The 499,954-nt window shown below is 43.5% G+C and overlaps 1 protein-coding gene across 13 annotated transcripts; it reads right to left on the bottom strand.

The window, feature by feature from the left end:
* Positions 1 to 18,782: 18,782 nt before the first annotated feature.
* Positions 18,783 to 453,977, bottom strand: LOC146711973 (RNA binding protein fox-1 homolog 3-like). Of its 13 annotated transcripts, XM_085455037.1 has the most exons (17): positions 453,561 to 453,977; positions 409,751 to 409,873; positions 355,566 to 355,657; positions 289,907 to 289,969; positions 226,176 to 226,269; positions 157,214 to 157,323; positions 69,461 to 69,754; positions 58,332 to 58,475; positions 52,068 to 52,121; positions 48,037 to 48,129; positions 47,270 to 47,330; positions 47,137 to 47,190; positions 42,174 to 42,306; positions 40,980 to 41,019; positions 38,647 to 38,705; positions 35,164 to 35,242; positions 27,606 to 33,074 (listed from the first exon to the last, which is right to left on the bottom strand). In XM_085455037.1, the coding sequence occupies exons 5-17, from the start codon at positions 226,195 to 226,197 to the stop codon at positions 33,030 to 33,032; spliced, it is 1,188 nt and encodes a 395-aa protein (XP_085311163.1). In that variant the 5' UTR covers positions 226,198 to 226,269; positions 289,907 to 289,969; positions 355,566 to 355,657; positions 409,751 to 409,873; positions 453,561 to 453,977; the 3' UTR covers positions 27,606 to 33,029. The 13 variants fall into 13 exon arrangements, with proteins under 13 accessions (XP_085311169.1, XP_085311163.1, XP_085311164.1 ...); XM_085455038.1 differs by lacking the exon at positions 409,751 to 409,873; XM_085455041.1 differs by lacking the exons at positions 355,566 to 355,657; positions 409,751 to 409,873; positions 453,561 to 453,977 and adding an exon at positions 290,342 to 290,418.
* Positions 453,978 to 499,954: the final 45,977 nt, after the last annotated feature.

The raw sequence follows: 499,954 nt of genomic DNA, 5'->3' as shown, positions 1-499,954 counted from the left end.
CGCTCGCTCGCTCCCCGTCTTGCCTCCTGCCGCAGATCGCATCAACAGGTTTGCCCTTGAAATATTCTCTGGGACAGGCGGAGTCAGTGCCCACCGTTTCCTTCCCATCAGGAATGTGCTCGTCCCTTAAACTATAAGCTTTTAATCAGTGCACGCAGAGAACGCATTGATGGCAGTGTGTGCACATTTACAGTCTTTATATACTCTAACATAAATGTTGTACAATGTTCAAGTACACATCAGAGCCTGGCTCATTTTACTCCATCTAAGATGGGCTATGAACACACACACACACACACACACACACACACACACACACACAGTAGTGTAGTACTGTACAGAAATTTCCATTTGTTCGAGGTAATTTATACGCAGTGTTGTTGTAATGCACTTTATCCACCAGGGAGCACTAACACATTTGTCCTGCTCAGTATGTATAACAAAGCCAAAGTGTGTGGACACCCCGGCATTACAGAGGCAGTAATCTGCTGCTGTCACAGCTTCACCCTGGATGAAGCCAGGGTGAAGCTGTGGGTTTTCCTCACAGAAAACTTTTCCTTTATGGAGACACACTTTTCACACCGTTAAACTGGACCCTCCGAATCCCAGAATAATGTCAGGTTAGCTACATTTCTGGATGTAAAGCATGCTTTGTAGCAGTGGTTCTCAAACTGTGGGGTGAGTCCCACTGGTGCATGAACCTGATGTTAACCTGTAACTTTGATGCTGACGTGAATCTTTAAGTCAAATTCTTTTCTGCCTCCTGAAGTGGGGCATGTCCGAACCACTGGGTGTGTATGAGAATCCACTTACAAGTTATTGGTCTGAGTGGGACCTTGTTCAGCTCAGCGAACCGGTTCTTCGCACACTTCATGCTTCAGCGTAACCTTCAGGTTCATAACTGGAGCAGAATAACCGCAGGACGAGATCTGGGCCAAGCCAGCTGTTGGGCTGAGACGGGAGAAGCATTAAATAAATAAATAGAGTGCTAAAATAAATCCCAAACATACTTGCTGTTAACGTACCTGTTTGATGCGTGGGAAACAAGTAGCTTCTCCAGGTATACAGTGATGTTTCGCTCAGTATACTTTAAATATGCCTCATTTTTTCATGTCCGTTTAACAACAAGATAAAAAAATATCCTTTGGAAATATGTTTGTAATTTATTTATTATTTAAATTAACACGTTTTGCAAATTTATATGACTTTGAGGTTACTTTTGTCCGTCTTTGAGCTGGAAGTCGTGCCTCCTATCTTTCTTTGAACGATGCATTTTTCACAATGCTGTTGTTTGGAAATAATTTATATTTTTATATCTTGTCTCTTAGAATAGAATAGAATAATCCTTTAATTGTCCCACAAGGTGAAATTTGGTTGCAACAGCAGCCAGAAAGACACATATACAACAAACAAATCTTGTCTCTTGTAAAGTTAGATATATTTTCCATCCATCCGTCCTCTTTCGCAGGGTCGCAGTGAGGTTGGAGCCTGTCTCAGCTGTCACAAGGTGAAATGCAGGGTCAACCTATCACAGGCAGCTAAGAATCACCAGCTAACCTCACATGCATGTGTTCAGACGGGGCTGTCCGGAGAGAACCCGCGCACACGCTGACTGACTTTCAGCATTTAGCTGAGATTTATCATCTGTTTTCACTCCCTGCTTGCAGAGCAGCAGGTCGATACTGTGCTGAGAGAGACGTAAACTGAGGGGATGGCTGCATGTGAGAATCTGTGTCTCTTCGAGGGGAGCATCTGCAGGCTGTGGACGCTGTGGCGAGAGCGTAGTCTGTTGGCGAGGGAGGGAGGAGCGCTTGATGCACGTGTTCGGAGAGTTGCGTTCCCCTCCTGATGCTTGCTGTAATGGTCACACTAAAACGCTAAAATGACCCCCCACACTGGGAAAGGTCCCGGTGCTCCCCGTGGGCAGTCTGCCAGCATGTTGAAATTGATCATTCCTGTTATGAAATGATTTTTGCACGTTTGACCTGATTCCACAGCTGATGTGAAAATACAGCTGCAGCTTTGACCTTGGTTGACCTTGGCCATCTCCCAGCAAACATGTTTCACTCCTCTGACCTCAGAGGCTCAGCGTTGTTGTGTCGAGTCTGCAGGAACTGCAAAGTAGAAATCTTTGAAAGGTCACGCTGGTGTTCTGGACATGAAACGGCACCGAGACAAACTTGACTTTAACAGACCGGCGCAGGCTGTCTGCAGGTGACTCATACTCGTCTCGAACGCACCACAAACACGCCGCCTGAAGCTGTTTTAGCTCCACGTTACTGATTTGATCAGGACACCAGCCCCCCCTAGAGTTCAGAGAGGGGAAATGCACCTGCTGATTTGCACGTGAAATTGCTGCTCAGAAACACTCTTACCTGTGAACTGCGCTGCACTTTGCCCTGTGTTTAAATATTTCAGTGTCTCAACCTGCACTCCACTTTCTCAGCCCCGAGCTGACTGTGAATGAGCTCAGAATCATTTTGATGACACACGTTTACGCACTTCCAGGTCACATTTGCATATATTACATTGCCGAGCTGCAAACAATCTCCATCACAAAGGCAATTGCAAACTGCTGTGGCACGCACAAGCCATTAATCTTAATTTCTTCCCTTGTGGATGAAACCTTGGAAAAATGAATCCTTTTTCTCGGGCAGAAGGACATCATTCGGATTTTATGAGCCTGTCAGGGCGGCACTGAGAGATGTGCCGGCGAGGCCGTGTTTGTTTCTCTGCGTACGATGCTGGAGGCTGAGCCCGCGACCCCGATCGATCACCGGACGATAATAAATATCCACGAATCCCCAGTTTGTAATCAAGAGCTCACAGGCTTTCCTCCATTGATATTTGATCAATAAGGCGAACAGATGGGACTGTAAAGCTACAACGAGGTGTTGGGTTGTTGCTGAGCAGGAAGTGTTACCTGGCCGACGCGGGTACACCTTTTATTGTTTATTTTTAGTTTCTCTTTTCTCCATCAAAAGAAGCAGAAAACAAACCTGAGACTTTCTTTAATCTACAGTCAGAACCTTTCTGTTTGTTGTTTTGAGCAAATAATTGCTCAGCACTCAGGATGATTTTGACCTTCATACCACAGGTGATCTCAAGTTTGACCTTGACTTTTAGTTTGAGGTCAAGTTTTGTGATTTTTATATTTATGCTGTTCATGCATCTGCTAAGAGGGAAGCCCTGGTGGCCTCCAGTATTTTCAGGAATAGGAAACACGTGTTAAGTTTCTTGTTTGACTGCTCCTGATTTATTTATTTATTTTAAACTACATGACTACATTGTTTTTTATGTAGGACGATGACGCGCTGTTAAAGCACGTGTTAAAGGTTTGTACACTCTGACTGTGCGTGTGGCTCATCATCCACGCTCCAGGTTTTTTTGCCTCACACTTCCACTTGTCATCTTCCTGAACCGTCGGTTCTTTCCTTTTCCGTGCTTGTTCATAGAGGCTCACCTGACTGTTGGGGTGTCTCTGTATTAGCGTAAGGTTGTACCTTATAGTATAAAGCACCTTGTTGCTGTGATTTGGTGCTTTGTATACATAAAACTTCCAGATATTCCACCCACTGGCTGGTGAAGTCTCCTTTTTAAACCTCTAACTGAGCTATTTTCTGAATTGCCATTGGCCAAACAGTGATTTCTGATTCTAATAATGACGATGATTTACCGAATCGAAAGTGTTTACCGAGGTCACAGACGAGGAGAGCTGAGCGCCGTGCATCTGCTGGCTATTCAGAAGCCTGCAGGTTAAGGTGCTTCCACTTTGGCTTCGCTCTTCAGGCACAGATGCTATGTCAGTCTTTTATACCAACCAACGGATTTTCTGATTTGGAAGCATAAGAAATGGATCTGATTTCAGAGCATCAGTTCAAATGACTTCAGCGAACTCTTTGATGAGCCTGATCTGTTCAGGCTGACACACTCTGTTGCTGTAGGCTGGCATTCGTGTAAACTGTAAGGCTTTGGCCGAGCAGGTGGGCTGAGCGAGGAGGAAGTAACACATGTCGGGGCAGCAGCAGAGGGAAAGGCAGACATATGCTCTTTCTCTGTGGCCTGGCCTTCCTGCTTCACCGGACAATATGGCAGCGAATCACAGCTGACCCAAAATAATATTTCCTCACAAACGGCAAACCAAACGTCATCTCGGGCGTCACCGTGGCATTTAGAAAGAGCCTCTGCTTTTCTTCCTGGCAGCGCTCGGAGATATTTTCAGATGAGTCTGAGGTGAGGACAAAGAGTAAGGTAGAAGGTAAAAGGCCACACTCGGCTGCTGTGGATCTCACGAGGGGGCGCACATTTATCCCACCTGTGACCGACACCAGCTCGACTTGTTTATGAGACTCCTGAATGAAAACGTTTCTGTAACGGCGCTGTTAACAGTGATGTCCCAGACTCATTTACTTTTGAGCCTGTGATCTTTACACCAGCCAGTGGCCTGACTCCTGCAGCCTCAGCCAGCATGACGAGCTGCTCCCAAAGTCCGCTGGGTGTCTCGAGGCTGTTTGGCGTTTCCGTCCAGCAGCCAGCGGCGCTTCACTCGGGCCCAGAGAGCCCGGACGCAACCTGTCAAGCCGTTAAGCGTCTGTTCTCCCCAGAAGCTCGTGCCAAGCTGAGACCGGTCACCTGATGGATGATGCAGTGACTGTAAACAGGTCAACATCACTGCTCAGGCCACTCGCCACCAAAGAACAGGAAACAAACATGGATGCAGAAAATGACTTCCTGCTGCACGTTTATGGAGCGTGTCTGATAAACGAGTTCACGCGCTCACATATCTGTTACCTGCAGCTGAACTTGGCTTGGCACTGACTGTACAGAGCTGAAGCAGCTTAAAGTGTGAGCAAAGCTTTTCTCTTCTAAGCTCACCGTGTGTCCTGATAGCAGACACACAGCAGTGTAACGCAGGTGTTTGCATTTCTGGGCAGACAGGTGGGTACATTAACTTTACATCTTTTCAAATGGATGTCCATACCTCCCCTGAACATGTTTAACCTCCAGTGTTCTGTTTGGTTAGCCGACCTCAGCTAGCCTGGTTTTGCTATCTTACCTCTAAAGTGGACCCATCTGCTCCTTTGCAGCTCTTGACTCAGCTAGAGAAGCTTTGCATGAATCGCCTGTTAAACAAAGTGTATTTATGTGAAACCTGCCTTTGCTGTGCTCACTTCTTCACCTCCCTGACACTAGTAATTTTAGGCCCCGCCCCCTCCCCCTTTAGTTAATCCATTAAAAACATATAGAAGAGGGCGCCGGTTGGCCCACCTCGTTGAAAACGATCCTGAATGAAATAATATTTTGTGAACCTTCAGTAGTGACGTATGTAACGCATATAAAAGCTAGACTTGCATTTATTCTTTGACTTTTATTTAAAGCGGTGAGAGCTTTGGAGATCTGTAAGGTGCATTACTCTGCAGTGTAATGTCACAAAAGCACATGAAATCTAAGAAGCCTTTAATGTTTCACGTTCAGGCTGTGCACAGACTAACGACGTCCTTTATTCTCCGTGTGCTGTGACAGGCTCTCGGGTCTGTTTGAGGACTTTCTCTGCAGGCGAGCGTCAATTGTTAGCACCACCCCGAGACTTCACACACACATGCAGAGACTGAGAAGTGTGTCCTCAGCACCTCTCCAGTCAGCTGCTCTCATCGCCGGTGTGCCAGCGCCCTCCACAGGCAGCTCACGCCACTCAAATCCCGTCTGTCTGGATTTTGCACCCAAAGCTTTGCCCTTTCGACAAAAACAAAGCAAAGCATTGGTGACAAATTGCTTTTATTTGCAAGGCGTCGCCAGTTCCCCTCTACTTTCCGTGCTCTATATTCAGGACGTCCACCTGCACGAGTCCCCGCTGGCTTTAGTTGCACGAGGGCGGCCTTGCCAAGCAGTCGTATAATCCACAGGGTGAATAAAAATGGATTTGGCTGCAACAGACGCCCGGTAAGCTGCCTTAAACCAACAGGCAGAATTGTGCACAACACAGATTCTCTCATGTACATCCTCATTTTTCACAGGTCACACTGTTCCTGCTGATAACACTAATCTGCACGTCTGCAAATACACTTTTTGATCCCCCAAAATGTAATCTGAAATGAGATCATAACACAAAGACAAACACCCTCAGTTCAGCTAAGATGGCGTTAAACGCTTCATTTCATTGATCAGAATTAGTTTTTATTCCCGTCAGCACACGGGGAGAACGCTCTTCTTCACGAGCTGCGTGAATGATTCGCACCTCCCGATAAAGAGCTTTGGTCTCGAGAAAAGCCGCACGAGCGTACACGTTCGCCTGTCAGAGTGAGCGAGCGTTTCCTGGCACCGTGTCCTCTTCTCCCTCCGTCTCCAGAGGCCTCGGACAACAGACGGGTCACAGCGTAGCCACATTTTAAATCCGGTGTGCAGATGGACACCAGTAGTGGTTCTAAATCCTGAGCGCCTTGGCACCAGGCAAACGCAGAGAGAGAGAAGACAGCGATTCATCATCGGTTCGATTTTGTTTCCAGTGAAAAAATGGTCCGAAGGAGCGATCATCCAGGCTCTTTGCTCGCGGAGCTTTGTTTTCGTTGCGTTAGATAATCAAGCAGACAGATTTTCAACTGATGTCAGTGCTTTGACTCCAATTAGGAACCAGCGGCGTTATAAATAATATGAATAAGCACAGTTACAGTGTCACAGATGGGCTCTAATTGTCTTACCAAGAGGCAGAAACGAAAAGCTTTTGTCTCCCACAAAGGTTTAAATGTTATTTCTTCAGTTTTCTTTCCAGCTTCGTTCCAGAAAAGGTCCCAAACTTGTTTTATTTCCTTTGCAGTTGTTCTCTTTATGCTTCTACTTCATGCATTTACGGAAAGAAAATGTTTCGAAATATGTTTTTCGCTTTGGGTTTGTGCTCGTTTGAAGCTCGACGCTGTTTTTTCACCCGTAAACTATTATTTTGGTAAATTCATCGTCATCGTGTTAAATTTAAGTCCTCATTAGTCACCCGAACACTGTCTTTTAGAGAAAAGTATGAAAAATAATGGGAATTATTTTTTGATGAATGATTAGTGTGTTGTATCCACCCTGCCGGGACACATTCTGACATATTACGATTGAAGTTTGGGGTAATTAAGACCTCAGATATTGGATATTAGATACAGTCATAACTTCCAAGCATCCATTCTCTTCCGCTTTTCCTTGTTAGGGTCGCTGGGGGGTGGAGCCTATCCCAGCTGTCTTAGGGCGAGAGGCAGGGTGCACCCTGGACAGGTCGCCAGTCTGTTGCATTGCTAACACACAGAGACAGATCTGCACTCACATTCACACATATGGGTCATTTAGAGTCACTAATGAACCTATCCCCACTAACTGCATGTCTTTGGACTGTGGGAGGAAGCGGAGTACAGAACAGAACCCACGCAGAGAACATGCAAACTCCTACAGCCATAACTTATCAGATATAAACAGACGGGTTGGAGTTTACAAGATGCAGAACGACCAGAACGAGATCTTTTAATGGTTTCCACATAGTCTTATAATCAGAAATAATATTAAATCTCCCTCCACCCCTCTTCTGATAGTAACACGTCTTTCTCTCTGACAGACTTCACTTCTAAGCTCTTCTTGTAAAATTTGCAGTCCAGAAGTGCTGCTCATCCTCGGAGTTTCTAATTCTTTTGGCCGTAACAGATTGGGTTAATTGTGGAAAAGGATAAAATAAAAAAGATCACAGCAGGCGGCAAATTAAAGGGAACACACTTCTCTTTTTAGTTTTCTAATGAAGAAGAAGATAATTATGCCCGCTAGTTAGAGAGATAGACCTCTGCCTTATCCTAACTTCTGTAATGCTGCGTGCTTTCTCTGTGATGAGGCTTTCTGAAGATCTTCTGGAGTTTGTTGGTCGTATGATGAGACAAACGGGTGTCTGATGGGCCAGTGACACGTCTGTGTGTGCATTAGGGGAGAACATCATATCAGGGAGGCCCCGAGTACATGTGGTTTGATGGCAAGCTTAACCTAAAGGATCCTCTGGAAGATCCAGGAGAGAAGAGAGACACGTTTTCTCAAAACATCACATCTCTGTGGTTTTCAAGTTGCAGAACATCATTTAAACCAAACAACCTTCGACTAAACAGATGGCGCACCACAGACGAGCTACAGTACCTCGTCAGGCCGGGACTCTGCGGTCTATTTACACCCACAGGTCTGTGGCCGCTCTTTCACTGGTGAGGCGTACACTTCCAGGAGGAACGCTGGTCTGAGCGGGGAGTCAAGGGTCCGTCCTGTCATAGGCACTCATGGCCATTGATCGGTGCTCAATTAGCATATTGGTGATCATAGAACTGACTTCATGGCCCATGTTGGCCCATTATGTAAATGTGATGTTTATAAGGTTGAGAAACCTGCAGTCAGCTGACACAGAGGACGTCACTCGGATGACTTGGAGATGCCACACTTCCTCAGCCCGTGAGCATCGTCTGCTGGGTGAAGCTGGCTAATGCTAGCATGGCGCCAACCGACCCAGAGAGACGCGTAGAAACCAAACAATCTCCCCGGAGATAAACTAGGCCAAGTCCAAAATAGCACGAGTTGCGAGCCAGAGACGGCAACACTGCTTGGATTGTGTGAAGTAGTGTGGTAAGGTGATGGAGGCAGAATCACTGATGGTGTCTTTGACTGCAGACACAGTACATCTATGTTCCTCTTCATGACTGCGAGCGACTCTTCTTCCCCATTCACCCCAAAGTTCCTTTAATTCAGGACCCCGCCCACTTCTTGTTGGTTACTTCACCTGTCACCAACATCGCTGCTAGTTTCCTACTTTTAGATGATGTGAACTGAATCTTTTTGGGATTTGGAGTTCCAATTAAACCACCCGCTGTATCAGCCACTCTTTGCTTTCTTCCCTCTTTTCTCCTTCTCAGATTTTTCCATCCCTCTCTGCTGTTGTTGATTTGTCGCCTCGTGCCAACAAAGCGGTTCTTCCAACCCCTGGCTCTCAGATCACCCAATTCCTCGGACTGACCTTGCATTACCCACAAGGCCATGGGTCATCAAGCGTGCGCTCGCCTCATCCCACAAATTGTGGCTGGTGCTCCTTTTCTGTTGAGCCCAGCACTTTTGTTTCCATTTATAGCCGCCTCTTTTTCAGGATCCCAATCATTATAAGAAGGGGAGGTGAGTTACAGCCCTGCTGAATTGCTAATGACAGCACCTCTCCACCGCTGTAATGGGTATTAAACCACAATCATATTAGAGTGGAGGGGATGTCACCAAGGCCGGCCTTTCTTTGTGCTGCACGCTGGGAGTGGGAACAACCTGCAGACGAGCGTGAACATCTTCCAGCAGATCTTAAAAGTCTTATTTTTACTTGTGAAAGACTGACTCCTTTAATTAAAGCACGTTTTATCAAATATATACCACTGTACCTAATTACATTATTTTTACTGCCTTTATTAAGAAGCAACCATCTTCACAGTGTGCACGTGTCAGCTTCTGATCCCTCAGTCTCTGAAAGCGTGGTCAATGCAAAACTGATGAGACAACACATCCAGTCGTTTGTCTCTCAGATAAAACATTTCTCAGTCTTGCGTGTGCGATCATTTCTAAACAGCCTCACATTGTTCGCAGGGTCTGATGCCGGCTTTGATTTGAGTTTTAAGCTGAAAACAGTGACTCGCTGCAGGACCGGCTCAGCGGGACGGTTGTCTCCGGTGCATGATTGTTCCTGGCTGATCTGTGTGTACATTTTAAAGGTTTGTCTCCCTCATCTGGACAGACGGCATAACTACAGCTCAGGTTGGACGACTAAGAGTTGGACAATGTGTGTAGATGAAGGGTTGTGACATTAATGAAGTCTTATGGGATCATATGAAACAAAAATCCAAGTGTTCAGCATGATCGATGGCACAGAAGGAGAACTTACGCGTTACCAAGTTTCTGCCTTTCACCTGCTGCCGCCTTCTCAAACGGACAAATGAGATCACCGGATTTAACGAAGCCCCGCCCCTGCTCCACTCAGCGCTCGCGAGTCCAAAGTAAAAGTTCTCCGAGCGAAGTTGGCTGCAGATGGCACTTAGCTGGGCCGAGCATGCAGCGTTAGCAGCAGATGGCGCAGTGCTGGGCTGATGGATGCACTGTCGAAAACTCCAAACAAGAAACCTGCTGCTCTGTTTCCATCAGAGAGGCTGAGGAGGACGAGCCTCTGTCGCTCTCAAACGTCCACGCGGCGCACACAGACTGGTGATGAATGCTGCGTTAGCTGATTTATTAGAGCCATATTGTGGGTTCATACTCTCCCCTGTTGATTCTTGTTATTTTGTGTGATGGGATAAAGTCTGCTGAGGACTGCGATGGCAGCGAAACTGGACGGGAAACAACGGAGGATCGCTTCACGGGGATTTATAGGTCGTTAAAAGAAGAGAAGGCTGAAATCTGAGGGTTGTATTTTACTTCATGTGTCATTTATATACAATGACACATGACATCTATCACTTTTGCATCACGAAAAATTTGAATATTATAAAAAACTTTCCTTTATTGAGCATCTTAGTTCGGCCTCCATCAGTTTCTGGAGATCGCCGTGTTGCGATTGGCTGAGGAGGCAGATAATGGAGTGACAGTGACCTTCAGTCCCTCCAACTGCTCGTGTCTCTTCAAACTTGGAGACAAGTTTCTGTCCCGTCTCCAGGCTGATTGTCCTGAAGCTCCTCGGGGATTCAGGTTGATGCCCAAGGATTTCAAATCCTCCTTTATCTCAAATTATTTCCTAAAATCAGCCACAAAATACTAAAAGAAATGGACGGTTGGCACTGATGCTGTAATTACATGAATCACAGCATCAGTGTGGCACTGCTGAGGTCTTATTGTGATGGCAGAGATTACTTAGTGTTAGTTACTATAATAACCGTGATGCAGAGACAATATATCTATTACAAAAGAAGGAAGAAGTAACACGATGTTTTCAGTTTATTAGCAGAATCGGTGGTTTTTATGTCCACACGGTGATAGAATAGCACAAAAATATGAGGACTGTTGCTGTGTGCTGTTCACGAAGTGGACACAAAAACAGTTTTTTATGTCATTAAGTTTCTTTTGAAAAGGACCGCATACAAGAAATGTCTCAAAGAGGAGAGGAGATCCTAGAGTCTGTCCCTGAACGGTGACCTTTCACCTACCGCTCCGTGTTCCTGACCTCTGGGCCCAGCCCGGTCCGGCTCGTCCCTGCGGAGAGGAGGGTCAAAGTATTTCCGATCTGTCGCCTTTATCCCGCGGTGAAACAAAACGATGATCTTCATAAGAGCGAAGTGACGTTGTGACCTTTACAGTCTCAACCCGTTTTAACACCGGTGGGAAATTTTCCATCATAGCGCTCTCCTATCAAAACACCAAATACCTGCTGGAGGAACGTCGTGCGCCCCTCCAGGAGAGGCCAAGAGACTTGGAAAATCAATGCCAAGGTGCAGCGAGGCTGTTAGCTCATACTAACACAGCTATAAACTCTACTCGAACATCCATTTTTTTTCTACCTGGAAATTCACCCCTGCAGTATACGTGCAGCTGTAACATTATATGTCTGCGGTATGTGTGTGGACACTGATGAACAGAGCATTCATTCAAACAGCAGCAGTCAAAGAAAGCGCGCGGGCCTCGTGTCATCCGAGATTAATCGCTGTGATATAAATACTCGAGCGGCTGAAGAGCGAACTGTATTACAAGCCGGTTTGGACTCGGCCGTCATTTGGCTCATGAATCATCTTTGTTAATTGTATTTGCTACCAAAATTACACGAGGGAATCCTGTATCTACAAAATTGATAGTGGCTACAAATATTTGAGCCGTGTTTTTCTTTGACACCAGCGGGCTCGTCGTTTTGTCAGCGGCCCTCAGCTCCCCTCTGCTAGATGTGCCGTGACTTGATATATTGGGTCTTTTAGCCCCCGCTTTGGCTCAAATCCAAGGCCCATTTGTACAGATGGGGTTTTACGTCGGCCGTTTTAGCAAAGCACCCTCCCCATAAAGCCAAAGTGTCTCATCGCTTCATAATTGTGTGATTATGGTCAATTGCTGCGGTTGGGGTGACAGATTCTATCGGAGCCCAACAGATGCTTTTATCATATTTTAGATCTCCATTTGACCTTAATCAACCGTTACATGTATGAATAAAATGGGGAGGTGATATTTCACGGGATCAGGTGTGCGAGAGGAGCAGGTGTGACAGAACGAGGCCGTGAGGGACGATGACACACTTGGGTTAACCCACACGGCTGCTGGCGTGGCTGAAAAGTGATGCCGCTGAATGAACTGTGCAACAACCAAGGCAGACAGAGGGTGCCACCAGGTGGGAGAGGGTTGACATTGCTGCTATTGTTTGAGTATCTGTGAAGTAGAAAGTTATAGCATATATATTTATTATTGTACAGAAGGCATTAAAATGAACCCAAACACTAAAAAATAGCACAAGTGCTCAGCTGAAGGCAAAAACGACACATTTCATTTCGACTCTTCCACAATGCTGATTTCTGAAACACAAACAAAAGGATGAGATGATCTGCCGCCGTCTCAGCCCGTCCCCTGGATCCTTTATTTATTATATAAAGTATTTTGCGTATTTGATTTGGTAAAAATTTGGCCTGTAAGACGATTCATTCCTCGTTCTTTCAGCTACATGTTGCTAAATTTAAATCAGAAACAGGCTGATTTACTCTTGCAGCACTGAAACACCTCAGTGTCCAAGTTTGGCATTAAATCTATGAATACTTATAGAGCAATAGAAGTACTTCAGATTTGTTTGCAGACATCAGGAAACAAAAATCAGCTTTGTTGTTAAGGATCCTCATCGGGGGAAAGTGAGCACGCTGAGGTTCGAGGGATCTTTGCCTACTAAGAGTAACTCGAATCTCTTTTCTCAACTCAGTGATTTCTGCCATGTTTCAGGCTTAACAGAACAAAACGACTGCGTCTCAAGCTACCCTGGGAAACATCTGGAAACTATTCTAATCAGCCCACATCTTTAATCAGACATACTGAGGTGACAAAAGTCATCGTTAAAGGTGCAGGGGAGGCCTGTGCTACAACATATCCAGGACATGTTTTCTAATAATAATACATGTGAAAACACTACAGCAGAAAATGAACGAGAACAATATTAAGAGATTTAAAATCCAGGAATAATATGAATGTAAAGCATGAAACAAGATGGTCAGAGGTGATGTGGCTGTAAAATCAGTTTCTCCGAGTCTAGCTGACAAAGATAAAGTGGTTATAGGTTCTATAGATGAGCTGCAGCACAGCTGAAGGCTCAAGTGCGATCACGCGGAGGCGGTTATCAACTGGATGGTCGACCCGTCTAACCATGAGATCACAAACTGAAAGCACGAGCACTGTGCAACGTTTACATCCCAGTATAAAAAAAAGTTTGTGTGCTTTTAAGCTCTTAAAGACCATTAAAAACTCTCCGAAACAAACAGTTTAGGTTGATAGAGTCATCACTGTCAGTAGTGAGTAATGGGAAGATTTGGGTATAATTACAGCTGCTTGTTCCATTAGATTAATGCATTGTTTAGATTTGCTTCTTAGACTGTTTATGCCCTACTCTTTCAGCTGCATCTCAATCTAATATCGAAAGATAATTCAAGTCAGAAACATTTTACATAATGTCAACAAGTAAAATGCTCCGGGGGCTATTTTTAGCATAATGTCACTGTATTACAGCTCACAGAACAATAACAGTAATGCTTTGTTTGCAGACACCAGGAATAAAAAGCAGGAAATAAAGTTTGTTTTGTTTCTTTAATGATGTTCGTCAGGTTTCAGGGATCTATTTTCTAGAGAATTGATTGGTTAGTAGGCGGTGGTTTGGCACATATTGATCTTTTACCTTGAACATAACCTGCAGGTCAGGTCTGCAGCATGTTACTGTGGTGAGGAACCACCTTCACAACCCAGAAAACACAGTGTTAAGCCTGAAGTTTACCCATCACCTGCTACTTAGGGCCTCGGGACGTGAATGCGAACACAATGTCAGAGTTCTTCTCAACATGTGCGCACAAATACATTTTTGCCATGATGTCACCACAGCAGTCAGAAACAGACATAATGTGACCAGGTGAGGCCCAACGTCCAACAACAGTAATGGTTTAAGGCATCTGCAAGTCAAGCACCTGTAAAACAAATATTATTATACATATAAATATATATAAATGTAATTAACACTGAGAGAAATGTGAATGAATGTAAATTAATATACACTCGCTATAAAGCAGTTCACCTTTCGCAGCCTCGCTGTGTCACAGATTTATTTTTGTGTACAATTTTGAGTGCTTTTTTTTTTTTTTTAATACAGCGCATTTTCTCCTGCGTCCTGATTGGCTGCAGACCATTGTCAAAATCTCGCGCCGTGTCTCCTGTACAGTACAGAACGTGTTCAGCTCGTCAAATTTACATAAATCTTCGATCGCTAACAGCGTGACTCTGAAGTGCTGCACTGTATGTTTGTTTTCTCCCCAACAAACAACACTGTCGACGAAACGTTTGCACCGTCAAAAGCAGCTGCGGTAGCAACCAGAAGGCAGAGGAAGATGCTAACCATCGCACAAAAAGTTGGACTTCCTGACATGCTAATGGAAGGTAGAAGTTACCGTGTTTTTCCGATTATAAGGCGCATTAAGCGAAACAAAACAGTCAGATAAGTCAAACTTTACTCAGCTCCTCCTTCTTGCTTCCTCTACTTCCGTACCAGTGATTCATTAATGTTGAATTCTCTGGCAGCTGCTCGGTTCACATGTTCTGGACCTGAAAACAGGGTTTGCTCTTTGGTTTCTTTCTATAATACTGGACTTATTTTTCTACCAAGGTTTGAACTTTGAGTGTAAACAAGAGAGAAAAGTGTGAAAATGTTCACGCCTGTCTGAGTGTATAAAGTGTGTAGTGAGGGGTTTTACAGCCTTAAAACATCTGTAATAACTGTAAAAAATAAAGTTGGCTACTTTACACGTAATTAAATGTACAACCCTGAAAAATGATGGAGTAATCAAAGTAAATGTAATCTAACCTCTTTGCATTAAGAAAGCAGTTTAATTTTTATCCATTAACAGGATAAGTCGAGTGATGACATCAGCAGCATGTATTTCTGAATCAAGCTCCTGTAGCCGAATCTTTACTTCAGAGACACATTTAAAAAGTTAAACGTAAATGAACGCAGCTGTGTAATGTTCGTTGTTGAAGCTCGATTTTTCCTCTTCTACTCGGTCTCGGATGATAGCGCCCACTCCTTGATCCCGGTTCTGTTAAAAGTGAGTTCCTCCTTCCCACTGTCGCAGAGTGCTGCCAATAGGAGATCATCTGATTATTGGGGTTTTTCTCTCAAACACTGTAGTTATTTACCTGATGTTTGACAGTTTCTTGACATGATGCTGTGAATTGCTGTCACGTAACCTTTACTGTGTGGTGATGAGGGGCAGCCAGAGATGTTGTTCCATACTGACACAACAGCATCCATAATCTCCTCTGTTGGACTCTCATGGTGAACATTTTGAAAAAATCTTAATGTTGTTAGCTTTTACTTAATTTGCTCATGCTTGTATGGTTAATGAAAACTGGGGTGTCTTCCTTTAGCAAGCCTCGGAGATAGAGTTGGATGTCTCGAGACCGGTCTCGACGGACTTTTGTCTTGGTCTCGCTGTTTCGGTCTTGCGTTCGGGAGATTTGGAGTCAACCATCAGCGGAGCGGGGGGGTGGCTTACTGGGCTTGAGCCCCGGTCATTTTTTCAGAAGCATGGGGTCTTTTGGAGTGTAATTTGTTAGTTAGAGGCCTGACTGACAACTGTATAAAACAAAAACAACACACGAAGCACAGATCGCACCGTTGTAAATTCCCCCTAATTTTGGTATGATCCGAGCTCAGGCACTAGGCGACTGAGCACAGCACCCATGTGAGCGAGGGGGGAGAAGCTGCTGCCTGCGAGTTTGCTGCAGACAGAGGAGAGCTTAAGTTTGACCAGGCACCAAAGCAAATCATTCATACTGAACTAATAATGTAAATATGAAGGTTTATCACAAAAGATTGATATCAAACTGATCACTTGGTTGCGTTACTTGCTCTTCGAGTGAATCAACAAATGGATAAATAAAAAGCCGAACAGCAATGCTGATTTTTTAGAGAGTCTCAGCTTACATTTCATATTTTCAGTTGTTACCCTCCACGGCTAAACAAACTCTCTAAATCGGTTTCAATTGTGTACTGATGAACACAACAATGGACATAAGGAGCTTCTTTCAAAGAAAAAACTCAGGTAAATGTTATTTTATATATTATGCTTTGGATGTTGTTCAGTATATCTATGCAAAACAAGAGGAATTTCAATACACAGCAGGATATTCACAGTTGAAACCAGATATTTACACTTTATGGAGAAAACATAAAAACTTTTTTTTACTGTTAAACATCAATTTAGAGTAAACTTTTGTTTTAGATAAATAAATGTTGAAATATCTTTTGAATTAGTTAAATGTCAGAATAAAAAGAGGGAGCTGTCTATTTTAATCCCTTTCATCAAATTTAGGAGTACACATACACTAAGTTTATTGTTAATTAATAAGAAAACTCCAGACGATTCCATTCTGAGCTGAAGAAGCTTCTGATAGGTTCGTAGAGTCCATGTGAGTAAATTGGTGGCACAGCTGTGGATGCATATAAGGAAAAACACAGAGCCTGTTTCTGTGACATGGGAACATCAAGACATGTCAACCAAAACACCAGGAAAATAATAATGGATTGCATTTATATAGCGCGTTTCAAGGCACCCAAAGCGCTTTACAATGCCACTATTCATTCACTCTCACATTCACACACTGGTGGAGGCAGCTACAGTTGTAGCCACAGCTGCCCTGGGGCAGACTGACAGAAGCGAGGCTGCCATATCGCGCCATCGGCCCCTCTGGCCAACACCAGTAGGTGAAGTGTCTTGCCCAAGGACACAACGACCAGGACCAAGTACAGATGCGCTTCCCAACCCCCTGAGCCACGGTCGCCCCAAAGAATTGTGGAGCTCCATAAGTGTGGCTCAATTTTGAATACAATTTGGTGCCATTTGCAATTAAGAAATACAGATAGTTTCTCATATTTATCAATCTTAAAAAAAATAAACATTTAGTCTGATTTGATGTTACAATTAAAAAAGTGTTTGTGTTTTTATCTGAAGAGTATTTAAACATCTGGTTTCCACTGTATATTTGATGATGTTGGTGTTTGGCTTGATTGTCAGCACAAAGAGGGAGAGAGACGACAGAAGAGCAGGTGAGACTCACATGTTAGTCAAATGGTTGTTTGCCAAAACTCATCAGAACATGTATCTCGTACCTAGTGTTTCTTTTTAGATACCATTTGTTATTTTTCAAATTCTATATTTATTAAGTTCTGCAGGCTTGTTTGCACAACAAGGCTACATAATTATATAAACTTTTCTCAATCTAAATATTGTACTTTGGTAGAATTAAAAAATAAGTGTAGTGCAGGTCTATGATGATTTTTAGTGCTACTATCATCTAGTTCTGGTTCTGTCTTGGTTACTGTTGTAGTCCTGTTTTAATTCTGGATCAGTTCTGGGTCTGGTTGAATTGGGGTTTAGTCCCTGTGTCTTGATACAGGCCCTACTTTGTTCTGCCTTGCTGCTTAATTAAAAAACTAGTTTAAGGTGTCCTGCATATGTATATAGAATAGCATCTGGCTGCAGTTTAAAGACTTTTTTTTGTCTCGGTCTTGGTCTCGGTCTCGGATTAGGCGGTCTTGACTACAAGTCTACTTGGAGATACTTCCACATATTAAAATGATTAAAAAAAATTATGAAAAAAGCAAACTCACTCTGAACCCAAACTCAAACCAACAACTGAAAACTAATAAAAACCAGAGAACTCTTTGTCTTTGTCTTGCACAGCGTGTCCAGGCTGCACCGTCACAAAGAGCGAACTCTATGTTCTCGCTATGGAGAAGCATCCGGAGACATTTTCCAGGGTTCTTGTGTGAAAACAGCTTTAGTTAAATATCAGGTTATACACTTGGTTTGGAAGAATACATAGAAAACTGATACGAGTCCTCTCTCAGCTGTTTGAATACTAAAGCGAAAAATGTCAACATGAACTAAAAATAGTTTATTTTTCAGTGTCTTTTTGTCCCCTGCGTGCCCGCTCTCACGTGCCTTCGTCGCCTCCATTAAATGTCAGTTTCGTGTTATTATGTATTATTAATAAGCAGAAAACAGAAACTGGGGCATGTCTTAAACAGCTAATAAAAACGGCGACGTTAAAACAAAAGCACACGAACCGTATTCGCCTACTGAAGGGGAGCGTGTGCGCATCCTGATGTGGCACAGCAGTGACACAAATAACATTTTCTAGATTTTGTTGTGACAAAAAAAAGAAAAAATCCCATCTCCCATTGTTTGTAGAGGCTCAAAGGATTAAACAAAGTCAACAGTGATGGAGAGGCACTGATCTTCTGAAGTATTTACATTCGTGTTTTTTGTCTCTCCCGCTTCCCCCTGAAGGCGCTTCTATATTTCTCCACTCGCGGGCTTCGGTCTTTGAGTTTGTCTTTCTCCGGTTGGGTAAATGGCAGCCTCGGTGACAGACAGGTGCTCTCCATCATGCGGCCCCAGAGGGGCTCCGGCACAAGACAAATGGGTCTGGAAGCGTGGCCCCGCCCCCATTCCACCTGGCTCGTGTCACGCGGCGTCGTGGGACTTGTAGCGTTACCGCGAGCATCCAGCAACTCATCACTCACCACAAAACAGCGGAGACGCGGAGGCTGAAGTAGACAAGTTTATTAATGATAATAATGAGGATGATGAGGATGATGATAATATTAATAATTAGTCATAATTATAATAACGTTAATGTCATAATAAATAGAACTCTTCATCTGAAGCACGTAAAGAGAAGCATACAGAAAGAGAAAAAACAAAAACACAAAGTTCAGAGTACAGAGCCAGAGGAGGGGGCGGGGACTTCTAGAGACATTTTTTTTTTTAACCTTTCAATATATCCATTTAATTTTTTAACATTTTTTTAAACTTTATTTAACTGGAACATTTACAAAAGGAGAAAGAGTTAGATTTTAAAAAATCCTTATAAATAAATTTCGTCATTATTAGAACAAAATACAAGATTTCAGGGGAGTCAGGATGTTTTTTTTTTTTTTTTTTCCCCCTGAAAGGACAGCTGGGGGCGGGTAGGACGGGAGAGGGAAGGGAAGGTCATTATGTACAGAACACCAGGAATACAAAAGGGGACCGGTCAACTCACATACTAGAAGGCTGGGGGCAGGGCAGGGGGGGATTGGGATGGTAGTACTGGGGCGGGTGTGCTGGAGGCGGGGACATCCTGCTAGTGTCACAGCTCAAGCAGTTGTGCTCAGGAAGATCAGGACCAGTTCGTTATACTAAAGGCATCTGAAGGAAGGAAGGAAGGAAGGAAGGAAAGAAGGGAGGGTCACTTCAACCCCACCCCCACACACACACACCCACCCCCGCTCCATCCCACTGTTAAGGCGCAGGCTGGAGTTTTGGACACAACAAATGGATGCAGATGTAAACTTGGAAGTTCAGACTTTGCACCGGCGGACAGAGACAAACAGCCACAGTTAAAACGACCCCAAAAAAACAAAAACATGAAACAAAAAGTCCCTAAAAATTTTCATGTATCCTATAATCCAGACTTGACCACTGGAGAAAGAGACATTACAAACATCTAACTACTCAGATTACATCATTTAAAATGTAGTAGATACTTTTCATATTGACACGGATCAAAAGACTTTTTTTGTTGTTTTTTTAACTGTTCGAGCGCAGCTCCCGTGAGGCTTGGTGAGCACGTTTAAAGGAAGCTTTGTTCACAGGAGCTGTTCTCAGTCAGAAAATGTGACAAGATAACTTCATGCAATGAAAGCTACTAGGACAGAATTCTACCCGTAAGCAGGATGAGCTCTATTCTTTACACGTACCAGCAAAAAGTTATAAAGGACAACATTTTCTCTCTCACTCCGTCTGTTTTTTCTTTTCAAGATAATTCAAAAGTTGGCCAAAAGTCACCTGTAAAGCTGTTTACACGCTCGAACACTAAAGAGGAAGCGATGTACCCACGTTGTGTGCACACGTGTAGTGTCGTTGTTTTAATGGGCAGGAATGCAGGTGAAAATCACCTTGAAGCTGCGGCTCTAACGTGGTGTTCAGACCAAACATGAAACAGAGTTTCACTTTGTGTGACTCTCATGAATGCGGTTGCTGGTTTTGGATCGTTTTGCAACCCCTAAATATTCACCCCAGCGACCGATGGGACGCCCGGTTCCAGATTTCCTCTGAAACTTTCTCCAAACTCTTCCTCCCCCCTCGTATCTCTCGGATGCTGAGTCAGGGGAAGCAGCTGATCGGCTTTAACAGCACAGCTTGAAGTGAATTTCTCGCTGAAACCCCGCGGCTGTTTATTTGCCTCTATTCTCGCCTCACCCGGTGCAAATCGGTTTGAATTTGCACCTTTTGCATAGACTGTGTGTATCAAAATTGGTCTGAACACGTCATTAGATTTAGCGATGGTTTAGTGATATTTGCTCATCATAGTCATGTAAGTTGTCCAGTGTGACGTAAAAACTCTGTTTTCATTCTTTGTAAAACTTTTTTTTTGGTTTTGTTTTGTTTTTTTAGTACAAGGTAGAAAAAAAAGCGGGTCGGGTTAATTTCTAAATGGAGTCATTGCTCGGTTTTCCCAGCGGAGGGGCGCCGACGCCGTTTGCAGCACATGTAGCAGAGCAGCATCATGGAGTCGAGGCGTGTCTCTATTCTAAGTTGCTAAAGTGTTTCTGAAATACATTGCTGGAATACTGAACGGTGACCACATCGTTAGTTATTTGATATATCGCTCTAAAATACTGTGTACTTACATATCTATAAAAGAATACTGGCCCATATAAATCCTCATCAGAATGTCCTGCTGCCTAAACACTGGTGTGAGCGCCGGCCTCAAAAATCCAGCGGACTCTAAAGAGAATTGCACGAAATCCCGAACTACTCTTACTAAAACTACGACGACTACTGTGACTAATATTGTTCAGAGGAAAAACTAGAGAAACGGTTATACTGACTGTGAACCACTGTACTGTAAAAATTCAAGTTAGCAGTTAAGAACTAAAACCGTGGCAGCCTAATATATTACATGCGTCTGCATCGTCGCCCCGTAGAAATGCTTTATATTGACCTCTGACATCAAATGCAATAAAACGAGCAGAGGTGCAGTGTAGTATCGTGTGTGTGTGTGTCTGTGTGTGCCAGATGTATCTGCAGAGCTTCATTGTTGGCCAGAAACCGTTAAAATCCCAGCAGGGAGCCACACTGTTGTCCTTGATTACCACAGAAACACACACTATAGTTTACTCTGACCTGAACCCACACACACACCTCTGCTGCCACAAATACTCACCAGAGCACCAAATGTGGATTAATCAGCTGCTGGAAACAGTCCCTAAGTAATGCACTTCAGTTTGAGCAATGCTTACAAAAAGTATAGCGGCCAGCTGCTTCCTCGGTTTTAAAGGGGACTTATTTCAGGTTTATATCATATATGTGAGAGATTGCTGAAGCCTTCGTTTAATTAGGCGAACGTGTGTTATTGTAATCCCTGTGAGCTGAAAGCTTGAAGCGTTGGATCTCCTTACACGGTCGTCTCGAGAATCTCCCCTCGCCTGAAGCTCTGGGAGCCAATCAGAAGAAAAAGAAGGATTTTAAGACTAAAGGCGCCAAAACGGCTTTTCCAGGAGCGGCGTAACGAGCCAGGATACGATCGATACGAGTTTTTTAAATATGCGAATCACACATAATAGTCTTCACTATAAACCAAGAGACACGGTCAAAGTGGAAGTCAGAAAAACAAGAAAAATCAGAAACAATTTTTTTTTTGTCTTGTGTTGAGATTTGCTGACAAAATTAAAATGCATAATAATACCAGTGTTATCCGTTTAGGTTTTATCAGCTAGGAGTTGACTAGAAGAAGTAGAGAAAAGTGCTGTCTACCCAGAATGTGCCTATCACACATGACATCAAGTGTTCTTGTTGCAGAATGCATAGATATTTCAGTGGACAAAATCCGAACATCTGACCAAAACCTAAAGTTCGTTAAAAAACAAACGACAAACTGTGGCTCTTTATCGCTGCTGATCATGTAGTGACCATTTAGGTTTCCCCCCGTTTTCCTTTCAGAGAAGCTCTGCTTTCCACAAAGTTGCCATCGAAGTAAAACTCCAGCCTGCTCCTGCGTTGCTTCTGCCCTACCGCGGGGCTGTAACCCGTAAGTAGGCCAGAGGAACCGCGTGACAAACCTACAGGTATGAAGACGCTAAGCCTGCGTGTGATCGCTGCATGGGAGAACGAATGACCGACTTTACCCCAATTAGACTTCACGACAGTTAGTTGGCATGATATAGATACTCTGTAATATATGAGAAGCTGTCTACGGATGAACAGAGGTCGCGTGGGTAGGAGCCCTGATTTAGAACAAGTACTTTTTTTAACCTGAAATAAGATGAAGTTAATCAAGAAGTGTGAGGTGAGATTTACTGTACAGGATAATAACAGTACACACTGTAGTTTTGTACAGGAAGTCAGGAGCTTAACCTAGTCTTACCCTCTTGTAACCACTCACACAAAACCACTACCAAGTAGTGTACCCTGAACTCTCAAACAAAGTTGTGCTTCACCCGAACCCGCTCGCCTCTGATAAAGTTTCTCCTCAGGGCCAGCAGGTTGTTTCCAATACGCAATAAAACCGCCCGCCCACCAGGGTCAGCGCCAGAACAGCGGCTCATAAACCGAGGCAGCGAATGAAATCTGGGTCACGTCAATACACATCCGGGCTCCGCCGTCATCACCGAGTCCCGCTGTCTCCTGATCAAAGAGCACTGAGACTGTGTGTTCAAATCATGCTTTGGTTCAAGTAAGAAAAGAAAAATCAATATTCATAAACTTTTTATCCCACTAAACTTTGCGCTAATTAGCAAGTGCTGGAGCTCCGGCGCGGGGCCGGAGTTAGCGCGCAGATGTGGTTCTTTTTGTGAAGTGTCTGAAAGTGGGATGTGGTGTTTTTGCTCAGAGTGGGGCACAAAAAAAGAGGGGAAAAAAGCAGTTTGGGGATTGTGTGTGTGATCCTGCCTGTGTTGTTAACCTGTGTGTGTTTGTGCACAGTATACATTTGCTTGTGTGGTAAACGTGGGATTCGGGGGGCGATGTCGGGGGAGATCAGTTCACACTATCACCGTCACACTTTCAATCATATAACACATGATCACATGTTACAGTAAATATCAGGGACATATTTAGTGGGAGGGGTCTGATATCTATGTTGGGGGCCAGAGGCTTTCCTGCCCACCCCCTCTATTCCCTGACATCACCACAGCCCATATAATAGATATGTATATATATTTATATACAGAAAAAGAATACATACTTATTGGACACCCTAGACATTAAAGTACATTCAAAAACTGAACCAACATTCTTGATTTAACACGTTTACAGTGATTTTTCCTGATATAAAGAATTAAGGTTTCGCTTCCACCAAATTAAAACTTTTTTTTTCCTGTTTAAAACTTTCAGTGCTGCAAAAAAATACAAAAAACACACAAATAAATATTCTCAGAATACACGGACAAAGAAAAGTTGACATATTTCAGCCCTAGTTCCTCGATTACCGTTGGATGGGCACTACTGTATTTCTATATGTTTTATCTAGCGACATAAGTCTATATGCCTCAGGCTTGTGTTTTGGTTATGCACCTGCTGATGTAGTACGATGGGATTATTCGATTATAATTCAATTTGTTACATGGACGTCGATGAGTTATTCTCGTCAGGTGGAAACGTGCATCCTTGGTAGTCGTACGCACCTTATCGTCGCGTTGGTCTGACAGTTTGTCCGTCGGTGCGGAGTGACGCAAAGGCTTGGGCTCGGAGTCTGGCAGGTGAGTAAAGTCGGCGACTTCTGCGCCGTGTTCTCTAACTAGTCCTCAGTCAGTGACCTCTGCTGGGGCGTGGAGAGGGGCAGACGGGGAGGCTCGGCTTTACACCGTCTCACCGTCCCGCCGTGGCTCACCCCCCCCACTCCCCAACGCTGTAAACCAGTGATGCTGCCCATTGGGGAGGGCGGGGATGCCCAATGGTGCTGCCGGGAGGAAGTGACATCACAACAGTATCCACGGGGGACGCTGCTAACGCTAGGCGCTGCAGGCCAGTGACACCGCAACAAGGAGGAAAGAGCGTCATCACCGGCCCGAGAAGGAAGGAAGGAAGGAAGGAGTTTTGGGGAGGTTGGAAGGAAGAAGGCGGAGCAGTGAGACCAGGAGGTTGACCTTTGACTCCACCCACAGGAAGTACAGCATAGAAAGTGCTTCTGCCTGGATGCCGAGCTCTCCCTGCCACCTTTTCTGTTTTGTTTTGTAACTTTTTTTTTTTCAAACACGACCTCGGCGACAGAGCAGTGTGCCACAGAGAGAGGAGGGGGGGCGGGGCTCCTCCCTCCTCCTTCCTGCATACCACAGAATCAGCATCAAGGGCCAACTGTTCATCTCCCTTACCAAAAAACATAAAAACAGATTTGTACATATATACTGCTTTATACACACTTTTTTTTTTACCATTGTAAATCACAAAAGTATAGAAAAATAAAATGTTTTATAATAACGGGACACTTTTCATTCTCTCTCTGTCTTTTTCTACCCGGCAAAAAGGTGGTCCCTGGTGGAAACTGGCTCACTCCGTCTGTCAAGTTTGTGGCTGGTTTGACACCACTGCCGCGGCGCCACTTTGTACGCCTCCCGTCTTTCCTCGCCAGCCTCAGTAGAGGGACTCCTCCTTGTCTTCTTCTTCTTTTGTTATTTTCTTAAAGCTAGTTCTCCTCTCTTCGTTGTTTTCATCTGTGATGTCCATCAATACTGAGTACAGCTCTTCATTTTGTATTTACTAGAAACAGGGGAGAGAAGCGGGAAGACTGGTGAATATGCAGAAAGTTATGTTTCTGATAGACATGCATAATGAGAGGTGCTGTGAAGAGTCAGTGTGCAGCAGCTCGGTGCAACTTTGTGCCTCTCTGAGTAAGTTTTTTGGGGGCGAGGATCGTGTCGCAGACAGCATAGTTCTCTGAGAGAAACCAACACTGGTAAACATATGGAACAACGTATGGAGTAAACAACCCGCGCTCGCTTTAAAGCCCCCTCCGCCCCATCTGTGCAATGTACACTAAAAAAGTTCAGAAGTTGAGGTTAAGACACGGCGTGGAAACCGGCAACAGGAGCCACAGCGTCTACAACTCAACTGCGAAAAAGTTTGGGAGCTCGGCGTCATTCGCGTTTCATCGCGCTCTTGTAATGCGGCATAAAAGAAGCGGGAGTAGAGGTCTCACGCATGCCAAAACCAAAGCTACTGCTCTCCCCAGGATACAGATCAGAGCGAGCTGTAATCGTGCGAGTGGAGATCGGCAGTTTGGCAGCACAAAGTGAAAAGTCTCAGCGTATAATGGGGCCGGATGGCAGCTGGGGAGAGAGGGGTGGAGGGGTGTGGGCGAGGCGAGTGTCCCGGGACCCTCGTCGTGACAGACGCTTCCTAATTCACAGTGATCTTTGGCAGCTCTGTTGAGCTTCTGATGAAAAAATAAATAAATGAAAGAAGATGAGGCTTTAATTTCAGAATGGCTTTGTAGTGCATCACCCCGCCCAGTCCCCCCACCACCTCCTAACCAGCAGAGACAAACAGTCAAACAAGTGGCGTGCTCAATCAGCCTCCACCCTGCACCCCCGCCCCAATCTGGCTCTTCCCAGAGAGGAACTGGCCCAAGCTTTTCCTCTCCTCTATCTATTCTATACCTCGGATTTACTGAGCGCTCGCTGGGGACCCACCATACAAAAATATCCACATGCGGTCTTACGGCTCAGCAGGGAGGGAGCACAATAGCGCTGCAGCTACATATAGGCCTCGCTGTCAGGCAGCCTGGAACTGGAAGGACTGCAGACACAAATATATTAATCACCCACGGATGTGAAGGATTCAGGGGAGGGGATGGTTCAGGCGTGAGAGCCTGTGCTGCTCTCACTCATAGTTTGTGAAGTCTGCTTAACAGTGTGCATGTTAGCTTTGAGCCCTGCGGACAGTTTGGGGTTTATTTCCTCAAGTTTTAATCTGTTTGTGCTGCCACCGTGCAGTGAAGGAGAGCGGACGCTAGTTTGGATGTTGCTGGAACGTTACACGGGCTAAACAGTCGCTGGATCGTCATTAAGACAAAGGCAGAGTAGGTGAAGATCCTTAAACACTGTCACCACTACAGAAAATAATCTTTGAGCTCTGAAACCCGCCCTTCCAAATCCGAGGTGTGTAATCACAGCTCAGAGGGGTTTGAAGCTTATTTGTGCTGCTCATCTCTAACAGAAGTGAGGCTCTTATCCAAGTCCTCAACACCTTCAGCTGCACGCAACCGCCTCCACAGCGTCATCAGGTAGCTAACCGACAGCGTCCATCCGTCGCGTTTTCCCCTCACAGTTTCTCCCTAACCGCATTTATGGTAGTGAAGGTCCTCAAAAACACCAAAGACTCCTGAAAATAATCTTTCGTCTGAGGTTAGAGGAGACCTGCTGAAACCAGCTGTGTGGTGTAGCTTCTGAAGCTAATTTTGGCTGCCCGTCATAGGCAAACAAGTTGATGCAACAAGTCCGCAACCGACCTGATTGGCTCCCACGCAACCTTTTTCATCAGTTACCTCAGCGGTCCACATCCTTTAAGGTGTGGTGGATAAATACAACAATATAATAATAAACGTGACTTCACTGTGTAATTATGTAACTTTATTAGCAGCGTCCTCCTAAAATGCACCAACAACATTGAGCGTAGCATCCTCCTGTCTGCCCCTTAATGATCTGATCGTTATGGTAACGCCTAAATATTCCTTTCAAAATAAGACACACAACTACAACACGGGAAACGACGAGTTGACACTAAAAACTCTAAAAACCATAAACTTCACACCCCGGTACCAAACGACTCACGGATCGTTACTGGTCCATGCCCCAGGGATTGGGGACCGCTGAGTCACCTGACCAAAACAACCAATCACAACAGCTGATTCAGTCTAGCGCCAACCTTTCAGTTTGTGGTGTTCATGGCCTTTAATTTTTGAGTTTATTAGTTATTATAGTTCCAGTGTGACACTACAGCTTCAATGTATTCATTTATTTTCCACAATTTATTATTAACCTTGTGCTCTAAGTTACCCATTTCCTGTTTGGATCATTTAAGCGTGATCAGATCAGTCTGTCAACCAACACAACTTATGACAAGAATACACGACAGTGGACGAGCAGTTACCTCAACTTAAATTATTAATAGTCTCCCCGCTGTTTGATTTTGTGCCACAAAGGAGCAACTTAAAAAAAAACTGAAAGAGCTACACGTAGCAATAAGTTGGGCTTATTCGACGCTTAAATCTCAATGAAGCGAAGAAGAAGAAAAGATCTGTACTGACTATTTTTGTTAACTGACTTTGGTTGGCAGGAAATTTAGACTGTGGTGAGAAAGTCTTAGATTGACAACAGCAACAACAACATCCATGTGTGAAGGCAGACATGATGATCATATAACTGCTTTATTCTGACACTCAGAAAACAATCAGAGGTTACTTATATATATGTCACATATTGACAACAAAAGAATTCATGAATAAAGAAAAGGCTCATAATAGCATACTTTTAGCTATGAAATTAACCCAAAAGAATTACTTTACACCTTTCAGACAATATATTTTCATTATAAAGAGAACATAGAATTCAAGAACAAGTTCAGCTGAATTGAAAATACACAGATGACCCCACTTCATATAGGAATACATATAAAACAGTTACTCAGAGAATTGTGATATAGTGTATGGGTGTGTGTGTATGTATATACAAGTACAGTAACTTTTTTGCTTGGTTTTCTTTTGTACAAATATTTTAGGTGGATTAATAAATTCACCTGCCAGCTTATCAGGGCTTAGTGAATACCTATAAATATAAACGATGGATGAAGAGTATTTTCAGCTGATATGTAAACATATATACTACTATTAATAAGTACCAACACATATTTGGATCAATTAGAGGTCTAGTTGCATATTAAGCTGGTTGTGGAATACAACTAAAGCAAACAAACCCAAAAATATTAAAGTGTTTGTATAATAAATTCACATTTAAGTTACCTTTGACTTACATAAGCATAATAAAAACGGCTCAGACCTCTACAATACTGACTGCCAGTTATTAATGTTATATCTTAACATTTAAGCCTTGATAAGCTGACACTGAAACGGTTAAACAATGCTTATTTTAACTTTTTCTGTAAACTGTTGACAAACCCGTGCAGACTGATAGGAGCAATTCCAGATGACAGTACTCAAAGTTGTCCCCGGAATAACATGACGGAGGGGAAAAGTGGATGTGCATCCCCAAATAAATCTCCATGTTCCCTTATTTGGACTGCACGTGCTCATGCTAATGTAGGCAAACCCTACATGTATTACATTTTTACAAATCATCAAATGTGTGCGTGACGAAAATCACTGAAACAAAGTTCAATTTACAGCGTAAATCTTGATTTTAGATGAATCCGTATCCAGTTTTATATAGAATGTGATCATTAATTCGTTTTAATTTAAATCACGGGTCTCAAACTCGTGGCCCGAGGGCCACTTGGAGCCCACGATACTTATCAAGGCCGTATGTTAACATGAAGAAATATAATGTAATTTGATCCTTGAAGTTACTTTTTTGTTGGGAGGATTTGTTTGTTGTTGAGTGCAATGTTAAAAAAAGATTTAATATGAAGGCAACATTGGCAGAGAGTCACAAACTAATGTGGACACTTATATCTGAATTTTTATTTTATTTTTAAAAATGAAGTGATAGCAGAAGTGCTGCCACGTGTGTGGCCAGAGAGGACCAAGGTGTTTATTTGGTAGTTCAACGAACGGCTTCAGTTATTTAGGAATGAGGGAAAACTGAGTTCATGTTTGCAGTTTTGTCTTGTTATAAAGTATCTGAAATTAAAAGCAAACAAACAAAACGCTGCATTATTGTAAATAGTTTTGGGTGTGTTCTTGTTTCTTTTTGTACTACTTGGTCCTCCAATGAGATCCAGTATCAGCAGTGGCCCACAGCTCATTCCAGGTTGAGACCCCTGCATTAAAACAACAGAATCTGTCGTTTGTTTGTAAACTCTGATCATTTATAGTAGTTTTGTAGCATAAAAGTAGTTCTTCCTCCCCACAGTTGATAAATTCTTCTGTTGTTTATGACAGCGTAGTTTGTGGTAGAGCTGTGATTGGCTAATAATCTATGGTTTGGACAAATTTGAGGTAATTTCTACCTTTTGACATTGATAACAGTGATCAAGCTTCACTTTCAACCAGTTTTCATGTACGATCACTGTCTGTCAAAGCATTAGCACGTGCACCCGCTCCGCTCAGGAAACTGGACGTCCAAACATCCTTCATGAGGTAAAATAAATGCTGGAGCGTGATCAGATCGTCATTTTTTCATTGCCACTGAATCTTTTATGAGGTCAGAGCGTCTGTGTCGTCATGTTATTACAGGGACCGTAAGAGTGAAGTCATGCAAAGCTGTTAGCTTACTGCAAACTACAGTGTTTTAGCGAACTGCCTTCACTCCCCCATCTCTCTCCTCCCTCACACAATCTAATGCATATGTATGTATATATATATATATATATATATCTCACATAGGCACACACATTCAGCTCTAAAAAAGAAACAAATCGATTTCATTCCAGTCTAATAGTGGTCACTAACTGAACGCCCACACGTGTACTCTGCTGCAGAGTTTATGTGAGAAACTCCTACAAATGTACAATCAGTTCTCCCGTTTTTTAAAATGGTAAAAATAATATTCAAAGTTTGTTCTATAAAAAACCCCAAACGGTGCGGAGCGTACGTACTAGCATACAAAAGGAAGAATAATGTTTGTTTACCTACGTAAAGACTTTTCTTTTACTTATGAGATAATGGGTGTTTTTTTCTTTTTTGATATACAACATTACTCTATATCATTTTAACATCTCGACTAAACATAACTAGCTGTATATGATACTTTTTTTATAAATATATTACATCTCAGAAAGAAAAAAAGGAAAACAAATAAAGTGCAACAAACAGATTTTTTTTTAAGACCACAACACTTTGAGTGTGAGTACATAGAAATTAAATATTATTGGCAAAAGCTTTCAGTTGCATTTCCGTAGCTGCGCTTAAATCTCGACAGCTAACAGCGGCTACACAGAGTTTCTTTTAAATCCACCTCACGCAGCACAAAGTTGTAATAGAAGCCAATGCAATGACCGCATGTCGACGAAGAGGCGAGTAAGTCTGCACTCTACACACATTTACATTGTGTCTTCTAACTCCTGGGTGCTTTCATATATAAGATCTTCCTGGACTTGTGTGTGTATACAGTATATGTCTTAATATATATATAATACAGTAGTTTTAGTAAAGAACAACAGTACAGTCTTTATTTTATCATCATGGGGTCTCTGCTTAAAGAAAAAACTGAAAAATTAGCTCTTCCGAAACCTGCTGGTTGTGTTAGAAAGGAAACTGTCCTGCCGGCTGAGAAGTGAGTAGCACTGTATCCTAGTTTGTGAGTTTCAGTTAGCTCATCCTGAGGTAAAACATTTTGTGCAATGCTTAAAAAAGAGAGCGGTGACTTGTAGAAGAACAGCCCTCTGCCAGGGTTAACCCACCTCAGTGCTGTGTCATTCCCGTGTGACGGATGTGTGGGGTTAGCGTAAACCTTGTGTACAGATCACCCCCCGTGTTGTATTAGTGAGAATATGCAACCGTGTCTTCTGCAAACTCACTTCACATGCGACTATTCTGCGTTTAACAATGGCGTTTTGGGGAAACGTACACTGCAGACACACAGGAACCGCTGCACAATGTTATGCAAATTTTTGATTAACCGATTTACCCATTTAGTCAGTGAAGTGTGAAGAAGAAATTGTTCGCGGGGCTTATCGTGACTTCCCAGAGCCGAAAGCGATGGCTTCAAATTGTCTAGTTTGCTCAACCAAAAAAGCCAAAACAAAAGATGCTCAGTTTACAATAAGACGCAGCAGCTGGGAGCATTACTTTGTCTGTCAGTAGACTAATCAATTATTTGACTAATCCTGCACATCAGACATGTAAGAAAGTCCACTGCAGGTTTTTGGTTCATATTTAAAAATGAATCTCTACATCGTGTTTCCAGCGCACGTACGATATCGTTATGGATTCCCTGCACTCATGTTTCAAGTGTAATTAATTTACCCAAGATGAGCTTTACTGACACTATAATTTTTTCTTTAAGACTGAGGCCAAATATTTCAATTCATTTTCTTTCCGTGAAGCATGAACATTTATTCGTTTAACTTTCTGTGCGGCTCGCACAAACGTGTTGCAGAGTGCCCTCTGGTGGACAAACCTGGTCACAGCGTGTTGCTTTTCAGCTTTTAAATGTTTTGTTTTTTATAAATCGGATGGATTTTAATGCAAATTCTAGATTCCCATATTCCAGTGCCTGGTCCCTTTATCCTTTCGAGCAGGTGTTCCCAAACTCTGGAATTCTGAGGATCGCACAGTTTCACTTCTTTTTGCTGGTTTGTCGTTTTTTTTAATGACTTGTGTTAAAACCAGTGCAGGGTAGGGTTTGGTCTGCTTCGATGGCTACAGCGACACAAACTGTGCGCCTCAGAAATGTGTTGATGCGACGCTACAAAGACGAAAACTAAGTACATTCATGAGCTGAGCTCCAACAACTTTGCAGATAAAGTTCTGTTTACGTGTCGTCAGAAGAACTTTTCAGCCAATTCAGAACTTTTGTATAATGTCTCCTGGAGAGGCGGTGTAAAGCAGAAGAACTAATTTTAAATCGCCTGGGAGAAAAAAAATCACTGGAACAGGATCTAATAAAAGACAACTATCCCTTAAAGTAATTTAAGGCGGCTTAAAGCACATGTTTCATGGTCTTATCAAATTTCTAAAAATACCAGTGAGCATGAGATAAGATGCGAACACAGGCCGCCGGTGGGAAATGCAAATGCTCATCCCCCATATTTACATTCAGCTGTACTTATATGAATCGCTGCACATCAACACAGCCGGTGTCACATTTCCCCCAAAACACAGCAGCTAATGCAGAACAGTTGCATATAAATGCACGGTGCTTTGCAAGAGACCGGGCTGGCATATGAGCATTGTGAGTTCAAGACAGAAATCTGACCTTCATGACCCTTTACTCTGCATGCTGTCATACCACATAATACAGCTCGTAAGGCTCCACTGCAAGTGCACAACAGTAGGACACTCCAATGTTTGAGGAAAAAAAAAGAAAGCAATCAGAGCAGTGCTGTCTTTGAACTAAGAATTACCAAGGCATGCTCGTCAGCATTAAGCGTTCTGCGTGCTGGATGAGTCAAAGATTCGATGATAAAAGCTGGGAAAGGAATTAAATGGGATGGATCAGTGTTCACCATCAACCTGATTTCTCTTTGTTGTGTGCACACACACACACACAGGATAGAAATGCCCCAGTATATTCTTAGTCAGATGACAGCAGCTGCATATACACACCTCTGAGCATGCACCATGCGTGCTGCAGTAGGCTCACATTGGTTATGGTGACACAGCACCCATATACAGCAGTCAAGATAATGCACATGTGCATAAAACTTTCCAAAAGAAAACCAAAAGCACAAAATGAATACGAAACAAGAGCAGACCAATGATGACATCAAAAAGGTTGTTGTAGAAATATCTGCTTGCGAGTGTCAGGGGAGGGGCTCAGCATGTGGACCTGGAAGCTTTTAGTTAGATTTAACTCTCCGCCAAGGACTGGGTGTTCGCTCGTTTTGTGTTTGTATTTTATTTTTTTAAAGAGAGGATTTTTTTTCGTTTGTTTGTTGTGGGTAATGTCTCTGTCTTTTCTCGCTTTTTTCTTTCTTTTAGTAGGGAGTGAAGCGACTGTACCCTCCTCTGTATAGGCTAGCCTGCAACATCAAAGATGAAAAAGTACCAATCAGTATTCAGGTGACAGCTAGAGTCGGTTTCTCTTTCTCCACAAATTTCCTTCCTTTTAACTTATTGAGTTTTCATATACGTATAATCTCGACACAGATTGAGAGTTTGAGACACTGAAGCCAATAACGGGTTTTGTTGAATAAATTCCCCGATTGCATACAATCCGAGTGTGTGTTAGGAACGGGAGGTAAAGTGGATTGTTGGATTCGGAGCTTAACTGGTGCAATTCATTTATATGCATGTAGATAGAGCACTTTCTTGAACGGCGAATACATTTTGATTTCATTACGCTTAGAAATAAATTGAAAAACAGAGATTTGTCCTTTTACGGCCGTAACAATATCAGAGATTGGACTAAAGCAGAATAAGTTCTGAGAGGTTTAATCACGGCTCCTTTTCAAGTCTGGCAGAGGTGCCTGCACCTTTCTGGAGGGCCAAACCACCACAGGATATTAGCCCTTAGATTTAGCACCATGCTCAAGATATCTAGGGCAGACACACATAGAGCATGCAAGTGGGCCTATGCATGCACACCTGCACATGCACGCACACACACGCAGTCCTTCTCATCTTTCGGTGGCTCTGCTGCAATTAGGAATTCAGGCAAACTCCAAAGGCTAATTTTGCCTAATTTCGCGGAGCCCTCTTGCTTGTACAAAACTTTCATCCGTACGAGATGCTTCTGTAAGCTGGAAACGAGTAAAGAGAATTTCCAACCTCAACCTCAGAGGAACTAATTATTGTATAGCTTTTAAATGCAAAAATGACTCCTCGCTGCTGGAGAACCATTAATCAAATATGATTAAAGAATTAGGAACCAAACTGGTCTTTTCTCTTTAGCTTAGGAGTTTATTAGATGTTGGCCTCAGCACAGCCTGCATCCCAGTAGCCTCGCCATTTGTTCAGCGCCCCGTGAACCCACGAGCACACACACACACAAACAAGCCTGCGTTAGCTCCCTGAGCTCCCAACACACACCACATTAGATATTTTTTAGGGTCCAGATCCTGACTTCTACATTCGCTGAGAGGACGATTAAAATGTCAGAGGAAAGGAAGGAAATTTGGAGGGAAGAGAAGAAAGAATAAAAAACATTCAAGCACATTTTTTTAATTAAGTAAATGAAGAGGAAAAAGAAATGTCTTAATTAATGAAAGCTTTTAGCTAGCAGCTGCACCGGGGAACTGTACGCTTCTTTTTTAAAGTTGTTGAAAAATCGCATGCATGCTGTAATGATGAATTTGAGTCATTTCTCAAGCTGAGAACACGCCACCGATCAAGCTTGTGGGCAGGAGAGGAGGGTGAGACAACTCCCTCCCTCAGTCTCGCTCTCTCTTTTATGTCCCACGGCACACTGCTGCATGCGTTTGATGGGCCTTAATCTCTAGGTTTGGTCTGCGAGCCCGGCCCAACTCCCTCCTCCTCATCATCCTCCTCGCCGTCGTAAAACAAAACCAAAGAGGAACTCTCAGTTTCGGAAAAAATCCTCGTTTGTTTATCGTCACTTTTCATCTTTGATGTTACAGTAGCTGCAAAAGCTAGCTAAAAACAGACATTAACAGTTCGACCTCATCTTTTCGGGTTCGGTTTGACTGAATGGGGGGGGGGGGGGAACAAAAAGAAGATGATCTGTCGCACTCGGGAGCAAGTTGAGCGATGTAGGATGAAAACAAAGCTTGGAAATGTATCTGTTATGTAACATGTAAAGCTCGTGTTGGGAGAGGGAGAAAAGACTGCAGTGATCACTCATTCTCACTTCAGGAGGAACTTGTGTCAGATCAATAGTGCAGGAGGTGAGCTTGCATGGCATTGCAGAAGTTTATTGCACTTAATATCTGAGCCAATTTCCACATGCCAGGGCTTCATAGTACTACTCAGTACTGCCCACTAGGGTGTGCCAGATAGCATGACAAAAACCCGAATCGATTAATGAACAACCCGTAAATAAAAACCAGTGACGAGTGAAGTCTCTGGTCTTTATTTTGGAGTGTGTGTGTGTGCTGTAGCCTGTGTCATGGAGGGTGCAGACAGGAACAGGCGGTGCTCTCATAGACTTACCATGGTCCCCACACTGTATGTGGCTGCAGGGCCAATCGTGTGGTGATAAGGGTCTGCTGTTGCATAGACTCTGCCATAGCTGCACAACAGGGGACAGAGAACGCGGTCATTGATCTATCATTGACGAGGAGAGAAGAACATTTATGCATGCTTGTTTAATGCTCAACCCCTCAAGTAAACCCTTTCAAGTCTCTAACGCAATCAATTATTTCCCTCCCCGGCCTCCTGGGCTTCCTGCTTTATACAAGGTGGTTCAAAAAGGGGAGTTCAAAGGTTGGTGAATTATACTTGTCTTTTCATTGTCATCTTGATTAGCTGGATAGAATAGGTAATGAGCGGAGGGAGGCAGAAAAAGAAGGATGCAGAGCAGAGTTGGCGCTGGAGGGCTCGCTCTCTCACCCTGCTCTTGTTTACCGAGGCTGCACACTGGGCTCACGCCCCTGTCTTTTCATTGTTGCTGGTTTGGAACTAATCCTTCCAATTTCCTTCTGAGACAGGACAAGATGTGTGCGCTTTATTTATTTATTTATTCGACTTCACATATTCCTCTATTTACTTTCTTTTTTTTTTTTTTTTAGCTCTTGCTTGCAAATGAGGGTCTGCAAGGAGCAGATAAGGCACACCCAGCCAAGGACTGAGGGCACCAAATCAACCAGGAATTAAAAAAAAAAAAAGGAGTGGAGAGAGGAGGAAATTCTCCTAAAGGAGACAACAAGACGTACGACGTTCGTACGAGATGCGTTGAGTTATATAAGATCTAAATATGGCGCGGCCCATTCAAGTCCGTCGGCACCCAAGGTCAGCGAGCAGGACGTGAAATCGGAAAGGCTGTCTCAGCTCCTTGGGGAGGAGGCCCGTGCCGTGAGATGGTCAGGGGAAGTCTCCGTGGTCCTCTTATCTTCAGTGAGCACTGAACCCCACAGGCCCTCTAAGGCTAATACATCTCCAAAATGACTCTCACCAGAGTGGCGCCGCTGACGAACAGCAGGTCAAACCACCCCGCGCAATGTCACAGAGCCGACTGGAAGCTAGCAGGGTCTCTACGATGTGCCTGGCTCCTGTGAAGGCCTCTTTGATTCATCAGCCTCGCCTGTACCAACTCTCTTTAGTTACTTAAAGGGCTTTGGTAATGCAGCCTGTGAGCGGTGTGGGCTTTTCGGATAATAAATGTTTCATATTTTGCAGGGTTTCACACGCCTTCCTCAATCCCGGCGACCTCTTTTTTTATGATTGGCTGACGGCTCCACGGTAAAATCTGATAAGGTGCGGCTGAGACAACACCAGCAAACCCTTATTGATCCAGTGGGCATGACCGCTTATTCAAAAGGAAACAAACAGACAAAGCGAAACAAACAACTTGGGGCGAATTATATTAAATCTCAGAGAAAAGTAAAGGCAAGAGAAACACGAATTAAATCACTCGGAGAGGGAAAAAAAGCCGCCGTCCAATTTCTGCTCTCGCAGAGCGCGGCTGCTCATAATTCGAACCGCGGCGAGGCCTGATAAATCTTACATTATCGATATGATCTTCAGGCTCTCAGGCAGGGTGTACGTTATCACAAGTGACATGCTCAATCCTTCCCAGATTAGATTCCCAAACCGGCCCACATCCCGGCTGACAACGGCTTTCGGGGCCGAAATGAATCAGCGACGCCTCCTCAAACAGAGCACACCTGAACCAGAGTGACATCACTCAGAAGTGATAGAGTTCCCGCTGGTCCATCTCTGCCTCTCTCCGTCTCCCCACCTCCCCTCCGCAGACCCGAGGCCATTAATAAATACCGCCGTGATATACCCACTCTCCCCTCACAAGCGGAGAGTCACGACATATATCACTGCTTTTCTCATCGAGTCCAACAAGGTTAGTCTTTTTTTCTCCGTGCGCGTGTGTGCTCTTTAGCTCCGAGCTAAAAAGAATATAGCGGTTTGCCTAATAGATGAAGAAACCCAAAATAACCCTCCACAGAATATTGTAAAATGCTGCCGGAGCAGCCCCCATTCATCACACGCGCTCTCCTACTATCACGTCTCCTGTAGATATGATCATTTTTGGTGGGAAAACACTAATTATTTAAAGCTGAAGCCCACCCTTTGCTACTCCGACACAGCGATGGCTAGATTTATGAGGACATATTTAGAGGCGCACTCCTTTTTCCTTCTCCCAGTAATTTCCCCTGTTTCACAGCCTGTGGGATCAACTTGTTGCTTTAAATCAAAAGTTCTCGGGAGCCGAGTCGGACACATCGGAAACATGTCCGTGTTTTTACTTTCAATTCAGCATTTTCTCAACAGCTGCTCGTGGAGAAAAAAAGTAGCCTGTGCCTGCTCTGCAATACATTTCTGTTTCTTTAAGCACTTGAGAAGTGAACGCTAACGATGGCTGAAGTCAGCCTTGTCTTATGGAATTATGGGAAACACTCAAAACAGCCTCAATATTCCCAGTTACAGCCAATAGACTATGTGCACGTTAGCATATGCTATTTCCGGTGTCCTATTCGCGCCTGGTTTATGGTCCAAAACAAGTTAAGCGGCGATTTACATTTCTATAGATGTCTTTGGCATTTACCCAATATATCTGTAAATGCTGTTCATAGAGTTGTCGATATTTTTTCCCTGCACCTCAGAGCAAAAGAAAAAATGGATTCAAATGTTATATTTCGCGGGTGTTATGTTCTAAAATAGGTGAAATCAAGTAGCCAATTTTATTTTTTGACGGTGCAAAACGTTTCGTGGACATACAGTACTGCACTTCAGAGTCACACTGCCAGCGATCGATGCAGCGATTCTGTACTGTACAGGAGAGACGTCACGGAGGAGATCGTCTGCAGCGATCAGGACGCAGGATGTGACGTAAAAAAAAACGTGCAAACTTGCACTAAAAAATCTGCGAAACAGCGAGGTGAAAGGTGAACCGCTGTAATTTTGAAGGTAAGTCACAACATACCCTTTGTAAATATTAATGTATAGAAACCCTTACAAAAAATGAATGATTGCTGGTGTGGCTTTTTTTCACGGTTTGTTAACATGCTGTGTAGGTGTGTACTTGATGAGCTGATATCAACATAACGGGGGAAACATCTGGTTTGACTATTCTTCACCTGTTTAAATCATCAGACCAGTGCTTCTGAATGTGGACGATGTGTCTTCTGCTGCAGTTCTCCAAACAACTGATCGATCTAAACTCTTTAAACGTCAAAATTGATCATTAGATTTTTTATGACACAACAGTGGTGAGTGTTCCCACCTTCTGCTCTTTGTAACTTAACGCCATCTTTCCGTTTTCTGGACATGATTTTGGAGGATATCTTGACCGCAAAGTAAAGCTACCGGAAACGTACAACCCTACATCTGGTCTCAAACCAGGAAGTTAGCATTTTCTCGTGCACAGGGTCTATTAATTAATAACTTTACGGAGATTTTTGTCTTTAAAACCCCTCAAATTACATACAAGAGAATCAGTCTCATACAATCTGAGACCCTCACCTGTCACTGTAAGCAGCGGTGGTGGTGGGTTGGGCAAATCTGTATGCTGCATAGCCACCCTGTAAAAGAACAAAAAAATACCACCATATTTAATCAGTGATTACCTGTGCAGACAAAGGTTAGCTCTCAAAGACGCAAGAAAACAACCACTTGCGCACACACAGCCTCAAATTGCCTTAATGGTTAAATGTCACCACGCAGTAGTTTGCTCATCTGCTCACACTCCCCGACTGCAGCCTCCCCGTGAGACACCAGAGGGTGCTGTTTGATATATGGTGTGTTAGGCAGGTGGTGGCAACAAGAGAATGAATGATGTTCTGAGAGGCAGCGCGTTTAGGGGGAGCAAGTCATTGTCGCACCGGAGGCTCATCCGAAGCGCAGCAACGGAGGCCAAATCCCCACATTCGGCCCATTTTTAGATTGAGGGCGCGCCGCTGCTCCGTAATTGAAGATCTCCCCCTTTTTTCCCCTTATACATGACCCCCCCGGCTCACAAAAGAAGTAAGAAGGCAGAAGACGGTCGGACCATTGGGGAGTCAGGACCGCTGTATTCATTTGCCAGAATGGGGAAGGAATTAAAGACCTCATTGTGGAGTGCTGCTATTACTCTCCTTGAAAAATGAAGCTGTTCTCCCACTGTTTTTCTATTAGTGCCAGTGGAGTGTGTGCCCATCTGTGTCCATACGGTGGATAGGTGGCTTTTAATAATGCATGTTTTCATTTATTTTTAAACTCAAGGGGAGGGGGGTGTCCGATGCAGAGCGACATCGCGAAGTAACGGTGAGTCGGCCGAGGTCGCGGGTGCAAGCGAAATCGGGGCCACGGCGATCGAATTCCGCTCCTTGATGTTTACCAAGGGGACAGGAAGTCACAGCAATTGAAGCGGATGACTTCCTGTGGGACGGTCATGCCTTGGGAATGTGTTGATTACAGCAACAGCCTGAACAAACACGGAACAATAAATCACTCTCCCACATTGTCAAATCCTGCACGCGGCCGCGCAGCACATTTTTTATTTTGTCATGGGGAATATGTGGGTGTGCCGTGTGTGTCTATGCATGCATATGCATTAGCGCATGCCACGTATGTGCATTTATATGTGCATGCATTCGTTCCCCCCCCTTCTGCTAATGTATTAGCAGAAGCCTTGACAGAACAGCTGGCTGCTTTTGACAGCACGCCAGTGTCCACTGAATGATTGTATAGGACACTGAGGGCTGTGGGACGGCTCCCTCTTGGTCACTCGAGACCTTCACATACTCTCAGCCAGTCTGAAGCAATGCAGTGGCCATTGCCAAAACTAATGGCAGTAAAGCACCAGGGGCCGGCCTGACGCTTTGAGTGATGGACCGACCTGGCCAGGCCTCGGTCAGGGGACATAGCTGTGTAGGACTTAGCTGGAGGTGGCTAAATGAGCGTGAGAGACAAACAACATCGCTCAGAGCACAGCCCGGGTCTCTTCCAGAGTGGTGGGTGTCCCTACAACAAAAGCCGGTGAAATACGGCCCTATCGTGCGGGCCGGTGTGTAAGTCATGGATCACTTGGGTTTAGCATTTCATTCCCAGACACCGGTCTTTGTCAGGGTGAAAGTGAGAAGGAACTGTCATTGCTGCTGCTGCACAGACAGTCATCTCAATGCGGTGGGAAAAAAAAAAACCCAAAAGGGACAAATTACATTCCTCGCAAACGTTTGGACTCGTGTCAAAGTGGGGCAGCGTGGTAATTTCAGCATTATCTCCACAGAGTCCACGCTCTTCTCTGTCAAGGGCGAGGTGCAGCAGGGCCAGCCCCCGATGTGACCCTGCCTGCACGGACAGCTCCAGAGGGACAGTTAATCCCTTTATCTGCGGCTTCTCTTATCTCCCACTTGCTGATGGCTGGGAGGAACCGGCTCCACTCAGGTCTGCGCAGACCCCCTGGGGCAAGCAGGGGATATCCCAGCCAAACCCTCGGAGTGAATGCAAAAACACCAGAGAGGTAACAAGAAGAAAGAAAGCTGGCGGGGCGGCGGGGGGGGGGGGGGGGGGGGGGACTTAAAAACCTCCAGACAAATCTAAAGGAATAAATGACCAAACTTGACATGGGACACTGAGTCAGGGTCTGCCTCTTTGCCAAAGTCTGAGATCATAGGAAGAAAAGAGGGAGAGGAGGGAGGAGCTGAGGGGGTTTTAAATTTTGTTGTTGAGTTTCTTGGCACAGTAGACGGAGGCCTAATCGACGCCGGCTTGGCAGCGAGGCTGGGGGCTGAGGAGATCACGTTTTTGTCTCCAGGGCTGGGCTTCTTGTCTGTTTTACTTCTGTTTCATCTAGAAGAAAAGTCAACTGTACTTACATAGATCTCTGCACCGTAGAAGCCATCTTGGTACACCACCCTGTGAACGTGCGAAACAGGAAAGCACAGTTAGTTGACTTGGACTGCATCCGACCCCACCGACTCTCAGCCTTTGCCAATTTTCCTATTTTGACCATTTGCAGGTCTGTGGGGTCAGCTCTTAGCAGCTTTAGCTCGCTGTACCACAAATAATGAATGACACAAACTGAAAGGTGTAACGGTTTCACATCCCTGTCCAATTTTCTGCTCTGGTAAAATTGTTTGTCTTTCCAGTTGCTGCAGTTGCTATCAGGAGGGCTGGCGGTGGAGAGGGAGGACAAAAGAAGGCAGTGAAGGAGCTGCGTCACATGACTAGGCTATATAAATCAACCGGCTGCCATCAGCAGCAAAGGGGTCCCCGAGTGGGAAGGAGGCGAATGGGGATGTGGGATTTCCAGTCTCAGCTGCGAGTCCCACCGCACTAAGACAGATCCAGATCTAATCACAGATAGACAGCTATGGCGGGGCAGCGGCCAGCCTCCGTCAGACCTCTCCCACGGCCACACAGACCAGCGCTGATAAGAGACGAGTGCGAGGCAGGCTTGCATAAAGCCAGGAGATCAGCACGGGCCCCGGTCACAGTCCAGTGAGATCTGACTGGTAATACACTATCGCAGCTCTCACCTTGACTTTGTCAGTTACTCCTTTGTCAACACACGCTGTACAAATGTAAGGACGGGCAGGGTTCGGTTATGTATATCCGCAGATAAAAAAATATGTAAAATTACAGCAGCAATGCTGCCTGGCTATGTTAGACAAGCGGGTTTCCTGCAGGAGGGCACGGTCTTGAGACGCAACAGAAAGATTTCTTTTAAATTATGAGTAGAAAAGCAAAGTTTGGGCATAAATTCAGTCGGAGCAGTCTTGGGTACAGTTTCATTCATACTGCAGCGTGAAATCTAACCAAACGACAGCTATCTATATAAAAAGTGTTCGTTGTGTTCAGACTACACAGTATCAGCCCAGTTACGGCCTGACACTGATGATGTCGTGTGCTACTTTGCATCAGGAGGAACAGTCCACAACACGCATTTTGTCTTGATGTCTGAAAGAGTGTATAAAAGCTAAAACTCTCAGCTATGAAAAGACAAAACTTATCGTACCAGACAAAAATATCATGCGACCCGAACCGGGCCTCGGAGGGTCAGTACTCACGCTCCGTAAGCTGGGATTGGTGGTGGAGGTGGAGCTGTGCGGAATGTGTTGTACACAGCCCGTCCCCGTCCCCGCAAGTGGGCACCCCTATAGGCCACCGTAGCGCCTGTGGCAGGGTAGGGAAATCCTGTTACTATAGAACAAAAACACACACGAGAAGAAGAGAAAATGACTTTCAGAGAACATCCTCGACTTGGCATTGCTTACCTTATGACAGAATACATTAGAGAGAGACGTGTGGCACTGCTTTCCCTATGACAGAATGCATTATAGGGAAGACAAGGAAACAATAGATTTAATCTTTTCTAGGTGCGCCTCATCGAGCACTCTCCCCTTTCCCAGCTCGCCGCTTTGTGCCGTACTCAGCAAGGATCCACATTTGCTGTACGCATCCTTTCCCGATGCCTGGTGAGGGGCAGCCTTGAAGCTGGGCAGGTAATGGATGCAATACCACTAGTTTCGCACCACGGCTTTTGCATAGTTTAGACACAATGGGCTAGCAACAAAGAGCAGCGGGAGGGTGGACGGGGTAGAGGTAGAGGGCGTTTCTCGGTGTCGGGCGGAGACGAACAGGCGGTAAAGGTTGTTGAACAACTTGACTAGACGTTCTGAACTTCCCCGAGGGGAAATGGAGCAGATGGGCAGGACAGCCAAGTCCCAAACCTCAGCATGACCCCCATCTCCAAACCCATCTGGGACCATCTTTAGCCAATCGCACAGCCACATGCTCTGTCCTCTGCTGATGGCTACCACTGAACGTGAAAAGGGTCAGTTGGGGTGAAAGGCTTCGGGGTGACGGTGCGACAAAATAGCCACGGTCGCAGATTAGAGGATAGCCGATGTGATCGTCAGCTCTCCACTTAACCTTCAATCGGTCCACTGGCTGTCTGATTACAGGCTGTGGAGGTGCATACAAACACACTGATCTCTAGACATGATTAAGCTGGCCTCTACTTTTCCAGCAATTGTAATTCCCTCACTGCTCCCTTCCCTCTGGTCTTCGCCCTCTCTCCCTCCCCCAACGTCTGGTCCATCACAGCACAGTCAGCCCCGTTATTCTTTATCCCCAGAAACGCCCCTTCGTCACCCTCTCCTCACCTTACTCTTCGCCTTATTCATTTCCGCGACACGCTTTGGATGAATTCATCACGGACCGCTTCACTTTCCCCAATCACAGATCACTCTGTGATGTGGAGCTCGAGTCTGATTTGGTTTGGTGGGGTGACGCGGTGCCTCGGCTGGGGTAAATAATGCGGGTTAATAACACGCATCCGGCCTGTTTCAGACGACCCGCCAGTCCCTCGCAATCTCCGACAAACTAGACTACAATGAAGTTCCATGGCAGCTCGTAGGTAAGCGGTGCTGTATGGGTTTGTGCCTGGGGAGTGACAGCCTGATGGTACTCTGCCGTGTGCAGCGCCAGCCCTGCATTTGGTCGAGACCAGTGAGCACCCTAATGGACGATGCTCACCCTAGCCTCGCTGCTTCAATAAAGCTGACAGGGAGACAGATTAGTGGTGCTTTTAAAAACACAGAGAGCCCGGTTTAATGTCTTCTGCCATTAACATCACGCTCCATTAGTGGGTCCGCACACATATTCAAACTTTGCGTCTCATTTGGCCAGGTGACGCCCACCAATGTGCGGGGCGCTTTCTTTGCTGCCAACACACCCGTGGACGGCCTGGACTGGGACGGTGCCCCCTTTGCCTCCCGGGTGATTTATAACGCTGACCTTGACATTTAAATTAGTCCCTCCTTTTTTTTGGAGCAGTGGACATCTGAGCACGGCCGCTAAAGGGCAAAAACAATCCTTGATAGTTTTCGAGGTGCGTTGCCCTCTTCTTAACAAATCGCCGCTGTTTCTGGGCTCCCACAAAGCCCAATTGCTTCCTTCTCTTTTTTTTTAAATTTGTATGCAATATGCATGCGGTGATGTATGTGAATGTAAACTCATAATGAGTTGGCGATAGGCTACACTGCTTCAATAATAACCCATAAATCAAAGGCGCTGTCACACCTTGGTAAGCCCATGAAAAGCAACAACAGCAACAGCGTATGAGAGCGCAAACCTGGTCTAGCCACCAAAGTCAAACACCCTTTCCGGGAGGGGGGCTGGAGAAAATATGAGTTATGCGCTGAAGGGCGGCGGGGTCACGCTGCACCTCGTATGTCATATGTGTCAACTTGAGAAAAGCTCAATACCTGCAGAGCCAGTTGGACCCGAGGTAATCCCGCTCTGTGCCAATGATGGGGTCATAACCGGCTCCCATAAAGAAAGATCTGATTTTCCACAAGGTTGATCTCTCTAATACTTCCTGCTCAAATACATCGGGCAATGAGCACTTAATCCACGCACTGGGGACCAAAAAAACAGCTTAATCTAATCAAGAGTCTGGAGCTTAATTATCCCCCTAAAGTACACTCCAACAATGAGAGGATCTGTCTACATATGTTAAGATGGCAATTAGCCTTTCTTTTCTGTCATTTACACAGCTGGTAGCTTTTCACGAGTCCTCAAAAAAGAAGAAAAAAAAAAGAAACCTCCACCTTAGTCGCAGAAAAATATGAACTGGTGAATGAAAAGCTACTCATCTCCTGTCTTCCTGGGAATTAGCTGCCGAGAAGAGTCTCTTTGCGTTAGTCTGAGGAGAGCCGAGCCATACGAAGGGATTTCTAAGTGACAGCTGTCCATGGTGCTGAAAACATCCAGCGCAAGTTTGCCAATTGCAATAAGATGAGCTGAGAATGCAATATGCACGGGATGTGCCGCTCACCCTGACGAATGATGTCACATTAACAACAAATAACGTAAAACAGAGTCCCGACATTTGTGCCGTTTTTAGCTACACGCCTACTTGCTGCATCTGTATGGATGGAGCCAGACTCTTGTCATACTATATTTGGATAGCGGAGCACAGATTCTGGGGCTTGTTCTACAAAAGTTTAGCGCTCGCTAACACAGGATAAAAATGAGCACTGGTACTGGATGCCTACCAGCTACCTCACACTATGATTTGTGCCACAGCCATGTGCTATTGCCAATCCCTCCATCTGACTGGGAACCCCACTGCCATGCCTCTTTTTCTCTGGACCACACCGCTGTCCTCTGCCACCCCTTCAGCAGGGCTCCATGGGAGGTTTGGGTATTAGGTGGCAACGGAGAACACGGACCCACGTTTGGAGCTGGCTGCCAGTACCCTACCGAGAACCCTCCTACCCCCTCCTCCACGCAGAGGAGGAGCCAATCTACCCTGGAAGAGGTTAAGAGCGGGGAGCCGGTATGAGGCTCTCATCCGTCATTCTCCTGAATGGGTTTTGAGGACAATAAACCTGTAGCGCCAGGACGAATGGAGACGAAGTGCGCTGTCACCGAGCCAGGATTTATGGCTACCAATTTCACTGATCTCCTGCACAGAAATGAGGACTGATAAACAGTGATTAATCGCCTTTATATCCCATTTTACTCCCACCAAAAGTATATTAACTGTAGCTGTGATGATTTTGGAAATTGTCCTGAATGTGGTCATCATTTTTTTCTTTTTTTTTTTAAAGGAAGAGTAGAAGAAGAATGCAACAGTCAACAAGCTGGTCAGAGTTTGTTTTTTAGCGAGTTAAAACAGCCTTTTGCTGCTCATTAGGGAGGTTTTGTTTCAAAAATGTATCTCTTATTTATGTTTCCCATCTTCCCAGCTGGCAAGCATATGTTGTCGTTTAGGCTTGGCAAACTCCAGCGCCATGTCAAGACGACTTGAAAAATTAGCAGCCAATAAATCACCCAACCCCTCCTGCTTCCCCTGCCTGGAGTGGTGGACCACACTCCCTCTGATTTATGAGATGATTTGGGAAGTGTGTGTGTGAGAGAGAGAGAGCGAAGTAGAGAGTGTGTGCATGGAAGAGGGGCCATGTATTTGAGTCTGTGCTCTACATAGGTTATCTATTTCTGTGTGCTGGAGTGCTTTGGTCTGAGAAGCAGGGCAGGTGTTAGCGTTGCGCGTGGATATGGGTCAAGTGAAATTATTGTTTACGTAAGCTGAGACTTACTTAACGTCCCGATTTTCAATTTAGAGAAAAGGCGCCACGTTTTTTGTGCCTGAGCGTGCAAGAAGGAGAGGGACGAGCGTACGTTTGTGTGTGTGAATAATTATCGGCAGGAGATGTCGAAACTAAAGGAATGTTGGTGGGGGGAGGTGGGGAGTGGGAGGCGAGGGAGGAGGCTCGGAGGGGGCGAGGGGTTGGGGATGAAATAAAAATGATAGATGACTGCTTTCTGTCATGGACAGTTATTTAGAGGTTCGCCGTAAAGCTGTCCGGGGAATGAACAGATTTTAGTCTAATGAGCAGAAAGGAAAGCCGTTAAAGTGGCGCGATGTGCTCAGCACTTCTTCCAAATGAAATAGTACCATTTCCCCCTCATTAAAATGCAAAGGGTTCATATAACATACAGCAATAAAGCTGGCATGTCGAGGCAGAGAGAGATAGGGAAAACCCCACTGAGCTCATCTCATTCCTCCATTACCGAGACCAGAAGGAATAGCGGCCTTCGACAGGGTAGGTGCCAACAATATCGCTCACTCAATCTCCTTTATTCGGTTAGCTCTGTAAAAGTCAATCTGGCGCACTTGGCAAATCCATCCACAGCAGCAGCCTCCACAATCTGATAACAGTTGCAGGGGCGCTTGCTCTCGAAATCATTTTTTTTCCAGCGTTACAGTTGCACACCGCGCAAACAATGGCTCAGGCTCCCTCAGCCACTCAGAGAGGCTTGGATCATCCACTGCTTATCTGAGCCGCTCTCCGATTCACTTTGATTCGAGGGGAATTTCATGTTCAGTAGGTTCAGGATGAACCTGATTGTAGAAATTCAGGGGTCAGACTGGGACAGGCGGTGGCTGATAGCGGCCTCGGGTACGGTGCGATGCGTACAGCGGGAGGTGGAGAGAAAAACACAGAAAACTGCTCTTACCGGCATACAGTTCAGGACCGTAGACAGCTCCGACCACCGGATTCAGCTTCCAGCCTGGCGAGAGGACCGAAAGAAAAACTTGACTCACAGCGACGACTACGAGCGAACTCTTATCGTTTAGTTTGCCACTCACCGTTCGTGTACGGGTTGGCCACTTTTTTGTTTGTCATCACTCGTGCTGTCGCGTTGTTCACCTGTTCCAAGCAGCAAACACAAAGCCTGTGATTACTGACCTTTACATTTACCATCCGCGTATCCACGGCGAGCTACAAGCGAGCAGCAAACCAAGATGAATAAAGACGGATTCATAAAATAAATGATTATGTAAATTTGTTTGTAGCACTTTTGTGTGATTGAGTTTTGGTTCGCCCTTTCATGAATTTATTCATCATTTCAATTTTCTTACAGATGATTATATTACTGGAAAGAGAGGGAAAGCATGCACCAATTACCCACAGGTATGAATAATAATAATAATAATAATAATAAAAAGCATCCTCAGAATTGGTTGGATAAACAAATGGATTCCAAAAGCAAAACACAGACAGTGCTTTGATTTTCTTCTATTGACCTGATGAGAACGGCCGAGTGCGGGCTCGGCTCGTCGTAAACAAAAACAGAATTAGAGCAGGCAACACTAAACGGTGGCGATAGGGGAATGCACGACTGATGGCATGCATTCACTCTGCGTTGTCAGGTAATGATGGACAACTGGTGTTGACGTGTATGGATCCCGCATTCTGCCGAGAAGGATTTAAACGCACCGTCATGCATGCATACATTCAGGCACCACACGCACAGACAGAGCAGCCGCATGCTTATGCAGAGGTTTATGGGTAAGTTGAGAAGGCAGCAGGCAGGCAGAAGAGAAGATGAGAATAAAGGGAAAAATGAAAGCACCTCTATTTTGCGTCCCTCTACGATTGTACCGTTTAGTTTCTCCCGTGCACGATCAGCATCTGTGCTTGTTTCAAAAGTTACAAACCCAAAGCCCTGAGAGCACCACATTAGCCATTGGTAGAGAGACAAAGGAGAAGGAAAAGATGGACACACACACAGAGGAGGAAGAAAAGGGAAGGGAGGAGAAAAGGGAGAGAGAGGTGAGAAGACAGGAGTAGGTGAGCAGCAGAGTCGAGTTGTAAGCAGCCAGATTAATTAGAGGCAGTTAGTGAGGCGTCAGGAAACAGCAAACAGAGAGATCCGAGGAGAAGAGGATAACGGTGACGTGACCTCACACAACAACACCAACAAACCTGCCTGCTTTACCCAATTAAACAGCACAGCACCGGTGCCATGGGTGAATGTCAGGAAGCAGCGGCTGCCATAATAGTCGTATAATTATCTACACAACTTCAGCGGCACAGCCGCCGTCTCCCTTTGAAGGCGTGGGCAACGGCACAAGGAGTGAGGATGAATTCTCTGAACAGACACGTTAACTTGATCTCTGGCTGTTTCTTATTCACTGCACTAATAGGTGGGCCATTTTATGGAGGCGAAATTACACCGGCTCATTGATGCAACAATAAAAAGAAAAGTGAATGGTGTCATTGCAAATATGCTCGTCTGTGATAGAGAAGAGCTCCGATATTGACTTTAAACCCCGACCAAAATATACCCAACCTCTCCAAACTCTCTCTGCCTGCCTCCCCTGGGGCGTTTGTCACTTCCTTGAGTTATGTGGACTGGGATACTGGACTCTCTATAGCGCAAGCTTTAAGATATTCTGGCCAAACAAGTCCCATTCCTGTGGTTTCTATATATACTTATAGAGGTATAGGCTGAGGGAGAGAGAGCATGGCCGGCGCTGCCTGATAATTGCTTGAGGATGTAATACATGTGAGAGATGGCGAGCGGAGTGATCTTGTATGCATACGCAGGATCTCCGGGCTGCTATTTCTAGCATAAATAACACGCGACCTGTCCTTGGGGAAAGAGAGATAAAGAAATAAATTCAAAAAAGGAATTGAGGGCAAAATTAATCCTTTGGACATTCACCCGACTGTGGTTACCCCCTCTATCTTTTTTTATCATGCACAAATAATTAGCTTACAAGAGCACAGAGTGGAGCCACCATTTTTCAAAGGAGACAAACATATTGAATGCAAATTGCCAAAGCTTCATAGGAAATAGATTGTTTATTAATGGCCTGGTAGGTTCATTATATAGCACACAGAGTGCAAGAGGGAGAGAGGCATCATGGGTAATGGCTTTGTAGGGCACAAACAATAAATGCTTGTTACGGGCGGAGGAGACCGGTTTATCCGGTGCTCAATCTTGTCTGGCAGAAGGGGCTGAGTGCAGCAGCGTCGCCTGGTTCCGGGGCTCCCTGCACGCCTGTATACGAGCCCAAAGTACTCCCAGGTATGAATGGGAATCAATAGCATTCATGCCTCAACACCCAGCCAGGGAGCCTGTCGCCTTTATGAATGGAAAGCTGTGGAGCTTAGTACACTCTATTAAATGAACAGCTGGATGAGTAGCTCTCGGCTGCTCACACCTCCGCAGGCTTCACCTGTCCTGGTTGGGAGACTGATACTGCAGTAACGCATCAACGCTGTGGCCATTTTTCTGGCGGCTGGTTGGCGTGTTTACGAGTACAAATTATCTTTGAGACAAATGTAGAAATGATCCAAGGTGTGCAAGTTCACAATGTTGTTTAAGGAGGCGCAGCTTGAATTATAAGCAGTATTTCTTATTTTCTGCACGGGTGACCTTTAAGAACACTGCTGTCTGCATTCTGCGTTTTTCTTTGTCGGCAAATTGTACAAAAAGACAAAACTAAAGTATCGTGCTTCCTTGTATATCCCTTTGCCGTCCATGAATTATTAAAAACACATCACAGAGTCACCGCAAAGACCCACTGCTTACACATACACTGCTCTGCTACTGAGCACCAGGTCTGCAGCTGAAAATAGTCCCCAGCAGTAGTATTTACTTCCCTTTAAGTCATGTTTCCTTTCAAAAACATCTTAAATAAGGGTTTTGGTTTGTGGCCTTTTTTAGTTGTTTTGCACTTTATTTCCTCTCACTATAAACTTCTTTGCTGATGATACTGTGATATATGCCCCAATCCTGTTCCTGCAGAGTTACTGATTCAGTCTTCTAATGATGTTTTGCAATTACTGCAGCCTCCTTTAAAATGCCTACCAACTGTGTGGCATTCTCCACCTTGGTGTATATGACTCTACCTGTCCTAGACTTTAAATGGTACTAACTGTTAAATTAATTGATGTTAAATTAAATCCATAGGTTGTTAATGTGTAACTATACAAATGTAGGATAATCTCCACATCTAAAATCTTTCCAAATTGCTGCAGAGAGAAAAGAGAAGAGCAGAGAAGAGATGGAGTTAGAAAGCCTCGCTGACTAAATTCATGAGGACGACGACCGGAGAAAGAAAAATTTATAGTATTAAGTTGTGTTTAAGAAACACAAACAAACAAAATGTATAATTTTTAAATTTTTCTACTAGTTTCCTAAAACACACAGAGTAATCTCTATTATCCAGCCATCTGTCAGTAAACTTGAATCTACACATTTCTAATGACGAGTGTTTCTATCATTGTAAGTCATCAGGGGCAAAAGCTTCAAATTTGAGTATTTTTAATATAACTTAGAACAGTTAAGTTAATGTAGCCTATTAGCCTACTGTGCATGTTAAGCACTTTTTACACATATATAAAGCACAGGCAGTCACACACTATGAAAACACTCAATTAAAGATTTCTATTCAACATCGAACCAACTCGTAAACACAAACGTCCACAGCCTGTCTTAGACAATCGAGATATTCAGTATTGTTCTGCGGGCCCATCAGCACTCCGGCAATTAAACCCTTCATCAGTTTTATTATTTATCACACTTAAATCTAATTAAACATTCTCATGCACTACTCTGGGTAAAAAAGGTTTCAGGTACTGCAAACTAACCTCGAACCGGAGACCGACGTTCCCCTTAGAGTTCCTGATGTTTTTTGCTGCTGTTTTTATTAATTCCTTGTTTATTGTGTTCTTTTGTTTCTGCCTGCTCATTGTGTTCCTGTTAATGTTTTTGTTCTCCCTTGAAAAACAGATTTTAATCTCAATGAGAATGTCTGAATACATTAAAATTAGAAAAAAGATAATGGCCCGATGTATTGCAGAGGTGTTTTTTTTCTTTTCTAATAAAGTTTGTATCCTTCTTTTAAAGACGTTCAACCTCTGCACAAACCAGCAAGCTGCGACCCGAGTGCCACAGAAGTCAAAGAGCCGACAAACACCACCAGTCCTCACCCCAACCAGTTTCTTTAAAATAACTTGTGGCCAATAGATGAAGCTCTTTTTGCCCAAAGTTGGACAAGTGTGTTAAAAGTAATAGATGTAAGAAAGAAGGGGAACGTCTACACAATCTTAAGCTTCACTGTAATAATTCAATTCTCTTGGAGGCAGCGTTTCGATCTGCAGGTTCTTCTCCAGGCGTGTATTTTCATAAACGTGGTATTAGCCTTCAAATTCATTTTAACTAAACTACATTTATTTGGTAAATATCACAAAGAACTTTGTTTTTCATCCGGTCTGAAACAAAATGATAAACCTGAATAATGTAGGACCTTTTCAATCAATGCCCAGGCTTCAAAGAGGACCCCCGTCTCTAAACAAGCAGTTTCAATTCCATATGCTGGAGGACCTGCAGCCTGTTGCTGGATTAAGTGAAATGTGAAACAGCTCAATAATGAATTGATTGACAGGGCTAATGATTCACAACTTGGGGGAGAGCTGCAACAAACAACAAAAACAATAGGGAGAGAGAGACAGGAAGGCAGTGGATGCAGCTCTCCAGGACCAGGCTTAGAGACCACTACTCTCAGCCAATGTACACACTACACTAATGCCATCATTAGGAAACAGAAGAAGTACATGGTAATGAAGCAGCTGGCGTTCTAGTTCACTTACCTTGGATCCTCGCTCATTAAAGATAATCTCCACATCTAAAATCTTTCCAAATTGCTGCAGAGAGAAAAGAAAAAGAGAAGAGCAGAGAAGAGATGGAGTTAGAAAGCCTCGCTGACTAAATTCATGAGGACGACGACCGGAGAAAGAAAAACCATTAAGGCAATATGGAAATGTTACTTTTGTGAGGAAATGGTGGTCAATTTGCATTTGTTAGCTCAGCAAACACTTCTTGAAGCTCGCTGGCGTGGTTTGAAAAGAGAACTCGTAGCTGCCGCTGCAACGCGTCTCTGCGCGTCTCTCGGTACTTTACGAAATGAAATCACAGTATTCGTAAAAGTACTTGATCTGTGATTACGTGGCAGTGTTTATGATGTAAGTTTGCTCGCCTGTTTCGACACAAAGAGAAGAGCGGCGTCGGACGGTGTTTTGATGTCGTCTTGAGACGCGGACCCCGACACCTCCGCGATCACCTCGGGGAAACTTGCTCCTTCGAGTCTTGTGAAGAGTTTAGTTGATTATTTCTACCTTTCTCTCTGTTTATAGAGCCTCCTTCTCTTCTATTCTTTATTCTCTCATCCTCTCTTTGTTTGTGTGCTCTCGCAGTCAACAGGACCTAAGGGCCGGTCCCCGGGGGTTAACACGCTGCAGCCTTTCGATTTTAACAGGCCTGCCTTCGGATCATTAGAAAACAGAGGAATGAAAGTAAACTGTAAGTTCCTTTAATGAGTGGAGTGAGAGCGACTTTTAATTGCTGTCTACAATGGCTGTATTATTTCATTAAAAGTAATTACCCTGTCAAGCGGTCCGCGTCGCCTTCATTTCAGCACAACAGGGAAGAAATGGGCCTTTCCATGTGGTCGACACTCAATGGGAATGGATGGATCGTTTGACTGAGCCACTAATAGGGGTTAGGAGGAGCCGGCTATTATCTGGCGGGAGTGAGTGGAGTGGACTCCAGGAGATGAGCGTTTATGGGTTAGCGGGAAAACATATGTTTCCCCTCATTTCAAAGAACGCAGCAAGCTCAACGCACCAAGTCGCCAAGCCAAAAACAGGCTTTGTCATTTAAATCCACCTCTGTTTCCACAGGGCGTGTCCTCTCCCCTATGCGTCTGCTCGTGTTGAAACTAGTTCTATAGATCCTAGACGCACATCTGCTTCATATGGCGCTCGGCTCCACTGATTCGAATGGGGAGCGTTGGCTCGATCACGCACGCAGGCATTTATATCCCAGCGTGATGCCCCTTTCTCGCCTGAGAAGACAATGCTTCCCCCACGCAACGTGCAGATGCTAATTGTTTTAACCGAGCGTAATGGGCTTGTGGCGTCGATTAATTAGTTTCAGAGGAAGTCATCTTTGTGGATTTCCACATGGCGCTGGGGACTGCTCGCTGCTCACCAGTGATCTCATGCACTTCTATTCCCACCCACCTACTTGCTCTCAATCTCTCTCTCACTCACACACACACACACACACACACGGGGAGAAACAGCTGCATCAGCAGCCCCAATAAACAATAGCTTCAATGGGAGGAGTCTCCAGAGGGAGGACAAGGGAGAGACTGATGTCATCTAGGAGGCTGCAGCTACATGCATCCATCCATAGATTAGAAAAACCATCCAATATCTGTATGAAAATAAAAAAGCATTAAGAGAAGCATCGAATGATTGATACTGGGGGTTTGCATGTTTTATCTAATTTATCAAACTCGTTATGTTTCAATTACGGCTTAACTGGAGCAAATCATTCCCGTGCTTTTGAGACATTTGAATGTTTTTATTTGGTTTCGCATTTTTTTTGTACATTATAATCTGCCCTCAGTACATAATGGGGTATGGTGATTGGGCAAAAATATTAGTGACTGATTAAATACATCTGCAGTTATTTTTTTATTTTGCTGGTTTTGTGTTCTGCTTCCTAATTAAAGTGCAATTACTCAATAGAGCCACAAGAGGGAGTCTACTTCGGTTTTGTTGAATTGAGCTAGATTGGAGAGTCGTGCATAGACACGATTAACAAATGTCGTGTTGTTGTCCTGTCTGTGTTATGTAAACAAAGCACCCGCGTGGAAGCCTGCTCTGAGTAAGTTCAGTGCTATCACGGAGCTTATGCTACGTAACCAAGCTGTTTGTTTTCATCAACGCTACCACGTTTCAGGTCGTGCACCCTAAATATTTACGGATCAGAGCAGAATAAAAACAGGATGGGAAATGTACCAAGTAGTTGCAGCAAACAGCTCCTTTTTCCGAGGCTGATCGTGCAGCACCCCCAACTTCTGGGCAATCACTTTTGTTCACATTGGTGATGGCCACAGGTTGACCGGTGCAAGGCATCCTGCCTCCAAACAAGAGCGCCACGACTTGGACTGATTGCCGACAGCTGCGTCACTGAGTTTCTGTTCCAAGGTTCTGGCTGAACTGAATGCAAGTCGTTACTGTGTTTTCTGTTTAGTGTGAACGTCTGTTTTCGGCAATTTATTCATCGTATTATCACAAACTGATTGCACGTAATTGCCAACCTGACCCCATTCAGGTTAGCAGTTAATTGGGGTCAATTCCCAACTTGAATGGCCAGCTTCAATTGCAAACTGATAACAGACTGACACCGTCTTATTGCATTTTTATCAGCGTCTCGATGCATGAATTTGATGACGACAACCGACTTCGACGACTGTCAGAGATGTTCTGTGCCGCTGACCATTTCAAAGGGGATGACACTGCACCAAGGTTTTGTGGTAGCGTGACTGCACCATTAAGAACACAGGTCGTGCTTGTATGTTCAATAACAGGGCTGTAACTTGACTCTTGGGTGCTTTTCCATTTATTTTCTTTGTAAACCACAAAAGAAGAGGCTACTCGGAAACGGCTCTGGCTAGACAGCGTCTGTATTTTAAGAACACTAGTGTTTTTGTCTTTCTGCACTTGGAAGTGATAATCGACTATATTTACTAGACCTCAAGCTTCCAAGTGTGGAAGCAACAAACAAGATTGAGGCCCTTGTGCCTCCACCTTTGATTAGCCTGAATATCTTTAAGCTCTTCAGAAACCTATAATTACGCTACGGCGCCCTGTGTATTCAAACAGAGCACGCTCAGGCGCAGTGACAGTCGGAGTGGTGATGGTGGGTGGGGGAGTGCAGAGGTCCTGATTGCTCTGGGGAGCGCTGCGAGAGCCCTTACGCAGAAGCACTACTGAAGAACCCAGTCACACAAACGAGGGCACCCTCAAGCAGCGCAGCATGGGCGCCGCGCAGAGCTCACTCGCGCTTGGAGTGTTTTCATTTCCCCCACACTTACTCACTCTCAGAGATCACAGCTTCTAATTACTGATTAACGTCCGCTGCGGTTGCCCTAATGAGGCCTTCATTCAGCGCCTCGTTAAAAGCTCACAGGTTTCTCCACACCCTTAACCCTGTGATGTCAGGGTGGATTTCAGGCCCTCCCTTCTCGTTTGAACGCCGCCTACCGTTGTCGAAACCTTCGTGGCGCTCAGTGGAGACAGTTTCCCCGTGCCGTGTGGGAGCAGATGGAGGCTCCTGGTGGGGGCTTTGCTCTGCTGTAGACGCCTTCTCTAGTGAGCCGTGCCGCACTTCCACTCTCTCTCTCCTCTGTCTTCCCGCCTGCGTGTCTGTGGCCTTCACTCATGCGTAACAGTAATGGCGTATTGAGCCGGTGGCGCTCCAGAAGCCATTAGAGCTAGAGGGATGAGGCTTTGCACGTGCTGATCGCACAAAGGCCCATTGTGGAGGCCATGTCAGAGGGTGGAGCAGACCAGCTATCGCCTCGCCAAGCTCGACCCAAGACAATTGATCCCACAATTCTCTAGTGTGCCAACCACCAAGAATGAAAGGAAGGTGCAGGTAAGAGGAGGGAACGGGCAATGTGGGTGAGAAGGGTGATTGAGGGGGACTGGGTGGGCTGTGATCAATTCTGTATCATATATCTGCACGAGCCAGTCAGGCACACAAAGCTTCTAAGCTAATTACTGAGGTGATTTGGATTCCACACGACCTGCACCAGAGCTGGGAACAATAAAGCCAACAATCAGAGAGAGAAAGAGAGAGCAAGCACGCAGCCATGTTGTCTGCAATTTATAAAGCCACAGCCACGGCTCGCGAGTAATTAATATCATCAGCTGGATGTTGTCTTCATAACGACGAGAATTAACGCCTCTAGATTCTAATGGTCCAATTAGCGCATAACATTTAAAGTACATTTTTGGCAATCGTCTCCATTCAGATCCATTATCGTTATTGAATAGGGGATGTTTGGTTCAATTGGTATCGAGGCTTTTGTGAGACACGAGGGTGAGCTGTTGAACTGTATATATTGGCTCATTAATTGCAAAGAGACAGAGAGAGAGAATTTCTGTGGTGGACCTCTCGTATGTTGATATGTAATCTCATTGCATTTGTCAGCAGCTGACCGTTCTGTGTGTAACTTCTTGAAAATAAGACTGTTTAATGACCTGTGGAGACTACCCATTGTATACGCTCTGATATACGAGAACAAAACAGAAACAGAAATTAAAGTTAAATCTGTTTCCCCCCCATTTTCTTTGTATTTGTCCTCATATTTTACGATTAAAATTACCCTCACGTCAGTTGTTCAGGGGACACGGTAGCCTAAAAAAAGCCCGACAAAGCGAGCCGCAGCTCTCTGGGAGAGCAGACAAAGATGAAGAGTAAAATCATTACCGCACCGGGCTCCTCTAACTTCTCCCCAGTGCCCAACCTGCAGTGCAGCGATGAGTTCAGCACCTGATTGGGACTGATTGAGCTGTTTGCTTTTAAAAACTCAGAAGACACTCCTCCTTCTCCCCCTTCTGACAATGTAGTAATCAATGCATTAACTAGATGACAGTTTAAGCGCTGGCTTTGCTCATTAAATACGCGTCCTGTTGTGTGGTTTAGATTGTTTTCCCAGAAGCTTCATACTCACTTTAATAAAGATATAATAATTTGCTCTGACTTTAGAGGATGCGCTCTTTAATTAGGGTGAGGTGGGACCGCTCAAGAACAACAACTGCTAGCATGTCAGATTCTCGAGTGCTGACCTTTAACTTTACATCCAAATACAATGTTTTTCATATATTCTGCAGAAACTTTGCTGTCGGTTTGGTTACCCGAGTGAGCCTGTGTGTTTCAGGCTTTGTTGTAGGATCGTTCTTCACATTGCAATAAACAGTACATACACTAATACAACAGGAACCTTCTTCAAGTGCCAGATTTTTGATTAGTTTTTCTTGCAGGGAAACTATTTTTAAAGATGTCCCAACTTGCACAAGTGGACACCGAGCATTCTGATTGGTGCAAGTGTCCTGCTAGTTATTATATGTAGTATCCCCCAGTTTTGGCAAAAGCATGAAAAAAAACCCAAAACAACCCCCAACCAGTCACAGCTATAGCTGCCCAGAGCTCGGCTCTGCCGGAGGTCTCTTCCTGTTTAAAAAGAACTTCTTCCTCCCCACTGTCGCCACATACTTGCTCTGAGCGGGTTATCAGATCGTTGGTGTTCTCTGTCTCTCTAATATTGTCGGACTTTTAACTTACAATATGAAACACCTTGAGATTTAATTACAATGTAATAAAATAAGTTAAACCACAGATATTTCATGTAACGTTAAGACTCATCCCGTCATCTGTGGTCGAGCAAGACAGAGCGTGGCATCAGGAAAATAAAACGGCATCTTCTGATTGTTTCAAAGCAAACGTGCAGAAAAGTGAAGTATTGCTGTATTACACGTGCATGTAACTGAAGGGCTTTAATCTATTTAATGTGGCTGCTCTGCTGTGTGTGTGTGTGTGTGTACTGCAGCTCGGCTCTGCCATCCGAAAGAAATGCAGATCTGCAGCTTGGACCCAAACACGGAGCAGAGGAGAGAGACAGAGACTTCTAATGTGGCTCCATCATGTTGGTGCAGCATAAACATGCAACATGTTTACAAAGATGCCCAACAGACCAATGATGTTCATGCCTTTGTGCTTTATAGTTACACTTCCCACTGAATTAAAAAGAAATCCAGAAGCAACAAGAATTAATCTGATCACATCCCAGTAACAATGAAGATATGGTTTAAGTAATATAACCCCCACAATAGGATAAAAGCAGCGAGAAAGTCATTTATGTAACTTGGGGGGGGGGGGGGGAGCAAAAACATTTTAGTTCCTTGGAAAAAGCTCCTGGGATTCAAAGTTCTGGATGGAAACGAGGCAACGGCAGAGCCAAGGTGTGATATTTTGAAATTTTTCTCCGAGGTACTCACCCCAAACATTTGCCTTAGGTCAGGGTCCCGGAAGCGGAAGGGAATGTTGGAGACATGTAACCTTTTGGGCTGCTGCTTCTCTGAAGAGTCTGAGTGCTGGAGCTGGAGCTGCTGAGAGCCCTCTGTTTGCGTCACATCATCTGTCTGCCAGAGGGAAACAAACAGAGGAAAGACACAAGCTGCTCATTAGCTGCTACAGTATACTGTACCTCCTGGTCATGAAGTATAGGAGAAGAGGGGGTTGAAACAGGAGGGTGGCAGGGTACGGGGCGGGGTGGGAGGCCTGGCTGACTGACTTCCTCGGCGTCTGCTATTTTTCAATCGGGCGAGAAAGCCAAAGCGATAAACAGCCTATGACTTATAGTGTCAAACCTGAGGTTGTGCATTACAAATCCACTTATTAATCTCTTGCACTTAGCTCTTGAGCAACAGGGAAGATTGAAGGCGCTGACAAAAAGGCGTGGATATAGATCCCACAGAGCCCTGACATGTCTAGACTAAAGACACATTATTGGTGACGTTTGCACACAGCCATCAGAGTGCGAGGCCCAAAGCCCTCAGCGTTGTTGTTTCCATCATTATGCGAATGCTGCGCTGACATTTCTATATAAATGACGTGTCTGATGTCAGTGACAAATTCCACTTGTTTCTTTCTGTGACACCCGTGATGAATTTCACCGAGGGTGCTGGTGGCTTGTCTGTTTAGATGGACCTCGTATTTGAGGCAGTTTTATTTTCTATGGACGAAACCTCATTGGTTAACTGCTCAGCTTATCCTCCCTTCGTATGCACTGCTCTGACATCGGTCCGTCTTTGTATTTGGTCAATAGGTTGCCGGTAAGTGTTTTCTGAAAATGTGGTTTCTGACCTGCTCGCTCTGTGGTTAAAGTTTAAGCCACTAAACATTTGGCTAAAACTATCAAAATATTCGTTTTAGATGGTAACAAACAGCATCAGTATATGAGCAGCAAGTATCGAGCTGGAGCCAGAAGCATAGACTGCATATAAAAAATGGATGTTAGCTGTTGTTGGTTTGTTTTTTACATATGCCATTTTTGAGTGGATTCCTGTTTTAAAACATTTGGTTTGAGATTTAGAAATGTTGACATCCACTGGGATGCGTGCAACCTAAGGATGGATCCTCTTTCTGTGGAATATTCAATGACTTTGCATATTAAATAAAAAACAGCCCATCATAGAAGAACTGTAAGGCCTGATTTTAAAGGTAACATCTTGATGTTTCTGTAGCTGAAACACAAACCAACCGATGTGTTTAAAGTCGTGCTTGAAGGCAGGGTTGGGAACTGTATTTTCCCGAGAGGCCACATGAGGAACTGGGACTCTTGTGGAGCGTCGCACCGATGAGTTTGCAAAGAGGGAAAATTAATAGTGAGCAGAACTGAGTTCAGCTTATTGGTGTGGCCCTCCACGAGAGTCCCAATTTCTCATGCGGCCTCTTGGGAAAATAAATAGCCCAGTCCTGCTTTTAAAGCCTACTCTGCTTTATGTTCTGTTTTACTCTAAATGGAGCCATCATTTACAAAATGACCATCAGGCTATGAAATGACAAAAATAAAATTAGGGGTTAATTATGCAGAGAATAAATCACAAGTCAAATCAGCATTTTCTCATCGATTCTGTAAAGTCTGACATCTTTTTGTCGAAAGGTGAGTCGCTTCCTGCTGGCCATTAAACAGAATCCAGGTTAGCTTAGCATAAAAAATAGAAGTGCAGTGACGTCCTGGGGTTGTGACAGTGGTACGATATCACTGCACCAGGAAACCTACACTAAACTCTATCACCTCACACTAACTGGGCACATGAACAAAGTTGTTTATTCATTTGCACCAGAAAGCACAAACAATAAATAAAGTATATATTAAGCAAAATAAACACGAATGATCTCGTTCTTCTGGTGACAGTGATCTGCATGGTAAACAGGTGAGGTACACATGGGGGGGTCTGCATGCACTGGCGTCATATGAAACACGCTGGTAATAAAGGGTCACACACAAACACACACAGCGTCGTAGGTGTTGGCATTTCTATACTTCAACTCTGGAAAGTGCCGACTGTTAGTGAGCGACAAGAAGTGAACTACAAGCCATTCACTACAATTTCAAATAAAGTTTTAGTGTGAAGCAGCACTGCACAATTCCTATTTGTCTCTCAGAGAGGAAAAGTAATTGCTCTCATGACCACAAGAGGTCACTCATCAAGAAAAGATAAATGCTGTGGTTTTTTTGTGTGTTAGAGACAGTGTCCATTTCTCAAAAGCAAGCATATTAAAAAAAAACAAACAATAAAACGAAGGCTGATTTAGAGCCAGAGCCTCTGGGAAGATACTAAATAAAGAAACGGCGAGAGAGGAGAGGGGAGAACGAGCAACGAGAGAGTGGAAGTGGCAGATATCGAGAACAAAAGCTGTTTGAATGTGATATGTAAACTGCCAGGTCTCCTGGGAAGTGCTCTCTGAGCATGACACGCACACACTATGCTCTGACTGGGAAGTCACATACACGGATGCAATCTTGTACTGATACAGGCGTGAAAAGAGAGTAGGCCGTAGCCAGAGTACAAGCGGTTCGAATGACACGCACGCACACGCCGATAACCCTCACGCCGCTCCGAGGCTGTCAGATGGCTGCAGGCCTCTCGTAGTGATACATTTCCCACCATTTAGGAAATGGGGTAGGGATTTATTCATTATAATTCATCATCACAGTATTATCATTATCATCATGATCGTAATGATGATCGCCTTTATTATTCTCATTATCATAATCACAATCTCCACTGTAATGGCCGTCATTTATTTGGTTTTTATGGCCCATTCCGAGACGGTGACATACATTGTTAGCAGTGACAGTTGTTTGATTCAAGGTCCCGCTTTGTCTTCCCCTGCAGCCGTACAGGTAGGGCGCACTCGTGGCGGCGGCTTCCTAAGTCCCGCCTGCTCTGACCAGAGGTTAACAAGTGATAGAGGACGCGAGAGGCGGGAAATGCACTCGGTCGGCCGGCCGGCTACTAAGGAGTGGATTTGTGACAGAGAGAGACGGGTGGACGGGTCTTAACTCTGCCGTGTCCTCGCGCGCTGGAGGTTAATAGCCTGAGTAGCCATGTTGGGCCCCGGGGGTGACACATTGCAGACAGATGCCGGGACCGTGGAGGGTGACAAGGTACCACAGCCCCACGGGTCAATCTGTTTCATCGGTCACACATGACACTATCGACCTTTAGCGTATGTTGCCAGACTACAGAGCACCGCTGTCCTCCAGCTCCTCCGCCCGGCTTTTTATCACGGCAGGCGCAGTCGCGTGTTTGCAGACATCCAGATTAACTTTGGCTCGACGCTCTGACAGGCCAGCGGCACACCCCGACACCGGGGGCAAGTACACATATGGAGAACACAAATACTGAACGCCGACTCCCGAGCGCCTCGGACCGCGTCCTGCTAGCTCAGTAACTCCGAGTGTCACCGCGATGGCTGCCTCTGCACGTTGCTCCCGAGGCTCCGACCTGCCTGGTTGTGAGACGCTGGTGCAGCAGTGGAAAATAATTACTTCCGTATTACCATAGGAGGCCACCTTCAGCGGCGCTTTACTGTCCCGACAGCTGCTGTCACGGGCAGGAGGCGGCGGGATGCAAAACATGCCGTCACCGCCAAAGCCAGCAAACCTAAGAGTGAGAGAGTTGTCAACTCCGGCAACTCTCCGGCTTCCTGTTCAGTCATTTCTCTAAAAGACTCCCTTGCTGTTATTTGCAAATCGCCTGCAAAGTGCTCTGCTCAGCACTTTCCCCCTCCTCGCAGAGTGGCATTACAAGAGCATAATTGAAACTATCTGATTGGAATGCTGCCAAGCAGGTAGATTACATCCGATTAAATAGGAGCTGGGGTGGGGGGTTTCTGAGTCTTCGCTCTCAAGAATTATAATGCCAGAGGTTTAATTCATTATTTTCCTTTTCCAGTCCTTCGCCGTTTGTTTTCTTTTTCTAAAGAAGCTGCAAATATAACCTTTCCATCACCTGAGAGAGCAGGGAGTTAAGTGTGGAGTGGAGGATCAGCCCCCACCACCATCTCCCTTCGATTCATATAAACAAGTCCGAGATGGAGGAGTCATTTTCAGCACGCCGGCAACACCGAGACCAATAGATTGTCTTTTGCGATAGGCCGTTTCGGCGCTAATAAAGCTCAGAAACGTGAAAGTCTCCTCTCTCAACTAACTCTGCAGAATCAAAAGCCCACTTCAGCTCTGAGGTATGTTTTGGTTGGTAAGAAGCATCAGTGGGGATAAATTTTACATTTAGGGTTGGGCTCACTTGCATCGGGTTTGACAGCTAATCCAAACTGTATCACTGCACTTGAGGCCAAGGAAAATATCGATGACGCACGTGTAATGCCCTCGTGGCAGCCGGTATGAAAACCACACACACAAGACAGATGCTGCCGGTGTGATGTCACCCACTACGTTATGGATTCTGCATTTTAAAGCCCGGACATTAGTGTTATTGCCGCTTCCATCTCGCTTTTCTTGAGCCAGAAGCCACATTTAGACCCACGGGTGAAGTGCCAAGTTATCAGCGAAGGCTAGCGAGCTAATGTGACAAGCTGCATTCATTAACTGTACAGGTGCATCGCACAGACAGAGATATCTGCTTTTAGCGTGTTAAGTAACAAGCTAAAAAAGGGTACTAAAACACTATAGTCACCAAAATTGGAGCACAGACTTCTTGGACCATCTGGTGCATTAACCACACAACGGGCCAAATTATTTGTCAGATAATTCCATTAAAATGCTCCAAAAGGCAACAACAGCACAGACGCAGTCGAGAGGTCCAGTTCAGTGCCTCTAATTAGCTGAGAGGAAGCCCATTTTCTGGACACCGTCTGGGCGATGATTGTGGTGGCAACACATGCTCATATTTCAATCTATTTAGATTTTGAAAAGGACATCTACGTTCTCTTAAAGGTTATTTCTGCATGTGGTCTCGATTAATTAGACCGACACTTCGACAGCGTCACAAGGTCTCCTTCACGTTCGTGACGTGCGTCGTGTTGGTTTTGTGCACAACTCTGTGACTCGACACATCTTATTGTTCTGAAAACTTTTAAAAACACACCAGTGAACCTCTGCGTCGGACCGGCTGACGTGCATCTTCATTATAAAGGACACACTATGTACTGTAGCTGGGAACTCTTGCTGCTCTAAAGACTCACTAGAGACCCGACTCCGCATTAATGCACAGCTGAAAATAGTCCCCGACAAATGCGTTGTTTATCTCACAATTGCTAAAAACTACGGCGCCCAGATGTTTCGGGACATTACCGAGCCTCTATATTTGTGAGCGGCGTTTCTGTGAGTTGCGTCTTGAGAGGGTTCGGGCAGCAAGCTTTGAGAGACGGGCTATCGTGCTGTCAGTTTTGGCCTTTTCGTGGGATTCACCCGTTTGCTGACGATAATAGAATAACAGCATCCTCATCCTTTAAACGATCCAGGAGAGTATTTATTTTAGGGAACACTGAGGATATCTTTGAAAAGGGAATTTACACCAGGGGGAAGTAAGCGACTCCTCCCACTTACAGATAACACAGTCATCCCCTTTTAATGGCGGCCTACATGCTGCCATCAGCAGTGTCTCTGAAAGCTACACCCTGGTGGTGTCTCGATCCCTTAAACACAGCTTGTGAGAGATGAGCGTGTGTGCGTGCACGGCTGTATAAGTGTTTGCATGTGCTCGCCCATGTTTTCTGCATGCCCCTGTGTGTTTGTGTGCGCGTCTATGTTATCACAGTCCCCCAGAATACCCTTTGGAAAGTCTTCGTGCCGCTGACACGGGCTGTGAAAAATCTGGAATTGAGTGCTGCCCTAACGCCACTGCCTTAATTTGTTATCTGAAAAGAGAATGATTACTCATGAAATTCAACCAAACCTCAGACTATTTGAACTGAGCCAGATAACGAGCTCAGTTTTTTTTTTTTTGCTCGAGCAGAGCTCCTTGGCAGCCCTCTGCTACCCTCATCTCTAAGGATTTGGAGAAAGTTGGGGGCTGCCTCTCTTCCTCAAGTCGACTGCTTTCAAGTCAGCTTGTTTGAACATGGCACAGAGCGAGGTCCCAGAGGTCTGACTCTGGACAACGCCACCTTCCCAGTATAGACGGTGGACTGGAGACACAGAAGCAGAGAGAAAGAAGTGGAGACAGTCCCCCTGCCTCATTAAAACATACACACTCTCCGTTCTCTGCAGGGAATTCGCACAGAATCCATACGTTTCACTGAATTTTCTCTCTCTTGACTCTTTTTAAGTCTTTAAGTCGAGAAGATGTGCAGAGTAAAGCATCGTCGTGGGGTAGAGGAGCTGAGCGCAGCAGAGTCGAGTCAAGGGAGGAGGAACTTAGGGGGGAGATTCGCAGCGAGTAGCTGATCTGCTCCCTCAATCTGTGTTTCTGCAGGGTGCCCTAATCAAAGGCGCCCGGGCCCGTCTGTGACACCCACAGCAAACAGGCTGGGTCTGTCATTAAAGCTGGGGAACGCAGCGGTGGGCGACACTACCCCACCAGCCCCGGGGATTAGACTCTCTGTTTACACCCCACTAATCTCGTCCCTCCGTCCTCTCGGAGAAAAGACGGGTGGAAGTGAGGAGAGCGTGGATGGAGAGAATGAAGATCGCGCGAGAAGGGGAGAACATGAAGGAAGATGAGGCGAGCTCTCATCTCTCCATGGCCACCATCACTGGGCTCTCTTCACAGCGGGTGAACAGATGAAATGAAATCAAATGCGAAATGGAGAGAGAGTGGAGACGGCGAGCGATAGAGAGCGGAGGGGAGTGGTGGGAAGGAGGAGGAGGAGGAGACTAAACCTCCTGCCAAGTCTCTCCTCACTTTAAATTCTCGTGTCCCAGCCATTACTGTAAGTGCAGCGCATAACCACAGAGCGGTCCGAGTGCGTCGCACAAATCTTCAAATCAAACATTGCCACATTACAGGCCGATGATGATACGACGTGCAGTGCTATCGCCCTGCTTATGCTGTATAAGCACTTTTCTGCCCCCAAATATTCATGGCTGCGCCGTAATTGTGAGGCTGGGAAAAATCGAGTTATTAAAGGTGCTCTTCATGAGCGACCCCGATGCCTCTCAGCAGGGCTGTGGCCTCACGCTGACCTCTAGCAGCAGGTGTTTTCATACTAAAGGAGAAAAAGAGGTACGCAGGTCCCGCTTTTTTCATCTCTGCCGGCACTATCCGTCTTTCTAGACGCGCCTCTTAAGTTCGAAGCTAAGCGTTCTCCCTTTTATCTGCATCTACCCCATGTGAAGGTAAATCTCAGGTCAAGGCATTTTATGTAAGCGCACAAGAACGAAGTGTATGCTATATAATTTAGAATTTCTCTCACAAGCCGTTGCCAGAGGTTTGTTTTCTCCTTCGAGTGCCAACGCTTTAGAGGCATGCACTCTCATGATGGAGTGAAAAGAGGAGCATTATCATGTCCTGGCACAGACGACGGTGTCTTATGTTCGAAAGAAAAATCTCAAACGCCCGGGTGTAGTTACAGATAATTAGCTGATTTCACTAAGCAGCTGTTGGTTTTGGCTGCTGGAGAAAAGTGCATCTCTTTCTTTTGCTCCTTTAACGGAGGGAGAAGAAGACAAGTGGGGGAGGGCGTGTCCTCCTTTCAGAGAGCCTGAATCATTCATGTCGAAAGCATGTCAAATCTCCTTCACGCAAATAAATAAAACAGCTCAGGTTGACATGTTTTTCTGGGAGCCCCCTAATGGTTCTTCAGATATGCGCTTTCATTTTAGCAGCGCATTCTCAGTCAGATTCGCCTCCATCGTCAGGCGCCGAGCTTGGCCTGAACATGAAAGCCTGCTGCTGCTGCTGCACATGAATGTGCAGCCGTGCGACTCTCACTGTTAACCCTCACCTTTTAATAACACGGGCTGTTTTTGTGTCTGTGATGCAGGAAACATTCAAATTAGTGTCTGAAAAAAGAGGGGGGGAAGAAAAATGACCTAAAAAAATGGGCAACAAGGGTTGGGGCCAAAAATTTCACTTACTACTTATGTAAACATAAGAGAGAGAAAAAGTTAATTAAGGCTTTTGAAAAATGCAAATATGTTACAATAACAAAAATAGGCCAGATTTGCATGTTAAAGTAAGAATATGCAGCTTTTTCTGAACAGTAGAAACAGTGACCTCTGTGGCCAGAACGGGTAATTACAGGATTCTGGTGCATTCAGCTCATAGACAGTATACAAAACATGGGTGTAGCAGTGATAATCTCACATGTGGTTCATTCTGGGCTGGCTTTTTTTGCCCTACATACTTTTTTTTGAACAGGATATTATGATAACTGGACAAATTCATGTAGTTATATGAGAAAGCAAGCGAGTTTAGTCACCAGCCTGCTTTCCAAAACAGTATTAGTCAACCAAACACGCAGTTGCTGATAAGTCCAAATAACAGACTAATACTATAAGTCCTCACACTAAAACTGGACTGCAGACGTCTTAGACAGACCTAAAAAGCAAGCAATAACAGTCTAAAGTTGGGTATTTTAACACTGAAGCGTATGTAGACCTACTAACATCTACTGGAAGCTGCTTTCTCTCGTGACCTCTGTGAACACTCTCCTGCAGATTTTATAGATTCAGGAACTCATTTTGGTCAAATTAGTTTTGTTTTCTAATTATGGTAAGTAGGGATGGGTACCGGTTCTGACATAAACGGTAGTAACCAGACCGAAAAGCAGCGCACATTTCGGTGCTTTTTTTTCCTGAGCTGTGATACACTTTGAATTCTAGCCAATCATTTTACGTTTCCAAGGATAGTAGGCGGGTCCAGGTACATACGTTCTTTTAGAGCAGAGCTACAGATTAAAAATGTCCAAGGCGAAGCGGTCAAAGTCTGGCTGTACTTCACAGCAAAAGATGCAAACTCAGCAGCAACAAGTGCTTTAAGCTGATACTGTGATACTGTCAAAGGAGGTAACACCAAGAATCTGGCGACGCATAGCGTTTTTTTTAAAAGCCGAGAAATGCGCCGTATTTGATAGCTTGCTGCGAGACCTCACACCGAGCACATCTACTGCGGGTGTGGTGCCTGTTATCGGACCCGGAGCAACATCCCCCAAAAACACGAAGAGGAGAGTCCTGGCCCCTAGCCCTGCCAGTGTAGCAGAAATGATGATGCAGCAGCAGCCGCTCTTCTCTGCGTGAGTAGCTTAATGTTGTTCGTGTGTAATTTACGTTGAGTAGGCTAACCACGTTATTACATTAACTCATGTAAGGTGAACTAGCAAACACCATCATAGCTACATGCGGCTGTCTTCTTGTTTGATGGCAGATACTCCCTTCACCCTGGCCAAAAAGGCTAAAATGACCAAAGAAAAAGTGGAAAACAGCTGAACATGAGAGGATTTTGGACAAAGTTTGTGTTTTTTCCATTGTTTAAGCACTGCTTCCAGCCAAGAGTGATACCATATATGCCCCATAGCTGCAGAAAAGGCTAACATTGTTATCTTTTTACAAAAAAACAGCTGAACATGAGAGGTTTTTGGACCAATTTTGTGTTCTCCATTCTTTAAGCACCGGCACCGTTTCAAAAGTACCGGTTTGGTACTGGTATCAGATAAAACCTAAATGATACCCATCCCTATTGGTAAGCTTAGCTCCATCTTTTATTATGCATATATTTCATGAGCCAGCCTCAAGTGGTCATTTGGAGAACTGCAGCTTTTAGGGTTGTGAGTTAGCTTCATTTCTGAGCTCATCAGCTGCTCATACAACAGATGAAATCATTTTCTTAGTACAAACCACAAATTTACTGTTAACACACCCACTCAGTGTTACGTGTGCTTCAGCAGAATAAAACCCATTTGTTTGCACAATAGCAGCTTCCTTTGTACACTTTATACTCCTAACTTTAGGAAATATTCAATCGCAATCACTGACAGTAATGAAGGCAATGCAAATCCTGCACTAAGAACCACTTTAGCACACGTTATAATAAAGAGAAGAAGCCAGTGTAGAAGTTATTTGATCGGTTGAGGAAGGGAGATCTTTTTATCAACAAATCCAGAAATGCACATAACGTGTGTGTGATATATGATGTTAATATGTTCTTCTGCTGCTGTTACAGTACCACCATGTTTCCCCTGCATGGTAGACTTTTGGATTTATGGCCGCAGCACCGCGCTGTATTCACAGAGTGCCCCTGAGCCCATGCAGTGATTTGCACCTCAGAATCAGATGTGTTTATAATGCAGATTGCAGATTACAATATTGAAAATGAAATTGTTTTCAGCCTCGTCCCTTGCGTACAGAGATCTCTCTTGATGCTCTTAATCTTTTCATCATCTATGGTACATAACAGAACAAAATTGCCAAATTCTTTGCAGCATTTTCCTGAGATACATTATCATCTTCCCCTTCTTCCCTTCTAAAGACTGAGCCTCTCTAGGATACTTTTTATGTATCCAGTCATGCTGCTGACTTCTTGCCAGTGACCTAATTATTTGTGAGATGTTTGGACTGATGTTTTTTAAGCTTTGAACAATTTTTACAATCTTGTTTTGACCATTTCTTAGGTTTGACTTCTGATTTACTGCCGCTGTACTATTCTTCTGTCAAACATGGGGTTTAATTTGCAGCGATTTAAGGGGTCGTGCTTCTGAATGAGAGTTTATGCTCCAAACTGCACCAGTTTTTCCTCAGTTTTCCGTACGTTACATGTTATTTGGTTCCAGTTATTTGAATCGTGCTTGTCAAGGCCACATTTACTTCCAAAATGTTTTTATACTGGAGCCGAAAAGTTTGAAGACTTTACATGCTGCGATTTGGGATCTGTTGAAAAAGTTTCCTGCATGCACACAGACTTTTCTGTCAATATACAAAGAGGGCAGAACTGGAGAGTTATAGGCAAGGACAGATCATGTAAATATTGACTGAATATTAAACAACAGGCTCACTTCTCAGTGAAACAAGGGAGAGGAAATGAGTCGAGAGAAATCACAGCATTTGGCTAAGCTCACACTGGTAAGCAGACAGAAGAAACCAGTCACGGGAAGAACAGTCGGACATTTGTAACGTTATAATAATACGGATAAAAAAGATAATATGAAGATATTTTACTTGCTGACAGCGTGTTGAGAACAGTGTTTGCAGGTGGTGAAGGACACTGACCGGTGCGGTCGTGGTGGCGGGCGTGCTGTTGTCAGTGCCGGCCGGCTCGCTGTGCGTCTGTGTGGGCGTGTAGAGGGTCATGGCGTGCTCGGGCACCCGGCTCTGCCCGGTGTAGTCCTGCGTCGGGAGCGGGTGAGGTGCCGCAAACTCTGCGGGAATGCCATTCTGTGGGGGAGGCGGGTACTGGGCTGGGGTGTACGGCTGGGCCATCGCTTCTGGGGGGTTGGTGGCCTCTTGGTTACCCTGTGGAAAACGCACAGCAGGAGGCGGGTGTTAGAACTACGGTTAAAATTAAACTTAAAGTAGGTTGTTTGACTTGTAAAACCAGCATGAAAGAAGCGCAAAGATCCCTGGTGTGATATGGAAGGCAACCAGGGAGAGATGTCCTGCACACCAACTAAGTCGGGGGGAAACAGCCATCATATCACATCTCAGCTCATATTAGAGAAATCCTTGATCTTCTCTAATGAACACAGTTTATGTTGTAGAGCATGGCTTGCTGTTGGAGGGGCAAGAGTCATGGGGAATCTCAATTGCACTTGTGGCAAAGCACAGGAGGAAAGATCAATTAATTGATAAAATTTTGATTAGGGCCTTTGATTTCAATGACAGGTCTGTTAAACCAGCAGCTGCTCCCTCTCCAAGCTCCACTTTCATACTTTTTGCTTTATGAGCTCTCCTGCTCTTCGCCACCCCCGTCTTTGTTTCTGTCTCCGGTTATCGTGTGGACTTTTTTAAAGAGTTTTAGAAAGATTACTTTTCTCTAATTCTGTTTCTGCCGCCTTGAAATTTCAGATTCAGCCAGTTTTATTTTCGAGGCTTGCACGGCCTCTGGCTAAATAAACGGAATAAATCTGCAGAAATCTTCTTTAAATTACGAAAAACCGTGAGCAGAGAAAAACAATGTGAACAAGCATTTGTTTGCACCTTTTTGTACTTTTAGTCAGTACAGACATGTCTCTGTCAGTAGTGTTTTTCATAAACTGTAGATAAAAGATGGATGTAGTTACCAGTGGCGCCGACTGTTTTACTGTTTGGTAATACTTGTATCACAGCCCAGGACTAAGGGTGTGATTCCCTGTAATTAAATAGAATTTCAAAGTATTTTATTTGAAAATGCAATAAAATTATTACCTATACCAATACTGAAAGATATTGATGCTAAAATCAGACACCGAGTCAGAATTTTACAGTAAAAGAAGAAATAAATATGTTGTAAGTAATTTTATGTAATTTTACGTACGTTGGCTTTACTCTTTAGGGCAGATTTTTATATCTTTATTTAATTTTCTTCATGATAATGTGCACGACCAAAGCTTTATTTGACTAATATAAATGTGACCGTTCTCCTTTACCAGCTTACAATACAAAAATAAATACTATAAATACTTGCAGGCCTACAGTATGTGACCTCATAATTATGAGCCAGGTGGAAGTTTCTTTTCTTTTACAGTCACTGTTCGAACATAACTTTGAAAAACAGCGTCTGAAGAGTACAGTATACTTTACATGTAAGATAGTACTGTTATAGTATTGTTTGTTTTTCTGCAAAATTGCAGACACATTACACAGTACTTAAAATCACTAACAGTATAACTGTGCCTCCTTCCCCTCAGGCGACACCTAAATTTACTAACAAACTGCTGACAGGACTTTCTTTCTCTCCTGTAGAAATCTGACTTGTTACCCTCTGGTGCACCTGCCTTTAAGGATGGCGACACAAATATGTAATTTTAAATAAAATACCTTGAAATTCAGTTTTTGATACAGGGTACTTACAGTCTTAGTCACTGAACGTAATCTAAGGTGTTGCCTACTGTTTTCTGAGCATTTCTTCTGTTGGTCTTGGTTTTTTGAAACTGGACATCACAAGCTATGAGTGGATCTGACTGAGAAACCACGAACTCTGCGCTCTGGTACAGTAGCTACTTGTGAATCACCCAGTTGGCCAACCTCAAAACAGACTTGATTTATTGCTGCATATCAATAAAATGGGAAGAACGCAGGTTTCTGGCATTTTTCAGACCCAGAAACAACCTTATGTTATGGATGTTCTACATCTACTCAACACCCAATGAACACGCTCGTGCTTTAAGACAGTCGAGACCTGGATGTCGATGCTTCATCTTTAAAAGACAAAAAAAAAAGGAAATTGCACCGAATAATCTCGTGCACTGAAATCCACAAATAAAGGTTATCACTTTGAGTTTTTAGACAGTTGCACAGTTGTACTCTATGATCATAAAACAATTGCAGCAACACTGAAATGTAGGCCTACGTTTTCTCGACTGACCACAAACTAATAAGAGAATTTCTGAGGAACTGGACCGAGAATCGATTACGTCTGTGTTTGTGAAGTCTTACAAAGGTAAGGGTGAGCCGGCTGAGTCCGATGGAGATATACTCATATATATATAAAGTTGCAGAGCCCTGTCACTAGCAGCACGCGCCCTTTGTATAACTCTGATCCATCCATATGCTTCCTGCTCGGTTTGCGCTGTGTTCCACGTGTATTTTGTAGTCTCTGCTCCTGACTTAAGTGATAGATGGCTCTTTGCAATGAAGCAGTTTCACAGACCCTTTGTCTCGTATGGATGCTTGAGATGATGAGCTGCAGAAATAATGGACTTTTCTGGCTGGTGCACATTGTTAAACTCGGTAATGGCTGGACTACAGAAGTGCGTGTCTTATTGTTACGAAGCACCGAGGTCTGCGAATCCAGACTAATGAGCAGAACGGTGAGATCAGTGCTGCTGGAGCGGATATCCATCCCAACATTAAAAAACACAGAGGGAAAAGGTGAGACAATAACGCCGAAATCCAATAACACCCCCTGCAAATACCCTCAATCAAATTTAAAGATACAGATCATGCGAGCTCGACGCATAAGTCTCTCGGTTAGAAAGGAGGCAAAAAAGCACCAGAAGTAAGTCTTTATGATTGGAGAAAAACAATAACGGTAAACAGATCGAGAAGTTTCGGTCTCTTTCTTGACAAGCTGACTAGGGATGGTGTGATGGTAGATAAATGTGTTTTCTTCCTCCTTGCTACTCGGCCTCCTTCTGTAGATTTCCAAAAAAAAAAAAAAAAAAAAACCCTATCTGGGCTGGAGGAGCCTGCGGTTTTAATGAGAGAGCCGAGCAACACTATGCTGTAAATGTAGTGGAAATAATTCTGCTCTGACGTGTTGGCAAACAAACCCCGGCCTAAACTGCGCTCTGCCAATTAAGGAAATGCTCCATTATCTAAATGAAAAAAGAGAGGAGCCTTGAGAGAGCCGAAGGATTGACCAGCCTCCTGCAGCCTGCCAGGCCCAAAGGCTGCTCCCACTGTAGGGGTGAACCCTCACTCCTGCCTGACCTAATCCGCCCTTCTCTTTTTCATTACGCTATATTTCTATCTCTGTCTCTCCCTCGATCCCCCACCCCTCCCCCCTTTCCCTTTTATGCTCATCTCTTCCTCCCTCCTCTCTTTTTATGCAGAAAGTTTTTTAATCTCTACCCCTGTGCTCTACTTTTCCTCTCCCTCCAGTCATGGCATTATATAACACACTTGCATTGCAGGGCATCCTAATTCAAGGAAGCTCTTGATGTTGGCAATTTTCAACTTCTAAGCACCCATTTTAAAGGAGAATGGGGTTGGTTACCTAAAAAAAAGAAAAAAAGAGGATGCACCTCCTGGTATGACAGCTGAATGTACTACCAGATCCTCTGTCCTCCTTTTAACCAGCCCGTGCAAGCTGTCGACACGTCAACAGTCCGGCAGAGACAGGAAGCTCGGAAACAAGGAGGTGCTGTGTTTGTACATCAAACGCCGTCCGTGTCATTAAAGGGATCAAAGCTTGGGCTCCGTCTTTTATTTTAGCTTCTGTCGGGACTTGTATCCCGATCTGTGTTTTTAAGAATTTACCAAATGCAATTTAAGTGTCCGCTGTCACGATCGAGAAAGCGTCGTCGTGTAAAGATTAGATCCACGGCTTAAGGACAAATCTTTGCTCCTGTTTTTTCTTTTGTAGGAAACCTCATTGTGCTTTAATCCAGTATATGGTGGCACCTTTAGGCTGTTAGAATAAAACACTGAGTCCTCATTAGTTTTCAATGAGATGCCTGCATTGGCACAGGAGAGGCTGCAGCAATATGCAGAGGCATGCGGCAAAAAGGTTGTGCCACACTACAATGCAGCGCCACACTCACTGAATCGCAGCCAATCGGGTGTTTGCACCGGATCACATTTTGTTTGTTTTTGCGTACGACGTGCGCGTTTTACTCGGAGTAATTGCAATGATTGCAGAAACCTTAAGAGAGGCCACAGTTTGGTGCTTATGAACGAGCGCGGTCAGCAAAATGAACGAAATCCCAAAAAACCTCAAGTCAAGAAGACTCTCCAGGAAGTAGGCGTGTCCTCGACAGAGTCGAGAGACGCTTTCATGCATGTAGATGAGCTCAGGTCGGAGTCCACTGGGAACGTTTAGGAACATAGTTCCAGCTGAATGTGTGCATGAGCGAGGGAACAAGAAGAGCACGAGGAAGGAGAGGAAGCGCTCATTATCCCAAGCAAACCGCATCATCTGTCAAACATGGTGGCGATGCACGCAAACGCAAATCCTTACAGGTCTGACTGCGTTACTCAAACTCCCCCCCCCCCCCCCCCAACCGATGCTACGTTCCTTCGGGTCCCCCACGTGAACAGGTGGGTTCTCTTAATTTACTATTAGTTGATCGATAAAGCAAGAAAAATGACGCTCTACACGCTGAAAAGAAAATTGAAGATAAAAAATATTGTTGTTCTTGTCTGCCATTAATAACAATTAGATGCCAATCCAGCAGAGTGGTACATGCAGCAGCGTCCTGGAAGCCTGGAAACAAATTACGTTCAGCTTAAACCGTTTAGGTAACTACGCTGGAACAAACATGACAGAGTGCCTAAGATTTGGAAAGTCGGTGTTTCTTAAAGTGATATTCTGAATGTAGGCAAATCACTTTGTGTGGACTATGGCATTAATCAGCAGGTGCTGACTGTATTTCTACAGCTTATTTGCTGCGGATCCTCCTGCTCCTGAAATAAAACTCTTCCTTAACAACATGACATTTTTTTAAAGTTCAGTATACTCTTTCTGCGAGAGGAGCTTCTGGTTTTAGTTTCTTGTTTGTTATTTCCTTGGCTATTTACTTGACAGTTCCTAAGTTTAGGGACATTTTTTCCCCTTTCTCGCGCTTTAGTGCTGCGTTAGCCGCGACACGTTCCGCTAAACTTGTTAAACTATCATCTGCCTTAAAGTGTTCCTCTGAGCTGGGGACGCAATCTGAATCGTTGCATTCACAGATCACACAGGCCAGTGTATATGTGTCAGGTCTGCTGCCATTTGAGCTTTAAACAAGTGCGAAGGACTGAGACGGAGCCAAGTGACACACAAACAGCGCATCAGCCCGGAGCTCGGGATCTGCGAAAGAAAACTACTAAAGTGCTGTAGCACCACGTCGCTGCCATTTCAAAGGGCAGCAAGGCAAAAGCAAGGAGGCGGAGAGAACAGGGCTCATTAGTGAAACACAAAGTAGCGCTGGCTCTCGTATGATCTTCGCCTTCCTCTGATGTAAGTGACAAACGAGTTATTCGACTGGAAATGAACTGGGAGAAGAAGAAAGGCCCACGCAAATCAGGGGAGTTGTGCTCGTCCCAGCGCGACCGCACGCCCTTTCGGCTGGGGCCGAGCGGACCCCGGCAAACGTCCACGGCGCCTAATGAAAAGTCATCCGTGACAAACCGGGCAGGTACGCAGCACATCCCTCTCCCTCCTGTTCGTTATGGCTCCGAATGAGCGCTTGTTAGACCGGGATCCCGGTGAGTGTTTCTCTACCTGCAGGCCTGTTTATGAGAAAAGACCAGGTCCCTTTGCGACACTTTAATGCCCTCCCCACATGGCCTCCAGCCATGAGCCGCCTAAACCTCATCTCCACGGGCACGGCGATGAAGAATAAAGGCAACCGGAGAGAGCGGCCTTTATCGATCTCCCATCCTTTCCATTCCTCTTTCCCCCATCTCTCCTTTCACCCTTTCTACTCCTATTACTGAAGAGCACAATAAAAAACACTATGTCTTATCTTAAGCACTCTCCTCGTGTAAAATTGGATTGGAAACCCTTACTTAAGGAGATCACTTCTGGAGCGGAGTTTTGTTTTTACAGTCAGCATAAGGAGCCAAAGGGGTCAGAGGGAGGCCTGGTGGCGATGCCCACCGCCGAGGCTGTCAGTCTGGCACAAAATCCCATTGCGCGGTGCTCAGAAAGCTAGAGACGAGAGGCTTTCGCTGTTAACCCCGGTGTGGACGGTCAAGGCTATATTCCATCTCAGCAGGTACAAGGGCTTGGCCGCTCGCCAGCTACCCGTGATCCTCTTTAGCGGCACTCGCAGGGACGGTGTTGAGAGGCCGAGAGGAGACGGGCTGTGCAAATACAGGAGCTGTTAGGAGGAACTCATAACGGCAGAGTGCTGCTCTGACTCATACGTGCGATGGAGGGTCAAAGAGCAGCGCGGAGGCAAAATACGGCGGGCGACTAATTGCGTTGCATTGAATCCGGAGGGAAATCACTCAAATGGGAGCGGGCTGATCAATCTCAGCGATAGGAGCCGTGATGGAGTGGGCAGCTTTATGGCTTCAGCTCCGTCACACACAGCCTGGATCATTTTTCAGCAGATGCCTTTCTACTTTACTGGCTTCCTACTGTACTACGCTAATAGTCTAAAGAAGCAAGAAATGTTCCTCCCCACTCTATACATTAAGCAATTCAAGTAGATTTATGAAGAGCTCGGCAGCGCTTTTGCATAACCCAAACAGCGTGAATACTTAACACACAGCTCTGCCGCCTCATTCCTTCACGGAAAACATACACAAGCAACTTTTCTTTGTCAGATTACAGATGACATAACATTTTTTAAAGCGAACCTTAAAGCTTTTCGGTGCCTGAAAATGGTTCCTGTGCCATCTAAAAGCTCATGCCTCTCTAGAAAGATGCTCATTTGCTTTTAATGACTGGCTCACGGTGACAGTGGCAAACTTGTGACAAATCCCACGCGGCCGTCACGGCACGAACCCGAGCGCGGTTTGTCGTGAGAAGCGAAACGCAGCTCGGCGGAGGCCGATCGGTTGATGCAACACAAACGAAACACTGAGTAGTTTTCAGCCAGCTGCATGAAAGCCTCTTGTCGTCCCCCCGCTCTGCCGCTGATGCTCGGTTAATTGTAGCCCCGCTCGCAGACAGTCAGGCAGGCAGGCGAAAAGACGGCCTGAGATGATTTCCACAGGCAACTGGCATTCATTTTGTCTCGAAGGCGCATAAATAAAGGCTGTCTAGCTGGGTCCATTTTAATTAGATGAGCCACATGATCTTACTCCAAGTTTCTCTGTTAACACTCACCAGAGGCTGCGGCATGTGTTAATTACAACCACATGCCACACACTGAATCCAAGGTGTGCTGGAAAGGAGAAGCTAAGACGAGGTAAACAACAACAACAACAAAACACCTTCAGCAGAGCTTCTCGTGATGAGGTACGTATTTGGTGCAATGGCTATTCCCCTCCCCCAAGTCAACCAATTACAGCGAGCGGGAGAGAGAGTGAGGGAGAGAGCGAGCGGGGAGATTGCAGAAGCAGCCCAATTTAATGCAGATTCACATCACACCCCCAGCACAGCCAAACCCTGGTCCTCCTCACAACTACAGTAGGTTTATGATTTCAAATGGGCTGGGGAGTGGGTTATTGTTTTGTCTCACATTTCCTCCCCTGCAAACTCCCATCTTCCCATTTTTCCATCTCATTTGTGCAAAAATCAATTCGCGAAAATAAACACTCGGCTTCCTCGCCCCGTGTCCGAGTCAATTTAGATTTTGCGCGCGCTCCTGCCGCGCTTTTCCGAGAGCCTTAATCGTTTTCACGTGTCACATATGTTTCATCCGCTCTAACATGATTTTTCCTTGTTATTGGGAGCACTTATTTGCTCCACGGCCTCGGATGAAGGTATTAGAAGGAGAGTTCATTTTCCCCAATCCCTTGCTGATTTCTTCATTACATTGCAGCGGTGGCGCCGCACGCAGAGCCCCGCACCGAGATGGGACTGCTCTTAGCGGTGCGACTGCGAGCGTTACTATACCTCAGAGACGCCGGAGCGCCACTTAATAAACAGAGTAGACAGAGGATCACTTTGAACTCCTGTGACATGTAATGAACCTGTCTGCCGCAGCCACGGCGCTGTCTGGGCTCGGGCGCTGCGTGGTAAAAATGCAGATAAATAAAAAAAGAGAGAGGAAGGACCAAATAAGCCCGGAGGCCCTGTGAAAAAGCCATCAGTTACACATGGTTAGACTCGGAGCGTTTTGCCAACGCCGTAAGAGGAGATAATTGTCTGTTTCAGTGCCGTTGCCGCTTTTGTTGCATAACAGATATTTACATCTGGGACTAATTACTCCGCACTGGGTGTCAAAATTTGGATTAACTTGTGGGATTCGTCAAAGTTTTGTGTTTAGACTCGTTTATTAACGGGGAGCAGGCAGTGTGCCCGTTTGACCTCAGAAACGCGCCAAAGAACTTTTTCTTTTTTTGTTCTTTTAAAGTTGTCAGAACAAAGTGAAATCGACGTACATATTCCATTACTGAACAGCTGCTTGGAGATTGCAATTGATCACCGAAGGTAAAGACCTGAACCGAATGAAAACCGATAACTGAACGGCGGGATGTTCTGTCATTCTGGTCATACAAACCCGCAAATCAATCGTCACGCCAGGGGTTGCTCTTCAGACTGCAGATGAGCGTTTTTCCAGATTCTAGTGGGGATAGAAACGCCAACATTGGTTTGATTGTCATGTTAATTCACTACCTTTTTAAATTTTTTTCCATTCTCACAGGCAGGGGTTATGATACCGGGGCCAGAGTTCCTCGTGAGGACAAAATGCCATTACTTAAGCATGCAGGAATCTCGACATGACATTCCTTGACCGCTGTGACAATGGCAAACATATGCAAATGAAGGAGAGCGCCACTGTCATTATGACCCTGTCACGGAGACGCTGACACCTCCCCGTGGACCCCAAGCATGTTAGGAAAAGGGGGAGATAAACAGCTGAATTCTGGGAGGAGAACAGGTGTAACGGCGTCTCTCGTGTTATCTCTTTATTCCCTTTGCTCTGCTGCGATTCCCGTCGTATTTGCATATCGTTCCAGCTTCCGCTGGCCTATTTGCCTCGTTGAATCCTTCGCTCTCCTTTTTTTTGTCTTTGCTCTGCACTGGAAGGAGGGACAGGTTTACATGGGCGGGATTCTTTGAAGTGAAAAAGCCGACTACTCCCCGCTGTAGCCAAAGCTCATCTAATCAGGGGCTAATTCCAGTTATTAAGATTTGAGAGATAACTTTGATTCATCACAGTCCATCTACCCCGATCGGTTAATCACTGTCGCGCTAAGCTCTTTTTTAGTCATCCTTTTGTTTCCACTCCCTCTGGCGTGCAGAGAGAGAGAGGGGGATAGAAGAGAAGGAAAAGGGAGAAGATATTAACAATATTAATGACCCGTGATTCTCGTCTCCTTAATGAGAAGGGTTATTAACTATGATTATCCATGATGAAATGGTGGTAATTCTTGAAAGCTTGAGAAAACTTGTACAATCACTTGTCTGCTGATTTGCTCCTGTGATGTTTAAGAAAGAGAAAAGGTGAGTGTGGTGAGAGAGAGGAGTCGGAGGATAAAGAGGCGGGGGTAACTCGGGGAAACAGCGATGCTCGCAGCGGGAAGCTGGGAGGCAGGCGTCTCCAGTCCCGCCGCCGCTGCATTTCGCAGAGTTAAAATCTGTCGTCTTCAGAGAGATGAATCCAAACTCTGAAGTCATTCCCCCTCTTTAAAACCCTCGTCGCCTCGACGTCTCTCCTGATTCCTCTGCTGGTGGCTAACGAGTGGGCCAGCGCATGCAGCCAGTCGCCCATCTGCCGGTTGACACTGCTGAATGGCTGTTTGAACACCTATGCCACTCTCGCAGATCCCTGATGCAGCATTTCCCTCGCTCGCCTCTTTTTTTTTATTCCAATTATAGGAAGTTGCATGCCTGTGGAGTCCCTGTCGGCTCCATATGATTCCCTCAACGGAGAGGGGGGTTGCGTGGTAGGGGGTGCTGTCTGGTGAATCATTGATGTGCAGTCAGACTGTTTCATTGCAGATCTGTGTGCGTGTGTGCATATGGGGGAAGAAAGGGGTTAGCAGCAGACAGATAACAATCCTGAATTATGCATGTCTGTCCCTTGTGAGGAGTCGAGGTGGCGGGGAGGGGGCTGGCGACGGGAACGAGCTACACTCTCTCTCATCCCCGGGGACAAATTTGGATAGGAAAGAGCTCGGTGCGGAAAAGTTGGGACCGCCGTGAGCTCCACCTGACCGATTCAGACGCCTCTCTTTAGCTCGACGAACTCTTCAAACTGTGATGGCTGCCGTCTCGTAGGCGCGGGATGCCCGGGAAATGAGTTCGGGAAACAGCGTGCTCTCTGGCAAAACTGCTAACAGGACAGAGCAGCAGATTTCCCAACTTATTTGTTAGATATTTTTTAAAGGCATCTTTGGGAATTCAAGCACGGGCCATGTGGAAACACTCACCTTCCCTAAATTACACTGTGTCACAGAAACACCTGCTGGGCCCATTTTAGATAATAATCCCATTTCTACATGCCAGTACAGCTCTCACACTGGAGAAATTGGATTGTTTGCATTACTGACCTGTGGAGCAAGGCAGTCTGGGAAAAGCAACAGCCTTGAGGCTTTATTAGATTCGGCCGGTCTTTCATAAACAAAAACCTTGCTTTTGAAAAAGGTACAAAAAAAATAAAAAAATCTACTAAATGTGGGTAAGCGAGCACTTTGTGGACACACTCCATTTATTTTCTCCAATTAAATCTCTTTAATTGGATTGAGGGCTGGCACCTGGTTTACACTCTGTCAACCACGCAATCCACAATAATTGATGCCAGAGCCGAGGTGTCTGTGTGCGCGTGGGATGTGTGGCGATGGGGGAGGGATTCAGAGCATGTCTCACTACTCCACAATTTCACTCTGATCAATTTATCAATGGCCCGCCTCGCTGTCCGCCAGCGTCCACTGCACTGAGATGGGGAATGCCTTAACGCTTTAGTGTGCAAGCCAACACACACACACACACACACACACACACACACACACAAGCAGTGCCGGAGGAAGCAGACATGCAGCAGCAATACTACAATGTATAAAAATAAAAAAAAAATCAATATAAGAACATTATCTAAGAATGCGCTGTATTAAAAAGCACACAAAAGAAAAGTGGACACTTTGTTACTGACGCCTTAATGTGTAACCATCGTTTAACCCTGAAGCTAAAATGGGCTGTTTTAACATGTTTTGGTAATACAGTGCACCATCTCCAAATGAAAGTTATCCTTTTTCTCAGGAAGAAAGGGCATTATCGTAGGTGGCGAGTTTGCATTTAGAATTTAAATAGCTGGTGACAAAGAGGATGCAGATTTTACAGTAGATTTGTTTACTTGCCGTCCATTGCTTTGGGTTTTAAAGCCGGTACGAGTGCTGCAGATCACAGCATCACCTTGAGGAGCACGTGACTTCAGGAGGATCGTACTAGGGCAGCTCGGTCGGCTGCGTCTCAGCGGGTTAATTCTGCAGATGTTTCAGGTGGAGCTCATTTAAGTACTTTACCATCAGGTAATTAAAGCTTTAACGGCGCATAATGCGTCATAATCTGATGATATGTTTTTATGTAGTAGCTTATGTTTTGTATTGTTCTCGCCATCATTCCAAAGTGAGCAGTTTGTTAAAGGGAGCGTGCGACCTGTGGCCGCCACGCTGCACAGCTTCCATCAAAATTAGATTTTTATTATTTTTACATAGATTATAAAGTGATCAAAATAAATTAGAATGCATGTACGTTAATATGCAGATACGAGCTTTGTTTTTAGTCATTATAATAAAGTACTTACTGAGGTATTAATCTGCATGAATCTCTACCTGTAATAACTGTTTTGTAAATCGGTCATAAGCAATAAAACTCACTCTGGAGGCGTTACAGTTACAACTTTAATGTGCTACGTTTCAAACTGTTGGTGAATTAGCTATGAGCGAGGCCGAACACGCTTTAACTTGAACCTAATTAAGAGTTAGTCGGCTGTTTTTAAAAGGTGCGATTTTATGTTTTGTTACATATGAACAGACCACAACATGAAGTGTAATTACAATGAAACTGGTGTTTTTTCCCCTTGTTTTCTGTCATGTATGAATTAATTAATATTGAACATAGTTTCAAATATGATAACGTCAGCTTATTATTAATACAAACTGCTGCGTGTATTTTTTTGTCCATAAAGGGAGACGAGCTACAACAGCTGGTTTGCTCTGTTGGTGAATGAACTGAAGGCCGGGTATAAGATAAAAGAGGATTAATTTGAACTGTGAGTCGTGTAAAGCTACTGTGGTACAGTTAGAGAATAAAAAGAAACGTGGACTGGGAAATAGTCTTCTTTGAGTTCATAATCCATGTACCACAGCTTCCTTTCTTACTAACAGAACGCCACAGAGGACGATGTCTGTTGTACGTCAGTATCACGTTTATAAGCATTTATAAGACTACACACACACACACACATATATATTATATATATATATATATATATAATATATATGTGTGTGTGTGTGTATATATATATATATATATATATATATATACACACACACACACACACACACATATACATACACATATATATATATATATACATACACATATATATATGTGTGTGTGTGTGTGTGTGTGTGTGTGTGTGTGTATATATATATATATATATATATATATGTGTGTGTGTGTGTGTGTGTGTGTGTGTGTGTGTGTGTGTGTGTGTGTAGTCTTACACAATGGTCTGTAGCATGTGAGCTACTAACTGATGTTGTCACAAACATGTAGTGGAGTACAGTCACCTTTCTCACTCACTATGTATTAACAGACCTCTCTGCATTGAATCATATCTGTTATTAACCTCTGTCTCTCTTCCACAGCATGTCTTTATCCTGTCTTCCTTCTCTCACCCCAACCATTCACAGCAGATGGCCCCGCCCCTCCCTGAGCCTGGTTCTGTCGGAGGTTTCTTCCTGTTAAAAGGAAGTTTTTCCTTCCCACTGTCGCCGAAGTGCTTGCTCATAGGGGGTCATATGATTGTTGGGTTTTTCTCTGTATGTATTATTGTAGAGCCTACCTTACAATATAAGGCCTCGAGGAGACTGTTGTTGTGATTTGGCGCTGTATAAATGAAACTGAACTGAATTGAGTAAAAAAATATTTTCCTCTGAAATAAAGTGAATTAAGTGAAGTAGCATAAAATGGAACTGAGTAGAGTACCTTAAATCGTTACTCCAGCCCTTACCCTGTCCATGTGCAGGCTACTTTCCACCGCTGTACATAAACATAATGAAAACCACACGCTCTCATATAAAGGGCCTGCTTCAAGGCTCAAACACATGCTAATGCCACAGATTTACATACATGGTTGCGAGCTGTGGAAACACACGTGATTATGCACACCTACAGAACTCGGATCCACTCCTGAATGCAAATGCAGGCGTGGAATACAAATGGTGCGCGCCCACGTGTGGGAATGCGCAGACGTACAAATCCAGGAGATGCATCACGACGCTCTGACAGCACCTTTAAGACACTTTGAGAAACGCCCGGCTGCTGAATACGGAGCGCCGCCGCCGCCGCCACTGCCGTACAAATGAAGAGAGGCAGAGACAGAGCGAGAGGGAGGCCAAGGGAGACCCGACACAGTAAATAAAAATACAATTTCCTCCAGTGACATGCCCATTCTGTTGGAAGCCTGACTCTAATTATTCTAAGCACTTTGAGGGATGGCTTTCCACTGCATTAATCTACACATCCCACCAGCCCATCCACAGTCGATGCACTTTTAACTACCTAAGGACGCTCTGAAACTCTTCCTGAAACCTCGGGAGGAGGAGATTGACTTTGTACAGTGATCGGGTAAGGTGCTTTGCCTGACTGAATCTTTCTCTAAATCTCCCAGCACAACACCGTGCAACAATTTTCATTTTCAATTTCAAACTGCGCCTCTCCCTCTCTCTCTTAAAAAAAAGAAAAAAAAGGAGAAAAGATCAGATTCGAAGGGGGAACGTACGCGGCGCCGTGCGGCTCAAAATAAGTTGGCGAATTCTCATTACGGGGCTTGTGCGGTTTTGTGGTTGTTTTCCTCGGGGCAGGAAAGCACTCACAGCTCATTTGGAACTGAGATGAATTGATAAATCACCAGGGACCATCAATCAATCGATGAGCTTATCAGTACTCGCTGGTTGAGACTCCTCCCACTGCGAGAGGCCATTTTTGGTAGGAATATGTTGGGCAAATGGGCTTTTAACATAATAGCTCTGTCCACTTGTGCTGAGTGCAAGATTGATGCCGTGCAATGTTTACATGTTGACACAAGCAGTAATAGTGATGCACAGCAGGTCCTGTGTTTACATGTAAAATAATCTCCACACACACACACACACATACACTTAGACATACTGTAATATGAAAGAGTGCTCACATTCTGGTCGTGTTTATCAAAATCTAAACAAGATCAAACCATCTTTGAACGGCTGTGCTCTCTGATCGAGCCTGAACGTTTGGCTTTGCTGCGCTGCAATATCTTCTCTTTATAAACATCTGCCCCCTCAGCGGAGCGAGAGAGAAATCTAGCTTTCCAAATTATTCACCACTCTTTTTTAAGTAGAAAGTTTGTAATAACAGGAATCCCAGCAGCTATTTTTTTTTTGCCTCTGAACTGACACAGAGGCCAAACTGCAGAGTGATATTTCCAGCTTCTCCCATCATTTAAAAGAAAAATGCACAAAATGCAGAACACGAAGGAGGCTGCAATAAAGAGCGCTGCAGCTACTCTTAAACATAAGCATGCTGATATTTTTAAATGCAATGCAATGACTGTAACTGCATTACATCGCCTCTGTCAGTGCGCCCCAGGGTGGCTGTGGCTATAATGTAGCTGCCATCACCAGTGTGTGGATGGGTGGATGACTGGATGTAAAGCGCTATACAAATACAGACCATTTACCATAATTCACTCTGTCTCCTGTTCACACACACTTTCCTAGGAAGATGTGTATTAATCCGCCACTGATTATCGTCCCAAACCGATGCAACATTTAGCACTAAAAAGTGCAGTTTAGTGAAATGAAGCCAGAAAAAGTGAAGAAAACAAACCTTTAAGTTGCTGTGTTCTTATATGGCATCTCATTCAAACACCTTTCATTAAGTGTATGCCTTCAAATCTCTTAGAGATACTTTTTTTTTTTATCAGTGGGAGCAGGAACCTGAAATTTAGAGTGAAAATTCCTCTGCTGAATATAATTCCTCACACTGGCTGCGAGCGCCAAGTGTTGGCAGGTAAATTAACTTTCCTCCAAGTTACCATCTCCAACCCACGTGCCCTTCAGCAAAGCACTTATCCCCTAACCGAGCTGCTTGCTAAGCCATCAGCGGAAAACCGAGACTGCAGCGAGAGTTAACATGCGCGAGTGTGTGAGAGCACCGCAGGGCGATGCCTAGAAAAGAGGTTGCACACTCAGCAAACATGGGTCGAATAGGGGGAGAGAAAAGAAAGTAATGAATGAATAAACAAGCAGCCAAAGAATTAAATAAATAAAGTTGTCATGTTTTTATACAGAGGGAAATTACTACAGTTGAGGACAAAGTGTGAGGAATTTGCTCCTAAAACCAGTGGCTTACAAACATTGATTTAAATTATGGAAAAAGAGGCAGCTGCATTCTTCTTTATTCAGCCACCCAATCAAGGATTTGAGACTTTGAAAAATGCCAGAAATCAGAAAGCGAAACGCTTTCAAAAGGAAGATAATGCGTCGCTTGTGTGCGGCTCTGCATCCGCATGAAAGAGCTAACTGCGCCGTAATGAAAGAACGTGACGTGCGACAGAAGGACGGTAAAGAGAAAGTGTCCAAACACTCAACTGTTGTGATCCATTCACGACAGCCTGACTGCTACAGACACGATGATGGACAAGGTAATAAATGGCTCTGCGTGAGATGCTTTGTGGTGCGGCGTATAATAACTGCTTGTTTTTGCCTATAATGCTGATGAAAAGAAGGCACAGAGCCCAGTGAGAAGGAGAAACTGCTCACGGCACAGTGATCGATCCTGCTAATTCCATGTTTTAGAAAACACGTAAAAGTTTAATGCAAATGGAGAAAAAGAAAAGAAATTCTAGGCCAAATTACCAGACAGAACCACTTATGCTGTGATGCTTTTTCTATACTGGAGAAGCTTGTCAAGTATCCACTTATATCGCAAAGGGTTTTTAAGGAGCGCCGTTACCCTCGCCGAGGCCACACAAGCCTCTTTAAGGCGACGGTTTGCGCTGAAATCAAACTTACACGTTTGTCCTCCAGCCTGTAGAGCTGTTTATGCATCTGGAGTGTTTCAGCACAAGATAAGATAAGATAACCTTTATTAGTCCCACACGTGTCTTGGTGATATTGGCTGTTGCATTCGAATTAAAGAAAACTACGGGAAACCTGGCAGCGACGTTTCGATTTCCAGAAATCACGATCGGGTTACACAAAGGACGGAAGCACAAATCTACCCGCGACGAGAGATTTGTGCTCGTGAGGTGAACGTAAGTGACTGGCGAATGTAGTTAGGCAGAGAGAAAATAGTGCTCAAGGATTAGCTTTGAGGTGGCAAACTCACGCCAAGACAACCTACATGGAGAGTACGTACAGCAAATTAGAATTTGGAGTCATGTTGCCTCTGATAAAGGCAGATCTTTACACTGCATGTGGATAAACGCAGAACTACTTGTCCCAACTTTCACCAAATTTCACTTGCCTTCATCATTCTAGCTAACAACCACAACAACCCCCAAATTGGGCCAGCCCCCCTCCTTCTTTACAGTTAATGATCCAGCTCCTTATTTATGTAATTGATACAACATCCCCTCATCATATCAGGCTGGCCCGTCTCGTGACATCCAGTGGTTATTTAAAAACCAGAATCAGCTGGATGTATTGCTGCAACCTGAGAACACAGACGTGTGTGTGTGTGTGTGTGTGTGTGTGTGTGCTGAGGCTCTGAATACAGTGCTACTATGTGGCAGCTGACACAATGGAAACAGATTGCCACGGTTGCTCTGCAGCTCTCCATCACATCTCAGCAGAAGGAGGGAACGCGAGGCCTAAGGGTCAGCGCTGTGGCCGCCTGCAGATACAAGGCACCGGGCCCGGCCATTACTGTTAGCTAATTGGAGTTTTCCTCGGGGTCAGCCTCGCCATCTGTGGTGCCTTTACCAGCAAAGAGCACTCAAACCACTCCTGTATCGTTTTAAACACCGTGTCACCGCTTGACGTGACTCCCTTTCTCTCTTTCCACCTTTGAGGACAGGGAGAAGAGGGGGGAGGGCCGAGGAAAGAGCGCGATCCTCCTCCTCCACCGCAGCTGGTTAATAGGAAAAGTCTCTGTCTCCTCTGTGCACCATTCATCATGTCAAATGTTAATATCTTTAAAGGTCAGGCTAAGTCATAAAGAAAAAAGAGCCTTGGCTAAACTTTCCCTGGGATTTCCAGAGGTCTAATCACCAATCACCAAATCTGAAGTGTCTCTTTTGATTGGCTTTTGATGGCTTCGTTTCAGAGTGAATTATTACACAAAAAGGGACATTTAGAAGACAACAGCCAGCTTATTTTTTTCCATAGTAGCATGGAGGAAATTCTCCGGGTAGATCGATGGGGGAAAAAAAATAAGAAAAGAGGAAAAATGGAGTCTGAAGATGTATGGAAAGAAAAAAACTGCAGTGGTATGATTTATCCAGCTGACTTCAAGCTGGAAAGCAGCAGGGTGCACAAAAAAGGAGCATAAAAGCTAGATGAAATAGAAGAAGAAAAGGTTGCGGGAAATAAAAGAGAGGCAGAGGAGCTAAAGACTGCTACTGTCTGACAAGTGTCACACTTGCGCTTCGATCCAGCCTTCCTCCTGCGCTAATGACTGTCAACACGACAAGCAGGGCCGTCTGAAGGGGGAGAAAATTACTCGCTGAAAAGCAATTGACTGACCCCCATCATTTCTCAGGGAACCAGTGACCTGTGAATATTTCATTATGGGGAAAGTCGTGAGGCCCATATAAATGGAGGGCGGGGGTGTCGATCTGCCGAGCTGTGCCGTCCCCAGCCAGAGAGGGAAACCGGGGGCAGACCTGCCTGTCTGGTACCCTTTTCACCATTCTGCTCCTACAATGCAGATTTTAGCCCGGGGAAAAAAAGAAGAAGAAAATGAAAGGATTTACTTTCTGTTTGGAGAGAGATTTTTAAAAGGCTGCACTGGGAGCTAATCTAGAGCTTTTTTGTCCCCCTGTACATCCGAGGAGAGGATTCGAAACCGAAGAAAACAGGAAAAATAAATAAATAAAATTCCAGAGAGGTCTGGCAGGTGCGGGTCAAAGCGAGCCATTCTTTTACCCTCTGTGCGACATTCGTCTTACATCGAGAAACATCAGAGGCCTCGGAATCGAGAGGGGCAGAAAGAGAAAGAGAAGACGAGAAAGATGAAAGAAAATCAATCCGCCGGCAAGCCTGATTGATTGGTGGAGTTTTGGACAATTTCATCAGGAGACTCCACTAACCAGAGATGACACGACCCATATTGGAGAGAAAACGCATTGTGGAGATTGATACCCGCATTAGAGGCATCAGGTTGGATAAACGCAGGCTCTGGCAGTAAATACACCGGGCCCGCGTGCCCCCTCAATGACGACTTAATGCCAGAAAAATCCTCGCAACCCACACTTTACTTTTCAAACTTTGGCTGGACGGGATAATTGAGTCAATTAGGAGCACCTTAATCCATGGTAGGGATCTTCAAAAGAAAAATATACAGTCAAGGTTTGGGTACGGTCTTAAGGATATAAATAAAAAGGGCGCGGAGATCGTCTCTGTTTATCCAACGATGGAGGGAAAGAGTAGAAGGATTATATTTGATCCCATTCGGGAACCTGATGTTACATATTAAGTTCTGCTCTCGACTGTTTCGGCGAAACTTTAATTCCACACTTTGGGCCTAAAAACAATGTTTTTTAATTACTTCCTGACAGAGCTGCGATGTTCCATCTGCTCCACGATATGCACCGTGTCCTCATCTGGAATTGATTTCATTAGATAAGGACGGCAGAATCGAGTATGACGTCGTTTCCTGGTCATTTCTCTTTATTTGCTCTTACGAGCTTAGAAGATGTGAGGCGAAAGGAAGTCGATAAGCGCATCGCGATCCAAACTTCCAGTGAAAGGCAACTTCTCTGCTCCTTTGCCGCGTACGTCAAACCAATGGAGGGAGGAAATGGACAGGGCGGACGAGGGGGAGGTGCGGAGGGACGGAGGAAATACTGCTGATCGAGCAGATCGGGCGAGAAAGCATGAAATACTACATTGCAGAGGGAAAAGGACAAAAGCAGCCACCAGGGCCCGATCGTGTTGGCCTGACAGGGACGCAGGGGGTGGAAGTAATCGAGGGTCACGCGGGCCAGATGACTGATCGGGGGACGCCGGGCAAAGCGACAATTTGTTTGGATGGTAAATATTTCGACAGCGCTCGGTCGCACAGTGGAGGTCAAGCAAGCTCTGTTTTAAAACGCAATCAAGAGGTGCCTTTAATAAAACAGCCCACACAAACACACAACGACGAGGCCGCTCGTGAGCTTTCTTCACGCATGCACACGGAAAACTCGCTTCTTTTTCTTTTGCTTAATAGTCTCATTTCCTCGTCGCAGCGAGGGGAAGTTGCCCTTAGAAAAAGGATAAAATTCAGGTCTGTGCTCATAAGCAGGTGGCGGACGTGACCATGACAGTCACTGACATTTGCAATGATCCACGTTTCACACATTTTAATGCAACAAAAAGCCTCCTCAGTCCTCCGCTCGTATCTGGTTTAAAGGGATTCTGATTCTTTAAGTGCTCTGCTGATGAAGGGAGGGAACAAAGTGAAGCAGGAAAAAAATCAGCTAAGCTTCCAGCTCATAAGTCTGGCTTCCCTCCAGATGAGATGAGTGTCTCACTGATATGCAGCACGGGTGCAGGTGTGACAGTGCACATGGAGCTCTTCCACGTATCGCTGGCTGAACATCACTTGCTGCAGCTCCTGCAGACGCATCCAACTCAAACCCTTTGTTGACTACCCAGAGTGCCTCTGTTCTCTTTGTCCGTCAGCGCAGGTAGCTAGTCAAAGCGCGCAGGCACACAAAGCCCGAGCCTGGTCCGCAGGCTTTCCGCTGGGCCCCTCCCCCCGGCTCCTGTAAACTTGGCAGCCCGTGTCAGCTGGTGCCGAGTGGGGTTGGAAAAGCGATGTTCCCCCGTTTTGCTCTCGCATAGTCCGTAATAAGGCAGCTGAAGGGGTGGAGGGGAGAAGCGGGGCTTGTTATAGTGTCAGAGACGGGACTGGCCTGTCATCTTCTTTTTTTACATTACTGCATGTCTGCAGGAAAGTTGATTAAAGCCCGAGCGGAGATGTGAACTCCTCACCTGCTCTGCCTTTCATCACCGCGCGGGTGGCGAGGTTAGCGTGGCGTTCCCTGCCCCGCTTCGCCGTGCTGTGTATGCACTGAGATTATGGCCATGAAGGCTGCATTACAGTGCCCCCAAAGGGTAATCAGAAGCTCGGGGGTGGGTGGGGATAGGGTGGCCTGGATGTGGGTGGCTGCAAAGAGCTGGATGGTGGGTGCTCATTTATCAAACACCTCCAGGATAACCTCCCCCCCTGAAAAAGCCTCCTTGCTTTGAGCTTGAACCTTCTGCACTGTCCTAGTGACAAATTAGCAGTTATAATGAGCTGGAATCCAGGGCTCAGCGCTGCCATCAAAAAGAGCCCTTGGGTCCCAGGTAGACTCTGTTCCAGGACCACTGGTGTGTTAAAGCAGTGAAATGCACACCCTAGACCTCAAAGATGTACTGGCTGAACTCTTGACCCCCCCAGCCCCCTCACATTGGTCTCTCCTGACACGGTTCCTTGGAGCCGTGTCTCCTGATCCCAGAAGCCATTCACCCGTTTACCCATTTTGAAACAATAAAATGGTCACAATGACTTCTTGGACCGGATTCAATAGGTACTTGAAGAGAAGGGAAACCTGCTGAGATTGGCTTAAATGATGAAAACTATTGTGCTCAGAAAGAATCAATTGGTGCTTTTCAGCGTAATTCGATTCTTTTCACAAAGGGGTTTGGGAGGCAATCTGAAAATGGAAATGCCACTTTGCTCGGAGTGGGTGCGGAGGAGGTGAAGGGGGGGTTGCTTTGCATGGCGATACAACACCTCCTAAGGACAGTACACCTTTCAGTCATGTCACCGCGTCTTGCAAATCACTGTTGAGTTTGTGCTGAGCGTGACAAAACTGCCCTGAAGTGGGTTATCGTTTACAGACAAATAATTACAGCGATGTGGGCGGCCACACTTTAAACATGCCTCTGTTTGCACCTTTCACAAACCGCACTCCTTTAAGAGTGCAATATTAAAGAAATTTAATACACTCAAAAGTTCAGCTGGGACTGCAGATCATTCCTGCTTTATCTGTTTTACAAAGAACGTGAACGCTGCCAGTTCAGATAGCCGCTAGCAGCCAGAGAGCCTTACAGGTATTCAAGGTTGGGGGGCTGTGTTTCATATGGTTGCATAAGATATAAAAAATGTGACATCCTCAGAATAACAGCATGCTGTTATCTAAAAGCGCAGAGCTACAAATTGGTACATTTAGCTGCTTTGATAAAAGTAGGCCAGAGGGCAATGATGGCTCAAAGTGCAAGGAACTTTTTCTTGTTCTCTTTAATCAAATCTGGCACCTTTTTTCCTTCTGGATTAACGTCTTATACATTTTTGTCTGCACAACCTAGTGGACCGACTGCATTAGTTTAAAAAAAAAAAAAAAAAAAAATCACGTGCACGCGGTGAACCTGCAGAAATCGGTGGAGCTTTTCAATGGGAGAGAAAAGAGATGCAAGAAGCCAGCTTCCCTCTCAAGCGCCAATCCAGCAGGATGTCGCTTATCTCTCTGGCTGGCAAAGTGCGGTTAAGGCTCCGGTCAGCATCCTTAACCGCTATCTGTCACTCTGCCTCCTTTCCTTTCACTCTCACCTGCCTGCCCCTTTGCTGCTCTGGGAGCGGCTCAGTTTCAACCTGGCTGTGGTTGCAAACGAACAGGATGAGGTGGACGGGGGAGTTGGACTGAGTCTGAGTCAGGCAGGCGGGCGGGTGGGAGGGAGGTTGTTAGAGGTTAACCCATGGGGCTGTTCAGTTCAGGGGCCCTTCTCTCTCTCTCTGTCTGTCTGTCTTGGCAAGAGAAGAGGCAGTGTCTGCTGCTGCATCATTAATGAAGGCGGTCGACGCCCCGTACAGCCGTGCCCGGCAGCCAAAGTCTCTGCTGCCTGCCTGCCTGCCACCAGCCTGCGAGTTTGAAAGAGAGGCGCTGTAGTGTATATCCCCACTATGGTAATGACAGCGGTAAAGCCAGGTCTCACTCTACTTTGGCAGCTCATGCTGAATAATCAGCCATGACGAATTGAACACCTCGGGAGATGGAGAGGTCTGCTAACTTTGGGCTGGCACGCGGTGGTCTCCATTGTGAAGTTTCAGAGTAATATTCAAAAAGGATCGTGTGAAACTTCTGAACATGAAAGCTGCTGTCTTTGTCAATGAAATTTAATCTCAACCGAGCAAGAACAATGAACTAATTAAAAGATTTTTTTTTCTTCTCAGAATTCAAGTTTGACTGAATGCTGGATAACTTGCATCTCAAAGGGAGATGGAGGCTCTGTCAGAGGCTGTTTACTGTAAAATGCACAATGGAGACAGACAGAAAGGGGGAAAAAAATACCTCTAGTCTCCTTTCATCTACAGTGAAGACAACCATGTCACAATTGTTGCCTCCTCAGATTTCCTGATCAAAGTGCCTTAGTTCAGTTCCAAGCCTTCAAATCACATCCATACTTCATTTTGGGAGTTGAACTCTCCGTCAGTGCAATCGATACTCCTTTTTGATTTCGGCTGAAAATTGCCACTTCTCAGAAATCTCAGCAAGCAGATGACAACAACATATAAACAGTATTTAGAGCCCCAACCTGTAATTCAGAGATAAACACAGGGTAGCCCCACTAAAACATCCGAAGCAAAGGACAGAGAGCCGTAAATCTGAGGCACAACGCGAAACGCTCCCGTGACAAAAAGCAGGACTGCAAGGTCTGACGGTAAGTTACAGTTTGTCAACATTGACTGAATTCATTTTTGTTGCCCACCGAGCCTGAAGGCCACACGCGCTGAAACTCAGCCTCCATTGTTCAAAAGTGTGCATGCAGATGGAGGCGTGCAGAACGAGCAAGAAATTTATGCACTGCAGCACAAAATGAAACTTTTACTACCTGCACTTTTATGACCGAGTAGATTCTTATTTTGGAAAATTGTTAAACTTGCCTAAAAAATGTGATGTAAATAATGTTCGCCCAATGGAAAGCGAGCAGCACGCTTTAAGCTGGGAGCACAATGTGTGGCACAAAGCGTGAGGGAGGTTATTAGATAATGGAAAATCGACTCAACTGACTAAAACATCAAAACCCTTTACAATGAACTAAATTAGGCATATGGGATGAACCTTATGAGGTATAATTCATCTGTATCCTGCCCACTAAACCATTAGGAAATAATAAATGTATTTATTTTTACCTGGCAGTCAGAGAAAAATACATTTAAACAAAGATGAATTTTAGATTTCTCAAATAAATCCTTTATTCCCCTAAAAAAGTATTAGTGTAGGTGGGGTCGTGTAAAGACCCAAAGGTTAACACAACTGAGAAATTAAATATGAGAATAGAAAGAGTAGAAACGGATCAGACCTCCAAAATAAAACTGATAATGACATAATTCCAACAATAACCTACAACGACGAACTGGACGAGTGAAAGCTGCAGTCCAAAAACCATAATACATCATCAAAGACGTTTTTTCTTTACTTCTTTTATGTAATCAGAAATTAATTCTGCAGGATCTGCAGAGTAATCAGCGTCTGGACTGAGCAGTGCACAGCAGACAGACCTCGCTGTTCCTCATTACTAATTTTCCCTTTAACGGTAAAAACAAATAAAATTATATATTTGTATTGGGTGGAAATGGCTGAAAAGGATGAAGGGGGAGGAAAGGCAGAAGTTAATTTCAGCTGCGGTTTATTCCTTTTACTGCGCTGTAGTCTTCAACAAAAAGCTTGAGGATATTTTTTGCATATGAAAGGCAATTAGTAATAAAAGTAGTCAACCCAGCCAGCGAGCCTTCAAAGCCTTTGTTGTTTATGTCGACAAGCTGCCTGAGCACATCAAAAATGTTTAAGTTGGCCACTGTTGACTTTCGTGAATCCATTTAATGTCATAAATAGAGTGGGCGGGCAGGAGGTGTGCAGCTACATGAAACTGTTGAATCAGTTTACTTGTGTGACATATGGAGCGGACAGCGCGGTATATAATACGCTATGTATAGACTCTGAGAAGGCCATTAAATATTTTATTGCACACCACCTGTTTTGGAGCAGAGCGCTTGGGCAGTCAACCTGAGAAAGTTGCCCAGAATCACAAACATTTTCTTGCATTGTCAGCAGGGTCAACTGAAGAGTAGAAGAAGAGTAAAAAAAATTTGTGAAAATACCAAACTTTAAACAAAAACACATCCACTCGCCGAAAACGCTCAGATATGCTGAGGAAACGGACATCTGTGCTTGTCACTTCCTTTTAAACTTGAGATATTACAGAACCGACTCAATGCTAATCGACATATGAATGAAGCAGCGAGGCGAGCTCATTCAGGAAGTGTACCAGCGCGGCCCTTTACTCCCAGAATAGCCTCCAGCTTTACTGGATCTTTGGCTCTTTGTTAGCACTTTGCCTCTAGCCTCAGCTCGCTACGTTTGTGCAAAAAGCCACAACAAAAGCTCTTCCCTGTAAAAAACGCTTGTTTTTAGAGGGAAGAGGCCGAATCCGATTCAACTTCAAAGGATTAGAGCGACAATGGAGAGCTCGTGCGCTCACACGTGCGCGCGTTCGGGAGCGGTCCCTGCCCGAGTGGGAATGAACTGCTCCAGAAAGGCCAGGGCCTTGGCAAGGTAATTAACCGAGGGTGCTTGTTTCACATGGCAGAGTCCATTAAGTGCCATGTCACACTGATGTCAGGGTAAAGGTAGTGCGCGCACACACTCTCACTCACTCAGGAACGCATACATTCTGCTTTCAAATAGGAGCAGGAGCATCCGGGGTGGAGATAGTGCAGCGAGAGCGACTGTGGGAGAAGCAGCTGTGGCTCCTTTGGGCTCTCTAACCGATCCCTCCCTAATCAGCAATCCCACTCCCCCACTCCAGGTCCAGCCATCGATCGGCAGCACTACCACCGCAGCGCTGAGATGAGGAGCAGGGGGAGAAGTGGATGTGATACCCCTCCGTATACCCTCTAATTGCCCTGCCTGGGTTACCACCAGCACCACCCTGCTATCCCAGGAAATATAAAAGGCCCCTGCAGTAACTGACGGAGCAACTGTTCTGCTGGCAAAGCTTGAAAACGGGGCCTCGACCTAAGCCCATTAGGTAAGGATGACCACACCAGAACGAGTGGATCGAGTTGGGAAGGGCTGCGTTAACCGAGGGAGGAAGCGGGCGCCATAACCGCAACGGCGAACAAACCGCACACCCGAGAGTCTAAGTACCAACACACACCGACGCGTATACCTTCCTGTGCCTCTCAGACTTCTGCTTCATCTCAGATAACGCCGTCCCCACTGAAGAGACTTCCACGCAAGCTAACTGAGGTTTATCTCCCACTTAACAGATGAGCCAAAGGAAACAAGAGAGGCACTCGGGGACTGAGTGAAGAGAGGCGAGGTGGGGACAAAGAGGAGGTAGGAACAGAGAGAAGCGGAGCAACAAAGCACCAAAACAACAGGCGCAGAACAAAAAAGGAGGCAGGAGTTAATTTTAAACAGAACGCACGGGTGTCTGTGTCAGCTTAAGGTGAGGCTGCTCGATGGGAGAACGCAAAGGACGAGATGATCACTGGAGGCGGGTTTCTCTGACGATCACGCCGAGCGCTGCCTTAAACTTGATTGCGCCGAGTGTGTGTGCGTGCACGCGAGCGGTGGACTGTGGCAGAGCACGTTGACGGATGGATGTGCGCCTGCAGTCCTATGAGCCGCCGTTACGCTGCCCAGAGCAGCACTGCAATTAAACGAGCAAAGGCCTGGATGCTAAGACCGGAGGAGCAGGGGCCAGAGAGCTTTGGACGCCAAGTGCTGAACTGAACACTGTGCTGATTTGTGCACTGACTGTCCCCGAGAACAGGGCCATGTATTTTTAATCAATGTCAAAGTGATGAAGTGTGTGTTTGCCACAAAAAAATCCCCTGACAAACACAAATAGAGAAAGACAAACTCCCCAAGGGGCCCCTTTGTGCACGCACACGCACGAGCGCAAAGCCTCGGCAGAACATTCCAGCAGCTGACCCGAACAGCTTCCTCGATATTACTTGAAGTGCACTACCTGCTATAAAAACTTCTTCATTTGTATTACATAACACGCACATGAAAAGCAGCCTAATCCAGAACGCAATTAACATTTTTAATAACAATAAATACTCCTCGGATAAGTGGTCGGCTGGCCGATAATTAGAAATTGGCGGATCTATGGCCATCCCTCAAGACAGACACATGCTGACGTTACTGCAGGTTATCTGGTATTGGGAATCATTCCTGAAGCATAAACAAGCCAGGGAGATAGGCTGGCTGCCCTCCAACAGCCTGTCTCCTCAATTTTACAGGCCTCTTTTCCCCTTTCAGCCAATTCAGCCCCAAATATCGATCAGCAGAGAGAGAGAGAGAGAGAAATTGAAAGAAAGAGATGGGTAGAAAAAAACGGAAAGAGGGGGGATTGAGAGATGGGATGGAGAGAGGGAGAGAGCGGAAATGGAGGCCAAAGAGGTTAGGCATGTGTGTAAGTTGTAGAAAGTTTTTCAGCACATTTCACGCACGCACACAACCACGTGACACGAGCAGAAGATGGTGGAGACTGTAGAAGAGCACAACAAAGCAGGTGGGAAAGGATGAGAGATTGTGTTGTGTCTCAGTCCCTCAGTGTGATACTGAAAGCCGTGGCGCCTTAATCAGATCATTAACCCAAAGACCGTTGACCTAAGAAGAATGCTCCGTGATCCCTGACTGAGACGCAGAGCATTAAGGAGGCTTCTGGATGATTGCTTCAGAATTATGGGACCGCAGAACGTAGGCAGGCGGGCTTGTGGGCATAAATGAAGCCACAACCACATTTCTGTGATACATTATTCTCATAAGTTCTCTCAGCTTTTATTGGACTCTTTACACTCCTGCCCCCACCGCTTGGACTCCACTGTACTGTATGTAATCTGACAAGAGGCTTCAAGGGCTTGATTCGATTACACGAAATGAAATTACAACACATTCGATGCGCAAAAGCACTCTGCCTTATCAAAAGGACCAATTGGAGCGCTGCTTAAAGAAGTGCCAGATGTTATACGGCGAATGGCTCGGAATGATCTTATGGCCAATCGGCAACGGTGCATCCTCCAGCGGCGAGCGAGGGGGCGGAGAGGCAAAAAAGTGGCGAGTCAAAAGCCAGGCTGTACATAGTTTTACACACTATAAAATATTCATTTGCTAAGTGGTACAGCATTTTGCCCTTTGAGAGGTTCATGCATTGTTTAGGCAGCGGAGCAGAGGAGAAGGAGGCTGGATGGTGGTGGAGGAAGTGCTTGGTAATGGGGCCAAACAGGAGTGCTGATTTATGTGCACAGTCACCGAGGTAAAAGCGAAAAAGAGGGACAGTAAAAAGGGGGAAGAAGCTGCGTTTCGCCAATGCTCTATCCCCAAAAGCAGTTCACCTCCTCTGCACTGCACCGTGTTTGGCCCAGCTATTGCTGCACAAAAAAAAGTGTTCGTGACATGCCGAGAGCTTCAACGAGGCCACGGTTCAACTTCTCCTAAAATGCATCTACTATATTTTTAATTGCGTGTGTTCTCAACTGTCGATTAAGCCGAAGATGAAGAGCCACCTCTGGGACTGCTAGCATCACTGACTGATTCGCAGTATGTGCTTCTGACAGGCGTGCAGCCTCTCTGTCTCAATGCGAACCGTGCGATACCGGCACGGCGGCCTCGTGGAACCCTCTCACAGCCTCAACGCTAAGGTTACGTCAAGCATCAAGCAACATGAGAATGAAAACCGAGGCTAGGCAAAGACCGCGCCAGGCTCAAACTGAATTCTCTAAACGCTGTTGGTGGGTTCAAGCATTGTCAGCAGCTTTACCTCCCACTGTCTTTATACCAGACCCTCCCCCCCCCCCCCCCCCACAGGCCTGTAATGCAGTTGCCCCTCCCTGCAGCCACAATAGTGTAGGCTAATGTTTGGACCCAAAGTGGTCACCACATTCCCAGCAAACACAACCCAATCTTTAACCTCTTTACAGTGTGCATGATATACTTTGCAAGCAGGGGCCAAGGTTTTATCCATTATGAATGAGACCCATATTACTCTAGGCATTAGCAATGTATGAGCTGGGCTTTAGAAACACAAGGTCTGGGGTTTTTCTGCCTGCTTCCCCACCACTCCTTCTTCGCCATACTTTTTTTTCCTCCTTCCCAGCCACGTGCTGCTGCTCTCACACAGCCTCCCATGGATGCCCCGACTTCTGCCTGACAGCTCATCTGGCCGAGCCCGGCCTGTCCAATCGGCAGCTTCGCGAACGCGGCGAGTTTGAAGAGGCAGGACCGCGCCCGCGGCTAAAGCTCTCCACTGATCTCGGCTTCGCCCGCTCTCCAGCTCACCGCTCCTAACCTGGCTGACCCTTGACTCAGCTCCATCGCTCGCACTTCACCGTCTTCCTCGGTCTGATCTCGGTGCATCCACAGCCTTTGTGATAGTATCTGATTTCCCAAGGCCAGCCGGCTGAAACTTTAATGAAATGTAAGCATGAAGAAAAAGGAGCAACATCACGACTGAATATGTTCTATTCTTACAATCCCCATAGCTTACAGCTTTCGATACATATTTCATAATATCGTGGGTTGTTTAGTTTGCTGGAAAAAGTCAGACTGCGACAGCATGTTGCCAACATGTGTTGCGGACAGTTTAATTTCATTCAAAGACTCCTTCCTCGCCCGATCTAAGCAACAAATCAATGCGGGCAGAGCTGGCGACGGCGCGATTGTGATGACTGGAGCATCTTTTACTGCTTACTTTTAGAATTCTGGCGGTGTGTAGTTAGGTGGGAAGATGGAGCAAGCGTTCCCAGTGGGGCCTGGGACTCCTCAGGGCTGCAGCCCTCATCTCCACCTCCTCTTTCCATTCCCCACTGTGGGACAATGAGATTACAAATGCCCCCGGGGATAGCCCAGCTCCCGGCAGGCGCCACAGTCCCCTGCTGGCTGCTTCAATATCCCTCTCTGGTCCTAACATGGGTCAGCCTGATAAAAATTATGTCTCATTTATAAATGAACAAAGCAATGTGCTGAAGCCATTAACCTCTAGTATAGTGTTGCTTCGTATTACTAGACAACTGCAGTGTAATTACTGAGCAACACGGCTCGGACGTGGTGGATATGTGCGGTTTCAGAGCCCATTAATAGTTCAATGTACAGAATGTTATTAGCTACAAGGTAGAATATGAGCGCTTTCCCCATGTTGTCCCCGTGTAAAAAGGAAATTAACATAGTTTCAGCTGTGTTTCAGCCACAACAAATAACGCAGGACAGGAAGGAGTGCGGTGAGCAGCCGAGCGGCAAGAGGCCTGGACGAGGCCTATTATGACAGGAAGCTCGACTCATCAGCCATTCAGGGTGCGGTAAGAGGAGACATAAATCAATGGCGTGCCAATTATGACACCACACTCAGCTGTGTGAGTGCAGGGAATTAGCCGCACAAATCTCAGTATCAGGTTCAGTAGATGGGCTGCTCTGGACCGGGGAGGCAACGCCGAGGAAGCACGGGGAGGAAAGGAGGGAAGAGCAGAAGTAAACACTGAAATGTGAGGAAACTCATTAGGGTTGATAAGGAAAAAGCAGTTATCTCTTTAGGTCGTTTTCAGCCTATAAAAACAGTATCGTACATGGATGGGGGGGGGAAGGCTCTGTGCAAGCCCCGTTGTCAAGTGCTCACTGAACCACACAAAACCATTTGAGGTGAATACTGTAAGACTGTAGTCGCCACACATCAAGCACAGTTCTCATATTTCATTCTCTCACACTGAGATTTCTCTCTTACAAACATTAAACTTCACCTGACACCTCCCCCACTACACACTCGCACGCAGCCTCGCGTAGTGCAATCAAGCAGGCATCTGAGGCGGGCTCTGGGATGCTGGGAGCGCAGGTTTGAGGCAGGCGGCGGCAGCTTTCAGCTGGGCCCGAACACGACGCCTTGACACCGCCGCGCACGCAGCTGTATCCCAGAACTTAGATTCTGATTAAATGGAAACAGAACAGCCCATTAAAGTCATTAACATACATCTCGAGTATGCGTGGAGGGGGATGTGCACCAAAGGGTGTGCGCGCACAGTAATGTAGCGCATATATTAAGAAAAGATCCGCAGATAGGACTTGAAAGAGCATATCTTGCGAAAAGCTTATATATATTATTTATCACTCAGACATCAAAAAGGAGACTTTGTAATGACCTTTTTAATTCATATGCAAAGGTAATGCAGATTCTGAAAATGGAAATCCACCAAGAAGCGCAGGCGCAAGAGGCTGCAGCCTGACTGTCCTGGCCTGGCCTGGCATGCGTTTCCATTTCACAGCTGCCAGTATCTTTAATTTAATGTCACAGTGGATATGGTACCGCTTTATCTCACGGCGTATCGCGAAGCACATACGCCTCTTTAAATTTCGAGCTTAAGATGTGGTAGTTATCTGGCTTGTGTGGGGGGAAAAGGAAAAGGAGAATACGTGACTAACGTTTAGGAACATTTAGGCACAAACTCATCGACAGGACTCTTCGTGATGGAAACAGTATTAAGTTTTCAGATTTTTTTTTCTTCATTTTCTTTTTTTAATAAAGAAAAAAAAATCTAATAGCGTAAGACATTATCCAAGTTCTATTAGATCATCTTTTGCAGCATTTATCAAACACGTCCCTCTTAAGTCTCAAACCACTACTAAAATCCTCCATTAAAAAACGCCATGCATGGCATTAAGACAATCTACTAATCTGCAGTTCTTGACGTACCCGTTTTTTTATTATTATGATGGATTTACCAGCGAGCAGCAGTTTTCTAAACATACACATTTCAGAGAAGCCCGTAAGCTGTGGTGACATCTTCCCAAATATAAGATTTGAACACAGAAGTTTGATTTTAAAACCTGTTCCCTGCTGTCGTCACGTGGATGAAAATCCCAGCTATTACCAGGTCTGTCCCTTCCAGAGCTTTTCAATTTTTGAAATTCAGAAAGAAAAAACATACCGGTCACTTATTTTAAAAGCCAATTTCCCCTCTCTCATCTTCTCGCTGTGACAAACATTAACATATAGTGAAATTCTGACCGGCTGTCAAAGATGGCAGATGGGGATGTATTTCTGATCGCTCGTCACCTCCGGTCCACACGCTGGGGAGCGGCCAGAAGCCAGATATTCCCAGTGAGCCTCTCGGGTCAGACTCCAGCGTGCGGGTGCACGCTCAAGTCATCGGGCCTGGAGGTTTGTTGCCTGCGATCCCTGCCGATTTTGGTTTCTGCTCATTGGCTGATAAATCGCGGAAGTTTTAATTGTACGCTGACCTTGACGAAATGAACGGACGTCATTTATCAATTAGGAGTGCAATGGGGTGATGTAGGGAGAAAGTGTCTGCTGACAGAATTATTTTTCATCTCATCTTTGGCTCAGTCAGCTCTACACTGTACACCTTTAAAAGGGTTGAAACAATTTTCATCTTGCAGTGATGATGGTGTTTTTTTTTATTGCTATTGCATTTTTTTTTTTTCCTCGCTCATAAAATCCCTCCCCTCGGTACGATCTGCCGCTGTTTACCAAGTATAATTCAAAAGGAGGAAAAAAAATAAAGAAAGAAATGTAAAAAATTGAGAGAGAGAGCTGGTATGACCAGCCTAATCTGTGCGTGGGCGCTTCACTGTGCTTGCACAGTATGGCTTTTCATGACATGAACATCAAATCCCCAGAGAATACAGCTGCCATGATGAGATGTGTTTTTATGGGGATTTAGGCTCCGGAAGAGAGATTTGAGTATTACCTATTGTCAAAAATGTGCAATGTTAGGAGAGCTGCAGCAATGGAGGATGGGGATATTAAACGGGCCTGTTAATGTTTTACACAGTGTTGTTGATGCTCCTGCAGACCTGTAAAGTCTCGACAATAACTCTCGCTGTTGAGTGGTGCAGGACACTTATTGAATGGTGGCGAGTGGGAGGTGCATGAAAGAAGATAATTCTGCTCTTCTGAGGGTTTGAAGCGGTTGCATCCCCCCCCACCTCCACCCTCATCGGCCGTTTCTTAGCGATAGCAGTCTAGCATGCAAAGGGACATCGTTTTTCATCCCTCACAAAAGGCTCAGTGAGCCCTGTCTTTAACCAGCTAACAACAGACCAGACTCGCCTTTAGTTCTTCAGACATCCAAATGCTGGCGGCGTTCGTTTTCAGCCAGGCGTCGGAGAATCGGCTCGGACCAGTTTTCTAACCCGGAGTGCAGTCCGGCAACGTACCCAGATAGATTGTGTGACCACGAGCCAGAGAAGCCCAGCGCCGACCTTTTGAATGGTGGGCTGCCATTCTCAAACACCGGGCCCCAGATTGACTTCGCCCTCAGCCAGATGAGAGAGCCTGCTCATGTGTGAACGGCTCTGACTGCTTGCATGGGCTCGCAGATCCAAATGCCCTGCAGGTCTGAGGGAGCATTTTACAGCCTGTTTAACAGTAACTTCAAAAATCCCCCTGTCCCATTTTTTTTTTTTTCCACAAAGACATTTCTCAGACATCAGGCCTTGGTTGCTGATTGCCTCTGAACGTGGTGTTGATTAAAAAGTCAGCATTGTTCAGGCTTTCTTGTTTTCTCTTTCTTGTGGATCCTGGGAGTACAAACAGCTCGATAGGCTGCGTGTGAAAGTCTTCGGGCCTTGTGTCTGACGAGGAACCCGCGGTGAGAGAGAGAATGGGGCCTGCTCGCCCAGCTTTTGGAATCCAATAAAGTACTTTATTTCAGGGCTGGGGCCGACGTGAGGCTAATCTTTGATCTGAACTGGAAGCTGAGGGCTCCGGAGTGGGCCACGCCGTCCGATTATTTATGGGAACTTCAAAGGTTCCGCTGATCACACTTGTGTCTCTTATCTAGCGAGAGAGAAACAGCCACAACAACAAAAAGTGACTTTGCAAAGAGAGTGGAAATTCAGAGCACGGAGAGGAAGGTGGGGATGAAGGCGTAAGCATTTGAAATAGAAGGGGGAAGGGTTTGGTGGGGCTCTGCGGGGAGATCTCCAGATTAGGATGATCAGACCGATGTATACGGGCCATCTGCCTGGGAACGCGCCTCCGACTCCGGCCGAGAGACGGTTGGACCCGAGGAGGATAAGTATTGCTCCTCCTCCCCTCTCCGTTCTCATGGAAGAGAGGGAACCCTGCTCTCCTTTCCCCACCTGCCTCTCGCCATCTCCCTCACTTCCTCTCCACTGCTCCCCCTCCATCCCTCCTTCCACTATCACCGCCGCCACCTCCACATCACATCAGAAATGTGACTGGCCTCAAACTGCTGACTTGCTCACAGTCCATTGAGTTTCCTCTCCTTATCAAATTACAGCCACCTCAATAACCCACTCGCTGCAGCACGCCGGAAGAAATGAGGTTTTCTCCACCGCCCGCCCCTGGCACTGCACTCTTTCCCTTGCTTTTTTCTCCTCTCGCATTTTTCTTTCAAAAACAGCAGACAGGGTGAAGAAGGGGGGTGTAAAGAGGACTGAGGGGGGGGTTGATGTGAATGTCGGCGTGTATTTTCGAGCGGGCGTAAGTTCCTAATGTTTCGTACGATGTGTGGAGGGGATAGGGACGGCCCTTCGCCTGCTGCACACTGCCGATTTGCAGACACGGGCACAAGTCCAGATGGCGCCCACCTTCCGGAAATGCATTTTTTACTTCCACCCCAACAAGTGCAGCGCCGCGGCGGCCCACCAAGACCCCTTTTTTCTGCCACCTGTCCTCGAAAACAGGCCGACGTGCCCGCTGCCATCTTCCCTCCTTACCCCCGTTCGAAAGAGAGCCGCCGCTATCTTGCTGGAGAAGGTGACACAGTCTCATCACCTGTTCTCTACCTGCAATGAGAGAACTTTGGGGAGCCTACAAAACGGACCAAGCAAGGTCATCCATCTCATTTTGCGAGCGAAGCTGCTGTTATTACAAAGTCAAAATGAAAAGCCTCATCCCCGGGTCAGCTGTCTGACAGGTGATGGATGTCATTTAACCTTCCCAGCAGCTGGTTACTGGTTCAGATACCAAAGCAAATATGGTTGAAAACACCTCTCCGAGCCCAGATCCATTTTCTCCTGATGTGACATAGCTGGCATCGAAGAGTAATTGATTTATTTTTAACATCGGCGGCGTCGATGTTTTTTGAGGTCGTAATTGCGCCGGCATTAGTGCATGCAAATGAGAGCTCGGATGAATTTACAGGAACTTGTGCACACCTCCCCTGCACACGCTGCTCCTCCGATGTGAATTAACATCAATATTTATCTTAGTTCTATTATCCAATTCTTACCTCATTCACATGCTAATTGCTACAATTACCATTAAATAAGGGCCCCAGTTCAGAGGAAATAACCTGCTGCTGAGCACTTGAATCACTGACTCGTCACCTGTGTGCACAAAATGCATTCACACCTACACAGGCACAGCCAGAGAGGAAAAGAAGAAACAGGAGGTATGTTAACATCTGCCTCGTGGTGGGTTTTTAAACCTCAAGCTACCTGACAAAACTACAGTGCAGCCACGAGTCGAGACGCGTTTTGGGGAGCTCTTCCTGTCAGTGGCATCGCGAGTGGTTCTCTGAAACAAGGAGACAGCGAGAATAACTGATTGCAAGAGGAGCCCAAATTGAGAATGAACACTCATGTATAATGATTGGATGCAACCCAGGGAGGGTTAACATGAAAGCCCAGCAGAGTGCCAGCCCCAGTTACCTGCAGAGCCGCAGTCAATGCGCTCTGCCTTCACCTGTTTTATTGGAGACGACGCCGGCGTGTCAGTGACAGCGAATGTCCAAGTTGAGTGCGAGTAGATTAGATTAACTCCCCTGTGAAAGAGCCTTGTCTGCTTCCATTGTGCATCCTGTCTAGTTAAAACGACGCAGGTATGCCATAGCAATAAGCAGGTGTGCTGACATCAGAGTCGTGTTGGGAACGCTGACGCTGATTGGAAAACCTATAGAGTATTCTTCAAACGCAAACACACGGCTGACGTGCAGCTTCCACCGGCCCTTGAGCAACACTCTTACGCTAAGATCAAGAGAGTGATTCTTAACTGCCGCTGGGGTATAAACTGTACTGCGCTACACCCACTGGACTCTGCGCGCGGTCCCTTAAGGGGGGTTTGGCTGTGCAAAGACATCCATTTTTTAAATGGTGGAAGACAGCAGGAAGGTGTTATTGAAAAAGGCCTCATGAGGAGGAAAGTCTAGAGGCACTGACTGCAACCAAAATAAAGGCCTAAAACCTAACTGGATAGAGACACAGAGCTCAGTACTAACTGAGTTGTAAACTTCCATTGCCCCGGGGTGCAGCCATATTCTGCTCATCAGATCAGCCTGTAACACAGGAGGGTGAATTCAGACGTCGTCAAGAAGACAAAAGGAATAAAAGCAGAAAGGAGCAGAAGGTGAAGAGTGAAAACAAAGAAAATCCAGATCTTCTGGCTCGCGCACTTTAATTGCAGTTGAAAGTTTTTCAGAGGAAACGTGATCCAAAGATGCTGAAGATCTTTCTTCGCGTGCAAAAAGTTTCTCCGTTTCAGTGCATACAGGGGGCTAACCTCGCTCCAACAGAAGTACGCATGAATAATGATTACCAGCGTCAGAGCTGTCTTGCCTTCAGGTCCGGCCCCACGCACACACCGCACAATCAGGGGAGCTGATGACCTTTGCTGATGGCAGAATACCTCAAAGCGAAGGCCTCTGAGTCGTAAAGTAGTAGACACCCCGCGCGAGATCTATTAGTTTGCTCTTTTGTCTGTAATAATCCTGACAGAACAAATAATACGCGGGCACATTCAGAGCAAAATCATTCAAAGCGATGCTTTGGGAACGAACGTGAAAATAAATTCTGTTTCGATAAATCGACCGCGCTCGCAGGGGCTGAAGTGAACGGAGGCCGTGGAGTGGATGGATACCACGGAGCGCTGTCTGTCTTACGCACACAAACCTCCCTCGTAAATTATCTCGAGCAATGTAGAATTTATGAGGCAGAGATATCTCACTGCCAGCCTATCATTTCCATGGCTCTGTCACCGTAATTCTCTCCAAAACTGCCCAAACCCATAGATAAAAATGGACACTGCAGCTGCAGATGAAAAAGTGCAAAGAGGCGAAAATGGACAATAAGCCAGTCTGGATGAAGAGACTGTGGGATTTCTTTTTTTTTTTTCCTGACTCAAGTGACCGCTGCATCTGTAAAAGCGAGCAGGAAACATGCAGAAAGAGAGCAGAGGAGAGGACAAGTGTGACAATTAGAATTTGCTCTGTTTACGTTGCGTGAAATCAAGTGTCGGGGGAATCTGGCCAATTGGAAGATGAGTCAAATTGCCAGGCATAGGCTGCTTACATCTTTACCTCAGCTGGCGCGGCTCCTCTGCTCGACAATGGCTCTTACCTTTTGAAATATGTGTTTGTGTTTCCCTGTGTCAGTGGGAGTGTATGCGAGTGCGTGTGAAGAGATTTGGGGGAGCTTTTAGAGCGCTATCATAGAGTAGGTGGAGGACGGTGGAGTGTATCAGAGAGGGCAGTCCGCACATGCTGCCCTGTGAGATTGGATTCTCACCCATGAAATGTAAGCACACAGAAAAACGCTCGGCAGCAACAACCTCCAATTTACACAGCAATTTTCCACTCGCTCGCGACAGAACCAAATCGCATTTGTCTCCCTGCCGTTGATACCACGCCGCCCTAGAATTTCATTCATAGCCAGTTAATTAGCACTTTTGCGCCGGGCACCAGAAAGAGCAATCATTGGACAAAATGTGCAGAGTAATTTATTACAGTTTATTACAGTTCATTGAGGAAGACGGAACGTGTTGGATATTAGAACGATTACTTGTATTCGCGCTGATAGCAGTCAGCGTGACAGGAAGACGCCAAAACAACAAAAAAAAGTTATTTACCAAAAACAGCTGGACAGATAAATTAGGCCCTTTCTCTACATGACAGTATCTCCCCGGCTGCAGTGTTTCAACATTTCTGGGTGAAAAGCGACGTCTCTCAAGCTTTACTCCCTCCTTTGAAAACGTTAATTGCTATTCATTACTCGCTATTGCTGAATGATAACAATGTTGGGAGTTACAATTCTGAGTCATTAAATTAGCAGGAAGGGGCTGAATAGGAGGGGTGGGCAATAGAAAATCCTCATCCCCGTTAAGCCTCGCCTCTGTGTTTAAAGGGTCGCTTCATCCAAATTGGATTTTTTTTTTACTAATCTTTAGTAGTATCTACCCATGCAGATTTCTCCTGTTCGATTTGGCTGCCACGGGCGTTCCTAGACATAAAACCACCGGGGCACAACTGAAATTGCACTTTTTTGCCCCCCTTGGTGGATTAAAACCTGCTATATGGACTTCCTTTGCTTAGCTTGCTGTTACTGCTGTTGTCCTGCTGCTGTAACAGTAACAATCCTACAGGTTTTAATAAAGATGTATTTTTTATTTCCAGATTTGTGTTTCAGGCTTCAAATCAGAGGAAACTGGAGTAAACTGAGTGAAGAAATAAGAAAATGAAATAATTCGAGGCAGCTATTTATATGCAAAGTATAAAATATAGCAAGTAAAAGTGTCTTGGGTTTAGGGCTGGGCCATATTATACCGTTCACGGTAATACCGGTATAATGTTAGGCAATGATAGGAAAATGAAATATCGCGATAGAATGGGAGTAAAACGCGCATGCGCAGTGCCTTTGTTTTCATACGCACATGGCCGATTGTTGAGTGAAACAGATGAACCAGAATTGGTTTGTAAAAATGGTGCAACTTCCGTGATGTGGAACTGGTTTGGTGTTTGTCCGTCAGATACACGACAATGCACATTTTTTTGCAGAACATGCAAGCGGCCGTTGTTATTGTCATATTTGTTGGACTAAGATGCTCTTAAATCTGGGAGTAATCTGGGTCCTAAACTCCGTATGCTTCAGGTCAAACAACACTGCAGCATCACTTAGAGTTAAAAACTGTCTAAATTCTTTCATCTTTAATAAAACGATCAGCATTGCTGCTTTACCAGGTGTAACTATAAAGTTTAACTTCCAGGCATCCATGAAAACAAAAGTTATTACATTTAACGGAGTTAGAAGTTAGCAGGAAGCTAGCGGAAGTTAGCTCGCTAGTTTCGCTAGTTACCTAAGCATGATATTGCATGTTCTGACTGAGAGATTTCTGAAAAAAATCAAACGTACAGCTCTGCTATCACTTCCAACATAAATGAAGACAGGAAACTAAACAGCAGTGACGTTTGTAGGGTTACTGAAGTTGGGCTAGTTGGTATATAATGATGTGCTACGTGATCGCTAGCGACACAGCTATGTTAGCATAACATAAACAGTGAAGCTGGAGGACGAACACTAACACTTTTCCACTTATAAAAGTTAACGTGAAGGTTCTTCATGGTTAGAGACAAATGCAATCGCATGGCAGGATACTGTAAACGGACCAAACTTCAGTCAGGAGAACAACTGAGATAATCCATCCACAATACGAGGTTAGTCATTAATAGACTGCAACAACATGGGAATAGAGCAGCTGCCAGAGAATTCAACATTAATGAATCAATGGTACAGAAGTGGAGGAAGCAAGAAGAATGAGTTTAATAAAGTTTGATTTATCTGACTGCTTTGTTTCGCTTAATGTGCCTTATAATCCCGTGCACCTTATGGTCCGAAAAATGCGTACTGCACACTGCAGTTTAATGTTGCAAAGCACCTCTTTTTAACTTCAGTGGATATTATACATGGTTATGCTCAGGATATGTCAGCCCATTTCTACTGGAAATGCCTTTTGGTTAAACTTTCAGCAAGGAATTTGCATTTGCACTGTTACATTTTTATAAAGCTTTAATGTACATAAAAACCAGCTTCTTGTTTAAGTGAAAATAAATGGAAGGTTGTCTTTTTGCGCTAGTAATGTTGTGGAGTTGTATTTTGTCTCGCATCAATTATATCGTCGGTTATATCGTTATCGCAAATTTTCAACTATATATCGTGATAAATATTTTTGGCCATATCGCCCTGCTCTACTTGGGTTTAACATCGTTTTCATTTCATCATTAAGTTAGTCTGGATGCGTGTTTCACAGGTGTCAACACGCTCGCTGCCGTGCACGGACCTGAGGTTAGCCGTGCTGCTTTGTCATTCCTAGACCAAAAAACCCCCTCGTCCTTTACACAGCAGCACAGGCGATCGATACTGGGGGACGTGCCCCGCTAAAAGGGGTCTAGCGATGCTGATGACTTCTCCTGTAACGCAATAATACAGGATCTACTTTTACTTGAGCTGCTCAAAATACTGAAAAAAGAAAGATTATAAATGTTATAAGCAATCAGTCTTTGCCAAAAGAATCTGGTTAATACAATGAGTCTGCTGTCCACATTTTTCTTTCATGTCTTTTGTATAAATTGGTTCCATTAGTAATTGTTCCCTATGCAGCAGCAGGAAAAAGATAATATTCACCTTCCTTTTATTGACTTGCAAAGAAATTTCTCAAAAGTTGGACAGAGACATTTAAAAAAAAGAAGCTGTTTTAATAAAAATCCCATGTTTGAAAAATTTTCTTTTATGTAGTTTGAAAATATTTTTGCTTAATATGGTCTGCGGCGAATGTGAATTACTGGCCAGAGGAATTAGACGGAGAGGTCGAAGTGCACAGTTGGCATACAAAGCAAAGGTCTTTAATGGAGCCCACCGATCCACTGAGTCTAGATTTCTGGTGCCAAAGCTGGTAACAAATATTAGAGTGTGGAAAAACTAAAAATCAATATACTGGTCGGCTGCGATGACGAGCAGGCTTCAAAACGATGGGACGGGGAAATAAGAAGAAGAAATGTGGAAAACATATCAGAAAATGCCTTTTTGTGACACGTGCGTTTCAATGACGTCATAAAGTATTATTTGGAGTTCAAACTTGGAACAAAAAAAGCCAAATCAAAATAACAGCTGATCAGCTAATTGCTTCATGCCTGAATGAAGGTTGTCTGTAAGTCCAAACTACCAAATGTGACTATATGTGCAAACTTATCAGCTAGTAATTAAAAGTTAACCAGACTCATCGTGTCTGAATGGTACTGATTTATATTTGCTTTCTTACAAACAAAAGAAGGAAACTGCTGTTATTTCCAGAGCCTCGTAGCACCGCTTCTAAAGTATCTGCATTACATCCAACTAAGCAACAAAATGTTATACAGACAACACACGCACTGATCCTGATGTAGCTGCGATAGGCCCACACGTGCACGTCAGCCTCGAGTCTTTAACACTGAAGCCCAGGTGGTTTCCATTTCTAGCCGGCGGGGACGGATATCGGAGACAAACATTAAATTTGTCAGCTATTGTTCTGCGATGTGTTAAATCTGCAGCGTAAAACGATCCCTTCAGGCGGTGAAAGTAATTACACAAACACTGTCGACCCCCTTCTAAGTTTTACCTCCATAGGTATCGTGGCTGCTTTATGTAAAACGATGCAGGTACGCACCGATGCCGCCATTTACGCGCGCTTTAATTCTACCAAATCCAGCAAAACAGAGCTTCACCCGCCTCTAACGTATATAATGTCCAGTGCACGAGCTTCAAACACATTAACACTGTGACACGTCTCCTTGGAAAACCCAGGATTTCTGCTGTTGCGTTTACAGAGACGGCAAAATATCACTAAAAGTAAGAGAGATGGAAAAAAACGACATTTTGCTCAGTGTAATTTAGTTGAACTGACCCATCAGGCCAAAACACAGTCAACCTGACACCGACCCTCGCCATCACCGCTAATGCAGCACCCGCCCGGCAGCAGCGGCCGACATAGACGCTTTTGCGCTGCTTGTGCCACAAACACACACGAGAACATTCCTTCATTAAAGTGGCCGCGCTCGCCTCAGTCTCTGCACAAAAACACCGCCCGCTCGCAAACACACGCTGCAAGGTGGACGCGCGCGCGCCCGTGAAGGCTGTAATCTGTAATTTGTAAGTTCCATTTGTTTTTAACACACACCAAAGCAGTGGTCCTGTGGGACCTAATAAAACCTCATAAGCACATGGAGAGGAAGCCCGAGGCGCTGCTCTTTCCCACAGATCTCACCTTGATAGATGATTTTAGAAAAACACAGAGGCGTGCTCCACTAACAAAGTGCTGCGAGAAAAAGCAGTGATATTTAGACTCTCCATCTAAGGAGAGGAAAAGCGAGGAGGAGGAAGAGGAGGAGGAGGGAGGGCGGCTCTGATTTGAGGTAAATTACATGAGCTTCTCTCCTTTCTTACCGATTACCCAAAGCAGAAACAGAGTAATCAGCGAGATACCTGTTTGGCTGCCTGCGAGGAAAGAGGCAAAACAACGTTTTCTTCTCTCCTACTGCTCACGCAGTGCAGAGCTGAGATTAACTAAAGCAAAAGGTCCCATTTTTTATTTTAAAGTCCATCCCACAGTCGTTCGTATCGCAGTGGTAAAAAGGAGTAGCCGGTGGAGGAACCCCGGCCATTACTTTATATGACTTCAGGTCTCTAAAAACCAGCGTGCCATAACTGGCAATTTCAGATGTCCAGCTCTGCATCCCAGAAATAATAATAATAATAATAATGATAATAAAAGGGCTCATTTAATTTGGGGAAACAAAAACAATTACCAGCCTGCCTGAGCGGAGGTCAGCTCCCCTCTGCGGCATCTTGGTTTCGTTTCAGAATACCTGTAGACTTTTTCAAGGAGAACTTGAAATCAATTTCAAGGCCCATTTAATTTTATACACGCGTACATGCTGACCCACAACAGCATAGTTCAAATATTGATCTTCTTTAGCGGGTGACCCAGGGTGCCTCTTAGTAGTCAAAAACAGCAGCACGAGTGCATCCTTTAAAAATGAAACGCTGAGACCGGGAGGAGGCGGCGAGGGGAGAGAAACTTCTTCCTGACGTGAGGAATCATTTCCCCAAACTTGGCTCCCGTGCATCGTGCTCGCTGCTCCGACGAAGACGGATAATGACCTTTTGAAAAACAAAATTTGAGCGTTTGTCTGGAGATCTATTTGTCGGCGTGCCTTCTGGCAGTGGCGAAAACACGCTTGCAGGAGCACAAGGAGAACTGTAATAATGCTTTGCTGTTCACCACTGCCATTAAGCTGCTGGTGATAAAAAGGTGCAGTGCTTTTAATGACTTGTGATGGCTTTTTTTTTCTTCTTTCCGCTCTCACTCGTACGGCCACTCTGTTAACTCAGCACACAGGGTAATACGTCTCATTTGAGAGGATCCCGCCGCGAGGAGAATGCTTGAAGGACAGTGTGAGAGTGACACCACATTATAAACATAATAATCACAGCTGGCTAAGATACTGCAGTAAAGAAATAATTGGACTCAAGCTGGTCTGGCTGCTTAAGCATTTTAGCGTGCCATTTGTAGAAATAGAAAAACCTCAGGTCAGGTTTTATTCTCAGGGATAAAAAAAGAGGCTGCAAACAGTTTCTACTGCGAGGTTATCCCCCTGTCTTCATGCTGCTCTGACTGTATGAGCTGGTGTGTGTGAGAGAGAGTGATGTAGTTAGAGCTCCTGCAGTGTAAAGACAGGGAGGCGTCGTGTTGTGCGTCTTGTCTTTCTCCCTCTCGGCGTCTCCTCCACCTGCTCAGGCTCGCTTTGGCCTGAAGGAGCACTCGGGAGAACCGAGAGGCTGAGATTCCTGCGCTGTATTAAGTGGCCTGGGTGGGAAATACTGCAGTAGAGCAGCAGAGCAACCGGCAGCCTTTATTCTAACCTCTGTGTCTTTCTACGGTAACAAGAATCAAGAGAAAATCTCAGAGTTTAGACAACATCCAAAGGGCGGTGAGTTTTTCACGTTGCATTAGCAGGTAGCACAGAAAACACCACCTGTGGTGTCATATTTCCTCATTTCTGTGCAATGCACAGCAGTAAATGTTTAGCACAGATGTTAATTAAAAGCTTCATTAGATATTTGCCTCCGTCTAAAAAAAAAAAGGAAAGAAAAAAAGCGACGGCTAATTATTGCGAGGTGAGGACATTTGCGACTGCAGCTTTGTTTTCCAGAAGTTGAGTATATTAGCATGAGCGGCGCCGTGAATGCTAATTTACTGACACTACAGGTCCAGAGCACTCCAAGCTAACGCTCACCATTAATGACTGGGAGATATTTAGCATTATTGGCAAAATGTAAATACACATTTATCGATGCGCTGCACGGCCCCGCGCACGCAGAGCCCTGCACCATCCACCTACAGATGACAACAGTTCCTCACGGGGAGGCAAATAAATAGAGATATGTCAGCTCAAATATGTACGTTCGCATTAAAAATACAGTCAGACTCCCAGTGGAGAAGTCTTTGTTGGTGAGTAAACCTATTGCACTGTTTGTGCCATTCTTCTATACAGGGAACAAATTTAATTTTGTTCCATTTACAAAGGTCTAGTGGAGTAAGACGGTGGGTAGCCTTAAGAAAAGCACACACACACACACACACACACACACACACACACACACACACACCCTGATTGTGAAGTCTCTGTGAAGAACAAGGCAGCACTCGCTCACACACCAAATGTAATTTCAAAATAAACGACTGAGCTGTGATTTACAATTCTCCTCCGGGGCAGAGAAAAGTGAGAAAACATTTCAATCAGTCCCTCCGCCTTTGTTATGCTGCTATGAATCAGCTGTTTAAGGGACAAAACAGCTGAACAGCGGCGAGAGAAAGACTCTGAATGATTTCACACCAAAACACTGAACATATTGAGAGGTATATTCTAGAGCCCATGAAATTGGGTTTAAAGTTTTTTTGATTTGTGCCTGATTGAATCTGAGTGAATTGTGCTCAGCTAAAACTGACTGAAAAACAACAAAGCTGGCGTCGCCTTGTGATATAATGGAATATTTCAAATACACAGTTTATCTATAGAAACACAACAAATGAGAATCAGATAGCCGGTGAAAGCAGATCCCTAATCACAACATCTGGGTTTGGCTTGCAGGTGTTTTTTGTGCTTTTCTTCTTGTTAACGGTTTTCCTAAAAGATTAAAACCGACAACGCGTTCGTCCATCTTTCTAGGCTTTTACACGAGAGGAGTTGGGTCACAGCGATTCTGAAGGTGGACATCTTTCAACAAATTAGTCCGGGGGCCATTTTCAGTGGGGTTATGGGAGCAAAGGGGAAAACACAAACAAAAAGCTAGATTAATAATAAGGAATATTAAGGACAAATAATATGATTCGTTGCCATTAAGAGCCACGGCTGTTGTGTTTTAACCCCTTTTCCCCCCAAGATGTCGTGGGGGAGGTGGCAGGCCCGCCGAGTCCCATTGGCCTTGACTCACTTCTCAGACTCGTCTCCAATGTGCCCACACGGGCCTAACGAGAGCCCACGTAGAGACAAAAACCTATTAGTCCTCCCCAGTTACAGACAGCATCTCCATTTACAGCTGTCAATAGTACAGCTTGGCCTACAATAATTATCCCCCAGGAAGGAGCCGTCTCTGCACGGTGCGCATTAGCCCGTCCCCGAGAGACCACCAACCTGAATCCTTTGATATCTAAAGTCCCCCTGAATAGTGGCGCTTTGGGAGGCAGCATCAAGGCCCGAACTGAGGGGGGAAGTGTGTCACGAGTATTCCCACTACTCTCCTCTCTGCATTCCTCGCCTTTAACCAGATTTATCAGTGTGTGAGTGTGTGTGTGAGAGAGCAAGGAGAGAGTCGGTACCAGTGCAGGCGTAAAAAGAGATCAGCGTGAGTAGGAAGAGGAGAGGAGGAGGAGGAGGAGGCCGCTGAAACCAGAGAGCCCGGGCAATTCCTCGCAGGATCCACCGACATGAAAGGATCGCCTCTTCGAGGTGACCTAACCGTTTAGAGCGATACCAAAGCCGTGTACAGTTAAGGGGGAAATTCAAAACACCCGGCCCGAAGAAGCCACAAAAAAGAAATCAATAGATGCAACAATAACAATAGACACCGGCAGAGTGGAATGCCACGATAGAAAATCCAATTACAAATCAAAGGAAGACATTTTTAGAACACGGGAGATCTCGAGATAAGTCTGAGGCAAAGACTGGAGAGAGATGTGACATCAAGACAATAAGAACGGCTGCTTTTTTCCTCTTTAGACATAAGTGACGCCGAGCTTCCCTTAGATAATAGAGCTACATTTACGAGCGTCGCCATATGCCCACCCAGCGCCTGGTAAATAGAAAATCCATGAGATGCCATGTTTTTATGACTCTGAAGACAGCTACTAACTACCACCAGCAAACCTGAGCTACCCCCGTTAGCTTCAGCTTGTACCATAAATATATTTATACTTTAATACGGGCCTACAGCGGTGAGCACTGCATCCCATAAAAGTCTCACCACACTGTAATTCATAACTCCTTCAATATCCAGCGCCATAACTCACGAAACGAGCCCCTACAATACAAATTGAGGGTAGAGGAAAAGTGACATCATCCTGCGGAAGGATGAAGCCGGCACCCCGTGTGGCGGAGAAACTCTCCCCGTGTCGCGGAGGAGGAAAGGCCCTTCAGCGGTGGTGTGATACTGCCACTTTTTGTGCGCGCGCGTGTGTAATCAGAAGCCCACAGTTCTCCCACCACACCGCAGGGAGTCTCTCCTTGTGTTAATGAAAACAAACATTTAGCCGGGATTTATATGCACCGCAGCCGACTACAAAGAGCATCAAAGCAAGCTGCCTGAGAACACACACCCAAACACTGCTGCACACAAATAAAGGCAAGGTATGCTTTGCTAATCTTTTATGTAATAAACTCCTGTCTTCCTGTGATATCATGCAGCACCATGTTCACACATAATAAGCAAAGCTGTTCGGAGCCCAACTTAATACAGTGTCTTATTTGAAATGCAAACAAACTGTGAGGCAGAGGCTATCACCTCAATCTATTCCCCTTCTGTTCGCTGGCTGTCATCTTACACGAGCCGATGCTGCAGCTCTGCACTGTGGCGAACGGGAGGAAGCGGGAGAGTGTCGGCGGCGGGGGGAGGAGGAGGAGAGGGGAAAGGCGGGGGAACACAGGCGGCATGCTACGAAGGATGGGTGATGTGGGGGAGAGACGCTGGCCACAGTGTGACTCAGAGGGTTGCTTCGTCTCACAGCGCTGCAGGGCGAGGATTTACCGCAAAGAAGGAGGAAAAAAAGAAATAAACAGAAAAGAAAAAAGGAACAAAAGCTGCTGATACATTAAAGGGATTTGAAACAAAAGGGGGGATGTTTCATGAAAATAGCACACAGGAAGTTTCAATTTCAGCTCTGACTTGGACTTTAAAGGAATCCACTGTGGACCAAAACACACGCGCGCACACACGCGCTCCAGAGGCTCGTCCCGAGGATTTGGAGGTAACAGGATGTAGTGGAAGGTAGATGCACCTAAACTCGCTCGCGTTACATCGTGCTCGCTTGTGGAAAGGCGCTCAGAAGGATCCACGTGTCGAATCAAGACATTTAAGGTTGTGGTCTTCAAAGCGTTTTTGTCCCCTCAAATTTGCAATAAGCGATAACGAACATTCAACCATTATTCGAGTTTTTGGAGGCGGCTTTGGCTTCCTCCACAGTTTGCGTGTGCTGATGACACCTGGCTGTCCACATGCCCTGCACCCCCCACTACTCCCCCTCCCTCCCTCCCAATCACAGCCCGGCTGGTGGGGTGTGCCCACTCTGGACAGATGGGTGGGAGGTGGTGAGGGCCATTACCGTGATGGCGTTGGGGAGAAAGTGGGAGGAATACGGCTCAAAACGGGAGATTGAAAGCAGGATTTTCCAGCGCCGTTATTTCCCCTCAATCACTGCAGTAACACACTCTGTTTACAGCAACACATGGTGCCGGTAGTAAAAACAGAATTGGACGCTCGACACCAACCCCCCCCCCACGCACCCATCATCCCACCACTAACAGCGCTCCCGCCCCCAACTCGCTGAATTAAAACATGTGAATTATTCAGCAGATAGACAGGCGCACGGGCTCTTAAGAGTCACCTTGTTGTTGATTTTTTCACCTCCCTTCAGAAGATTGCAGTCTTCAGGTTTCACAAAACAAGGGGATCAGTGACAGAATCAATTTCCAAAGGAGGATGGCAAACACACTCGCGCACACGCACAAAAAGGAAAAAATCAATGTTAATTTGCTGAGAGATATAATTATTCAAAGTGTTGCCACTATGAGAAAAATTAAGGGGTGAAGAACGAGGCGCTTGCTTTGTTAAATTTAAACAAATCTCACGGTGAGAGCAGTTTTAGTTTAAACCTTAATGTGTGTTTTAAACAAATAGAGATTTTCTGTTGCCCGTAACCACATGAAATCAAAGGATTATACGGCAAGGATAGTCCAAAAAAGGAGATGACCAAGAAATGTGGACTTTTTCTTTTTGAAGCTCATAACAAAAATAAACTGCACACATTGTAATAATAATTCAAATAGGAGCGATCTCGTGTCATCACTGCTTTGTTCGTTACTCCTCAAAGCCCTCGAAGCTTTAACTTCCTAAATTCAGGGTTAAAATTTAAATTCGTGTCTTGAAGATTCATGTGATTTTAGCAAACACAGGCAGGGATCAGACTGGGTAACACATGCACAACTACCACATGTAGATAAACGAGGAGTGTTTTTTGCAGTCAGCTACAGAAAAAGTTGGCATCTACTTGCATAAAAAAAATCTGAGATAAAGAAGCAATTTTTTAAAAGGAATTTTCCCATTTAAAAACACAACTAACTGTAAAATTGCCTCATCTTTGCAGCACAGAAGTGACAGAGCACAACAGACTGACCGAGAAAACATTTCCAAGCACAATGAGTCATGAAGCGACTGTTGTACACAAACGCTGCGTGCTCCCACGTCACAGCGATCGCTAATTCACTGCTTTAATTTCACTCAAAAAAAGGGAGGCACTGGAGAGAGAAGAGGAAGACGGGAGGCGATGAAGAGCGGGACGGTTCAGAGGGTAGAATTAAAGGAGGTGATCCCCGCTCCACCTCCGCCTCCTGCCCCCCTCTTTCTACTCCTCAAAGGCAGGCTGAGGGTCAAGGGTTAGGCGGGTGAAAGTACTCTGAGTAACAGCACAAAGCGAGCGCGATGCCGTCACGTGCTGCCGAGGAGCGCACGGAGAGACGAAAAGGGATGCAGAGCGAGGGAGAGGAGAGAGAGCGAGGGTCGACAAAGCGAGCATCGTTCAGTCTTACCTCGGGCAGGTAGAGGAAGGCAGGGGGACACTGGAGCGAGTGAGGTAGCATCCCAGAGCCGGAGAGCAGGAGGCAGCCGGAGTTGGCCATGGAGCTCAGCGTGGGGTGACGGGACGCTTTGCGCATTTAGCAGGGAGATCCTTTTGCTCTACTCTCTCCTTCTTCTCTCTCTCTCTTTCTCTGGCTCGCTCGCTCCCACTCACTTACTCACTCTCTCTCTCTCTCTCCCTCCTCGGATCAGTTCCCTTCCTCTGCCTCCTCTTGCCTTTTAAATTTCCCTTTTGCTGGCTTTTGTGTCGCTATTGAAGATGTAGCAGGGAGGCGAGCGGTGCGCAGACAATGTGCATGTTCCACGTTTATCACTATTGCACTCTCTCTCTCTCACGCTCGCTCTCTCTCTCTCTCTCGGTCTCTGCCGATCTCTCTCTCTCCCCTTTTCTCTCGCTCACTATCCCTGGCGCGACTCTGTTTACTTTGTGTGCGATAAAAGCCAACATAAGCATTCAGACACAGAAGGGGAGGTTCTGTGCAAGCTCGGGAGGAGGAGGAGGGGTTGAAGAGCCGACAGGGGGTTGGGTAGGTTAGGGTGGGGGTATGAAAGAGGTGCTGGTAGAATGAAAGGGGGGGAGGGGGGGTACTGATGAAGTCCCTGGTGGATTCATACATCAAACGGGCTGGCTGAATAGCAGAGGGGATGTGAATGACATTAGAACAGCTGATCCTGGGCATTAGCACCTCGTGGGACACTGCATGCTGCCTTTTAATTGCGGCCCCCCCATCCCGCAAAAGCACACATAAACACACACCCCCCTCGGTGGTCGGGCAGCACCTCCCTCTCCTCCGCCTGTGCGTGCGCGCGCGCTCAAGGACATAAACCGCACGGCACGTATAGCAGATCTATCCGTAAAGCCAGGGGAAAGTGCATTTACACAAAAACAGGCTGTGATTAGGCCCAGTCGTGACATCCCTCTTCATCTACTCAGCTGTAAACATGCATTCAGCCAAGCATGTACTGTAGAGCACGCTAAACTGTACAAGAAAAACAACTTCGAGCTTCCTTTTAATGTATTTTTCTGATTAATTCTCTTTGATACTGCTTTAAAAGAAGCAGACAAAGAGAATGCACAAGATGTATTCATTACATCACGGGCACCAGTTGGGTATAGAGATCGAAGTCAGAGGGGGGAAAAGCAAGAAATCCAGCTTGAATGTTATCCAACGCAGCCCTGGATTCAGACCCTTGATGTTTCAGCAGAGAAAGGCAGAACTCGGGTCATCGACTGGGTTTGGCCAGATGTGTTTACTCTCGAGAACGTCATCCAAAACATTTGATATATTTAGAAATTTGTCTAATAATGTTCTCTCTGTGAATGTAAGTTATTCCTGCCATTAATAACATGCAAGGTTAGATTCTCCAAAGGGGCTTTGACCAGTGCACATGCCTAGAACTGATGCTGGTTCTTAATCCCAATACCGAGAATGGGTTTAATGCAATTTCCCTACAAGGATCAATCACGAATAACTTAACTTAGCTAATTCAGCTTAACCTTATTCCAAATATTCATGAACCTCTGGAGAAATTTAAGGCATGGATGTAGTATGATCCAGACTGACATTAAACTATTAAACTCTTTACTTGATTTTTGTCTTTTGGGTTCTTGTTGAGATCGACTGTTATGCTCATAGCTTTGGATTTTCAACAGAAGACAATAGGAGTTCCTTAGACATGGATAACATGAGGGATGCTGCCTTCATGTGAAGGCCCGGAACTGTATTGGAAAAAGGTGACGAGCACGGATCAGGCTTAAGGCTGTCAATGCTGAAAATCAATGATTCGAAGCATCAATTGATCCGACTCTAATTCTATGAGTCGAGCATTCGTTTATCCACAAGACAGAACGTTCTGTGCTCGTGGTTGACTAATGAGAAGCTGAATCTGAGGTGCAGTGATTCTCTTCATTTAGAAGTACCGGCCAAAGCTTTGCTTTCAAAGAAGGTGGCCTTGTGGATCATTTGTGTGTAGCGCAGGTCCGGTGTAGCAGAAAGTGAGTGACTGAGGGTGTAAGATGTAACATTACCAGCACTTTGCTGCAGCATTGTGAAGTGCATGCTAATAGAGGTGATTAAGTGATTGTAATCAGCTGCAAAGTGTTTAGAGATGCCTGAGTTTCAGTGTAACAGTTATCTGATTGTTGTGTAGCGTGTTGGGTGCCCTATAAGAAAGGAAATAAAGGTCCAGTTCATGTAGCATTGTGGCACTTTCTCTTCCTGCCTCGTCTTCATCGCGGCAGAGTCGGTCCGAACAGTAAAGGTTACCAGTTAACGAGACAGGCTAGAGCAAAGTAACAGCAGCGTTTTGAACTTTCAAAGAACTTTTAAAAAGTTAATGCAAACTGTCCGAGCGAACGCTAAAACACGTCATTGTACGGACGAAGACTTGAAAATGGAAATCATAGAAGGCGATTCAATCAGTAGATATATGTATAAGAATTGTCTAGATTTTTTTCAGGGTCAACATGGGGGGTGGTCATTGAAACAGCTACCCGCTGCACCCGTGGTGTCACTGCTTCACTCGACCAACACGAAGGTAGAGAAAACCCAACATGACCAAAAGAACTGTGAATATAATACCAACATACAACAACGCATTATCAACCCAGAACCCTCCACAGCAATTTCACAAACCCTACGCAACAATAGACGGCTATTTTTATATTATTATTTTTAAAACAATAAGACTGCTTACCATTATCTGAGTAAATGTTCCTTTATTTTGTCCAATAAATAAATAAAGGAACAAATTTTAGATTTTTTTCTCAACAGACAAATTAGTGAGTCTGGAGCAGACCTAGCTATAACATGTGTGCCTCTTTCTACTAAAGTTTCACCCAGTTATTGAGTTGTATCGTTATAATCAGCATGTATTTTTGTTCATGCCCATTTCATGCTAAGAAGCAGCTCTGCTTGCTTAATGCTCTGATCTACACAATGCATATGTAGATCTACAAAGTTCTGCTATTCCCATTTTTCTGCACGTACATTACCTGATGTGTCACCTTCTAGGTTTGGCGTTGTGGCCGTAATGACAGTAATAATTGGGTCCTGCTGTGGGAGACACAACACGGCGGCAGAGGAGAATTAACTCTCTCTGGGACACTCCCTCTGCAGATTAAATAATTCCAAGCAGCCACAGGGGGATAGTTGACCTGTAATTACATATTCGGTCGTGTATTTCGCTAACTTCAAAGAGAAAAACGAAATAATAGAAAAATCATTAAATGAAATAAGCACTCACCTTTATTGGTAGTCATCTTCATTACCAATATACACGCTTTGTCTGTATAATTGGCCTGACTGTTTGATGCAAAGACCAGTCCTCGCTGATATCTGGGCGTGCTTTAGGATTAACAGTTTGGCATCGCCTGCTACAGATGGGGATCCATCTCTCCGTCCCTCCTCTATGCGTTTTCCATCTCTTGCTTTTTGGCTCCTTTTTTTTTTGTCTTTCTTTTTTCTGTATCTGTCTGTCTCACCCAGTTAATAATTCAAATGAGCACTGCCAGATCACTCCCTTCAAAGGGAGTTTCTGGAATGTTCTCAACGGTGCCTTTTCTTTATGTCATGTGAAATCAAAGCCCTCAAACAGCAGAGATAGCCTCAGTTAACTCCACACACTGCTGCTCTGCCAATTAAAGAAAGATCAACAACTGCAGCGAACGGCTCATAGTTGATCACAAAAAGAAAAAAAAAAGTGATCTTAATCATCACGATCAGTTTTGTCACCATCACCCTTTGTCTTCCTCCATTTCTTCCTTCAAGTGCAATCACCACATTGCTGTGGCAGGCCCGTAATAATCAGCGTAATGATTATTACCACAATCACCATCATCATCACTGTCACCGTCGCCTCTGTCACGTCTTTGCCCGCCTCTGTTACCGTCCTGTTAAAGACCACGATTTACCCTCTGAGTCCGGACTTGTGTTTGATTGTCATTAAGTCAGCAGGCGCGCGGGATTTTGCAGGTGTGTGCACATTTCTGTCGAGTCTCCGCTCTGGGCTCGTTTCGGGCAATGCGAGCTTTAAAATGTGTGTTCAATCTCCTTCAAAAGCATCTCCTCTGTCTTTGTATATGAGCCCGTGTTTGTCTTTTGTGCCGGCGCTACGTTAATGTGCTCCTCCAAGAAAGGTTGAAAGCAGCAGTTCTTGCAGTAAAAAGCCATCACGTGCACTGGGAGCACACTCAGCAATAATCAAAGGCATACAAGCGGCGACTAATGGGGCCCAAACGATTGGCGGCGCACTCCAGTTCGCCGCTGTTTATCGTATGACCACTGATCAATAGAGCACACTCACACTAATCATCATAAGAGATGACTGTTTATTTCCCTTAACTCCATCACTCTGACAGTGGGGGAAGACACATACTTCGCTGACCAGTATCAATAAGTATAAAATACTGCATTAAGGTATTCAAAGATATCTGCAACTTTACACTTGACTTTGCATTTTTAATTTATATTCAAACATATTTTATAAAGCAGGAAGTAATTGTATATTTGTCGAGTCACTGTAACGTATAAATCGTTGGTGTGTAATGACTCTTCCAATTCAGGGTTTGGCTGAAACCATCACTTAATCATGATTAGATCATGAAGAAAAAGTAAACTCGTTCAATCGTTCATTCATGAATGAATCCGGGATCTTAATTACTAAAGCTATCATCACTCGAGCGTGATAGATACACCGACAGATAGAATGTGTAATGATAGAAAGCAGGCCGATAGTATTAGGTAAGGAGTTTTACCTAATACTTTTTACTGTGTAAAAGTACAAGTAGTACTGAAAACATTCAAATTTAATGATGCATTCATTTAAAAAAAGAACAAAAAAACACGATGAACAGGCTGAGATGTTTTAGGAAAAATATGTGGAATTTCGACGTGTCGATTTTTCAAATTTCTGTTTTCCTACATTAACTCGGTCGACTGTCGCTGCATGTGCACAGAGCTAAACAACAACAGCATTTTACTTCTTTATGATCCAAACAACTTGGCTTTAAAGAGCCTGCAGTGTAGCAACGCTGGCACCGCTATCACAGGAATACCAGTGAATGTTAATTAATGACTTGTCTGAAATTGTCACACTTTGCAGATTTTTGGGCCAAATGTTTTACAGCCTTTTTATATATATATATATATATATATATAGCCGTGCATCGCCACATATAAAATATTTTCCTAATGCAATCCTAATATGCAAAGAAAACAATTTTATATTTTGCAGGTAATTTTCACTGAAACATCACAACCAAAAAAAAAAGAAATCAGTTCAATTAAAAAAGGCACCGTTCCGAACAATTCATCTTTTTTTCTCATTTCTTAGTAACTGAATATTTTATATATTTTTAGCTGAAATGTTGGTTATGCATATAAAGCTGTGGGTGTGTGTCTGCTCTCAAATGCACCATTTGCCAAGTATCTCTAGACTGCAGAGCAGCTGAATAGATGTACTTTGCTACTGCACCCTGCACTTCACTATGGACACAGCTCCCCCATCAGGACGACCACCAGAGTCTGAACAAAACACAAACATGTCAGCGTGAGCATTATGCAATATTATTCAGCGATCCAGTCATTCTAAATGCGTATGAAAATAAATACAGGGATGTGTCACATTCTCCGGGGGGGCGCTCCACCCTGCCGGACACGCAGCCAAGACCTCTGGAGGCGCACTCTGAGGAAAACAAAGCAGCAGTGTTTGGTGCTGGTGGATTTTGTTAAGAAGCAGTGAGGCCTTTGGAGGGGCACCGCTGAAGTGCCCCTCTGACAGGCTTCCTCATTATCTGGCATCTCCAGAGTGCCAGCCAACCCCGCTGTAGAAGAGGGGGCATGAGGACGCCTCGATCAGCCTGCCTCGAGGGTACCCAGAGAGGGGAGGGTTGTGCTCTTGCTAAAGGTCCGCTGATTATATCTCAGGCCCAGAGCTTCAGGGATCCCCACTAATTAAAGGTTGTGTCATATCTGTTAGAGATAACAAACGTATGTAGCTCGTCTTTTTTTTTTTTTTTTTTTTTTTTTTTTAATTCCTCCGCTCCCATATCTGCACTTTACAGCATCACGTCAAGTTGCAGCCTCGGTCTGCATTCAAGGCTGACCAGCTTTCTGCACCGAGAGGAAAGGGTTTCTGTTTAACCTGCCCTCACCCATCTCAGTGTGCCAGCGGTGTTGCGGAGGCATCAGGGATCCTTTGTCTGGAGGCATAATTAAAGCTCTCGTTCATTATTTCTTCACTTTGAGCGCAGATCTGAGTAATTAGGAGGCAGTGCCACGGGGAGGCTGGAACTTTCACGGAAGCAAAGAAAAACACGCACACAATTACACATGTCTGCACACATTAAATCGAGAAGAAAGTGAAGCCTGTACACACAGACCCAAAAAAGCTCACTCTTAGCACCAAATGAGCTGCATTCGTCTCCCACCTATCTTTGGATGCCGATATTCTGCACCGAGTGAAGTATGCCATTTCTTCCCTCAGAGCTGTCAGGTACTAACACATTGATTAAAAATTTGATTAAACGGACAGTTAAGGGAGGAACTGGAGGAACGAGCTACGACCTGCGCTTCAATCGGATGCCGGGGTAGGATGTGGGGCCCTGGCTTTTGCTGCATTTGGAGCTGAGGCACTTGCCTCTCTAATGGATTTTGAAACAGAGCTTGGCTTTTATATGGTGTCATTCATCCTCATATGTTTTCGCCTGCCGCGTCTTACAATCACTGCTTCTTTATGGCAAACTAATGCACCCAGTGCTAAGATCAGCAGGTTGGCTCTGGCCATCGCTCACTGAGCTCTGGCCAGATATTAGAGCATTTTGAAAGCTTCTACTGGGGAAGGCAGAGCAAAAGCCGAGGGGTACCGACTCTGCCTCCTCCACTGTCATATATCAACCGTCCACGCCACGCTGTCTACACCAATAACACACATACACACCGAGCCGCTGCTGCTCCGGCTGCTTTGACAAGGCAGGGAAGGAGAGGGTTGATTGAGCTTTATGGCAGCGGACAGTCAGCATCAATACATTGACCGTTTTACCACCCTCTCACCTAAAAGTCTGGTGCGCTTGCAGCTAAAAGACATCGAGGAGCGCGTGTGCGTGATACTGCTAGGTGGTATGGGTGGAAGATGGGGAAAGGTTTGGTCGAGCCATGGTGGGAGACAATAAACGGGGGCGATGGCTCACGCCCTGTTAGCCCTCTAGGCCGAGCGAGGCTGCGATAGAGAGAGAGCTGACAGGGCAGAGGGATGGCCAAGCATGGAAATCACATCAGATCAATGATGAAAAATTCAGAGGCGGCAAGAGTTGCTCTTGGGGATGATATAACACGGAGCATGTAAGCTTGTGACTACATGGAAGTACATGGAGAAACTAATGTCTCAACCAGCAGATATACGAATTCAGACACTTTGTTAAATGAGAAAGGAAACGAACGCAACAGAAACAGAGGGGAATGTTTGTATATGTACACTGTTTAAAATTACAAGACTGTTTCTTGGGCTTTACAATCTGAACAAAATCTATCATCCTCCATCCTTGAACCCTCAGTTACGTCCCAAAACATCCTTCACCAGGAATAAAAATGCTCTGGAGAAAAGCTGAGAAGCTTTCCACCTGCCTACATGACGTGTATATATCAAATATATCACACTGTTAGAAACTATTAGGGCTTCAGTTTCTAGATTTCCAGGGGAAAGAGTCATTATAATTTTATTCAAATAGCACTTTTTCAGACACACGGTTACTGTGCTTCACATCTGGGACAAACTCCACACATTAATAATAAACAAACATGCATACATATGCATAGGTCTCTATAGGGCTGTTGGATATAACGATATATATCGGGTGACGATATCACGCTATCGTTTGTTTACGGAAATATTTTTTCAGCGTTTTCAAAGTTCTCTCTCTCTCTTAAATGTAATATAATCACACTACGGGCGGACAACCGACTGTTTTTAAGTGTTGTCGTTAGCAACAACGACGGTAAAACCATCGCGTGGCCCCGCCGTCCGCTTGTTTATTTTCCACATAAACCTTTCAAAATAAAGCTGAAGATCCTGTTGAGATTTTTCAAAATAAACATAATTACGTGAAATAGTATGCAGAGTGTTTACGGACGAGAAGCTAAAAAGAGCCATCGGGTGCTAAAAAATAAACCTTAGAACACGCCCTGTAATAAATACTCACAAAGAAAATTCTAACTTATGTAACACTCGAGTCCAGGTACACGGCGCCCAGCTGAAAACACTTCACAGAGCTGCCCGAGATTCACAGAATTTACAGAAAATGTAACATTTTTCTGATACATATCGTTGTCGGGACGATAAATGTCTTATGATATGAGATTTTGATCATATCGCACAGCCCTAAGTCCCTACATGCTGTATATACGTGATGATCACAAACAAAAAATAGTGTGGCCGCCACTGCAGCCAGAATATGATCCCAGCAGCTCCACTTCATAAACTGAGCCAAGCAGATATGTTACATGTGATTAACAGAACTTTGAAATCGATGCCAAATTTAACTGGAGGACTTACCGGTATATAACAGAAACATGAAAGCATCACAATGTTTTATTAGCTTCAGGTTAGCTTAGCTGTCGACGAGGACGAGCCTGTAACGATTAATTAAACTGTAGGCAAACACTTGGAGCTAGATGAGGACCTGGTGGCTCACAGAGCACGTGACCATTGAAGGGTTATTAGCTGTGATCATTTTAATAACCTTTCTAATGACGTGTCCCTTTGTCCTTATTTATAAACCCCAGAACAGCTGGTGTTAAACGATATATATGGTAAACCACAAGATGACACAGAGGTACGCTTCCCTTTGTTAGACCAGCTAATATAAGATTCAGAGAGCTCTTTGAATCCTATATTAGCTGGGATTTAACAGAGCAAGGTGTTTTCATTTGAATACATCTGTTAAAAATGTGTGCACATAAAAGAGCACTACCCAAAACACAGACACATGCTTGATTCACAGGATTTATAAATATGAAATATGTCTGCTTGTGAAGTATTTAATTATCGAGACGAACCTTTTGATACTTATGGGCTCAGCGCACGTCAGTTTTACAGGATCGGCAAAATAGTACTAATGTTCTTAAACGTGCATTTGTTTTTATATATTTTGTTATTTCAAGATTTCTATAACATGCCAGGTACAATTTCATATTGCAGTGTTATTGAATATACCAATATATAATTTCACTGGGGCTACTTAAACTATCCACACCATCGTGTGTGTTTGTTGAAGTGAGCTCTGCCATAAAACTTCATTTTGGATAATTCACTTCATTTTTGTAACGCAGACATGCGAGGCTACACAGCACCACGATACTGTAATCACGCCACTGCTAAGTTAGTCAGAGGAACGCTCTCAAATCCAGTCCTCGGGGTTCAGAGCACTGCTGCTCCTCTCTTCCGCCGCCTTGTTAATTGCATTCACCTGTTGTCCGCGGCCTAACCGCAGTCCCACAGACCGAGTGAATACTCCCTGGCAGCAGCGCTTTGCAGTCTGAGGACTGTGTGTGAAAACATGAGACAGTGCACGGTCCCCGTCGAACACATTCGTGGCCAAAATGTTCCAAAATTCAAATCCGTCCAGAGCAATCTTTCTCAGAATCTGCCATCCGAGTGCATTTCAGATTCCACTGACATTCTGTTAAAAAGAAAAAAGGAAAAAGAAGCACCCTTAACCATAATGGCTTCAGCCCCAACGCAAAGTCAATTACATAGATTGGTGCAGTGACATAAAGTGTATTCCATTTGGGAGCAGATTGGTCATGCCCAGTAATGTTCCCTTCCTGCAGGCATACCTTTGACCATTACTCTAAACAGGCATTCGGGGAACCAGAGACCTATTTCGCACAACTGTGAATGCCGGTGTGTCTCCCAGAGGGGTCAGGGGTTCACACTGCAACTACCATGCTCTCATATTTAGCAGCGGCGGGTGAGAAATGGTACATCAATACTGTCAGACGCACTGGGCCAAAGCGGCCTCCTGCGCACACATATCATATTAGAATGGAGCGTAAGAAACCACAGAAGGTGTCAGGAAATGTGTGAACGTGCGTGTGTGTAACTGGAAACGTCTAAAATGCCCGAAATGTGTTGGATTTTAAAACATTATTGGTGCAGCTACCTCATTTATCGACGCACCTGTCCCTAACCTCAGACCATTTAAAAACCATCGAACGCGATCGCCGCGGAGATGGCTTTGATCATCGAACTCAAGCTGATGGCGTTCGTGTTTTTCCCAATCTGAGCAATAAATCACTCCGCTGTTTATTTCGAAAGGATAACGCCACTTGCCTTTCCTCATACATGTTTAAATTTTTAATGTAACTAATGAGGATAAATGCGTTTGAAGTGACAACTGACATATCGATTCATTAAGACTTCTCGAGCTTTAATATTTTTGTGTTTTGGACCGATGCTCGAGACAAACGAGGAATATGACGGTTTTTAAAAGATTGATCAGTTACATGAAAATTAATCAACAAGTTAATCAAGAACCAAACAAAGGAAGCAGGTTTCAACCCTTCTGGGAAGCATTTGTGTATGAACGTCTTAAATTTAGTGGCTAATTTAAGGGTCCATTGAGGCTTTCTCCACAGCTCCATTTCTAGACTTTTAGTCTCCTGTAAGCTTAATGATTTCTTTTCACCCAATACTGTCAATGTCCAAGTCTAAAGGTGCCTGGAGGCTATGGACATCACAGTGGTTTCTCCCTGAAGGCTCCTGTTCTGGCTCCAGGTCCTATCGGCTTCAAAAGTGCAACCACAGGCTTTCTTTTTTTAGTGTTGCAAGGCAGAGCACAATCACTGAAGGGGCCACCGAGTACTACTACAATCACTAAAGTGGATTTGTTTGTTCAATTGTGTTGCATCAAATTTGGTAGAGCTCCACTTTACAGTTTCTAGAGCTGATTGTTGTGCAGGCTGGCTTTCGCGTGCACCAAGTGGTTCTCCAAACTGAAATTGTTCCATCTTCAGATGTTTATAGAAATTAATAAGTGTGTTTTTATTTCTTACTAGCCTATTATACTTTCCAGTGGGCTAAAGTTAATCGTGAATATCTGCTTTACCACTGGACCAGATAAGGAGACGCGCTCTTATCTATCGAGCTCAGAGATTTGACTAAATTTGGGGATTTATAAATTTTTTTTCCAGGTGGACGCTTTAAACAAAGGGGTTAAATCAGTGCCCTCCTTTGAATTGCCATCTCAAACACCATTTGAACCAAATGTCAGACTCTTGAATGTTTTATGTAGTCTTTTTTTTCCCCTACCAGCGTTTGGTAAGAGCCTGTGTTTTTAGAAGTGCTACTTAAATAGACGCTCTAAATATAAAGTTTGCGTGGGTGTGTTACTCTGCCCCAGTCCCAATGTGTTTCCCTCAGCGCTTGTATCTCCGTGGGAGCGTCTCCGGCTGTGGATGTATTCGGCGTGTAGGTACCTGCGCGGTTATAAAACCCTTCTGTGTAGAACGAGGCGCCCGGAGCATCTGCTGTCGCTACCCGTGATCCAACCCTGCCCTCTGACCACATCGCGGGCAGCATTCCCCCCCCCCTTCCCATTCCACCGCCATCAAAACGTAGCTACGGGGACTCGCACGCTGATACAGATTTTCCACGGACATCTGCCCTGGAACGATGGCGGCTGGAAGAGAAAGGGTTTGCCCAAAGGAGGTGGAAGAAATGTGAGTGTAATATCTCAGAGTGGGAGTCATGAATGCGCTATGATACCGAACCAAAATGCTGCGATCGCTGCTCAATATTTCAAAAGATGTCTGGCTTTAATGCCGCCCCTGTTGAGGCCATAATATTGATGGTTCGATGGGAAATGTTAAAGTGTCAAACTCTGCAAGGCGCATCTCTGGAGGAAAGAAAATTACAAACATGAAGGTATCATATAGGTAAATGTTGAAGTGCAGCACCCTCGGAGAGAGGGATTGTTTTTCCCGGTCAAGCGTGTCCTTTGCCATCGTTCACGCTCGTGTTGCTGTATTACTTCCTGTGACGCTTGTTCGCTCTTTCCCTAATGCTTCTTTTTCTCCACTCTCCAAATGCTATCTGTCAGTAGGTGTTGCAGGACTGATAGAGGCTTGTCTGTTGCCTTTCTCATTACAGCGGGGGAGACAAAACCCAGCGAGTGCAGTAACCTTTCATGGAGACAGAGGGAGGGAGGCATCCGCACAGAGCCGGCACCTCCGTCTACTTGACATAACCCTATTACCGCTTCCTTAATTTGTCCCGCCGTGACAACTCGCAGCCAAAGAAACGGTTAAAAGAATGAGTGAACAAAAGCTGCATTGCATTATGGGGAGTGGAGGAGGGAAGAAGGGAGTCTTTGAGGGTGGAAGACAATGGGGAGGCTGAGCTGATGCATCAGCCATACCGGATCATTTCTAAACTGCCACACATTATCCGGAGGTGGGCCCGGATATACTGATAGCTCTCAGTTTCAGCTCAGGGGCTCGTTCTTTTCAAAGATTTTTGTCTTTAATGTTCATTATTTAAGTTTCTCTTTCAAATTCTTTTCCTCGTCCAAGTTACGAGAGCTTAAAACGCCACCCAGGCTGATCACTTTTCACTTAATCAAAAGAGTTTGCCAACAGTTTACAGGAGCGCGATTTCAAAAAGCTCCAAAACGGCGATGACGGGGTTTGCTTTTTTCTTCTTTCTTTGGCCTCGTTTCCCTTTAAGGTCTGCTTTAGTTAAATGCAATAATGTTTCTTCCCTCATTTAATATTTACAAACAGCAAAGGCTCCAAAGAAACCTTCAGCGCTTCTGCTTTGTTTCCTAAATCTGTTTGTACAAAATATGATCAAAGCTCCGAGCAGTCAGACTGTACCTCGACATGAAAACGACAATGCCTCAGAAATAACTAAATGACTGGCAAAATGAGTAACAGCTTCAAAATGGCTGATAATAAGAGCAGCTGAAGTACGAGCTCAGTGAAAGTGCCAGACACTCAGACAAATGTGACACTAAATCCCGCATTTGGCACATCCCAAGTAAACAAAAGTGTTGATAAAAGGAAGCTGAGGCAATCTTCTTTTGTACGTAAGATTTGAGGAAAGGGGGGGGGCTTTCTCTGTCTGTGACCGCCCAACATGCGAGGAGAATCTCAACTCAAAGGCAAATAAGCTGTAGCATTTAAAAATCTAATAAAGAAAAAACAACCACACAGGAAGAATGAATTAACCTGGAAGCGGTTGCAGAAATACCTGTTTTACACCCTAATTTTACATCTCTCAACACTCGCTCGTATTCTCGAGTGATGCCGTTTCAGTGGTGAACAACAATTTACTCAAGCACAATCCATAAGTATAGATTCGAGGTGCTTATAAATCCCATTTTACACCGATATGTACTATGTTGTACATCCAGGAAATATTGCACTTTCTCCGCCTCTGCGTCCATCTGTTTGCTCATTCATATGCTTAAACGGCAAAATAAAAACGCCAGGCGCCCAAAACGGACAATCATAAATAACATTACGGCATAAAAAACAAAGCTGAACAAAATAAAGGAAAACGTGGTAATGCTAAAGAAGAAACTGTCCCCTCGTTGATTAGCGCCGACTGTTAGAAATGAGAGTTTCCTCTGGACCCGCCACCAAATGTTTAACATGTTGGTTAGATTTGAATCCATCAGAAATACCAATCCAACAGTCTTAATGAAATGGAAGGAAGCGGCGTTTACATAGCACTTCTCTAGTCTCACTGACCACTCAGAGTGATTTAATCTGAATATCATCATACAATTAGCTTCAAGGGATAGTTTGTCATTTAAAGCTGGGAGAATAAGATTGTAAGCATTTTTATTTTCCTGCAATTAACTAATTCCACTAAAAAGGCCAAAAAGCAATATTCCTAATACATTAAGCAAAGTCCTTCTACAAGCAAGTCTTGCCACTCTGCAGCCAACTTGGCCTGCAGGCACTTATTTTGGGCTAACAAGACCGAGCCCTTATCTAAATGAATGAGGAGCAAACGCTTGTGACAGAAAGCACACAAACTAAAAAAACAAAGGGCTGGAAATGGCGTTTCCATGTGCAAAAGTTCACATTACAGTTTCATTTCGGCCCAGCGTGGCTGCGCTTTTATCATCTCTGACTCCTTCCACTACAGCACAGAACAAAGGTGAGGCTAATTCACCTCATGAAATATACATAACTACATCTTAATTAACATAATGAGTTGATAAACCTGCCACCACGCAGTTGAAACTGTTGTAAACCTTGGCTGTGCTCTCGTGTCTACATTATGCTTCCCGGTTCGGCTGCTGATTGGCTCTTTAGGGCCAGACGCCACCGTCGCTCTGCAGATTTCAGCTGTAGAGTCAAGGCGGTGTCACATCTTATCCACACAGAGTCTCCTTCCTCGGGTGTTAAGACATTTTTAAAAGACATCTTTCAAGCACATGTGAATTGCTTTTTCAGGCAGGGACTATTTTCTGTGGCGGTTTGATCTACGTTTGGTATATTTGGGGCATCAAGAGGGGTTTGTATAAATAACGTACATGGTGTGTGTTGGTGTTAATGAAGGAACACGCCACCCACACGCAGCACTGTTGCTCACTGATGTATTTTTAATGGTTTTAGGACAACGAAGGAGTTCTGGGGTACAAAGGAATGAGCTTTGGATACTTGTTAGTCGCATCGGTTTGTGGTGGTCTTTTGCTCTTTTAATGGGAATTGCTGACAAAAACAAAACTACGTGGAACTTGTCCCTTGAGTGCACACTGCTGATGGTAATTCTGGGCCTCAAGTGCAAATGTCAGTTCATGAGATTAGTTTGTTACAGAGTAAGAGAATTATAGCTGTATGCTGTGTAGTAGTAGCAACAGTGGTGTATTTGAAGCAGAAATACAGTAGCGCGCGCACACACACACACACACACACACACACACACACACACACACACACACACACACACAAAGACTTCTTCCCACCGGTGGTGAGTTTTAAAAAGTACTCTTCAAGCCTCCACTCCAGCTGTAGTACCTGTTTTGCAAGCAGACTTTAATGTCTTGGGAAAGCATCAGGTATGGGGCCAAGTGTTGTTTGGAAGATGCTGGAGACAGTCCACAGTCATCCTGCCCACCTCAGAGGCTGAAACCCCTCGTGGCTTGAGCAGATTGCTCTCCCTCTTCCTGGCCTCTGATCTGGCTTGCAGCGGTGGCAGCCATGGGTGTGGGTTCAACGCCTGAGTGCGGGAGCTGTCTATGTAGAGAGATTAAAGGGCCTGTATCGATCCACAAGCGCTCATGCATTTTGCATGAGGGAGACATTGTCAAAGAGGCGTCTCAGATTAAAAAAAAAAAACTAGTAGAGGGAGAGTTGTTGAAAATATGCTGAACTCTGTGAAAAATCTTAATGTTGAAGTGTTATGCATGTAAACTCGCTTTTATATATTGGATTGTCCATGAACTCTCATCGACCTGAGATATTACTCGTTTTTCATTTCTTCCCCTCCTCAACACCCCTCCACGCCGTCTTCTTCTCTGGTTGTAATGCTGAAGTCAGAATGTGAAAAACAAGCACCCCGAAAAAAAAGAAAAAGAAGAAGAAAAACTGGCAGCCAGAGAGTGTCTAATGGCGGCAGTGAGTCCGTTGGAGAATTCTCAAGTAGAGTGTGAATTATTTAGGATGTGTGGCTAGTGTGCAGAGCATGAAGCCACCCCGCCCGGCAACCGCCAAGCAGCAGAGTGGCCGAGGAAATTCAGTGCGCAACAAACATTCGCCCGACTGAGGTCTTTATTTCTCATGCTCTGCTTCGGCTTGGTGGACTGAAAGGCTGAGGATGTGCTTGCAGCTTCAGACAGACGAGCAGATGCAGTGAGTGTCTGATTGAATGCATATCTTCAAAAACAAAGTGAGGCGCGCCGAAGCCACTTTGACCTATTTACAGTCCCCATGATGCAGCCGATTATTCATCATCAACATTTCATGCAGGTCAGCATGCATGTTTAACGGCGTGCCACCGTATCGTACTGAGGACCCCCCCCCCCCCCCCCAGTCTGAGAGCCCCTCGGAGCCTTCTTATCCTGCAAGCATGTGTCAATCTCACCTAAACGACCCCGATAACAAGACAAAAGCAATCAATCTCTGATATTGGCCGGGTGGGAGAGTCGGGGATAACACCGACGCTATCAGCGAACGCCAACAAAGACGGAGATTTTCTGCGTGGGGATGATTAGAAACACGGTAGCTCTGACTCACTGATCTGCGGCGGGTTAAACAGAGGCGGCTGTCATCACTGGCAAATGATGACGCCGAGCACCGATAGAGGAGATGGGATCTAGGTGTGTGTGTGTGCTCATGCAAAACACACCAGTGTACTTTTACACACTTGCCGAGGCAGGCTCACACGTACAAACCAGATACTGTATATCTGAACACTGCAACGTTAGGTTCAAGTTAGTCAGGCTTTTTATAGTTTAACCAGGAAGGAATACAAATAATGATTAAACCCATCTGATACACAGGAATCTAAAAAGCTTTATTTAGTGGTTATGTAATGTACTCGCTTATTCGGCTGTATGCAAAGCGCTGGGAAGCTTTTAAACAACAAGTTCATTTACTTTTAAAAATATTGAAAAGTCATAAAATTGATTGCAGGTTTTCCAGACTGTTTTATTGCCCCTGCGGTCAGCAGGCTAACGTCAGTCATGCCGGCGGTGGACAGCACTCGCTCTTTGATAATCACAAACCAACCCTGACCTCGACGTTGAATGCCAAGTTAGAAATGTATCATTGTAAAGCTCAAATGAATCTACCTTTGTGGATGGACTGTTTGTTTACTGTTATTTGTAAGTATGTTGCTACTCCCGCTCCGGTGCTTTGGAAGCCTGTTTAAGATAAGATAAGATAACCTTTATTAGTCCCACACGTGGGAAATTTGTTTTGTCACAGCAGGAAGTGGACAGTGCAAAAGTTATGACGCAAAAATTAGAATACAATAAGAATAAATACAGTACACAGCTGTACAGAATAGAATAAAATAATATACTATATACAGTAGAATAAAATAGAATAAAAATATACAATAAGATAATAATAGAATACGAATGCTATATACAACTGAGTAAAAATACAACGATGCCAGAAAAGATTATTGCACTTAGTGTTATTGCACATGTGTGGATGTGTGTGTTTGTTCAGTTAAAGTCTTTGTTTGGCCTGAACATACAATTTATGCATGACGCAGTAATTAAATCAAATCAATCATCAGACCAAACTCCAAATACGTTCACTTTACATTTAGACTGAAAACTTTACTTTGGCTCAACATAACTCATCCTGCAAGACTTTCAAATATCCACTGCTAATAAATGCTCAACTTAATAATTATTAAACATGGAAATGATGAAAAAATAGTAATATTTTATTCCTTAATAAAAGTGTTGTAATTAATCTATGGATGTGAATGCTTACTGTAAAATTCAACTTAAAACATTGTAAACAGTTAATAATTACTGTGTAATCCAGTCGTAAACATCACTGGATGACTATTATAACACTGAAACTTTACACAGTAACACCTGTGTAATTAGGTGGGTGTTAACCTTCACTAGTTTATTGGTTAGATTCAAGCACCAGTAACAGTGGTTAGCTTTTGAAAAAGACAGTCATGTGCACATAAAAAAAGCTATGCTTAAAGTTACCCTTTATGTTAAAACGCAACAGCAAAAGGTCCCATCCAAGCGTCCACGCGTAATGATTAGGAACTGGTCCCAGCAGCATCACAGCACCAGGAAAAGGACGCCGTGTTTATCTCTGAGACACCAGCAGCTCAGACCAAACAGCAGTGTCTGAAGGCGGGGTCACAGAATAATAAGATACCATTAAGTCGTCCTTAACACCTGTAATATTGTCAGGATGGTCCCATTATCCCTTATTTGGCAATTATAAAATACATAATGCAATGTATAATTATTAAAGTAACTATTACTATCAGTTAATATTATATATTTTTTCATACATACACTATGAAAGAGCGAGAGAGCGATGTGGTGGAAGTTGAATTGGGGACACTGCCGTCACGACTGGCCGATTAAACACTAAACATTAGCAAACCATCTGATTTCAGGTCTTTTTAAGTCGCTACCTTATTAAAGGATACACAAGGCAATTTACTTATATAGCACCCATCAGACATCGAGTGCTTCGCAGAGGTGTAGCACTACATTCAACATAAGGCTTCCGCAGTGTACAAATAACAGAGAACAGGAGCAAAAACACAAAAAAGGAAAATTCATTCAAGTGTTTTTTTTAATTTAGAAACTTGTAAAATGCTGAAGTATTAAAAGTCTCTTCCTAGCACACCCACGCACCTGGATCGAGAAGAATTACAGAATTACGCTGATGCTAATTCTGCTGCAAAGATGGCAACTATGTAACCAGAACGAAGGCAAAATGATGCCGAGCAAAAATAAAGATGCCCGGGTGCATGCTGGGTAACACAGTTGCTAAGCAACAATGAAAACTATGAGGAAAAACTGAATCTTTGAAATCACGAAACTGGATGAACACAGCAGCGTTCCTATACCCTGATGAAAACTGTCACATGATAGAGGATGACATCAATAAAGTCTTTGCATTTTTGCCTGATTTATGATATTGATCAATCAAAAGCTGCTATTGATCAATCCCCCATTGCTTCAATCCTTTCAGCAGCAATCTGAGGCTACGTTCACACTGCAGGCGAAAGCGCATCAAATCCGATTTTTTTGACCCTATGCGACCCATATCCGATCATGCTATGACAGTGTGAACGGCGCAAATCCGATATTTTCAAATCCGATCTGGGTCACTTTCGTATGTGGTACTGAATCCGATACATATCCGATGTTTTAGAAAGCGACTGCTGTTTGAACGGTCAAGTCGCATTAAATCCGCCTTTTACGTCACCGACACAAGACTGAAGCCAATTATCAGCGCCCGAGAAGACATCGCGAACGCTTCCTAGCCATCCAGTGTAGATGTCAGTGAAACTGTTGGGAAGACAACGTAAACATTTTATTTGTACTGTATAATCTGCAGATTCTGACAGAAATCTGCAGCTATCCTTTGAAGCACCGCTCCTCTCTTAAACAGCAATAAGGATCATTATTAGGTTATTTACATTATTATGTAAATAACAAAATAACTTAAAGCAAAAATTGGGAAACGTAAAGTCCGAAGTCTTTATATTAACGGCCATCAGTCAAACAATACTGTTTGTTCTTGGTCTAAACAGAGCGCGTTGTGTGTGACATCTTCTTTTGCGCATGCGGGCCGCTTTGAGCGTTCACACTAGAGCGCGTTTGCTGTCGCATTTTATTTGTAGTGTGAACGAGGAGACAAAAAAATCGGATTTGATCAAAAAATCGGAATTGAGCATTAAGACCTGCAGTGTGAACGTAGCCTAAAACATAATGAAATAACGATAAAATAATATGAGCAGAAGCCCGACGGCTACGAGCGCACGCTCGCGCGCTCACTGTATATGCGGCGTGTTGGAGGGGAGTTTTCCTACATCAAAAATCAAAGCATTTAAGTAGATTGTACACAAGCACGTCTCGGAAGCTTGATCTTACTAATCTACAAATGGCTTCTTGTTATTAAACTGCTAATTCAGAGGATTAAAGGATCCATGAGAACACAATCCCCTTTACTTCCTTTCCAGGGTACGCTGAAGGTGGCTTAAATATTAATTAAGAACGCACACATGTTCGCTCATGAGCGCACACGTACAGCTATGAAGAGTTCTTACTTTGCTCAAGTTTGTATGTGTGGTACTTTCCTCCTTTCTTTGTCTCATTTTCCCTCTAAAAACTTTCATTTCCTCTCAGTCACAAACACAAACAGGCCTATTTTCATATCGCAGACGATCCTGCGGATTAATTCATTTTTTTTAAAGTGCTGCTATCCCTGCTCCTCGCCGCCTCCAAAAATCATCATTCGACTGCTTTTTTTTTTGCCACAGTGACTCAGGATGAGGAAATAAACTCAGGTTGTAAAGCACAGTGCCGCGTGTCAGGAGATTTCACCGGCTTACGCAACCGAACTCCGAGGAAGTCGGAACACACCTGTATGCTTTGGACAGCGTGTCATTTACTTCGCTGCTTGTTTTTCTACAACAAAAAATGCTGCATTCACTTTACAGCTCATTGTAAATTCATGAAAGCATCTTATGTGGAAAATCTAAAGTTTTTCCACTTTAAAAACACAGATATAGCAATGTGAATCATCTTTATTGTACTATATCTTCCAGGAGGAGGATGGCTCGGGCTAAGGAATGTGCTCATTTTTCAGCCAAGGGCATGCCTTTAAAAAGTACTGCAAATTGTTTCTTTTTTCCCTGATTAATATCACGATTCCACATCTCTCAAACTGCAGGGATCTCATTTTTGATTGAATCCGTTATATATAGGACGTTATACATTATATATAGTACATTAAGAGTGACACTAATAAGACATTTTGACATGCTTGCTGAAGCTGAAGCTGCACAAACTGCTGATAATGTGGATTTATAAGGTGTATCGCTGCACCCGCATTAAATGAAAAGTTAAATTATGAACCAATCTATTTCTGATTTTAACAACATCCTCCAACGACACATTATTTTAAGTGTTCCTGTAAAAAAGCCATTACGGATATAAAACACCTCAAATTATTGTAATATCCCGACGAAAGGGAAAAGTTCATCTCGGCCGGTCCCTCCCGGTCTTAAAACGAGACGGTAAATTGACATCGAGTGTCAAGCGTGTAAAAGTCAAAGAGTCAAATCTGTGCCATAAGCCCAGAGAGAATGTACTGGGGCCAGCATGAAAAACTACTCACGGCGGATCGCATTACCCGCCTTTTTCACTGAAATAAGCAGTGTAATTTATCCTGACCTTTTTAGATTACTATGAATGTGCTGTCTGTGTAATTTTAACTGAAGCCCTCAGCAGCTTTGCTGGTCTGGAAACGCTCGCCATGAAACCCGAGCGGTGGTGTAACGCCACCAATACAGCAGTGATACAGTACCAAACAAATGCCGAGGGAGCGCCTGACACTCGCCGCCATTAACCCGCATCGAGGACAATCGCTGGGTTTCATCATCGTCACTGTGGCCAGCGTCACAGGAGATTCACCTTCAGAGCCCGCCACTTCGATTGACGGCTAATAACAAAAGTAGAAGCCTATTTTAGCTGTGACAAGTGTTTCAGGATTAGACTTTCATTCCTAATGGGTTCTCTGGTAACGGTTTAATTCACTACCTATGCGATATCAATTCCATTATAATCTCATTAAGCTATTGCACACTGAGGTGATTTCGAATGAATGTGAAACAGCCAACCGTACGCTCCCCTCTAATTGAGCAATACTTTTTATTCATTATTATTGCCCATTATTAAATTAATGAACTTAATGGACTTATTTTCCAAATTGCAAAAGACCCCTGGCAACATGTTTTTAATTCCATTAGCAGACATATTGAAATTAAAAAAAAGAGGAAAAAAAGGCAAAGAAACAGGGAGATACACGGAGGTGTGCGGGCAATTAGCCTCCTGCTGCGACAGATCATCAGTGGCACAGTTTCCCTCCTCTGACCGGCGGGAGTTTGTCCATCTCGTCCTGAATCCCAGCCGATGGCGCTCACCTGCTCACACTTGTATGCTAACGTGCTTCACAGCTCCACGTCGCGCCGCTTTAACCTCCAGCCCGTGATGTTAAGACGCCGCACACGACAACATATTTGAATATTGTATTGTAAGCCGAACTAAACATAACCTAAATAATATATGAAATAGATTTTCTGAAACGAGATCTTTTCAGTAACCAGAGGCCACCGTGCAGAATTGCCCAGAAGATGAAAGCGGCAGATCTGCATAACTGAACGGCTGATCGATACTCCTCAAACTAAAATGGCAAGTCTTGATAAGGTTATTGAATTTTCTTTTTAATTAAAAATCACACCACTTCACTCTCTGTCAAATACCAGAGCGGTGCTGATGATGAGGAGAGGAAAGGGTTGTCCTTGTTTATATGTTCATCACTATATGAAAAACAGCGGGGGAGTGGGGGGGGCTGTCGGCACATCATCAATCAGCGCGGCGGAGAAATTTATTTTCTGTTTGTTGTCGGTTGTTTCTTAGAATTAAGCTGTCACGGATGCCCTCAAATCCCAAACGATGACATTCGTATAGATATGAAGTTTTATTACATGTCATTCATCAGCTCAAAAACCATCAGTGCTATTTATTCCCATCCAGAGTCGTTTTCCGTTTAATGTTTTCTCTTTTTTCAACCGGAGAAAAACAGCTTTCGTTCGGATTTTTGCATCTAAATCAAAAAAGTCAAAAAGGAAAAAAAAAAAAAGATGCAACGACAGCAACGCAGCCGCGTGCGTAGAGATTACGTAACGCGCGAGAGACTGCATCGGTTTTGTTTAATGCAAACGTCCAGGAGTGGTACGCTCGCCTCCCATATTCTAGTCATGAAAATGCATAATTTAAAAGAGCTGAGACCAAGCTGTTCCTCAGCAGTGCAGAGCTGCGTCGTATCAGTGCGAACATCAGTGGATGGAAAACTCTGCTCCCCAGAGAGAGCGCCATTACATTCAATCGTCAACCGCTGGATAAAACTCATTTCACTCTGCACAGTGTCTGAATGGCTCCATACATTCTGCCGAGGCCGCGATGTGATAGCGCAGCATGTCAGAAGCACACTAAAGGGCTTTTAAAGCAGGTTAGAGAGCCGCACAAAAGCCAGCGCACAAAGCCGCAGAGCGCTGGGGCAGAACGGCGCCGCCGCAGCTGACCGTCCTCACGCAGCCCCAAGGACCCCAGGTAAACAAGCAGCACCGAGTCGCCGCTCGCTGGGAGGTCCGAGCCAAGTTGTTAACAACGAGATAATGTCAGCTTCTATTTTTAGATGAATGGAAGCGTCTCTGGGTGAAGAGAGTCTTTTTTAAGTTTTAATTCATTCCCTCTGTTTAGCGCTCGCGCTGTGCAGCTGCACAAATGATTTAAGAGCGCATTTGGAAGTCGGCATTCGGTTAGCTTATTGCACAGTTATGACATGTCTGAGCCATGCATGTCAAGTGTTATCAGAACTATTTAGAAATTCTGTTTTGCATGGCTACTAGTCTTTTTGGATCTTTCCCCAAAACATCCAAAATTCCCTTTTATACGCTGGAGAATCCCCCTGCAGGACGGCAACAGCAGATACTAAAGTATAAAGAGCTCCTTATCAATTTAACTGCATTGGAGGGTCACAAGTAAACTGTGACGGTAGCTTTGCAGTCACTCAACAAGCAGTCCCAAAAAAGTTGGGTTACTTTTTCAGCAGACCCTCGACTGACATCAAAGAAACGTCTATACATTATCTTTATGAAAGCGTACGTATGACGCCTCTTCTTCTGTGGTATCACGGCACAGACTGTGCACAAAGCAGCTCAGGGCAGTAAAAAACAAACCAAACAAAAAGTGGTGTTTGGGATCTTTGGCCACAGTCCTGTTATCCTCTCACCTGTATTCATTTTTTTCCTGATAAAATGACAACGCTGTCACATTATACCGTGTTTTCAATAAGAATTATTTATCAGCGAGAGTTCAATCATCTTTATGGGGCTGGCCGTTTGCGCGTCGCTGAATATTTCTGTTTCTAGTCGGTGCTTAAACAGGAGCTTTGACCAGCTCTCACAGGGATGGAAATAGACACCAGTAGCTGCAAATATACCGCAGGTTATATAATGATCATGAAAACTACATGAGAACGAACACCTCCCCCACCGCAGACAAACACAGTCGAAAATCACTCTGACAGCAAACACGCGAGTGGGTGCACATAAACACACACGCGTGCACGCGCAGACAGCGGCTGACACCGTGAGAGGCCAAGCCTGACACGAGGTGAGATGAAGTAGCATTTCTCATCATCTGCTGAGACTGCCTGTGTCTGACCTGGAGGATGGAGGTAGGCCAGGGGCATGGCCTCGGGACCCAGGCAGGCGGAGTGAAAGCAGCCTCCGCTGAGACTTATAAAGTCCCGGCCACAATTTACTGGGAAGGCTCAAATTGTGGTGTCCAGTGGCCACAGCGCAGCTCTGCTGTCAGCGCCACTCTTATTTGCTTCATTCCCTTTGACACTGCCACTCGATTAGGGTCATAAATTCCATGAAATCGGTCAATAACCTATAACACTAATGTCACTCTCCTACCATTAATTTTACAGCCTGTGTGCCACACTGTTTCTTAACCCCCTTTTACGTGACAGAGGGGGTTACACTGGCTGCGATTGATTGAGAAGAGTATATAACAAGCTTTGAGCACAGTCTTTGCACCCACATAGAAAAACATATGCATTAAAAACACCAGTGTTGCAGACTGTTGCCCAACAATGCATCCACTACTCTCTCACTGAACCATGCGACTGTGCAGAATTTGGATTTGCAGTTTTATTAACTGCAATATTCACAATTAGCACAAAAGCTACTTGGATGCTTCTGAATAGTTTGCATTAGATGGGAGTATAGTGGTTTTTTACAAAGTTGGATCTTGTACTAATACAAAAAAAACCCCAAAACATTAACAACACAAAATACTGCACAAAGCTGACCATGGTGTTCGTGTGTGTATTATAATTATGCAGTTCTGACACCGAACTCCCCAAAAAAGAAAAAAAAAACCACTTTGTTCATCAAATATACAAAAATAACAAGAAATTAGACAGATTTCTACCATATATGGTAAAACAGGCTTATTGCTTTTACCATACATGAACTGTCAGACCGTCATCCCGAGAGGCCAATTCTGAGACCAGAAGCAGCCAGATGATGCGTCATATTCATATATTTGTACGATCTACAGCTACTGGTTTGCATTCAGCTGCTTCTTCCACACATAAGGTTTGTTCACTTGGTTTTACTGCCATGTGTTTTATAAATGCCACCGTGCTCCAGTGAATGCGGTCGGTCCAGGCTGCGGTGGGATCTGTTTAGAACATCGACATGTTCTAGTAAAAATGTAAATATTTGGCACAGACATATTGACGGGTGCAGACACGAGCTAATTTTAAGAAATGTCTTTTTATATACAGACAAAGAAACGGCAGTTCAGCAATTTTCCCTGAATGCACTTCCAAAGCTTGAGCGTCTTACAAATATAGTAGCTAATCAAATATATATGTGTGTATTTTACTGTACAGTAGAAGAACCTTTGGGTTATGAAAACCCTCCAAACTGACATTTATATCTTTGAGGAAAGCAACAGATACACCTGCTGACCCTGAACTGATGCACAGGTGAAAGATGACACACAGCAAGTCTGTTTTTTGTTTGTTTTTGGGGGAGAAACAGAAAAAAAATTAGGCCTACATCCCAAAAGATTTAAGAGCATAAAACAAATAAAACACACATGACTGTGGAGCACCTCAGTGTCCCAGCAGAAGGTCTGAAGGAGGAGGAGCTGCTCCCCCCACGACCTGGACAAATGGATGGAATCTAAAGATAACTATTAAAAACAATGTATCTATGAAAACTACTAATAACACTTAAAATATCATTTACTTACGCAGTACACTTGGTCAGTACATCCACACGACAGTGAGTCATTTACCTTTAACGATAATACCCGTTTTAAATCTTTTCAGATATTTCCCTTCATTATAACTTTAAAAACAACTAAAGTGATAAAGCTGCTAAAAAATCAAATAAACCTTCCAACAGGTTTTCTATTTAATTTTACTAAAACTCAAAAAGAATTTTCGAGTACTCGAGTCTAAAATTGGGGGAAACACACAAATTACATTTGTTGCTGTGAGAGAGGGGCAGGAGTGGGTTTCTTGTCATGCGTGGCAGGTTGCCAGCGGATATGTTGCTGCCATTCTCACAGGGGCCTCTCCTCCAATCTTTTCTGTATGTGAGAGCTGACACTTCAGGGCAATATCTACAGCACAGGCGTGTTAGCAGCGTGCACGCCTTCTGCTGCAATGCAGCCGAGCAGGATGAAGGACTGCCGTGAGAGACTTGTGGAGTTACTGGAGGTGCAACGGGGCAACCGCGAAAAGTTGAATAAATTAATAACAAGGCTGAAAAATAGAATTAGCAGCATATGACTCGGCTTTGGAGGTCTTTCTGTTCAAATGAAGGAAGAGAGAAAAGGCAGCCTCTTCTAAACGCTACGATGCGCAAACTCACTCGTCGTCCTGCTGCTAAAGCTCAGGTGTTGTTTAAAATTTGGAAGGGAAAAAAAAAATCGTTCAACTTTTGAACTTTTGCTCCAGTTTCATTTGCCGGAGAAGCCGTAACCTTAATATTTAATCCTCCGAGTCATTAAGATGTAAAATGAGTGCTTTGAACATCATCCTGCACAATCGCACGTCTCCTGATTCACTCGTGCAGGATTGTTCACTCAGTCAAGAGCGAAAAACAGACGATATCGCCTCGTGTTCTGGCAACTTGGCGTGCACTGGCAACAATCCATCCTACTACTTCGCTGGCTCCTTCCTCTCCTCGTTGTTTTGCTTTTCAGCCTGCGCTCCCTCACTCTCTCGCTCGCCTGAAGAAAGGGAGAGAGAGATAGAGAGCCAGGGCCCTTTAAACAACGCAGCCGCAGTTAATCATTAAATCAGATTTTTATTTTTGCCTCCTCTGGAATGGCTGGGCTTGAATTGACACCAAGCCTCGGCGGCGGCGAGGCAAAATGGCCGCTCGCAGTAACAGCTCACAAGCCCCCGGACAACCTGAGGCATGGCCATCCAATCACACATCATTAAGGCTAGAGTCCTTTATTGTGTTGGAGGCATTAAAGGGTGCGCTGGCTATAGCCCTGAAGTCACACTCCACTAGGAGAAAACAGCAGAAAAATAACAGCACAGCTGGATAATGACTTTTCCCTGGGAGGCTGACCATGTGTACAAAAGCGCTAATGATAGCAGGTGCAATAAGCGAGCGTGAGGCTTTTACTGCGTCCGGATCTATTTTCCTCTGCTAAACTCACCAGTGATTTCCCCCGTGTAGGCGTCTTTCTGTAGTTTAAGAACACCTACCTCCTCCCTCCTCTCCATACACTCTCTCTTCCTGTATCTAATCTCTTTATCAGCTGTGCAGCTCATATCAAAGAGGACTGTGGTGTGAAAATCCTGCAAGTAAAACCTGCTGTCAGAGCCTAATCACAATTAGCTGGGCTCTAGACCCATTAGCCCCAAGGGGAAGAGACCAAAAGCTGACAGAATTAATGTTAAAGCTACTGATTACTAATGATCCCACAGAGCACAAAGGGTGGAGCCCCGCTATCCCGAAAAAGGAGGAAAATAAAAGCCTACTGGCCTCATTTTTCTGACTGAATTGATTTTCTATGCAGCTGGCATTACACTGGAAAAGAACTATACAATTTGCTCGTCGGTGAAGTTGCTAGAACCTCATTGGTATTAGCGGTTAAAGAGATAACACAGTTCCTGGATGTACTTCCCATTGCTTCCTTAGCTCAGCTTTGTAGCAGCGTCGTTACATCAGCCCTGCTACAAAGGCATGTGTGCCGTCCAGATTATAAAACGTCGAGCTGGAAGTTAATGACTGATTGCAACAGCCGTTACTCAAACTCGTAAGGAAAAGAGAACAACAACCAGCAGCCAAAACAACGGCACGCGGCCCCCCGCGGTGAATTTCAAAGAAGCGCCTCACATTTGATGTTAAGCCCTCAAACTGTTCGGGCTGTCGGAGGTCTTGCCGGGGAGATAGAAATGTCTAAAGTTATTACAGCAGTCAGGTAAAGTGTGTGGCAACACGGTCCTGTAATGGGGGTGGAGAGTCGGCCAGCAGCTGCTAATGAAGGCGTCTCGGGGAGTACTAAAGAGCCTACGTGACACTACTTCTGATTTTCCCGTCTAAGGACACAGATCAATTAATACATTAACAAACGATCGCGAGCACTTCATCTTGCAATATGAAACCAGCGGCCTGGACTCGCTGCTCTCCCGCCCAGAATGGCTGATCAGCTCTGCCTCTTTATGCTGTCCATCACGAATTTCAACATTTCCTGCTGGTCAGGCTGCAGACGTCTCTCTGAGCATTTGCAACCAGGCCATATGCATGCACATGAAATGCATACGGGACTTCTTATATGTGCACAGAGTTGGGCCTGAAACTCCACGCTGCTTTCATCTTTTAAGGAAATCTACCTTCATATCACTTCCACCACATGCACGTCCTAATTAAAGTGAGGCTGTGGTCTTCAGGTCGGCTGGTTGATTGGATGGTCACCTGATCTTGCAATTCTGATTGGCTGGACAATTGCTGGTGTTATTTTCATTAGGAGAATTAATCCATTATTTTTGGCAGCATGAGGAATAGACTTCCTCTAAAAAGAAAAAATTGCCCAGCTGAAGGCAGACTGCGTGATCCAAACTTCATTTCTTAATCAGAGCTGGCTCAAAACTAACCGACACTGCGTTTGGCTAAAATAGATGACCGTGCGTAAACTTTGCAGCTCTTTGCATTTCACAGCTCAACCGGCAGCTTCGCGTTTCATCTAAATCCTGCTTTACTAGTCAGTTAGTGGGAGAGAAAAGTCCAAGTAGTCCATTTAAAGTAAAAACACACCTAAAAAACTGCATTAACTTCAAACCCACAGGCCAGGTTAAACTGTAAGCCTTCTGAAACCATTAATCACATTCATTAATCAAACTGGATTTCAACTGTTGCTCCGACGTTACGTGGCGTATAACAGTGCACAGCATGATGCCAAATCAGTCACAGATCAGTATGGCTAACTTTAGCGTAGCTACCAGTAGCGGCCTTTTTTCTCTGCAGGCTAGTGCCCACACGCCTCAGCGACCCATTAAAGCACTCCAGCACCCGAACACTGTAGCGTCTTAGAACCAGCAGTTTGCAGCCATTGTTCATTGCAGACTAGCAAGGGCAGCAACATTCAATCATCTCGTTGACTAGTCACTGCTAGAAAGGGTAGAACAATTTGTCTGTGCTGGACTTTTCCTCCAAAATTTGTGTTTAAGACTTCCTGCTTTGGGTTTAAATATATCTTAATATTATTATTTGGTGTGATGGTTGTTTACAGGACGCCTTAGCATCTGCAGCACATCCAGGTAAACCGAGCTAGATGTAAAACTTCCTCTTGCATTAAAACAGAAAAATGAAATCATGAAGCTCAGGAGCAAACGGATCGTGTAAAAGTAAAAGCAAATGTCTGATTTTGCTGTTATCGCTTAAGGACAACAGCGACAAGCCTAGCGTGATTCAGCGTGCTATAAATACAGGCCTTTTGTGTTTATTTATAATTCATCTAGGCTAATAAGGCTGCAGGTCGAGTACACCGAGACCAATTTAGCTAATCTAGCGATAACCTGCAGTTTTATTTCCCCTCGATCGGTTGAAGAGAAGGCACAATTCAGTCAACCAAGTTGTTCTTTGGTTGAATGCAGCCCGAGATTGAACATCTGCCTAAAGGGAATGCACTCCTGCTAATGGCCACAGCTCCAGAGCCTCAAACAAGCCCCGCCGCTAGCCGCCGCGCATCGACGTCCGCTGTTGTTTGGTTCGGTTTTCTCCCCGATAAATAAAAACAAAACATTAATACAGGCCAAACACGCCGTGTGAGCAGTCTGCGGCGCACTCGAGTGCGTTGGTTGGGGAAGTCTAACGTAAACCATCGCTCCTTGGCATGCCATATATATCCAGTCTCCCCATTACCACCATCTCTACTCGACAGCAAGGGCCCTGCACTGCTAAATTATTCATCACACTGAGGGGAGGACAGAAGCATGCATGGTTTCTCCACTCCATGCCTCTTCCCTTTTTCTCTCTGTCTCTAATGCAAAGGAACAGCCGGGTGGAGAGAATGATATACAGGCCATCTTTCCATCACTGCATGGCCATTGCAGGAGATGTCGCCTCCACTTCCTCCAATTACCACAGTGGAGCTGATTTTGGGTTTTAGGTTGAACACCGTGGCAGGCCAGACGGTCGCCGGCTTGCCCGTCGCGCATATGCGGGGAATGGTGGGTGGCACCCAAGGGTCCCATGCATAACCTGGGACGTCTTTGTATACACATTCATCTATATCAGTGGGCAACAGGGAAATGTAAGCCAAAGGTAATTGCCCTGGATAAGAACATCTGCTTGGTGAATAAATATTCTAATGAGGGGAGTTTGCAGGTTCCCCAGACTGATGCACGGCTGACAGGCCTCCGGAGGGACCGCAGGTAATGCTCGCCACCTGCAGTTCAAACGGGAGCCAGTCGCACCCTCCTCTCGCAGCTAAATGCTGGCCGACTAACACAACTTCGCTTACTCCCGCGCACACACACATGAAATACACTCCAGGTATGGTATAGTAAATCATTCCCTGGATGGGATGTTGCTTTTCTCATAAGTGTTATTACACCCTGGCAGTTTCATTTTTGTGTACCCCAGAAAATGTTTTGAGTGTTTCAAATTTTACCTTTTTTTTTCTTGAGGAAACGCAAAATTCAGACAAGGTGAGAAGAAATCCATAATTCTTTAATTCCACTTCCTGGAGTGCTGTGGGAAGCCGGACTCTTTATATTTTTTTAAACTTTTAAAACACTCAGCAGTGACTCCCAATAAAGGCTTGGTCCTCCAAATAATTTCCCTTAAATCCTAAAATCGTATGGTATCCTTAAAGGCCAGTGGAAACCTTTATATGATGGTGGCTCGTGTCACAACAAGGAAGTCGCTCCCGCTCCTGCACAGTGGAAATATTTAAGTCAGTCTGCATCGTCAGACGAGGTTAAGCCCACATCAGCTACATCTGCGTGAGAGCTACGAGTGGAAATTTTCTCCTGTGTAAAATATCTGTCTGCAAAATGTTTTAGAGGCTCCTGCATAAACAATAATATGCAATAATTATTTGGTGAGCTAAACACGTTTTAAAAAATTCATCTCATTTTTAAATCAGCCCAAGTTTGCTTCGTCATATTGTTTATTTTGTCCAAAGAAGAGTCAAAAAGCCGGAAATATTCCATGTCCTATGATAAAGAAGTAGGAGGAAGACAATCTCATACTTGAAAGCTGCAAACGTTAAAAACTTCTAGAAATTAGCTAATAATTTATTATCATTTGGTTATTTTTACTTGTGGTTAATTAATCACTTTGTTCCTTGTATGATTTTCTCGTTGTGGAAATATTGACCTCTTTTTAGGCTCTGGGTGAAAAATCATCACAAAGACATTTGGCTTCTGTGATCATTCAGAAATGCAGAGTCTTCAAAGATTTTGAAGTTTTAGAGGCAAAATGATGAAACGAGTCATGAGTCATGTATTGACTCCACGCTTTCAGCAAAATAATGTTGCTTCTCAAGTGAGCAGAAAGCGAAAGTAGTAAGATATATAACTTTAATTTAGCATAATGGATGCGCTCACAGATGCAATAGCTCCTTTACTATAAGCTCTTTTTTCTTAACACGATGAGAGTAAGCCCACTGCAGTACACGGAGCCTCATGTTACAGTGATGAGCCTGCAGGGCTGTAAACTGCCAGCACTACCGCTTTGGTCTGTTCAGCCTACATCTGCGTGTGGTCATCACTCTGACCGGCCGGAGGGGGAATACGTGATGAAACGGGAGGTGGAGATCGGTGAGCTGCTGCAGACAGTGATGAGCCTCTTTCAATAAGCATCAACACCCAGAAAACATCTCAAGGCGAAAGCTCAGAGTATCAAAGAGGCCTGTGTAGCAGCGAGGCCTCGGAAAGCACACGAGCACCGCACGCTGCGTTACGTTCTTTTAGTTATGGCATAATTTGGAAAGCATACGCCGTCCTGTCACTTCCATTCTGCTCGGAGACAAAAGGAGAGCTTCGCGTGAGGCTCGAATGTGAGCTCGCGTCACCACTTGGAGCAACTTTGGCCCCCAAACATCCTCTTTCTCCAGAAACGTGAGCTCTGAATCAATAGCCAGGGCTGTTTCATTCATAACGTGCATAGCATACTTTGCTTATTCATGTTTTGCTTCACTTCCATATTTTAAAAAAGTGGTTCGAGTAGAAAGTCATTCATAATGGAGTCATCCTTGTAAAGTAGCTTTTCCCCAAAAAGATGCACTCTCCCCAGAAATCTGAACTAGCGATCAATAGCTACACACACACACAGACACACACACAGTCTGCAGGAGACATATCTCCAACTGCATCACAGCTCAGACTGTTTACAGTGGCAAGGCTGAAAATATTCATTTACTTTGTATTTCTGTGAAGGTACAAAATACAAGTTAGCAAAACTTGGGGGGATTAAAGTGATCTGCAGTGTGCATCAGTGAGAAATTTAGATTAAAAAGCAGAAGAAGAAGAAGCACAAATGCAAAAGCAGAGTGATCGTTGGGCGGGTATTGTTGTGGTGAGAATACAAACCACCGAGGAGACAAAACCAATCTGACTAATCACACATGATCTCAAAGAGAATTAATCAGCAGCTCTGGTTAACAATCTGTAATTATCCTCATTCTGCGCTTAATGCCATTTAATTTATGAAATTCTGCCTGACTTAGATATATAGGCGAGGAAAACAACAATATCACACAAAAAGCGTTGGAAACACAGCGCAGGCGAGGAAATCACAACGTGTCCCCGAAAGACCCCGAGCGTCGTTCTCAGACGGAGGGACACCGTTTCAGCTGCATGCTGGGTAGTTTGACAATCAGGGGGGGGGAAGTTGACGAACTCGTGAAGGTATTGGCGTGGATAACAATCGCACCCAAACATCCGATTTCGTTTAAAGGCTGAACAAATGTGACGGGTAAACACAGGCCTCTGTAGCTTCTGGCTGCAGCAACCCAACATCAATAAAACACACGAGAGTGGAAAAACCATCAGCTCTGTTCATGCATGTGGGAGGCGCTGCACCACACACACACGCACACACGCTCAAACTCACACTGTATATAATGTAAGGGCTGCAACACGCTCTGACACATGCGCCACACACGTTCTACACGCCAACTCTGTGCATACCGGAGCGGTGTGAGCAGGAGGAGATACCCACACTTTAGTGGTGCGGTACTCACCCAAAAGTACATCATCATGGTGGAATCGGGGCAGGTGTGGGCAGCCGGGTGGAGGAGAGCGGGGCTAAGCGCTGGGACCAGTCCAGCCAGCGTGGGTGTCAAGAGGAGTCCGAACGTTTGGACAGAGAGCTTTACTGGTCCCTGTTCCACTGAGGCAGCCCTCCCTCTCAACTCTTCAATGGGGCTTGACTTGAGGTCCCCCAGCACTTCTTCTCTTTTCGTTTCTTTCTCTTGACAAGCAGCTTGTTCTTCAGTTAATTTTTAAAAGAGCCCTTTCTCTCTCCTCTTCTTCTTCCTCTTTTGAGCCAACACAAGAAAGAGGGGGGGAAAGCAGACGGGAGAAAGGAAAGAGAGCTGGGGAGGTGTTGTAACCTCTTTTTTCTTTCGACACTCTTCCACTCCACTTGCCTCTCCACACCACTCACTTCAAGACTCTCTCTCTCCGTCTCTCTCTCTCTCCCCCCTGTGCCGTCTCTTATTGGTGAATGTGAAATCAGTCGGTACGGCACCGAGGCTCAACTAGAGCAGCAGGAGCAGCAGCCTGCGCTTGACAGCTGCCTCCAGCGTTCCTCCACCGGAGCCGTGTTGCTCTGCATAGAGGAGTGCGCCGAACAAACCGGGATCCTGCAGACGGTACTGTAAAATTCAGCGTCCCGGGGAGGAGGCGGGGGGTGGAGGGGGGAGAGTTTTGAGGGAGGGGGTGGGGGGTGGGGGGAGAGCAGGAAGCTGAGAGTCGTGGTGGGGATCTCTGCGGGGAGGGGGGTGCTGTGTTGGGGATGATGCTGGTGATAGTGGAGGACTAACAGATCGCTCCCCTTTCTTCTTTTCACCGTCTGCGACTGCGATGAGTTGCATTGAAGTTGTGGCAGTTTTAGTTCATTGAAGAGAAGAAGAAGGAGGCGATGCTGAAGGAAAAAAAGACTCTCAGAGAAAACCTTAAAATATGCCACAGGCAATTGGGAGGCGCAGCCTATTTTCCACTTGTTTTCTACTTTTAGCTGCCGATAGCTCCTCTGCCTTTTATTTTCCCTCTTTTCCTCCGAACTTGCGATTTGGTGACGTTTTTGTTTCGGTGAAAAAATAATAATTTTTTTTAAAAGCACTGTTTTTTCAGGTGGCGTTGTGGCAGATCAGAGGCCAGATGAAGTTGGTGTGAAATACCTCTGTGTGTGCCAAGCTATATTACATTACATGCTTTAGTGTGTTTTCCATCTGGCGGCTATAAAGGGGGAGGGGAACGAGGGAGAGAGAGGGAGGAGAGGAGGGAGGATTGGCTATCTTCTAGACAGCACTGTAACAATGAGCCTGCCTCAGCAATTTTCAAAACATATCATCAATACACGACTGGGAGCTCGCGCTTTTAAATATTAACCCTGTGGCAACCGGGGCAGGCTGCGGAGAGCTCAAGTGGTTTTGCGGCATCCTCTGGAGCCGGATCATCCAATAAAAGACGTCCTGGGGGATGAGCTAATTTGCTGTAGGATCCTAAAGAACATTTGCCAGTTATAGAGCACATTGGCCTAATGAACAGAACAGATATATGCAGGTTATGTTACCCATCAGTAATTGCCACATAAGGAGCCCGAGTTAGATTTGCAGCTGGCTTTGAGCGAATTGATACACAAGGGGCCTCATTCATATGGTGTAACTGTCATCTTAAATTTATCACCCGTTTTATTTTTTTCCTCCTCCTTCAGAAAAAGCACAAGTGAGCGGTGAAATATGAAATGGCACACAGACAAAGAACCCCAATTAGTAACTTTGCAAATATTGTGATGTTTTAAGAAGCTTTTCATAAATCAAGACACGCGCCATATAATTCTTACACCACCCCCCTCCATCACATCGCACAAACCAGCATCTCCGTTGCTTTGCACGCACGCAATCTCCCCACTGGCATCACGGGATGCACATGCAAGGCTTCCATATCTTTATATATGTCCACCAGAAGTCAATGGATTTACATTAGCAATCACAGAGTGGATAACCGCCCCAGTCCTCCATCAATCTCTGATGGGAAATAAAAATGAAATGCACTTCTCAGGCAACTCAGATTAAGGATCACGCTTTTATCAAATACTGAAGTCTATTTCAAGTCGTGCTCATAAATAACTGAGGGGGGAGAGAAGCAGGAAAAGAACGAGTTCGGAGGCAAAAAAGAAAAAAAAAGAGCAGGACAGGCTGGAGAGCGGGTGGGGGTGGGTGTAGGTGCAGACAGAGAGCATCGCGGTCCGGAGCTAAGGCCACTTAGGGTTGGGGAGAAAAGAATCAGAGGGCATTTAAGCATTACGTAAAGTCTGCATCTCCTGTCTAGGAATCTACGCCCGTTACCAAGGGAAGTGCAATGCAGGTAAACACGGTGTTGTTTGGGATGCTTTTCCCTTCTTCCTGTCACCTCTCTGAGTTGCATTTCTCCCATACTCCACCTACTTACAGAGCATTGGAGTGGCTTTCCCAACCATTTAGATTTCCCACCATAGTCTAGACACTCCCCAGAGACTCCGCCATCCATTATAAAGATGGAGCTTTCAAACTGAAGAGGAAGTGAAGGCCTCACACACAGAGTGTTCTGCCTAAAATGTCCGTCTGTCTCCGACCATCGCCGGCTCGAGATCTGCCGTCTTAATATTTTATGCCGATCTCACCTCTCGTCCGTAGCGCCGCTACTTACAGAGCATCTTCTGTCGAGCCACACTCAGATCTCGTCGTTAGAAAGACACCAGAGGAGACAATGAGAGTTCTCGCTCTCATCCCTGCGAGCTCCCCGCGGGGTTCTGGGCTATAGTCGCGGCCGGCTCGCCCGAACGCTCGGACCGAGCCGGTGCGAGCCCCGAAGGAAGACGGCGGCTCCACTCTGATGCTGCCAGGCTGGTTTTCTCTAATCACACACTTCACTTTATGGAGTGACCAGTTTTACAACTTGGCGGCCAAGGATCTGCAGCTATGCTCGTTTTATCGATTTATGGGTCTCCATCAGCTCCACAGGTAGGTATTGACATTTCTATACAGCACACGTCACGTGAGGAAAGGGCGCCGGGGAAGGCCGTGCAGGCAGAAACAAGCGGCTAAACGAAGCCCTTTCTCCTCTTTATCTCTGTGTGCTGAAGAAGTTTCATATTACATTTCCATTCCCTTATTATTCTCACACTGACAGGAAGTTGCGGCACTTGCAGGGGCAGAGCACTCTGCTAATAATACTCACATGAGAGATTTTTCATATGAAAATATATTAGAATTGGTGATAAGTAGGCAAAGCTTATGTTTGGACTGTGATTTGCCATAAAGAAAAAAACGAGATATTGTGTAATGCCATCAAGACGCTCTGGCAGCCAATAAATATGCATAAAATAACAAGAAAAAAAAGACATTGTGTTACTTAATTCTGTATCTCCAGCTTTCTGACACAGCCTGCATATTTAGCCTTGAAAATGGTAATGTTTTGCTTCCTATCCCTGGAAGATATCATTAAACATCATTTGTAAGCATACATTACCCTATACGCAGCAAATCGCCCATCTGGTGATTTTGGAACTCGCTGTCTGGAAGACAATAAATTCATTGTATGCTTTCGCATAAAGAATCCCACTAAAGTAATGCCTCCATGTAGACATACGTCGAGTACATTAAACCTAGCCGTGTGCACAGACTGTATGTCGTGTTAATAATGCAGTGTTTACATCTTGGCATTGAGCAGTCAGTACTGGCCTAGGGGTACAAACTGGCAGGGCTGTGCAGTAATTAGGAGCTGTGTGTTGGGGATGTGAAGGCTTGCCGCGTGTCATGCTGATACCACTGCTGGGCGGACCTAGTGTGTCGGCAGCGGGCACACTGAGCGCTACACAAGGCCGCGCCTTGGTGGCGCAGCCGGGAGTCGAACCTTTTACTTCAACGAGTGCTCCTGCGGGCTCAGAGCTCGGCCGCTGCTCGCCGTGCAAAGGAGCGACACGGAGGATGTTAACCTAACGACAGCGGGGATTAGGTGTCTTCACACTGCGAGCGCACCGTGTGTGGTCTGTTTGTGTTAATCCTCCAGGCCTGTTTGCATTGTGACATCAATAAGCTGCACGGATGCCACATTATGTCTGTTATACGTACATATTATATTATAATATATTATTAAATGTTTACTTTAAACATTTGTGCACATCACCTCATTCGTGTTACATACTTGCACCTGTTATTGTTTCTTTTCACGTGATTCTGCATGACTAAATGTATTGTGGATTATTGAAGCATGTGCTTCAGCTTGTTCAGGCAGTCCACAGTAAACATCGTAGATATTAATATGGAGGCTGGTTTAGAAGCAGCTGTATGTTGGGTTAACATTTACATAATGCAACACAGTAATTCCTTTAAATCACATCTGTCTTGCAAATACCAACAAAAACTGAAACACTTGGATAGTCTGCATGGGTGCTCGTCATTGAGCGGCTTGCCCTCGAGCCTCGAAATACACCAAACCAACCTGGACGCTATGGTGGCTGTCTCCATCTTTTATGTATTTTACCATATATTCACGATGTCATGGGGTAAACTCTTCTCGGAGTCACACAGTGGTTATTTTCCATCAGCTTTCTCTTCGTGGGAGGATTTGTCGGAGAAAATGTAAATATGCTAGTAATTAAGCATCCTACTCCATTAAACTCTCGGCTTTGAAAAAGGCACCATGAAGTGACTTTTGAGCCATGAAATATTTTAATCATTTTCCTCCTTCTACTCTTTATAGCTAAGAACAACAGGCACATTTTCCTCAAAAAACAATTTCTGTTTAATTAGAAGCCAAAGCTCTGTTACCTGTGGCGTTTGATGTCCTTCTTTTTGTTACATCTTTTAAAGACTTGTTTACCAGCGTTACTTTGAATTCGCCAGCGCGTACAATATTAAATATACATTTCACTGTAAAAACTCCTGGCTCTTCTTACAGCTGCAATGAGAGTAGCTTTGCCACATGCAACACAAGCAAACCCAACAGGATTCCTAACAGCCTCTTGCATCTCCGTTTGACATTAATTGATAATCAAACAAGGCTTCACATTAGACATTTATGAGATCAGCTGAATTATCTATTTAATGTAACCCAATTATATGCAACCCTTGTGCACCAATCAACGCTAATTCCTGACTCATAAATGACAGCAACAACGACAGATTTAATCAATAATAAACATTGATGAAAACTTGCGACCTGCTTAGAAAAAGGGTAATTAACAAGAAGGGAAAGGGCTTCGTTGGATTTCATCTTTTGGAATATCGCTCTGTGATCCTTCGTGTTTATGCCGTTCACAAGAATCTCCTAAGCTCACATTCCACCATCAGCGAGATTAAGTGTAAAACAAACATTCGCTTTCCCTTTGACAATTAGGGATAGACATTTATCATGAATTCTTAATGCAAGCTTCAGCCGCTCCGGTTCTTAATTAAAACCTTGTAATTTTTATAAAATTCTTGCCGTAAAACTAAATTTCATGAATTATTTAGCCAGCCTTTTTTCAGCACTACTAGCTACACACCCAGCCAGCCAGCTGGGGAAGAACTGAATCCATAGGTGGGCTCACCTGCACTTTAAGGCCAGAGAAAACATCTTAGTTATGCCTTTTAAAAAGTCTAATATGAAATGCATGTGTGTGTGTGTGTGTGTGTGTGTGTGTGTGTGTGTGTGTGTGTGTGGTGGGTTTTCCTCGTCTCCTACATCCACAGCAGAGGATTCACATCCAGGTCTTAACCTTAACTAACACATGTCAACAGAGCGGGCATCAAAAACAACATTACAAGCTTCGGGGAATTCCACACCTGTTAGATTCCACACAAGCGCGTGAAATTCTTCCAACAAAAGTGAAGGTAAGTGTGCACAGAGGGGCCTGCTGCTCTTACCAGTCTTGTAAAGAGGGGCACTCCCAAATGCCAGAGGTGATCGTTCAGCAGTCCGCTGTACACCACGTTCCCGAAGACAGCAATGCTTCCTGACTTACACAACGTGTTTCCTGCAGGGACACACAGAAACACGAGCAGGTGTCACCGAAACGGACAAGAAGCAGCAGAGGGGCGCCTCCAAAAAACACAAATAAAGCAATTCAATCGCAGGAAATCATTGCACAGGAAGAGGCATCATAGAGAATGCAACATTGATTGTTATAAATATTGATTTTGAGGTTTATTGACCTTACGTGCAGTAAGGAATACAGATAGGTGGCTTGGCTACGATCAATAAAGTTACACAATTGGGTCAAGTTGATCTACCAGCATAATATAAATAACCAAATGAGGTTTAGTATCAACAGGAAAACAGTGGGGAACATTTAATATGCCAGAAAATAACCGTGAACTGACCACCATCACATTTAAAGGATATCCTCTATAACCACTTAACTACCCCGTGTCTGTTATGGAATCAGCTCAAAAGTATGAACCCAAAATAAAACAGTTATTGCTCCTAAACCTTTGCGATTATAGTCTTGACTCGGTTCTCCCGTGAGATGTAGCACTTCAGGGACTACTATTAAAATGTCACAATAAGTGATCTGTGATAAATGCACTTCACCGAGGCACATCATTTTGGCAAAGTTTCAATGTATGATAAATTTACAGTTCTGTTTTTTGGGATCTCGAGAATAACGCGCACAAATAAAACACCGAAGCTTTCAGTTTGATGAGAAATGTGCGTTTTACCCAGATGCTACCCAAACGGGTTAATAATGGGCCTTGGTAATCTGTGTTCAGGCCGGCGCAAATTACTCGCAGAAAGTGACACAGCCATACTCTAACTTACTAAGTGCAACGCTGGCATAAAATTTGCATGTTTTTGGTGTTTAATTCAAAAACCAGGGGACTGCTGAAAAATTGATTTTCGAGGGTGCTAGTCCCGAAGTCACGTCCTGTCTCGCAAGTCTTCCGACGCAACCTCTGCAGCTCTCGCCGAGGACGTCCGTCACCTTTACTGTCTGTGATCCGAAATAAACGAGCAGCTTCTGCAGCACCCGATATTCAAATCTGCACCGTTCGAGACTCAAAGTTAAACAACGGTTAATTTGTTGGTCCCCGTGCCTACTTGTTCCTATTAAGTTTTACCATGTGCAAATACATCTTTGGTCAGCTCCGGATCCAATTTAGAAGTGGGGGGCTTATGTATGATTACAATACAAACCCTCAATATTCTCAGTTTACAGCAGGTGCACAAAAAAAAAAAGCAAACAGGACACAAACACAACACACACAGTCCACCAAAGCGCCGCTCTGGCTGAGAATACAGAAACTGGATTTCAATGAGCATTATTGCATAATAGAATGGCAGTGCATCCATTGCTGACAATATAGAAAGATACATGCTAGATATGCCTACCTGTCCTGGGAGTACAGTATAAATATTGTATATATAGAATATCATTAGTATGTACTCACTGATATCCACTGATGCTCTCGTCTGAATCATTGTTAGCATGTTATAGCTGTTTCTCTCCCACCTGAGTATATGATTGGGTGATATTACAAAATGCATAAATACTAATAAACAGCAATAAACTGCAGGTTTAAATGTTAATTAATCTATTGGATGGCTAAACTCATGTCATTCCTTTTCCACTGAGCAGTGTCAACCCACACTTGGACACGGAGACGTTTAATGTGCGATTAGCTTTAAACTCAAAGCGAAACTTTTTACCACACTTTTTCATGCAGTCACGAACGAGCAGGAGCTGAATACCATCATCTTCTTTCTCTGTGAATCGCCCCTCGTGCTGTTGTGTATCGTCTCAGCCGTTTTTAAAAATATATATTTTCGTATTGAACTTTGTGTGTTGTGCCATGATGTATGTGTATAATTTTGAGTTTGTTGTGTTTTGCTGATTTGTGTTCGTTTTATTGTTCTCGTTTTATTGCCCATCCAAGGATGGCCAAAGCAAATTAACTTATGCCATAAACGCTATGGTATGTATCACCGATTGCCGCTCCGCACCGGTCCCCGGACGAATGAAAATTAAACCTTCTCTTATTGATGAATTTCTTACTGTTGAATAAGTTAACTGCAAGTGAGCCCAGAGGATCCCGAATACTTCGGGGTCTATATGAGGTTTTCGTAGTTGCATAACAACAGTGGCATGCTCGGCAGACACACCAAACCGCTAGCGGACTGTCAGGTTTACTGTATCACAGAGAGCATCATCCTTCTTTATAAGTCATGTTCGGTGCCACCGAGCATCACAGTTCGCCCTCTCAAAGACGCTCTTAATTAGCTCAGTGCCAATGAGGTGCCTTCACAAACAAAAACGCACACATGCGTGGCATGCGTGCCCACACACACGGCCCCGAGAGTGTGATGTAACGCACTCTGATGTCCCTATGAACGTGATGAATGCAGCTTACGGAGCAGGCGGCACAGAAAACACAGGTCTCCATTGTAATTTCTGCACAATGGAACGCTGCAAAGGCACACCAGGGGTGGAGTGAAGCAGTGCTGAAAAGCAGCACATGCATTATTTAAAAACAAAAGTAAAAAATGCCCATTAAAGTGTCAGTGGTGCTTTCGGCAGTGCTGGCTTGGGCGCGGTGTGCGTATTACTGTTATTAATGGGCCAGGCGTGGGGGGCATTGCTTCGGTGTGATTGCTCTGCTGCTGTTGCTATCCGCGGTTCAAGCCTCCTCTCTTTTTTTCCCCCCATTTCTTCTCTGTATGTGTGCACGAGGAAGAGAAACAGATAAAGAGCGTGCTACAGACAGAGACGGAGAGACACCGAGAGACCCTGAGTGCACAGTCAATGAGCTCCTACAGCTAATATCATTTCACATTATTGAATGAATATTAAGGCAGAGAGACCTTGTCAGATAAATAGGAGCACCAGTGCTTATATCAAATTCTGATCTGCCTTCACGGCCATGTCTAAAAAAAAATGCTGGGAATGTAGTCAGCATATTGAAAATAAGTGCACACCATTTTTCTTTGCAGTTTAACATCAAGGGCTATACATTACCGCTACTGACACAGCAGAATGAGGTCATTGTGCATGTTGTAATTACAGCTGGGTAAACACTCTGCTCTCTGCTGCAACACTGGAAACAGAGCACTGCGAGACTGACAGAGATAAAAAAAAAAGAGGGCACCGACGCCGATGACTTTTAAGTGTTGGAAAATACTTGCATCAGTGGGAATAAATAAATTGAACACAATGATCACGGGTGTATGATCAATTCCAGAGTGATGCAATGCATTGAAATCAATCAGTGCACCGGCTGTAATGCGGTGCGCAAATAATACATACTCATCCCTGACCTATTCTTCTAGAACCGGTTTGTTATAGTTTTATTGATGGTGTTTATACGCAGGAGACAGAGCACATAATCAAATTTTGCATATTTGCATGTAGAAAATGTCACATAAAAGCGACAACTTAATTTTCCCCCTCACAAACTCTGCAGAACTCTATAGCCAGCGAGCTTTTGTTATTTATTTCTTTACAAAAAATGCATTCAAAGCTGCCTATTCGCGCCAGTGGACCGTCTGTATTTTCCTTCAACTTTAAGAAAAACTGAGCCTAACTAGCGACGTGTTGTCTAGCTGTTCATTTTTTCCTTTTTTTGGTTATTAATCCCCTTTTTTAAGGGCTTGTCTCAGCAGTTGGGTGTTCTCTCATCTGCAGGCTTGACAGCATTGAGCCCAACCTCTGATTAATTATTAATTGTGTGATTAAAGTATGTGTTGGCGGGGGTATGCAAGTGTATGCGTGTGGCTCCGAGGGAGGGGGTAGGAGCATGCAACGTGCTTTACTGTACTTTGCATTATCTACAACTCGGAGTTTTTATTTCTTGCATTTCACAGCAAGAGATTTAACTGCAGGCATCAAATTTAATACCCAAATCACCGGGCATGTACAATACCTGCAAGAGCAGAAAAAGGGAAGGAGAAAGTATTGTTTTATTAAGTGATGCCTTGTTGAGTCTGGCTCAATATATGGAGAGTTTGCTCCACATAGATTTCAAGGCTTACGCGGCTATCAGTATTTCAGGATTGAATCTGCTTATAAATTATTCTAAATGTCAAGATTCAATCTTAAACTTGATCATTTTCAAACTTTTCTAAGGAAGAAAACAAATGTTCACTTGGATAAAAGTGGATTCAGTTCAAATATTTATTATATTTCTCCTATATGCAATCATGAAAATGCACCATCAGTGCATCAGAGAAGATGTATTGACAGCTCTGAAAATTTCTCCATCTTACCAAGTCTGCACTTGAGCCCTAGAGAAAATTCAAAAAATACATTTCTAGTCCATCGCAGCCCGTTTGTTCCAGAATATTCTGCAGCACAAACGAGGTTCAGCCGCGAACGTATTTGTCTCAACAAAATCAAGTTAAACGCTCAATTACAGGCCGAATGAATTAAAGAGATGAGAGGAAAGTTTGGCCAGCGTAGCTACAGTAACTGTGACTCATTATAATTAATCCGAGTCCTTCTAAAAACAAAGCTATAAGCATTTATGGGTACATTTATTTGAAAACAAAAACTGACTAATATGAAAATGCAGAGTGCTGGATCTGAAATATTTAAAGGGATTATTAGACAGTACTAAAACATTCATAAAAGACATCCCTTAGTTCCATCTTTCTTAATTGGGAGGACTTGCTTCTTCATCCTTTATGGTGTAAAGAATATGTGTAGGTTTGGGACTGTTGTTTGGGAAAAAGGCAATTAACTGTAATGATATCACCTTGGGCTTTAGAAAATTGTGATGGGCATTTTCACCATTCTCCAACACTTTATAGTGTAATGTCCATTAGGCAATAATGGAGATAATCATTAGTTGCAGCCCTGCACAGTTTAGCAAAACAAACTAGTTCGTTCACAATGTGCATTATATAAGAGAAGCGTAAGAGAGCCATCTGAGCATAACGTTGTGGTCATTCAGGTGTGTGTGTGTGTGTGTGTGTGTGTGTGTGTGTGTGTGTGTGTGTGTGTGTGTGTGTGTGTGTGTGTTGGGGGCCTTCCGTGCTCCTCTCCTGGCTTTGCCGTTGGAGGTGGGTCGCTTTAAGAATTCAAACTCCACAACGTGCAGCTCATTTCTAGCAAAGAGGCACATTGCTGCAATGCAATAAGGGAAAACAACACTTTTAATAATTCAGGCCCTGAGACCGTGAGGGGGGGGAGGCGGAGGGTGGGTGGGGGTGGGTGGAGGGAAGACGTCTTAAAGTACCGCAGAATGGCTCATTTAGCTCCTGCTACGCATTATTAAAGTTGTATCGAACCCCCTCCTGGGTCTTTCCCTAAGTTTTTTTTTCATTTTCCTTTCCTCTTTCCCCTAAAGCCTGCAAGGTAACCAATAACAGCTACCAACATTTATAAACGACAGAGTATCCTGCACCTTAGAGGAGGAGGTAAACAATGGTGTAGCTCTTAATCTCTCTTTCTCCCTGTCCTCCCCGCTCACTAGTCCTCCGGTCCGGAATTTGTCAGTGCTTTATCCCGTTTGAGCCGTAATACACAGCCCTCTCTGTCCAGATTATTTTCTGCTTGAGCTCAGCCCACAATGCATAAAAAATGCGGGGAATGAACCTTGTGTGGCATCAAATTGAGTAATAAAATTGTGTTCACGGTGGCACTGATGAACGCATGATGGTACCGTTAAGGACGTGTTCAGAGGTACCGTAAATTGCCTCTGAGCCTGATGGCAGTTTCCAGAGCAAAGACGGGGAATATGAATAAAAAATACACAGGCAGAAGAAAAATGGGAGCGAGCTAAAAATGCAGATGTGCTCGTTTTTGGTTTTTTGGAGGATATTAACTCCTCAACGTCCAGTTTCCCACTCCTTCATTACAACGTGAGGAGCTGAATGTTTGATAGCGTCACACAGACTCTGTAGCCTGGCCTCGAAACAGCTTTGTGATGTTTACAGTTGGTAAAATATTAAAGCCCGCCCCCTTTCTCTGTCTTTAGGGCTGCATTATGTGTTTGTGGATCACTGTATACAAATTTCCTTCAAATCATTTGGACACAAGTGGTATTCTTCAGAAACTCTAGCAGAATAATCACATTCAGCCTTACAGAACATTGTTTTAATTTGACGTTCTTACTTTAAGGTACGTTCGATTCCATACGGGCCGAGATTAACTAAAAACCACCACTTATTAAAATCCTCTCAAATCCTCGCACGTGCCGTGCTGGTCAGCCTCTGAACGGAGCTGTTTTCTTTGTGAAAACTTGACATTTCAGAGATACTGTGCAAGGCTTTCAGCCGGCAGCAACAAATTATGATTATAATAATTTATGATTACTGCTTACATTGCACAATACAATGAAAAAAAGTAAAAGCCTATTAAAATGTCCATTTAGGATATATACACCATAAACTGCTGCAGAGGTCTTAAATCAAAGCCTGCTGTGCTGTAAGAGATGCAGAGACTGAAGGCAGGAGGTCAGGAGAGAGAGAAAGACAGGGGGTGTCAGATGTGTTATGATTGGCTGATATATTGGTCTTTTATGAGATATCAAAGTGGCCATGTCAGTGTTGTTCACGGGGTATCGGTCTGATGACCGATTTCATATTCATTGTTGCATATGATATACAACTTCTTTATAAGACACTTTGAAACTGAGCTGCTTCCAAACCAATAACAAAATCCAGAGTTTTTAAGACTAAACACTTTTTGCTTTTTTTCTTGGGTTTGACAGGAAAACTATTTGGTGTGTTTACATTAACTGTTAAGCTAGAAAGACGACCAGCTGGCCAAACAGCCACTCTGGCAAAACTGTTTGTTGTACCAGGGTGCAAACATGGTTTTATTGCTGTTGGGTTGTTTTAACATAGGAGTTGATAAGGACTTCAGCCTCAGCGCGCCACTGCAGGAACTGCAGTCTTTGGGACTTTTATTTGGCTTTATTCTTCAGTTTTTCACCCTGGAAGTTGCAGCTTTGTTTGTTGAGGACCAGTTCAGTGACTGGAATTTCCACTTGGTATTCCTGGTGCAGCCCTGTTATCTACTGTGAAACCAGAGCTGGTCTTGGCATTTATTTAATTTACTTTAAACAGTTCCTTAATATTACTTTTAAACTGTGATCCAAATCTGCCCACAAGCTTCCAAGCAAGAAAGCAATATAATATAATCAATATAATAATATTGCAATATTATTGTGCATAACCAATCAGAGTTGGAGTCTTCTTCTGGGATGTCCTTCAAGTCTTTTGTAGTTTACTGCTAGTGTAACTTTCTAACTGGTATGAAATCACGTGAGTGGCTGTGATGGACTGAATTAAATTAAGTTCAGCTATTTTATACGTCGCCAAGTCACAACAGTCACGTCAGGGCTCTTTGTACTATAAGGTAAAGACACTACAATAATGCAGAGAAACCCACCAACAATCAGACAGTCCTCCATGAGCAAACATTTGGCGACAGTGGGAAGGAAGAACCCCGTTTTAACAGAAAGAGACCTTGAGCAGAACGAGGCTGTGACAGCTGGAGGCGAGGACAGACAGCTAATAAATGCTGTGTGTAGATGTATCAGCTGAAGCATTCAATTAGCTCACAGACAGCAGGAAATACCAACTTTAAAGGGAACAAACTGTCAGGTGGAACAGATGTTTTTCCCCTGTGACAGGCTAGTTTTAGCACATTTTAAATAAAGAAAATAAAACCAATCTGTAATTTTCTAATACGAGTAATTAACACCAAAATGAAACACATAAATGATAATAAGGCTTAAAAAAAGCTGAATCGTTGCCCTGTTGACCTAGATTATGTTTTTACCACCTTATATTTAATGGTCTAAAAGCTATTTCAGATATTTTTCCATCCTGACAGATATGCAGTAAGAAGCAAATTGAATTTTTAGGAAGCACTTTTTAAATTCACAAAATCTGACAGCTACTGCTTCAGCAGGTTCAACCACCAAAGTATCTGCACCTTCATAAACACAGTTTGATGAGGTGCCTTGTACATCAAAGCAATACCAATGCAGCCAGCTAGTCATCCAGCCAGCCTGAACGTCAGAGAAACCAGTCAGCTGCTTTGTCTCCCGCTGAGTGTCAGACTCTGACGTTCCTTTGCCATCTAAGCTGACTAAACACAGACCCCGTTTTCTTCAAAGCTATGCAAATTAGCCACGTTGCTAAGTGGATTCCTCTTCTTTTTTTTCCTCTGTTGGAGAGCCGCAGGGCTGATTAGGCCCAATTTCTATCTACAGAATGTATACACACTTACATACAGTAAAAAAACTGCTGCATTACTGCCCATGGGCGATTCTTAGTGGTCCTTCCTTTCTCATAACACAGACCTGCTTTCAATGGGTCGGTTGTTGAATTTAAAGTGAAAATAATGTACGTTTCTCAGCTGAAACGAAATAAAAAAAAGGAGGTGGGAGGGAGCTCGTAAAGATCAAAGCGCAATGCAGAAAACACACAGCGGCAGTCATCTTTGACCTCAAAAAACATGGCTGCTCTTTGATTGCATTATGTACATTACATGGCAGGAAGTATGCGGAGAACTCAGCAGACCTAATGTGCTTTGGTTGGGATTTTTTTCCACGGCTTGCCATCTAATGACGGGAAAGCCGAACGCTACGGCGTGTAATATTTTATAGCTGCGGCTCCCAGCTTGAGAACTGGGACATCCACAAAGAGTGACGAGTTAAATCTGAGACACGATTTTAATCACGTAATCTGTCTTTTCCTTCATATGAAATATTAAAAAATGTAAAAAAAAAAAAAAAATACCTGATAAAAATTAAGATACTTCGAGAATGAAAAATAATCTTTAAATTAACAATTATATGCAACCCAGTATCTGGCCTCAACAACACTCAAAAACATGGATTCAGACATACCACATGACGTAACATTAACATTAGCATAATATATTCAGCTGATTCAAAATGTAAGCCTTTATTAAGTTACCTTCAATTCCACCTTAAGGTAACTTACTCACTGTTCACTGACAAAACTGTTTTTGGGGTTAATCAGTCCGCGTATTGTAAAATTACTTCAGTATTACAACTCGCCATTGTGTAGCGCTGAGTACTTTTGCAGCGTTTGAGCCGAATCAAAGTGAGCAGGTATGTTGGAGCTGCAGATGTGAGGCAGAGGGGTAGGTGGAGATAAAAGCAGCAACTAATTATTCATAGATCCATGCATACTTAAGGATGCAAAGTTGCAGAGTTACATCTAAGCCATTAAAAAAAACTTCTAAATATGTAATTTTTATGAACACAGACAAGTTTGTAGGAGTCTAAGCCTGCAGAAGAACAAAGGAATCGCGAGCCTAAACTGCGTTTTAACCTCAACATCAAGCAGGCCACCAGCTACCAGGATTCAGATTGGGTTTATAGGCAAATCCTCAGAAACTAGTGGATACAGATTAGAAATTAACCCTGATATATTTTAGCATTAAAGACTTTCTGCTGAAAGCTTTTTCTATTCGGATCCTCCAAAGAGGCGAATATTCTATAAAAGAGACGAACGCTCTCCGATGCTACCGTAAGAGATTAAAATTAAAAAGATGTGCTTGCATCTTCATGCCAGTGTTTTGGAAAGGTCCTTTCCTTGTTGATCGTGGCAAATCAAATGATCTCTTTTTCTTCTTTGCATCCCTTTTTTTTGAAGCTGTTCCAAAAATGGCTCATTGCTGTCTTTAATCATTCCTCATTAGTGCAAAGGCCTGTTCACTTACAGTGGAGAGATTAATAGGTCACTGGCAATGGGCACCATCCTTTGGTCCGAGCTGCGTGGGCCGGCTGAGTCGTGGGGGTTTCGGGATAGTTGGGAAAATAATTGGAAGTGGTGTTATGACCTCTCCTCTTTCTAACGAAACGCAGGGAAGACGAAGGCAAAGGCTGATGATGTGGGGAGGGGTAATTTTGGACTTATCATCATAATAATTATCATTGTTATTGGTGTAAGACGAGTGTGTCGTTGCTGTTGTGGAATCATCCTAAAAACAGAAACCCTATTTGCCAGAGTCATTTCCATTTCATCTTATCATTATCATTATCACCATTATGATTTGTCACAGCGTTTTTATCTTAATTGTTCTCAGCATCATTGTAACATACAGCCGCTAATGACAACCCCGAGATGTGGAGTGCGTGTGTGATGGGGGAGGGGGGGGGGGGGGGGGGGTCTAAATGCAGAGCTAAATAATGCAACTACAAAACAACCAATGGAAAAATATCTGAACTGCCCAGCTGGCTTGAAATGTTCTGGAGACACAAGCGAGAGGAGAGAAACCCAAAGCTGTTTTGATGTCTCAGTCTGGATGTGCGTTGGCAACAAGCGAGGGCCTCGGGATTCCATCAGGCTATTGATCGTTACCAATGCTCAGGTCCTGCTTTACCACCCTTATAAACAATCTCTCTGTCAAGCACACTATAGGGCAACAAATGATTTTATTTCATAGATTTTCGGATTTGATGAATTATTCACTCACACTCTACCCTCGGTGCTGAAGTGGGGAGAGGCTGTTGAAACGGAAAAGACAAAGAAACTTCAACATGTATCACACACAAGCCCGTGTGCATGAACGGTTTCTGTTTCAAAAGGATTTCTTCTTCTTCTGCAGCTTTTTTTCCCCCCCTTTCACCAACCCACATCAGCTCTACTTTGTCAACATCAGCTGAGTGAGAACTCCCAGGGGCTGACAAATCTCCTGTAATCTGCCAGACCTCCCCTGCATGTCCGGTGCTGTTGTTTTCCTGTATCCTTCTAAGTGTTATTGAGTCTGAAAAATTATCAATTTGGATCCGGTCCAGCACCTGTGAAAAGCACAGTATGGCTTCTTTTTTTTCTTGCCAGCGCTGTTGAATTACACCGCCTTTAGTAGCACACACTCTTGGCCCAGATGTTCAGGATAATGTGACAGTAAAACTACAAAGAAAGATGGTTACAGGCGTTAAAACCAATTTACAGCTCGGATTTTGCGACGTTTTCTATTTTGTAGGATGTTTAACTGTGGAGGTCAATTGCTGCATTTTGGTAGCGACGTCTCGTTTCGTGCACGCGTTGCGATTGTTGGCGTCCTTGGACGGCGGCCGAAGGCGTCTGTTTATTGAAGGTCTCTGGTGGCCACAGCTGGATCGCGTCGCTGGGGGAAATACTGCAGCCTATACTGGTGGAAGCTGACTGGGGTCTATAAAATATCAAAGCGGATCGATAAGTCTGACCTCATGGCGTATCCGTGCTTTGCAGGGAGGCAGGGTTAAACCCAGTCGAGAGAAAACAAACGCTTCACGACGGTGATTTGCAGATTTTCCAACAGGACGCCTTTTGATGCTTTCGCCTCTTGCAATAAAGATACATAACAATGTGGCTTCTTTGTGGATGCAACAGCACCAGCTGGAGCCATGCTGAAATTAACTTTAATGCCATTCTCTCTTGTGTGAGAGACAGAGGCTGAATAATGTAGCAGTGGTAGCTCACTTCCTGAAAAATCTCCAAATTCACATGGGATGATGATTGTTGTATTGCACTTGGCATTTGCGTTGTATCCAGTATCAGACCAAGGCGCTCTCAATTGCACCCTGGAGGCTGGAGCTCACTAACTGAAGGGAAACCAGGTCAACTGATAGGGGAATTGTGTAGTTATCTTTATATGTGCGTGCTGCAGATACAGCGGCGCAGCTCACGCTCACAGCTCGCTACATTTTACAAAGCAATCAGGGCCCGTCATCGACACAGGGCTAAACTACAGTAATCCACTTCTTGTTTACTAATGAATCGCCATTTAGGGACGCAGCTCATTTCTTTATCGGGCTGAGGGCGGGGCCGACACTTGGGTACATTCACATGCGAGTGAGGGAGCGCAGGCGCGAGGGGCGAGCGGCAGCCTCCCAGACTTGACATCCCATCGTGCTCGCTGGGCGGCTTGCTGGCAATGCAGAGTCTGTTTGTTGTGCATCCATCAACCCCGGTGTCCTGGCCAGGAGCCGATCGATAGCCAACACAAAAGCTCATTGATGACAGACAGCTCTTGACAAACATATAGCATTTTTTCTGTCTAGTATAGCAATAATCTCCAAGGTCACTGCGAGTCATTCGACGGCGGCCGGGACGCGAGGAGCTCCTACCGAGCCTTCCGTGTCTTTTCACGCTGGGGAACAAAAACGGCCTGATGCATTTTAAGTCAGCGCTGAAAGCTCTTGGCACATTGTTAGGCAGCTGTACACAAGAAGAATGAAAGCACACATTCTTGACAAGTGGCGAAGCTGCTGTGACATGTCACTGACTGACAGCTAATGCCCCAAGGACACACGAGCAACCCGGCACTTAATACCGTAACAGAAGGCCAAATTACTGGACAATCTCGGTCAGCATGATTGCAAATAGCGGTTAATATTTTAGGAACGCTTTCATGAGAAATCTTAGTGTTCTGTTTGCCTGCTGCAAAAGTTTGTTTATGTGACAGCCCAGGAAGTTGCACAGCCACACATGCGAGCGCGCGCACACACTGAGACTACAGGTGCGTTAGGGCACAGACTTGGAGTTATAATAAGAGGGCCAGGCTCCCCCCCCCAGGCCATCCTGCCAGCTGGCCGGACTGAGCGTGAGTGATGCCCGAGTGAGGCAGCCCCATTAGGGAAGTGCTGGTGGTGAGTGCAGGATAGCTCAGGTAATTAAAGCCAAACCAAAGCAGGCAGCCGAGGCGGGGGCTCCCAGATTTATGTGGCTGAGTAATGCACATACTGAAGTCAGCTCGCCATCCAAAGGCCTCGCTCTCTTACAAACAGTCTCAAGAGGCATTAGCTTCCTCACCACTCTGATGCAGCCTATTACTCTCGCTCACTCCATCTAGTTCTTCATTGCTCCGCTGTGTGACTCACACAGAACATCAACATCTTTGACAATTACGGCTAGATTTAGATTTTCTTTGATATTATTAGTCAACCGCCGCCTCATGAAAGGCTACTCGCTGACTGGCACATTAGGCTTGATTTAGGGCATTTATTTCAACATTGTCAATGGAAAAAGCATCTAAATGTGCCTAACCTTTAGTGCATTAAAGACCCGTTAATGCATTGTTAGAAGAATAATGTCATATTAAGTAAAGAGACGCATTGCGGGAGCGTCGCGTTATCATCGGTACAAATGTACTTTGGTTTTTCTTTCCAGCATTTTTTTTTCTTTTGTTGTCGTCTTTAAAAAGAATTATAAATCCTTAATGTCAGGGTTAGACCGCCAGAGTTTTGGATCATGTAGAATAAACTTTACAGGTTTTCTTCTGTCAAATATCAAACATGCAAACACTGAAAACAAATCCCACACACACACGGCAACGCGCCGCCTCACAATACAGATGTGAGCAACTGTGGAGACGGCGCTGTGAAAGCTTTCTCTGACGTGAGCAATAAAGCGAGAAGCTGGTTGGTGAGACGCGGTCAGCCTGGACTGCGCTTGTCTTTGAAATTCTGCTTGATTTGCTCTTTGTTATCACGAGTCTGTCTCTGTGATCCTGCAGACATCCACCGTAAGAAGGACAGTTTTTAAGTCATCTTTGAAAAAAGACACTCTCGGTCTGCAGATGTCGAGGTTTGAGTACGAAGCCGAACAAGGATGAGACATTAGCAGCTGCGTGGTTATCGCTGTATGGAATGATGGAGCTGCAATACAGCGATGATGCAGTCCCGGTTTCAGAACGGCGACATCCCTACAGCCAAAGAACGAGTGTCGAGGAAAGGGTGTAAACTGAGAACATTCAGCAGATTTGTAACGCCACACGAACATATACGATTTTTGAAGATGGGTGAGGTCCGAGAACGGGTGTGCAGTGCGAGAAAAATAAAAGGGAAGCTTATTTGAGAGCAGCTATGATCTTTGCTACACCTTGTCACTTTCTCCTGACACACATTAACGTGATGCCGAACATTTCGCAAAATGATAACAGCATGTCTGAGCAGCAGATAGATTCCTGAAGTCAACACTGTCAAGAAACTGTCAGAATAAAATCTCAAAGATGAAGCTCTCAGAGGAAAGCGACCACACTCTGTTTTGAGGTTTTTGGTCGATCACACCTGTCAGCTTGTACATTAGTTACTTATATGGGGCCTTGTTAGCCGACTGATGATGTGAACAGCTACGGGCTACCTGCTGCTGCGGATCGGCTTATTTCTGACCGGCATCGCTGATCAGATGTGCCGTAAAAACAGATCAGCTTAGATACTCAAACAGAGAGCTGAGATCAGGGGTGACTGTAAGGTAGCATACAGTAAATCCAGCCTCCTGTCAGATCACATTTCATTCCCATCTCCACAGATGGAAAGATAGCCGGAGACGTATCAGATGGACAATGCTTAGATTGTCAAACAGAAAAACAGATCAACGAGAGAGAATGAGAGCCAGGCGGGCTTGTCCTCGGGAGGGACAGCAAATGAGAAAAAAAAGCCAGATGGGCAGACAAGCATAAAGTAAATCATGGAGAAGCTCCTCAATACCAAAGCGGTATGGGGAATGGCAGGGCAGGTTGGGAAGAGTTAGCCGCAGTGTGCATCAGCTAGCATTATCAATGCTGACAGGCAGACAACCCGTTTATAGGGAAAGGGGGGAAAAAGCATCAAGGAAATCCTGCTCGTCTATCCCCAATTGAATTACTGCCGTGATCCAAAGATGGGAGGAGTGAGTTGGGGTGGGGATGTGGGGGGCGGTTGAAGGAGGTGGGGTTGGTGGGGGGGGGGGATAATATTCTTTGACGAGAAGGGCCGCTCCAAATGCGCACAGAAAATGTATATCCGTACAGTCCGTCCCCCAGGGCTCACATCTCACAACTTTGCCCATCTATTTTTATTTGTTCCCCGTGCTTCTAGTTAAAGCAGTGCTGCAGCCTACAAAATGGAGAAAGGGGGGAGGGAAGGGGAGAGAAAGGGAAAAGGGGGGAGCGTGGAAGCACTGCTGGGAGGAGATCGCATGACCCCTGCGATGCCGCTGGAATACTAATGTCACACAAAGTTCCCTGGAAAAAGCTACAGAGGAACAAAGTGCACAGAGAGACATGCGTGTATACACCGCGCAGTCGCATATACCCACCCGCGCGCGGGAGGAAACGGTAAAGTCGCTGAATAACTCGAAAAAGGAACGCGTCCGCCAAACAAGCCCCTTCGGACCGACGGGAATCTGGATGAGACGCCAGCGGCGTCCAGTTTAGCCAAACACGCCGTCTAATCTCTCATTAAGCTGTCTCACCCTGAGCCAGCTGCCACAATACACACAACGTGATGCAAACATCGGTAGATCCTGCATCTCACAGGAGGCTTCCGATTTATTAAAACTCGGGTCTCATTGTTGTTCTTTACTTCATTATTTCTTAATTTTGTGCTCTCCCAGCTAATGCAAAGTGCTGCGAAACAAGAAACTTCAGCTCAGCCAAGTTACGAAGGTGAGGCCACAAGTGGGTTCCCAGGAAGTGCATGCACGTGCATGAAAACACCTACATCGCTGCAATATGTACAGCGGGCGAAAACAGGAGGCAAGTAAAACTTCCTATTAAACCAGCTTTAATAATGTTGGCTGCAGTTCATCGAGAGGACGCCCGCCCTAAATGAACACAAGCGAAAGGAACGAACAGGCAAAAAGAACAAAGTTTATTTTATCTGATCATTCATAATGCATGCTGACAGGTCAGTTAAGGATTTATGACAGGACATACTTCTTTGATGGCACCCATTTCCAAATTATAACTACAACAGATGTTAGCAGCGTGGTTAAATTAAACATACTTGTATATCAGAAGCAGCTGGCTGCCACGGTCGAAGGTGACTGCTGTCAGGTGGCGGCAGCTAAAAATTTGTTGCTGCTGCTCGTACGCGGCTCAGTACTAACGCGGAAAAGTATACAGCAGGGAAAAAGACGAGAAAAAGGAAAAAATAAACACATTTTTATTGTTTTATCAAAAATAAATCAGAAAACACACAATTTTTCTCTCTTTTTCACTCATTTTAGTTTTTATTTATCCTGCGAGAACTCCTCATGAAGCTGAACTGTCTGGTTTTTGGTACTGCAGTGCCATAAATAAGCAGCCTCAACCCCCGGGCCACGGACCGGTACCAGTCCGTGAGTCGTTTGGTACCAAATGTATGGTTTTCAGGGTTTTTAACGTCAACTCTGTTTCCCTGGGTCTTTTCCCGTGTTGTAGTTGTGTGTCTTATTTTGAAAGGAATATTTACACATTACCATAGCGACCAGAGAGCATTAAGTAATGTTGTTGCTGCATTTCACTAGGACGCTGCTAATAAAGTTACACAATTCAAAATATGCTCAGACACCAACACAGCTCTACTGTATTTCCTACTTTGCGAGTGCTCGATGGTTTCAGCATCGGCGTTATGGCCGGGGATGCGTGGCTGACCGAAGGAATGAGCTGTCAAAACTTTAAAAAAATAAGATTTAACTTGCAATAAACTGTAATTATTCTTAAGTGCGTCCAAAATCTCCTCGCTGGAAGCTTTTAGTAGCTTTGCAGACTGCACATTAACCATTGAATTCTACAGTACCAGTGTTTTAGCTCTCAGAGAGAGACTGATGCCCCGGCAGAAATTGTTGTATTACTGCCGATGCTTCCCCTCAGCCGTCGGTGAGCAGGAAATAGGAAATGATGCATAAGTACCAAGGATTTACTGTCACATACAGTATGGCTGTCATCACACAGAGGTGCATCATGAAGATATACACCTCCAATCCTCCGTTTCTACTCAGCGTCTTTATATCTCCGCCTTAACCCAAATCCCCGGCTGGCATTGGGAGGCATCGGTGGGGGTTTAAAGGTGGGGGCATTTCCTCAGTCACACCTGCCTATTATGTTTGCTACTCAACTTAATGGCACTCCCAAGTACCCCAAATGTCTTGGTGAAGATCATTTTCTTGACAAAATGCTCAACTCTGGAAGCTATTGTGCAATATTTCCAGAACACCTGTACATAAGCTTGTTTGGTTGGGGAAAAAAATGATGCAAGTCTAAAGAATCTACCCAGCGTTTCTCATTATTATCCATTTTGTCTCGCTCAACACCTCAGCTACTATCAGTAGGTGGCACAGTTTGAAGTGTATCATAATACCCAGGCAGTGCTGGTACCTCGCCGAAACGGGGAGATATCCACTAAAAGCAACTCGCAGCAACATTCATTTATAGTTCACGTTTTCATTAATGAGTTATAAGCATGTGACCGCCCAGAAGATGCGGCTGTAGTCATTAACACAATGCGGCCGCCTCATTAATGGGGACAGACCATTTGGAATGAGCCAATTGAGCACATGCTGCTTAGCCAATCCCACGCGTTGCTGTACGCCATTGATTTCATTTGACCATTATCGTCCGAGGTTGTGACCAAAATTAGATGCAGCCTGGATAATTATCTGACAGTCGGCAGCTAATTATCAGGCTGCAGGGAGACACGTACACAAGAGAGGGTCACAGAAACCTCCTACCATCTCTCGCAAACCAGTCATGTGCGAGGCTCGTGTTGGAGACAACAGTGAAGGTGGAGATCAGGTCGAGTGATTTCACTTAAGACCTGAAGCAGGTTCCTTCAACAGAAACGGAGTGAAATGAAGCTTATTGTAAAACCTGGCCAGACTACAAAAAACACGGCTCTCACAAAAAGGCAGGAGGGAAAAAATATGAGGCATGATGCTTGGCCTGATTTTTATCTGATGAAAATTATTTCCATCATTCACGTAACGGCGGGAGGACTCTGCAGACAGAGCCAGCAGACCATAACACACACTGTGTAGTCAGTCAGCCAAACAAATGAGTGGAAGATCAGGCATAATAGCAAATTAGCACTGTGCTGCTTCCCAGGGATCAACTGCTGTTTGGTCTTTTGTTTGGCAGAGATTCACGAGGAGATGCCGACATTAATGGGGGATTGTAGTGCTGGGGGACAACTCTTGAGGTCAAAGGTTACCCTAACTAATTACCTAAGATGCTATTCCTTTCTGCTGCACACAAAGGGATGATATTGTTGGAGAGAATGACATAAGCAAACAGCATTGGCATTGCTTTCTTTTTCAATTTACACAACTCACTAACAAAAGCAGCTGAAATGAAAAACCACAAAGCAAGAATGTGGATTCCAGCTTCTCAAATGAGGACTACAAAATCCAGCTTCTTATTCCTGTGATGTCAAGTTGTTTGGCTTTTGCTGGTAAGACCAAGCTCACATTAGACACATGCTCTCGTAGATTAGTTTTTAGGCACCTAATCCTATATTTAACAGTGATTCGTGAAAAATGTATCATTTGGTCTTCGTGTTACCAAACGCTCTCAGTAACAATGACGGCAGAGCTTTGACACACATGCACATTTCAGACGACACATCAAACACACCGATGTTGATGCAACTGGCAAATTATTAGTAATTATAAATATATTTAAAAGAGAAATATGATTGTGGTCTAGCAAAGGAGACAGACAGCGTCCACGTATTGTGTTTGCTGAGCAGACCCTGGACACACCTTGCTGCATGCGCAGTCCTTTCAGTGGCTTATAAAATGTATAATGTTTCCAGTTTGGCCAGTTCCTTTTTATGCATATATTAGTATTAGTATGGAAGCAACAGTTGCTGATGTGTGGACATCAAACCACAAGTTCTGGTTGTAATATTTGGTTTCTGACTTCCTTCAGAGTTATGGCTCAGTCACGTAGGTGTAGGAACTGGACGGACACCCTGTAACTTTATGCGGCGACCAAGTTGTTGAGGGTGTTACACATGACCACTTTAGACTGCAAGGTGATTTCACAGGTTCCAAATAATCATGGTCTGAACTGGAGGGACTGCAATCATTTTTAGACAGATTGACAAAGGTTTGCAAATAACGTCTTGATGCTTGCTCAATCATCCAGGTAAGTAAGTCTCCAAAGGTTGATTCTGTTCATGTGGACTTTTCCCCAACCTCACAAGCGGTTGCTCTGATGAACTTGTTTAAAATGCGTCTCTTTGCAGTTGTGGACCCGACTCAACTTGGAGCCAACAGGTTGTACTCCGAGCACACTCCTATATAAAAGCAGAAAATCTAGAAAAATAAACAGCATATAAAATGCAATGATTACAAAGGTGTTCGCGATATATTAGCAGTAACCTGAGGTAAACACAGGTTTTCTTGTTGTGTTTTTCAGACAGCTAAAGGACATCGAAGCCTGCAAACGGCAGCGCTGTCCTCAGTTTCCTGTGACCACCAACTTTTTTCCACTCTGAATGATTAGCTCGAGTTTCCTAAACCAAAACCAAACCTTGACCACAGAAAAACTGAGATTTTATTTGATCTTATTTTCTAAATAATCGTTCAAAGTTTCAGCGACGCTGGTAAACAACGCTATCCTGCTGTTAGAGTGCAGTAAGCTAAAAATACTTCCGTTGTTGTATGGAGCCGTACGGTAATGAATAATTAATGTTTTGCTGCATAATTTACATTTTTCAACAATATTACATAAATTTAAGACCTCGCTGAGTATTGCTCCTCTCTCCCCCCTTTTTTTTTTAACCTGAGAAATTACACTTCCACAAGAATATCCTCCTCTTTTTCAGCGACAGTAAACACACCGCAGACTTCCTTAAGCCCTCATGCGTGACCCCGGAAGTACATCGGCAGGAAGCCCCCAGCAGACATGGGTTGCCATCGGGCTTGTCCGCCTGGCTCTTGGTAAACAATCTGCGTGTTTGTGTGAGCGATGGGCACGTCGTTTGTTTTGCTAATGGGTGTTTTTCTCCTTCACACTCCGCGGGGAGTGCTATCTAATGAGCCGCCCACCCGCGCTTTCCCTCCTGCAGCCCCTGTGCCCTGAATGTGCGGCTTTAACCCCAGTGCAGAGGAGGATGGATCACAGGGGTTTGGGCCACACACACACACACACACACACACACACACACACACACACACACACACACACACACACACACACACACACACACACACACACACACACACACAAATAAGAGACATATATTCATGCAAACTCAACTAAACACGCAGAGGAAGAAGAAAACTGATCAAAAAATATATTATACATAGTTAAACATTGATAAACATGCTCTCATACACCCACGTGAATATACCCATGTAGCTATTCCCATGCTAACACACAAAAATCTTTAACTGCTAACACATGCGACATTTGTGAACTGACAGGAACATGGTATCTCAGCTTTAGTGCTCTCTCTAATGCACCAGGGAGAGTGTTAAATATACATGTGAACCTATGAAGCCAGGCCATTCGGCTTCTTAGGATCATATCACACAGAGGATGGCGCAAGTCTGCTGCTGATGAAGGAGGTGCAGTGATCAAAGCCCGTGCATATATGTAAGGATGCGAGTTTATGTGCTTCTTATAAAGTTACCCCATTGACTGGTTGGATGTCATGTTTCAGACGATGACAGTTTGAAGTCGAAAAGAAAGAAAATTCAGGACAATTATCTCTGTCAGCCTTCTGTACGTGTTTGTGGAAGGCTGCCTCTTTCCAGCGTTTTGAATACAGTAATGATCACATGGCAGAAAATGTTTTACAACACTCAGTATTTCCAGCACAAGTGCACGATATTTGTGGACGGGCTGCCAAAGGGCACCCAGGAGAATTCTAACAATAATATATAACAGCGATGTACCAGGGTAACTTTTATTTGAATAAAGAAAACCCATCCAGCACTGGTGCAGATTGTGCTGCTGTTAGCTGTTTCTACAGGTCAGACCCACCGAAGGTGTCGGTAGCATGTGGCTTCTCAAGCACTGTCTTCTAATCGATACCATCTTCCCTTCAAGATCATCTTCCCATGCTCATCTGCGCTGCTTCCAGCTGCCATTTTTAGACCGTTCCCTTTCTGTGCGCTGGAACTGACGCCTCCCTCTAGCGTTACTACGCTGACCTTTCACCTGAGTGAGACAAATATAGCCACGGCGTGGGTGGTGACTTCTGTGTGACAGAGAAGCTGATGCCTGCTTTCTCTGCCAGATTTTAGGTGTTAAAATGGCAAACAAGCAAGTGAAATCAATGAGTAGGGAACTTCCATAGAGTGATCTCAAAATAGGAGCGGCACCGGATGCATGAGAAGATGACCCTGAAGGAGAGAACCGTTTTACGGACAAAGTTGTGCAGCGACTATTAGCGATACTGAGGTCTGCAGGTAAACATTTAAAAAACCGTAAGAAATACTCGTAGTGCTGAACTCACCGAGAAAGCAAACAACTTTTAAGAAAAGGGCAACCACTGGCAGCATCTGCCTCTGAGTGATTAGATTTATTGATGCTGCTGCAGTACATCTTCCTTTTTCTGCAATTAAAGTGTTGCCATCCTGCACCCTTAGCCCATCCATAGCCTGCATATGTGATCCATAGTTAAAAAACAGACCCAAATCCAGACAAACAAGCAGGTACTTGGAAGAAAAAATGGGATTTTAATAAACTTAGAGGATGCTGCAGTTAGAAGAATGAATTCAGCTTTTCTAGTTACAAGTGCTGGAGGACAGCACGACCCTCTGTAAAGGTCTGAAATATTACAGCAGATAACAGGAAATAATGGCTGTAAACAATACAGGTTTATGTGACGACTTCTTTTATGTAATGCAAAAGCACTGTGTAAAGTATTTAAGGACATTATGAAAAATGTTTTCCTTTTAACATTAGCACCAGAGGCCAAATATTGCAATAAAATAACATTATTGTAAACATGCTTCATGTATGACGGCATATGGATGCCGCCATCTCGACCTAAGGCATAGGTTTTGATGTGCACGCCACGCTATATTCAGATTAGTGTGACATCATATAAAATGCCTTTAGATTTGCTAACCATCTGGAGGCAGGCTGAAACAGGTGTTCCTCCAGAGTGGAGGCGCTCCCTCAACCCAAATCTCTGCATCGATGAGAAAACACATCAATAGCGAACAGCACATCGGAGCGCAACAATCCTGAAATATCTATGCAAATAAAACAAAATCCCGCGTCTTGAACGTGCTGAACGATTATAGTGAGAAAGGCCTTTTTTGTGAATGGGATCGTTATGTTTTCTAATACAGCCTGATTTCGAAAATACCCCCACAAAAACAAAGAAGAAACACTAAAAGACGGCAGTGTTTGATATAATTATGAATTCAAGTCATACGGTTATTTTAGCTGAGTGAAGATGGTTCATCCAGCTCACTCTGCCTCCCAGGGCGTCTCTATATTCATATGTCAGATGATGAACGGCGCCAAAGCCATCACGGATGAAGCGGCTGAGACAGGCAGGGGCAAAGTGCTGTGGGTAAGAAGAATAAGGAACAGCTTTCCTGGGAGCGCCGAGGCTATATGGGCCTTCTGTAAAACAGTGGCACAAAGGAAGGAAGAACTCTTTTTTTTTTTTTTTTAGACCATATGCTCCTGTTCCACACAGGAGCTCGCCTGAATGGGATATGAGGTCCAGAGACACTGCCTGTCCAAGCCGAGCAGGTGTGCTGCCGAGGCTTTCAATCACACAAACACACAGGCGAACACACACTCGCGCAGACACGGATATATACTGCTGTTTACACTCTGCAAAGCCATAACGCAACACGCTTTAATGCAGCAGCTGCCCAGATCGGCCATCTCAAGCCGGGACACTGCATACTTACACTGTTAAGCAATTTTCAGTGAGTAAAATTAAAGTTTTATGAGTACGACCGTATAAGAAAGCATCACTGGAAAAAATGTAAAAGGGCTGTCAGTGCTGCTGCTTTCATCCATAATTCTAGGCCTGAAAACAATAACATATATAGAGTGGTCCTTCAGCAGTGCTGGCCATATCCCTATTAAATTTGCTGTAGATACTCATTGTCCCCATGCAGTTTATTCTTTTGATTTCAAATGCCCTGTGACATTTGTGCTAGCATCAACAAAAGACCAAAACATGCTGTGGTGCACAATAAATATTGATCTAGAGCAAGTTTTAAATTTTTTAGTCCAGCGAGGATGCACTCTTATCTATTATGGCGACACTGTCCTCTTCAAGCATCTACAGAGCACTCTTGTAAGCTTTTGCACTCTGGACATTTGCATTGAAGAAACGATGCTTTCACAAAACTGCTCAGGCTTTTCTTGGCTTCACACAGCTCTGTTTCTTACATTAACTTATCACAGTTACATTATTTAATGATATAGTAACAGTACGCAAAACAGTGGCTGGAAACAAATAGCATTCTTGTGACTGTGCAATTTTGTTGCCTTTTGAAATAGTTACTTTAGAAATGGGGTCACAAATAACAACTCTGATGTGCCAAATAGTGATTCAAGTGTCAGTCTGCTATCAGTTTGTGACTGAATGGGTCAACTTTAAATACAGCAAGTCTGATAAATCAACACAAATCACACATCTGTTACAGATATTCACATCGGCTACATCGGCAGCTTTTCTTTTATATGGGAATAGAACCAGTTGAGTCAACTCCACTATTGCAGACAGGTCGGCTAATTACCAAATACTGACTCACATTATTTCCAATCTGTTGCTAATGTGTCTGTGTTAGTTTTACATGAAAACAAATCTTCATCAGTCAGTCTCAGAGTGACTGCAGTCAGCCCGAGTCAGTCTGTGATTGTTTACAGACTGGTTCCCTGTAATCAGAATCAGAATCAGAATCAGAAAGGGGTTTATTGCCAAATGTTGAGCAGGTTTACAACATTAGGAAATTGCTGCGGTGCTTCAGTGCAAACATAGTGTCATAAATAACACTTAAATAGACTTGGAAAAAAATAAAAGTAGGGATAAGAATTAAAAGTGCTACGTGGAAAGATATGTGCATGAGATATACATGAGATATATACATGAGAATAAGAATTAAGAGTGCTACGTTGAAAGATATATACATGAGTGCAGGTGGTGATCAGTGCCAAACATAGAATGATGCAGTGAACACAGCGTAGGGTCATGTGTTAGTGGCGGGTACAGTCATATGGTTATTGTTCATGTGTCCGACAGCAGAGGGGAAGAAACTGTTCTTATGGCGAGAGGTTCTGGTGCGAATGGACCGGAGCCTCCTGCCTGAGGGGAGCAGGTCAAACAGACGCAATCGCCCGACGATCAAGACCCCCAAAGGTTAAGGGTGTTGCACGCCAAAGCTGATTGCCTTAACACTTAAAATCAGACTTTGACAGCAAAAGAATGTAAATGCAACTGGTTTTTCCAAGTTGCAGGGACAGAACCGTCCTACTTTCCGGAAGGTTACATCTTAAGTTGAGACTTTCTATAGACAGGGGTGCACATAAGTGGTCCGGAGGTGCACATGTGCTGTCAAAATAAAAGACGCACACCAAATGAGCTGGCTTCAAACAAATGCTAGCTCACCTCTTGCAACCACTTTTCAGAAAATATGCGCTCCTTTTGTGGTTCGGACTCCTGACATTTCTTTGGAGGTGGAGAAATACCAAAGTAATTGCTTAAAGGAGCTTCTTCGACATCTTTAAGAGTTCTAAACAAATGTCTGTCCTCCTCCAGAAAATCTTATGTACGCAAACGCGCGTCGCAACTTCTTATCTTTTATTTTGACGGCGCATGTGCACCTGCGGACCACTCATGTGCACCCCTGTCTATAGACCAGTGCTTCCCAAACCTTTGGAGCCACGGCACATATTTCACATTAGAAAAATCACACGGCACACCAACAAACAAAAATGTCCCAAAAAGCATATTAATAATTAGCGGAATGGCCTCTGTTTGTCCCCAGTATACCGTTTTGCTTTCTTCTGACCACTACTCATGCTCGGGCCTTCATCTGGGTCGCAGTTTTCTCCAGGACCAGGTCAGACTGACTACTTTTTCTTTTCAAAATGTATCTATTGCCATTACGCACTGCATCGACTCACTCGCAACGTGACTATTATGTAATTTCTTCTTCTTCTTCTTCTGTTTTACTGGCAGTTGGCAACCCATTTAATTAGAGCAGGTAGTTGTGCTGCCTTCTAGTGGAAGAGAATGTAACTGCTTTGCTTGTTACTCGCGCCAGTCGCTTACAGTACCAATCAGGTGGAACCAGATAATCTTCCACGGCACACGTGATCATGTCCCGGGCCTCAGTGGTTGGGAAACACTGCTATAGGGACTCTTAACATTTCTAATCATAGTGCTACATGAACTCTATATGCAGAACAAGAAAGGGGAAGTCTTGGCCCTGATACCCTCAGACTTCGCCAGAAACCCCGAGCTCTGCACCACTGTCCCAGGAGGCTGACAGTTAATGACTTCTGAGATACGGCACAAATGTTTAAAACATCACACAATCTCTACTCTGCACATGGTGATCGTGTTATCGAAACCAAAACAAAATGATTTTATTAATACTACCCATTTTAAGGTCTCCTTTATGAAAAAACACAGGAAACATGTGGAGGGTGTAGAACATCCACTTAACTGTTTTAATTTCCTTACTGTCGAAAGCCCTCCAACATACCGCCGCTCTAAAGCGAGGCCAACTTCCAATTTAAATTGTTCTAAAACGTGCTTTTTTGGGGTGGATTTGATATTAGACTGACGCTTTATCCAAATGAGGCTTTGCACAAATTACAATATTACTGCAATATGTTTGTGGAAACGCACAGATCTGACTCGAACACGCGGGTGGACGCGCACACATCCATTAATGCAGCCCTCCCAGAGGCTCCAGTATTAGTGAAACCCCAGTCTGCTGGCAGCACTATCCATCATCGCACCACACCAGACAGACAACAGAGCACACCTTCACACATCCCACAGTCTCACATTTGCATTTGACCACCTTCTTAAATTCAGCAAAGGTAAGACTAATTCAGACTCCTGAAGGCAACGCCGCTTTTCAAAGATTGCCTGCTAATAGAAGCAAAGGTAGAGGTCGTGAGTAGTGTATTATTTAGGTGATGGACTCAGTTGCACCCGCTCTTTTGTTCTACAGTGGAATAACGTCCTCACAGTACGGCAATTTTATTTTTCTCTGCTGCCAAAAACTTTGTATGATATGTCAAATGTATCACAAAATTTTATTTTTAAAGATAAATGATTGCTTAAGAAAAAGGGTAAACAACCTGCTCGCAAAGGTCCATTTATGTAGTTGCCAATTTCAGTAGCTTTCTTTCCATCCACCTCCATGGTAGTTTCAACAAGGACAAAAGCAGAGGATTTAGGCCTCGTGGCTAATCCACTCCAAATCAACCCGAGCTGCAGGTGCATTTCTCTTTCCCGGCAAGCCTTTATATGACTGCAGATAAAATCTCTAAGCCCAAATGTCAAGAGGTCAAACTGCATAAAAGCTGAGCAAGCTGATTAGACAGTACAAGCACCATTTCACTATACTCTTCAATTTTATTTCAGGCTTGTAAATGAATGTGCAGATTTTCAGTGTTTGCCTGCCACAAATATCAGGTAATTAAGAGGCTGAAAAGTTGAGGCAAACGTTATGGATGAATGTGTCGGTTCTGGTGCAGAGCCACAATCTTTCCCTTTTTTAAAGATTTATTAACATCGGCAGTCTCAGTTTAAAAAGAAAAAACTGCACATGGATGACACGAGGGTCCCATCTTTGTCTAAAACCATCAGATTTTTTACCGTTTACTCTGAAAATATTAAAATATCATCATTATTATGCTGAATGCATGCATTTCCTCAGATGATTAGAATAGCCTCTCTTTATTATCAAACACTTTTGCCCGAGGTAAACCTTCAGAGCGTCTTCAACAATATTTAAAATTATAAATTCAGTTGAATGAGCCACTTTCAGTGAACTTTGGTTCAATCTGTCATAATTTGCATTAAAAAATTCTCACATTCAAACTTAGATCTGGTGTGTTTGCAGGAACTATCCGGAGGAAGATCATAACCCGGTGACTCCACTTTCAGATGACCTTATGATCTTCTACTATAGTGCACACTGCCTCTGCACAGTTGTTTATAGTACTAGGTGGTGTGCAGTAGCATCAACCTCTCACAGCTTGGAGCGATGTGAATACAGTGCGCCAAGCAGAGGCCTCAACTTTCATGTACATGTGTGAGCTTTCTCACTCCTCTGTTGGCCTCTGGCCTGGCTGACTCCTGACTGCTGCTCTGACCAGGTTCTCAACAGAGAATGTGAAGCGCTGGAACAAATGAGATGTCTCCTTCCACAAAAACAGCTTTGGTCTGCTGTGTATGCACACTCTGCCGAGGAAAACACTATATTCGCACAGACCCAGACGAGCCTAGCGCCACGGCTGCGGTCAAAATCTCTTCAGCCCCTTTCCTTTTTTCCTTTTTCTACTGCAGGTAAAGGAGCTTCTGTGATCGAGCAGCAAGCTACAGTTGCTTGCATCATCTGCAACTACACATCATAAAAAGAGTAATGTTATCTATTTTCATGCTAAAAGATGACAGTCATGCTGATTTCATACTCTTAATTCTTGGACTGTACTAGAGTTGCTTTGCATGAATTGCAGTTCAACATAAGCCTCATTTCGTATACTGTGCCTTGGCCTCAGTTCATCTTCATGAAACAGGATGTCGCACCTCCCTTCCCTGATCCTTAGGAAGGCTTTCTTTTGATTTGCTCCTCTTTACATACAGAACATTGAACTCTTCCCCACATAAAGACGACATCTGACGACCTCCCTCCATTACATATGAATATGGATGAGGTTTGATGACCACTAGAATAGTTTCTGGGATTTTCCAAGGGTAGCTGCAGAGATGTCTACACTGAAGCACATAATAATAATAATAATAATAATAATAATAATGGATACTTTATTGATCCCCATGGGGAAATTACTTGTTTTTCTCTGCATTTGACCCATTCACTCAGTGAAGCAGTGGGCAGCCCACTAAGCAGGCGCCCGGGGAGCAGTGTGTAGGGACGGTACCTTGCTCAGGGGTACCTCAGGGTAGCCGTTAAGTGGATTCGAACCGCCGACCTTCCGATCATGGGGCGACCACTTTACCTACTGAGCTATCCCTGCCCCTTGACATGCTGTCAAGCCTGACGTAAGCTTTTCAGGGGGTGAAGAGTTAAAAAAGCCGGTGGGTGTGTCCTCTTTTGCCGGAAATGACCATAAAAGGGAAATCCTTGGTCACTGACATCATCCAGATCCAAGAGGTTAAAAAAAGAAGGCAGACGCAGAGCATTTAGAGCATTGCTTCTTTATACAGTGACCTCAATTTTGAAACATTGGACATTTGAAATGTGACTGTAACTTTAACAGCATTAACAGGAAGAAAATAAGGAAAATCATAGTTTCCCTTCAAGTAAAAGGAAGAAATGTGGCAACGGGTAAACTAAAATACAATAAAATATATTTTCAAATTCAATAAGCATAAATATAAAATTGAAAAGTGAAAACAATAAAACAAAGTAATAAAAGTTTTTTTTTTTTAAAAAGAGAGATAAATGAAAAAAAAATCTCTTGTCAGCATTATTAAGCTTCAAAGAAGCCAGAAACGTGCATACTATAGGCCGCGTCAATCAAGGCACAACAATAATTTCATTTTCATTCCTCGAGGAAACGCAAATCAAGTGAGCAGTGACTCGAGCCGCTCGATATCTGTGCACGGGCTCGACGAGCTGCAAGGTGAGTTCTGCAAACGCGCGAAGCCACGAGAGGCCGTTCAAAATGACGATCAGACAAAGAAAGAAGAAGCAAAAGTGCTTTTCTTTGGTGTGGATGATGAGGACATTTAGGTGTCCTCATTATTACTAACGTGGCGCTGCGCGGGTTCATCCTGTTATTGATTTTGTCCTCATCTTTGGTGATAAGAGGTCATTACTGTGGCGTGTTTTCACAGAGAGAGATGAGAGATGCTGAGTAAAACCCAGTTTGATGTAATACCTTTTTATCTGTCATTAATTACATTTGTCTTTGTCCGGAAGTCTAAATTTGCTAAATTTAATGGGGGAATGTAGCAGTATGTAGATACAAACATGATGATTTATTACTGTACCAGGTAGGGGTCCCCTCTTTTCTTACCTTACCTTTGTTAGTGCTCACCTTTGACCCTTTCTCGTGTTTCGCTGCGTCTTCATATGTCCCTGTCAGTTTACTTAAATCTTCTCTTTGATTCCCGCTGATCTGGCGCGCCCTCATTTGCATCACCTCCGTTTAGTCAGCACCCCGTTACAAACTCTGCCCATTTCCTGTGCTCGTTTAAGAGTTTTGCTTCGTGCCATGTCTTTGTGTCATTCGTGATTCGTCGGGAACTCTGTTTCTGACGCTTAACGAGTTAATTTATCAATCTTTTTTTATTTGCTGCAGTTTTCAGGCCTTGTTGTGAAGCTTCCCGTTTAACAGCTTGGGGTCAGCGACAGTTCTCATTAGCTCAAAGTGTCGTCTTCATTCAAATCGTGCACAGCAAACTGAAAAAAGTTTGGGTAAGTTTACAGCATAACTTACCAAGTATGTATATTTAGGTAATAAATAAACCCATCTGGGAGGTTTTTTCCTTCTCCCTGCTATTTAATTCCAGTCGTCTTTTTTTGTATGTGTGTATCTGTTTTAGTGAACAAATGAACAAATTTGATCCAATTTCTATTCATTTTTTTAAATTAGTGTTCTCTTGCTTGACTAATTTATTAATTGTTGGCACTTCGGCGCAGCTGTTATTACTGTAAGTATTATTATTTTTATTTTGGTAATTAAAGCCCGTTTGGCTAGAGTGGAAGATGGAGACGTAAGCGTGCACTACCCAGTGAAGTAAGGTGTGCACGCAGTATAAATCTCATATTGAAATGGGAGAGAGAAAGCAAAAGGGAATAAGACAAGGTCGCTGGCTGACTTATCACTTGTCTCATTACTTGAAACAGCGACTGTCAGCAACTGAGCCCCTTCCTCCTGGTCTAGTACATATCCATACTCTAGCAGAAAGGAAATCAGTGGAACAGCAGTCCTTACAGCGGTGATGTCTTCTGTTGAGCTCAATTAGCGATAAGATAGCAGAATGTGGATGACTGAGTTTATACGAGTGTGGAAAGATGGTAAAGAATTTGGACAGGATTCATAAAGGCAATAAAGACACTGTTTTAAAGAGGAGTTCCTGATGATACCGAGGACACGCAGCACATTAGCAAGTAGCAGCAACTACAAGATGAGTTATAAGTGAAAGCCAATTATCACGGTGGGGTGCGTATTACTGTACCGATGAGCTGCTCGGCCGCTCAAAGTTCTGTCAAGGTTAAAAAACAATGTTTCGAGCTTTAGTGTGCAGAAAGACTGGGACGAAAACAAAAGGAGTTCGACGGGGACACGCACAGAATGCCAAGGAAGGGAAAAAATGCGAGGAACAAAAAAAAAGAAAAAACAGACAGACAGAGCGGGAGAGTGAGAAGGAGAAAACACAAAAGTGCGGCCCTCCTGGGTTGGATGCTGACACCGGTGAGGGATTACTGAGGGGAGGAGCACGGCCATATGGCTGCATGGCAAAGTGGAACCCACGGGGAGGCAGCGGGCACATTAGCTTGCACGGGGCCCTCCATCGCTTCCTCTGCACTGCGGTTTGCGGGACACACAGGAACATTGACAATGACATCAGGCTCTCCCACCTCTGTGATGGCTCCTGGATCCCAGCTGACACTACTGGCGAAAGGCCAGGAGGAGAAAAATCACCTGCTCCGCCCCGCAAGCACACAGTTACTTATGCCACTCAATAATGACCCGGGGACCGGCACAAAAACAACAAGCGCGATGGTCATGGGAAGGCCGAGACCAAAGGCGTTCACCCGGCGCTCAGTATCGCCGGGCCCTTTCAAGCAACGGAGGAGAGACTCATAATAGCACCACGTTTCACACCAAAAGCGCCACTGTCGTTAAATCAATAAGTCATTACCTTTAATGGGATAAGCACTTTGAAAACTAATTGAAAACAGCTCCATTTACTCCAGCCAGGCCCTTAATGCAAACAATACTGTTGTTGCAGCGAAAAAAACAAAGAAAAAAAGCAGAGGGAAAAGATGGAGGGAGGCACACGCGCTGCAGCCAGGGATCCAGTGTCTGATAATTCGGTCAACTGTTTCCACTTTGTAACACACTTCTTTCTCAAAGCAATACGGCCATTTAAACCAAATCGCATTTCAAACGCCGAGCATCAAGGGAGGAAAGCGATGGCGTCGAACGGCAGTTCGCCAACAGCCGCGTCTTCGGCTCGGGGAGATATTTCAGAAGTTTGGGGGGAAGAAAGGATCTGAAAACTTCTTACTTAGCAAGGTAATATGATTAAGTCTGAGTGGCTCTTAAGTGATTTGTTTTCCACCGTTTCACAAACAGACTAATCTCGCTGCACAAAACGTGTCAACTATCTGACCGCTTCACTAGTGCTCCAAACTCCACCGGAGCAATAGTGAGCATCAAAAAATGTGTTGTGGCAGGTTTGGAGAGTATTGATTTATATTAGAGAAAATGACTGCGCATTCAATTCCAATCAAAAGCCTCTGTGGCAGGCGGCCAGTTCTGTTACTGGGTGAAAGACACTGTATTAAATGTAAAGCAAATTGAATGCGCAAAGCCAAATATAAACCTTGGCAAGCGCTGCTTAATCAGAAATGGATCCTTATCAACACGGCTACTAAGTGGGATACGTCAGTGGTGGTTTGATCATATGTTAAAAAGCCAGGAAGCGATTATGCATGTGTGTTTTCTAAACACTCTCAATAGAACGACACAGAAATCTTTTAGGTCCAGGCCTCTGAAACTCTACTAATTACTTTACCGAGACAAAAACTGAATATTTTGCACAAATGCGAGGAGCGCCAGTCAACTTGTAAAGGTATCGGGAATGTAAAATTCATCCTGTGAGTGTGCATCGCCCATCAGAGGTTGGGTAGTCTTATAACTAGGTTACCAATTAGACTGCGGGAGGGAGAGATGATCGTGCTGATAGACGATGCTGAAAGATTAGTTAACAGGTGGGAGTCTGGAGGCTCCCACAGTTATGTGTGTGCACCTCCACCCCTGCCACACACACGTGCACATCCAAACACTCATTCGCGTCAGTGTTTTTGGGGGCTTTTTTTACACTTGGAAGAATGACATGCCCACATAAATTGGTGAATAAAAGAATGGGGGCACCATCTGGTTGATCCCGGTGCTAATGGAGCAGCTCAATTATGCTTTGACTTTCAGTGGACTGACCGGGACGGCGCGCTAATGTTGGTGTGTGCTGTTTATGTTTAACTCCGCGCGCTAAGTGGACGTTCTGGTTTGCTGGAAGGCAAACCCCCCCACTCTCAGTGGCTACTGCAAGGGCACCAACAGCGTGTCACCGATGGCGTCCAATTCAACTACCGCTTCCTGTTCCCCAAGAAATGCTCGGATGGGGCAGTAGTGGCGGAGGCGGCGATTCGGCAGTTGTTCTATCCTTGAACGAGGTGCTCGAGTTAAATTGGCTGCGCAAATGGCTAATGTGTATAATGGAATTGAGAGTTGCCCTGCATAAGGGCGTCTGCTAAGCAAATAAATAATTTAATGCAAATCCCAGCATCGTGCCTCCTGCCAATTAAGCTAACCTGTTTTAGCTGTAAGTGATTTTATTACATTAGCATGCCGTAGCTCTGACTGCATTAGGGAGGGTTTAATCAGTCTGTAATCAAATTAGAGCACAAGACAGGAGGAGGAAGTGCCACGCTTCCACAAAGCACCTTGCTCGCGCACCTGCAGGTCTCATCTGAGAAATCTATATTTAAAATGCTTTTTTTTTTACGTATGTAGCGTGCACCCTCGTGCTGCGTGCATGTTAATACTTTGAGCCTTCGAGCTGGATCACTTGCAACCAGTGACCACAAAAAAACCCAACTAAACAAAAATGTTTTTTATATTAACGTGCACACTGAAATCCAAACCTGCGCTTGTTTACGACCTATTGAGCCGCCTTTTGTTTTCAACACCATGCATATGGCTAACTACATGCCATCTTGTCCCTGTTGATGTTAGCTGTCACATTCAATAAAGCATCACCAACACGCAAACTGCATTACCAGCCTTATTAACATAACACGCTCATGCAATCATCCACGTTGCTTCATCACACTGACCAGAGAAGAGGCATTCAGAGATGATCTATGGCTACTATGCACACAACATTTCAGAAAATTCACAGCGAGGTAGCTTCTGTGCTTAAGCTGTCAAGGAGCAGCCTCGCAAAGCCTGACAAATCTGCCTCCGTGAGAGTGAGTGCTCAGAAGGCGCTGCCAAAACTGATACCCTCATTGCCTTGTTTTCCAGCTTTTGTTTTTCTTTTGCTTATTGGAAGATTGGGTTTAGAGGTGGAGGGGGGGGGGTGGGTACATGAGAAATGTGTTTGCCCTGAAGGCAAAGTGCAGAGAAGAGTCTTTAAAGACTCTCTGTGCTGACAGATGGTAGTGATGGCTGACAGACAATGTCTCACATGAAGGAGATCTGCAGGAGACGAGTTCAGTCGTGATCACCTTCCATCCCATTATTCTCTGATCACGATAAAGAAATAAACAAAAGAACAGACAGCATATTCCCAGCTAATTAAATGTGCATAAACAAACGTGGAAACATACAACCACGTGTGTCCACCCAAGCGTTTTTCCTTCCATTAAAAAAAAGGGAAGGGTACGCAATCGCTTTGAGTACAGAGGAAGGAAACAAGCTTTAAGTGCTTTTCCTCCTCTCAATGTTCGGGCTGATCTTTTCCAGAAGAGGGGGGATTCTCACATCTTGATGTGCTTATCATCTGGTCCCAGGGATGTGTGAGTAAAGTTCATCCTTTTGGCCTAATTAACTGATGCCTCCTCTGTCAGCCTGCAGCAGCATGGCCACTAATGAGGATCATTACAGGTGGGACAATACAGAGATTTTGTCGCCCGGACATATTTTATGGCATTTTCTATACCAACGTACATGTAAGTAATGAAGATGAGTTCATAAGAAATTTGTATAAGGAAATTAAAAATTACCCAGCTCTGCGGTGTTTCGTGAAACGGCGACTCGGGGCAAAGGTGGGCCGTCTGTCATACCTGTCAGTCAGGCAAAGTCAACATCCCTGCACTGCGAGCTGGCAGTGATGTCATACATTTTTACATGAACTTACCTATGCACTAAGCCAAGTCCTCAGTCCACCCCTGCAGCCCTCTCATGAATTATGGCCTTGCAGTTTGAGAAGTCATTGATAGGAAGGCTGGGCAGGAGCAGAGGAGGAGGAGGAGGGACGTGAAAGGAGGAGGAAAAAAAAAGAAAGAAAATCAATCAGAAGCGTCTCAATTAATCTGGCGAGTGGCGGATTGATTGCAGCCCTAAACTGGGTAAACAGGATTGTCTATTTAAGGGCCATGATCCCTTAATCATCACTTTAACTCAAATAGACCAGGATCACCACATCTGCTGGCCTGGCGTGACGCAGATGCCAGGGCCTCTTGTTTTAACTTCAGCCTGTCGCACCCCGCCTCCCCTCTTTTCCTCCCCTAGTCCCCTCTAGCAGTGATGGACGGACAAGGCGCATGTGGCCTGGAGCGCTCTCGCCCCAAATTGCTGGCTTGGGACCTCTCGGAATGGTCCAACCTGAACCCCGACCAGCGTGCAAGCTGGGGCCTCCTGTTTGTGGCTGTGCTGAAACGGCTGCTATCGGGGTTGAATACAAAACGTGGCATTATGGCTCGCTCAGCCCGCCGTGAGGACAGCATTATCAGGCTTGGAGCGGGGTAGGTGGAGGACGCGGATGAGGACGGTATAGTCGCTGGTGAGCTCAGCTCAGGCTCTTGGGGCATAACACGAATTACAGTGGGGAATGTTTTACGGTGAGTTGCAGAGTATAGAGTACCTGAGGGTGCTGGCTTCAGACGAATGGTACACCTCACTCTGAGCATAGTCATCACCATACAGGAATATCACTGTATCTCCTCCCCCTCCCACTCTCTTGCTTATTGTCTAGAGTGCCAGAGTTGCCCAGGCTCCATTCTCTAGAGCCTGATTGAAGAGGCTCTCCTCTCCTCCTCACCGGTTTGATTTACTTAGGCTATCTGTGGGAATTGGGCTGGAAGCTTCCTTATTAAGAGGAGACTGTCTGAAGGGTTCCACTGACTGATTGGGCAATTGAAGGGAAGGCACGTGAGTAGAGATACAACAGCTATCGCTATCTCCCACAACACATACACACAAACGAATACAAACACCCCAGTGGTTTATGTATGAGGTCTAGCAGGCACATGTCTGTCACAATTCTTGGTAGCCAGCTTCAGCCCAGTAAACCGGACGGATCCATCTCTATAAAAGGCCCTTAAATCGCTCCCGAGCGGTGACTAGCTTTCATTCGGTGGCTGCTCCCACATATTCTGTACATGCACCAGCACACTTGTGAGGAAAAAGCAAAACAAAGCTAAGATCAGGTCCTGTGACTAAGGCGAGAAGCAGCCGAAAGGCGAGAAGCGCCGCGCCGGCGGACTCTAACGACAGCTCATCATTTACATTTTAGACACCGCTACTCGCATGCGTTACATTATGCACACTCCCCCTCCCTCCCGCTTCCATCCTGAACACCTTCGCATGATGAGGATCGCAGCCTCAAAGAGGAGGGACGTCGCTGGAGGAGCTTCCGGTTTTCCCGAAGCCACGGGGCCCTGCGGTCGCACAGACGAGCCTGCGCGAATGCAAAACGCGACAAATTCCAGCACGCTTGCTTCGTCTGAGAGACAAGTATAAAGCCAGAGAAGAAGAAATCCGCTTATGAAGGGGAAAGGGGGGGGGGGGGGGAGCAAATGCATTAATCAAATTATCCCTGCCCATTGACGGCTGTCTGTGCCCAGAGGCTCGTCCTCTGCCATATGCACCGATTTGCGCAGAAGACACCTCTTTAAACAAAACTCCTTCCTTCCCGCGCTACACTGGCGTCTGATGTTTTGAACGCACGATTCACAAGACCTGCTTGATGACCTCAATTTGCTTCAGTGTCTGTATCTGTAATAGCCCATCTGTTTCGTCCTACTCATAAGCAAACCGGCATCGCCGCAATCTAATGTCCCCCGTGCTTATTTTAGGCACAACAGATAGATATGGAGCGCGGCGGTAACTTCCACTTTCGATGATTCTCAAAAAGTAGTCAGTAAAAATTCACAGTGCTTCAGACCTGATGCTCGTGGCAGCTAATGAAATGAAGCTGACTTATCGTAGGACGTATGAGAGGGAGCAGAGAGAGCGCTACAGAAATCCAGGCTTCCCGTGATGTCTCCATGACACTTCGATCACGGAAGCGCCGCCATCTTTTCATCCGTCTATCTCGTGGCAGAGCGGCACTCCGGTGCATTCAAATTCAGCCGTATGTGCCTCGTAAAGATTAGCCTTCATCTTAATCAATTCTGTAAATTATTTCATCATTCTGGGGATATCGCATCAATACAGCCTGGATATATGTTTTTTCCGGTTGCTATTCTGCATACAAAATGTGCGCAATGTGCAATGAATATTTATTCTTCTCGCTGATGAATAATGTTATCTGTTTATTCGAATGAAAGGACTGTAATGATCAAACAAAATCACCATTTATGGCGGTTATGGTTCCCTCCTAAGACTGTGTGAATTATTAACGAGCTCCATTGATTGCTCGGTCTAAAGAAGGTGAATTCCATAAGTGCCATAGTGTAGATTGGTCTCTCAGCTCCGACTCTGGTTCAGCCTTTCCCCCCTCACTCTCCATTTGTGCCTTTCGTGCAGTGCAGCCAGGGCAGGGTCTTTCCTGTAATTCCATTACTGCTGCTACTATGGCATCCCATCATCCCGCAGGACAACTTAGGGACCACTTAGAGACTTGTGCACGTTTAGCTGCGTTACGCTCATGCTGCCAACTAGGCAACAAGCACCATCTATCACTATCTAACAAACACCATCTCCTGCTCCAGAGTGTAGATGGATCAGTTTTAAAGACACTAGTGGGACGAAATGGAAAGAACCCCATATGGAAACAAAATAGTAAAAACTTATAAGACGTATGTCCGGCCTGATCTCATTCCCAGGGCGTCGAATGCAGCCGTTTATGTTCCTTGACATTTGTGCTCTGACACGCCGGCGTATGGCAGTTGTGAGACAAGCTTCACTCCCAGCTTGTAACACTGTAACGTGTAAACGCTTGTAAAGGAGCCCTCGGAGTCACATTTAAAGCCGCTGGGTAAATGTAATTTTTCACTGTGCGGGGTTAATGTTGTGAAGGGGCATATTTTAACCCAAACCACACTCCTTCCCTCAAACTAAACTATTCAAGCGTGGCTCTACAAAGTCAAGCTGAGCTACAATCCCAGCAGATCAGCTTTTCTCAATGCCAGCCCGCATCACCAGTTGGCCCGGCTGATTCACTTCTACGCACTACCCTCAAATTGGCAAGTCTCTTATAGGGAACCACGTTTAAGCTGATTCGGCAATTGCTGTGCAGCTACAAGCCGCTTTGCAACCCAACTTGACCCCAGCCTCGCCTCCTCCTGCTTTTTTTGGTTAATGTCTCACTTACTGCTATCCTAGAAAAGACCCACAGCATCAAATACATATATATTTTTTGTAGCGCTTTTAGCATTTTTGTTGCACAAAACTCATATACGAGACACTCACAAGACTGAAGTGATTAGAAGAGAGCTGAACTTAAGATTAATAATCAGTATTACTGTGACTAATTGGCAGAATATAAAAAGAAATAAATACACATGAGTACACATAAAATGACAAAGAAGAGACCGTAACAGAGAGCATATGGAATAAACAAATGATAGACAACAAAATGAACACATTATAGCAAATTAAATAAAGACAAATAACAGTGGATAGTAACAGATAACTACCCATGAGGGCTGTAATAGTGAGATTAATTGACTTAATTCTCAGCTGTGAGGATTTAATTGTTTTCTGTGTCATATATGATAGTGTATTGATCAATACGAGCAACGTAAACAGACTTGGAATAATAACATGACAAATAACATGTCAGCATGTAGAAAACACGAGTTGAAGCTACAGGACACGCAACGCAAAAACATGGACGCTGTGTTAAAATGGCAGCATGTGATATAATGAGACTTACTAAGGCATGACAAATTAATGGAAAGCCCTGAACCGTTGACCCCTACGGTGTGGAGATGCTGCCATCTTGGTTTGGGTCAACCTGGCCCCTTAGAGGAAAAGGTCACCAGAAATCAATACAAAGTTGTTCTGAGGGATCACCTTCATATTATGATGAAAAATTTCTATCCTGGTGGGAGTGGCTTCTTTCAAGATATCATCTTGATGGTTTGGGCTACGGTCTTCGTAGTCACCAGATGCCAAGTCAGTTGGGCATCTATGTTAGATAACACTCTCTGCCGCCATAATCAAAAGACCAACTGAGAGAATCAGTAGAAGAATGAGGGTCTATCCTTCTGCAGTGCAGAGGTTAGCTCCTTCTTTCATTTGTCGCCTACCTGTATGTCATCATTTTCATTTGGTTAAACGAGTCAGCTAAACTAATAATCATCAGCCACAAATAACATCTTTCTGACATATTTAAAGAATTTTTTGTACAGCTGCCGTTTGGTATTTTGGAAATGCAAAGTTACGTAAGCAACAATCCCTCGTAAATATGTATAAATATATATTTTTTGTCGATCTAGACCAATGCACGTCCTCAGAACAGAGGAGAACAGAGCAGAGCAGCAGCCCTATGAGAGAATAATGGTTTATTTTAGTGCTGTGACGGCTCAGTGGATTAGAGTGTGACCACAACGGTTCTGTGATGGGCTGAGGAAGTGCTCTCCCCCCGCCGCCGCCGCCACCCCTCCACACTGGGCTCACTGCTGTACTCAACAGATTAGCAGCCTTTGTTACACAAGTGGTGTTTTCTGAAAAAGGACAGGGTGTCTGAGAGGCTGAGGGCTGAGAAAAGAGTGTGTGTGTGTGTGTGCAGAAGCAGAAAAAACACACATTCACAGCGATGCTCAAAGGATCAGGCACAGATCTCATCACCAGCCCACTTTAAAGGACTCACTTCTCCCTCCATCTTGTGGGTTTGGACCAAGTCCTGCTATTCTGGTCTGCTTTGGCCGATCAGTCTCACTCATCTCCACCCACATCAGCGAGGAGCGAACCGGGCTGGAGGAGGGGTCAAGCGTGGGCTCACCCAATAAACCTGCCTCTCCCTAATCACCCTTCTCTCACTCCTTTTCATCCCTCCATCTCCAAGCCAGAGTGCATAAATCTGCCCTTCTTGACAGTTGCAATCAACAAGGGCCGTAGTGAACCATGCGTAATGGGCGGTTAAGACAGGGGCGTTGGGGAGCGGCAGAATTTACAGCAACAATTATATCCCCCATACAACGAGATGCCTGGGGGCGGCGAGCTGCTCGGGAAGGGGGCTGCGGCGCGGCGGTGGGTTTCAGCGAGATGCAGGTACGTCCCCCATACCGCCAGCCGCTCACAGCATCCTCATAGTAATACATTTGGATCTCTAGCAGAGCAGCGCAATAAATTCCCCAGCGACGCACGAGAGCAATTGCCTTGCAGCAAAGCCAGAGTCTGCCAGGAGAGAGCCAGAGCGGCGCAAAAATAATGTGTAAGAGATAAATGATGACAAGTGTGAGGAGAATACACGGATAATCCTTTTCAGTTGGTTGCTAAGGCTACACGTCTCTCTTCATCTGCTCGTACAGTATCTCCGCTTTTGACCGCAGTATGTAAAAATCTCACACGCGTGCTTTCTGTACCGAGTGACACGAGACGATGTGACAATATTTCAAGAGTGTGTCGCTTTTTATATATTTGCCTGACCTACTTCACTAATTCATGTATCCGTGGCCCTCTCTGCATTCATCCATAATAAATGGCACCGTACACCGTTGGACATGACCCACAGACGTGTGTGTGCGCGCGTGGGTTACCGGTGGATGCTTTTAACGATCAGTCATTTTAATCAACACGTGTGACCTTTTAAAAGCCATTATGACAAACAGATCAGCTATGAAAGCTGGTGACCTAGTGTGCAACCCCGGGATGTGTCAACGTGACCTCAACCCGCCCCGCCAGTCCTGCTCGCATATGTAAACAGAGGAAATCCCAGAGCAGGACGAGGACGTGGTTAAACCACAGCAATGTACGTCACTATAGGGAAAAAACTGATGGTAAAATATGTGAAAATGTACGTCACAGCTTTTTATTTTTCTTATTTAATTTTTTATGAATGGAACCAGCTCACGTACTACTAAACCAATGACAAAAATAATAATAATTGGACTTACCAGTATAATATCTTTTATTGCAAAGGCTTCAACTTGAGGAACACTGAAATAAAATACCTTCTAATTAGCGATTCACTGCGCAAATTCATTTAGTTTCAATGAGCTGAGAAACTAACAATATCAGTTCTCAATTTCAAATCTAATTTTTCTGCACTACATATTGAATTACTGAAATGCATTGCAGTTGGGGGGTGGTGGTGGTGGTGGTGGTAGAGGGGTGGGGAGATAAACACTTGGTCATTAGTTCTAAACAAGGACTGAGATTCATTAGGATTCATCGAGAAAAACAAAGTTTAGATAAACTCCAGGGGAGAAAAGAGAAATTGTAATTAGACATGAAAAATATTCCCAATAATCAAATCACATTTTGTACTCGGGGCTTTGAAATTAAATTAACTGAGTTCATATACTGGTATATCTCTCAGCCACTTTCTTCACTCTAAAATGTGTTGCCGGAACACCAGTCCCCAGAGACTAGATAGGAATCTAATTAACTAAGATCAATATTACTCAGAATTTTCTCTCTGTCTTTCCAGCTCTCCAGCTACTTGTGTCTCCTTTGTCTGCCAGTCTGAAGCTCAGATGAGTTTTATTTCTGCAAATGTGCTCGCTATGACAAGGTCAACACATCTCCATCTGGGGCGCGCGGGCTACAAATGCAGCCCTGCCTGGTTCTTGTCAAACAACAACCAGGAGCAACGCGACGAGCTTTTTATTTTCACATTTACCCCGCGGCGTTTCACAGCTCGCGCCCGAAGGGACGTTCGCGGCGTTAAAGAGCGACGCGTGGCGGGGCGCCCTTGCATGGCAAAGCCAAACGCGCTGATTCAGGTGGAAGGAGTGAGATTTGGTGCAGGGAGAGTAAGATCCCACAGCCATATGCCACGTCTAGATCAGCGGTTGGCCTTTTCCTCTCAACGGTTCAGATTAATTACGATCATCACGTCTCGAGTCTGGGCCCCATAAATCATGCTGACTTTAAAATAATGTAGTAAAAAAAATAATTCCATATATGGCATCTCAGGAAATTCAACACCATTATCGCCTATCTTCAGAGACGAGCGGAAAATTAGATAAAATGTGAGACTCCTTATAAAATCTTTCTCTCTACGCCGGAGCATAAATAATTACATTCCCAGTAAATGGCTGGAGGTTGAGAGCCACTCGGAGCAGGACGACACAGCTGTGAGCAAATGTAAAGTTCAAATAAAGAGTAAAATGGGAATATGGCAGCGCTACCCCAACAACGCTGGCCCCCACGGAACATAAATCCACTCTGAGGAAATCTACAAGGCTGTCTATCAGCAAGATAAGTTTGAGCTGCCTGTACCCCAACCGGACACAAATCCTCTCAATCATAAATCTGTATGGGGAGACAGGGACAGCCTCTCAATCAAGACTCCGCTCCCGTCAACACGTACCCCCACCAGGTGAATGCAGCGTCTACATGCACGTGTGCAGATGCATATCACTGCCTGTGCAGACACTCCAACGACTGTATCGCCCTACAGCCGTTCTTGATTCGTTCTTCCTAATATGCTGCTGAAGCCCCAAAATATATTCAGGCTCTACAGTAAACCTTTTGGTCGCAAGAAGTTTTGGGGTTTTTGCAAACCTTTGCTCGATACCCGTATTACAGCATTTACAAGCTTGTTGCTATCAGTCTCTTACATATGGCTGACATACCCTCCAGGCTCAGATGGCAGCTGCTATCATCTGTAACCAAAGAGATCAACCTAGATTGTGACATAAGACCTCTAGTGGTCATGTGAAGAAATGGTAAATGGCCTGTATTTGGATAGGGCTTTACTTAGTCCCTAAGGACCCCAAAGCGCTTTACACTACATCCAGTCATCCACCCATTCACACACTGGCGATGGCAGCTACATTGTAGCCACGGCAGCTACATTGTAGCCACAGCCACCCTGGGGCGCACTGACAGAGGCGAGGCTGCCGGACTTGCACCACCGGGCCCTCTGACCACCACCAGTAGGCAACGGGTGAATTGTCTTGCCCAAGGACACAACGGCCGAGACTGTCGGAGCCGGGGCTCGAACCGGCAACCTTCCGATGCTGTGATAAGCTAGGACAGCTATCGGTAAGGTGTGTGCCGGTGCAAAGGTACGGCAGGTGGGCCACAGCAACATCATGGGTTCATTTGAAAAATACGCACAAGCAGAGTGCAGTTACATATTTTAATAAATGTATTTATTATTAGAAAACGTGAATTAACACTGGTAATCTGAGTTGGTTACTCTGACCTAAAGTTACGGCTCTTGCATTGAACTTTGTGTCCCAGTGGCAGTGGGTCACACACTGGTCTCGATAATTTGCACAGAACAGTGTAAAATAAGCAATTTACAGCCTTTGTTGTGTTTTTTCTTTTTAAATTCGAGCACACACATCACTACTGTACTTTGATTAGAGTGAAGATTTAAGATCGGCCCGCAGCACTCCTGACTTTGGGAATGGCTGAACTTCAAACCAAGCGGACGCTTTTGAAGCTGAAAAACAAAACCAACACTGGAGTTCCAAAAACGGCAGATTTGAACCCAAACCCTGATCAGTTTTATAATGGGAACCCATCACTTTTGAGGCCTGAGCCTAAACAAAAAGCCCCAAAAGTAAACAGCAAGGAAAATATAAAAGAACATCAAAATATGAGGTTGAGGTTGCCAACAGAAATGAGCAGCGAGGCCATCTTGAATCTCAATTCCTAATAATCTGGATGAACACTCACTCTTATCTCTGCTATACTGAGGCATCATATACCTCAGCAGAAGTGGTGCAGCAACATCTCCTGTCTTTAATTATCTTGTTTATCAGCGAGTTATGAATTGATGAATTGTGCTGTCCTGCCCACTTCCATTTTTTCTCTCTTTAGAATCCATCTTTAAGAGAAACATCAATTTCTTCCTCAAGCATGCCGGCAAAAAGCAAACCAGCACTTGAAGACTTTAAGACTTCATCAGGAGCTAATAAACGCCTAATCAGTCTGAATTATATTCCTGCTCAGGGTCGCAGTCTGTCTTATTTATGTTGCCTGGTACGTAACCCAAAAATAAGAGTGTAAACCTGTCAATACACAAATTCAAATTCAAATTCAAATTCAAATTCAAATTTTATTTGTCACGTACACAGTCATACACAGTACGATATGTAGTGAAATGCTTGGACAACTGCTCGTGACCTAAAGAAAACAAAAAAGGAAAAGGCTATGAATGAGATAGGAAATAAATATGAAAAATTAAAAAGGGTAAATTTAACTAAGAAGGAATAAAATATAAATTAAGGTTAAAAATGAAATAACTGTACAACACAAATTAGAATGAAGGGTAAATTTAACTGGGAAGAATAAGATAAAATATATAAATTAAAGTTGAAAATAAAATAACTGTACAACAAAATACACAATATAGAACTATATAAGAATGTATGAAGAAATCTAAATATAAATAAATATATACACAATAACAGCAGCTGTACAAGTATTAACCGGAAATGAAGAATATAGTGACCAGTGTTGTGCAAAACCAAAGTCCAGAAAGTCCAGTGTGTGTGTAAGAACTGTATGTGTGGGTCAGTACTGTGTGGTGGTGTGATTGAGAGACCGTATCGCCTGCGGGAAGAAGCTCCTCCTCAGTCTCTGTGTGTTGGTCTTCAGGGAGCGGAATCGCTTTCCTGACCTCAGCAGAGAGAACAGTCTGTTGTTGGGATGGCTGAGGTCCTTCACGATCTTCCTGGCCTTGGTCCAGCACCGCCTGCTGTAGATTGAGTGCAGGTCAGGGAGCTCGGAGCGGATGGTGCGCTCAGCTGACCGCACAACCCTCTGTAGAGCTCGTCTGTCCTGCATGGTGCTGTTTCCGAACCAGGTTAAGATGAGGTTAAGACAACAAATAAAATGCATTAAAAAATCCAAACCATTAGTATTTTTACTTTATTTGTTCCATGACCGTCCTTTCAGCCAATAAGCTGGAAAAACAAATCATGACTTTTCTCTCATTGTTGTTCTTTCATCAATTAATACCAAGCAAGACTAGTTTACACTCAGCATGTGTTAGTGCTGTTTTCAGTGTTACAATGTAAACAAAGGAGTGTAAGAAAGTAGTATGCCTCCAGTTTTTGAGGTGCTACAACTCTTCTCGAGGCCATTAGAAAAATTTAAATTCATCAAATTCCCATAAACCAGTTCATACGCAATTTGGGGCTACTGAGGCATTTGAGGGTCTGGGCCTGGGGCGCGAGCCCGGTGAGCAAAACAGAAAAATAAGCAAACGGCACTCACCCTGTGCTTCCTGCCACCTCCACGTGAGGTGAGACGCAAATGCAAATCAGACTCGGGTAACGACGAAGCAGCAATCTGACGGCGTCTCGCTTACCCGACGACGGAGATATCGACAAGAAGAACGTGTCACTTCGGAGTACCTTTTCCTCACCAATTACAAAACTCAAACTCTGTGTTGTGCGAAAAAATTCATTAGGCTTGAAGTGTGTGTTTTGTGCCTCTGCTGGTGGTTCGGGCGCCTGTTCCAGTAGAGACAGCATAATACCTACAATGTAACAAACAGGAAATGTTTGCTGTCTGCTTCATTTCAGAGACACCGATGTTGCCTGGGGAAAACAAAAAGCAAGCAATGTCTGTTTGTGTTTGCCTATGTAGTGTACACAGGTCCAACATAATATTGCATAATGTCTTCCTTGCAAATAACTCGGTTTGAAATGTGATCCACTGCACTGCACACATGTCGCGGCGTGCATAAAAATCAGGCTGATTGGGAGTGACTGAGGAGGTGTTTTATATCTCCGTCCACTGTAAAATGCTGCAGCGAGTGGCGAAGCTGTAATTCGTCCGTGCCGGTTGTCGTTTTTAGAACGATAAAGATTCAAAAAAAGAAAAAAAAGAAGCGGGAGTTTGTTTATCGATCCCTGCTCCTGCGACAACTACATACAAAAGTAAGTGTGATTTGTTTGTGGCGTTTTTAACGGCGCACAAACTCATGCATACATACAAGTGAAATGAGAGGCCTTTAGGTGTCCCGGGCTGGCGCACCAGAGGGACTGTAAAACATTGATTAGTCATCGTTTCACTCCTGATGAGATTCCAGCACTTCAGTTGATGGGAAAGAGGGAGATCAAAAAAAGCTGTGTATATGCCTGCCTTCCACTTCCAGAGTTCCTTATCTCTTCTTTTTTATCCTCCTGGTATCATGGAGTGAATGCCCAGTCTTAAATAAGGAAAAAAAAAAAACCAAAACATGTAATTAACATAACTCCCACATGTTCTCACTGTCTGTAATTCTCCTAAGCATCTCAAACAACAGATAAAAGCGTGGAGGCATCAAACAAGGAACATCCCGTCAAAGAGCCCGCGGCCATGCAGGGTTTGTTTCAGGCCATTGTTCTGAGAGAGAAACTCTTTATTTCTGGAGTACAATCCTCATCCCTCCCACCATCACCAGCTGCACCCCCATCACCACCAACTCTCCCTCTTCACAGAGCAGTTCTGTGCGTTCAGCACATTTCAGCACAGTGGATATTTGAAATGTCAGGACATTTACTCTGCTTATGTGAGGTAGATCTGAACTTCCATACCACTAGGCACATTCTTGAACCGGCCACATGTATTATTCATCCCCGGATGTATACAGTGCCAGTGCACTTGACTTTGTCAACGTTCTGTAAACACATGCACTAAATTATTGAGGTGTCTGAAGGAAGGCCTGTTTCTCAGGCTGGTGGGTGCAGTGCCATGACAGGTTGGATGGGCAGTAACAAGGAGCTGCGTAAGCAGCCCCTGAAAACCATTAAAAATGTACGACTCGCCGTGTCCCTCTAGCCAGGCAGAGGCTCGTCCCGCCACCCGCCGATTCAGCTCACCTCTCAATAACCACGGCAAAATACACCTGCCAATCTACTCCCGTCAGCCTGTCTGCGCGACATCACTGTCACCTCCATCAGCCGGGGATTATCAGCCGTTAGATTCGGATACAGCCGGGTCAACTCGTAATCGCTGCAACCGGAGCCCCCAGAAGAAAGACGACATAAATTCTCAGAGCCTTGCGTGAATCTCTTAAATCATGTTTTCCTCACAAGTGTTTGTTCAAAAGCTCTTCGATATGATGTTTCTAATGGTACACAATCCAGTAGATAGTAATTTCCTGGTGGTCTAATTGGTCCCGGGGGGAGTTTTGTCTTCATCTATTATGAGGAGACCCACAAGACCTTTGCTTTATTAGATTTATGACAGCAGAGAGAAAAGATACTAAAGGTGTAATTTATTAACAGCCATTTTTAATTGAGCTGCGTACTTTAGCTGCTTCCTCCTTGAGGTTTCCCACGTCTGTTCGGAGTCAGTAGGATGTGTCACTACAGAAAAAACGGCTACAAATATTTTAAATGACAAACGGCAGCCGATTATGTTGACGAATTACAGACCGTCCTTTAACCACATCTATGTCGGGCATAAAGCTCTTCTTCAAATCTCGGTTGTGGGTCATTTTCTATTTTACGATGAAAAGAAACCAAAAATATGTTGAAAGTCTCCAGCAGTTATTTTCTATTCCAGCTATGTTAGGCAAACTTTTTCTATTGAATTAAAATATGTTTGCGCCATATTTTCACTGTGTGATTTTGCATAGCCACACTTAACCATTAGCCCCAGTCTAGCCGACTGCAATGCTATATGTCTGCTTACATCTGCTTTGCTAAAGGGATGTTGTGGATGAAAGGTCCAAAGTTCTCTCTAAGGGATCAATTATTGATCCTTAAAGTCAACAAGTCATAACAAACTAACATCTCTTAAAAATTGGGTAATTCATAACTGGGGATCCATACTCAATCCCACTTGTCAGAAAAATAGTAAATGAGGCTTTTTACACATATACTATATATTATATAGAATTTCAGCCTTGTGTTAACCCTTATAAATAAAACAGCAGCACAATCGCTCTCCAGCTCTCTCTCTCACATTGACAATATTTGCAACACAAGCCAAAGTTATCTCCCCAAAGATCTTCCTACCTCAGCCGCTCACATGCCCTCGGTGCGCATGCCTAAGGACCAAAAGGCAAAAGCCAAAGCAATTAGAAAAGCATCTCCTCCCCTGAAGATGGGTCCCTAAGGAGCGCCAGTTAAAGCTGAAACACCACCAGCTCTGACGCAGCAAGGCTCTCACCATTTAGGCAACGTGCTTTGTAAAAGCATGGTCATCATAATCCATCTGTTTTTAAGATGCATCCGAGTAGTTTTCCACATCCATCTTGTGCAAATTAGAATTTCTAAAGCATATGTGAACCAGAGCTGGAGCCCGGCTGAGATGATTGCAGCGGTTTTCTATAGTCTCCCGTGGTGCTCTCCCTGACCCCGAGTCTGTAATCTATATTTTCAGAATAATACTGAGAACCAGAGATGTTCAAGGGCATAACCCTCTAATCTACTCCACTTGCCATGTTCTTGGAATGTCCACAACCACTCTTGATCTCAGAGAAATAAAAGCTGCACTTTACAACGGGCTTCTCTTCAACACTTTGGCTAGTCTAAAAGAAAAAGTGACAGGTGCAAATATGCTTACTGGTTACATCATGCGTTTAATAGCTGACACACTTGCAAGAAGGAAAACACACATGCTCGCGCGTGCACGTCGCACGTGACCGAGGCAAACACAAGCCGAGAGACAGACAAACACAGAGCATATGCTCCTTCCACAATGATCAGTGACCTCCCAGGCTCGCAACACAGTGCTAAATGAGCAACTTTCCTCTGCGGAGTAGTCAATAACCACACAGCCACAACGATCGTGTCAGCGTCCAGCCTGGCCAACATCCCCCGTAATTAATTAGTTCATGTCTCCTCCGCTCAGAGAGAGGGAGACAGCACAAGGCATATGTACTCATCCATTACATGTGCTATCCAGGGGTCAGTGGCCCTGGCAGGAGCAGTCGGCAAGAACGCCTGCAGACTTCAACCCCAGCCCATTTTAGAAAATTGCCTTTTGGGTTAAGAAATCGCGGCTCTTGGCTGCTGTGTCAGTCAAAGACAATTTGATTAATATCAATCAGCATTAGAAGACAGCAGATCTATACGCTTGAGGACAACTTGTCCAGAAGCAACACCGGCCTGGCCTGAGTGGAGTCTCTGGGCGCAGGATGGCTGGAATGAGGCAGCGGTCCAATCCCTTCAGTCCCGGAGAGCGGGCCTCGGCTTTTCCATCTCTGTCTCAGTTTTTCACTTCTCTCTCAGCTCCAATCAACCCTGCCTATCCCCACATCACCGCCCTGTCATCTCTACCAATACCAATCCCACCATCTCTGCACAAGACTCCCCCCACCCCACCGCCCCTACAGCCAGACCCTCTCTGAAAGTCTCATATCGCCCTGTGTGAAAAACAAGCCCTATATCTCTGAGTGGGGAGAGAATCAATCTCTGCTCACTCTGTGGAATCCCTGACGGTCAGATAGGGTGGAGGGAAGAGAGGGAGGGGGGGTATTCGGCACATCAGTCTTCCCTTTGGTCACATGCTGCCTTTTTGACTTTGTGCTGAGTCAGGATAAACACTAAGGACAAAAGCCGACCCCCCCGATCACAGAGCATTCCCTTTATCGATTCTCTCAGCAGCCACCCTCTGCAACCGAACAAAGCACAGAAGCGCGACACATCTGTATCAATCTGTGCATTCCTATAAGTCTGCACTTTGAGCATCTGCGTTGTCTGTGTGGGGTAGCATTTTAATCAAGGCCTCCGCATCAGATTAATGGAGAAATTTGATAAACGTTTCCTATTCACGAGCAGATTTTTGCCAACTCAGGACTTCGGCTCCGAGCAATGGGAAATGAAGAATTAGAGCGGAGATGAGAGAAGTGAGATGTTTGAGGTCATCTCTTTAAAAAATGACTTTTAATCAGAATTAAAACCGTCCGCAATATCCCAGTGATGATTTCATTACCGGGGAATCAAGATGTCATCCATTTTAAGGACAGGACGTCAGAAGTTTGGGGGGCTGGATCACGTGGCGGCGTTGCAAAATCCCGAGCAGCTGCTGGCAGAACTAGTCACAGTCATCAAGACAGACAAGTCAGGGCTCATAAAATATTCATGCTTTAAATTTTCTCTCTGCAAAGTGAGCCTTCATAGATTTAATTTTTAATGAGCATTAAATATTCCCAACAAAAACTAATTGACATCGCTTTAACTATCACAGTTAAATTTATGTACAGTAATTGAGTTCATCAACCATATCTGTCTTGAGCCAGTATCACCTGTAAGAAATATGTGCATCTTCATGAAAAGCCTCGTGCTGTCCGGCTACAGCGAAAGGACTGCAAAACACAGAAGCTGAGTAATAAAAAATCAAAACAAAAATCACTTATAAAACTCTTCCTCCCCATACAAAACACACCTCCATTTTCCATTACGGCTTAAACGGCTGCACGCGAGAACACAGACAATGGCAAACTTTCATAACAAATATAGATTGGTTGTTTTCTTGCTCTCTTTTGACATTGTCACAGAGCTGGGATAATATTGATGGCAAAATTATTCTATTTATTAAGTAATCTTTGCAAGGCTGGGTTTCTATCGCGTGCTGGTTCCACCGGCTTCCACAGTGGCACTTTACGGGGCACATTGAACCGTGTCACCGCTAAGCGAGGCTGACACATCGGGAGATGAAAGTCTTGTCATTCATTTACCACTGACAACCTGTGTATGCTAATGTCCAAGCATCTTTAGCTCAAGACGGAGGACAGTTCTGCTTGTGTCGGCACACAATGGGGCCTGCGGGGAAATCTGCAGGGACGTACAGTTCAGCACCAGCGCGCGCCTCTGAACAATGGAAGACACCGATGCAGCATGTGGGCTATAATGGCGACACATTCTGCATTAATAAACTGCACTGCTGCATATATGCTTAATGATGTTGTGCATTTGGGATTTTTAGTAGCATTGTTATTCTTCTTCTTTATTGTCTTACACATAGTTGGCCACTCCCCAGAGGACTGGAAGGTAAATGCCATCCTATAACAGCAAATACTGCCATTACATCAGAAACTGGTGCCGTGGCGGAGACTTTTGGTGGACCGGCCACCGCAACACCGGTCGATGACATTAACGGAAGTCCGCTGTTGGAAGTTAGAAGGATGGCGTTGGAGTAAATCTCAGCCAGGAGACTGTGGTTTGTGTCCTGTTTAAGAGCTCTACACTTTGTTTTCACTCCCTAGTTAGATTTAGGCACGAAGCCCTATTTCGTTAGGCTTACCAAAAGACTGTGGTTTGGATAAAATATGTCCCTTTACAACATTTACCCTGCACATCATGCTTACCCACTGATTTTAAATGTGACACCATGGAGTCTTTCTCCATATGTGACAAGTTGGGAGCGAGAGAGAGCCGTCTCAGTACTGCCATAGGCCAATGCATCACAGGACTAATACCAAAGGACAGCTGTGAGACGCTCGTGACTTTCAACACAACAGCAGCATCATGGGAATAAGACTGGGATGGACAATTGTTCTAGGTTTACCAGTCAAAATGCAGGATAGTTCATTAAGCAGTTACTACACTCTAACCCTTACCCGAGCTGTCAGTGGTGGGATACTCAAACTGCCTTTAAGGGAAAGTTTTTATTAGATTTATCTTCCAACATGTGTTAACCTAACAAAAATATCATTGCTTTGACACTACTGCCCTGGAGCGCTGACTGCAGTGACCCGTGGATCAATGTTAGGTAGCTAGCAAACGTTAGCTAATTAGCACTTACTTTTACTTTGACAATGAAGAATTTATTGTCCTTCACCTCCCCAGGGCAGCATTATTGACCCATGCGAGTAACATACTTTTGTACATTTTCACCCTGGCTCGGGTGTAAGATAAAGGTGAGCACTGCCAAAGTGGAGCTCCAGCAGGAACTCCTGTGTTTCTAGTCATCTAAATATTCAGTTCATCACATGTCCACAAAACCTAAAGAGTGTTGATATATATTTGCTTTTTATTGAAGGTGAAATATGTGTGGCTTGGACAGGACGGACAACTGACAGATCGACAGACAAATTAGCATACAGAGATGGTGTTTTTGCCCTCCCACGCCTCCTGTGCTGGTTAAAATGACAACATGTCCTTAGTCTTAATATTAAGGCCTTGTTTAGAGCTTTTGACCTATGAGTCTATGAGTCTGTTGTGCCAACTCAATATGTTGTCAAAATGTAAACCTAACAGTCCTGCAGCAGAAGCAACATTAGGCAACAACTATTAAAATGTAATGTTGTTATCCAATAAACTTTCCTGCGTTACATCGTGCTGTTGCAAAGCTTTAAAGATTGTACAAATGTTGCTATTTTCACTTGTCTAACACAAGCAGCTCTACAAATGATTGTTTTCTTTACTTATTAATGTCATAATGTTTTATATATATATATGTGTGTGTGTGTGTGTGTGTGTGTGTGTGTGTGTGTGTGTGTGTGTGTATATATATGTGTGTGTGTTGTTATCTTAAAATAAGCAGTTTTGCACTTAGCGGTGAGAAACGTGCCATACAGGCGCCTCTAGCTGAGCTCTGTGCCCGTCACCTGGTAACCAAGACAAATACTAAATTCTTCAAATGCTGCACGTCGATAGAATTCACCTTTGAGCAATATTGACATACAGTTAGCTTTTCAAGTATTCACTGGGGCTATTTAGAGGGCAATAATTACATAGTATGGATCCCTGTTTGTTCAATAAATTCTCAGAGTGGATTGATACATTGAATGGGTGGACGGTGTATTTAGTGATTAATGTAAAAATCTATCACATAAAATATTCAAGAGGTCTGCAGACTTTTCTGTAGAGTTTTGATTTCACGTGTCGTCGACGCGGCTCGTTGGAAGTCTTGCTGTCCCAACGTCTGATTTCCAGCCATCCGGCAATTTCAACAGGCAGAAAGGCAAAACGTGAACGAAAACGTGGAGCATACATTATATTGATGTATTGATCGTACACATCTGTTAAGGCAGTCGTGCATGGGAATGACTTAGAGCCAGTGCAGATGACTAATTCTGCTGAAAATCACGGCCATCAGTGTTTCTCTCATTTCCATTACTCAGCCATGTAATGTATGTTGATTTTGGTTCCTGTTCATCCCCGAACAAATGCTGCAGACTCCAGGCAGACTTATGCTGTTGCTGCTGTCAGGGCCCTGCATTTCCCCGCCTGCGCTCGCAGCTAATGTCTACGCCGCAGCACAGATGGTGCACGCACGTGCTCCTTTTGACCACATCAACAGCACGGAGCTCTAAATGTAACCGCTCTGCAATTACAAGCTTAGATCGACCCAGTTAATAAAACAGTCCATTTGATCCGCCGAACCCGTCCGTGTTTTGGCTCTGAGGTACAGTGCGTGTTGGTGTCGTGATCAGATGTATCGAGGCAGACACCTGACATGCTGGTGTTACTTTCACAGCAGCTGTCACTGCGCTCTGTCAGTGATTGACTCGCACCAGATTTGCTTTAAGATTAATATTTCATCTCTCACTTAATAGAAAAACAGATGTTCTGCAGCCGTGTACACTGGGAAATAAGCTGGTGGTAATGTATGCATTACTTACAGCCAGCTAACTAAATTTAGAATGAAATATGCATCTGACAGATGCCTCACAATCAAGTTCCAAAAGCCTATAATGGGATATTGACAGATTTCATTTATGCAGGGCAGACTGACCTCATTGGGGGAACTAATAAAACTTTTGGTACATTCAACCGGAAAGATGCCCTGGCTGTATTTCAGTCTTAGGCAGCTCTCTGGGTGCCCTTTAAAGCATTGACCTCTTCACAGAGTGAGGGCTCCTATGTGATTAATACTGCTAGGCATTTATTGGCACGCAAGGCACTTTTACCAATAGGTCACCTTCTTGACCTCGGCGCGAGCACGGAGATCGAAACCGAGTGGACAGCAAACTATATGGCTTAAGGTGGTAACAACAGGCAAAATACCAAAAAAGCATCTCAAACTCATAACCAACCCACACATATAAAGCTATTTGGGCACGCACACACACACACACACACACACACACACTTACAGATCCTTAGTCTCTATCGCATTCTCCAAGACCCACCCACACAACACACACAGCCCGGGGCATAAAAGGTTTCTGCGGCCAGAACACAAACAAACTCATTTGTAACCTGCCACGACACACTCCAACACACACGCGCACGCACACAACAGAAAAGCCAAGTAACATTATCCCTCTGTGCAGCTAGATGGATCAGACTGTTTATCAGAGGCTCTCCACCAGCACATTGTGAGAAGGATCATAATGTCACCAATCGATTCCATGACAATCAATACAGATACCTGTTCGGATATCTATTGATGCAATTTAACACGGATATTAGTCCACGCTCAGGTAAATGTCAGGAGTTCTGCTAAACAGCATTTCTTGGTCAAAGCTGAGCGGAGAGGTGCCTACGTGACGTCCAACAGTTGCATAAAGTTAACTTAAAGCGAACTAAAATGGTGCTAAATGATAGAAAAAATGTTACGTTTTGAAAAGCCTTCCTTTTTTTTGCCTGTATCAGGTCAACAAGCTTCCTAAAAATAGGAAACAATTTGTCTTACATAAAGCAGGATAGATGGAGCATCTGAATAAGAATAACAAGCGACCAGGAAATGGCGATGCAACACAACAACAAATGCACACTCTGGTTTATCAGCAGTAAGTAGCCAGTGCCATGTTTCCACGCTCCTTAATCATACTGATGCATGTACACAAACACAATGCGCGCACGCGCACGCACACACGCCTCTCCTCTATCTTCCACAAGCAGTTGAAAATACGCACACGCGACACATACGCGCGCTCATTCGCACATATTTTCCGAGACCAAAGGAAGAGCTGACTGCAACGTTTTTCTCCACTTCAAAAAAGTAGCCGGTGTCAAAATGATAAATGAGGGATCATGAGGGAGAGCGTGCATACTTACATTAGACTGCACAGGAGCTTCAGGACGAACGCTGGTTTCAGATGGTTTCAGCGCCGCTTTAAGGCTGCCGTTATTACTCGGAAGGAGTCGACATGCAAATTGCATGCCACAGCAGTGATTAGCGATGCGAAATTACGATCGGGGTAACAAAACATCTTCGACACAACAGGCGTGCGAGGGTGTGCGACCTGACATTACAAGGGTTGGGTGGTGATGTTGTGCTCCTTATACAGGTGTTGGCTGGTAAAAGGTTGATTGCTAATTTCCCAGAGGTGAGAACAGCTCACAGATGTGTGCGGAGAACATCCGATAGGCCCTCAGACTGCTGATGCAGGCCAGTGCAGGGATATTTTCAACCCTCATTTATAACATCATTTCAGCATCAGTTACAAAATGGTGGCGAAAAGATTGATGGGTGGCGAGGGCTGGTTAATATGCGTGATCGGAATGATACGCGTGGCGTGCCGTTTGGTGTTGTTGTTGTTGCGAGGGTGACGGCACAGAAAATGAAAAGACAAGCTGTCGGATTTTCAGGATCAACATTAATTCCAATAAAGCTGATATTGACATGTAAGCATTTCTGTGCATATAGCAACTAATCAGCATGTTTTCTATGCTCATGTTATGACTTTCAATAAAGTTCAAACCTGCTTAAAGGGACAGTCCGAAAATCAAGCTCGCATACTTTCTTTTGGCTCGTAGTCCTTCTTGTCTTTCCACACTGTTTTGTGAGTAACCCGAGCATGTGTACAGCTGAGCTGCAATGTCTCTTTCCAGAAATCGTGACCCAGATAAATGTTCACCTCCTGCTGTGATTATGAGCCACACCTCGCAGGTAGATGCACGTGTCCTTTTGCACAAACATATGTTAGAACAGTGTAGTTCAACAGAAAGAAAATAGTCTGTGCTCACAGCGAGGCTCCGGGATATTTTTGAGTAACCAGGTCATGATTTCTGCAAAAAGAAACTGTTGCAGAGTTTCTCTCCATTTTTGGGGGGGGAGGGGGTCTTTTTGAGCAACACAGCATGAGGTCCATTTGGCTCCATTATAGTCAAGAGAAGGCGAAATTTTAAAGCCAGCATTTCCAAAAAATGGGAAACGTACACCGAAAGGATCTAGATGGATAAGCAGCGCCACAGGCCAGAGCAAAAATATATACATTTGATTTCATGATCAGCTGTTTGAATGTCTTCTCGGTGTAATTTTCTCTGCTTCGTAACCACTTTTTTATCTTTTACGTCTTGCTTTTACGGGATGGTTTCGGTCCAGCAACAGCGGGTTGTAAAAACAATTACAAGGTTTGCTCGCAATGATACCGTAGCACTTTCCCAGATAACAAAAGAAAGGAAAGCCCTTGCAAAGTTACTGCACGGGCACTGCCCAGCACACCCTCAGATCAATTACAATGTAATTACAATAGCAGACAGAAATACAACCTGGGTCTGTGCTCTGTCTGCACTGATAACTGATAGATAAGCACCTGAGGGATGGCTGAGAGAAGCACCTGGGCAGAAACACATCTCAATGCTGTCAATAAATTACTCTGCTGGGACCGTTCTTTCCTGGGTAAGGCTACACGATCGGTGGGCACCAGCCACATCCCAGCCTCCCGTGCAGTCCATCTAGCTGTCCGCCGGGAAAGACAAGTTGGAGAGGGGGGGGGGAAGCAGTTTCGGATACTGCGGTAGAAACGGGCTCGGCTTTCCATCGCACAAGCGCCACGCGCTTGACTTTCTGCGAGCCCTTCAGTAACCCTGTGCAATTTCAAAACTCTGATCAACCCTCAGCTTATCGAGAAGCACTCGGAGCTAAAACGTGTGACACCGATGCAGATGTGCCAGTGATCCTCGCTCAAAAGGATGAGTGGGAGAGCAAATTTCACTGCAGAGCGTGCACAAAGACAAAGAGATCAGCGATAAGACAGAGAAGTGCACCCATATCGACTGCTGTCAGTTAGGAGCATGTTAAGGAGTGTATTAAGGATTAGAGGGGATTAGTCATATCAGATCACTAGAGGGTTATCAGTGGTCGCAGCTCCACAATGAAGAGCTCCCGGCCACTCAAAAACATGCAGCATGCCGTCCTCTTACAAGTCTTAATATTAACCCATTAAGCTGGACGATTTATGAGTTTGGAAAAACAATTAAGGCCCGTGATTTTTATTAGGAGCTTGATTGAGTGCCTCCTCCCCGGTGTCTCGACATTACCAAAGTTTACCCCCTCCAGAGAACAGGGGCCCGCTCCAAATATTACCGTGATTTAAGATGCAAAACCAACACACATTAAAACGGCTCAGAGCTTATTCCATGCTCGCTTCCACACAAAACCAATTTAGTTTCCATTGATCGCTTTTCAAGCAATTAGATTTCCATTGATGGAAAAAGTAGAGGCTGCTTGTATGAGACGGGGAGGGTCAGTGGTTGGGCACTGTGATTTGCACGTTTATTCAGGCCGTTTGACCACCTCCTCTAACCTCTGACAGATCCCTGGCTCCCTCCCTCCTTCCTCCCCCTCTACCCCTTCCTCATCCCCACCTTCCGGACAACAAATAATTCAGCCAGCATGAAAAAATGCCTGGCGTCAGATTATATATCCGTCTTTATTTCCGATATTGCCTCTTTGTTTCTGCAAACTTGGCTGATTTTCTAAATTGTGGAGTATTGACTGTTTCAGAGCCTGACCAAGCGAGTCTGATGTAACACATTGGAGGTAATGATATCCCAGCGACGGGAGAGGCAGTGGCTGGGGCAGCACTGGACGATGGCCAGGCCCTGTAACCATTAGTCTCCTCGGGAGCCGGAGTCTGTTCCGTTCCAGCGTGGCAGGGGCTCGCCATCAGCACAAACGGTAACCCAACTCAACCAGTGAAACCACCAGAACCCCTCCCGTGTGCCCACCACAGACAGAGATGCCATCGGGAATCACACGGCCAAGGTCATTCCTCATCTTTCTGCAAAAATCTACGACATGCTTAATCCTAAACTGCCGCCCGGCCGACCGCTTTTAAAAGTGAACGATTACATATTCAAAATCCACCGCAGAGGTTAAAGGGTGAAAAGTAGATTCAAGGTATAAAATAGGAACACTGAATGCCATTAATGTGAAAGTAGGGAGTAATTCCCAGCATGCTCCCTGAGGAAATCCACCTATCGCCAAAGCCCGGGGATTTTGACAAATGCCTTTCTCAACACCAGCAAAGGAGACAAATGTTACATTTAAACAGAAATACTTAATTTCCGCTTTTGGTGACTTGCAGCAGATATCATTAATCAACAGAGGCCTACCACGCTCAGTGAGCCTGCTAAGAACCAGATGATCGCCTTCTCCCACTCAATCCATCAAGTATGATTGGAGAAAGAAAAGGTTCAAAAATTTTGAGTTGCACCCACGCAGGAAGAGTAATTACCCTTGTGCCAGTCGCCGAGGTGTTCCTGTGACACCTCGACCCTCTGTTTATCATGCACCAGATTACTCACGGGGGTGTCGGTGCGGCATGACAGAACCGGCACCTGCACCTACCCTCACTCGCCGCGCCCCAGGGAGACAAACGTGACGTACAAGTGTCATATTACAACTTTTAACGAGGAAACTTATTTTGGGATCCGGGAAAAAACAAAGCGTAACTTCGCGTGTAGAGAAGATGCCGAGGTCCGGAATTTGAAGGATGGCATCTCTGTTCCGTCATTAAAGACCAGTCTGTTGATTTTTGTCATTATCTTGCAATGTCACATCAACCAATCGTTGTGCCTCAAGCATATTACTCACTGTCTACTTTAGGATGATATGCATTGAAGCAGATTTTTTATAAAGTGCTATGTGCAGCATTTTGAACATTAATGCATCTTTGTCAAAATAATTGTAATGCATTTGTTTACCTCACCATTATGGCCCGTGCCTCTAAAAGGGTTTGTGGTTCTAAAAGTTAAAACCGCAGCGCTCCCCAGTGCTGTTTGCAAAGTGTTGGGCTTTTTTCTTAACTCTAAACGGTAATTGATTAATCAAGCTCTGTGACTAGGAATGCAACTCTCGCCTCCCTGTTTGCATAACTGTTTAATAGTTAAAGTACAATAAATTAAGATACTGGAAAAATATTACATTTACAAACAAATTATGGTCTGTCACTGTCAAGAAATAAAAGCACTGATGTAGGTGGGGAAATACCTGTACTCTGACAGCTCTCCGGGGAAATTTACAGTGGTATAATAAAAATGGTAAATTTCCACAGCATTAATTCCAGCAGTGTGGGATTCTCACCACTCTGCTGCTCAGAGTTGCTGTTTTGAACAAACCTCGTCCTACTCACTATCTAATCAACACTGCAGATAAAAGTACAAATAAAATACTTCCTATGTATTCCTGTTCAGCGAGAGCTGGCGCAGAGAAATAGGTGTTAAAAAATAAAGCCGAAACAAAGATAAGAACAAAAAAAAAAACCAAGATGTATATCTGCCAACAGAGTAAACTGTGGTGAGGAATTTCAAACGTGTACTAGTGAAATCGTCGCCATGCAGACTACGCTATGTGAACAGTATAGGTGGAATATACAAAAGCTTCAGCCCACATTGTAAAACATTAAAGAGACCTAATTCAATAAATTACCTATAAATATTCACTTGATCAAAAGTGGATGTTTAGTGCAATGCAAACACACGTGATACTGAATTTATAAGTGTGGGAGCTCTCAGCTTACATAATAATAATAATAATAATAAACTTTATTTATAAAGCACACTTAAAAACCAAGGGTATGCCAAGGTGCTTAACAAGTAAAATAGAGTATAGGAGGAGGATAATAGAAATAGGACCAAAGCAAGTACTAAATATGCAAGCAGATAACTGTCACTAATACATAGGAAAGCAACAGGTACAGAGCAAACAAGAATTTAAATGAGCATAGAAGTGCATGATATAAAATCATAAAAGAAATATTAACTAGAGGGAAAGGCAAGATTGAATAAGTGGGTTTTTAATCGTGATTTGAACAGTGCAATGGAATCAGATGCGCGGAGGTCGAGAGGAAGGGTATTCCACAGTACCGGGGCAGCTAGAGCAAACGCACGGTCACCCCGGGACTTCAGTCGAGATCTGGGTTGGGTCAGAAGTAGTTGAGTGGCAGATCTGAGTGTTCTAGCAGGAGTATGTGGTTTGAGAAGTTCACTAAGATAACTTGGCGCTAATTTATTAATAGTTTTGAAAGTAAGGAGTAATATTACATGTCTGTAACAGCATCTCAAAGCTTTTCTGCTTCATAAAGAAACTTTTTGTGGTAAGCAGATTTCCCAGAATCTAAGCTCAGTGGCACACAGTTCAGGCTCATCATTTCACCAAAATATACAAAATTCTGTGTTAGGACAACATTGTTTAAGCTGATGTTAATATCATTTAATGACTTTAATGCAAATGAGTTTTATTTCTTGCTCCAGGAAGCCGCTGTTTACTGTACACTCAATTAAATCCTCATCATACCAGGACAGCTTATGTATGCTTTTGTTAATAGAAGGTTAAGATGAAAATGGGGACAAAACACTAATGAGCTGCTGATTATGCACCAGACTCATATTCAGTAAGAAACAATGTATGGTTGAAATGCATGTCGCACCAAAACTAGGACTTTTTTTTATTGTTTTAAATACAATTTTTTGTGTTTTCCAGAGTCGCAAATAATTGGAAACACATAAATAAATGATACATGCACCAATTTTCTCAGGCACAGCCGTCTGTTTTTAGTAATATCAGCTGCTTACATTTAAGGTGGTTATACCTCAGTATAGGTCTGCTGAAGGGAAAGTTTACCCAAAATCCCTCTGACCTGTGGTGGCATCTATCCATCTCGGCTGTGAAGACGTCCGTGTTCTCTTTTATGTTTACTTTCATTAATTTCAAGATAAGGCAGAAATGATAGCTTAAAATCTGCTACATATACTCCTATAGGCCAAAAGAAAATCCTGTGACCTCCCTCTTTTTGTGCACTGTATAAAAAAAAAGAACAGAGAATGGATTTTCGGTAAAACGGCAAAGCGGATTTGTTAAAATAAAAGATAAACTTTGCGTTTCATTTAAAATGGCAGAACATGAGGAAAGAGGCAATAACAGTAAAGCAAACAGGCTACTGCCTTTGCACCTCTGCTTCTTGCCTCCCTAGTGATACATGCCAGAGATAACAGCTTAATTTCAACCTCAGCACTTTTACTGCACTGTCCAAGGCATTCACTGCATCAATGTATCAATGTAGCGCCATGCTAGTCACTCTCCACTGCGACAACTCACAATTTTTCTTTGATGGAAGCTTTCAGAAAAGTGCCACGATTTAGCTCACACACCAGCCGCCCTCCTCTGATGGCTTTGGTCTTTGGAGACTCTGCTGGCTGTTTGTTTCTCTGAGAACAGGTCACAGGGCAGACTTTTGATTGAATCCCCCACACTGTGACGAGTGAAGGGGGCGGAATCGTTCTTGATTTTGCTGCAGAAGCTCTTCCCACTGCAAAACATTTCCTCCTTCACTTTGAAAAGCAGGTGCTGGAGCCACTTCAACACTGAGAGGGGAAAAAAAAATAACAACAGAACAAAACACATACACACAGACACACACACAGAATCGTGTTTTCATATCTTTGTGGGGACATCTAATACCCTAAACCTAACATAACCTATTTATAACCCTATAACACAGAAACCACATTTTGAGTCCATAAAATGCCTTTAACTTGTGGGGACCGGGATTTTGTCCCCACAGGCCAGTTGGTCCCCACAAGCATGGTAAACTTTCAATTTTTGGACCCCACAAAGATATGTAAACACGTTCAAACACACACATCAAAGAAGCTGAAGACTCTTTATGTGAAGAGCTCCAGTGAGCGAGTTCAGTGTAGAAGAGGAAATGCTTCGCACTTTTTCCCCCCCCACATTTAATGACCAAGATCAGATCTACAAAATGATATAACGTGTACTTCAATCTAAGAAGAATGAATACTTGGAAAATGTTATTATATACACTTCAGCGAAAATGTTTCAGTTCTGAGTGAAATCATAAATGTTAGGCAGCCGACTTCAAGGGTTTCGTTTTTCCTGAAATTTGAATCGATACTGAAAAAAAAGAAACAAAGAAGCTACATTACACCTGTTTTTGGGCCACGCTGGTGTTGTTCATTTGAAGCGCTGCGCAGTCATAAGAGAGGATTTATAAAGAGGTTACACAGACGTGTCAGGTCCCGTATTTGCTCGCTTTAATCGCCGCACTACGTTCTGAGCTGTGGCTTCACCAAACCGGGCCTAAATAGATCACGTTCCGCGCAAATCCTCAATTCGCTTCCTCGTGCATCCGGTGTAGCGGGAGACTCCGTGCCACGCTGGCCGGGATTTCCTACGAATGCCCAGCTTTGCGGAGCACTGACCCCGCGTGGCACCGGCGACATGGCAGGCATGCCAGACTGTGATTAATGCTGACATAGGATGCACCCTGGCTGCCTGGGGTGTTAAGGCCACCGTGGAAGAGGAGATCCACCTTTGTCGGTGCGTCACGTTGAGAAAGCGGCCGCATCGCACACCGCCTCCGTCTGCAGGGGGCTGCAAAGGCCAGCGCTTAAAAGGGCAAACATGAATTGAATAGAGAATATGCTTTGTAGCACTTTTTTTGTCCTCCCATTGAAAAAATATTTGCTTACAGCAGCTGGATTGTTGTGAAATAGCAGGGTGCTATCTCAAAAACAGGAACACTTTTTCTTTTAAGCATCCATATATACGTATGACTAGACATGACAAGCTCTTTTCAGCACTCATGTTTGCAGCACTTCGCTCATGCATCTTCACATGAGTAATGATCTAGCAACTTAAAAGTAATACAGCCATCTATACCCTCTCACACAGAGACAGCTCTGTGCAGGCATGTCGCCTGTTATCCATAGGGAGGGCAGAATGAAATGTGCTTTTTATCACGTGTCATGAACGCTCCTCATGCCTTTCCTCCCCCCTTTCATTCATATCCATGTTGAACCTCCCGTCAAAAAAATATTGGCAAATGTTGTAATTACGTGCCGAGGATCGGCGCCTCACATGGCTCGAGGCTGGGCGCAGTCCTGGGCCTGATATTTCAGCTTTATCATATTTTAGTTTTATTTGAGGACGGTGGCAGCACCGTGCCTCCAGTCAGCCATAATTGAAATGAGGGAAGGAAGATGTAGAGGCTGTGTGCCCCACTCCTTGTAATCAAGCCCTTAGTCCTGTGCGCTTCACCATTTTTCAAAGTGAAATATCCTCACAATCTTTATAGTAATACGCAGCGAATCCTCTTCATGCCTTAGCCCGTGGGTAATTAGGCATGAGAAAGTGTACTTTTTACATGCAGAGGAGCCGTGTGTTAGCAATGCCGGGGCCACAAACAGGGCCCGGGATGCTGCGAGTCCACCAAAGGTATTCGATTAAATTCAGGATAACGCACGTAACAGCGTAACAGCTGCTTTGTAACTAATTTATTGTGCTTTTTGCAGCAGGCGTGAGATCAGTATTCAACGAGCGATCCTATCTGTTTTCCCACATTCGCCGTGTGGGTTGCATGTGGGGCTCATGTGTTCGCAGCCGGATAGTGAAAAAGTGAAGCCGGGGGACTGATGGAGAAGTTGATGTATGATCCCTGGTGGCTGAGCTTGTTTGAAGCGTGGAGCCGGGCAGGTGATTCGGAGGCGCCGGCTCTTTAAACAGCGTAATGAGCCAGAGAGGATGCCCCCCCCACCCCAAAGACACACATACACACACACACACACCAGACGCCCCTCCTTCTCCCTCCATTATATCAGAATGTTATGAAGAGATTTGAATTTTTAGGAAATTCGGTTTCTGCATCCTGTTCATTTAAAGCTCCAGTGATCAGTTATTAGCAATTAAAATCAATCAGTATGAAAGGAAGTAGGTCCTCCAGCATGACGGCCCCACAGCTGTCACAACCCCCCCGACTTTTAACCTCTTTCAGCCCCTCGTTTTGTTCAGTCTCCTTGTTAGTCAACTGATAATACATTGGAGCCACGTGTCAGTCAGTTTGCTGTGGAGTTTTTCTGCCCCCTAATGAAGAAAGTAGAAAAAAATCAGTTATTCCAGCTTTAAGTTCTGTGTCAATATTAAAGATAAAAAGGCCTAATACACAACAAGACCCATGCACAATATATGAAAGGAGTGAGAAACGGCTCCTTTATTTCCACAGACACGGGTGCTCCGCTTCAGGTGAATGTGGCGTGATCAATTTTTGCATATTTATGAATATGATAAATATGATATCGATTTCACCCGCCCTACCCTCGCCTTATATTCCACTTACATTGCAGGTTTCATACAGATTAGATCCTTAGAGGGTCTTGTAACACTGCTCTCTACAAGGGCAGCAGTGCACTCCCACCAGTGTCTGATGACACTCTAACAGGTAAGTACACGGGAAACAGGGTGGAGGGGGCGGTGTCACGGCGTGGGCACAGAGCAAGACAAAATGAAAGCCGCTACACGTTTAGATAAAACGAAACAAAGGCCGAGTGAAACTGGTCCTCGTGTACAATTTACCGCGCATCTCTTCGCAAACACATTTCCTGCAAAGCTGAACATAACGGCGGCTTCAGCTCGGGGAAGAAACAAAGGCGAGGGGGCACGCGGGGGAGAGAGACGGGCTACGGGGCTTCTATGCGGCGTTTCATTGCTGCTGATAATATATAAATGCATGCACACATGGATGCTGCTCGTAAATGAATAAACACATACATCAATTTCAAAATCCAACACATTTGAATTTCAAATGCAGCGGTGCCTTTCTCTCTCTCTCCCTCTCTTTTTTACGATATGTCTCATTTCTCTTGTGGAGATATAAAAGGAGAGGGCTGAGAGGGAAAAATTAGAGGGGTGGGAGAACAAATGCTGTATGGAATTTGAGATTATGTATTTGGTTTGTGTGTTTCCCTCCTGTTTAAATCAAACATGTGGGGGCCGCGTAGCCCTGGGCTTGTTGCTGGTGACAGTTTCAGTGTTTCTAGACGTCTCTCCTCCCCCTTTTCAGCAGCAGTCCTGAATTGAGAAGCGGGGTGGAACGGGGTGTGGGCTTCTGGCGGAGGGTGAATTAAATAGTCACTCTCTCTCTCTCACTCTCCCCCCTTGCACTTTCTCTTTTTTTCAGTGGCGTTTAAAATCAATTCATTCAGTGGACTGCTGACACAGCCCGGCCCAGAGAGCCCAGGATTTATGGCTCCCTCTAATGGGCATGCTCTGAACCAAAGCCCTGCCGTCAGCACAATCCTGCCAGCCACCCATCCGCCCCGCTCCCTCACTCCATCTACCTTTTAAAGATGCAGGCATCCCTCCTCTTCCTTCCTCTGCTCCTCCTCCTCCTCCTCCCCCCCTCTCCCCCTGCTCGCATCGCCCCGATGCTGGCGGCAAAGAGGCCCTGCGAGCGCGCTCAGGATCCAACAAATTTATAACACGACGCAAACAACAGCATCTTCATTTTGTAACGCTGGGGTGTTAAATGCCTTCTCTTTGTGCTTCACGGTGATTAATATCAGAGGAGTTTCTCTTCCAACAAGTGGTGCTTTCCAGAGCGGTGAATAATACCTCGCTAACTATTATTAGACATCTATTAATATCTGCAGTAGTTCCCATAGCAGCATTTTATTTATTTATTTATTTTTGGATAAAGAGGAGCACATATTTTTCTGTAATGCAGGCAGACATTTGGTGTGGTGATGACCGAAGAGCACTGTGATTACTCACCGTAAAAGCAGAGGATTTCTACTTCTCCAAAAGGAAGAAGAAATAAACATGTTCAGCCTCATTCTTTTCCTCCTTCTAATCATTAAAATCCAAGGAGATCTTATCTAACAAGTGGTGGCTCCCGGAGCAGTATATAACGTCTCTGCATCCATTATCTCGTCTGACTAGTGGCACTACCTAAGGTCTTGTGAGTGTATATATATTCATGTATTCATAACCAAGTCTAGTCGTGTCACAGGATCTGAAACAATTTATGGCGCAGAGAAGAAAAAAAACATGATTGAAAACACTCGCCTGTGAACTCAGTCAGTGTAAAGGCATAAAAAAATGATCATGGCCCGAATTGCAATGACAACACCAAGTCGCTCCTGTGCACTTGATTCGAGTGAGTTGGCCAGTCTCTCGGCAGGAGGCTGTGCGCCGCTGCTTTGTGTTTATTTCTATGACAGTATGTCTGCGCGCACAAAATATGCCACGCCACTCTTGACCCCATTATATTCTCAGGCAACGTGGCAATTTGCAGACAAATACAGACCTTAACTTCAGCCCTGGAGCCTGCAACTTACATCCTTCTCCATATTCCAGCTCGGCTCCCGCAGCCTGTCAAGGCGTTATGGGCCCTGAATTAGCCTCCCATTACAGCAAGGCTCCAGCTTCCCCCTAAAGTTAACCATAACTGACCATTTGCCGTGGCTTCATTATAAAGCCATGCATGTAAAATCAAGTCGTGGTCCCTGGCCGTCACATTCGATTTCAAAATACAATCCCCAGCTCCCCCTCTCGGAATCTCCATCTTTCTCTCTTACTTAAGTTCAACCTTCTCCTTGTTTCATAAAATATGATCTGATTAAAATAGATTACACACCTTGTTAGCGGAGCGTTTCATATTTGATACAGTGTTGCTTTAAGATGGGCAACCTCCTTCATGATTCAAAGTGATTGTGGCCTTGTTCTCTGGCCTATTTGTTTAATAAGCTCTGCTACATCAGCGGGCCTTTTAAGTGAACACGCTCCCCTGCAGCGTGTTCACTTAAAAAAACCTGTAAAAAAAACACACAAGAAATTTTTTTTAAAAACGAGGAATCACGGCGGCCAAGGATTTTCTTCTTCTAAGGAGTGGGAGGCCAGATAATAAGCAGCAATCCTGACTGTATGAGAGGAAACCCAAAACAGGAAGCAGCTTTTATGCGCTGACCTGTAGGGAGAGCTACGGGTCAGCTGTGAAATATTCAGGCCCGATTAGCCCAACGCCGCTTAAACTAAAGCTTTCCGATCATACGAGGTATGCAAATGGGATATTACAAACACAAAGAAGAAAGGCAGCGTCTTTGAGGGTAAATGAATTCATTATAATCCTCACCTCATCTGCTCGCTGATGGAAGACTTCTCGTGTAATCGCTGATGGGGGGAAACCTTCCACTGTACCCAGGGAGCTCAGATGTGGGAATAATACCGGGTCGGATCGCCTTAAAATGAAAATAATACTCCCCCATTTACCGTGAACAAAGTCCATGTAAGAGGGTATAATGTAATACTATGCTTGAGGAATGTAATTATCATTTAGTGGGTCCGTGAGCTGTGTTTGACAAGGCCTGAACTGCATGAAAAACTCATTTTCATTTTTCTTATTATATCATGATTATATAAACATTCTTAACCAGTGGCCACAGCAGCAGCAAATTATTGCAAATTAGCCCCATATTGCCAGTTTTTAGCGGAGGCAAATGAACAAGCACTACAACTCCAGTGTTTATTCCATAAATCAGCCAAACGCAGCACCTGTTGAGAATGTAAATAGCTGAGGCTATTTGATTAAACTTGCATCAAAACATTTGAAGAGCTCTGCTCGTTTTTGGGGCTGTTTATCCTCCTGTTTTCATCTCCACGTTAAGTTTGTTCTCTCCGCCCACGCCCGCTGCAAGCCGAGTTTCGATGGGCGGTGATGGGGGAGACATAACACCCACCAGCTATACGTGGGGTCATGGGAGGTCCGTCATTACCGAGCCACAGTGGTGATCACGGCAATAATATAGAACTATAACCGAGCAATTAGACTAATGGAAAACGTCCCTATTTCTCCCGGTGTGCTGCAGCGAGACGCGCCGCATGCCCCGCGGGCCGCCCGTCGAGATGAGGCTGGAGATATGAAGTGGAGAGGAGGTAATGGCTGGGGCCCATTGATCCTCGCTGCCACCTGCTATATGGCTCCGCAGAGGACGGGCGAGGAAGCTGAGAGCTTCATCTGGGGAGAGATCACACCGACTCTTGGGTTCTCAGGCATATGGATAAGAGTCTTTTTCTAGTCTTCCGCTACTTAACCAGCGCACATCAGCACAATATGGCCGGATAGGGTAGAGTAGGACGCGCATACATACAGCCTTTATCGCAGTGAGAGAGCTTTCACACCGAAAGGGCGTGAAGCTGTTTCCTCAAACTCTGGAGTGTTTCGCCCCTGGAGTGAAGTAAGGTGACGACCGCTGAAATAAAAACCACAATAAGTGGCAAAGGTCTCGCTCTCCTTTTCTTTTTTGTCTGCACGCAGACGAGTTGTTGCTGCGCTGTAAAGCCACAAAATCATAACTCATAATTTGTGTTCGTGAACACGAATTCCAGCGCTTGTAATGTGATGGAGATGCAAAGGATGCCTGTAGCGCTCGCCTCCAAATACGAGGTGTTAAAAAGCCAAAAAAGCTGGAGTCGGGTACCAAAACAGGTTTTCTCTCTTAACAGCTGTCACAAAGGTAATTCCTTTTAATTAAAGTTAGGAAATAGGCTGCTAACACACTGCACCCAATCACAGTTTGCTTTGCCTCACCTTCAGCACCTGATGCCACTGAACTGGACCTCTCGACAGCCTTTGCCGCGTCGGTGCCTTTGGGAGAGGTTTTATTGGAATGTGACGCTGACTTCTGTCTCCGAAAGGCAGCAACAAAGGCTCAGTGATATGACAGTGGCTTTATCTATCTTTTATATACAGCCTATTATATTTGTATATAATATGATCGCTCAGAGAGAAAGTCAGATGAAAGAGAAGCTCTTACTTTTTTCTCTCCCGCTGTGCACCACTCCGACATGCTGTTCATTTACCCGACGGACACAGCAGAGAGACGGAGAGAGCTGTTCCCGTGCAAGGTGAGCAAGACGTTGTTGTCAAGCAGGAGGACACTGTGCAGATTTGTTTTGCTAGGTCTTGCAAGTAGGAGCTAAATCTCTAAAGTTACAAAACGTGGTGATCGCAGCTGTGAGCGAGAGGGGCGTCGGGTGGATGGGCTGAGATGGTTTATAAATAAAAAACAAATACCTACAATATTAATAAATGCCCTAATTCAAACTGACTGGTCAGGATTGGCATAGCAGACAGAGTGGCATTAAACAGGGACTTGTGACCCCCACCCAAGCTGGACTTTAATGCTGTACCACCCTGAGAATCATTTTATTGCACTCCCTGGTTGAATTTGAAGTGTGCTGCTTCCCTGAACATCCCCAGCTGCACAGTGCGTGTGCTCTGATACACATGAAACCACATCCATGACCTACGTCACAGACCTCTAACAGCCCCCGGAGTACATGCATACATCACCGGGGGCGATGTGAGCAGCTGTATCACTGGAGAGGTAATCCCAGTCCCTCTTCTCTAGTAGCTGAAAACATTGGAATTTTATCTGTCCCTTCACTTTAGTAAAGTGTGTTTTTAATCAACATCAGAATAAGATGCTTTAAAAAAAATGTCACAATGAAAATAAAGCACTGAAAGTGTTCTTTTTTTCCTATGGATAATTTTTGAAGACAATTTTTTAAAAATCTGGTTTCGATCTTTTAGCCTGTGAAGCCAAAAACAGGAGGAAAAAATCCAAAACTAGACAAAGAATGTGCAGCATGTTCACAGTGATGATGTTCACAACTTAAACCTCTGCTCAGGAAAAGCTGTGGATAAATTACCTCAGTGTAAACTCCACTTGGCTATAAGATAAGATTAAAAAAAAAAGTCAACCAGAACACAACAGACCAACAGGAGGGGGGGTCCGAAGGGGGTTAGTTAAGAGTCTGACCTGCCCAGCTGGGGGTCTCCATGTACAGGTGAAGCCGGTCGGCCTGGAGCTGGGTCACTCGACTCGCTGCTGTTGGCACAGGTGCTGATGAATCCTGAAAATGGAGAAGAGAGGAAAGCTCCTATTAGAAAACAGAGTGCAGCAGCGAGAGGAGGTGATTCATTTAATTATGCGCTAATGAAACAGGGAACAGAATTCAGCCATCTACTTTTACTACTTCATACTAAAGCTGTCACAATATCACACTTTTGCTTCACGGTGATCAAACATTTCACAATAACAACATCGGTGTGACGCGTGCAGAAAATCTGAAAAACACAGTGAAAGAAATCATGTTTGTAACAGCAGATTTTCATCCAAAATCCAAAAATATATCCTAAACATGAAGGCATGTTTCAGGTTAGTCCTAACATGACATGTGGAAGAAGACAGGTGAACGCAGTCAGTGTGCTACAAACACCTCAGCGATATTAACTTCACCCATATGTCGACTACACCTGATGTACAGTGTACACTTACTTCACAAAGACATTTGGCTGGTAATATTTAGAAACTTTCACCTTTTTAGATAACATAATGGAAAAATTCACAGGGAAATACTTTTTTTCTTCAGGCCTGTAGAGCTGGATGGTTCTCACTGTGTGATGCTCAAAGAAAAAAAAATCCTTTGAAAACCTCAGCAGTGTTACTTTTTTTCAAAATCTACAAACCCTGTTGGGAGCAGTTTCACGCAGGAACTATTTTCTTTCTACCCAACTACACCCCCCAGCCATATTACTGTGCAGAAGGGGGCGTGCATTTAGCATTGAGTCCAGGCTTGCACTTCCAACAGAATGTCAGGATGTAGATGGTGCACACCTTGGTTTAGCAGCAGTGCAAACTAGCTGAAGCCTTCATTTAGTTGCTGAATGCAATCGGTAAATAGTTCCTGCATGAAACGCCTCAAAACAAGGTTCACGAATTTTTACCAAGCAGCTCAGTTTCATGTTCGTTTTTGGTGCAAAATCAGGCCAGTGCCATCAGGCTCTATTATAACCTTTCTACAGTCTCCAAAACAGGCTAGACGCATATATGCTACTGCAACTGAACTGTCCCTTTAATGGATAGTTAAAGGGACGTCTAGTTAGATGAGGAGAAGTGATTAGTTTGTCTCTGTGAAGGCTTAAATAAGCACCAAATCCTAGTAACACCTTAAAATAACTAATAAATAAGGAGCATTTTATTTGTTTGACACGTTCGCACAACTTCCACGTAAAGACAATGATGTGTAGTTGTAGGGGCGTGAGCCGCTGGAGCCGTTTCTTGACATTTCGTCCTGCTGCGTAGCATCTCCAGCTAGCATGAGGTGCCAGATACAGTGAGGAAGTGCAAGTTTTTGTTTAGTCTCTTCACAGGTACAGTGGCACCAAACTTGACAACCTCACTGCAACAACAAGACTTCCAGCTGTTGCTCACCAGGAAGTAGTTATAGTGAAATCCATTTAAGTCGAGGTTTCTAAAGACGTCTCCTGTCACTCGCAATAAGTTGTGATGACGGCAGAAAGTAGCACTCTGAATTTAGCGATCAAAAAAACAATGTCGCAATTACACCGAGTACGTTTGGTGCATCGTTTGCAGAGCTGGTATTAATCACCGGCGCTCGATGCTGTCAGACGTTACATCCCGTGTGTGTGAGATGCAGAGCCAATACACAAAGCATATATATCTGAATGTTCCTGCATGTTTGTGCCTCAGTGGGTGACTGTTCTCATGCAGCAGGAGGTTTTTCTGCTGACTTGTGTATCTTCGCAGGCCTCTGGTTGGCTGTTGCCCAGAAGCCCAGCCGGTGAACCGCAGAGAAACCGCATTGATTTCATCCCAGCAGAAATCCCTTCTCCTGGTTCCCGCCTCCCTACCCCGCCCAGCACCTGATTAAGCATTTGCAGGGAGCCATGCCAACACAATTTGTCATTTATCAAAAGTAATTAAAAGCAATTTCTTTTCTCTTGTTGATTGGGAATTGACTAATTGTTGAGTCAGTGAAAACGGGGGAATAAATAAAACAGGGAAGGATGAATTTTACATAAACTCGGAGGAAAACATAAACGCTGTAAAATGAGGGCCAGACATCTGGCTCTGTGATTTCTCTCTACATGATTATGGCTGCAAAACCGAAACAGTTGTTTAGCGCATTCAGATATACAGCCCATAGGCAGTAAATAATATATTAGAAACAGCATATTGACTAGCTGACTTAAAAGGGTGTTTTCACTTCATGTTGTGTGAACACAAGAGTGGGAGGAAAATACAAACACTGGTTGGTTATTTGTTAACAGGAAAAAAATGAAAAACGCTGCTCCCACTTGTGCCAAAAGAGATATTTGAGCCGGTAAATACCAACATCTCAGTCTCGGAGAACCCCCCCAACCCCCCAAAAAAAGGGACGAGACACAAGGTGGAGAGAGGCTGGAGCCATCCCACAGCAGAGGTTACAGTACATCTATCCAATGAAACCAAGCAATACCGTTTCAACATTATCGGTAACAACCTCTGAATGCACCATTACCTTCTATAAGGGCAGAATGAAATGTCAGAATTGATTCGAGAGGGGAGGGTTGAGATATAAGTGGGCAGCTAAGGTGGCCATTTTGTTTCAGCGGCCCTACTCGGTGTCCCTGGATCATTAGCGGACGGTAAGAAAGAGCTGGAAGAACATGAAGGAGGTGTGGGTGGCCATCGCACACATCTCTGGTGACAGCATATGAAAAAGCAACCAAAAACAAACACACACAAACACACAAACACACACACTGACATGGCAGGAATCAAAGGGGGAAAAACAGGCACGCGCGGAATCGCTGGGAGTCGTTTAAAATTTCGCACCACTTTGTAAATAACTTTAACTGCACAAATACCTGGTTTCGCTCCGGGAGGATGAAAAAATTTCCAGCCAACAATTTATTCCCTGCCAACAAATGGCGCCGTTGCTTCAATGAGACTATTTGAATATCCCTTTGAAGGCTGCAGATGGACAAGCAATGCTATCATTGCCTGGAAACACAGAAATAATTGGGCAACAGTGGAAGAAGCCTGCATTCATGTCTCTGCTGAGACCCAGCTTGGAGTATCTAAATGAACCTCTCATTCTCCTGCCTTTTGTTTACGTTCCTATTTATCATAAAAACTCAATTACTTATGTTACCCAACATGTATGGTTATTAATGTTCTAATTATGCTTTTCCCCTCTAATCTTTGCCTCGCAATTTGGGTGATGTATGTTTGAACAATGCACCGAGTCCCCTGGAAGTGAATGCTGAATTAGGACTATGTATGGTGACAAATTAAAGGGGAAAGCCGACATCCAGTGTCTTTTAAGGTGCTGGGGCACCACTCGCTGCCCGAACAGCTTCAGTGCACCTCTGCGTCGACTCCCCATGTTTCAGGTGTTTTACTGGGACGAGCACGTTCTTTCAAATGTGATGTGTCGTCTTCATCATTGCTTAATGCACTGCTCATGCCAGTACAGAGGCGTAACCTTTTACAAAAAGTATTTACCTATTTAACAAGATAAAGTGGATGAGATTAAAACATACCATTTGTGCTGTCTGTCTTCACTCTACATGGACATCTTCACCTTTCTGCAATCCTTCCTGGCTGAAGAATTGTAAAATGTTATTACTATTATAGTTAAATAAAGTCAAATCTACTATATTACCAAGTATAAGCTGAAAATGTAAAGTGCTGGAGAAATTTCTAAACAATTTCTTCAGGAAAAGAAGCAATAAAACACCATGAAAACACCTCACCACTCATAAAACAATATTATTGGGAAACTGTGCATAAAATATCAAAATAAAAATGATTGTTCTTCAGGAAAATGTTCAGCATCAGTATTAAATTGATTAATATTACTGCTGCACATTGAGCTAATCTTAAATACTTTATAGTCTGTTTAATGCCCAGCATCATATTCTATAAATCATGTGTTTGTAGTGGCTGTCCTGTGAGAGCCACATATCTAGGAAACACACAGTTGTTCCAAATCACAGGTCTCTTCAAACAGTACAGTAAAATAATAATTTAAAAAATCAGCTAAATTAAAAGGCTGGATCAGTGTGTGACATGGTTAACTATTAATATCCACAGTGGATTCAAAATATAAATGAAAAATGAATGTGGAGTGTTAGCAAAGCAGCTGGTTAAACCTATTACACTCAGGTATCCTAGTAGATGCTAATCTGAAAGTGCTGCTGAGATTGCACCTGCTTAACTTGCCTGATTTATTAGCCCGGACATGGTCAGAGCTGCTGCCTCTCCATCATCGTCACAGCTTTCCTTATAAACGGAGTTATTAAAAAAAATCTCAAACTCAATCTTCTCTACATCATACATGTTAGCCAAAGCGGTTAACAAGGGGAAACTCCAAGGTTACGACGCTAAATCTCTGAAGCCTGTTTACTTACAAATGCTAACTAGCGTTAGCTAATTGGCTAATGCTAATGTCTTAGCATACCAAGCACAAATCATAGCTAATCTCAGAGCAGTGAAAGCTGACCAGCAGCAGCTTGCTTCACACTCTGGTCTCGTCTCAAAGGTCAGAAGTTTATCCAAAACCACTGAAGGAAAAAACTACTAGCCTCGAGTTTACTCAGCTTCAGTCACGGACACGCCCTCAAACCTGACAGAGCTGCTTTCATGAAAATGAAATAAGCACAGCTTTCAGCAACAACATCCGACTGCGGCCACAGGCTGGCAGCAATGTAAAAGCTGGATTTACATATTAACTGACAGGCGAGGAGCTTGAAGTAGACAAATAGCTTTATTTCTAAAATACACATTTTAATGTGTATTTTTAGGCAAGTACTGCTTGCCTTGCTTGTTCTAACTAAATGCCACAATTTGACTTAATGGAGTATTCTTCTAAATCAGCGGTCCCCAACCCCCGGGCCTCGGACCGGTACCGGTCCGTGAGTCGTTTGGTACCGGGCCACGAGAGTTGAGGCTCAGGTGTGAAATGTATAGTTTTCAGGGTTTTTATCGGTTTTCAGCGTTATTTTGTTATCGTTTTTATCGTTTACTCGGTTTTCCTTGGTCATGTTTTATGAATAAATTTTCTTTTTTTCGGTACCGGTACTAGTTTTATTTTGTCGTATTTATCCGCGACACCTTAAAGGCCGGTCCGTGAAAATATTGTCGGGCATAAACCGGTCCGTGGCACAAAAAAGGTTGGAGACCTCTGGTGTATAGTCTGTATGTATGATAAGTGCACCACACAAACATAATGGCATAAAAGTACCGAAGCCAGACTGTTGATATTTGGTCAAACTGACTAGAATGAACTATACCTTGATGACAGTTATCAGCTAATTGTAGCTCTGCCAGACAGACAGGCTGTTAGTACAATTACTGAAAAGGCAGCCACATCATTTGTAAGATGATTGCTGCGGAAGGGAACCAGCAGCGTCCACTTTGGTGACTCAGACTAGCAGAGGTGAGGCTGACCGTAAAGCTAGTGGCTACAGCCTCCTGTGTTGCTATGCACCTATCAAAGTGACCCGACTTCAAACTCAAATAAACTCGAAGTTTCACTTGACCTCTATGAAATAATCTACAAAGGCTGAAACCATTCTTGTACCAGACTGAAAACTTTTGGAACCAGCCTCAAGTGGTCACCTGAGGAACTACAGCTTTCAGTGTTTCCGCATTAGCTTTATTTTCAACCCCACAGGCTGTGGGCAGGTCCCACAGTCATAAGAGGAAATGTTACATTTTTTGCATTGCGACCACGTTGATAAATAAAGCGCATCACACCAGCAGTAATGATTTTACTTTGCACCAAAGTTCATAAAGCTGAGCGTGGTTGGCACTGAAACTAAGCTTTAAATGTCAGTCCACAATCTGTGATTGGTAACCCATTCAACTGTGTTGGACTCGGCGAGTATGAAAGCCAAAAGGAACGATTCACATAAATCTATCGCACTCATCAAACCCTTCAGTGACCTCTCGTGCCCTATGGATGGGAGTATTGTCATCCTTGAAGAGGCCATTCATTTCATCACTGGTTAAAAAGGAGATCACTCAGAGCAACTTTGTATTGACTTGAAGTGACCCTTCTGAGGGAGAAGTAGACCCAAAGCAACATGCCCGACAAAGAATAACAGAGCCATCCGATCCCTGCACTGTCGGGGTCATGGTTCATGTTTTTTCCTATAATTTGTCACTCCTGTGTATGTCCAATAACAAATCTTCTCCTGGGAGCGATCTGATGGAGACATAGAGACAGCTTGTGTTAGATTGTTTATACATGGGGATTTATTCCAGCTCAGCTAGCATGTGTGATTCCATCCAGCCTTTGTTCAACATAAAGCAGAAAGTTGACTAATCTCACCAGCAACAAAACAGATGTGCATTTGGAAAGAGACAAGAATGCACAAAAAAAATAAATAATAAATGACAAAACAAAGCAAAGTACTTTTGGCTAGCTCTTCTTATTCTTCTTGTGAAAGGCTATAGGTATGACAGCTTTAGAGGTATGAAATAATGTCAGCGCGAGCCACGAGGAGCCCCTGCAGAGAGGCTGAGAGGGTCCTGTACTGCCTCAAGCAATAAGTGTTCTTCAAGGCTTTTCCTCAGAGCACTTTTACAAGAGCACAAATTAGGTGTAAGGAATTCCGGCGCTGGCGGCGCACCAAGCCAGCAAACAGAGAAAAGAGAAAAAATAAAATAAAATTAAATATATATTTAAAAAAAACGGGGTAGAAACTTGGATGACAGTGAAGAAACGGAGGGCTTCATAAAGTGCGGAAAATAAGCTCTCACTTTCAAACGTTTACAGCGGCTCAAATATCTGATGATACCTCTCATAGCTTTTAATCTTTAATGTGAAAAATTAATCATCCCATTCATTATTTTAATAGCTGTCATTTTTCTCTCCCCAAAGTGATGATTTATAACCATTAAGCCCTGCATAGGCTTGTGTGAGAGGGATTTATCGTAATGTTTGCACCAGGTAGCCTCCAACCATATTTCATTACTCTGACAAGCCATTAAAATGCCCTGGTGATTAAACAACAGCTCTGAGGTCAGTGTGTAAAGCTGTTTCTTTACCCATGCAGGAGCGCAGCCGTGCAGGCGGGGACCGCTAGCCTAACAAAGCCCCTTTCGCCTCTGGTTCCCTCCAGACTGGCAATCGTACTTATAGATCTCTATCTGTTGTACTGTGCGAGGGCGACAGGGGCAGATGAGAATAATGTGCATGCACAGAAGCTACAATGAAATAAAGTTAAGAATGGGGCTATTACAGCGCTTTTCCTCCGTGGTTTGACACTGTGATAACTGTGCACTTACAGGAAAAACTCCTGCTTCAGATACTCCTATATCCATCTGTCTGCGGGGCTCACAGTGTTCCAGGAGTTATTTTTGTCTTGTCATTTATGCCTCTGGTCTACCCACTACTCCCTTCCACTGCTATTTCAGTTATTGTTTTCCCACTGATCCCACCATATATAGATTTGTCTAGTGCGCCCAGGGCGCGAGTGGCAGCTGAAGGAAAATACAAACAGAATTTAAATAAAGTTAGACCTTTGTGAGGTGAACACGGTTGGCGCATCATATGCACCGACTGCCTTTGAATATAAAAAAATGGGAATTTTGTGTCAGGAGTTCCCGTTTTCATTATCTCCAGTTTCCAGTCATGCGCGTAATGTGCCGACATGCCTCAGTCATTACTTCAAGCAGATTTGGGGTGCTCACTGTGAGCGTAGTTAAAACGTGAAGAAAGACAACCGTGTCACAAATGGGACATAGTTAAAAAAGTATTGTTGCTTCATTGCATTCTGGTCTACTGAATTCACCATCTGGAAATGGTATCATTGCCTCTTCCGCCCCAATTTCTGCCTGTTTTGTGTTGCCTGTGTGTGTGTGTGTGTGTGGCCGTGATATGGCCATTGTAGGAAATAAACCTTAGTGTTTCATTCTGAAGCAGCGATGCCAACACCTGATGTTTCACTCCAGTGTTTTTAACAGATGATATCCCATCATTATTTAAAGGAATTGGAATTGGAACACACCACAACCACCACCGCACGAGGATGGCCTAAAGCGCAGGGACAATGCTGTTTTGTTAGCGGTTAAAAAGGCAAAGTGTCAGTTTTAGTGAACAGATGCATGTATGAACAGCAGGCCAGGGAGCTGCGGGGAGGGTTTAACTCCCTTGCATGTACTGTATATCCATGTCTAATGTCCTGAGCCCAATGAGCTGGATTGATCACTGATGCCACATCTGACAGTGACTGACAGCGCCTGTAATTGCTGTGTTTGCTTAGGGAGATGGGCAAACTACCGTGGTGGGACCGCATGGCAGAAGCATGCAGACGTTTCTAAATTACCAAGATTTTCACTTCTGGATAGCAGCTGACTACTCACTGTGACTATGGCAGGAATCAGACCTGTTGTCATGACCAGCAAACTCCTGCTCCAAGTCAGCTCTCGTAAAGGGTGCTCACACATCTCAACTTCAACAAGTCGGTATTAATTTGAGACGGATTCTCCAACAAAACACAGCAATTAGATGAGACGTGCTTTTGTGAGGCCAAACATGCCCCTGGAGAAGAGCTTGCAGCATGCGGCTAGCTTACCTAATATTTGGTTCAGGATAGATTATTTACTCTGAAACTTCGGTCCGCAGCGCTACATTTACTATTTATACATTATGAGAATCAATGTCAGCGTCGGGGTACAACTCTACGCTCTAGGTCAACACAACAAGAGGGAAGGAGGCACCGGCTTGTTGTACTATTCAGCAATTGCACTGATAGGTTAATAATTTAACAAGTCGAATTTTTAAGATGGAAAAGTCCCGAGTTGGCAAAACAAAAATGACAAAATTCACACATGAAAAAAACAACTTGCCAATATATTTGAAAATGCAGTATAATCGCGAGAGAAAGTACTAATTATATGCAAAAAAACCTCCAGAAAACAATCCAATTTGTGGAATGCATTTGCCATATGGTAAATGGATTGTATTTATATATATTTGAGTGCTTAAAAAACAACCCCCCCACTATGTAACAGTGCAGCAGCACTGATGCATTAATGTATGTTTTACCCAGAACAAATTTCATTTCCTAAAGTGAAATGTTTTGTATAATCTCTGTTTTTTCTGAGATAACAAGAAACAATTGCTCTCTCAAATTGATGTAGCGTAGTAAAATATACAATCGTTCCCTCTAAAATGTAGTTAAACAGAAGTTTAAGGTAGTAAGAAGCTCAAAAAAGTACTTTAGTGCTAAATGCACTAAATGTCCGTCACAGCCAGACGCGACTGGGTTAAAGCGTATTAAACCGCAGAAACACATATTGGCAGTTAGATGGGATTTCAGCCTGTGCCAGAATCTAAAAACTCTGTGTTGTTAACATTTACAGCTCCTCATCCTGAGGGAGAGAAGTGATCATCAGTGAAATCACCCTCATAGATTTGAAAGCCTCAACTAAAAACGGGGACATATACTATAGGCCGCGATTTCTGCAGTTTTATTTCTTTTCACCGCTGGAGCTCGGATCGTCGGTGATGAATGGCAGAGCATACTCTCTGGCGTTCTCCTCTTGCCACGGCGATCCAACAGTTGTCACAGAAACAAAACGAAAGCTGCAGAGGGAAATTTGCATTCTAATGCGCCCAGAACATCTCATGTTTGTTGTGTCCCCGATGAGAAGTAGAAAAAATAGCGCTAATTTGTAATAGATATCAAAATTCCCAGCATTAAAAAGTTAATTACCACAGCAAATATAGCAGTGATAAACGGCACATGATGCCATTTCTGCAGACGACTGTTGTTTCCGCCGAGCAGAAAAATATTTAGCATCCAGCTGTACTTTTGGATGTGAGCGAAGGGGGGGGGGAGGGCGAAAGGTACTTGTAATTCAGAATATTTTTTCTGCAACTTTGCAAGTTTTCATCTATCAGCAAGGCACATTAAATCCCAGCTGGTCAGATGCTAGACTCCTGATGCTCGGCTTTAGACATGAAACAAACTGCTGCCGAAATGAAAGCAGTTCTCGGAGCTGTGGAAATTCCTCCTACAAGAGTCTATTAAAAATACATGCTCAAATGAATCTTGGTGGTGATGACAAGTTTTACCATATTCTTCTTAAACTTTTAATGCACCCAGCCCCGACTTCAAAGAGAAAATCAAATATTAAGGCTATTATCTAAGCTGTTCTCAATATTATCCAAGCCTGGGTTATTTATATAGCACACTAATCATTGTGTTATATAAGCCCCTTTTCGTTTTTGAGCCAACGTAACGATCGAGAGGTGGTTGTTTGTAGTTTTGCAACCTAAAATAAGCATTCTAATTTATATATTTGCTGCAACGAGATTATGTAGATTTATTATAGCAGCTAGCTGGATATTGTAAATGTAAATATATTTATAATTTATGACTGCGGGGAAACAGATCATTTTTAATATAGTGAAAGCGAGTAGTTGGAGTTTTGGCAGAGGCTTGTGCACACTCAACATAATTCGCTCCATCTGTATAAAAAAAACCTAACAAACAGTGAATGATTATCTGCTCTGATTGAGAGGAATCACTGTAAATCTGGTGCTACCTAACCTGGATCGCAATTGTTTACCCACCAGCGAGACGGTAAATACTCTGGCTGACATTTGAGGGAGGTTAGTGTGCTCGGAGAGCAAAGTGGAAGTGGAGGCTCAGATGAATTTGTCTGACAAATGCTCCTGGAGTATGTGTTGTCGACTGTGCTTCAGCGAGGCCCTGGACTGGGATTTGAGTCTGACTGAAGCCAAGCAAAGCATGCCAGATCACTAATTGCACAATTTAAAACCAAAGTCCCTGGCAGCTTGTCGTTTGAAATGGAGAGAAGAGCCATTGCTTAATCACTGAGCTCAACATAGATCTGCAAGGCTCTCCACCGAGGAACCCCAGACGTACATGGCTGAAGTTCAGTGTCAACAGCCAAAGCAAAGGCGGCACGATTGGCTGCTTTCTGCCGCAGCTGTAATTGAAACGTTTTATGAGCCGACGCCTGCGTGTGATTGGATGCCGAATCGCCGCGCATCAAATGTTGCTGCATTGGCAGTAATTTCACTTTCATTTAATTGTTCATATATGCTAAGAGACAACTGTAGCTCACATTTGGTGGCGGCGCACAGTAGCTGCGCGTCTGATGAATTGGATCTCTCTCTTAAAAGCACTGGACGAATGTTTGACTGCAGTGCAATTAAAACGCAGTTGCATTTTTTTCTACCTTCTCTGGCACTTGACACATTTATCTGAACTAACACGCCCCTGCTCCCTCCCCCCCCCCCCTTACACAAGCAGGTTCGGGATATTCATGCATTCACTCTGCATGTCGAGTACAGGAGCCACACATCCAGCCACCTGCCTTATCATTAGCTTCTTGAGACAAAACAGTTCTGGGGACTATCGAGGGATAATTACCCACTGGGAAGGTCCCGTGGGAGGTGCATACCTTCCAGACTGATTTTCTCTTCCAGATTGCACATCACGTCTTGTTGTGATCTCATTCTCCTGTTATTCTGTACCGGTCGCTTTATTTTCAGGATTGCATCACATTTGAGCAGGTGGAAAACAGCAAAACCTTATATTTGTTTGTTTCATATCTCTATTTTTTAAGAGCTGTTGCTTACATAACTACCCATATGGAAAAGAAATAGAAAAAACTTAAAAAACTTGCATCAGATGTGGCCTACTTCACATAGTGAATCATAGAAGGCTTATATGATTTACTCATGAAAGTGGCCACTTTCTCATTACTTTCATATATTGTTATAGGAAGTATCCAAAACATACAAGTTTCATTTATATAATTTTTCAAAGGATCTTTTATCTGTTTTCACTCTTGTATGCTTTTCATACAAGTTTCACACAAGACTGATACAAACTTTATAAGATTGATATATATCTGTTCCATATGTGTAATACTGCCAAGCTGCATCTGACCGGTCAGTGTAAAACTACTTTTTTCCAGAATCATTCCACTCAAAGCTGAGTTGCACAGCATTGTCTGCTGCGACGGTCCCTGTGTCAGATTAGGTGATTAAATAAAACTGTAAAACATCACCCACTGATACCTGAATGATCATCATCAGGAAGGAAGCGCTAACTATCGGCCAAAGCCGGTTAGTTTGTTTCACCGTTCCAACTACAGTAGCTCCATCATCCACTGACCTCCTCATTTTATCCACATGTTAAAAAGTAAGAGATGGACTACATTCACGACAGGTCGTCAGTTCACACCAGCAGCATCGTTCTTCCTTTGCTTGGACATGTTTAGCGTACAGTTGGGCTGTGAATGCTCACAGTTGAACTTAATCCTAACATGCTTGAACGTGCTTTTTTTTGCCGTCCTAGAATAAAGTGTGAATGCACATCCACTACAGCAGGTGGCGGAGTTTATTGCACCGAGCGTGCGCGCACACTCAGCACAGTGCAGGAGATACAGGAACCCTCAAGACCCTCAAACATTGATGAAAAGAAAGTCAGAGAGAGACGGAGATAACGAGAAACTCTAACGTCTCCTGAAAGCTAAGATGAGGACATATGACCAAGTGTAGCACTTGGCTTCACTGCGACTATGGTGGGAGATGAAGAAAATTTTAAATGTATTTACTGATTTTGTTTAATTTTATTTTTCAGAATGGTTCAAGTCTGTCAAGAAAATGTTTATAGTTTATTACAATTAAAGGATTATTCTATTCTATTCTATTAAATGTAGTCGTAGTAGTTTAGAGAGTTGCAGTACTACTACATGCACTTTAGATATTTTCTGTTACAGACGAAAAAAACAACATTAATAAAGTTATTCTTTGTTTGAAGTTGATCTACGTCTCTTTCTTTTTTCTTCATTTTTTGTTTTCTTTAATGTTAATAAGGATACAATGTTATGCAGAGATGTACTTATAATAACAATTTTATAGACAAATGATGCTATTTGGGGGGGCGCCAAATGTTTTCTTCTTCCTAAGGGGGGCGTAGCAGGAAATAATTGAGAAGCACTGTCCTAATGGAAGATTAAAACATCACTAACACTTTTCTGTGAGCAGACTGTGAAGCTCCTGATTTACAGTACGGTTGTTTTTCTTGTAAAACATTCGATACGGCGTAAAACGATCGACTGTCATGGACGAAAACCATTTTGGACCTCGGATACATGAGACACACTAACTGGTTTAGGTTAAGCATTAGTCGGGCAGAAATCCTGCAGATGAACCGGTTAAATACCGAGTCAATAATACAAGCAAAAAAAGAACAAAATTAGGAAGTATGCAGTTGGAAGCACTGAAGTGTTGTTTACATTTTGTATACAGATGCTGCACTACAGAAAAAAAGCTGAATGCAATGAAAAGTAAAATTTTGGGATCAATTTTTAATTAAACATGGAAATAATAATAAGAACGATGATAACAATCATCTCCAAAGAAACAGACATGGAAAAGCATGAGCTACGATAAGAAAGACATCACTCAGCCTTCAGAATATATATGTTATATTGCTTCTACAACGTCGCTCTACGGGGCATTAAATTCTCATTTCCTGTTATAGCTATGTTACAGGTTCAGGCGATTCTCCACTGGCTATTGGGAGGAGCCGTAAACATTATTGCTATTGAGGCCAGATTGTATTTTGGTGAGAACATTAGCAAAGAGGCATCTTACTTATTGCCCCAGCGACATGAAACTAGCGGGGTTTTCTTCTTCTTCTTGGTCCTAACAAGAGAATACACACACCACAGGGAGACAGCAGTTAAGAAGGGAAGGAGTGGACCTGCAGACACACACGCACGCACAAGCATGCACGCGAGCATGCACGCACACACGCACGCGAGGAGGCACGAAGTAAGATGGAAAAAAAAAAGTGAAAGAAAATAAAAAACACTGCCCTGAAGTCAATTCCACACTCAAGCAACATCCGTCTCTGATCTGGGAGCATTCTTGCAGCAGCGGCACAACAAGAGTGATGCAGCACTGAGGGCCATGAATTAAAAAGTCAATATGTAAAACCATAGAGGGATGCCATTTTGAAAAAGCGTTCCATCAATGGAAATCATATTAACATGATAAAGGGCAGATTGGTAGACAAGGGCATTGATTCAGTTGCTGCTCCGTGGCCCGCTATGTCCACCTCAACATGTTAATGAATCGCACCGCAAAAGGAGAGGTGGGGTGGGTCGAGGTGAAGTGTGGAAGGCATGGAGGGAAAGGGAAGGGGGAGGGGGTCGCACGAGGGGAAAGAAGTCATCTTTAAAGCAACAGGAGGCGGTTTGGGAGCAGGAAGGTGGCACCCTAGTGAGCTTTACCTTCCACTGTCACATCAGCTGTCATCACTCCTGGATTGTTTTCTGAAGATGAAGTTTTTGTGGAGGTTAGGAAAGGTGGCGGCTGACTTGCACCGATTTTTTTTGGGGGGGGGGAGAGTAGATCCAATTATAAGGAAGCTTGGGAGAAAAAAGATGGAGTACTGTAATGCCACCCAGACCCGGAGTGCTAGCGCAGACACAGCAGAGGTTTCACCCCCTGCTGACCATGACTACAGACACATAGCCTCGAGGAGAGAGCATCCAAGGCTTCACATATGCACATGCATGCACACACACACACATACAGAGAGAGTGACATGAAAGCAACAAGGCAGTGCTGCCAGGCCAAACAGATGAATTACTTATCAAAGACGTGCACAGCAGACCGGCTATGAGGCTGCAACACACAGACAGCTGGGGCATTATCAATTCACCTTCAATTAGCTGTCCTTGGCACTGCCTGCCAACAGGACCTGGAGAATAAGTACATTCACAATGCATAAGCTCATTCAAAAAAAAAAGGATCAGGTGGATTCTTTTGAGGAATTCAATTAAAACAGTGTCAACATTTAAAAAAAAAGAGAAAAGCGCACAGGCACAATTTCTATAGAAGGATAAAAGCAAAGGGATTATTTTCAATGCCATAGGAGGCGACGAAGAAACAGAGGGCGGAGGGAGCGAAGAAAAAAAGAAAAAGCACTTCCTTGGAGTCTGATGGCACAGCACCTTTGTTAAATATGAACTAATTAACTGGAAAAATGAAAGTGTTTCATCTTCATTAGGATCAGACAACAGGAGTATGAAACATAATTGAGAGTAGTTCCACTTTAATAGAATGAACAGAAGTCATTTGGTATTGAAATGTGCAGGATGATTTAGCCAAAAGAAAGTGTATTATTAGATTTAATAAAATACCTACACATGATCAATGCTCAGACCACAGGTGGTAGTTTGTCTCTGGTTCTTCAAATGATTAGGCCGACAAAATAATGGCCAGTCGGATTCGTGTTGCTCCCGCATTGATTACAGCGAGCGGCCCATTTTTCACAAAGTTGAGCTCTGCGCTACATTTATTAAGCCTTTACGCATCTGACATAACAACCGGTAGCCACATAATCACATAATGCACTGTGCACACTGGATTTGGTGATAACAGGATGCCGTGGTGAGGCCAGTTGATGAGGATGACGAATGACGCCGAGCTAGATGACCAGTAGAGTCAGGACGCATAAACATTACATCGCGTGTCGCTGAAGATGGCCGCGGCAGCCTCCTTCTTCCTGTGACAGGCGTTGCATCAGATTTTGGAACCTGGCTGGGGGGATTTTTGCCCCATTCAGTCTAAAGAGTATTAGCGAGGTCTAACACTGATAAGGCCGGGCTCACAGATGGCTTTCCAGTTCACCCCGAAGGTGTTTGGGTGCAAGGCTGGATTAGTCACAGAACAAAGTGTGCCTCAAAATCCCAGTGGCACCAAAAGCATCACATTCACTGCATGTGAGCTGTTAATTTGCTATAAATGTAACTTAACCTGGATTAATACTTAAAGAAAAACACAAAAAATGTGAATTGAAGCACTTCCTGGATATTTTTTAGATTAAAACATGAAAAAGAAAGAAAGTTTAGACTTTTGTTTGTGCAGAAAAGTGGTGTTTTTGCACCAAAGCACAGTGGATCTAAATTAATATTTTAAATAGATGATCATATATTGATGATATTTGCAGCTCTCATTACATTTGCAAAGATTTCCCAGGCAAAAACAAGCAACTGAGAGCAGTAGGGCAGCCATTTTGGATATAGCATTTAAAGGCCATGACTGCTGCAGTGCACCAACAGCCACCTGTGAGCAGGATGCTGTTGTTAAATATAGTACAAACTTAATTCTCCAGGTTAGTGTCTGCATTTATGTCATATAGAGGAAACTTTACTGTTTTAGTTCATATTGTCTTCACAGTTGCACCAGTTGTGCAGAGTCACATATTGCAATGTCAGATGAGTTGCACTCTGACTCAGGCTGTTGGTAATCTGCCTGCATTTATAAGTTACACAGCAATTATTTGCAAACGTTCTCCAGCGTGTCCGAGAGTCCGTCGGAGCGGGATCGTGATTGTTTGGAACCAGTTGGTCATTGCGACTAGCAAAAAAAATTCAATCCAATCTAATTTTTCCAAGTCACAAGAAGGCTGAGGTCCTATTTTTACTCAAGTGTGACTGATGGAGATTTTAGAGGCGCTAAGGTTTAGACAAAGCTGGAAAATTGGCCTATGGGGGCCTCGGGAAGCAGAATTCCACCTTGGGGCCTTCAAAGAGGTCAGTCCATCTTTTGGCGAATGGAAAACCTTTTTTAAATCTGGCTTTGTTTACTGCAAAGGGTTGTCCTTTAACTGATGCCAAAGTTAAAAGCACAACATTTTCTAATATTTTTATACTGCATCACAAGTAGGTCCCCCCGCTGGAACCCAAGCCTTTGGTCCAAACAGAGGAAAGCCTTTGCTTACAGTGGATCCACATACTTATGGTCATAAAGTGCACATCACAAGTGTGCTAGAACCCCAGACTTCAAAGAAATTGTAAAGAGTTTAACTCGTGCCGCATGTGACCCCTTCCCCCCATCCCACCAGCCCCTCAAAGAAATGCATGGTGCACAAAAGCAACATGGTCATTTTTAAAAAAACATGAGCGCATCACAGAGCTCGGCCACATTGAGACAGCTGTCTTGAGAAACAGTGGGTCTTTATCACTTCAAAGGCTGACATCCCTCGGGCGTCTCGGGGAAGCCGTGACTGGCACTCGTACAGCCCTCTTTCTGCTGCATTTGTCCAATCTTAGAAAGCCCAGAGTCAGGAAACACAAGGTCTTTTCAAAGTTAGTCAACAGGCCTTTGAAGCGCAGCCAACGGAGTCAGCAACCCAGCGACAAGGTGCCGAGCCATTATCATTCAATAGACAGCCGGGATTTTGCATATTTAACAGGAAATTTCACTTTGCTTTTTTGACACGGGGCATTATGCATCCTCTGTACATAAAATCCATCAGCACCTTGCCAATTTTGTTTGTGCTTTTCCCATTTCGCTGGGGAAATGTGTTTCTCTTGCAATGCACACTACATTCAAAACATGAACTGGAATTAAATTATATGTCTGTTTGGACAAACAAATTGGACCACGGGTTCAAGGTAAAGCGTTTTACTCCTTTATTTATTTATTTTCTTAGTTTGTTTGTTTTAGTGCTGATTTAAGCTCGTAGGTCGAAAAGCCTTAAAACGTGACATTCGTTATCTTTGCTTGTTTGTCGCAAGAACGTAGGTGAAAACACGACGTCCAGATCTATTTCGTCTTAAGGTCGACGCTAAAACAGTGTTTTATTACAAACAACAAACTAAGAAGATTACAAAGTCAGACAAGCCCCAAAGTTCAATCATTTATTTTGACATATTGTTCACTTTAACTACACATTATGATGACGGCGATTACATTAGGCCTTTTGAATTCACGACTTACGCCATTAATTCCTTTATTTCTTCTATAACAAGGTGCTGTAAAAGGTCATTTAATTTAAATTTGTCCTTTTTTTCCATATTTAATAGATAACCTCCAGACATCCAGTTGTTAAACCTTCCTTCAACTGGTTGAGTGGTGTTAGAAAAACAAAACAAAAAACAGAACGGTGTCCACTCTCATGTAACGTAAGATTAGCCCTTCTTAGCTATAAAAAGGTAACGAATTAAAGACCTTTTGAGTCATCTTTATCCTGAAGATGAAATGTTTCTATCCTGATGGTCGTGATCTTTTCCCGGATGACTATCCACCCCTTGATAGCCCATGAATTTAACTTAACAAGTACAGGTAATTCTGGTCTAGTTGGTCAGTGCTCTCCGTCACCAAGATACAAACACCAAATACGAAAATATCTTTCAGAAGAATGGCGCTTGATTCCACTGGCAGAGATCGTGGATCAAGAGTTGGCAGTTCGTCTTGTAATCGGAAGGTTGCTGGTTCGAGCCCCGGCTTGGACAGTCTCGGTCGTTGTGTCCTTGGGCAAGACACTTCACCTACTGGTGTTGGCCAGAGGGGCCGATGGCGCGATATGGCAGCCTCGCTTCTGTCAGTCAGGGCAGCTGTGGCTACAACTGTAGCTGCCTCCACCAGTGAGTGAATGTGAGAGTGAATGAATAGTGGAATTGTAAAGCGGTTTGAGGGTCTCGAAAAGAGCTATATAAATGCAATCCATTATTATTATTATTATTATTATCTAAGACCTTGGAAATTTTAAATGTTGAGGTTTAGTAAAGCCGTCCTTGTCAGCTAACTCATGGCTCAACACCTTACAGAGATGCCTTATCTTTTCTTTAGGTTAAACTAGAGATGGACCGATCCGATATTACGTATCGGTATCGGTCCGATACTGACCTAAATTACTGGATCGGATATCGGAGAAAAATAAAAAATGTAATCCGATCCATTAAATATCACGAAAGCACCTCACAAAACTTGCAACACGCCGTAACTCACCTCAGAACGTTAGCACGTCGGAGCAGTGGCTGTGGCATGCGGGACCTGTCGTGGTCTGGATAGCATGTGGAGCTTCGCTAGCAACCTGGCATTTCATCTCCGACAAAGTTATCCCCGAGAGAAGTAAAGCAAGTGTGTAAGTCCATCTCTGAATGTTTGTAAAGCATTCCTGCGTTAAGCTTAACAAGCGACTGCCTCTCGCTCTCCGGCTGCTACTTCAATCGTGAAACTGATCAGCTGATCGGCTTTTCTGTCGTGAGTCCGTGTCTCTAGTTTGCTTTTGGTCCACTTTGCACCAGAAAGAGCAAACCAGCGGCTGAACAACAGCAGCACGTTTAAGCTTGATAAGCTGTTGTTAGAATTTATTTAATATTACTTTCTACACCAGGATCTTTTTCTACGTAGCTGACGCTGGTAACTGTGCAGGGGCGGATCTAGCAAAGTTTAGCCAGGGGGGCCGATAGGGCATGAACAGGGAAAAGGGGGCACAAAGACATACTTTTCTTTCTTATTCTCATTTAAAATGTCGAGCTTTTAATAAATAATTATCTGACACCCAAATTTTTAATTTGATGTAAAATGAATAGAAGTCAATTACTGTATATAGTGACTATTAAGTCTAATATATATACCCTAGTAAGCTATAGTACTTTTTACTTTGGGAAGATACCATCTGTGCAGTCTGCAATTTTGTTGAAGAAAGATGTTGAATCTATTTAATATTTCTTGAAAAATAATTGATTTCTGTGCATTTTTTTTTCACACTGCATCAAATTAAGGTTGATTACGTCGATTAAGCATCATGGGGTGGCGCGTGAGGGGTGGTTCCCTATTTTTTATTTATTTATTTTTGTTGTTGCTGGGAGTTGGAACCCTATTAGTTAGGTTGCTTAATATTTACGCTAAGTACTCTTTAAAATACCAGAATAGGGAGGATGGTGTAGGTCTAAGTTTATTAGATTGATCAGTATTGCTGAACTATGAAATATTTTTTTTGTATACAGGTATAACAGAATAGCTTTAGTGTAGTTGTTGTTTTAAACTTGAGTATGAACTTGCAGACTTGCAAAATGCAGCAAGATATTTTAAAAAACAGTTTTGTTGATTAAAAAACACTATATCGGATTCATATCGGTATCGGCAGATATCCAAATTTATGATATCGGTATCGGTATCGGACATAAAAAAGTGGTATCGTGCCATCTCTAGGTTAAACATGCCTCTAGACCACGGGGTGTCCAACTCCAGGCCTCAAGGGCCGGTGTCCTGCAGGTTTTAGAGCTTTCCTTGATCCAACACAGCTGATTTAAATGGCTAAATTCCTTCCTCAACATGTCCTGAGGTTCTCCAGAGGTCTGATAATGAACTAATCATTTAATTCAGGTGTGTTGACCCAGGGTGAGATCTAAAACCTGCAGGACACCGGCCCTTGAGGCCTGGAGTTGGACACCCTTGCTCTAGGCTGATGGGCCGGTTGACTATGACCAAACATCGGAACATTTCGACAGCTTTTGAACGATGTACGTTGGGGCCTCTCTTGGCGTTGGAGCAAAGAGTTGAAAATTGAGCAAACGCCACAGATTGATTGTTTCTAATCGCATTTGTTTAAGAGAAAAGACTCTTTTGTTATGGGCCATTCGTTATTTTAGAGTCCGGAGCACAAACCCAACAGCAAAGTCCATCCACAGAAACGCACTGTTGGCATTTACTATTTGGACTTAAGGGCACCGTCTCGTCTCTCTAGCGTCTCCACGAGCTTTGGCGTCCCTCGGCAGCCTAACGCTTTCAGTAATAACGGCGCGTTCGCCTGTCGGGATTCGCTCTGACGAACCAGCTCGAGCGCATCCATTCCTAATGAGCAGCAGCCAGTGACCGTCTTCTCCTGTGGGCTGTCAGCTGTCTGTCCCTTGGTAGATAGAGGGAAGGAGAGCACCCAGCAAACACTCAGCCCCCCGGAAGGGCAACTTCATAGGATGGGGTCCCGCAGTGAGCTGCTAATGATCCATATGATGGCGTAGGGCAGCCATTGTTTGGGCTACATTACCCAGAGAGGGACAAACAATCGTTCGCAGTGTCACTTGATAATGGCCCAAAAAGCAAATCTCACAGACCTTCATTCTTCACAAGGGTAATTAATTCGCTGCTGTGCTGGGATGCTTCGTCTCTTCCAGCTCCTCTAACGCTGCCCCCACCGTACTCTCCCAAAGATTTCCAATTGTTTTGCAGACAATGGTTTCAGAAGGCAGTAAAAGACCATTGATCTGAGGTCTATTTGCAAATACCCATCTCCATACAGAGAAATGCATATTACTGTGTTACGTTAAGCAATTCCACATTTTAATGGGTGGACTATTGATGGTTGGTGCCAACGGAGAGTGGTACCGATGCACTCAAACAAATCCACAACGCAGTCTAGAGGGGATAACACCAGCTCAGCACGATAAATAAAGAAACGGGCATCAAACAGAGGAGGAGGGATTGCGTAACTTTGCAGAGCCCTCATAAAAGAGTTACTATAATGTGCTTCGTGATTGACTTTTGTGATCAATGCCAATGTACATCCTAAAGTCCACGGCAGCAGAGCTCCAAATAAGCAAGTCAGATCTATAGTTCTCAGGCCGGACTACGTAGTAATTACAATCGCCGATTAGCTACATGTGCATTATTGGATGTAATAGGGTGCTGATTAAAATTGGAACATAACTTAGAAGCGATCAAATGAGAGTGATAACAGTAGGGGCCAAAGACTGGACCTATATCTTTATTCATCATATAAAAAATGCAAAATACATAACATAAAAGCATTTTCTCCCCCCGTTTCTATATTACCAATAAATCCCACGCACTGAGAGAAATGAATGATCTTTCGACGAAACAGAGACAGCACAAGACAAGACAAATGTCTGTGCTTACATCAAATGTTCCCAGATACGAAACAATCCAACCACACCAATAAAGCAATCAATGCTAACTTAATCTCTACAGCCTCAGCGGCACTTGCTTGCCATTTCTTAGCCCCAAAATGAAGAGGAAAAGAGAGCCTGAAAGGCATAAATAAATAAACCTCAAACCACTCGTTCTATTGCTGCCACTAAGGACGGGGGCGCACAAACAACCATCACACATCTACAGTATATAAAGCTCATTTTGGATAAGAACGCAGCTTTATTCATGCACAGAGGTGAATTACAAACGCAGTCACTTTTAAATTTGGTTAAATGAGCGAGATAGAGGGAGGTGGGGGGGGGGTGGGACAGGAGGCTGAGGCTGAGTCATCTCTGCTAGTCTGGTTGCCCACACTCCTCATGCAGGGGCTGACAGGGTGAGGAGAGCACTTTTTTCTAAGGGGGGGAGGAACAGAATCTGGCCTAGCCAAAGGTGCTTTGGGGGGGATAAGCTGGGCACTGTGTCTCAAATGGGGACACTCGAGTGGGTAAAGCCTGCCTTAAAGAGAGCTGTGCCTTTTTCTCCCACTGTGACTCTTCATACCTCCATCCATGCAGAACTAAGGGCGCCGCTCGCAGAGATACAAAAGGGACAAAATCACTCTTTCACACTTCCACACTCCCATCTCTGCATACCCAGTGTGCATGAGTGTATGTACTGTACAGCAACACTGAAAACACACACACGCACACACATACACACACAAGCAGGCACAAGACTGCTCCCTTCTGGTCACGCCGCGTGGCTACACCGCCTCCCCCGGCCAATCGTCACAATCGGGACCAAAGCGTGGCTGGATATTGTCCAGATGCAGTTTTAATTTCACTAATGCTCACTCAAATGTCAATGGGGTCCAGTGACAAAGGATTCTTAATCCCTCATATGAATATAGCGCCCAAAGGCAGAGAAGAGGCGTGTGTGTGTGTGTGGCAAATATGAGGGAGCTGCATGAGGGGGCATACATTACACACGACTTGTCTCTGGCCTTAATGGGAGCGTTCACTGAATTCAGCTGATATTTAAATCAGCGGGCAGGAAGGGGCGACAAGACAGCGAGAATGATGAGCGTGTCGAACTATTGAACTTTCCCTTATTCACCTGTCCCCGTGTGGAAATGTCTTCCACAAGCGAACGCGGAAGAGTCGCCACAGAGCTGAGAAGGAAAGAGAGAAACGCCACGCAAACACACCCATCCCCATCAGCCTAAATCACTTAAGTGGGGCAGAAACAGAAGAGCTTCCCCTCGTCCCCTAAGTGAGATGATGTAGTTTCACTCTATTTGCCCAAATTATACTCTGCTGTCGGTAGGGCCGCTTCGTCCTCAGGAAGTGATGAATCAAAAGTGAAAGGCAAAAACTGCTGCAATTTGACTTTTTTTTTCCTCTCGCTGCCATTAAAACCTGAGAAAAGTCGAAACCTGACGATGTATTTCAGAAACTGCACGACAGTCTGTTCGACTGCAGGTTTGCTTCTGTGCCCATTGTTCTCAAAAATCCATTAAAAAACAGCTTGCAGAGCCATACTGCTGCCTCCACAAATGTAATATACATTGGGCTGCAGCTTTATTGTTTTATCTGTCTGTGCAGCAGTTTTGGTTTTTTAACAAACATCATTTTTATCTCGCAGTCGATTATTGGTCTAATTGGCACTTTATTCCAGTTTTTACATCGCTTCTCACTCCTGTGGCTGGCGTCAGTCACTCGGCTTCGCAAAACGATGCGTTCCGGCACGAAGGAGGACTTCATTTGACGCGTAAACATACAAAGTATAGTTTAAAGGCATGATATCAGGGGATGTCTTAGCACTGGAGTGCATACTAGCCTCATTGTTTCTTTGCTACTGTCCTTTGAAGCCAAAAGTGTGAATAATTCACATCATTCCAACAATAAGTGGATCAACAGACTCATTTCTTGTCAAATTTCAAGCATCACTTTGGTAAAATGAGGGGACATTAAAGTTCTATTACAAGTGACATTTGGTGATTTTCCTTTTCTTCATTTCTTTTGAACATAAAATACCTTCATGTTCACGCTCGGCACAAATCCCGCACACACACAGGGACCATTGTTTCCCTCTAGCAGTGGCCCTCATCAGAAGGGACAGCTCCTGCAGTTTCGGCACCAATAATTACTTGACTTCATGTCATAATCAAATCCCTTTAATAATGGGAACAATTCAGCGATTGCCTGGTGTAATCAAATTAGCCCGAGTCTTTTTGGATTTTCAATTATCTCCAGTCGGCGGAGCACTTTATCCGGGGTGCTGGCTCTAGCTCTGACTCGGAGCTCTGTGCTGCACCGGGGCTGACAGCAGCAGCCTCACAATTACAATGAGGCCGGGCTAATGTGATGACAAGATCGCCTGCCTGCCTTACTTAGCCTTTCATTTGTGCTGGGTCTCCTCCTGCGTCCCCGGCCTTATCATCGTGTCCATGTACCTGCTCTGCACCGAGCAACCCCACAACGCTCTGCTACTTCTGTTTACCGACTCTTTATACGGAGGGCAGCCGGCACTAAAGCTTTGGGTGCGACATTTACCCTTTTACAGCTTCTGAAGAAAAGGTTTGTTGAACGGGTTTGCAGCATCTTCTTATTCATACGGCTCTGCAAACGCACACTTAGAAGCTCCTTTTAGTGCTCGCCACCACCTTTTGAAGCAAAGGCAGGTCTTTGACAGTGGAAACCTCCAGTGGGACAAACAGTACCACACAGCCGGATGTAGCAGAAATATGACTGCTGGCTTCAGCTTGTCTTTAATGACGAGGTGAAAAAAAAAAAGAAAAACAGGTAAAAATTGTACACGAGCGCGCAAAGGGGGCTTACTTAACCAACATGTGCACACTCAGTAATGTGTTAGCGTCTTGTTGTTGTTCCATCCGGGATCTTTGCTACACGACTATAGTGCAAACCTGCTAAGGCTGTAGTTCTTTTTCTTTTTTCTGGAAATATTAAACAGCTTTTATAAGCTTTTATCTTATCAATGAGATCTAGGTCATGAAACAGGAGTAGAAGATCTTTAGATTCCACTGTGATCTTTTAATAATAGATCTAATGTATGAAGACAAGTCTGCCCTGCGATAGCTGTGATAGGCTCTGGCCCAACCACGACCCTGAATTGAATAAGTGGAGGAAAACGGATGGCTGGTATGAAGACAAGTTAAATATCATCAAGGGAAGAAGGCTTTTATCACTTCTTATTGCTGAGCTGAACGATACAAATAAAACCTTTAATTCATAGGAAGTCTAAGCTATGCAAACAACAATAACTATTGGACGATTACATCAGTTTGTAGCTGTGTTACTGGATTTAAAAAGACTTCATTTTACGACACGTCACTTTTTCTGTGTGTTCATTATACCGCGACTAAAACAAAGACAACAAAGGTTTACCTAGTCTGCACAGTTACCACTGAGTCACCAAAAACAAAACAGAAAAAGCCTTACAGCCAGGTTCACATACCTTTGGTGTGGGTTCTCCTTTTCTATTGCCGTGCCCTCTACTGGAGATCTGTAACGTTGCTGCTGGGCCTCTAATGTGTTGCTGTATGTTTTCATGGCTTAGCTGCTGTCATGACTTAAAGTCAGTCGAAGCAGTGAAATATCGTGTTTTTCTTTATGCCGCTTTTCCTGTAAAACATCCAACTCTCTGCTTTGTCCTCACAGATGCGAAATACTGCAGCTGGTACCCGTTTACAGCTATGCAAGTATAGATGGAGATTACTCCTGAAACTAAAGGCTCATCATTTTGTGTTTAAAACACAAAATGTTGTAGTGCTTGTAGGAGAAACAGATTCCCGCTGAACGTTCGGAGAACTCAGAGATTAAGTCAATTAGCTCATTTACACAAAATCACGTTTGCTGTGATTTCTGACCCCTTGGCTGCTTGCAGTAACAAAGATACGTTAATTTCTTCCTTATATCTGATCTAAAGGCTGCATGTGTTCCGCTGCTTTCTTCCCATTCAACTGGAAACATTCTGCACCAAAGATCCTGCGAGTTCTTCTAAGTGATAGGAAAAGCACTGAACAACAAAAATCCTCTAAAACTCAAAATTTAATCAAAGCACAATCCTCTTATGATGCATTATCTAATTTTTGGGAGGTGGGGGTGGGAGCTCAGCTAAATATCTATAAATCAAATGTGTACATTGCTCCCTGAGACTTGGCATCACTTATGCAATTATCTTAGTTTGGCTTTAATGGATAAACTCGCGAAGCTGCGGAGGTTTGTTTCGGTGACATTTGTCCACGCTTCGAAGCGAATGTTATTATTTCTGCAGCAACATTAAGCAATGCTCTCGGTGTTGTGCAAGTAGCTGCATGTAAAATTTGTGTTGGTGTCATCACTTTTGGATGGGGGGGAAGAACTCGTCACCATAGCAACCTGTAAAAGGGAGCCTTCTAACTGTTCAACGTGGTAAAAACTTGTATTTTAACTCCAGGGTGGGAGTTACTTACCATACAGCAGTACTGTACATTACAAGACAAAAAGCAGGATTATTTTTAGTGCCTTATGTTTTGTATATTATCATAATTCAATCAGTTAATTTTGTTAATAACCTCTATGCCGTATTGTTTGCTCCCATGCTGCCTATTCCCTCTGAGTTTCTTCACTTCTACTGCAGCTTCTGTTCATTTTATACCCAATTATTCGATAAGTGCTGAGTGTGCCAGGAAAACCTGTTAAACCCGCCTGCATGTTTTATTAATGATATCTATATTTCGTGCCGGTATTTCAGTAATTGAAACTCAAAAAGGATCCACAACTATGATTTTTACAAGCAGATGTGGCGCCTCAACACAAGGTGACTCCAGATGAGGGTCAACTTAAAAACAAGCATCCGAAGAAAGCTGGACTGAAGGCTGCTGCTCAAAGCTCACGAGTGTTTGTGATAAAATTAGATTATAGTAAAATAAAACATAGATTTTCAACCCAGTAAGCCTGTCCACGTGTCGCTCCTGTCAGCTAGATTGTTCCTTCCTCGTGTGCTAGCACTGTACCACAAATACACACACAAAAGGAAAGATTTATAATATATAGTTTAATAGTTACACAGTTTCTTTAATAAAGAAACATTCTCATTAAACAGCTGGACATCAAAGTTTTTTTTAACAACTGTTACTAGCTGGTGCATTTCTTATCTGCACGTTTGCTGCTAATGAGTACTTCTGAAAGAAAGACTATGTTCGTGTGAGTGTGTGTATTCATATGTTTGTGGGGACCAAAATCCTGGTTTGAAGGCTGTTTTGAGATGTGGTTACAAGTGGGTTATGGTTATTGTGTCAATTAGATGTCCCCATAAGAGATGAACACCAAACATGTGTGTGTGTGTGCTCTAAAAGGAACGTCCCCCCCAGCGCAACAGTGCAGCTCGCGTTTTTTGAACCATAACCGAGCTCCACAGTTCAGGAGAACATATGTTATAAATCATAAACACATAGAGAACCTAGTAGGTTAAATTTGCTTGGATTTCCTCCACTGGATTTTCTGACAATAACAACAGTGAAGATGCAGATTATTATCCGACGTATCCTCTAAACAGTATCCTGTCACCCTCCGAGTGTAAAGTGCGTAGCCTAAAGGCATGTCAAAGGTGGCGCCGCGGCTTCTAAAAGCTGCCAGCGTGAAGACTCACAGCAGACGTTTCTAAAAACGAAGCGGGATCAAACATTTCAATAATCCAAACATTACACTTCAATCATGCTGCCTTGTGAAAGGACAAACACATAAGTGCAGTCATTTTCCTATTTACTGTAAATGTTCCTCCTCTTTTTTACTCATTGACAGTTTCACTGAAGTGATTTTTCACCCCTGTTGAGGTTGTTTTTTTTCCTCTTGAATATTCTGTATTTGAATATTATTCCATAATCAACACAACATGTTGCTGCTTGTCTGTGTTTACGTCGCTGATTTGCATTCAAATCATATTTCCTCTTTCTCTCCCAGCATGCTCGAGTACAGATGCTCCAGAGGTAGCTGGGAAAAGGTTGCTTGTGCCAAATATACTGTAGGAATAAATAAACACTTTATCAGGCCACGGAAGAGAGGGAAACCTATGTACGGGGGAGGAGCGGGCCGGGGAAAAAAGGGGGGGAGGGTGGAAAAAAGAAAACCCTCCATTGTCCTCTTTGGAACGAGCAGTGTGAGAAGTGATAATTAACCGGTAATTAATTTGGTGGTCTTTATCTCAGAGCAATGTGTGCTCTGCAAAAGATTAGGAGAGCTTTTTAATAAGCGCCATAGAGTTTGATTCTGCCTATTTCCGCCTGCAACAAATAAGCCTGTGTTTGTTTATTCCAGACAGGCAGCTGGCAGAGAGCTGCTGATACATTCGCAGGCAGGCTTTCCCAGTTTATTCTCACTCTGCTGCTGGTGGAGGCCTGGCAGCCTGCGTGTGCTGTGTACCTGACATCAGAGCACCACTGATAATTACAGATGAATGAATTTTCTCCTCTTCTCCCGCTGTGTTGTTTTCAGAGCGAAGCAACACATTTCAAACTCGGGCGGTTATTCTGGGTTAAAAAACAAAAAAAACAAAAACAATCTTAATGTTTTAATGATGTATTTTAGAGCTGAAACACTCAAAGTTAAATGGTAAATAATTAATTAGTGCCAATTTTAATAATTGATTTGTCTTTTTTTTTTGAAAGTAAAAATACTGCACGTTTTTTTTAAAGACTAAAAATAAAACTTCAAACTAGTTGAGACTGTGACAGGCACTACAAATGGATAATTGGGAGATTTACAGATGTGAAAATAATTAACTGGAGCCTTGATGCACTTGATACTTCAATGCAAATCCTTTAAAGAATATCCATGTTTGCACCAATATGGAAGTCATATTTTTTGTGTATAATCAATGCAGCTCTATAATTGAATAATTCAGATTATTATTAAAAAAAAGTTGTATTATGACACAAATCTGTGTAGGTTAACTGTGTGAGTAATTTCCTGCTGAAAATCTCCTGTTTGTGCTCCCCATTAATATGCATGGGAGATAAATAAAAGAGGATATGAGGCAATCTCATTAAGGAGCGATATTTCCTTTGCAGTATGCAATCGCACGAAGTCTATATTATGTTGAATTAACGAAAAGAAGAAGAAGAAAAAAAAAATCAGGCATGGACGTGAAGGCGTTTGATAAATGCATGTTTCATTCCATCACACACAAAAGGAGTTCATGGGGTTTGTTGTTTTCCAGAAAGCAAAGCCAGAGTTCTGCTGCCATCTACTGGTCAAGGCTAACAACAGGGCAGCTCGGCGATGGGGAGGACAGTGAATCAGAGCAGCACAGTGATGAATAACTGCACAGGATCAAAGAGCAAAACTGAATCGAATCAAAACAAATCAGAACATCATCCTGGAGGCAAGATTTAAAACGTCAGGTTGGACGGTTCTCGATTATGTAATCTAAAAACATTGCGTCGCTGAGGAATGCAGACAATTTCCTGAATGACTTTAACATTCCTGCTCAGACTCTAAATATCTCTTCAAACATGTAAAAGAGCAGCAGCAGCAACAACAACAAAATCCAGCTCTGTTCATGCATTTGTATCAACACTGCACTGAAATCCCACTTTCGTCCACCAGATGTCCCTGTGCAGACAGGAATGCCACCCCTGCAACCCCTCTGTCCTCAGCCGACCCCTTACCAAAGCTGCAGCCGGCATAAAGCACCCCCTTCCCCCAAATAAATCCAAACCGCTCTCCGCGCGCCTTTACCCATCAGCCCCAACATCCTCGGCGGATGAGAGCTGTCACGTCACCTCTGTGAACCCTGCCGAGGAGACAGATTCAGCCGGTTAAAGAGGAGTTAAGTCCCAGCAGAAAACTGTCCCCTGGTTTATATTTAGCTCGTACGCAGTCGGAGGAGGTGGGCTCGGTGAGAAGCCGTGTCCGAAATGTCACACAAACCCACACCGCTCCCTACTGTACGTCCTTCACCGGATGACCTAAATCAATTGTCAGCCCACACGACGGGTGAGTGCCCCCTACTGGAGCTTGACCTTAACACTCCTGTCTCCTGCTCGAAGGGCTTGATAACACACACAAAAATGAAAAGATTAAATTAGACTGCTCGCAAACACTGCCCGCCTGCGAATAATGAAAAGGAGATGAACAGTGCTCTAAACAATGGAGGCCCCAGCGACCGTTCTGCAGCTGTTCAGATGGCTCGCTGCGTGCTCTTCACTCCTGGGCAGCCCGGCCTTTATGCGCTCTAATACAGTAGCACACCGAGGCCACACCTGCTGTCCCCGTGGCTGCCCCGGGCCCTCCAACACCAACGCCGCACAGCCAATAAAAGAAATATGAGTAGGATGTAGCAGGAGGGCAAACACACACATCCACAGAGTGCTCCCTCTCCTCTCTCCATGAAGAACGAGGATATACGAGCACACAAAATCCAACTCTATTTGTCTCTACTAGCCCCCCCCACACCATCTCCATCCTCTCCCTCTGCACACTCTCTTCATCTCCCCACGGCAGAACTGACTAAAAGTAATTATACATGTTTAATAACTTCAAGGACTATAAAAACCGCTGTCGGGGGGTGAGGAGGTCCAGTTTAACGACGGTGATAAAAATGAGGGTAAGGAAGAGGGGACAGGGGAGGGGGAGCAGCGACGGTAAGAGAATGAGCTTGTGAAAGGAATCGAGGCCTCGGAAAAATCCAGGGAATTACGCAGCGCGGAAAGTAGTTCAAGCCCGTTTCAGCTGTAAATGTAAACTCGACGAGCATTAGCCGAACGGTCGAGACCAGGTGTCTACCGCGTTACCTGCAATCCTCCTCAATTCTGTCTGCCGGTAAAGCCCGGAATGCGCCGTGCCCGTTTTCCTCGGGAGCGTCGTCTTTAAAAGTCAAACAGACAACGGCGATGAGGGAAAACCTGCTTCAAAGGCGCTGAAGTGAAGCAAATCTCTTGTAGCGCATCCTGACAGAGTCAGACGCTCGTGGGCCGGGCTTCTATTAGTTTGAATTCTGGGAGTGTGGGATCGACGAGACAAAGCTACAGCGTCTGCTGTGTGAGAACACAGGGCGGCGAAGGAGAGATTGGGCTTTTTTGCTATAGACACTGAGTGATCCTGGTGTTAGTTCTGAATTTCTCTGCCTGCTCTGACTGACTGCAGTTCTGCCTATTTGGTGTGCAGCACAGCATGAAAATCCCCAGAATAACCCCTGGTTCACTCATTCCCACAGCAGCCCAAGCGCAGAGAAGACTCGCCGTGTTTTTGGGCGAAGGAACCGGAACACGCTCGTCTACTTTTACCGACCTTGGCTGAGTTACATATTTTGCTTTCGTTTTGTTTTCACCGTAACCTCTTAATCGTTGAATTATTGGAAAAGTGCAGATATTTCTCTGCATGGCTTAACTGTATGCTGGACTTCCTTCAGAGATCTTTGTAAAAAAGGAAGTGAAGGCTCGCTGGCTCCGCTCCTCCTCTGCTCTTCCTCGCATTTTACCATTATGTATTCTTTCCCAACTTCCTGACCTTGTCCCGGTCCAGGTGAGTGTAGATGGGTTCATTCGACCCACACGCCCAGCAGGTCTGCTTGGCCTGGGCTGTGCGGAGGTGCCCGCTGCCCCGCTGAGGGCGTGGGCGAGGAGTGTGAGGGGTGCTGGGAGGAGGAGGAGGAGGAAGAGAGGACATTCCTTGGCCTCAGGTGAAGCTGGGCGCAGTGCCGCAGTGCCGGGCACATACTGTGAGCAGGAATATATAAACACACTGTGCTGCAAGCTGCACCTGCTGGCATGCACACACACACACAAAGAGGAAAAACATGCACAGGCATGCATATGCACAACAGTGTACAAACACAAATCATATCCATAACAAGGCTGGAAGGATACAAACAAAGTGCATAAAGAGCTCGTCTGGCAAGTACACGCATATATATTTTGTGTATTTATATCACAATTATAACACCAACACGCCGTTGGGTATTACAGCACATTACTATCCTCCTGCTGCTACTTCCGGTGATGACAGCCAAGGCCTCAGCTCTAAAGAAAGACTGAAGCCAGGGATCAGGCCTGCAAGCCTGCCAACACAAACCACCAGCACCACCCCCCCACCCTCCAGGACCATACTGCCCCTCACATAAACCCACTCAGCTCTCCAGCAGCAGAGCACAAAGGGATGTGGGAAGACTGTGGCAGGTGTCCCAAAGCGGAGTGGAGACACACGCATGACAAAATATTTTGCTGAGCCAAACAAAAGCCAAAAAGAACAAGAAGACGTAGGCGCAAAGCTGCACATCGACGACCGACGCCTGCCCGTAACGCCGAGAGAAAAGTCTAAGAAAGAACAGCGCTCGATACTTCCTCCAGATTTTTATTTTATTCCCAAAGAGAAGCCGGACCATCTCAGGACGTGAAAAATCCTTACTCAGTAATAATGGAACTAATACTTAAGCTCCGGTGGTCAATTATTTTATGTGAACAATGAATCAAAAAACTGCTGGCGCGTACCAGCAAGGGCAGACCCGCAGAGAATTATTACCGAGTCTGGAGCTCTGCTGAGCGTTTTAACCCCTTCTACACGAGTCCTGCACGACCCTCACTACCTGAACTGCACCAAAACCGAGCATTAGTGTCTGGTGACCAAAGTAGAATCAAACAAGAAAAAATAGAGACCAAAACAAAGCTAAAAGACGAGTGAATGTGAAAAATGAAAACACCGGCGAGTTCATCCGGGGTCCGGAGAGACGAACGCGTTGTGTCTGTAGATGTGAAAGCACGCAAACACATAACAAATTTAAAGAGCGAACGGTATCCGTACCTCGAGTTCTTCTTCTCACTTTAAGGCAGCAAACTTTTTAAGACACAAAGTTTCTTTAGCACATCCTCAGACTCTCTTAGATCAGTTTATCTCAGCGTAAGCTTACTACGACCTGCTGGAGCACGAATCGCATCCAAACAAGCCTGCAAGAAATGTATATTTTTGTGCTTTCACACAAAATATTTTGTCTTCCTCTGTCTAAATGAGCGGCAGTGCGCAGTATGGTAAAAATGCATCTTTAAAAATCACATCAAGCACGAACCACACTTACGGGTTTAGACTTTTAATAACCGCCCAGTCGAGCCAATGCAGACACAGAGCAAGACAAACACACTGTGACACAAACACACTTGTGCCTGCAGAGTGACAGAGGAGCGGGATCTGTCGAGGAGACGTAGCCTTGGCCTCGGAAGATGGCTTCCCCTCCAGAGCAGCGGGAGACAGGAGACTCAGCGTTGGCTGGCTTCGGGTTAGCTCCATTTGGCAACCAGCGGGCCGAGTTGGCCTCGGCGTGCTCGCAAATGAGCATGGAAGAGAAAGGTGATGATGATGTGTGTGCGTGTGGCAACTAAGCCAGCGGAGTCATTATGAGACTCCATCATCACTTATTATCGCCATAACTGATCATATCGTACACACGCGCGGTTGTAGCGTTCTTGGATGACAGCCTCTTATTTTCTCGGTACAAACGCTGATAGAAATGAGAGGCTTATTGTTGCCGCCGCCCCCGCGGTACCCAACCCCGGCCCGATCATCAGATACATGCGGTAAAACTGCATGCCTGCTTGTTTGATGACAATGACCTCCCCGACTCGCGTGCTTATTTTCTGGGAGCTTTCAGGAAGTGTCTTTTTGACAGGCTGACACGCTGCTGCGCCTCGTCGGGAAAAACAATTCCAATCAGAGCTTCATTGAGATAGTGCCATTCACAACACAAGAACAATGGACTAACTGAAGTCTATCATGTTCTGCCATGTAAAACAACCTTTGGGCTAATTGTTCCCAATTAGGTGGCTGACACAAAGGGAGGCTGACAAGCACACAGGTGCCTGTCTGGCTGGCTGTCTCTCAGAGGGGTATATCCTAGCTGCTTTAGCTTTGTTAGCTTCACACAGCATCTCTGTGCACATCAAACCAGAGCCCAGGACAGGGGAGGGAAAGGAGAAGCGGTGTGATTTATAATGAAACAAAAAAGAAGAAGAAGAAGAAGAAAAGGAACAGAAGCAGGAAGGGTTTATTTTTTCCTTCAGTTTTTTTCCCCCCAAACAGGTTGATAGGGCTGAGTGAATTATTCAGGGTGTTAGTCTGACTCTCGGTGGGATGCAGCTATAATGTGCTGTGGATTTGCTTCAGGGCTCAGTAAAAGTTGGTGGTTTGGACAAAAAGTAAGCAGGTTTAAAAAAGATAAACAAGTGCGACGATCGATTTGTAAACTTGTAGTAAAAAAAATCCGTCTGCTTTTTTTACTCGCTCGTGTTCCTGTCATTAATTACTGAATATTCATCCAAATTCTTCATTTACGCCAGAAATAACTGGGTAAAAATGTTATCCTGGGTCGGGCAGCAGCCTGCTTTGCATTCATTTGAATAAAGACGCCTTTACAAACGTCTCTCACCGTTTCAACGCCAGCCACAAAGGTTGCTCTGATAACTACTAGTCATTCTGTCAGCGTCTGCAAAAAGATAACGAACAACAGAGAAATAATAAAGAGAACGATATTCAATATTTCAGTTTAAAGGTCCTCACACACTCACATCTGAAGAACTCTTCATCTCCTCCAAAAAATTTCAGCATCTCCCTGATTTGAATATTGACTTGACACGATGAGGCCTTCCCCTTAAATCTGTGCTGCAGACACAAACCGGTGCCATTCGTCACCAAACTGAAGATATGAAACGAAGGCTGACATCTAAATGATTCCAGCGAATCCCCCATATTTCACAGCAGGCCCGCTAATATGAGTGTTGACATTTAAATGAACATTCTCATCTATGGGAAGGTCTAATTTGATCAATGCAAAAAATCCAAAAAGTAGACCGTCACACGCACACGCGCTACAGTACTCATTCACTACTGCATCTTCCTGTACATCTGTCACCTTCATGAAAGGAGACCTCCCGGTGACCTGGCCCCCATAAAGACAAGTCGCTGCTCACAGATTCACCGCGGGCTGCCTGCATCTGAGTCTCATCCACCACCGACGCCGCTTTCATCCGGCATGGCTGCAGGCAGCAGGGAACATACAATACATCGGCTTCGCAGAGGCATGTGATGGCAGACAGAGACAAGTACACAGCGATAGGAACAAAACGCAGCCACGGCGGCATAAGCTGAGATAAAGATCCTGCTATTCTGCAATAAATCTCCCCAAAACCTGCAACAAAATCTACAGTTCATCTTTATCCCGGAAGGTGTTACGTTTTATTTAACGAAGCCGGCGTGTGTTGCATTATTTCCTTTGCTTTGTCGCAACTTTTCACCTATTTCCCCAAATGAACTAAAACACGGAAAAATGATGAAATCTCTTGACAGTGTCAGTCATGACGCACGACCAAGCAACAAGAAGAGAAATGAAGCAACGCACTCGGGGCTGACGGCGCTAAATCACAAAGTTACGTTTCCTGCTGAGATTATGTACACAATGTTCGACTTTTTTATTGTATTCCAGGTGTCAGTCAAACATTTCAGTGTGATCCAATGATGTGTGTACATTTTTAACACAGGACTTCATGCATGTTGTTACCCCTTCACCCTGGCTTTATTTACTTGTACCTCTAGAGGGAAGAGATCTCAGCTTTTAGCGATTCCTCACACCGGCACGGTTACAGGAATGCTGCTCTATTCAGGCTGGATGGCATTTATCGTAACAGGAGTGCAGTCATGCCCGCCTATTACGATCTAAACCTTAAAAAGTGTTTTCAGACACTGAAGCACATTCAGAAACGCATCGAAAAAGCCAAATTTAAAACACAAAAACTGGTGCCCTACTGAGTGTAACTGTATTCTGAAAGAGCAGTACTTTACTGTAAAATACATCCTGTAATTTTACATAAGCAAGGGTTGTTTACATAGACAGCATGCTTAGAGATGTGTCATTGTGTGCTTCAGAATAAAAGCCAAGTTTTAACCAAATGTCACAGAGACATAAAGATATCTGTTTACTCGGGGAGCTGAGTAACACGTTTGCAGAGTGGGTTTTTTTGTCGTTTAATTTGGTACTGCTCTTATCACATTTATTTTCTACACTTGTATTTGTGTAAATTTCTTCTGATCTTTTCATTTCACATCTTTTCAACTTTTTTTAAAAAAACCCTTTAAAGCCCAACCAAGTGTGCCAGAGCTAACTTTATATTTTTACCTGCTGTTGTGGCATTTTTGGGAGCATTTCAAGTTGCTAAGGTAAGATAAGATAAGACTTTATTGATCCACGGTGGGGAACTTTTTGCGTTACCTCAGCTAAGGTACAGATAGCAGAAGGAAAATACAAATAAATACAAATAAAAGTAAGATAATACACCATATACAACGGTAGCATACACAGTATGTCATTATGGATATGGTTGTGGAAATATGCAAGACATAAACTATAAACAACATAGTTATAACATAACTATTCTACCACTACTATACATCAATACAACTGTGTTATCCCAAATTTTAATAATATGCATTAAGTCCATAGTAACTACAGAAATTGCAAAAAAAAAGTGCATTAAACTTAAAAATTGAAACACAGGACATTTATTTTGAAGGTCTTCATAGTTTCATTTTTGAGATACATTAATATTTATAAACTGCAGAAACATTTAATATTATTGTGCACAATTTGCAAAAAAACACCTGTGCACCTAAATGAAGTATTTCTAACAGTACAATTTAAGTTCTTAGCATCTCAAAAACTATACAGACACAGACATAAAGTCAAACATGACTTTGCAAAAACACCTGTAAGCCTTTGAAAGGCCCTGTAGGGAACAGCTCTCAACAGCTGATCAGGTCGGCAAAGCGTGTTTCGGGATTATAATTTTTTCGTGGAAGGAAACTGCGACCTGGCACAAGTTGAATGCATGTTATGCAAGTACAACTCTTCTGGTTTCATATGCAAAAAAAAAATATTGTGCAATCTTATGTGATTACAATTCTACCAGGATTTAAATAGAGTTACCCAAATCATAGCGTGCGCGCTCCGATGGGTGTAAAGGGTTCAAATCTTTAGATTGTTGGTTTAACCCTCCTGTTAGGTTGGTTTCCAGGAACACTGGCATTGATTGTTTTACAATTTTCTTTTATAATTTAGATTTTTTGTCGTTTTCTGTAGTGATGCAGATGACATGTGACATCTCTTCTGTTCTGGGTCAATCTGACCCGCAACATAACAGGAGGGTTACGGTACTTTATAACTCCTGGTTCATCTGGTTTACCAGCATCGTGCAGTGTTTTTGGTCATTATTTCAGGTATATTTAGGAATTCATTGTCATAGATATGTGAGAGATGTGGTGTGTATTCAGAGTTAGCTACCCACACACACACGCTGCTGTAGAGATTAATGGCTTCCAGCAAATGTTCCTGTTCAGTTAAATGTTAATTAAGGTCGTGTTTCTGTCACTGGGCAGCGTCTACGACATGGACAGCCAATAAAAAGTATTCCTTAAATACATCTGATGTTTCAAATTCCACATTCTGGGACGAGCAGTGATGAATATTAAGTGTATTTAACTTAAAACTTTAAATATTCTGTCCGACTTTAATTTATTTGCAAGGTTTAATTAGTTGATGTAACACACTTTGATGGTTTAACTGCAATATTTTGCAAATGAAATTTTAAAAAATGCCTTTTTTGTACAGTTTGGAGTGAACGCAGAGGTCGACTCGCTCTTCAGTGGACAGAAGTTGAAAAGAAGCTCAGTTTTACTCTTAAAACCAACAATTGGCTTTGTTTTGGATTTGAATTCAGCTTCCATCCATTTTTCAATAAACATCCAACAAATGTGACTTTCAAGAAAGACGGAAAAAATTTCTTAAAAAAATACCAAAACGCATGTAATCTGACTCACAAACCATTTAGAAAAATAGAAGAACACACATAGAACGACGAGCGCCGTCTTTACTCTGTGCATGAAAAAATCAACGTGAGGAAAATGCCACGGCGTCTTCTCGCCCCACACTCGGAGGCTGTATACTAAATATAACACGTAACTACAGGAACAGCTCGCCAAGCCTCACCTCCACGCAGGCAGTACGCTTAGCAGCATTTGTGAAGCTCGCGCACGCGCACACATAAATCGACAGCATATCAACACCCACTGCGGCCTCCTGCCTGCTTATGAGAATGCGTCACCTCTTGTGGCACCCGGAGCAGATAGCAGGAGGCCGAACCAGAGTGTTTAACTCGGGCTCCGGTGAATGGCTGTAGGTCACCACTGTATCATCTCACCGCCACATACACACATGGGCTGCTAGGTGGCTTTTATTTGACTTTAATGTGGAGAAATATTAGATTTTTCCTGGGCAGGCTAAATCCTTCCCCTGGGCTCCCAGATAGCCCTGCAAAACCGTACACAGAAGACGGGTCAATAAGAGCCCTGATGCCAAATCTCCTTAAAGTCTCTCTTTATTCATGAATATGGGCTGAAACAATCTTTCAGAGGCATTAGAGGAGTTTGTGAACAGAGCACAGGCCTCTCTAATGCACTTTTGTTAACAAGAGGAAGGGATGATGTGCCACTTTTGCTTAGTCCAGCTGTGGCGGGGGATATTTTTACTTCTCTAATTATCGGGGGGTTATTGTTGAAGTAATTAGGCTACCGACTGTAGGTGTAATTACTGCAAACAAATGACACCATGGGCACAATGACTGAAAGGCTCTAAATCACACTGGTGGTATTGTTAGTGCTTTTATTTCTTTAATTCAGAGCACAACTGTTATCAAACCCCTCAGCTTTCTCTAATAAAAAAAACAATGTAATTATTCTGAGCTTTAATGAATGGTATTAATTTTTAATGCAGGAGTTCAAAAGAATCTCCGAGCTGTGATCTCTTTCATTTCAAGTCGGAGTCACGCGGGGATTTGAATTTTTGGAATTTACTGACCGCTCAGCGGGTTAAAGCGGACTCTCGGCTGACGTGGGCGACGGTTAACCACGACTGCTCTCTTTTTCCTGTTGCTTATCCACTTTGCAAGACTGGAAATTCTTATTCCAACTACCCGCCTTTGTTTCAAGTATGAGCAGGCGTGCAACTACTGCAGGGAACAGATGATAGATTTCCGTCTTCAGGCAGCTGATCAAACACGGGCCACAGAGATAAAATAGCCACCGAGGAAGTCCAATGCACGACTGATCGCTTTTGCCATGACACGCAGCTGCTCCGGTTCAATCACATCGTATGTAAACAGTTTGCCTCCTGTGATCAGGAGATATTTTATTTTGTATTCTCATAATCAGTTATCATTGATTAATCATTTACCATTGTTGAATCTGTTGACAGAATAATCTTTTAATTACATCTGTGTTACTCTGAGCAAATATTAATGCACACTGACTGTTTATTGAGGTTCTGTATCATTCTTGTTATCTGCTTAAGTTGTTGCACTTTAGTGCAGTCACACCGTTCAGACCCACCAGTCCTGTTGGGCCCAGGCCCGTCTGCGTTTAGTTCTGCACGTACGCCGGCCTGTAACCACATGCACGCACTTATGTAACACACGCACGTTCACCTACACACTTAGTAATAATAGGAGGGTCGTCTGAGGACAGTTTCTCTGATAGATACACTTTCACAAAATGCACAATGTAATACACACTTGTTTTTCTCTTAAGAGTAGCAGTTGATGTCTATATAAGGGAAAACTCTTTGATAGGCGGGGAATTGTTATCATTTGTGATCATTTCCAGTAAAGATCCAACTGTGATGTCATAATGGCAATATAAGGAGACGGGATGGTCCAGTTGACGAAGGATTGGATTGCAAATTGTCTTTCCCACACTGACTGCGCAAAGTGTGTAATAAAGATCACTATTTTTTGACACCTACTTCGGCCTGGGCTCGCTTTCTTCTCTTCCCTAAATCGAACGAACCATAACACTCCTAATGAAAAAACACCTATGACCAGATGGAGGCTTTAAGGCAGCTCACGCTGTGATGAACGGGAAATGTTGCATTTGACTTGATAGTCGGTGAGTATCCACCAACGCCGAGAAAAACATCTAGAGAGAAAATATGACACAGCACTGCAGTGAGTGATTCGCAGGGTTTCTCTGGAAAAGCGCATCACAAATTTATCAACATTAGCAAGAAACTCATTAGGGAACACTTTAAAAAGAAAAAAGATACACTAATCAATGTTCGTATAGTAAAAATAAATCAAATGACTGTGTAGAATATTTAAGGGGCTGCTTTTAGCGATGAATCCTCAGCAATTTATCACCTGACGCTGCACTTCTCATGGACTTTATGGAGCGTTTTAGGATCTTTTAGCTCTCGCTTTTTGGTTTCAGGGCAAGCAGCGTGCAGCGTGCAAACTTCAAAGACAGTGATATGCATCCAGCCCAAGTGTTTCCTCAGATTCAGCAGGTAACACAACAGGTATGATGGTTTGTTGAAATGAGTCTGTGCTTCATCTTCAGGCCGAGTTATCCGACATTAACTCATATGCACAGCAAAGCCAGTTGCAGTTGATAAAGTGTGTTTTCTTGGTTAAACTGGTGTGGCGTCAGTATTACAGCTGCTCCTGTCGGTTAGCATTTATTAGTATGAATTAATGGCCAAAAAATGGAGTAAAGCCTGTGCCACACTGCAGAGTAGCAGCATGTGTCAGCGTACTAAACGTCTGCACCCAAGACTGTGTCGACCCATCCCCCAGCAAACACACGCCGAGGCCGACGACGAGCATATTAGCACCGAGGAGCATTAATTAGGCCCGAGCATATGAACCTCGCGCCTTTCTTGTTGTGCAGACGTGTGCAGAGGTGCGGTGCACATATGTGGGCATGTTTGCCTGATTCGCCCCACAGATTAACCCATAAAAAGCACAAAAACACTCACACCTACACACGCACAAACGACTCCGCATCACCACCTCGTGCCTCTGATGCCCCGCCCCCTTCTTCTGTCTGCACAATCTAGCTCAGTGCATGGTTCCTTGTGTTTTACACTCATAATAAAATGCTCCATCCTGCTCCTACACACTCCTCCTCCCTCTCCACACATTCTCCTAATGAGATAAATTAGCGCCTTGCAACAGATGCATGGAATATACACTAATGGCCACCATCTGTCACTCATCTCTAGGAGACAGAGTGAGAACGTGGCGCTAAATCCGATCACAAGCCCCTGGCAGAGCCCCACCGCGGTGAGGAGGAGGGAGGAAGGCACGTGGAGAGAGGAAGACAAAGAACGAGCGCTGAAGAGTACAGTACAGAGCGAGGAGGGGGTGGAAGTGTGGAGGTTTAGGTGCAGACTGGACCGAGGTACAGTACAGTAAGTGGTGGAGAGGCGTTGGAGCAGCAGTACAGCAGGTTAGATCTGCTGGTGATTCAGCAAGCACAACAAGATCTTTAAAAGTGTCGAAGGGGGTTTGTTCAACTCCCTCTGGTCACTGATAACTAAAATTACAAAACGCTCCATCTTCACATCGAGTGCAGGACTCTGATGCTGCGCCTCGCTCAAGCACTAAACAGTGATGAGCACGGCAAAGATGTCCGTTACGGAGGGCCCAAAGGAAATGATTAAAATCAGAGCGCATTTTTCGACTATACGAGTGTATCCAGCATTTATTCTTAATGCGTCTGTGTTATGCATTGTTGCATTTCTGCATTTCAAATGCACTCCATTAATACTGAATGAGTATTCGGTATCGTTCGTCACAGCAATGCATACCTCAGTCTTTTCTGTGATACGGTACGTTACCACAGCAAAGTGTTCTTTCTTTTAATATCAAATATTTTTTTTCCCAATTAAAAAATGTTTGAGCAGTTGGCCTGATGAAACAGACCAGTGCATCTGCATGTGGCAGCTCATTAGTTAGCTATTTTTATTTATTTATTTCTCATCGAGTGGAAAATGCAATATTATTAATATCATGTCCTCCATCCTTTAATTATCTCCTAAGCTTTGCTATTGATCAATCTAATCAATTTGCTACTTTTCAATGTGTGACTCTCTACACACAGATTCAAAACTGGAGTTTTTTAAAGCGTGCAAGTTGCACATACAATTATTAGAACAGTAGTTAGACTGCATCTATAGTCTTATGACAACTCTTTATGCAGTCCTGTGCAAAACACCATTACTGCTTCCATAGACGCCAAGAGTGTCAGTACAGTAGTACTTGATTCATTGATTAATCGTCAGCAAGTGTGAGCAGCTCTGGAGCATTCAGGTATGTGTCAACAAAATGCCTCAATCTTCTCAGGAGTGGACGTCCCAGCAAACTGACCCTAAAGTAACGTAGGCTGCTTCTCCAACTCTACAGGCCTCACTAAGTATGTTAAACGTTGAAGTTCATGGAGTTCAGTACGATTAGAAAAAGACTGAACAAGTACGGCTTGCCAGGAGAAAGCCTCTTCTCTCTAAAAATAACACGGCAGCACAGCTTGCAAAGTTACATACAAACAAGCTGCAGGACTTCTAGAACAATGTCCTTTGTAGAGAGAGCAAAAAAAGAGAGCGAAGCAGAGACGTTTGTCCACAACGCGCAGCACCACGCTTGGACATGAAACCAAAAACAACACCTCATGCCGACTGCGTTGCACGGTGGTGGAGGGCTGATGATTCGGGCTGAACTCGTCTGTATACCAAAGTATTCTAAAGTCAAATAAGAGCTTCTGTCCAGCAGCTGAAGCTTGGTGCAAACCGGCTCATGCAACAGGATCCTGATCCTGAGCACAGCAGCAAAACAAGAGATCAATATGAGATGATGACTTCAAGTTATTGCTACTAAAGCTGATTCCAAAAGATACTGAATCGTATGGTCTGCTTCGTTTTTCACAGGACTGAGTAATTCGATTACTGTGGCACACTGTCTTATAATGACTTAGATATTCATCCATGCATCCTTTTTCTTTGCTCTGGACCGGCTGCAAGTCAATCACAGGACCACTATTTCTATTCAGAGAGACAACTATTCACATACAAAGACAATTTAGAATCACTAATGCAAGCTTTAGGATTATGGGAGGAAGCTGGAGTACTTGGGAAAAACCCATGCAGGAGCAGGGAAACATGCAAACTCACTGAAAGGTCCAGGCTGACCACCAGATTCAAACCCAGGACCCTCCTGCTGATCACTGTCCTGCCCCCGGTGTGCATGTCAAAAAGCCAAAAAGGTAACTCAGGGGAGGAAGATTAAAAAGAGAGAAATATCCTTGTCGAAAGCTTGTTGCTGTCTGGAAAATAAATCTATGCACATTTTATCATTATTAATATTCAACTTCTAAAAGGTTATTTCTGCATCAAGGTACCTGCCCAAATTTTCCAACACAGTTAGTCCCAACAAACAGAAACAGAAGGCTATTTCTGGGACTCTGGCCACAGACTACATCAATCAGTGTTATTCCCACATGAGCCTCATAAAGATTCCCCGATTTACACTGAAAAGCAGGAGTGAGCAAGCTTTATTTCTATGTATATTGTTTGATATAAATATGAATAATTTGCTGGGGGAGATCAGCCAAGCCACACTATTCGTAAATGCTCATTTACTTATTTATTCCTGAGAGTGCTCGTCTTCTGCATTTAAATGTAAATATACATTTCTAGGGGTTTTCATGAAGTTTATATTTAATTGCCATTTTTTTGTATTAAGGTTTAATTTAGCTTTGTTTTAAAAGTTGCCTATATAAATAAAATCATTTTTAATCATTTTATTTATATAAAAAATATCAATACTACAACTTGAAGTTAGAGATAGCCTGTCTGCGGTCTTTAGATTCTGTATTATTTGTGATTTTATGCATTTTAAATACCCGGTTTTGTCAGATGATTAGATTGTTGTCATTGCCATGGTGCACTCTGTCCTCACAGACGTCCGTGAGATTTACTGAATAAATGTAACTAAAACCAACTGAATAACCTACAGCTCCTCGAGGTAAGGTGTCAGGACGACTGTATTGGACTTCACTGGAACCTTTATGTAATGCAAATGACCATTTTGAGCATCTTGCTGGGAGCAGCAGTGCTTTGCACTTCAGTTCAATGTCAGAAACGAGCAGGGAGGAAGCTGTGCGTGAGAGAAGACTTAAGCACCTCTGCAAAGGGCTTAAGTAGTAGTCTGAATTGCAGTACTTATGCATAAGGTACCTAAAAAAAATGACTTGGAAAAAAAAGTCTCAACGTCAACTCTCGCTCTGGGATCCATCACGGATATTCTAATAGAGCTTCCACTTGACGGCCAATAATTCCCTCAGCAGTTTTTCCCCGTCGGAACAGAAAGCTGCTGCAGAGCAAACGGACATTCTGACAACCTGCTGCAGCTGTACCTGCACTGAAAACGTAGCTTTTCACACATAATACCAATGTGACACTTCCTCTAGGCAAATAGCCACATATCCATTTATAGAACGTAATCAGACAATGATATATTCCAGAGTCTGCAGTGGTCGCAGTGTGCATTAACACGACGCCTGAAAGTCAAGGAAACAATGAGAACTAAACAGGGTGATGAAAAGGCAGAGGTGCTGCGCATCTCTGGGACCTGGAGAAATGAATCACCCAGCAAGCCGCCCTGTACGGCTTCCATGAGGACAAATAGACTAAATCCAGCTATAATTAATCACTATTTGCATGGAATTTGCCATAATTCTTTTTTTTAAGTGGTTTAACTAATGACAACAAGTGGAAATTAATGGCTTATTGCAGTAAATGAAAGAGTAGGGGTAATTGGTGAAATAAAAACTTTGCAGAAGACCCCCCAGAAAAGGACCAACAATACAAGAGTCCTAAAAATCACACAATAATGCAAGTAAAACCAACATATCCGTCTATTCAGCACACTGGGAGTTTAATCCTAATGCAATTAGATAAGATATGCATGAAAGAGAAAGCTTAAATTACAACCCCAGAAAAACTTCATTCTCTTTTAGCTGTGTTTTGGACACATCCACTGTTCCCTATAAACTTCATAATCCAGCAATCATACCGCATCAACATTTCCACTGAAGGCTCCACATAAAACGTAACTGGCCTCATAAAAGCAGTGTCAAATACAGCCAACCTCTCATAAAAAGCACTGATGAAATTCTCAGACAAAACTATAAATGGCATCTGTAGAGAAACATAAAATACTGCACTTTATAGAGCAGAGCTGGACTGCTTTAGAGCATTTTTACAGTCGGAACCTGTGACACACATTTAACTATTAATGGCGGCAACACAAATCCAGCCTTGAACATCAGAACCGCGCACACAAAACCCAGTCCATACGTGCATCCTAATAATCGCAGGTTACACGCACTGTTCTGCTTACTTTTTGAAGACTGTCTGACCGGTCCTTCCCAAAATCTTTTTAACCTCCAGCTAGTTTCAGTTTACACAATCTGGGAACACATTAACCATCATCCGCTGATTTAACTAGCTGATAAACAGATCAACTCTTCTTGCTCCACGCTGGTCACTCTCTACAGTCCTACTTTAAAAGCAGAAAAAGAAATATAAAGCAAATGATGAAAGCCTGCACACAAAGCCTAAACGCTCCTACAAATGCACCAAAATTAGAAACCAGAGAGCTTCCAGTACCAAAGATCAGTTATTAACAGACAGTGGATCTTCATCTGGAGGTAAAAGGTCTCAAAGGTGGTGGTTTATCATATCCAGGGTACAGCTAATTTATCATTGTTTGCTAGTTCTTTGAAATATTTTGCATACATTCATATATGCTTACTAAATGATAGTTTAATTAGCATGATGCTGAATCCACCATATTTTGAGGGATTGGAAATAAACTAGAATAAAAACGACTGCTGTCAAAGGATATTTCTGTCTGCAATATTTTGCATTTGGCAGCAAGGCTCTGTTCAGGGACCTCCTCGCCTAATGCAGTCTCTGTATGCACACAGAGAGCGGTGCAGAGCAGAGCAGGCGTCAGTGACAACGCATGTGAAACTGATTAAGTCAGAACCGTAATGCAAGGAGTAGGTGGGGTTGCAAAGCGGCTTGCAGCTAAGCAACAACCGTGAGGGGGCTTAAACAGCCGGCCCTACGTGAACTAGCCAATTAGACGTTGTATGAGAGTGAGACCCGTTTAAAACTGATCTGCTATTTGCTGCTGAGCTCCAAGTTTTGACCTGCTTGAGTTAAGACAAAAGGCTGTTCGTAATAAGATGTTCTGCACTCCCAGTCCATCCTCAGACAGACCCACACACCCTCACTTTACAGTCTCTACAAAGGGCCATTACAGAGGTTCCTGGATTTGGAGAAAACACAGATTTTGAAATTGTGACGTTCACAGCTGACACTGCCAGGCTCAGGTTACTATTCTGGTAACCTCACCCAGTGATTAAACATTGTTTGTTGGTTTATTTAAAAAAATCCAGTTTGGAGGAAGAAAGAATAATAATAAGGTAGTAACGCTGGAAACAAACTTGTTATTTGTTATTTCCAAACAAAAAAGAAAAATGAAAGCTATAAAAAAAAATGCTCCTGTTTTAATTAACCTTAATTTGCACAGCGGATCGATGCAGATATTACATACTTCGCTGAGACTCCGTTGCAGATGTTGCTTCAGCTGGATGTTCTGTGTTGTTAGTGGGTGTTAATATTTAGCAACAACTAATCTTCAGGTAATAAGTGATTATTTTTATGCGAGTGTTTAAATATAGAAAAGCATAAATCTCCACCTAGTAAACAACGACTCTAGGTGTAAACTCACAGCTGAAGGTGGGCGAAGAATCATTTACTGTGTATTAATGGAGTAAACTGCCCCTGAAGAGAAGCACAAAGCTTTTTTATTGAAGCACTTTTTTGAGTTTTAAAAAAAAGAAAAGAAAAAAAAGCACCGGTCTGTCTTTTTCTCGGGCTGATTAGAAGGTTTGGTACACAGCCACGTCCTTTCAACACACTGTTTCATTTTGTTTTGTGACTGGTTGCTGATTAGTTGGATGTAATTGGATTTTTTTCTTTTGTTCCTGGCTCTTTTCTTTTTCTGTTCCTGTCTCTTTAAAGTCCTTTGAGACTCGCGTGTGATAAACGGCCATGGAGATAAATGACCTTGAACTTTAACTTGAACTTTGTCTGCCTCTCTGTCTCTCTTCTGCCCTCCCCCCCCTCTCACTCCATCTTGCTCGTTCTCATTTAAATGGCCCGGGCTGCAGAGCGATCCAGCTCGGCAAAGACGTTGAGAAGGCCCATGCAAATAAGTGCGAAATTACACTGTAATCAGACATGTAAATCATAGCCGTTCTCAATCTGGTGCGTCGTTTTATTGTACTTGTTTACGAAACGCTGCGTGGGGGTGACGGGTGAGGTTTAGGTAGAAGGAGGGAGAGAGAGAACGTGCGAGAAAAGACAATAAAAGAAGTGTTTGACAAGGAGGAGGCTATGAAAAACATCCAAAACGCTTTGATTCTTTATTCAGAACTGAACTCGTTTTTTCCTGTTGGATTCAGATTTAAAATTTATACCATGATCAAAATTGCTCAGCAATGCGAGTCTTCGGGCGCAGAGGCTTTCCGCCTGTTCTTTGATGAGGAGAAAGCAGAGGATGGAGAGAAGGAGTCTGATGAGACGGAGGGATGAACGCGCAGCTTTGTTCACAAGACTGCGGCTACGGGGCTGCAGAGTAAAGGTGAAAAGCACTGAAGAGGACATTATTTTGACACAACTGGAGGACACAAAGCTAAAGCTAAATTGTTGCTCTTGCTTTTAGAAACGTTTTATTAAAGAAAATATCATTTGAGAGCATATAGCGCACAATGCAAGCTCAAGCCTTCAGATCGCAGGAGAGCTTTTGTCACATCTTCCCTTCGTGAAGGGTCAGAAATATCCAGCCTTGTCTAGAAAAACGTCGGTCCTCACTGAACTTTTTGCTTTGGTGCTAAATCCTGCTTCATACTTGCTTCAGCTGTGACAACCTGTAAAATCATGGGTGTATTAAGTGATCTGATCCCCACTGAGGCAACGTAGTAGTAAAATGTGTGCTTATATACGTCAGAAAGAGGTGATCGACATGAAATAGTTTCTAAATTTAATTGCACTGTGATGCACGGCACAGTGTGGCACACTTTAGATGTTTGGTTTATCATCACCACACGGTAGCATCACCGAGGTGCCTAATCTCTTCCAAAATCCATCCCGCAGCACGACAACGAGCCAACAAACACAGCCAGTGTTAAGGAACCATCTTCAGCCACAAGAAGAAGAAAGAGTCCTGCAACAGATGGTATGGCCCCCACAGAGCCCTGATCTCAACATCGGCGAGTCCGTCTGGGATTACATGAAGAGACACAAGCAACCGTCTAAATCCACACAAGGACTGCAGCGTGCTCCCCAGGTTTCTTCAAATAACCTGCCGTCCCAGAGCCTTGAAGCTATTTTAAATGCTGGCGGCATATCTCAAAATATCAAGCATATTGCAATAAAGAAGTTGGGAACTTTCCCATAATAGGGATGCTACTACTGTTCAGCGTGACAAAATCTCCGATACCACCCCGTAACACTAGCATTGCACTGGCAACAACGGTGGCGTGTCTGCGTGCGCGCTACGCCAGCCACGGCCCGATATAGCTCGCACGCCTGTGTGGATGCAAGGCTTAAAATTACATTTAGAAGCCATATTGTTTCATTCGGGTGACACGCACACACGAGACACACTTTCAGATTCAGTTTCACACTGTCGCCAGAATCTCCTGTTGATACCGCAAGCTGTAAGAGAACATATCATCCCGAGCGTGTGCGAGCGCTTGTATATACACGTGCGAGTGTGTCAGCATATGCATGTCGACAAGCCGGGGAGGAGTGAGAAAGCAAAGCACGAGAGGAGCAGCGAGACGAGGGATCAGGATTTTGGCTCAAATACAATCTGTGGAGGAGTCACTCAATGAGCTGACAGCCGTCAGTGAATCCTGGTGGGGAGAGGGCTGAGCCACTGTGGTCAAACACACACACGCACAAACACAAACACAGAGAGACTCCATCAGCACCGCGAAGCTCAAACAGACAGATGGGCTAATTCGTGACTGACTGTGTGTTATGAAACATTATCTCTGTGTCAGTGAAATCAAAATAACATTTTGGGTGTAAACGCGGATCTTGTAACTGCCAACAGAACACCACATGGCTGTGATACATGCATATGGACCGCGATGCACGGCCTCGGAAAAATGTTTTGTTGCTAAACTGCTGCAAACGCTGTTTATTGAGTCATCTGGGGTGAACCGCATGCAGCCGTATACGTTTGCCAATGGCATCCCACCTGCCGCTGCCAAATTAAGCCATCGAATCAATTTCAAGAGTCTGCAGGAAAATGAAGGCCATTATAGGCATTGAATTTTATTTGCTCTCTATTCAAAATTAAAGGCTATTGACAGACGGCTTTGTTTTGTTCTCTCTCAGCCACTCCACGGTGAGAGCGTGGATAGGTGGTTGTGGCTGCATTTTAATGGCCTGCCCCTTTAACGGCCGGCTACAGAGCCACTTTATAATCCCCATTGCCGGGATTTGTGTATGCAGGGAGTGTATTGTAGCTAACTGAACCTGGCTCGCCGCTCTCCGCGGATGTTTTGTTGTCAAATAATGGGAGAGTGATGGGGTCCTACCCCGCTGTGAGCCACCGCAAAGATTAGACAGATCTTCACACTGGACGATTGGTGAAATTTATCACTGTCACCGGGTGCCAATCCACGCTGCATTTTTACCCCCTCCCCTGCCTTCCCCTCTCCTCTCCTCTCTCTCTCCTGCCGCCCACACCCACGCTGTTTGTGGTGGTTTCTCATTTGGAACCTGCAAACCAGTTGTCATGTGTACTTTCCACTCCGATAGTGATAGCTTTAAGCAGCGTCTCAAAAAAAAAAAAATCACCCTCTGCTTCACGCTCTTTGCACAAATGCTCATCGCGTTCACCGACTGGTGTGCATGGGAAATTTTAGGAGATGCCAGTGATTTGTGTTGGGATGGATGTGTGTGACATCCCTGAGCGAGTGATGAATTTGGAAGGGGGAAAAAAAACCTGAATTTTTAATTTAAAACTAAAATGTTGACTTCTGTCAATTTCAGCTGGTTAGAAACGCCCTTCAGCCTGTGAAAGAGCTGCCCTTCAACCATAGGAGACATATAGAGGTGTATATAGTTATATAAGCAAGCTCAATACCTTTTGAAATTTATGAGCCAGCTGACGTAACGCTCAAGGATACGAAGCTTGTACTTTAAAATACTTCGTTTAGCCACCGTGCAGCTGTATGTTATTATGCATATGTGTGCAAACTGGCTGCTAGAGAGGCATCGAGCAGAAAAGGGGATTTCGCCTTCCTTTAGTCAGTTGAGAGGCCACGTTTCCCAGCCAGCAGATTTTGATCCCCTTTGAAGCGCTAGTGGAATTAGCATGCAGAAGAGAGTGCTGAAAGGTGCTCCGGCCCTTAACTCAATCTCTCTCGCTCTCGCTCTGCCTCTCCTCTTCCTCAGGTAAAAGTAATGGATTGTAGCTGACTCTGGCCTCAGCCCTGTCGCGTCACGCCTGCTAGCCAGCCAGGCGGGAGGGCAGCGCTGCGGGCTCTGTTATTTAGCATCCATTCCTCCACAGTCACACTTGCTAACTCTGAGGCCGACTGTCCAAGCACACCAGGCCTCGAGGATGCCAGCGCTGCCTTAACTGAGAGGTGACACCCCCCTCCACGTTCTTTAACAGATTGCCACCCTGGGCCAGCCTGTCTGAATACCAATGAATAAAAAAACAACAACTCCTTACTGCGGCAGTGAACAGGAAGAGCAAGATAAAATATAATAAACACAATAAAAGGAACATATGGTTAAAATTTCTTGTATCTTATTTTTCCCCAAACATCTGCTAATCAATATTACAGACACTCACACAGAAAGCAAAAACAGGCCTGCAAGACTTACTGTCACAAATTATTCTTTCCATTTCTGATAAATCAAGCAAAATCCATAAAGTCATTTTTGCTTACCATTACATGAATTCTAGAAAGGCACCAAATTACTGTCACATCTGAGTGTAAAACCGCTGAAAAACCAATAAAAGACAATGTTTAATGTGTTATCCACATCTGCTTAACACTGTTTATGAATCAAAGTTCTGTTGTTTCCAGTGATAAACTTCACGACTCTTCCAATGAGTCCTCCTCCAGACCAGCGGTCTCAAACCCCCCGGCCATGGACCAGTACCGGGCTGTGAGAGTTGAGGCTCGGGTGTGAAATTTATGGTTTGTTTCCCTGGGTCTTTTCCCGTGTTGTAGTTGTGTGTCTTATTTTGAAAGGAATATTTACCCATTACCATGGGCTAATTATGTTGCAGAGACCTGGAGCCATTCATCCTCAGCTCTAAAACAGGCATTTATCTCACAACTAATACAATACTACTTGGTTAGGGTTAGTAAAAGATCACTGTTCTGATTGATATCCATATTTCCCACTAGAGACTTTACATGCACTTCCTCACATGACCTCTAGATGCCTCTGCTCTTAATCTGGGTTCCTCTGTTTATCACCGATCACAATAGATGATAACAGTCTACTGAGCCGGCTGCTAAGAAGAGAAGGGCGCCTATTGGTGATATGTATGGGAGTGATAACAAGCGATAACAGCCATTCAATGGGCTGATAACATCGGCTATGGATGCTGAAGCAGGCAACTGTTTTCAGCAAACAAACTGATAAACCCAGCGCATACCACCTATCCAACGCCAAACAGCAGGCAAACTAAGCAATTATAGCCGGTAAAAGAAAACTAAATGCCCTCGTGTTTCTTTCAGGTGTTTGTAGAGCAGAGAAACTTAAGAGAGAGAGCCGGCGCTAAAACGAGAGACAACAATAGACACAGAAATGACCCCAGTGGGATGATGAAGGTGCTGCGTTTGCAGCATGTATGTAGGGGCAATGTTTCTATCATTACCACCATAAACTCTCATATAATATTAAGTGTACCATTTTTAAAAAATCATACTTTAACAAAGCTTTAATAAGCTATAATGGCATAAACACATTAACCTGCATATTCTGAGACATGCATAATGTGCCCTGACAGTCACCTAGATGATGGGTATGTAAATGTTGAAGTAAGGAGCTGTGAGAGGGAAGTCGGAGCGAATGTTGATGCACAATCAGTGCAGGAGATCTTCCTTGAACTGACAGCTGTCTGTGAATCCTGGTGGGAAGAAGCCTGAGCCACTGCGCTTAATGAATGTGCGCTGCCATCAACTCAGAATCTCGACCAAAACAGGCGAGCCTGCGTACACACCGACACGACATTAGCAAGAAATTTTTTAAAAAACCCGTCTATTAGAAGAAAAAAAAAAAGGTCTTTGGAGTAAATCAAAACTACAAACGCTGCTCGCAGTGGTGAGTCATATTAGGTTGAGTGCGAGCGAGCTATAAAGGAAAGTCAGCTATAAAAGAAGCTGGGAAACCAGCACTTGTGTGACTTTTCCAACACAAAGAGGACAAATCATCTGTGCCCACGTTACATGTGCATCAGTCAAGAAAAACTCTAAATGATTTAATATCTCAGGAGATATGAGTGTGGAAAGGAAAACAGCATCTGCCGAATGCAAACAGAATCAACAAAGAGGACGAGCAGACGCGCGCTGGAACTCACCAACACGTGATGCTATTTACCGTGCATCAGTTGACTGTCAAACGCGTGAATTGGAATGACAATTATAATTATAACATGAGCCTGCTGGAGTATATACAATATACGACAATATTTACACGGCCTTAGTGCGTTTTATACGAGCCAGGCCGCCGGTTCTGACGTTCCCGCGTAGCAGAGCTGCTCGGCGAGCACACGGTTAAATCGTAGCTGTATATTAAAGCAAGTAAAGCAATTTGAGCGCGTTTCATGGCGGGGAAGCATTGAGAAAACACAAATGGCAGCTTTTCTTTAAAATTGTCTATCATAATTTGTGTCTCTCATAACATTTTCTTTAGCATCCAGAGTCAACGTGTAATGCCAGGAAGCTTTGGATAGGTTTTGACAGACTCTGCGTGAACACCACATACAAGTTTAAGTGCATTTTTTTAAACCTATCATTCGCCAACCTACCTTGGACTAGATGTGACTGAAATACAGCAAGTGTAACGTGTCATTTCCTCCCTAAATAAAAACACCTGTTTTCCCTAAACCAACTCCAGTGTGGTGAAGTGAAGCAAGAGGCATCGCCGCTCACTTAAGGTGACAAACAAAAGCACAGTCCATTAGAAACGGCTCGCAGAGACAATACGGCTACATTAACAAATACAATCATGGCGAACAGCACGTGCATTTTTCATTTCTCCTGCCACTGCTTCGTAAGGCCGCGGTCACACCGCCGCAGCGATATTGCCAGACAAAATGAGTCTGAAGAGCTGGCTACGTGTATCTGCCTTCCACGCTACCTTAACTTCTGTTCTGCCTCCTCACTGGCAGGGGAATTAAACCACAGCGTGCAGCAACGGCAAAAGTGAAAACCGTCCTCATTAGATGTGATAATAAGCCGTGTGGCAAAACCGTGCTCGCAAAAATTGCAGTACATGTGTCGTTTAACATGATGTATTAGTTCAGGTTGCAGTTTGTCTTTGCGAGCTATTTTTAATGGATTTCTGCAGCCTAGGACATCCGGAAGGGAATGTGCATTAGAAGAGACAAAATGAGCTCTGAACTGGGACATTAGTGGGTTTAGATGTTTCCTGGGTAATAATGGCAAGAGAAAAACAAAATGCATCATCTCGTAAACAACAGGAAGTGAGTTCTGCATTAAAAAAAGGAAGGGGAAAAAAAATCGCTGGCCCGGCATCTTTAGGCTCGTAGATACAGGGAGGAGGTGCACGTAATCTCTGTTTGATGGATGTACAGACAAGTCATGACGCCCCCCTCCACCTCCACTTGGAATGAGTGTTGCAGTGTAAACTTTCCCACTGACCAAAATCTGTCACAAAGCCATCCAAGGTCTTTTTTCCCTTTAAATTGCCCGATATGCAGCAGCAATGACAGTCATCTCAGAATGTCATCTAAGCGAACAATTAACAGAGCAGCAAAAATGTGAGGTCAGATATAATTAACATATGTGCTGCTCAGCTATAATTGCTGAAGTCTAAAGCAAGTAATTAAATCAAACAATGAGTGAGTTCTTTCTCTGTAAAAAAAAAAAAAAAAAGGACGAGGGGGAGGGGTTGCACGCGGACGCCGGTACACCGCGCTCCTCTCCGTCACACCGCCCCTGGGACCATCACCGCATATTCGCCGCGCCGCTAAAAGACAAAGCAATAGACACTCTGCTTGTGATGCTACGTGCGCTCGGAGGAGAAATGACGCTCATTCCCAAAGGCCAGCAGAGATCCCTCATCTCTTCAGTCACATGCTTAAGATGCACCTAATTGACGGCGGCGAGATCCGCTCATTATGATACATGCATCTGGCTGGCCTGTCAGACAAAAGGAGGTGGAGGGGAGCGGCATTAAGCGAGTGGCAGGAGCATTATCAGTCCATATTTCACAGGTGTCAGCGGGGACTTGTCCCCGTTTCGTCCTCTGGGTGTCATTTATTAAATGAAGGAATGAAAGGGATGTTTAAGGTAGAAATACAGGCCTGCCCGGACGAGGGATTATACACTGTTAGGGGGAGAAAAATTGCATTTGAACCCCAGATACAAAATCAGGCCTCCGGGGAATTTAATTATTGACCTAACAGCAATTCAAGATCGCATGCAGCCTGCATGCTTCAGGTGCAGAACAGTTTTCTAGGCTAAGGGCTCCTTCAGAGTATAATGCACAAAAGTAAGATTTAGGACTGCGTTAAAATAATTTTCTCTGGAAATGCAACAGTCAGTGGGTTTGCTTCTCCTGTGCTTTCACACAGTGATTCCATAGTTTGTGTTTATTGTGCAACTGATACTTTGTTTCTCTGTCTTCTTTTGAACTTGGCTATAGTGATCATATTTCCTTTGATTGATTTTTACAACACATACACACATTTATTTAAGTGGACATATTTTACTTTTTCTTATTTTAGTTTTTTAAGTTGCGCACACACACACACACACACACACACACACGTCGGGTATTCATATCTTGAAGGGACATCTAATTGACACAATGCTTTCTCTAGCCCCTTAACCCTAACCATCAAAAACGAATGCCTAACCCTCATCCTAAACCTAACCACAACCCAAGTGTAACCCTGTCACTAAAACCACACTTTGAGTCTCAAACAAACACACACACACACACACACACACACACACACACACACACACACACATAATTAGCTCCCCTATGAAAACGTCATTTCCAAACATCCTAGTTTAATTTTGGATGCTTGCATTATTTTAGGACTGATACTGCTGGCTGGCCCTCACGCTCTCCTGACCTAAATCTAGCAGAGCCCCTCTGGGACATGATGTTTTAGTTCATCCGATACCACCAGGTTGCACCTCAGCCTGCCCAGGAGCTCAGCGATGCCCTGGTCCAGATCTGGGAGGAGATCCCCCAGGACACCACCCGCCCTGACAGACGTGCATACAAGCACGTGGCGGCTATACTTGTGTGTATATATATATATATATATATATATATATATATATATATATATATACACACACACTGTAACAATGGATGCTAATGTTAGCCATCACCAAGATTTTAGACAGGAGTTCAGGATGTTAGCAAGTAGTCCCTGTGCGCCGAAGGCTTCTACTGCTCTAAATCCTCTGTTTCAAACATGCTTTCTACTCGTGCTCCGTCTGATATCACTGAGAGTGTAACGTGGTCATCTCAGGCACACAGCGAGAGAACTGGTGGTATTATTAAGAACTTCACAGGGGTTTATCTTATGAAGTAAATGTTAACTCAACAGTTTAGTTCACTATAGCATAATGACACCATGTGAGCTTCAACTGGTACCCTACATGTGACAGGATAGCTATTCTTAGTCTTCAGGATGCTGACTAAATGGTGCTAGAGCATCCATTAATGTTCCCTGTTGCTAATGGTATAATTCCTGGTGATATGAAAGTGTATTTGGCTTTATGTAATGCATGCACTCCACAATACTTTCTGGGGGAGGGGGTGGATTTAAGAGAGATGAGCTTTCTTTAAATGCCTGTGTCACAAAAGTGAGAAACACCAGTGATATCAGACAGAACAAATTTAGTTATTTTTATATGTTGTCACATCAAGAATGTTTAGCATTCTCGCTTCGTGGCAGTAGAGGTAGAAAACAGATTGAAAATTGCACATTTCCATTCATAAAATTCAGGAACTAGGAGTCTCCAGTCAACCTGCCTTGTATATCCTCTGACTGTGAGAGGAAACCCAGGCGTGAAGAGAGTGTACAGCCTCCACGCTGGGAGGGGGAGTCCTTTCAGAGGATTTGTTTCTGTCAAATGAAGAAGGGGCTGGCAACTTTTGACATTATGTTCCCAGCAGACCAAGGATGAGGTCAGAAGCAGAACATCATCTTTTTTTTTTTCCTTTTTCAGTGGTAAAACTCAGCTGCAGAGTGCCTTTTTACACCACGTCTTCTTTTCATAATAAACCAATATGCTTTCAACCTGTGTGACCCAGGGACCAAGGCCTACCTGAGCAATTTCAAAACACTTTGCGTGTGCTCTGTTCTTGACATTTCAAACCATATGAAAATGAAAATGGATCCCAATTAGAGCCGCGGGAAGAACGAGGCCCTCTTGGTTCTCTTAGTAACTAGACGGTTTAAACATTTCCCCCAACCAAATGCCTTGAAAATTGACCTTCTCGTTCTGCGAGCGGCGATAAAAGCAGTCTGTGGTGGCCTCAGATCAAGCTATTTTGATAGTCATCTGTGAGGATGAAAATGTAAGAGTAAAAATAAGGGAGCGTAATCGCACAGCGTATAGCTGCAGAGGCAGCACCTTGAATTTAATGTTCCACATACTCCCAATAAAGTAACATGACATTAACCACTAGGTATTAATGTAAATCACAGGAGTGGGAGACAGTAATAGCCACTTTAGGACAGGTGATTATTATTGAGGCGATTGTCGGAGGTTTGACACACGTACTGAATAAAGTCTAAAAATATAGAAGCAATGTGCCTCCATCCTACAGGGTTACTGACACAAACACACAGCGGTGCTGTAACAGGCTAATGCGAAAGACGCATAAGAAAAGTCTGCTATATTTAAACTTGAGCGCGCCGAGGCAAGGGAGTCGGCCGGATCACCTGTTGAAGAGCATTCATTTGAGCAGGGGAACAAAGGTCAGCATCCTTGCTGGAGCTTTGATTGGCAGGCGGGGGAGCTTGATGCCCACAGCAGCGGCCCAGCGGAGCAGCCAACGGTGGCGTGTGGCTTGGCTGGGCCACATTTCTGACTCAATGCTGACTAACTGAGTGTGTCTGCTGACAGTGTGTCTGACTGATAGGATCACCCCGGGAGGCTCTTCCAGGCCCTTTACAAAGTGTCTCTGATAGGCCAGGCCCGTAGCACTGCCGCGAGGGCCCGCCGACAAATTAAATTTAAGCCCTGCTAATGCATAGCGTAATCATAGAGTGAGGTGGTGATAAATTTTTCAGCGGGGTTACCATGGGCGCAGCAGAGGAAGAGTTCGCTGCAGAATCTGAGATGGGAGGAAGGAGAGGAGAGGCTACAGAAGCAGAGGGAAAAATAGCCGAGTGTGACCTCAGCTCCGTGCTGAAAATCCTACGCTCGGAAGCCAAGAACTCGTATGAAAGAACAACAATAACACACCATTATGAGATGTAACATTTTGCGACGACCTGCGTTTCCAGGGGGAAATTTGAAAGAAAAGCAATTTCACATTAAACTATCTGACACAGTGCAGGTCTGTGGAGTGGAAGGCGAGGGGAGGGGAGGGAGATAGAGAGGAGTGTGCATGTGTGTGTGTGTGAATGGTTGGCGGACGGGGGGGATGCGGGCGGCGGGGATTTTCAGGAGCTTCCTAACGTGCCATTGGCCAACTGGAGCGAGACACACACATCCCCTCCGCCGAGTTAAAAGGGATGGAGTGGATGAAATTTCAAAGCCTCCCCTGCAGACACACGCTCTGCTTTGCACACATCAGCACTGAGATGTTCAAATATTCGACTCTGTCGTTCCAGCCTGGTTCCCTCTCCCGTACGCTAGTATCAGCCATGGTTCTGCTGTGATTAATGAGAAAGCCAAACTCAAAGAAAATGGCTCCACATGCATGTGTGTGCGCGCACGGGAAAATTCTTTCAAGACATCCAAAAGTCAAAAGCCTTTTTTCTTTCCATAATGCTAAAAACTGTCCCTAATTAAAAACGGCGTCTCTGAGTCATATATTTCCCATGATTACTTGCTGCGGGCGGTACGAGAAAGTGAAAGTCACCGAGATAAGAAGGGAAGTGGAAGACATTCACCTATTAAACTCATTCACTTATTATGGCCAACAATGCTTTTCCTATTAGCCGGCACGCTGACAATGTTATAAGACATTCCTGAAATGTACCGCAAAGAGTAACTGTGTTGCCCTTGTACAGACAATACAGAGCCCTCAGAGCTGGAGCGCATTCGCTTCCCGCTCCTCCGCTTTTATTTCCCTGACTCGACGGCTTTGATTTGACCAGCCGTCTCCTTTTCTTTACGAGCATCTCTCGTGCCGAACATCTGTACGGCCACCGTCACACCGGTCGGTGCTATAAAACTAATTAGATTCTAACACACTAAATCAAGTCACAACTCCAAGAGCTCCTCTTTTTTTGTTGTTGTTGTTTTTCTTTGTTTTGTTTTTTTCCCCGTCTTTTTATGATGGCAACATCTTTGTTGCTAAGCAGTAGTTGCTGTGGTGATTTTGCACTGCAGTTCCCAGAGATCATAAGTCACTCAAAGAGTGCGGCCGGTACGGTGACGTCTTCCGTGTACGGTGAATTAGATGACGTAACTTGAAACCTTCGCACCTAGTTATTCTATTTTTTCTTACTTGTGTACACTTGAACAGGGAATAATATCACTCCATGCACTCACTCGCTTCGGTTTCCCCCTATCATATGACAGCTGGTGACCAAAGTGGTAACATCCTTGCTCTTGAGGCTCAGTTATAATTCAATATTCAAACCACAGACGGTCTAATAAGCTTCAGTATTATTGGTGGAATGAGATTGCCGCACACTTTCTTTTTTAAAGTCAAATTTAAAACCTTTTAAAAGCCTAAACAAAGAGAAGTGAAAAGCATTTCCACACAGCAACATTACCAAATCAACAAATGCTTTATCTTTTTGAATGTATCTAAAAGTTCAGAGTCAGAAAACATCTTAAAAATACAGATTGTGTGCAAAAAAACAAAAAAAAACAACAACCCACGGAGCAGTTTAGCAGTCGCTGAAAAGAATTACTGAAAGATTCAGTTTAACAGAACTCATCAATACGTCCAATTTTACCAGTCAGCGTACCAGCAGGAGATGACGGTGTACTAGCAGCAGGCATGAAAGAATCCATTGGCACCTTATCTTTTTTTAATACAAGCATAGTGTGCTCTTCTGGTTTCATACGGGACTTGATTGTTCAGGAACTCATTGTCCCAAGTTTCAAACTTTTTTTTTTGCCTCAAAATTGCTCCTTCGACTTTCAGGATATTCTTGGTATTTTTCATCTCGGAGCCAAATATCTCCAAACTTGTATTTGAAAGCTTATTTTTCTTCCTTTCCTGGTTTGTGTGATACCTTCAGTGAATGTGAGATGAAGCTTTTGAGCACATAATTTTAAAAAAGGCATCAATATAAGATAGCTGCAAATATAGAATGTGATCATCTCAAAATAGAAGACTTCAAGGGTGAAAATAAAAATTTAATGACCTTAAATGTGATCATTGACATGCATTTCTCTTTAAAGATGTGCAGGAACCCATGGTTGTGTCCTGCACATTGAAACGTTGTGATTGTAATTTTGTCGAGCGTCCCACCAAATGCTAAAGTCCCACCAGGAAAACAACAGACTGCAGGATGACCAAAGGTACTGTGACGGCAATGAACCAGACATTTCACTGCCACTGAACTAGTTGCGAGCAGGTCTGCGAGCACTCGTCGGTCGATGTTTTCAGTGCGACTTTGGTTCATTAAGAAATCAATAAAAGATCAATAAGCCGGACTCAAGTTGGCAATTGCATGCAATCAATGATAATATGACAAATAAATTATAAGTTAGCGAAAAATGCAAATCTGCACATGTAATTTTAGAGATAGGAAAGCGGATTTCCTTCACAAATTGTGACAAATGGTAGTTTCTGCATGCTTTCATATAGGAACATAACCAGTTGAGTCCCCTGTTGCACGTGTCGCAGATCGACTGCAACATGTCGGCAGTCTGTCGGCATTTATAAATTAGATGCTAATGGTTTGGAAACCTTCACCAATCAGAGTGACTGCTGCGAGTTGTTTGGAGTCGATCAATAACCGTTGCCAAGGTTGAGGCTGTTGCTAAACCATCACGTGCAATCATTGTGCAACCATTTTTTCCCCTGGTCACAAGAAGGTTGCCGTCCTATTTTTACTCTCGTGTGACTGAAGCATTAACTGAGCTCTCCATTTAGTCACGAGATCAGTATCTTACTAACAAAAGGATTAAAACTCTTAAAGTGGAAATGCTGTTCCCAGCCAAAGCTCAAAGAGCTTTTTTTACTCTCACACATACTCTAGATATTACTAGATTGAGTCAGTATGAATCATAGTTTTTAGCATTTTTTTTTAACTTCTGGCTCTTATTTTTTTTCTTTTTCAAACATGCATTTTGATTTGTTTTGGTCCGCTGGGTACTCGACTTTGGAGTAGAGTTAAAAATGATTTCAAGAGGGAGAACGAGGGATGTTCTGAACTGACGGCGAAAGCTCAAAGTAGTTCTCGGCGGTATAGGATAAAGTCTTTTACTGTATAACACACTACGTGATACGCCACGAGGCGGACACCAGGGAATGGCTTCCTGTCGTTTCTTCCTGACCAGAGATCCCAGAGATGAGAGTCGCGCTCACCTATTGACTGGTCTACCACCAGGTCCACCCCTCCCCGGTTTCCCACTGGTATCTGCACTCAGACGCACCTCCATAATCACCGTCACCCTCGCTGAGTAATTACGCCGATTAATGCGCAGACAGAGCTCGCCTCTGGCTGTGGATACTCTATCAAGACACGCGCGATAATGGATGAGCGTGCATTCTTAATAGAGAATCCATAGCGCCTAAACCTGGAAAAACATGTGTATACTTTTTTGATTACCCACAATCCTCTTGGTGTAGATCATTTACCAGCCCAGAAACAAGAGAACGCGGTCAGGTTCTTTCGCCCTTGTCGTGGCGCTCTCGCTGACCTCTAAAGATGGACAACAAAGATCATATCACGAAACCAATACTAGCGCCAACAGCCTTTGCACAAATTGATTTACCCACCCAGAACTCACTCCCATCTCAATGAGGTGGCAGGATGCTCACAGCATATATCACTGTCACACAAGCACCCTCTAGTGAAATGTGATTTTTATCTTTATGAGCTTTTTCCCCTCCTTTTCGGTACAGCGTGTAGCGGCTTGTGATAAGTGATGAGAAATAAAGGCTTAGCACATTACGTTAATACAGGTGCTCTGTGCGCATATGGGTGCTATCACACAGGCAGAACGACACTGCTGCGGTCGCGCGCGTTCGAAAGCGGCTGGCGAGGCGGCAGGGGGTCGGTGCTATATGGCTCATAGATCACTAGCGTGTGGGTGAGAGTTGTCACCACAGCCAGCGCCTGGCTGCGAAGCACAACATAGTTTATGGCACACTCCTGCTAGACGTAAGCACGAATCGTGGCCCAGGCAACAATGAGGAAAAGCGCACTAAAAATAGATGATAAGCTTTTTTGCGCTCGCCCCAGAAACAATGGCTCCTTTTGATTTTTCATGCACTGAAACTGTCGAACAAAGGATAAAGGAAGCGGCGCGTAATGTCTGACTGGGCCTGTAGTAAAAGATCTGGATAAATACAGGCGAGAGGCCCCCGCTAACCTGAAACGCACCCTCGGTGAAAGCTGGAAAGACACGATAAACGTTGCACTTTCAAGTGTGTTAAATGCACTAAGATAGTCGGGGCTTTCTCTCTTTCCGACTGACAACCTCTGTTACACAGTTAATTACAGCCAACTGCAACACAGCGCAGTGTCAATTATCATGTGCTTTAGCTCTCTCCCAATGGATATTTTTACTGCCTGGGTTTCACTGCTAAAGTTTCTACCTTCTTTTATTGCTATTCTGCCCAGGTCTCGAGGCTGAATTACATTCGCCAGACAGAGCTGTAAAAACAGAAGGGATTTAAGGATTCAGATTGGTGGAGGGTAACCTAATCTTCCGTAATTGGGGGAATGGTTCTCATTTATATCAGCCTACTTTAGAAAGCAAGCTCATCGGCAGGCTACTATCATCCCAGGCATTTTACTCCGACGATTCATTTTCATAAAGGCAGAGGAAAGGGAGGCCGGGCCGCCACCGCTTTCGAACACGCATATTAAACCTAATCGCGATTAATCAGCGCGCCGCTTTGACTTTGCAGGTTGTGGGATCAACATACAGAGCAGAAATGTTGCACAGAGATCCTTCATGTGCTCGCTGGGTTTCGCCCGAGCCGCTGTGCTGCTGGAGTGCTGTGAAATAACACATTCTGGGCTGCGTTGTCTGAAAATGGAACTAAAATGGTAATCCTCTGCCAGGCAAAGCGTTCTCGCCTCGCCAGATGCTTAGTTCTGAAATTTGCCTAATTGCCACGCTCAGATCAATCCCTTTCACTCTGCCAAATGAATCTGCCAAAGTGTGTTGTGAGCGTTTTGTTGGCCCAATATGGGCATTTTTTTTGCCTCGCAAAGATTGGTGTTTTCGTGACTTGCGGTGAAGGCCTCGGAGACTTTTTAGTATTGGTGACATATCTGCACAAGCGGAGGAGCGTCCAACCCTGCTGACCCATGTGCCCATTAGCTATGGTGTTGCAGTGAGGGCACAGGGCCCGTCTTGGCTCCATCACACACACACACACACACCCACCCACTCTTCATATGGCTCAGACACATGTCGTGGGCAGACTAAACGTGGCCCTCTGATCAAAGAGCAGCATGTACGGATGGACGCTGACTTCCTGACCCCCCCTCCCTGCACCCACACACACACTGACTATCCTTTATTGTGTACAGTAGGCACAATCACTGCACTCTAGGCATGCACAGCTCTGTAGTAACGCGTTTTCCTCTTTAAAAAACCAAAACCCTGTCACAACTAATGGTACGTGGGCACAAACACTGAATTTAAAAAAAAAAAATCCTACTCGTGCATCTGCTACTGTAGTCATTAAAACTACGCTAAGTGCTTTTGAGGCTATGAATGGCACACACATATGCTTAGCACATCTTGGACCAGGAGCAACATCCATCTACAATTCATCCCCCATCTGCACGGCGTCACCAGAAAAATGACGGCGGCGTAAAAGTCCTCGCTCCACAACAAGAGCAACGTCGGTTAAAAAAAAGAAAGAAGAAAGAGAAGCGCATCTATCTGTGTGCGCGTGTAAATATGGAAAGTGACGGATGAATCAGAAGTTTAGTCAACAGAGAAAACCTTGGTTCCAGCTGCCCGGCTGTCTGATGAGCCACTCTATGCTTGTCAACAACATCCCCTATCATTCTCGCACAACTATCTACTCACAAAACCAAGACCCGCCCCCTACATCCCTTCGGCAATTCCACCATCCTCCAGGAGAAACACCTCCGAAAGCAGAGCGGCTTGCTCGCAGCGGCGGCGGCAGAAATCCCTTTCCCTCCTCGACTCTTTCCCCCCCCCTCCCTCTCTGCCTTCCCCTCTCTTCTCCTCTCTCTGTATTTCTGTGCATGTCCTCTCTCATTCCTCTTTCTCTCCCTTCCCGCGCTGCTTCTCCTGCTGCCGCCGCCGCTGTGTTTGGCGCGACGGATGAAAACATAAAAGAGGCAAAGAACAAAAAGAAAGCGAAATAGACAAAACCGATGTTGGGGAGGCTGGAGAAGCCAAATTAGCATGAGAATACTCACAGTGTTGTTGCTGAAGGAGCGCGGGGATGGGAGCGCGGCACCGGTCCCTCCGTCAGATACAACCTGCACAAGATTGAAGAGGAGAAAAAAAAAGAAAACCGAGGCTGTGAGAGAGCGGCAAAGCGAGAGGGGAGAGGAGGAGGAGGAGGAGGAGAGAAGAACAGGACAAGGAGGAGGAGGAGAAGAAGAGAGAGGAGGAGGGAGCTGAGCATCTAAGGCACGCACCAACAGGAGCCCAAATAAAGAAATAAAAGGATTCCTCGAGCAATGTGCGTGTGTTTGGGCAGCGATGCTGTGTTTGTGTGTGTTGTGATGAAAGGGGGCGGGGAAGCTGGTTGTCTTTGGGAAATATAAAAACACACACACACGCTCACATGCGGGGTTGCACTTGGCCGCACAATCACATCTGACAGGTCTGATCTGTGGTCCACCTACCTCCTTATCGCTGCCTCACTCTTCCACAGTACTCTGCTCTCTCTCTCTCTCTCACAAACACTAAATCTCACTCGCTCGCTCGCTCTCTCTGTTGCTCACACTGATGCCAGAGATTCGGCCGCTACAGGGGAGCTATCGCCCTCATCACTGTATGTTGCTGGAAGAGGGAGGGCACCGTCGGATCTCCCGCCCGCCCACGCCACCCGGCCCGACCCCTCCTCCCCTCCTCCATCTCCACCTCCAATGTACAGAGAAAGAGAATGCTTCAATTGAATGAAAGCAATCCCAGCGGCATTGAGGCAATTATAGAGGCTGCTGGCACTGTTTTCTGCTTTTTTCGTCCTCCCCTCCTCTTTCTCGTTCCCTTCATCCTCTCCCGGGCTGGTGGAGAGTCTGTTTTCTCTCCCTTTTAGTTTCTCTCTGCTCCAGACATATGCCACTATTAATGTAGCTTCTGTCACTTCAGCTGTTTCGGTCAGATCACCTCCATCTCTGCTTCAACCTCCGAGGCCCAGGTAGAGTTGCCTCTCTCCCTGCCCGTCTGCACGGCTGCCAGATCCTTCTGAGCCCCCAAAAACCTCCTCGAAACCTGACTCTTCACTCCACAAACCCGAGAGCGTAACTTAGTAACGGCACAGCGAAGAACAGAAACGCCCCAGGGAAAACTTTAATAACTATCTCTTAGGCTCCTCCTCGTGCGTTTCTGTCTTTCTCCTTGAAAAATCTGGTGCTACATATATCATCATCAAAAGAAGAGCTGTAAGTCAAACACCTCAGCCTCTAATCAGGTAGCTCTCCCTCCTTCCCCTCCACCCCCGCTCCGTGCATCCCCGCAGCCACTACTGCACTTTATCTCCCCTCAATTAACATCTTCCGAGCGAGCCTCTATTATCTTAACCACACAGAGCAGAGAGGTCCTCCGAGGAGACACCGTGGAGGACGGCTGAGCTGTGGACAGAGGGCTCCCAGCCCTGCTGCTGCCGCCGCTTCAATTCGCAGGCCTAATTAAAGCCCGAGTCAGACATGACAAACTGCGAGCGGAGGTGCAACAGAAACAAACACAGTCAGAGGCTCTGCCTGCGCGGATGCATGTAGCCCGGAGGATTCTCTTTGTGAAGATTATCTGCCAGAAAACAGACACGTCCATGTCAACGTCATGACAACATCATCCAAATCTCCTTTGACAGTTTGCTCACTTTGATTGTGCTTTTCTGTGCAGACGCCACCACCGCGTCGCGGCATCTGTACCAATGCAAAGGCTCAAGGATTCCCATAAAATATTTAAGCGATACAGCGCGTCGATGTCACGCTCGTATACGACTAATTTCCATTTTGAAAATACACCCCCTCCCTTGTGTTCGGTCGCCCTCGCTAACTTCAATTTCACCCAACGAAGCGATCAAACCGCACATTAAGCCATCAAGCTGCCCTCTTTGTCCTTGCTTCCATCACACAACAACACTCACACCTCCACTCCCGCCACAAAGGAAGCTTGGCTATTTGGACGTCTCTGCCGTGGACTTTGGCTGAGGCTAGACTATTAAGAGTATTCTATTACTGTTAGGTTAACCTGTCACGCTTGGATGTGGCTCTCTTTATTGTCTGGCTGCTGTGAAAGGGCAGGGGATAAAACTCAATCAGCGGGACAAACGACCACACATACCTCCATTCATCAGGACCCGGGGTTTCCCCCGGCCACCGCGCCCGCGCTGTAACGCCGCGGGGGCGGACTTGGCTCCTTAAAATTAGAGACCCTCCCCTCAGGAGCCAATCTGTCCAAGGATGGACGGATGGAGTGAAATCTTTGGTAACATCAGATTTCACTCCTTAATCACGACTTGGGGAATAGCAGCTCTAAGAGGGATGAAGGAGTTAATGCATCGACTGAGATCAAGTATTGCAGTAGACAATGCGGGGGAGTGATTAAGAAAGCAGACTAGTGATCAGTGGATGACAGGGGTCAATCCCCTGTTGGGCAATTGGGTAGTGGCCCTGGGCTATGGTACTTAGCCCCAACAAAGCAGCCAGACACTCAACTGTGTGAGTGGATAAAATGTCAAATTCAACTTCACCCTTTGCCAAGGTTCAAAGCAAGAAGATGACAGTGAACGCTTTGGTTATTAAAAAATTCATATCGTAATGAAACAGCCGTGTTCCATCTTCACACATCCCCCTGCAGCAAACACGGCACTCCTTTTTTCATGGGATCCATCAAGGGAGGGCCACAATTAAGTGACTAATTTGATTAGGAGATAATGTGAGTCCCACTTAATGGAAAGGACAGACTTCACAACACAGGCAGATTAGTTTGGTGGATGCCTGCTTATTAATTAAGACAGCCCTCCGTGCCCATATTAAGTCAAATGCACAGATGCAGTTTTAATGGGTCAAACGTAAGACAAATGGAAATTGGGATGTGGAGGAGAAAAAGAGAAGCTGCTAATACTTGACGATGAAAACTAAAAAATGACCATGAAATGTTTTAATTAAACTTGTATTAACGTCTCCTTAAAAAACAAAAAGTTTGGTGCACGCTCGCGTTAATTATCCCTTCGTAACGTAATCGGTAGCTTGTTGCTAAAACGTGCCGAAGCGCTTCTCCTCTTGAATTTCACTGTGCTGCGTCTGTGTTTCCACTGTGTGTCATTGCACACCATGGCAACAGCAAGTCATTACACTCGTTCAAATTACCTCTCTCACTGTCATTCAGGTTTTGTCTCTGATTCTGCATAAGCCTTTAGACGAACTCCTGCTTTTTATTCATGATACGATCGGCATGCTAACGCACTGCTACGACTTACGCCTCGTGCCTCGGAAGATTTGATACAAGCATACAATGAATTATTTATTAATAAACTCATTTAATCTTTGAGCAAAAAGCAAATAAATGGCCCAATTTTCTCCTTTGAAAACTATAAGTAGGCCCGAATTCTTGTCTTGACTGATGCACGGTTCCTGTGAGCAGCTTTTTTATTTTTTTTCCACTCTGGCCTCCTGCTTTCTTTTCTAAAGTCCAACAGATTTTGTCTGTAGCTTGTGTCCTGCATGCCCCAACGGCTGCCCAGTGCACGCTGACAATCAGCCAGATGGATCTCCAGCGCGACGATTTCTGAGTCCCTGTAGAAAAAGGTAAAAACCACAACCAAAAGCATGAGAGATTACTGTATTTGCGGCAGTCCTTGAGTTTGTGCTCGCCGTCTGGCTGGAGTATTCAGCCACTGCAGTGCTCTGTCATTCTGGGCACACAGCACACTCCCAAGCGCTCTATTTACGGTAGCCGAATCCCTGCTGCGTGGAGCAGGAAGGGTATAATCTCCCAGTGGTATTCTGGGTGGTGAATCTGCCGGTGTTGTCTGTGCATACCAATAGCAACCTCACCTCTGTCTAAGGAGTTATAATGTATAGAGAAAGAAAGAAGCGGAGAGCCGGCCAACAGAGCGCTGAGGTGTTGGAAGGGAAACGGCGGCGTCTGGTACCCCCGGTGGGGAAATACATTCGCTCCCACCAACACTACCAGTGCGAGTGTTACCACTTTGGTGTCTCCTACTCGTACCACCTGCGCCTACAGTCGCACCGTGCTGAATTCAATCAAGCAGTCATGTAAAACAGCTACGTCTACGTAGTGTTTATGTATGCCACCACCTGCAGACACGGGGCTCATTCTGAGAGCTATGATCATCTCGCTGCAAGAAAATGTGATGGAATTTCATTTGAAGAGAGCGTATCTGCAAACTGAAGAGGACTGTAAGAGAAGGTGTAGATTAAACTGCTGTGAGACTCGAGCATTTCTCTGACATGGGCTACAAAACATTGGATTCATCTGTATTTTTTAATCTATTTTTCCAGACGTGGTCACTTTGGTATTGCTTTTTTTTCTGGCTCTATTCAGACATACGCCCGACGCCGACAGAATGAGCCGTAGCACTCGCGTTCTGTGCTACCCGAACTCGATCAAAGCCCTCTCGATCGTGCACCGCGCCGACCGATCCTGAGACGGATAATAAAGTTACTGCTGTGTGCTCATTGCTGCTTGGAGCAATATTCATTTCTAATAGATGTTATTGAGGAAAAACTCTGCACCCCCGTTCTAATTTCGTGTGTGCAGAAAGAGCGTTGGTTTAATACATACGCACACAATTTTAATTCTTTCGCCCATGACAGAGTGAGACTCTCAGACTGGATGTCTTACACCAGCAGCAACCATGTCTGAACTGACCAACTCGAGACGCAGGAAAGAGACGTGAGCTTATGCAGTCTTGGGTTTGCCTTTTCTGTTAACATGAAGGCACGCATTTAATCGTGTTAAACCTGAATGCTGCTGTGAGGACTGTCCTTGCAACTTTTACTAATGCCTGAAGCTGACATTGTGGAAAGGAGCGCTACATGGATGCGAGCGCAGACGCATCGCACCGCAATGCCCTGAAGTAACGAAGCGCAACAATGCTACACGACGGCTAGTGTCTGAGGCGTCAGGTGACTTCCCTCTCGGCTATGCGTGCCCGATGAGGCCTCGGCTTCCTTTCTGAATACGATTTGTGCTGAGAACTGGGCGAGCCCAGGGTGAGAGCCAAACCGACAATGCTGAGATGGAGGGAAGATTCAGAGAGCCTCTGTTCTCTCACTGGGGGATCCCCCACATCATTTAGCGCCTCATGCAGATCGCTGCTAGTGGTAACACAGCCCTCTGGGCCTGGGGAATTAATGTACCAAGCAATGGCAGAAGTGATTTATTAAAATAACACAGCCTGATGAGAGAGGGATCAGGGCTGCTCTTCCTCAGCTCAGCCCCATATGTCACAGAGGGAGGAAGTGGAATCATATAGGTGCTACAGCGAAGAGCAACAAAGGAGAGACTGAGAGAAAGTGGAAAGCCACTACACAAATTGTGCAACAGTCCTCGCTGTCATTGCCTATTTATTTACCCTCTTTCCATTTGAGTCAGGCCTTGTATTAAATTGATCCCTCCTGCCGCGTTTTGCCTTGTTGAACAAGCGCAAAGCCCCGTTAAGTGTCTGTGAAAGGCTGGTGATTGTGTTTGCGGCGCCCCGGGTGTGATGTGGCCGTCTGCTCCCCTCTATCTCCCCCGGACAGACGGGATTAGAGGCTGAGAGAGGGGCTGAATGACCCTCTAGGGGGGGACAAGAGACAGGCAGGCTGTGAGCAGCTTGGTCTAGAGCTCACACGCAAATACACAGTGACAAATACAGGCCTGTGCACACACAGACTCTCAGCAGCACAAGCACAAAGTGTTTAAGCTTAGCTTGCCCCCAGACAGAGGCACGGCCATCCGGAGGCTTGGCCACGCGCAGAGGTAGACACGCACTTATCCACGAGCTCGCTTATTAGCTACAGCGGCAGCACCAGTGAAAAGCCTATGTATCCTCTCGCTGCTGGTGATATAAAACATCTGCTGTGTTGTTAAACATCTGCTGTTTAATAGTTCATATCTCTGATATTTTATCATTTTTCATTGAGCTAATCAAGATTTGCATAAATTCCTGCTGATATCGTTCCCGCCTGCTACTGTAGAGTGACAGCGGGTGATTTCATATGTACTGAAATAAAGGAGCCGATGCAGTTTCCTCGCAGAACCTGCGATGGTTACGGGCAGCCCCTCGTCACTACTAGGATGTCAAAAATGGCGATTTTTCTCTAAGCTGCTGATGTCTTAAGTATATGCACAAGGTGTCCTTGAGCATCCTTTATGGCAACAGCGAGAAGCATCTCTGACTCCCAACTCATCACACATGGATGCTCATCATAAAGGACACTAGGTAAGTGTCATATTGCAACATGCAATATGAAAAATTACAAAATCTACTCATGCAGATTTCACCGGCTTAACCCAAACAATTAGTTTACAGCTAACCATTGACAAAAACTAAAAAAAATACAAAGGCGAATGAGTGAAAACCAATCAAATGCTTGCTGCATTGCAACTCCTCCAAGCTCATAATGTTTACGCCTTTATGACTGACATATTTTGGCGTCCAATATTGCCTCTGGTTTGGTCACTGCAGTAAGAGGTCTAAAATTTGCATGCATTTCCATCTTATGCTTGCAAGCTCATCCAGCGTGGCTGACTATACATACAAGGGCGGAGTAATTTCAAATGACTGAACGACAAACACAGGTCGGAGGAAAAAAAACAGAAAAGGAAGTGAAGTGGATTTTTTAGGAGACACTGATATAGTCAGATACAAATTTAACTCCAATGTAGCGGAATCTGAGATTTAAAGCGGCTTTCCCCCAACAAAAATGGATTCCTGGAAAAATAACTGCAGTCTTCACAGATCCCTGAGAGGCTGCCGCACACATCTCCCAGCCTGCTCCATCTGATCCACGGAGCCCCCAGGGGATGTTACTGTACCGCTCCCCCCGTCAAAGCAATGGAGCAGCACTCATTCACATCAAGGAGCACACTTTGAATCCATTCAGATCAGATGATTACGATGCTGGGCACCTTCCTCGGTGGGGCAGATAAGTGGAGAGGCTCCATCCGACATTTACATCTCATACACCTCATCAAACACTGGGTCTTTGTAGTCATGTGTTACATTTGAATAAAGCAAAGCTGGAATTTTTAAGCAGTGTGAAAATTCATCAAACCTTCCATCCGGTGAGGCCCTTGTCTCTCCTAGCAAATAACTCTTGGTTACCTTATTCAAACTGAAAGTGGCAGGGCTCAAATCAAATCAAGTCCAATCAAATTGCGCTCGGGTGAAAAAGTGAGGAGTGGGGACGGAAAGGGAAAGGGCTCAAAAACAGTCACGTTTTCTCAGAGTTCAAGTTCTCTCAACCTTTTAATGGCTCGCTGCTGAAATTTACTAAATAATGCAGGTGAATTTGCACAAAGCTCGTTTTCTTAAAAGCAGCAACAGCTTCGTTAAAGACAAAGTCAGGAGGAGAGGAAGGTAAAGAAGGCAGTGCAGAGACTATAGAGATCAGTGTGAGCTTTGAAGATTTAAAAGGTGTGTTATGTTCAAAACGGCGACCTTTCTTTGTGTAATTCTGTCACTTGATAGAAGAAACGTGTTAGAAAAATGCAAATGTTTATCCATTTACCTGAAAAGGAGGACTAGCTAAAGGAAACCTGAATGCATGAATGCATCCAGACAGAAAAAGACCTGAATGGAGACAAAGGCAGAGATAGAGAGCGAGAGGCAACCACGATTTCTTCCTCTGCCTCCAGCTTGAACTTTCGGGGCAAAGATGAAATAAAATAACAATGGGTTACTATAGAAATAACGCTGGAGCTCATAACTAAGTAGCTGGGAGAGATGGGGAGCATCTGAAGGAGGTGGTGGTGGTGGTGGTGGTAGTGGTGGGTGGGGGGGAGGAGGTTTGGAGGGGGTCCAGCTTTTATCTGTCAGCCGCAATCCTCCATCATCAAAGCTCTTCACCACTTTCAGGGCCAGGATGCAAAGACACCAGTAGATCATTAGTCTCCAGTGAAGAACAGTAATTTATCCGAGTGTTTTTTTTTCTTCTTTTCCACAAAAGTTGAGAGGAGTGAAAGAAGGTTTGTGTGGGTAAGAAGGATAGAAAAAAACGACAGAAAGAGGGAGTAATCTTTTTTCAGTAAGTCAATTTCTCTGGGCACTAACCTAGCTCCCTTTGGGCTAGCGGTGCAGGTATCAAGCCTGCGGTCTGACGGGCTCCTCTCTCTGTGAAGCACTAGCCCTTTGCAGCACATCAATACACTGAACTTTTCCAGCAGAGTACCTGAGCTCTCCTGCATGACCCGCTTCTCCTTTATCTATTCTGTTTAAAGATACCAGTTGCAGGAGAAGGAGCTTGATTACCTCCTGGGACAGCCCCGCTCCTCTTTAAGTTTTCCAAGTCAGAAAGTGTTCAGAAGTTTGTTGACAGATCTCTGCTGCAGCGGGAGGGAGCGATGGACACGGTAACCTTGGCTCTCCAAAGGACAAACTGAGAGTTTTGAAAAGATCAAGCGGGAGGGATTTTGTTTATGCAGGAGATGGACGGGAGCAGAACGGAACGGGGAAAGCAAGCGAGCAAGGGGGAGACGAGCGACTCGAAGGAATAACCTTAACGCCTGACCCTAACAGAAAGGGCATACTGTGGCTCCATCATGCTGTGGAGGGAATTTCGCTGGCAAAGGTCACTGCAAATCAATCACAGTGATCGGGAATATTCGTCTTTATCCTGTGATGAAATATTTCTTTCCGGGTGGGAGCAGATACTTGCAGGATAACAGTACTGCCATCCATATAGCAGGACGGCTACTGACAGTGGAAACAATTAGCTATGCTCCCTTTTAGTCAACTGATCTCTGACTAACTGAACAACTAAACCATGTGTTTGACAGTGTTCACAGCCAGTATATATCAAAAAAAGAAAATATATAGCATTCCTTCTCTTCAGTAGACTTCTAGAGACTTTATGAACAAATGCTACTGTATTTTCCACACTTTAAGGCTCACTTAAAATCCTTAAATATTCTCAAAAATCGACAGTGCGCCTTATGTATGACTTCTGGTTGTGCTTACTGACCTCTAACTGATTTTATGTGGTACACGACGCTCAAAAATCTTTAAAAAATTGTTTTAGTATGACTTTGGTAAGCTATGAAGCCGCACCGCTCGATGGATTGTTGGAGCCTCGCGGAGTAATCTGGGTCCAAAACTCCGCCTTCTTCATGTCCCAAAACAAACACAGCAGCATCACTGAGAGTTACAAACTGTCTGAATTCTGTAATAAAATGATCAGTGTTGCTGCTTTACCAGGTGTAACAATTAAGTCTAACATCCAGGCATCCATGAAAACAGAATTTATTACATTTAACGTTAGGCGTTAGCAGGAAGTTAGCTCGCTAGCTTCCACCTAAACAGGATATAGCATGTTCTGACTGAGAGATTTCTGAAACATTCAAACGTACAGCTCTGCTATCACTTCCAGCATAAATGAAGACAGAAAACTAAACAGCAGTGACGTTTGTAGGGTTACTGAAGTTGGACTAGGTGGTATATAACGATGTGCTACGTGTTTGCTAGCGACACAGCTATGTTAGCATAACATAAACAGTGAAGCTGCAGGATGAACGCTAACTTTCTTCCACTCGATAAAAGTTAACGTGAGGGTTCCTGATGGTTAGGGACAAATGCAATCGCATGGCAGGATGCTGTAAACGGACCAAACTTCAGTCAGGAGAACAACTGAGATAATGCATCCACAATACTAGTTATTACTGCAACAACATGGGAATAGAGCAGCTGTGATAGAATACAGCATTAATGAATCAATGGTACAGAAGTGGAGGAAGCAAGAAGATTGAGTTGAGTAAAGTTTGACTTATCTAACTGTTTTGTTTTGCTTAATGCGCCTTATGGTCCGAAAAATACGGTAAATGATTTTCCTGTAATCTGTCAACCGACTGGATATACGGATCTAGGACTCCCGTCATGGATGTCTGGCCAAGATAAAGCAACATCACTCAAATCCTTTTCATGTGAATACGAATACAGATAATAGTCTGGTTAAAAGCAAGTTGTGCAGAGCTGAACTAAAGGTATTTAGATGTGTCAACCTGCCTGACTAGCTTTCACTCATTCATTGTTGCTGCTTTTGTACAATAGAGACAGAAAAAAACGTTGACGTAAAAGCCTCTGTTGATAAGAAAAGTTACTTAACTTTTACATGAAAGTCTCGCTTAAACAATTCAGTATTTTAAAAAATGCACAAATTGTTTAAACAAGGTGTTTGAGTAACTGTGTGTTTGCAGCTCGATATATAAGCTAAGAAATGTGCACCAGGCAGTGACTCGGAGAATCTTATACTCATCTGTAATCTGTACGTCGTGTTTAATGAGGAAGAATGCCTGCACAGGCAAACATTCAAGCAATTCAGCACTGTGACTACAGTGTATTTGGACAATACACCATACATCTCGTCAAGCCTGTATAATGGATTCGTGTGTCAGGGTGTGACCTAAGGTGTTTCCTGAGGAGCGCTGTGTGTTTCCAGGCCTTCATAAAAGCCCTTTCGTTGTATAGTTGTGTGCGTCACTGTGTGTGTGTCTGGCTTTGTAGTTGCCGGGCTCCACAGGTACACAGGCCATCGATCACACGACGCGGCCATTATACACAGGCAGGGGTGGAGGTGGATAATGCTCCCACCACTGCCACCGCCGGGGCCTCGACCGCTTGAGGGTCAAGCGTTTGGCTGGCCAGCGGTAATCAAGCAGACAGCGGGCTGGCTGTCTGCATGACAAATCATGTCACCGGCACTCATCTGTAGACTTGAGCACGCAAATACACCTGGCCCACCTACGCACAGCCCATCTACCGGGTTGCTTTTGGGATGTAAAAAGAAGAAAATGCGAGAGGTAGCATTAACCAACAACATCTGTCACAGATTGGTTAGAGAACAACCTGCACTACTTTTTCTTAACAAAAACAAAAATGTGTTTAATTCAGGTCCACAAAAGGAAATGATTTCTAACTGATTTCATTTGTTTTTGGTGAAACTGGTCTGTTCTGGGACCTCCCTGGCATTCCAGGCAACATGTAAAAAGCCTGAAGCTTAAACACCAAATTAAAGAACTCTGCAGTTAACAAAGTAGGCATGGATGACAAGAGACGTGTTATTCACTAAATAACAAACAGCAGGAAAAGCAGGGTCTGCGGTGGGTTGCATAGCTGCTTGCAGAGGCACCACAGGTAAAGTTTCAACTGATGTAGGCGGGCATCTGGGGGTACCGTTTGATCTGTAGCTTCTAAAATATGGAGTAATACAATATTATGCAAAAGTATTGAGTCACCCCTCATTTTATTATATTTTAAAGTGGTCTTGAGCAAAGATTCTCCAGGATTTCTGGAGGTTTTTCCCAAGTTTTTGCCATGGACATTGGCTAATTCTTCACTTTTTCAGTACAGTCAGTGCGCTTGACCATTTTAGCAGAAATTTTTTTGTGTGTGTGCTTGTTTGTTGAACCACTTAACACTAACAAATGAATCATTTAAGCATTAAATAGGCAACTAACTCAAAGGATGAACCAGTGTTGAGTGAACACAGGAAAAAAAAATCACATTTTAAAATGTATCTTTGCAAGAAGACAATGTTTCCATTGCTTTGGTTAAAACTATGAAAATTACCAAAGACAACACAGTTTTATAGGCATAAAATAATATTGTTGCTCCAACAAAGTGATTCCCAAAGCACTATTAGCCAAAAACATGGTACATTTTGGCTTGGTGTGCAGTGTGTCCTTATAAGAATTGAAGAAATTGGACAAGTGAAGAAGTGGTAACGCTTAAAAAACTCATATACTCAAGAAACAGAAAAAAAAATTCAGAAAAGACCTGACACAGGACCTGAGAAATGCATCTGACCCTTCAGTTCCATCTACTGTTCGCCAAAGCTTCATTAGAAATGGCCTCAGTGGAGGGTTGGCTGTCAAGAAACCATTGTTAAGGAAGAGAAACGGGGAGAAAAGGCTGAGGTCTGCCAAATTACACAAGAACTGGATGGAAAGGCAACAGGAACTGGAAACAGGTCTGATGAATCCAAGTTTGACATTTTTGGTTCAAATTATCATCAGTTTGTACAGAGGCGGTCACGAGAGAGGTCCAACAGTGAGTCTACAGCCATCTGTGAAACACGGTGGAGGCTCTGTCGTGGTTTAGGTCCATTTCAACCAGTGATGTTGGAGATCTCATTAAAACTAAACATAGAAAATCATAGTCAGATTTCTATCCACCATAACATTTATTTGACAATGCGTTAGGGACGATGATTCCAAACACAATGCAAATGCAGGAAAAACATACCTGGATTGTAAAACACACAATGACCACCGTCAGTCAAGGATTGGCCTCCCAGAGCCCAGATCTTATTGTTATTGAAGCAGTGGGGGATCCACAAGACAGCCAACAACCAAAGAAGGCCTTTGCATGTCTTTTAAGATATCTGGAGAACTATTCCTGCAGACTATGCACCATAACGCTGCCTAAGAATAAAGGCGACCTCAACTAATATTGACATTCAGTCTTCTTAGAATTTGTAAACTCTTTATTTCTCTTGTTTACTGCATTTTAAAGGCACGTTTGAAGGTTTCAATAAACTGCTGCATCTATTTCCCATCTTCAAAGCAAAGCATAACTCATAGAAGAGTGACTCAAGACTTTTGCACAATGCTGTAGATCTAAAGTGCAAAGTTTGGCATTTTGTGTGTTTTTGGACAAAAGCTCTGCATTGCATGAAGATGTAATTTTTATCAGATAGCACAGCAAACTAATTGTTGGTTTCGGTGTCTTCGGGGGATTTGTTTATGAACTAAAAAAAGACAAAGTAACCAGTGTTATCCTTTAAAGCTGCTGCATGAGATATCTCTGCAATAATGCAGTAACCTCATTAACTTCAAACCAGGAAATGAGGCAGAAACAAAGAAGAGCGTTTTATCCCTAATTGCACAACTAGCTGAAGAGTGAAGATTCAAAACGGGCGAGATAAATTTAAACTTGTTCCTGTGAGAAGCGAGCTGGGTTCACCAGCGACAGCTACACTTGCTCAACACCTCCGCCTTCACCAATCAAAAAGACACTTAAGACCAACATGTGTGCATAAACTGATAAAGTTTTGTAGAGAAAAAAGAAAACCCCAATAAAGTATCTTTACATCCAGCTGCTATTTGTTGTCAACACCTGGAACTGGCCACAAAATACTATCTATAGCCTAATTAAGAAAAACAATGCAAATAGCAGGTAAAGACAACAGTCTGTGTTTCAAGTCTAGATTCAGATTGCATTTGGCAAATTTTTAATTTGCTGAAGAACTCGACAATTATGCAAACTGTCGACGAAAAGCCTAAACATCTGCTATTTGAGCTTCCCGAGTGCAGGTGGAGGACTGAGCGAAAGGAAGCGAGCGAGACGCAGATGGGGAAGGAGACAGAAAGAGAAGAAGACAGTAAGAGAAGGAGACAGAAATAGAGGAGAGCAGATAAAGAGAGGGGAGAGGATGTGGTGAGGAAGCAGAGCGTAGTAGAGCCGGCCGCTGGGACTGTGAGGAATGAGCTGGCTGTGCTATAGGAGGCCTTAATGAGCATTCTCTCTAAACCCTGGAGAGTCTCTCTACAGCTCTCGTCCAATCTCTGTCTTTTCTCACAGCCAGCGAGGTGCAGACACACAAAGCTGCTCGTATGATGCCGTATGCACAAGTGCATACAAGAACGTAAAGAAAGGAAGGCACCGCCTCAAACGTGCTCCTGATCGCCCCTGACTGGTGAGCTGGAATTCGTCCAGTTATAATTCACTGTCGCCTCTGCAGGGCACACGGTCGCTTAAATCCTCTCTCATAATGAAACAACATTAACTGGCTACGTGACACAGTTCTCTCTGCTACTGCAGACAACACTAATATCTTGCTCTATTTCAATTCCATTGCATTCAATTGGTACAGTGAAGCCAGCATGGATCCTAATAAACCAATAAACACCTGGGAACCAAAGGGAGAAGTGTGGCAGCTACGCTCAGATAATAGCCACTTTATGCATTAACAAAACACCTGTGGTAATAATGGTTTCCTACTGTAGGTGCATGTGTTTTTTTCCTCTCTGCAGACTAATGTGCCCTTGATTCTCTTCTGACTTATCCCTCCCCCCAGCTGTAGTTATGGACGGAGGGGTACGACAGATGAACCCTGAGCATCTGTGTGCAAAAGCCTCTGGTTTTATCCGCCGCCTTCTTAAAAAACAGCCTCGTTATTTTTCCCAGGGAAACTGCTAAATGACAAGGTGTCCTGAAATATGGCTCGATGCGTGCGGGCCTGAAAAATGGAAAAATGATGAACAACGGGACAAAAAAATTCAGGGAAAACAAGTTGCAGAGGTGACGGGAACAGCTGTAAATCTGGCTCCGGGACAGGGCAGGAGATGAGGCGGGGACGCAATCACCGGAGCAAGCGGGTGTACGCGCCGTGTTTATTTTCTGCCTTACTGTGTGCACAGGTATCTGCTGAGGTTAAAGAGTCGGCAGCCCTTATTTAACAAAACGATTAGACCTCTCCGTTACCTCTCAATTCCAGCCTTGAGTGCCTATGAAGCTGCTGTGCCTGAGCTGGCCGGAACTTGGAAACCATCCAGAGTCTCTGAACAACTCACTCTCATTAACTATTAACCAGTGACTCGAGCCTTAAATCATCTCGGTGGTCCCCAGCCTGCTGACCCTGCTGTGGATGGTGAAGGCAGCAGCGGAGCGCCGTTTCATCAAAGCTAGCCCATCGTACACCCTGCTGATTTAATGGGCTACAATTACAATACTTCTGACACAATATATGGGCAAACATTTATAGATTTTCCTCCCTCCAACTCCACAGCACTCTGCGCCAATACATTTATTTCTCTCCCCCACAAACCTGCATGACGACCACAGTGTTGGTATTACTAAATTACATGTTGCAAATTCAGCTCCGCACTGACCTAGAGGCCCGAGCATATGGTGAGTGCTGCATTGCCCGAGCCTGTTGCACCACGTGTGCCGCACGAATCGACGTGCCGTACAGCAGAGCGTCCCTATAGGTATGATCCCTTATTTCAAACCCCTCCAGGAGGGCTGAAGACGTCACACGCTGTTGTTTAAAACATCACGGTGAAACCATATGGCTGACCTGCTATTTATGTATATCTGGTCTGATTAAGTCAGGCCTAGAGGCCCCAGAGTACAGCCGTTAGTTGATGGTGACTGGAATGGGCTACTAGGACGACACCGCGCTCGATCACGTGCAGTGGAAAAAAAAAATTAGACAACACTCCCCTGAGTACCGTGCCTTGTTTTTGTTCCGTCGTTAAAGAAGACATGCTAATGTGCGTCTCGCTATAAGTGGATCACAACTGAGAGTGCACAGAGCTCTGGGTCGTCATCAATCATGCCACTGATGTTTATTGATTCCGTCCAGACTCATTATGACATCCAAGAGGTGCCTCGTCTCCAACACGTGTCCAAACACTGGTGCAGTTGGGAATCTGGAGATGTTTCGTGCTCGGTTACATGTGTCAAGGAAGGTTTTCGGTCAAAGAGTCGCAGTGGGCCGGTCACGTCACGTCTGCCAGACTCATCTCTAAAGATTTTCACTTAAGACAACATATTTTTCATAACCAACAGTTTTAACTGATGCTCATTTCTTATCCTTGAACCAAGGCTGAACCCTGACACCCACACAGACACCCACTGTCCTCTAACTATGCTAAACCTGGCATGTCACCAGCTTTTCTTTGAAGGTCACCTCACTGAAATTGATGTCTCCTGGGGTAAGACAGCAGACTGCAGTTTGACTCGTCAACAACATTTCTCGTACGTGAAAAGAAGGTAGAAGTTGGAATTATTCATCCCGATAATTGCCATTTTGTTTTGCCTTCATGTTCACATTCGGTTTTTGATGTATGGCACTGGTTGTTATTCATCCTTCCATCTTCAAGCTCTTTTCTGGGTTGTGGTCACAGGGGCAGCAATCTGAATAACAGGCTGTTATTTGATGGAAAAGGTCTTAGTGGTTTTAAAGATCATACATTGTGAGAAAAATATCACAAGTGTGTTTTCCACCAGTCAGAAAAGAATGTATTTACTGATAAAGGCTTATGAGAGGAACCAGACCTATTTCTATTACTGGAATAAAGCAGAGGTGTGGATGATAGTGAAGAGGTCAGACGCTGGCTAAGAAATAATTCCATTAGTAGATGGAAAAACTGACAGAAGCTAAAATCCCAAGTACTAAAAAAACAAGTCTTAGAATGCAAATGTGGAAAAAGAGAAGACTGTATAATGAAGCTGTTTTATTTCTTTAGCACTGTAGTAAAATGCATTTAATAAAAGTGGAGGATTTGGGCATGTACTGATGGTGTTTGAGCGAGCAGGGTGAATCATTTTGCAGGGTGAAGAGGAATCCTTTCGATTGCTGAAGTGAAGAGTAAAAGGAAGGATACTGTCTAGCACAGGAAGTGCAATTTCAGTGACATACAGTAGAGCAGGAGTCGTGCAAAATTCTGACAAAAAAGTGACGGTGACCTCGGTGGCATCTGTTAGCCGAGTTTATCTCTGTCAACGATTTACGCTGTGGAGAAGCTTCAGTAAGAGTTAATGAGTCAGACTAACATCCTGGTGGGAGGGAACCTGCTGGGTAAAACTGGCCTGTAGGAGACGGCCTCCGGGCACGTAGGAGGCCTTTGTGCCAAACACAAGGCCTTAATCCACCCCGCCACCGCACAGTGACAGGAAGAGGGAAAGAGATGAGATACCGGGGGCCTGTCCTCCTACTCTGTACTTCCTGAGACGAGTGTGTGGTGGTGGTGTGTGTGCTCGCACACGTTCTAGGATATATATATATACAGTATGCGTCGACTGTAAACAGAATGCCCCTGTACAAATACACTTTGTTTATGTGTTGTATAATATCACTTTGAGATTTGTTTGCTCTCTCTCTGGGTTTTGTTTGGTGGGCAGCGTGGATGATCTGGGAGCAGCACAGTGTGGAGGCACCCGTGACAGGCACGGCCTTTGGACCGGGCTTGCGGTGTAGGCCCGTTGACAGGCATGGGACTGATGCGCTTCACAGCTTCCCCCACCACCGCATGCACATGCTCACACAGAGCAGAGCGAGCCCAACTTGGCCCCTTGATTTAGCACTGTGGGTGGCACAAGTCAGAAGACGGGACTCTAAAAGGAATAGAGAATGGCCTGACTTGTCTGTCATTTTCTGCCTTACTGGGGTTTTTTGAAATCCCACAAACCCTCAAGTTATACCAAGTGTGAAAGCATCTCTCTACTTTAAAATGAATGCAATACCAACACTTGATACCAAAAAAATAATACTAATAGTACATGAAATTAATTTTTCTATGTAAAAATGAAAGAACTTACATCACAGTCTAATGCAGTTGCCGAATGAGTAAATTCTTCAGCTGCTATTTGGATAATTTGTGCTATTGACATATTTTATATAGATTAACATTAACCAAATCATTGTCATTGTAAGGAGTCACGAAGTCTTGGCACATAATAGTGAAGATGAAGCATTTTAAATATTGCTGTTTTGGACATTAGTAATTATCGGTTATGGCCGAATGTTCTTATTTTGCAGTCTGGAGAAAAACAAAATGCACGTTGGAATAAATCCATCAAGCTCCAGTATCCCTGGCTGCATTAAAGGTCCCCTATAGTGTAGATGGAAAGGTCACTTGCTACTTCCATTTCTCTAGAGTGCCACGCAACTTTATGACCTGCCAGCGTTGCAAGCCAGCAATATTTTCTCTTAGTCTAACTAAAAATATGTATAATAATGAGAGTGTAGCATGCTGCTAAATAAAAAGATCTAACTATTTTTTTGCACGATGCTATGATGGCGGACCGCAAATCCTGGTTTGAAGAAGCAGACTTGCATGACTGGCGTTTTCCTGCTTCAAATCGCAGCTGTAACCAGAGTTTAGAAGCACCTGTGTAAGGTTTGTGCTCCAACAACCAATAAAAAGAGACTCTGTAGAGACTAGATTTAAAGTTTCAATCAAAACCAGAAATTTTGAAAAGGTTATTTTGTGCACTTTCCCTCTTTTCTAAACTATTCCTTAAGACTACTTGAGTTCAGCCGTGTTGAGAAAATAACAAAATACAGAATTCCTTCATTCAAAATTAATATAGCACAGTGGAAAAAGTTACTTACTCAGTAATCTAATGGTCTCCTTGTGTCTGAACCAACCAGTTACCCTTCCATTTATGGTGCATCAACCTAACACCTTAAACCCAATCAGAGTCCATCTGGGGTGTCAAACACTGAGACATGACAGCTTTACTATCTTAAAAAAAGACAAGAAAAAAAATGGCTACGGCCACGCTTTTAATACCATCAGGACGTCATTTCCACTGAGGAACGAACACTGGTTTCACTTTCCAGAATAAAGAGAAATCCAGAGGAATCCAAGATGGCGCCTGTGTGTGCGGCATGCCGTCAGCTGTTACCTGTTTTTGTTTAGCTTTGTTTACATCTGTTTAGAGCAGGGCGATATGACCAAACATATTTATCACGATATACATTTGAAAATTTGCGATAACAATATAATTGACACTAGACAAAATACTTTACAACTCCACAACTTTATTAGTGCAAAAAAAAAAAAACACATCAATGTATTTTCACTTAAACAAGCAGCTGTTTTTTATGTGCATTAAAATTATATAAATATTTAACAGAGCAAATGCAAATTCCTCGCTGGCAGTTTAACCAAAAGGCATTTCCAGTGGAAACTGGCCGACATATCCTCAGCGTAACCATGTATAATATCCACAAAACTTAAAAAGAGCTTATACACACACAATACGGTAATATTATGTTGAAGCACAGTACGTATCACTCCGCGAGGCTCCGCCTACGATAGCCGTAATGCTCCGACAATCCATCAAGCGGTGCGGCTTCGTAGCTTAGCAAAGTCGTACTGAAACATTTGACAGATTTTCGAGCGCCGTGCACATAAAATCGTTTCAAGGTCAGTAAACACAACCAAAGTTCATACATAAGGCACACGGGATTATAAGGGGCTCTGTCGATGTTCAGAAAAATCAAAGGATTGATTTTAAGTGCGCCGTATTTTCCAAACAACACGGTAATAACGACGGCCCGCTAGCATGCGCTACCAAAAATAGTGCTTTGTTGTGTATCTGACGGACGAAAGCTAAACCAGTTCCACACCACTGACGTTGCAGCATTTTTACAAACCAGTTGTGGTTCATCGTTTCATTCAACGATCCACTTTTGCCCTTCTCATTCTCCGTCGCCATGCTTTTTCCACCATTTGCGTATGAAAACAAAGGCACGTTTTGCGCGTTTTACCCATATTCTATCGCGATATTTCATTTTCTTATCGTTGCCCAACATTACACCGGTATTACTGTGAACGGTATGATATGGCCCAGCCCTACATCTGTTTTGATCAAAAACGTCTCTACTCTTTTGGTTTATGACTCCCAATCACTACTAAACATCCGAGCTGTTGAAGAGCAGACCGGACTGACTCCAGGACGCGAGTGTGACTGCTCCTAAACTGTGGAGCAAACTGGCCCTTCACATCAGGACCTGCCCAACATTAGACACTTTCAAAACCCGTCTGATTACTCACTTTTATTCCTTGGCTTTTAAATCAGAATGAGTTTGTACCACTTTTATTTGTCTTATTACTCAAATCGTTTTATGCTTCTTTTTCTTAAATTTGATCATTTCTTCCTATGTTTGTATCTCTTTTGATGATCTTAAATATACAGCACCACGGAAAACAGTTGTTGCTTTAAATGTGATATATAAATAAATTTGACTTTGTCACTTTAAAATGTAACACGTCAGTTAGCATAATAACCCCAATAACAGATTAACAAGAGGTGTTTGTTTCACACCGAGTGATGTTACCTTTCGGTTCAAGCTAAACTCAGCTAGCTTACTGTTAGCCTTTCAGACTTTCCTGCTCCCTCTGGTTATATATTGCTTATTTTAATACAGCTAAATTCCCAATAAAGCAATTTTCATGTTTTTGCATTTCGGTTGTCAGAAAAAGAGTGACTATAAGATGACCCATGAACTATACAGTGACCTGTTTAATAGTGATGTGCGATACCACTGATTTCCTTTCCGATCCAATACCAAGTAAAATTCAGGGTGGTATCGACGATACTGATCCGATACCGATACTTTGTACAAAAACTCTAATCTTTTATTGTATCTCAAATAGGGATGGGTACCGGTGTCCAGTGCCATGATGGCACCGGTTCTGACATAAACGGTAGTAACCAGACCGAAAAGCAGCGCACATTTCGGTGCTTTATTTCGGTGCTTTTTTTTCCTGAGCTGTGATACACTTTAGATTCTAGCCAATCATTTTACGTTTCCGAGGATAGTAGGCGGGGCCAGGTACGTACGTTCTTTTATGCAGAGCTACAGATTAAAAATGCCCAAGGCAAAGCGGTCAAAAGTCTGGCTGTACTTCACAGCAAAATATGCAAACTCAGCAGCCTGCAACAAGTGCTTTAAGCTGATACTGTGATACTGTCAAAGGAGGTAACACCTCAAATCCGATGAAACACCTGGCGACGCATAGCGGTTTTTTTAAAAGCCGAGAAATGCACCGTATTTGATGGCAGCAGCAGCCGTTCTTCTCTGCGTGAGTAGCTTAATGTTGTTCGTGTGTAATTTACGTTGAGTAGGCTAACCAGGTTATTACATTAATGCATGTAAGTTGAACTAGCAAACATCATCATAGCTACATGCGGCTGTCTTCTTGTTTGATGGCAGATACTCCCTTCACCCTGGCAAAAAAGGCTAAAATGACCAAAGAAAAAGAGGGAAACAGCTAAACATGAGAGGTTTTTGGACAAAGTTTGTGTTTTTTCCATTGTTTAAGCACTGCTTCCAGCCAAGAGTGATACCATATATGCCCCATAGCTGCAGAAAAGGCTAACATTGTTATCTTTTTACAAAAAAAAACAGCTGAATATGAGAGGTTTTTGGACCAATTTTGTGTTCTCCATTCTTTAAGCACCGGTTTGGGCACCGTTTGAGCACCGGCACCGTTTCAAAAGTACCGATTTGGCACCGGTATCAGATAAAACCTAAACGATACCCATCCCTAATCTCAAATTATAGCATCATAATGATTACGGGACATCAGATTACTTGTTCTTATCACTTAATAATGCAGAGTTCATCATATAGAAATAAAAAAAAACTGAAGTTGTGCGCTATTTGAGCATGTTGCCTGCCTGCAGCACTAAAGGACTCCGTGGAAGACGTCTGTCTCGCCCTAGCAGCACCTGTCCCTGTCCACTACTCCTCTTCAGTTCGCCTCTACATACGCTCGTTATATTCTGTGATATGATTTACTCTGAGGTGTTTGACAAGGTCAGTGGTGTTGCCACAACACCTCACTTTCTTGCCACATGTATCGCAAACCACGTCTCGGCTGTTTGTGGATGCAAAATACGTCAGCACATGACTCCAATTACGCTCAGCTATTGTTGTGAGTGCACACGCAAAGGGGCTGCGACACAGTTATACAGCTGTATTTCGCACATGACTATGGAAGGCGGAAGAGGAAGTAGTTCCTACCAATGTAGACAATCCGAATGTTATAGTTTCTTTCCATTGTGTTCCTGTTAATGATAAACTACAATTTTACCCAAAATTATTAAAATATCGATATTTTAATGTGAGAATCGATTCTAGAACATAAATGACTGGTATCGGAGGAATCGATATTTCAGGATCGATCCGCACACCACTACTGTTTAATATAACTGTTCTTTAAAATGCTACTCAGATATGCTAAAATGCTGATTTTACCACTAAGGTTGTTATTCAGATCAAAAAATAGAAGAAGAAGAAAAAAGAAAAGCAATACAGTGTAGATGTTATTAGTGGAGGTAAGCTGCTATGGTGCGGCGCAGCACATACCATAGCAGCCCAGTAGGCTGTCACTGTATGAACTCGTGCAGAAAGGGCACGGGAAGCAGACTCAGATGCATTTAAGGTTACAGCCACAGAAACTGCTCAGAGAACTAAAAACAGGGAGATGCCCGCACGGAAAAGAGAGTCACGGCTCGTTCTGCACGGCAAAATGAGCTGAAACTCGTTAAAAAAAATATGGGACCTTATTATCCCTAACAACTAAATTTTTTATGGAATCTTTTTTTCAAGAGCTTTCACTGCAAAGTCCTGGTTTATGAATTTTTTGGGATCAGATGGGATTTCTGACTTTAGAAATGATGTACTGATTCCAAAAAAGGGAGCTTCCTGCCTTTGATGGTTGATGAGGACAGCTGATGTGCCGTGAGGTTATAGCTGAGGCACAGGGAAAAGTAAAATCAGCATATTCCAGATTTTTTTTTTTTAAAAACAGTTTGAAAATATTTTGTTTTTAACATAAAGACTGGGCCGATATTTACCATGAGAAAGCTCCCACATCATGTATCATAATCGGTTATAAAACTAAGTGAGGATCCCTGAAAGCAGAACACAGACACAGCACGTCCCCTATTAGGAATGCACCAACTTTCTCCATCTCCTGACATATTGCAGAGGTGCAGCCATGACAACACACACACACACACACACACACACACACACACACACACACACACACCCTGGCAGATCTGCTTGAACCACCTCCCCTCCCTTCTCTTCCCCTCTCTCTCTGACAGCTGGCCTGAAATGACAATTTCAAAGCCTGAATATTAAAGGTTTGGAAAGTCACTTTAATCTGATTACCTATCGGCTGCAAATAACCACACGGGAAACTTTATCGACCGAAGAGAGTGAGGAAAGGGGTAAAAATATATCTATGGCACATATTTTGACAAATGCGATGATAAATGGGAGTTAACTGGTGGACGGAAAATAAGTGTAGCTGTCTATTTTAGCGGGAAAAAAATGTTTCTAAAGATGATATTAACACTATCCATCACTTGCATGTCAGCATTACTCACGCACAATCCATCAATCAGATTAGTTATCATGCACCTTCTATAATAATGTTTACTGATGGTGCTCCCAACAGAAGAAACATATTACTATACTTTATCAAAAGCATTTAATAAGTACAGATGCTGCAGATCCAGCAAACTGACATCAAAACATCTAGAAGCAGAAAATGCTCAGCACCACCTCGGCCCCGCAGACAGGAGTCCTATCAGTGCTGGCACAAGACACAATTAATTGGATTGGCGTTTGACTTTGACAGTCTGCCACTGACAGTCAAGGTTGGGTCTTTTCCCCCCGTTTGTTTCATTTGCTTTGATTTTTATTCAGTTCTTCCTCAGCAGACAAAATCCACACCATCGCTGCCTTTTAGTCCTTTTGATTAAAAGACTAAAAACCTGTGCTTCGGTTCACAGATTGCAGGCGTAACATGTCACTGACAAACTCCAGAGTTCATTTTGTGTCTGTGTGAGGTCACGTCATCTGATTTTTTATCTTTTAAGGCATCTCACCTTAAATGCTTAGTGATTGGTCATAATAATTAAGTAAAGATGATCAGTTTGCAACCAAATCTATGTTAAACGCGTGTTTGTTTATAAAACGCTTGAGCGAAAGAGGAAATTTCTTTGGCCCCACCCTTGGTGCCTTTTCTAATAATAAAACATTTTACACCTTCAACAACTGAAAAATTAGAAGATACCCATCTGGTTTCATGGATCTGTTTTCAGTACCATGCACCACCCACCCATTCTCTTTCACTTATCCACTTCAGGGTCATGGGGCGCCGCAGCCTATCCCAGTTGTCATGGGTCAAGAGGTAAAATACACCCTGAACAGGCCGGGGCTAAAACAGCGAGACGACCACTTACGCTCACATTCACACCTACGGCCAGTTTAAAATCAGCAGTTAACCTAACCCCATGTGTGTCTTTGGACTGTGGGAGGAAACCACACAGCCAGAGAGAGAATATGGAAACTCCACATGGAATGGCTCCGGCTGCTCAGTAGTTTCAAACCCCGAGCAAGTAAAAAGTAAAAAAGCAAAGAGATCAATGTCTGTGAAGGTTCTCAGTCATTTAGGTCGTCGGAGTCTAAGGAGACAGGAAAGAGTCTTCTTTAAGTTTCCTTGAAGATGTTTCACGCGAGAAGCTTCGTCAGTTCTAAGAGCAATTGGTGAAGGGTCCCAGATTTAAGGCCAATAGGGCCATGGACCCCTATCGATCCTCTACCTAATCACATGAGCCAAGGTCTGAAAACGGGTCTGGGTCACAATCAGCCGATGTTTCGGGTGAACCCACTGTGAAGCCTAGTCCCACCCTATCCTATCATGTGATTTACTGAAGTCAAATGGCCCAGGACTTGAGTGGGCTCTTAGAACTGAAGAAACTCCTCGCATGAGAGGTGAAACGTCTTCAAGGAAACTTAAAGAAGTCCCGATGCTTTTCTTTCCAAGCTCCTTAGACAAGGAGATCAATGAAGCCAAACAAGCAGATCATGAGAAAAACAAAAAAAACCTCCAGTATAGGACCCAAACTACAGCTTCCTGGATGATGAAGTGGCTGATTTACTCCACGACCCGAGAAAGATGAGGAGGAGTGAGAGCGGGTCATCTGCTAATTGGAAAGTTGGTAATTGGATCCGATGCTCAGGCGAAATGCTGAACGTCAAGTCGCTCCTGACACTTGGAGGTATAAAAAAGCTTGTGAATGAGACATTTTGTATAAACATGTTGTAAAGAGTGCACAGAGTGTTCAAGTAAAGTACAAAAGCTCCATATAAGATCTGGTCCATTTACCATTTACCGACTTCAGACTCGGAGGAGCGATGAAGTGTTTCTAGTGTCCAGATGAACTGAATCAACTTCTGGGATTTCCCTACCTGGGCTACTGAGCGTGCATCAAGACGTTTACTCCACAATCCCCCTCCTACCTCTCAATGCAGACTTTGCACTGCTTAAACACAGGAATATATCTCGGTGCTCAATATTGCTAGCTGGAGCATTAAGGCATCTACACCAACGGGCAGCAAAAAAAAAAATCTGTCAAGTTTGTTTCACAACTGCTCACCTTGGAGTGTCTGTTTTTTCCTGCGTTTGTTGGGGGCATGACATTCAAAGCATTAAAATTCAACAAACCTCGTTAGAGTTCAAATATAATATAGCACTGTTTTGTCACTACTTATCAATTAAACCTTTCCACCTTTCCAAACACATAAGCAGGGATGACTTAAGGCAGCAACACTACTTATTAAAAGTTGTGCTTTTGGAATCATTAACAAATTCAGGTTATTTAAGCTTATCAAAGTCCCTGAAAATTTATGTAGAGGCATATCAGCTCCAGGAGGTGCAGCGGCGTTTCATGGCCCTTTTGGACTAAATTATTTTTTTGCAAATAAATTGTCCTCTTTTTCTTTTAGCTTCAAAAACGTGACGTGTGAGAAGGAAACACCAAAGACCTTGCGCCTGCCGTGTCAGGTACGAAAAGCCTCGCGACTGCGGATGGCGGTCTAATGAAAAGCTAAGCCTGCATACGGTGCGCTGCAGTCCACATGTTGATAAGGCAGCTGTTTCTAGCAACAGCTGAGTAGGGCAGGTGGTATTTTAGTCAGAGAAATACTTTGAAACAGTTGACTGGAGTGAGGATGTCACCGACTGGTGAGATATGAGCCTGTTCCACAACTCATTAGTCAAGGTACAGAGACCAGCCAAACAGCTGTGGAACATTTTAATTCCAGCCTCAAATCAGCGACTTGGACCCGAGCTGCTGCTTCCGATGACCTCCAACCTGCTTCTGCTACCGAAAAAATAACACAGTAACACGGCTGTATGGTGAATAATTCTTCTGTCCCTCATTTCCCCTCAAGTCCGCCTCCCAACCCAAACTCCTGCGCCGCCGTTATTCCAGCAGCAGCAGCTACTTCCACAGCCCAAGGCTACGGTGTTGATATTGCTTACTCAAGTCTCGGTGAGCTAATTAAGGGGGCTGTTTCTAAAGTGCTCTTGCATTTTGTTTGTGTATCACCGTAGCCCCGCAAATTACACAGACCAAAGGCTTGTCTGAACTTTTAATCTAATCACGCCTACCGCGAGCCCCCGTTTCCTGGTGTCAGTTTGCCTTAATGAGGCCCGGCCTGAGCCGTGGCCATTAGTGGAGCTCAGTAGTGGAACAGTACCGCGACGAGACAGGCTCAGCCCAATGCTGCCACAGAGCCTAATCCCCGCTTGCTCCCTGTGGACCCGCAGCCATGAAGCGAGTTGTAAAACCTCCAGCTGTGCAGAACACGGATGACATTTGGAAACATACAGTATCTGGGCGGCAAATTAAGAGATGAATGCATTAGACGCAGCGCTTAAACGACATAAAGAGGACCGCCAGGTGCGTCGCCAACACATTATTGAACCGTTTGTCAGTGGCACAGGCGCAGAAGCGAAATGATGGGTTCGGACGATAATCGTTAGTTGTCGAGTGCACAAACTTTCATGTGTAACAGGCGTATTAATGCAGCGGTGTTTATCATCACTGACAACGCGATGGTTTAATGCCACTAACCTTATCAGCTTGCATTCTTTGAAGTGGCAGTATTTCGCCTTGGACAGTTGCACTAACACACCCATTAGTACAATAATCATGAGGAGAAGGTCCCTACACTATTCATTTTCCATGTAACTTTCATTAATTCAAATTCGGAGAGAATTTAGTGCACTTTCCCATTTCCAATCTGAAGTGCTTTGAATTCTGCTCACTGCACCCGTTTCTGTGTCATCAGCCCACTCAGAGCCTGAATAATTCATAACAATATTTATTAGCACTCTGAGGTACAATTAGATGAATTGGGATTAAGAATTGGCTCGTCTGTGGAAGAGAAAGTAGAACAGCTCTGCCGATGGATTTGGGCAGGCGTAGCTCTAAAACATTATCAAAATAAAGCCAAGCGGATTAATTCCCTTTCTCTACTGTTTTTTTTCCCCCTCTTGTGTTTAAAGGAACATACTTAATATTCCATCTGCAAGAGTAAATCAGAGATGACAAGTTAAAACAAGGGCTATGCAGGGGACTCGCAATTTTCCTTAATCTCCAATTCTTCGGTTTCCATTTTTATTTTTTACTTTTACTAATTCTTTACAAAGAGAGCCGGCCTCTCTTTTGCATTTGAGGTTTTAATTTTATATGTCTGCACAAGCCGACCACTGAAATGGTTATAGCTTTACAGTTTGCGACAATAGATTGGACAGTTTAACCTCTTAAAATTCCCCGGGTCAGTGGAGACCCATCTAGGGCAGGGATAGGCAACTCCAGGCCTCAAGGGCCGATGTCCTGCAGTTTTTATACATGTCCTTGATCCAACACAGCTGATTCAAATTGCTAAACCAGCTCCTCAACGTGATGATGAACTAATCATTTGATTCAGGTGTGTTGACCGAGGGTGAGATCTAAAACCTGCAGGACAGCGGCCCTTGAGGCCTGGAGTTGCCTACCCCTGGTCTAGGGTTAGGGTTTAGCTCTGGTTAACCTTTCTGTAGCATGTCAACATGTCTGAAACACCCACCTTGAAACACGAAAAACTGCAATGCCAAAACACGTGAGGCTTTATTAATTAAATCATTTCATCTTCTAGTTTCGGAAAACGTCCTTATTTAGCATGTGGCTAAAACAAAGAACGCCCTAACCCAGGGGTGGGCAACTCCAGACGTTGAGGGCTGCTGTCCTGCAGGTTTTAGATCTCACCCTGGGTCAACACACCTGAATCAAATGATGAGTTCATTACTCTGGAGAACTTCAAGACATGTTGAGGAGGTAATTTAGCAATTTGAGTCGGCTGTGTTGGATCAAGGACACATCTAAAACCTGCAGGACACCGGCACTCGAGGGCTGGAGTTGCCTACCCCTGGCCTAACCCTATCCCTAGGCCCGGCTGGTATTAAGGTGAACACAGCTGTCTTCAAACATCAAATTTCCCATGTGGGGAAAAAAAAGGCATCAATGAATATTTTTGTCATGGCTTCCACTGATTAAATTAACAATAATAGATTAGTGAGAGCAGTCTAGGTGAGAAAACGCATTTGCTGGGGTCAAATAAACAGTTAATCTGTATTTATGTTGATCACACTCTGTGATAACATGAGAAATACGCTGCGAAAACCAAATAAACTCACAATAGCTCTTTGATTACCTGAGTCACCTCATCCATCCTCCGGTCACATCGGTGTCCATATCATTGTCCGCTGAGTAATTTCTGGCATTAACAAGTTGTGAAAATAGCTTGTTTTTGGTGCGGAGTGGAAATTAAGAATACATGAATTAATGCTTCAACTCTCATCGGGCAGAAATGGAAAATGAAGCTGTGACAAAGTTAATCATGCTGTAAGGGAGAGAGGATTGGAGGTTTCTATGAAAAATGTTGACCTTAATACATGACCTATCTATTCAGCTCAATTGTATTTTCTTTCCCTTTTTTTTCCCTCATCCCCAATTAAAGGAGCTTCCGTCTGCCCGTCTCGGTAACAGATGAAGCCAGCGGTTCTTGAACTCTGCGTTAATTAAACATAAGTGCATGTCTCGCTATGACTTATGGAGGTTCACAGTTCCTCCCCTATCCAGATAATATCCCCGGCCCCTCTGGGTCATCACGAATCCACATGCCATACAAACAAGGACTAACCTCTAACTTCTTATTGTTAAATAAATAAATAAACGGGTTTAAGGGTGTACGTGAAAGCTGTTATGCAACACTCACAGCTCAACGGCGGCAAGGGTCAGTGCATCCGACGTACTTGTGCGTATGCGTGCACGAGCCCGTGCACGTACCTGTGCAAACAACAAGCTCACTGTGATGTCGATTAAAAATTCTTTGGTTCGTCTTGAGAGTTCAGCTCATTAGATTTCATCCTTTTTTAATCTTTTCGTGTTCGAAGATGCGCGAAAGGAAAGGATTCGGGATTTGGGACAACAAAATTCTCCAATACTTTGGAATTCTATTTGAGGGGCGGGTCGACATTTTCCAAAAGATATCCACTGTGGGGCCAACGTCCAACGCTGCGATTCTTTATCATCATCTGAGTAATTTAACATCAAACAAAGGGAGAAGAAAAGTCATGTAGTTATTAGTGTATCAATAGATTATTTTAATTATTGTAGTAGTTAAATACCCAACACAGTGGCTGACACGCCGGTGTTTTTAAAAGTAATAAAAACACGCTCGATATACAGGATCCTTCCCTTCACAGGACTAATGCATGTGAACTTATTAACAGTGTATTATATTTGATACATGCATTTTTAAGACCTCATCAGTGTGATTTTTCTTACCCCTAACCCCCCACAGCCCCTCTCTCACATGTTTTTGATAAATAAAGATACATTTAATTAAATATAAACAAACTATGAGCATTAGAATAATTTAAAGTATTTTTAAATTGTTGTTTAGTTTTTTTATTTGTCATAAAGTTGAATAAATAACATATTTATAAAATATTTTTTGAATTTTGTGATAATGGCTTCATACTGCAGGCTTTACAGGGTTAATTTACTGAAACATTAAAGGAACTCCAGCAGATTGTGTAATTATAAAACTGCTCAAAGTACAAGCCATAATTAATAGGGGCTTAAAATATTTTAAATGCAGCCAAAGCCTTTTTCTGGAGATGTCCCTGTTAAAGATGCGGACTGAAGCTTTTGGGCGTTTGAGTTGCTGGTTCGGTCTTCTTGTCATTTTTGTTTAAATGTCAGCGCAGTGCTCAACAAATACTGTTCCTCAAGGATAACTAACGATGTACAGCGATGTACATACACTGCGACTGTGTGTGTTTATACGTTTACTGCACACACAAAACACCAGAAAAAGTTTGGGAGCCTCGGCCACCGGTTCTGTGTCAACACAACTAATCCTGATTGAATGGCGTGTCACTTCCTGCTGATTGGTTTGTTTTAGAAACGGGAACAAAGCAAACACAGCTTGATGATTGGCCATTTCTTACTGCAGCGCCGGCCACGGCATTGATCCATCTGACCCTTTCATTTCTATCTGTTATGAAGAAGTCTTTGAACATGGTGGTTCAAGGTTTGTATGGGTGAATAAAGCTACTCTGTTCCATGTACATCCAAGCAGAAATACTCCAAGTGTAAACTACTGAGGGACAAGACACAAAGGTTATTATAAGTACTTACTTCACTGCTCTGTGATGCTTGGAGTTTTTGGTAGGAGAGACTGAATTTCTTATCTAGAATCACGACTTGTGGACGAGGGCAGCTGTATTTTTGACCTGCAATAGTTCTTAAAGTGAGTTTTTCTCAGATATTTTGTTGCCAGTTCAACTTTCTCGCTCACGTGTATTTTTAATCCTGCAAAGGACAAAGCTGCTCTTTCCGCTATGTTTTACGGGGACCTTGAAAACCGTGAGCTTGCTGACGTGGTCGGGCCTTTCGCAGGCCGTGGCGGTACGGGGTTCTTTGTTATCGCTGGAACAGTGGTGGGTAAACACAAGATAAAGAGGCTGAGTGAAACTCTGCCATGTCTGTTTTCCCATCTTGTCAGTTAGAATGACTCAAGCCATTAAGGCAGTTACCACAACATGCTGACAACATGTACGGATGCCACCTGGACCCAGATGTGCCTCAGCGGTGGGTAAATGGAGAGAATGATGGAGAGGAAGTTTAGGGCCATGTCGGCGCCAGCATATGCCCCAACCTGTACGTTCTATTACTCTTCCTCTGATAGTCCCTGCCTGCGAGGCAGAGACAATAAGCCATTGTTATTCTTTATGATGAGGACACAAAAGCAACAATAAAAGAAAGAAAAAAAAATAAAAAAAATCGCTGTGAAGTCCTTGGCAACTGAGCTGGATTTTTTCCGCCGCGTCGTCTTTTCATGTGTGCTGCGAATTCAAAAAGGCAAAGGTATTGTTGACGCCTGCCCTTTCCCGTGCCTGAACACAGGAGTACATATTTTCATACACTGTCCGTGGTTCAATGAAAGTGATCGCTTGGGAGCGGGGTTTTGTTTCCGCAGACAATCGCCGGGTCTGTGCAGAATAGACGGGGGACGCTGGGATCATAAAGAACAGGCCAGTGATGAGCGCACAGACAACAAAAGCGGCTCGTACTCTCATCCCTTCTGCGGTGATACAAAAAACCCGAAAAAACAATGGCGGATGAGTCCGATCGGCGCGTCCGACTGGAGCATTCAACTCCATGTCGCTCAATCTCATCGCTGAATATCGCAGATGAGACACTCTTACTGTCGGAGCCTCGGTCTTTCTATTCCTCTCGTATTAAGCAGAAGGGTATCAAGCAATTACAGACCAAGGTCTCCACGCAGTTGGGGATTCTTTCATCCCATAAAGTTTTACTACTGAGACTGACAGTGACCTTCTCGAGGTCACAGAGTCAGGCATCCAGTGCCTATTTAAAAGACAGACATTCTTTATGTAGCTTTCACAAAGGATTTAGTGGAATAACACGATGTAGATAATACCATTCAGAGGCCATGTCAATGTTCCTGCCAAACACAAGGTGATGCTTAAAACTACTTCTTTATAATACAGGCATTTGAAAAGTTGCTGTTTCTTATATTTTATCTCATTTTCTAATACAGCGACGTATAACACATGGAGACCCAGCACTGCGTTTGCAGTAAAGAGGGTTTCGGGTCAAATCTGCACTTGAAATCTCAGGAAAAATACTGTGATTTAATCGTGCAGTACCTACACAGTGCCTACATGGACTCTACTGTGCAATAAGTTTGGATTACTCCGATGTATCCTAATGTAACATAACAATAAGTTATTTAGAAATGTGCTAACGGGAGATGGAATCACTCATTATGAAGCCGGTCGGAGCGGGCACGCTCTGTTTTGCGTAACTATTTTTAAATCCCGGTAGCACTGCAACCATGTAAGCTAGCGCAATAATTTTTTTTGCATATGAAACTGGATTTATTGTACTTACATCTGATGCCATCAGCTTGTCCTCAGTCACAGTTTCCTTCCACATAAAGCTTTGCAAAAACTGCAAAGCTTGCAGAAAACAAAAACATAATATTCCAGAAACACGCTTTGCCGATCCGATCAGCTGTTTGTACCACTTCCTACGACCATCAGCGTGAACTATCACATGTCCGCCATGTCCTGCCCGAAACCGGAAGTGACGTCATTTTGCGGAAATGTAGTTTTTTACTATCAGGGCCTTATGAGCCTATACTGGTATTTTTAAAAGTTATCTTTGACTTTAAGACTTCCTGTGTCGTTTCTGGGATGCTTAGGACTCATATTGCACTGTTGGAAATAGTTTATTTTGATGCATATGTTGTTGTTTTTTTGCAAATTTGCAGTATAATATTTATTTTCGTTTTTCCTGCAGTATATAAAAATTGGTGCATTTCAAAAATAAAACTATGAAGACACTCAAAATAAATTTCCTGTGGTGGGAAACTATTTTGTGCAACTTTTTTGTATTTACAGTTTTGAGGGATAAGCCTCTTAAATTTCTCTAACTAGAAATATATGTTAAAAAAACAAAAACGATTTTACATTTTTTTGTAGTTTATTGCACTTTTTTGCAATTTATGTAGTTACTATGCACTTAATGCAGACATATTATTAAAATTTGGGCTATAATGGTTGTATTGATGTATATCAACTTGAAATGCTCCCAAAAATGGCTCCACAGCATGTAAAAACATAATATAAGCTCTGGCGGACTTGGTTCTATGGTAGGTCTTAAAGGGTTAATTTCAAAGTCATCGCATTAAAAGCCTTTCTGGTCATAAGTAAAAATGTTTTGCAGGTAGGTTAGCACGCTTGAAATTCTTCTGCTGATTGAAGACGTAGCACGTTTGGCTAGTTTAGTGTCTGTGGCTACATGTAAAACGGCTGAACAAAGAACTTTGATGTGAAACTTGTCCCAATGAACAAAAAGCCAATCATTGTGGGAAATGAACAAAACAAAGATTTCATACAACAGTGTGCACCGCTCCGCTCGCAGACGATAACAGAAGGGTGCTAGCCAGAAAAGTGAGCAAGAGGTCAAGTACATTAGATGCCTCACAGCTCCTCAACTGGCAGCTTAAATTGCACCCGTGAGAGAAGGTTTGAGCTGGTTTGCAGTAATAAAGCACGCTGAAAACATGGAACAGCCCTCTATTCTACAAACAAAAATATTCAGACAAAGTTCTTTCCTTTAGAAGATTTTGACACACTATTCAAACCCACGCAGGTCACTCACCCAGACTTTTACCTTCCCAGTTTACCGGCTCGCTATCCAGCGCATCGTTTCCAGCTCGGCCAACGCGACTGATTCGACTTTTCATATGAATTTTTAATTTTTCAAATTTGCATAAGGTAATCGGCACGTGTGACTGCCGCTGAACATCGACCTCCGATGCTGGGATTTCATTAAAATCAGGTACTTTGTAATATTTCTGAGTGTTGGTGTGTCTTACATGAAAACAACTGTTCCCTTTTGAGAAATAGTGCAGGGACGCTGCCAGCTTCAGGGAACACACAAGCAGCTTTTTGGGTATAAAATGTCATAAAAGTAAAATCTGGCCGTCTGAATGGTGAAGCCTCCATTTTTGTGTCTGTTCTCTTGTCTAAAATCGCAAATCTACTTAAACTGCATTGACAAAAATCAGCAAATTATTACATCTGAGAAACCAGAAACTATAGATGTTTAGCCGTTTTGCTTGATGGAGGGCGAGCGGCTGTCAGAGCTCTTACTTGACTAATCATTTAATCATTGCTTGTTAGTATGCAATGAAGAAAAACGGTGTGTAGCAATAACTACGAGCCTCTCTGTATATTCACCTCAGTGCTCTTAATGTCACGAGGAGAAACAACAGTCCCTCGTGACTGCCGTGATGCCACTGCATTTAAAAAGGCTTTAGAGCACAAATCAATCACCATAGTCTGACAAATGAAAAGTATCACAAACTCAGACTTTTAATCAGCCAAACAATCTGGGCTAGGTCACCTCTCTGATTTGGGGAAGATTTTCTCACTTTTTCAATCTACCCCACAGGCTATCTTCATCTTCCCCCCAACACGAGGCCAGTGGGGGCTTGTTTCCCAGCGCTAGGCCACCCAGGGGAAATGTAATTCCCTTCCTCAGGTCGGTCAGGGGAGAAAGGACTCAGAGGAGGAAGGATGCTGCTCGGCTCCCCTGATTAGGAACCGAGGATGCGACTGGCTTCTTGCCAGCGTGGTTTCACACACCAGTGTGCATGTTTGAGGTGATCAAAAAGGCTGCTGCAGCGCTCACAACACACAACATAAAGCAAACAAATGACCAGCTGTGAATCACTAGTAAGGTGGGGCGAGCATCAAACGCTCGCAGCCCTACCATACCTTTCCCCCTGCTGGAGCAGCTCACCCGCCCTCCCCTGCATTTGCCTGCAGGGCAGTCACTATGTATGATGGAGAAGGCAGGTTAGGGAACAGGGACCCCTCTCTGTCCATTAGTCATAAGTGTCCTGGTGTTTCCAATCCCCATTCACAATAGGGCTTTTGAGTGATCACAGACTGAACTGATTACAGTGCGCTGCAAGGGAGGGCCTGGCTGGGGGCGCACTGCTCTCCCACAACCTATAACTGCACAGCTCTGCTTCCTCGGAGCTGCAGGTGGACATTGCTGATAGTGGGCGACTCGCAGCTTCAGGTGACTCGGTCGGCATTTTCAGCATTCCTCTTTGTCTCCAGTTTCCGTCTAACTTACTAAAAAAGAGAACAAATCATTACAACTTTTACTCTTGTAGCCATTATTCCTATCGTTAATAATAGCATTGTGCATAGCACCTTTTACCTACAACATGAGCTTTGGGTAATGACTAACAAAATGAGACTGCTGACCCATGAGGGAGAAAATTAGATTCTTCTGCAGGGTGGCTTCAGATGGTGAGCTCATTCTAGGCTGGAGATATGCCACAGTACTTGCTTATAACTGTGACATTTGTGTGGCCCTAATGGTTGTCTTGCAGATCCTGCATCTGCTTGAAGCGCTGTCCACGTCCTCCGAATGTGTCCACAGGATGCACACGCACGGAGGGGGAGGGGGGGGGGGGGGGCAGTGTAGGGTCAATATAGGCATGTCACAAATTTACAAGGCGCTTGAGCAGTGACAGAAATGCCACAACATGACCTGTCCCATGAAGCAGGCCTATCATACCCAGGATATTGTTCACTTATCTGCCTTCGCTTGCCCCAACATCAGCATTCCAACTAAGCAGTCACACTTGATAAGTCAACACAGGGTTTCCCAATCCAGCTATGTGTATGTTTGCATTAAATAGGAGGCAGTTTCGCAGCACATGACCAATCGTAAGCGCTCACCTGTCAGCGAAAGCAGCAAAGAGGCACATCTCACAAAGGATCAACAAAATATATCAAAATGAATAAATCAATCAAGTACTGCCTAAAAGCAACAGCACTGCTGCAGGCGAGGCACCGCTGTGTGAGTGTGTGACAGAATAACTGCTGCACAGCACCTACAGTGGTGCAGTATTAGTGTGTGTGTGTGCTAAGTGCTCCGATTGGTCAGTTAGACTCTTTATGAATGAATCTACATACAAGTCTACAGAAAAATGATGTTTCTGAGAAATTATAGTTCTTATTAGTAACTGATGACACTTATAGTCCATGGGATCTTTTAGGGATGAGGGATCTTCCTGATCCGCTTGCATTGAAAGACATCACTTATGATGAACACGATCTGCTCCATGGGAGGTACAGCGAGCAGCATACGCTACTGTGGCAGATTTGAAGGATGGGTCGGGTGTATCCTTCGTGGACCAATATATCCCAGAATTCATAGCGCGCACCAGCCAATTCCAGTTTCCAACAATGGAGGCAGCTACTTCGTTTTAATATTACTCTTATTACTCTTTCTGGGTCACAAAATAAACTTTTAAGATATTCTCAGGCGAGAATGTAGCCGTGTAAACTTCAAATATCTGCTCGGTTTATCAAGACACCACATATTTGTAAAAGTGCTCCGACGTTTTCGGAGACGTCTGTTACCCACCAGCTCGATAGCGAGCCGTTCAAGGCTCACTCGAGCCGGCGAGAACAGCGAACTCCCAGCACATCGCTTTCAAACCCCCCGCAGTCTTTCGCTACTCAGGTTAAACATGATATATGAGTCACTTAGATAACTTGAAATGTTATTGTTTGGCTTTTTTCAGTGTTTTATTTGTTCCTGAGTAAATCCGTTTGGCTGAGATTAAAGTTATAGTTTTCACACAGTTGAATAAACGTCAAGCAGGCAACTGATTATTAAATAGAAGTGTGAGACTGTAGAATTTACTCCAGTGTCTGTTATATTTTAGATAGCAAGGAGTTTATTAAACTCCACCGAAACAACCTGCAGATATCATTAAAATTTAATAAACTATCATCTGCTCTTTATTTTTAGTTAGCACAGACCTTAAACACTTCATACTGCAAGCTAATGATTGTTATACAAAAGCAGACCCATGCTGATGCAATACGTCCAATGGATGCATGATCTGATTTGTCGACTAATTGCAAAAATAATCGGTGACTAGTTGACTATCAAAATAATCGTTTGTGGCAGCCCTAATCAAAATAAGACTGTGTTTATCGTTTACATCGAGTAAGTCTGGAAGTTAAGATGTCAGTTCACTAATGTGCCCCCTAGTGGAATCCTCCAGTACAAAGGTGAGCGGCGTTTCCTACAGTCTGTGCAGAAGTTTTCTTTTTATTTTAACTGCACAAGTTCATCTCCACCTTAGACAGGGTTGGGAGCTGAGAGTTCCAGGAAGAGCTCAGCAGAACAAATGATCCTTTGCACTGAAGAGAGCAAATTAAGGTGGCTTGTGCATCTGATTAGAATGTCTCCTGGACATCTCCCCACGGAGGCATTCTGAGCACATTTAATTAAGAAGACACCCCAGGGCAAAGACATTAAACTCTACAGGGATTAGAATCCCACCAGAAGACCTGGATAACTCGGGTGGAGAGGATGTCTGGTCTAGCTTTGCTAACTTGGCACCAGCACAATGAGGAAAGTGGTGAAAAACACATGGTTGGATGGAAGCTTGGTCTGACTGCTGATGTGTCTTTGGCAGCGTGGCCACTTCCTGATCAAGTTGTCCTCATTAAAGTTATTTCTTGAAGCGTACTTGCTACATATTAACAGACAAAAAGCTCCAACCAACAGGTTATGTGCACGAGGAACAACAAAACCTGTAAATGGACGAATCATGTGTGGCGCTTTTACTCTGCTAACTAAACTGGTTAATTAGTGTAGCCAAATTCTAACCGCGATTCAGACACATTCACACTGAAAGGCAACGAAAAGGAGTTATCTGCCAATAAGCAATAGATAAAGGGTGAATCAGACCAAAATTCGAATCAACCTGAATTTTAAATAATGCTCCTACAAGTTAAAGCTCCAGGTTAAACACGCTTTGCTGTGTTGCTCATGTTTTTAAATACGTAGCAGTCTTTCCCGTAAGTAAGTCTCTGAACGGCAATTCCTCAGTGAGCCTCTCGCCGATTAATCTGGCAGATTCTCCTTTAATATCCAATAGCACCAATACATTTTAATGCAGCTTGAGATCTGGAGATGAGACCTGTCCTTAAAAACTCCCTCTCCCTTCAGGCTTAAAGGAATGCCTGTCCTCTCTTGGCGTAATCGAAAAAGATGGATCTCACCAAGTGTTTCACCAACGCAGCAGGTAGGAATTGGATTGGGAAATGTGTTCTGTATCATATTGCTATGTATGCGTTCGCCAGAGGCTCGCACACAGTCGGTGAGAGACGTCTTCCGCTGCCTGTATTGAAAGGCAGGAAAACAGAGAAGGGAGACATTTGCAATTTTATTACTACTTTAATGGGTTTCTCTATCATTCAGGAATTGCACTTTCTAATGCATTGGGCCCATAAATACAAGGTTCAATAGACAGCCGCTCTGCACTCCTCATTATTCATACATTCGAACAAATTAGAACAGAAGGTTGAATAAAATATGCTGTCCGTTTCCTGCATGACACCATCAGAACTTGATCATGCATACAATCTAATCCACGGTATATCATTAAATGCAATATCTAAAACTTGCACGTAGCATTCCTACGTGGGCTCATGTGTAATGTGAGCCAAAAAGTGTTGAGACAGGACCAGCCGCTCCTCGATTACTCTTATTATGAGGCGTGTTTTAATGATGCAACTGTTAAATCACCAGTTAGGTCAGATTTTGCCGCTGCAACGCATAAACTCGCTGTTGTCAGTCTAAGCTTTCGTAAATTATTTTATATCGTGCTTTTTCGCACGATACATTTCTATCTGAAAGAACTGAAAACAATTTTGACCGATTGTTTTTAGTCATTACTCACATTAAAATAAAACATCTGCACATTTCGGCTCCACTTTGAGAATTTGTCTCCTTTTTTTACATCTTATTATAAAACTAAATCCTTTTAACTATTGAAACTGTTTGGGGAAAATAAACTTCCTTGCAGAAGGTAATTTAAATAATGAAATCTGTTTTTACCATTTTAAAAAAATCTACAAAAATACCAAAAATCAACATGTCAGTTTGTCCTTCAGAGACTTCTGACTTTTCTACCTCATATCCGAGGCCATTGGTTCCCATTAAAACGCGCTCACAATTATACAGCCTCATTATCAAAACACCATGGTAATTTTCTAGCAGGAGACTTAAGCAAAGGTTGAGAACAGGAGAAAATGGAGATTTGTTAGGAGCATTTTTCAGGAGCAAATGAATCCACATTTAGTGCTTTACTGAAACCCCCCACAAGTGGGACTTCCACACACTTGCAGTCCTAATGTTCCCATTACCGCAGGAAATGCTTTGGACCCTCCTCATCTTCCTTCAGCCCCTGGAGCTTCTCTATCTTCTGTAAATGTCAGCTCTGATCCTTATCAACAGCCACTGTGTCTGCTTGGTTGGTCAGCAGCTGCTCAACAGGTTGGTCTCATGGTTGGAGTGTGACCCATTAAGCAAGTGTCACACATAATCTACAAATGTCCTGTACATTATCCCAGACACTTGTTTATGCCTCGCAGTGACTGTGGTCCCGAGTTGCATCTTACATCTTTGCTAGCATGTTCAGGACTATCTCGGGGGCATCTCATCCTTCCGCCTCTGTGGATCTGGTGATTAGAGCCTGTTAATGTGCTACCGTGATCTGAGCCTTTGTGCTGGCCTAAAGGACACCATGGAGTCGATTTGATCCACATGTTGGGTTTCAGACACTTCCTTTGTCTGCGGATCACAGATCCCATGGAGGGGCTTGGTCTTTCAACGTTTGCACTGCTTCAATTCAATCTCGATCAACCTTGGCACTTGTTCCTGGGGACCATCTTTGTGAGGTATTCATGGATGCTCCTTGTTTCATCAGTGTCTCTGACACTTACTAATCTTTTACTGCACAGAGAGTCTCGAGGTGCCGGTCAATGATTGGGACCTTTTATGTCTTGACATCAGTGGCATCTGAATCCTCCTGTGGCAAATCTTTATTAGTATACTGTTTTATCTTTAATAAAAGCTCTGTCATATAATTTAATTGCACAGACACCATAGTGGGGAACTGGAAAAGGGTTCTGGGGTCCTGTGAGATCCCTTCCTTTGCAACCCCTCTGGTACACTCTGGTTTCTCTGTCCCTTACCGTGCAAAGATTAACTGGTGAGTCCAAATTGGCCATTGGTGTCAGTGTGGGCATGAATTTTTGATCTATTTAGAGTTACAAGTTAGAGATGAGCTGTTCCTGGCAATTCCTGAATAGCAGCTATGCGTGTCAACGCCCTGTGCACCTATACAGTGTATTGATGTGCCTTACTGAAACAATGTGTCAAGTTAGATGAGACAAAAAGAAAAAGGAAACAATGTAACATGTTAATAACAGCTGCTGAGCTCAAATCAAGACTCCACATCTACCTCTGTGATGTTCATACAAACTCGTATTATTTCAGGTAAAAGGTGAACATGCCATACTTCCATTCTAACAGGAATTTGCTTAATTATTTTTTTGAGGATCAAACATAAAGTTATCTTTGTGTCCAGTTATGCAAATCACGATATCCTATAGACCAAACATAGACCAAACATACTGATTTGATTACATCAAGCCTGATAATAACTGATAAGTGGAGAGAATTAAGCTTTAGAGGGGAGCACTGCACAGTCAAACTCTGGTCCATGTCAGCTGTGAAATAGCACCTGTCTCAGCCAGGAAGCAGCCGAAAGCATAATGACTTCTTCTTTCTTCACTTAGTTCACTCAGAGCCACCTTGTGGGAGGAAAAACTTACTTTTTGGCACATAAGCAAGTTTAAATTTAGGTCCAGGTCTTTAGCTGCTATCTATATGAAGCAGAAGCTGACAATTAGCAGCTGATGGAATGCCAAGTACTTATTCCTGCCTTTCACTGTGACAAACAATATAAGAAAAGAAGTCTGACCTGTGGGCTGCTAAAACCGCTTCACCCCCACCATCACCACCACCACCTCGGTCGTGCCTTTCAAGTCTAAACAGTTTTCATACAGCATAGCTCTATGGCCAGCCAGCTGGAAGGAAGAAGGATGTCAGGGGAAAAAAAAAATCAAAACGCGGTGATAAAAGGGAGAAAGATCAAGTGTGGATAAAAGAGATCAGCTTATCCTTCTGACTAAAATCGAGTGACAGCCAAAGACAGAGGATATGAGCTGGGAAGGGTTAGAAGACAACAAAATGACTCTGAACTAGGAAAAAACCCTCAAAGTCAAAATGGACGCATTATAGGATGGATGGCAACTTGAACGACTCCAAATGGACTCGTAACGCGTCTGCTGTGTCTGCCGCATAAAAACAACATTTGCAAATTGGTTTTCATCTCATTTTTAAAGTTAAGCAGTTGCTGGAAGTTTTACTTTTACCCCTGTAGTCCTACTTCCTGTTTGATTATCCAGTAATTTTGAGGTGTGCAGATTCAAAACAAAATAAGTATTAAGCTAGTGAGTATGACAGCACCGAGTCTGTCCGGTATGAAAGCCAGGTATACCAAACAGCAGCAGCTATCATTAGACAGTGAGTGTCGTGGGGAGCTTGGAAATGGAGTGCATCTAATCAGGGCAAAGGAAAGAGTCCCTTCCTCCAGCCTCCCAGAGGAGGCAGCTGTTCCCAGGCCCTCCACCACTTGTTCATTAATTACTGTGAATTAATGCTTTTCTGCCGCTGAGAATAAATAAAAAGATTGCGGCAAGGCCTCACTAATCAAGTGTGGCTTTTATTAAATACTGTCAAAATGTCAGCTGGTTGCGGCTCAATCGGAAGGGAGCAATCCGATCCAGATCCACTCAAATCAAACATGGTGTCTCGCTGTTTGGATCTAAATTGCCAACACCTGATTCACACGGCTTCCAGATGTATTGTCTTTGCCCGAAGAGAGTGGGGAGCAGTGGTTTATATCCGCAGCCAACCTTCGCTGAGGCTTTGAGTTAGTTCAGCCTCTCAGGAATCTACATCAAATAAAACTATTGACTTCCAGCGCTTGCAATGTTCCACTAGAGGAGCCCCTTTGTTTGGCCAGTTTTGTCTGTCTCCATCTAATCCAAGATGCTGGTGACTCAGTCGTCCTGAGGCTCAGCCCATCAATATATTGCTGGGAAATGTGATTCATTGGTAGTGCTGCAAATAGTGATTATCTACTCTATTGATTCAGCCATCAATTATGGCTGAAATGAGGTTTTAGTCCATAAATTAAAAACATTAAATCAAATAAGAAGCCCTTCCCGCTCAAGTGGAAAAAACAGACATTTTATACTAATATTAAAAAACAGAAAGGATGAGCTCACCGTGCTGGAGACGCTTAAAAACAATGATTTTGTTTTTATTCTACAAAGCTCCTGGCGCACAGTTGCTGTGCTGATGTTAATGCCAGTTACCGAGAGCAATCCTGCTCAGTAACTTTAAGAGGTCTGTCACGTCGTAGCTCAGTTTCTTACTTGTTGTACTGGTGACGTCCCACTACAGCAGTGTTTCCCAACCTTTTGGAGCCAGGGCACATGTTTCACATTAGAAAAATCACACGGCACACCACCAAACAAAAATATCACAAAAAGCATATTGATCATGTTTCCCTGCGCACCGGGTATAGCGGAATTGCCTTGGTTTGTCACCAGTATACCTTTTGTTGCTTTCTTCTGGCCACTACTCATTCTAGGGCCTTCATCAGTTTTCTCCAGGACCAGGTCAGACTGACTACTTTTTCTTTACAAATATTTATCTATTGTTATTATGCGCTGCGTCGTCTCACTCTCACAATGACTATTATGTTGTTTCTTATTCGTCGTCTTCTTTTTTAGTGGCAGTTGGCAACCCATTTAATTAGAGCTGGTAGTTGTACTGCCCTCTAGTGGAAAAGAATGTAACTGTACTCACGCCGGTCGCTTAAGAGTACCAATCAGGTGGAACCAGATAATCTTCCTTGGCACACCTGATCATTTCTCACGGCACACCTATGTGCACCTGCGGCACAGGGGTTGGGGAACACTGAATTACAGCATCAAATTCATCCAATTCAGTGAGCTCTAAAAACGACCCCTTCTTTCACAAATGTTTGTAAAGGCAGAACCTTTAGGTGCTTGATTTTACACACCTGCCGCAACAGAAACAACAGTTTTATTTACGGGCTGCGCCAGCACAGATAATTTGAATAAATTAATGGGATTTTTTCCACATAATTTCAGATTTTTTCCAACAACACAGTAAAATGTCTGCATGTGTTTGTTTTTGATTTTGAAAAATCATCTTTTTAAAAAAAAAATTAAATAACAAAATAAAATTTAAATAACAATAAATAAAGACAAAAATACTGAAAATGTGTAGGCTGAGCCTGAGCGTAATAAAACTTCTGTTTTCCATAAAACACTAACGGGCAGCCTTCAGTACCAGGTTCAACTGACAAAACAGCCAAAGAAGAAAGAAAAAAGCTACAAATGTTTGACATGCCACAGTTATTAAAAAGGGCTGAAATATATACACAGTCCTTGCACTGTTCAATATCTGCTTCCTTCTTTTTCTTCAGGTCTAAAAATGTATTTCCTTACCTGAGCGACAGTCCATACATCAAGGGACACAAATATCACCACCTTGGTTACTGCGGCTTTTTAAAAAACATGCGTCTGTCAGCGTTTCTCTTTCTGGCCCGCACGCTCGAGTGGTCTGTGTGGCTCTGTGTTTGTGAGGAACAATAACGCCAATTAGTCTTTCTAAGATTAGTGTTCATTAGCCAGCACAGGCTACAGGTCATAGCAAACACTTCAGAATATTAAACTGAATGAGCCTGCTTTGTTAGCAGAAGGCTACGCTATTCACTACTTTTCACCCTCTTCTTTTAACACCGGTCTCTCTAAAGACTCGTTCTATTGTCTGATCGTCCGAGTTAAAATTCCAAAGCACAAAGAACATGAGGACGGGAAGCGGATGAGGATAAATCAGACAGCAGCTCAGCTGATGAGAACAAACGAGAGGCCCGGTAATTCAATGTGAGAATGACACATCACATCCAAACACAGTCAATAATACAGAGCTGTTCAAACAGATGGGAGAAGGAACAGCTGTGTGTTTTAATTGGTCACACATGCTATATCAAGCACGCAGCCCATCTAAAACTGAAGAATGCTTCTCTTCGTTCAGTCTCCTCCACGATAACTTGGAAGGATTGTTCGCCACAAGGACAAAAACAAACAGCGACTGTACTCGATGTTCACCCTCTGTGCACACTGAGAGAACAATACCTGGTTCTTGTTTTGGGCTGGGAAGTAATCTGTCTTTGTGCCATAAAACAATCCAGCAGATTTACCACCAAAAGTAACTGCGTGCCACCGACCTGGATTTTACAGCTGCAGCGGCTGCTATAAAAATACAGCATAATCCGGTGAGAGTATCTGAGCACTGTAATGCAACGTAGGCAACAAGTGAATGGAATTTCTTTAATGAAATGCTATTAATGTTTCCTATTGACGTTTTTCATTTACATTGTAGTTAATCATTAATTAAGAGGCACTTTATGTTAGATTAATATATTTATCATGACTTCCTGGCTGCCTGGTAAACTGATGACACTGAGAGGAAGCACAAACATCTTCAGACATCGCTATGATGAAGGTGAATTAGTTGTTCGGCAAATAAATGATCTTTTCTAGCTTTACTGCTGTTTTTTAAATTATGTTTTCTGTAGTAATCTGAACATTTGTTGTGTGTGGCCATTTATTGTTTGCTGTAATTTTACATATTTAGGCTATTTTACGCTTTGCAGTCATAACGTTATGGCTTTAATTTAAGAAATATGTTGAACTGCTTCTTTATTTTTAAAAGACATTATCGGCTTACAAGCACACATTGTACTTTTGAAAATGTTTCAGTTGATTGAATTCTACTTTCAAGACTGTATTTAAACATAAATGCACACACACACAGGGCGCTGGGACACTACACTAAAGAGAAGTTCCTTGAAGAGCAAATCCGGTCTTTAAGTATGACGTCATTAGCCGTTTCCGGGTCCAAACTCCGCTTCAGGTCCCAATGTCAAACAATCGCTGCGGCATCACTGAGAGTTACAAACCCTCCAAAATCCTTTCTTTCTTTATTAAAATGATCAGCGTTGCCGCTTTACCAGGTGTAACACTTAAGTTTCACATTCAGGCATCCATGAAAACAGAATTTATGAAGTTTAACAGAGTTAGAAGTTAGCAGGAAGTTAGCTTGCTAGTTTCCACCTAAACAGGATGTAGCATGTTCTGACAGAGATTTCTGAAAAATTCAAACGTACAGCTCTGCTATCACTTCCAACATAAATGAAGACAGAAAACTAAACAGCAGTGACGTTTGTAGGGTTACTGAAGTTGGACTAGCTGGTATATAATGATGTGCTACGTGGTGGCTAGCTAGCAGCTATGTTAGCATAACATAAACAGAGAAGCTGGAGGATGAACACTAACTTTTTTCCACTCGATAAAAGTTAACGTGAGGCAGTCACATGGCAGGATGCTGTAAACAGACCAAACTATAGTCAGGAGAACAACTGAGATAATCCATCCACAATACGAGGTTAGTCATTAATATACTGCTGCATGGGCTGTAGTTACATCGTAAGGTTTTAAAAACTGAGCTTTAAAATGAACAGTGGTGATAAAAACCGAGAGGGGCTGACAGTGATCACTGACTGTTTTTAGGGGCTTGTTCAGATTAAATAGAACAAGATACAAAACATGTTAAAAACACAACAACCTTAATAAACACAGAGTAGTTTGGACCTAGAAGCAGGGTTTATATGTCATTATTTAAAAACCGGATACAGGAGTGTTGTTGTTTTTTTTCCAATTTAATTTACAATTATAGTTTCAGGGGAACAGGGATGAAACAACACATGCATTTGTTCAGTCAATACAACATGAGTTGTTATTGACTTTTTTTACTGAAAAAATAATGATGTTTGATAAACTGAACAAACTTTTGAGTCATAAATCAGTAAACTTGTTTTATTATCCTCTTTCTAAAGCATAGTTTTATGTTAAAATTACAGTATAGCAGAGGACGAAGTGATCAGCCTGTTCTGCATAATCAAATGCTCCCCAAAAATTAATATGTATGATCCAGTTGACAAACTGTTCTCAACTGAGCCAGCAGGATGTGCGGAAGTTGCCAAGACACCAGGTTTACTTGGCCGACATTTAGCCTAATATCACTCAAGTCGATCATTATGAATATTTCTAATGAGGAGTAAAATGTGTAACACGGAAATCTGAGACAGGATATTTGTGTTTGTGTTTTGGCTCAATCTAATTTTACTTTTGTGTGCTACACTTGTTGTCTTGTATAGTCTTATACATTTACAGTAAAGCATTCATATCATTCTTAAAAGTTTATTTATTTATTTATTACTCGTCGTGCCCAGTATTTACAGCAAGGCTTATGTCCCCAATCACTGTGCTGGGTTTTCTAGCAGACTTACTTCCTGCTTCTTTATGGCGATAACTGTAGAGTATCCAGTGATACACAGGCAAAAATCACTTTGAAGTAGCCTTGGTTACTTTGACAGTTTGGTCGGCTGATAGTAAATTGCTTAAAGCTCACCGCAAACAAAGCATTATGCAAAACGCATGCAATTAATCACGGAGAGGGCGGTTCATATTTTTTATGATTATTAATGGCCTTTGCCACGCTGTGGGGTCATCTCACCTCCCTGAAATATTTACATCATAAACAGCATGAATTATGGGGGTTGCGGGAAGGGCGCTGCTTTAAAATACAGTTTCCTTTATTTTCATCACGCTGTGGCGGTCAGGAAGTAGCCATCCGCAGAGCTCCGTATGGAAATGAGATGCTGCCTCCGGTCACGTGGCGCCTGAAGGACATTGTTAGGATTCAAATTTCCCGTTGGTCAGTCAGCTGTTGTGCGAGAAGTGAAGAAAGTAGTTTTCAGCTCATTAGCCAGAGATCAATATGGTAATGTGAAGAAGAGCGATTGAGAGGTAATTCAAATCGAAAAAAATATGATTTTTTAATATATTTTGTGAATAACACAAAAGACGCTGGAGGATTTCTTTTCACACCACTGGACCCTTTTGACCTCTTACATCTTCTAACTTTCACATTGTGAAACACAGAAGAAAAAACACGTTCAGAAAGTCGGTAGAAACTGTTTAGAAATGATGTCGGTAGCTTATATACCTTCAGGCTGCAAGAAATTATACAGCTGAAGACCGATTTCTGTGCTTGTCCGGAGAGCATTTAGTATCTTTTGTGTAGAAAGTTTGCTGAACGGTGCACGACGGCGAACCTGGAAGTTTCTGGACGGCTTTGTGTAGAACTCACAAAGTCAAGAGAGGAAACTAAACACATACAGAGCGATGCGAGCAAAGCCAGCGCGCTTGTGGAACTGCTAAATAATCATTTTCATGTATAAATGTCAAAACATGTTTTATTTATATTTATCCCATATGCCAATACATTCTGCTAAAGTACTACATTACAAAGTGCATGTAAATTGGACAAAATTAATGCTTCAGTGTCTGCCCCTGCTATTTGTACAACACTTTACACTCGAAAGGTGGACTACTAATCGCAAAATTGAATATGCACTGTGATAATGTTTAAAACATGGGGGGAAGTGCGGGATTATGTTAAAATGTTTTCTCTTTTTTAATTGAAATTTTATTCAAATTTTCCCCGAACTCTGTAATAAACTTCTGGCTGTTCAGTCAGTCTTCTGGCATTATTGGCTCATTTTCTGATGGCCTTATCAATGCAGTTTTTATTATTATTGTCATGGCTATTACTGGTTAAGCAGATCTTTAGTCTGGTTGCCTGGTTAGTGGATGTCTTTAGCGTGTCAAACACTGTCAATGATTCTAGTTTTTAACACAGCATTAAATGAATATGGTATTTAGCACTTTATGCATCGGCTATGAATAATCAAAATATTGTCTAAGCTAGAAAGAAGTCATGCCTTAACCTTTCCAAAAAAACTACAATAACATATTAACCATGCTGTCGTTATAGTTGGAGAACATTACGTTGTAGAGAAAGGCGATTTTCTTTAAAAAAATGGTGTTGAAAGCCAAAGTTGGCATAAATCTCAGCTTTAGTGCCTAAATGTGAAACCATATTTTATCCTTTTTGTCATTTTCTCTGCTAAATAATACATAAAGCAGAACAACAGAAGAAAAGCTTAACTGAGTCGAGTCCAATCAATTTTATGTATAAACCCATTCGTCACAAATCAAACGTTTCCCTCACAGGCCTTCGAAATGTGTACAGCAAACGACATCCTCTAACAGCTCCCATTAACGGCCAAAATAGAAAGATGGATGCAAACTGCAACTTGAATGGTTGGCAGAGACCTACAGCCGTGAGGTGGGATTTCCAGTTTGAAAAATGATCTCTTGTTGTTGTTCATTCAATATTCATGTATTTAGTGGGTTTTAATGAACACATTCCCCCAGGAGCGTTGGTGAGTTTAATGGATATGGATGAAACCAAGTTACACTGACATAAGTACTCGTGCTGCCGCACTTTGAGTTTTTTAGGAGCAATGTTTGCTTTGCTCCTGCTAACATTTGTTAGATTTTTCCAATGGAAAGGATTGTGAGGGGTTCTGTTTGAAACGTGTATGACTGTTAAACTGTGTTTGAGGAAAACAAATGGAAGAAATGCTAAATGAGAGAGAGAGTATAAAGTAGATATGGTAAGTAACTGTTTCCCCCATAAAGACGGCGTTCGACAACCTCCGCTCCTCTTTGAATGATGAGTTTTGACACCTCTGTAAACATCAATAAAGATGTGGTTTGACGACCATTAGAGAAAGTTTTGGTTTTTGCGAGGGTAGCTGCACAGACAGCTGAAACCACCCACACTAACTTCAGATGCAATCCCAGTCATTTTGTTGTAGAAGCAGGCCTGAAATATGGCAGAAAGTGCTCAGTTAAGAAAAGGGAATCAAGAGTTTAAAATGATTTAAAATGACATCCAGAGTTCAGCTCTCTAACTCATGTGTGCCGTGGAAGATTATCTGGTTTCGCCTGATTAGCACTCTTAGTCAGCGGTCCCCAACCCCCGGGCCACGGCCCGATACCGGTACGTGAGCCGTTTGGTTCCGGGCTGCAAGAGTTGAGGCTCTGAAATTTATGGTTTTCAGAGGTTTTATTGTTTTTTTATCTTTTTAATCGTTTTTATCGTTAACTCAGTTTCCCTGGGTCTTTTCCCATCTGTTACGAATAAATCTTATTTTTTTTTGGTACCGGTACTGGTTTTATTTTGTTGTATTTATCAGCAACATCTTAAAGGCCAGGCCGTGAAAATATTGGTCCGTGGTGCAAAAAAGGTTGGGGACCGCTGATCTAAGCGACCGGCGTGAGTAACGGGCAGAACAATTACATTATCTTCCACTAGAGGGCAGTACAACTACCAGCTCTAATTAAATGGATTGCCAACTGCCACTAAAATAGAAGAAGACGAAGAAGAAATGACATAATAGTCATGCTGGAAGCGAGACGACGCAGCGCGTACAGCAAAAAATAAATACTTGAAAAGAAAAAGTAGTCAGTCTGACCTGGTCCTGGAGAAAACTCTGACCCAGATGAAGGCCCTAGCATGAGTAGTGGTCAGAAGAAAGCAAAGAAGGTATACTGGGGACAAACCGATCCAATTCCGCTATGCCTGGGATTCGTTTGGTGGTCTGATTTTTCTAATAATAATAATAATAATAATAATAATAATAATAATAATGTTATTCTAATGTGAATATGCACCGTGGCTTCAAAAGGTTGGTAAACACTGCTCTAATTAATCCATAAATCAGTAACTTTGTTACATTCTTTGTTACATTCTTGTTACATTCTTTTGGGTTCACTGATGCTTATTTTTCCAGTTTTGCAAAGCACAGGAGAAATGATGTCATCGTCGCCACATAAAAAAGGGAGGGTGTGGGGCAAAAGTCAACTTCTAGAAACAAAAATTTAAGGCCTGATGTCACCACAGGTATAGAGTGAAGCACAGTCCTTCTTAGAACTGCTGAAGCAAACCCGTCAGTGTATAAGCCGTCATTAGCTCATGTGGAGAAAAATCCAAGTCATATTTTTTGTCTTTCAAGCGCTGTTCAGACACACAATATCTGCATTTACGCATTCGTGTCAGCATGAATCCAAGCACAAAGTTTAAATAGCCTGGACGCGATTCTTTACAATGCTATTCAATCAAATCAAACCCATCCTCTCAGTCGCTTTTTGTTCTATTCTATTCCTTTTGATTGTCTGTAAATGCTGCTGCTGCTTTGTGCACAACCGCAGCTAGTTCCGGGAGAAGGGAAATCGTCCTTGGAGCGGATCATCAGGAGAGAGAAAGAGCGAGGATGCCTCCACCTCCTGTTGTTTGTCCGGGATGCCAAGCTCACGCTCAGCATGCCAGGCCCCATGCGGGCGCCCAGGCCGGCCGGAAAAGACAGAGCTCTTGGAAGACTCGGGTCTGGTCAGAGCCAACACGACGCTCGTGCCAGGCAGAGCAACTGTGGCCAGCGTCTGCTAGTGCATCTCTCCCCTTTACCCGTCAGCACACGGCAGACCTCAGGAGAAAGGATGCGACCATCAGGGGACCGCTAGTCCATCCGGGCAGAGCTGGAGGACAGACCCCATGTGGCGGGGAGTGGGAGGTTTGGAGCTGTTACACGAGAAACAGCTAGCAGCCTGCTATCTTGTTTCTGTTTCTTCCTGATGATGTCTAATTTAAGCCAAAGCTTCGCCATTGCCTGTAAAAGTGCATTTGAGGCCAAAACGTGAAATAATGCACCAAAGTTGATCACTCTTCTCGCTGGTGGCAGTGTTCTCAGAGCTAAGGTCACATTTTTCATCAAATCTCACTCCTGTCTATCAAGATATGCATTGTTTATGACATCTTTCTGTCACTTTGACGCTGAGGTATCTGTGGAATCTCAGTGTGGTTATTGGATAATATGAGTAATTGTAATGGCTCTTTTTAAAATGGAGAAAGTCACATTTTGTAATGTGCACAACAGTGGTGGAAGAAAAGAGCTAAAAGTTTAAAGTTTGAACAATTTTAAATGTTTTATAGACTTTACCGAACATCTCTGTACTGATTCTTTAATGCAGAATCGTGATAACAATATTTGCAAATTCAGCCTTTGTATATCAGTGACCAATATTTTTTTTTTGCTTTGTTATCAAACCTTACAAATATTTTTTTATGTTCAAGGTTCGTTTTTAGTATTAAAAGGTCAAAACAAGACAACAAACATGAAGTGATTAAAAAATATTTTAGCATCAATTACTGATGATATTTCTATGAACATAGGCTCTGTTATTGGCCCTAAAGTTCACCCCTAGTTTTTACTACAGGCTACTGCTAAAATACCCAACATGCAGTTTGTATTAAAGGTTGTCTGACCTTTACTGAGTTTTATAACACAAGTAACCGGGAACAACAGGTAACAAGTCAAAGAGACGTTCAGTGTTTTGTTGTACATCTGTTTTTTCTTTCATCACACTGGGAGGTGGAGAGAAAAGGAGCTGATGCAACCGAGCCTAAGAAATTCTGATATTGTTCAACACAAATACATTAAAGGTGCGCACCGTCTACCGAGGATGCCTTTAAAGTATGCACACATTTATATTTCTATCATGGAGTCTATCTTGTGGATGATGAGAGTGCTGCAGCTTTTGTGCCAGAGGAAAAAAACATGAGGATGTGTGACACATGAAAACTAGCCACTTGTTTTGCTGCTGCTCTGAATTCTGAATTAATGTGCGTTTCTGAGGAAATGCTGACGAGAACGGGAGTTAACAGAGCTTGTACGCAATCGCTCTTTCTGCAGCCGGTTGAAGCGACCGATCGTCTCAGCAGGACTTGCATGATATCTCAGCTGTGACCTGACTGGCAAAACCAGAGGACTGTAAAGCAACAGGCGAATGTGGCAGTCATCCAGCGCGAGGGCTGAAAATTAAGTTCCTGGTTGACACGCAGCACGAGTTTGATCTGTTTCACCTGCTATTTCTGCTGTTTGTTTTATTTTAATGCCTCCATGCTGCCAGTCAGATAAGACCTTTGCCACTGAAGCTGTGACAGTACATCTGAAGCAGATCGGGTCGCCACACTGGTTTTGAATGATAATACTGCAGCGTCGTGTTTCACATCGATTCATTTTCAAAGAGAGTCGGTATTATTTTTTATTGATCGGCCTTTCTTTATAAACAAAGATGATATATAGGCTTAGTAATAGCGGGATTAAATTACATGGCCCGAAAATAAGCTGGATCGATAAGAAAAGTAATTTAGCACAATTCGGTTCAATTTGTTTGAGGAATCCTGCGCGCCCGAGTTAGCAGGTGAGGTGAAATGCCACAGACGGGACTGAGCCATCACTACAGACTTTGACTGTTTCCACCTTTTACATCATTTTTTCTTCCACGTTATCGGTGCAATCCGACGGCAGAAAGTTTGTCGACTTTGACTAGTCGACAGAAAAGTACTGTTTCTGCAGGAATGTTGTATCACTTAACAGACAGTTGCAGCTGTTGATGAAACCCTCACATCATCATGTTCCGAGTGTGGGAGGATTGAAATTAACATAACAGAAGAGCAGAAACAGATTCTCCGTGGCGTCTAAACACATACTAACCAGGTGTATATGAATGCCGCGAGAACGAGCCGCTCTCCCCCTCCCCTGTCAGCGCGGCTAAACCAAATGCTGCCGCTCTCATTTGGGGCATTTGTTTGCCTGTGTGAGAAATAATGGCGGCGGGAGCAGGTGGAATATTGCTTCGGCAGCTAACCCATATGGATCGGAAAAGCCGCTTGCCAAGTCTAAACTCCACTTTTACAGGCACATCTGGAGCAGAATCTCCATATTAATTGCCAGTTAATGTGTTTACACACAACGAGGATTAATCCCTGAGAGAAGTTGCTTGACCCAGGTCACGCGGTCGGCGGGAGGGCGGTGTTTCGGGTTGAAAAGCAGCGGGGAGAGGTATGGCGCCAAATGTGCGGACAAAGGCACGTGCGTAAGATAATTCTATTCCAGCAGAAAGCCATCTGTCATGTGTAGCCTTTCTGTTATGTTGAGAGCATTTATGTCAATATCCTCCGATGGCTTCGAACAGCAGTAAAAGTTCACGCGGGGATTTATGAGGCTGTGATCACATGAGACGCTTTGTTGAACACACCTGCATTTTTGTTGTTTACTTTGGTTGTTTGGTTACAGCAGACAGAGGGTGGGCGGTGTTTAAGGATTTAGGGGCCCCGGAGCTGGACAGAAGCCCTGGAACACGGAAGGGATGACTGATATTTATCGCATTAGAGCTCCTTGCTGTGCTGCTTTCACCGAAGGCAGAACCAAAAAGCATTTGTGTGCGTGTGCATCTGACTTTATTAACTAGACCCTGAGAAAGAAACTCTAAAACAATCCAAGCAATAGTTTTGGTGATCGTAAATATGTAATTGCCACTCCCTTTTTGGTGATTGAGTATGGGGGGAAAAGGGGCAAGGAGCCATTGTGCGCCACATTATAAAAGTTTAATGTGTGGAAATATGGTCTCTTTTTTTCTATATATGCATATCTATCTTTATAAGAATTTCAAAGTAGGGCTATTTCCCATTCCGCCTACAGCTTTAATGAAATAAATACAAATAAAGCCCAAAATTCCAAAAAGAGAGGATGTGCAATTTAATCCACAAAGTAATTCTTTCATATACATCAGGCGACACCTGAGCTGTCATCTCCCTCTCCTCATCCTCGAGATAGCCTCGGGTCTCTGAGGGTTTGGCTTAGCACGACCTCCTAATGAGAGATTTACTGTATGAAGATAATTATGGGGGGAAGCAACATCTCGCTCAGGCCCACTGATTAAGATAAGAGCACTTGGGTGCATATTCAAGCGGCACCCTCCTCCTCCTGACCTGTCACTCTGCCGAGGCTCTATTGGTCACAGACAATCAGCTGGAAAAACACCGAGGGCATGCCTATACGCATGGCGAGTGCAGACGCTCGGAAGCAAACAGAGCTGCACGCGCATTTTAGACTGCACCGGGAAGGACAAAAACAACGCAGAGCACACCGTGATATCGCTGCCATTTTATAAATCAGCCACCTGGGCGATTAAGGGAAAAATGAGTGAACAGAATCAGAAACGCGTGCTCTTGTTTATTGCTTTAGAGACTTAGCTGGCAAGGAGGCAACCATCGTGTGATGATGAGAGTGGCCCCTCTGGAGACGGCATTCGCACACTGGCAGAGGAGCTAATACAGACTTTCATTAGGATGCACACTTCAACACACTGTCATAGTATTTACAGTCTCACACTGGGGAAACAAATAAACTGCGTGATTAACAAGTTTTCCTGATGCCTGGCGCTTCGCTGTGTGCGCATTGGAGTGCCACCTCGCCGACTTAATGATTCTTAATGGTTTCTTAATGACTTCTTAATGACTTCATCAGGAAGATCCTGCAACAGCACATTCTGACAAGCGGGAGCCTCCCCTTGAGACCCAGGATCACACCGAAGCACTAACCCCTCTTCGGCTTTCTGCTAAAACAACACACACTTTAAATCTGCTTATCTGAGACGGCATCTTCGACTCGGGTGACGCGAGCTTTTGATCCGTGGTTAACTGTAGGCCTATGTGATACAATTTGATATGAAAGCGTGCGAGCTGATGTGTGGAAATGCACTAAAAGGCGAAAAGGGATGTCCAACTAGGTTGTGGGCAAATGCAGTCACATCAAACTAATCTCAGAACATTGGAGTGACATCTAGTGTTGTGTAACCAGAATTAAACTGCATTGTGCGAGGGTATCTAGGAAACCCATTTGGTAGCATTCGGTGTAAAGCTGCGACTGTGATGCAACACTGGGGGAAGCGGGAAGAAAACAAAAGGAACAGGAAATTCTCCAATTCCTAGAGATCCCAGTAATTGCAGAATTTCATTACTGCGGGACGTGCGGCGAGATGACACTCAACACTCCAGAGAGAGAAACAAGCAGCGTGTTGTTGAGCTGGTAACAAAGTGTGGTCAGCAGCAAAAAATTCCTCCAAGCATTTAATGACATAGAATTTTCTGGGTCACCTCAATGTCACCGAGCAACAAATAGTTTGGAGTGTGAAGTACATAGTGCCGGCCATCACAGATTGCCATGTCACTCTCAGCCAAGGAACACCAGTAAAGCCTCCAAATTACCACTACGCCTCTGAGTTTGGTGCTCAGAGCTCCCTCCATCGAAACCACGTTCAACAAGATCAAAAGTGTCATTCTAGTTTTTTAAAAGTCTTTTTTTTTTTTAATAAAACAAAAAGCTAAAAAGCTATTATGGTAATTGTGATAATCAGTGTTTGTGAAAAAGGATATAAAAATAAGAAGAAAGTCCATATACTGCACGCACACACACATATACACACACACACACACCACAACTGGTTAACAAATTGTATTAGCAGAGAAGCTTGACTGCATGGCAAATTACATCGCCCTGATGGATGTCCTCTTTACGGGTTGTAGAAGCAGGCTGAGGGGCCGTGGAGAGAGGATGAGGCTCTAGCCAAACACTCATAAAATGATGCATAGCCGGCCATGTGTCACCTATTGGCACAGGCTCGGCTATCTCGCCCAGATACCAATGCCCAAAACACAGAGAGACACTTGCTCCACTTAATCCATGGCAATCAGGAAGAAATGTGATTCAAATATTCCTCTTCCACTCCAGAAATGAATACATCAAGACCGTTTTAACCCCTCAAGTTCAGTTTTCTCTTCCTAAATTTACAAAAAAAAGTTTCCTAAAAAAAAACAAAAAGTGTGTAATTTGGTAGTAATTATAGGTCAAAGTCTAAAGCAGTGCTACTGCAGCTCACCAAGTGCCGAAGGGGGCACCAAAACAGGCTAATGATCATCAATCATAATAATCATAATGATGAATTATTTAAATTCAAGATGAAGCGCAACTTCAATAGGCACAACTAGACCATTATACCAAGAACAAGACATACATAATTCATTGAAATAATGAAATAAATTATAGCCCCCCCCCCCCAACAATCTCCCTGTGGTTTATGCCCATCCTGCTGCCAGCTATCATGACACACACACACACACACACACACACGGAGGTTGTTGGTTAGACTCAAAAACAATGTAACCCAGTTTAGACAAACAGCACGTTTTTGCTTTTAGTTGTTTGTGTTTTCTTTTGTCTGAGATTATTAATGACATGCAGCCTCTCGCCTTTAGCAGCAGGATCCACAGGTGAGTCTCCCCAGCATGAAGGTTTCGAGCTCTTACAAGAACAATACCTGTATTTGTTCCTGACACAGAACCTTGGCTAAATCACCTTTCTACACCTCAGACGTTTGGGCCACACAGCAGCCATCCTGAGGTTGAGTTCTAAGCTCTGTCACATTTGTCTACATATCCTCCCGAACACTGAGAACCAAAACAAGTAAATAATTAATGAGTATTTACTCTCAGCTCACTCAAACTAGAGTGAATGCAGGCAGGCGACCTCCTCGCAACTCGGAAACAAAGAGTTTGGTGTCGGAGACCGACTTCGCAGGGCACCTGTTGAGAGGCAACGTCTCGCCATACAGTTGCGGTCCGACTCGGACTGACTGCAGTCGCTCTCAGACAGACTGGTCATCCAAATTAAATTAAATGCAAACAGATTGTGAAAATCAGCCGGAATCAGGCTGCCGCTGAGCGCAACTCGTCTGGATTCGTCTCTTCGCGATAGGGACTCTACTCTGGTTCTATTCTTATATAAAAGCCAGCTTGCTGAGTGCATATGTGAATCTCCATCCTTGCAGGAGCTCTGACACTGTTAGTGGAGGGATTTCTGTTTCAGATCTGAGACTCTAAATGCACACTGAGTGCAAGCAGTTAATGTGAATTTATGTGCATGTAGGCAGCAACACGTTCGCAACAGACAGCAATAGATTTTTGTGAACTTTGCTGATTTATCAGAGTTAATTACCTCACTAACTGCAAAATGACAGCAGACTGACTCAATAAGTCTCTGGCTTATTGTTGTTTTATTGCCGTCTTCATGCAGCAAAGTCTTTTTAGAGATGCTGCGGGTGGTCACAGACCTACTCTTCAAAACAACAAGATCACCTTTTGCAAGTTCCCTGCACATGGTCCTTGGTGTGACTCTAGCCATTTATCAAGCTGTTTATCAATTTGCAATCATCACTATTTACACCATTAATGTCTCCAAAATGATCATCATGGATCATACATGATGATGGAGCCTTTTAAGCTGCAGCGCTGTTGAAAATGCGACTAATAAATGACCGTGACAGCTGTGTAAAATGAAATAAGGGTCATGTGTCAGATTTTCATAGCCTAGTATTTTCAATATATCTGATAGCAGCATGTCTAAGATGAGTAAGAAACTATTACGTGCTTAACATTTTTTTTTTAACCATAAGATATACGTGTAATTTATATTTTGATTTTGTTATGTAACTGGTCAGGCTTAATTTCTGGTCTGGTCAGACCTAGTCTAGCATAACAAGTTTATCTATCTATCTATCTCTATATATCTCTATATCTCTATCTCTCTCTCTATATATATATATATCTCTATATCTCTCTCTCTATATATATATATATATCTCTATATCTCTCTCTCTATATATATATATATATCTCTATATCTCTCTCTCTATATATATATATATATATATATATATATATATATATATATATATATATATATATATATATATATATATATATATATATATATATATATATATATATATATATATATATCTTCAGTTCAGTTCAGTTCAGTTCATTTTTATTTCAAACATTTCAAACATGTGCCTTCACAATCATTACAAAACATCACTCCATCATTTGTTCGAAAAGGAGTAGGCCGAAGTATTTACTTATTTGTCCCTACTCCCTCAAGTTTTACCTCTCATTCATTTAATTTTTTTTTTGTCTTAAATTAAACAAACAACATATGAAACATATAAACATATGAAGTAAAACAAAACATAACATACATAAATCAAAAACAAGAAATTAGCAAGCCCCACCACAGTATAGTTTCTTTCATATGAAAAATACAGAATGTGTATATTTGCAGATACACAAGTTATGGAAAAACAACAAACCAAAACAAAACAAAAAAAACAAAAAAACAACCAAAAAAGAACCGCAACACCATTACCAGCAACATTACCGTCCTGGGTTAACCCCGTTTTCTTCATTCTTATACTTATTTAAAATTAGGTTTTTATATTTTACTTTAAACTGTTTTATGTTTTGACTGTCTTTTATTTCTTCTGTTAGACTGTTCCATAATTTAACTCCTGCAATTGAGATTGACATAGTTCTTAAAGTTGTTCTAGCACTTTGTATTTTTAAATTCCATTTCCCTCTTAAGTTATACCCACCTTCTCTTTCTATGAACAATTTACAGATTTCTTTGGGAAGCAATTTATTTCTGACTTTATACATTATTTGCGCTGTTTTAAGCTTCACCAAGTCTTGGAATTTAATAGCTTGCATTTTGACAAAGAGTGCATTTGTATGGTCCCTGTACCCTACATTATTTATTAATCTAATGGCCCTTTTCTGTATTATAGTTATTGTTTGTGTGTTACTTTTGTATGTGTTTCCCCAGACCTCTACACAGTAGCTCATATATGGCAGTAGTAAAGCACAGTATAAAATGTGCAGTGCTTTCTGATCCAACATATGCTTTGCTTTTCCCAGGACGGCAATGCCCCGTGCCAATTTCCCCCGAACATAAGTAATGTGTGGCTTCCAACAGAGCTTGTGGTCAATGATCACCCCAAGAAATTTTATTTCATTTACTCTTTCTAAATATACATTGTCAACACATATTTCTACTTCGATGTTTTTCTTTTGGTTTCCAAACAACATAAATTTGGTTTTATCGAGATTCAATGATATATATATATATATATATATATATATATATATATATATATATATATATATATATATATATATAGAGATATATAGATATATAGATATATAGATATATATATAGATATATAGATATATAGATATAGATATAGATATATATATAGATATATATTCCCTTTAAGATCTATAATGTCACTCGTTGTGCCTTTGCTATATGGCAGGGGTCTCTGCAGTGTTGCACTTATATGATATGACCTTCCTCTAGAGACCTGGGAAACATTCTGTATCAATTAGACCACCGAGGCGTTTGAGGAGTCTCGCTGTGGAGAGTGCAGAGAAGAAGCCTGTGACATGCCTCCGCTGTGACGATCGACCACTTCCTCTGAAGCATCCAAACAACGTTTTGAGAGAGAATTAGAGCGATAGAAACAGTGGAGGATTTACTGCCGGTGGGATTTACTCCTTGTTCCAATTTGCAGGGGGATTACTCATTTTCACCATTTATTTATTTTATTTCCAAATTCATTTCTACTTCACCTGAAGGAAAACAAAATATCGAGCCAAATGCATAAATAGTGTCAGAGTGAATAGATAATGACAGCAGGTCAAGTTGTGAGTGAGTCACGTCTTTCCTCCTGGAAGAAAGTGATTACTGTAACACAGAGCTGACAATCATGACCGAGATAATCCCATTTCTCACATGGAGCTCAAATTGTATTATGTCACATTGTGTTTTGCATATGCTATCAAAACCTGGATTTAGATATGAAAACTATCTGAAAAAAGTAAAAGTCTGAAGGAGGCGCGGAAAAAGAAAACATGCAGCCACAGGGCTGGCATGCAGGCATGTCACTTTGTCAAGCTGTTTTCTCAGAGAGCTTGATGGCTTCTCAAAGGCGGGAGGAAGAAAAAAGTGTTGCAAAGCATGGTATTCTCCAAGACGAACAGATGGCAGAGCCTAAGTGTGGAGATTTGTTTTATATCTCTATCCCATGTTGCTGCGCAGTAGATGTGGGCTTCCGTTTTCTTTTCCTCCTTCTTCAAATGTTATCTTACAGGATAACGGACACACGCAATGTTTAAGCTAATGAGGAGTGGGTGTTGCTTTGTCTTTCTCTTTATGTCGTCCCCTCTCTCCCACCAACACATCCTCTTGCTTTCCATTCTCCGTCAAACCCACGCTTGGAGCGGAAACCTATATGCCACACAATTATGCAACACAACTGGGAGTGCTGCTTGCAGACTGGGTGGCTGACTAAAAACACAGCAGACTGCAGAGTTTCTGCAGCTGCATTAACATCCTGTGAGTAACAGCGTTTAAAGGACACCAAACACTGTCCACTGCCAGATACGTCAGCAATTAGCAGATACGTGGCTCAGAAGTATGTATCCTGTACTTTTTATCCAGTGCCACTATCGGAACAAATATTCCACTTCAGTACAACGCAAGAAGATCTAGCAAGCCATTGGCTATTGTCTGCTGGCTTAGCCTCTGGCAATGATGCCAAATATTTTGGGGCTTCCGGTGTAGAAAGCAAATATCCCGAAAAAGACCTCACATCTGTCTACCTGCACGCAACCAACCCCACAATACTTGGACTAAAAACAGACTGCAAACAGAACTCTTGTTACTCGCCTACAGATATAAAGATGTTTAAAAATATGCATGTTAAACAATATTGTGTGCAACTTTAAAAGTGAGTTACCTGTCCACAGTACGCTGACATTATGCTATAAAATGATTAAAAAGGTTTTGACATATAACTGGAAAGTGTAACCACAGCAAAGATGTTGGCAGCTAGATTTGATATTTTTTATTCCTTCATTTTTTAAAGTGTACTTCCTGTAATCTACAACAATTGTTTCATACTGTAACAAATATCAAAGTATAGGGGTGGATAAATGATCTAGAAGTTACTGTAACACTGTCAGCTGTCTGTATAACTGCTATTTCAGCCTTCCTGTTGTAATTCCCATAAACACTTTATCATTGTAAATTATAGCAATGCACTGTAGTCACTCTGTGTGTCACCACCTCTGTGTCTCATTTTGTCACTACTTCTTGCACCACATGGTAAAAAAATTCAGCACAATGCATTTTTATCAGCCACCCTGAAGGTGAACACTGGCTGGATGTGACCACGCTACAGTGGTCTCAGTCAGGGTAGACCTTTGTTATGTTAGCTACATGTAAAATACTGGTGGCAGTCGGTGGTACCACTTAGCCTCCTAGTAGATCGTCGCATTGTTCTCATAGCATTCACAAGATTTTCAGCGAACTTGACCAGCGACCTCTGACCTTGAAGTCAAGGTCCCTGAGATTTCAACTCATCCAAGACTTTTAGTAGCTACACATGTGGCATCAATTTCAAGCTCCTAAGTTGTTTCGTTCTTGAGTTCTTGCATTTACAAACTTGTCAAACGTGTCTATGTCGCCTGCCCGGCAGCAACACGGCTGAGGGGTGAAAACATTCTCAGTTATTCAGTCACTGAATGCACCACACAATACTTCAAAATTAAGAATTTCAACTTAAACACCTTTGCACACATTAAATCCAGAGCTGTTCATAATCTGAGCAACAACTTGGTTTACTTAAATATTTAAACTGATCAATAATTTCACATTGTTTGCTAAATGAGGTAGTTTAGCAAACAATGGGAAAAATAATGGGAAAAAAGAGCTACAATAAAAGAGACAGAAGAAAATTAAAGTACTAAGAGTTCCGTATAAAATAAAAACCTGATTTTTTTTTAAATGTTTCTTAGCTGCAGGAAACAAGATTTAATGCACTTTGAGACGCCAGATGCAAAACTTAATTTTTGGTCAAAAATAACAAAAATAAGGTTCTTGCTGTTGGTGAGGGAGGTGATGTAATGACTGATGCTCTCAAGACCAAACACAGGAACCTCAGCTTTGCCAGGATTAACAGGGAGAAAATGTAAAAACATTCAGTTATTAATGGCTGTAAAGCATTCATCAAGGTTAGAGAGGCTGTTTATGTCGTTTATGCAAAAACTGCAATAAATGAACAATATTGGTAATTACCCAAAGCATTTTTTAATATCCATAATGGCTGATCCACCAGTATGCATTTCAAATTTACAATATTACAAAAAAGCAGAAAACATAGTACAACATATATATATATATATTTTAATTAAGATGCAAAATTACAGTTATTTCCTTACATCCTGCACTGAAAAATTTAATTTAAGTAGATGAATGTTATGCTTGATTAATTTCTGACGTCTCAGAGAAGTATAGAGCTTCAAAATTGGGTTTTAAAAATGCAAATTCAGCACATCATTCACCTAATAAACAGCAACATCGGTTTTTTGCTTTGTGTATATACTACATACATATATATTGAGAGAGAGAGAGAAAGAGGGATTCTCAGTTACAACAACAGTAGTTGAGGAATGACTGGAATAAATTGACCAGTGTTCTTTATAAGATGTTTTACAAGCAAATGGTAAATGCTTAATGTGTGTAAAGGTTAGAATTATAAATGTGACATTCTAAATGGCAGCACGGTGTCACCTAATACTGCTGCATTCATTTCAGAGTAGAGCTTAGCATGATGTACTTCCAGCAATCGACACCTAACCCAGGCGAGCTGCATTCGAGAGGTGGAGGATAAACCGGTTTGATTTGGGTAACAGCATGTTCTTCCCTCCTTATCTTACTCTAAACAAGGATCACAGCATTTTAATCCTTCTAATTATTTTGTTTAATAACGTGTACAGTAATGAGCAGTCTCAGTACGGCAACAGGGGACAATAACTGCAGACTCTGAACACTGTTACATTTTTCACTTATTATTGTTGACTTATTATATTTGACTTACATATTAAAGAGCGTCCTTGGAAACGGAAGAAATGCCTTTTGCTCTAATTTTTCCAATTTCTCCAAAGTGAATATGAGCTGGTTCATTTAGCTGTTTAGTCATAGCAACAGGAATTTACAATCACACCAAGGCTGCACCTGAAAGGCTTAATCAAAAATAAGACGATAATGAAAGCACTGCTAACAGCCACAATACCTCGTCCTCTAATGTCAACCTCAGGTGCGCAGACAATGTTTCGACCGGTTTAATCAAACTCAGAGTGTTGACTCCTTCGGTCTAGATCCTGAAGATAACACTTCTGAAAATCAGGAGCACCAATTGTACCAAACGCTCTTTCAATCTCTTTCCAGAAACCTTGAAAACTACTTGTTGGAAATGAACACGAAGCTCCCACAATTCAGCAAGTTTTCAGAGACGATCAAAACTGAAAACATAAATGGCGCTTGTGCTCAGCTTCATGTGTTGTTTGACTGTAGACGAGCCAGCGCTCAGTAAAAGTGACAGGAGATGTGAGGTGTTGTGACTCCTCACCTGCCACCAAAACCTCTACTCCGGCAGAATGACAAAACACAAGCCCTCAAATGCCCGCAGGACAACGTAACTACTTTTGAGTCAAACTTTAGTTCCACAGACTTGTCTCTTCCTATTCTGTGAAATCAATGTGATTGCAAACCAACTAAATATTAACATTAACGAAGAACACTTGTAAACATATACTAAAGACCAAAGCAGGAAGCCTGTGAGGCTCCAAACGCTACCAGAGCGAAAGAGGAAGAAGCCGAACACATTCCCCGCATCCTTCCACCCGGGAGATCAGCCTTTGCACCTGTGACCAGGTAAACTTTCCACACAGTCGTTAATGGACACAGCGGCTGTTGTTTACTGAAGACTCCCCGCAGAGGAGACTAGCTGACCCATGTCTGCAACCGGTGAGTGGTACAAATGGCAAACATCTCTTGGAGTCATTATTTATGCAGGAATGCCCTTGGGAGTCTTTGCACTTGTTTACACAGTCATGGCACAGTCCATTCATGACGGCTCCGAGTAAATGAGCCGCTTGCTACCAATTTGTCCTGGACGACGAAGCTTTGGGGCTCTACTACCCACGGTTACTTTGACGCCGGCGTGTGTGTGTGTGTGTGTGTGTCAGGGTATGGAAAAGAGGTTAACGCAGCACTGCTGTGCTGTTGGGAACCGACCCGGAACTACGGACACAAAAGTCCCAAGGGTATTAGGAAGCACAGTGTCACATTTGGAAATAAATGAGAGAAGGGTTTTTTTCAAGAAGAACGCCACGGACTTTCACCTTTGAAATGGGCTGTTTGTTTGCCCGAGGACGGGGACAGTGGTCAAAGTTAGTGAGCACCGCCTTTCACATAAAACCAGAACCAAGGCAGGAGTTTTATGGAGGTTGAACTCAAAGGCAAAGTAAAGAAAAAGTGAGTGCGGCACGATGTCGGGGAACCGGTGTAACTTTGCTTACAATAAAAGTGACAAGAGCGGTGTGTGCGTGGCAGAGATAGAGATAGGAATGGTGGTGTTACGTTATTTTTCTTTTAAAAGAAACTGTATTAAAACAGTCGTTTTAGCAGAAAGATGGCTTCCTTTGAGGTGTAGATACCTTCATATGTAGCTGCACTCAAGTACAACAAATGCGCAGATGTCCAGTCAAAGACATAAAACCATCAGTATCTGCGTTAAATTGTTATTTAAAACCACGGCTATGGGCTTAAAGTTTAGGCTGTTGTCTAATGATGTATACACACAAAAATAATACTGTGGACTAACAAGCACAAAGTTTTACATGTACTTAACCAAAGGCTAAATGAACCAGTTTAATGAAGCAAAGTGGAGGCATATTGTACTGATGACCTCATGCATTCTGCAGTAATGAGAAACCAACATAATCATTTTGTTCTCAAACTTTTTCCCGTGCTGTCACACGAAACAATTAAACAGAAAACCGTTAAACAGAACGCGACGTCAAAACGCGAACCTCCTCCGACTCTATTAATAACATAAAGGCATCAAACGCGGCTCAAACGTGTTCAAAAGCGTTTTTAAAGATGCTCCACCCCCGAGTGACGATGCGTGCGCGTTTTTACTTTGAGTCTAAATTTGCGTGCGTTCGATTTGTGGTTGAAAAAGACACAAAGAACCAAAGGGAACGAATTCAATTAAGCGTAAAGTACTGAAGGCTAAATGACTCCCCCTATAGTTCTCAGGATTTCATCCAGCGAAACAGCAAAAAGGGGAAGAAATGTGTTTAACAGGGAGGCAGAGCGGCTGAGAGAGAGAGAGGGGAAAGAAGCAATGGGATAATTTAACAAGCTTCCTCCTAAACCACTCCAAAACCTCCAGAGTTTAATTGCTGGGAGGCAACATTATCCCTAGCAACACTGTGTCTGTCTCTTGGCTGGGATTCGGTGGGTACCTGCTGTATCCACTCCCCGCACAATACAGCGCCCACTGAGCCATATAATCCTCTCAGGCCCTCCTCTTCTGGAGAACCACATTCAATCTCTTTGTGACACGGGAAAATCTCCTCTTCTCCATTTTTTGTCAAGGTACGTGCTTCAAATAAGTCCAATCAGTAGGTGCCGTTATGTGTGCACAATGCTACGGGGTGCCGCAGAGGAAGGGAAAACAGAAAGGAAGAGTTAAATAAAAAGACGTTTGATTTGCCGCTGTGAAATTTGGGGCTACTTTCCATTCCTCTGCGGAGCTCCCTGGAGCAGCCATATTTCTGTTTATGTTTAAATGTGAATCAGTCAGATGGGCTGTTGGGTTCCTGCTGAATCATCCCACTCTCCCCTCAGAAAGCAGGAGGTTACTTTTGAACCAGCTGCCTTGTAGGAGAAAACAAGAAACCGACGCCACTTTCTTCCCGACTCCTCTTTCAAGTTGCCCTTGAAAAGAAAATTACGACAACGCCTTTGATGCAACGCAGACATGCTTCGACATATTCACCATAAGTGCAGACACAAACTACATTATCATTCCAATGAGTTTGTTCGGATGTCTTTTAAGCGTCTGAGTATTGCACAAGCCGGCGAGAGAAAGGTTGTTTTGTTTTTTTAACAGAACATGGAAACGGTGGCTCATTACGCGAAATGGCAAAAGAAGAAAAATGGTTCTTCGCTGTCCACTGGCTTGTGACTTAAGTCAATATAGCACTTGGAGACCTGCGAGAGTGTTTTTAATGAAAACATGTGGTACGTAATGAGAAATTATAAAGGTGGCGTTCCGAAGAACATTTCTATGATTTATTAATTTTAACAAATGACGACCTTTACTTTCCAGATTTGGTTCCCCATGAGCAAATGTAACTTTAAGGCACAAACGCTCATTCTTTTTCCTTTATTGTATATTTTCTGATTAATTTCCAGATGATGACAGCGGCATATAATCCATTTTATGCCTAAATATAGCTTTGCATCTTTTGTTTGCTACACATGTGAAAATGTTGCATTTGTGTTCAAGAAATCATCCTACCTGTCAAAGAGGGTGGAGCTCGGAGGTGTCGGTAAGAGGAGAAATCACTTGTTGTTGCACAACAGAAGTCCACTCGTTATACCAGTCGCTTTCTGCAACAAAATAAACAGGCACAGTTAGATCTGGTGATCATTGGTAACATCCTTTATATTTGAGCCCATAAATGTAACTGAAGCTTGTGTAGAAATAATGCGTGTGCAGATGCTGCTCAGTTATTGTCCTTTTACTTTATATGGACCCATAACTAACCAGAGAAAGGTCAGAAAAGCTTAATTGCTCTGGGTGGAGTTAATTGCTTTGCTACCAGTTCGAATAAATAAACTAAAAGAAATTAATAAATAAATCATCACAGCTTTCCTATTCTGCCTTTGGCTCTCAGCCCCAAGACCAATGTACCCACTTAACATGAAAATATGAAACATGTAGCTGACTCTTTCCTCTTACAACTGTTTAAAGTCGCAGGTTTTTATTTAGAAAATTAATGGTAAATAATGTGGGATTGATATGTTGTTTACCTTCCTCTATCCCACGGACAACAAACAAAAGAGGGAATGACAAAGCGAGGCGTGCTCGTGATAATTTTGCAACATTTCTCTGAGCTCTGAGGATTCAGATGCACACACACTCGAGAAACAGAATATTTCCACATTTCCCCACAAACTTTCCTCACCAAATGATCGGCTGTAAAAAGAAGAAGAACGAGAGGTTGCTAAGGATGGGATAAAGTATCTGCACTCGGCATCTGCACGGACCGGCTGAACTTTAATGCAGCTGTTCGCATCCTTAAAAAGATCCAACGCTGCTGCAGGAAATAAGACAGTGAGGTGGAAGGTTAGCTTGTAATCCATAACACATAGTTGAGGGTGGCCACGCTGGCATCGATTCCTTGGGAAAATTGTAATGGGCCTTGGCTCGAGCAGCACAACCCAACAAATACAACCGCGAGGCTTCGGCTCATTTGTAGTCAGGCCACGGAGGTTGTTTCTGAAATGTTTGTCAAAAACGTGGTCAGCTGCTCAGCTCCCACTCGCTGCTCTGTTTTTGCAGAATTTGCAGCATGTGACGGCCGCAGCGCTAAGCCAACACGGCGAGCGTTTTAAGGAACGTTAGATGATATAAATTGTCAGTAATGAGGCACAGGGGACGGCATCCGTGACCTGAAGAGGTCGGCCATAACGTTCTGCCTCGCAGCTGAATAAAATGCATCCTGAGCGCAATTTAACAGCCTTAACATGAGCAGGTACATACGGAGAGACAAGCGGAGGTCCGAGAGGGCGCTGCGCTAGTCGCAGAGGTCACGCGCAAAACAACAACGATACACAAACACTGCTGACAAGGGGAAAATGTGACGACTGAGTGCTGTAAAATGTATGAAGAAATGGATGGAAGGGTCATTTTACTGAGCAGCGCCATTAACATCGCTGCCCTTGTCTGAAATTAAGCTCGGATCAGTCACTCACACGCGTGCGCGCGCACGCACGATCGCACAAAGAGCAGCAGTTTTTACATTTCTCCTCTTTTCGCCCTCGCAGAAGGAGAGGTCGACATTTTAACTGCAGCGGTGAGGAGATGGCTTCCTTTCACCTTGACGGGCATATAATGAACATTTTTCATTTTGAGCTTAGCTTCACTTACAGAGTCAGTCAGCTATTTTCTCTTCCAACCCTTTTTTTTTTTCTCCCTTCCTGACATTTTCCTCTGTGGTTTTGCCAGGATGATCTTCACAGTAAATTTGTGCCCCTTTTAAAGAAATAGGTTACATTTCTGTTGATTTCTTTTCTTTCCGTTTTTTTTAACCCCACAGAGCTCATTTCCATAAAGGTCCCTGTACAACACAAACAGGCCTGCTGTAAAGCATGAGACACAAACAATATGCTAATCACACCTTTTTCAATTAGAACCTGGATATCTATGAAATCCATATTATTGCTTATTTATTTAGCCTTTTGTAAATAAATAAATGGGATTTTTGAAACGACAACATCAACAAAAAAATATATGTCTGTGCTTATGAAGTACGTACGGTAGGTTAGGAAGGGAAAAACACCAGTGCACAGAAGCACACAGAGAGATTAGTGAAGGTGCATGAAAAAAGGCATAAACGAGACAGTTTGCAGATTGACAGACTTCTGCACAAAGACACCGCTCTCACTGTAGCTTTACACTGTGTCCTGCTACAACAACAGCACTGTGCTGTGTATAATATAAACTCGATGCATAATAATCAGCCGTTTCATTGTAATGATTCTGTTATTTTAGCGCTCATAGTGCTCCACAAGCAGTTCATTACTGCTAAATATAACTTTACGTTGACTGTCCATGTGGCCCGTCCTGAATTATGAGACAATATCAGTAGTGGTGTGCGATACTGCATATTTTGGTATCGATCCGAGTAAATATGGGCCAATATCGCCGATACCGATGCCGATACCGATACCCGTCAATAAATAAGGTGGATGTGCCATTGAATTGCTAAAACTCAATTAATTTTCATGACCTTGAGTGATTTTTGTGATGTTTCCTTTTTATTATTAAATAGTTAAAACCCAGGACATAATTAGGACAAAGTTTATAATTAAATAGAAAATGAATTATATCAATTTTTATTAGAAAAATCTGAAATAAAAAGTGCACGCAAACCAGTAAAGAAATTAAAACAAACAAGTACTGTTGAGAAACTATAATACAAAAATTACAATTAAAATTCTCAACAACAAAAACAACTGGTGAAAATATAAATAATATGTAAACAACTTAACAACCTTCAAAGCCTCTGAGTCATGTGACGGCGCAACATCTAAACACAAGGGGAGGGGGGAGCAAAGTGTGCCTGCTCTGCGCCGACACAGGAGCGGCGAGTCCGGCGCCCTGGCTGTTTCGTTGTCACCGAAACCACAGCATTGCAAACAAGAGCGGCACTTAAAGTAAAGAAGCGATCTCTCCAGGCTAGTATCGATCCGATACCGATGCAGACTTGGTATCGATACAATCGATATTTGGATTGATCCGCCCACCACTAAATATCAGCTTTTTGAAATGCACGCTTGCAGGAACGCAGTTTTTAACAGTTTAATGACCGTGATGAAAAGGAAGCCGGGCTGGAGGCGATGGCATCGATAGCTAAATCCTAACACTGCTGTAGTGCCATCCAAAAAAACTGAAAAGCCCACTGTCACGTCTGCTGAGGGAGACAGCGTCAGAAGACGGCGGCAGAGTGAGCTGAAGGACGAAAAGTGAGCCTGCACAAAGCTATAAACAAAAGCAAATTTAGACTGAGAGAAACAAAAACCTAAACCCGGGTAAACTAAGCATTACATATCACCTGAAACCTGGAAACATGTGGAGTGGTGGGGGCAGAGGACACGCAGACAACCCCACGAGGAGCAAAGGAAAACACACACAATGAAAACGGAGGGTAATGAGGGAAAACGTAACAAAAGGGAAACACAGCTGAACCTAATCTGATGCATGAGACAGGGAGGAAGCAAAACACAACACTCTAACACGGGACTGTCAAAATAAAACAGGAAACACATGAACGTAGAAACCAGGATGACTAGACGTAACGCAGCACACAGGGGAGGCATATTAACAACACCCAAAGACTAGAAATCACCCAAAATACTGAAAAAATGAGCTAAAAATACAGACTAAACCACGAGAAACCACTAAATGACAGAACATTAAATAATCAAACCAGACCCAGGACCGTGACACCCACCCATATTAAACATCCACAATAATCAAGGCCTGAACACAAAACAAAAAAATACAAAGGTATTAATATAAACTTGCCATATTATTCTTATTACTAATAGTTGTACACTCCTAATTTTGTTCCAGCTGTGTGAAAATATTTCCTGTCATTTAAGATGAACAAAATCACCACAAAGATGGAAAAACAAGCACAAACAAACCACAAAGACAGTAGCTTATATTATAAACGACCCAGCCCACCTTGAGGAAATACAGTTCACTGGTGGGACTGTGCATCCCGACACCATCAAATACCTCCGTTCTGTCACAGAGATACGAGTTATCCTGGGAGCAATTAAATAATAAGTGATAACAGCTTGTGTCCAGTTTAGCAGCTCTCTGTCATTAGTCTCCTTGTCATTCACATTTTTCCCTCGTCTTCATTCACTGCTTGGCTCTGCTAAGGCGCTAAAAACTACTTTTTTTGGTTCACAATATTAATCCTGCACGCTGAAAGACGCTTATAGTGTCTTTAAATGTGAAGCTAAGGGCCGCTTTACAGGGGAAGTGAGGAGCATCTAACTATTGCCATAAACCCGGTGCGTCACGGCACCGGCGCCAAAGGACACCTTGTGCCTGTCTGCGAGATGCCAGCGGCTTTGACAAAACAGCACTATTTTACACCCTGGGAACGAGAGCAGGCTGGATCGCGAAACGTTCTGGTTCAGTGAAAACTCATTGCATGCAACTTATAACCTCAATTAGAGAAAGAAATGAGAAAAGAGCAAACCCCTCCATACCCGAGAGAACATACAAAAATGATTAATTATCCTCAAACTCAAACTGTAAACTCTTATAACGATTTCAGGACCAAAAATGCTAAATGCACCGACGTAACAAAAACAAGTCTGTGCAGAAAAACCCTGACTTGTATTCAAAAGGCAAAGCGAGGGCCACGCGTAGCACACACTCCCGTGCACACATTTGGCCACACAGGGGGGGGCTGGCAGGGTGCATTCCAAGACAGCTGGTGAAAAGCGGGCGCGCTCTGGCTGCTAGAAGGAGCAGATTCAGGTGACATCTGTGCCTCCTGTTGCAGCGCAATAGTAGAAACACTAAAAGTGAATTACAACATTAATGATAGTACTCTGCAAGCTGTCGTTCCATATTACGCATCCATTATTCCTTGCATGGGTACTCAAAGGCATCGTGAAGGAATAGGACCGTCCCTCCCGCCCCGCCCGCCACCCACCTCGCTGTGAAAAGGAGCAGTTTATGAAAGGATTGTTGGTTTATGGAGTAGCACCTTCTCCTGCTACTCCACATCACCACATGGCATGGTGCTGACTGGGTGACTGATTCCCTCTCTCTCCATTTCCATCCATCACTTCATCTTTCGAGCAAGCACCCTCCCACCTCTGACCCCACCCCCCTCACGACACTGTCGCTGCTATTTCAAACAACATTTGTTTGATCTTGCCGCCCTCTACAGTTGAATGAAATCAATCTGGGAGAGATGTCATGTGTGAGCAGAAATGATTGGCCACAAGAATACCATGTATTGGAGAACATGGACCCCGTGCCCTCTTCCTCACAGGCTGGGTGACGCATGGGTGCAGGCGAACACACGGAGTGGCCGGCGCATGCCTGATAGGCATCACACAGACATCTCAGAGCTGTCACCCATCCCCAGACTTTCAATAACTTCAAATCCCCTGAAAACTTGGAGAATAAAGGCAGAGTCGATCACTCATAGCTCCCCTTCTTCTCTTCAGGGAAATAACAGCTGAAGGAGAAAAACAAAGTCAGGATCCCATCCTCTCCGGCAGAAAAGCACTAACATCCCCGGAGGACATGGGGAGAACACTTCTTTCATCATTCCCGTTAAGACACAATAAAAAAAAGATTCATTTAAGATGTTGTGACATAAATAGAAGGTATGAGCCAGCTCTATGGGAGGATCAATGGTAATCAAAGGTGGATTTTTAAGAATAAAGAAAGCCAGATGAGAAAGTAAAGTCGGAGGTGGCGATTGTATCGCCAACACGGCGACGCGGCGCTAATGCCGGCCTACGCATTTCTATAGGAGTATTTGTGTGATTTGGATTTGGGCCATGTAGGATCGCGGGTGCTCCCTGCACATCCAACCACAGCTCTGCGCCGCTCACTGTGCCTGTGATTTCTTCATTCAGGAGAGAGTGCCACAAAATGTGTTGTACTTGAAGTGTTTTACAATTACCAGCTGATTATATCAGCCGCATTAGCATATTAAAAGGAAGACTACTTGAACACACAGATAATGTCTGAGTGTTGAAAATAATTTCCCCACTCATTATCAACGGCAGGCACTGAGCTCTGGGAAAGGAAATGTCGATAAATACCCGTAAAGCTTTACTGTGTAAATAACAACAATTACGCAGAAATTAGATCAGGCTGTGCTGGTGAAAAGGGAGATAATTCTAATTAAAAACGTGCATATATCTGGGCAAGAAAGCATAAAGCTTTGAATCCATCTATAGGAGTGAATTATTATTCGCTCAAGTGTGGAAAACTTTTGAGCTGTTCACAAGCTGTCACTAAACCAAATCATTACACCATTTTCTCCCCCCGCCCCCCCAAGCAGCCTTCAGTTTTGCTTCAGACTTATTCAGAAAGTGCAGTGTTCCCATCACAGTAAAAGGCACAGATAGAACATCAATACTTAATAAAAATAATGACTTTATGTGCAAAGTAATTAAATAACAACTGCAAACTTGTGCAGCCTTTATATGATGTGTTTATCCCCCTGAAGCTTTAACTGTGAAACATTGTTAAGGTGGACTGCTCACGCTTTGATTTTGAAAAGCGGGCGGGTTAGGCGGCACACTGGTGCAGTGGTTAGCACCATCTCCTCACGGCAGGAAGGTGCTGGGCTCCAACTGCAGTTTGCATCATCTCTCTGTGTCTGAAGACATGCATGGGGTTAACAGGTGTCTCTAAATTGGCTGTAGGTTTAATGTAAGCATGAACGTGTGTGCGTTAGCCCGTGCTCCACTGACGGTCTGTTCAGGGTGTCCCCACCCCCTCAATCTATGACAGCTGGGACTCTGGATAGGTGGAAGGAAATTTATGGCTGGATTAATGGATTCTACTTCTTTAAAGCACTGCTAACTTGTGATCAACTAACTGTACGGTTATTCTCTGTGACAGGTTTTTAAAGCTATGGCCTGACCTAATATTTCCTTCTGTATTTACCTGCCAAGGTGATGGTACTGCATGAGACAAGTGCCTTTGTTTGGCTATCTGTCCACCTCTGTGTGAGCAAAATCTACCAAGCTGAAACCGGGTGGAGCGTTAGAGCGCGGGGAAGGGAAGAAGCCATTAAGATTTGGTGGAGATCTGGGTGACTTCCCTCTAAAACTGTGAGATAGGGCACTGGATTGGCCTCGGTGGAGGACTCGCTCTCAATTTTCTCTCTCTAACCCAACTTTAAAATGTCCTGGTTTACCTGAACAACATGAAAAAGATAAGTAGCTGAAAGCAGCGAGCGTTTGCCATTGTTGCTTCATAAATGACATGCAGAACTACTTGTTTTTTGACATCAAATATGCATGTAAATGTTGATGTCTCTCAGCATCACTGTGACTGCAACAGTGCCCTTTTTCTTTACCCAGATACATTACCACGATTACGAACCCTGCCTATGAATATTTGACGTGATTGCACAACATACTGCAGGAGATCTCAGATGCAGTAGAAGGTAGACCGAGATGATGATTGGCACTGGCTAATTAAAATCCCAGGCAGGACGTTTTTTTGTGTAAAAATATGCAATGATTTATATGAATGACATATCGGTGGTTTTCTGTCAGAGACGGGAAAGAAATTCCTGCCTTTTGATGTAAAATAAAATAGAATAAAAAGTCTTTGTCGTGTCTCGTTTCATGACTGGAATCCTGCATTCTCACGCTGGAGCTCTGTCCTCTGTCGTTGAGCAGCTGAAAGTGCACGTGGATGGGAAGGAGACTGAATGTCATGTAATTCATCAGGGTCCCTGTTTTAGTTCATAGTGCTGTCAAAGAGCTTTCATAAGCAAAAATCTCAGCACTGGGAGGAGAAATTTTGAAGTTATTAACATTTCCAAACGACCGTCGCAGCCTCCCTGCATATATGCTGTGGTCATTTTGTGATGTTTTACACCTTTGAAGTCTTTTGATGCCTTCAAGAGTTGAGAAATATTTAGTTTGACAATGGTAGGTAGATTTCTTCCCACTTTTTTCCCCCCTGAATTCCACCACCACCGGCACTGTTAATCAATACACACTTTTCTTGCCCTTTTCCTCCTCTGTACACATATCTCCCTGTCTGACCAAACTGGCAAATTTGTGCTCTTAATCAGCTTGCCTGCCTTGTCTCTTCACTGGAGGCTGGCGACACGCTTCCCTTCCCCCTTAATTCCCCGGCTCTCAACAGACAGGCACACTGATTAACATGCACGCCCAGGTAGGAGCTCCCTCCAATACAACCCCGCTGCCCACCATTATCCCCGCTACTCAATAGCACCCATCTCAATGCACATCTGTCGAGCTGCCGCATCCACACTCCTTAATTAGCTTTACAACTTTCCCCTCCACTCCTGGATAGAAAATAAGGGATAAATTTGTGGCCGGCGCACAGATAAAACGAGGGAGGGAGAGCGGGAGACAAAGAGGGAGGAAGACATATGCTGAATACTGAGATGGAAGATGAAATGGACTGTGCGTTCGAGAAAGGTGGCGGCGTCCGACGAGATTCACATCAATTCCCATCGTGCCCGTGCTGCGGCGTCACCAGGAAACCCTGTCCGCCTTGCTTCTGTGCTACTGTGCCTAAACCCGGAGGATATTTCCCCATCAGCATGTGCCTTATCTTATCGCTCCAACATCGATTCCCCCTTTGCGCCTTTTGAGTTGCTCCTCATAGACTGCTTCAAAGCTGCTCAGACTCCCCTTTGATTCTCATCCCCCTCCTCCGCTGTCACCACCGTCGTCTGCCCCAACGCCAGCAATGAAGGTGGTGTTTCTTACATTCGAGTTGGTGCTGCGGTTGATGCTAATCCACTACACCAGCACGGTGTTTGTCTGCAGCTTGGGGGGAAAAAAAACAAAGAAGTAGGCAGTGAGGAAGAAGAGGCATCCAATTAATATGAAATTGTCTCCAGAAGTCAATAAGGTTTTAGTTCCACTTGAGTGTGTCTAAATACGCAGAGTAAGGCTAATTATAATCCCATGGAGTATTTATACTATTTACGCTTTGCCCCTGTCATTACGACAGGCTGTAATCCCGTTGTGAGCATGTGCTGATGAGCCTTATGCCAGTTGCCAAAAATACTTAAGCTCGTTTCCCATTCCTGAAGGCACAGGCAACTATGTTATGCGCAAACAATGTGAAATTAATCACCGTTACTATGGCGATGAGCATTGAACAATATCATAATCAGTGCTGCCATCAAGAATGTAGTTTCAATCCAGAGGGGCAAAGGTTGCTGTGGAAAGAAGAACAATGAGCTATTTTAGTCAATCTGCTATTCCACGTACATGGCAGCTTCATTAGAACTACCCACTGCGTGCATAACCTTCTGCAGGCCTCCTACCAATCGTCTCCAGTATTAGAAATACTAATCTCCTATGTGTATTTCACCCTCCATCCTTCCTTCCATCCAGCAATTATGCCCCCCGCCATCAAAAGCCATCAAAACAGTAATTTCACTTTTTCACAGGCAGGCTTTTCACATTTCCTTCCGTAAAAGGTCTGAATCATCCCCTTATCTCCATGGCTATTACACAGTGTGCATGAGAGTGAAAACAATGGGTTTGCCGTGATGAGATCATGGCACTTCATTTCTCCGAGGCCACTCCGGTAGACACAAAGACAATCTACCAGCAGCAAGGAGGACGGGGACGGTGAGGGCCACAGGATTTCTCGGTCACTGAGCGCAGGGCTGTGAGGCAGGTCATCCCCAGTAATAAGAGAGGGAAGAAAACAGAGAGGAAGAGGAGGGGGGGAAAAATGTGATGGCAGTCGTGGTGAAGGGTCTCACAGCCTCAGCGGAGGCTTTTGAGGCCCTGAAACCAAGGTCAGTGGCTGGAACTCAGACTCGAATCCTTTATTCCTACTTGTGTACGGAAACTCTCGAAGGACTGGACTGAGCGGTGCTGCTGCTGGATGAGCCCTGTGCTGTTTGTGAGGTGGAGACTTGCAGAGACAGAGAAAGAAGGAGCGAGTGCTCGTCTGAAGAGGACATGGCAGAGTGAAGTGACAGGCCTGGGGATGGAGGAAGAGGCTGGAGTTGCAGGAAAAGACAAGCTCACTAGTGACTAAAGCAGCAGGTCTGAGATCCACAGTCCCTGCACTCTCTCTCTCTCTTTTGGCTGGAGCCAGCTCATGTACTCCAATTCTTCCTAATCTGTCATCATTCCAGAGTTCATACTGAAAGCCCAGGAGAACATCCTGTGGTGTGAAAAAGTGTTTTCCCATCAAGCACATTTAAATATTAGACAAAGATAATACAAGTCAACACAAAATGCAGTTTCTAAATGAAGGTGTTTGAAATTCAGGAGTAAAAGAAAAAAGTGATTGCCCCCTAAACCTAATAACTGGTTGGGCCACCTTAGCAGCAACACTGCAATCATTTGTGATAACTAGCAAGTCTAGTCTTTCACAGTGCTGTGGAGGAATTTTAGCCCACTAATCTTTGTAGGATTGCTGTTATTCTGCCATGTTGGAGGAGTTTTCAAGCGTGCACCGCTTTTTTAAGGTCATGTCACAGCGTTTCAATCGCCTTTGGAGCCTAGGCCGATCCAAAGTCCTCATTTTGTTTTTCTTAAGCCATTCAGAGGTGGACTCGCTGGTGTGTTTTGGATTATTGTCCTGGTGCAGAACCCAGGTGTGCTTCAGCTTGAGGTCACAAACAGATGGCTGGACATTCTCCTTCAGGATGTTTTGGTAGACAGCAGAATTCATGGTTCCATTGACCACAGCGAGTCTTCCAGGTCCTGAGGCAGCAAAATAGCCCCAAACCATCACACGACCACCAACACATTTTACTGTTGGCATGATGTTCAGTTTCTGATATGCTGTGGTACTTTTTTACGCCTGATGTAACGGGACACAAACCTTCCAAAAACTTCCGAGGTGTCCAAATTCATAGGCTGCATCCTCCTGGGGACCCGGCCTTCGCAGTCTACGTGGGCCGGGTCCTCCGAAGGGTAGGGTAGACCATAAGTGAGCAGAAGTGAAATTGGACGGTCTAGCCTTCAGTTTTGCGTCACCAGCTGTCTCGGTGGAGTGTAATAAACTCAGCCGTCTGCTCTTTGCTATCTAAAGTATAGCAGGATACTGGCCTTAATTCTTGACTTATATATCATGTTTAACCTGAGTAGCGAAAGACCAAGGGGGGTTTGAAATCGATGAGCCGGGAGTTCACTGTTCTCGCCCCGGTCAGCTATCGAGCTGGTGGGTAACAGACGTCTCCGAAAACGTCGGCGCACTTTTGCAAATATGTGATGTCTTGATAAACCGAGCAGATATTTGAAGTTTACACAGCTACATTCTCGCCTTTTTATGACCTAGAAAGAGTAATAAGAGTAACATTAAAACTAAGTAGCTGCCGCCATTGTTGGAAACTAGAATTGGCTTGGAATTCCTGGAATTGGCGCTATGAATTCTGGGATATGGTGGGCCACGAAGGATACACCCGACCCATCCTTCAAATCTGGGGAAAAAGGGGGACGCATTTTTTGGCTGCATTTGGAGGAGTCTACGAATTTGGACAGCCTTCGTCGCATCGCTGTGACGTGACCGACCTACAAATGCGGCCTCAGGAGGATGCAGCCTATGAATTTGGACACCTCCTTCATCTTTTGTCTCTTCGGTCTGCAGAGTATTTTCCCAGAAGTCTTGGGGAGCATCAAGATGATTTTTTGGGAAACAAGAGACGAGGCTTTCTTCATGATTTCTCCGCCCCTGATGCTTCTCACATTGAGTCAAGTTCCCTCGACTCCCTGAAAAGCAGTATTGATACTGAGCGGATCACCCTGCTGAGTTTTTCTCCTCTGGGACTCATTTGCTTTCATTTAATTCCATACAATATTAAAATCTATACGACACTTGCTTGAGTTGTTAAACGATCACAGCAAAGATCAAGTCCTTATTCACTGTCACGGGGTTGCTGTTGTGAGGTAATGGAGGTAAGGCGGCGCAGATGCTTTAAATCAATCTGCATATAAAAAGCATTATCATCTAATTACATTATATGTAATTACATTGGAGATGTATGGTTCTCCTAATCGATTTTCGTATGACGTGGATGGATAAGAGGGAATTACAATGCATGTGTTAAAAAAAAGTAAGTACACATTACATCCACATCATTTGTAGTTAAATTCTGCATCCGTACTGTTGCTATCTTTTACGGTTGAAATCAGACGGCAGCAGTTTGTAAACTTCACTTGCTTGTGAGGAACAATCTGATTCACTGACATATAGGCTTTCGCTTCCATTACTGAACTCTATTTGTGTGTCTTTAACTCTGCGTTTGTCTGTCTTGTGCAGCACACACACACACACGAGCGCACACTTCCTCTATCTCTCACTCCATCTCTCTTCCTCTTTTTCCTCATTGGAAAGGGGGAATCGGGAGGGGAGGAATGATCGTGTTAGGGGGTTCACAGAAGACTGACTGTTTATTATTGTCTTCGGCCCACTTAACTCTGACAGTAACAGAATGAGATGGGGAGAGAAGCCTGTGCCATTAATCACTGTGTCGGGAGGGCCTGAGCCGAGCGGAGACGCATCCATATCGCATGTGCCTGGGAGAGGAACACAAAGTGATTTTCAGGCCAGCCGGCCTCGTAGCACCGCTGTGCAGCCTCCAACTTGAGGCTGCTGGCGGATGAAGAGTGCAGGGGGGGGTGGGGAGGGAAAGGAGTGGGTGGATTTTCACACTCAATCTTCCTCAAATGTTCTGACACACTGCACCTACAGCTATCCCCTGTTAGCAGCAAACCTAAACAAGGATCAGCGCTATTTAAAAACCCAAAATGTCTCCTACCTGTAGTCGGAGCATCACCGAAAGGGAAGAAGTTGGTGCTTTAATTTTGAACTCTAATCAAGTTAACGTCGCGTTACGAGGACGTTAACTTGATTAGAGTGGAGGCAGATATATTATTAAAGTATACGGTGTGGCTGGTGGCAGCATTATCGTGTGGTTGTCCTCAACAAAAAGCACATTCGGCTCAGACATGAATGGCAGTCTCAGTCTGGCAGGTGTCAGTCTGTGTGAGCTGGCCCACCATAGAGGGACGCTACAAAGCCTCAGCGCCTGTGCCGCCCAGCTGATTGACAGGTGTGTCTCTTAAGACTACCTCCTCCATAGCAACACCAGCCGCACACCTTCCTCTGCTATCAGTGACACCCAGATGTGCTATAGCAGCTGTCTCCCAGATTATTCCTCCATGTCTCCGAACCGCCATCTACATAGACAGCCGTCTAAATATTTAATCGAGCCAGAAGGAGCTGCTGCATTGCACACTTCAGCTGAGGAAATGCAGCATCTCCAACCAAAAGGAGAAAAAGCGACAGATGAAAGGTAGGGACGGAGAGGTGAAAGGCTTCAGGGTCGCGACTGGGCCTAGCCGAGTTGAGTTACAGGTAAAAACCCAAGATGACAGTATATGCCACAATTTTAGGGCAAATGACAGCGATGCAGGCAGAGATGACAGCCCGCGTTTTGGATATACCCCGAGGACAACCTCGCCTGACATCAAATGTCTAACAAGCCAGACAAGACCATTCTGATTTCGTGCCATACCTTCAGGGAGAGACACAGGCCCCCATGAATGTGACATTGCTAACCATGATGCAAAAATTACATTGTGTATATGTGAATATCTGTCTCTCTGTCGAGCTTCTCTGCCGCCTTATTTCCACGTGCATGTGCATCAGAGTGTGTCATCACTGACAGCTGATCAGAATATACACAGCGCCTGAGGTACTTTCTGTAATTTTGACTTTTTCTTTTTTTTTTTAGCCTTGGCTCATTCCCAAGCAACAGATTGCTGCTGTCGCTGGAGTTGCGCCTCACAGATGGAGCAGCATCACTTCCTGAGGAGCCTGACAGGATCAATCCAGGAGCTCATTCGCTCGCAGTCAATTAAGCCATGTTAGTTTTGACAGGAGCCACGGGCAAAATAACAGCCGTCACTGTCTGGGAGGAAAATATTGTGACCACACAAAAAATGCACTTGTTTACTGGAGGGGGGACTGACTTTGCAGTGAAAAGGGCTGCCAGCTGCATCGAGCCACAGCAGGAGCTCGAGCAGACATGACGGAGAGCAACGGCTCAACCTCAGCAACAGTCAAAGAGCTTAATTTGTTTGAAAACATAAAGCGCCCTGGGTAATTTAATGAATTCCAAAATGGGGACTAATCACGACCGTCATTGATTCTGAAGGCATATTCAGTCCATCTGTCCATCTCGTGCCTCTGCCTTTCTTACCGAGCCAAGATCTTGCCTATGCATCGAGCGCGCGCGTTTGCATTCTCCTGTGTATATAGGTCATTTAAATCGCTTAAAAATGCTCCTAAAATGCTTCTTCTGATTCCTTAACAAACCTGATTATGCCGAGGTGAATAATACAATACAGGAAAATGAAACAACCTAGAAATTTCTGTGTACCACCCACTGAGAGAAGAGGTGGAGCTGGTCTCTTTGAACCTATTGGAAGGAGAGTGAAACTCTTTGATTAGGACATGTAGGTAGGTAGCTGTGGGCGATGGACTGAAAACACTTGGCATCTGCTTGCAAGTCTCCACACACCCGAGGTGAGGGACGCACACACACACACACACACTTTTCCCTGGCTGAGCTCGGCTTTACCCTGGGCATCATTACAGACACTACACATCCCTCCTTTGAAGGGTTATCAAGGCTCCTCATTAAAGATGTCCCTGGCTTTCTTAGTGATGTGGGCCTCCACAGGGCGTAATATACCCCCTTTAATTAGTTTGCAAACTCATTAGTGTGTGCCAGGCAATTAAATGTCCTTCCTTCAGTATAGTTTACAACAGGACAAAGGGATCCCAGGGGCTGTCAAGGAAGTAGGGCTTATAGCTGAGACAACTGTCCCTTCTGCAGGGGACCGTCATTAGGGAGCCACGGCCCCTCGATCATTCCTTGTCCACTCTGCTGTGCTGAGGGAAAACCTGCTTCTCCAGTGTATTTAATGGCCTTCTACCCTGATGTTTGTCACTGAGATCAAATACTCTTCTTCAGCAACCATTAAGGAGAAAGCCAACACCCAGTTTGAGTCTGAAACGTGTTTGTTTATGAATGCACATCTTATTACGCAAAACTGCTGCAAAAAACACCTTAAAAATATTGGTGAATAAGCAATATTTAGCAAAAACAGATGTGTGACACTGCAGAAACCAGCTGGGTGCTCCGCTACCCTTTTACTGTTAAGAATCGTTTGGGGTTTCATTTTTTTATTGGGACTTATGCTTTGTTTCTGGGGGAGATGAGTGCATAAACTGAATAGAAATTCAGACTGTAGCCAGTGTAATGTCACCTCTTGGTTTGTGGCCACCAATTTTGGAAGGGGACTCTAGGCTTTTATGGTCTCTATTTTTTGCTCAAGCCATTACCATATTTCAAGGTTTGCTAACACTAGCAAACTTTGTTAGCAAGATGCAACTTGTAGACTGAATGCAAAGCAAATATAAGGGTACGTGCTAATAAAAGGTAAGTAATAGAGAAATAAAATAGTAGAAGTTCACTTCCTAAACCTGGAGCACAAACGTCTTGGACTGGTCTAATTCAGTGACATGAAACCACAGAGCTGAGGCCTAGCAAACAAGTACCAGCAATCGCTGCCTGGAAGTAGACACTGCCCGAATAAAACTTTATGCCTTTATACAGTTTAAACAAGTGAGTTACAAAATAAAAATAAAAGACTGTAGAACCTGTAAAGACTATTATTTTTGCTGTAAAGTTGCAGATTTTAAAATAGGACTGATTGCACTGCTTTTGAGAATTCTTCATTGTCATGAGCCATAAGCTATAATTACCAACAGAACAATAAAGGCCTGAATTATTTAACTTTACATACCAAATATAGAATATTAAAGAACTTTTTAACAACTATAATTTTTTAAAAGAGCAGTGTACTCACAACAAAAGTCTTAAAAAGTAGAGGAAGTAAACCCACTTTTTAAAAAAATGAGACCAAAATCTGGTCTTTAAGTATGACATCATTGTTTCCGGGTTCAAACTCGGCTTCAGGTCCTAAAGTCAAACGAACACTGCGACATTACTGAGAGCTACAAACTGTCTAAATTCTTTCATCTTTAATAAAATTATGAGTATTGCTGCTCTACCAGGTAAAATGATTAAGTTTAACATCCAGGCATCCATGAAAACGGAATTTATGACATTTAACGGAGTTTGAAGTTAGCAGGAAGTTAGCTCGCTAGTTTCATGATATAGCATGTTCTGACTGAGAGATTTCTGAAAAATTAAAACGTACAGCTCTGTTATCACTTCCAACATAAATGAAGACAGAAAACTAAACAGCAGTGATGTTTGCAGGGTTACTGAAGTTGGACTAGCTGGTATATAATGATGTGCTACGTGGTGGCTAGCTAACAGCTATGTTAGCATAACATAAACAGTGAAGCTGGAGGATGAATGCTATTTTTCCAGTCGATAAAAGCTAACGTGAGGGTTCCTGATGGTTAGGGACAAATGCAATCGCATGGCAGGATGCTGTAAACGGACCAAAGTTCAGTCAGGAGAACAACTGAGATAATCCATCCACAATCCGGTTGTTCAGTCTGACGTCACTAGCCGTGTCTGGGCCTAAACTCCGCTGCAGGTCCATATATCAAACGATCACTGTGGCATTACTGAGAGTTGAAAAACTGTCTAAAGTCTTTCATCTTTAATAAAATGATCAGCGTTCTGCTCTACCAGGTGTAACAATTGAGTTTAACATCCAGGCATCCATGAAAACGGAATTTATGACATTTAATGGAGTTAGAAGTTAGCAGGAAGTTAGCTCGCTAGCTTCTATCTAAATACAATATAGCATGTCCTGACTGCGGGGTTTTGGAAACAGAAGTAGGATTCGTCACGTCATCACTTAACAACCGGATATGAGGTTAGTCATTAATATACTGCTGCATGGGCTGGGCTGCAAGGGAAGAAGGGTTCATATGTCATCATTTAACAACCGGATGTTACCGTGGTCACTTAATTAATAACGAAATTCATTCATAAATATTACATAACTAACAAAGGTTCCTGTAACTGCTCTTGGACGACTAGTTGTCTATTTGCATGAAACCTGTTCGACTGTGGATTGGTGAAATCTAAACGCTAAACATAGTTCTGTAATAGTCTTAGCCTACGAGCATCAACAGCTCTTTTCCTGACTTTATGAGAAGTCTCATTATTTCATGCTTTGATACAGTTCCACAAACAAGGGCTACGGAGATCACATTCTGACAGATACGTGTTGTTAAACTTAAATAAAGCAGACCACCCACACTTGATTTTCACTCCACTGACTGAACACCTGATGCTCACTTTCCTCCCTTCTGCATGTGGGCACATTTCCATAAATAAAGGACATGATAAATGTGTCATTTGTTTAATTGTGCTCCCTTTATCTATTAGGACTTGTGAGAAAATATGCTAATGTTTCAGGTTATAGCTATGCAGAACCACATAAAATTACAGTGTTGGAAAATGTATAATTACCATTGTATCAGTCACATTTTTCAGTCACCTGTCGCACTTTTAACAGATTCAGTGGTTCGTGTTTCTTACATGTGCAACTAGTGTCTTATTTCTTATCGTATTACAAGTCCACCACCAGAGACTTCATGCATTACTACCCTCTACATTACCCAGCGTTTCTTTTTTAATACATATAGATGGGGTGGCAATGCCCGGAATGAACATGAGTCATTCTCCTCGCTTTTGAGATGCAAGGTTTCAAAGGTTTTTCGCATATTTTAGCTGGTGTGCAGACTTAACTGAAAAAGTGATGCCGTTCCACTGGTTTCTTGTTAATTGGGGCATCCGCATGACCTATAGTATTAATACTAATTTCATTCCTACAGCAACCGCCATGTGGATGGTGGTGGATTGTGGTTTCACAATTAAGTAGAAAACTAGTGCGTTAAAAGAAAAAAGAGGGAGAGATGAGATAAAGTGTTATACAACAATCAAACACGACTTTCATACGTTAATGCTAAAAGACTAATAAAATTGGTATTGTAGTAAAAGAATAGATACAATGAAGATGAAGGCAGAATGGGTATCATTAACTCCCATCTGAAAGGCACAACAAAACGATGGGCCTCTATTTTTAAGATCGTAAAATATATATATATATATTTTTTTTTTATGGATTTATATTTAGTTTATCATCTGAAGTTCACAGCTCTGCACTCTCTCTGATACTGGCCCCAGTGGAGCCTAAGGCGCATTCCAATGCACTGTGATTCTCTATAAATCCAGCCAGCATGAAATCTCAAGGAGCTAACGCGGAGAAGAGAGCCAATCTGCCTGTTTACACCATCTCATCTTACACAGAAGCCTTGGCGCCTGCCCCGAAGAACCCCCAACTCCCCCCCACACACAACATGTTTGCAGAAGTGTTCATGCTGAACAAAGTGATTGTATCATCTGGGCCTGCTCTTCCATTTGTGTTGCTGCTTCTCCTGAAACCTGTTTCAAGCTGTGTCACCCCCAACTCAGGCGAAGTTTGAAAAATGGAAGAAGGGAACCATGCAAAGTGGACATATTCTCCAGCCTGCCGTAAAATAACCGGGGGATGGACCATTAGCCATTTGCCGCTACCGACCGAGTTGCAGATCTTGCATCTGCACGAACAGAAGGTCACAAGAAACTTAACAAAAGAACAGCAAAAAGAGGAAATAATATGAAGTTTAAAAACACAGAAAGAGGGAGAAAACAAATTTCTCCACTTGTCTCAGGTTTTTTTTTTTATAAATCTCTAAGTCTATTCTCCATTTAGTCCGAGAGCTGTGCGGTAGATAATGCAGCTCGCTGTCTGACCTCGCCTCAGTTAAGACTCGACTAAAATGCCAGCTCCACCTCTCTCCCTGATGTTAGCCCACCGTTAGCGAGGAGCAGGGTGGACTAGACATGTTCCTCCACTTTTCCAAGGCACAAACCAGTCAATTTGTCATCCAGTGAAGAGGTTGAACCTTTAATTAAAGTGGAGAGCTGCCGTCATCAGGGCCCAGCTAAATGTCACATGATAAATAACGGCAGAAGATCTGAACAGCTCCCTTGGAGTTTGTTTCACTCGAGGGGATAAAAGGCCACACACATTACAGGGTAACTGCATATCAATATGTTAAATAGGTTCAATTGTATAAATTGATTAAATGACCCAATTGTGAACCGACCATGCTTCAAAAACCCCGTTGTTTGAGCAGTGAATGTTGACAATGTCACGTAGGCTGACTATTAATGGAAACCAAGCAGGGAGAATGTGGTGCTGAGTGACATTATTAAAGTAGATGATGGGTTTCTGAGCAGATCATTCGCCGAATGCAATCGATAGCTCTGTGTCTAAATGCTCAGGCAGAAATTACACTTCAAGGCATATTGGCCAGGTTGAAATGACACGGCCGTGAAAATGCATTGCTATGGACACTATTAGAAACGATTGGCTAATTACATCCACGAGAAATCTCGATTCTTTATTGGCCCTTCACGTTTACTGCGAAGAAACAGCGGCGCGCGGGAGACCTAATGCGGGCTCCAATATGAGCTGTGCATTAATATAGTGTGGCAGGCGGTGAAACAGTCTGACTGTACAATCCAATATTTCCAAAAGCCTGTTGTCTGATACCAAGTCATTTGTGGAAGCACTGACAACCCCCCCACTCCCCAGTCGACACTACATCAGCATATATTTTCAAAATTGGTTCATTTCACTCTGCTTATTATCAGGCAGCTTAATCTTGACCCTTCAAATCTCTAAAATTATCGCCCTGTCTCTTGTCTTCTCTTCCTCTCAGAAACCCTTGAATGTGCTGTCAATACCACTAAATTCCTCTCTCATCTTTCAGCACTTGATCCCCTAATCTTGCTTTTGTGTCACTCACTTGACGGAAACTCTTCCTCTGTAACTCAGTGCTTAAACACAGCCTCACCTCCCTGCTTTAGCGCCCCATCATGACTCACTGTTCCATACAGTGCTGATCTCGAACTATTAAGCTTCTTTGATAATTTGACAAACCGTTTATTACGAAAATAATTCTCCAAGGTCACATATTCTTTGGAAAAAAATTAATTAAAGGCATCGGAGTTCTTTTTGCTTTTTTTTTGCTTGAAACCTTTTTACATTGCAGGATATAAAATGTAGCTGCCTCGTGTTTAAAATGTCATTTTGTATTCAGAGCCATGCAGGCCGTAATTCAATCTGAGGGAACTTCAAAGAAATAATTGCTCTCTCGCATTCACGTATATATTTAATTTAACTCATTATGGATAATATATAGGGGGGCGATCGTGGCTCAAGAGTTGGGAGTTCGCCTTGTAATCGGAAGGTTGCCGGTTCGAGCCCCGGCTTGGACAGTCTCGGTCGTTGTGTCCTTGGGCAAGACACTTCACCCGTTGCCTACTGGTGGTGGTCAGAGGGCCCGGTGGCGCCAGTGTCCGGCAGCCTCGCCTCTGTCAGTGCGCCCCAGGGTGGCTGTGGCTACAATGTAGCTTGCCATCACCAGTGTGTGAATGTGTGTGTGAATGGGTGGATGACTGGATATGTAAAGCGCTTTGGGGTCCTTAGGGACTAGTAAAGCGCTATATAAATACAGGCCATTTACCATTTATTATATCAGTGTTGGAGATTTTCCTGGAATAAAAGAATTTCTGGCACCTCTCAAAGAGACTGTGGCCACTTTCATAAGAAATTCACCAACAGTGCAATAAAATGATGTTTTTTTGTAAGCAGCATTGATAATTAGGTTGTCACTTACCCAAGAATAATGGATGTTCTGCTCTCTTAGGGTCCACGGCTGTTCCTAACTAAACCCTATTTTGTGCAGGCGACATATCGATGGAACTCCAGAGGCAGGTGCTGTCAGCTCAAGTCTATTTGAGATTTAAAAATAAGGAAGTTGGCATCTTTTATGAACCAAACTTAAGCACATGGTCTGGAATGATTTTACTTGACTCTACGGACATTTTTAAGTGAAGCACATGCTCATCACAGCCAGAGCATGATTTTTACTCTTAATTAAAACCTCGTGTCTCCGGGTTTCACAGTTTAAAACGCTGTGGTTAAGATCAGGGCTAGATTGTAATCACATTTACATATTGCACAACTTAGTGACAGTTTCTGTCAACATGCTTTTTAATGCATTAATGGACCATCTTCCAATAGCACCAGACACAAGAGAGGTATAAGACCAAACTCTGTCCTCATTTTGATCTCAGAGTTTACTCTGCATGACAACTGCATTAAGAAAAAGTCTGTATAGACAAACAGACCTAAACTTGAGCACAAACATCTGTAAAAAGTCAGGATTCGTAACCAGTTTTAGTCAAAGCGATTGCACAGGTCAGGCAACCTGTCTCCAAATAATCACCGTCTGATTGGGACTGATGGCAATTGCTCTCAGACAGACTGGCGAAGGTTTGCAAATAACTGCGAGAATTTCTATTCATGCAGACACCAACAGATTTGTTGTTTTCACCAAATTATCACAATTAATGGAAGCACTCTCACAAACAGACTGCATGAACATATTTTTGGTCATGCCCCAGTCTCCAACCACTCCAGAACTACATTTTGCCACCGTGACTGATGAAAGGGTCGAAAAGGAAAAGTTCTTCACCTAAGCTTTGTGTAAAAAAATCAAATGTTTTAGTAGCCTAAAACAAACACTTAATTCTTGTGTTTGGCAGCACAGTCTTTAGGTCCCGTGAGTTGCTAAGCTGGGCCTCTGTCGACTGGTTTTGTTGAGCATGTCCTGTTGTTGTTGGTCAGATTGGGATCTGGGGAGTTTGGAGCCCAGGTGAATGTCTGGCAGCTTTTCTCATATTCCTTGATCCGCTCCACCGAAGGTTTTGAGGTGAGAGGAGTGTGAATTGAGGTGTGTTTTTGTACTACCGTGTGCTGGCACATAGGTAGCTTTTTTTTTTTGGTAACACCTGCAGAGAAGGCACAAGTGAAACCGGTCAGCACTTCCAGGGAGCGATGGACTAATAGCCTGGAAGCACCAAGTTTGAACCTGCTATAAGTTATGATGCTTATTTGTTTATTAAAGTGAGAAGTAATGATATAAGATTTCCTCATGTCATGTTGGCTATATGACCTTATATACATAGCACATGTTAAACTCAAACTAATTACTTTGTCATACGTTGCCCACAAAGTCCTCCTTCTATGCAATATCTTAATCAACTGTTACAAATACTGTTAATAATTCAAGCCTCATTGGTGTACTTAATCTACCTAATTTTCTAATCTTCCTAATAATTCATTTGTTGAGTGATTAATTACGCTCATTTATGTCATGTGGAAACAACATTTGTTTTTAATTGTGCATGTCAAAAGAATTTTCCAGTCGTCCCATTTATGCTCACACTCAGTGTTTGGAGCTTTGGTCACCGCGGGGTTCCTCGCATTGGGTTTTTCTCTTCGACTCCTCTGCATCCACCAGCGATCAGATTTTCCACCATTGCACCATATGTGGCATCACAGTTAATTACTCAAGAGAAATTGGCTGAAGACGAGGCATAACAGCAGGTGAGGAGCTCCAGCCCAGAGCTAAACCAACACTAACTGGTCAAGCTCAGCTGCCCTCGCTCTTGCACTGCCTGAGTCGCACAGGATGGACTCATTCATGCTGGTTGGCCTTCATTACAGATCAGGGAAGGTGCAATTAGTAGCAACCCCCCCACCGGTTTATAATTACCTTAAGACACCCACTTAAACAGAGAACCTTATAAATCAGCTCCCGTTGCCTATCAGAGCCCTGGACGCTAAATTATGCCAACAGATGTCGGCCGCGGCCATGGACAAGCCCCTCGGTGGCAGTGACAGCCAACAACACTGCAAGCTTGTCTAATGAATAAGAATGGCCTTTAGGTTTGGCTTTACAGGACTTTTTGCCTCAGGATTATAGCTTTATTTCTTGTGAATTGAGAAATAAGAGGGAGACGAAAAAGGGGGCAGAGAACAAAAGGTCAATTAAGAGTTGGTGAAATGCAACAGATTGCGCTTTGAAGTGTGCCGTGTCTGTGACATTTGTGGCATTTATGCAGCAATATTATTTCCAATTTACAAATGCAAACAGTGGAAAGGCAGGTGTAACGTGAAGGGTTGTGTCCTTTTTTCCTCCTTTGAGCCAATTCTTGGATGGGGTAGCTTTTTCTAATCTGCACACATTTGCATGCAGATAATTTACCAGTGTAGTGACAAAAAATTATTTACAAATAGAGTATCTTAATTGGACACCTGCTGTTTCTTAATTATGAGAAAGTATTTTGGGTTTAGAGTGAAGAGGACATGTAACACAAAGCAAACAAATTAGCCTATCCTACAGACAAATCCTCCCAAAGACTTCCCTAAACAAAGCGCAGATTTGGCAGGTTTTATAAGGGTGAGCTTTTGTTTATCAATAGCTATTCCAAATGAGGAAAGAAGATCCTTTGCAGCTGAAAAGTTGGCGCAGGCGGTCTGCTGCTTTCTGTTTTTTCCTCCTAACTCTTTTTGGTAAAACTATCAATTTGTGCTGTAATTTTGCAAAACTAATGAAATTCAATTTTAAAATGGTTTTTTTGTCTTTTGAAAGCACTTTAAAAAATAAGATGTTTGACCTCAACAGGCCTGATGTTGTCACAGACCAGGAGAACAGCTGAATCAATGAATACCAAAAATTCCTTTGAAAGGTGACTGACAAAAGCATGCCAGGTGTGCAGCGATGACATTCATGTCCCTGTCCCTGAATTTTAAGCTCTTTTAATACCACTATTGAGGAGATCACCTCTAACCTCATCTCACTTGTGTTTGCTCCAAGGAAACATATTACTGGTGCACCAGCAGCAACAGAATAAACCCTCTAGACTGTGTGGAAAATCAACACAGCTATAACGATGAATGCCTCTCACTAAAAATAAACCTGAATGAATCTCAGAGGTTTAATGAACAAAGTTTGTGCAGAGGGGATTTATCTTATTGGAAAGATGAATTCACTTCCAAGGGAGGCATACTGACAAGAAATAAATGTCTTTTCAAACTGTAAAGAGGCTTCGTATCTGCCGCTGAGCAAGATTCATTCAGAAGGAAAAAAAATGCTTTGTCTCAGTTTGAAGAACCACCGTAAGGAATTCATGAAGAAGAAAAAGCAACAACTTCTGCATGAACAAGTGCTGTTGTGAACACGGCTGCAGAGTAACAGCTCGTTGTGGAAAGGCTGCCCTCCTCTTGCAGGATGAGGATCTGAATCTCAGTGCATTGAAAGTATAGTTAATTAAAATTGGAGTATATGTAATCAAAAAGTAAAAATTCAATTTTATAGAAGGTAGCACGATTATCAGCAGCGTCACGTGGAAACAACGCATATGAACTACGTCGCGGTGGAGAAAACTGCACAGACCTGAACAAAAATGCAGCGCTACACATTGTTGTAATCTCTTTCTGCTGCCGACTGAATCACAGCTGCTCGTGCTCACATGGTTCATTGTTTTCCATCTTTGCACAGGCTCCGAGGAGACTGTTCTCCAAAGAAAAACAAGACAAAACCCGGTCCGCAGAGAAACGGATGGATGGGTCACCGAAATGCAGAATTTCAACACAGGAGACAGATGTTCCTGTCCTGTTTCCAACACGATTTTCTGTTGTCTGTGAAAGTGATCATTCCCTGAAACTCAAAACCACAATTTTTGTTTTGATTGTAACCATGACAACTTTGATTAATTAGCCCATTAGCCCAAAATCTTGATGTTTATTTCCTAACAAAGGAAATCATCTCTGTAGGAAACCCATTGATAAAATTCATGAAACCACTTGTTCCTTATTTTGGAGGGAATCTGCTTGTGAAACGAGCCTGATTCTCTTCTAATTAAAATAATTAGAAATAATTTCTTAAAGCTGAAGAACCTACAGGAATGCCAATTACCGATGTATGTTAAATGCATGCAAATGACTATTATTTATACATTTTAGGTTTTTAGTATTTAGGTTTACGGAAGAGGAAATTATTATAAAAGCAGAACATACTGTGCTATACTGTCTTTATACTGGACGGTATGAAGGTTCTAATTTTAATTTAAATCCGTCAGAGTATGGAGAGCTAACCTGTTTATCCTGCACTAAACTGCAATGTCATGCAACCTTTAAGCAAAACAAAGTTAGCATACTTAGCTTGTTTTCCAGAACGTTTCACATGACGAAAATACACAACTTGACAACAAATACAGATCCAATATATGATTTCACAAAGAGGAACCCACATGTTCTTTAAAGTTTTACTTTAAAACACCACAAGGCAGTCTTTACCTTTAAATTTAACCTCTCTTCTTCGTCTCTGAGTGAAGTTAGCTTGCACTGCTGGACCTTTAGCTAGCAGGCACGGTCTATGACAAACTGCACACACACAGTCTGCGTTGATGTTTGTTGAGCTGTTAGAAACGTTGCATTCAAAATTACCTTTCACTTAAAAAAACGTCCCTTTATGCTTGCTGCTCTTCTGTAGGACGAGCTAAATGATGAAGTACCGGAATCACGATGTATGGACACCTGCACTCGTTCCACCGTTGACCAAAAGAAAAGGCGCATTTTAACCACTGATATGGTATTATATCTCTTTTTATCCAGTGACCCCTGGTGATTGGTACACCTATAGAAAGTGCATTACATGTGTTACTGTTTAGGCTCAAATCGGTTTGAAATAACTCTCCTCAAATGTCCTAAACCTGAAGTACCGAGCTTGCTTTGAAAATGTAAGCAACAGAAAATATAGATAATTCTGTTAAAAGGTAAGGAGTAAATGTAAAAAGTTTTCGGAAAAATAAATACTCAAGAAAAGAAGAGATACATTACAAAGTTTCTCACTATTTATGCTAATTTAAACAATAACTTAACTCAAGCAAATCACAAAGGGTGGAAAAGACTAAACTTCTTTATTTAAGGAAATTGGAAAGTATGACACAAAAAGTACAATATAAAGGAAGAAAAAATACACAAAACAAATGAGCTTTTAAAATTTCATCCTTCAGTAGAAATTCCATAATCAGCTGTAAGTGGAATTGGAAAGTGGAAGCATGTAGGAATCATAGACACTCAGCCATGAATTGTCTGACTTCACAAAGTTGCTGAGTTTTGAAGCACATAGTGTGTAAAAATTGCCAACGCCCCACCAAGAACTGCAGACTCCTCTGGCATTAACATCAGCACAAAAACTGTGCTGGGAGCCTCGTGGTGTGGATTTCGGTCAAGCAGCTCCTGCAGGTGACCCAGTAGTTTGTCCATCGTGATTAGGCCACTTTTATTTAATTGGATTACGTCATGTAATTTGTAAAAAACGTACACACGATCATAAAAAATAAAATAAAAATAGTTACAAAGATACAGAAATTACATTGTACTGTCATGTTCTGTGATACATGTAAACTGCATCTATGACAGAAACATGTCATATATAACGTGTAACCTGTAATTTGTTATATGCAGAGGACCCTTTCATTATTAGAGCCCTGCATGACGTTGGGCTGCTAGGCTAATGCTAAAAGACAAAGCTGTTCCAAAAAGGAAAGAGGGTGACAGCTGCACGCTGCAAGAATTATTACATCACTAATATTATTGTCCCGTGTCATTAATAATCAGAGCAAATGGCTGTTGGCCAAAGTTTCCGGCTGTATTGTTTGTCACTGTGGATGTTTGCGATGTCCACTCTTGTATGAGACATTAGACTGAATTAGAGTTCAAACACTTAGTGGATGGAGAGGATGTCAGTCCTGATCAAGAATAAGAAATTATTTGTTGCAGACTTAAGGTTTGTTAGGCAGCAGGCGATGCACACAAGCACCCGATTCAATTTGTGAAAGTCGAAAAATGAGCAGCTAATTATTAAAAAGGGGACTTTAGTGGTGGGGGGGCTCAGGAAATGGGGTCTAAAGCACTATTATGCAGCATTATTGCCCATTCTGAACTGTGAAAGATGCTAAATTACATTAGTAGAGTCCAAGAAGTTCACTTTAATAATGCATTGCAATCTAATAACACAACTGTATATTTGATGCATTTTCCCCATTTATATGGTCAGTCAAGGCTTCTTTTTCTGCCAGAAGATTCACCATAAGAAAGAGTATAATACTGCCCTGTAACGGTGATGTTCTGATTTTAAGTCTCATCTGGGCATATGTGTTCATTTTAACAATTATCATATAATTCAGGGGTGTCAAACATAAAGCCCGTGGTCCAGATTCAGCAAAGACTAATCTGGCCAACGGGATAGTTTTGTCCTCCAGAATTTATGGAGGACACAAATTTGGCACTTTTAAATGTATTTTCATAAGTTTTATAACCTTCAATTCTGATGAAGACCACACAGCCACTCATTCTGCACCAGTTTAATCAAGTTACAGACAAACAATTAAATGACAGAAGACAAACTAAGAGGTATTGTACATAAATTTCATGTCTTTTTCTTATAAGATATGACAAAAACATGACACTTTGGCAACAATTTGGTTACTTTTTAGCATCACATGATTGAATATTGACACTTCGATGGTATTCCTACTAATCACGACAGTTAAGGAAGCCTTTCCATGGCTGATTTGATTTAAAATGCATATAACTTGTTACATCTGTGGATTTCTCCTTGCAGAAATAAGCAGGCACCTTAATAAACCTGTAATAGTCATAGATCATAAGCAACGACCTGCAGTGTCTCAGCTTGTGTTGTAAATACCCACCTTGTGCCCACCATTGCTGTTAACATCAGCTGTGTTGGCATGTCACAATAAACCAATAAAAACATTAACATATAAATCACACATGTCTGAACGACTCAGGCTGTTAGTTTAAATCATTTTTGTCTTGAAATGTATCCTGTTCCTATTAATAAAAAATATACATCTTTATGACATATTTTGCTGTTAACATGCTTGAAGGAGATCGTCTGAAAAACACCCATTAACCATCGTTTAATTTCACATTTCTGTCATCAGAAAAATAAAACTCCATCTGGGTATTGACGTTTGAAAAGAGTGTGACCGTTTCATTTGTGTAAAGTCTGTGCAACAGCGTGAAGTTTACAATCCTGCCTGAAGACGTTTCAGATACTGACACTTTTCTTTGAGAGGCTGAGATTCCTTTCAAAAGTACTGTTATTCACCCGAAAGTAATGACGGAGACATAAACAGTATTTTCTATTCATGGTCTAACCTTCCTGCATAGCTTTGATTTGGCCTTGGCGGCAAACATCACAAAGATAAGAAATGCTTCAACAAGAGAGATCTGGTCAGCTCAGTTCAGCAGCTGAGTGAACACGAGCGAAAAAGATTTCAGCTTCTGCCAATCTCCTCCTTCCCTCCTTGTGTTTTGACCCGACTCAATGCTTTAAGTGACTTTTATTAAGCTTATTCAAATCGGTGAAATGTTCCAGGGACATTATGCTAAAGTCACACTAGGGAAAGCAGTCGAAAATTATTGCGACCGCTTGCAATTGCGACGGAATTTGTTGCCTTGGAAAACGTTGCTTCAAAGACGGGACCAGGTGCGTCAAGACGGCAATAAGATGGAGTCAGTCTGCTGTCAGTGTGTGATTGAAGGGGGTCAACTGGCAATTACATGCAATCTATTTGTGGTAATAAAATAGCGAAAATGGAAAATCCGTTGCCATCTGTTGCTTCACATTAAAAACAAATTCACATGAACTACTGAACCTCATCGATCTGATTGGTGAGGTTCTGGCTGCACAAGTTTTTATATAAGGGATATGACCTGAATGCAACCAGTTGGCAACCATTTGAGTCAAGTACGCAATTGCAAAGAGACACTTTGCTCACACTGCAATCCTCTTTGTTCTGTCTGCATTTCTAAATTAGATGACAATTATTTGCAAACCTTCAAAGCGGCTCAGAGTGAACGAAGACACACCAAGTTGGCCCGTTGTTGTTTGGAGACAGGTTGCCTCCCATCAGCCAACCTGTGCAATTACAACAAACATCCACAGGTTGAGGGTTTTGTACACTGATCATTAGTGTTTGTCACAAACTGCTACAAAAACTTCTGTGCAATCGCTGGCAAGAGCTGATTTTTCCTAAAGAGGTTGACATTCTGTTTTTACTCTAATGTGACTGAGCCATTAAAAATACATACCTGATACTGAAGGAATTACATATACTGATATAATTTCAGTTCTGTTAATTTTAAAGTTAAAAAAAATTGATAGTTTTTTTTCCCACTCTGGCCTGTAGTATCATTTATTCATTTAAATATTTGTGATGTGATTCGCCCACTTTTGGAGCTACTATTTTAATTTTAGATTAGCGAGATGTCTGCCTTGTCTTAGAGATACTGAAACTAATATTTGCCTTGTAGGGCAAAAATGGCAGCAGTTTCTCTTCCCAGGAATCGTGACCCAGTGACTGAAAAGAAAAGTTCATGAATGATGTTTGGAGCTGTTTTTTTTTTTAACATCTACAGATTTACATTTAGCAACCAAAGGAAGTTAGCAGCTAGCTAACATCTCAGCTCAACTAAAGAGGGATGACAGCAAAATCTTGCAATTAGGATGGATGGGCCTGTCATCACTGGTGGATGGATACACTTGTGCAGAATGCTGGTTGGTGGAGTACGTTTGGTAGAAAATAGTTCCTACATGAGATCGCCCAGGACAAGGATGCTGCTGCTGCTGAGGGTTCAGATGTGTTCTTTGTCCCTTTAGCAAGTGCTATTTAGTTTCATGACATCAGCTGAGGGCAGACATCTCCAAGGCAGACACCTTGACAGCCGATTGCTCTGAAATTGTGCGACTGACACCAAAATACTCTAGATGGCTTTAGAGCTCCACAAGACAAACATCTGTAAATCTGATTCTGGTGTTAAGTGCCCATTTAAGAAAGTAGTTTGTCTGTCTGTTGCTTTAATTCTATGAGGTATTTCTTTATAAAGTTTTTTTTTTAAAAAGCATCCTTTCCAAATGTTCAGGGGTACACACATTCACTCGTGTAACAGTTTGTGTGTTATGACTGCAGCTGTTTCACCTGTCACAGTTACTGCTGCTTCACATTTGAAGGTCAGCAAGAGGTAAAGCCTTTCGCCTCACGCTGATTCCTGGTGACACACGGTGCTGCACTCTGGCAGAGGCTAAAGGAATCTATTTTGGACACATCCTCAACCCCTTTGTCTGAAAGGCCCTTCCAAATATCAATGTAATCATTTCCATCAGCTGTCTTTGTAGAATTATTTACGGCTGACATGACACACTCACCTTTCATCACCAGCCATTACTGAGTTTTTTCTTTTCTTTTTTTTGACCGCTAAAAAGCTGACAGATCCAATGATACCATTTAGCTACATGATTGTCAGACTTAACAACCTCCAGGTCTGTTAATAAGCTTCACTCTTTGTGCCACGTCTGGAATTTGCAATATTTTTATGCACTTTTCTCGCCTCCAAGAAATGAGTTCAGCCTTAGTCAAGCCTCGCTTCACGTCCACGCCATATCAACATCATTTGTCATTTCTCTTTTTTTAAATAATTCGCTCGATATTAGCAAATTAAATGAGCTTTTTTTCTCTGCCTTTTTGCCCCAAACTTTTGTGAGAAATTATAGGTTTCTATGGTTGACAAGACAAAGCTGGACAAATAAATCAATACAAAGCAAATGAAAGCAAATTGAATCTATTAAAGCAAAATTACTGAGAGAAAAGAACCAAACACAATGTAGCCCGCAGAACCATGGCCGCAGACAATTAATGGCGGTGGGAGCAAAAAGGTGCTGGCTCATTAAGCCTGGCCAGCCCTGTGCATGAAGACAAGGCCAACAGCCAGACCAAAGCAGACCAGCACAAACCAGTCTGCTCAGCTGCAGGCCCACAGGGAGGTACCCTTCTACCTGTAGCTGCTGAAGGCTAAAACCCAGGGATGTGTTTGATTCCCCGAAAATAAAAAAAAAGCTGAATTAGAGGAGATGAGCTTTTCAATAACCTCCCCCTTCCCCTCAGCACCTCCCACGTACCTGCGCCTTGTCCTGTACCCAAGGAATGGCAAGCAGCAGGGTGCCACGGAGGACCTTCAGATCAGCGTGAGCCAGCGAGGGGGGCTCTCCCGGGCAGCAATGAGTAATTAGCGCTAATTAGTGGCAGTGATTAACCACACTGGGGAACGTGGGGGCCGGAAGGGAGCAGATTGATAGAGCTGGCCCTCCTAACCCACAGAGGCTCCAGTGCATCTTAAGCAGGGGGTGGGTCAGCTGGATGTGGCTGGCAGCCAGATGCTATGGCCGTGAATAAAGGTGGAACATGCTTGGAGCATCCGTAAAAACCATTTCAGCAACAAGGAGGCGAGGGCTGATACGCAGCTACTGAAGCATACGTTTCAAATCAAAAGGCTGTCAATTCATTACACCCCGAGGCAGGGTTATTCAAATGAGGGTCCTTGAGTGGAATTGGACCCTCAAGTCATTTCAGCAAGGTAATTTGAGTGATTCTGAGGAGCTAATTGAAAATCGTATTGATTAATGTATTCAATAAAATGTCTTATCTTGTGTTAATTTCTACCAATAACAGAATAAATTAGTTGGTTACTAGTTATCAGCCTTGTGCTGCTCCTGTGCGGTTGCACGAGGAAGCGAGCAAATTTCCAAAACCGGTTGCATTGGAAATCAGACAAGTTTACATGCACTGCAGTGACCTAGTTACTGAAAAGCCACAAAAAAGACAATTCAGCAGAGACTGTAGTTAGCACATATGTTTTCCTTCTGAGCAGATTTAATTTATTTGTTTTGCTGTGAAATGTTTATGCATTACACTTTGAGGGTGTGCATGTATTCGCTATCAGGGCAGTCAGACTTAAACAAATAAGGCTGGATTACTAGCGCTCCTTCCACTGCAGTGTCACACTTTTTCCCTGTTCCCTGGCAGTTTTCAAGTCTACATACATCCTTCAGCCACAACTCTAAAACCACTGACAAGGGAAGTGAATAACATTAATCATTACAATGTAAGACTCTTGTGGGAAAACTCGGGTCTTGGTATTCATGCCGATGCTGCTTTGAACATCCCTCATACCCCACCCATAGCAATAGTGCTCGTCCGCAGCAACAGCCCCCCCCCCAGCGGGACAAATCTAGCAAAACCGCAAGAGCTCAATAATGGCTCGAGGAACATAACCAGTAGGTGTACGTAGCCTCCAAACACCCCCAGTTGCTAATCCGCACGCCTGTGGGATGCACCGGTACAAAGCTGGTTCACAGAAACCCTCAGGGCCCAGAGGATCTGCAGTCCTGGTGCCAGACACCCCAGGATACCTCCAGATGTTGTGTACAACATCCAACAGTCTGTTTTGGAGATCTACCTAATATTATACAGGTGGTTTTAATATTGTCACTGAATGGTGTATATGTCCAAGCTATATCTACATGGGTAACCCAAAACTAGATGTCAAACATATATGAATTTTTTTTTTAAAGGGTATGAAAATATAATAAATACATTTTTTTAAAAAGCTGCTGTTGTCTCCGCACTGGATACTGGATCATTATCAAATAAAAGAGGTTCTCAAAGTCTGCCAATGTTTGATATTTGATTTGAGCTTTTGTTTAATAAATGTATTACTTTCATTTTCTGCAGAGGCAGCCGCACCTTTTTCCTGAATGCCAGCACAGTTTACAGAACACATGAAATAACTGAAAATACTGTAAAACAAAGATTAAATTCACAGGCCAGAGCCAGCTGATGAATAATTGACACGCTCTCCTTCAGCAAGACCATTATGTACCTTTCTGCACTTGATTAGATGTAAGGGCAAGTCACTGCCTGTGTAACCCACATAAAAATAAAAAGAACTGCGTCTATAACTAAATTGGAATCTTAAATTCCAACCGGAGCGTGTCCGTGAAGGCATCGTGCGTCATGACGCACGCCACGCCGCGAGGCTGCACATGCCTGTTGTGACCAATCACATTCGCGAGGCACCGATATATGCCTTCCGGGTTGTCGCCTCGAAACGACGCGGGGGAGAGGCGTTAGCGGATGGAAGCAACAGTATTTTGATACCGCCGTGGGTAGATGCGTGGGGCTCGTATGTGACATCGCACGTAGTGAATGTGCAGGCTAGTGGTGCCCTGGAGAGACCACAGCGACACCACTACTTTGGATGGCGAGCTAGGCCCAACGAGCCAGAACCCCAGCTACAACTTCCTGCGGTCTGGTAGGAGGCTGCTGCGGCCTACACTCTCCCCTCTTGGTTTAGTCCCCTAAATCTCACTTCTGAGATTTCAGCTTTGGAATCTTAGTGCTGATCATCCTACTTCAAATTTCAACCTGTCTAGACTGTCATACGCGTTGGACTTATATCACTCATGAAATAAACTTTATGGACATTGTTGCCAGAGGTTGGACGAGGTTCCTGCACTGCCGTGCAGCGGATATTTTACAAGCTTGAATTGTTTTATTTTTTCCTTGTCTGCAGATTTTGTAAATATTGGTGTTTGGTAATTGCACTTTATTTTCACTATAAATAACAATTGTAATCACAATATCTGTGGTTGTACGTTTATTGTACTTCACTCACCTCCTAGAGCCGAATCTGATATCTTCTGAATTAGCCCAACTATTCATAACCAACTTAAATTATTTTAGCTTATGTACTTGCTACATAAGACAAATTAGTGGCGAGCCAGCCAGGAGGTTGTGTCAAGTATAATATTGTTGTGTACATTCAGTCTCACTATCTCACCATATTACTATGAACATGGACTTGTTGGAGTCATTAGGTGTTAAAATACCACACGCGGTGTTGGTCAGTGGCGTCCCCGCATATGAGGTTGAGGAGGTTGAAGATTTTCTTCTCCAGTATGGTGCTATTGAACGCTCCGTGCCAATAAACTCACCCGGCTCTGAGTTTAATAATATGCTCATTGTTGAGTTTAAAACGGGGTCTGCTTTTGATTTATTGGGTCCGATTCTGCCGTATACATTTAAGCCCTTAAATAATGAATATCATATAAAAAGCTTGTCTAAAATCTATGCGTCTACTGTCGGGTGCACAAAGACTAAGACTTATTTAGCTGACTTAAAACAAGTAGCAAAACTGTCTGGTCAGGATTTTGCTGAAGTTCTCCAAGAACTAATGACCCAAATAAATGGAGCTGTTTCAGAACTGCGCCCAGGAAAACCAGAAGGGCTCAAGCAGGAATGCACTGCCGCACCTGAACACAAAATGGCTGCCACTCCGGCTCAACAAACCCACAACACGGCTATTCCTGTCACTTCTTCAGCTGCCCTACATCCTACAACAACAGAAGGACATTCTATCAGTATGTCTGCGGCTGAGTTGAATCCACCTGAAGTACAGAGGTATGTTGTGGAGCATATAGTAAAGAGCGAAGATGTAAACATACGCTCATCCCATAAGCTGCGCATGTTTTCTGGGAGACTACCACACCCACAGCATGAGGTGGACTATGATACATGGCGCTCTGGAGTGGATCTCATCTTAAAGGATCCAGCCATTTCAGAACTGCGAAGATCCAGACACATCCTTGATAGTCTTTTACCACCTGCAGCGGACATAATCAAGCACCTTAACCCCGACCTGCCAGCAGAGACTTATATTCAACATCTTGATTCTGCTTATGGAATTGTACAGGACGGGGAAGAACTTTATGCGAAGTTCATGGACACGCTGCAGAACTCGGGTGAGAAGCCATCCGGCTACTTACAGCGACTTCAGGTGGCCCTGAGTTTAGCTGTTAAGCGGGGAGGGGTCAAGCAGGGTGAAGTGAACAGGCACCTGCTCAGCCAATTCTGTAGGGGATGTTGGGATAGTAACCTTATCTCTGAGCTCCAGCTGAAGCAGAGAAAATCTAACCCACCTTCTTTTGCAGAACTGTTACTCCTATTAAGAACTGAAGAAGACAGAGAAGCTAGCAAAACTCTGAGGATGAAGCAACATTTGGGAACACCAAGACACAGAGTTGCAGCTCAAGCTCAGTTCGCAGTAGAAGAAGAAAAGGGGGTCTGTGCTGCGTTGTCCACTCTCACCCAGCAGATGGCGGAGATACAAAAGCAACTTGCCGCCTTAACTGCCTCCCAGTCTCACCAGTCCCGTACTCCTGTTCCAAAGCAGCACCCGAAGCAAAGAACGGATACACAGGGGAATATATCATCTAACCCCAAGCCTGGGTTCTGTTTCAGGTGTGGGGAAGATGGACACATTAGACCACAGTGTGAGAACAGACCCAATCCCGCATTGGTCAATGCAAAACGCAAACAGTTCAGTGAAAAGAAACCAAAATGGCAGAAGCGGAATTCATCAACTGGACATTTAAACTAGATACAGTTTCTGTAATGGGACGTACAGGAACTGTGCAGGACCCACATTGTCCCGCAAAGGAGGAAAGGAACAAGGAGGAAATTGTTCACTGTGTAGACCTACACACTTGTCCGAAGGCAACTACAATGTTACCTCATGGGTTAGTTGGGTCAAGATGCACAACAGAGGTGACCCTAGCAGGCCATCCATTGAAATGCCTGCTTGATACAGGATCACAGGTTACTACAATACCTGTATCCTTTTACAACAATCATCTTCATGACCAACAAATTCAACCACTCCATGATCTTCTCCAGGTGGAAGGTGCTGCGGGTCAAACCATTCCATATCTTGGATACATTGAGGTTTCCGTCAAGTTCCCCAGAGATTTTGTTGGTGAAGAATATGAAGTAACAACATTGGCTCTAGTTGTTCCGGACGTACACCCTGATGTCCCCGCTACTGTGCTAATTGGGATGAACACCCTGGAACCCCTGTATGAACAGCATCTTAACCAGCATCCGAGCTATCAGCCTAGCACTCATGGGTACAGAGCGGTGTTGAAAACACTACAGCTGTCACACAAGCAGAAGGAGAATGGCAGCATTGGGAATGTGAGGCTACTAAGCAAAGCTCCAGTGCGTGTTCCGGCCGGCCGCACTATTGTCATCCAGGGCTCTGCCAAAGTTTCCACCCCGTTGTTTAGCCAGAGTGTTCTCCTACAGCATCCTGCTTCCACCTTACCTGGGGGGTTGTGTGTCAGCAGTTGTCTCATCAACTTCCCAGCTCTTTCTCCATACAAGGTTCCTGTGGTTATTACAAATGAGTCGGAGCAAGATACCTTCATTCCACCTCACAGTGTCATTGCGGATTTGGAAACCTACCACTGCATCTTGTCTGAACATCGTGTGACCCATCTTCCAGTCAGGAACACTACCACCAGCCTGAACTTTGATTTTGGTGATTCTCCACTGTCACCTGAATGGAGGACGCGAGTCATAGGCAAGCTGAATGACATCTCGGAGGTCTTTTCGCATCATGACTTGGATTTTGGATGTACATCAGCTGTCAAACATCATATTCCACTCCATGACAATACACCATTCAAGCAACGTGCCCGGCCAATCCATCCACAAGATTTCGAAGCTGTCCGCCGTCACCTGCGTGAGCTCCTGGAAGCCGGCATTATAAGGGAATCATCGTCTCCTTTTGCTTCGCCTATCGTGGTGGTCAGGAAGAAGAACGGTGAGGTCCGGCTGTGCATAGACTACCGGAAACTAAACCTTCAAACCATCAAGGATGCATACCCCTTACCTAATTTGGAGGAATCCTTTTCAGCACTCACTGGTTCTAAGTGGTTTTCAGTGCTCGACCTGAAGTCCGGTTACTACCAGATCCAGATGGAGGAGGAAGACAAGGCAAAGACTGCTTTTGTGACTCCTCTTGGGTTCTGGGAGTTTAACCAAATGCCTCAAGGTGTTACCAACGCCCCAAGCACCTTTCAGCGCTTGATGGAGCGATGCATGGGGGACCTTCACCTAAAGGAAGTGCTCGTTTTCCTGGATGACTTAATCATCTATTCGGACACTCTTGAGGAACATGAACGAAGGCTGCTGAGAGTCCTGAACCGGTTGAAGGAATATGGGCTGAAACTGGCACCGGAGAAATGTCGATTCTTCCAAAAGTCTGTAAAGTACTTGGGTCATATTGTCTCTGAGGAAGGAGTTCAAACAGATCCTGAGAAGATAGAGACCATCAAGACATGGCCGGTTCCCCAGACTCTGAAACAATTAAGATCTTTTCTGGGTTTTGCTGGTTATTACCGCCGGTTTATAAAAGACTATTCCGTCATTGCTAAACCCCTCAATGACCTGACTCGTGGATATTCTCCAGTTCAAAGATCAAAGACCCTGAAAGCTCACAAGATACCCACCTACAGGCCAAACCAACCCTTCGGGGAGAGGTGGGATACCAAATGTCAAGTTGCATTTGAAACCTTGATTGAGAAGCTTACAACTGCTCCGGTTCTTGGGTTTGCAGACCCGTCTCGTTCATACATTCTGCACACCGATGCGAGTGTGACCGGACTTGGAGCAGTGTTGTATCAAGAGCAAGAGGAGAAACTCCGGGTCATAGCTTATGCTAGCCGCGGATTGTCGCAGAGTGAGAGCCGTTATGCAGCCCACAAGCTGGAATTCCTCGCCCTTAAGTGGAGTGTGACCGAGAAATTCCAAGATTACCTGTACGGGGCAGATTTTACAGTGGTGACGGACAGTAATCCACTGACCTACGTTTTGACAACAGCTAAACTGGACGCTACTGGACACCGTTGGTTGGCTGCATTGTCAACGTACTCCTTTAAACTTCTGTACAGAGCTGGCAAACAGAATTGTGACGCTGATGCGCTTTCGCGGCGACCTTACTCCTGCTCCAGTGATGAAGTTTCTAATGACCATGAACTCATTCGTCAGTTCATTTCTCAACACACAGCTGATTCTGATGTCCTTCCAGAAGAGACTGTGAGAGCAATCTGCCAAAGTCATTTGGTCAGAGCCACACGGCCGGGTGACTGCGGTGAGGTTGGCTTCACACTTGTCGAGTCTTTGTCAGTTCAAATGGATACCATCCCTGACAGTTACTGTTCCGAGGACTGTCATCAGCTGCCTGTCGTTTCTACTCTTAACATCAAAGAGAAACAACACTCAGATCCCTGCATTCGAGAGCTTATTCACCAGCTTGAGACGGGGAACAGGGTTCCACCAACAGCTAGAGCTGAGCTCCCTGAACTTCCGTTCCTGCTCAGAGAATGGTCCAGGTTGGAGCTGGTGGATGGAGTCCTGTACAGGAGGAGACGGGACAATGGAGACCTTTTATATCAGCTTGTCCTTCCAGAGGAGTTGCGGCCATCAGTCCTGAAAAGCCTCCATGAGGATATGGGCCATATGGGGATTGAACGTACACTTGACCTTGTCCGTACGAGATTCTACTGGCCTAAAATGGCAAAGGATGTTGAGCAGAAGATTAAGACTTGTGGCCGCTGTGTGCGCCGAAAAGCCCTGCCGGAAAAAGCTGCTCCACTTGTCAGCATAAAAACATCTCGACCCCTTGAGCTTTTGTGTATGGATTTTCTTGCTCTTGAGCCTGACACTAGTGGCACTCGTGATATCTTAGTCCTGACTGACCATTTCACTAAATTCGCTGTTGCCATTCCAACACCCAATCAAAAGGCAAGAACTGTGGCGAAGTGTTTATGGGAGAATTATATCATTTATTATGGCATTCCTGAGCGAATTCATACCGACCAAGGGCAAGATTTTGAGTCAAGACTAGTAAAAGAATTGTGTGAGTTTGCAGGCATTCAGAAGAGCCGTACAACCCCTTACCATCCGAGGGGAAATCCAGTGGAGCGATTTAACAGGACGTTGCTGGCAATGTTGGGGACCTTGGAGACAAAACAAAAAACAAGGTGGAAAGAGCATGTGAAACCGTTGGTTCACGCCTATAATTGTACCAGGAACGAGGTTACAGGGTTTACTCCTTACGAACTCATGTTCGGTAGAACACCTCGTCTACCTGTGGACCTGGCGTTCAATCTGCCACTGCGGGAATCCCAGCAAAAGAGTCACTCACAGTACATTAAGTCACTCAAATCGAGATTGGAGGAAAGTTTCAGTATTGCCTCCAGTAACGCTACAAAGGCTGCCGACCGAAATAAGAAACGCTTTGACAATCGTGTGATACCATCAGCATTGGAACCAGGTGATCGTGTGCTTGTGAGGAATGTCCGCCTTCGAGGGAAGCATAAACTTTCAGATAAATGGGAGGAAGAAGTTTATGTGGTTGTCCATCGGGCTGGGGACCTCCCGGTCTACAAGGTAAAACCTGAGAACAGCGATGGACCTATGCGGACCCTTCACCGCGACCTCCTCCTTCCATGCGGCCTCCTCACGAGCAGTGAGGTTAACTTGGAATCACCAGAGCAATCGCTTCTGCACAGGCCAAGAACTCGGCAGCGGAACCCGGATTTAAATTCCCTCACAGAACCTCTGGTTGAGGATGAGGACACAGGAAGCTTGGTTTCATTGTATGTTAATCCTCCAACGTTGCACTTCACTGTGGAAAAACAGAATCAATTTCCAGATTCATCTGACAGTGGGAGCCTAGGACCACTGATTTTGGATCCTTCAGTTGAAGTGGAAGTGCAAGAGGAACCAGCCTCTGTGTCCAGTGTTCTTCCTCCAGCAGTGGAGTCTGGTGGTGGGCAATCTGACTCTGATGTGGAAGACATTTTGCTTGAACTTATTGAAAGTCACCCTGAAGATAGAAATAGCTTACCTGAAAACTTACCTGGAAGTGGAGACATACTTGTCAACATTCCTGTCGTTGCTGTTGAAGATTCTCCTGAAGAGTCTAGTGTTATTGAACAGGACACCGACATAGGTGACGGGCTAAGACGTTCACAACGACAAAGAGCACCACCTGATCGACTTCACTATTTCACTCGTGGTAATCCTCTGGTTTCCGTTGTCCAAACGATGTTGCATAGTCTTTCCGATGCATTGGGCCATAATGCTAGCCGTCCTTCGTCTGTTCACGTTGTCTAGCGTTTAACATGCGACGGGGCGTGCATGGTTAAGGCGGGGAGGATGTAACCCACATAAAAATAAAAAGAACTGCGTCTATAACTAAATTGGAATCTTAAATTCCAACCGGAGCGTGTCCGTGAAGGCATCGTGCGTCATGACGCACGCCACGCCGCGAGGCTGCACATGCCTGTTGTGACCAATCACATTCGCGAGGCACCGATATATGCCTTCCGGGTTGTCGCCTCGAAACGACGCGGGGGAGAGGCGTTAGCGGATGGAAGCAACAGTATTTTGATACCGCCGTGGGTAGATGCGTGGGGCTCGTATGTGACATCGCACGTAGTGAATGTGCAGGCTAGTGGTGCCCTGGAGAGACCACAGCGACACCACTACTTTGGATGGCGAGCTAGGCCCAACGAGCCAGAACCCCAGCTACAACTTCCTGCGGTCTGGTAGGAGGCTGCTGCGGCCTACACTCTCCCCTCTTGGTTTAGTCCCCTAAATCTCACTTCTGAGATTTCAGCTTTGGAATCTTAGTGCTGATCATCCTACTTCAAATTTCAACCTGTCTAGACTGTCATACGCGTTGGACTTATATCACTCATGAAATAAACTTTATGGACATTGTTGCCAGAGGTTGGACGAGGTTCCTGCACTGCCGTGCAGCGGATATTTTACAAGCTTGAATTGTTTTATTTTTTCCTTGTCTGCAGATTTTGTAAATATTGGTGTTTGGTAATTGCACTTTATTTTCACTATAAATAACAATTGTAATCACAATATCTGTGGTTGTACGTTTATTGTACTTCACTCACCTCCTAGAGCCGAATCTGATATCTTCTGAATTAGCCCAACTATTCATAACCAACTTAAATTATTTTAGCTTATGTACTTGCTACATGTCCTCCGCGTGCTTCAGGTTTCCAAACCAAAAATACAAAGCACAGAAGCTACTTTGGCAAACCTGTCAAAATTTTCAAAAACAAGTCGCTGATTAAATCTGCAAGGCTGACAGGTTAGGGAGCCGACAACCACCTTCTCCTTTTTATTGGTTTGTCCAGTGTCCATCAGTGGATATTTTCAAGACTAAAACTGATGGTAAAGATGAAGCGCTGGGAGCTCAAGTTACCACAAAAACAGAAAAAGAAAAAAAAAGCTCCAGTTACCAGCTATTTAAATCAGTGGATAGAAAGAAGGTTGGCAATTTTGACACAATCAGTGCTAGATGTAACTGCGCATATTGTTACAATAACATGTTACTTTAATAACATCACATAAGTCATGTAACGATGTAACAATTTATTGTTACAGAACCAAAGTTCTAAGTTACCTGGACGCTGGGTGGAGTCCAGGCGCCCTGCTACAATCAGCTGATTTCAGTTCATGTGTTGGAAAAGGGAACGTGATGGAGCGGTCCACAGCAGAGATGCAGACACTACTTTTATTTTTATTAAACAAGGACAAGAGGACAAAGGAAAAGTGCAAACTGCCTCCAGGATAGAAACAAATGCATTGTACTGCTAACACAACTTTGCAAACACCTGCGCAGATAGCATGCTAACACTAAGCTAGCCAAGAAACCAGAGGGATGTTAGTGTTGACTGTATGCTGACCTCAGCCCAGCAGCCAGACACTGAACAGCTAACAAAGCCAGTGATAAGCTTCCAGCATCCATTTCTACCTCTTCATGTTTGAGTTGGTGCATGAAATTGTAGCCTCGATTTATATTGTTAACTGTGCATTTATAGTGTAATATATAATGTAGCGAGTAGTGTAACACACACTTTCTCTGAGTAATTAATACTAATTAATACAAGTACTTAATATAAGTACTGCATTACCATTTAGAAAGCACTGATTTACTGTAATAAAAAGTAAATACAGCAAATATTTGGGTTTGGAAACGTCCAAGGATTAAGCAACATTTGAAAACAACCTTACTTAACTGCCTTAATTCACTCTTACTGGATTCATATGCTGTGAACATTATTTATAGACTTATACAGACTTTATAGAGGCCCTCTTGCCAGATATTCAAAGAGATGGGAAATATGAGGTATTATAACACCAATATTATTTACCATAAACACTTGAGAGAGTTGCACATTCAACTCAGTTTTCACAGACTGAATTTGTTAGGAATCTGACTTTGTATACCACTTAGCATTTCAAATAATGAATCTAGCACAAATTATGTCACTGGAGTCAGTTGGGGGAGAAGGAAGACGCGGTATAAATAGTCTGAGTTTTTGGTTTTGCTCCATTATTATAAATATTAGATTAAATTTAGACTCAGTGAGCCTGAGCCCAGTGCTAAAAACGAAATGTAAACACCTCAAGCAGAGCTCTCTCCCATCTTGAGGTGTGTGCTTTTTTTTAATGAGGTGACACACACGTGCAAGTTTCTCCACATGGCTTGAAAACAAATAGCATGATAGCTTACATGACGGGGCCACGTTGAGAAGCTATCGGAGCTTTTTGTGACAAAACAAGCGAGACGTGCGGAGCTTGATTTTAAACATCAATGACTTTAATTAGTGTCATCCTACAATCACCAATAATAGTCCCGAAATGTGTGGGCCCCGGCTCTGACAGCCGAGCAGATCTGTGGCGAAGCAGGGGGCTCTTAACAAGATAAGCCCTGAAATCAGCGAGCCTGAAGGAACATTACCTGAACAAGAGTGCTGATGAAAATGACTGCGGTGTCGGCCTGCTTGGAAACAACTGAAGTGTTGTTCACACGTCTTATCGTAAAACAAGTCAACAACACAAGCAGCACTACACCGGATAATTCCCATCACTTGTAGGTCTGAGAAAGAGGGATCATCCTTTTGTATGTAAATGATCCGGTAGAATCTTTAGATCTCTGGCAAAGAAGGGAAGAAGACAAAAAAATTGGCATTTTACAGAGAAACAGATTAAACAGATGACTCAAATCCTGTCTGAAGATTAAAAAATGCCTATCTGGAAAAGGATTTTATTAACTGATGTCTGCTTTTGGACGGATTGGTGCTGTTTCTATGCAGTCAGCAAATCCCATGAAAAGGCGAGAGAGTCTTTGTCCGTCTCTCCATAGTTTCAAAGCTAACACTCTACTTTGAAAACAGCAGGTGACAAACAATCCCAGGTCAAAGTTCACACTGGCCGCGTTGGCTCCAGGCTTGCAGTATCTGTGCCGCTCACATGTCGCCCATTAAGTCTGCATTCCTGTTGTGTAATAAATCCCAGCTCTGAAAGCATAAATAGTAGAAAATGACGCCTTTTCTTCATGAATGCTCTTTACTGACATAACTGATTTTCTGATATGACTATATAGCACATTTGACGCCTCCGCTTCTCGCTTTAATAGCATGCAATTGCTAACGTAGTTAAAAAAAATAGTTGGGAACATAAAACTTTGTTCAATGACACATTTGATCTTGTAAAACTTTGCATGTGTACACACCAGAGTGGATCTGTGGACCCATGTGCAACCGTAGCTATGAAGACCAAAACTGATTTCTTTGTACCCGGATGCTGTCCGTCGATCCATCCATCCATGCATGCATGCATCCATGCATGCATGCATCCATCCAAACATCCATCCATCCATCCATCCATCCATCCATCCATGCATGCATCCATCCATCCTGCATCCATGCATCCATCCATCCTGCATCCATCCATCCATCCATCCATCCATCCATGCATCCATCCATCCTGCATCCATCCATCCTGCATCCATCCATCCATCCATCCATCCATGCATCCATCCATCCAAACATCCATGCATGCATGCGTCCATCCATGCATCCATCCATCCATCCAAACATCCATCCATCCATCCATGCATGCATCCATCCATCCAAACATCCATGCGTCCATCCATGCATCCATCCATCCATGCATCCATCCATCCATCCTGCATCCATCCATCCTGCATCCATCCATCCATCCATGCATCCATCCATCCAAACATCCATGCATGCATGCGTCCATCCATGCATGCATGCGTCCATCCATGCATCCATCCATCCATGCATCCATCCATCCATGCATCCATCCGCTTCTTTTTCAGGGTCGTGGGGGGCGCTAGAGCCTATCCCAGCTGTCTTACAGTGTTAATAATTTTTGCAGATCAGGTCATCTCACATATTAAACCAGCATATTAAGCTCGTAGCTCTTTTGCACATAAACCTATTTAACACTTCATTTTATTATTTTTTGTCTCCACTTATTGATCAATGCTATGTGTACATATTAACCGGCATCTGTGTGTGGACAGCAGAGAAAGAATTTCATTGTACAGAGAAATGCTTTTTCTTTGCACACATGACAATAACGCTTTGAATCTTGAGGAGAGGCAGTGTACACCCTGGACAAGTTGCCAGTCTGTTGCAGGGCTGACACAGACAACCATTCGCACTCACATTCACTCCGTGGGCATTTTTCCAATTAACCTATCCCCACTAACTGTCTTTGGACTGTGGGAGGAATCTTTGGGCACTGACTCAGTGGTCATGTGAGGTAATGTGTTGGTTTTATTCTTCCACCTAAGTTACTGCTTGGGAGCAACGGATTATGGCAAATATGTACATTCAAAGTAATCAATTCAAACTACAGTGAATGTTTTGTGAAAATACAGCAGCCAGAAGATTTACAGTAATAGATTTTGGACTACAGTGGTGCTGTAGGCTTTATTAGACAACAGAGAAATTATTAGCCAACAAGATTAAATTTATCGCCTGGTTTGGCCTTTTGGGGGATTTGTTGGCAGTTTGCTGCTGGGATCAGTTTGAGCCAAGCTCATCTCAACTGTGGTTGAAACCCTTTAAATGGCCGCTTCTTCTTCAGGTGCGTTCAAATCAGTGTTAGGTATGTGCGGTGCGGTATACATCCTTTCAAGGACGGTTTAGGTGGTGTTTGTGTTTTGAACAGTGTTCTCACAATGCCCAAGATACCGACTGGTTTCAATTTCCTCTATTCTGACAGCCCATTCCATCCACAAGCTTGAATGAAGGCGGCCGTTACGGGGAGGTATTGCTGTAAACATCAAAACACCACATTCAGATCAAATGTCCCCCACAATCCGAAACCTTTAACAAAAGCTCTACAAAAGATGATTGCCTATCACATTCTAATTAACTACAATCACAACTAAAGTGGCCACAACACGTTTTAAACACAACAGAAAGTAAAGTCATGCCGGATGGTACGAGCAGCTTTGGCAAGAGATAAAGAAAACGTTCAAGCGCAGTGGTGACACTCATTGAATTATATGTTGACAGCTCTGTGTTAGTGAAGAGATGAAAGCAAAATGAGATTTTCAAAAGTGAATATGGGGAATGACGGTATTGCTTTCTCCACATTGTCAAACTTGACAGTGCTATTACCATCACCATAACATCAGGTGCTGACATATAGTATTCAGTTAGCACAAATCAGCTCCCTCCTTTGAATACTGATTGCATTTTAGGAACGAGGGTGTTCGCATTACTGTTTGGTAAGATTTAATCAAACATTAGGCCTAGAATTACAATAAGACGAGGAAAGGATTAGAATCAAAGTTAATGACCAACACCATTACTGCAGCAATTAGCTGTGAGATGCTTTAAAAAAATAAATGTATTTTTTTAATAATTAGGATGACAAGCAGGTGTTCATGTTATTCAAAAGAAGTCTTATCTTTAAAACACACATTTGTGGAATCATGGCATAAACAAATGGACTTTCTAAAGAATTCAGAAAACGAGTTGTTGATGCTCATCAGGCAGGAAAAGGTTATCAATCCATCTGTGAAGCGTTAGGATGCCATCAATCCACAGTCAGACCGACTGTGTACAAATGAAAGAAATTCAGGAGTGCCGTTAGCTCTTCCAGCAGTTGTCTACCAATAAAGATAAACCCAAGAGCAAGGTGTGTAATAGTCTGCAAGGTCACAGAGGAACCCGGGGTAACTCCTAAGCAGCTAAACGCTTCTCTCACACTGGCTGTTCACGTTCGCGGGTCCGCCATCAGGGTAACGCCGAGCAACGGGATAACAATGGCTGCGAGGGAAAAGCAGCTGCTCTTAAAAAAAGAGCGCTGCTGCTCATCTGCAGTCTGCTGAAGATCACACGGACAAACTAGAAGGCTGCTTGAAGGCTGTTTGTTCTGTGGACGGATTAGACTAAAATAAAACTTTTGGTTTATAAAAGAAGCATTATGTTTGGGGAGAGGAAAGCGCTGCGTTCCTGGATAAGAAGCTTATCCCATCTGTGAAACATGATGGTGGTAGTATTGTGGTTTGGGCCAGTTTTGCTGCTTGCGGGCCAGGATGCCTTGAAATCACTGATGGAGCAATGAATTTTGAGTTATTACAGCAAATTCTAAAATAAAAATGTCAGGACATCTCTCCGTGATAGAAGAATAAGAATCCAGCAGAAGGAGAAACCTGGAGCTACCACAAAGACTTAGTCGTACTAGGCTGGAATATCGAAATATGAATTCATGTGGATTCATCATTCTCTGACAGTATTATGCTTGCGCTGTTTGCTCATAGTCATAGAAGATCGGCTGGACCCACATTAATGGTCATTATTATAAATTCCATTATTAGAAAAATAAGAATTTAATTTCCTCATTTATCACAGGAAATATTATTCCAAAATATGCGCGGTAAGAATTAATGAGTGTGACAGAAATACGGGATTTCTTTCAAATCTACAACCATCAAATCAAAAACAGCAAAGTTATCTAGGTGGCTTAACGACAGAATTATCTTTAGAAAATATATGGAATGTAAAAAAAGCAGCAAATGAGCTTAATGTGCCTTAAAATTGATTAATCTTTTACGCCTAAATGAAAACCAGTGGAAGAGTACTTTATCATGAAAGCGTGAAAATCACACCGCAGCTAGTAAAAAGAAAACTTAACTTATTAAAACTTCCATTAAAAACTCCCATTAGTGAGTCTACACTTTTAACATGCACGGGGAAAAGTTTCATTTTCAAGACAAAAAGATAAATGACAAAGTAGTCCTATTACTCCAGGATTTGGTGTGTTAATATATTATCTCTTCATTAAACATTTGTGTTGGATCTCTGCTCTAATTAGTCAGCTCGCTTGTCTATTTGCACTGGAAGTTGTGTCAGTTTCAGGTAGAGCTGTCGCTGTGCCTGGAACGGTGGAATCGGAGGTGCATTCGGTTTGACATTTTTCCTCTGCGGTCAGTGGAAACAACGGATACAGAGGTGACTCTGAAGAGTGGGATGATAGACTATCCATGAGCTCTGATATCTGCCACTCTGACAAACATCAGCACACTCGAGCACTGATGGCGAAGACGACCATCCAGCCTCTCCTGCCATCCTCATGAGAAATGAGCATACAGAGCTTCTCCTGAACTTCCACAGAAAGAAGAAGGAAAATCAGCTTGGCATCTGCAGGATGACATGGATAGTCTGGCACATTCTGCAGATGCTCTGTGGGACTGGGATTGAGTTCAGATGCCGGCTCAACACTCAACGCATATTCCTGAAATCATTCCTGTACAGTCGTTGGAGTTTGGTTTGGCCATTTGTGCTGGTGGGCCAGGAGGAATACAATCACCGAGGGCTAAGTAACGCGTGTGAACCGAGGTTTCCCAGCAAGATACCGAAGCTGATAAAGCTACAACTATTGCAACATCAGTGAAAACTGATCTCTACTTTGAAGACGCTCCCTTCAACTGTGTGGCCGATTTCACATTTTCTCTATATTTTAAGAACAAAACAGGAAACAAACTGAAGAAAAAAGATCAAAAAGTTAACCGATAGTCAACTTTAGCCCTATAATAATGACATAATCTAATATTTCTTAAAAGAAATAACTGTGCAGTCAAGGATCATAAATATATTATGTATGTTCAAATGTATGCAGATAGCAAAACAAAGCATGTTGAGAGCGAGAGATTGCATCTATCCCCGATGCTACCGGGTAATTTAGCATCTGTGATTTATGCCCCGTATAACTGCTCAGTGCTAGTGCAGGATTTATAGGAATGATATACCCTTTATATAATTTCACTGACTCCAATTTTATTTTTTTGTTTTATTGCAGTGGTCTATCACGAGTCTTACATCACTGCAGCTCAGACACCTCAGCTGATCGCAATCCTTTCTGGCATTTTGAAACGCAGTCTGCCTGAACTGCCAAATTTCCACTCATTCCAAGTTAATTTAATATATGCAACTATTAGTGTGCTGGAAATCTTCCATCAAGCTACAATAATTAAACAGCTAGTCCCTCTAATAGAGATCTAATACAGTTAATTGTGAATTATCAAGCGAAACCAGCGATCAGCAAAAATTCAAAACAGACATTTATCTGCCTGCACTTGGTCGACGTCGCACTAAACAGCACAGACTCACAGTTTTCTGCTCACAGTGAGGTGGTAAACAGTCAAATTGGATGCATTAGTGCAAGAATATCTGCAACAAATTGCTCCTGGCATGAAACTCAGCCCATTATCTGATCAGATTTGACCACACATTTTTCAGTCAATCCAGCTGACACAAACAGCACAAGTGGGTAATGTGCCAGCTGGTGATGACCTCAGACCGGGGGTGAGGTTTTCAGTACTCAGCGACTCTTCTTTCCTCCCGCTTTGGAGTTCTTAAGGTTCACAGTGGAGACTTCATGAATAAGCTTTAATGTGACAGAGAAATTGGGGATCACTTTCTCTGTCTGGCTCTGCCAACAGTCTGATGGTATCGATGACTAGATGGCGTGAACGCGAGAGACTCCAAAGAGCGGATTAGAGAGGGGAGATAAGGCTATCCACTGTAATTAAGCCCTATCTCTGTACAGCCACTGAAGAAAATAAATCACCCTTCAGAGCCCGCCAGTGTTGAAATGTAGGAACAATTATTCAGTAATTAATCGTTACACATGCAGGCTCCAAACACTAATAGGACATATTTTAACTACAGCATTATAGAACTGTTAAATTAAATTAAGTCTGAATGTATTTAAGATCAATGTAATAGATCACATATTTAACCTTTTTTAATCACTCTAATGTAATTGTATTAGCTCTGTTATTAATCTTTTTATGATGTGCCCCATGTTAATTTCTCATCCCAGCCATGTGTAATTAGGAACAGAGATATATGGGGTGTGGCACCAGCCATACTACTACAAACAACAAGCAGAGCCCTGGAGGAAGGTGCTAGTCATTCCTGCAGTCCAGTCCCGGTTCTGTAATAGGCTGAGAATAACAGCGGATGAGGTCAAACATAATTAGACGAGGTATCACAGCTGCTAGTTTTGAGAGCGTTATCGAGTTTACAAAGTGCTCCTGCTGCCAAACAGTTAATGAACTAGTAATTTTTCTGTTTTGAACAGCGCTAGGTCATTTCCTCCATCATGAGAGAGTTGTTGGACGAACATAAAAGGGTGTCAGCGTGAGCAACGCTAGCTCAGATGAATGGAAAGGTTAACGCGCAAGCAAGGAGCTTAAACACAACTGAGAGAAAATTCAAACCGCAGCTCTACAGAGTGCACAGAGTAAAAATGCGAGGGTATTATTTGGTATCAAAGAGTCCTTTTAAATGACTCTTTTTTTCTTCGATGCCATTTTCAAGTTTGTGTGAGGTAGTTTAAGCACCTGAAACTATTCACAAGTAATAGTTGTGCTGGCTAAATAAGGCAAACCTAGACATCCCATATAAGGGAGCGCTCCCCCTTACAACAACTAAACTGTCTCCTCCGGCCTGTAATGCTATTTAGTCATCTCGATTGTTTTCGCATCTCTACTTTTGGATATATTGGCTCGAGAGATGTCTGCCTTTCCATCAATCTATAGCAGCGAAATGGCTCGTGCTGTGTGCCATTTGAAAAACTCAGCAACGATATCTGTTTCCAGAAATCGTGATCAGATCCTTCAAATGAAATCCACAAACCTTGTTGTTGTGCTGTGTTTCGCATAGGAACCTTTTAGTTTTAACCAGACTACACTTGGCAACCGAAGGATGCATGCAGCCAACTTACAGCTCAGCCGAGGGGGGGGGCCACCATCAATATTTTCAATATTCCTGACACAGAGTCATGAGCAAGAGGCGCTCCTCATGGCTAGATGGATGCTTCCTTTTGAATAGCATTATGGTTAAATGAGATGCCAGTATAGTAGCCATCAATTAGGCAGTTTGCTTCCATATAAGATTTCTTTCATAAAAGGAGCTAAAGTCTCTTCTGTTTCAGCAGTCTACGCTCAGTCCAAGTGCAAAGCAGAGACACTAGAACACTTGATTTCTCCAGTTTAAATAATCATAAGTTATAAACACCAGATTTTCTTCCTTTTACTATCTTTCCTTCAACAATATTCTCAGGACAGCATGCTAAAAATATTTCAGATAAATGTGGAAAAGTCAGGGAAGGAATTGGACATCAGTTTTATAATCTATAATCAATCAATTCTCGTCCAATTCAAGGTTGCGGGAGGGCTACTATAGGGTGAGCGGCGTCTGACGCCCCAAACAGATCGCCGGCCTGTGGCAGGGCGAGCACAGAGACACAGACAACCATTCACATTCACACCTTTGGACAATTTAGGAACACCAGTTAACCCAATTCAACTGCCTGCATGTCGTTGGACTGCAGGAGAAAGCTGGAATGCCTGGAGAGAACTCAACAGATGAAATTATCATTTCTTTAACTTTTGCTAACTGACCTTGCTCATTCCTACACTCTACACTATTTAGCTTTTTCTTAGCTAGTAAAGCACAAAACCTAATGACATTATCCTCCTCATTTGAACAAGAATCTAATTTCAGGGAGCCGTGCAATATTACAGTATACAATCCAGATATCTACTTAAGGCTTCCAGGCTTTGCTGGGATGTGAAATATTCTTGTTTCTTTTTTTAAAGAGCCCTCATAACATCTCCTAAAGTAACAAATCCATTATGAATGTAGAGAACAGCTCTTATCACAACAGGAGAGGAAGGGCAAAAGATATCAAATTTGTTCTGCAACAGAAGAAGTGCAGATAAAATCTTTTTTTTATCTCCAAATTTGGAGTGAACAACTTTATCCTGACCAATTTCTCACTCACCTGATCATTACTTCAATCTGCAAGCCATCAATGCACCAAAAAACCAACAATATTTGTCACAAAGCAGTGGTTTCTGTGCACAGGTTTGTGCTTTATACGGCTCTCAGCACAGCTCCAAATACAATGGTTTGCACAGAAATTGCCCAGATACAGAAAAAAAATGTAATATTGCCTCAGGTATTCACATTTATACGTATTTTCATGTCAAAATTCCACATTTTCTCCTGCAAAACAACTACTCGTGCGCTATACCTCTTGCAGGCAAGGCCCTTTTGCTCTTTGCTAGCTTGGTTAGAGCTTTTCCAGGTCCATATTAGGCAGTCAAAACTAAAAGGGTGATAGCTATAAATAAAACAGAAGTTCTCTTTGAAATGATGTGACATTTCCACTGGAATGAAAACATTGTGGTAGCCTTGATCTGTTCATGTGAAACGGAGCCAAGTAGTGAGATACTCCAATGTTTGATGTTCTGCTGAGGGTCTGAGTCAGTCAAACTCAGACCAGCTGGTGTTTAGATGGACAAACGTCTGAAATTCCCCTAACCACTGTGGTCAACAGCATGCAGACACATCTGAAGCAACACACAGGAGATGTCAATGGACTGAAACACAAACCGGCAAGTTTTAACTGTTAACATACAGTAATACAGTGACACTTTTATTTATTACATAGATACAGTATAAATGTAAGCGTTGGGCCACACCTCCTAATCTTTGATTCCAGGTGTTTCCACTCCCATTGCCACAGGTATATTTAATCATCACCTGCCTTTATGGACATTTTTAAAAGAATGAGTTCAAGTTTGGCACTTTACTTGGATCCCAGTTAGTCAGTTAGTGAAATCTTTACCCTCTTAGATTTTCCACAACCAGCTGTAAGAGGAATTGCTGCAAAGCATTTAGGAACCACAGCAACTCAGCAATGAAGCGGTAGACCATGTAAACGTTAGATAACACGGTTGCCAACTGCTAATTGAACAACTTCAGAGCTCCAAACCTCCTCTGGCATCAACATCAGCACAAAAACTAGGAGCACGGGAGCTTCGTGGTATGACTTTCCACGGGTGAGCAGTTACATGCAAGCCTTGCATCGCTAAGCACAATGCCAAACATCACATGGAGTGGTGTAAAGCATGCCATCAGTGGGCTGTGGAGCAGAGGAGGCATGTTCTGTGGCGCGAGGAATCATCTTTCCCTATCATCTTTCTCTAATCCGCGTTTGGTGACCACTGGGTTGTTTTTCAAGGGTTGACCTGGACCCTTTAATTCTAGTGAAAGGAAACCTTGATGCTTCAGTTTACCGTGACATTTTAGACAACTATGCTTCCAGCTGTGCGGGAACAGTTTGCATAAGGCCCTTTTCAGTTCCAGCATGATGCACCCCAATGCGCAAAACAAGGTCCATTAAAGCTAGGTTATAAGTGTGTTATGGAGGAACTTGACTGGTCCAAAGAGAGCACTGACCTCAACCTCGAACGCCACTGAAATAAACTAGAACAGAGATTGCGAGCCAAGCCTCCTTGTCTAACCTTACAAATGCTCATCTGGATGAATGAACAAAGATTTCCACGGGCGCGCTCCAAAACCCTACAGAAAGCCTACCTAGCTGCAAAAAGCAAACCAACCCCATATGAATGCCTATGATTTAGAATGAAGCTCCTGTAAGTGTAACCTACAGGTGCACCAATACTTTTGCCTATAATCACAGCAAATATAGTTCAGTCAGGTATTCCTGTTTGCCAGTTTGGCTCATCAGTGTCAACACATGTGATAATACAAGAGGAGCCGGGTTGCAAAGTGGCTTGCAGGTGACAAACAACAGGAAAGCTGAAGCAGCTTTAAAGGCAGATACTAATGATATCGACACTATGATCAGCTGGTGCTCCGGGATCGTGGGCTCTCTAGACTTAACCGACACTACGCTTCACTTAACATCGTGAATGTCTTCAATCAGTCGGCTTGCCTTGGATATTTTTGGTGAGGTGGCAGCTGCATTTAGATTTAAATCTCACATTATTTAAAACGTTTAAAGATCTAGAATAACTAAAGTGGTACTATGTCACATGTGTAGTGATGCTAAGACTGCAAACACAGGATGAGGCTAAAGTTAAAATGAATTCCTGATCTTTGTGCTGATGTGTGCACGTGATTAGTAAAAATGAACTTTGGTGTCGAAGCTTCTCAGTGGGAGAGAACGCGGCGAGCGACTTGACAAGCTTTTGGTTCCTAACTGAAATTCATTTGATGGCACGATGTGACTTCAAAAATGTTAAAAGTTGTAAACTGGCATGCAGCTCAAATATCTGCTAGCGGGAAATACAGAAAAAACAAAAGATGCTGTGAAATATTTTGTAGAACATTTGTAGGACATACAGCGTGATATTTTCCAGTTGCCTAACACACAGGAGCCCGCTTGGTTTCATCTCAACAGTTAGCAGTGGTGGGGCCCAATCAGAGGCCCGAGGCTTTTGTCCTCAGGTTTTCTACCCTTTGAAGAATGAAGTGCGTGATAGCTGAAATTCCTTTTTTCTTTACCAGCACAGATTCTTTGTTCCTAAACTTTGACAAAGTCTATTTAAGGTCAGAATGTTAAGTGCTTCAGAAAACTGAACATTAACTAGCTGCTGGCCTTGATTACACTCTATAACCATTCAAACACTGTTCCCAAACTTTTTTTTTTCCTTCACCTTCTTTCCACCTTTCCCCGAGGCAGTCGCCGAGTTCGGCAGAGAGAAGGACGTAGAAGCATTTTGCCAGAAGCACAGAATCACTAGATTAGTCAGTAGCTGCTTGACTCCTCTGGAGAATGACAAACACAAGGAAACAAAGACGGCATGACGGTTTGACTGACAGCCTTTTATGTCTATTCACTACAAGGTCAGATGTACCCCAAACAGAAGAGAGATGTGAGTGATCCTGAATTTCTTGAAGAATGCCCTTCGTGCAGGATTCAACACTGTATGTTTTGGTGAAGATTACGAGCTATGAGTGGCAGTGAAAAGAGCTCCTCTAATGTGTCGACATCAAAAGACGAAGCCAAATAACAGCTGAATAATCTAAATATAATTGTGCGACTGCTGCTATGTCAACTTCAACCTTGTCTCGTAAATGCCATAAGGAGGGAATGTTCTTGGAGGTTAATTTCATTATATTATCAAGAGAATAAGGCAATTACTAACAAATGACAAAAAGGGCTGTTCAGAACCAATTTTGAGGATAACTGACCGTGCTACGTCCTCTCAGCAGGTGGTTATTCATAATACAGCAGGTGATTCGTATGAATTATTTCCTACCTGTCATTCACTTTGCTCTGCTGCCTCAGTCTGTCCAAGTAATTGTAGTCCTGTAGATTTCACTTTGGCACCTACAGCGAGGTTCTTGGCTGACCTTCCTGGGTGCTTCCTTCTAGCAATTATCTGAGGACATTTTGCAAAGAGAAAGAGTGTAAATATTCAAGAGGGAATCCCGAAACAAATACTGTTCGCACAGGAAGCCCGATGTGGATATCCAATTAAAGAAAAAGTCTTTTCATCTTTTATTACTAATTTATATAAATATATTTCTGTCAAACGTTTTGGAAAATAGGATTAAACAGCAGTCAGACTTCCCCAACCTGTTTCTGCCTAAAATCGTGCAGGACCAAGACTGGCCGTTACACAGGTTGTTATCCCTCTGCCCTTTCAGAAGCAGAGAAATACATCAATCTGTTTTCAAATGATGTGGTACAGTACGGCGCTTTGGTATTTTTCACGTATGCTTATTCAATACCCCTGCGATAAAACCAGCAGGACCTCAATTTGCCTTCGAACGTTTAATCTCCAAAAGAAAACACTTCCACACAAAGCAGCAAGAAGCTAAGTAACAGTACAGGGTCATTTGGCACCAATGAAGTATTGGGAAAATGAGTTTCCATGGAGACTAATACGCTCGCAACTAAAGACACATACAGCGGCGTTTTGGAATGAGCTAAGCAAACTGTGGGGCACAAAGATAACAAGCTCAGACAAAGAGACGTAATGTCAATGAGGTCTCGCACAAAGGGCTTAACCTGTAATCAACAACACGTACAGTAGCTGCAAAAGGTGGTCGCCATTATAAACAGCTGAATGGGGAATATAAATTAAGTGTTCTGTGAATCAAAACATGCAAAGCTGGATTTGGAAGCCACGTTTTTTTTTAAACCAGTTTTCCCAGAAATAAGCTTTTTCATTTTTAAATTGCCAATGATACCGAATGAATCATCTACTGGTTTTAACATGGGGAACATTTAAAACTTCATTTAAAATCACATATTTCTCCTCTGGCTTCCAGCGGAAAAAACAAAGCACAAAAACAAATCAGCTGTTTTACGGTGAGTCGTTCGCCTTCCCATGAATAGAACTAAATAGGATTTGATTTGTGGTGCTTAAACCTTATAAACCTTCAGTTAACCTTCTTTTCAGAATTATAAAGCAAAACACGGTTGATTTGATGGTTAAAGTTGCCCAGCTCTATAACCAAAACTTATCCAATTTACCTATCCAGGCCTTTTTCTCACACATGTCCAGATCAAAACATGGCTGCTATTTGTAGTCCTGTTCTCGCTGGAACAGCATTGCTTCTATTTGAGTTTCCTTTGGGGGAATTGGACGAATTCACAAGAATTTACGTGTGGCAAAATGGGCAGGTTTGAAAAAACAAAAATAATAAAAGAAACCTCTTATTGGATGCTACAGTAGCAGCACTACACTGACAGCATTACCCTGACAGATGCATAACCTTTTCTGGACACTTTGACTTAAACCTGATGAAAACTGCTGGCTGGCAACTGGAGACCCAGTTCCAATCAGTGGTGGTCGAATCGCTTTTACACAGAAGTGGAAGTTTTCTTCAACTTTGAGGTCCGTGGTGAAATTGCAAAAGGAGAACAGGACTTCCAGGGAGAGATCTAAAAATAGCAGCAGAACTGAAAACAATCTGTAGATGTGCACAAAAAAATCTGTTTGATTTGCCTGGGCCGATTCCTTTCCACCGAAACAAAGTCTTAATAATTAAAGGTACGAAGGCGATTCAGATTCTGAAAGCGCACAGTGATAAATTTGCCTGTAAAACAGATATAAAGTCATAAAGTGCTGCTTAGACGTGACCTTTGTTTCGAAGGGCAACAATGTTGCGAATTGGCCGGCATAAAAGCTCCAGAAATTTATGCCTTTGCGCGGCTTTGACCTCTAAGTCAACACTATGTTGAGGGGAAACAGACAGTGCACACACAGCAATAAATGTATGACAAAGCACGCTCGGTAGCAAACCTCTGATGTCTATCTGCAGGCGAGCCACTGCGACCACTGTCATTGGTTACAAGGTGAGCAACCTACGTGCACTCGAGTAAAGTATCGATGTGATCGAGTTGGGATTTTTGCTTATCGCCGCAATATCAAGTCACCTTGTTCTTTTATTTTTTCTAATCAAATGTCAACCACGGCGCTATCTAACCCTGATATGAAGCCAATTAAATCCTCGTCTCAATCTATGGAGCTGTGGAACGCATTCTAATGCGTCTCTTTTCAGCCTCTGCGACCTGGCTTGATGCTCTTAAAGGAAAAGTTTTGATTCTTCGGAGGAACTGACGACAAACCAACAAAGTAAAGTTGTTAAGAAGAAAATACGTTCGCACGGGCAGGTTTACAGGTGTAAACACACCGAGATTGGGCGCCACGAGCTTCTGTTTTATCACAAGGTTGAGGGAGAGGGTGAAGCTATTGACACACCGAGGTACGGCTAAGCCACTTCACATCCCAATCGATCACAGGTCCACTCCACTACGAGAGGCATTCCCCTTATAAACTAAGACTGTTCTGCCCGCGCTGACTTTCAGAATCCAGACACCTGGCTCGACTTTGGTCCAACAATATCTTCAGTTAGAGTCCTTTTGTCCTCTCCTTTGTTCCTCGATCAGTTAGTTTGAGAAAGTTTTGTAGCTCAGTGTTTGGCTGTGGGTAAAGCAGGAAACAGATGGCAGGCTAATTCTGGACGGTAGTACAGAGTATCCAGCTCAAATAAAATGTTCTTTCACAGGATCTCAGAGTTTTTAATGCCTACGTAGGGAACTTCATAAAGCCTTGGACCAAGAACTTGTAAATGGCCCGTGACAATGAGATTAGAAAAGATGGTTTTTAAAGTATTTCACATTATTATACTGAATTCAAATGCCTCCTGCCTTACTTTCTTTAACTCCAGCAAATCCCTCCCTGGAGGATGCCTATTAACCTGGGCCAACAATCTGCCCCTCCTGACGGGGCTGCAGACGGGGCTCCTCTATTTGCTCTCCTGATCTCTGTCACTCAAACGGTCACATAATTATTGTGTGTCTCCACAGGTTACATAGTGGATATTAGCTGCATTGTAAGCAGACATTAATTACATGAGAAATTGCACTGAGATAATGGGGCTGTTTAAAACACGTCAGAGGATCCACCTCCGTGGATGGTTACAGATAGGACATGAATAAACCGGGCTGTTTATGTTCTTGGATGTAAATAAAATCATGGCACAATGATAAGCCATTCATGACATCCCGTCTGGCAGCAGGTGACAGTTTGAAATTGCATTAATCCTTATCTATTCATTATGAAATTTGCGCGTCTGCATGTAGGTGCAGCAATGCCTTATCGCGGCGCAGTACGTCAGCTGAATTTGAATTGATTTCAATCTTTCTGGAATCCATTGCAAATTCCTCTCATGGCCGGCAATGCAGAAGCCAGTGACTGCTGCTTCACAGGTCAAGTCAGATTCATCTCAGGCTATCTGATCAGCCCATCCCAGAGCTGCGCTATGTGTGAGAAATAGCACATTTTAGATTACAGCACTCCCTCTAAAAGCCTTCGGCTGTAGCGCACGTCTTTCAATAGTTTGGAACGGAGCATTCATTTCAACTCTGAGCGCTTGTTTTAAAGGCTATCCCACAAGGTCCTATCACTAGGAGGTTCAAGGGCAAAATAAATCAGCGATGACATGTCCCATCGTTGTTATGTAGGGCGCAGAGGTCTCCTGTCTGCAGAAAGAGCTCAGGTTGAGAGATCCCCTTTGTGTCTGAAGCTGGATCACATTAACAGCCTGACTCATTACATTAATAGCAGTGCCACCGCTGCAACACGAACAGCGCCATTCCTTCTGTGAAGGGGTTACAAACCAGTCTGACAGCGGAAAAAGCATCCGACTATTATTAACCATAAATCCATAAATGACAAACACTGGCCATACGAGTGCGTGTGACTGTTTACGTATCTTTGTGGGGACCAAAAATCTGAAGTTTGCTGTGCTTGTGTGGACCAATGGGGCCCTTATGGGGACAAAATCCCGGTCCTCACGAGTTTGAAGGCATTTTTCAGACTCAAAATGTGGTTTAAGTGTCAGGGTTACAATTAAGTTATGGTTAGGCATTTATTTTTAAGCAGCTAGGGAGAGCATCGTGTCCCCACAAAGATATGAAAATACCGTATTTGTGTAACTGAAATACTTTTTCCAACCCATCACCGATGGACACAAGATGATATGAGTAAAATCTTTGTTTAGATTTACATGAAAGTCAGGAGATTGAAAGTAGCAGATAATACAGAGTGACTGGGTCGGGACCTCCTGGAAGATCACTTGTCTGAAAGACACTGTATAGGTGCAACATCATAAGTGCAGAATCTCCCCCAGGACCCTTGCCACAAGTCTTCTCCTGTTGTTGTCAAATAAAGCAAAAGATGACTGAAATATAATCTTCAAAAAAAAAAACCCGTCTAGGCTGCAAATGCCTCGCAGCATCATGCCCTTCATTGTTATGAATTGCAGGGAAGCTTGTGGCAGCTCTACTGGATCAGCAGAATTTGGAAATTCTTCAAAAGCTGAATCTCCTCTAACCTTCCCCACCTACCCCAGCACCAGGGGATCTGTCACAAATCAAGGATGGGAAGGTCAATAAAAGCAAACCATGCCAGACTCTCTGACTGACACATCAAAAGTTCCCTCTGTAGTGCTCAACACTCTGCCTTCCTTCCCTTCCGACCAATTTAGCGGAGTCCGAGGGGAGCCCTCTAATCCATGCCTCTGAAAGTGCGCTTAATCAACCTCTGATTAAGAGGGAGCACGCCAAGGTGTCCAGCAGCATCTTCACTGCCCCCCATTCGCTCCCGAAGTCAATCAAAACACAAGAAAATAGGATTTATTTGTCCTCACAGCTTCCCGTGACTGATGTTCTCTCTCAAATGTCTCAAGTCTCCTCGGTCTTCTGTTAGGCCATTCGTTCGTTCATTCATTACACATCTGCCAATAGCAGATACAAAACAAACATTTCGTTCCTTCTAATTTCTTTTCTCATCCTTCCCTTCCTTGTCTCTCCCTCTCTCTCTTTTTGTCTTTTTCTGTTGTTGTTACGAGTGTCCCCCGGGTGTCTGGGAATGAATTAAACATGTTGGTAGGAAGGGCACAGCTTCCCCTTAAAGGATTGAATGCAGAGTGTTGTTTGAGGGGAGAACAACAGTGGAGGTGACAGGCTTTGCTCAGCACGAGGACACAGAACCATCAGGGAACCACTTTGACCTCTAACATCTAACTGCCTTCATGCATAGTCATTTTTTTCCTCCCCAAGTGCCTCCAAGTGATTGGGGTATCCCAAACTTTTGAATAAAGCGGAGGCCATGTTGGTCATTTGGCAATAAATGTGATGCTGCAGGCTGTGGTAACCTCAGACATTTAAGAAGCATCCCTTTGATTTGGCTCCGATAAATAAATGTGTACCATGCCTACACTATCTAGAAATGCAGAATTAGTATTACTCTATTTTGACAATAAAAATAAGACTTAGTTAAATATATCTTGACATAGAGCTAGGTCCAAGGTGCACTGACTCTGATAAATAAATTACCAGAGTGCAAATCAGGACAGTCACCTACAATATGCCTCCTCCTGAGCGAGGTCTCTGTGCAACTCTGCAACATTACAGAAAACTACTATTCTGAATTTCATGGATGTTTGCAGAGTGGCCAAAAGAAGAACCAGTTACATTTTGGCAGTTTGCATTCTTTAACAATGTAAGATACAACACTGCCCTGTGCAGATGACTCTCCAACGTGCACCTTTGATTACAGAAGATCACTTTGGTGCTACGCTGAACTGCATAGCAAGTCATTTTATTTAAAAGTGTACTACTTATTCACAAAGCACCAGCACGCAAACTTCAGTTCAAATGCACCAAATTGCTAATAGACGAGTCCCCCTGTCGATCAAAACAGCTGCACCCCTGTTGATGCATAACCTCAATGCAGGTTCAGCGGGTGCTTTAGTAAAGAATTGCCTGAATTTGTCACAACGGGCGAAATTAGGTGAACATTTCACCAGGTGACCGGACAGATTTCTTTTTGAAGCCAAGAGTGACCATGACAAAATTATTTTTTTGCTACTGAACTCGTGGTTCAAATTTTGAAACCCCAAACGTGGCCACTTGAGGTGGAGGCGGACCAGTGCTTACAGCCAGAGTTTACTGGACATTCTTCTCCGACAGAAGTCAGTAATATTTCCTCTGGTGTGACAGGTAGAAAGAACACTGAGAGGAACTTAGAGGGACGGGAAGCTGTGTTTATGCACTTAGCAACAAAGACGTCCTTTTGTAATAAGTAAGTAAGACCAAATAAATAGAAACACTGAAATAAACACTGAAGCCCTGATGAATATTCAGGGTAAGATACCAATACTACAGTTGGAAAGCACATTAAAGTCTTTGGGGCAGAAATAATGTACTACACTCACCCCCCGCCTCTCCAAAAACACAAAAACAGAAGAACACATCACTGTGTCCGTATGTATCCCATAAAATTAACCCAGAGGGCGCTGATTGATTAAAATTCTTGAAAAAAGATTCTTAAAATGGCAAAACTGGCCAGAATACAGCGTTTAAGCCAAAATTACCCATCTGTTAACTCTAAAAGAAGGAAAACTACATTTTAATTAATACGGGCTTTCATGTAGATTTATTCATTTACTTGTTGGCATGCGTGGCGTGCATGTGTTAAGAGAAGCTGTGCTGCAGAATCCCCGCTTTTATTTCATTTGTTTTCTTTGGGTCTGGTATAATCAGGCATGAGTGTGACAAGTTTAAAATCCCGCAAGCAACTTATGAAGCATTTCAAGGTGAAATATCAGATTTTTTTAACCCCCCTCTAAGTTGATTATCCAGGAGAAAGGAGAAATGAGTCTCATATTTCAAGGCAGAGTTCACTGAACTGTGGTCATGTGATTAATACCCTTCTCTGAGTCGTTGCCAAAGAGCTAATGCCTTGCTTTAGGTTTAGAGAGGGATTTGTGTTGTGTATGCGGTCAAAACAAGAACAGAAAGTCAAAGGCTTTTCCAGAGAGAGAACAGACTTGGTAGGAGTGTGGGTTAAAAGGAAGCATCTATCTCCTCAGCCCAACTCCTCTGTCAAATATCTCTGCTATTTCACTGTGACTTTGATCAACAAAGTACTGTGCTTGTCCATGGAAGCACCCACATGAAAAAGAAAAAGAAAACCAGGCGAGGTTGTGTAATCTCTTTTGTGTAATCACATGTAACAGAAGAAGACTTTTCCCATTTTTGGCACTTGTCCATTAGCGGTACTGACTATAGACTACATATAAGATCTGCAGAAATGCATGACACGCCTAAAACTTGACCCGTAAGATGCATCGCTACTGTATATTTTTAACAGCTGAATGAGGCCCTGCAAGCCAAATCGTGTACCGAGAGAGGAGCGAGAAGCAAACACAAGATTCAATGTGAGGGCTGTGAGGGCTGAGAGTGGCTATGTAAAGGGGGTTAGAGGATTAAACCAACCGTCACCATCGAGCCAACTAATCTGGTGTTTTTGGGAGATCTGCTACTGAGGCTACGTCCACACTAGCCCGGATAAATATGATAACGGTGTATACGTCTGTAAACGCTCCGCGTCCACACTATCGTTTTCAGTCGTTTTCACAGAGTTGTGCATCCACATTGAAACAGCCGAAAACGCTTACGTTCCAGTACTATGCATGTGTGAAACGCAAGACGATTCAACCTGCCTCATTTCTTTCTGCCGTTTATTTCCTTTCCGGCTCTTTGAAACGGGTTTTTTAAATGGACTAACAATGAGGTGGAGTTGTTGCTGCGAGTAACACAAAAGTACAAAGTTTCAAAGGCGAGTGAGAATTAAAGAATTTGAACAAAAGCTATCTGGAGCATGTACAGACTGATATTAATCTTTAATAGGGCTGTCAAACCTGAGAGCAAACAACATCGTTTTCGAAAAGGCTCCGGGTTCGCTGGCCACACTGCGACATGAAAACTGCGTTTTCAAATGTATCCGCTTTGGAGAGCGTTTTCAAAACGCCATCTCAGTGTGGACGGAAGGCCAAAGAGGAGAGAAAAAGATGTGATTTCAAACGAAAACGTATTAGTGAGGATTTGGTTCCAACAACAAATGAGAGACTTTATAGTTGTCCTCTTCCAACATGTACCTTTAGCACAGGCACATACTGTCATGGTCCTGGGCCATGTTGGCCCAGTATTCTTGGTTCCTTGTATTTTCACTCCTTATTTAGGCCATGTTTTCTGAGGTGTCCTGTTGTGGTGTTCCCTAAGTGTTTTCCCTTTGTGACTCTTACCCCCTGTGTGCCCCTCTGTGTATTTATGAGCTCTCGTCTCTCTTTGTGTTTAGTCCATGTTTCCCCCAGCCTGTTATGTCTGTGTTCTCCCCGTGCTCTCTCTCCTCCTGTCTGAACCTCTGTGTACTTCCTGTTTTACTTTGACAGTCTCTCGTCAGTATGCGTCATGTTGTGTTCACTCCTGCCCTGTCTCGTTATGTTTATCAGTGTCACCTGTGTTCCCCACCTGTGTGTAATCTCCCTGTGTTCTCTGAGTGTATTTAAGTTGTGTCTTCTGTCATGGTAGTTGCTGGTTCGTCTGTGTTGTTTCCCCTCGGTCTCCCTGCGTCTTCCCGTATGTATTTCCCCGGACCTCCCTGCATCCTCGTTTCTGGTTTGTGTTATTAGTTCTACCCAGTTTAGGTTTTCCTGTTTCATGGTACCCACACCGTTGCTGTTTGTATTTTCGGTTGTCAAATAAACACTCATCTGCACCAGAGCTGCCGCATTTTGGGTCCTATTTCAACTCCACACGGCTTGCCCCGCAAACCGTGACACATACGGACCATTGCAACGTTATATGGCAGACCTCTTTTGTCAACCTGAAGACACCAAAGAGTTGGTAGATGTAGTGCTAACGTCTACATGTGACAAGTCAGGAGTGAAAGAACTATCATACATAAAGAAATGTAAAAAAGAAGCATGCACATCCACATCAAAAAGGAGGCAGGTGCTGGGCAGAAAAAAGCAAACAGCAAATGTAACCAACAGCTTGCACGCTCCAGTTTTACCCGTTTATCGCACCATGAAAACGGCGATGTCTCGAGCACACCTGCTCTTCATCAGATGGTGCGATGAAGAGCATGTGTGCTCGAGACGTCACCTTTTTCGTGACCCGTCTTACTTATGCTATAAACCCTCAGCACCAGTGCCGAAGGACACCTTGCGCATTAAAAAAAAGTTCTGGTGCTTGATGCCACGGGAATGAGAACTGGCAGTTTCCACAGAAACTGTTAAATCAAGAAATGCCAGAAGTCTGTACACCTGGAAAGCACCCAGAATAACCAGAGGACTTCTTCAAGCCTAACGCTGCTGTTGAGTTCTAACATTGAAATTAAAAGTGGCAGGATTCAGTTTTGTTTGCCTTTGTCGTTTGGAAGCGGGAGTACCAGATTCATGTCTGAAAGCACAGCCGATCCAAACATTCGTGCATCTGCATATCATAGAATAGGATTGTATTGCACTGCACAGCATAATTGTGTCAGTTGGGTGAAATGATGTTTTAGTCTTTCATGGGGTTGTGATAGAAGTGGAATTCAGTCAAATGTCCAATATAAACATATGAATATTGTATTATGTCCAAAATCTTTAAACTTCACATGGCTGCAGTTTCTCATCTGAAACTTGAGTGGAACCTTATTTAAAGTCAACTTTAAGAAACTGCTACTCGAGGGTAAGGTCTTAAATCATGATGCACTTTGTGCACAACGAGCAGAATTACACCTCATTCTAAATTTGAACAAATAGGGAGAATTCATGGGGTTTTAATTAATGGATGTTGCCAACTCTTTTGTCCTGCAGCCCTAGAATTTCTTTTCGTTTTTGGAAGTGTGCTCTGGGTTTTAATTTAAGATGAAATCTTGCTTCATGCAACGTTAAATAAAAGTTGGGGAGGAAGACGTCACCTCCCAGCCCTCGTTCTTTCCAACCCATCCTCCTCCGGCTTGTATCAGTTTGTTTTTTTGCATGTCGAGTCAAAAGGAGGTTGTCACGGGAGATAGCTCGCTTGTCTCGCGCTCATGATTGAAGCACCTGCGATTTATAACGTTCCAGCCAGAGCGACAGACTTTACTTATCTCGGGCTGACTTCTCTGCCGGTGCCCTTTCGCTCAGCCAATGAGGATGAAGGTTGCAGGTTGGGTTACTTTGTCAAAAACAGGGGAACCATTACAAATCTACACTATCCATCCTTCTGTAGGGCATGGAGCTTTTCCCCTGGCGCAGAGCTGTTGCAGACCCGAGTCTCCTCAAAGCTGTCTGTCTATCTCTCACGCCCAGGAAGCTCACAGGGGGGTTGTTATCACAAAGGGCCAATTTGTTATCCTGGTTTCACTCCATCACAGGAGGCATTATTTGGGACTTTTATCTATCAAGAAAAAGCTGTTAATGCGAGCAAGAAAGTGTGTACTCTGTCATTATGCTACAGAGGCTGTTGACTCCATCTTATACCGATGCAAGCCGAGCAAACCTGAGGCAATTACTCCAGCGAAGGAAGATTGACAGAACCACGTGGACGTGAACTACCTTGAACTTTTAAGTTGCGCCCTGGTGGAATCGCCACGCCTGATCCTTATGTTAATATTTTGTGTACTAATTGCACTGCAGTGCAAAGCCCTCGATGGATCGGGCACTTCAACCGTAGGCGGATCTTCCTATTAGCTGCAGCGCGGCGCTGCCTCCGAGCTCTGACACCGGCACCTCAGCCCAGGAACTCTGACGACTAGATAACGCGTCCACGCCTGCAGGATGGACAATATTTCATAAACCTGAGTGTAACGCCGTGATTTATCACTTTCACTTATTACTCGAGACACTCTGAATGATCGATTGGTCTATCCTCTAAATTGAAGCTATGTATATATCAGTTAGGGAAAAAAAGAAGGGGAAAAAAGACAATTACCTGCCCGGGTACGTTGGAGAGAGGATATTTTCCGAGTGTCAACCTTCAAGCAGCAGCCCCGTGCCCTTTGTGTCTCCATCGTGCACTGTGACTTAGCCATCATTATCAGACACTCCCCTATGCAAATGCTTTCTGTGCTGTCTCTGCGCACTATGATTGATTCAGGAGTGGTAGTAGGTTCAGAGAAGAAAGCCAGGCACAAAGCCACGCTACACTTTGACATTTATGTCCAAGAGAAGGAGAATGTCAAGGAGGCGTTACAGATATTAACACGAGATAGCGCTACAGGCCTCACTCAGAGAATGACAAATTTAGATTAGACTTGCTGTAAATATTTTTTTTTCTCTTTTCAGATAAATGCTTCCCTTGCCACCAAAAATAAGCCACTGGATGAAATGCCACTGCTGTTTACAAGAGGAGTTTGGGGGCTTTTTTCCCCACACAGTAACCTGTGAAACATCTATTTGGCTTCCTGACATGCGACGCAGAAAGTCTCGACATCCACAAACCATTCGCAGTCCAGCCCGATCACTTGTCACATACTTAGTGTGGGCTGCAGAGCCCCTCTACCCTCATCACAACTCATCATTACACCACAAGCTGTCAAATTAAAACTTTTAAATTGTGCGAATGCCTCCTCGGAACTTTCCCTTTTTCCCAGCAACATATTGCAGAGATAATTGAGGATATTAGCAGCCAGACTGTTACCAAGAGATGAAAGGCAAAGAGGGAGCGGTGACAGCTCCTCTCGCTTGTGGCGGTAACGAGGGACTGTCAAAAGTCTCTCCGTGTTTATCTCGGATCATCTAGGGGGATTTAAAACCCTTACCTTCACAATTCCATTCTTTATGGCGCGTCCTTTATCCACAGTGATTTACGGAGGCTCAAGCCCTGCGCCGCGTGATGAATGAGCACTCTTCACAAGGTGTCAGGGCCAAGCAGTGGTGGGAGGCAGTGACTCCCACCCCACTGCCCCCCACCCACTCCAAATGCTTCATTTTCTTAGGTTTTCCTTCTTGGCCCTTCCTCCCCATCCCATTTCCAAATTGGGCTGATTAGACACTGACAAGTGGATATTCAGATTTGGACAGCGCGCTTTAAACACCTTTATAAAGACGACGGTCTGGGTGTGTCGACATCTGCACGCAATCTGATTGTGAGGGACAGATGCAATTTCAGATGTTTTTTAGTTGTAGGTTAAAAATAAAATCAAGCAGAATGACTCAGGTCTACTTCCACTGTATGTCAGTTTTTCTCTATTTGCATCAGTGAAGATTTTTCCACCAATTAAAAAAGACTTGCTGTTTTTATAAATCGTGACTTATTGACCGACCCAGGGGGAAAAAATTCAGCCTGCGAAATGCATCTTATTGATCCCAACATTGTCCCAACTGGATACGTTTGCACCACTCTGAACACTAAATCTTTCATTTTAGTCCGTAATCACCTTTACCAATATCAGCAGATCCCAAAAACAGGGAAACGACAAAAGTAAGTCACCCAAACTCTATAAAGACATTTTTTATGGCACAAACTTTTATGAAACTTTTATGCCCAAAAGTCGCCAATAAAAAAGGAGCTTTAAATATTAATAAAATATGCCTCTGAGTTTGCCCTACACAGCACGAACAATAATTAATTCCAGCAAACATTTAAACAACAGAAAACTTTTTGAAATGAGTTGGATTGCATTTGCATTTTCAGTTCATACATTTTAATTTGTTTTAGGGCAGCTGTCAGACTGATTGTAGAATTTGTGTCACAGATTTAGATAATGTAGAATGCTGCAGGGGGATCTTATTGAAGCCTTTCCTGTCGGGGGAATGAAAAATACCTCACTGACACAGCAAGTGAAGTGTCATTTTATTGACATTGTTATGCTGACAACATGTTGAGATTTGTTTTAAGAGTTTGGAAATCCAGCCGAAGATCCTCTGGGAGCGCGTACGTGACTTTGCATAAACATCGCCTAATTAGCATTCAAGGGCGAAAGTAGATTGTCGCTGACAAGTCAAGGCTCAATCATTTTAAAAGCAGCAGGTCCCTTTGTGTTTGTGCTGCTGTGAGTTTGGCAGGTTAGTCCATTAAGCAGAGTTCAGCTATGTATGAACAGAGTGTATAATACAACACAAACATAATAAAACACAGAGCAGCGTAGCAAGGAGAAGGAACGTGTCAAGGTTACTTTAGTTCCACATTTTCAAATCTGTTCTACTTTCCTTCGAAATTTGATTTTGCTTTCAGTTCACTTTCCCGCACTTCAATTAATTTGCCAATTTAAGTTTTATCTCAGTTTAAGGGAAAATGGCAATAAAAACCAGACTGGGAAATTCATCCCCTAGCACCTTTCTGAAGGCACTTTATTTCACTGTAAGCCACCCTGATTCAAAAAGATGCCCCCCTCTTTACATTGCTTGTCGCTCTGGCCTCACCAGCTTTACTGAAGCATGATATTACAGTCAAGGCCCAGCAAAGTGCCTTTGCTAGGCCTGGTATTGTGTTCTATGTGCTGGGCTGCTCTCTATTTGAACACATTTCTGCTCAATGTGTTCATTTATAAATATGTTTTGAGAGGTTTTTTTCTTCGTTTTTACAGCAGAGCATGTAGAAAAAAGAGGGAGAGAAAAATCTGTGATACTGTTCTGTCACAATTCAGTTCAATTCTATTTATATAAAACAATTCACTGAGCCATCACAATATTATAATAGAAACCCATCAATCTGTCAGCCCCCTATAAGCAAGCGCTTGGTGATGTGGAAGAGCACAAAACAACCTCCTCCTAACAGGAAGAGGAGTCCAGGGGGAGTGGGCATCAGCCACAAGTTGACTGTTGAGATTTTGATTCAAGTTCTTAATTCAGTTAAATTCAGTCAGGCCCCCATTTTAACTTAAATACATCCTATTACCCCAGTAGAACAGTTAGTTTGTGGCTTACTTGTGGTATTTAAAACCCGAATGGTAATCACTGATGGCTGCAGTGCATCTGCAGTGCTTCTTCACTCACCTGGTTTACCTCTTTGTGTTTATACACCCCAACAATGGCAAACCAACAATGGGTTTGCTCTGTATCATTATAGTGTCTTACCTGACAATAAAGCGCCTTGAAATTGTAATTGTGCTATATAAATAAAGTTGAATTGAACTGAATTAGCCGCTAACACTAGCAAGTTTGGCTAGCTAGCAGCATCAACTGATTGTGTGTTCGTATTGTACAGATACCTGATAACTAGTGCAAGTAATACATATAGAATTCTACAGTGTCACTCACCGGAAGTTTACACGGGTGCACATAAGTGGTCCGCATGTGCGCATTCGCTGTCAAAATAAAAGACGCGCACCAGATAAGAAGTTGCAACGCGCGTTTGCGTCCATATAAAAAGCACTGTTTTTGTCCACTAGAGTGGGATTTTCACGGCACATTCCGCACCACATCTCTGTGCGTTCATCATTTGTTTGAAGCCAGCTCACCTCCTGCAACCACTTTTCCGAGAATACCTGCTTCTTTTGTGGTTCGGACTCCTTCTGACATTTCTTTGGAGGTGGAGGAACATCACAGTAATTGCTTAAAGGAGCTTCTTCGACATCTTTAAGAGTTTTAAACAAATGTCTGTTCTCCTCCAGAAAACCTTATGTACGCAAACGCGCGTTGCAACTTCATATCTTGTGCGCGTTTTTTTTTTTTTTTGACAGCGAATGCGCACCTGCGGACCACTTATGTGCAGCCCTGGTTATTTAGCTCGCCATATCGCAGCCACAGAAATTATTTTGTCCATGAAACCATAAAGCTGCACTTTCTTTTTGCCTTATAGTCTGATTTGTCATAACTTTTCCGTTTTGTGGTAAGCTTTTCTTTGGCTGTCACTTCTTCACCCTGACCTGTCTTATTTGTCTCAGCAGAACTAAAATATATCCTGCTGCTTTTACACACACACACACACACACACACACACACACACACACACACACACACACACACACAGGTCAGCGATTCTCTGCGCGATCAACCTCTCACATGTTTAAGCTGCGGGAGATTTCACTTGTCATGTTTGCATAGTAAGCTAACGATTAATAAGACGATGTCAGAGGAATTGGTGCACAAATTATCATCACTCACAGATCAGTACTGTCGCTCTCTATACACAGTTCACACGATTGCAAAGTGAAAGCAAAAAACAAGCGCAAATTCAAACGCGATTTCAATATGTCACATATTGACAGTGGCTCACCGATGCCAATGACATAATTACCCAGCTACATTTCTGAAAGAATGCAAAAACATTGACATATATTTTCCTTCCTACAATAGCCCGACGGGCAGGGCAGAGATAGATTTTGGTAGCCCGGGCTGTTCGGGGTTCTGTTTGTACAGTTATGCTTTGTTTATGTTGCCATAGTGACGGGTGACGGTGTGTCCTTCCGGGGTCAGAGGGCGCCCTGTGTGGTGTTGTTGTTGTTGCTGCTGTGCGGTTGCCGCGCTGAGCAGTTAGCTAGCGGCAGTGTTCTTCTGCAGATGTCAATAAACGGCTGTGCTCCCTGGCTAGCTCACGGGAAGCAAGACCAAACGATACCTCCGTCTCCTCCTTGTCTGAGCTCGCCACATTGGTGTCAGAAGTGGGATGATGGTGGCACCCCATGTTCTGACTTTTCCCCCGCCGGTCGTGACCGGCCGGTGCGCCAAAAGAAGGCACCTGGACATTTGCAGGACTTTGTGTGGGGCAATGGGGTCGTCGGGGACGACTGACCCCTTAGGTGGGGGCTATGTAGCGGGTCAGGGCTGTTCGGGGTTCTGTTTGTACAGTTGTTTTGTTTATGTTGCCATAGTGACGGGTGACGCCCTCTCGCTGCGACGGTGTGTCCTTCCGGGGTCAGAGGGCGCTCTGTGTGTTGTTGTTGTTGTTGCTGTGCGGTTGCCGCGCTGAGCAGAGTTCTTCTGCAGATGTCAATAAACGGCTGTGCTCCCTGGCTAGCTCACGGGAAGCAAGACCAAACGATACCTCCGTCTCCTCCTTGTCTGAGCTCGCCACAATATTAAACATATCAGGTCCCCATAAGGAGAATCCTGTGCTAACGGCTGTCTAAATGACCCGGGTAAAGTTTGTAGCATGGATGCTTGTTGTTTTTGTCTGCTTCCACTTGTCTTTGCACTAGGATGATGTCGGCGTAAATGTGCAGTCATATTCGTTGTGTTCCCACTAGTGCTGTCAGCGTTAATCTCGTTGAAATGACGTTAACGCCGCAACACGGCAAATCTCCTTTAACAGCTACCCCTGATTGCCCCGTGGGTGGGGCTAGACAGCCAACACGTTAACGAGCTAACTGCGCTAACACACTAGTTCCCACCCATGTAATTGAGCATTGCATGGCACATCCAACATACTGTTTTACTTTAGTCCATGACGCGCTTACCTTCAGGGTCATACGTCACATGAAAACCAAAATAATTCCAAACGCCAGATCTGAATGAGGGTGGGGGAGGTCCATGTTTCAAGGAGAGCTTAACTTCTGTCTCGCTAGCTTGCCCTGCGCTCTTCCTCCTGACTATGCTGTCTGTGTTGAGCGCTCAGTGGATCTGCGCTCGACAGTGCAGCCTAGGCGGAGTAGTCGAACGCAGATTCACTGAGCGCTCAACACAGACAGCATCGTCAGAAGGAAAGTTGATAAAATAAATTACAAATTTTGTATTGTTCGATACATATGCGTACCGAACCGAAAGCACTGTATCAAACGGTTCAATATCGATACGAGTATTGTTGCACCCCTAGTTAGCACCCACTTGTATGTCCCTGCAGCCACACGGATAGTTTAAGCCTCGATAATATTTAATAAACTGTTGAGTTATACAAAAATCTACCTCCGAGTCATTTGTTATAAAAGAGAAACTTACAGTAAAAACATTTTAATATTAAAACAGCTTTTTGTCGGTTCTCTGAGGATCAACTTATTTTTGATCTCCTTTGATGGGATAATTTTTAATCATAATTTCTAAAATACCTTTTCCAGGTTGTAGCTTGCAAACAACCAAATCCAAATCACAACCTACTATTCCACCCTAAATATGACCAAACCGCAAAATTAAAGTCTAGGTGTCCGAATGCGAGTCCACAAACTACCAGGTGAGGCTGTGGTGGTTATAGCAGTCTTTTATATCCATTCTGCAGTTGTTACACATAGAAAAACAGAACATAGCAGAAGTTGGCTGGCATTACAGGCTGCTAATAAACAGTAATCAAAAGGAGCTGCACAGCCAGTCTCAAGGGCAGCTGGTGATTTTCTTTGAAGGGCAAACTTTCGCATTAAAATATTCTCTCCTTTCTCTTTCTCTTTGGTTGCAACTCTGTTTCCCCCCCCTTGATTAACTGTGGTAAGTTTCAAACATTAAAGCTACACTTGACATTAGTTTCTATTTACTTTTTATTTTTTAGGAAATACATGTGAAATCATCTGTTGTGGCATCACTAGCAAACAATATTTCTGCAAAGCCATCAAGAAATATCTTTCACATTTTGGCTTTTGGCTGCTGATTGCTAGTGACAGCTGGGCTTTTTACAAATGTATTACAGACTCAATGTAACAGACAAAGTTCCCTGGTCCAAGAAGAGAACCCAAAGCAAAGTGCCTTAAACCTGTACCCCTTAAAAAAAAAGAATCCGATTATCAACTGGTCTCAATGCAAACACACAACAAGGAGGACGACGCATTAGGGCAGACAAGCCTCCATGTTACATGTGTTCATTGTGATCCTCTGTGTAATGTGCTGTACAGGCATAACACGATAGCTGTGTGGTTTGACTGCATGTCACATGGGCAAAAACACCGCCAGCACTCAGTCTGTGGTTCAGTTCTCAGGCAGCTGGACCTTTGCTACATGTCGCTCGCTTGCCCTCGCTCCCCATATTTCCTGTCTCTCTTAATTATCACTGTTTAACAAAGGCAAAATGCCCAAATAATAAAAAAGTAAGGAGCTGTCTCTTTGATCTCTATTAGGAGTGAGTCACCACAGTATTTTAATTGTATTATCAAAATTATTGCCAGGGACAATGCAGTTGCCACAGTATATTTAGCTTAATAAGGACATGTCCCTACTAAATTATACATCCTTGTACTCAAAGTTAGTACTCACTTCTTCTTAGGTAATTAGTTGTGCAGTATATTGAGAAAATATTAAGTTTGCTTTATCTAATTTATTTTAGATAAATTAAAATCTAGTTGAAACAACAGAGAGAAGTTGTATACTGTATGATTGAAATTTTCCATCAATATTTAAAAACTCACAGAAGCAAGACTGCACTGCTAATTAAGTGCTGCTATGAAAACTGATAGCTTTCATACTATAATGATATCGGTGTCAAAATTCAGATATCTTTGATATCGATCCCTCTTGCTGTGTTATCTACATTGGTCTTGCTCAATTCCCATTCTAGGAGCATATAGCCAAGATATCCTCAGACCGGATGAGAGATATTCATTTCAAGGCCTAATGTTCCTGCACCAAGCGAGTGTTTACAAATAATACAGTTAAGATTTAAAAACAAAGAGGTGAATAAAGAATATATGTGATGATAGCTGATGATTTTGAGACTTTATTTTGGCAAATGCAGTCCTCCTTTTTCTGTCTGTATCTAACATATCCCTTCTTAAAAACTACAAAACCCACAAAGTTTCCTGTGCCATAAAGTTTTGGCCCTTGCCTACACACCCAGGATAGTATATGATTATAAAGCGTGCTCAGTTATCCTGTAAGTCAGGTACATTTTTGTCTAGTGGATCCCCATTTTATTTACAATAATCAGCTCCTAAAATACTTGCAACACAAAAGGCGCCTGCCCAGATCACCGTGAAATGATGTAACATGACATGATAGCATGTGACATGACATAATGTGATGTAACATCATATGACTGCAAGACCCGTCACAAAATTAAGTACATCATGCCTGATTTTGTCATTTCCCGTTGACAACGCTTCTCCCCCATCTATTGTCCATCACCCTCCTCCATCCGGCGAGAGATGTATGAGTCTCTCCGCCGATCCATCTTCCTCCTTTACTGTTTGTCTTGCAGAGTGTCAATGTCACATGTTAGGGCATTAGCTGTGAAGACATCAGCGGATGAGGTCAGCACTGACACTGTGCCTCTATTAAATCGGTGGCCTCTTAAAAGTGTGAGAACAAGCCTCAGTGCCACGTTGGATCCGACTGTGCTCAGGCTGGAGGGTGACAGACGTTTTATCCTTGGCGTTGGGTGTGGCAGCTTAGTGTTGCTGAAGCCCACCTCTGCACATGGCCTCAAAGCAATGCTGACAGAAGCCATATGCCACTCTGGTCTCATCAAACAGGAAAAAAATGGAAATAAGCAATCCAACCTCAATGGGATCCTTATAAAGCCTCAAATGATTTTCTCCCCCTTGAGGAGTGTTTTACAGCCAAACCATCCAGCAGATGGTTAAAGTGACAACAGTCTGCTATCTTGCTAATAAATTGCTCTCCAAAACAGTAAACACACTCAGTAGGACATTATGGTTTAAACTGGGATAACAATGCAAAGAATTAGTGTTATTTTAAAATATATGCAAAGAGTCTATTTAACTAAATGAACTGAATGAGCAATGAGAATCGTAAAGCCATCTGCCCTTGAGTGGTTAGGTTGGTTCTAAGTTCCTGTCTAAATAAGACTTGCTTAAATGCACGACGCTCTTCTCTCTGTACAATAATCATGCCTTTAGTGGTGCAGAGTGTTGCAGTGCATTAAGATAAAAGCGCTAAAACAGTGTTTGTGCTGCATCCCAAATGGAGGCTGCTAAGTGAAGTAGCATGCTGTTATAGGAGTCGAGGGATGATGCTAGCACGAGTGTTTCTCTGAGTGGGAACACTTCACACTGCAGGGGTTTGCACTGATGCTACAGCATAAATTTGTCATATATCTTTTTCTCCCAGCTTATTTTTCCCCCCTCTAAATGTATGAGAAGATAATTTATCACATTTGCTCATTTAGTCCATATTTTTGGATCGCTACCACATTGCTATTCATGACATGGTTTTACATTTTGGGCTGCTGCTGATTTCATTTTTTTTTTTTTTTTTTTTTCCAGACAGATGACTTTGAAGGCTGTGAATCAAAGACTTTTTGGAAGGACTGATGGCACAAAGGAGCAGGGAAACTCATGATGAAGAAATTCACAGTCAGAAGGACTCGATGCGCTCTCGATACAAAAAAATAAAATAAATAAATGTATCAAAATAGGCTGCAATATAAAAGCCGCATCAGAGAACTTAAGGGGGTTGGAGCAGAAACTACTGTTCCCATAATCCAGTAAGTCACACCTTCAGCTGGAAAGAATGCTGAGAAAGACTATCAGCTTTACACTCTAATTCACCTTCCATAGACTCTTTTTCATACTGAGAAGCTTAAAATGGATTAAGCTCATAGGCTCTGAGATGAAAAATAAGAGAAAGGTGCATTTCACCAAATAGCCATCAATCTGCTTCATGTTAAATGACAGGGCTAATCACCTCGAGAGCTTGTTGTTCCCGGCGACGCTGAAAGATAAATACCGCGAGCTGAGGCCTGACGATGGTTGATGGAGAGAGACAAAGTCCAGCTTGTGTGCTTGTTGCAGAGTGAAACTGAAGACCTCCCCAGCGTTTAACATTGAACCTGCTGCAGATGCGTCACCCGGACAGAGGTCCTTAATGCACCGAGGAGCCGTTCAGAGTGGTCTTAAAACTCCAGGCGGGCCCCGCGACCACTCTTTGATGATTCTGAAAACATTCTTATAAAACTGTGGAGGATGAGGAAAATAAATTTGTTGTGATGTTTACGAGTCTGCACGGTTGAGGGCACTGGAGCATTGCATAATGTCATCCCACAAAAGCAGATGGGAAGGGGACCTTGGCCCTTACTCTTTCCCACAAATGCATACATGCACCGAGCCCGATAATGAGAATCCACCTCACCAAATCTTTCAATTCAAGGACTTGCTTAGATTGACTGTAATGCCTAAGTAATCAGCCTGTTCTGACCCACCTTGTCCTCGGCCAGGATTTATAGCACCCAATTACTGATCTCTATTACCCAGTGTGCCAAGGGGATGGAAATCAGACGAGTGGACAGACGGCCAACGCTGTCTGCTGGTCTGGGTGACCAGGTGATGAGAGAGTGGCCTCCATTCCTCTCTTAATACTGCACTGCATAGCCAGAAGAAAATTGCAATGTTCTCTCAAGTGTTGAAACTTTTCCATTGCTTTGGTTTGCTGTAATGAAAGTTATACGTGTGCCTGTGAAATCGCTACATACATTTTATGTTGTCTATCAACAGATTTGACTTTTACCGGCACATTTTGTACTTTAGGGGATTTGCAAAAAGAAAATATCAAGGTGAAAGAATTATTTCCAGTTTTTTAGTCTCTGCAGTTTTTTCACATAAATAATTCACTAACCTTAGAAGCCAAAGTCAAATAAAATCCATTCTTTAAATTCAGCAAACCAACATCCTTGTAAGTTATGTGAAGGGCTTTTTTTCATTTGTTTCACTAACTCTGTGTTAGGCTGTTTCTCTCCCACCAAACTTCTTCATTTTTTAAAAATTACCAAACTGACCTTAACCTTAACACGCTGAGGCTCACAAGAGTTTCAGCTGTTTGCTGGAAGACATAGCTACTGTGTTTTGCAGGAGAGATAGAGGAAATTATGTTTTTGCTGTGTTTTTTAATTCATGCCCAGAATTAGGATGGCTTTTTCTTTCTAATTGATTGGATTGAGATGCCAATGAAGCCACGTGTGTCGCACGTGTTTAGTAAAAGTATTAGGGGGAAAGTAGAACTTTATTTTAGGGCAAATACACTAAAAAAGAACAAGAAGTAGAGCTGATAAAAGCTGCAGTTGTAGCAATTTTACCCCAGTCATTTAGCATTTATTTGGTGCCATACTGTCAACTCAAAATAACTGCCTTAAGAGCCAGTGCTGATGCATTTGGGTAAGCAAGGCAAGCAGTGCTTGCCCAGTTCAATCTAAAAATGGATGTCAATTGAAACCTGCAGAAGTGAAAATGATCTCCATCTTCTTTCATCTCACACATTGCTCTGTCATTATCGCCTGTTTGACCGACCTTTTGAATTGCTGCCACCTTGAGGCCAGACTCATTTCTGTAAACAAGCTTGACCCTGCTGGAGTTCGATTCCATCAGGATCTGTATGTTGCCACTTTGATGCGGGTGTCTATGGTCTGGAGGTTGTCAAGCTAAGAGGTTGGTCGCTGTGTATTCATGTTTTGTATAAATCTCTGGTCTTTTATGAGAAACTGATGGGAGACTAATGTGCTACACAAGCTGCCCCTGGCTCTGCTTTCACTGCTATAAGATCAGTTATGATCTGTGCATTGCAAGGAAACAGAAGTGACATTAATAAGGCAACGAGCCCTGTGCGAATTATCATCTTATCAGTTTTCTCTTACTGGTGGCCAACAAGGAGTTAGAGGCTTGTGTGAGCACTTTTTAATAACTCCTTTAGCACATTAGCAAGGAAAGCCTTGATGAAGGAGGGCGGAACTCAGGCCATAAAAAAACGTAAGTTTAAAAGATTAATATCAGACACTAATGTCTCTGATATTCGTTTTTTGAGAGTTGATTGACTGAATGTATTAAGTTAACCAGCTGTTTTGCTAATAGACTGGTTTGTACATTCATATTTTTAATTCACTTGTAGATATCGAAAGTTTACCATCTCCCATGTGCTTTATTTTATTATTATATTTGAATATACTTGCATAGGTGTGGGTCAGTGTCTTAACAGGACAGTCCCAATACAACAACACAATTTTATCAGACGGCTAACACTTTTCTGTATTTTTAATTGTGGTGGTTACAATAATAGAGTCTAGGTGCAGTAAGGTGTTTTCATAGTGTGTTATTGCTACATTCAACACAGGAATGTCTGTATAAAAATCCCTCAGCACTCATCACTGTCGGTTAATAGTAATCATTTGATGATACCTACAGAAGTAATAATATTTTATCATTCTGCAACCAGGAATGTGTGCAGAAAGATGAAAACGTCAAGGAAAAGCTGCAGAATGCTGTCAGCATATATGAAAGCATGAAAGACAGGCAGCACAAAATCATGAAAAGGTGTTTTAATCTGGTCCAATTTGCCCTGTTAAAGTATTAAAGAAACCTTACCAAATCCTTTCAGGGGCAATAGCTTTTAACTTATTTCATCAGCGTGGAGTCATCCTTGTCTATACAACAACGAGAACATCAAAAGGAATATCAACAGATTTTGTGGAACTTCATGCTGATTTTCACATTTTTATACTCACGGTGTTTTTTGTGGGGATTCAATACGTCGCTACAAGAAAAGGAAAAGGAATCCCCCCTATACCAAATACCTGAAAAAATGTAAGATGAGATATTCGGGTGCAAAACAAGCATATTTGTGCATCACAGCTGTAAAATAATACACGAAAAAGGCAGTGTATGCTTCTCATCGATTAGTCCTCAGCTGAAATATGTGAAGCAACCACAACCACTCGCATTAATGTGTATAACTGCAGATCTCCCGCTGTTCCCCCGTTTTTATTCCGAGAGAGAGAGAGGCATTGTTGATCCTTTTTTGACATGCCTGTGTACTTGTTTATCGAGCACAATGAAAGTGGCAAATAGCTGCCTCGCTGACAACATGTGAAAAATGAACTCTGACACTCACAATGAGAAAGAGACTCACAGACAGAAACGGCTGCAACAACAGCAGCCTTGGTTTGTTACGTTGTCTCATAAATTTTCTCTGGGGATAAAGTTTTAGGCTGCATAACAAGTTTGATTAAACGCAGGATGGTTGGAAGCGTGGCCTCGCGGTGAGAAGTCTGTGATGCCAGCCTCTGCATCCTGGTAAAGATTCCTCTAATACCGTTCTAACCTAAATTCCCATTTTTATGACATTGTAACATCAAAGGAATACAAATAAATTGGATCGTATGACATACACTCAGCTTTTAAAATATTTAAGTTCAGTTCATGGTTCGTTCACTGACAGCCTTTGAGTCCAATTGCAAAGATCTCGAATTAATGGAGAAAAAAAAGAACATTTGGGGTATGAAAGGCTCGCGTGACGTATTTGTCAGTTACTTTGAAGAGAGTGGCAGCTCGGAGATAATTTGAGAGGCACAGTAGTGCGAGCTTTAGATAAAGTTAAAAAATATTATTCATCCTTTGAAAATATGCTGCACATACAACGAGTCTGAGGAACTTCAGACTTTTGAACACAAAGTCTTCATCATAAAACTGTCATTCAATTAATGCAGACAATTGCCGAGGAAAACATTTTCTCAGCTTTTTCATATTTCCCATTCATTTTTAGACGAGTTAAAATATATATTTTGTTCAAAGCAATATTTTCCTCTATGCGAAACAGCGAGTCATGGCCGTGTCACACTGGTTAATTTTGAAGTGGCTTACCTTTATAATTCCGTGCCTTCAACAGGGCGTACCCGAAGCAGTCATTTTTAATTTACAAAATAGGTTTGAAGGAGTAGTGGCTGTGTTTCTGGTCTGAAATGTGAAAATGCTATATTTTGACAAGTGCATTACATAATGTGCTTTTGGAGATCTCCAGTTAACTGGTAAAATAAAGCTCAGTCATCCTCTATGAGAAATAGTTTGTGAAATTACCGGGATTTTTACACTGATTGCTTCCAAAGTCAAAATTTTAGATGAATACAATCAGACTAAACCAATTAAACATGAACATTTGCACTGTGTTCATGAATTTATTGAACAAGTGCAGGCTGGAAAAAAGTTACTTGGAGTCAGTTGTTTCACTTGAGGACATGAGATTCCAGCTTTGGGTTGTAGAGTATCCTCTTCCTGATAAAGTGTGGATTTCTCATGAAAGGTTTTCCAACAAAAAAAAAAAAAAAGCTTCAACAGTTTTCTGAAGACCATCAGCTCACAAGCAGACAAACTATCTACATCCGTCTATCTACTCAGAGTCATATGTGTGCGAGAATCTACCCCAGCTCCAGTAGGTTAATAGGCAGGATACACAGTCTTAAAGAGGACCAACGCAGATAGACAGACAATCACAATCACTCACACCCACACCCAGTTTTTAAATCACCAGTTGACCAAAAGTGCATGTCTTTGGACTGTGGGAGGACCTGGCTTTATCTACAAAGAGGGAAAATTCAGAACTGTTGATACTCTACCTAGGAGTGGGTGTTCTGCAAAGATTGCAACATACAGTCCTGAAAGGGTAATAACAACACACCTACAGAAATCTAAAACTGGGAAAAATAATCTATGGTGAGGTTTACACCACGAGACAAAGACAATAAAAATGAAGTTAAAGGAAGAAAATCATGAAGAAAACCATCACAAGTCTCGTGTTTGCAAAAAGACCACCTAGTTGTTCCATAACAACCAGATACAAACATGCACAGGCTTGTTTGGAAGGGGAAAAAAGACACTGCACACCAACACTAAAACCTCTTCCCAGACGTGGGTTGGAGGGATCATCATCGTGCTGCTTTGATGTCTCAGGCATTAAATGCGTTGAGAGAACAATGAATTAAAAATTGCATGAAGAAAGCCACGCAGTAATCCATGACTTGAAGCATAGGAGGAGCTGGGGAATTTAGCAAGACAATGATCCAAAACACAGAAGGAAACGAATAAGAGACAAAGTTCTGGTTCAGTAGTGGTCGAGCCAAGAGTCCTGATCTGAACCCAACTGAGAGCCTGTGGTAGGACCTACAGAGGGCTGTTCATTCATTTAAGACATCTAAAAAAAATACAGATCAACTATAACAGCTGTGTAGATGAAATGTGTAAAAATTCTGTGCTAAATTCACGAGATCTGCTTTTTCAGGCTGCACTGTGAGTGATTACTCGCGGTGATTCCAAAGGGTTGACAAACTTTATTTTTTCTGCTAACAGTAGATAACAGTGCGCATCAGGTTACATAAATAAACTCAGAAGAAATAAATCAGCTCTAGTGCTCATAAAAGTTCGGATAAAGTCACCGAAACAGATGAAAGCACCTCTTTTGAGTTCGAGGTATACTCAAAGTAGTTAGATGTTACGTGACCTAGACGCGAACTCGCTAACATCTCACATCCTTGAAGCTGAATCTAGTACGCTCTCTCTCCTTCTACCCACCTTCTGCTTTCATGCAGTACATACAAGCTTTGTCATTGACTTCTACAGGCTGTGTAAAACTTTTTCCCCTTTTATTTTCAGTTCTAAAGACATGCGTTATCAGTGTGGTTTTGATACGAAGCACGATAGGAAATACAATATGAACAGTAATGTTGCAGTTTACCTAATTCTAAAGTTAAAATAAAATTAATGCGGCTTAAAAATCGGGGCTATTTTGCTTTTCAGCCTCGGGGTATATTTGGACTTAGTCAATATGAAGACAGAAAAACAATGAAGACGTACAAACTGCCCGAGGCAATCTTACTGAAATTCTTAATTTCAGCTGCCGTCTGTTTCCTGTGATATAATGTGATGTTCACACAAAAGCAAGAGTATGTAACATAACAGTAAGGTCCATATGTTAGTGACAGGAAACAACTGTAGCTTTATCTCTGCTCAGGAATCTTCCCTGCCAGATGCTGTGGTCGGTGAAAAAAGTCTTGCTTGGAGGGCTAAACTCGTAAAACCCTTTTTGTAATTCCTTTTATAAACTCGGCACTAAGTTAATGCAGCTTTCTGTGCTTCATTGGTTCCGTCAACAACAACAAAATTCTATACCGAGTCCCGAGGTAAGGTTAATGTTCTGCGACGAGGACGGTACCGGCCGAGGTGGAATAAAGCACAAGACTGAGGAAGAGTGACACGACACATGTGCCATTTTAATAAAGGCAGAAGTCAACGCCAATGTCGCTGTGGTCATGCCCGCTGCACCGAGCAAACGCTACAAGCGACCCCAAAGCAGAATGCCAAGCCAAGCCTGAACACACACATTCAAACTAATTTTACATTACACATCTGAACACACACACACTATCAAACCAACGAGACGGTGCATCAACACTCTCCTGCTCTCTTTATATCAATCTGAAGTCTGCTGATGACTCTTGACGCACTCACTGGGGTAACGGCACCGAAATGACTTCTTCCACTGATTGCATCCAAGACAGTTTCACATAAACATGCTCGATAGTCAAGTGTGGATTATTTTATTTCTAGAAAGAAATACAAATAAAAAACAATGACGAAACCTACAACAGACGCTTTGATTACGCTGATGTACCGTTTCTTGAAGAAAATACTTTTTTATTTAATGTTACAAGCAGAAACGGACAAGATCCCTAAAATTATCTGTTCATTATCCATTCAAATACAGTTTATATACAGCACTGTGCAAAGGTTTTAGGCAGGTATGGAAAAATGCTGTAAACAAAGAAAGCTTTCAAAAATATAAAAGGTTGTTTATTGGCACCAAATGTTTTCTGCAGCAGGACAACGACCCCGACCGTACAGCCAAAGTCATTAAGAACTATCTACAGCATAAAGAAGAACAAGTAGTACTGAAAGTGATGGTACGGCCCCCACAGAGCCCTGATCTCAACATCATCGAGTGTGTCAGGTTTACATGACATCCACAGAAGATCTGTGGTTAGTTCTCCAAGATGTCTGGAACAAACTACCAGCCGAGTTCCTTCAAAAACTGTGTGCAAGTGTACCTAGAAGAAGGCAAAGGGTGGTCACAGCAAACATTTCTCTTTTGTTCATTCGCTGCATTTTGTTGATTGATGAAAATAAAAGATGAAAACTCCCATTTCTGAAAGCATTCTTTGTTTACAGCATTTTCTCACCTGCCTAAAACCGTTGCACACTTCTGTATGTTTAGTTGCCTAAACAATCACCCCCGTAGTGCTTCATTTGTACGGTGGACTTCACGCACCATTCGTTGTCTCAGTGCTTAGCTGCTACACCAGACACGACACCATGAAGTTACAGAATGCCTACTGAAACATTTAAACTTGTTTTCTTGACAGATTTTGCGCTTCTAATGAACTAACGCTTGCGGCTCACGGAGAAATTTAAGCACCGCGCAGCATCGAATTAATTAAATGAAACCCCGGTCTTTTAATTACTTTAAACAGATAGCTTTGTTGCCTAAACCTAATTCCATTTCCCAGTGTCAAAGTCCTGCACTTTGGCCCCATATCTAAGAGAAAAAATTAGAAATACATCTTAAGGGGCTGGAACCAAAAGAGGTGCAGAGCATGCATGTTACATTACTGGTAAATAACCTCTTTGCATAAGATACCAAAAAACTGCACTTCACTGTTGAACTAAATTATATCCAAATCCGTTTTAATGGGGTAGGAACCCCCCGCAGTCGGCATGTCTAGACACCGTCAGGATTAAAAGGGTAACAAACACGCTCGGTGTTGGAATTTATGTTTTGGTAACAGCAATCCGAAAACAGCATTCCACTTTCAGCCGGACCATGAAGGGAAAAACATTGATGCTAATAATTGAAGCCCATTAGATGTTCTTATAGTGTGTAGTTTGAAAGGAAGCCAACACACCACCAGCTCCTTTTAACAAGCCTTTTTGATAAGGTAGAAGCATCTGTGTTTATGCAGTGTGAGAAATATTATGAATAATTGGGGAGTTGACGGGCTGAATTCCTCCAGCATTAATCGAGCCTCTGAAATCTCTGATATTAGCTTCACATGAATCATTGTTAATTCCCATGAATCCATTACTGTTCCATGTGCAACTAAAAATAGAGTCCTGATAAATCAATGGGGACACTCGAGAGTGAGGACGGGGGGTTGGTGCTGCTTACTTCTGAAGCTTCTCTTTTCAGTACAGCATAATGCCCTTGGCTCTCATCAATGATTATTCTCCATAATTCCCTCATAGATTTCTGTGTTACAACCAACGGTCGCGGCGGTGGGGGGAGGCAACAGACCTTGAACAGAACGTTTTCAGCCCAATCCCTCCCTAAATGCATTCCCCACATTTCGGCTTCGTCAAGGCCATTTGATAGTGCACGAAACATTTTTCCCTCTTTTTTTACAAGCTCTATCCTTGACTTGAATATTTCTGTAATGACAGCAACCCATTTCTTGTTTATGCCAACAATGACAGGAGGTTTTCGCCAATTTTCCTCCATCTATCTTGAGAGGAAGCCTAATCCATTTGAAATAGCGTGGCGATCTTCTGCACTGATTGCATTTGTCACAGCTCAGCAAGTGCGCTACCTTGTGTGGAGAGTGTGCCCCCCGGACCTGCCCTCTTCTCTTCTGCACTGAAAGCCAACGCAGGCAATGGGCATCGCATGGCCTCACTCATGCACCGGGCGCAAGGGCAGACAGGTTCATCTGCACACAATCACAACGGACGGCCGCATCCCATTCCAATTGCATTTCCGCTCACGGGGGAAAGATCCCGTGGTGCATATTACTGTGGCTGAGACAAATTTAGCTGAAATGGAAAGGGAGATGGAAAAAGCTCACCTCTTACACTAATCTGGGCAAACGACACAGCGCGGGCTTCCTACAACAACACCACCGACACCGCGGAAAAATGGCTTTTAGATGGCAGAGCTGGCCCGTCTATGACAGAAGACAGTGAATTAATTAAGATAATAAATTGCACGTGTCATATTTGTCATCTTTTCAATCTTCACCTAATGAGGAAAAACGCGCGCACAAGAGTGTTCCTCAGTAAAAAGTTGTCTCGGATAAATGCGGACAACTTAAAAGGGAAATGCTCAACATTAGAAACTGAGCGATACTCAATGCTGACTGATATTTAATATATGTCATGTATACATTCATGCGTTCCGCTCCTGTGTGGGCACAAACAGACAGACATGAATGCAAATGAGGCTGAGAAGAAGGAATGAGAGCGCGAGACGGAGCGGGACACTCAGAAGTCTGCATATCTGATAGCAAAGCGGCCTGATTAGAATTTTGTCATGCCACAATTTACAAATTAAAATGAATTAGATCTTCCATGCCCTGACCTCCATTAAAAACACTTCATTGTTGATGAGCCATGATAGCATCTGCTATTGATTGGATAAGCATCAGTATGGCCAATCCCGTCCCTTCGCGAGGAGGTCATCCAAAGCAATTTAGGCATATTGAGAGATTGATCAGGGCTCCGGAGCTGCCACTTGGGCCCACTCAAAGCATAAAAAGTCTAAGGTGTAGCGCAGCCACTCCCTGCTACTCTGCGCACGGAGAGTCTCAAATCTAAATGCTAATGGTTTCTTTTAGAGGCTGGCTGCCCTTTAACCACTACAGTCAGACGTGAAGGATGGCTCTCAGTGTTTCGACAGCTCAGTCTTGTTTTGACCCCTCCCCGGCCTCCTCCCTCCCCCCAAACACTTCCAATAGCAAGAAGCCATTCTCTGGAATCAGCACTGAAAAGGAGGAAAATAACTGTGCAACAGTAATACAACAGGCTCTGTTTGAAGCATTACCAGCCTACCTGGTAGCAGCCTGATTCTGCCTCAGCCATAGTGGACTGTGGCAGAAAATGACCCTTAACACAGCTACTGTTGTGAAACATATTTTTGTGTGTGTGTGATTAAAAAATATTCAGAGTACCTTTTGGCATTTTGTGTTAAAATTAAACTGAACTGCTAAAAAATGCTGAAAATATAAATGTCATACAAAAGTTTATTTAGAAAAAAGGCTGAAAATAACAGAGCCATTAATTATTAACCACAAACTGTAGGAAGTTTCAACTTTACACTGATTATTTTCTTTGTCTCCAGAACGCCGAGTCTTCTGATTACATAGGATGAAGGTTAAGATTAGAGCTGGGGTCATCGCCGACGATGACTTAGACCAGCGGTCCCCGACCTTTTTTGCGCCACGACCAGTTTGTCCAACAATATTTCACAGACTGACCAAAAAAAGAAGATTTATTCATGACACACGGGAAAAGACCCGAGGAAACAGAGTTAAAAATGATAAAAACGATTAAAAAAAAATAACGCTAAAAACTGATAAAAACCCTGAAAACCATCAATTTCACACCCGAGCCTCAACTCACGGCCCGGCATCAAACGACTCACGGACCTGTGGCCCGGTGGCCGCTGACTTAGACCTCGGGTGGTTAAGAGAAGTGAACGTCACCTAATCTGAAAATCACGTGCTGTTTGTTGCAGTCACTAGCTTTTTTTCCTCTTCATTTTAACCCAGACATGCTAACCGTGACTTTACAACCATAAGAAACTCCAAATGACACTGACAACTTCATATTTACTGAAATCCAGTAGGAGTGGTTTCGTAAATTGCATTTCACGGCAGTCACGTCCCCGGCAGCTGGAAAAGTTGCATCGACAGCCGATGAATGTGCATTGCATGTCGCAGGAAATTCAGAGCAATGAAAACGAAATGCACAAACGTCGGCAACTGCAGAGATCGGTTTGCATTTACGATCTCGCTTTCTCCTTTAACCTCTATTAGAACTGGTCCTCCTAACTATGCAGTAACTAATGGAATTGCATTAAAGCTTGGTGTGCTGGAGTATCATACTGTACATATGTCCGCTGTGGCTGAATTCACAACAATGTAGGATTCACCATGGTAACAGAAATCAGAAGGCAAAGGTCATGCAAAGCGTTGGTAGTGGTGTCGCTTGGCAAGGGCGGGGCGGGGGCGGAAAAACCTCCACATGGGCCTTTTTCCATATACTGAGCACGCTCATCATCTCCTGTCCTCCAGCAGTTCCCTGCAAGGTTAGTAAGAGTCAATAAGACTTCCGCAAAGGTTAAGGAGACCTATAAGAAAGATATCAGGCAAACCGTGACCTCTCTGGATCCAGAAGAAGCACAAATAGAGTGGCATAACTGTCTTCGTTCATTTTCCATCCGAAAGTGAATCAAAGAAACGCGCTTCGTTTTTTTTTTTTGGTACAATTGCTTCATGAATTCACTATGAGCCATCTATACACTTTGACACAGAGCACTTTATGAATACAAAACCTGAAAAATGGGTCATCATCTGGCACTTTTTCTTCCAAGAACAATTTTTATTTGTAGATCCACATTTGAGGAACTCTAGATTTCTTTTCAGATTGTACAATTTCCCTTATCATCATCCCCAGTTTTATTGGTTACTCTATCAGGTACAGGAAGACAGTTCTGTCTTCAGAACTCCCACTGATTCATTTTTAATTTACTAAGAGTGGAAGAGCAGTAGCAGCGTACCTTAAATTCGCAGTGTTTTATGTATGGCAATCACAATAATGGGGAACGATGAGGAGATGGGAACAATAAATAGTTTGTCTGCTATAGAAACCACTCCCGCGGGGTACTTAAAGCAGCAGCAGGCAGAAAGTGGGAAAGAGAAAAAAGGCAAATGTCTGTGTTATAAGCTGCTCTCTCTATATATGCACACAATTCATATATTCTAAAAAGCCACGGTCCTCTATTAAACCACTGCATCTTTATACTGCTGTATGCAACTCATCTAATCTCTAATCTGGAAAAAACTGGGACAAGAAAAACTCAGATCACAGACCCAAGAGGAGGACCACCTGAATGTTTGTGTGTATGGTACAAGTACCTCTCGTTTTGCTTTCAATGCTGAGAATAAGACAAGAACTGAAGCAGGTTTGAGGCTGAACTTGCAAAATGTCTTCTGGACTAGAAAGACGTACTCAAATAATGATATTCGACTGTGAGTTAGCCGTCAGCATGAAGGTTGTTGAGTTGAATCCACTGGCTGGCTGTATGAACCCTTCATGGGTTCTCTCCAGGTACATTTCCTCCCTAACAAGCCTAACAGACATGCATGATAGGTTAATTAACTGTGGATGTAAATGTAAAGTAAAAGTTGTTCCTTTTGAAACATGTTGGTTTCAGTACTAAGGCACTTTCACGTTAAAAGATTTCTGGTTTGTGTTGCACTTGTTTCACAGAACGAGTGAAACCTGGAGTGAACCCGGACACACACAGAAAGGACAAATGATCGATTCAAACCCAAGTCATTCTTGGTGTGCGGCAAGAATGCTAACCACCATGTGACCATGCTGCCCAGTAAATATTTCCACGGTTAAGAGGAAAAAAAAAATCACAACAGATGTTGTCAAGCAACCCTTGAAAAAGGAGATCATCATTGCAAAGATCTGCAATCAAGAGATGCCTTCATGAATGGAGATGCAGAGGTTTACAACTTCCTGCTGTTGTTTACACCAGAAACATCAAAAAGAGTCACAGCGCACAATCATAGCAAAGAAATTTGACAGATGAAATAAAGATGATCTTGAATCAGAATAATGAAGGTAGGTAAAAATCACGGAGGAGGGAAACGGCTCACAATCTGAAGCATGCCACATTATCTGTCCAACATGGTGGAGGTAGTGTTATGGCATGGACACGTATGGACATGTACGGCTGCCAGTGGAACCAGGTCACTAGTTTTTACTGATCATGTGACAGCGGGCAGAACCCTTTCAGCCAGGACGTTTTTCGCCCTGCAAAAGGCAAAAGCAAATCAAGAGTTTCAAAGCAAATAAATGGAATATTTTACAATGACCAAGTCAGTCACTGGATTTCAAACCAATACAGCATGCTTTACAGTTATTAATAAAAAAATGAATGCAGAAAGACCCACAAACAAGCAGCAACCGAAGGTGATGTCAGAGCAACTCAAGCAAGGAAACTGCAATCGGTCAGTCAGACACTATGAAGGACTTTCATCAAAGTATTAAAAACAACCCATATATTTGAAATCACGTTAGTCTGTCCAGTTAATTTTGAGCCTGGAGACGGTGCACAAGAATAATTCCTAAACAACAGACACAACATTTCTGTAAAGGTCCTGAATTAAAGCTGAAAGTCTTCACTTTGATTGTCTGATTTAAAATCCACCGTGGTTTCGGACAGAGACAAAATCGTCCAGCACATTATGGACCTAAGTGTACATGTGTATGTTTGGTCAGACACCAGCTCCGACTGGCTCGTGTTTTCCTTTCAGTTACGGGAACTGTGGCTTCATTATTGCCTCTCTGTCCTACGGGCTGCTGTTTCCTCAAGTGAGCATAAGAGGCTTAAGGGTAGAGGCGCATTTTCAGTTAGGGAATAAAAGTTCTGTCTATTAAATCTGATTAGCACACTAGTGGTGCCCAACTGTGTTGGATCGTGGCTCATCTTGGCTGATCAATGCCTTCACTCGAACAACCATCGGGTACAAAAAGGTTTGTACACAGCTCACGTTGTGCCCAGTTTCTTTGAAAGTGAAAATGTCAATATATCGAAAATATAACGTGCAAAACTGGCTTCAGGAACTGTCAGCCGTGCAAAGCAAAGCTTCTCTCAGTAACAACCTCTTACAGGTTTCTCACAGATTACACGTGTACTTCAGCTGCTGGGACGCTGGATGTAATCCAGGGAAACTTCTTGAGTAGAAAAGCCTTTTGGTCTTCGTATCTCTGTGATGGAATTATGTGTACCAAAATTAGAGTGCAAATTTGAATCAAACCTCTAAGCGAGATCTGTGGGTTCTTGGCAGTGAAGGGGGAACACAACAGGATTCTCGCACATATGCCACGCACATCCGTGAGAAGCTCAGCAGGCTGCCAACACCAAAGTGTTCATCACTCTCTTCCCACTCCTTTTCATAACACAGAGCAGATAAAGCCCCACAGTACCGGAATGAGCCCGACCAATCAGTATCGAGCATCAAAAAGTAAATGTTCAAGGAGAATGAAATGCCCCCATTGATTGGCCGCAGCACCGGTTCCAATCGATACCTGAGAGATAAGCAGCCGCTAGCCGCTGACATTGGTGATGTATAACTCCCGTGGCTGAACGGCAACTGATGACTTTTTGCCGTCTTGGTCAACACTCACCGGAGCAGCTCAGGCCGGGAGGCCAAAGGCAGACCCGGAGCGGCCGGCCGCCATCTAGATCGAGCTCCCGTTCGTCAAAATGGCCCCAAGCCATCAGCCGTGAAACCGAACTAGACTTAATCCATGCTAGTCAACCCCTACAATATGACCCCTTCTCTTTTGATTTGGAGAAATCCCACTAGTAAATCAGCTGGGGTTCAATCTTTGGAAGGTAAAAGTAAAGCGTAACACAGCAACAAGGATAAATTACCTGCAAAGGAACCAGTGTTATCGCTCTGTTTGTTTTTCAAAAGACAATAATGAAATAAATAAATGAAAAAATGGTTTGGAGAAAATGAAATGATGGCGTGGCGGTGTTTTGTGAAATTGTGCTGTCAAACGTTTCTCCTTTCTAATTTCCTGGAGCGCAGATGATGGAGCATGTGTGCTGACAGCTGAATCAGATAAAAAAAAAAAAGGGGAGAAAGACTTCTCTTTTTCCACCTCACGAGCGTTTCTATGTCACATTTATAAATATAATAACAATTAGTCTGAGGCAAATGACAATTGACAGATACCGCGGACTTGTGTGCGCTGTAATTTTTTCCAATGTGGCCATTTGTTTAAGTGTCAGACTGACAGGCGCGGTTGGAAATATGAAATACGGAGACTGACGCAGCAAAGGGAGAAACCGTATCTATTCTGTTTATTTACCAGCACGGTGTTATTTAAATGGGGCTCATTTATATTTTATGAAAGCAGGTGGAAGCTCTCAGAGGTATTAAAATTAGAATTACGGTATAAGCCCAAAATGTGCTCGCTCATTCATGATACAGTAACTTTTAATACGGCCACTGCCGCCGCCGCCGCCGTCTTTATAAACGTACAAAGGTCTTGGAGCAGCCGGTCCTGCGTGCATGCGCGTGCACATTTGATGGGACCGTCCCAGCACAACTGTCACTTCGCTCCCCTGTTACAGGTGCTCCACACAGGGGAGCTGGCAGCTCTGACGGACGCCTCCTCCTAGGGATTTATGGGAAATGACAGCTCCCGCAAAATAAAACTGAAGCGGTCGGGGAAGGGAAGACAACGGAAGTTCCAAACCGTGAGTGCACAGGGCTGACACTAGCTGAAATTTATTTCCTCCGCTCTGCCTGACAGTTTGGTTGGAAATGTGCTATTCATACTTTTAGGCCCGCAGACAGAGCGAGAGCGAGCGAGCGAGCGAGAGGGGGCCCCACCCTTAATCTACTTCCTCTGTTTGGGGTAATGGTCTACGAGGTCTTTCTGCCGGGGAAAATCACATTTCTTACATGGCTGCCTCTTGATGAATTATTTCACATTTCACTTACTTACCTTTTCAAAAGTTAATCTACATCAATAATGTTAAAGGAAAATTTCACAGCTACAAATGAACTGCTCCCCTTATTTAAACTCAAAAGGTGTGGACCGTTTGGCTGCTTAAAAAGTCCATTTCAAACTTCATCATTTAACCGTTTGCCAGCATATCTGAATGCACACGGGCCAGCCCGGCGTTCTGATTTTCTACATATTTAAATATGGACCATCTTTAATTGAGCAGAAACTGCTGTGGAGAACAGTGCTGAACTAATACTGAGGCTGAAATATCATTACGCTGATGGAAGCCGGGCTTCTGTGGCTTTTATTGGCAGCTAGCGAGCTAAATGTGTGGTTCGATTCAGAGGCGGCCATAGCTGCAGAGGCACAGTAATCGACTTTGGGACAAAATGGTGTGGAAAATGACGTGTAGGCTTTCGCCTAAAGGCAAGCCGATGCAGGCAGAAATCTATCACTCAGGTGCACACCGGCATTGGCATTTTCACAAATGTGATTTAGTCGACGATACCGTAGAGCTGATGTGCTGGACCAGTGCTTTCGGTGAAAGGATCGGCTGCTTGAGCTGCAGAAAATGTCCGCGCGTTTGATTCGGTTTGAACCCTGCCGTGTTCAGATAAAACAATGTTTTACATATGAATCCCTGCAGCGTATCGGAGCATATTTAGGTCAAACTACCCTGAACCTTGCGAGCATTAGACCGAATTTTAAATCTCTAACCTCATTCGAGTCATTTCTTTGCCAAGCCTGTTGAAAATCAGCCCTTTGTTTTTGAGATCAACACGAGATTCACTGCTGTTCCACACTACTGTGCTGTGAGTATTTTTGGCTCAGTGCTGCCAAAGTTTGGACACAGCCATTTATAATTCTCTCACAAGGCAAGCAGCTCGCTTCTTTTTTCCAAACACACTCCATGGGATACAGACCGGTCCACGCTGTCGTGTGGTTTGCTCGCAGAATCGCATTATTTCCAAGCAGCAGCAGCTTTAGCGAGCACCAAAGCCAAAAGGGCCTTGACCAGTAAACCGAGCGTTAATCGTCACAATAAGACACAATTAAACAACGATTATGTAAAAGACCTTTTTGCTTTGGGAGTGTCTCAACTATTACATCAGCGTCTAAACCTCAGATTCAGAGTGTCTCTTTCCCAGTAGCATGCCTGGAGGCGCAACAGTCACACCCACACATGCACGCACACACATATACACTCGCCGAAGCACAGTGCAGATCAAGTGTGCCTGGAGAGCTCTATAGAGAAGCCAGTTTTACTCATTAGACTGCATGTGCACCGCTCTCCAAAAAAACCCTCACTCTAATCACTGTCACCAGACCTCGGCTGAAAAACAGATAATTAATGTTGGGCCCTGCCTCAATCGGCTTCCACGCTAAGCAGCTCTGTGTACATATGTGTGCGCATGTGTGTGGGTGTCTGCATGTTTGTCTATTTGGAGTCTGTCGATGTAGGAGGCCCCCCGGGGACCGCGGATGCTCAAGCCATCCACAACAACGATTTCTCTCAGGCTCGCATTAGCTCTCAGAAGAACAATTGCACACCAGATAATGCACGAATTTACAGAAGAAGAAAAACCCCTTCCACTGCGCAGCCAGAGCCGTTCGCCGCCCGTGTTTCACGCCGTCTCCGTCTTCGACGATTCTGTAACGTCTCGCCCTTTTTTTGCCCTTTTAGCTCCCCTTCGCCCATTTATTACATGGAATGGACTTCTTAATTGTATGCTTTGCAGAGCAGATTTATTTATGTTCTTTTTCCCTTCCTAAAGGCAATTATTAATATCATAAATATTTGATGATACTTTGCGTGACCCTGCAGAGAATGACAGAGAGAGGTACTGAAGGTTAATGCTGGGGGTGCAGACTGATTAAATGGCGACCGAATGGCAAAAGCCCATGCAGAGCTGCTATAAACTTTCTAATGAAATGGACTAAATAAACACTGTTTGCGGCACAATTTAGCTACGGGACTTTAATAAGGTAATTTACAAAAACACATTTTTTTCCTCTCTTGCCCCCAGTGATATCTACACATAAAAATACTTTTGGTTTTACTCGCTCGGGTTTTGAGATATCCGTCTTTGAAATTGCTGCCTCAAACCAGAAACGGTGAAGGGGAATCGAATTTCAGGTGTTGTGCTCGCAGCATTCAAAAATCACATTTAACAAAAACCCAAAACTCAACAGCAATAAGTCTCTCTGGAAGAACCAAGTTTGGATAATCAAGAGACCTCTGATAGTCTTTAGGTTCACCAACTAATTTGTGCATTCACAGAAAATTAATTAGAATCTCTTTTACCTAAGTAAGGCGGCAAACATCCACCTGTTTCGTATTTAAATGTACATGTTTTTTGAAACTTGGCATAATTACTAGCCTCTACTAGGTCAAAGAAGACTTTTAAAAAAGAAAAAATCACCCCTAAAACAAATTTACATATTTTTTTTTATCTCTGAACCAGGGTTAGGTTTAGTGATGCACGCAAACCGTTTTATTGGTTGATGGTTCCTGGCTCTACCTAGACTGAATGTCAAAACATCATTGGGTTGCGTGACTGGGTGAATGAGGCTTACTGTAAGAAAGTGCTATAAAAGTATAGTCCATTTATCTTAAATATAATAGAACTAAAGCGAACTACACGACCAAAACTACTTAAATAATCAGCAATGATGAATCTTTCTACAAATTATGACCTGGTTATTCAAAAAAAATTGGTTACTCAATCCTTTCTGTGGATGGTTTCATGTAGGAACTTCTGCCAGCTGAAAGCAGCTAGCTAAGGTTACAGCTGAGCTCAGGAGGGAGCCATTCATGTTTGCATCCTGTCACGAGCAAGACTTACAGCTAGAGGCACGCTTGCTCTAGGATGTGATAAGTTCATGCAAGTAACTCAGAAAGGTAACATTTTTTTTCTTCTTGAGTTACCAGAGCAGGATTTGTGGACAGCTTTGAAGCCAGTCTAGTCTGTAAGCCTGACGTCATTAGCCGTTTCCAGGTCCAAACTCCGTCTCCTTCAGGTCCTAAAGTCAAACGAACACTGCGGCATCACTGAGAGTTACAAACTGTCTAAATTCCTTCATCTGTAATAAAATGATCAGCGTTCTGCTCTACCAGGTGTAACAGTGAAGTTTAACATCCAGGCATCCACGAAAACAGAATTTATGAAGTTTAACGGAGTCTGAAGTTAGCAGGGAGTTAGCTCGCTAGTTTCCACCTAAACATGATATAGCATGTTCTGACTGAGAGATTTCTGAAAAATTCAAACGTACAGCTCTGCTACCACTTCCAACATAAATGAAGACAGGAAATTAAACAGCAGTGATGTTTGTAGGGTTACTGAAGTTGGGCTAGCTGGTATATAATGATGTGCTACGTGGTGGCTAGCTAACAGCTATGTTAGCATAACATAAACACAGAGAAGCTGGAGGATGAATGCTAACTTTTTTCCACTCGATAAAAGTTAACGTGAGGGTTCCTGATGGTTAGAGACAAATGCAATCACATGGCAGGATGCTGTACACGGACCAAACTTCAGTCAGGAGAACAACGGAGATAATCCATCCACAATATGAGGTTAGTCATTAATATATAGTTGCATGGGCTGGAGTTACATCATAAGGTTTTGAAAACTGAGCTTTAAAATTAACAGTGGTAATAAAAACAGAGGGAGACTGACAGTGATCACTGACTGATTTTGGGGGCTTGTTCAGATTAAATAGAACAAGATACAAAACATGTTAAAAACACAACAACCTCAAACACAGAGTAGTTTGGACCGGAAAGCAGGGTTTATATGTCATTACATAAAAACCGGATATCCCCAAACCTGGGCAACTCTCAATTTAGATGGATAAATAACACGATTGGCCAGAGGAAATGATGTTACTCCATGCTTTTTCTATTATTTATTAATGTGACTAACTCCCAGAGGTTTGAAACCCATTTCCAGAGGTCCTCCTGTCGCCAAGAACCCCTTACAAATAAGGTTTTCTAATATGCCGCCAGTTTAGCTGCCTCGGTCTGAACTTCTGTGAGGACTGGCTCAAGCATTTCTCTGTCATCACCAGCTCCTTCACTGCCTACAGTAAGCACAACCAAGCAACAGCAGGAAGGTTTGCTGCAGGAGCAAGAGCAGTGATACCAAGCTCATTGTTTCTATTGGAGTAGCATTCACAATATGCTTGCTTTAACCTCCTGAGACCTGAGCTGTTGTTTGGGATGCATTTTTAATTCCTTATAGCTATTCTGGGCTATTTGAACAGGAAGAATTTACAGCCCAACACCATATTGTCACCATTGTGTAACAAAGTTTAAACACTTTACTGAGGTCAAGAAAAGCCAGAATGTAATGCCTCCACACGAGGACATCATTTTATATTTATGTGTTTTGTTTTTTACATGAAGTATTTTGGGGACCACTTGGCTATAGTCTGTGGATTCCTGGAACTTCCTTTATGACACTCAGTTGCTGTAAGTTGGCTATTTAAGGTTCTACATGTAATTATTAAGCAGTGCAAACAAAATTCGACTTGCCTTTATTGATCTCGGCTGGAGGCAGATACTGTAAAATCCAGATAAAACAACTGTATACAGGATTGGAAAATGCATTTTGATGCCCAAGCCACTTTCATAGCTTAGAAACTGTTAAACGTTTTATTGCACGTATGCTCGTGTTTCTTTAAAAACCTTGTGACTTCAGCGGCACTTTGCCCTGCCATTACAATCTTTCTCACAAAGGTTTTTAAAACCAAGCTATCCAGGCTCACTCCTCAAATCAATTCTGCTTTTTTGGCTTTTCATGAAGAGATACAAAAAAAAAAAAATCTCTTCAATATTTGCCACACATGTCCTTCATCGCTGAATTGTGGTATTCAGGAGGTTCTGAATAGGCACTGTACTCCATTGTCTAAGAATGCCAGCGAAAGCCAACAGCCGCACAACGCACCAATTACAGCGTCAACTCTCACGAGCAGCGCCGCATGCGTGTCGAGACTGGAAAACATACGATGGGCTTGCAATTGTAATCAGAACTGTTTAAATAGTAACAAGTGTGCAAATTAGTCGTTCTGTTGCTCATTATTCAAGACGTGCAATCACTAGTTCCCAACATCCCAAAGTCTGGGAGAGATTTGAAACAACCAAAACACACAAACATGCAAACAAATGAAATAACAGGAGCTCAAACCCTCGATTCAGTCGATATAATTTAATCAGCAAAATGTGTGATTAAAATATTTAATGAGCTCCAGCATATGACATTTATTGACTTACCAAATGTCTCTTTCTTTATACATTCAGACATGGCTGAACACCTACACAAAATGATTTCAAGCTGACATATATAATTTGACCTTGTCAGAAGCTGATCTCCTTCCCCCCACATTTCCTCGTGCGTGCTGTGTAATTGAGCCTTCAGGGAGAGTGGAAACCCTATCGGCCCTCGCTTTGTACGGATCTGTATGGATGATCAGGACTGGTTACCAACTATCAAATCAATAAGTGCAGATACACAAGCAGATAGTGATGAATATGGGTTGACGGCAATTTATCTCGCCTTCACGAGCGGTTTATTAACTGCGGAGATCACAGACTTACATTAACAGAACCTCTGGGGTAAATTCTTAGCAGTGAAAGATATATGTAATTAAATATGTTTCCTAGCATAAAAGGCTATTAACTTCCCTTCGATATATTTCTCCACAATGAAACATACAATATAGGAAAAGATACATTTAAATTGGTCAGTGACCAACTCAGAAGCAGACAGGCGTTCTGCATTTAAATTGCATAAATTTCCTATGAAAGCCACTGGCAAATCCAAAATGAAAGTTCCATTAATTCACAGAGTTTAAAGTACTTTTTTGTGATGTAGCTTTTGTAGTCTTTCTTTGCTGCAAATCTCATAGCTTTGATGATGGTTATAGGTTGTCGGTTTTATTTTTAGGCCATGAAATCAGGAATTAATCTGAGGCAAAACCGGAGGAGGAGAGGCCTGTCTTGTTTATCTTGATTTGTGTGTCTTTGTGCGTTAAGCCACATGGGTTCAGTAAATTCGCCAAGGCCAGACGGAGGCGGACGTCAGTCTCAGGCTGATCGTTCACTTTTGCTGACACATCAGCGACCAGAGGCTCGTCGGGTCTCGAGAGCTGCCGATGTCTCGCTGCACGCTTCTAACAATCGGAATCAATCCCACCTTCAGACTCAGTGACTTGGAAAATGCAGAAAAAACAGCACCTATAGCAGCTAAACCAGAAAAGCCCGAGAATTATAAAACAGCAGCAGAGTGAAGTCCAAACAACTAAAACGTGGGGTAATATAAATTCAATTTTAAGCATAAATGGGTGCTGTGGTGCATGTGATCCACGTTAAACCACATCATAAAAATGCAAATGCTTTCATTCTCACTCCAGGAGTTTACAGTCCAGCAACAAATCTAATATATTGTGGGATGTTTAACATATAGATCTTTTCATTTCCCACATTCGAAGCAAGCGAGGCACCGCACAATATCCTGGGCTTCACAAATGTAATATAACCCGGATTGCAATGGGCCAGTGTGATGCAGCTGTGGCATTAGGGCCAATGGGAGCTCTTTAAATGAGAGAGTGGCTGTAAACACCACGTCTACTTTCTCCTCTCGCCGGCATTACTAGCGAAGCTGATGACAAGTGCCGAGCAGCCCTCTAGTGCCTTTAATACAGCGAGAGCATTCTCCAGGGGAAATGCAATCTGTGTCCTCTGTACAGATCCACTGTCTGCACTTCCCCACATGTGAGCTGCTATCATATTATACTCCCCGCTCTCAAAATGGGAGAAGGAAATAGGAAATCGGCTCGGCCAGAGATGAACCAGGAACATAATCAAAAAATAGTGTGGCGCAAACGGCGCAGATCAGCCCGGCACGCAGACCTCCCCTGGCTGAGCGCTAAACAATAAGCAGCGGGGACTGCTCGGGATTCTTACGCCGCTGAGAAGAAAGTACGCCCCTTTTTTCACCCCTCGGGCATCTATTGGCTTATAGCAGCTTATATATTTAAGATTGGAGACGGGAACAGGGATACTTCCCTCATGTGGCGATCCCGCACGCTTTTATTGCCAATAAAAACAGCAGAAGTGCACAGACAAAAGAATCTGTGTGTGTGAAACATGATTTAGCTGACCTTGCTCATTACTGGGGTCCTTTTAGTTTTGCTTTTTTCCCCCCTCACATCTGAGCTGAACAAAAAGACATAAAAATGCAGGGTTGACTTTTTGGGAAAAGTATGCAAAATCTCAAAGTATGAATGACACTTTTGTTGGATTGTTTTTGTTTGAGCTGTGCAAAGACAGGACAAAGCCTAATCTAAACAGCCGACATCAAGAAACACACTGCACGCCTTACGAAAGGAAAAAAAGGAAAACACAATCTGCACTTTTTTCTTTTTTCGCCTGCCTGCCTGCCTGAAAAAGACAAAGACACTTGAGCTGTGCATGGATGGCGAGTATGCTGTTGGATCAGTGTGTGGAGTAAAGTCTCAGTGTGGGTACGAAGTAAATGTGCCAAACACGTGTGTGTGTGTGCATTTGTGCGTGAGAGACAAAGTGTGTGTGACAGCGTTAAGCCTGAGTGAGAAGTGAAAGGACTGCTGTACTCACAGTTGTGCTCTTGTTTCCCTGTGGTCTGTCGGCGTGTCAGAGTTTCATCCTTTCAGCATCTCTCCCTGGGATGGGCTTCCTCTTCCTCTTCTGACCAAAAGGTGTGAGGTGGTGGTGGTGGAGGAGGAGGAGGAGGGGATGCACGGATTGAGCACAGAGGAATGAGAGAGAGAGAGGAAGAAGACGAGGAGGAGGGAGTGCGAGTGAGCGAGTCAGAGAAAGAGAGAGAGCACGCTTTGGATGAAGGGAGGGCGAGAGGCAGCTTGCGATTGGCCTGTCAGTCCGGGAGAGGGTGCATGGGTCTCAGTGGTGTCAGGGCGGCGAGCTGCCTGCACCCCAGTCGCTCTGCCGACGTCTCCGATTTAAACACCTCGAGAGGCGGTTGTATGGTTCCTGCGGCACACAACACACAAGCTCGCTGGCTGGCTCACGACTCACACACTCTGCATCCACATCAGAGAGAGGGAGGGAGAGAGGAAGGAGGAGGGAGGGTTGATAGAGTGAGGCAGACAAATTCAGAGGGCCGATGACAGCTTCAAGCTGAAGCTTCTCCTTGGCTCCTCATCAATGACAGGTACTGAGGAACAAGAGACAGAGGGAGGCTCCCCCCTCCCATTCACGCAGTTCTACACACGCACACACGTATTCATGTACACACACACAAATCACTCCTCCATATCCAACCACCGTCACCCTCCCTCCCCATCTCAATTACCATAGCCGCGACAGATGTATTGGGCTTGTCAGCTCTCAAGCATGGCTGTGGAGGAGATGTGGGCTAACTTATCTCATCTAATTTAACCAAGCTGTAATCAGACAGCACTATGGAGCTCATTTATGGTCCGACTGTTTTGGAGGTGGTGGGGTGGGAAAGGAGCAGTAGATGTGGGAAGCTCGTGGCATGGAGACAGACGCAGACAAACTGCAATTAGCTCAGCCTAGGTCAGAGAGCTGCATCCGTGAGGTTCAGACCGAAGTCGTTTGTACTGGGAGCCGAACTTGGAAAATGAAAAGAAAAAAACATTGTTAAAGTCCAGAAAAAAAATGCAGAAAAACAGAAAACAAAAAATTCCAAAAAAAGCTGCAAACTAGTTACAGTGATTTAACTGTGACACATGATGCTGTCGATGTAATTTGGGTAATTTTAGCGAGCCAACACCCTGAAAGATTTCAAAAATGCCGTTCTGTCTGAACAAGAGGCACTGGTAAGGATATTAAGCCTGACGTTTCTGCAGTGGACGCCCAGCTCTGCAGCTTAATGTCAAGCGCCGGAATTTTTTTTTTTCTTCTCCTCATTAACCGTCGTGCCCGGTCAACAGCAGACCGACTCCAATCGGCTCCACACAGAGTCCCATGAATCCCATCTCCGTCCTCTTCACTCCACCAAATTCAATTAAAAAGAGAAATTGGCAATTAGATCACTGTTATGATCCTGTAACAATGATCTAATCTGTAATTCATTGGCTGGTGTTCCCCTGGGGTGGGGTGGGGGAGGTTGGGTTGATGTAGTGGCTCCTTGGCATTCACCTCGGCTCGGGCGGCGCACGAGGCCGCGGGTGGAGCGGTGGGACCGAAGGCCTCGACGGTGCCACCGCCGGGGCCTCGGCTTGCCCGCGGCAAGAACACGACCTGTGACGTGCGCTCGTTTGTTTTGTTCTCATAGGCGTGCAGGTTGCAGGTGTAATGTATGCAAACACGCGTGGGGACTCGCACAGATTTACAGCTGATGTGCAAAAGGCAGAAATGTGCACAAACGTGGGCTCCTCACGGGAGGAGCCGTAATTGAATTAAGTCAATTCCATTTGGCTAATGAAGGGGAGGCGAGTAGCTTGCCCTTTCGGATGCTTCAGGCTAACAATCACATTGAGACACGGGGGGATGTGGCTGGAGCAGGGTGGGGTCACAACATGTAGACTGGAACCAGTGTCTTGTCGCCACCTTTGTAACTGGAGTCGTGCTACTGGAGCCCCACCGCATGTGGACTGTCTGGAGCCCTCAGCATCACTCCTCTGACCCAACCGGGCAGTCGTGTTTGTGTCGTCGTCATTTAAAAAGCCCTGTTTCCTGGCAACATTTAACACATTACAGGCTGTTTTATCCTATCATCCATCTCGTGGCGCTTATATTTAGTCTAAGGATAAATGCAGTGTCCTTTATGACAGACACGCACACCTACACAGACACAGAGCCAGTGGCAACAGGAAAGCAAACTGACTATCATATATAGGAGTGTGTGGGCTTGCGGCACACACGCTAACGCGCACACACAGACGCACAAACACGCACAGGAACAGTGTGATTGCTCTGCTTCGCTCGTTTAGCACTTCTAAGGCAGAGATCCCCAGAGGCCACCCATCACATCCAGTTACTGTGGCACACAGACACGACAGAGCCCCACCTGCCTGCTCTCACCTCAATCTGTAGGAGGCAGGAGGCTCTGGCACCATGTCGCTCCCTTTCTCACTTACACACACACACACACACACACACACACACACACACCAAAGATCAAAGATGTGGTCACAGAGGCACCCACACAGATATCTCGTATCAAAGATCAAGAGGACTTCCCGATCTGCAGACTTTAACAGACTTGCCATCACACACGTTAGCTCGCTACAAAACCTCTCCTCATCTTAAATCACAAAGCTGCACGCTTAAAATGCATGTGGTAACCCGCCGCGGCGTCGCCATACTTCACACGGGACGTGGGAAGAATCGTCAGGTAGTCACCCCGCGAGAGCAGAGAGGATATTCTCATTTTCAACATAGCACCAATTTTAACAAATTTAATGTCATTACCCAGAATGAGTGGAATGTGTTGGCTGCAGAGCGCCAGTGAGAATAACAGATGGAATAAATGGGAATTGCTACCTTTTTTTTTTTTTTAAGAAGAAGAAGACTAATGAGACAGAGCTGCTTTCACTGTTGAGTCATGCTGATGGCATCAGGTGCTGAGATAAAGATGTAATAGCCTGCTCAGGGGTGCTTCCCTAACACGTGCAAAAACAGAAGTGGGAAGCAGATAGCTGGTGTGGGACTATGTTGTTCGGGGTGAAAGCGGGGATATGAGAGGGTATACGAGATGGAGGTCTGGCCGGTGATTAGTTAGTTCCCTGCTGGTTGAGCCTGACATGTCACAGGTTGACATGGGATGCAATTATAGAAGGGAAGTTTCCCAGCCCCTCAGGCATGTGCCAGCCATGCTGTCAACGCTGGCTGATGTGTCGGCTCTTGGCACCGCCAAGGGTGTCACAGGCTCTTATGTGTGCTCAAAACTGCTACACTCCCATGAAAATTGGCCTTAGCTTTTCCCCAATGCATTGGATGATGACTCTGTGTGTGTGTGTGCATATGGCTGTGCACACACGCTCAGCTACCTTTGTTTGAGTATTAGTTAAACCCTTCTCCACTCCCAGCCTTCTCTCAGTCTCGCTCTTTCTTATTTCCTCTGAAGCTACAAGGTAAAGCCACAACACTTGTGATTCTGCTGGCTTCTCATGCTGTTCCCACATCTTCTCTTTTCCCCCCGTATCAGTCTGCATATGACTCTGCCAGCAGTGCGAGTAAGCTCTATAAGACCCAAGGCAAATTACCTCAGCGGGACACTGCGCTTCTGTTCCCCTCGCTTCCTCTTCCTCTTCCTCATCGTCCTCTCTTTTCCCCCCCTTCTCTGCATGTCACAAATCAAAGTGTGCACCTCAGCTCTGGCTGCACGTTGTGGGAGTGCAGCTTAAAATGAATTCAATGTCCTCCACTGGCAGATTCATGCCTATCCTACAGTGTGAGAAAAAACTGCTCCACTATGTGGGAAAAAAGAGAACATGGTCTTTTACTAAAGGACACAGATGGCCATCTGAACTTTTGTCAAATCTTTTTTTTTAATCATAACATTTTTTTCCCCTCAGAAAATTGATTTGTACAAAGACTTCCATACTACCATCTAGTGGCTTGAAAGCCACGCTAGAGGGCCATCAGGTGTGATTTTCCACTTCAGACAATTTTTTTAGGAGGCGAAATGGCCTGAAATTGGATCCTCCAGCAGCTTGCAGCTCCTATGAACTATCCTTGGGCTACACAATACTTAGACGCAGCCCTTCTCTGCTCCCATTTCCAGAAAGATTCAAGTTCTAAAGATGCAGGCGTTAATCCTAAGAGAGGGGGTGGAGGAGCGGTTGTGGGTCCGACACTCTGCGACTTTCTGACCAACAAACACGTCCAACAGTTGCATGCAAAGATAAGTGTACGGCATGTTTAGGGAAACGTAATTTAAAGCTTAAGAAGTGCCACGCAGCAGCCCGCTCTGAGTCACCGTGGTCTGCTGCCGTGCCCTCTTAGTGTTGTTAGCATCAACTGTAGGACGCGTCCCTGTGTCCTCTACCTGAGGCCCCGCTGTGATCTCACAGCAGGGGATCGTATGATGCTTCTTTGCCCCTCACAGTTCGTAGCCTAACACCCCAACCAAGAGGGCCTGATTAAATCCGAAGAACAAGGGCTAATTAAATAGGGCCAATCGGGGAGGAGTAAATTATTTAACACGGCCCACACGTACTGATGGCTCTTCTTCAGATCTCGAGTCAGAGTCTCCTTTTTGTTGCTTTTGTCTTCTCTCTGACTTTACATCGTCTTTTCTACTCCTTTACTGCATTTGCACTAATGCTGTTTCATGTCTTAAATTGCTTCATTCAGTAGCCGCAGAGCAGTCGTGAAGCAGTAACAGGAACAAATGCTCGGCCAGAGCTGGTGCAAGATTACATTGTGGGTTGATTAAAGACAAGGAGGGAGATACCAGCCCCATCCTTTCAAATCAACATAGAATGGGTGACAGAAATATCCCCGCGCGGCAAATTTAACAATGGACTGCGTTAAAATGTTAACTTTTGGGTCCTTATGCTTTATACACACACACACACACACACACATATATATACACACACATATATACACACATACATATATACACACACATATATACACACACATATACACATATATACACATATACATATATACACACATATATATACACACACACACACACACACACACATATATACACACATACATGTATATACACACATACACACACACCACCTACCTACCCGAACCCATGCATTTTGAAATAAATAACCCTTTCTGCTTTATTATACCCTTTAGAAACCTGTAGACTGTTAAGAGAGCTTTTTGCTGTGCTGTGCAGTATGACCAAAAGTTCACAGGGAAACTCATGTATTCATTCACTCAGCAGGGGATGGCATTTTCCATTTTTTCTCTTCTGTGTTGTGGTCTTTTTCTGACAGCAGTGCTCTCTCTGGGCCAATTTCAGACTTTCTGATCACCCACTGCACTGTGCTCATCTTTCAATGGCTACAGGGTGCTAACTGCAAAGCCTAAAGCCCCACAGAAAATCACTGACCCGTGACAGTGTGGACTAGAGGAGAAAAAAACCCCCCTGATCCTTTGCCTTGTAAAAGAAAATTGAAATTATGCATTTACAATCTGTTGTCACGAAACAATTAACCTTGAGAAAAAGCTGCAAATGACCACAGCAAGGGAGCATCTAAATGCAGCATTCAATATTTCCCGTCATTACGAGTGCTTGAACAAAGGAATCAAATGAATCAATTAGTTTACACAACACCAGGCCGACTGTTACTTCCAAAAAGGGAAACTTGTGCCAGATTGATTGTGCTAGACTGTGCAAACTTTGCAGAGAAAACAACATATGCATATTTGTCATATTTAACTCCATAGGTGTTCGCTCTGTTATTACCGCTCCCACTTCCAACTCCTCGCACGTGTGTTTTCCCCATGCACCTCGAACTTCAGCAGAGAGCGAACACCACTTTCTGTGCTGAACAGAGTCGAGTGTCCAGTTATGATCCACAGGGGCTGACCACTTTCACCTGAAGACCACACATCGTGTCCTTTTGCACCTGTTGTGAACAGGAGCATTCTCATCTTTCACAGGATTTTTATGCTGTGAATTTGTCCCCGAGGGTCACACTGTCGACATGTGGAATCTACTGTAAAATCCCGAGGCTTCGTGGCACCGTGTGTCGGCGTACACGACAGTGAAAAGGTTGATTTTTGGTTTACACCAAGCAATGATTTTAAACGTTATGGGCAGAGCTGTGGAACTGTTTGATCACACCTTGGAAAATGGTCTCTGTTCTGCAGAGACAATGGAGATAAAAAACACACACATGCTTCGAAATAAAAAGCGAAGCGAGGAGAGCTCCATGCAACAGCCAACAGATATCGCTATTGGCAGAACAATGAAACTACATGACTTCATCTGGGATAAAACCTCTATCAGCTCAGGGGCGTAAATGTACGGTGGCCCTGAGAGGCCAAATGGTTTGCAACTTAAGAAAACACCAGCAATAAGAAAAACACTGAAAAAGCACACAAAAGACAGCGGAAATAAGAAAAACTAGGAAAATAGGAAACAACTGATTTCCAAAAGCACAAGGGAAGTGTTTCTGGGGAGACAATAACCAGACGGACCAGTTGCAGGAACCAAAATATGCTAAGAATTGTACTGGAAGACACTTCAAAGAAGTGGAGGATCTATCAGTTTTGTGAGGAAAGAAAAAGATGAGAGGTAAGTGTGTTAGCCTAACTATTAGCCTAAAACTCAGTGTCATCAGTGTTAAATGAGATTAAAACACACTTACCCAGCATGTTTTGGTTCCTGCAACTGGTCCGTCGTGTTATCGTCTCCCCAGAAACACTTCCCTTGTGCTTTTGGAAATCTGTTTTTCCACATTTCCGTTGTGTTTTGTGTGCTTTTGCAGCATTTTACTTATTGCTGGTGTTTTCTTAAGTTGCAGTCCGTTTGGCTTCTCAGGGCCGCCGTAGAAATGTGCATATTCTATCATTTTCAGGGTGAAATATTTTGGCTAATTACATTTTTTTTATATACAGATATTAAAATTAGGACAGCAATTAATGAGAACTTCAGGCATACACCCTGACATATTTTTATTTACTGCTACAACATTGGATGCTCATATTAAAGACAACAAAAAGTTTTAAACACAGGAAGTGTAGTGTTAGTGTATGTGAAAGTAATTGCAGTGAGGTGTCAGATTGCTTTTAAATGTTTGGATTTATTCTAGGTCGTGGGTCAGGTTTACATAAACTAGCAGGCACAAACACTGCTCTGCTCTGAGAACAGCATCCCAGGAAGTTTTGGAGGCTGACCAAAAGACTATTATAAAGCAGAGAGTTACCAAAGTGGTAAGGGACAAAAACTGGAGTTTTGTGTCAGCTAATGCTAAAACACTGAGCTGGTTCCTTCCATACAGAGCCCCGTTGCATAGTCAGAACTGAAAGCTGTATGTAATATATTACTAAAATGTCTCGTATGGATGAACAGACTGAAAGGGTTACAACTTCAGGGAAACCACCAAGCAGATTTATATCTTTATCAACAATATTTCTCGTATCTGTACCTTACAAAATAAAGCCACTCGAGATTATTTGGCCTGTAAATTGGCACAGTTTAAATGAGACTGCAAAAAGCAGAACCATGAATATTTACACTGCAGATAAGCCGCTCTGCAAACTGCTTTATCTTTAAAAGTAAGTAATGGTACCAAAGGGCTACCAAGTCTCCATTAGCTTCTTATCAGACTTTTTGGCAACTACTGGACGCTAAAGAAACCTGCATATTTCCTAAAGTGTTGGCGAGTTGCTGGCAGTTATAATTGGTCAGAAAGCTCAGCACGGTGCTGCACCAAAAACCTCCTCTTGGTCGCAGGCAGCTTGCGTTTGGAAATGCGTTGGGTGCAGCAGGGAAGAAGAACTTATTTTGAACGTTGTCTGTGTCCAGCTCGAGGTGCACTTTTTAAAATTTCACCACATCTCGGATTGTAAATGGCGAATGTTGGCAAACGAGCCTGCCAAAACAAACTACCCGCAGGCAACAAAAGCAATCGCAGCACTGTATACGTTTTCATGCACTGCTACGTGTGGGCAACAGCCAGCTCGTAGCAGGGATTCACCAAGGTGTCTAGATCTGTGTGATTGAAGCTGCCTCTGCACTAAGGGATTCGCTCGTAGCACATCACAGTTGCGTTGGCACGGTCCGGGCTTCAGTTGCCTCTAATGTATTTACTACCAGGTCATATGCCCAAAATCATTATTCTTCATTGTCATTGGTATTTGCTTCATGCACGCCCCTGGAAGCTCAGAAAGGTTTATTCTTTTTCTGTAGTTGTCGCTTTATCTTCCAGTGAATCACTTCCAGTGTGGACACAACTGGAGGCCTAAGCAGCCGTTTGCGTCGCTGGTGGATCTTTCATTTTAGGTGTAAAATGTGTTGGACTGACCAGAGTTGACATGAAACTATGAATTTTGCTTCGAGAACAGAAAAAGGTCTACTGCAGTTTGTTTTTCAAGCCACTACATCTGCAACAAGCACAAGTCAGATGGGGAAAGCAGAGGCATAAAGGGACACTGGACTCACAAAAAGTGCCTCCTTCAGACTGCAGGCAACATAAAGGGCCCATATGAGATAAATACGGATTTTTATGAACCCTAAATCACGAAAGGCTCCTCGAGTGGAGCCCCAGAATAAAAATATAATAGATCTCCTTAAGAGAATAAAACACACAATGTTCCAAAGTAGTAAAGAAAATGATCGAGATGAGAGAAAACTTGGATAATATTTTCTTCTGATTATCTTATTTTCATTACGGTCGAAACCAAGTCCCCAGACTGTGATATTCAAAATTAGAACTAGAGTAACGTTGTCATGGAAACACAAGTCAGCAATACATGTGGAGCCTTGACATATCACCAAGTAAAAAAAGTCCAGGTACATGTTTTAAACAGCCTTCGCAGCACACCGTAACTTTAATTATTAACGGCTTTTATAGCAGCCGGTTAAATCTCAGTGTTTGTGGCAAGGAAGAAGAAAAAAAAGGGACAAAGTTTATGATCTAGATGTATGCATCTGCCTTAAAATGCGCTTTTTTCTGTCTGTGCATTAAAGCAGAGACAGAGACTGCATGGGCCGTGTTGTGTCTGTGCATAATCTAGGGCATATTCATTATGAAAACAACACTTTACTCCAGTGGCAAAATGATGTTGACCTTTGCAAAATCGAATACTAGCAAACTGCGTCTCATTGTTCAAAGATAATAGCCGGGCAACATCCCTTGTAAGGCAGATGATGTTGCTGGCATGCTGAGTGCCAGCCTCGCTATTGGGTGGGTGTCGGACTGCTGATGACTCATTCTTTAGCTGCTTTAGGAAGACCTGGGTGACAGGCTTCTGTTTTAGCTACCGCAACAAAGAGTTTCCCCTTGCTGCTGAATCTCGCTCCACTTAGATAAATGACTGAGCAAAACCCTTCTTTGTGTTCGCAATACCTGTCTGAGGTTTATTCAGTGCAGCGTGGTAACATAGGATGTGCGTGTGTGTAAAAGAGAAGGCGAGATGCTGGCCGGCCACCCTAAAGAAGCTTGGTTCATTCCTCTGGGAAATTGCATCACATATTGATCCATGTTCCCTGCATCTAATGGACACAGAGGGTGGAAGCACTGGTGGCAATTGTAAAACAGCTACGGGAATAACAAGGAGTCATTAAGGCATAAAACCCAGGTTAGTCACCTGAAGACCTTTCACCTGCCTTCACATGCACCTCTCAGTCTGAGGCTACCGCAACAACCACATATACCCAGGAGTTAGATTGCCAAAGCAGTGGGTTCACAAACTCAGACAAGCATTTGTCTCCATTACAGCCCTTACACTGGCAAATAAACAGGGGAGACAGACAATCATTCTACATTACATCCATGACTATAGCACTTTACATTTTCTATCAGCGTAACAGACTCCCTGGGCCATCTCGCAATCCTCACATTCATTTTTTACTGCCTCGCACACATCCTGCTACTCATGTTCACAGATGGAGCATTTACCAGGGAGGGATTTCCGCTACTGCTATAACATTTATGGCCCTTCCTCCAAGGCAAAAAACCCAGCAAGATCCAAAACAAGGTCTGGATCCTAACCCAAATCTGTCATGCCATCAGTGTTGTTGTACAGCTTCAAAACAAAAAAGCTGAATGCAAAACACAGCCCTCAGGATCAGACAGCACCTATCCTTTCTCCCTCAACCTCACTGTCTGGTTTGTCCACACACAGGGTAGCAGCTACGTGTTACCCACTGCAGCGCAGTTTTTCTAATGGGTTTTACAACACAGTGCTAAAAGAAAAGCAAGGGAGGGAATGTGTGATTATCATTAAAGCAGAAGGAAGGGGGAGGATTGGCGGTGATTTCGCTCTGTATATCTCACGGTTCAGGACTGCACAGAAGCTAGAATATTTATTTGATGTGCAATATTTTTATCACTAAGGGGACCGGCTAATTATTTTTAATTTATTTTCCAAACATGTTCCTTTTCAGCTGAAAATGCACAGCAGGGACGATCTCGCTATAGCTTTAATCTGATTTTAATTGTTTTTTTTACCCCCTTTTCAGTAAATAACATCTGTTATTCACACCATCTGTACTGCAGTTCAAAAACCTCTCCATTATTCTTGGAGGCATGCAGACAATTTCACACATATCAGGCACTTATGTGCATGTAAATTATTGATCACCCTTCAACCCCTAAATAAAATGAATTTACTTTATGCATGTAAATAAGGTGCGGCACTTAACTGAGGTGTGTGATTTTGATTTGGTGCCATTTGGATATAAAGTGCGGTGAATGCTGAGTGCTATTACAGCCGGGGAAAGGCAGCACATCAATCTCTGTCAGAAGTGGAAACTCGTCTCAAGGCAGGAGAAGGCAGCAAGGACTCGTGGTAGCTAACACCGGCTGCATAAAAACTAAAAATCCCACGAGTGAGGGGAAAACTGCTCCTGTATAATGAAGCCTATACGAGCGTGGATACAACACCTCTATCTTAAAATGCACACAAGGTGGTTTCACTGCACCCTAGTTGCTTCTGCAATGTTGCTTTCTCCTGCAAGCGTAGCTTTGTTCGGTCAGCTGATTTTCTAAGGGTAGCACGGCAAGCGGCATCCAATATTTGATGCGTCTACTGTATGCGTGGTTAGGGATCTTTACACGGTTTTGCTCTGATGTCGGTCCATGAAATGAAAGCTGAGATGTGGTATATCCAACGCTGGCCTAATCAGTCTTTTCAGGTGTTTTTCATATTTTTTTTCAGCAGCTGCATGTGAAAAGGCAAATACCTTAAAGATCTTTAATTTGCCAGTTGCCTAGAACAGTGCGTAATGTCCAAATGAGCCCAAGTGTGAATAGCGCAGTTAAATGTCTAATGGATTCACAGCGAGCAAATGGACGTCCTTTGCCCTACCTGCTGGATACTTGAAGGATGAGGCAAAAAGAGTTGCTCCAGCAGTGACAACACATCAAATGTGGACTGTCTCCTGCTGTGTGCCGAACAATTCTCCCAACAATGTTCAGAGTTCATGTGTGAAAACAAAGTTATAGCCACAGACATAATAATCCAGAGCCATGGCACTCGAGGAATCCTGAATTGATATCTTTGAGAGAATCCTATAACAGAAAAAGCTTTGTAAAGATGACTTTTGTTATACAGACTAGAGGTGCAACGATACTCGTATCGATATTGAACCGTTCGATACAGTGCTTTCGGTTCGGTATGCATATGTATCGAACAATACAAAATTTTTAATTTATTTTATCAACTTTTCTTCTGACGATGCTGTCTTTGTTGAGCGCTCAGTGGATCTGCGTTCGACTTATCCGCCTAGGCTGCACTGTTGAGTGCAGATCCACTGAGCGCAGCGCAAGCTAGCGAGACAGAAGCTAAGCTTGTTGCAACTTGCAAATTGAACCTCCCCCACCCTCATTCAGATCTGGCGTTTGGAACTATTTTGGTTTTCATGTGAAGCATGACCCTGAAGGTAAGCGCGTCATGGACTAAAGTAAAACAGTATGTTGGATGTGCCAGGCAATGCTCAATTACATTCATGGGAACTAGTGCGTTAGCGCAGTTAGCTTGTTAACGTGTTGACGCCATCCAGCCCCACGCACGGGGCGATCCGCGGTAGCTCGTTAACGGAGATTTCCCGTGTTGTGGCGTTAACGTCATTTCAACAAGATTAACGCTGACAGCACTAGTGGGAACACAACGAATATGACTGCACATTTACTCCGACAGCATCCTCGTGCAAAGACAAGTGGAAGCAGACAAAAACAACAAGCACGCATGCTACAAACTTTACCCGAGTCATTTAGACAGCCGTTAGCACATGATTCTCCTTATGGGGACCTGATATGTTTAATATGCTGCTGAGAATATAGCCCAGAAGAAGCGGATAGTAGAGCTTTTATTTTGGAAAGAGACATTTCTCTGTAATAAACTCTCTTTTTCCAAAGATGAGTGATTCCTCAATCAGATGGATTTTATTTTTTTTATTACTTTGTTTCAGCAACATTAAATTTAAAAACTGTACTTTTGAGTTAAAATATATATTTACAATTTTAATAAATGACAGATTAAAAAGGCATGAACATTTTTTTTGTATCGAAAAAATATCGAACCGTGACACCAAAGTATCGAACCGAACCGTGAATTTTGTGTATCGTCGCACCCCTAATACAGACTGACCAGTGAGACCAGTTATGTTCTGTTCAATTCTAGAATTCTTCAGAAAACCACCCAAATAAGTACCCAGATACAATTAAGATGGGACATGCTTTCTTCACTGGAGGACTTTGGTCAGATATTAGGGGTTCTGGAGGTTTAATTTGGACAAAGACACAACAATGACAGCCAGGCATGGTTTAGTGTTGGCAGACACGGCGAACAAACGCAACGAGTGCATTCCAGGAGAAATGTCTTTCTCGTGTTATTGTTGTTTTTTAGCGAGCTGAGACTTGCACAGACAGTCCAACCTAGTAAGATTGCCATTGCGAAAACTTTCATGGAAAGGAGTGCATGTCTAAAAAGGGCTTTTGTTCACGAGCGCTTCTTGCAGTGTTACTTTTCGCTTTGAGCTGCCTCTCACGGGATCCCCCCCGAAAAGTTACCTGATGAGCCACAGTTCTCACAGGAAACCGGGAGGGGTGGGTTGGTGGGGTGTGGAAACAGAGACAGAGAGGAAGAGAAAGCTCTCATTATTTCTCCCTAATTGCCCACGAGCGACCCTCCTGATTCCCCCCTCTGCAACCAGGTAGAGTGCCTCATTACAGGCAGCCTCCTCAGTTTTCCCAGGAGAAACCCATGAAAAGGCCATGAAAGGCCTCGTCTGACAGGGGCCAGCCAGACTGGACCAATTAACAGGGTTTTTCTGCGCTCTGACTTGCCACACTGCAGTTTGCAACTCATCTGTGGTGTGAGCCTTGCAGACGTCCTAGGTCAGATTGGGATGGTTTGCTCAGAAGGTAGAAGGGCTCGCGGTAAAGGACAGCGCCATCTAGGCAGTTGCGTGCCCCCCACACAGAGGCGCTGCTCTTTTCATATTGCTGACTGCGAAAGCATTGCAAAAACACAATAAGCTTTGAGAAGGAAAATTGGCAGAGAATTAATTAAAAGTTGAAAGCGAGGCCAGTTTTAATTTTCCATTCAGGATTAAAAATTGGGTTTATTAATTTAAGATCACCACTCACACTGCGACGAGCCGCTCAGAGTTTAAAATATAGATGTTTTCTGGCGCCCTGGCATCATCGCCCCATGAAGGCTGAATGTAATTGTCTCTCAGCCTCCTAGTGCCAGGTGACTTAGTGTGTATCTGAATAAATGACCCAGTCAAGGTGAGCTCCCCGTGTCAAGCTAGGAGCATCAAAGACAAACCACGCAACCTTGCCAGAGGGCCTGTTTTCCTTTCACCTGGAGAACTCCATTTTCACTCTCCAAGGCTTTACGCATTCAAGCCCATCCTGATCATTGTAATGACTGGTCAAGAAAAAAAATGTTCAGACAACCTCCTATCTATTAGTAGCATGAAAGACAAGACTTTCAAAGGGCGTTCTTCCTCTTCAGGTTTGAAAGACATTCGCAGGCATTCACTTCAAGGTCACATCAGTTTCCACTGGAGTGATTTAAAGCCAAAAAAAATCCCCTGAATGTAAACACTGCTGACTGATCCAGTGGAGGACAATGATGGGGCCTGTGACAACGATACCACTCAGCAAGAGAGTCGATGACAGTTGTAGCGACAGTGTGTTTGTGCAGAAGAAAAAGGGGATAAGACAAAGAGGAAGGGTTGTGAGAGGTTGGGCTGGACGGAAGAGGGGTACAGATTGGCTTGCTGTCTCATGGGGTGTGTGTTTGCCTGCGGGGAAAGGTCACGGGACGGAACGGGAGTAACGAGGTGTGAAGGGAAGGCACTGTCCTCGGTTCGCGGGCCCTAGGAGACGGCCCCGGAAAGGTGTTAATGCAGATGCTCCAGCCTCCCGGGTTCTGTTTATTACACCTTTCAGGGAGAAGCTAGCCCACAGTTTTGCCATCAGTCAATACAGCTGAAAACATGCTAATCAGAAGCCCACACTGGCAGCAAATCTAATTCCCAGGCCCACAGAAGGATAAACAGGAAAGGTACAAAAGCTTGACTGCTGATTTTGGTCTGCACACAGCAGACTCTAAACTTTAACTCAGAAGGGGTTCACGTGTCAAAAACAATAAAAGCTTAGCACACATTTTTCCCCGATAATTCCTAATGTCAAAAATCTCCCTCATTCCAGTTTGCGTGGTCATGTAGCCATTCCAGACATCATGCACATGGTTTTATATGTTGGTAGACTTACTGAAAACAGTAAGTAGAAGTGGATGTTTGGCTTTTAGCTCCCACTAGTGTGCTGTTAATAGTTGTGTTTCTCAGAATGGGGAAGGCATTTTCCATGAAACTTAGTTCCTGCCATAAAGAGAACGCTATCTGTGCGTGCTCTGTGCATACTCACTTATTTTGTTTCCATCTTGGGCCTTTCCCTCTACTTAAAAGGGGATTTCCTTAGAAATGGAAATCCGAAAACAGCCGTAGCTTTCCGAATTTGATTTCAAAGCATATACAAAAAATAAATGTAGCTACTCTTTTGTAATCTGCTACATTGTCTCATTTTTGAAGTCTGCCTGAACGATTTGCCTGTCGTCATCTCAGCTTTGTAAAATCAGATGTCATAAGCATGAGGTCTAATTAGTCGGTCAGCCTTCTGGAAACTAACGGTGACCTTAATGTACAAAATGAACATCATGTTCTTTTCGATGAGACTTGAAACTGGGGACGGAGAGCATAACTGCATTTGTAAAGCATTTAATGAGGCTACGGATCATGGAAGTGTAAGGGTCATTTCCCTATAGCATTCCATACAACCAGGGTGCTCACCCCCTGTTGGCTGTTAAAAATAATACAAGACTAAGGCATTTCCACTTATAGTCATAGGGAAAAAAAATACACCCTCTTAGGGCTGCTCAATTAATCGAATTTTAATCACGATTACGATCTGGGCTTTCAACGATCATTAAAAATGACTGAGCCGATTATTAGCCCCTCCCTCATTTATCCGCGACACCTTAAAGGCCGGTCCGTGAAAATATTGTCGGGCATAAACCGGTCCGTGGCGCAAAAAAGGTTGGAGACCGCTGATTAAGAGGACCCGAGGGAAGCTCGGAAAGCTAAGCAGAAGTTATTTGGAGAGTGACTGCCGTTGGTTGAAAAGAGAGTTTAAAAAAAAAACTTCAGTGGTGTTGCACACTATTTTATATTATTTTTTAAAGTCATTGTTAACCCTTTAAAGCCGGTCAGAGCAGCACGCTCCGTTTTGCGTAACTATTTTTAAATCCCTGTAGAACCTGAACCATGTAAGCTAGCGCAATAATTTGTTTTGCATATGAAACCGGAGGAGTTGTACTTACATCTGATGCCATCAGCTTGTCCTCGGTCACGGTTTCGTTCCACATATAGCTTTGCAAAAATTGCATAAAAAGCGCTTGCAGGAACAAAAACATAATATTCCAGAAACACGCTTTGCCGTTCCTATCAGCTGTTCGTAACACTTCCCACAGTGAAATGATGCACATGCTGTTTTCTTTGCAAATTTGCATCATAGGATTGTTTTTTGATTTTCCTGCAGTATATAAAAATTGCTGTATCTCCAAAATAAAACTATGAAGACACTCAAAATAAATTTCCTGTGGTGGGAAACTATTTTTTGCAACTTTATTGTATTTAAAGTTTTGAGGGATAAGCCTCTTAAATTTCTCCAAGTAGAAATATATGTAAACAAAACAAAAGCGATTTTCAATTTTTTTTGTAGTTTATTGCACTTTTTTGCAATTTATGTAATTACTATGGACTTAATGCATACATATTATTAAAATATGGGCTATAACAGTTGTATTGATGTATAGCAACTTGAAATGCTCCCACAAATGGCACTACAGCATGTAAAAAAAATAAATAAAAATAATATAAGCTCTGGTGGACTTGGTTCTATAGTAGGTCTTAAAGGGTTAAATAAATATCGTCAAATAATCGTGATCTCAATTTCAGTGAAAATAATCGTGATTATCATTTTTGCCATAATCGAGCAGCCCTACACCCTCTGTCAAGGTTTCACAGATCAGGATAAAACAAGTATATTGTCTGTGCCTTACCAGGTGTTAAATACTTAATAAGCTCATATGAGGAGCATATTAAGTATTTAACTAAAACTAAACCAAAATGTAGACGCAGTTTGTGGAAAACTGCGTGCACCTCATGATTCAGCAGTTTTAGCAGCAATAACTTGCAGTAATAATTTTCTGCATGACTTTATCAGTCGCTCACATCACGGTGGAGGAACCTTGGCCCGCTCTTTACAACACCGCTTCACTTCGGTGAGGTTTGCATTCATATTCACAGCTCCGTTAAGGTCCCACTGCAGCTTTTCAATCAGTTTGAGGTCTGGACTTTCATTGGACCATTGCACTGTGGTAGATTTGCCGATGAGCTTGAGATCATTGCTGTTGAGTGACCCAGTTTGGGCCAAAGTTTACTTGTCAGAGAGATGGCCTTAAATTTAACTATAAAAAGGTGTTCACAGTCGACTCATTGACTGCAAGGTGCCCAAATCCTGTGGCTCCAAACCACCACCAAAGTTTCACCTAACAGGTTACTGTGCATTACGGCACAACACCTATATTTTGGTCTTGTCGTTTTGCTTAGAAGCTTAGAGCTTTTCCAAACCACTCGTATTTAGTCTGTCTTTTTCTAATGGGACTGTCATAAACTTTAAGATTTACTATTATAACTGAGGCCCGTAGAGAAACGGGGCTTTTGGGTTTTTTACAGTTTCTCTGAGCACAGTCTGACCTTGGGGTGAATTTGCTGAGAAGTCGACTCCTGGGAAGACTGGCAACTGCCTTGAATGCTTTCCACTTGTGAATCGTGTTTCTCACAGTAGAATGATGGACTTCAAATTGCCTGGAAATGGCCTTATGACACTTCCCAGACCGATGGCCAGAAACAATTGCTTGTCTTAAGATCACTGCGAGGAAAGAGATCAGCAGTGACGCAGATAGAAAACAGTCTGAATGCCTCAGACCAGCAGCACCCGACTGCTACGAACCAGGGTTTATTTTTCACATACTGCTTCTGCATTGTGTCTTAATTTTGCTAAATAAATAATGAAACTACGATATGTTTTGTCTTGTAGTTCATCAGATGTTATATTAACCTTAAAACCTGCTACGGACCGGGTTATTATTTTTTAGACTATTCTGAGACAGGATGTACTTTCTTTTCGTCGTTCCTGCGGGCTTCACTCTTCAGGCCTGGAGGTTTGGTGCTCGGTGAAAGCACGAGTCCGCTGTTGTGTCTGTCAGTTAAGATCAGTTAAGATTTGTTTCCCTGCTTGCTTTTGTTAATTCTGACTTGTTTGCATCCAAGCACCTGCATGCAGCCTTTTTTGTGACATTATTTATGTTTTTAATTTATTAAAGCCTGGAGCAAGATGGTTTTCAACCAACCTCCACTCTAATGTAATGGAAAATGTGTTGTTTTTTTAAAAATACAAAGTCATAAGAAAACGACCTTAACACAACCTGACGTTCCAAAACGTCTGTTTTGTTTCCAGAATGGTCCCTGCAGCTGAAGCAAATCTGCTGCCTCTACTTGAACTCAACCTGAGAGAGGACCACAAGGGAGCCCGACCCTCATTATGTATAAAATATCATTAATTAACTTTATTGAATGAGTCACAGTATGGTTTCCACCATATTGTTCCCTAAGGGTCCCTTGCCCAAGACCCAACCTTGCCCTGTTCGAAGCCAGCGAGCCAGCATCCTTCACATCAGCTAGCTCTCTGAGCCCAGGCTGATTCTAGGTGACTTTTCTCCCCTCTTGTCAGTGTTTAGAAAAGCTGCCAGTAATTTATAATGTTGTGTCAAATAAACAGGCCTGCTGCTTGGTGGAGTGAAAAGTCCTGTATTAAAGAGAATCAAAACAGCTCCAAATGGTGCCTTGAATGGAAATAATCTTGGTGTAAGATCTGCTCTGGGCTGGCTAATTTAAATTTGTTCAGGGTGACAGCTTACTGGAAGAGGGACATAATGAAGTCCATTATCATCAGTGGTACAAATTCTAAAGAACGATAACTCTCATTATCATCGCTTTCCTGTATACGAAGGAAATATGTTCATCCATTATGAAATGTGCTGAGAATGACAACATGGAGCAAACATAAGACGATGTAAGCTCCGACAAAAAGAAATGGAATAGAGCTCGGTGGAGACTGGACAGTCTTTTTTCCACCTCCCCTTTTTTTGGACAATGCCTTCACTTGCTTTATTTATAGAGGTGATGCTGATTTGCACTGCACACAAGAAGGCCGTGTATTGGATTTTAGCAGTCAAGACTGCAATAGGTTGATAATCTTGATAACTCACAGTTTTGTATGCAGTGGTATGCAACAGCAAGACAGCTGTGCTCATATTTACAGTGCCTTTTCTAGTGGTAATCTGACATCTGCTAGACCATGCCAGACCTTGAACAGTGTCTTCCCAGGCATTATCTCATAAAAACAGAGCCTTGATAATGCTGTTCCATTAGACAGCGAAAGAAAATAACAATAAGTCATTTTGGACAGAATTAACTGATAAACAGGGAAATGAGGGGAGCCTCCAGATCTGTAACCCACGATAACCACAGCTTCACTAAACACAGAGAGTGAAGACTCCAAGCCGTTTCTAAAATACATTCACTTCAAAGAGTATAAAAATATGTTTGGTGCCAGAATAATCATCAAAAGTGTGCTCGGTGCCAGCAAAATGTGTTGCTGAATGAACTGGAGTGGAAGAAACGGGGAAAGCCAGGTGTTGGTTGGACTCACACATACATACTAATGTGTCATTAAAAGTCAAGTGCACGCATTCGGGGACGAGAGACAGAATCAAACACAAAGCAAAGCGCTAATAATTAACTAGTATAATTAACTAGTATAATTAACTAGCGGACAACGACTTAAACATGTTTTTTAATCTAAAATAACTGCAATTAGCATGTTTAGTGCCAAACGGCTCCGGGGAATTGCAGTCTATATCGCGAGAGCGATAACACCGAATAATGAGTTTTTCCAGTGATTTCTAATCCGTCAGAGTTATGCACCAGGTGTCCTTTAGGTGCTCTGACCACAGCAATACTGGACACCGAGAGATAGCGGCCCTCTTTTAGGGAGAGTCTGCAAAGTCTGCATTTGGAGATTTGGAGTAGGACACAAGCTTGTCAGCCAGAACACCACGGTTTGTATCTCAGCCGCTGATTGGTTTTGCTTTCTACTTTTACTCGCTGGTTAGACTGACACTAAGGGTCTGTGTCCACAGGCAGCGTTTTTTTTTTTGCGCTGACCTCATTTTCAGAGCGCTTCTCTCAAGCTCTTATTGTTGCTAGGTTACAAAAACAGTCTTCTTCAAAGTTTTCTCCTTTGCCATAATTTACAGTGTTTATGTTTATAAGTCCCACCCCTTCGCACGTTTGATTGGCTATGCAAAGAGAAGTGACATTGATGAACGCGCTAGCATTACAACACCTCAAGTAGAGTAGCCCAAAAAAAAGCAGTACACTCAGGGCATTGCTAAGAACTTTAACTGTCAAAGCAGACATTCATAGGATTTGTATAGAAAACAGATGCTGTCAGCACAAAAACAGCTGCCTGCAGACCTAGGCCCATGTGACACCAAGTTATCCTTTGCGAGTATCCATATATGAGGACTTAGGTCTGAGAGATCTGTCTCGCCATTTCTTTAACCTCATGTTTTACAGCGCAAGTGCCAGTGTGCATATCTGTGAAATGCCAGCAGCATCTGAAAAAGCTGTTTTTGACTCCCCCAAGAATGATAACAGGCTGGATTTTCAGCCGAAAAAGTTTCACCTGAATAAAGTCTGCAACAGGTTAGCGTAACAACCTCAAAGCAGCACCGAAAGACCTTAAAGTAACTGTCTTCATTATGGAAATGAGATGCGTCGCAAAAGTCTTGGAAATGAGTGACTTTGAAGACAAGAAAGACAAAGGACACATATCAAACGCGCGTGTCCTCTAACAGCATTCACTACATCTGGTCCCTGTTCCATCTTGCAGGGATCTTCATATCCTGCAGCCTCTCTTTCACCCACTCCCTCAGGTCAATATTAGCACAAGGAACTCCAGCTACATGATGTACTGCAGTCAAATTTACCAAACACGGTTTGACTCGTGCTATTAAATCTGAAGATGAAAGAATCACCAAGGGCAAACAGCTCCCAAGGCTATACACCAAATACATAGACTCTTTGCTTTTAACAATAAAGCACAATTAGGAATTTAAATGGATTCCGCATAAAAGTGCTTCAGCTATGAGCATGGCTGACTTTGAAAATATCATAATTAGTGTCAACCTAATCGACATTGTGAAATTTGTAAAGTCCAGCTGCATTCACTCGTTGACAAGTCCATCTCTGCCACCGTAAAACCTGGACATATAACACAAAATGAACCTATGAAAGGGTAATATGAATAAGCCAGAGGTTCTAAATGTTTATTCTGGCAGGGGATTGGCTGAAAACGACATCTATTTTACCTCAGCACTATTTACTTTGAACATATAATTCCAACTCTATCATGAGAGATAGAGAAGGACAAACACGACAGACCAACAGACAAATGGAAAGGAAGAGTGAGCGAGGTGCAGTGAGAAAGAGAAACGGAAAAGGAGGGGGCAGCGGTGAGAGATAGGCAGAGTTGGCGATGATAAGGAATCGCAGATAAAGCCTCTAGGGTGCAGACGTGTTCCAGAGAGGAGTGACCAATCTAGATAGAGTGAAAGAGGGGGTAAAATTGCGATAAGAGTGATGACAGAGTGTAAAATGACTCGGTCAGCCCTGGAAATGGCATTGGCTCCGACCTCGCATTCCTCATCCAGGTTTAGTGGAGAACCGTGAGACTGTGCCACCTGTGGGTTTTTTTTCCCCAAATCTAGTGTTTTTGATAAAACTCTCAAACACAAATACTTTTGATGGTCATTTTACATATTTGAACAAACAAGTAATGATGTATTATTTTATTTTTTTCTTAAGGGTGAATTTTGATAGACGCTAAATGCCGTAAACCCTCCACCTCCTCTGCACCGTTACCTTAAACGTGCTACATAGATGCTAGGAATACATTATCCTAGGAGCTTTCAAGATGTACTCCAAATGAAAATCAGTCTATATCATTGATTATTCCCAAACACATCCATGTAAAACACTAATGACTTTACCTTCCAGTTAGCAGGGTAACAAGGAACTGACCTCACAGCCCATTGTTCATTCAGTGGTGCTAGTTTCACTTATTATGCAAATGTACTGTTAATAAGTCACCTGGATGAGTGACAAAACTTTTCTCCCATTAAAAAAAGGCTACATCCAGATGGACAGAATCAGCCTTTTTGGATCATTTGTAATTCTCTTTCAAAATAATCAACTTTATTGAACCTTTAAGGCTGCTGTTTATTCTCCAAGGGTTGTTATGACAACACGTTTTTGTTTCTGTGATCTTCTGCTGTGCATCAAAAGAACTTCTTGAATTTCAATTTAGGAATGAAGAAGTAGCACAGTGACAGCAAATTCATGATGCACAACCACATGCCAATGTCAGAAAACGTTTAGAAAGGTATGCCGCCGACCGCTGCACCTCGACCGCTGCACCACCTTCAAGCTTTTACAGTAAACTGAGGACTGTTGCTGGTTCTCTGGGTTTCAGCTGCAGAACCAGCTTTGATCTGATGCGATGAACGTCAACGTGGAAGTCGGGGCAGAGTGCAAAAGAAGCACAAGCCTGCTCTCTGCACGAGGTTTGGGTCTCTGGTGAAACTCCAAACACGAGGAGCTAAAATTAGCTTATGCATTAAAAGCAGCGACGAGCTGCACAAGGAGAAGAACTTCAAAGAGAAGACGGCCAAATTTAAAACAGGCAGAGCTTTTTTTTTTTTAAATCATTATTATTTATTTTGTTTGGATGAATTGCAGAACTGGGTCAAAAACAGACCTCACCTCACATGTCCATGCACACCATGCCTCGAAAATATTTTGGACATTTTATGCATTTTAGCAAAAGTATGCTAATGTTCTTCTAGAGGCAAGAGTCAAACAACAAAGGAAAATAATCATACAAAAATAAACGAATCTCCCGTCACAAAGGCTTCTGCACACCCCAAATAAGCGCCGCACACGAATGCTTACTCACAAGTAAGCATTGATTTGTGTTTTGGAAGGCAAGAGAAATCTAGGTCACCACTGAGCTAAATTTAGTTTAAACATTTCCTTTATTGGCATCGGTGTGACGTATAACCACGGTTTCATTAACTCAACGAGGATCTGTTTTATAACAAAATATGGTGTGACCTTTAATTCTTAAGCAGGTAAGAGCCTTACTGGAGAGTTTTAGATCCATCACCACTGCGGCTGTAAAATCTAATCCTCGGCTGTATCATTTAAACTAAAAAACGGTAGCAGAACCCTGTCATGTGTAGTCCACTGCGCTGCTCAGATAACAAGAGACTCAAAAAAAGGTTGTTAATAACAAATGTCATCTCAGCACTAACCTTTCCAAATAAACATCGAGTGGAACAAACAATAGGGGATGGTATAGACATCACCATAACAGTGAGTGGGTGGGTGTGAGTTGTTGTGTTCTGTGGCATCTTGAAAGTGTCATCTTGAAGCCTCTTAAATAGATCCTGGAGACAAACTGCAAATGAGAAGTTGTTTTGCCTCCATCTCTTTATGCGCCAGTTGGCACAAAGAAGATAAGTCAGCTAATAAAACAAGATAGAGGTTGTTCAGGCGGTTGCATTTTACTTTAGGCCCCCGTATTTAGCTTTCATAAGCAGCATAAAGTTTAATAAATACTCATAACACATGTTAACATAAGCAGGCGGGAGATTTCTTTTCCCCGTATGTTTTCCTCGAAGACGTATCGATACGGAACATGAATTGTTATAAAGCGTCGGTTATATAACTCATATATAAATCATAAAAGGTGTTTATAAAGTATAAAACTAGATTGGGTTTGTGCACTTAATTAAGATATTCAAACCTCTACATCATATTTTAACTTAATTGTTCAACCTTGGTGCAAACTAAAGGGAAACGTACTGATAACTCTCCGTTTTCTACCTGCATCATAAATTTTCATAAGCAGTTGATGCAGGCACATATTTTGTTTTCTGAATAGTTGACAGTTGCAAAGTGCACACATATCAACAGTGATTAGAATCCGTGAGGGCCTGAATGAATATTCAAGAGCACCTGTCTGCAGCTGAACCCGCAGTTCAACAATGCGTGGTTGGAGCATTCAATCGGAGCCTCCAAGATGGAGTCCTGCTACATTCTATAAAATGAGAAATTACAGCCATGTGTTGAGTTGCACACTGGTGAGCACTGATGCTTACTTCCTTACTAGCTTACTGATACAAAACAAAATCTCTTTCACCCTGAAGTTCAAGCACAAATGCCACAGGTCTCGTTTAAATCTAACACTTTTATTTTGTCCCAAATGTTTCTATTTCTCAGCTGCTTTTTCTTGAATTTCATATCCAGAGTTATCTTACATACACAAACATCAGTATTATCCACAGGCTACATCTATGTGTGGGCAGATATGCATGGAAAGGAGGCGCACCCACACAATATATATTTTGTGGTATTAAATAACAGAGCAATAACCTTCTGCCTGTCTCTGCCTGTTCCTCATCCCGTAGATACATGCCAGCACCATCATGTTGAACTGCAGCAGGAGATAGTGGGGAGGTTAGTGTTGCACCACTTCAATCAGTCCTCTGGCAGCTTTATAACGGTTAGAAGTGTTTAGAAGAGTCCAGTCGTTAATAAGAGGAAAGATTCTCAAGATACAACTCAGTAACACTGATGACTGTCACAACAGTAACCTGACCATCCTGCAACTGTGGTAACAGCTGAGGAGAATGTCTGGGTGTAGCTGGTTAGCAGTGCCTAACATTTCAAAATCAGAGTCTTGGACTAGTAGAGGATCTTTGCATGATTATATGGTATCTGTGCCGAACCTCAGTTCAACCAGTGTCTCCTCACATACAAGGTCTTAAATAATCAGGCCCCATCTTATCTTAATGACCTTGTAGTACCATATCACCCTATTAGAGCACTTCGCTCTCGCTCTGCAGGCCTACTTGTTGTTCCTAGAGTATTTAAAAGTAGAATGGGAGGCAGAGCCTTCAGTCTTCAGGCCCCTCTTCTATGGAACCAGCTTCCTGTTAAAAGGGAGTTTTTCCTTCCCACTGTCGCCAAAGTGCTTGCTCATAGGGGGTCATACTATTGTTGGGCTTTTCCTCTGTATGTATTATTGTAGGGTCTACTTTTATGGCCAACCATAAAGCACCTTGAGGCGACTGTTGTTCTGATTTGGCGCTGTATAAATAAAATTGAATTGAACTGAATTCTCTGCTTCCAAAAAAAATAAGCTGAAAGTTATCGGAACCTGTTGACTCATCGGGATTACTCAAATGTATACTTAATTATTTTAAACTTTTCTTCCTAACCCTTCCATTATCACTAGCAACACTTTTTCACAAGTGGTCCCACTGCTGGTGGGTCAGCAGTAGCTTGGCTGTCTGGTACTTGATGACCTTAGCCCTGTTGTTCTCAACCCATTGGGAACTGGGGACTTCTAATATATATGCAGCAAAAATGTTCCTGTACTCTATCCCAGCCACTTGCTTGTGCCCCTTACACTGTCCCAGCTTGTATCTTACATTGTTCTACTATGTGCTGAATAGTCTTCAGGGCACCATTGCACAACCGGAAACTTGGGTCCCGTCAGCTGGAGTACACTTCTCCCTCTATGGATCCGACACTCTTGGGCTGAGGACATCTTAAAGATTTATTTGTGGATGCTCTGGACTGGGGCTCTGGCACTCACACTTCCTCTTTACGTTGCTGGTAAAACCTTGTAGAGCTGGACTTTGGGTGGAGACCTTCATGCACTATAAGGAGTTTTCATGTCTTAACATCAATGGGATCTCTGTTCTTATTCCAGCTGGGTATCTGATGACGAGTAGAGTGTATATATTGATAGCTCAGATCTTATTCCTGCCAGTGAGCATGCTTCTTAGCGTCTGCCTTATCTGAAGGCATTTGACTGTGGCTGACCTCCTTGTATCTTCATCACAGTTGCTTTTGTTCTGTGGGACATCCAGATACTTGTATGCAGAACAGCAGTGCATCACCTCGGTGTGTTCCACACCTGACAGTGGCTTGTGTGATTGCCTTGGAGTTGGCCTCCTGTATCATCTTCTACACTCCCAGCACACTTCTTTTTCAACTACCCAATCTCATTTATATGTGCTTATGCATCACTCTGTATTAAATCATTAGTTATTATTAATCTTTGGCTCTCTTCCACAGTGCATCTTTTCACCTGTTTCCCAACCAACTGGTTGTGGCAGATGGCCCCGCCCCTCCCTGAGCCTGGTTCTGATGGAGGCTTCTTCCTGTCAAAAGGGAGTTTTTCTTTCTCACTGTCGCAAGTGCGGAGAGCTCATCAATCTATTGTTCTCTTGCAGATGAGATGGATTAGTCTTTGAAGACCAGCACTTCAGTTTACTAACCAGAGCTGTGAGCCTTTGTTTGGCTAGAGCCTCAGTTAAGGCCATCCTAATATACCTCTGACACTTCTCTGCACCTCTCCTAGCCAACTAACAATCTTCCAGACTTCGGGGGGCTTTCTCTACATGCATCTTTGATCTTCTTGGCATATATGATCTAACTGGTTTCAGTGATACTGCGAGTGGGGTTGGAGGATAGAGCTCATGTCTGCAAGCATGTCCTGTGATGGGACTGTCAGGAAGCCTGGGAGTTGTGTCCTTGATCATGTAGAAAAATCTAAAATTAGAAATATCCTGTCTCAGAGTGACGCTGAAAAATTTGTTCATGCATTTATTACTTCCAGGCTGGACTATTGTAATTCACTATTATCAGGATGTCCTAAAAACTCCCTGAAAAGCCTTCAGTTAATCCAAAATGCTGCAGCAAGAGTCCTGACAGGGACTAGAAAGAGAGAGCATATTTCTCCTGTTTTGGCTTCCTGTTAAATCCAGAATTCAAAATCCTGCTCCTCACATACAAGGTCTTAAATAATCAGGCCCCATCTTATCTTAATGACCTTGTAGTACCATATCACCCCATTAGAGCACTTCGCTCTCGCTCTGCAGGCCTACTTGTTGTTCCTAGAGTATTTAAAAGTAGAATGGGAGGCAGAGCCTTCAGTTTTCAGGCCCCTCTTCTGTGGAACCAGCTTCCAGTTTGGATTCAGGAGACAGACACTATCTCTACTTTCAAGATTAGGCTTCAAACTTTCCTTTTTGCTAAAGCATATAGTTAGGGCTGGACCAGGTGACCCTGAATCCTCCCTTAGTTATCCTGCAATAGGTGTAGGCTGCTGGGGGACTCCCATGATGCACTGGGTGTTTCTTCTTCTTCTTCTTCTCTGCATTTAAACATTACTTATTAAATGCAGAGAGCTCTGTCTCTCTTCCACAGCATGTTTTGTGACCCGTCTTTCTTCTCTCACCCAACCGATGGCTCCGCCCCTCCCTCAGCCTGGTTCTGCTGGAGGTTTCTTCCTGTTAAAAGGAAGTTTTTCCTTTCCACTGTCGCCAAATCAGTTGCTCATAATATGCTTTAAGGTGACCGTTGTTTGGTGTTGTATAAATGGAACTGAACTAAACTGAGCGTGGCCACCATCAGCTTGGTTTAAGCTGCTTGGTAAAGATGCTCTCTAGAGGCTGGATTTGGCAAAAGCTAAACAAAACCTCCTTAGTCAAAATTAAAAAGAGAACATGTAAAATTACACAGCATATATAAAAGACACTTTCATCAGTAATCAGGAGCCACTGCCCACCATCTCCAATACGTGTGCGTCTATTATCAGCTGCCAGCAGCAGACGTTGCCACTAGGAGTTGACGCCACAATAAAGGTGGGAGCATTAGATGACAGACCACATAAATCAGCTACCGAATTTGACTATTGTCAGACATCTGTTGGACCTGACTGAATGTGTGCAAATCTCTATAGGTGGGTCACAGAGGTAAGTATTTCATAACAGCGAGGAGGTTGTGACAGCAGCATGTCTCACGGTTTTGAGATCTTGCACGCTACAGAATGCACGAGCAGTTTGTGGAATAAACAACTGACCTAGAAACAGCAGACAACAAAGCCAAAATATTTGTTATTCTTGACACCAATCTGTCCAAGTTCTGCTGACACGCCCCCAGCTGTGCCTCTCCTCTGCCTTTGTTGCAGCTGAGTTTACAATGAGTCACCCAACACCCAAAACGGAAACAGGCAAGACCGCGGTTGGGTAACATAAAGCTACAAAAAAAAGAGCTGCCTCACCAGTAAAAGCCGTGCTATAACATATCGCTCACATGAAAGAATTCAATGTGTTTAATTTTTCCACAAAAATAACAAAAAGAGGCCCGAGAGCGCTTGTATCATTACGAGTCTCATTTTATTTTAGTCAACTCATGTACAATGATATAACTTTGTAAATATAGATCCATGTTTTGGATCCCTGCCTGACAAAGCCAGCTGGTTCAGTTAAGTGTGTGATGCTTTCTCTGGCACAGAAAGTGAAATAGGTGGGTGGGTGGCAGCGAAGCAGTTTCAGGGTCTGGGAATTGATATCATTGTTTGTGCAATTTTAATGATAATATTTGATAAACAAGATACAAAACACTGATGTAAACCATTATTAACAACTCTCCAACATCACTTAGCTCTAATATTCAATTTATCAAAGCAATTGTCTGAGAATTTGATCACAATTTGTGGATTTGAGCTTTACACGTTGAATGCATTAGTATCCAGCTGCAAAACAAGCAGCGCTCGCAGGCTCCTGCCTATAAATCTGATTATCATGAGCCGTTTTTGCAATTTAGCTGTTAACTACTATCATCTGTCAAAACGCAGTATTTTGTGTGAAGTGAACGCCGCTATAGATAGGAACTGTAACCCTGCCATTCTGTAACTATGGAAACAATAATGAGGTCACTGTGCTATTTTAGCTGGGTTTACTTGGAGATCATTACTGACATCAGCACACTTTCAGCTCAAGTTTGTGGAAGTTCAGTAACACAGAGCCTAGATGGAAACCGAGGGAACTTGTCACACACCAAGTCACATTAAGCTGCGAAGCTGCCGGCTATAACCTTGAGTGATCTCACATGGAGCTCATTAGTCACTGCAAACAGCTCAATCCTATTATAAGCCGTGTCAAAATCGGAAAAAAATGATGCCAAAATATCCACTTTTTTACTCACAGTAATTACATTTTCTTTGGCCTTCAATCTGCGGAGAAATTCATCGACTCCAATCTAAATTCTTTTCTGAATTAAACATTTGTGTGGGGAAAGACGAGCTGTTCCGAGAATGTGAGAAGTCTGGTTCAGAGAACATATCCGAAGGTGCTTTTTAATATGAGGTTCTAATCACTGACTAATTGAAGTGCTTGTGTTAGTGCTAAGAAGGCTAAACTGGAATAAATTCCTGACGCAGTTTCTGACATTCACAGTTGCAGCATCATTTGAGCAACCTCTGACAACTTTTCCATCAATTAAAACATGTCCATTTGGTCAATAGCTTAATTAAAGTGACACACCAAGCCCGTCCGGGTACGGTTAGTGTTACGTTTCAAATTATATTCTCACAAAAGGATTCTCCTTTGGTTCAACCGCTCAATTTAGAGTTCAGAGCAACTGCCGACGTGTAAGCTTAAGAACAGACAATGTTCTGCTCTTGAGTTGAACGCAAAAGGAACACAGTTTGGTTTAATTGCTTTGTCTGTAATACAAGTCCTCAGACTTCAGGAAAGGAAGAAGGAGAGTGCTTTTACCTAATATTTAACACACAAATGTGCCGCAATACCTTCTCTTCACAAATGCTCCTGTTTCAGATGCAGTGAGAGTTCATGCATGGTATCCTATGGCAGCGGTCCCCAACCTTTTTTGTGCCACTGACATGTTTAACGTCAGATAATATTTTCACGGACCGTCCTCTAAGGTGTTGCGGATAAATACAACAAAATAAAACGATACGACCGAGACAAAAACGGTGGTATTTTGTAAATATAATAATAAACACAAATTCACTGTGTAATTGTGTAACCTCATCAGCAACATCCTCCTGAAATGAGCCAACAACGTTCAGAGTAACATCCTCCTCTCTGCCCCTTAATGCTCTCTGGTCGCTATGGTAATGTGTAAATATTCCTTTCAAAATAAGACACACAACTACAACACGGTAAAAGAACCCGGGAAACAGAGTTAATGATAAAAACCCTGAAAACCATAAATTTCACACCTGAGCCTCAACTCTCGCAGCCTGACCAGTCAACTCACGGACTGGTACCGGTCTATCTGTGCACAGAGGCAAAGGAATGGCAATATTTGGACTTCCCAATCACCTTTCACATTTGCATGTTAGAGCACTGGCAGTAGAGTAAGGCACAGGTTTTGACTTTATTTCATTTTTGCTGGGTTAGTTTTAGGCATCACAAACTACTTGGTTAGGTTCAGGAAACTGTAGCTTGGGTTAAAATATTCCCCATCACCACATAACATTCACCCAGGGTTTTTTTTTTTTTTTAATATGTGATAAGATGGGGAATAAGAAACCTGTCTTATTCATGCCTAAACCCAACACAGACACAGAGAAACACCTTGTACATATCTTTGAAACACCAATGCGTCTGACTATCAGCAGTATCTGACACGTTGGTAATTAGAATAGACTGCATGTTCTGTTCTCGCAGAGCATTTGGTCCCAGAAAATGACCTCACCAAAAAAAAAAAAGAAAAAAAAAAAAGACAGGATCTAGCCTTTGTTCAAATGGCTGAAATGGCCTATATTTATGCTTACCTGACAAGGACCTCTTGTAGATATGCAGATTACAGGAGATATCAGTCTGAAGCAAGGGCGGAAGTAATGTGACATAGAAGGGAAGACATGGGTAAATGTCTCCGTCAAGCAAGCATGACCTAGCTATTTGACATGGGGAGCCCATTGTTAATGTCCCATTCAGCAGGTTGGTTTTTGTGCCTGAAGTAATACAAACAAGCATTTTGGTAAGATAGTAACAAAGAGGACCTGCAGGCGGCCCTGTCAGAGGATAAATGTTTCTCCTTCTGATTTTAGAAGGCGGTAAAAAAAAAAAGACCTGCTATTAGTTTGGAAGTTTGTGTCATGGATGTGAACGCTTAGGCCTTGTTGTTGTTATTGCACAGTGAAACTATTATTTAAAGCTCACTATAATATCATGGGTGAAACAACACAGCAAAAATGTGAATGAAAATCTGGTTTAAATTGATTACTTTGCAAAGCTGTGGCACATGCACAGCAGCTTATTTGTGTTCCTATCCATCTGCAGCCACCCCTCAATTATCCCTTAACCTTTAATGGGACAAAAGCACTCTGTGCTGCTTTTGATAATAGCCAGTTTACTTTAAACTGTTTTGGTGATTTTCCGTGTATTGCAGAAACAGAAGCTGATGCATTTTGATTATAAACACTATAAGATGATCTTACAAGATCGAGATAATAAGTAAAAATGAACAACTGTGCAATTTAAATGAAGATATTACATAAACACACACATGTAAACTCTTTCTGGAATTTAACTGTTAATCAACAATGTGCAATAAATATTGTAAATAGGGATGTGGCTGTCAGTTATTTCAGTAATCAAGTATTCTATCACTTCTTCCATTGATTAATTGAGTAATCAGATAAGAATGTTTTTTCTTATTAATGAGCAATAGTTAATATTTAGAAAAATAGTTTTTAAATGAAATGGTCATCGGAAATGTCAGTGTTTTTAATAGTTTACCCGCATACATCACCCTTGTGTTGCACTTACATGTTTTTTTAAAGACACATTTTCATAAATACAAAAATAAATAATTACAAGCACAGTACTGTTAAAAAGAAGCAATGCATGCAATAATTAATGTTAATAATAATTCAGTATCCAGCACCAGGCTTCCAAACTATTCTTAAACATGAATACAATTTAATTAATATAATATTTCATTTAGATTGTTTTATTCTAAAGCTGGAAAATAATGCCTTGAAATAAATATGGTCTCATGAACCCCATGCCCTGCTTTAGATTCATCCAAGCTTGTTGTAGGTCTTGCTGCCATATGAAGTAGGATGGCTGCCAACAGCCTCCAGCAAGCTGCCCAGTTCAAACATCGTGCCAGACCAAGTTAACAGTTCATCTGCATATTTTATTTGAACTTTTGTAGCTTTACTGTCGTTTGTCACTGTGTAAAACTAACTGCAGTGGACGGGAGCAGCTACAAAGCTCCCTCGTCTTCCTGCTGGAGCTCGTTGAACAGGTGGTTTGACCGATGACTCCTGCCAGCTTCTCCCAGTAAAGGTTTTAATGGTGATTACAGTAACACAGTAACAAGCGCTGCTGTTTTCAATGCTAGAAAAATGATTTTTTTCCCCCCCACTCTACCTGAGATCACCATCTTGGTAACGGCTCTGTCTCTTAGCTCTGTCTCTTAGTGTGTAGATGGACTCCACGTTAAACTATGACATCATCATCCTCGCTGTTGTGTTATTATTCACAAGTCTGGGTGAAATGCTCACGTTTACATGGTGACGACAGAGCGCTACAGAGTCGTGGATTCAATGAAGCATCGAAGGGAAAAACTGCATTTAGTTATTCAAGTTACTGGTAAAAAAAAAAAAAAAAAAAATGAGTAACAGTCTTTAAAAACTGCATGATTTTAGCAATTTCGACAAAACATGAGTGGGCTGTGTGACAAGTTCAGCACAGTAGTTACTATAGCATTCACCACATCATGCACACTTGCCAAAAAGGCATTTTCCATAATAAAAGAGCAGCTGTAAAGTGGGAAAGTTTTTTTTTTTTTTAATCTTACAAGCACCAGGAAATGAATCATGATCAGTATTTAAACCATAACATTTAGAAAGTCTAAACAAACCTTCTTATTTATTTTTTCCACATTTGATTCATGTTTGTGCCGAGCCAAGAGAAAATTAGCTGATTCGGTAAACAGAGATCACAGTCAGGCGCCTGCTGGCTTAAAATAGATTACAGAGGATGCAACTAGCTCACGAAGAAAGCTTCTCTTTGTTCTCCACCTTTAATTTGAACCCATGAGGAATAAATGAGGTTCTTAAAACATTGGTGATAGCACATAAAAATGGGGGGGAGGGTGTTGGACTGCAGCACAAACTAAATTAAACTGATGAAAACTAATCAACTAACTGGACGAAAAAACACCACCTACCTGTCAAAGTGGTTATTCACACTTGTTATTAATCTCTGTCTCTCTTCCACAGGATGTCTTCATCCTGTCTTCCTTCTCTGACCCCAACCAATCACAGCAGATGGCCCCGCCCCTCCCTGAGCCTGGTTCTGCTGGAGGTTTCTTCCTGTTAAAAGGGAGTTTTTCCTTCCCACTGCCGCCAAAGTGCTTGCTCACAGGGGATCATATGATTGTTGGGTTTTTTCTCTGTATGTATTATTGTAGGGTCGACCTTACAATATAAAGAGCCTTGAGGCGACTGCTGTTGTGATTTGGCGCTGTGTAAATAAAATTGAATTGAACTGAATTGAAAGTAGCCCAGCTCTATTGATGAGCTCAGTGGAATTTACACAGTTGACATGAACATGGAAAACATTCAAAGATCAAAACAGATTTTGTACCAGACTCCATGTGTTTGTTGTGCTGTATGGAGACCGTCTCACTTTTGGAACCAGCCTCAAGAGGCTATTTGAGGAACTGCAGTTTTAGCCCCGTTATCTTTATTTTTCATCACTCGATGCTTGATTTCACCATTTACCCATTATTTAAAACTTCTTCCTAGTCTCGTCGTATTTTATTCTGCTGCAACTGTGATGTATTTATTAAAAGAATAGAAAGAATGTGTGAAAATCAGACAGATAGAAGACATGAGAATTCTCCATTCGAGATGTGGCTCAGGGAAAGCGACTTAACGGTTGCACACATTCTGTGGGCATCTGTGTTAATGTTGTCCCCCATGTCTTGGCTCTTTCCTTAACCATTTGTACTCTGGTAATGACTCCAACACGCTGTGTTCACTAGATCGAAAAGGAAGAGAAGATGGGGGAGAGGTAAGAAAGGAGGGCTTATCCTACGGTTAAGCTGCAGCTGCAGTTTCCATAACAACTACCTGGAAAAACCCGGCTCCCTCGACCATCATTAGAATAACATTTTTACTCGTCAAATAAGCATTAGTGGAATCTACATGAGCAATGAGATGGGAGTGACACAAAAAATGTCCATCGGAGGTATCGTTTGACAGGCGTAGCACAGAGCTGTCTTTTCCCGAAACAGTAAATCTAAAGGTGTAATTACAGCCAAGCGTAGCCCCGTGTAGTTTCTCTGGAAAATGTGCAAATAATATTTAAGACACACAGAGGCTTGTAGTCCTGCAGTTTAGCATGTGAAAATTATTTACACCAAGGCTCACTTCACTTTGAAACACACTGAAATACAAAAACGTCCTGCGCATAGCTCGGGGCTTAAAAGGCAGGCCCTTGATCATAACCTCTCCTTTTTTCTTCCCAGCAGGAAATCTGGCGACTGACTCAAGGAGAAATGAGTCTTTCCCATTCAGCTACTCCTCTGATCACGCATTACACAATCAACTTGAAAAGAGGATAATCAAGAGTTTAAAGAAAAAGTAAAGGGAGAGAGAACACATTAAGTAGTGGCTAGTCCAGGGTATCATTTAAAATCAGTGCTGATGGCTTCATTGCTGCCAGGCTGTAACCTTGAGCGAGGGCTGGTGGGGCCCCGGTGACCATGGAGGGGATGGGGAGAGGGATCGGCTCTTTTTGCATTCACATTCTGCTCAGCAGGCACCCGGGGGCTATAACCCTGAGAATCCGTATTAGGTGAGCCAAAGTCACCATTAATATAGAGCACTGGGCCATACTATAACCTTACACTTCACATCTCTGGGGTGTCCTGAACTGAGAAAAAAATGGTACTTTCAAACAATCACTTGGGAGGACTTTCAAAAGTGACCTCTTACCAAAGTCAATCCGTTTGCTTTTCTCTTTTTTATTCATTTTCATCTGTGTTTGCTGTTCCTGCTCAATCTCTCCATCTCTGTCTGGCTTTGCGTGGCGGCTCTGGCCTTGTGCTCCATGGCCGGTCACGTTAGAGAGGCTATTCCTCCTTCACTGGATGCAATTACAGATTAAGGCAAAAACACTGGTTGAGGCCATGCTGCTACCACAACCTGAACTCCTCCGACTACCAGGGACCCAAGTCGCATTTCTGAAACTGTTTGTTCTCACAGTGTTTGTGAGTGACTCATCACTCATAACATGTAGAAACAGACTGAGAAAACCCTGGCACCACTGCAGATTCTGACCTTTTTAAAGGTTATTTAATTCTTTACACCACATAGAAACAGAAATGTCTTTTTTTAATACCAAGTAGAGAAAAAAATAAGTTTAACGCTTTGTGGCACATGAAGAAAAACATATTTTTGAGTCAATGAAAACAATCAAATAAACCATCACTGGCAGTCAAAATGCACAATAATCCAACATAAAGTCAAGGCTCTGTGAATGTGCCTGCAAATGCAAAGTTAGGCTAAAACTAACTAAAATCTCACAACTATGTGTCAGGGGATTGCAGAGTGCAGTCAACTGAATTCTGTTTTCTGGGCACTGCAGCCAGGTCTACTTAGGCTACGTTCACACTGCAGGCGAAAGCGCATCAAATCCGACTTTTTTGACCCTATGCGACCCATATCCGATCATGGTATGACAGTGTGAACGGCACAAATCCGATATTTTCAAATCCGACCTGGTTCACTTTCGTATGTGGTACTGAATCCGATACATATCCGATGTTTTAGAAAGCGACTGCTGTTTGAACGGTCATGTCGCATTAAATCCGTCTTTTACGTCACTGACACAAGACAGACGCCAATTATCAGCGCCGGAGAAGACGTCGCGAACGCTTCCTGGACATCCAGTGTAGATGTCAGTGAAACTGTTGGGAAGACAACGTTGGAGAAACGTGAACATTTTATTTGTACTGTATAATCTGCAGATTCTGACAGAAATCTGCAACTATCCTTTGAAGCACCGCTCCTCTAAAACAGCAATAAGGATCATTATTAGGCCAAATGTAAATAACAAAATAACTTTATAACTTAAAGCAAAATTGGGAAACGTAAAGTCTGAAACAGTCAAACAAAACTATTTGCTCTTGTCTGGAGTTTATGGTCAAAGCAGATGGCAGAGGGAGTTTGGAAAACAAGCTAATTCCTTTTTTTTTTCTTTGGTAAAAACTGGAAAGAATATTCTCAGACGGCCAGAACCAAAACTGTGAATATCAGAATGAAAATATGTTACTTGGCTCAAAGTAGAGTGGTTCAGCATTTTAAATGAAAAAAGAGGAAGAATAAATAAATTATAAATAAAAAATAAAGTGTGTGACAGAGAAAATAGACAGACAGTATATACTGCACATTAGATAAACTTGACCATAAAGAGTAGAGGCCAAATACAGAAGAGCAGAAGATGTTCTTCCCAGAGGCCGTCAGGAAGAACAGATCGTGGTGGCGTGTGAGGGGTCACACATTATTTTATTTGCTCTGATCACTCAGTACACTTTAGACCTGGAGGTGGGAGAGGAGTCCAGTGATCTCCTCCACTCTCTGCTGGAACTTCCAGTCTAAAACGAATTTATTATTCAATTCAACTCAGTTATACATATATATAGCAGAATATCACAACAGCAGTCACCTCAAGGTGCCTAATATTGTAAGGCAGAGCCAATACAGTAATGCACGGCAAACCCCAATGATCAAACAACCCCATCTGAGCGAGCACTTTGCAACAATGAAAGGAAAAACTACCTATTAACAGGAAGAAGCCTCTGGCAGAACCAGGCTAAGGGGGGAGCAGCCATCTGCTGCGACCGGTTGGCAGTCCATGTTTGGCCTGTCCTGCAGAGAGCTTTATGGTCAGGTGAAGACAAAATATGCAGGCCATCCTCTATTGTTGCATGTGCTGCTGAGCACCTCCACTGTTGTGTTGTTGATGTGAAATGCTCTGTGACTTCGCTCCCTCATCCTGAAATCAGCAATCTCCTTTGTTTTCTTAACAATCAAAGCCAAGCAGTGAGCGATGCACCAATCAACCAGCTTTAGTTTCTCTGTGTGGACCTGAACTGCAGTAGACTCGGGACACAAGCTGGTGCTTCCTATTAGATGATGTTCAAGACGCATCATCTCACTGAGCTCCCACCTGAACAAACTGGGGTCTCTTGGTGAGGAGATCTAGCAGATGCACATAGGGGTGCTGCTGAGGCCCAGGAGAATCAGTTTATCCAGCAAGTGCTGTGGAATGATGGTGAACTGAAATCCATGAACAGCATCCACACAGCTGTGTTCTCCTCCAGATGTTCCAGACTTAGATGCAGTACAAAGGAGATTTGCATCATCAGACATCCAGGTAAGGAAATCCCAAAAAGTTGTAACGTAACGCTTTCAGTGGGAGAAACATTTGGTCACTTATCCAAAGGACTTCTCCAACTTTTTGGTAAAAATAAATGGTAAATGGCCTGTATTTATATAGCGCTTTACTAGTCCCTAAGGACCCCAAAGCGCTTTACATATCCAGTCATCCACCCATTCACACACACATTCACACACTGGTGATGGCAAGCTACATTGTAGCCACAGCCACCCTGGGGCGCACTGACAGAGGCGAGGCTGCCGGACACTGGCGCCATCGGGCCCTCTGACCACCACCAGTAGGCAACAGGTGAAGTGTCTTGCCCAAGGACACTTTTTGGGTACAAAGGAGATTCTTTGGAGTGATTTGGGTAGCAAGAAAACTGAAAAAGTGCCAGTTGGTGTTTTGAGCGTTGCACTCTTTGGTCATCTACAGGTTCACGTTGGCCCATATGGTGATACTCTTGGTGATAGAGACATCTTCCATGCACTTCTGAATGTATGCAGATATAAATTTGGCATACTCATCCACATTTATATGCCGACTGTCGGTTGCAGCGGCCTTGAACATGTCCCAGACTTGTAATACATCCATGGCTCCTGCAGGCCAGATCCACCTCCTTCACAGTGGGTTTTTCCTCTGATTAGCTGGGGCCTGTATGCAGGAATTAGCATCACAGAAAGATGTTTGAGGAGCTGCAGTGGGGGTGGGGTTCTGCCTTAAATGCTTCCTTTATGTTTGAATAGGATGGGTCCAGTGTGTTCTTTTCCCTAGTTGCGAAGTCTACATACTGATGGAAATGAGGGAAAACTGTTTTCATGCCGGCCTGATTAAAGTCCCCTTCTACAATGAAAACACCCTCTGGATGAGTATTTTGCAAGTCACTGATGGAACGGTGCAGAGAGTTGGGGCTTCCATAAAATTTTAATTGATGGGAATGCACACAGCTGTGATGATAACAGCAAACTCCCCAGCCAGGTAGAAGAGCCTCTGAACAGTGACTTGAGACCAGTTCAACTTTTTTGCACCAGTTCTCATTAGTGTAAATGTACACACTGCCACCCCAGGATTTACCACTAAGAGGAAAACTGAGGGCTGACTGGAATCTTGTTAGCCCCTCGGTGCTAACTGCATCATCTGGAATGGATGGATTTAGCCAGGTTCCCATAAGGATTATGATGATTATGCTGCAACCTCTCATCTCCCATTTGGTAGTTAAGCCTAGCTTCATGTAACTACAGGTAGTCTATTTTGGTTCTCCAAAGAGCAGATGATTATAAGCAGTGTCCTGCATGAGCCTTTAAATTTGCTGTTGTTCTGCTTTCTATTGCACCGCCTCATCCATACTCCAGTAGCACACAATGCTGGTACAACACTTATTGCTTCACAGGCTGCTGGGTGTAGCTGCTGAAGCAGTCTGAGGCAATGCAGATTGTCCAGAGTGGTTGCTTCTACAGTTCCTAATCTGCTAATTTCATGCAATGCTAGCAACAAGCGATAGTTGTATATTAGTTTGGTTAGATCATACTGCAAATTTGCTGCCAAACTATTGAACAGGATATTAGTCATTAATGTATATTACTGTTGAAAGCTGCAGCCTGAACTGTTCATGACAAGAAATTCATGACCGAGATTTGCAGTTATGTGTAAGTTTGTTAATTAAACTAACTGATCAATCAGGATTTAACAATGGAAGAAAAAATAAAATATCGGCAAAGCAGAGATGCAACAGTTGTTTGAGTAACTACATATATCCGTACATCAAAGTCAAATATTTGTGACGCCTAATTAAATTGTTTCTCTTTATTATTATATTTGATTATTTTTACTAGAAAATATAAATTTGGAGGAAAATGACAGTACACGGATCCCTTCCATATGTTACATGAAGAGTGTAAACATAAAGCATATGAAGGTTGGACCTTGGCAGGGCTGAATACATGAATAAATAAATGAATAAGTAGCCCTTTGAGGTGATACATTGTAAATTCAGGTTTTAATACAAGAAAAGAAATAGCTGGTCTTGGGTTGTTTGCTCAGGACTTGCTGGTGTAAAATAGAGAAACTGCTCTTTTTGTGTTGTGGATGATTAATATTTGAGTAGCTGAGTCTCCTCTTTAAGTGGTATACACTCACACAAATGCAGGCTAATAAAACCACCCTCCAGTATATCCTGTTTGTTTTAGAGGTTTTCTTTCAGCTCCGGTGTAATTTTGGAGGCTACAGTATATTTGAACAGCACTGCATGTTACAAGGCAGGGCTTCTGTTATTTCATATGTCAACAATAACTAAACATTACAGCCTTTGTGAAGAAAAGGCTTTTTCAGGAAAGTTTAGGGCACTTTCATTAGGCTTTAGCACCAGAGTTAAATGTTAATTGAAAAAGCATCCTTTGACCACACTCTTGTGTACTCGCACAAACACGGCACTTTCGGTATTCTACCTTTGGTTTTGACACAACTTGCAGACCTCAAGAACACATATGTGTAAATTAACACTTTGGGACCTCAATTTCGAAGATTTCAGTGTAGTGCTTTGGTTTTCTACATAACTATTCAGACCTTTAGCATTTAAAGCTGGAGTGCAGTACTTGCTTAAAAATAAAATTTCCATTACATTCAAGTCCTGTCCAAACAAGATCACATAACATCTATCAGCACTGAGTGCATCTCTCTCTGTGTTGTAGTACATTTGATGTCTCTGACAACTATGAGAAAACAGAACAGATACCAAACTCACTAAACTCGTGGGATTACAGCTTTGGCAAACCTGAGGCTCATCCAACACTTTCTTCTACTCTGGAGATATATTTGCGCTTTAGAGTTTGGCAATGGCAAGTCACCAGTACTCTGGGGTGGTTTAGGCATCCGACTGCTATGCCTGCTGGATGCCTCCTAGGTGAGGAGCTTCAGGTCTGTCCAATAAGCAGGAGGAGACCCCGAGGCAGACGCACCGGAGAGACTATCTCTCGAGTGGCTTGGGAACACCTCAGTAGAGAAAGAAAGATCTGGGCCTCTCTGCAGAGACTGCTGTCCCTGAGGCCTGGACCCAGACACGCAGCATTAAATGGATGGATGCATGTTTTTACAGTGTGTTCAGACTTGGATGATAATAAAACAGCTGATGCTGAAAACCTGCAGATGCATTACTTACTTATTTTTAGAGGTTAAAGGTGAGTAAACTACAACAGCTAGGAATATTGTTCAAAAAAGAAGAAAATGTAGAAGTAAGAAGGCATATACTTGCAAAGGTTAGCGAGGTTTCTGTAATTATGCTTTGTAAATAACTTCATTGATTAACTGTCATCAGCTTATGGCTCACAAAGAAAAAGAAACCACTGTTTGAGCCTTCTGTGTGGTGAAGGATAGACGGCGCACGGGTTGGCCCGTTTAGAGAAACAAGTTTATGTTTTGTCTAAATAATGAAAATAATGAAAATGTAAACACCGGCCCAGACAAGGAGTCTGTGCCACAGTGTTTCAGGTTATAGTGAGACACATCTGTCACTCCACAACTAGTCACAAAGGAACACTTAGAAAAGACCCACTGGCCTTACATTTAATTGCACTATGTAAGCGTCATTTTTCAACATTTAGAGGTTCACAATGTGAGTGGGTGTATTTTAACCCAAACAACAATCTTTTTCTAAACTAACCAAGCAGTTTTCAGTGTTTAAACCCAACCGGAGAGGAAAGCGCAAGTAAGCAAAGGTGCAAAACACAAAGCTTTCAAATGGCTTTTAACATAGCCCATCACATCCCTCCTACCTCCTAATGCTGGGATTATATTTACTTGTCGATGGCTGAGGACAATTTGGAGAGTGGCTGTTTTGCATAGAGTCTGTTTGTAGTGCTGGCCACAACAAACTGGTTGGCAAATGTATAAAATACATTACTCACACCAAAGCAGAGCTGTGAGTATTTTCAGATATATTTGTAACACCAGTGGCATCCTACACAGGCAATATGTGATGCCCTGCAATGAAAATGCGGTGATAAAGACCAATAAAAGATCAGTGATGATACATTATGACTTTACTACCACCGAGCTTGTTTGGCCAGTTTCACCGTTTCCTCAGTCGTGTAACAGCATCAAACGAATGGGAGAAAAAAGTAGCACACGGTTGGTCTCCAAGGTTTCCTGAAAGGTGAGGCAGCCTCTGGCACTTGCTGCCATGATTTGATCTCGAGTTCAATTTGATTTCTGTCTTGCTGTCACTGGTTTAACACTGACCAGTCCATTGGGGAGGGCAATGAAGTTAGTAATTCATCTCAGAAAAGGGCAAAGTCGAACGCAGCCATTCGCTAAATATAATGTGCAACCACTGATTCATGGGATCTGGAAACTAGGCTCGCCTTTCACCTTTGGCCTTTTTGAAAACAGTACCCTTTGCTAGGTGACCCCTTTGAATCCCCACAACAGCTCAAATGTGTCTAGAGTATAAAATATATATATATATATTTATTTATATGGGGAAAGCTCCAGCTTTCAAAACCATTAGTTCTTGCTGTCACAGAGCCCTACGGCACAGTGACTGCCTTGGTGTGGGAGGATGTATTCGTAGCTCTCTGAAGACATGGATGAAGAAGCAAAGCTTTGAGTTCTCATCAGAAATTTTGAGTGATAGGGTTAGGTTTCTTCATTTAGAAATATATGTCAAAAAAGTAAATGGTAAATAAAGCTACCAAATAGTGTCAGCAAGGGTCAGAGAATGTGGCCTATTGCCCAAACAGGGCCCAGATTAAACTCTCCTCTTCCTCAGTGCAACTGCTGTGAAGCCACCGTGCACCCACAGAGGTTGGGGTAGAGATGGGTGCTGGGGCTGGAGGCGGGGGGAGCAGAGTCTTGATTATAATGATTGGCACCTGTGAAAGAGGGCTTGGGCAAGTGCACGGACCATATCAAAAAGGATCAGCTGGGGCACAGTGTGACCTGACTGTTATTAGGTGCCAAAATGAAATGGTCGCTCTAAAGCCCTTCAAGAAATCACTTAACCAGTCACAGCTGAGCGAAATACACACATGCATGGACGCTCTCGCGCTCAGCGTCGGAGAATAATACAGTAAATACCAAAGGTTGCCGGTATACGGGTTGCTTTGAAACAGGAACTGTGTGAGAAATCAGTTGTTAGAAATTGGTTTGTCTACAAACACTGAGAGCTGGGTCACTATGAATTATGCAAAAATGAGGAATGTGGCTCATCAGTGAAACACCATCAAAATCTAATTTCTGCAGAGACAGTGAAACTGAGCTTACTATTACTGATATTTTTAGAGTAAAAGCTCAACTAATAATTTAAAGTTGGTAATGTGTCAGATTGGCAAATTTTAAATAGAAGTATTGCCAAAAAAGGAATAAGGGAATATCATAAAGAAAAATTTCTTTATGTCTTAAGAGGTCAACAGTGAGTGTCTACAGCCACCTAAAAACACGATGGAGGCTCTGCTGTGGTTTGAACCATCAGATCTGCTTCATTTTTCAGCATGACAATGATCCCAATTCAGCCGAAGCATACCTGGATATAAAACGCACAATGGTACATGGACTGGCCTCCCAGAGCCCAGACTGAAACAATATTGAAGCAGTGTGGGATCATGTTGACGAAGAGACAAAGAAAAGGCAGCCAACATCCAAAGAAGAGTAAATAGTAACTAGACTGGTTCTACAACTCATTCACCAAAGCACTTTTTTCTATTCTTTTGGACAACTTTGGATTCAGTATGTTGCACAGTGATACTCGGCCATGCCACCTTCCTATTAGTCCTGAGGAAAAGCCACACCAAAGAGCGTTAGGTTCATGAACCCTGGAGAGCAATTCCTCAAGAATTCCATCTGCCCAAGAGAGTTCAGACCAGGGGTGTCGAACTCCAGGGCTCGAGGGCCGGTGTCCTGCAGGTTTTAGATCTCACCCTGGGTCAGCACACCTGAATCAAATGATTAGTTCATTACCAGGACTCTGGAGAAACTTCAAGACATGCTGAGGAGTATTTACATCAGCTGTGCTGGATCGAGGACACATCTAAGACCTGCAGGACACCGGCCCTCGAGCCCTGGAGTTCGACACCCCTGGCTCAGACTGTTAAAGAAAAATGAAAACCCTATTTCAATCTCTTAAAACTGTATAAGCTCTGGTTTTTGCCACGTTTTACATTTATATTTGCACATTTCAACAAATGCTCGCATTTTTCCCTTAAAATATGAGGAGCGTCTCCAGTCTTTTGCACAGCACTGCACGTCTTTGCATTGCGTCCGTTTTCAGTGTTTGTACTGTAAACCTGCTCTGAAGTTCAGTTTGTTCATAACAAATATTTTCTGTCACTTTGTGACACCCCCACACTCCCAGCGCACACCCTGCTCATCAGCCATGTCTCTGTTACCGTTTCCTCATTTGTTGTGTCTCCACATTGGCTGAGCCTGCCGTCCCCTTGAGAGACTGCTTCACTCATGACTTCCACTGTTGTGTCTCGGCAGTCCTCTGCCCTTTGCACAAACATATCGATCACTTCCACCCATCCTCCTTTGTCACCTTTTCTGTCCTGTGCTAAAAATATATTTTCACAACCAATTCATGTCGTTAACGACCACCTGGAAGCCTTTCGGCTTCATCCGCCGACCCTCGTCGTTTCGCTGTAATGCCTCTTTATAAAAAATATACACATCTTTGTTTCGTCAGAATCCCTCTTCTGACCTTACAACTTAAAATAGCGTGATTCAGAGGCTCTGCCGTGCATTTTCGTTCTGCTTCAAAGTGCAGCGGTGCTTAAATGTGCTGTCTTAAATGCTGATTGCTATGTTATTAGGTGCCTTTAGCTCATAAAACCATGACAGCTCCTAGATGTTTACAGAGTCAGGCACTGACCTCTGTAGGCACTGCAGGGGTCAATAAAAGGAAATTGCTGCTCAAGGAAGCTCAGAGTGAGACTTAAGAGAAGCAACTCAAACTGTGACCCGATCTTAACAGCAAATAAACAACAAACACCTTCACAGACCTCTCACCTAGAATTGATCAGAAACAAAGCAAATTGTCATTGTTTAATTCTATAACAGAGCTCGGCCCTCAGTCCAAAAAGCGTGCCTTAACTTTGCTCTCGCTTAACTTCATTGATGAAATCTCACCTGTGATCCTCTTATCTCTTTGACAAGACTGACAATAACAAGCTCGAAGGTCACTACAAAGACACTGCTTCTGCTCTTGAAATAACAAGTTTGGGTTTCATAAGGCTGAAGTAGTAGCAATAATGTTCAGATCAGCGGACCGCACGCATACCCTTGGCAATACAAGAAAGGTCTATTTGCAGCGGGCTTTCAGAAGGTCACGGCGGAAAGGCCTCAACTGAAGTGTCTCAATCAAAGCAGTGCAGAGGCAGGGTCACCTGATGGCCACTGCCACATGTTCCAGAGGGTACTTAACCCTGGATGAGTAGCTAATGGAGGGAGTCATTGAGAGCAGATTAACCTAACTGATTTAAATAGGCGTCCACTCACAAATGCACGGACAAGTGTGGAAGTGCTGAGTACGACGACGCCAAAGGTGCTATTAAGGGGACAAAAATAACACTCAACAATATCCACCAAAGCTGTTTTGGTATGCGCGACGAGTGAAGTGAAAAAGGAATAAAAACATCCTTAAAAATGCAGATACCTTTATTTTTACTTTATATAATTTCAAAGTAGGACGCTGGACCTTTGAGAAATTAATTTATAGTGTAAAACATGCATTTCTGCATGAGATTTAGTTGGATGAAACTAGCTACTTCACCACACTTAAAAAGGGGGAAAAACATGCAGTAAAAAACTCGACAACATATTAAATCTGATCGCGCTGTAACGAAAAGCGAGCAGTGATAATAATAAGCCCTGATGGGGCCCTCTTATGGCCCATCGATTTCCAATAGGTGAGATCATAGAAAGCTGGGGGGGTAATTACACTGTGCAAGCAGAGGTCGTCCTGAGCAAATATCATTATCATCAGATTAGAATGAAAGGCTGGTGTGGGACGAGAGCACGAGGTGAAGGAGACCCAGAGGAGACGCATCTCGGCGCACACGTCTGACCCTTCATCTGTCTCAGTGTCCCCACCTTGCTTCCCACCTCCGTGGGTCGACCCTACATCGCGCCGTCACCGGCGAGGGGGGAGGCAGGTCACCGGGCGCAACCATTCATCAGTGAGAGACAAGGCGTACGATGGGAATGATACCTCAGAGTGCTAAACAGATAAACAGCGGGACAACACCAACTGGAAAGTGGAGTATGTTTGCTGATAAGCTTCACCGAGAGGCGCCACGTGTTCTTTAGATAGTGGATGGTTTGGATATGAATTTTAAAAGTCTCCATGGAAAAAAGATTGGAAGGTGGATTGCTCAACATGTTTTCATATTCTTTAGAAGGAAACAGTCGTGATAATAAAGATATTCTACCAGTCTCTCGTCCGCTTGCTACACTTGATAAATATTTTATCAATGCAAAAAAAGAAAAAAGAAAGAGTTTTTTTTATTGTTGTTGAGGCTGTTTTTTCCCCTAATTCTGTACTTTTATTCCACACCTTATTCATTATAAGTGATATTTCCTTCATTTTCCTGTTTGAGGCACGACTTAGCCCAGTTTTATGAATAACGCAAAAAGAAAATAAATGCAAAAACTAGTGGTGCGTAGCTAGTTGTGATTCAAACTGTCAGAGTCTGACCCTATCAAAATAAAACGGAATAAAGAAGTAGTTGGTATAAAAATGCACATTGTCAGAGATGCATACGTTAAAAGCTGACCCCTCTGCATCGCGCCGTCTCTCCAAGATGTTACATGTGATTCCATCAAAGTGTGAAGAAATATGATGAGGTGGATGAGTGGGCGAGAGGAGCCACCACAGCATGGTGGCTCCTCTCACCCATCTCCCTCACTGTAGGTACTCCCCTCCTAAATGCGAACGCAGAGATCCCGGGTAGCCCGGCGAGAGGTTGCGAGTGCCACTCTGATGAGCCTTTGACAACTCTATCTGTGCTGCTCAGTGTGGGAGCTGGCCCAGGCCATCTACATTAACATAAACAAGGCGTGCTGCTGGGGTCCGCCTGTCAGGGGCTGTCACTGCCGAGGACAGAGGAGAGACGCCTCTGCATTAACCTCCAGGCTTATCTCACTCTGTGCGTTCCACAAAAAAGTGGGGATTAGTGCTCAGTCAGGAATTGCTTTTGGGTCCTTGTCACTCCTGCATGATTACTGAACTCCCTCTTCTATACGCAGACTATTATTCTCGTCTTTGTTTTGCACTTTCCTAAAGGGAGGGAATCCCTGGAGTTTTAAACATGGAAACCCACAGGATCAAAGTTTCTTTGGTTTTGGTGTCACCTTTAGTGATACGTTGTCATAGCAGT

Source organism: Copadichromis virginalis, linkage group LG4 (genome assembly GCF_057382275.1).
Source record: "Copadichromis virginalis isolate Kocher_CV1m ecotype Utaka linkage group LG4, C_Virginalis_male_GT1.1, whole genome shotgun sequence".
NCBI classification, from domain to species: domain Eukaryota; kingdom Metazoa; phylum Chordata; class Actinopteri; order Cichliformes; family Cichlidae; genus Copadichromis; species Copadichromis virginalis.
This window is presented reverse-complemented; position numbering and strand designations above follow the sequence as displayed.

What these genes read in the sequence shown, in the direction of transcription:
- LOC146711973 (XM_085455034.1), bottom strand. An exon ending in GGAGACCCCCAGCTGGGCAG is followed by an intron (nt 157,324 to 226,175) that starts GTCAGACTCTTA and finishes GTGTCCCTGCAG; the next exon opens with GAAACACGTTGTGTAAGTCA. An exon ending in CGGTCCTGAACTGTATGCCG is followed by an intron (nt 42,307 to 47,136) that starts GTAAGAGCAGTT and finishes TTTGTTCTATAG; the next exon opens with TAACAGGATTTCCCTACCCT.